This window comes from Spodoptera frugiperda, chromosome 9, assembly GCF_023101765.2.
Source record: "Spodoptera frugiperda isolate SF20-4 chromosome 9, AGI-APGP_CSIRO_Sfru_2.0, whole genome shotgun sequence".
Taxonomy (NCBI): domain Eukaryota; kingdom Metazoa; phylum Arthropoda; class Insecta; order Lepidoptera; family Noctuidae; genus Spodoptera; species Spodoptera frugiperda.
This window is the reverse complement of record NC_064220.1, coordinates 9,642,862-10,146,084: the sequence shown is the minus strand read 5'-3', so window position 1 is coordinate 10,146,084 and position 503,223 is coordinate 9,642,862. Positions and strand designations below refer to the sequence as shown.

The 503,223-nt window shown below is 36.6% G+C and overlaps 16 protein-coding genes, 2 long non-coding RNA genes and 1 pseudogene across 29 annotated transcripts; 9 read left to right on the top strand and 10 right to left on the bottom strand.

Moving 5' to 3' along the window:
* Nucleotides 1-3,521: 3,521 nt before the first annotated feature.
* On the top strand, nt 3,522-26,921 carry LOC118271318 (uncharacterized). The gene is made up of 2 exons (XM_035587372.2): nt 3,522-4,294; nt 24,471-26,921. Exons 1-2 carry the CDS (start codon nt 3,811-3,813, stop codon nt 24,524-24,526), a joined length of 540 nt encoding a protein of 179 aa, XP_035443265.2. The 5' UTR covers nt 3,522-3,810; the 3' UTR covers nt 24,527-26,921.
* A 32,995-nt stretch (nt 26,922-59,916) lies between these two features.
* LOC118271038 (uncharacterized) lies at nt 59,917-103,443 on the bottom strand. Its single transcript, XM_050696105.1, has 2 exons — nt 103,415-103,443; nt 59,917-60,890 (listed from the first exon to the last, which is right to left on the bottom strand). Exon 2 carries the CDS (start codon nt 60,868-60,870, stop codon nt 60,382-60,384), a length of 489 nt encoding a protein of 162 aa, XP_050552062.1. The 5' UTR covers nt 60,871-60,890; nt 103,415-103,443; the 3' UTR covers nt 59,917-60,381.
* A 407-nt stretch (nt 103,444-103,850) lies between these two features.
* On the top strand, nt 103,851-105,192 carry LOC118271037 (uncharacterized). Its single transcript, XR_004783263.2, has 2 exons — nt 103,851-103,982; nt 104,910-105,192. It is a non-coding gene; the product is annotated as an uncharacterized LOC118271037 (long non-coding RNA).
* Nucleotides 105,193-146,161: 40,969 nt separating this feature from the next.
* On the top strand, nt 146,162-188,480 carry LOC118270959 (cyclin-dependent kinase inhibitor 1). Of its 3 annotated transcripts, none has more exons than XM_035586804.2 (3): nt 146,162-146,306; nt 147,776-148,229; nt 185,148-188,480. In XM_035586804.2, the coding sequence occupies exons 2-3, from the start codon at nt 147,791-147,793 to the stop codon at nt 185,291-185,293; spliced, it is 585 nt and encodes a 194-aa protein (XP_035442697.1). In that variant the 5' UTR covers nt 146,162-146,306; nt 147,776-147,790; the 3' UTR covers nt 185,294-188,480. The 3 variants fall into 3 exon arrangements, with proteins under 3 accessions (XP_035442697.1, XP_035442698.1, XP_050552060.1); XM_035586805.2 differs by lacking the exon at nt 146,162-146,306 and adding an exon at nt 147,512-147,686; XM_050696103.1 differs by lacking the exon at nt 146,162-146,306 and having other exon boundaries at nt 147,514-148,229.
* Nucleotides 188,481-194,133: 5,653 nt separating this feature from the next.
* On the bottom strand, nt 194,134-298,310 carry LOC118271351 (homeodomain-interacting protein kinase 2). Its single transcript, XM_050695721.1, has 23 exons — nt 297,820-298,310; nt 289,916-290,110; nt 226,753-226,898; nt 222,964-223,133; nt 219,475-219,539; nt 214,152-214,313; nt 210,849-211,067; nt 210,279-210,433; nt 209,756-209,932; nt 209,028-209,283; nt 208,653-208,763; nt 208,142-208,300; nt 207,525-207,644; nt 205,186-205,448; nt 204,759-204,821; nt 203,188-203,301; nt 202,581-202,747; nt 201,920-202,059; nt 201,289-201,504; nt 200,854-200,931; nt 200,420-200,589; nt 198,187-198,279; nt 194,134-197,946 (listed from the first exon to the last, which is right to left on the bottom strand). The coding sequence occupies exons 2-23, from the start codon at nt 290,105-290,107 to the stop codon at nt 197,772-197,774; spliced, it is 3,411 nt and encodes a 1,136-aa protein (XP_050551678.1). The 5' UTR covers nt 290,108-290,110; nt 297,820-298,310; the 3' UTR covers nt 194,134-197,771.
* A 758-nt stretch (nt 298,311-299,068) lies between these two features.
* LOC118271196 (uncharacterized) lies at nt 299,069-312,524 on the top strand. 5 transcript variants are annotated; one of them, XM_050696090.1, is made up of 15 exons: nt 299,069-299,416; nt 303,899-304,089; nt 304,626-304,720; nt 305,011-305,551; nt 305,718-305,868; nt 306,211-306,355; nt 306,759-306,867; nt 307,303-307,385; nt 307,569-307,663; nt 308,368-308,488; nt 309,415-309,641; nt 309,964-310,173; nt 311,186-311,294; nt 311,581-311,710; nt 312,154-312,524. In XM_050696090.1, the coding sequence occupies exons 1-15, from the start codon at nt 299,335-299,337 to the stop codon at nt 312,307-312,309; spliced, it is 2,445 nt and encodes an 814-aa protein (XP_050552047.1). In that variant the 5' UTR covers nt 299,069-299,334; the 3' UTR covers nt 312,310-312,524. The 5 variants fall into 5 exon arrangements, with proteins under 5 accessions (XP_050552047.1, XP_035443079.2, XP_035443077.2 ...); XM_035587186.2 differs by having other exon boundaries at nt 304,626-304,807; nt 306,214-306,355; XM_035587184.2 differs by having other exon boundaries at nt 304,626-304,807.
* Nucleotides 312,525-313,314: 790 nt separating this feature from the next.
* On the bottom strand, nt 313,315-319,891 carry LOC118271311 (nuclear transcription factor Y subunit alpha). Of its 5 annotated transcripts, none has more exons than XM_050696098.1 (9): nt 319,724-319,891; nt 318,948-319,123; nt 318,104-318,167; nt 316,744-316,869; nt 316,156-316,253; nt 315,602-315,784; nt 315,240-315,322; nt 314,652-314,748; nt 313,315-314,327 (listed from the first exon to the last, which is right to left on the bottom strand). In XM_050696098.1, exons 2-9 carry the CDS (start codon nt 319,110-319,112, stop codon nt 314,256-314,258), a joined length of 888 nt encoding a protein of 295 aa, XP_050552055.1. In that variant the 5' UTR covers nt 319,113-319,123; nt 319,724-319,891; the 3' UTR covers nt 313,315-314,255. The 5 variants fall into 5 exon arrangements, with proteins under 5 accessions (XP_050552055.1, XP_050552059.1, XP_050552056.1 ...); XM_050696102.1 differs by having other exon boundaries at nt 314,652-314,739; XM_050696099.1 differs by lacking the exon at nt 319,724-319,891 and adding an exon at nt 319,452-319,704.
* A 590-nt stretch (nt 319,892-320,481) lies between these two features.
* On the top strand, nt 320,482-324,120 carry LOC118271240 (uncharacterized). The gene is made up of 4 exons (XM_035587247.2): nt 320,482-320,791; nt 320,874-321,050; nt 321,292-321,629; nt 321,860-324,120. The coding sequence occupies exons 3-4, from the start codon at nt 321,295-321,297 to the stop codon at nt 322,500-322,502; spliced, it is 978 nt and encodes a 325-aa protein (XP_035443140.1). The 5' UTR covers nt 320,482-320,791; nt 320,874-321,050; nt 321,292-321,294; the 3' UTR covers nt 322,503-324,120.
* On the top strand, nt 323,673-329,422 carry LOC118276824 (uncharacterized; annotated as a pseudogene).
* LOC118271270 (calcium-binding and coiled-coil domain-containing protein 1-like) lies at nt 327,555-329,492 on the bottom strand. The gene has a single exon (XM_035587280.2). The coding sequence runs from the start codon at nt 329,320-329,322 to the stop codon at nt 328,633-328,635; it is 690 nt and encodes a 229-aa protein (XP_035443173.2). The 5' UTR covers nt 329,323-329,492; the 3' UTR covers nt 327,555-328,632.
* A 344-nt stretch (nt 329,493-329,836) lies between these two features.
* Nucleotides 329,837-425,246, top strand: LOC118271157 (N-alpha-acetyltransferase 15, NatA auxiliary subunit). Its single transcript, XM_050696089.1, has 16 exons — nt 329,837-330,019; nt 330,296-330,380; nt 330,765-331,027; nt 332,137-332,444; nt 332,809-332,943; nt 334,418-334,558; nt 334,781-335,048; nt 335,464-335,620; nt 336,088-336,212; nt 336,727-336,940; nt 411,929-412,026; nt 412,532-412,630; nt 420,420-420,528; nt 420,894-421,057; nt 421,498-421,677; nt 422,027-425,246. The coding sequence occupies exons 1-16, from the start codon at nt 329,963-329,965 to the stop codon at nt 422,231-422,233; spliced, it is 2,610 nt and encodes an 869-aa protein (XP_050552046.1). The 5' UTR covers nt 329,837-329,962; the 3' UTR covers nt 422,234-425,246.
* On the bottom strand, nt 338,647-352,675 carry LOC118271156 (uncharacterized). Its single transcript, XM_035587100.2, has 2 exons — nt 352,400-352,675; nt 338,647-342,445 (listed from the first exon to the last, which is right to left on the bottom strand). The coding sequence occupies exon 2, from the start codon at nt 342,443-342,445 to the stop codon at nt 339,128-339,130; it is 3,318 nt and encodes a 1,105-aa protein (XP_035442993.2). The 5' UTR covers nt 352,400-352,675; the 3' UTR covers nt 338,647-339,127.
* On the bottom strand, nt 414,335-420,356 carry LOC118271158 (uncharacterized). The gene is made up of 2 exons (XM_035587104.2): nt 420,058-420,356; nt 414,335-419,727 (listed from the first exon to the last, which is right to left on the bottom strand). Exon 2 carries the CDS (start codon nt 419,717-419,719, stop codon nt 418,853-418,855), a length of 867 nt encoding a protein of 288 aa, XP_035442997.1. The 5' UTR covers nt 419,720-419,727; nt 420,058-420,356; the 3' UTR covers nt 414,335-418,852.
* On the bottom strand, nt 414,335-420,472 carry LOC126911081 (uncharacterized). The gene is made up of 2 exons (XR_007705654.1): nt 420,333-420,472; nt 414,335-414,740 (listed from the first exon to the last, which is right to left on the bottom strand). It is a non-coding gene; the product is annotated as an uncharacterized LOC126911081 (long non-coding RNA).
* Nucleotides 424,779-431,704, bottom strand: LOC118271271 (deoxycytidylate deaminase). 2 transcript variants are annotated; one of them, XM_035587281.2, is made up of 5 exons: nt 431,514-431,704; nt 430,728-430,880; nt 430,352-430,422; nt 426,433-426,646; nt 424,779-425,907 (listed from the first exon to the last, which is right to left on the bottom strand). In XM_035587281.2, the coding sequence occupies exons 1-5, from the start codon at nt 431,558-431,560 to the stop codon at nt 425,790-425,792; spliced, it is 603 nt and encodes a 200-aa protein (XP_035443174.2). In that variant the 5' UTR covers nt 431,561-431,704; the 3' UTR covers nt 424,779-425,789. The 2 variants fall into 2 exon arrangements, with proteins under 2 accessions (XP_035443174.2, XP_050552061.1); XM_050696104.1 differs by lacking the exons at nt 430,728-430,880; nt 431,514-431,704 and adding an exon at nt 430,495-430,598.
* Nucleotides 431,705-436,402: 4,698 nt separating this feature from the next.
* LOC126911007 (uncharacterized) lies at nt 436,403-437,086 on the top strand. The gene has a single exon (XM_050695720.1). It carries the CDS (start codon nt 436,403-436,405, stop codon nt 437,084-437,086), a length of 684 nt encoding a protein of 227 aa, XP_050551677.1.
* Nucleotides 437,087-437,291: 205 nt separating this feature from the next.
* Nucleotides 437,292-448,461, top strand: LOC118271457 (ecdysone oxidase-like). The gene is made up of 3 exons (XM_050696092.1): nt 437,292-438,437; nt 446,296-446,429; nt 446,750-448,461. The coding sequence occupies exons 1-3, from the start codon at nt 438,293-438,295 to the stop codon at nt 448,340-448,342; spliced, it is 1,872 nt and encodes a 623-aa protein (XP_050552049.1). The 5' UTR covers nt 437,292-438,292; the 3' UTR covers nt 448,343-448,461.
* A 101-nt stretch (nt 448,462-448,562) lies between these two features.
* LOC118270972 (alpha-(1,3)-fucosyltransferase C) lies at nt 448,563-474,957 on the bottom strand. Its single transcript, XM_035586830.2, is given in 4 exon segments — nt 448,563-451,750; nt 452,327-452,441; nt 452,444-453,408; nt 474,668-474,957. Coding segments are annotated over 4 exon segments (1,374 nt in total). The 5' UTR covers nt 474,694-474,957; the 3' UTR covers nt 448,563-451,482.
* Nucleotides 474,958-485,817: 10,860 nt separating this feature from the next.
* On the bottom strand, nt 485,818-489,995 carry LOC118271174 (ecdysone oxidase-like). Its single transcript, XM_035587127.2, has 3 exons — nt 489,501-489,995; nt 488,302-488,435; nt 485,818-487,607 (listed from the first exon to the last, which is right to left on the bottom strand). Exons 1-3 carry the CDS (start codon nt 489,646-489,648, stop codon nt 486,036-486,038), a joined length of 1,854 nt encoding a protein of 617 aa, XP_035443020.2. The 5' UTR covers nt 489,649-489,995; the 3' UTR covers nt 485,818-486,035.
* Nucleotides 489,996-503,223: the final 13,228 nt, after the last annotated feature.

Sequence of the window (503,223 nt, the reverse complement as noted above, 5' to 3'; positions counted from 1 at the left end):
TTACATTAGGTGCTTGACACTATATTGGGTTAAAATCGTGAATATTTTCTTAATGGAATGTTAGTAAACTTAGTCGACGGTTAAATTGTGACGGACAATTGCTGGACTATGAGCTTCCTCATAAGAGAGTTTGCCATAATTTCCACGTTACCTCTTGTGCTTACAAAAGAGGTGTTTGTCAACATATCCATGCTTGGCAGGCGGGTTGAAGGTCGCAATTTGAAAATTCGGGTTTATCAAAGAATGCTATTGCTCGGTCCCTATTAAACACGTAGCCTTAGTCGGCTCTTACGACACTCGCGAGATCAGTAGGAAAATGGAGTACCTAGTCTGTTTTTTAGGGGAGAAAATCATCAAATTGCTTCTCCCGCCTTATGTGAGGTGAGAGGTAGTGTCAGACTGACCGAGACCCATAACATCGTCAGCAACCCCAGTAGAATGGAGTTGTGAGAAATGGCGGTAAATCTACATAGTTTGCCACGGCTTTAATGGGAGGTTGTATTTAAAGCCGTGGCAGTTACTTTTAAAGCTCCTTATATATCACTATGACATGACACGCACACTCCCAATCTATTTGACGGTTTAGTTCAACGTTCCCTGATCTTGACCGTCAATTACTGAGGTCTGTAATTGATGTCAGGGACAGCACCAGTCTGATCTCACGCAAGGTGATGATGATTTCATTGCTGTATAAACATTTCAGGTTATTTCAGCTGTTTGAAAGTGCTGTTTCCAATCGAGAGATAGAATGTTATCTCGATTAAAGGTTTCCTGATTCTTTTAAATACTAGAGAGTAATGTAAAAACTCTGTAGGTATTGGTAAATGGGGGTATTTGGTGTCAAATTTACGTCAGCTAATCTTAGTAACGACATTTTCCTTTACGGATTCCTAAAAAAATATCTAGTGCTTTAGGAAATATACATTGTACAGTTGTACACCCACTTTTCACCGTTTGTGTTATAAGTTCCATGTAACAGAGGATAAGCCTATTGCTATATACTAGGCAAATTCCAGATTTCGTGTAAGAGAAATTTTCGAAATACCGAAAAAAAACCAATAATATTTTGCCCGACCCGGGAATAGAAACCGAGACTCACTTGCGACCACTCAGCCAACGAGGCAGTCCACTTAAACCTTAATCACTTCAATTTTTTACTCTGATTAGCACAGATTAAAATTGTAATTACAAAACATACCCACGTATTTTTTTTAATACCTTATTTGTAAAAAATGTATCGTTAAGGCAGTGGGTATTGACCAAAGCTTTGTTTGGGCGTTGAGTCACAATCTGAGGTCATAATAACGAACTTACGTTAGATAAGGTAGGCGGGAAAACATTTTTAACCTTCGATGTCAATTTGGCGGGAGAAGTGAGCGGCCATTTTGAATTGCTGTCAAAATACAAATAATTAGAGGTTATTTTAATTGTGATTGGTGAACTTATCTTTGTTATTTTTTTTAAACATAATGGTCACTAACAATATCATTAGAATTGGTTTATCCGTGATTATGGCATAAATAAACATGATAAAAATTCCGTTTCAAGTTCTAATGATATTATCTTTGTTAAAACTCAACAATACATATTTATTAGAAATTCCAATGGTTACGTAAATGGAGGACTGTTGCGTTGTGAGTGAGGGCTGGAGAACGTATCACGAGTGTAATGGTCCTGTACCACCAGAAGAGATGTGTTATGCTACGTAATTTACAATTTTTTTAAAAACGTTGCCCCACATTAGGATTTTCTCCTTTGTCGTGGGTGCGTTTACAAACATGCAAGTTCACATACACCTTATTTCGAGAATCGAACCCACTACACGTTGCCCGGCAGCCGAGCAGTCAACTAATATCTTTACTAGAACTTTGTACCAGACTCCCATGACTAATCAAAATCACTACTTGTGCTACCAGACACAAGCTGTTTGCTGTTTTTATGTTCACAACGTATTCTACGAGACACAATGGGTGATAAATGAAATTGCTAGCTTCAGACAGTCGGCTGGTACCTTTGTTGATACATTTTTATTTATTTTTCCAGAGATAATCCAGTCAATTTAGACCTTAAAACAGTAATGAAAGAACAAAAGGCAGGAAGCCAACCTTGTTTATTCAATATTGCAAAATGACTGGATTAAGACTGCTTTGACGTTCAAAAGTGCTTTCTCGGTCTATTTGAAATTAATAATTTTGACTTTAGGACCAGCCTTTTCCTAAATAATTTTAAACTCGATTTATTTCTAAAAATTACAAAAATCAAAGACGTTCCACAACATTTATTTTTTTCCTTATTTATTATAGTAAATATCTAAACTAATAGTTACATTTATTTAATCTTAATACTAAAATAGAAAATATAAAGTAATTTGCATTCTAATCATTTGTTATAAAAAGCAAAAATAAACTTAAGGTGCGAAATGTTACTTTTGGCTTGTTTGTAGTAATGTAGTAGACTTAGAAAATGATAACAGATTTTGAGGCGCATTTGAGAAATTATAAGGAGTGAATGCTTTGCAGCTTGTTTAAGAAATCGTCATCATATCGATTAGATCTTTCTTCAAAGAGGTAGTCAAGTAAAACCAAACTACACTAACTACTACTAAACAACATAGGGTGATTTTCCACCTGAGATGTGCTATGCTACGTTGCTGTAGATACGTTTGGCTTCCACCAAACATATTCATTGGTACACATAGCTTAGCACTGGTGGAAACGGACTCAGTTAAACTGTTTTATATGGAAAGATGCATGTTATGGATGCGTGTTATGTATGGATGGCTTCCCTATCGATACATCGCACTGCGCTTGTTCCTCGCACAGCTACATTAATAGCTTAGTATGTATCAGTGGAAGTGTCACATAGTTATCACATATTCGTAGCATAGCTACATAGCATATCTCTGCTGGAAAAGCACACAAATACTAAATGTAACTAAAAACAGAATAAAACCTTTGACCAAACCACGTGCGTTACGAAGTTAGAAACAGACTCTCGACCTTACCTGTATTACAAAATTTACCAAAACCGATTCGTTTTATTGACATTTTATCAAATAACCAATAAAGTATCCAATTAACGTGCCAACCGTTTAACACAAGATGTTAAACATACGTATAAAATGCAGAATATTCGTATAGTTGGGTAACAAACAAGAATCGATTTTTTACCTGTGCAATCCTTCGCAGTCAACAAAATCAGAGAAATAGCAAGCAATATTTTTTAAATCGACCTTGAATCAGTACTAAGACCTTTGAAATACTTAACTCATTACGACAGAGTAATCATAAAAAAATAGAATTGGGCAGTAATGTCCACTTTATCTAAGCAAGACTGAGATAACGATGTCAGTCGAATCTATAAATAATTTACGCGGGAAACTTCGCACCTTACTACGGCCAACAGCGACAATATTTCATGTTGAATGCCATTATTTATACTGTTGGCTATTCTTTCTTCCCCTTCAAGAGTCCACCTGTATCCCTGTATAAAAAGCGTCCTTGCTTCCATTGTTAAGGTTTGCGCGCCAAGTGACTGCCAAAATCGGCGCACGCGGCGATGCGCGGGAAAACATCGAGCGTCAGTCGTATACGGGAAGAGCGCGCGCGCACACGCCGGCCACACCGCGCTTATAGGTTAGAATTGGCGCGTCCCGCGGCCGCCAGGTGCGACCCTCGCCCGCTCTCACTCGCCGGCAAACATATCCTCCCTCTCGCGCGCTACCTGCGGACAGCTGTTTTCTCTCGGGAGATTAGTCAGATGTTTCTCGGTAACCAGTCAGTGCTCACCTGACGCGCGCTACGACACGATATGGCGGCCGGAGGACGTACACCCAAGCAGAGGAGGTTCGAGATGTCCGTAGGCATGGCGCTCAGGGCTTCCAACACCCCCAGGAGGAGGCGCGGGAGCTGCAAGTGCTTGTTCGGAGCGCCTGACCGGGACGAGACGAAGCGATTGATGGCTGAGCAGTACGCCCGGGAGAGGAAGCGCTTCATCAGGCGCTTCAATTTCGACATTGAGACAGAATGTGTGTACAAATCTGCTAAGATGGACTCTCCTGTTAAGTTTTGTGAAGAGGATAAGGAAAACGCGGAAAGTCCTGTGAGGATGGCGACGGAGGCGCTGGCGTGTGTGGAGAACACAGACCTGAGGGTACTGGGGTCTCCTTCGAGGCGGAATGCTGGGAGTAATACGAGCTCGCCACGCACTCCTCGCACACCCAGAACTCCGCGGGCTGCTCGCACCCCCCGCACGCCCCGCACCCCCGCCTCCAGAAGACAGCTGCAAATGACAGGTCAGTACACACTATTGTTTCAACAAACAACCATAAAGTTACAATGTAACAATTGAGGCAATTTTTCACCGCAATATTTATAGTCCCGTGTCAATCTTGGCCAGCTCATTTCGTATTCAAGCATCGTCTTGCATAATGGACCAGCAGGGGAATTGATCACTGCATTTTTATTTTATGGGGCCATGTTTATACTGGGATTCATAATTGTGAAATATGGGCCAGGTTGCTTATCTGCTGTGAATAGTACAAATAAATTGTGTAAACGTTGATAGCTATTGATTACTTAAGCTCCTGTGCTACGCTTGTGGCAATATTAATAAATTCCTTAGTTATTCAGTGGGCTTCTGTTTTGTTTTAATGTGGTGTCTGGCTTTGTGCCAGACTACATGAACCAACTACAGAATATGTGCATTCGTGAGTATTTTCTCTTCTATATTTAACGTGTCTGGCATAAATCTGTTCGTTGGGTTTTTCATAAAGTTCAGTGAAAGTAATTATTCAGTACAAAATGTTGTAGGTCCACTTTCTCAGTGCACTTACATTGTAGGCTGACCAAAATCGATCGTAACATTCAACGGCGTTACTTTGACCTTTAAACTGCATTCTTTACTTGGTATCATTATTCAGTACTTATTATGGATGACAAACGCATCGCAATACATTCCTAAGTAATTTCAACTAGTCAGAAAAAAAACCGTCCGTTTACAAAATACATTTAGAGTAAAAGAATAACAATAATTTGATCTTTAAACTCAATACCGGATACTGCGCTTATAAGAGTTACAAGATTCAATAGGGTTAATGACCTTAGATACTTGGATGCAGCTAAACCAATAAGATATGATCGTAATAGAACTATTAAATCACTTATCAAAACATGAATACTTATGGTTTGATATGATGAAAGGAAAAAGGATCAATAATAAATAAAAAAAGATCTTACTTTTAGAACACACCAGGCAACACGTGACCTTAAACTCTGCCTACACACTTATCTATAAAACCAACTGTGTTAAGTTTGACATTTAATTAACATAATTCCTTATTACACATTCATTAATGAAAGCAATGAATCTCTTTTAGAACTAAAAGCAGGAAAATTGACTACAACTTTAGAATATGAAGTAAAAGAAGATAAAAAAAATAGATTAAAATATATAAACTAGACTAACTAATAAACTAGATAACTATATAAACTAGACTAACTAGCTAGACTAAAATATATATCCTAAAATAGATAGTGTCATATGACTGTATTGTTTAATATTCTTATGAAACTTTAAACTATTTTGGTAAAAAGAGATTTAAAAATATCTCAGCTTGTTTTTTGGACGACTTATTTATAACATTGAAGAAAATAATACTGAACCACTAAAACTAAAGCATTAGAAGTTAATAAACAAAAACCAGTAGCCGCCATTATTTAAATGAATCTGCACAACACAGATCATAATTAACAAGTCCAAGAATGATTCAGTGTTCATTAGATGATATATAAAGAAACAACAAAAGCTATTAATCATTTAGTTGAAATAGCCATACTTACACATGTGGAGAAAAAAGTAACTTGGGTATAAAGAACAAAAAAGAAAGATTAAAACTATGGCGTGATAATAATACTATGACTCATATTTGTAGCAGGCTTCATAGATGTAGTGGGTGTGCATTCTATAATCCCAATAGCGATTAAGATTTTAATACTACCATATAGGGTGATCATTTTGAAGTGACAAGCGATAATGGTGCCAATGACCATAAAAAAATAAGAGCTATAATACCAATCAATGTTTTTGTGCCTGATAGCTAGGTTCTTGGAAAGGACTAGCTAATTTAGGCTAGGATATTTAGAGACTGGGAATGAAACCGCAACCACAAGGAAGTTACTGTCTACTAAGAAATTATGAAGATTTCTGATAATTTTTTGCCTCATTTTATGACTATAGAAAATATTGTAGTGTGCTAAATTGAATTTGATCTTCTTTGTGTTTTCTTAAATCCCATTTCCAAAAAAAATTAACATCCTTACCAGCTGTAGGGTCCAAGTTAAAAATAGCCGCATCAAGATTTGAACGTTCAAATTAAAATTTTAAAAAACCTCGTCACGCTTGGCGTCTTCCGGGATATTTCAAGGGACGATTGAAAGCTATCACCATTACAATGCTTCTTTCTTCCGCTTCAGTGCTTTGACATCGACAATCTTTATAATGTTTTGGATTTGTGCCATTGGAAAAGAGCGTATTCCTTTTTAAAAGGCCGGTAACGCAACTGTGTCTCCTCTGGTGTTCCATGGTCGATGCTGGTCGCTTACCATTAGGTGAGACGCCTGCTCGTTTGTCATCTATTCCATAAATAAATATATAGGAATGGATCTAGCTCTGGTAAAAGTTATTCAGATTTTTGATTCTTAAATAAGAAAGACATTTTTTACTATCATCTTTCGTCATCATCATCTTCATCAATAATATCTTTATGTCGATCAGTTTTCTACATAAGGATGTTGTTCATACACTGTTCTTTCTTCGCGACAAAAAACCCTAACACTGATGAGCTCATACTGCGTAATATCTAAAAAAAACTTTCCACATCTTCACCATCATCCATTACATCTTTCTTTTACCATAGTTACGTAACCACTTTTTTATCCTTAGGTCTATGAACTACTACTTGTGTTGATCAAAATATATCTGTAGAATGATCAAAGATTCGATTCATGGCTTCCAATCCATCCATGGTGTCCGAGGTCATTGACCCGTTACGTCATCTAAGGCCCCACATTTTTTGTTTCACCCGTGGCTTGAACAAAAATATTTTTTGTTACAATACAATTATTGTTAAAGGAATTTAGACCTTATAATCTGGTAATAGGGGTTTGGTGGTTATGTTGAAGTGCTTATACTTAAGTTGGTTAAGTGTAACTTAGTAAGTACTTGAAATATTGGGAATGAAAGATGTGTAAGTATAGGTTTGTCTGTCCGTCCGTAATAATTGGTTGTTAAAGCATCTGTGAACGATACATATTCAATAGAATGGCTTCGTTTATTGACTTCTACATAATAACGAAGGAAATAAAGACTAGGTTGTTTTCATAACAATACTGTACCTACTTGGGCAGTAGTTAAGAAAACGTAGTACCAACAGCTGTTGCTAAAAGAAACCTTAGAGATTTACAGTCTAGTTAAAGTATAATTGCCAATCAGATTATTATACTTTCGCCGTTTGAGGTTTTTCGGCAGCACCAGTCCCCGATACGTTGAGCTTGAAAAATGATATGACGCAATATGAATACCTTCATTTACAAAATCTCTTTGCAATTCATCTGCCAAACACGATACAGCATTAAGCATTTTAAGACCACAAAAAGTTCAAAAAATTTAATAACACTAAATCTCTTTAAACGTAACATCACGCGTTAAAATTATGGGAGGAGCGAGGAGTAAGGTACTACGTAATTCAAAACAGACTTTCTTGTGAGGTAATTGACCCCATAGATCATGAGTTACAAAACGTAATGGGACTTTTTGTTGATCCTTTAAGTTTAGAAGCTTAAATAAATAGACAAGTATACGCCTTGCGATGTTTCGAAGTGAATCATCGATGTTTTGTATTATAACTAGCTTTTCATGACCATCATCATCGTCATCAACAGCCTATAAGTGGCCACTGCTGGCCAAAGGCCTCTTCTCACACGGAGAAGGTTTGGGCATTAATCGCCACGCTTGCTCAATGCGGGTTGGCGATTTCAAACTTATAATCAGAAATTATAAGCCCAGGTTTCCTCACGATGTTACTTACTCTATTCTACATTAAATTTTATCTTTATAATAGTGCTTTTATTACGAATTTTCTAGTATTTTTTTTAATAGAATGACCAAAAAGCAAAATTTGAGAAATGCTATATTTACCAATCACACTTTAAAATCCAATAGTACATTATTTGAGGTTCTCATCCCACGTTTCATGATTCGATCAATGGTTAACCAACTGCAAATGATAAGTGCAAACAAGAAGCAGTCTAGACTGCAAACTATGACCTAGTGTTTGAGTATCTAATTACCAAGACCTATTTAAATTGCAACGGTCTTAAAACTGAGCTCAAACGCTGCACGATCAAAGTTTAAGTAGGAGTTTATTGACTGTTACTTAATAGTTGCTACAAGCACTTTGTCTACCACTACAGATCAGGTCCAGAAGGGCTGATGTCTGATCCGGAGCTGCGGACTACCTAGCGAGTTTACCGGGGCTCCGGCTCGAAAAGCAGGAGTAGGAACTAGGTGGTTTTTAGTCAGTAAAAGTCTGACACTCCCTCTCGCCTCGCCCAAGGCGGGATAAGTCATTGGATGATTTCCTCTCCTTAAAAAAAGCTACTTTGTGTAGACTTCAATCATATTATTATCTAAATAGTTTTATTACAACGTATGATTAATTTATTTATTTTATTGAAGAACCAACAGCGATACTATAAAATAACACAAAGAAAAATTAACTATAAAGTAAAGCTAAAACTAAACTAAACTTGAACCATCTAACATAGGGATCTCATAACACTTACTATAGGTACTATCTTAGTTCCTCATAACTGCTTTACGATAACAATACGTCTACTGTCAATAAAATGGTCGTAAACCCTGTCTGTCTATCTGTCTGTCTGTCTATCGAATAAATTTTACTACTTCTAAAGTCATAAAATCTATATGAATCACTTTTAGTACTGAATTTAACTATAGGAAGCTACCAATGTAGCTTAGTTATAATACAATTATTATTTCGTAAGTAATATATTGAGTATATATTGATAATAAATAAGAGCAGCCCTTTTTTCTGAGACGGAAAATTCATCTAATGACTTGGGCCAGACGAGAGGGAGTGTCAGACTCTTACTGGTTAAAAATCACCCAGTTCATACTCTTGCTTTTCGAGCCGGAGCCCCGGTAAACCCACTAGGTAAACTGCAGGCGAATCTTTTATTTATTTGAACTTAATAGCCATGTGAAAAAATGTTTGCAGTTCCTATGCTTAATTACACCGTCATATAATAAGCCAACGTACATAAACTGCTGTAAATAGGCCTCAATAACTTCCAGCATCTAGCAACTAGTATCCTTTACCAACATTAGTGAAAGAAAAATAAACTTAATGCCGAAAATTTTCCAAAAAATTACCAATCACTCATTCCTATTGCCGAAAAAGTACTATATTTTTCTTATCTCAGCCCAAAACTGGGCAAAACAAGTGCGATAACTTACTACTATCACTATAAAAGATACCGGAGAAATTCCCAATCTGTCTACGAAAGTACCGATCTGGGCCAAAAACAGCCAAAAAGTAAATAAACACGAAAAGCAAAGCTGTACAAATAACAAACACTGATATACTGAAATGACTGATCAGCTAACCTAAATACTGAAAAGATAAACGCTATAAGTCAAGTTTTATAGAAAAAATAAATATTTACTGTTGATATGTGCCTTAGTAGGTTGAACCACTGTAGGGTTAAATGGAAAAGGTCCATTGCATCTAAGTTATGTTGTTAGATGTGACTGTTAGCTGAATGAATGATCACAAGTGCTATTTTTTCTTATTCGACGAAACCGACAAATCCTTGTAGCATTTGTTTTTGTTATTCTTAATAGCAGTATTATTTCTGGAATAGGGTAGATGATTATTTTTATTTTAATATCCGTAACGTATTTTTTATTTTCTTGCGGTCACAAATAATTTCGAAGATTATCGATTTCAAATTTCGTAACGTCACTTCTAGGTGCGTTTTATAAATGACGTAGTTGCTACCACTTCTAAACTTTGATTCGGTTTATCTAAGTATTATTAACAATCTTATACGACAAAATAAAAAATACGTATCTAATATTTTTTCATTACCTAACTGACGGAATAAATAGATTTTTAATTTTCATACCCCGTCATCATCCCCATTTTTAACCATTCTGTCATCCATCCAACTCAGTCAGAAATTTCTAAATGGACCTTCTGCGGCACCCATTACAGTTTGTCCTGTAAAGGTATGTAGTTAAGCAAATAAACAAAATGTCGTCAAAAGGTGTGTCTCTCTTGACCTCAATAGCTTGCCAATTGAAGTAGGTACTGCGTTGTCACAGCATTATACATATTTACCTAAGTCTTACTTGCATTCGTGCACATAGTAATACTTTGACATTGTAGTGTCATGGCTTGTCAATAAGGTTGTTTTTTTATTTGGCAAAAAAATGTATGATCTTATGTTTCTTTTTTGTAGTATGTTGAAGATTAATAATTGCTGATTGTAAGTTTGAAATCGCCAGCCCGCATTAAGCAGGCGTGGTGATTAATGCTTAATCCGCCCGCATTAAGCAGGCGTGATGCTTAATGCTCAAACCTTCTCCGTGAGAAGAGGCCTTTGGTCAGCAATGACAACTTATCGATTGTTGAAGATTTTGCCTCCCTGGAGTGATTTTCTTAACTTCTATTTAATTGATGATTGATGATAAATAAATACCTTATTATTGAATGCCAAAAATACGCTTTTCAATAAGCAGCTCAATATATTATCACGTGGACAATTTTAAGTTTGCTTTTTCTAGACTTAAAACGTGATACCTACATATTTTGTTCTAAATATATTATACATATCACGCTGCCCAATCAGGTATTTTATTATATTATTATATTCTACGACCAAGTCAGGTTTCTAAAACACTGTGCACTAGATATCCCGTTGTTTTGTATTGTAACGGTACATTAGCAACCTGTGGTGAATACCATACTATGGAGGCCTACGAGGTGTGGTTTCGCAAAATACTATGTGAGAATTCATTCTGTGATTGTGTTTTGTTTCAAATAAATATCTAGAACCTTTTGGCTGATGTTAGACATAAAAGGAAAAAAGTTCGAAAATTTGAATGGAAACTCCAGAAAAATGTTAATGTTAAAAAAATCTAGCTGTGTGAGTGAGGTTACTGGAAGCCCAATTACCCCCCGTCGCGATCCCTGATTCCCCAATGACCTCTAAATTCCTAACCCCAAAAAGACTGGCAGCACACTTGTAACGCCCCTGGTGTGTCGGGCGGCGGCGATTGCTTACCATTACGTGGTCCGTCTATTAGCTTTCGACCAACCAAACCATAAAAAATATATAAGTATAAAAATTAAAAATTTAGAAAACAGAACAGAAGAAACTTAGAAGAAATGATGATAGCAAATAATACTAAAGACGAGCATTAACCAAGCGAAGGTGTAAACCATGTAATTGCAGAAAAGAACAAACCCACAACAGCAATACAAACTACAATAACTAAAAAACACTATAAAACTAATTTTATAGATGAGAAAAACGTATAAAATAAAACTCAGCATGTCGCTCAATAGTCCCATGAAGAAACGATGCGCTAATTGCTCTTTTAAAACATTAATTGCGAGAGAAATAAAAGCAAATGTGATTTTATGGTACCATTACTAAAATGAACCTTATTACATATAGGTTAAGGCTTTTTTATAGCCCTAACCAATGGTGAAATTCTCTACCATTCTCTAGAAAATCTATAAAACATAACTAAGCTGAGGTAAGCGTTTGACAAAGCAATTATTTGATCAGGATTACTTGTTTGAACATGTTCGATTTCTGACTCATTGACGAGAAATCTGGAAACTTAGATCATAGCTGTTTTGTCATCGGATCATAATAGTTCGAGAATTTTATTTCTTGTAAGAACTAAAGATGTTTATTCAACATAACATAATGAAACTATAAAGTTTGGTAAGAGACTCGTGGTGATGGAAAGAGAAAAGTACATAAAATCATTTTTTTTAAACTGTACGAAGAAGAAACGAGATCGCGTTCGGTACTCTGATTGGCCGATTAACTATTTACTAATAACTATTTACTAATAACTATTTACTCTGATTGGCCGATTAACTAGGAACGTAGTATTTAAACCGAATGTAGAAGGATTAAATCTATTTTGAAATCTGATAATAAAATCCAAATATTCCCTTTAACTGTAAAACTTAGAGGGTATATATTATTTTAGTGAAAGTACATTGTATACTTACCTGTGACTCCTCTGGTGTTGCGGGTGTCCATGGGCGGCGCTGATCGCTTACCATCAGGTGACTCGTTTGCTCGTTTGCCTCCTATTCCATAAAAAAAAAAAAAATGAGGGAAAATATAATTGAATTTTATAATAAACAACATCAGACAAAAAAAAAATAAGGAGCACACATAGATGAATATTTCAATAGTGTCAAACACTAATGCCTTAATCCATTTTCATAATCATATAATATCAACGAAGGCCAACTTGTTCCAAGAATCCTCAAGGTCTACTAAACACCCGTAGTCAAAATTGACAAAAAAAATCCCCGATACAATTTTCCTTAAGAAATTCTAAAGGAAACGCCTTCATTGTATCAGTTCACGAAATAAAAAACCGCCTGAGAAATATTTGGTGTGGCAACAATAGAACAATATAAGGAAGTTGCTGACGGAGTGACGGCTACTGATATATTTGATAGACTTTTGTAAAGCGTTCGACATGGAGCACAAATTATATCTATTGTTGTTCAAAATTCAATGCAAGAGATGAATGTTAGTATTGACTAATCCTCATCTAAAACTGCATATTCCAAACGAAAAACAGAAACCTCATACAATCCAAATTCAAACTAAAACGGTTACCAAGCGTTCCACTTGTCTTCCAATTTCAAAATCAGCTCCCGGAACGACCAAACCAATAAGGACTCGCCAACTTCAACCGACCAATAGCATCGCTTTGACCGTTAAAATTCAAAAAGTTTCTCAGCCTCAATAATAAGAATAAAGGAATTAAAATTCTGTGGTGACTTCAACCAGAACAGGCATACCGTGACGGTTTCCCTACGCAACCAACCGTGCCCTATGGGAGTACTTCGCTTGGTATTATTATTTAGGGACTATTATTACCAGGGCTCCACCCGCATTTTGTGATCGTGAACAACTAACTGATCTATTAGTCTGGTGGTTCCTTGCACGCACGGTATCTAAACACGATGCCCTCAGGGCTTGTTTAAAGCTCCTGCTTATTTAGTTTCCCGAATTTCTTAAAGATACTTTTTTGTAAAATCTTACCAGAATTTTTACTGGTAGTCAATAACAAACTGCCTTTAATTTTGTCAGCAACAATGATTTGATAAGTATCTTAAACTTCACTAACGCCATCTAGCGAACTTCAAAACTATACTTTGAGTTTAGAGTTCTTATTACTCTTACCAGATTTTTGCTGGTAGCCCCTAGAAACCATATAATTTTGTCAGCTACAATGGTTATAAGGATCTTAAGCTTCATTGACGCCATCTAGCGACATGCAAAATTATAATTCGTTTTCGGTTGGTATATAATGGACTGTGAATTTGTGAAACACACTCATCCCCACATTACCATCTCATCCCCTATATCCTCTATTAATTACAATAAAGAATTGAGTATTGAGTAGTGAGTAAATAGAATTTGATATAAAGAAGATATTATACCAGATCCACTTTTCAAAATATACGCTATCAAATGACGGATATCTATATGCCTTTTAGTTTTTAATACATCTGCAGCACACCCATCGATGTAAAATTAACGATTACATCAAATCCTTCAATTAATAACTACTATAAAGAAGTGACGTGGAACTCAATAAAAACTATACTAAAATCTGTCTAGACCAGACTATTGCAATAAAATAACTAGCTTCATCAAGCTAAATGCAATTCTGACCAAACTGGATAAAGTATAAAATCGTCTGTAAGGCTCATATTCAGGACAAAATATTGGAGTTTGAAACATAGGTGTGTGTCAATAAGCTATACATTGCACTATTATAATAGTCAGGCGGGACACGTGACTGTTTGAAAAGTGCAATGAACCGGTTTATCATGTGTTATGACATAACCTCTGCTTTGGTATCGTTAAAAGTATAGGAGAAGTTGGGCTTGCGTCTTTTTGTGCTGATGTCACGATTTATTTTACTGAAGGAACTAATCTGAATGTGTTTGCAATTTTATGATGAAGTTGTGTTTTTTATAAGTAGTCGTTGAATACAGTTCTAGCTTATAGCTCAATTTGAACGTAGAATTTTTAAACGTGTTCATAATCAAAATGGTGATTTCCACCAGAGATGTGCTATGTAGATATGCTACGAAGATGTAATAGCTAAGCCTTGAAACTATGTGACCGTTTCCACTAAGCTATGTTGTAGCTATGCGAGGAAGATGTGCAGCTCGAGTATGCGATGTATCGATAGCCACCCATAGCACGCATCTTTCCATATAAAGAAGGCTAAAGCTGAGTCCGTTTCCACCAGTGCTAAGCTATATGTTCCAATGAATATGATTGGTGGAAGCCAAACGCATTCACAGCAACGTAACATAGCACATCTCTGGTGAAAAAGCAGATTTAAAATATTACAACCAATTCGCATCCCAAATTATGTAAAACGAAAAAAAAAAACATCAAATTAAATCCCGTTATTCAACTGAATAATCCAACAGAATGACTCCTGATTTCCTGATCATGGGATGCCTGTCAGATTTGCATGTGATTCGGGACTGTTCAGCACGGGACATGGCGTGATGGCATACTTTTTGCCGTGCATTATTTAAATGGAACCGAATTCGGTGTAGCATGCGACATGACAGGGCAATTTAGTCAACTGAATACCATTTTATAAGTCTAAATGCCTGCGGGTATGGAAATGCTTTCAAAATTTAGGTTTTGGACTCACTAGCCCACTAAATTCCTTCAATTTTTACTGACTGGAAGACTACTAAAACTTTCTTAAAAAAAGTCATCTAAGGATCGTTTAATCTTAAAAAAAACATTAACCTATAGCATCGATTCTTGATCAAATGAGATAAATAGTAATTTCATTATTTACACCATTTGAAGTCTACATGAAATAAAAACTAAAAAAATCATGTAGATTTATAGAAATAGTTGTTTTATGAATACTTTGTTATCCAAATTCTGTAATATATTTGAAGTTATATTAATAGTTTTTAAATAAACATAATAAAAAAATCTGCACCTATAATACACGAAGGTATAAAACTAAGGAGAGACCAATTATTATTTTTAAATATGAGCTTTTCTAAAGACTAGTTTGATCTCTCGAAGAAACTATAGTTTATCTTAAATATGATCTCCTTAAGGACCTTGGAGCGTGGAGAATCAGGTTAACTAGACGTTCCACCAGAACCAATGTGGAATGTTGGACTTTTATGGAATTCCAAAATATCCAGTCAAACTTAAACTTATTGAACTTCACTTATTTTTTTGTTATAACATCATTCTTATTGAGATAGCATTATCGAAGATTAGACCGTTTAAAGAAGCATATCGTGACTGATGATCTATTGAAATGAAGATGTCACAGGCGTATCTTTCATGCACGTACTAGAAAATACATCATACTAATATTTATGCGAAAGTTTGTGTGATTGTGTGTATGCTTGTTACTCAATTACGTCAAAACTGCTGAAAGGATCGGGATGAAACTTGTAACATGGGTAGATTATGATTTGCAAAAACACTTAGGATTTTTATCCTACGGAACTATGGAAAAGGGGCAAAGCCGCGGGTAGAAGGTAGTTTATTAATACTTAAAAGGACACAATATCTAGATACAATTGAACACAAGAAGCTATGAATACTTGAATCTTTCATTCACTAAAGAGATGTATGTGTATGTGTGTATGTTTGTATATGTATGTATACAGGGTGTTTTCTGAACGAGTGCAGAGTCATTGTATGTTATCGGATAAACTGAAACAAGGAAACCGACAGTTATCAGGCCACGAGCGGGCATCGAACCCTGACCATACCTTTCACCAGGCTCCCTGTTACATGAACATGAGGTCATGCCGATATGCCCTTTAGATATTTTGTCAGTTTTAACTTATTTGGTTGGTGGAATTTTTTTGGGATCGAATCTTACGGTTTGCTGAAAAAATGTTCTTTCACATCATAATAACAGAAATATAATACATGTACCAAAAGGTTGAATGAAACAGTTTCCATTTTATTTTTTATAGCAATTAAGTAACAGAATCTATCTTCAGAGTCCTGTATCTAGAATTTCTTTCACATTAGTTTGTCCCATTGTCATATTTACTAACCAATCACACCAAACCATCCGTTAATTTAAACCAGTTACAGAAATACAGAAATATCACTTAGGCGATTTTTTTACAAACTCATACATATTATATCTATCCGTATAAAACTAGATACTATTGTATGTATATCATTATCCTCATTAAATAAAGTGGCCATTGGACCCAAGAACCACCTCCAACCAGTCCCTAGACTTATAATAATCGCTATTATAATAACAATTTCGCCAACATTATCGATACGCTGAAAGATTAAAAAAACTGATATGTATAATGTGCATTTTACTTACTTCTCATGTTTCTTTTATGTTTACAAAACTAGCTGTTGCCCGTAGGTTAGCTTGCGTGTCCAAATAATAAAATAATAATTATCAGTCTTCAGTTTCCTAATTATCTGACACCAGACTAGTATTACAAAATCGTTCTGATACGTCATGAAAGAAAGAGATATCAGACGCTTACTAGATTTAAAATACCCCTGCGGACTTACCTGGGAGCGAGAATATCATCCAATGACTTCTCTCGACTTGAAAAGCTAGGAGTAGGAACGGGAGTGTCAGACTCTTACTGACTAAAAACCACCCCGTTCCTACTCCCGCTTTTCAAGTCGAAGCCCCGGTAACCTCTTAGGCAATTACTCTTGCCTCGCCCAAGGCGAGAGAAGTTATTGGATGATATTCCCTCCTTAAAAAAAAATAGGGACAATGTGAACATTTTAAAAAGGTCCCATATTTTCTCGTTTTTAACGAAAGGACTGTATTTTTTATATTATCACATAAAGAACTTATAAATATATCGTCTTAGGACCTAAATGTCCAAATGCTTAAGTTTTAAGTAGATACTTAACATATCTTTAGGTGCACGGAATTGGTCTCAAAACGTGGCATTTGTCGCTAAACGCCTTATTTATAGAGCTTACTGTGTAAATCCAAGCTTAACATATCTTGCAAAAATGTTTTACTGATTTTAAATCTGCTTAATTTCTCAAAAATAGCCATTTTTTATGGTATAAGACGGATCACCTGATGGTAAGCAGCCAAAACACCAAAGGCGTTTGGGGGTTAGGATTTAAGTGTTTTTGGGGAATCGGCCATTGGGATGATTGGGAAGAAGGGTAATTGGACCTCCGGTAACCTTACTCACATCGGTACATTCGTTTCACATCGGTTTTCTGTCACTCCGGTCGAGCCGTACCATCGTGCCGAAGCATGGCTCTCCCACACTTAAATTTTACACACATTAATACCTTACCTTACTGAGGAAAAAAACTAAAAGTAGTTGCACTTAGTCACTCAAAAATAAAACATAAGAGCAAGATAATGTATGAATGCCGTTTAAAATTCAATTAACTCATTTCTGTTTCATGTTACCGCCATGATTAATTACTGAGCTATGCTTCATTAACTCTAGCCTAATGAGATTAGTGCTAAATGGCATATATCCTGCTTATACACCGTTAGAAATAATTTACTCTCATTTCGTTTCAAATGGGAGATTATAATTAGAATATGAATTCAAAACGTGTATTAAGTCTAATGCCATACTTTAGGCGCAATTCCAGACCCCTACCTGTGACCGTACTATTAAAGAAACATTGTACCTACTGTAGATCCTGGCTTACAGGAGTTGCAGCGGTTTAGGGAGGTGGTGGAATTCCAATCAAAAAACACCTTATGCAACTCAATAATCAAACACAAGACCATGCTTACTGTCAAAAAATAACTAAACCCAACTTTTTTTGATGGGGCAAAATCATCCAATGACTTCACCCGCCTTGGGCGACTCTTATTAACTCAGACTTTTACTGACTAAAAACCACCCGTTCCTAGTCTTGCTATTCGAGCCGGAGCTCCGGTAAATCCACAAGGTAGTCCGCAGCTCCGGGGATATTTTAACCTAGGGCTTAAAGCCCTTTTAAACCAGGCCCTTCTTCGCAGTAACACTTTAATGTTGATAAACAAAATTTTACATACATACATTCTTTCATACAAAATTCTTCACGAAATGATTCACAATCTGAACTTTCCTGAAGTTAAAGTAGGTTGGTTAAGAACCCGTTTAAAATGAGGTTATGGGTTCAATTTTGAGCTGGTTTCCATACGTTTTTGGTATCGTAATTGATGACGTGTGTTGTAATCAAGGCTGAGTCAGAAGTAAAATATTTCTTTGTATTTTGTTGAGAATGGAATGTCTTGTAGTTTTAAGTAAGTTAAATCTTAATAGTGTTTGGTCCAGAGTTCCGGAGTTGCAGACTGCCTAGCGGGTTATCGGAGCTTGGGCTTGAAAAGCAGGAGTAGGAACGGGGTGGTTTCTAGTCAGTAAGAGTCTGACACTCCCTCTCTCCTCACCATTTAACATACAAGTCCACATATCTTCTATGTTTGTAAACACACCCACGATACAGCAGAAAATACAACGTGCGAAGCCACGTTTTAAAAAACTTTTCTGCCTACCCCTTTAGGGAATATTAAGAACATTACAATTAAGAATATTACTATAATAATATTACGATTTCATTCTAAATACTTTTACATATTTTTGTTTATCAACAACATTGACAATAATCTGCTATGTTTTTCGTAACGGGACCTAGGGTGATCGACCTTAGTATATGAATACATACATATAATTCTACCTGCGAATCGTATGGTAAATTTCGAAGCTAAAAAACTTGACTAAACCTGTTTTATTTCTACTAAAGCTAGCTTAAGATTAAGATCTTATTCTGTGAAGCTTCAATGTTGTAGTTACTTTTGCACATTTTAACTAAATGTTATAATAAAATGGCTTACTGTTTAATTTTATAACTAACTTTAGTATAAATGTGGTAACACTACAAGCCACAATAACAGAATAATCACACTGTCATACTTAATATTACAAATGTGAATGTTGACGGTCAATAACGCTGAAACTACTGAAAGGATTTTGATGAAATTTGGTATACAGAGAGAGTATGAGCTGTCTTGGGTGATAGGATACTTTTATCCCACGGAAACGCAGGCGAAGCCACTAGCAGAAGCTAGTTTATTAATAATAAAAAAGGTAACTCCTCACTTATCTAAAAACGTCTCAGAGAAAATTTCAAACGTTCAAAAAGTAAATACATAGAAACTAGTCAAGCGATATTATTTCAAACTAGAACCACAACACATCACATTACTTGGCTGACTATATCTACCTAGTACGTAAGCTACCTAGGCTCATGTAAAGCACTAGTATTGCAGCTTAGGTTATAAAACTTACGCTAGTACTAGCTCGTAATGCGTAAGCACTAGATGACCTACTTTTAGGACCGGCACGGAACTAGGTACAAACAAACAATGCCTATTACAGGCTACCTAGGTACTAAGTAGGTACCTCGGCTGTATGGGCACAAGCACAACAAATAGTACTGTAGTTACTACTACTTGGAAAATGCTTAAGTTTATACTTAGGTGGAGCTTGAAATGAAAATGTACACTTTTGAGAAAATTCACAATGCTTTTCCTTCACCGTTTGTCAGTGGTGTCTAAATAGTCTTAGAAAGTACGTATAATTCGGAAAATTCTAATTATAAGCGTCTAATTTCACACACATCACAAATAATAATAGCCTATACTTAATAGTCCACTACTAACCAATCTTAAATCTCTTTAAAGTCTTAAAAATAAGAAGCGGATGTCTTTAATCTCCAGGCCACCACGACGTTTAGAAAAGCATCTCAGTCTTAATTTAAATCAATCAAGATTAAGTCTTAATATGTACCAATGAATATGGTTGGTGGAAGCCAAACGCATCCACAGCAACGTAGCATAGCACATTTCTGTTGGAAAAGCACCCTTCCTGAGAAATTCACAGTAAATTAATTTTAAGTGAGAGTGTTTACTTTTCTCAAGTTAAGTTTAGCCAGAAAGGTCTTGTTACAAAATCATTATTAAATAATCTTCCATGAAATCATGATCAACATTACGATTATTTAACAATCCCTGCCTACATCAGCTACCTTGTAAGCAGGATACAAATAATATCAAGTTCATATCGAATTGTCTTAAATTAAAAATCAAATAACATTTCCGATTAATATTCGAACACGATTCTCAGAAACTAAGGCTGTGTACACACTACACACTTGAACCAACTTAAGACAAAGGCTTTTTTTATGGATTAAGCCGGTGCGCGGTGGCATGAAAATAGATGATCCGTCTTTTCGTTTGATCAGGTGATCCTGATGGTAAGCAATCGCTGTCGCCGATGGACACTTGAAACACCAGAGGCTTTACAAGTACGTTACCGGCCTTTCTGGGTTAGGAATTTAAGGGTTGTTGGGGAATCGCGGATTAGGAAGATTGGGAGCTGGAGCCATAATAACCCGCGAGGTAGTCCGCAGCTCCGGATCAGAGAATAGCATACTACTGGTATACTGCACACTACTACACTAAACTATCGTTTTCTTTTTCTTCTCTTCTAATAACATCTTCTGATTTGTTTCATTTCCCCGGGACGAGCCGGACTTCAGTGTTCCGGTGTTTTCATGTTTGTATCTACTGTAGATCCTGGCTTACAGGAGTTGCAACGGTATGGGAGGTTGTGGCGGGCTTGTCCCATTAAAAAAAAAACTACTACACTAAACTTAAAATGAAAACTCCTTTATGCCAAGTATAATTTTGGCCCTTGCCTTAAATAAATTTTAATTTTAACATTTATTATTAATGTCCAAAGCCTTAGTTCAAAAATATAAACCACACAGTGGTCGCTTTCCAGGAAGCGTTTGGCAACACTTGTGTGCGCTTGCGCACATTATGAGTAACGTTGCGATCGCCTTATCTTATTCTTACTGTCTTACACGGAGATTTAAATATAATGCATTGCTTTGTCAATGTTTTTTTTGAGGTTTTTTACTTACGTATTACATTCGGTAAAGTTACGATTGTCGATTTTAAGCTGCTTTTGCCAAGGCTAATTTATGGATGGGTGTCCATTTTTACATTTTATGGCTTTCGTCGTGGTCTCAGCGAATTTAGGAGCTGATGAGAAGCTCAGCAGTATATGATGCTAATTTGTAATTAAAGCGTCAGAGACTTAAAAGGGAATAGGTTTGCTTAAATCTCAAAAAAAAAAATACACGATGAAAGAAATTATCAACTTGAATGACTTCAGAAAGAAAAGAAAAACAAAATAATCCATCATACTTTTTCTCATCGACTGCACGGATGGTGCGTGGCTGGGCTACTGGTTGCCGTGCAATGTCTAGCGGGTTCGATTCAACTGAACAACTCTTTGTGATCCACAAATTGTTGTTTCGGGTCTAGTATCACTCATATGTGAACGTTTGTAAACGCACCCACGACACAGAAGAAAATCCCAGTGTGTCGCAACGTTTATTTGAAAAAAAAAGAACATTTTATTCAATGTTCAAGCAAGTTACAATACTTAAGTGTGGTGACAACCGTGGGACAAGCCTAATTAAAGGACTGAGATATAATATTACACCCTGTATCATCCACATATCCATAAAAAAGTAAATATCCACACATTAAAAAAACATTTCACATAAAAATATTTTTCACACGGGGACAGTGAAATTCTCAGTTTCTCACCCAACATACCTGTTCAACCAGCATTTGCGTGATAATAAAAGAAATAAACAATTAAACAAAATCTCGGTGCTATCCGCTACCGGCGCACACGCAGGAAACAGGAAACTGCACCAATCACATGCCTCGGTTCTAATTAGTGGTGTAGTTTTGGTTTTACCACTGTTTTATTAATATTATATTGATTTTATATTATATTCTTGTTTTCCCGTCACATAAAAAGAAAATATAAACAAAATAATGATTTTGTAGTAATAACAAGGTGTTTGTACCTATTGTGGACAAGTCCGTATAATACTATTCTAGTCTATAAAATATTTAAAATAAATATTCGACAATTAATAAAAATAAAAAAATAGGACACATAACTCAATAGTAAAGTCGATTCACTATAAGGAAAGTTGTGAGAAGGATTCAAAAAGAAGTTTGTAGTTTTTGTCAAACAAATAATGATAGATTTATTAACACCTCAACTCCAAAATCTTCCCACGGACACTATAGCAAATACAAGCATGAATAAAAAAACTAAAGTCATACATCTAAGAATCATCATTGCATTCACTTACTTTCAAAAATACTTCTTTGAAAAACCCATTAAAATGGTGTGCAAAAACCACTAGAAAGAATGAATAAAGTGTCATTTAAAAACGTTCGCTTTTATGGACACAAAAGTTTACATAAAAATCTATTGAAATCTTCCCTTTAATGTAAATCGTACGACATTTAACTAATACCACAGGAATAATAATATTATACATCTTCAAATATTGTTGAACGAATGTGTGCGTAAAAAATAAACAAAACGGTACATGAACCTGTTATCATTAAAAGAAAACCAATCGTTTAAAAAAAACTAATTAACTATACAACCTTACTCAAGCACTTGTTACACAAAAAAGGTAATATTCTATTCTGTCATAATCATAAATCAAATCAAACCAAAACATATTTCGAAAACAAAAAAAAGGTCACAAAAATAATTCGAACGGACGGTAATTGGTGTAGTCACCCTACAAAGTTGGGTCGCGTAACCCAGGTAGCTACTTCTTCAGCCCAATAAATACGTCCGACTCCTTTTTTTATCTCGATGTCAGCCTTAGTGGGACCAAAACCTGTTTTTATTTGCGAATACTGCCATCTCTTTCTTTCTACAAGCATTTTTTTGTATATTTTTTAAAGTGACCAGTTCACACTTCTTCAATTAAGAATGAACTGTAGATAATTAAATCGGAAAGCCTTTTGGTGATCGGATGATTCGATTAAAATGATTATTTTCACGCTACGAGAAGACTTATGTAAAAGTGCCACCATGTTTTTTTTTCATTCAGTCTTTGAAAAAGGCTTCGGAATCGGTCATGATCGATCACGCATATCGGAATACCTTACGTGGTATGGTGGCTTATACAATGCAAAGGAATGTCTTTGAGTAATCAATCAGATCACGGAATATACTGACAAAGGAATATAAAAAAAAATATTATTCAATAGTTCCAACGAAGAGATGCTAGTATCTCTCTTGCTTGTTTTTATATTTTCTCCAGTAATAGGATATTTGGGTGGTAGCTGTTATTTCTGAAATCTACCCAATTTCGTTTTATTTTATTGTAAAATATTTAATCAATCTTGTAAACTTGATATAACATTTTTTTTATATTGTTTTAAAGTCTTATGGAAAATAGTTTGAAAAGTTATAATTATAAAACTAAAAAAAGACGATAACAAACATTTCAGCTTAACCCGCAATTACAATAATGCAATCTTGTCATTTGCATATGCAATCTCCTTTATTTCCCCACCACCAAATAAAAGCATCAATATAATTGTTTGCATCTAAAATTTCAAAACACAAGCTTATTTTACAAAATGCCGACAGTAACATAATATAAACATAACAATGCGTGTAATATAAGAAATGCGAATAAAGCATATAAAACCTTTTGTTCCGTCACACGCAGGTTTGAATATCTCTTGAAATCGATGCCAGCGGTACTATTTGATATTTAACTCTGCTACTGCATGCATATTCTTATAAAATTGTGTTGTTAAGCCATCTTTCTTAGTATGAGTAAAGTTGGTGGTCCTTATGTAAATGGCAAATTACAAAGTCCATAATCCATGCAAGCGAAGCTGCGGGCATCAGCTAGTTATATAAGTAAATATAATCAGACTTAGTATAACCGGCCCTTAATCTTATGAAATTTGACAAAACTAATTATGAAAAAGATACATGTCTTTTTTTGAGAGGGGGAAATTATGCAATGACTACTCTCGCCTTGGGCGAGGCGAGAGGAGTGTCAGATTCTTACCGACTAAAAACCACCCCGTCCGTTCTACTCCAGCTTTTCGAGCCGGAGCCCCGGTAAACCCGCTAGGTAGTCCGCAGCTCCGGATCAGGCATCAGCCCTACTGTCTTGTCTATCTATGTTTATGTTTTATAACTTGTATTAATTTTCCTTTTTCTTCTTCCACAGATTACTGGACCCTAAGAAAACATGCAGACGGTGCTTCCAGCGACAAAGAAAACTAGTTGACAATCAACTTTAATATACATAATAAGAAATTATAAATTATAAGTTTAAAATTACTTAGTAAATACGTAGTGTAGTCGACTTAAAGTTCAACCTCGTGTAGAAAGCGTGTTTTTTTTATAAATTATTATACTTAGATATAAAAAATAAACAAAGTTATGTATTTGTATTTATAAATGAAAAATTAGTTAACTAATTTAACTAAAAAATCACGGTTCACTCACGTATATTAATGGAGAAAAGCTCTATTACTAGTTTCCAGACACAGTCGACAGAGGGCGTCTGTGTACGCTGCTCATGATTAAGAGTCCCTCTGTGACTCGAAACTAATAGAGCTTTTCTCAATTAATGTACGTGAGTAAACCGTGATTTTTTAGTTAAATTAGTATGTCTTATGATAGTTATTATAAAAATATAGAAAAATTAGTTATTAAAAATCATTAAGGGTGCGTGGTGTTCCTATGAATGTCTAATCTACGTCTTTAATCTAGATTTTCGCTGTGTTTTGGTTTCATTTTGATTTGAAATGTGAAAAAACTTTTGAATGTAAATTATTAGAGGCTAAAATTATTTTGAAAATAGTAATCAAAAAGATTTAAATAATATAACTATTGATTTAAGTGATGTGTGGATTCCATGGGAACCTAAACTGTAATTAACATGAAATATTTGTAAATAACGTTTAATACAAATTGCCTTACCGCCATACTCAAAGTCATTTAATGATTACTTAACCTAGTCCTTAGCAATTGTTTTCTGAACAAAATCGTTACTAATGAATAGTTTAAGTAATTATTAAATGTCTCTAAGTGCGGCAGCTAGTGTTGATTAATGTATTAAGGGTAAATTCATTCTGTAAGTAATGTTTTTTTTTTCTGAAAGCAGCTTAATGTTACAATACGTTTCATTATTGATTACTTATGTAAATCAGCCATATTTTTGACTGTCTTAAGATCTCTTGTTATTCTGACTGATCCTTGTAAAACACTTATTTTGTAAAACAACTGAATACTCAATCAAAAAAAGGTACCTTAAAGTTACTTATAACTTAAAGTGAGTAACTTTGAGTCCACTTATAAATGAGTGTTGTAGTGACTTTGAGGTTACTTAAAATTGAGTTTTTGAGTATTCGGTTAAGTAAACTTGTGTTAATATTTTCTGTTATTAATACTAATTGTTTTGTAAACATTCTCGTTCTGTTATGGTCGTGAACGATGTTTTATGCCAGAAATGTAATGAAAGTAGTGTAAATTGAATATGTTTTGATTATTCTTAATACTTAAATGTCACTCTTAAGTCTGTTTCGTATTCCCGTAGCTGCGGATAACCTTACGGGGCTCCGGCTCGAAGCAGGAGTCAGACCAAGGTGGTTTTGAATCAGTAAGAGTTAAAACTCCCTCTCGCCTGTCGCGGGAGAAATCATTGGATGATTTTCCCCCCTTGAAAGAAAAAACCTGTATCGTATTACAAATTAGGTGATTTCTTTGAAAGCAGGCGGAAAATTGTACATTGAATACTATTATTCCGAAAACTAAAAGCCAAGACTTAAAATAGAGTGTCATTTGACTATTAAGAAAAAAGTAAAATACTTAATTAAAATGTAACTTGATTACTTTATATGCGTACTTATAAAGTAATCAAGTTACGTCAATGTGTTTTTTGTAAATTAACGTTTTAACTTGGAAATCTTAAAACATAAATTAATAGCCGTTTCCACCAGCCAAATCTTAACTGAAAGTTACTCAGTGACGTAGCACCTAAACTAACTTCTTACTTGTACTGTTACGCGACGTCCTGCGTGAGCGATCTAGACGCGAATACGATGCGAAACAACAAACTGTCAAAATCTATTGACATTGCGTTTATGCTATCAACTGGCTTGATATGTCCGCGCGAACTTGACGCGATTTAGTTACGTTTTTGTTTATAATGTCAGAAACAGAAACAAAACGAAACGATTCACATGCACGTAGGACATAGCCGCCGCGTCACACCGCATCGCGTTGAATTCGCGTGTCACCGTTTCGCTTCGCGTTCGCTTCTAGATCGCTCGCAGGACGTCGCGTTAGGTGTCACTTATAGGTTGGTTATAACTAAAAGTGTTGTTAAAGTGTCACCTATCTTACCTTAGGGGTTACTTAAAATTTAGGAAAGGTTGGTGGATAGGTGTATAAGTGTATCTTCATGTAGAATCTAGTCTATGATCTCTGCAATAACGATTGTCTATGGCCGCTGTCAGTGGCCACTCTTCCTAATAAATCTGTCCTTTAGCTGATAAGTGTGTACTATACTTTAGATGTTTTAGAAAAAGTTTTTTATTTAGATACCAATGACAAAAGGTGTTTAGTATTTTGTGTGTCCAAATAAATAAACTAAATGAATTTTTATAATATGGTTTTTGTTTTATTTCTGTATGTACCTGCTTTCAACGACTCAAATTAAGTACACGTGTGTGTGTACTTGCTTTCAATAACTCCAATTAAGAAAAGGAGCCTTATTATGAGTTTGTTTTACGTTTAAAATAATCGAAACGTAGCGCGTTCGACTCTTTGATTGGTTGATTTATTCGAGCCGGCCAATCAGGCCATGATTATGAGTTCTGTTGTGGCTCGAAACTAATCCAACAGTTAATGTACAATAATATGAGCACATACTGTAGTTATTATGTTCTGTCATGGGTTCGATCCCCAGCTATCGTCATCATCATCAAGTTGTTTACTGCTTCTGGGCTCTTCTGGATCCTAGAATCACAGATGGAAGAAAATTAATATATCTTCATATGCAATGACTGCACGGTTAGTGCGGTAACTAGACAACGTGTAGCGGGTTCGATTCCCGCACGAAGCAACTCCAACCGAGTGATCCACAAACTGTTATTTCGGGTCCGGGTATCAAGTGTATGTGAAATTGTATGTTTGTTAACACACCTACAACACCGGAGACAATCTTAGTTTAGGGCAACGTTTAAAAAAACAAACAATATAACCTCATATTATACTTTCTTCATGAAAGCCCATGGCATCACAGTTTCACAATACACAATACTATTATAATACACAATAATAGGTTGCCTCGATAGAAATTAAAAGCGTGATATTATGCAAACAGTACATGTAGGAATGTCCTTCACAAACGTGACAATTTACTGAGGGAAATAGGTGACCTAGGTGGACCTGAGTTGGCAATGTACCAACACCGTTTGAAGGTAGGAATACTAATGCTTGCTTTGTATTTGTTTTGTATCATATTATTACATAGCTTCTGCCTGCGACATCATATGCATAAAAAGGTAATGCCCATTTATCCTGTTCTCGTGGGAATATAGGAAAATCCCGTCTTACTACCGTACTCAGAGTCATTAATTAATGATTACCTTATCAACTGCACGGCTGCTACGGCGGGTGGGCGACCGGCTGCTGTGCAACATGTAGCGGATTCGATTTCCGCACGAAGCAACTCTTTGTGTGATCCCCAAATTGTTGTTTCGGGTTTGGGTGTCACGTGTATATCATCCAATGACTTCTCCCACCTTCGGCGAGACGATAAAGGGTGTCAAACTCTTACTGACTAAAAATACCCCGTTCCTAATCACTAGTCACTCTAAAATAGTTAGTCTGTAACCCTAAACGTGTATTCTAAATTATTCACAAAATCATCAAACCTCACTTAATTGCTTCTCCCAAATAAAAACCAACATCTAAACTCGATTCCAGAATTAAAAAACAATAACGTATCCAATAAAAGTAATCCTGGAATTCTTCCCCAGACTTCCTACAACCCATGGGCTTCAAAATTTAGGGAGTCTCCCACGCGACACGCGAAAGAACGATGCATTTCTGCCCATGGTTCCGCATATTTGATACAAAAATGGAAAATCATCTTTATTCATAACTTATTATGATTTATTTTCCCGCACACGTTGTGAGAAAAAGTTATGATGAGCCTGACTTGAATTCTGATAACTGTAGATTTACTTATCTTTTGATTGTTTGGTTCAGTTTTGGTATAGGTGCCAGATTGTTCTTATTTTGATACCCGGATTGGGCGAAATGTCAACAGCAGCATACAATCTGAGACGATCGACTGTTTTAATTAATTTATTTAAAAGTGTATGGGCGATCGCTTGTTTTAATGTACGTAGAAACTGTAATAGGTAATCAGGGGTAGGCAATATTATTAATCCTATTTTTAGACCGTAAAACAGGGGTGTTATAATTTTAACATGTCTGTTTTTCCATGCCACTGAGGCTCCTGAATCAGTGAATCGATTTGAATGCGATGTACTATAATGACTGCTGAGTAAAACACACACCTTCGGGTGTCGTATTAAGAGCCAAATATAGAACTATTCATCCACCTGCTAACTGAAAATATCCAACTTATTACCACCAAGGAACCCTAAAAAGCGTAAATTAAAAAACGTACATGGAGGGTGCGCATGAGTCACAGTTTGACGGGAATGCTGCAGAGCTGACTCACGACTGTTGCTAGCCGACACTGCGTTTCATAATATCGATCATGTTATGGAATAACTTGGTTACTGTGACTCATTATGTGGCGTGATACGGTTTCATCAGAATACCTGGTGTTTGAGGGGATTTATTACAGTAACTTACTACTTGTAAACCAAGAACTATCTTGTAGAAAGATTTACTTAAGTAATTGTTTTATGATAGGTAGGTACAGGTTCTTGTATACTGGCCAATATGATTGTCGGTCTTATTGATTAGGTACTTTAGTAGAGTAATTGGTGCCATTAGTGGGGCATAGTTTAATTATTTTACTTATGTATTAGGTATACTTCCAACTTCCAAGTCGATCCATTCTTGCCATTTGACTTCGGTATGGCATCAATTTACGTTTTTGTCAGTCAGACTGTACAATTTTTAAGTCTTTTACTATTACCATTGTTATTTCACTCTCCATACTCGGAAGTGGTAGTCAGAGATGCACATACCTGATTATCAAACTGTAATCAACTTTTCACCTTTTGCGTTACAAGTCCTACATTTCTTTATTTATTTTCTCTAAGTTATGACTTCACAACTCAATTTATTTTGAATTTTAAGTTCTAGGAATACAAACGCAGGTGTTAATATCAATGATGACGTATCGTATCAGACCTATTCTATCACATTTAGAGCGATTCGTTTCCCTTTCGGGAAGAGCTTGACTCATCACACTTTCTGGAACATGGTCCCGGTTTTAGGAATTATGAACACCAAAATAGGAATTCCACGTATTTAAGTAGCTATGGGAAAAGGACGATTTAAAACACTATTTAATTGCAAATATTAAAAGGAGAACGACAAGATAATATTTTTTGTTTTCTGTGCAAAAGTTTCTTAATGAAAATTAGTTTGACTGATTCTTGCATCTATTTTAAAACAAATAAAAATTGCTGAAGATATTGTCATTTCACTTTGGAAACATGTAATTATTGTAACAGTTTTGGAAGGCGCCTTAAAAATGTTTAGAGCAACCAAGACGAACGTCTTTAGCTGCTAAGAAAGTACAAGGCGTTATTAAATATTAAACACAGTGCCTACTGTTTGTCCATTTTATAGCGCTAATTTCCTTCTTGTGTCCTTAAATTATGTTTTCTTTGAAAAGAATTACTTAAGTGGGCACTTATTATCTAAAATTTGAAGAAAAAATCAGTTAGTAAATTATCTATATTAAAGAGATGCCAATTATTGGGTTTATCTGAAATACTTCTGTTATTATAAATTCTATAATCGACATAGTTGAAACCAATTTATTATTTATTGGACATGTAAAAAATAAGCTTTAAGTTATTTGTATTAATAAAAATAAAATAACCACTTAGGAACATTGTTTTACGACGCGCCTTACAAAAACGTCTTGGCAATTAAGACGTACATCTTATCAGTCGTGTTGAATTGGAAGGCGTCTTACGAAAGATAAAAGAATTTATATTTAAACGAACTTAATTTTATTTGGTCTTTCTACGATTTCTATTAATAATAATTAAGTAGAAAACTATGTGTAAAATAGTTATAAGTCCATATTAAATTGACTTGACGATTTGGCTCCTACTTAAAATATCATAGCCATTGATAAAAGTACTTAATACATAGCAGCATCATTGCTTACCTCTTCAAAGAATAAAAACTCTAATAAAAAACATGTTATACTTAGATAACAAAGACACGCAAATTATAAAAAGATGGACAAGTCAACCGCACAATGCAAATAATGACCTTTTATAAAACGCTAAATAAAAACAAGAAATAACAAAGCTACATAATTGCCTTTAATATTTCTGAACGCGTAACGCATGCCAAAATTAACCTCTTTTTTTCACCCTTAAAAAGTAGGTACTGGGCAAAGAATATAAATAAGTATAAGGTACTGGGGTTGGCGCATAACAAAAATAGGTCAATCAGGGAGCCTATTGTGTCTTGTGTCAGTCAGAAAATGACATTTTGTGTCACTAATGATGGCAACAAAAGACATTGTTCACAGATAATTAATTCTTGCAGAGTTGCCTGTGTATCTTGGCTCGTGGACTTAAAAAACATGTTTTTTTTTTAACAATAGGACTAATAACATAAATGGATAATATGCGCTGTTTATTACGAAGAGGAGAGAAGGCGTGAGGTTATTATGTTATGTTATATGTTACAGGTTTATCATTATGTTAATTTAAATGTTTATTGTTAGAATTGTAAGTTGTGTTATTTTGAATTGTATTGAGTAGATTTTTATTTAAAAGTATCCTTCACCGACGAGCTTGCATGAAAAAGCTGATAACTGTTGATGAAGCGAAAGAGGTATGGAAGATTCATAGCAATTGGTGTTTTATTGCTTCTGCCTACCCCCATAGGAGACAGGCTTGTCTCCTATTGGAATCGGCAGAGACCATCTGCCATTAATATTTTTTTGGCAGAGAAAGAGACATTGCAACGTCTATGTCACAAAATCGAAAGTGTCTATCGATAATGTAAAACTTTTTTCATAAGAAACCTACGAACTTACAGGACTAAGTGGATGGTGTCAAAAAAGAAACTGGTTATTTTCTCCACTGACATCTGTGGGCTACAGGCTGACTTCCAGAAAGACTGGTTGGAAGCATTATCTCGTGACTTCATCCATTAGCTGTAATATTAAGTACGTGAAGACTTTTACTATTGAGCTGACTACACCAAAAAAAGGATTATTTAGATGTTTAAAGGACACAAATGGCTACCAAATTAGCAGGTCCTTCAAATCCCCCTTTAAAATATAAATTCCCGGTAAATATCAACATCTGGCGTTTCTAATACAAATACGAAAATTCGAATTAGGAATGCGTGGATGAGTGATGATGGCGCATGCGCGGGGCGCGAGCCCTGATTGGCTATTGTCTGCACAGCTTGGCTGCATCTGCATTTTGCTCCATTGAAGTTTACTTTGATATTGTATTTAAGATTTATGTTATATTTATTTTTATATGCTTTTAATGGCCGTGTTTGTTGATATTTTGGTGAATATTTATCTTCACACGTATTGTTTTGGGATTCTTTGAATGTGGGATGCAGTTTTGTGTACAGCGAATTGCATCGCAAGCGGAATGTTCGGAGTGCTGGAAATCTTTGTTTACTTCTGGTTATTTTTACTTCATGTTACACGATTTAACATTGCTACATGATTACAGGAGTCATTTTCTTGAACTCCCTCCTCCCTTCCTCCTCACAAATAATGCATTTTCTCAAAAGCAGCTGATGTCCATTTCCACATGTTTGTTACGACACTGCCGACTATTGGTACAGAATTCAAAAAGATAAAATTAGCTAATAAAATTACTATTGTAAATCCTATAGTACGTAGGTAACTTTATTTTCTTTTATTTGTTTTCTTAACTGGCGCCGTAACCTTCTAGAGTTTGTTGGTGTGCCTGGAGAACTAGAAGTACGATTAAAAAAATTAAAATTAACAAGTAATGGGGTTTCTTTCATAAAATCTAGTAGGTCTAAATATCTTAATCACCATTCACCACGCCGATCCACAATATTTAATAATAAAAAAAAATACAAATTAAAATGTATTTACCAACCGCACTTTTTCATTTTTACGCATATTTAAACAAAATAAAAATTCTTTTTTCAAGTAAGTACCTCCATTCTCTAACAGATGTCGCTACTAGTCAGTTCAGTGACCCCCTCTGTTTCTACCATTCGCCACGGGAGGGCTCTTGAATACGCTTTTAGAAATATGGGTGAGCAGAAATATAATATTTTAAACCCCTGGTGAGATGTCCTGTTAACATATTTTATTGTCATTCTTTAGTTTTCAAGATCTCTTATATTGCCTTTGTTATTGGTGTTAAAAATCCTTGTCGAACTTTTAAGTACCTACATACGTTTTGCACGCGACTAAATACAATTGATAGAAGTAGGTAAAGTACTTTTTCATTTTATTCATTCTACTCATAACTATGATCCCCAGTTAATTAGAATGTTGCAAGTGTGTATTAAAATTTTTTCGAATGAATTGGGAAATTTAAGGATCTAATGGTAACACTGTTTCGACATATTATGGATCGAACCTAGGATCTCATACTCAATAGTTATACTAATAAACAAGATGTAGTCATGTATAGTAATGTGTGACGATCTCCGGACACCCTACCACCATCAGACCACCATGGATGACGCCCAATAGGGCTGATGACCCAGAGCTACGGACTCGAAAAGCAACAGTAGGAACAGGGTGGTTTTTAGTCAATAAGAGTCTGCCACTTCCTCTCTTCTCGCCAAAGGCGGGAAATGTCTTTGGATTATAATTATCAAAAAGAGTCATGTATAGAATAGTACCTCATCTTACTTGTGGTATACCCATACTTGCTTGTCACACGAACATGTCGCAGTAAAGTTATCAAGTAATAAAAAATATTCATATTAAAAACCTAACCGTCAGTTAGTAACTAGCAGACAGTAAGTACTAAAGGGAAACCAATATCCTCCCCCCTGGTAATAAGATCGTTGCATAAATTTAACGCTTCAAGATTAAGGGGGTAGCCAGGAAGGCTGCTTGCGGCTTGCGGTATTACAGTTTACAATGAGGGTGAATTATGATGAAGGTGGACTTATGATAACTTTTGTATACGTGACTAGTATAGACTAGATAGATAGAGAATGCCCTACGGCAAAGTGCGCTATTGTAACAAAAAATTAACTAAATTGCCCAGTCAAGCAAACATTATATACCTACGAAGATGCCAACAATATTCTATAGCCAAAACATTATCCTATCCCTTCGTAGAAGCAAAGAACTCATGACTAAACTATAATTAAAATCTTCCAATCAAAAGACACACCTTTTCAATCACGAATATATAAAAAACCTTCAATAAGTAATAATCACCTTTTCCCTAACGAACCCTGTAATTGCCGCTGTCAGTATTGTAAGACAATCCGGTCGATACGTGGTCGATTCGACCCCTCGACGACACACCTGGCGGGACCTTTACTTCAGAGAATGCATCTGGTATTACTGCAGTAATGAGTGGACAATTTGATGGTAGCTTTGTAAAGATTAAAGACTGCCTCGTTGGTCGAGTGGTGTGAGTGCGACTGGGCTTTTTTCGGTATTTCGAAAAATATCTCATTTGTAGCACGTAGTCTGGAGTAAAGAATAATTTTTGAAAATTTTTGGAATTGTACCCAGTATATGGTAATAGGTTCACCCTCTATTACATGGGACTTATAACACATTTGGTGAAAAGTGGGTGTACATTGTATAGCGGCATTACATGCCGTAATGTGCACCTCTGTCTACCTCTTCGGAGATAAAAGGTGACAGGTCTTTATACAGATGTTAGCAAATCAATTTCCTTAAATATGTAATTGTGAACTTAATTTTTTTAGCAAATTAAAAAGACGTGGCACATTATATTTTACCTAATGGAATATGGCCTTTTATACAAACTTTAACTAGTATGACAAATGCTAAAGCGTGTTTCTTATGCTTTCGCTTCTGTCATTGACAAACTCTCAAAAGTTATTAAAAACTTTCGTATTTTCTCAATTTTATGCTTATCTTCGACTTGATCGTCGCTTTAACGAATCTTTTCTTTCAATGATCTGTAACAAACAAATAGCTCGATTAATAATCAATAATAAGATTAGGCCAAATAAACTAAAAGTCAACGAAAAACCAATAAACAAAAATATTTGATTTATTTTATCATAAACGCCTTTTTTAATCTTCTAATTAATAATCAATACCAACTCTCATCGAACACCTTTCTCAAAAAAAGTTATTCCAAAAAAAGAAACTCCATAATACAATTATTTCCAGTGATTATAATAAGGAACCTTGTAATTGTCGTTATCTAAGACAATGGTCTATTCGACCCACACCTGGCGTGACCCATACCACTTTTCAAGCATCTGGTCACAGAGCTGCGAAGGGTTAGAAAGGGTATGAACGAAAAAAATATTATTTCATTCATTTTGTTTTTGATATCCAAATATTTTATAAGTAATTGTAATTTATACATTATATTAAACCATATTAACTAATAATATTAATATCTGTTATTGAAGCGAAAGATTAAGAATCTTAGCAATTGGCGTCCCATTGTCTCTGCGTACCCCCATGGGAGACAGGCGTGAGACTATGTATATGCATATTAACTAAATAAAATCGAATACAACCTAAAAATAGCTTAAAAAAATAAAACCTAAAATAGAGCGTTGAAAAAATAATAGTCATCAGAGTCGTGAAATAACGTGACCAAACGACACGCAGCATTCATTAGTTACTGTTTTCCAAATTCTGTGTATCAAATGATCGAGAAATATGATTGTACCTATCGATTAAAATTGATGGATTGGTGTCCTAAAATCGATGTTTCACAATCGAATAGCTCTTGAAAAGGTTGACATTCTTGACATGCATTCAATTGACCTTGCCTGGCGATGTCAGTATCGGAACGATTGGCATTTGAATTGAGAAGGCGCAACAATCCAATTATCGCAAGATTGCAACCTACTTTAACGCATATGAATGAATCTTTAGTAAACTTAAAGGCATTTAAGAGGTCGCTTCTCATTGATTATAATGAAGATTACATAGCAAAGCTCGCAACTGATTAATTTTATTGGAACTTAAAATATATCTAGTTAATGAATGGCAACATTTTTTCTCTGCATAGAAGGGCAAGAGGTAACCCAAGCTACTTGAGCTCAGCAAAATATGTTTTCTTATTCCATTCTCCACAGTCACAAATTAAAATATCATTCTAGTGATTCTTTACACAAGCTATTCTTTTTTTAATGGTGACAAGAGGTACAAATAGACGATCGAACTTAACCTTCGCTATACCATCCATTTAGTTCAGCCGTCCAGCGGTATCCATTAAAAATGTTCGGCAGACCATGCGCCACACGATCGAATATGGTTCGGAGCGCACCATCTCTGTGGTCCGGCCTGAACCAAGTTTCATCGTTTGTGGGTACCTGTAGCATCTATCAATTTTTCGAACTGTTTTCTTCATCAGTTTTTAACATACATATAATATTATTTTTCACTTAATCTGTCCCTTCTATCCCTTCTTAACTCTATCTTAAGGTCGTGTCTTCATTACAGCCGCGCCCTCAAGACATCAGAGGGTTAAAAATTAGTTTTTATTCCAATTTTCCCCCACACCTGGAGTGTGGCTTACCCCGCTAGGTATAAGGCACAATGTTGCATCATTAACTGTTATTTATAGCTCTAATAGCGTCCGTTTAAAAAGGGGTTTTTCTTATAAAAAGGTTTATTGTTGTTGGGTAAAGGTTGTAAATGTGTTTAATGTTTTCTTTGGACGAAAATAAAATGTGTGGACTTTAGTTTTATCCACTGTTTGTGTTGGTATCTAACGTACAACAACATTGCTTAAGTTTAATCTTTGGAATTGAAAGAAGAGAATAGAAAAAAATATAAAATCTATATGAAATGAATTACTAGGAAGAAATACTTACCTACTCGTATCTATACTTACAAATATGTAAAGCTGAAGAGTTTGTTCGAACACGCTAAAATGTAAAGCTAAAGAGTTAGATTGAACGCACTTTACGCCCGAATTATTCAAATCAAGTTCATAACTTGATTTGAATAATTCCTTTACGTGTTGGATAGTCCATTTGTTGAGGAAAGGGAAAATCATCCAATGTCTTATCCCACCTTGGGAGAAGCGAGAAGGAGTGTCTGACTCTTACTGACTAAAAACCACTCCGTTCCTACTCCTGCTTTTCGAGCCGGAGCCTCGGTAAACCCGCTAGGTAGTCCGCAGCTCCAGTAATGGATTGTATCGTGTAAGCTATTTTTTAAGTCTAAGTCAGCTATGTCAACAAAAAATACCATATTGAAACCCAGCCATATCTCAAACTCGCTATCACAAAGACAATCACATTACACCCCAATTTGTAACCCCCAGTGACTAGCAGACCTTGTCATTATAATTATACTTGTCTCAATTAAATAATTCTAGAGTAGTTAATTAAGTCCCTGAGTCCCAATAGATAAACTGTTAAGTCTTTGACTGCCAATAGAAAACTGTTGAAGGCAAATCCTCCGCTAACGTCGGTCACCGGTGACCACCACGGCGTTCAATGTGTTAAAGGTAAATCCTCCGTCTGGCACTAGATGTCTGGTATTCATGCTGAATTGGACCCTTTTGGTGCAAACGTCAGGCACGAAACAATAAATTTTAGTGCTTTTGTTTTTTAAATTTTTTTGTCTATATCTACATTTTTAACCGACTTCCCAAAAAGGAGGAGGTTCTTAATTCGGTCAGTATGTTTTTTTTATTGTTCTTATTTTATTTTTTGTCACGTGTATTGTTTGTGCCTGGTGTTGTTGTACCAAATAAATATTTTTCTTTTCTTTCTTTCTAGTCGGTTACCGATGGCTCCCATGGGTTAATGACAAAAACTCCTCTTTTAGAATCTACGAATAGAAATAGCACGAACTTCAAGATCATGATCGCAGGGGATTGTCCTAAAAGTATCTATTTTCAGTTGATTAAAAATAGATGGTGCTAAAAATAAAATGGTTTACTTTAGAAGGTATATAGTCTATAAATAACCCAGCTTGCACAATAGCTTATTAACAGAAGACTTCTCTTAAGGAAACAAGAAATCACCATCAACAATGTGACGGTCTGAACTATGAGTCTCTTCATGTAAGAGGAATTGCCAAAATCTTTATAGTATGCAGGTAGATGAGGTTCGCAGTTTAAAAGGCTCAGCTTGATCTGAACCCTTAGTACGAGTTTGCTTTACTAAGGGCGCGGTGGTCTGATTGGGTCGTATAAACTAACCAATAATACTTTTAAGCGTAAAGCAAACTCATACCAAGCGTACAGAGCCCGCTACTGCCAATCTGTCAAATGTGTAGTCCCTCACACAGCTCTTATGATATCCACATAAAGAGTAGTATTTTACCTTTTTAAGTTCATAAAATTTGACTGCATCACCCAAGAATTGACCACAACACCCTCTGGTTTACAAAACTTATCATCGATCACAAACCATCTGCATTAGAAATGTAAATGATCTACTGTAGCCATCTGCCACGCCACCTGGCGGCGCGCGCCTGAATTAATTATTATGCGCACGCGCCGCGAACGCATCCTATGTTTAAATTAACCATTTATTGGTGACATTAAGTTTTGGAGGTGGTTTTATTAAAATGATGATTGAGTGCTATGTAATTTTGTGATATTGAGGTCGATTTGATGTTTCATTTGTTTTGATAAGTCATGCTGTTATTTGGTGATGAAGAAAATAATAATATTATTGAAGCCGTTCGGATACATTCGTATATGCTTTAATGGTAATATGGTATGGTAATAGCGGTAAACCAGTAGATGGATCACCTGATGGTAAGCAATCAGCGTCGCCCATAAAACCCGCAATGTTTAACAATTGCGTTGCCAGCCGTTTAGGGGTTGGCGATTATTTTTACAAATACCAGATGCACAGAAAAAAATTCTGTACGTAATCAAAACATAATAGTTCAGTCAGAAAACTATTCTTAAACCTTTAATTTTAAAACTCAGCAGCCCACAATCTGAAAAAATATAAAATATAACACTTAAAAACCCACTGAGATTCGTTACACCTCCCGTTTCGCTTGGACAGTTGCACTGACTACCGCTGCCGCCGGTGCATCATCATTCCACTTTTTTCCTAATCCCTTCGTCCTTGACAGGGCTTCGTCAGCGAAAGTGATCTAGAAAGGAAAAGTATTCATAAATGTACTTAGTGAAGATAAAAGTGTATCTGTAACTAATGAGCAGGAATTTTGGAAACCGTTAGAAGTTTTGGTGGTTTGATTGTCGCGAGCCTTTCGGTGTCATTCGGGATTGACACCGAAGAGTTGTGATTGATTCTTTGAGTCGTGCAAAGTTTAATGGGATCTCAATTTTAAAATTAATTCGTCGTTCGGTTAATTGTGTTAATGAATCAATATGATGAGTGTTAGTTCGTCGAATACATAAATAGGGCAGGACTTTTTTGAGAATTAAATTACAAAAGAGAAATTTTAAATGATACATTGACACGTATACTTGGTCACTTACACCCCTCCAGGCTTGGAGGCCTAGGCTATTCTGTAAAATTCACTTTGAAAGATGGACGTGAATTCAATCGCGGTTGGCCATATTGATTGTGAGATCTCGACCAATGATTGGCGAAAACGTAAATAGGACAGTTACAGAATAGCTTAGCTAAACTTTATTATTTTGTGATAGAAAAGGGCATTTGAGTGGTTTCATATTCACCATCTGTACGTTTACAGTCAAGAAAAAATCGAGAACGTGAAACATGCAATATGTGCATGTGCATAATTCAATTAACCGCTGCTTAAAGGCAACTCGTTCCTTAAAAATTTTAATGACACTCGTAAAAATAACCGACTTCTTAATTACCATGACATGTGCCATACGCGATGGTCATCCGATGGTGACGGTATGGTCTTAGGCCATTTAGGGTGGTTTGTGTAACACCCTCCTTTCGAAAAAGGTGTGTAATTATTATTACAGTAATTTTTGGAATTCTACAGAAAGTTCAAATTAAGTAATTAGGTAGGTTATATGAATTGGTTGTAGTTGTAGAGTGATGAAGATTTTGTGAGTTGATTTTGAAACTATTGATGTAGCTTGTTTCCAGAGTGTTCAGTTATTGATGACGTCATTTCTATTAAGGGTTTATTGATCGACCGAATAAAAAATACAATGCATGAGAGTGACTGTTGCACCTAGCTCTACTGACTGACAGGCTAACGGACAATTCAATTTAAGGTTTCAAAAGTACCTAATTAGGGAGTTGAAATAAATGCTTTGACTTTGGCATTTGTCTTTTACTATTGAGTTTTCTATTGTTAAATATAATTTCGGTCGTAGCACATAAACAATTATACATTAAAAAGGAATTTTGTACATCTAAAATTACTTGCTATCTTATGACCAACGAAGCACAAAAAATATTCAAAATACTTATGCAAAACATTGCCCACAAGTAAACATAGTAGAAAAATTATAATAAAAATTCCACACGATTAAAATATACAAACATCCATCAACAAAATAAATTGACAATGTAGAATTAGCATTTGCTATGCAAGTAAATGCGACGAGTAAATTACTGCGCGCGCATCTGCATACAATGGCGGCAATTTATTAAATCAGCTGTGCGATATCGAGGCAGCCATGTTTGTTTTACTATTCATTCCGAATATTAAATTGTAGTATAAAGAATTTGCGGTTGGAAAATAAATATTGTGTTAAGATTGGCTTGGTTGTACCTAAGTGAAGGCTTGTTAAGTTCAATGTTAATGGGAGTTTGACTTAACATTTAATAGATATTTTTTATAAGTGTGGGAGAGCCATGCTTTGCATAGGAGCGATACCACGGCTCCACAGAAAATCGTCGTGAAAGTACGGTTGCGTTGTGTTAATGAGGTTACCGGAGGCCCAATTACCCCTCTCCCCAATCTTCCCAATCCGCGATTCCCCATCAACCCTTAAATTCCTAACTCCCAAAAGGCTGGCAAAGCACTTGTAACGCCTCTTGTGTTTCGGGTGACCATGTGCGGTGGCGACTGCTTACCATCAGGTAATCAGGTGAAATAAATAATATTTGATGCATCAATTTTGTATCATTATTTTTATGAAATCATTTTATTAACATAAGCATAATACATGCGAAAAACACCAGTACTGCATCCTGAAGTATGTTAAGCGTTGGTTAATTTTCCCAAAAACTAACAGCAATATGCGAAACAGGTTAAAAATATTTACACAATGACACATTGACGTTGAAACTTCAAAGTATGTAGGTACCTAAACAAAAATCATCGTAGGTGGCGCTCCATACGTTTAAAAGCAACAAAAGCGTTATTAAACGTTGAGATAACAATAATCCCGCAGGAAGCATTATAGTAACGGCTTTTAAAACACATAATAGAATTTAAACGACTATCTATTGGATTATTGTAAACATTATTTATTAAAAAAACAGTTCCGTGGTCTATCAATAGGATGGTGGATGATCGTGTATGTTTGGGCATAAATTAATATGTCATTATATTATGACACCTCTGCGGGGTGCCTGTGTGCGCAGGAGTGGCGCGTGCCGTGTTACATGTTTAAGGGGATGGGTGCAGAATAAATAATAATAATTATTATTATTAAATCTTACTGGTGAGGTGATTAACTCCCATTTTATGCCTTTTATCTCTGGAATAAAGAAAATATATTTATTTGCTACAACAACATTAGGCACAAACTGTACACGCGATATAAAATAAGAAAAAGATAGAAAAATAGGCTATAGAGCACAAGGGCTTCACATTGATTTTCACATAGAAAAAAATATAGTATCAACTAGAAATTATACGCTTCTCGTAATTCCAAGAAATGCGATAGAGTTCGAAATCTTTCGTCACACCTTTGACATTGTGATCTGTCCTATAATAGAACCCATGTATGTTTACTGGACGAATTCAACCCTGTGACATGATGAGGAAACCAAATAATGCCATCCCAGTGTAATACAATTTTGGATACTGATGACATGCCCACGTTACTATAAATTCTAAGAAGATACAAGAAGCAACCCTATGACTTGATGAATAAAGCAAATAATTCTATCCATGTACAATGAAACGAATTTGGCTAGTTAGGACACACTCACGTTACTATGAATTCTAAGAAGATACAAGAAGCAATATTTTTATTTTTTAAGAATGAAAGTAAATGTTTAAGTATTAAAATATAACCCTGACAACCGCGTATGGACGGATACAATGCAAACTAGGAGTTTTCTTGGTGTCACTATACATTTTTATGACTAAGAACGCCTGATATCAATGACTCTAGGAGTTATTAAAACTATATTTTGATGTCACGTATAAAATGGGCAGACGACGGCACATCAATCCACCTTATAATTATGAGTACTAGTTTTATACATTTTCAACTCTATTCTCCTGTAATAGAGTTGCAAATTAAATATTTTGTGCTTTACTTACCTAGTCTATAAACAACATAACACGTAGTCAACGCACTTCCACTTAACATGTCAGTACGAAAGCGTGCGCACGCGCAACTCAGATCGTATCGACATGAGGGCGCATCTGTCGCTACCCTCGTATTGTTCTATCTATGGTAATGACATTATCTGTAACGAAATTACGTTAATTTTTATGTGGTTGGAATTTGGTATAAAAATTTTGACATACCAATGACTTCGTATAACAAAACATTTCAAATTACGTTTATAATTCGCCATTTTGTTAGTCCTGGATTAGTTCTTCAAGTAAGTCCTTGTTGCTATCCCAATGAACAGTATTTTAACATTTTGACCAGTATTGTGATGACACATGACAAGTGATACATGACAGAAGTCGCGCATAGTCGATCGACGAGCAAATCAACGAATGCCATCTTAAATCCTACACCGCACATATGAAGTTTACATGCGAATAAACATGGACAGAAAATCCTAACGAACAACAGTTAGGTTGGTCGCTCCAACTAACCTACCGAACGCCACATGAGCCTCCCACTAACCCGCTCTAGGACGGGATGGTAGACCACGTACCGCTAACAGGCTGCTGCTCGCCGGGTCTGTACCGGCTCGAGCGCGGCCCTCAGTAGCACAAAACACGATTCGAGGCAGCGGCCTTATCGGACTCCAAAAAGACCCGACAACTCCAACCCTTCGCCTGCAGTCGCGGGCAGCCAATTGATACCGCACCTGATCGAAGAATCCTCCTTTTCGTTGGGAACTACACTGACTATTCTCTCAATTCCGAAACTCGGTTTAATAATTCATACCTCATCAATTGCCCAACCAAGAGAGTACCTATAGGCCAGTGCAGATAGGTTTTGAAACAAAAGAAATTTATAGTAGAATGAAACCTATTGGAAATGGAAGAGAATATGCTAAAAATGTAAGAAAACAAAAATTCCACTATATCCAAGTTCGGGAAGTGGAAGGGGGAAGTTTTAAGAGAAAAATCGGTTTATCGCAATTTTTGGCGAAACTACAAGTCCTGTAAAAAAAAAGTTCAACGGCAAAGTTGTAGGTAATAAAAAGATCTACAACTTTTGTATTTACACTTTTTTTGTATTACCTCAAAATTTTGTGAAAAATTCAAAAAACTAAGATTTCGGTTTTTTATTGTTATCTTCGACAAAAATATTTATTTTTTAACGAAATTTTGTGAAAGCGTGCCTTTATATATACCAAATACATTGTATTTTTTGGAATTGAAAAATTAATTTTTTTACCAATTATTGATTAAATACCGAAAAATTATCCTAATTTTCAATCGAAAATTCACGCGTCAAAATATCAGATTTTTTATAAAGTTCTGTGGGCTTTTTGTTCGTTGAAATCTCTACTTTTCCATAGTGTAAAAAAAATAAACGTTACTATGGAAAATGTTCTGAAAAAACAGGTGATAGTGAACGGTGGCTGGAGATCGTCGCGTGATTCACGACGCCCGGAGTGTCTCTGGAGGAGCGAGCGAGACTAGGATGATGTCTCCTCCTTCTGCGAAGCAGTCATGCTAGCAAAGAAGGAGGCGGGGCACGTGAGGGAACGAACCTCCTCACCTCCCAGCCTTCGCGAGAGATACTCCGGGCGTCGGGGATCGCGCAAAGTACTCTGGCCTCCGTAAGTACGGGTCTGTAGACGGCGAGCAAGGGTAGCTTGCCGCCCGAACAGAACTAGACCCGTGCATGCCGCGCGTCGCGTTCCGCGCGCGCCTCAAAGAGCCATCAGAATACCTCAGATGGTGTCTAGTATGGCTGATGCCTGATCCGGATCTGCGGACTACCTAGCGGGTTTACCGGGGCTCCAGCTCGAAAAGCAGGACACGAGGAACAGGGTGGTTTTTAGTCAGTAAGAGTCTGACACTCCCTCTCGCCTCACCTAAGGCGAGAGAGGTCATTGGATTGGATTGGATGATTTTGCCACCTTAAAAAATAAAAAAGGTTTATAAATTATCTTCAAATAAGAATATATAAGTATCTACGTATTTAATTAAAACAAAATTCTACATTTTTCTTATAACATTGTAGACGTCTTATCAAATATAAACATTATTAACTTATTTGATTGTTAATCATAGTAGAATGTTTTAATTTATATATATTTTTTAATTGTCAATGTACCATTAAATCTTACGCTACATGAGTTAATTGTAATAAATAGCTCAAAATTGTGCATAATGATGAAAAACTAATTTTTTGATTCGAGTTTTTTTAGTTTATTGGGTTTTTTCAGAACATTTTCCAAAGTAACGTTTATTTTTTTTACACTATCGAAAAGTGGAGATTTCAACGAACAAAAAGCCCACAGAACTTAATAAAAAATCTGATATTTTGAACGCGTGAATTTTCGATTGAAAATTAGGATAATTTTTCGGTATTTAATCAATAATTGGTAAAAAAAATAATTTTTCAATTCCAAAAAAATACAATATATTTGGTACATATAAAGGCATGTTTTCACAAAATTTCGTTAAAAAATAAATATTTTTGTCGAAGATAACAATAAAAAACCGAAATCGTAGTTTTTTGAATTTTTCACAAAATTTTGAGGTAATACAAAAAAAGTGTAAATACAAAAGTTGTAGATCTTTTTATTACCTACAACTTTGCCGTTGAACTTTTTTTTATAGGACTTGTAGTTTCGCCGAAAATTGCGATAAACCGATTTTTCCTCTTAAAACCTCCCTCCCCCCACTTCCCGAACTCGGATGGAGTGGAATTTTTATTTTTTTCCATTTTTAGCATATTCTCTTCCATTTCCAATAGGTTTCATTCTACTATAAATTTCTTTTACTTTTTACCTTTATTAGAGGTATCTGCACTGGCCTACTAAGTAACTTGTCTAATATTTCCTAATAGTCAAATGATAGATAATTTTATTTCCATCAAAATCACATCAAACCGTGCAACAACATTACATTTCAACAAAGGGCCAAACCTCCATAATCTAATTTAAGGGAAACTTCACTAAAAACGCAAGAAATTTTATTAGATTCATTCGTTTCATAAATTACCATTTCGTCTCGCATTTACTACAGTTAAATTCGATTTAGTTACATTTATTATTGTGGCAACACTGGCGTTTCTTTAACTGGCAACACTCGTGTCATTATTTTTAAGTCACGATTCTGTTACACGTTGAATTTGAATTTGGAATGCGCGTTGCATTGCGTGTGCGTTCGGTATTTAAGTTAAGAAAAAAATGTTACTATTTGATGCTGCTTCTATTGTAAAGAAGTTACTTGTAAACTTAAGTATCTACGCATTCGTCATGCCTTCTAGTTTTTGTTAGTTGAAGGGATAAGCAGAGGTGTGTATACCCCCTATTAAGCGTTGATCCTCGTTTTTAGTTTTCGCTGATGTTGTTGATCACATCACTATCACACACCTAGATAGATCTGGAACCATAATCAGTGAATGCCTAATTTTTATTCTTATGTCCATAAATTATTTTAAAACAGCCAGCATTTTTTATTTTCTCACGGAAAAAAAACACTTTCGAAATAAATATCGATTCGAAATATCACATGATGTCACTTCTAGTTGCATTTTTTTTTCCGAGGAGCGTAATACACGGCGGGTTTACCGGCTCAAAAAGCAAAAGTAGGAACGGGGTGGTTTTTAGTCAGTAAGAGTCTACCCCGATTATATTGCGGGAATCGAAACTGCGACTTACTTTTCGCTAGTTCCAACAGCAACGGCCATAGTGCTGGCTGAATACCAAAGCGTAATTCATTCTATTGTACTTTATAATTTAAAAAAAAAATCACTAACTAGTACCTACATAGGTAGAAAGTTTAAATTATGATTGATTTGTGCAGTTAAAAAGTAATTTGTCAGTTTCTGATGTTAAATTAATTTTTGTATGAAAAAGAAGTTTGGTAAAGATTTTTATCACCCGTGTGAGCTGCTGACGTGATGAATGAAAGTGTTGATGTGTTAAAATCTTAAATTGAATAGTTTCCTTAGTAAAAAAGAAATGATTTTTCGACTTCAATACAATATAATATTCAAAAATTATCACACTTTCATGTCATAGATTTTTTCCATAAAAAAGTTTCATAAAAATCTAATGACGTCATTACGCACTATTTCACATAAAATTCATAGAAAAATATTGATTTGACGTTTCAAAAAAAATATTCAATTTGATTAGTAGAAAACTAGCCTATTACTACTACAATTGTTTGTTACGCGTGTCGGGCTTAGTTTTATTGTCGCTTAAATTATATTAAATGTTGGCAGACCATATTTACACGCTTTTTATTTTGTAAACTTAATAGTTAACTACATACATTATGTAAAACAGATCTCATAATATTAAGAGGCCAAGTTATTGCCAAATATCAAACATAATTCCAAAAGCCATGTAACTATTCTCTCTCTAAAGAAAAAGAGAATTCGATCACAACTAGCTACACACAGCATCGAACTCGACACCTCATACACGACAGCTGCGCATGCGCTCACCGACCACAACAAAAGATCATTTAATATCAAATCAAAATGACTCTAATGACGCTGATCGCCCCTCCTAATTCCCCATCAAAATAATAATTTTATATATAGACAAGTGTTTCAACAATACCCACATATACTTGATAATAATATGCCCCTATAGAGGGCGACACTTACGCGAGATTTTTATTCATTTACGATGGGTAATTGTGATAAAAAGCGGGCGTATACGGGGCGATAGGGTTGTATAGTAGTGGTTAAAATTGAAGTAATTTGTCTATGTTATAGATAGTTATCGGATAAAGCTCTCACGATTATCTAAATGCTGTTTTAATTTTTTCTAATTATTTTGCACTGATGATACTATTTACTTAATGTTACTTTTGGGATTTTTTATGCTCTGCTTGAAATCTCAACAGAGCTTTTAAATTGAAAGCCCAATAGAGCTTTGTACAACTCAGAAAATGTACCTAACTACTCGAAATGCTGTGATCAGCTAATTCATTATTTACTTGCTGAATCGACTATCCTTAGTAGGGTAAGCCATCCATAGCAAATATCTACAGCACGCATCCATAACATACATCTTTACACAAAAAAAAACATATTACCTGAGTACGTTGCCACCATTGCTAAGCTATGTGTACCAATAAATATGATTGGAAGTCAAACGCATCCACAGCAACGTAGCATAGCACATCTCTGGTGGAAAAGCACCATTATAGACCACCAACGATGCATTCTACTAATACATAATCTCTACTTATAACTTTAAGTTATGACCCCGCACCACAAACAATGACTGACATATAACACAGTAACATAAACAACAGCAGATCAGCCACAGCACACCATCTTGTAAGTAGATCAACTAAATTGCCTCAATTGAACTAAATGGGTTACCGGGACACAGTGAAGGGCTCCTAACTAGCTAGTTACTGTTACCTATGTGTTCTGTACTTATTTGAATTTATGCATGAGATGGTTGATTTACTTGTTGTTTCATAATAGCTGTTATTGGTGAAGATTAGGTTTTAAATAGGATTTTAGAAAAGGAAATAATTAATTAGTAAAGTGTTGTTTACTTTTTGTAATAGAGTAGATGACTAATTTTTATTTTAATATCTGATTGTTTTAAAATATTAGACACATATTTTTTATTTTCTTACGGAAACAAATACTATCGAATATATATCGATTTAAAATATCGCGTGACGTTACTTCTAACTTCTAGGTACATTTTATACGTAAAAATAGACGTATTTGCTTCCTAAATTCTATTTGATTTGTCTAAGTATTGTTTATCTTTAATAGACAAAATAAAAAAATACGTGTCTAATAATTTTTCATTACCTAACTAACGGACTAAATAGATTTTCAATTTCCACACACAGTCATCATCCTGAATGATACTCGTCACCTTTAAAATGTGGGTGCATACAAGTCTCTTAGACTCCTCTTGTATGTTACCATGTTATCTAAGCACGTCTGAAAGATACTCTTCGGTGTTAAAATGTCAGTGCATTCAAGGGTCTTATTTGTTCCTCATAAATACATTTGCATGATGTTATCTATCAACATTAAATACGGAAAAACCGACAACGAAGCTAACTACATAATATCAATTTAATTTAAATATTATAGTTCAACTACTCGCCAATAGATGGCGCGAACGAGCGTTCCTGAGTTCTTAAAGATTGGAAAGGTAAATTTATTTTTTTGTGTATTTGACTTAGGTAATCTAAGAAGTTCGAAACATGAATACGTAATACTTAATAGGTACCTACTTCAGATATGGCGATTTTAAATTTATAATTAGGAATTATTAAGCCTAGGTTGCCTCACGATGTTTTCCTTCACCGTTTTTTAGTGGTGTCTAAACTATCTTAGAAAGTACATATAACTCGGAAAAACTCGCATCAACCAAGCGTGATGATTAATGCTCAAACCTTCTTCGTGTGACACCTTTGGTTAGCAGTGGCCACTTATAGGTTGATGATGATGAATGAACACATATTACCTACACAAACGTTTTTATTCATCCCGAAAGCGAACCTGCAGGAGCCAGTACCTAGGTTGGAGGTATTATGTTTAGTATTTACAAATACGACAGACGAGCAGTCCATTATCGACAGACGTAAACAAACGTCCTCACACTCCCCAGTTCCGACCTGCGCTTGCGACATCAATTATAACAACCACTAAACAAAAAAATAACAGAAACACCGCAAATTGTTTTTTGTGGTATAAACAATTTTTAGGGGTCCGGTGTTCAAAGTTTCTATTTGTATTTTAAGATATTATTTGTTGTTGTTTGTTACCTTTTGGACGCTACCTCGCCTGGTGGTAAGCGATGATGCAGAATTCAGCCTACGAGGCAGCAGCCTGATCATAAGCAATATATTTCCTCGGGGCTTGAAGAAACCTAGGTCTATTACCTAATATATGATTTCTTTGTTGGAATCATGAATTGAATCGGATGATACGTAATAGATCAACTTGTTTTGGCTGCCATCAAGCTTGCCTCGTTATGGAATGAAACAGATTAGATATGAACTTTTATATTTTTGTGTTCATTTTATGGTATAAGCCGGTAAACGAGTAGACAGATCACCTAATGGTAAGCAATCACCGCTGCCCACGGACTCCCGAAACACCAAAGGCGTTACAAGTGCATCGCTGGCCTTTTGTGGATTACAAATGTTAGGGTTATTGTTGTTCCAAAAAAGCTCAAAATTAACTAGGCCGGTACGGAACCTGTAACCCTCATCCCAAAACTCAAAATTTGACCATATTTTTTTCATATATCCCCGTTTTCCCGTTTCAATCGGCACCGACATAAATCATGGGGAATGCCATACGTTCACTTTATCATTATTTCGCCTCAAAATTAAAAAAAAAATGGTCGCAAGCCATGTCTCGTGTTACACACATCTGGAACATGTCCTGTGGTAGATTATGGCGTAGTTTTTGCTGTTATGCTTGTAATCTATGTTGGATTTGGTATGGTTTTGCGTTTGGTGTGTGTTGTGTAAGGCACAGTGCACAGTTCATGAAGTTGTAGATAGTTTCGTCAGTTAAACACCATTAATAACTCTATCAATGATATCGTTAGAACTTAAGATGGAATATTTACCATGTTTATTGCAAGCGCCATGATCATGAATATTAACAGTCGATCAATAATCACATATACAGGGTGAATGAGATCAAAACCACGAAAGACCTAACTGGTTCCCGGGGCTCCGGCTCGAAGAGTCTGGTTTTTAGTCAATAGGTAAGAGTCCGACACTCCCTTTCGCCTCACAAAGGCTGGAGAAGCTTCACAGGAGTTATAATAGCAACCCTGAAAAAAAAAAAAAAAAATGGGTGAATATGGTAAACTTACCAAAATTTTAATACTCAAAAATAACTCAAAATCTCGACAGCTTCAACAATTATCTCACGAACAGCATCAGCTTAATGACGATAATGATAATCTACATCATTCATCTTCATCAATCAGAGATAACCCTTCATCAAACCGTGATGTAGGCCATTGTGCCTATTGTGGCCAACCCTAGAACTTCATTAATGTATTTTGACCGTAGGGCAGATGGGGTCATCGTGTCTAATGGTCAAATCTAAAATGTCGATGTTTTTTTATCTAGTGATATTCAATGCTCATGTGAATATAATATATTTTGTAAAATTCAACCGTTTTGCAGTGAAAATATTCGATATCGCCAAAAATCCCGCCATTGAGAAAATATTGTTTTTTTCTTTCACTTCCAGTTTTATTTCTTGACGACGATCAAGCCAAAATTTTTGTGCACTCCAAACAATTATTCTACGATGATCATACACACATTAAAACCGTTTAACATAAACAAATGTTTTTTATGGCGCAGTTAGAAGTGTGTGAATATGGTCGCTTCCAACTAAATAAGAAATTATGTCTGTATGTTGTATAATTTTTCACTAAAGCATCGCTTACATTATGATAATAGACATTTCTCATCTCAGAAAACATTCATTGATTTTTCGATTGTAATATAATACATAATCGATTTAGTCGATACATGGGGTCATATACTTGGTCAAATCTGTTCATGATCATGATGTTCGATGATAGATAGTTAAGTAAATATGTATGTATCGACAAACATACACTGTTTAATATATCGATATTCGATACACATCTCTACAAAGGTCCTAGTTCACCCCGACCAATCGATTGGCCACGGTATAAGCAGTAGTGCCTGACTAATGTGTGTGCGTGTCGCCGGCGAGTCTGCCAGGATCTTTAAATATTCTCTCGTAGTTAATTCCTGTGGTATTCTTAATTTCTATGGTTTAAGTTATACTGTTAGTCGAGTTACCGTGACTTTGTTGTGATTTGGTTTCTTTTTTTAGTTAAAAGGTAGACAGTACAGATTTCTAAGAAACTCCAGCTCGAAAGCAGGAGTATGAACGGGGTGGGCTTTAAAAAAATATATAAAGGCAGCACCTATAGATTTTGCTGTATTCTAATGAAAAGTGGGTGTTCCTTTAGGAGGACTAGGAGCTTGCCTTTTAATAGTCAAAGCATTTGTTTCAGTTAAACCATATATCATACAGGTTCCTTTGAGATGTCAATATAAAATTGTTCCTCAGTCTTTCAGTCTAAAGGTACTCGTTTCAAAATGTACATTCTTATGGAGGAATCGATTTCCTCCATAGCAAGCAAGAAGCTCCTTGTCTTTAAACAACCATTAACAAATTGGTAATTAAGTAAACATATTCCCAAATTAATTCTAAACTTAGTTATGTGTACTTAGTAATAAATATTATAATAATAAAATAAGAATAAAATAAGACATTGTCTAACACAAACGTTACTCTTATCAAATAACGGACTAAAAACGTCTACACTGTTTCCCCTACAAATGTAAGCAAGCGTGAACATACGTTTTTATGGAATAACGACCGACACTCTATACTTCCGTCAGGAATCGAACCGGATACCTTCGCAAATGGGGCGATGACTTATTTTATGTAATATTTATTACTAAGAACATAACTAAGTTTTTCAATATTATGTAAGTAGTTTAAAGTACTTTTTCGGTACCCTTACAAGGCCCATAGTTGGGACATATTAATTACCTACTGTATTAAAATTGTAGACCGTATGCACTATAGATGCATTAAAGTGATTTGAATTGATTAGAATTTGTTTACTTAATTACTACTTAATTTTTTAATGATTGTTTAAACGCATGGAGTGTCTTGATCGATCTTCTCCATACGAATCTACATTTCAAACAGACCGAGGAACAATTTTATATTGATGTTTCAAAAGCGCCTGTATTATGGTTTAACTGAAACAAATGCTTTGACAATTAAAATTCATTCTCTTAATGCTCAGACAGAGGTGAAACACTGCACTGAACACCAACTTTTAATTCCTCTGGTGTTGCGGGTGTTCACAGATGGCGCTAATCTGCCATCAGGTGATCCGTACGCTAGATTCCCTCCTGTTCCATAAAAAATAACTAAAACATAAGAATTTTATTACATAAGACACATAAAGAACGATTAAAAAATATAAAGCTTAAACAAACATTGATTCTGACTCTGACCGAATTAACTTTCAACGCTTTATCACTAACAAAAAGATAGTCTTTTAATGAAATTAAGTTGAATAGGGGTCCGGTATAAATTGATAGAGAGTTACAGATATATATCAATTGTTCTACTGACTTCTGCCGAGGGTGCAATGCGTATACCAATGTAAAATGCATAAAGTTTTATGTTCATTGCACATCCTACTCTCAAAATGGCTGACTTGTTACTGCTATATAGTGTTCGCAATTGTTTTTTGATGGGACCCAACTGATTCTTTTATGAGGCGGTCTGTTTGTTAGTTTGCGACGATATTTGGTTAGTGGTTAAAGTAAGTTTGTACTTTATATTTTATTATGATTATTTAAGTTTTATACAATTCTTTGCCAATCTTACCAATCCTTGATTCCGCAATAACCCGGCAACGCACTTGTAACGCTACTGGTGTTTCGAGTGTCCATGGGCGGCGGCAATTGCTTGCTATCAGGTGATTCGTCTGCTTGTTTACCGGCTTATACCATAAAAAAGCAGCTTTGCTGTAATTTGCCTGAAAAAGAGTGGTTTAGAGAGTGGTGAAAACAGAATAATAAATCTTATAATTTTTTTGTGAGTCTCAAACCCTAATTCGTATCCGCACTGCGATTTAAATGGTGTCCTTGATACCGACATATGTAGGTATGTATGTTAAAATCTAATTGCTAAGGAGGTGATTCTATTGCCAAATTCCTACCTAATACAGTAATACTGACATTAAACGTCATCAAAATCCTATAATACAGTAATACTGACATTACACAACATAAAAACCCTAAACAACACTTTACCTGAACCAGAAACCAATCTCCTTAAAACCACTAGACCAAAAAAGGCAGCCATGTCAAAAAAAACCTCGTTGGTAACAATATCATTACTGGGTTTTACTTTCATCCGAGCAAGGTCAGACAAAAGGGTCTAACGTCTAACCCTGCTTGCTGGAGTGGAACCGTCGGATTTCCTTCTCATACAAATGCATGAGATGCATTTTTGATATGAAATGGTCTTACTTTCGTTTACTATCATAGTAGTTAGTAGGTCGTTAGGGAGGTGTGAGAGCAATTAGTTGTTTCTTGTAGGATTGGCAAAATTCTCGGGGTCTTCGGTTTGGTTTTTGGGTAGGTCAAAGTATTAAAGGGCTTCTTCGAAAATTTCTCAATACTAGCAAGAGTCTAAAATTGTGCCACACAAAATTGAGAAAATCTTATTTTTCTTGTAATTTGGCATACTTTATTGCATAGTATTTTATTCATTTACGCAAGTGTATATTCTTATAAGATATGCTACTTGAAGAAACTTTAAGGCAGGAAAGGCGATGTGTCGTTCGTTATTAAAAAAAATACATGATTCGTTGTCGCCCGTGACTGAGCAAACTTTGAGTTAGTTTGTGTGTATATTTGTTACTGAATATCATCAAAACCGCTGAAGAGATCAACATGAAATTTGGAACAGGGGTAGATTATAGCCTAGAATACCGCATAGACTTACTTTTTATCCCACGAGAACGCAGACGAAGCCGCTGACAGAAGCTAGTAATTTATATAAGCCCCTTAAAAAAACAAATGCGTGATATTATGACGTATTTTTAAATCAAATACAATGTGTACAGTAAAAACAAATGCTCATAGGTTATCACAAATGTTACAAAAACTGCTATAAGTGGTATAAATGCGATGGGAAAGGCTATTACGATTGTAGAAAAGGATTGTAAAAAGTTATCCTGGACGGAGGGCCGTGGGAAATTGAGGGTTGAGAGTGATAGACGCCCTGAGGGACGCACGCGATAGTCAATCACTGAGGTATTTGAGAGAGGAGGTAAGTAATGAGTCTTGTTTAGTAGTGTATATGTGTTTAGAGATGTGATAAGTGTAGGTATGGGCGATAGGTTATTTTTTTTATTATTCTTTTTTAAACTTTGCCCCACACTAGGATTTCTCCTGTGTCGTGGGTGCGTTTACAAACATACAAGTTGACATGCAAATGACGTCCAGACAAGAAACAATAATTTGTGGCGCACACAAAGAATTGCTCCATGCGGGAATCAAACCCGCTGCTACACTTTGCACCGATTATCACTACCACTTTTCCTTAATCGACATAAAATAAAACATCTAGAAACTACTGAACAAACGAATCACTTAGAATCTAGATAGGTTTCTTTCGACCACACGCACTGTCCCCTATTTGGGATGCAAGCGTGAAGATAAAAGAGAAATTCACGGTGCCTTGTTAACAGGATGCTAGGGTGCATACATAATGCGAGCGGGACAAGACGTCACGGCTCAAATGCACAGAACGATGTCCTGATTTTTGTGTGATATTTTATGGAGGTACTGCATGTTACCTAGTTAACTTCGCATTCGTGATGATAGGAAATAAGTTATCTATATCGCTCTATAACACGATGAAAGGAGTTATCTATATCGCTCTATAGTACTTAACTTTGCATTCTTGGTCATAGGAAAAACGTAAACTATATCGCTCTATAACACGATGTGTGATTTTTTTTTCAAATTATAAAGATATAATATAGTATCAAATTGCATAACTTGAAAGTGAAACACATAAGCAATGACTTTATAATATTAGCAATGATTTTAAAGACTTATTAGCCGAATGACTGCACGTTAGGCGCGCTGGCTGTTGGTGTTATGTTATTTTATGATGGCACGATGTTTAACAAATATTATACTGTTCAGTGATACAATCTTTATGGTGTACCTTTTGTTTAAGTAGCCAGTACCTATGTCTATGCTAATAAGGGCTCCTTGAGGTCTCGCTTCAGTGAGAAAGACTTGAGTGTTGGACTTGCTAAAATTAGAAAATTATAGTCTTTTTAATGTCGTATAAATTAGAATAATATCATGTTTTGTAATAGTAAATAACCTTTCTAGCAACACAGACGGCTTTGTTGATGTGGTTTTACCTAAATAAAAAAAAAATGTCTGGAATTGAGTTCAATATCATAGGCACAGTCTCAGCCCCTATTATGTAACATAGGACTTATAACATAACATAACCAGTGATTATCCCTAAATAACTACCCAAAAAACATTTAAGTATACGGCTGAATTGAGGAACTTCCTAATTTATTTAAGTTGGTTAAAAAGGGACGCATTATAAATGTGTGCTCCTACATATACCCCTTGGAAGATTAAAATTTCAAAATAAATATGTATGACACTAAATAAATATAGGTCCAATATATATCCATACGAACCTAGATATAAATATACAACACCTAGAACTTAATACATCAACACTATTAAAATACAGTTACAAATTGAATGCTAAACTTGCAATTAAATCTGCGTAGGAGTTTCCAATCGGCCTCATAATGCTACGGATTGTAGGATGTAGGCCAAGACTCCAATACATTGCAATTGTAATAAATATCCGGATAATGGTCTAATCGAGGTAATAACTTTAGAAGTCATAAAACTTGGTATTTAGTCATTAAATAGCTGGTGATCGAGTTGTTGGGAGGCTGATTGTGATGCTTATTGTAATCAGTTCGGTTTTTAGGGCAGATTATAAGGTATTTTTTATTAATTCTTTATGGTATAAGGCAGTAAACGGACAGATGGATGACTTGATGGTAAGCAATCGCCACCGTCTATGGTCACCCGGAACACCAGAGGCGTTACATATACATTTATTGCTTGGCGAAGACTTCCATCTGAAAAGGAGAGTTTCCTTAACCTTCACGCTTGACAGGCAGCTTGAGGATCATAGAGGAGTGTGCAGTTGGTGGTCACTGGCAAGATCTTCAAAAATACTTTAAGGCAGGCATCGAACATGGAATTTCATCCATAACATTTATACTTTTAACACATGATACTACATAAATATCACAGTTGTTTGTTTTGTTTATTAGGACTCCCAACACAGGATACACTTATGCTAAAATATAATTTGCTTCAGATGGTGAAAGTATTATAATCCTTAAATTAAAGGGATACCTACGAATTATATCTTGAGCAATTGAAATAAATTAATACAATTTTAGTTTCACTATCAATCCAATAAATAATTTACAAGCCTAATAAAATGTCGATAAACTATAAATCAATGGAAAAGTCTCATTGGCAAGGCTGCCATTCTAAAATACCGGAGCAATTTGTCAAACCGATAGTTTAGTATTTACAATTCTATTGCAGAATGCATTGACAAATACTTAGAGCTGATGCGGGCGAAACGGTTGAAATACTCGTATCTACTTAGTTATTTTGTTGAAGTACATTTTAGTGATTCATTATGTACAAGTGGTGTTTTGTTCTCGATATTCACAAGTCGAGTAAAATATTATAAGGGCCCTTAATATGAGTTTGCTTTACGTTTAAAGTCTCTGAGGAAGCGAGTCTGTTTTACGTTCAACGAGAGCGCCAAACGTGCTTTCGTTTCGAGCACGTTCGGCGCTCTTATTGGTTGGTTAATTAGAGCTGGCCAATCAGAGCGCGGACTGCGCTTTTGTTTCGTTTTCGTTTAACGGAAAGCAAACTCGTACTAAGAATATAGCTTTTCAATTTGGAAAGTCTCTGTCGCTGGTTGTCTGCGTTGGTTATAGGCAACGGCTTACTTGTATATTACATGGTAGGAATAATTGCATAACTGATGTAAGTGTATTTACTATAATCTCAATCTCTGTAAACTGCTTAGATTCCTTCAAGAAAATAAAGGTGTACCTTCGAACAAGAAGGGTAAAAAAAACAAGCAAAGTACCAGACATTCATTTAATTAAATAATAATCCATTAAAACAATTTAATAAATACGTAGAAACTATAAATACAGAATCACAATGGCTATGTATATGATACGTCTAAAAATAAGTACATAATGTCTAATTGTATCTAGAAGTCACTAAGTGAAGCTAAGCATTCCTACGTGGACTTTGGAATATAGCTGTTTTACAAGTTTACATGTAAATATGGATACAGAAACGTGTAACATACAACATACAAAAAATCATCATAAAAGTCATATGTCAGTCAGTCAGGGCTTATGACGATGTACGAGTTGGCGTTTAACGAGATTGAAATGAGAGCGCGTCTGGCGCTCTGATTGGCTGGTTCATTCGTGCCGACCAATCAAGGTGCCGAACGCTCTCGTTTTGTTTTCGTTCAACGTAAACACTGCCACTAATAACGCTACCTACGCTGTTCATGTACATGAAATATATTAAAGTTTGACATCTGTCATCTTGCAAGACAAACTTTGATTGGTATTTGTAATATTTCATTAGAAAATGGCAAGCATGTGCAAAAGTAATAAATAAAGTATGAATTGACGATTGTATGTTTGTATGTTACACGTATCGAACCTTTAAAAGTAATAACAATTAGTATTAAATATTAATCTCAGCTTACTATTTAAATTAATCATTTCCTCGTTGATAAATTATTTTAAATATCACGTGACACTAGATAGCGGTACCAGATAATATTGGTACCAAATACCGGTACACTTTAGTACCGTGGTATCAAAAATCTAGTGTGCATAGAGCCTAAAGTTTTATAAATTAATTTCAAGAATATAATTATGTTATATTGCCAAAGAATAATCTATTAGGTAGTATATAAAATTAATTATTGATAAATAGACAATATAAAATATATACTTACAGAAATCACAATTTTACATTCTCAGTCAATCTTTTAATTGAATAAAAGAAATACATTTTTTTACTGAATTTTTATAACAATTTGCGTCAAATACCCAATGGAATGAGAATACTGAAGAGATCAAATACAAATACGTAAGTATGTATGTTCGCTACAAACTCTAAAACGGCTAGAGAGATTTCGATGCAATTTTTAACCATGAATCTTCAACATGGATGAAATAAACAGTCTCAGTATACACAGAAGCAATTTTTCCACAAAATTAACATGTCATAATGTCATTAACCCCGAGATCAAGGAAGAAATAGTTAGAGAGTATTAGTTTTAGAATGTGTTAGCAATTTACTACTAGACATTTATTATCATTTAGGTTAGTTTACGCTAAAACTGAACGAATGTATTCCATTTTAGAAAAATATATACAAACATGAAAATTTCTGGCCATTTTTAACGCCTGTTTCACATACATCAACAGCCTATATATAAGTGGCCACTGCTGACCAAAGGCCTCTGCTCACATGTAAAACGTTTGAGCATTAATCACCACGCTTGCTCAATGCGGGTTGGCGATTTCAAACTTATAATTAGAAATTACAAGCCCAGGTTTACTTACGATGTTTAATTTCTTTACATAAGTACCTGATAAACTAATGCGACAGAAAGTTCATACAAATTAGGAAATTAATTCAAATCTATTTGATATAGAGGATATCCAGTACCCTTAGTACGAGTTTGCTTTTCGTTTGAAGTAGTCGAAACGAGTACTCTTGCGCTCTGATTGGTTGATCTATTCACGCCAGCGAATCAGAGCGCAGAACGCGCGCTCGTTAAACGTAAAACAAACTCGTACTAAGGGTACAGATATTGTGAAACAGGCCCTTAGAACAACATTCGGGCAGGTTTTCAGCCAATCAGAAGTATTAATGAAATACATTCGCGCATCAACTATACAAATATCACTTTTAGAATAAAAGTACTTTTACATTATTAAACATTATCGGTGATCACATTCGTCCATTACAAAAAAAAACTTTTTAACACTAAAACAAAGGTTCCTTTGAAGGTAAAAACAATCTAAGTGACAAGAGATAGAGTTCAATTTACAATGTGCATGTAGCTATTTATTGTCTGTTCGTAGACATCTCATAGACGTTGCGTAGCAATAGCAAGTCTAGTAGACATTGTGTAGACACCCACACATAGATACAGTTGTCATAGACACATTTAAAGTAAAGTGCAAAAAAACTTATAAATAATTTTTATCACCAAAAATACTAGAAATTGGACATGATCATAACACTGTGTGATGTAGTGTAGTGGACAGTAAAAAATACAATATTTACAAATAAAATTAAACTAAACAACAAAATTAATTTAAAAGAACTCATAGACAGTCTTTCATGGATAGAGTGAGCCGAAATAATATAAATAATAAGAAATTAAACTAACAGTATTTAAAATACTCAAACTGCCGTACTCAGAGACATTTAATGATTACTTAAACTATTCCTTAGCAACGATTTTGTTCCGAAAACAATTGCTAAGGACTGGGTTAAGTAACCATTAAATGACTCTGAGTGCGGCTGAAAATTAATTATAACCTAAAACACAATATGTAGTCTAATTGTGGCACGATTTAAGCGTATTATGGGTACAAAAAGCTAAATTCTGGTTTCAGAATTATCCAGTACTTTTACACTGTGTACTGAGCGAAGAATCATTTATCATCGTCGTCACCATCATCAGCACTTTGCCGTCCACTGCTGGACATAGGTGTATCTAATAGCTTCGGTCCAACCCCACTATACAGAATGTGAATAGGCTACTTGAAAACCAAATGCTCTCCTCAACCATTCATTCATAAATATAATATTTTGCTCATCTTCCCAAGCGTTTTTGTAGACATAATATGAAATTCACAAAATATAAGATATCCGAATACCTGGTAGGATTTTCTGATCTACAAGCCTATAGCACAAAAGGTAACCACTTTAAAGTTGAGATGAATAGTTCCAGAACTTTGACACATTTCTTCCAGAACTTATCTGACAATTAGATTTAGATTTCAGCCATGACCGTCCCACTGCAGGGCAAAGGTACTCTCCTTCTACTCCTCTCTGTTTAAAGCTTATAGATGTCGATTTCGTCATCTCTTTTTGGGCCTGCCGCGACGTCTATGGACGTTGAGCTCCACTCAGTGGTGAGTTTTGCCCACCGCTAGTCCGATATGCGGCAGACGTGATCAGCCCAGTTGCACTTCAAGCTTGCGGCTTTATGACCAACGTCGATGATTTTAGTCGTGGAGCGCAGCGTGGTGTTTCTTATTCTGCCCAATAGCCGAAATCTCGAAGACACTGCACTCCATGGCCCGCTGGCAAATCTTGTGTTTGGACTTCAGATATTGTGTGAAAGACCAAGTTTAAGCGCCATAGGTGAGGATGGGCAGAATGCATACTTCCATATTTAAAAAAATTGTCTCGACAAAAGTTGCTGCTGTCATATTCAGTTCGAATAACATGGTAAGGGTGTTAAAGTTATCTAAAAATATGTCAGAAAATATCCATCTCAACTTTCCTCTATAATTTCAAATGCTAAACAGCATCAATTGTAGCTCAATCGTTTCTTAACAGCTTGGTGATCAGGTTCATTAGCTCCTGCATCCCTCTTCCTTTTCCCAATCTCCGGCAAGGACCTATTGTCAGGTTCACGATGAGGTGTCATGGTTGAATCAATGCCTTTAACTGGCAAAGGTTCCATATACTCCCATTCATCATTAACTTTTTTATACCATTCATAATTTTTGCCTTCTAAAGCAACTTCATTGACTGAGTCAAAATTATATTTCTCTTTCATTTTTATTCTATCTTTCTTTATTTCTTCGTAAAATTCTTTGCGGAATTCTTGTCTTGTGATTTGGTCTAGAGTGTCAGGGAACAGGCATCTGCGGACGTTGCGTGATGGTATACCTGGTGGTGTAGTGGGTGGAGTGTCCATAATAGTTTCCTGTGTCATTCGCACTCTCTCAGCCATGATCTGCCGTACTTTATTCTTCTTCCTGCGGGTATCGTGCATCACAGCATGTCCTTGCATTTTTGGTGTGATGAGGTAATCTGGGGAAGAAGAAAAGGTTTCATAAGTAAATGGTAAGTAGTATTATTTAGTATTTAAGGATATAGAGGAGGTAGTTTCATTGGTTTGATTTCTGTCGTTACTATACCAAAAAATACGTTATTGTACATATATATACACATATTTACAACTATATATATAAAATTACTACTAAGATCAAGAGCCAACTTCCAGAGGCCCGTAGAACAATTTTAATCCATGTAAAATGGGACATCAGTTGGCAATTATCCCTGTATGCACTATTGAAGCGCACCCAAATTGATTATAATCTATCTTCTTGCAAAATTCCATTCGACTCGTTCAGCCATATCTAAACTAACAAAATAATATTAATAGAGTTCCTATACAACATCAGATTTCAACATAACATTTAGAAACGTTGAAGAAATATTGAATCGTTGGTTTGCATTGCAGTGTAATGTTTTGAAATCGGCCGGACTAGCATTGCGCGGTGCATTCTAATTCATTTAACGTGCTCGCTCGAATTGTCAGGTGCTAACTGCTAGATATTCGTATCTTTAAATAGTTCACCGACATACTGTTACGGAATCATCTTTGACTTTGTTGCTTGCTAACTATTAACATAATGTGGAACATGTTTGGCTTGCTTAAAATGCAATAGGTAGGTAGAGATTTCGAGCGAACTTCCTCACGCTCCCAGCCGTCATGGGAGACACTCCGGCCATCAGAGATCGCACAAAGATCTCCGGCCACCGTTAGTGCGGGTCTGTGGACGACCAAAACCTGCCCGTACGGTGCGTCGCGTTCCGCGCGATCCTCAAAGAGCCATTATACCACCACAGATGGGGCCCAGCAGGACTGATGCCTGATCTGGAGCTGCGGACTACCTTACGGGTTTACCGGCGCTCCGGCTCGAAAAGCAGGAGTAGGAACGGGTGGTTTTTAGTCAGTAAGGTCATAGTATTTTATTCTATCCTACTAATATTATGTAAAATTTTGCAAGAATCTCTCTAACTCTTTCATATAAAAACTGATGAACGAATCTAAATAAATTTGATCACATATTGGGATTGTATGAAGCTACCGATAATATGAAGTAAACTATAAGTTTTATCAACGTGTTAACTAACAGTTTTGTTCGTTAGTTACGAAGTTATGAACATAATTATTTATCTTGACAGAACTGACGTCATGATGAGATCATCAATCTAATGCAGTGTGAATCCATTTGTTATTATAAAATGCATGCTTAGGTGATGATACACCGAGGACAATCGTGTTTGTTTTAATGAAATAGATGGTTTTGTACCTTTAAAAAACCGATTTATTTAATCAATTCTGAAATATGCTTATATTGTAACTTTCGTGAGACATACGAAATTAATTATTATGTTTTTCGGCTTACACATGTAATTATTTGACGAGGAACTCGACTAGTTTCAAGCCATGCTAGTAAAAGCGTGACAGTCGATGCTGTTCATGAATATGAGCCTCTGGCATGACTTGAAACTAGTCGAGTTCCTCGTCAAATAATTACGTTAGTAAGCCGAAAAACATAATTATTAATTCTGATATAATAGCTCTTTATAAAGACAATGACAAGATACGCTTTATCTGAAGAAAAATCTAAAAAATCAGCCACGTCTAGATTTTCTGTAATCTCTCAACAAAGACCCAGATTCATCATACTTCAGAACCTCTATCTCAAACCTGTTCGACTCTAGGCAAGAAAGCAAAACACCACACAGACGAACAAACAAACAGACAGATAGACAGACAAACATTACGTAAGGTGCTAAACACCTGAGGACGGCAGAGCTGTGCATTTGTACTTCCTACATATAATTTGCGAGTGCAGTAACGGTGCCAGCTAATTAGCAAGTGAACGCGAGCTGGTTGAGGCAAGGGGTGTCGCGAATGGGGAAAGGTATCTATTATTTTAAGATGTGATTTGAAAATATTTATGGATTTGGTCTGAAGGGTATACTGCTTTTTTTAAGAGGGGAAAATCATCCAATGACTTCTCTCGCTAGGGCGAGGCGAGAGGGAGTGTCAGACACTTACTGAGTAAAAACTACCCCGTTCCTACCTACCTACCTGATTTTCGAGCCGGAGCCCCGGTAAGTAGTCCGCAGCTCCGGAAGGGAATAGTGCTAAGGTAAAACAAATCGAAGAGGGGATCATGGGAAAGATCTTAAAATAGAAGTCAGAATGCCGCTCACGATGAAGAGTCCTTCTGTGACTCGAAACTAGCAGAGCTTTTCTCCATTAATTTACGTGAGTAAACCGTGATTTTTAGTTAATATACAAGTCATAAGTCAAGAAAATGAGGACGGACAATTAGGTAATAATAGCTGTTTGAGCTAAATGGAAATCTAAAAAGAATTGGTATGATAGTCCTCACAAGTAAATTTGGCGACTCAATAACCATCCCAAAATCTTTGTAATTGGATAAAGCCTAAGAGAACGAAAAATCACAAAGAACGTAATATCGCAAAAAAGGATACCTAGGCTTCTCATGGCACTTACCACAATGCCAACCCTAGCAAACAGTAGCCAGTTGTTTTGGCTGCGCAAGCGTCGACTTGCTAAAGCGTCGTGTTAACGAAGGAATAATTCATGAATAAATAGCTGCATATACAAACTATTACAAACCTAGGTATTATAAATGTCAATTTATAAATGCAAGAAGTAAATGTAACTTTATTTTAATAACTTATTAGATAATTTTACACTTTAACACTTTTTTTAAAGGGGAAAAATCATCTATTGATATCTTCCGCCGAAATGCGACGCGTCATACGCAAGGGGGGACACTTTAATGCTACTAATGAGAGTTAGAAAAATAAGATCAAAATGTAAACAGAATCTGGAACCAACCTCTGTGTTTAACTTTCGCACTACTGGATCACTAGACTTACTTGACTTGACTTAAGGTCCTATGACCCCTAGATGGGGCAGAGGGCGTCCACAGAGGTCCTCCATCTCGATCGGTCTTGAGCTTCCCGCTTCACCTCGCTCCACGTCATGCCGATGCCCGCCGCTTCCGCCACTACAGTACGTCGCCAGGTTTGCCGAGGACGGCCACGCTTCCTTTTCCCCTGGGGATTCCACTCTAATGCTTGTTTAGGAATGTGGTCGGGGCCTCTTCGGAGAGTATGGCCAATCCATCCCCACTTGCGGCGTTTTATTTGGCGATCGATGGGGCTTTCGTGGCATTTCTCCAACAGGTCAAAGTTGGAGATGGTCTCGGGCCAGTAAATACCGAGAATGCGGCGCAAACATCGGTTAACAAAGACCTGGATTTGGCGGGAGATGTCCTTTGTTACCTTCCACGTCTCGCACCCGTATAGCAGTACCGATTTGACATTGGACCCAAAGATCTTGAGCTTGATCCTTCGGGTCAGTTTTCGGGACTGCCAGACCGGTCTCAACTGCGCGAAAGTAGCTCGAGCTTTGGCGATCCGTGAGGCGATGTCCTCCTCACTTCCTCCAGTTTCCGACACGACGCTCCCGAGGTATGTGAATTTGTGGACGCGCTCCACTGCCTCTGTGCCAATCAGCAACGGTGAATTATTCTTCACGCCAGATCTTATCTCCTTGGTCTTCCGGGTATTAATTTTAAGCCCTGTTTTTGCTGCCTCCTGTCGCAAATCGTCCAACTTAGCTTGCATGTCGGCATGGGTGTGACTCAGCAGGCAAAGATCATCGGCATAGTCCAAGTCTTCTAATGTGTTGGACAGTCCCCATTCTATCCCGCGGCGCCGTTTATCTGTGATGCGAAGCATAATTCCGTCCAGGACGACCAGAAAAAGCAGAGGTGACAGAAGGCAGCCTTGGCGGACACCTGCGTGCACCGCTATGTCTTCCGAGATGAGACCGTTGTGAGTTACTCTACAGGAGTACTTTCTGTAGATACTCTCCAACAGGCGGACAATCTTCGGTGGCACTCCAATTTCCAGTAGACGAGACCAGATGCTTGGCCACTTCAACGTATCGAAGGCTTTTTCGAAGTCAACAAATGTGAGGTAAACCTCTCTCTGCCATTCTGATGCCTGTTCCAGTATGATACGAAGAGTGTTGATCTGGTCCGTACACGAGCGGCTCGATCGGAAACCAGCCTGTTCCCTGCGGAGGAGAGGGTCTACTGCCTTTACCAGTCTGTCCAGGATGATCTTGCAGAAAACCTTAGCAGGAATCGAGAGCAATGTGATGCCTCTCCAGTTGTCACACATACTAAGGTCTCCTTTCTTAGGTACTGTAATAACAAGGCCTTTATTCCAGTCATCCGGCAGCTCCTCCGAAATCCAAATTTTCTCAATTAGAGGCGTCAGAACATCGACAGCGGAAGGTAAGTCTGCTTGTAGCATCTCCGTAGTGATAAAATCGAGTCCTGGTGCTTTGCCTGTCTTCATAGAATTGATTGCTTTTGCCACTTCCAAGGCTGAAGGTGGATCTACATTAATATCGAGCAGCCGTGGTGGTGGGGAGTTAAAATGAAGTTCGTCAGGTGTAGATGTCGTAGGTAACCGGAAGACCTCTACAAAGTGTTGATGCCAACGTGCCAGCTGCCCCTCCGGTGTCACAATGAGTTGCCCATCTTTATCTTTCAGCGGCTTTTTTCTCCTGGACTTACTGCCACCTGCCAAGGACCTTGTAGCATTATATAGCTCCTTTAAGTTACCTGTGTTCGCAGCGTGTTGAGCGCGATCTGCAATACCGTCAGCCCACTGCCTTCTATCCCTGCGGGTACTGCGATAGATCTCTTTTCGTTTTTGACGGTATTGCACGTTAAGTTCGGCTCGAACAGGGTCATCATGAGCTTCGAGGCGTCTCAGGTGAAGTCTCCGTCTGTCTTCTATAAGGTCCCATGTACGTTGCGACATCCAGTCCTCCTTTGAGTGAGTGCTCTTACGCCCTAAAACGATGGAGCTGGTCTCTGTATAGGCCACTTTGATCCGATTCCACTCCTCGTCCAATGAGTTAGTAGCCGTGTCGAGTGTGGCAAAACGATTGCGCAACTCAAGTTGGAATGATTTGCGCGTATCTGGATCGTTTAATTTGCCCACCTCAAACCTCCTCCCAACCTTGCCAGCTCCTCCAGCTACGCGGGCCACCGCGACCTTAAGCCGGACTTCAGCAACAACCAGGTGGTGATCGCTGTCAATATCGGCTCCCCTACGGTTGCGGACATCTAGCAATGAAGAGCGCCATTTGGAGCTGATGGCTAGGTGGTCGATTTGGTTCTTCGTGGTGCCATCGGGTGAATTCCACGTGTATTTGTGGTGGTCGCCATGAATAAATAATGTCCCTCCGATGGTTAGATCATGGTTCTGGCAAAACTCGATAAATCGCTCACCATTCTCATTACACACCCCAAGTCCGTGTGTACCCATATGCCGCGTGCGGTTAGTGTTGTCGCTGCCAACCTTTGCGTTTAGGTCCCCCATGACGACGACAATGTCCTGCTTCTTTATTTTCTTGATGGTAGCATTCAGAGCATTGTAGAAGTCATCTTTGGTATCCTCTGTTGCTGCATTAGTTGGGGCATAGCACTGGATGATTGAAATTTTGCGGACGTTTGAATTAAATCGAGCGTATATGATCCGGTCCGAGATCGGTTTCCAATCCAGAAGGCTTTTCCTAGCTGCATTTGAAAGTAGGAACCCTACTCCATGCTCGCGCACCTCTTCCTCACTCTCTTTACCTGAATACAGCAAGGTCAAACCCCCAGATGTTCTCAGGTCCCCGAAACCATTTCTTCTGACTTCACTCAGTCCGAGTATCTGCAGATTGTATCTAAGCATCACTGCTTCTGCCTGGGCTAGTCTGCTGTCATCGACAAGCGTTCGCACATTCCAAAAAGCAATTCGTGTCCGTTTTTTCATGCCAAAGGTCGTTGGTAAGTGATCGGTCCGGTTTATCTCTGCTTCAGTTTCATTAATCTGTAATTGTCGGGCAAGCAGGTGATTAGCCCACTGTGCCTTAATCCGCTAGCGGGGCTGCCGCTTCAGAGCCTGCGGATATACTCGATTTTGTGTCGGGGTTCCTCCCTAGTGAGTCGATTCTGTTTTAAGGCGCAGAATACTCGCCTTGCGCCCTGCATCCGTTAGCTCAGCTGCAACTCGAGGTGGCGGTCGCGCGGCGGCGCGGTTGCAGCAGGTCCCAGGGAGGACGGCGAGGACGTGGATGACGCGGACTGGCTAGGGCTCTGCTTGTTACGGTACTCCGCCACGAGTACAGCAGAAGGCATCTTGGCATTTTATAGGCAATGCTGATCTCACTAACAGCGATTCCCACCAAACCTTACCCTAGCTTCCCTCCCCGTAAGCAGCAGTTAAGAATCCCACACAATTCACAATCGAGTCGCAAGCTCGCAGCGACAATACCGCACCCGACGCCATGTTTACAAAACAAAATATCTCACTTAACACATCGGTCCGTTTACAAGAACGAGCGTCGATGACAGACAATAGCCGATAGCCGATAGGCGATGGCCGATTGTGTAAACATTGGCCGATTCGTTCGCAAACTACCGAATCCGTGGACGGATATAATAGGCTTGGCGAATGCTTCGTAGCTTCCTCCATGAATGATGTTCAACAGGCTTGTGATAACGTGGGTAGGTGATAAAAGAGCAACGGCATCTTGTATTAAGAAACAAAGAGTAAAGCCCTCTTCAGTGATACCTTTTTAGCACTCACTCCTCAGAAAATTGCGAATAAATTATCTCCTATATTTCTATTTTTAAAGAATACTATGATGCGTATTGTAAAGCAATTTTAGTTATTAACCAGTAAAGTTTTTTCATCACTTAGTACAACACACATCAACAATATATAAGTGACCTGACCAAAGGCCTCTTCTCGCACGGAGGTTTGAGCATTAATCACCACGCTTGCTCAATGTGGGTTGCCGATTTCAAACTTATAATCAGAAATTATAAGCCCAGGCATCCTCAGGGTCGGTCGAATTTTTTTTCATAAAAAGGCGATAAAAATAAACCCACAGCAAACATCAAAGACCAAGAAACAGCAAATAAGGTAAAATATTTTAGCACTTAACGCTTAACAAATAAGAATGCACAGATGCAGACGAGGTGAGTAAAGAGATCAGTATCCAATGAGTCACCTAAAGGTCACACAGGCTCCCCTTGTGTCAGGAACCCAGGAATGGCTATTTCCCGCCGGATCTGGGGGAATGTGATGGAGGAAATGCCGAAATATCGGATGCAGGAGCACCTACAGTCGGTTGGAAAAGGATATGACTATCACTTTGAATTTAAAGATATGTACGTTAGTTGTGTTTGATATACAATACATGCATAGGTATCTTGATCTTTCATTCTGAAAAAAGGTGTAAGCTTCATTTTTAATTGAATTCATCAGCTGTCATAAAATTAGCCCTCCGACACTTTCTTTTCTTTTTAGTCACTTCAATACAGCATAGATTTAATAGATCAATTCTCACTACAAACATGATTGCTCTGCCATTCTACAAACAGGGTAATCAAAAAAGAACCTTCAAGTTAGTTTCCAGGACTACCATAGATTTGACCCAGTAGGGCTAATGCCTGATCCGGAGCTGCGGCCTACCTAACGGTGTAGTTCAGTCAGTAAGAGTCTGACACTCCTTCTCGCTTCACCAAGGCAGGAAAAGTCATGGGATGATGTTACCATTAAAAAAAGTTAGTTTCAAGACACTGCAATTCAATTTAGACAAACTGACCAAATAACTAACGCATCACAATGACCTCACTAAAACGTCTCAGACTTTACCGACAATTACCAAAAACTGCTATTTTAAACTCAATAAAAACTGCATTCATTTCCAAAAATAAAATGGAACCAATCAGTCTAGTTTTAAACTAGTTAGCAACAATACGGTTTGTCCTACATTTGGATCTATATTTAGCCGCGCTGCTATTGGTGACAGATGCGCGTGAGACACAATTGAATGTGCAGGCGCATCTCAAGAGATCGAGCGGTCAGGACTGATTTATTACATTTGCATGTTGTTAGGATGCGAATCGTGTTGTTAGGATCTGATAGCTTTCTTTTGTTTTTCTTGTTTACTGACTTATGTGATAAAGGTAACTAACTGTCTACTAGAAAATTAGACAAAAATAAATATAAAAGATACACACTAAATTTAATTAATTCACTAACAATGGAAATCTCAAAATTCCCGATTTCCCAACAACCCTCAAATTCCTAATCCCCAAAAGGCCGGCAACGCACTTGTAACGCCTCTGGTGTTTCAAGTGTCCATGGGCGGTGGCGCATGCTTACCATTATTAAAAAAAATGGGACAAAAGAAGAAAATATGAATGAAGATAAAACAAACATTACCTCAGTGTAATGCATGTGGTAATCAGAACACACCTTTACCCAACAAAGTAGGTTAGAGATTATCTTACAGTATTCCATTACACAATGCGGCTTATATTCACACAGAGCTGTCTATCACAATCTTTGTCTGTCTGTCCGTCTGTCAGTGTAGAGACACGATATGACTATAACTAAAGTGGTCAAGTTCTTGGAATGATGATATTGAATGTTACGTTTAAGAATCATATTAAAGGATATTCTAAAAAAACTCCAAGTAGTCCAAAGAGCAGTAGAGAGGAAGTTAGTAGGTGTTACACTTTTTTTAAGGGGGGAAATCATCCAACTTACTGACTAAAAACCACCTCGTTCCTACTCCTGCTTTTCGAACTGGAACCCCGGTAAACCCGCTAGGTAGTCTGCAACTCCGGATATTGTTAACCGAACATGATATGATATGATATAACAATCTAATAAACACAAAATTTTATCTTTATCCTTCCTTTCTTTACCACTACAAACCCAATTAGCAACAATGAGTACATTCCCAAAATAAACTTAGTACCTAAACGGACAACAATGTTAGTGCTATACCTATATAGCAGTCTACAGTTCACTATATATAGGTAATGTCGTCAGTATGTCTGCTCCTATCAGTCTCATTGTTGGCAAATAGGTATGTATGTACCTACATATATCGCGGTGCATTCACAGCGCTATGAATCATGAGTTCATGATACATTAGGTACAATATTTGTTTTATTATGCTTTATATTTAGTCAAATATTGCATTAAAATCATTAAAACGCTGATTCTGATATTGAACAGTTGGTACATCGATGGTGTTGACGCCATCCATAGTACACATCCATAGCACGCATCCATAGCATGCACCCATACCGCAAATCCATAGCACGAATCTTTTCACATCATAATATGGGTTAGCCTGTAATGGTAAATGTTTATAGATAAATAAATAAATAAATAAATAATATCTTAGTTGAATCACAGCACCAAACGCGCTCTCGTTTCGATTACTTCAAAACATAAAGCAAACTCATACTTAGGGTAAAACACCTACCTAATTAACGGTTAACAGTCCACCATACACTACATGCCTACCTGAATTCACTACCACACTTTCCATTTCTACTTACACGCAAATAAAGATAATAACACCATAAAGATTCTCGATAAACTACCATTTTCAAAATGCAAATGTTCAAGTACCGCAATCAAAATTATACGCCAGATAAAAACAGTATAGCGAGAATTCAATGAAAAAGTAATTACTTTTTTACTCGTAAAAACTAAATTATTTCACGTTGAGCGTAAGAGCTTCAAATAATTGTGGACTGATTAAATAATTTGATGTTTTACAATGAAATATGTGTAATATACGTAACGCCCTTCGCCTTTGTACCATAGGGATATGCAGAAGCGGGCGTTATCACCTTCTGTGAAACTGGTATGCTTCAGATGAAGGAAACTGCAGAGGGAGACCGAGAAAGGATGGACCCAATTCAGAGACAATGACAACAGGGGCGGCGTAGTACGAATCGCCGTAGATGTTAAATCGAAAGATAGGACGTGCTAACATAAAATAAGTGTCTCTGGTTCACCCTTTCTCGAGTTTTAACAAAACTAACGAACAGCAATTGATTTTTATATATCAAAACTACAAGATTTTTAAATCAAAACATTTTTAACCATCTGTCTGACGCACATCGATAGACAAAAGGTATCCACGAGGAATTCCACAGTCAAACCTTTCAAAATGAACACGACCGGCTGCACTGCGCGCGTAGCGCCGAGTTAGTCGCTTGGCGTGCATCCATGTAAACCAGTGCAGCCGGTCAAGTTCATTTTAGAACGTTCTATCATATATCTCTATTAACCATAAAAAACTAACAACACACCTATCAAAATCAAGCTTCAATATTTACAAAAATAACGTATTATTTCATGTAATACAACCGCAAACAATGCGTACACGCACCCGTTTCCTATCAGGATCTAAACAAACATTACTATTTTGTAACGATAACAGCTATCATCGCTTAATCCCCCATTGTGGCCTGGATAACACCTTTTCATAGCAATTGACATGTCAAAAATAGATTACATTAGATAATAAGTGTAGATGAACTAATATTATACATGGTAGATAGGATCTATAATATGCTAATAGCTTTTATCATTTTTTGTAAAATTCGTAATATATTTTACTATTATTCCAGATTGGTAGTTGAAAGTCCCCTCACTGATAACAGCAATTGCAAAACGCAACTGCCAAGCAATTAAACAATGACGCTTTTTTCCAGGCATTTTTTAGTGGGTTCTTACTATGGGGCTGATAAAATTATCTTTAATAATGAAGTAAAATCGTAACACCCACTTAGACAAGGTAAATTAAGTCGATAGTAAAAATTCTAACAACACAATCACAAACAATAATAAAACCAACTCAGTTACAAATACAAACATTAGATAATTAGTAAAAGTAATAAAATTAGATGCAAATGATACCTTGATAAAATAACTACATTTAGAACAGCCACTGATTCCATACATTTCCCTTGGCGCACCCTAAACGGAAACCGTGTACGATATATTCTTCAGAAATGCGTGAATTGCGTCTCATACATATTCATGAAGGGCTGTACAAAAGGTTTATCGGGAATCTTCACGCGGTGCACTCCTGCGCACCGCCCTACGCAACCGAAAGGATTTAATGAGCAACTGATTTTACGTTGTTTACAACAAATAGGTTTGGTTATCTACCATTGTTTTGAACCAGGATTTATTTGTGGTGATTGATCTGATTGTGGCGCTATTATTCTAGTAGATAATTTGGATAGCAGGCGTTGTTTAAATTTATGGATATTGAAATGAGGATGGGCTCAGAAAGGATGAAATAACTGAGGTGAGGTAAAATTATAGTGTTGAAATGACTAACCAAAGGTTGATCTGAAAAAACTGTTGTTCAATTTAGTTAGATCCTATTAAAAAACCTCAAACTTTAAGACTTTACTTACATATATTATTATGCATGATTTGAAATAAAGCTATTTCAATTTGCACAAATGGCACAAAAATAAGGCCCAATTACCCTTCCCCTTGAAATCTTCCCAATCCCTGATTTCCAAACAACACTTAAATCCTAACTCCCAAAAGACCGGCAACGCACTCGTAACGCCTCTGTTGTTTCGGGAGTCCATAGACAGCGGCGATAGATTCAAAATAGAAAAACACAAACCCAAGTTCAGAACCAAGCCCTTAATAGAATACTTTGCACCAATCAGAACTTAGGTACACTGCGACTAAAAACTAGCAGACTATGACGAAAGCAATAAACTAGCCAATACCATAAATAAAGAAATATCTTCATAAGATCGTCTGGCGTCTAGACCGTAGACGTAGATAACGTCTGCCTGGCTAAACAATTAGATCACGGGTGATCATGCCAGGCTGTATCTGATGGTATACATATTATTTATGAAGATGAAAAATCTTTATAGATTACAATATCATTATCAATATCAGGTTCTTTAGATTCAATTACGAGAATTCAATTTATCAATATTCAATTTACACAAAGATTTTTAGATTTGTGAGTGAGGTTACCAGAGGCCCGATTCCCAATAGGGCTAAAGACTCAACCCCTATTACATGGGACTTATAACACTAATGGTGAAAAAGGGATGTACATACATTGTATAGCGGGATAAAAAGGCGAAACGTTGGTGCTGATACAATTTTTGAAGATGAACATTTTTTAGAGATTGCAATATTACAACTGTGGCTTGGTAAAAAGCAGTGTATAATGGAATGATTCTTGAGGTTCAATTTCAGGAATTCAATTTCCAAGTACACAAAGATTTTTACATTAAAATTTTGAATGAACATACAATAATGTTCTGACATATTATTCCAATGCTCTGGCAATAGGCTCACCCCCTATTAGAAAGCAATTTTTAACTGTGTAATATGTAGCCAAACCTACCCTTTCCAACATATTTAAGCAGATGTGATTCTACGTACATAATATTAAAACTAAAAATAGATAAACACAACCTCAGCCAACCCTAATTTAACCGACTTGACATAAAAAAGTATCAGACGTTACATCAGCGCGTTCTGTTTAACGTACTAACTTTTACTATTAAAACCTACATTTGAAAGTAATGGTGTAACTAACTAGATAGCTGTCAGTCTACGGGACTCAAGCAATAATTCACCAGCCGAGAATCGAAACTGGAACTCAGCTTGAGAAGAGATACTTAGAGTAAAAGTGAATGAATAAATCTTATATGTTAAATGCGAAAGTAAATTTGTTTGTTTCTTAACTATAATTAGTCGTGACAGGCCCAAAAGGAGATAGCAAAGCTTTAAACAGAGAGGAGTGGAAGGAAGGTAGGGAGGCCTTTGCTCTCAGTGGGACGATCATGGCTGAAATCTAAATATAATCTAATCTTAACTATATAGAATAGGAGTTACAGAGAAGTACATTAGTTACTTTGTCACCACAGGCAAAGCTATGGGTATAAGTTAGTACATATGTTTGTGTAAAGCTATGAAACCGCACAAAATGCATTCACAGTACACTTGAAATTCACAGAAGTAATATTTCCTGAAAGCAATAGTTTACAAACTGTCACACGTCAAGGGATCGCGCGGAAGCGTTCTAAATTTAAAACAGTGGGGTGCGCAGGAGTCGTAATTGTATTGCGCACGCGCCGCGCGGATGCAAAATGGCGGCTCAACGAACCGCTTCCGTTCAGGAACGCTGACAAGTGCATCCGAAATTGATACATGACAATATGACTCGAATTCTTTTTTCCCGTATCGAGTTGCAACGGTTAGCAACAGTTAGGGTCTTTCTGACCTCCGTGAATAAAAGATGCTACGTCATAACTTTAGATACTTAATGTAGGTACTTCGTCTTTCGTCATACTTCGTCATAATTATTGTCTGTCTATATTATGTACCTTTCCTCATAATTATTGATGAAACATATTTGTTTTTCTAAACACATAACCCAAAATATAATAATCCCATCATACCAAATTATGTTATGATAATTAGGGAAATGGAAACGAGTTCATTATACCTAGACAAATAGTCTGCTGTTTAATATCATTGATAAGTAATCATTTGAAAGCGACAGTGATCAGAGTCACATTGCCATTTTCGATAGTGGCGACATCTGGCAAAAAAAACTCGGTTTACATTAAACTCTGCATTAAATGAAGTTACCTTAATCGCTCGAAGATTATAAAACAATAAAAGAAAACTCATTAACATTGAAAACATGTGAAGTGGAACACCGAAAAATCGTAAAAGAATTTCAACACCTTACAATTTTTGGAACAATGGACTTCTTAATTTTATAACTTATCATTAAACTACACCGTAAAAATACCACAAAGTCATTGGAACAGAAAAAGCGAAACGCTTTGATAACAATTTAAGATAATACAAAACTCTATTGTGTTCCTAATTATGGTATTGTTTGTAACTATGGCAACGGAATAAATAATTTAAGGGCGACCATCTTATCTTGACCTTTTAAGGTCTGTCTGAGAAAATTTTGGTTCGAAGGTTAGACTTCAATTGAATGTATCCACTTTAATGTATCCACAAGTAAATACAGTTTGTACTGCAATATATCTTCAATAAATACTTAATTATTATATTATGAAACCAATTTGTATTTACTTATTTTTATTATTCTCAATTCATATTTATTCTCAATTCGATCATATAAGTTAACTTAAACAAACCTTTGTTTAAATAAACTTGAGTGAAGAAGTTAGATATTTTGCTTTTTGTCTTTCATTAATTAATATTTTTGCATTTGCCAATAACTTTGTAGACAAACAACAACAAAAACCAGCCAAAAACATTACACTTCAAAAAAAAGGAATTACTATCACATACCAACTTACATTGGTCGTGTCGAACATCGAAAATTTATTAGGGCTGTCCCGAACGAATTATCTTTTGAACAAATCTTGCTTCACAATTGAGATAAAGATAAAACCAATCGACACACTTGAAGTTTTAGGTCATCGACCCGCTAGTAATTCAGATACTCTTATAAATTATCTTTGAACTAAAAATCTTATCACCGTGGGTGAATTTCGCAATAGAAAATGTTGCAATCTGATAATAAGTACTGGATTTTGAAAATCTCAGTCTTTCACTCAAGACTGGATGTACTGGAAGACTAGGTCAATTCGTAGCAAAAAAGTTACAGTTTAGAAAAATGCCTAATACTCAGAAAAACCAGTCATCTGCAATTATATTCTCAGCTTAATTATGAAGTGTATAAAGTGCATTATACAGTGCCCTAAGTTTGGAAAGGAATGGTTAAAAGATTTAAAATGAAAAGTGTTAAAGTGTGAAGAAAAAATGGGAAAAACCCACCACAACCACCCAAAACTGCAACTTCTGTAAGCCAGGATTTACAGTAGATACTACCATGAAAACACCGGAACACTGAAGTCTGGCGCATCACAGGGAAGGACTGTCTTGGGTCCCGCAACGAAATAAACCAGAAGATATTATTAGAAGAGAAGAAAAAGAAAACGATAGCTTTCCTTGGTGAATTGAATGCAGGAGACAGAATAACTTAAGCCTAAAAGCACAAAAGAGACTGCACAACTGGGAGAAAGTAAAAAGGCGCTTGCAATGGAAGACTTGAAGTATGAGTTCATCCTCAGCCTAAAGATATCCTCTACTGATCAAAGACCTCACTTATGTCCTCGACGCCGTATCTCCTACTTGCATCCATTGACTCTTCACGGCTCTGACGATGTCACCAGTCCACCTAGCAGGAGGTCTGCCCACGCTACATCATCCTGATGCTGATAGATTATTGGAAAGAACTAAGACATGTATTGAATGGAAACAGGTTCATGACCAACCGAATATACCCTAGGTAAGACGCCAATTATTATTTAATTCTTTTTTTTTAATATGGTTAGGATTAACGTCAGAGATATTGTAAAAATCATTTTTTTTTTAAGAGTAACGATAGAGTTTCTTGCTCGTTCTTCTCCATTCGAAGCAACACTTTGGAACGAGCGCCTAGCTTCACTGACGGACAGACTGACGGACAATTCAATTTGACGTTTCAAAAGTGCCTTATTAAGGATTAATTGAAATAAATGCTTTGACTTTGAATTTGACGTCGATGAAACAAAAGAAGTGTCACAATTATTTGTCTTTGCCTTATGTGCGACAGGTGTCTAAGTTATTTGTATGTGTCCATGCATCGATCAGGGGGTATAATAACCTAAATTCGTATTTCTATCTTTGTATCAGTGCATACAAAACTGCATCACAAAAATACTCATGCGCATCACAACGCAGTGACCATCGCAGAGTTCTAAAATCGTTGTTTAACTTCAGTCTTAAGACCAAATGTTTCTTTTTGTTTTTTTAATTAAAAAACAAACGTTTAAATTTAGTTGTAAACAGAGGCAAGATCAAAAGGAGCTCGGCAGGGGAATTTTGTAAATAGCTCCTTTTCATCGGCGCGTGCGCAGCTCGCAGGCGGTGCAACTCATAAAATGCACTTTACATGATTTTACTTGTTTTACTGCGTCGCGGCTGCTTTGAAATAGACTTCGTTGAAATACACAATGAACCTTAGTATCCTTTTTATAGATATTTGAAATAATATTCCGTTTTTATGATTAATAATTTTGACTTGAATTTAAAATGTAATAAAAAACAAGCATTTCTTGGATAGATATTTTCATTTATAATTACTGTTGGTGGTATGATATGTATGCAGTTTGTTATGCAATTTATTTTAGAAAATAGACAATAGACAAGTCTATGACTTAAATGAAACTGCAAGTAGTAGGTACTGGTCCACAGTAGTATAATTCAACTTAATATATCAACAAAAGCCAAAAATTAAAATGTTGAATTTTCCAAAAAAAAAAAACAATAATTCAATAAATAAAGTATTCTATATGAGCAACTTCGTGTTACTTGACCGCAGAAGAGCTGTAATGTTGTAGGTTGTCTAGGAATGTTACGGACATGTGGCGCGGCTGTTGCAATGCCGTATTTGTAAAGAGTGTTCAAATAAGCTTAAAGAGAAAAATGCATTATACATTTTCGCTCATTTTTCGTATATTGTCAGCCAAGATGATAACAAATATATGGTTTAAATTAAGTCATAAGAGGTTTTCCCATACGGTATATGTAGAGATTACAATACAACCACAAAAATAATCATCAACACTGATTGTAACAACAAAATATGTAGGTCTATCGAGGGTGACATGATTACACCAATTAACAGTGTAAGTACTGCATCAACACTGTTGATTCAAATCATCATAAATCACAATCAAAGTTTGCATAACACCACGCTAATTGAAGCCACAAACCGAATGAATACAAGTATTTAAGGTCTAGAATTGCTTGTCACAGATTTGTTTTAGTTTAGACATTGATTTGGTAATGTATACTTTCTTAGGTCAATGAACTTTGTTTAGCTGATGTTTGGCTAGGCTTGCAACCTATTATTAATAGGTGATTAGTGAAATGACTACATTGTTGGTTTGGTGGCTGGATGACCGGCTGCCGCGTAACGTATAGCGAGTTCAATTCCCGCACGGAACAACTCTGTGTGATCCAGAAATTAAATTTGTAATTGTTAAATCTATGAAAAAGAAAATTATAGACAATCAATAATAATAACACAACGTTGTTTAACTTCAATCTTAAGACCAAATGTTTCTTTTTCTTTTTTAAATTAAATATTTAAAAAATGTAATTAACAAGTAAGGTAAATAAATAAAGGTAAACACAACGCAAAAGTAAAGTTAAAAGTCTTTAAAATTAAGAAATTACACTAAAAAATGGGATGAACACATCTCTCTATATCCATAACCTTTCGTTTTCTTCTCAACGAACAGTATCGATGCATTTCAATTTATATATAAACTTAAGATTACTAATAAAAAAACACAAGCACACATTTCCGTGTAATCAAATGGAAATAAGATTACAAAGAGCATATCAATTTCTCGTAACGATACCACGTAACCGCAAAACCACTGCAAATAAACTCAAAATCACCTTCAGAATAAAAGTAAGGATTTTTGCGCCACTAGAGGCGCTGGTGTAGCTTTAAGTCTATTGTCCAATAGAATAAATATTTGCTAATCTCAAGTTAAGTCAGTGACAGCTAAGCTAATGGAAGTGGAGGACTAAGGGGGAGGCCTTTGTTCAAAAGTGGACATCTTTCGGCTGATGATGATGATGATGATGAAGCTAATGCAACCATTTTTTAAGAGGGGATCATCAAATATGTCCTCTCGTCCTATGTGAGGCGGGAGGGAGTATCTGACTCTTACTGACTAAATACCACACCTTTCCAACTCCTGCCCTATTATCCCTAATAGTGAAGATACTTGTATGACTGGTAACTATACTTTACTATTGCTATCTCGTGAGCTCAAATACGAAACTTTCATTGCAAACCAATTTATCAAGAACCAATTTAAACCACCCATTTCACCAACAAGCACTATCTCAACCGATTAATTAATATATCGTCACGAACCAACATTCGTCACGAACGTCAGTACCAATCGAAAACATTGGAAAACTTTAACAGAAAGCTAATTACTGTGTAATTGTTAAATTGATGTTCAATTCTCAGCCATTACTTAATCGAGCTGTGAATTAAGAACCGAAGCCCGCATGGATCTGCCACAACATCCCCCTTCAACAAATTGTCTCTAATACTTAATAATTTACATACGAGAGAGCCAGCAATTTCGTCATGCCACTTGAGACGAGAAAGAATATTTGCCCGCATACATTTTTGTGTATAATCATCGATTTTTTTGGGTAAAAAACGGTTTTTTATTGGTGTAATTGTTGGTGGTTTTAGGTTTTATCAGGGTGGTTAAAGTGTCTGTCATTGTCTGTGATGGTGGATTAATAATAATAATCCTTGCAAGCCGATTTTGGCTACGGCGACCATTTTGGCTACTGGCTTATCATGGGTTAATGGTAATGGCATTATGCCTAAGGCGAAATAAGCTATGCATCTAGGGGTGCCTAAGGCCAAAACTAGCCGTGATTCTAGGGGTGTAGCGGTTCGAACGGCTTCATAGGATGATAAATCTCAATAATTATTTAAGTTAATAATCAGACCATTTTGTGTTAGGCTAGAACTCTCGATATTTAATTAATTACCTATATACATACGAGTAGCCATTGATTTGTCATTTATTCTTATTATTGTACTATCTTTAAAACCTTGAAGCAACCTATACTTAAACAAAGTTAGGTCTAAAAATAGAAGAGAGCTGTTCTCACCGCATCCCCTAGCTAGGGAGTAGGGTGTCAGGATACTGTAACGAGACCCGACTATCCTCGTGAGATTTACGCAAACATAAATAAACTATTTTATTCACACAACGCATCACAATATAGTCTACAAAATCATACAGAATTTTCACACAATAGGAATTAGAATATTGCTTAGTGGTTTCTTGGAGAAAAGCAGAACTAATTGGCTTTTGTATCGCCTTTTTTATTACATAAATATTTTCAGACTTCCAACTTTAATACAGTCCCAATTTCTGTTAACTTTTTTAATTGTTAACCGATGACTCCCCCCGCCTTGGGCGAAACGAAAGGAAGTATCAGACTTTAAAAACAACCCGTTCCTGCTACTGATTTCGAGGCAGAGCCCCGGTAACCCATCCCGATCCCATCTTAGGGCGATATTGAACGACACTACACCATACAGCTTTCAACTAATCACTAGATACATCACTAAACTCATTATAGTATCTAACTCCTTGCCACTTATGAACCCAAAATCAGGGGGCCTACTCCGGTTCTCGAATCCGAAGTTTCGTTTAATTTTCGGCCGTAGGTTTTATTGATTTACTAATAGAATTACTTGAAATAACGTTTTATTTTTAATTTCATATCAAAAGTTTTTATTTATCTTCATTTCATTCGGTCATTTTTATTCACGAAAGTTCGCAATAACTAGAATTGTAGTGTACAATCTGCGAAGTTTCGTCCGAAACTTCGTTTTTCGTTGAATTAGAGTAGGCCCCTGGTCCCATGAAACTAAACATAGCACTCTTGCGTACAACCACTACACCACAGTAACTAGGTCTCCTTAATCGAAAATTACTGCAACACCAAACTATGAGATTTCCTGTTTATCAAAGTACATACTTCCTACTTAAACAGGCAATGGGTTTGAGTCATATTGCCTTCTATTGTCAACAGGAAACAAATGATTCTATATTGAGTGTGCAATGTTATTTCTACCGGACACCCGATAGGAACTCCAATAACATACGTAAAAGCATTTGTCACACGTATTTGTAAACATTATGACAGTAACCCGGTTTGTGTTCGCTGATTCATTTATTTTAATATTGCTTCGTGTGTTCTAGAAGGTTTAGGTTGCTTTTCCACCAGAGATGTGCTACTTGTATGCGTAGCTATGCTACGAAGATGTAACAGCTAAGCTGTGAAACTATGTCATCGTTTCCACTGATACTAAGCTGCGCGAGTAAGATGTGCAGTTCGAGTATGCGATGTATCGATAGGTTTTTTTTTAAAGGGATAAAATTATCCAATGACTTCTCCTACCTTGAGGGAGACGAAAGGGAGTATCAGACTCTTACTGGCTAAAAACCACCCCGTTCCTACTCCTGCTTTTTGAGCCAGAGCCCCGGTAAACCCGCTAGGTTATCCGCAGCTCCGAAGCTCTCGAAAACTATTGTGATCACATCTCATTATAACCCAGACATTAAATTATAAAACAGTTTTATAATTTGTTATGATCATTATAACACCTACATACAACTTAGTATTCAATCAAAAACACGATTACAAGGAAATTAGTTCACTATACCTATAATAATAGTCCCTAGGTTCTATCACTTAGCTTAGCTACTGCAAATCCTGTTTGCTTTTAATTTGCTCGGACAAAAACTATAGAATGTGTCGCGGCTGCACTTGTCGCGGTGCATCGACCGCGCAGCTAGTTATTACAGAGGTAATAGGTTTAATACGAGGTTTAGATGCACTGGACACTGGACATAGATTGCTACTGTTTTATTTTCGCTTATTAAGACTTAGAAGTTGGTTATTATTTTTCACATATTTCATATTCTAATGTGTATGATTTTTCTTTAATTTAATATTAGTTTCAACAGCAAATTGCAATAGAGATGATGACAGGGTATGAAAATTAGAAATCTATTTGGTCCGTTAGTTAGGTAATGAAAAAATATTAGACACGTATTTTTTTTTATTTTGTCTTATAAGGTAACTTAGATAAAACAAATCAAAGTTTAGGAGTTGGAGCAAATACGCAATTTCTACGTACAAAAATAACATACCTAGAAGTGACGTCACCCGATATTTCAAATCAATATATTATTATGTTCGGAAGTATTTGTTTCCGTAAGAAAAAAAAAAATACGTGTCTAATATTTAAAATAATCTACAAGATAGACTTTACAATAAAAGTTAGTCAACATTAGTTCCTTAAAAATATTGTTTTTTTGACTCGTAGACTACAGTTTTTTTAATAGGTATCTATGATTGTATTGCTTCTTCAATAACCAACACTTGTGTGAGATTCTTAGCTTCAATCGTAAGAACAATCGATCAACATTTGCAATTTTACTAACAAATGATTGAACAAGAATCAGCATACAATCCGATACGCGTCCATTACACATGATTGAATAGCGATCGAGCATTCATGTCTCACAGAGGTACCTAACTACCTACGTGCTATAGCTACAGTACAAGGCGATAAATATTGCACATTGACCTTTGGGAAATGACAATCGGCTAAGTCACCGCGTACATAATTCACACATATCACATCAACAGCCTATAAGTGCCTACTGCTGAGCAAAGGCCTCTTCTCACACGGAGAATGTATGAGCACTAATCACCACGCTTGTTCAATGCGGATTGACGGTGTCAAACTTATAATCAGAAAGAAGTCCAGGTTTCCTCACGATGTTTTCTTTACTGTTTCTTTATAATTAGGTTGTTACTAAGACTTAAGCACTCTCTTTGAAATATAAAATGATTGAGAATTTCATTACAGATCACAAAATAGAAATGATGACTGGGTATGAAAATTCAAAATCTATTTAGTCTGTCAGACAGGGAATGAAAGTGTAATATGAAATAATACCTAGAGATGACCTTACATAATATTTCAAATCAATATATCTTCGAAAGTATTTGTTTTCGTAAGAAAATAAAAAATACGTATCTAATATTTTAAAATAATCTAATCTAATATCTATACAAGACGAACATTAAAACAAAAATTTGTCATCTACCCTATTCTCTCTTTCTAAAAATGATGTGCAATATTTATCGCCAGGTACTGTAATGGCTACTAGTAGATCAAATTGTTACGCTCCTGTGGTCTCAGACCTTCGTAGAGCAGCGAATTGCTTTTTATAGAGGCTGAGACAAGTTTGTTGTCACATACGGTTGATACATTATCGAGAATAGGGATGTGCCTCATCCCGGGGTTTTTGAACTGATTTCTTTTTATGTTTTCTTAGAAACTGGCGGCTTGATGCGCAGATTGATTGGTTATTAAGCTAGTGGGGTTGTGTGGTTTTTTAGATGCGTGTGCTTTTAGTTGAGTTTTAGTTGATAATCTGCTAAAAATGGTACCCAATTAAAGTTTTACTTTCTTCATCGGTCCATACGTGCTCATTTCAAGACAAAGGGTACATTTAATTAATTAATTAGTAAATAATATCCTGACATGTAGTGTAACAATAAATTGACATTTATTTTGTCATTATTTTTCTTTATAGGACTCCGGAATGTGAATTAGCGCAGCTGTAATTCGTATAAGTAATGCACAGAGCAAAAAGGAATGATCGAAATGAGATAAATTTTACACTATTTTTATGCTGGAAATTACATACATACCTAACGCCTAAATAAATATGTCTTCAACCATATTTAATAATGCACCCACTAGCTTCAAATTGGACACAAAGTTTATTTATAACAATGACAAAATTGCATTGTATGTATGTATTCTATGTCTTAGACTTAGGTCATTTACACTTAGGTCATTCTTAGTATTTCTATTTTTTGTCCATTAGTTTTTATGAACAAATAACCACTGTGTTTATTGAGCAAACAATTTAATACTTCTGATGACAAATTTAATAATGTCATCTGTTTTTTAAAATGGTCTGAAGTGCATTGTGACTAGTAGTTTTAATAAACCAACTTTTGCATGCTATTCTTTCAGGTTGGTGATAAACACTGATGCTACACTTTCTTTGCAAATCAAGAATTCTTCAACAGTTCCAAACAGAAGCCAGCCGTTTCAGAGATTAAGGTACACAAACAAGCTTATCATTTTTATTGAAATAGAGTACAAAATACGGAAACATACACAATAAAGAAATCTAAAGACATTTATAAACACTACCTATAAATATGACAATGACAGTCATAAACGTAACATCACGCCTTTTTATCCCCGAAGGGGAAGGCAGAGGTGCACATTAGAGGTGAGGTGCGCACGTAATGCCGCTGTAATGTACATACACCCACTTTTCACCATTTGTGTAATAAGTCCCTTGTAATGATCATCATAAAACAAAAAAAAAAAATTTAAAATCTAACGTTCCTCTATTGAATTTAAAGCAGGAGACAGTCGCTTGCGCATTTTCCCACAAAAAAATCCCGTCATGTCCCATCCCTAGTGATACTTAAAGTGCAAGGGAATGTCATCGCGGAAGTGTGGTCTGTGGTCGTCAGTTGCAACCACATGGCTATATGGTCTATGACACTATGGCTGACGAGGATGCATTGCCTGCGCCTGCACATCAAGGTTATTGGCATTGGCGTGTGAACATAGCGACTGTCTAGGATACGTTGACGGCTGTGGGAACTAAGAGTTTGTGATTGAGATTTATTATGAAATTGTGTTGTTTCTGGGGAATTGTGTTTTGAAGTACTAGGATTGTAATAGATTTATGTTATAGCTAGATTATCTGAATCAAATTGAAAAAAGTAAGTTATGGAGTTTCTTGCTCGTCTTTTTCCACAGGAATCTACACTTTGGAACGAGTAAATAGCTTTGACGTTCAAAAATGCTTTAAATAAATAATTTTTGACGTTTTGATTGTTGAAAAAGTTATCCATGGACTTGCCTGTCTTCTCAGTACTTATAGTCTCAATGACAATTGCAAACGAGCAGACGAGTTAAATGATGGTAAGCGATCAGCGCCGCCCGTGAACACCCGCAACACCAGAAGAGTCACAGGTGCGTTGCCGGCCTTTTAAAAAGGAATACACTCTTTTCTTGAAGGTTTGAAGTAATAAACTGTACCTAAGACAGTTAAAATCTTCAACCAAACTTTCAATTTCTATGTATAAGTACCTATTTAAAACTATTGAACTAACTAACGAACCGTGACACAGTCAAAAAATATCTTCAAATTAAACTCTCAGTTTCTAAAACACTTACCAGTCTAATTTTAGCTGTCGACAGTTAACTGTACATTACTATAACACGATTATAATCTACGACAGTGTATATGACAATACCACATGGCTGCGACCATAACCTACGTCACGCGAGGTCAATGTTACATCTATGGTCACCATAGTTAGTCATGTCCTAGCGTTATGGGGGAAGGGTGTCTCTACATCGACGTTTTTTGGGACATGCTTCTGATTGTAATATGAGAAAGAATGTGATTTAAATACGTTTGTTCGTAAAGAAGTAGAGAGAGATATAAGTACAATTATAATCATGCAACTCTTTACCTATATTTTAAGTTTTTTTATGGAATAGGTGGCAAACGAACAGACGAGTCACCTGATGGTAAGCAATCAGCGCCGTCCATGGACACCCGCAACACCAGAGGAGGCACAGGTGCGTTGCAGGCCTTTTAAAAAGGAGTATGCTCTTTTCTTAAAGGTCGTATCGGTTCGGAAATACCGCCGATGACAGCTTATTCCAAAGTTTTGCTGTGCGAGGCAGAAAGTTCTTGTAATGTTAGCAATTTATAACTACATAATTAGTAATACAGTATTTTAATATCAATCTAGATCTAGATACGCGGCAGCGTGTCAAGCCAAGTTCAAGCAAAGGATACTGGCTGGCCAGCGCCGATTGTAAATATTACACGACCAATTTGTTGCCACTTTTTCATTCATTTTGTAAACCTTCTGAGTTCTAATGAAGCCAAATAACTAATTTGGATTTTAAAGATTTATCAAAATTGTGATCTTGTTTTAGTAGATATTAAATAAGACCTCCTCTAAATACATCCAACATCAAAATCAGCCAAGCAATTTAGGCGTTAACACGCCACAAACGTACACATTCATGACTTAAGATTAGGACACACTATACTTTAAAATACCATAACAATTGTCCACATTATGCACGCTACCTAACCACAATCGTTAGACAAACGCGTCCACAACAACTACATTGGACGTAATGGAATCCAGCCACGCCGACTGATTGTCGAGCTTTCGTTATAACCCACTTGTCTGTGTTTACCCATAATAGATGTGATTGTATGGGAAGTTAGGTTAGTTAGGGCAGTTTTCTTTATATACTCTGTAAAACTTATGTTTATGTTTATATAGTCTGTTCTGAGTCGGTAAACGAGCAGTCGGATCAGTTGAGGGGTTACAAGTGCTTTGCCAGGATTTTGAGGGTTACAAATTTAAGGGTTGTTGGAGAATCGGGGATTGGAAAGATGGGGAAGGCGGTGATTGGGCCTCCGGTAACTTCACTAACACAACGCAAGCGTTGTTCTACGCCGTATTTTTGCGAGGCTGTGGTATCGCTGCAGTTGAGGCAGTCCATTCGTGCCGAAACGCTCTCACAATTAGGAGACTTAGACTTGATCTTTTCTTAAGAGCTCTTTTCTATGCTTTCAACAAACACATTATTAAAATAATTTAGCGTGATCTTATTAGGTGTACTTATAATGGTCCAAATGGTCACATGCTCTAAAAAGACAAGTTTTTGGATGTAAAAAATTGCCGTCAAGGAATGGCAAATTGTATTCAGCATAGTGCTCTAAAGAGATTCAACAGTGGACATCTTTCTGTTGATGATGATGATCAAATGGTTACTAACCCACTACATTTAATAAAAAAACCTACCATTTTAATGAAACGGTAGGTAACATGAGCTGAGCGGACGAACGGTCCCCGGCTCCCTTCCGCAATCGGATGTGTCCGTCACAGCTGATCGGGCTCAACCAAAACCACTCCTACATGACTGGCGGTAGGTACACAAGTACACCGTCACACCCATCCAATTTCCTGATGAGTAAAGTATAAATGATTCAGTTCGATTATCTGACTGCATTGTGTATTTGGATATTGACCGAGTTTGAACGAATTCTTTCATTCATTATTATATTTTTTTATAAATTAACAATCATATTTGTCTTAAAAATATACCACGGCCTCACAGAAAACCGACGTGAAACAACGCTTGCGTTGTGTGAGTGAGGTTACCGGAGGCCCAATTACCCCCCTTTCCAAACAACCCCTTAAATTCGTAACCCCCAAAAGGCCGGCAACGCACTTATAACGCCTCTGGTGTTTCGGGCAGCGCCGATTTCTTGCCAAGTGGACCGGCTTATAACATAAAAATAAGACTAAGTTTCTGTCCACAGTCCAAACAGCAATGCACAGAAATCTGTAATTTGGACCTCATGTAGGCGAGCTCTAATAAAAGGTTTCCAAAAACTCCTACTGCACTACCAAGCCTAAACCTAGTGTACTTGCCACAAAATAAACGAATCAACTCACACGAACCACAAAAAAACCGTTACAATTTCAAAAAAAAATCGTTAAAAATCTGACCTTTAACAAATTTCCTAAAACACCAATCTTCACATTAAATTGTCTGACGAGTAAATTAGGACTCCCCTAAGTACCCACTACCCATCCAGCTATAAAAAACCAGTATATCATGATCTTACTTTCTATGATCATTGCGTATATTCGAAGGTCTGTTTATACTGGTGGTGTATAGGTTGATGTGGAGTTGTGTACATTATGAGTTCACGGCTGGTTTAAATGAAACAATGTGACAGGATATGACAGGAGACAATACCGGTCTGTCATCAGCCCCATTATACTGCCGGGGGATTAATTACATTCTACAATATATTGTTTCCAAGTTTTTATAAGATTTTTTGTTGTATTTTTTTAAGGAGAATAGGGTACTTGGTTTCATTTACGTTACGTTTTTAGTGCAACCGATTTTGTGGTACGAGAGGTAGTAGGTGAATGCTGGTATAATTGATTTATCCTCAAATATAATATCTTTAGACATATGTAACGAGACACTTATATGTAGATGCAGTCAAGTTTTCATGAATCAGATTTTGATACTTATTTAAAAGACCCGCCTACCATTATTAGGTTGCTTTTTCTTTAGAAATGTCCTATGGATCGTAGCTATGCTATGAAGATGTCACATGCTAAGCTAAGAAACTATTTGACCGTTTATGTATCGATAGTAGGGAAACCATCTATAGCACGGAAAAACATAGCACGCATCCATAGCACGCATCTTTCCATATAAAAAGCATAGCTTAGCTGAGTCCGTTTCTACCAATGCTATGCTATGTGTACCAATGAATATTATTGGTGGAAGCCTAACACATCCACACCAACGTAGTATGGCCCATCTCTGGTGGAAAATAACTCTAAAAGAGTCCCTTTCTAGGCCTACATATAAATCGGTCTTGGTGAAAAAACCCATCCAATAACTATCGCTATTACAATTCCCACACAGAGAATCATAAAAGTAAAAAAAAAATTAAAAAAACAAATCATAAGAAATCCCTACACATCCCGACAAAAACCAAGTTACAAGACCAGTCATTGTATAACACAATAATTAAGTAGCAACCAGTTAACCAAGTCAATTAAGTTGGCACTAAGTTAGTACTAAGTTAAAAGGTCCAAGTAATTACTAAGGGAACCATATCTCATCTAACTTTAACTTGATATAACGACGTCCGCTTACCGCAACTTATTACGTATAAACTTAACGTTTTCTAAGTAACACTTAAGTAAGATAATGATGTATACTTAGCTACTTAAGTATGGATGATGAAAACTGTAGTTAAACTGGGTAAAGTGTGGGAAAGTGTTTTATGGTATCATAGTGAAGAAAATATAGTGTTTTCATTTGATTTAATTATACTTTTTAATCTCCTAATGATCCGGAGCTGCGGATTACCTAGCGGGTTACCGGCTCTGGCTCGAAAAGCAGGAGTAGGAACGGGGTGGTTTTTAGTCAGTAAGAGTCTGACACTCCCTCTCGCCTCACCTAAGGTGGGAGAAGTCATTGGATGATTTTCCTCCCTTAAAAAAAGGGGTAGTAAAACTGGCATGTCAAATGACTTGGTCATGTTTTATCAGTTATGAAATAAATCCTATACGAGTATAATAATAAGGACGAACGTATAATGCCATAAAAGCATAAAACCCATAATGAATTCAAATGTTTAACCTATAACTGGCAAAAGTCTAGATGAGTAGATACCTCTCTTCCACTCCTCTCTGAATAGAGTTTTCAGCGGCCCAGCAATCTTAAAAACCAGAAGCCTTAGATTGGCTAAGATTCCTCTTTAGTCTTTTTTAGTTTTCGAAGGGTACACCCCTTTTTATATTTGATGTTTGTCCATAAGCAACATTCACTGGGGCCTTGAAGACACCCAGGTTCATACCCTACAGGAATATCAGTCCTTGCCCCTTGCTCGTCAATGCATTACCTGTTTCTATCAATCAACCAAAGAACAAACTTATTGGTTTCAACTTTCAAGTCAAACCCAGTAAATTTCCATACCAACAAAAACCTCATTTTACAACAGTCACCAATCACCCATTAACAGGAAATCAAAATACCGTGACCCGATACATCCTCGTATAGCGAATTCGATTCCCGTGCGATGCTCGAATGGTTGTGGACAATGGGTATTCGAACAATGACAGTCTGATGACCGATGGGTCGGTAATGGCGTGATTCCATGCATTGTCTTGCTAAGTTTATGGTAGTAATGGTATATTAGATTTTATGGTGCATTGCTTCTTAACCTGATAGGTTTTTGAACAAAAGTGATTGTGTAGGTTACATAATACATGTTATATTTATACAACACTCAATCTTGATTTAACTAGTCAAGATTGAGTGTTACATGTACATAGAGGTGCGGGTTCAAAACCTATCAACAGCAAGTACCAATGTGACTTTTTCCGTGTTATATGTATTTTCTAAGATTATTTAGACACCACTGACAAACGGTGGAGGAAAACATCGTGAGGAAACCTGGGCTTATAATTTCTATTAAGTTTGAAAATCTCCAACACACATTGAGCAAGCGTGGTGATTAATGCTCAAACGTTCTCCGTGTGAGAAGAGAGCCTTTGGCCAGCAGTGGCCACTTATAGGCTGATGATGGTGAAACATTAAAGTTGAAAATTGATTAGACGGTTGGTATAGTTCCAATAGTCTAGTCTACCTATCTAAAATAGCTAGGCTCTTAAAATCCAATATCCAAGATCTAACTTCATATTATTGATATACATAATAGCAATAGATATATAAAAAGGTAGTTGCGTGCAAATCCTTTCATTTTTACTGTATCCGAAGCAGATTGCGATCCACTACATTACGTTACACAACGTACGAGTTGATGCGCGCGCGCAAGTAATCTAGATAGGGCTGCGCTGATGGAAATCGAAGGTGTTACGAATTCGTTTTGATAGGGTTTCTACTGATAGTTTTTTAGTCAAATTCCTAATGATACAGTGAGGTATAATTCATCTGGTCTGCATGAAGAAAATTATTGTTAAGTAGGTATATCTGTTTAATGAACTTAAGTGTTAACTAATGATAATATTATTTCTCATACCGTAAGTTTGATTTTTAAAAAGCTCTGTGCTATTTTTGAATTGTCAAACTTAACTAAAAATTCTAGGAAATAATATAAACAGATTTGCCTGGTCATAAAGCATGTCATTTATTTATTTATATTTATAGCGGTCTAATTTCGTACGTCTGAGTTTGTCACTAAAAACAGCTTAATTTCAACTGGGAGATTCATTTAAAATATTTAGTCAATAACTTGCAAAATATAAACTTACAAACGTATCAGCCCTATCGTTAACGGAAATTACCTCACAAGTCACAATCTACCAGATATAATGCATCTCACACGCATTCCAGGGTAGGCAGCGACAAAGAAATGGTTTCTATGTAACGCATAACTCGATGCGCACGCGTCTTACAGCCAATTTGAGGTGACGATTACATTCGGTAATGATCGGGGATGATCGGGTATCATCGGCTTATTGCAGGGCTCACGAACTTGTTATGGTAGACATTTCAATTGAGTTGAATATTTCAAATTGTCTGGTTTGTGGTTAGCATTGAGACATTTGGTTCTATGCAATACTGCAATTTTATTGTTACCATTCTAGTTTGATGCACCCTTTTTTTAAATCATCCAATGACTTCTCCCGCCTTGGGCGAGGCGAGAGGGAGTGTCAGACTCTTATTGACTAAAAACCACCCGCTCCTACTCCTGCTTTTCGAGCCGGAACCCCGGTAAAGAGCTGATGCCTGATCCTGAGATCAAATCACTTTAATGCATCCATAGTGTACAGTGTGGTCTACAATTTCAATACAGTAATATGTCTCAACTATGGGCTCTTTTGGGCACCGCAAAAGTACTTATATATTATACAATGAAGATACATAATTGATTTAACAATTCCTAAGTGAAAGAAAATGCCTTTTCCATGGTAGATAAGAAGAGATTTCAACCAAAACGACTAGAGAACTTTATGTTCCACATTTTATGACACTTCCACGCCCAATTTACTTCGCGTTTCAATAACCACAGTTGCATCATTGTTCTTGTTGAAACATCCTCATCATTAGGTGCACCCGTGCACCTATGACACAGCCTGTTGAGCAGCACCAAGTGGTACGTTGACGACAGTGATGGTAGCTGCAAATGATGATTACTTCTGCCTCAGTACGACCACACACATTAAGGTTTATACATATTTTATCTCTCTCGTCATTACTGAGGTGGATAGTGTGACGAGTGGCGCATGTAAGGCTGTGCTCACATGGGTTATTTATTTATAATCAGTCAATTGTTTATTTAAATACAGTGACAGCTTTATAAGTGAGACTTCAAGAGACCCGGGAGCTATGTAGGTTGTATAGCTCCGTCCCTCTCTCATTGCTCAATGATCGACCATTCTGACACAATTGTAATAGCAGACTAAGGTCCCTGCAAATTGGTATCACTTATAGATAGATACATGGAATCCCCTATAAATATTTGTGTCATTTATAGAGGTTTTCATTAATACAGATGTTATGTATTATGTGCTACTTAGCATATCAATAATACACAACTTTGCGAATCACTGTATTACTTTTCAGAAATCACTGTTGACACTGGTCTTTGTTAAATCAAATTAAATAATGGCCAAACGTCGACCCATCATACATTAAAAAAGGACCCATAATCTGCTCTTACAACACTTAATTAAAGAGTCTTTTAAGATCTTGATTAAAAATCTTTCATCGAAATAGATGATGTATGTCCGAATACTCAAACGCAAAATTTTAAGACGCTCTCAAAACTAGTTCTGTCCCTATCAATTCTTTATAAAATAACAGAGATAGCACGATATTTAAGTACAACTTAAAATTGAGTAGCATTTCAGTATTCGGGCGTTAGTATCTAAACAATCTTTTACCTCTACATTTCTTTTAGGTTACATCCCATTTCAACAGCATTTAACTTAATTTTTTAAGCGGTTAGCGTAACTATCACCGTGCGTGTGAACACAACCTATTAATAAAGTAACTGGTGCAGTTTGATAAACGTGTAGTTAAGTGCAATAATTGTGCCTGTCTGCGCAAGAGTTCAAGGTTTCAGATGGTCGTTAGATATCGTTCGTGGTATGTGATAATTTGTTTAGGAAGCACGTTTACTGGGAATCGTGGAAGGAGAGTTATGTCTGGGCTTTTACTGGAGTAGAATACGTCAGATTTACGTCAATGTACACCCACTTTTCACCATTTGTGTTATAAGTCCCATGTAAAAGGGGATGAGCCTATTGCCATATACTGGGCACAATTCCAGACTCCGTGCTACTATTGAAAAATTTTCGAAAATCCGAAAAAATCCTAATACTTTGCCCGACCCAGGATCGAACCCGAGACCCCTTGTCCAGCAGTCGCATTTGCGACTACTCGACCAACAAGTCAGACAATCTCTTTGTTCACATTTAACGCAATTGTTCATTGTCTTGTCTTTTGATAAACTACGTATTTAGAGATGAAAAAGAAAATTATCTATTTTCATTTTTAACATTATGTGATTTGCTTTTTTTGAGGGGGAAAGTCATCCAATCACTTCTCCCACCTTAGGTGAGCCGAGAAAGAGTGTCAGACTCTTACTGACTAAAAACCACCCCGTTCCTTCTCCTGCTTTGAGCCGGAGCCCCGGTAACCTTTTACGTTGTCCGCAGCTCCGGAGCTTCCGCAGTTCTGGAATTATGTGATCACTTAGAAAGATGAACATGTAAAAGAAGCACTAAATACCTACTTCGCACCTCCTTAGTCCTCAATGCACCAAGTTTCACTGCTATGCCATAGGCGTTAAGTCTACCGATATACTACATATTTTGCAATGTGCATTAAAATGAATAAATAAGTGCCTACATTTATGTATGTATGTACCAAGCATTATAATTATACAATCAGGAATATTTCTGTAATCACAGGTCTGTTCCTGCATCCAAAACAGGTTTACCTAACGGGAATTTTAGATGATATACAATAAACATACATAACTAATTATAATAAGGTTGAGATTGCAACACACTTAGGCAGCTATATAAAGGTGCTTATATTATTTATAATCCTGCTTTAACTACTTATTTAATGGAGGAAATGGCGATATTAACCAAGTAGGTTAAGATAGTTGAAACGTGTGAAAATGATTTTACAGTTATGGATAGTTAGCCAATGAATATCTAAGTATGATAGTACGTTAATCAATAGCCTTTAAGTGCCCACTGCTAGCTAAAGGCCTCTTCTCACATGGAAAAGGTTTGAGCATTAATCACCACGGTTGCTCAATGCGGTTTGGCAATTTGAAATTGTAAGCCCAGGTTTTCTCACGATGTTTTCCTTCACCGATTGTCAATGGTGTCTAAATAATCTTAGAAAGTAAATACATAATTATAGCTCCGAAGAGTCACATTGGTACCTACTTGCCCTTAGTAGAGAAGTACCACGACTTCTAAATATTTTACTACAGGTCTTAACAAGAATCAGGTCTCAGCTGATTATTAGCAATATTGATAGTGGCATTACGTGCTATCGTGTGCAACTCTGCCTACCCCTTCAGGAATAAAAGGCGAGTCGTTGCAGAAGTTTAAATAAAAATGTTTTTTAAAGCCATTACCTCCATCTTGAAACCAGCATCCCCAACCAGTCTTACAGTAACCTTCCCCAACCAGACCATTTCAAATAGACCACGAAAAAGAGAAATCAGTCCTCATAGCAACAATAAATCATGTTCACATTATACGTATGTATGTTTGTATGTCAATAAAATTTTACGACCGTTTTATGCGTTGCAGCGTTTGCACTGACATGAATGACAGCCCCGCTTGGTTCCCTTGACCTATTTCTAATTCTGTATTCTGAATAGGTAACAGTATATAAAGAAAAGAAGATGTTGATTTTAGGTCTTAGGCCTCAACGGATTCAGATGGAGCCCAGTAGGGCTAATGCCCGATCCTAGTTTTTAGTTAGTAAGTCTGATACTTCCTCTCGCCTCGCCTAAGGCGTGAGAACTCGTTGGATGATTATCCGCCCCTAAAAAAAGGTCTCAATGGATTGGGACCCAGTAGGACTGATGCCCGATCTGGAGCTGCAGATTGTCTTACAGTTTCACCGGGGCTACGCTCCAGCTCTAAAAGCAGGAGTAGGAACGGGGTGGTTTTTAGTCAGTAAAGGTCTGACACTCCCTCGTCTCAACCAAAAGGTGAAAGAAGTCATTGGATGATTTTCCCAAACAAGAGATAATTTAGCTGAAAAATTGTAATTGCAAAAAATATAAACTACTATCAAGTCTTAAGCCCTAAAATCCAATTTATTTTCCAAAAAATCACCATATTGTTGAATCAAAGTATTCAAACAATCTCTATAATGTAACCCCACACTACGCGCACACCAAAATCAATAGCCGCGCACGCGCAGCGTTGAAAGATCGATATTGTCTTTCTTTCACCCCTCGCACATCTGTTAGTTTCGAAATCCCCTCCCTGCTATAACATCCGACAGTTTCCCCTAAACACTATCCATTGCTGTTTTTGTATTAGCGTTGTAAAGTTTACAAACTGGTGATCGGCAAAATATAATACTTGCGCGCGGTTTCACCCGCTCTGCTCAGCTACTTTTGATCGTAGTATGATGTTTTACAACCTACAATCTTCCTTTATAAATGAACTATCCAACACAACAATATTTTTTCTAATCGGACCAGTTGTTCCAGAAATTAGTGCGTCCGAATAAACTCTTCAGCTTTATATAAAAAGTATAAGATTTTTGTCACCACCTCTGCACTTTCCTTTAGGTTTCATAAAAGTCGATTAAGGGACTTCATATTTAACAGACAATAGACAGTAGTAATTTTTGATAAACCTGGTCCTCTTACTTGGTAATAACACTTACCAAATTTCAACCATCTTTTGCACCTACAGTCTAGCAGAGGCGATGTATTGATGCATTTTGTAAAGACTATCTTTACCTATGTAACAGGCAATGGATGTTAAAAATTTTAAGTTATCGTTAGTTCTAGTTTCCTGCCGTCTATTTATATTAGTTTTCGAAGGGTGAGGGTGTAAGCAGAAGGGAGAGTGATTGTTTTTGTCCGTACGAACGTCCCCTCAGTAATTCACAGCTTGAATCATTGTTCGTAGCTTTACTATAGGAAGAAACTTATCGATGTTTTTAGAAAAGGGAATCGAAATCGATTTTGATATCGGAAATTCGTAAATAAATAATGATAGAAAGATTGTGTTGTGGAAATCAAATCGATTTGGTATAGATAATGGGATCCATACTTTTTATACTATTTACTCTACAAATACTAATAGAAAGATATAGGGTAATAATTTAAGGGTCATTGGACTTAATGAACAATACGATTTTTTTCATACTACGTACATATTATACTGCCGTACTCACAGACATTGAATGATAATTTAAACTATTCCTTAGTAACAATTTTGTACCGAAAACAATTGCTAAGGACTGGGTTAACTGGATTGGTATAAGTAACCATTGAATGACTCTGAGTACGGCATATAATCAAGTACCTACAAAAGTGTTAAGACAAACAACTAACTGTTACTATGGTTCAATCAAGTATTAAGCACGTTTATAGGTAAAATTGAAAATGGTTCTAATCAGGTTATTTACAATACCTATATAGGTGTTACTTATGAGTTTAGGAGAAATATACAACCACGAATTAGAACTGTATATACCTAACGTATATAAGTTACAAGTCAAAAAACAAAGAGGCTACGGGTTTCAAGTAAAGGATATTTAAAGAATTTATAAATCTTAAATAAAAAACATCCTCCTTTTTTTGAAGTCGGTTAATAAATCTATAGGCAATTTTGTCCGACCATTTCTATTCAATAAATTATCATGAATACAAAGTCAAAAATACCTAAATTACCATAATATCAAAAACATCAAAGTAACAAAAGAACGTTTTTTCATTAATATCCTCTTTATAAGCACATTTTTATTTAAACTTTCAATTTCGTCACGACTTCCTGCGCTTGCGCATGAGAGCGTCATGTTTCTCTCATAATGACGGAACGTGACGAACATACAGCATTCCTTGTATTTATCTAATAATTCTTTGAATGTTTATGCTTTTTTGTTTATTTTTAATAGCGGTTCTTGTGATGTAGGCGTTGAAAACCTTTTGATAAATTGGTATCGGTATTCAATGTCTTGGTATGAATTTATTGAAGGGATTTAAGAAGAAATTATTATATACTATTATTAAAGATCTTGCAGATCTTATTTTAATCACGATATCACCCAAGATTAGATACAAAATTAACTTTAGCAGTGCAGAGTTCGTCGCGTTCCGCGCGCGCCTCAAAGAGCCAGACCACCACAGATAGAGCCCAGTAGAGCTGATGCCTAATCCGGAGCTGCGGACAATGTAAAAGGTTACCGGGGCTCCGACTCGAAAAGCAGGAGTAGGAACGGAGTGGTTTTTAGCCAGTAAGAGTCTGACACTCTCTCTCGCCTCGCCCAAGACGAGAAAAAACATTGGATAATTTCCCCCCCTCAAAAAAAGACTCCTTGTTACCATGCCCTTAAAACAAGAACAGACACTATAAATTAACCACAAACGTGTAAGAACTAGAGCGAAACTACAAGAGAACATTATACCTCCACACTTGCACTTTTTAAAATACAACACAAAGGAATATGGCCGACTTTTCACCAGATACCATCGTCCCAATGACCACTTTCCCTTGAAGATAATTACCTTAATTAGTCTCTGCAACCTTATATTATAGCACCAATTATAATTGTTATAATTGCCCTTTTTATGAACTGCTAGCCTGTGAGACTCAGGGACATTTATTTTATGGTATAAACCACTGATGGTAAGCAGTCGCCGCCGTCCATGGACACCCGAAAAACCAGAGGTGTTACAAGTCTGTTGCATTTTGGAGGTTAGAAATTCAAAGGTTGTTGGGGAATCGGGGATTGGGAAGCGGGTAATTGGGCCTCCGATAACCTCACTCACACAACAAACAACCCTTAAATTCCTAACCCCCAAAAGGTCGGCAACGCACTTGTAACGCCTCTGGTGTTTAGGGTGATGGTGATTGCTTATCATCAGATGACCCGTCTGCTCGTTTACTAGCGTATACCAAAAAAGACAAGTTACTGTACAAACAAGAATAAAGCGTAATATGATTTCACTTAAAATTCGCATAGAGAGAAAGGATATTGATTTCCTAACAAAACCAAGGTGATTCAATCTATAGCTCTCAATCTTTAAGCCCACATTTATGCAGTAATTTCAGTATATTTAAATAATAATGTAACTGCTTTGTTTGTTTGTTCTAATACTATGTAAATAACATACCAACTCACTGACTTATTTAATATAAGTCGAAGAATTTATTCGCTAAGTCGAGTAAACTGAGCTGCGGACTACCTAGCGGGTTTACCGGGGCTCCGGCTCGAAAAGCAGGAGTAGGAACGGGGTGGTTTTTAGTCAGTAAGAGTCTGACTCTCCCTCTCGCCTCGCCCAAGGCGGGAGAAGTCATTGGATGATTTTCCCACCTCAAAAAAAAAGTCGAGTAAACTATTTGTCGGATTTATATTCTACATAGCAAAGTAATTCGTACGATATGGATCTTAAAAACTATTTGGATTAAAAGTATCTCACGTTACTCCTACGAAGATGTAATAACTAAGCTGTGAAACAATGCGAGTGTTACCACTAATATCTACTAAACTGCGCGAGTAAGATGTGCTATGAAGATGCGCCGCCGCAAAATAGCTGTGCGAGAAAGATGCGCAGCTCGAGTATGCGATGTATCAATAGTAGGGAAGCCATCCACAGCACACATCCATAGCACGCATTTTTTCATATAAAAAACATAGCTTAGCTGAGTCCGTTTCCACCAGTGTTAAGCTATGTGTACCAATGAATATGATTGGTGGAAGCCAAACGCATCCACAGCAACGTCGTCAAACACATCTATTGAAAAGCACCCTTGAGTTTAGATTAGTCCCTTTATACATATAAACAAAAGAATGTAGTATTATTTTAAACTCAAGTGCTTAGCTCATTAGTTTATCAACATGAAGTGGTCTCGATAATATTCTGAGAATGTGCTCTAGACACAGGCGACTGGTGTCGACTGATAGGTTGAGTACGTGTTAAATCATAGCCCACTTAAACAAAGCATGACTACTCTTTATTCTTCGAAGGGGTTGGGATGATTATTTTTGAAAGGACATCAACCACTTTGTATGGCGTTTGGGCTTGAACATGAACATGAAAATATTGTACTATTTTTTACTTTATTGAGCGGCTTACAGTACAAAGAAAACGTATAGATAAGAAACTTTGTATCAAATTAATAATTAAACATAATATATGAAAAAACTTCAACACTTTAAAATAAATCGTTTATTTGTGAAACTATTCATTTTCATAATGTTAACAAAACATTTTCTAGAAACTGAGCTGGTGGAGTTACATTTTCATGCCTTGCCCAACTTAAATACCATATCACAGACATGATATGAGCGCAGCAACCACTTACACTTACTTACTTAATGACTTACCACTTGTGGTGCGATCCATTGCAGTATAACTCGCTGCACTTCCACAAGATTAACATTGTGTCTTCTCCTGTGAGTGATTTCAGCTCCACAATTGACACAATATATAGATTCACTAGGCAAAATCGGAAAGTCCAAGTTTACGGGGTCGTCGTCATGTAAAGTGGCTTCGTTGCCAGGGTTAACGTTTGAGCGGGTACTGAGTCTAAGAGTGAGCCGGGGTCATCGGATAGAAAATCACCAGAATCCATTTTGAATAGCACAGTCGTCAAAAATAGCCAAAATCGAAATAATATTCACAATATAATACGAAAAAGAACTGTCACAAAACTGTTGTCATGGCAGTGTCACCAATAATAACAATAATCAATTACAAAACTGTTTTTATTCTTATTTAATATTATTTATATTTACACTCCCGAATAGAAATCAAAATTCATTAAATATTATTATTAAATTATTTGTGAACTTCTTTTTTCTCAATACAGCTGTTCAAAACTCTAGCCCATTTTGGTTGATGTCCTTTATAGTCACCTTTATAACCCGTTTGTAATAAAGTCATGTCTTGTTTGAAACATCGGGCTCAATTCTAAACACCGCCATTGACAATTTCAAAACATAATCAGGCCTATCTAATGAATATAATATTAAGTCCAAGACCTTTTGGAAAAGTTTATCTAATTTATATTTATCTACTTGCAAGATATCAAGATATTATTCAATAATTCCCAATAGAAGTCCTATAAAACTAACCTGAGAAGAGAACCTATGACCATCACCTGAACAATACAAGATACCAACCAACTAACCGCCGTACACAGAGTGATATGATGGTTACTTAACCCAGTCCTTAGTAATTGTTTTTGGAACAAAATCGTTACTAAGGAATAGTTTTTTTTTATGAAACCCGTAAACGTAAGACGTATCACCTGATAGTAAGCAATCGCCGCCGCCCATGGACACCAGAGGCGTTACAAGTGCGTTACCGGCTTTTTGGAAGTTAGGAATTTAAGGGTTTTTGTTCGGGAATTGGGGTTTGGGCCTCCGATAACTCACACAACGAAACACAACGCAAGCGTTGTTTTTCTGTGAGGCCGTGGTATCACTCCGGTCGAGCCGGCCCATTCGTGCCGAAGCATGGCTCTCCCACACTATACAATAGTTTAAGTAATCATTAAATATCTCTAAATACAGCAGTTATTCTCATACATAAACACCATAATTCCATAAATACATAATGTACCTACTTCCTAAACGAGATTGATCAGCCAACTTGTAGATTGATAGTCAATATTATGCATTCTTTGTAGGCGTGTCGCTGGAATGTTGCGCTCAACATTTGCATTGTTATTAGCCCTATATAACTAGATTAAATAGCTGTACCTAGGGAATATATTAAAGGTTAGAATAAATGGGATTAAGTATCAAGAGATTGTTTAAAGTATACTAGATACATAATTATTTAAATGGTGGTAAGCGCAATTGCTAAAGTGAAGTCTTGCGTGAGCAGTACGCTGCGTGACGTCGCCGCGTCTGCGCACGCTGTTCATGATAAAGTGTCCCTCTCTGACTCGAAACTAGTAGAGCTTTTCTCCATTAATAATACGTGAATAAACCGTGATTTTAAATGAATTTAGTATGTCTCACGATAATCATTATAAAAGTATTCATGAAATCTTCTTTCAAGGCACCGCTACAAAGATGTGGTGAAGCGCATTTGAAAGAGTGATAATTTATAATCACGATACATATCTAACCCACCATAAAACAGGTACCATACTACAAGCAGTAACCACCTACAACACTAACTTACTTACTTACTAACATTGTTCCTAGTAAAAACATCGAAAACCCCTCCTAGAAATAGAAAAAAAAAATGGGAATACACGTGCGCACAACAGCCATGATAAACAAGACAATGATAAGACCCCTAGCACACAAAACGGACTGTCACTGCACGATACCACTCCCCCATTCCTTCGTATCCCTAAATATACAAACAAACATACATGCACATGAACTAACGCCTTTGTCCTGTATGGGAGAAAGCAACTACGGAACGCAATCTAGCAGGATCTTTATAGCAGACTAGCTACTTCAGCGCGGTTTCACCCGCTCTGCTCGGTTCCTATTGATCGTAGCGTGATGATTTATAGTCTATAACCTTCCTCGATAAATGCGCTATCCAACACAAAAAGAATTATTTAAAATGAATTAAGGACCAGTACTTCCTGAGATTAGCGCTTTCAAACAAACTCTTTAGCTTTATAATATTAGTATAGATTTGTTGAAGCGTTGCCCCGTATTACGATTTTATCGTCTGTCGTAGGTGCATTTTGAAACACATAATTTCACATACAAATCACACTCAGACCGGGAAGAACTGTTTGGGTTAATAACAAAGTACACAGACTGCACAGTTGGCCCAGTGGCTGGGCAACTGACTGCCGTGCAACGTGTCGCGGGTTCAATTCTCGCACGCACAACTCTTTGTGTGATCCACAGATTTTTGTTCCGGGTCTGGGTGTCATGTGTATGTGACATTGTATGTTTGTAAACACACCCACGACACAGGAGAAAATCCTAATGTGAGGCAACGTAAAAATAAACAAAACACAAATTACGACAATGTGTTTTAAAATATTGAATTATACTTCTGATCATAACAGTGAATACTCATACGCAGCTAGCTTTTTCGAGCCCATCTCTAAACTAAGTATGATCTCCTAGTACTCCTCCTTACTTCATCTATAGTATATCTCCTTACTTTATCCGGCGGTACAGTTATCATTACTTTCATAAAATACCTTTCATAACTCTGATAAAAAAGTGGTCCAAGATGAAGCGCGTGCGCATCTCTTATCTATGCACCTCAAAATAGGGGGGAATGGCCGATTATTACGTATCTATGGTTTGTTTGCTCTGTGGACGATATGACATCCTCTTCCGGGTGGCACATTGTTTAGCCAGTCGCCTGGTGTCTTGTGAAAGCCCTTGATTTACAAGGGAGACTTGTTAACGACTTTTGTTAATATTGTGACAGTAAATACAAAGACGGAAGACTGATGACTGTTGATGAAGCGAAAGAAGTTTGTAAGATTTGTAGCAATTAGCCTCTCTCTGCCTATCCCCCATGGGAGACAGGCGTGAAGTTATGTATGTGTGTGTGTACGGAAGACGTAGCGTGGACAGACCTCTCGCTAGGTAGACCGATCATCATCAGAGTCGCGAGTTGTGGATTAACATGGAGGACTATAGAAAGGCCTTTGCCAACTGATGATGATCTGATCAACTAGCAGAGGAACATATTATCAGGACTACAATTATTTGTGCTACCTCATCTTCTACCAGAAGCTTCGCTCACATGGAGAGAGATGGGAGATTCCTCTCTAGATCCCCATCTTACAAAAAAAAGTTTTTTTAAAGAAGGAAAATCATCTTATGTCTTCTCTGGCCTTGGGTGAAGCAAGTGGGAGTGTCAGACTCTTACTGACTAAAAAGCACCCCGTTCCTACTGTTGCTTTTTGAGCTGGAGCCCCGGTAAACCCGATAGTCCGCAGCTCTGGGATCCTATAGGAAAGTTAAGAGAAAGAACAGTCTATGTTGTGCCTGATAATACGAATTGAACTAAAAAATAAATGAACTAATACTATATAGACCAGTGAAAAGCAGATGCATAATTAATTAACCTCTGTATATCCCTTTACAAGATAACAGGTGTGTGTATTATGTAATGGCCTCCAAATTTTTATAATCAAAAAAGTAATAAATTCTTTAACGAGTAGAACTTGTTCGATCTAACGGTACCTTCATACATTCCTTTTGATCTTTATTTTTTTATTTCGTAGTGAAAGCTGCGTGTGCGCACGTTTGATGTGTCGTCAGAGTTCGTCGGAGGTTTAAATATTTGGGTGGCGTATCCCATATTCGTAATGTCACTGAGAATTAACTGGTAAACGAAAGTATTTCATTTTCCTATTGTGTGAAAAACTGTTAAGAATATTAAAAATCCACGTAAAAAAATCATACAAAATGTTTATATTTAGCTTTCAGCCATGATCATCCCAGTGCAGGGCCAAGGCCTCCCTACCCTACTTCCATTCCTCTCTGTTTAAAGCTTTTTACAAAATGTTTAGTAAAAGCATAATATCTAGACTACTAAGTTTTCTAGGTCATGTGAATGCATTATGCAGGCATGCGTGCATTTTGAACTGGACCTCAATAAACCTTTGCTGCACAGACAAACAAGCTTTGTGTGAAAATCTAGATAGATACGGAACTTCGTGTTAACAAAAAGGTAGGGGGTTATTCTTTAGTAATCTGTGGCTTTAGGAGTGGGGAGAGGGTTGTAGGATTGGGTGGGGGGCTACCAACCAGGGTTGTTTGTTTACCACTGAAAAGGATAAAGTGAGAAAACACCGCGTTTTTAAAATATTTTTGATGTTTGAGGTTAAGTTCGATAAAACTGCTTATTTAATAAGTAGTCAAAAGTCATGATGAGTCATGAAAAACGCCGATAAAAACATGCCGCAAATAACTTAGCGAACCCATTGTAACCATAATAGGTATATACTGAAATTGATAATGTACACATAATATTTAGGTTACCTACGAATTATGTACAAATAACATAGGACAAATCGTATTAATAAAATCTTTGAAATTAGAGTAAAGATAAATAAAAGAAAGTAATAAAACTTACCGGAATATTCGTAGCCAGCTACTCTCCCACTAGAACAATAAAAATCACTATGAAATAGTTGTAAACAAACACAAATACAAACGCCCAGCTGGCAACTGCGATGGCAGGACGAAATGACAACAATCACATGTGAAAAGTAACAAAAATCCAACCAAATACAATATTCACCAACAAAAAATGCTATCTCACTTTCACAAACGAAATCAGAGTAAACAAAAAAGAGAAAGAAGATATTTTCACAGCTGCAAGGGTGACATTTCATTTTGACAGTTAAAGGATTCCGCGCATGCGTATATTTCACGCATGCGCGATAGTCCTTTGGCGGGCGATCGATGCCGCCATATTTGACAAATCAAAACGAAGGCATCTCATTGTATTGTTTACTTGTATCTGGTTTATTTAAATATCAGTGAATATTACGTAAAAGTATTAACGTAGGCATCTCATTGTATTGTTTACTTGTATCTGGTTTATTTGAATATCAGTGAATATTAAGTAAAGTATTAACGTAACACGATGGATAGAATGCAGTTTGCAATTTTCTTTTATTTACACAATGTGTGCAGCCGTAAGTTTTTCTATTTTAATATTTATTAGCGCTTAAGTTTTACGTGTGAACTAATTTAGTGTCTAAATAGGAACAAAGTGCTGATGAAATCACTATGCAACTCCAATGATCCGCTACTTAACCACACTTCCCAAATTTTCAAACACGTAGATAAAGCTTAATGACTGTGTGGGAGGCTGGTTAATTTCGCTTGATACCGTTTTATCTAATCTCTCGTACGTAAAGCCTGATGTCATTTAATCGATAGTGATTATTCATAAGCGTTGGAAAATTGGTAGCTTAAATTCTATTCCGGAGCTGCGAACTACCTAGCGGGTTTACCGGGGCTCCGGTTCGAAAAGCAGAAGTAGGAACGGGGTGGTTTTTAGTCAGTAAGAGTCTGACACTCCCTCTCGCCTCGCCCATGGCGGGAGAAGTCATTGGATGATTTTCCGCCATTAAAAAAAAAAGTTTAAATTCTGTTCATTCTCCTTGACACAATGTAGGAAATTGTATGCAAACAATGGTGATTCCCAAACTCTTTTTGTGGTATCCTTCGATTGTCGTCACTCCTTTTGTAGGCTGTGCTAAATGACAAATAGTAAGATGTATTGGTATCTTTGGTAATGATTTTGTGTGTAACAATACTAATAGCAACAACGTGACGCCTTTTATCCCCGACGGGGTAGGCAGAGGTGCACATTACGGCACGTAATGCCGCTATACAATGTACACCCACATTTCACCATTTGTGTTATAAGTCCCATATAACAGGGGGTGAGCCTATTGCCATATACTGGGCACAATTCCAGACTTCGTGCTACCACTGAGAAATTTACGAAAAACCGAAAAAAGCTCAGTAAAGCTTTGCCCGACCCGGGAATCGAACCCGAGACCCCTTGTCCGAGAGTCGCACAATACTAACTTGGTTCTATTTCAAAATTCCAGGGCTACATCGGACTCAAAATAAGCTGTTCAAGATCATTAAATGCCGATGGGACGACACGCCACCAGACAGATCCCCCAAGTAAAGTGAAGAAATAGGAGTCAAAGGAATATGGTCCTTAACAAGCCAAATACTCAATGCTATCAGTATTTTTAGAAATGTATGTATGTATTGTAGAGTATATTTAGGTAATAAGATTATATTTTGCTTGGCAGAAAACCTTATTTATTGTTTTTGTGATTTTGTTTGAAGCTATGGAATAAAATACTCATATCAAACATTTAATTCATCGTTTGAATAATATTTTTTATTTTACATTTTATTACCCAAGTTTCTTAAAATTTTATTTAACAAATTATTAGTCTCCTGCTTTATTAAGCATCCTCGTAGGTTATTACCATCCTTATTTTTATTGGATTGGTTGAATGAGAGACACGGCCGAATTTAATAAAACTAAATTTTGTGTTTCAATTGCCAGAATTGTTAACTTTTGATTAAGAATAATGATGCCGTCATTTTTTTTTTTTTAAAGAAGATAGGGTAGGGTTCCCCTATTCTAGGATGGGTATTGTTTTTCTATAAGTTTCCGTCCTAACCTTTTAATCGAATCCATGTAAACAAGAGTCATTCTTCTTTGCAAGTCCATTAAACATATTTTAGTATTTACAAATCAGGTTTCAAATATATAACCTAATTACATCCTCATGATATCATTGTGGTATGAAACTAATGACTGGGTGTACAGTGAAACTGCCAATATTAGCACGTGTAATTTCTTAATGTTTTAAACAATATTTTTCTTACAATAAGCGAAAATCAATAAATATTTATCATAATAGGTAAAAGCCCCTATTCCTGAATCCACAGCAAAAAGTGCAATCAATCAATGTATACTTAGCATAGGTACTTGCATTAATAAATAATACAATATTAACTCCAAAAACAGGAAAACCACAGGGATTCACTATAAAATCATTCCCTAAAAATAGCACAGATACCATAAAATAACAATGGCAAAACAGGAGCGATGACGTCAACTTTAGCTAGTCTAAATCATAACGCATGCGCCTGACCGTGCACTTGCATCGACCTTGCGCGTGCGCACCGATAAGGCACGTTCAGCCTTCACTACGCTAGCAGATTTCCTTAGCGTGTACTATATTTAGTTAGATGAAGTACGCCATTGCACATGCATTGGATTTGATCTGGATTCTAGTTCTAGAATTTTCCAATGAATACGCAAAGATCAATCGATGTGCTGTGTGGTCCAGAATACATTACATACATACATTTGACACTGTCCATACTCTTCCCACAAGGTCTTATAAGGCAACAACCCATTTAACAGACACTGGACAGCACCGCTCTCTAATAAACCTGAGCCTTGAACTATGATCTCCAACCCACCTGCCAAGAGTGCAAGTAGAGTCTGCTCGTTTACCCGATTACCATAGAAAAAAAACCTTTAATAAAACATAGAATTTCGTCACCAAAACATTCCAAAATTTAATGGTTTCATCCATTTGTTTTTACTTAACCAATTTGTAGCTGCAGACCATTAAAATCCTGTGCATTACAGATAAAATGGCAGTTGAACAACTCTAATCGTGCTAAGTAATTTTTAAGTGGTTCAGATTCCGTTGTCGTCTTTTTTTTCAAAACTCCGCGCCGTCACACTTTCGTTTTCATCAGGTAAAAGTGAGGATAGCTTTTTGTGCGGCTACGGTGTAATATTTGATGGTATAGAAACCAATGTATTATTATGCCTAGCTCTTAAAGTAATTTAATATTTTTTACACGGTTCTTGAAGATCAGGTAACGTGATGGCATCCTTTTGTTGTCTCGTGTTTTGATTATACTGTTATTCTTCAGTATTGTATATTTTATGATATAATAATTAGATTAGGTTCGGTGTTATAGCAAGTAGATAATATAAAATAAAAAAAATTATAAACTTATATTTAAGTCTTTTCACGGCTCGACGATTGAACTAGACACTGTTAGTTCCAAAATTAAGGTGGAGGGTTCTTCCCTCCAAGTAAGAAACTGAATAGTTCAGTTTTTGTGTATATATTTCTGACTTAATTCTTCGTTAGACTAGTAGCATCAGCATATAAGTAATAAAATTATAATTTGAGAAGTCCTGAATTCCTAACAGTTGTGTTGGCCCGGAGGTTCAAAACGCTTGCTTCTCATGCATTCGGGTGCGGGTTTGAAACCTACCAACCGATCTACTCGGATTCATATTGGTACTTGCACCAATATAGCTTTTTCCGAGTTATGTGTACTTTCTAAGATTATTTAGACACCACTGACAAGCGGCGAAGGGAAACATCGTGAGGAAACGAGCGTATAATTTCTAATTATAAGTTTGAAATCGCCAACCCGCATTGAGCAAGACTGGTGATTAATGCTCAAACCTTCTCCGCGTGAGAAGAGACCTTTGATCAGCACTAGCCACTTATTAGGCTGATGATGTGATGATGTGAGTTCCTAACATTAAACTATTTAAGAAATATACAGGCAACAGGTATTGGCAATGTTTAAGTAATCTAGTCGTAGCACAGAGGAGTCTTGTTTTATAACGGATGGACATCCTTCCACAGACCTCGAGCTACTGAGGCTGATTCACTCAAGAAAAAATGTAACGTAGGTACCTATTCGAATCATATACCAATAATGTTGATAAAAGGCATTTTTTTAAGGGGTAAATGAGTCAAAGCATTTATTTCATTTAATCCTCAAATAGGCACTTTAAAAATAAATAAATAAATTGGAAGGACAAAATAGAATTGCCTGTCGGTAAAGCTCCACTGGACAGCCCTCAGTGGAGCTAGGTCTCGGTCTAGGTGCTCGTCCCAAAGTGCAGTTTCGAATGGAGAAGAACGAGCAAGAAACTCCATCGTCACTCTTTTCTTCCATGAGTACACAAATCACATAATGAATGGTTTTTAAGAGATGTAGGTAAAGGATCAAATAATGTATCAGAAATATTGTAAAAAGCTTTTTTTAAAAAGAGTAACGATGGAGTTTCTTTCTCGTTCTTCTCCATTCGAAGCTACACTTTGGAACGAGCGCCTAGCTTCACTGACAGACAGACTGACGGACAATTCAATTTGACCTTTGAAAGTGCCTTATTTAGCATTAATTCAAATATAAATGCTTTGATTTTGAGATCGAACGCCTGAGACAAATCCAAAAACACATTTCGCCAGTTACCAAGCCGGATCAGCTTTGTCATATCTCACTTTTCGATAAATTCCAAAAATGTTACATAAAGCCTCTGTTGTCAGTATCTAAAATAAACATATCTAGGTATTGTACATATATTATATCGCTCTGTTTCAATACTGATAGACCGATTAGATAAAGGTAATGCATCAACATTTGGCCTTGAATTGCATGCACATAAGTACTGTCTCAATTTCACTTCATAATCTTCGACAGGTACCAATAAAAACTATTACTGATATAATATAAAATCCAAATAATACATGACAAATATGACGGATTATATTGTATCAGAAAATATTCGATCGTTTAGGAGATTGATACCTACCACAGAAACAAAGTTAAATATTTTTTGCAGGAACTCTGAAATACTATAAATAATCTTGTTTATTATTTCAATATGTCCGCTTTTTACACATTGTTCTATTTTCGAATCTTTTTCTTTCTTATTATATACTTAAATTCTGGTTCCAAACAGTCTTAAACCATTTACATTACTTATCGAATTCATGTAATACTGTACTCCCAAGAGTAGCACCAAAAATTATCGCATACACATTTAAATTCCTGTATAAAAAATAAGGGCAACAAGCAAGCGCAAACGCAGCGACAAAACTCTCAACAACAATCCCAACTAAACTATCTACGAAATAAAAAGTGATTCAAGCCCCATCCCAAGGTCCATGAACTCGGATCCAGCACGATCATCACCTACACATGTGTCAGGGAAACTTGTTTGTTTTGTTGCGCATACGCATCTTGCTCTAGGACGTTGAACTAACACTTGGATTTCCGGGAACAGATTTAAATTTGGGAGCTTTTAATTGTTTTTTTGGAAAAGGATTGAAGGAAGGGGAGTAAGTGTTTATAGTTTTAGTTTTAGTAAAATAGACAAGATCGGGATTGGTATCTAAACTGTTGGTGGTAGGTACAACTAGGTAGAGCGTCAAGGTAAGGTAGTTATTCAAGTATTTATTGCATCTATAATGTACACAAGTATTAGAAAATACAGTGCTTAGTCACAATTATGGACCCACCCTGTCGGGCACAGCAAAATATAAAAGTCAAAGTCAAAAAGTCAAAATCATTTATTTCAAATAGACCAGGAAGGCACTTTTGAACGTCAAAGCAAATATATAATAATACTAGCAAACCTGGCGAACTCCGTTTCGCCACCAATGATTTTCCCTGTTTTTCTGCTTTTCTCTGAAACCTCACGGAGCCCGAGACCTTTCCAACGAATGCAAAACCGTGGAAATCCGTTCGTGCGTTCTGGAGTTATAGCGTCAGGAATGAAAAACCAGCCTTATTTTTATATAATAGATTAAAAATGTCTGTCTATTGGTCAGTCCTCTAGTGAAGCTATTTGCTCGTTCCAAAGTGTAGATTCCTATGGAGAAGAACGAGCAAGAAACTCCATAGATTACTCTTTTTCAATCAGATTTACAATACAATTCTTGATTTTATTGTTTCGATTACTCCAAACTAAGTGAGAACAATGTAAAACTTATATATAGTCAAAGCGACAGAAAAAGAAAATAACCCAGAGGACAATAAAAATTAATGCAGTCCGAGCGAAAATTCGTAGGAGAGAGGAAGGCGAGGAAAAGGAGGGAAGCAGAGTGTGTGTGTCATTGGGGAGGGCCTGTAGGTATTCAACAGCAGGCATATTGTGGCTGATATAGTGATGAGAAATCATCATCATCATCATCAGCCGAGAGACGTCCACTGCTGAACAAAGGCCTCCCCGGTCCTCCACGTAGAACGACAAGTCGCCACCTGCATCCACTGGCTCCCCGCCACTCTGACGACTGATGAGAAATATCTCATGCTTATTTTTTTGTATGAAAATCCGTAGAGCTGACGAATCACCTGATGATAAGCGATCATCACCGCCCATAGACAGTTGGACACCCGCAACACTAGAGGTGACACAAGTTATTATTAATTGTTGCATGTATTTGTTGTTGTTTTCAATAGAATAAACAACCAGCCTACTCCTAATTTCACAATTTCGTCAACGGGTGTCAATTTATTGCAGTATGAGAAGTGTGATTCTCTGACAACCAAAAATACTCAATTGTAGTTTGATGCTTAAAACCCTGTAGTGTCTCCAGGGCATACTTGGCTAACAAATCAATAGAAGGTAATGATACTACGACTTCGTAACATTGCTTAACAGTGCAAACAAGATTACCCGTTTCCTCATCAACTGTTCCGCAAGTTGATACCAGGAACCAACAGTCCCGTTGCCAAAGAAGCGGTATTCCATCGCTGTGTAACTGTTCGAGGCCAGTGTAGGTACATAGTACATAGATATGTAGCGGTCTGCTGTCCTACTATAGGACCAACAGCTCTTTTTGAGTGAACATAGTTGTGTCACATACCATAAGGCACGTTTTATGTGATCTATTCACCCTTTATATACTAAGTCCTATGTAGTGGTTATTACCAAAAGGTGCCTTATAATTCTGATATGAAACAAACTTTGACTGCACGGTTGGTGCGGTGGATGCTACGCAACATGTAGCGGGTTCGATTCCCGCACCGAACAACTTGTGTTATCCACAAGATGTTTCAGGTTTAGGTGTTATGTGTATGTGATATACTTGTATGTTTGTATACGCAACCAGGAAAAAATCCTAAAGAGTGCAAAGTTCAAGAAAAAGACATCACACGTCAATGCAGAGCTATGTTACTTATGTTTAATTGAAGATGTCCTTTTTCAATTTGCGAAAAATATCAAATTTATCACTGTGTGTGATAAATGGCGATAGACCAAACTTTTCTTCAACTTTGAAATGTTACCGTTTTTATATTTTGTTTAAATACAGGCACTTAAATCACTCCCTAGAATTGTAAATCATTGTAATTTTTACAATTTTCAACATTTCAATAACATCGAAAAGTGACTGCACGAAAAGCCCGACTCTTACCTAACCTACATAATTATATTATGTAAAATCAAAACAGCTACAAAAAATATTCCATGACGAAAGCATGCAAAATATAAATCGAAAAAAAAGCATAATTATGATAAGATTCGGATTTTCAAAGATACATGTAGCAATGCCTGATAAGCATTTCAAATCCGCATTGATAACACTGTTAACATGCTAGGTGCATAACTGATAAAATGCATTTCTTCAAAACAGTGCAATAAATTAATACATTTTAGGTCTTTTGGTAATCTAATCTTAACATTTCGACCGCTAACAATGCCATAATACGACAAAATAATTATTTTGCCTGTAATTCCCCAAAAAGGTTCGACTAGAAAGAGTTTTTAAAAAAGAAAGTAAAAAATATGGAACAAGAACTCTCAATTTCGCCAGTTGTGTTATTAAACCCATTATAATTAAACATTTATGTGTGGGAGAGCTATGCTTCCGCACGAATGGGCCAGCTCGACTGCAGTAATACCATCGTCTTACCGACGTGAATCAACACTTGCTTTGTGTGAGTGACAATTACATGCTCATTCAATATCTGTATACAAATTCAGTAGAATTGCCACTAAACTTACGTGACATTTTTTTCTATACATATTAGAGTAGGAACGGGGTGGTTTTTAGTCAGTAAGAGTCTGACACTCCCTCTCGCCTCGACCAAGGCTGTAGATAAGTCATTGGATTTTCCCGCCTTCAATAAATCCGTTAAAGCACTTTTAACAAACATAACCCTTCCGGTGCAATCGGGTAAAAAAATACTTAACAATTTGTTTTTCGCAAGCATAGATTAAATCAGTAAACGCTGATTCCGATGGCGTTCCATTTTGCCTACCCCCATGGGAGACAGGCGTGTATTTTTGCTGACTCCAACCACAACCAAAAATAACAATAACTGCGTCGTATATTTATCCTTTGTCCTTTCAATGACTTTCAGCATTGTTTTATCAGCTGAGTGAGTAGGTACATACACAGTATCAATAATTTCCGTGAATCACTGATAAACAGCCTTATTGCAAAACTACTACTCACCACACTTTCATAATCGAACCTTTTCAATTCATATTTATTTATTTATTAACTAGCTGACCCGACAAACTTCGTACCGCCCCAAACATTTTTTTTTTTCACCTTTTAAACCTTCCGTGGACTTCCACAAATAATTCAAGACCAAAATTTGCCAAATCGGTCCAACCGTTCTTGAGTTTTAGCGAGACTAACGAACAGCAATTGATTTATATATACAATGTGATAGGGGTGAGACTTCTAACCCGTTAAGGCTGAGTACTACATCTAATTTTATCGACAAAAAAGTAATATGGGGGTTTGAAACCCCAATTGAAAATATTGAAAAATAGCGATTTTTTCGGTAAAGATTATTCAGAAATTATTTTTTTTCTCACCAAAACATTATCAAACATATGAAAAAAGTAACGAATTAGTTAGCCAAGGTTATTAGCTACCGTTTGTCGTTTTTTTTTTGTTTCTACGACGCATACAGCCTTTGAAATCACATAAAGTAAGAAAAATATTAAAATAGCCATAATTTTAAGGGGGAGGGGTTTCGACCCCTTCGACCCCGACTTTTGTCCATAAAATTAGATGTAGTACTCAGCCTTAACGGGTTAGAAGTCCGAACCCTATCACATTGTATATAGAAGATAGAAGATTAAAAGGTACGTCAACAGAATAAACACCAACATTAATAAATAAAAAACCAAGATGAAGACACAAGATCATGTGCTTATGCCAATTATAGACATGCACCACATTACATTATTAACTTACTTATGCCAGCGGCTTCGCCCGGATTCCCGTGGAATAAAAAATCACCAACTCAGCTTATACCCTGTCTGTATACCAAATTTCATCAAAATCCGTTTAGTAGTTTCAGCGTGATTGACGGATAAACATCCAAACAAACAAACTTTCACATTTATAATCCTCTGATATACATTATAGTGCGACATACAAGTTAAAATACATTTTTAATTTGACTCTGGATAGTTATAAATAATTATCACTATTTGCCACTCAAAAACTTAAACAACAACAACGTCATCACCAGCCCATGTTCGTCCACTGCTGGACATACGTCTCCCCTATAGCACGCCACTGAGCTCGATCTTCAGGTTTACACATCCAACAAGCAGACAGGTCACCTGATGGTAAGCGATCAGCGCCACCCATGCATAGGTGGCGCAACACCAAAGGAGTCACAGATGCGTTGCCGGATATCGTCACTCGACTTTATCGGAGGGCGCCTTACACTAGTTTTTTTATGGTATAAGCCGGTAAACGAGCAGACGGATCACCTGATGGTAAGCAATCGCCGTCGCCCATGGACACCGGAAAATCAGCAAAGGCGTTACAAGTGTGTTGCCGGCTATTGGGGGTTAGGAATTTAAGGGTTGTTGGGGAATTGGGTCTTCAGTAACCTCGCTCACACAACGTAAGCGTTGTTTCAAGTTGGTTAGCCGTGAGGCCGTGGTATTACTCCGGTCGAGCCGGCCCATTCGTGCCGAAGCATGGCTCTCCCACACTTAAAACTACGTCTGCCTAACTACAACATAACACTGTTAAAACCTACTTATTAATTGGATAATTTACACACATTATTTAAATACTAGATAGAATTACATAGACACATCTTAAAAACAACCTACACAGCGTCAATGAAAGTGAAAATAGCGTCAGTACAACACTACAACTTCTTTAAGCAAACTGTAACACACGCGAATTCACTCATAACACGTCTTAAAATACGTGCAAATATGCAGTCCAGTGACTGTTTTAATAATAATAATAAATATGAAAATGCGCATATCTAAATACTTAATAAAGGATATGATATCGCGGTAACAAAGGACTTGTAGCTTATTATCTAGATAAGAAAATATCACTGATAATGTCAACGGTCTGGCTGGCGATCATTTTATTGCAATATGCAAAAATACTTATATGTAATCTATACCAGATTATTACGTAGGCGATCTGCTAGAAATAATAATGTTACGTAACATATAACGGCTTTTTAAAGACAAAAAGCTAAGTAAGTAAATGTCTTAATATTGTTGCGACCACTTTTCGCCAGTTACATAACCTTAGCAGTTGTTTTCTATAAAAAATCGTAATTAAGGAAAAGTTTAAGTAATCATTAAATGACTCTGAGTACGGCAGTAAGTGATCAAAGTTACTCAAAGTCATTTATTGGTTACTCAACCCAGTCCTTAGCAATTGTTTTCCGGACACAAAATTGTTAGTAAGTAATATTGTAATGTTTTAAGTAATCATTAAAAGTCTCTGAGTACGGCAGTAACAGTTAAAGTTTTAAGAACAAAAGAGAAACTTCGTGCCATTCATTGCAGAAAGTTTTCAAAAATCCTTAGTATTTCGAAATAATTTTCTTAAATCCTTAAATAATAAGTTTAGTGGCAAGTAGTAACATTTGCTACTTGCTACTATTCAGTCGACAAACAACAAAACGAATAAAAAAAACATACCTAATTATGTATTATTTCAAAGATTTCAAGATAACACACACATTTACCCAGGTACTTTTTTCTAATCATATCAGAAATGAGACATGTTTTTACTTGGAAACCGAGTAAGCCTAGATACAAAAAGTCGGCATCCTTGCGCCATCTCCTCTGTGCATAGGGGTGCAATAAGAGGGGTCCCTAAAATAGCAACACGACTCCTACCGGTGCTATTTCCAACTGATTGGGGTCAAAATGTTCTAAATGTGGGGCCCAAGAACTCAACTATATTTTAAGGAAATAGTTGTTGTGTTTTTTTATGTTATAAGCCTATAAACGAGCAGACGGATCACCTGATGGTAAGAAATCGCCACCGCCCATCGACACCCGAAACACCAGAGGTGTTAAAGTGCTTTGCCGGCCTTTTGGAGGTAAGGAATTTAATGGTTGTTGGGGAATCAGGTATTGGGAAAATTGGGGAGGGGTAATTGGGCCTCCGGTAGGCTCACTCACACAACGAAACACTCTTTTGCCAAAGTTAACATTCATGCCTAACAATCGAAATCATCCTTTCAACGAATTTCAAAAACCGACCTTAATCTAAAAAAATTGGATTCTACTTTTGTTGTGTCATCAAGACTACCAAGATTCTTACCTACTGAACCTATAGACAACGTTCATAAATCTTTATTATCCTTTGTTCCTAGACAATACATATCACCACACCCGTATTTTTCAGATGAGTAGGCAGAGGACTATATAAGAGACATACATAGTCCAGAATTTACCAGTTACATAATCAGACTTAGAAGCAAACACATACGTAATACTCCTGTACTCCTGTACCCTGTAGAGACTCCTGTTTCTGGTACGGTTCCAGGGACGGCCTGTCCCACCATTTCTGGTGGTTTTCGATTGTCCCGAAGTTTAAAATTTTGCCCCTATGAGATATCCATATCTCAGAAAGAAAAAGAAACACAATAATAACTCATCCCTTTATTGTTCGGAGCTGCGGACCATTACCGGGGCTGCGGCTTGAAAAGCAGGAATAGGAACAGCGAGGTTTTTAGTCAGTAAGAGTCTGACACTCCCACTCGCCCAATGCGAGAGAAGACATTAAATGATGTTCCCCTCTAAAAAAAGTCCCTTTATCACTACTGATGAAAAGCGAGTTTCATTTAATAATACAAAATGGTACTAAATAAATTAATAATAATCGCAACTGCGTAATAAAAATAATGATATAAATTACAATACTGCACCTAATCATCGATTAAATTATGCAGACCAACCTAATCTTGAAAAAAAGATTACGAATTTACTGACTATCACAAAAAGTACCTACTGACACATGCGTTTTTATCTTAGTTGAATGCCCTTATTAGATAAAAAGAAATATTTTAATAGGACCTTCGATTGATTGGTTGTTCATATAGGTTAATGGAAAATTAATATTCAATTCATTTATATTGCACAATTGTATATGCTATCTGTCATTTTATCTATAATTACTCCTAGACGCCTCAAGGTCTTGTCATCGTCATGAAAATTAGACTATTATCAAATAAATAATGTAATTTGCAATCTCAATAAAACTGATAAATGGCCTGCCTTCCTGCCTTTATCCCATTATTTAGAGAATTAGTAGGGGTGGTAGGATACCTCTCCTTATTCCATTCTCCCCTATCAGTCATCATCCTGTCACAAACTCGTCACGTAAGTGTGGTAGAGCCATGCTTCAGCACGAATGGGCCGGCTTAACCGGAGTGATACCACGGCCCCACAGAAAACCGACGTGAAACAACGCTTGCGTTATATTTCGTTGTGGGAATGAGGTTATCGCAAGCCCTATTACTTCCCAACAACCCCAATTTCAATCCAATCCCCGATTTCCCAACAACCCTTAAATTCCTAACCCCCAAAAGTCCACTTTTATGCCAAGGCCTAAAAAGGAGGTTACTAAGTCTATTTGGATACATAAACTCCAGAATTCTTCGTGTTTTAACATCGAGAACTTTCAAAGATGTATTGTAATGAGTTTTTCAATAATGAAAGGTTAGAATTGCACACTACATAAATGGAATTGTGTGACGTATTCATATTGAATGCAATATGGCTGAAACACCTCACTGAAACACTGAAATTCACGCAATTTCCACATTTGACTTACATTTTCTTGAAAATTTTAACGTTTTTATTCATTATCGTGATAATATTTAATGTATTTATTTAATTATTTATGTAAATACTTGCAAATCGATGTCCATTTTGACATTTTAATACTGCCAGCTTGGCTTTTGGTGTAATGAAAATTTTTCAGCGAAAATTCATAAATGCAGTGAAATTTCTTTATGAAATTTAATAATCTTTAGCGGATTTATTGTTCAGTGAAAGTAAATAAAGCATATTTGATGATCGAAATTGATTAAAACATGATGCAACGTGAAAGAAAATCAAAATGGCGAACTACGATTTCGCGCCAAAATTTTTCGAAGAACAATAACTTATAACGAATAATGCAACTACGACTTACCTGGGATAAAATCCAATATTTTTGACAGATCTTCTTAAACTATATATTTAACTTAACTAAGCTACTAACACTATTTAATTTTACGGGTCAAATCGCGTGCGTTCTTCGAAAAGGGTAGAAAATCAGTGCGCGTCAGCCCACAAGTGCGCGCTGTGTTCGCGCCAACACTGACTGTGATGCGTTTGCGCAGCGGCCAGCTGATTACACGCTGACATTATCAAAATGAATATGCACTTAAATGCATTGATTATAAGGTTTATTTTGGATTGGAAAGTTTTTGTTATTGTAATATCCACTTCGTTTTCGTTGTAGTAAAATGGAAATTTCAAATAACATCGTTCTTTGGATATGCTTGTATTGAAGTGATAGAATTATTCAATTATTGAAGTAATAGAATTATTTAAAATTTTGCGTATAACACAATAACTGGTTACCTATTTTACGGTTGAGTTCATAGTTTTTTTGTACTTTTCTTGCTTTCCAATTTGAAGGCACGCGTGACGGTCTACAGTTTACGATTTAACTTGAGTTTTATTGGTTAATGCTACAGTTTTTAACGTCAATTTAATGTTTAATTGGTGTCTGATTCAGTTATCATTATTATTTGTATAAATCTGAAGACTTTAGACTGATACCTATTAATTATTTTGTCGTATATTATATATATAGTTTGAAAATGAATAAAGCAAGTGTAGATTGGAGTAAATGGGGCATGTTTTAGTGCTGGCATTTATGTGTTAAACTACTAACTACAATGACTAATACTAACTATTTATAGCCTTAGTGGTTATTATAAAATTACCTATCCTTGATAAATTATTGTCACTCCCTCTCGCCTACGCCCTAAGTAATATTGTGAATTCTTGTAACACATCATCACAAATAAAAAACCACTGCTGACCAAAGGCCTCTTCTCACACGTACAATTAATCACCACGTTTGCACAATGCGGATTGGCTATTTCATACTTATCATTAAAAATTATAAACCCAGGTTTCCTCATAATGTTTTCCTTCACCGTTTGTCAGTGGTGTCTAAATAATCTTAGAAAGTACTCGGAAAAAGTTACATTGGTACTTGTAGTTTTCGAACCCGCAATCACATGCATAATAATAATGCATGGTCTTGTCTGTTTTAAATCACCGGGCCACCACGACATTGTATGCTATGCTCATGCGCTACGAAATTCTAACAAAGATCTGGAAAAAAATGTTAAAATATCTGATACAAAATTGACTTTTCCGCCAGAAAGATTTTCACACACTCTTAAGGCAGTTGTCCCACCGGCAACGATGAACGAGTAACGAGTAGAGCTAGAACTAGAAACGAGTGAAAACGAGTGAAAACAAAAACAAACAAGTGAAGCGAGCACTAGCCGGCAGTGTGAACAGTCAGCGATCAACTATTTGTATATGCATCTCTTTTGTTTACACGAAAAGTATATCTATTGTACGTTTCTTGAGCGAGAAAATAGCCGATAGTTAGTCGTTCACTCGCCGTTGGTGGGACAACTGCCTAAGACTGTCGTAACAGAATATTATGTATTCACTATATAATAATATGTACATACATACATTAGCTATCAATGACCAGTGCGGCAAGCAATGACCTAAGGGATCACGTATCATCTAAGTTATAAGGATGTTACGTGTTTAGCATTTCGGATCTGGATAAGTATTAAGGAAAATATATTTAGGTATTTGTGTTACGATTTTAACATTTTGAATTTTAATTTTGTATTTGTATAATTTCTATTGCATATTACAATTTTTAAAATGCAAGTACCTACGAGTCTGTCCGTAATCAAAATTGAGTTTTATTTAGATTCCAATTAAATGTATCTGAAATTATTTGAAATTTTTCACTCAGATTAGGCCCTACCTTTTTTAAAATCAGGCGTTCCATAATTTACCTGGAGCTGCGGACTGCCTAGCGGTTTACCGGGGTTTCGATTCGAATAGCAGGAGTAGGAACGGGGTGGTTTTTAGTCAGTAAGAATCTTACCTAAGCCGGGAGATGTCATTGGGTGATTATCGATAGAAGAGGTCAGAGAGAGATCGATATAGGACAAGGGCAGGAAGATGGACCACCACAGATGGGGTCTAGTAGGGCTGATGCCTGATTCGGAGCTGCGGACAACGTAACAGGTTACCGGGGCTCCGGTTCAAAGCAGGAGAAGGAACGGAGTGGTTTTTAGTCAGTAAGACTGACACTCCCTCTCGCCTCACCCAAGGCGGGTCATTGGATGATTTTCCCCCTCAAAAAAAAAAAAGGCAGGAACATGATATTGAACTGGACAATTTCGGTTCTAGTTACGGATCTCTGTAACATCACTATTGGCTACTAAGTAACAACGAGTGTCTATTCTAGAGTATCGGACCCTGAACATGAATGGAGACTCTGTTTCCTATATGGGAACTTAGACCTAGATGACTTAGGACAATAGGGCTTTTGTGCTTAGGTTAAGTCTGGAACATGGTCATTTCCTAAAAGTTTCGTCTAATTAGGCAAGATTACTTTTTTCTTAGTTTTAGTTTGAAATTATATTTATTTAAGTTTTTATTTCATATTATAGATTTATATAGTTATTGTTTTTTTATAATTGATTAAAATTGTTAGTTATTTTAATTAATTCATTAAGCACTTAATATTTAGATTTTGTAGATTTGTCTTTGTGATTCGCGCGGATAATGGATCTAGGGTTTAATTCCTGGTTTCGGGTAAAGCAGTATTAGCTTTCGACTTAATGCCCAGTATATGATAATAGTTTTCTCTTAATACATGGGACATACACAAACAAACATAAAACTAGTTTATACAATCAACTAACTTTTGAAAACAAAACAAAAGCAATAGAAAAACAAAGAAAATTACCATTTAAAATGTTTATACAAAGGCAGGCGATAAAGTTCCTCGCGCGTCACGGCGCGTGCGCACCTACAATGTACTGGGAACGTAGTCCTGTGCTCCTGCGCACGATAATAGTCGTTTGTGGACTTGATATCAAAAGGACGCTAGACTGGACATGTTAAGTAACTATTATAAAATCGCCCACTTATGTTTATGAGCCTAATAAAATAAGGTGCGTGCTATTATTGAAAAAAAAAATCTAATAAAGCTTTGCCTAACTGGGTAGTCAAACATTAATCCCTTGCCAGGCAGCCACACTGGCGACCACCTTTATTTTACCAGAATGTATTGGCCCCTATATAAAACACATCCAAAAATTTAAACGTTTCATATTGTGCCTTAGTCCAAAGAAGTTGAAACAAAGTACTAACGTAAATTCCTAGCTTCTGCCAGCGGCTTTCCCACATTCCCGTAAATAAAAAGTATCCTATCACTCAAGTCAGTTTATACCCTGTCTGTATACCAAATTTCATCAAAATCCGTTCAGTAGTTTCGCCGTAATTGACGGACAAATATCTAAACATCCAAATAAACTTTCACATTTAGAATATTAGAATATAAGTTATAATAAAAAATGCATAATTTAAGGCATTCCCACGAAGCATTCTATGCTGTTTGTTTAGCAGAGAAGTATGAGATAAGGGTGCATTCACCCCGCAGGTCAGTGCATGCCACTATCATTGCTCATTGCACAAGGGTCGAGTTCATGACACATTACTGTCATATTTTTTTTATGTATATAACGATTAATAACTTTTATTACGGTTGGTATTAAGGACTATTTTTGCTAAGCAATTTTGTTTCAGTGTATCTGAGTGAGGCATGTCATATACTCGTACCTAGTGGATACAATTTTTTTATGGTATAAGCCGGTAAACTATCAGATGGATCACCTGATGGTAAGCAATCGCCGCCGCTCATGGACACCAGAAACACCAGAGACGTTACAAGTGCGTTACCGGTCTTTTGGGGTTAGGAATTAAAGGAATTTAAGGGTTGTTGGCGAAATCGGAGTTTGGGAAAATAAGGAAATGGGGTAATTTGGGCCTCCGGTAACCTCACTCAAACAACACAACACAAGCGTTGTTTCACGTCAATTTATTTCGCCTTTAAAATACCATTCTGTATATTCTCATTATAACTACTGAATCTTTAAGACTCAAAGATTAAAATAATGCCCATAATAAATATATTTTGACATGCTGTCATGGCGCCCTCATTAGGCCCACATTAGAGGGTGGGTGGCTACAATAAAAATGATTTAACTCTTCCTATAATTCCATTACTTAATTGACTAAACGGTTTAACGTTTTTTGTTAAGTACACGTCTTTAGGAAACGGGTGCGACTCTCTTTCTTTGGTGTACCATCTGGTTACAGATTCAGTTTTTATTTTTTTAACTATCCGAGATTTGGTGCAATTAAATCCAACTTTAAAAAATACTATACATCAGTGGTTTTTTTTTTAGATGCATGCAAAGTCGATAAAATACACACGAATTTTCAAAACTAATACCTATTTCCATAGTTTTTTTTTTCCGGGAAACATCATAATCCGTTCAGTCATTTAGGAGTTATGTGCGTACATATATTTCGGTACTACAGTTATCACGTATGATTTCATATTACTGAAGCACTATTCAGGATAATGTAAGGAAGACTACAGATGAAAAAATAAAGATTTGTACCAACAAGAGTCAAAAGACTGGCACAGGGTGTACTTTTCGTGGATAACACATAAGTCACTGTAATTTAAAAACTGTAGGACCTAGATTTATTTATTTTTTTTCTGATACGGTACTACAAATATCACGTAGGTACTACATATACCTAATTAAAGGGCTGCAGTATATTGACTGTACAAAGGTAGCATAATCATATTAATCATTAGTCATTTAATTGATGACTTGTATGAAAGATTGGATGAAATATAAGCTGTCTCTTTTACATATTTCGGTACTACATTATATACTGGACGCATTTTGTGCATACACACGAGTTGCTTAGCTATATATGTATATGTACGAGGAAAATCCAATTCTGTGTGGGCTACATTAACATAAATAATTTTCATACGAATCCAACGTTATTGTCGGCTCTTTGTTTATAACTTGTGTGGTCTTATGCATGTCATTATAACGTTTTATATGCGTTGCAGTCAAAACTCTTAACCAGTCAAAAGTACTATTGACTAGCAAAACCAGTCAAAAATACTTTTAACCGTAAGCTTTAGTCAATAATACTTTTGACTAAAATAACAGTCAAAAGTACTTTTGCTCAATGGAGTTGCACTTTTGACTGATGCTTTATTTCAGTTAAAACTACTTTTGACGAAGAGCGTCAGTCAAAATAACTTTTAACTACAAAATTGCAGTCAAAAGTCTAAATTTTAACCAACCTCAAACCTTACTTTTAAATGATTCTGCTAGTCAATAGTACTTTTGACTGGTTAAGAGTTTTGACTGCAACATGTGTATGTATGTATACTGTCGTGAGTCATTTCCTATGTAATGATAAAAAATATTTCCCTGAGGCGAGACTGCACCTACGTCGGATGCCAGGAATGTCTCTATATAGGTTGATTGTACGTAGATTATAATAAAGTAAAATCTTTTTGAGTTTGAGTTCCCAATTCTAGAAGATGATTTATACTTAAATTGGCAAACCAGGCGAACTCCGTTCCGCCACCAATGATTTTCATTGACTTCCTGCTTTTTCTTGAATTGTTCCTAAATTTACTTTGCTTAATTTTCTTACTAATAAACCTTATGGAGCAGTTTCAACGAATGCAAAACCGTGGAAAACAGTCCTTGCGTTTTGGAGTTATAGCGTCAGGAAAGAACATCCGACTTATTTTTATAATAATAGATATCCTCACAGGTCCTACAAGATTTTATAAACACTTCCACGTATTCAAATTTGGAACACCGTAATTGCTTCCCTCCAAAAAAGGACCATAGACAAGAATCCAGTCCTGTCACGCTCCAATACCACAGATAATCAAGAAACCTCTTACATAGCTACATTAGAACATCACATTATCCTTTTTTAAAAGGACTCTCAAAATTCTAAGGGCTGTTACTCTGGAGCTTAAAAAAATAATAAAAGAGGATCGGAGGTTCATTGGCCGGAGGGCGGGCCCTCTTTTTGAACCATCTGACCCAACTACAAACGTGTTTTGAATCATAGACAACATTCGTGAGAGAATTTTGAGATGTTATATATTTTATATGAGTTTTTTTATGAAGATGCGTCTATTCGATGTGGATAGAGCTCCGATGTTTGGTAGAGGAATGATGTGTAAAGGAACTGTATTGGATGCATTGGAAATTTGTATGCAGCACAGAGGTTCAGCATTTAACAGCTACAAATTAATTAAATAGGCTGTTAATGATAACGATGATCTTTTATATTTTTTTAAAAGAACGTTGTCTCGCATTGTTGTTTTCTCCTGTGTCGTGGGTGCGTTTACAAACATACAATTTCACATACACATGACACCCAAACACGAAACAACAATTTGTGGATCACACAAAGAGTTGTTCCTTGCGGGAATCAAATCCACTACACGTTGCATGGCAGCCGGTTGCTTAGGCACCACGCCAACCGTGTTGTCTATCATTTGAACATTGCTTCAGAGTTCACCAGTATTCTAACACTATTGTCATAAAGAGAAGCTATATATATCCAAACACCGTACTAGACACAATTCCAAAGTTAGCTATAGGTACCTACAAGTACTGTCACAACACAAAAAAAATTGCACTATCCTAAGACCAAATCCATAGCCTTTACGACCACTAGACTAGCTATAAGCATAACAAAGAAAGCAACATAAACCAAACAAGAATAAACTCTATTAAAAACACAAAAGTTACGTTTCCAAATACTCTCTTTAGTCCCCTTTATTCATTTCACCGTAGAGTTGTAAAACATTTAACTAAAATGAATTATTGTTTAAATCAGTGTGAGACAGACAAGCCCGCATCCGCGAGATGACCTTGGCCGTCTGATGAGGTCTAAATACCGTCTGACTCTCCCTTTATTTACGTGGTTTAGGGAAGGTGCCATAGATTGTTATGTTACTGGATGTCGCAAGCTAGTAAGTCATCATCGTCTATAAAACTTGATCCGGAGCTGCCGACTATCTAGCGGGTTTACCGATGCTCCGGCTCAAAATACAGGAATAGGAACAAGATAGTTTTTAGTCAGCAAGAGTCTGACATTCCCTCTCTCCTCGCCCAAGGTGGGAGATGCCATTGGATGATTGGATGATTGCCTCCTCAAAAAAATGTCTATAAAACTCATTTATCCATTGCAGTGGCTAATGACAATAACTACGTAGATTTTGCTAGTATTGCTACATATACCTTATTAAAATTACTTATGCCAACGCGTAAAAAATTACGTGTAGAATTATCTCTACATCATCACATTACCCCTTTTAACCCCTACTTACTTAAATTAATTAAAAGTAAAAATGTCATGAACCAAACAGTTACTGAGAATTTCAAAGCGGAGCAGCTAATACACATTATCCCACACTGACATTGAGCCCGAGACCAGTTTGCGACCACTCGACCAACAACCGACCACAAGAGCTCTTGTACAGTCCACAAGTGCCCGCAGCAACATCTAGTACCCGCAGATCAGTGGACGGAACTTATTAAACAAAGGAGGATGTTGTCTGAGGATCTATTAACAAATTCCTTGACTCAGCTCCATGAATATTTATAATCTCAGCCTGTGAGTCTGTCACTTACTAGTAGATAGATGCACCGGTCATGAATGAATAAGCAATAGGGCAAGTGACCCGGTTGTGGCCATCGACCCCTTTGTGGCCATTTGGGCCTTCAAATATTTATAACTAAGGCATGGACAAATAAATTACTCTGTGATGTACAGTATTTAAAATATTGAATATTGGAGACACTAATACCGTTGGCAGCTTTAATGTGTCAAACTTCACTTCGATGCAACAAGTCATTCTTTTTAGTTGAGGGTGAAATTGTTAAGTTCTTAACAAAAAGGCTAAGGCGACCGACTGAGGATTTGGTTTTTATTTTTTAAATCTTTGCTTATTGTTTGGATGTTTATGTTAATACTACATTAAGAATATATTGTCTAAGTGAAACTAAAGTTATTTTGTCGCCATATGTTTCTGAAGTGAGGTTTTTAGAAGGTGGCCACTAATGGAGACAAAATTATGTATTTCTCCATCTTTGGCCACATGGCTGGCCAAAACTGGTGTACATAGACACCCCACTTGTTCTCCTTTATTTTATCGTGGCTTTTTTTCCTTGGCTTTACATATCAACAAATACATATTTTTCATTTTCAGAGATGCAATAAATTGCCTTCACACAAAGGGGAGGTCAGTTTACTTTGCAGCTTTTACCAACGTCATAGAAATGTTGATCTCTTTATTTATAAGTTAAATTCAAGTGAAGTAAGAATAATATTTCATATTTTCCAAACTAAATGAAAACCATTGTTTATAAAATGTGAAATTTAATTAATAAATTTTGATTACTTTTATTGTATTTTTAATGGCCAGAACTGGCACACAACCGTGGCCAGAAATGGCACGAACCTGGCCAAAAATGGCACAAACTCCCTTTTTTTTTTCTTTTTTATACAGTTATTTTTCTATTGAACGTTCTTTAAAAAATGGGTTTTCTTAGGCAAGGTTAATACATGTTAAATGACTTTTTACAAGAAATATGTTCGTGATAACAAAAACTAGAAGTTAAGAAAGCCTCAAAGTCGACAAAATTCTTAAAGTGGCCACAACTGGGTCACTTACGATAGATTTACTCCAATTACGTGATACTCTGGACAAAACTGGTACAAAGTGAGCAAGTGCAGCATTTCATTGATTTTTTGATAATCTTAGGATTTCTACAAGTTCAACGGTCCGAGAATCACCGTGATGTCACACAGAGATTATGATAATTATCAAAATCTGCGTCCATAATGAAAATAAATACTTCTTTTGAGGAGGAACAATCATCGAATGACTTCTTCCGCCTGGGCGAGGTGAGAGGGAGTGTCAGACTCTAAATAACATCTCGTTCCTACTCCTGCTTTTCGAGCCGGAGCCCCGGTAAACCCGCTAGGAAGTCCGCAGCTCCGGATCAGGCATCAGCCCTACTGCCTACAACTTAAGAAAATAATTTAAACAAAGCACAAAGTACCTCTGTTACTTTTAAAAATACGTATTTTTTATATATACATACATATAGTCACGCCTTTTATCCCCAAAGGGGTAGGCAGCGGTGCCACTACTGAATTTTTTTTCGTAAAACTGAAAAAAGCCCAGCAATACTTCGCCCGACCCGGGAATCGAACCCGAGACCCCTTGCCTGGCAGACGCACTTGGAACCACTCAGCAAACGAGGCAGTCAGTAAAAATACGTAGTAGGTACATAATTGTAATTGTTTACATTACAAAGCTCAAATCCGGAACATAAACTCATCAATTGAAAAATTCCTGAAATACTAACGAGCACCAATAAGAAGTGGCACAAAGACATTGCACCAGTGGGAACAGGAAGCTGGCTAATTAAACACAATGATTATTGCTGGGGTCTCCATACCATTGCTGCACTGGTGTTGTTATACCAGCAATGTCTTTGAAAGAATCATAGTTCCATGTTTTATTTACTTTTACTAGTGATAAAAAAGGCAAGAAAATTAACTATATAGATTTTTCACGTATTCATAGAATTAAGACTGCCTCGTTGGTCGAGTGGTCGCAAGTGCGACCGACAATGGGGTATTTCGGGTTTTCGAATATTTCTCACGGAGTCTGGAATTGTGCCCAGTATATGACATAGTGATATGCTTACCCCCTATTACATGGAACTTATAACACAAATGGTGAAAAGTGGTGTGAATAAAAATGGACGTTACTTGGTTACTTTCACTTTCGCACGAAGGGCCAGAGTGATACCACGGCCTCACAGATAACCGACGTGAAACAACGCTTGCGTGGTGTTACGTTGTATGAGTGAGAGTACTGGAGGCCCAATTACCCTTCTTCCCAATCTTCCCAATCCCCGATTCCCCAACAATTCTGAAATTCATAACGGACTTTTATCATCTCTGGTGTTTCAGGTGTCCATAGTTGGCGACGATTGCTTATCATCAGGTGATCCGTCTACTCATTTACCAGCTCATATCCTAAAAAAACCTCATTAATTCGGTATTGTAATCCCAATCAATACAAAGTAAACAGACCTGACCAGCACAACTTCCCGCACAGCTGTGAAAAAACAATACTAACGCAATAATTTAATACTTCATTCAATCTCCTTACTTAATGAGACTATATTGTGCACAGGTCACTGACCTCCAAGCCCACAAGCCCACGTGTGGACACACGTGTGAAACTCTTTGTCCGAATCTTTGGCCGATCAAATCCTTTCTTAAGTTTTCTAAGCTCTAAATTTTGTGAGGAGGGATTTTGAAGGGAGGTAAGAAGGAAGAAAGATGTGTGGAGTTGTGTGTTGGAGTAAAAGTTTTTGGTGTTTTAAATGTATCTTTTGTTGGTTTTTGTGAGACCATTACGACGTACCTATATTGCGTAATTACTAGATTTTCATAGAAAAATTACGCTAGAAAGATAGATAGAAAAGGTTAAACAGTAGGCTGCGTGACGTCGACGCGTCAGCACACGCTGCTCATGATGAAGAGTCCCTCTGTGACTCGAAACTTGTAGAGCTTTTCTCCATTAATTTACGCGAGTAAACCGTGATTTTTAGTTAAACCAGTATGAAGCCTCGAATTTCGTCCGATATTTGGCAAAGGTTTCTTACTGAAAATTCGACTTTTCGCTTTCCCTAACTATAATGAACTTATATCACGTTACCATTAGATAATATACTACAAAATCAACATTCAGGAACTCATAAGTACCTCCCTTCATTTATTTTGCTTCCTTCACCAAAAAAAAAATAAACCAACAACATCTTCTCCACTCCTTTCCTAACCTCTGACCCTTCAACGAGCACAACACTTGTTTACGTTCAATGTGGGACAATATGACCCGCCATTCGTTCTACACGACAACCGTACATTTCGGTCCCATTGATCATTTGTCTGCATCCGAGCTTCAGAACGCGGCGGACAAAGGGTTAAACTATTGTCGTCTTTGAAAGGAGTGTAACAATCTTTTTTGTTTAGAGCGCTGTGATTTGGTTGTATATGTGTATGGGGGAATGTGTGTATGTATGTATGTATGTGGGTTACTTAAGAAGTATTTCTGTGTTGTATATGTGGGGAGAATCTATGTTCTTATTAGATGTTGAATGCAACTAGCTATACATGCATTTCCAATTTCCTGAAATTTCCTATCCCACTAAACACATAAATGTAAAAAAGGAAAGCCAAGTTCTATACAAAACATGTGCTTGGTTGTGGGCTTTGCCTTGAAAATAATGGGGATCTAAATAAGTGCCAAGTTCTACTGTACAAAATCAAGACATGTATTTATAGGAACAAAATAACATTATGAACAGTATAAAACTCTATTTATATGTTTTATTAGATACTTATAACAATTGCTGTTATTTCAAATATGAGATCTTAAAGTAGGTAAGATTTGACTTAGGAACGAACGTATTAGCAAATAGAATGAACATTATACAAACCAGTAGAATATCATAAATACCAGTAAGTAAGTATAAACACATCAAACTTGGAAACAAAGTCACAACATCTAATTAAATCCTAATTTTAATAAAAACCCATTCACAAAACAACGGAAATCACAACCAATTACAAACAAAATGCGTACAATATGAATTTTATTACGTTTCCATTGAAAAATAAGTGAATAAAGGCCAATCTACCTGTCAGGGCCTGTCACCATGGTTTCTACCATTTGTATGATAATTCCGTTTAATATGTCAGCCTGATGGAAAGTCATCAAGTCGTCATATTATTGTCATGCAGACATAATTACGATACGAATAATTACACCGCATTACAATGGGTTGCAGTAGGGAATGTAAGAGTGACTGGTGATTTGATTTTCATTTTAGGTAAAATAATACTTTTATACGATTTATTAAGTCTTGCTAGAATAAGATTGAGTTGTTGGTTCCGTGATCAAAAGACTGACGTGTTGATCACTAGGTTTCGGGTTTTATTCAATTAGTTATGTAGGTACTTAAAGCCTTGTTAAAATTATACAATTTAACCTACAAGTTTATATTCCAGCTTTATCACATATCGTCACGCCTTTTGATCTCAAATGGGGTAGACAAATACCCACACACACTTAATTTTCACCAATTAGTTAATTATATAACTAACCTCATATAATACATAATTCGAATTCGAGTCATATTATTATTGAAACAAAGTATTTATTTGTATAAACATCAACATAGATAATTACAAATATTACAATCTCTCATTTATATTATGTAGTTACAAATAATATACATTATATACTTATGTAAATATATATAAAAACGTATATATACATCGGACGATTGCATCTACATTCTACTACTTTATATATGCGGTCTTTGATAAGCGTGATAAGTGATAACAGCTACTTTCTACTCGATATCTAATCAAAATATTGAATATTGAACATTTCTTTAGATTACCTGACTTTTTTATACTGATATTATTATTTGTATATTGTTGTTATGTATTTTGTTTTTATTTATTTGTATGATTACGGCTGTTCTTTCAACGACTCTAGGGGTGCGACAGACTGCACGGTAGGCGCTGTGGCTAAGCAACTGGCTGCCGTGCAACGTGTAGCGGGTTCGATTCCCGCACGGAGCAACTCTTTGTGTGATCCACAAATTGTTGTTTCGGGTCTGGGTGTCATGTGTATGTGAACGTGTATGTTTGTAAATGCACCCACGACACAGGAGAAAATACTAATGTGGGTAACTTTACAACACAAATAAACCGCGCCAACTAATTTAAATAAACTTATCATTATGTAAAACGAGCATTAATTAACTAACTAACATTATATTTAGATAAACGATATATATGCGAATTCTCTTAATAACCAGGCCAAGCAGATAATATAGTATTCAACCTTGAGAAGCATCCAGGAAGTCACATATATCATATCTCTATGCTCTAATTCTAATATAGTAAATATAGTATTTACGTTTTAAATAGTCAACTTCACTACTATAGTACATAATCTTTTTTTATAATATAAGCTGGTTAACTCTTTGACTGCTGAAGGATAGAAACTGTTGAAGGCAAATCTTCCGTTAACGTTCGGTCACCGGTGACCACCACGGCGTTCAATGTGTTAACGAGCAGACGGATCACCTGATGGTAAGCAATCGCCACCGCCCATGGACACCCGAAACACCAGAGACGTTTCAATGCGTTGCCGGCATTTTCGGGGGTAAAGAAAAGGGTTGTTGGGGAATCGGGGATTGGGACGATTTGGGAGGGGGTTAATTGGGCCTCCAGTAATCGTGTTCGACGAACGATCCTCTATGTGCGACTTCTATCATCTGTCAGTTGTCATGTGTCGCCACATCGTTCATATAGCCCATATGGCTCCATAACGAGTCTAACCGAAATCACGTAATATCAACTTGTAACTTCCATACTCAGAGTCATTTAATAGTTACTTAGCAATAGATTGCAATACAAAATCGTTACTAAGGAATAGTTTAAGTAATCATTAAATGTGTTTAAGTGCGGCAGTAAGATGGTAATTGCTTTATTTAAAAACTAACGTACTTAGGTACATTCCATTTGGTCTTAGGGTCCAGTAGAAACTTTATATCACTACATAGTATAAAACAAAGTCGCTTTCTCTGTCCCTATGTTCCTTTGTATGCTCAAATCTTTAAAACTACGCAACGGATTTTGATGCGGTTTTTAATAGATAGAGTGATTCAAGAGGAAGGTTTATATTTATAATACATGCATAATATATCACCATTGCGCCCATGCGAAGCTAGGGCGGGTCGCTAGTTATTAAAAAACAAAGTCCAGAAAACGTTAAAAGTTTAAAGCTATTATACCTCCTTTACAACGACCTCCAACGGTCAGAACCAAGTGCTTTAAAACTTCATTATACATTGTAAGTTTTATTTAAAAGTCATTTTAATACGAAGAAAGGAAGCATTCATTGAACAGCAACGATACTGCAATCACATTACGGCAATGAAATACGTTTATGTCACTATACGGACAATCACAGAAGGTTGATGCAGGACAAAGTTACAGTAGTTAGTACTGTAACTTTTTCCTGTATCAACCGCCGCGCCTTTTCTTCTACAAAGTTACAATTATGTACTGACAGATGCCTCTAAAAATCACGGTTTATTCAGGTATATTAATGGAGAAAACTTCAAGTTTCGAGTCACAGAAGGATTCTTCATCATGAGCAGCATGCGAACGCCTCTAAAGTTAGTTAAAGCAAACTGTGTTTTTTTAGTTAATTTAGTATGTCTCACGATAGTTAACCGACTTTAAAAAAGGAGGTTTTCAAGTTGACCTGTATGTGTATTTATGTTGGTGCGCAATTATCTCGCATTTGGCTGAACCAATTTTGATGCGGTTTTTAGCCTAGTATTTTTCAGACTTAGGAGAAGATACTTATTGCGGCGCATTTTGTAGCATCTTATTTGCATAGCTATATAGCTTAGTACCGGTGGAAATGGTCATATATTTTCACAGCTTAGCTTAAAAAAAAAAAAAAATATTACAAAATACGCTTCAAGCCTTTAACTGCCATCAGAAAACGGAAGGCAAATCCTCCACTAACGTAAAGTTTAGTTCACCGGTGACCTACGTGGCAGTTAATGTGTTAAATACAGAAGAAAGTACTGATACTTCTGTTTTATTGTTCCGTTGTCACATACAGGGAGTGTGCGAGGGTCCTGTAATAGGCGTCATCCTCCCGCAATCACTGCGCAGGCGGCTGTGACGAGTGAACTGATTTGTTGGGGCCGGACCACACTGGGTCCCGTAACGAATGACCTTGACGGTTTTAATGGTATTATTAGCACCTTAATTATGTATTTATTTAAAAAGGATTTCAGTTAGGTACACTAATATCTTGGAATACAAATTAATTTAAGTTAATTTTATTATAAATTCTTGTAATAAGTATGTTAAGTTTGTGCAGATAATAAAACGAGCGATTCTCGCCATCATACTGAAAAGTTTGGCGAGTTAAACTGTAACACCTCAAAACTGGAATAAAACTATATTATAAATTAAAAAAGAATCAGTCGTAAAACTTTTAAGTTAGAATAATAGTTATTAATACCGAGTACCTACTATCTACACAGACTAAAACTATCTATACTGAATTTTTTTATAAGTACCCTTAGTATGAGTTTGCTTTACGTTTTAAGTAATCAAAACGAGAGCGCGTTACAGTCGTAAACCACTCGTACTAAGGGTACAGGATATAAGTTTTTAAACTGACATGGTCACTAGTAACATCATTACAACTCAAAACAGGATATTTATCATGTTATTTAGTTTTTAGAAATATATTTTAGACATATCGGAAACTTAAAAAAATTAAAAAACATGGTAAATATCCCGTGTTGAGTTCTAATCAGGATCAATATGTAAATAAAAATATTTTTGTAGAAAACCTAGTCAATAAATTAGGAAAAAGTTTTACTTAGTTTATCATTGAATTGCGTCATAATAATCTGCAAATCACAATTTCTAACCCATTCCAAACAGTGCATTAAAACCATAAATACTTGAAGTAAATCGCAAAAATATCGGCCCGTGCGCGTCGACTCGCGCATACTCCCGCGCACGTCCAAGATTGGCACCTGTCAACCTCGCCACGCTTCGCAGCCACGATCCACATTATTGCCTCGTTGTATATAACGTGCCTATATACTATGTAATCACACAAATCATTACCTCTCTTTGCTCATGTGCTTGAGAACTTTGCAAAATTACGCAGCCTAGGTTTATATTATGTTTAGTAGTGCAGAATGCTAATTGTGGTATATTAAGCGTATGTAGTATGGTTTTATAGACAGTTGGAGGGAATATAATTGAGGGAAATTGATGGAAAGGAGAAATTCACATTTTTTGGTTTAATTGAAATAAATTCTTTGACTTCGTGAAAACTAATCTCTGCATATAGCACTTGCAACGTGGTACCTACCTTTACATAATAAGATCATAGGAATGTTGTGAGTATTTTATGAACTGTATCTGTATAATCTGCATCAACTCCTAAAATATTAAAATACGAATTCAAGTTAACTAAAAATGATTTAATAATGGACCAGCTTCAAGTTCTATACTGATCTCTTAATTGTAAATATAATCATATAGAAAAGTAGGTACATACCTAACCCTCCATTGCATCCCACAGTCGAGTAAAAAGTAACTATCACTTAGAAAGTCACTATAAGAGTTACCTTTCAAAATGTCTATCAGCAAGTAAATCACCACAAATCGCCACACACGAGCATCATCTTCTACATCTCAAAGGAACGAATCGCCCCATTAATTCCTAAGGAAATGACCATAATGTAGTTTCTGAAACCACGAAATCCGTACAAATGCGGTCATATTACGCTAGGGTTGCATTTGTGCGGGACTAAAGGATTTTTTTAACGTACGATGTGATTCCTTTTACCCTTTCCGCTCAAATCGATCTGCCGTGAACACATCTCTAGTCCTTGTACTGTCGCCGACAAAAGTTTCTGGGAAAACAATTTTATTTTATTCATTTATATATTTACAAAAAGTAAAGTGCTTTCATACTCACGTGTTGTAATGTATATGCATGCATGCATTAAAGGGTGGGTGGTATCTACAGAGATTAGAAATGGTGCAATTTTAGCTATCGTGTAAATTCGGGTCATTTTGACCCAATGAAATAACTTTAATCCAAATCCTATAACCAAAAGGAATCTAGAACAAAGCGTATATTAGTTTTTCATTGATCTAAAAGTTTGGGTCAAAATTACCCGCCAGGGTCAAAAATACCCGATTACTCGATTTAATATGACTGTTAATAAAACTTTTTATGACAAAAGTTAATTAAAAATCGCATACCTGTAATTAATATACAAGCCACAATAATAAACCAATTCACTACACGCTTAGAATAGTAACTTTAAACTAACACAGATTGTCCCAATAAATAAATTAGACTTCCCTTTTCCGGGATCCAAGGCCGGATGGATAACGTTACATTTTCAAAAAAAAATAAACAGTCCTTACACTCATATTGTACAAACGGAAAGAGTGACAGACCAAAACATAAACAATTAAAAAAAGTAATTTGAATAATTAAGAGAGATATAACACTATCGTGTACCGGAAACCAAGATTGACATAGAGCAGTGTTTCCCAAACTGTGGGTCGCGACCCATTGGTGGATGGCAAGCGAATTTTTAATGGAGCTTGTCTTTAGGAAGACACACTTACCAACTGTTCTGTATTTTATCTATACTTACTTACTTATCTATATTAATATTATAAAGCTGATGAGTTTGTTTATTTGTTTGAACATGCTAATCTCCAGAACTACTCGTCAGATTTGAATAATTATTTTGTGTTGGGTAGTGTATTTATCAAGGAAGTCTATAAGCTATAAAACATCACACTATGACCAATAGGAGCCAAGCAGAGAGCAGAGAAGTAGCTAGTTTTTCATATTGGTGACGTTTTAATTCCCTAAAGGTGGGTCCTGTATTTAGCTACTTAATTTAGATGGGTCATAGTCCAGACAACTTTGGGAACCACTGATATAGAGCATGTTTCCATACAATCTGGGTTGAAATGAGTTCAACAACACTGTTTGATAATAAACTATTATAAATACTGTTTACTACATACATATTAATTGTTATGACAAGTGATATAACTTTCGTAAGATTTCGACATTATATTTGGGAACTATGTTGTATTGATTGTGTTGATGGACGCGAGGCTGTCGTAATTTTTTGATTATTACGCTTGTTACTTGTCAATGATAGGTTGATATTTGAGCTTCGGGTCTTTTTTCTTAAATATTAAAGTGTTGTATGTTACATAATAGGGTAGATGACAAATATTTATTTTATTCTTTTTTAGGTATTTTTAAGTTATAAATAATATGTAATCATAATAATTTACTTCGAATAAACAAACAGTCGTCTTCAAAAAAACAATTTTATTTACCGACAGAAAATTACAAAAAAAAAATCTTTAACCAATATAAATAGAAACCACTTCTGTGCTCGTATACCCGGCGACCAAGTCACGAAACTCACGAGGTAATTACACGGTGATTTAGCGTGCTCGCACGTCTCTAGAACCACCTTCGAAAGGATCGAGGATCGAGCATCAGGACGAATCGATTGTCCAGCCGCCTCACTACCCCTTCACCACCACATTACTTATAAACATTCAACTATTTTTTGTCTGTGGTTACACGAAATAAACAAAATCGTAAGTGGTGCACTTTTTTACTAAAGTATCGGTATCGGAGGGGCTAAATCCTGAATTTTTCTCGGTTCAATGGATACGGTTGCTATCCCGTGGGTTGGATGTAAATGAAAAAAATATATAATAATACAATGTGGAATTTTTTTTTCGAATATATCCTGGCAGACGGTCTGGCGTTCCGGGGCTGCGGACAACGTAACAGGTTACCGGGGCTCCGGCTTAAAGCAGGAGTAGGAACGGGGTGGTTTTTAGTCAGTATGAGTGTGACACTTTCTCTCGCCTCGCCCAATGCGGGAGTAGTCATTGGTTGATTTTCCACCCACAAAAAAAAACGGTCTGCCGTAGCCTTCAATATTACTTTACAAAAGGTTACCACTAGAACTAGATAAAAAGACAGATCTAAACAGAAAATTATATCTAATTTTGTCCTTATTTACGACTTTCGTAGTATTTAATTTTAAACTTCTTGAAGTAGGGCAAGTGACCCGGTTGTGGCCATCGACCCCTTTGTGGCCATTTGGGCCTTCAAATATTTATAACTAGGGCATGGACAAATAAATTACTCTGTGATGTACAGTATTTAAAATATTGAATATTGTAGACACTGATACCGTTGGCAGCTTTGATGTTTCAAACTTAACTTCGATGCAACACGTCATTCATTTTAGTTGAGGGTGAAATTGTTAAGATCTTAACAAAAAGGCTAAGGCGAGCGGGTGAGGATTTGGTTTTTATTTTTTAAATCTTTGCTTATTGTTTGGATGTTTATGTTAGTACTACATGAAGAATATATTGTCTAAGTGGAACTAAAGTTATTTTGTCGCCATATGTTTCTGAAGTGTGCTTTTTAGAAGGTGGCCACTAATGGAGACAAAATTATGAATTTCTCCATCTTTGGCCACATGGCTGGTGTACATAGACACCCCACTTCTAGTCATTTATCGTAATTTATTTATTATTTTTCCTTGGCTTTACATATCAACAAATACATATTTTTCATTTTCAGAGATGATAAATTGCCTTCACACAAAGGGGAGGTCAGTTTACTTTGCAGCTTTTACCAACGTCATATAAATGTTGATCTCTTTATTTCTAAGTTAAATTCAAGTGAAGTAATAATATTTCATATTTTCCAAACTAAATGAAAACCATTGTTTGTAAAATGTCCAATTTAATTAATAAATTTTGATTACTTTTATTGTATTTTTGATGGCCAGAACTGGCACACGTCTGTGGCCAGAAATGGCACGAATCTGGCCAAAAATGGCACAAACTCACTTTTTTTTTTCTTTTTTATACAGTTATTTTTCTATTGGACGTTCTTTAAAAAAAGAGTTTTCTTAGGCAAGGTTAATACATGTTAAATGCGTTTTTACAAGAAATATGTTCGTGATAACAAAAACTATAAGTTAAGAAAGCCTCAAAGTCGACAAAATTCTTAAAGTGGCCACAACCGGGTCAGTTACGATACTTTCTATCTTGCAATGGACATTTTAGAAACTAGGAGCGGAGTTGGAATTATATATAATAATATATACAGATATAGGTAACTGAGTCTGTATCATTATGAATAAATTAAGTGCAAAGAGGAGATACCATAATATGATTGTGCACTGTGACACAAAAAAAAATTGGACCTATCCTATACACAGCATGTGTATTATGTAGATACGACGTACAAACACTACCTAATTATTGAGTTCAGTTAGTAAGCAAATCACGTGCGGTTATAGGAATGTCTACAAATTCATATCGACATCGATGCGCCTAAGGTTACAACGGTCGTATATCCCACACATATAAATTAACTTATTAATTACCATCTACGTATAGATATATTTATATGTATTATAGAATAGCGGGTTCCCATATTCTTGATCAATGATTATTTTTTAACATTTTTGTTAGACCAGGGACCACCATTTGCCGTCTCCTCCGCTAGTAGCATTATGCTAGCTAAGGAGGAGGCGGGCTTCGTGAGAGAACGAACCTCCTCACGCCCCAGCCATCACAAGAGACACTCCGGGCGTCAGGGTTCGCAAGACGATCTTCGGCCACCGTAAGTGCGGGTATGCGGACTCGTATTAGTTAAAATTTGTATGGAGCTTTCTGCCCATGAGAACATTTGTGATACACAAATGGTGAAAAGTGGGTGTACAATGTATAGCGGTAAAGTGCACCTCTGCCTACGTTGCGTTAAAATGAATAATTACTGATCGATACCAAACTGAACACCAAAAACCATATACGATTTAAATACATTTGCACACAGCCAAGTCAAACAAAAAAGATAAGTAACAAAAAATCGGAAATGATCTGCGGTAAGCCGCCAGGTGGCGTTACCGTCGATTTTTTCATCGTTCCTTCCAAAATGTGGTTGACATCAATCAACCATGGGGTTTACAGGCTGAGAAGCAACACGTTTACACAGCAAGCATAGCCAGTATAAGCTGAACGCGAAATGTACACAAAGATCATACAAAGTAAGGTCATGATAAACTGGTTAGTTTACATGTGAGGCTGAGCAGGGAGGAAGGATGTCCCCTTGTGCAATATGGCTTCTATAATGATGGTGTCCATTAGGAGGTAGACTTGTTTTAAAAGACTTTTACTTATAGTAATAGGATGTGTGTGTTAATTCCTGAATTCCTGAAAACAAATTAACACGTAGGTACATATTATTATGTATTTACCGGTTACCAGGGCTCAGGAATAGTAGGAGTAGGGACGGAGTGTTTATTCGTCAATAAGAGTCTGACGCTCCCTCTCGCCTCGCCCTAAGCAGGAGAAGTCATTGGATGATTTTCCCCCTCAAGAAAAAAGGTACTTTTCGCCAATTTTGCCATGTAGTATATGAGTACCATGTAATAGAATATGAGTCAATTACCTTATACGGGACATAATTCCAGACTTCGTGCTATTACCGAGGAATTTTCGAAGAACACTTTTCGCGATACGAGAATCGATCTCGGAACTTCTTACTCAACGATTTCTCGACTAATAAGGCAATAAATACATCGTAACATAACCATTACTGTCTTTGAACAAAGCTTAAATCTGTATAATACTTAAACGATTATTTTTTACCGTCTTTACACTTCCTTTACAATCGAATAATCAAAAGAATTAAAATAAGTATCAATAAACATAAACACGTTCGATTTCATTCACACCGTATCGATACGCATTCTCGATTCTAAAACATCGATTAAAAATATTTTATGCTCGAAGTGTTTCATAAAATTAACACCTTATTTGGAATCGATGCTATTCATTCGATTTAAGAAACGGTGTTATTATTTAAATGGCTATTTAACGTACGAACCAATCTCTTCCATTGAAAAAAGTGATACTTTGTGTTTATAAAAATAATTAAGTAACTATAATGAATTTATTCGTATTCATATTTTTTTTTAGCTATAGAATCATCCAACAACGTCTCGACTTCTTCGCTAGAGGAAGTGTCAGACTCTTACGGACTAAAACCCATTCCGTTCCTACTCCTGCTTTTCGAGCCGGAGCCCAGGTAAACTCGCTAGGTAGTCTGCAGCTCCGGACCTATAATAACTAGGTTAATTCGGTTAGTCAGTATTTAACACTGACAGAGTAAACAACACAACAACACAAATAAACCGAACAAGTTACCTATAAGTAAAATATGATGAATCTCCTGTTCAAAATAGTCACAAAAAGCTAAAATAAAAAGAGATCAAATAGGTTATATGTACTATGTAGGTATGATCCACAAAAGCATTTCAATGTATAAAAACGTGAGTAAATCAGTTTCGTTTTTTAGTTCCAAGGTCATCTTCATGCTACAATGATCAAGGCTGGCTATTGATGATGTAAAATTAATGACATTTTGTCATAACCATACCGTACAGGTTATTCAAAGATACTTGAGATGAGACAGTCATTGTTGACAGTGCGTGGTTAATCGCTGAATATGTGGATGTGATTAAAATTTTAAAACACAACGGTTTTGTAAATAAGAAGTTATGCATTTTGTTAATAAGTAATTTTTTAATATGTATCTATGTAGTAAAATTTTGTGATCAAGTGAAAACTAGTGTTATTAGAGAAAGGTGTGGATTGAAAGACGATGTAGTGACAAGGATTGAAAAGGAAATTTTACGTGGTTTGGACATGTAGAAAGGATGGATGAAAGCAGATTTACAAAAGAAGTATACAAGGCGGATATGAATAGGGCCGTCGGTAGAGGTGTCTAGGGAAGACACAAAGCGACTCATTACTGTACATGATTGGCGTCAAAAAAAGTCCAGTTGCTTCAGCCAATACTCCCCCATCCACCACATCTAACCTCCAAATCGCCGAACTCCAAAAATCTAACAAGGCATTTATAACACCTCTGGTGTAGTGGGTGTAAATGAGCGGCGCCATTGCTTACCATCATGTGATCCGTCTGCTCGTATTCTGTCCTATTCATTAAAAAAAAATGTAAAGACGGATACTCAATACATGCACAAAACAGCTTCCTTCAAGTGTGAGCCATATGGAAATCTTCACTTTTTTAAAAAGAGAATGTCACAACGTAATATCGAGTTGACTGCTATTAGTTTTATAAAAAAAAAACTAAAAAGTAATTAAAAAAACATCTATCTACTAAGATACAAATATTAAGTACTGTTCATGTTTTTTTTTAAGATTGTAGTGAGCGTGAATGCCCGTGCGCTTGTATTCCGACCTCAAAGCGATCGAACAAATCAGAGCACAACACGATGATGCCTTCTGATAACCTTGTCTATGCGCAAAGTCATAAACTTTCTAGATTTTACCCACATTAAATGCCGTAAACATTTTCCAAGTTTAAAATTGGACGAGTGACTGAAAGCTACTGAAATCTAGGGTCGGGCACAATTCCGAAGTCCTCAATAGTTCCTAATTTTCAGATATAAATTAAATTATAATTGACTGGGCAACTGGCTGCCGTGCCGTGTGTGATCCACAAATTATTACCCCCTTTGCAAATTTTCTTAAATTTATCAGCCCACCCCCCGCAGTTACCTAAACCCCGAAACGATTTAAATTTTTATAAGGCTGACTACGAAAAAATTTTGTCTAACCTGAATTGCGTGGATTGGTCGAGATATTTTGGTCCGTGTAAGAATGTTGAAGAAATGGTTGCTTTTTTTTACGATAAAATGGGTGTAATCATCGGGGAATGTGTTCCTAAACGTAAGCCCCGCCTAAATTCTCATCCAGTATGGTTCACAAGAGATTTGATCTCTCTTCTAAAAGAAAAAGAAAAAATTAGGCAGAAGTCTCGTAAATTCAATAATCCTCGTGACAAGATTGAGTTCGATATTCTCAGGAACAGATGTGAAAGGCTGATGCGAAGCTGTTACACTAAATATATAGGGTCCATTGAATGTAACTTGAAGAAAAATCCAAAATTATTCTGGAGCTACATCAAACATAAAAGGTCGGGTACAGGTATCCCTACAACCATGCATATTGGTCAACAGTTTGCATCCTCAAATAGCTCCGATATCGCCAACTTATTTGCAACTCACTTTAGCTCTATCTATACCAATTCATCAAAAACAATCCCCCCTTCAGGTGTTCTTTCTAATGAGTTGTCTGTTTGCGAATCAAATAATTTTTCTTCAGTACTCTTGTCTCAGGCAGAGGTTGTATTGGTCTTGAAGCACTTGGATCCAAACAAAGGTGCGGGGCCCGATGGAATACCACCGATCTTCATCAAACGATGCGCTGCTGCTCTGTCTTATCCTCTCACGGAAATCTATAATAAATCGCTTTCCACCGGTTATTTTCCCCGACAATGGAAGTTGGCACGCATAGTTCCGGTCTTTAAGAAGGGGGATAACGGTGACGTAAAAAATTACAGACCCATATCAATACTGTCGTGCTTTTCTAAAGTCTTTGAGTCCTTAATCTGTCCAATATTGACTAAGATTACTAAGTCACATATTAATATAGCACAGCATGGTTTTCAGGTGGGTAAATCGGTGGACACAAACTTAATTTCTTACATTACGCCAATATTTGAGAGTGTCGATAGCGGCCAACAAACTGACTCTGTTTATACCGATTTTGCCAGTGCATTTGATCGAGTTGATCACCAAATCCTCATTGGGAAGCTGCGGACTCAGTATGGGATCTACGGAACTATGCTAGGCTGGTTCGAGTCTTATCTCGTTGATCGTGAGTATGCTGTGGTAGTTAATGGTCACGAATCCAGGAGTTATCTCGCCAGCTCCGGTGTTCCACAAGGCTCCCATTTGGGTCCGGTGCTGTTCCTACTATTTATAAACGACATTGTTGAGGAGGTGCACAACTGTAATTGTTCGCTTTTTGCCGATGATATGAAAATATCGCGGCAAATAAACTCAAAAGTTGATATGGAGTTGATGCAGGCTGATCTCGACCGCATTTATATGTGGTGCATTAGAAATAATATGAAGTTAAATGCGGGAAAATGCCAACATATCCGCTTCACTAGAAAGAAAAAAATCACACCAACTCAATTCCATATTAATAATGATGTGATAGATGTCACGCGAGTAGTACGGGATTTGGGGGTAATCTTGGACTCTGAACTTAGTTTTATACCACATTACGATAGCACAGTCAAAAGATCTGCTAAAATGTTGGGCTTCATTTTGCGGAATACTAGGGATTTTAAAAGTATTTCATCAAAAATATTACTGTATAATTCATTGGTTCGTAGCATACTTGAATTTGGTAGCGTTATTTGGAATCCTCAGTATGCTGTACACACGCAACGGATTGAGTCAATCCAACGGTCTTTCACCCGACATCTAGCGTACATTAGTCCTGGAATCAGTGCCAGATGCCCCTACAATGATAGATTATCACACTTCAGGATGAAAACCCTCCAGCGGAGGCGACAAATGTTGGATTTGGTTTTTCTTCAAAAAGTCGTTAAGAACTCTGCTCTATGTTATGGTTTCTTGGATCGCATAGGGATATCTGTTCCAAGACCGAATGCCAGGAGAATATCTCAGTCCTTCTTTAGTGTCCCCAGATCTAGAACAAACTTGGGATCGCGTGCCCCTGTGGTTAGATTAACATCCACATACAACCAGTTTTGGCGATTATACGATCTGGACATTTATCACGACCGACCCGCTCTTTTCCGATCCAAAATAATTAAAAAGAATATGAATAATGTTCCAATTTAACTATTAATTTATTAATTATGTTATGTTACTTGTCTTTAATTTTATAATGTTATATTTATTTCAATTTTCCTGTTCTGTTTTTGTGTTATTTTAAAGTATTTTTTAATTTTATAGTTCCTATTAGACTTAAGTACAAGATATTGTTAATTGCATTGTATTTCATTTTATATTAATTTTATATTAATATTTATGTCATCTAACTGTGTTAATAATGTAAATGTCGTGCATGTCTATAATTGGCATAAGCACATGATCTTGTGTCTTCATCTTGTCTTTCTTTAATGTTGGTGTTTATTCTGTTGACGTGCCTTATGATAATAAATAAATAAATAAAATAAATAAATTATTGTTTCGGGTCTGGTTGTCATGTGTATGTGAACTTGTATGTTTGTAAACGCACCCACGACACAGGAATAAATCAAAATGCGGAGAACCTTAAAAAAAATACTGTGACACTTTCATACGTTACCCGAGAATTAAAATGATCTCCCCGTTTACAAGAACTCGACCTACGAGTCAATAGAAGAAAATAATAAGATACAACATTAAAAATATAACTCACGTAGACAAACAAAAACTCAACATATAACACAATAATAATACAAACTCAAACACCTACATCTACAATTATTAAACAAACAAACAGTCATTTCCTGAAAATGGCTGCCATCGCTATTTTGCGATGCGCAAGCGCATATGTCTGGTTTGAAGGTGAAGGTTATGCAAATGTAAGCATTCGCTTTTATTTACCCTCGTATCATGCACATGTTGTAATGTTATCATGATTTGAGATATACTTTACACATCTACACCGATAGATGGCGTTAGTAAATTGTAAATGTCAAGATATGACGGTAATCGTAATATTATGACGATTGGCATTTATCCAAATAACCTGTTTGCTAGTTAAAATTCTTGTCATTTATATTTTTTTCGCGAGTAAAAGTAAAGAAAAACTGTTAAGCGACTAATATCTAATACACAGTAAATATAAAAAAAATACAAATAATCATGTAGGTTGTGGAGTGTGAAGATTGAAGAATTAGAAGATAGATATTAAAAGTCTCTCACGATAGAAATATATAATTTATTTTTATATACAGAAGTCACAAGAGTTCAGCACAACACAAGTATAGTTTACAGAAGGAGTGAAATATTAGATGAGAACGGATAGATGAAAACGATAGTTAGGAAAACATATATAAAAGCGCGGCGAAATTGAATCGGAGTAAAACTCTTTAATTAAATCCGAGTAAGTAGCAGTCTAACACAAACGCAACTCGCTGATGGCCTACGTGCGACTCTCGACACCTGTCACTTTTTTTATTTTCTTTCAATAAATCAAGTCAATTGACAGGAGTCGCAACTCCAAAGAGTTTAATAATAATAGGTCGCCACATCACCCCCTTCCAGAGACCGTCAAGGGCGGTAATAGTCGGGAAATTTAACGCGGCGGCCTGACCGCGTCGCTTTGACGACGCCATCGCCAGGATCAGGCAAGTTCCGGTTATCCGTGTTTGGAGAGGTTGCAGTTGTAGTGATGGCTGCCGTAGACGCCACCTGTGTGCCGACGACGTCATGAATCCGGTCCGCCAACTCAGCCAGCTCAGCCAGATTTCTCTTCGACTGCGACGCCACAGTGGCTTGAGTGCCAGCGGGGAGACGGCTCGTCCAGATGGTCCTCAGGAACTCCTCTGGAACACCTGGACCAGCCAGGTGGAGGAGGTGCCGGTAGAACTGCGACGGCTTCCTGTCGCCTAGCTCCTCGTGCATGAGAAGCTGCATCACCTTCTTCTCCCGCGACGCCGAAAGTCTATTGATGAGCTCACTTTTAAGTTTGGTGTATTTTTCGGTCGCTGGAGGGTTGGCGATTATGTCTTCTACTTCGTCTGCATATTGTGGGTCTAGGTGCCCGATTATGTAGAAGAATTTTGTTTCGTCCACCTTGATATTAGCCAGGACGAACTGGGCCTCCATCTGGTGGAACCATAGACCAGGCTTCTCGGGATTGAAAGGAGGTACGCGTACTCCGACACGAAAATTTTCTGCTGCAAGCGCGCCGCCATCTTGCGTCGCGTGACCTTTTTCTCAGTCATCATGTTCTTTCGGAGTCACCAATGTAGGTTGTGGAGTGTGAAGATTGAAGAATTAGAAGATAGATATTAAAAGTCTCTCACGGTAGAAATATATAATTTATTTTTATATACAGAAGTCACAAGAGTTCAGCACAACACAAGTATAGTTTACAGAAGGAGTGAAATATTAGATGAGAACGGATAGATGAAAACGATAGTTAGGAAAACATATATAAAAGCGCGGCGAAATTGAATCGGAGTAAAACTCTTTAATTAAATCCGAGTAAGTAGCAGTCTAACACAAACGCAACTCGCTGATGGCCTACGTGCGACTTTCGACACCTGTCACTTTTTATTTTTTTTTATTAAATCAAGTCAATTGACAGGAGTCGCAACTCCAAAGAGTTTAATAATAATAGGTCGCCACAATCAAATAAAAAAATGAGTTTTTTTTTCTAAATATGAAACGCAGAAAACTGCATTATTCATCTCAAAATTCTAATAAAAAAAAGAATATTCAAATCCCGAATTTAAAAAGAATACCCGGCCCTTCAATAATACTTACCTATCTTTAAAAAAACCTAAATTAAATAAAAGAGTTTTTATTTCTAAATATTATGAACACAGAAAACTGCTTTATTCATCTCAAAATTAAAATAAGAAAAAAAGAATATTCAAATCCCGAATTCAACAAAATACCCGAACCTTACAATAACGGTTTATCTTAATTTCACACTCCCTTGTGTTCTATTTTTAAACGCACCTGCAGGGAAAGTATACTTTTTGTTGTTTATTAGAAAAACATTAACAGAACATCTGTTTCGAACGGAAACGCTTTTTGTGTTCACCGCAAACGAATGCCACTGATTTCCGTTATAAATAGGTCAATAAGTCACTAACGTTCCCTGAAAGTATTTTTTATTTTTATCCCACGACATAATATGAATAACTACTCATATTTTTATGGTAAAAGAATCATTAATTCCTAATTTAAAAATTAAAAAAATAAATAAGTGTTCCCTGTCATTAAATCTACGATTTCCCTTCCAATTAATAATAAAATCATTTCCCACTTAAATACATCGTTAAAAAATAATTTTATCCGATGAAAATAATTAAACAACATAATCCAAATATAAAAAATAATATGATATAAAAAATAAATCAATAAAGTTATTTTACCTTTAAGATAATAATATTTAAATACACATCAATGTTTCTGTTGTCATAAAAACATCAAAACAAACTCGTAGATACGTAAACAGAACTCCCAATCGAAGAAAATTCGTCGCTCTTTTAATTGTCCGCACGAAACAGACGGAAGCTAAACGCGGCAAACACAATTTTCCGTAACAAAACTCATGCGCACCGGAAAGTGCTTCATTTATTTCCCGCCATCCGGCGTCTCGACCAACCGAAATTTGGCGCCTAAAATTCTCCAAGCCAATGAAACAAATGGCCGCCATTTTCAACCAATCAGCGTCGAGCCCGCGCTCTCGCCATCGCGTCATTGTCATATCTCGAAAATTAGTACGGCGGCAGTGCAGTGAATGAATCCCGTCCGCAAATCGAAGAATTTTCCGTGAAACAACAAATAAATACTCATAGGTGAGTAGCTAATCAAAATTTCAGTGCATACGCATTTGATTTTTTCAAAATCATTCGTTATGTCACTCAGATTTTAACGAAATGTCAAAATAATTTTCCAATTTATTGCCATTATTAAGTTGTGAAAGCGAATATTACTAATGATTATCATTCCGCTTCGTTGTGATTACATAATAGTAACTACTGTTATTAAAATAATAATTAATTTTAACTATAGAACTCATCTTACTTTAGTTTTAATTGTCTAGATAAATCATACTAACAATCCAACATAAAAATCTAGTCAGTCGTGTTTCGGCAAAATGGCGGCGATGCTCTGTGCTATTAATACATTTTCTGTCCTTTTTATGATGGGCCACACTAATGCGCGTGCGACAGAGATGGCTATACTTCTGATAAGCAGTATGAATTTATGCTGCACACGTAGGTAACTAGACACGTCTTCGTTCTTCGTAAACAAGTCAGTGGCCAGTGTTGCCATAGTAATAATTTTTTTACCCATAATTCGGGGAAACGAACACAAATATTAGGGTAGAGAGGTAAACAAACACGTGACTATTTTGAATTTTAAGAACAAGTATTATGAGGAATTATAAAATATAATATTGTAGTACTAAATGAAAACGTCAATTGGGCGTGACGTCAGATTTTGATAACTAATAATTATTTAATAAACTTATTACGCAGTTTGTCGCTTATTATTATTTAATATGTTTGTAAGTATTACCAAATAAAATTAATTTCCTAAAACTACGCATGAGTTTGTTTTATAATTAGTAAAATCGTCTTAATTACGATAAAAATTAAAAACAATAAATATTTTTGGATCAAATTAGTTAGTCCAATTTAATATTAATAATAGCTCATGCTTTTCATTTATCTGAATTATTCACTAAATTCACCTTAATATTATCATTGTTGCAAAACAATTATTTAACAACAACATAAAATAGTGATAAATAAATTCTTAACACAAAACTACTTTCCAACAGTAGTAACACAAAAAATAAAATATGGGATAATACTTACAAAAAAAAAAATTAATAAAATATTTTATTTACTACAACAAAATGGGTAGTGGAGTTAGGGAGTAGCATACAGCAATATCACATCACTTGACCGAACGCGACACTAGCGCCATACAGTGGTGAAAAGACGAAACAAAAAGAGTCGCTTGCGCTGTGGTTGCCCTACTCCGCCGCATGATCGCGTTGCGCCACCGCCACGCTATCCCTGTGCCGCGCCGCCGCCGCCGCTCGCCGCTGTCGTCTGCCAGTCGGCGTACGTAGTTTTGCCGTGCGGACGTATTACGTCACGTGCTTCGTCGCGTTACTTACGACTTGTTTACTCACAGTAAACTAACAATACAAATTCTTATTGGTGCGTGATGAACCAAACACTTATACGCTTGTTAAATCAATACGATTGTATCGCGTGCTGTTACTGAATACTGACCTTGTTTGCGCTAGGTGAATACGGCGCGGATGCTATCTGTGAAGTGCGCTGTGTTTCGCTGTTCGGACTCTGTTGAAGAGATGTCGACGTTGAGTATGAGGGCGCCCGGTCTGCAGACCACCACGGTGTTGGACACCAGGACGCTTCGGATGCGAGGCGTCACGGCGCTGGAAGGCGTCAGAAGAAACTTGTTCGGATCTACGGATCGTGAAGAAAACAGAAGATTTGTTGAGAGAGAGTTGGCCCGCCAATTGGAATTGGACAGCCAGAGATGGGGTTTCGACTTTGCGAATGAGAAACCTCTGCCAACTTCTCAGAGATTTGCCTGGCAACTTGTTCCCGCGTCCACTATCCCCGCAGCTCTCAGAAGGTCACCGATTACGGTCACAACTCCTGCTGCGAGCAAACCGACGCAGGAGGCTAAAGTTTCCAGTCCTGAGAACAGCAAGACACAGAAGAGAATAACAGGTAAGTTCACTAATCACTATGATTATCACAAATGTTTTTGTTATTGACATAAAGTGACGAGGTTATAGTTACGTTTAGATTCACGCTGCGTAAACAATGCGTAATATTTACTCTAAAAATGTCAACATTGGGTGTTTTTAATCTATGACATGCGAGTAGTTGTAGTTGAACGGGCCTCATTCAAGACTAGGCGCGCGTACTTACGTATTTTACGATAGGTTATAATATGCTACTAGTATTACAAAATATTATGAGTAAACTCGAGTTTGACGACTTGGCTAGATTATAATGTTATTTACTTGCGACGAACAGAGAACCTATGACATTTTATCTTAGTTAAAAGTCTTGAACTGTGCAATTAATCCTTTGTTATTGAAGTAATTACAGTGTAAACAACCTGTTATCATTGCATTTGCAATTGTATGCGGTTCGGTGTATGTATATTTATGTGGCCAAAGTTATTATCTCGTGACGCGGCGATAACGAACCTAGGTCACTTTGATTTGACACTTTTATTTGTAGCCTTTAAATAACTTGTTCCTATGCAGTCCTTGCGCGTATGACAGTGTTGCAGTCACTTGTTACGTTTGCGACATTTTCGGTAGTTACTAGTATTAGTTGACTATTGACATAGATACGTTTTGTCTTGCTTTCTAAAAACAAAATTGGACGGAACTGATTCGATTATGTTTTTTAAATTAAAATTGGTATTTAGGTAGTAGATGGGAACTTACTGTATTTGATACTTTAGTAATTGATTTTCGTACAAATAGGTAGGTAATCAAATTCTTGTAAGTAGGTATAGGTAGGTACCTCGGTTCAATGTCAACCTACTACTATGCAAACACTAATTAAGCTATTTACATTACTACTATGTAAACTTCATTACGAAATTGCATATTAACCTTGTTCTAATTAACAATGCACATTTATAGGTGCTTAAGTACCTACCTAGTAATTTCGAACTAGGTAATTAGTAATTAATCCACTTACAAAATTAGTATCAGATTATGTCTCCTAGTTTTTCAACAACACTAACTGATAGAAATACCTATTTCTATCAATACCTAACTTGTTAAAAAACTCAATTAAGTACACTTACATCACATATGAGCTTTATAGAAACATAAATAAGTAGTTACTCACATATTTATTACTACTAAATAAACCACTTCATCAAATAGCATAAACATGACATAACCAAACAAGAAACAGACGCCTTTTCAAATCATAACCGCAATTGTACACTGAAGTTGTCGTTGCCATGTCCTTACAACTGTAGATAAATAAATCTACTCTATACTAGACCATAAAACATAAAGGTCTGTATAATAAAGTTACTCGTACGGCATCATATTCATTATGTAACTGAATATGTATCACAGTTTGCAACAAGACACTAATTGGCCGCTCATAACACCTGGAACAAAATACACGTATCGTTTTACTCTTATTAAAAAAGTCCAGTTTAATGCCACCTACTAAGTAGTACTTAGTACTATCGTATTATTATTTTATTGATAAGCCTAATGATGCCAGACTTCGCGACCTATGACTCGAGATATTTATAATTAAAATGTGTTTTAGATCCTTTAATTGCTTTGATGGATGTTTGGATGACGAAATCGTATATCGGCAGTTTACGACTTCTAAGTGGGAGGCGAATATAAGTGTGTAACCTAATAACACATTTAATAAAGCTATATTAAGATTATTAAGAGCACTGTTTCTTAAATCTTTACGACGTCTCAAAACCCTTTTGTATTCGCACCCTTATAATTGGACATCAAAGAATTGAAAGGAGACGTGCAAAAACTTATCCGCCGAAGGTGTTAAATACTTCATAAAGGGATCAGCAAAGCTTTTATTAAATAATTTGCAGCCTCATAATTAAAAATTAAGACGCCCTAGTGGATTTCTAATGGACTTTTTTCTTAATTGAAGGGGACATTTTAATACGAAGTTGGTTTAGGTACTCATTAAACTGTTTTTCTTGTGTACAAGAAACCGCAGCTTGGTTTGGTACGTTATGAAAATAAAAAAAAAATAACAAAGCCATAACGGCACGTTTAAATTATCGTACAGGCACGAATACTGACCTAGATACGTTTGTTTTGATACTGAGCTCAGTGTTAATACGTAGTGTGGCGAGCCTCCCACACTTGTCCTATTTTAGATTACACATGTGTACTTACAAATTGTAAACAATAGTTTGATGTTTCATACAAACTGTAGTCTTGAGCAGCTTGAAGAAATTCTCAAATATTTTCATGTACAATTTCACCACACTGATGCTTCATAAACCTAACAAAAAGTTGTAACTAGTAAATGATTCTTTAGCTTGCAACATCGCTGCCTCTATTACTTATGCCGTAGCATTGAACAAAATAGTGTTATTCAGTGTTAAATTGCTTTTTTACGTCAAATGTCAACGTTGAATACAAAACGCTATTACCTAATGTATTACACCATTTTTGTTCGTTTGTAGTGTTTAGCGAAAATTTATAAAAGAGGTTACCTAAATACGTATCTATTTTAGTAATATTTATTTGATTCCAACCCGAATGTGCTTAAGAATTTCACGATTGTACTAACTACCGTTTTGGTATTCAGAATACCGTAATGACGCTCTGGTCTACTTTTATTCCGTTTAGTTTCTAAGTAACTTATAAAGATATTAAATAGTAATTTAGGTTCTCGATAGTAAATGTTTTTGTGATAAAATACCTCTTCACAACCACAAACTTACATTAATTAAAACACATCATTTAGGTCGTGTAAATAGCTACCTAGCTATGTAATGTGGGTTAAATAACTAAACATGTATTTTAAACATTGTCTTTAATGGGCACGAAGAGTTAAACCATCTAAATGAACGCCACAATTGGTAAGCAAATAGATAAAAATAACATTCAAACGTGTTGCGGTGAAAGTTTGAATTCGCTCTTTTACAATAATGTCAGTGTTGTCGGTTTTCTTTAACAATAAATGGGGGGAAAGTTCTGAAATGACGTGAAAGATTTTCTTGTTCATACCGAGAGAGCGTAGCGACATGCAATACACATAATCTGCAGCTTACGTTTGTATGTATGTAAGTATAGTAAACGGTATCCTTGTCGCACCCACACGCGGTGACGCGCTCGCGCGACGCGTCACCTCACTATCCATCCACGCATGCGCACACACGCTCACTCACTCACTGATTGCAAAATGGCTGCCTTTATATTCAATCGAAATGAACATCTTATTTTGTTCTCACTTAATTTAAATACCATTGGATAATATTCTCAAGTATCAATTTATTTTTACAGCCATATTAACACGTCATTGTATAATGTAAATTAATTGTTTATGTATTTATTTGTACAAGCAAAAAACCTTTTTTTGTCGTAAATTTGTATCATATACATTTGGAGCATCACACTTGTATAACTTTATTTTTCTTCTTTTTTGCGTGGTACCTCACCCATTCATTGTTTGATTCGAACCTTATGCGGTTTTCTTAGACAACAATACAAACTTAAACCTCTACACAAAAGAACCTGAATAGGCGATCGCTTGTATTTTTTGTTCGTGTAGTAGCCGTGCAGCTTAACAATGTACCTGTTAACTCAGTAATCGGTAGCTCACTCAAACGACGTAACATAAAAACTTTATTCTTCTCCCTTATAGTGAATAGCCGCAAAAAACCGAAACACAAATTGGAAACATGGTTTAAATATTTTTTTCAGCTTAGCATTAATTTTACGTAACGAAAAATTCAGAGCGTTTTCAAACTCATGCGCACCGGTGTCCCGCATCGTCTATTTGACAACTTCTTCAACGTTCATGACCCGGTTCTTTCGTAAGTGCACTATTAGATTTCACCAGATGTAAGGTTCGCGTTCTAAGAGTTCTCAAACGTTCAAACGTTATGAATTTTTATTGTCTGAAACTGACCAACCGTACCAACTTTGTAGGGGGCCTAGGGGACCGGGTCACCCAATTTTTACTTCCCTTACGTAATTACTACTTGGTTGTGTCGTTGAACTCTGATATGTTTTGGTTTATGGGAAAGTAAGTGGACGTAGCTGCAGGGATCCCATAATAATTGCATACTTCTCAATACAATGTTAGAAATAACTGCAACTGTATAGGGTTTCTTCAAATGTTGCATCCGGTCAAGACGTTCTGTGCATTAGAAGAATAATTTTAATTCTTTACCCTTTTAACCCTTGCACATTTAGTATAACAAAACGAAATAATAGAGCAGAAGGCAATCCAATTAATTTTTTTGTAAGTAAAATTGTGATTAGAGAATAGCTGAGCTTCCAATTAAAATCATGGTTAAGCAAACTCAAATTGAAATCTAATGAAAACCGTTTTTAAAACAACCCAAACAATATATTATCTACGGTTCATTTCTCCATGCAAACAATTCTTAATAAACTAAACTAGAAATTCAAAAATTCTATTAATGAGTTCTAACAAATCGCACTGCAGTGTCACCCCTGCAAACGGCACAGAATAAATCTGCATTGTGTTGTGATTGTCATAATGGCGGTGCAATAACGACGGCGCGTGCGCACCGCACCGCCCTTTGTGTCGCACCCTCGCGGACAGTGACTCCGTAACGGTTATATTGATTTTTTAACTGACAGTTTCCCTTGTTGTTTGGCATTATTACTATTAATACGAAATTATTATTCCAAAATGTAATTGGCTTAGATTTTGAAGTAAATCACATATTAAGTAATACATGAAGTACTTTATTCTGAGTGCCGCCTTATGAATAGCACACGTATAAAAAAATAACTAATGTCTCTACTTAACGAATTTTTCGCTCAAGCCTCTAAATAAATCGAACCAATTTATACAAATCGTCCCACTTCAAAAACCAACAAAAAAACAGCATTTCGGAACTATAAACTATTGCGAAAACTGTACCATGCGGGCGATAAAAAAAGTTGTCAACACACGTGTTCGAATTTCAAAATTTCAACAGATAGGGGGAATAACGGTCGCGGATAGTTCACGGCATCTGCGCGCTACCCCCGCGTTCGCACCCCCTGCGCTTACGCACACTGCCGCTCGAATGACCGGAGGCATCATCTGGTGAAACAGATCGTTATGGGATAACGTTACTGCATGCAATTTTGTTTTTGTAAATTGAGTAGTGTTGTTACCAATTAACATACGTTAGGGAGATCGTTATTACATTTATTGGGAGCACTCGTTTTAATTGAGAACATGCTGCATTCGATCACGCAATAAAATGCTGTTCTCCGGTGGTATAATAACTGCAAATTGCCCACTATAGCTGCTATGTAGGGTTTTACCAATTTAAGAAAATTGTACAACGAACGTTGACCACTCCATTATTTTACAAGTGGTAACCGCTGCTAATCTGCTCTGGCCTGCAATTAAATAATCTTGTACACTTGACCACATGAGTGGGTCGCGCCCATTCCTTGCACTTGTTAATGCAGAAATGTAATTGGTCAAGTCAGCGACACGAGACTAATGCGCAGGAGTACGTTATAGTTCTCACGTTGCGCGTGCGCACCGACCCTAAGGAAATGCCATGTAAGATATGGTTCAATGCGCGTAACGACTGTTCTGCACAGGAGATAAAAAACGACTTTTCACAGGTTTTTTGTTGGCAGTGTCAGTCATCCAAAGAATCCTGACTTTTGCCCTGACCACCAGGCGAAAAAACAACGTAGTCCGTAAAAATGTGATTAAATTAATTATTATTTCCATTTGTTATGTTGGCCCCATTAATGCAAGATGGCTGTAACACTGTTCCATAAATTGATTCGATACGCACATGGCTAATTAACAAATACGGAATTTAGACCAAGGACACAAAACTATGATTGCGACATCGGTTTCAGTACAAAATTTTTAAATTTACTGTTACCGTCTTAATTAGTTACGATGCTATTTGTGGCTAGAATTGTTTTTTGTCGGTTCTTAATTTGGTTTGGTGCCGTTATGTGAGTTCCACGCACTAGTCGTTACTCTTTGGATTATACCGACTGCCTTGTTAAAAAGATTATTATACTTGTATAATATTACATAGAAACTTGAGAATACGGGTGACAAAATAATTCAGACGTCTAGCAACTGTGAAAGGTCTTCAAGCGAAAAAAAGTACAGTTAGACCAAATAACTCGGCATACTTTCTAACTGCAGTGTGGCACGATAGCATCGCATTTTGCCAGCTAACCGCCATTTTTTATTACAGTCGAAAACGTAACATTTTACACGTGGCAACACTCATGGTGTCAATCCATCTCATTACTATAAGATTTATTGGATGTATGTGCAAAAAATTGTGTTGCCATTTTGTCAAATAACGGCAGGTTTCAAATTATTTTATTATATTTTTTTGTGGACCGGACTGTGTAATGTTGTAAAAAGTCTGAATTCTAAAAATTATTACTTAAGCCGTTATCTCAAGTAAATTAATGGATAGAATTAACTTTGTGCAGATGTTAACTAACAATAGTATTTATAGCAAACGTTTTCCGTAAATCACTGGCTAAAGCCACTCAATTTATTCAGTGCATATTTCCCGTTTACCTTGTACAAAAATATCTATTTAAATGCATAAACTTTATCCGCAATTTAAATGACATTTGATTTTAAGGAAAACGTACAAATAGCAACTACATCCAGTAACTTCATGGAATGACCAAAAACATACATGTTACTGCAACATGACAATGTCACTCGTTTACGAAAAACCTTCTCACGAAAGCCGTCATTACCACCCCTTGGCAATTACATGATTAAAAAAATGTCTGCCACATAAAAACAGCTGATAAATCTGCCCACGGTTCCGCTCGACGGACTTTGAGGATTCCTCCATGGGAATCTCGCTTGACCGTAAAATCTGTGAATCATTCCTGTTCCCTATAAGTGAAAGTGACGTTAAACTTTTCCTTTCTACAGTTTTATGAGAAGGACGATAACAAAGACAGATGATAACTAATCATTTTGACAGAAAACACATCTTTCCATTCAGTGCTGGATGCATAAAGCCTAGGTTTTATTGAACGTGTGAAACAGCGCTCTAAGCTAAGTTAGTATTCTTAGCAACAACTTGCAGGTATGCAGTGGGTTATGCAACGCGATTGTGTATTTCTATTGTGATGCAACCATTCACTTTTTCAGTTAAACGTTTGTTGGAAACAAAAATTGCTTCTATACCGTTATTTCTTCAAAGCTTCGCAAGTTATCGAACTCTTGTATATTGATTGATTGATAACTACTTTTTATTAACAGTGGACTATTAATAACGTTAGGAGACTAAACAGGCCAGATAAGAGGCTCTTGTAACTCCAAACGGTCACTAGTTCCCATGAGCCGTTTATCGGAGAGGGCACCAATATTGCAGGGTAGATAATTGATACTATCGATATATCACCCTCGTTAAACGGTTTCCCATCAAATATGGGAAACAAATCGATGGCTACCGTACCTTCGCTTCGTGACGTAGGGAGCAACCTGCAAAATAATCAAGTATTTTAAGTACCATAGAGGTAAAATAGTTGTAAAACCTCTTTCATTCAGGCGCAGTATCACAGTTATCATAAATGGCCATAATGTATTTATGGATGTTTTATTTCATTATTAAAACAAAAATACAGAACAATCGTTGAATTCACCTTTCTTTTACAATGATAGTTGTGAATTTCTCTACCATTAAAATGCATACGTTTTTAAAAGTAATGTGTGAATAACATGACATGCATTCGCAAGCCGCCATTCTCTTTTAACTCTTTATTACAATTTCGTGATACAATTCTCGGCCTTTCCTCAGTCTACAGTTATTTAATAATATTATTTTATAAAGTTACTGGTATCTACATCAAAAAGCGTTAGTTGTTAATTAATTTCAATCGTATTCTCGTGAACGCGCCACCCCTCACAGATGTACAGAACTGCATATCCGTTAAAACAATATCGAAAGGGGGATTTTTTCATCCCACTAGTTTCCATTTTGCACCGGATCAATAAATTATTACTACTTTCAACCCGTGTGAATATGACCTTAGCGTGTACTAAGTATGGAAACATAACGTACCCTTAAGCCCTAATGATTTTATTCAACCTAGTTTTTTTGTAAGTCGTGATGCTTAAATGCATCTATCCTATAGGTAAAGCTTCTTCAAAACAAGCAGATTCCGCTCGTAAATTGCAATTTTCAACGTTTCTCAATTGATTTCATTATTTTCAATTTGGTGCCGCGTTACATTATTGTTTTAAATGGAACGCGTCAATTTCAATTTAGGAATGTTCGATTTTTTTTTCTCTCCGTCTGACAGCTGTCCGGAGAGAATAATGCAACGCGATTAAAAATACTGGTGCTTTTCTTTTTTTGTTTAAAAAGTCGCGAACATAAACATATTCGAACTTTTTCAATGTAAACTCTTTTTGTTGGATGTATTTTATTAGTCTTCTTTTGTTTTCGACACTAAAAGGTCGTTGTTTTGCGTTGGAAATTTGAATAAAAAAGCAGCGCAATAATGTTCCGGAGTGTGGGCCCGTTCAGATAACAGCTGCAGGGTTACCAAAGCATATTTTGATTAAATGTAACGGCTTTATACCTTGACCAGAGAGCCATATGTTACGGTTCAGTAGTAAACTAATTAAGGACAGTCACATCGATGTTGTGAAACGGTTATCCGTAATTGTAGTTAGACAGCGTAACCGCAAGTGAACGTTTCCTACTATTTACATACAAACAAGTCACTTAAGTAACACGTTGTGTAAACTTAAGGACATGTGGACACATGCAAGTTACGGAAGTGTAGTAAGATGGAGGGAGGGAGGGTCGTGGGAACAAGTACGCAAGGACGAGGACATGGGCGCGACACATTAAGGGATGTCCTAATGACGACAACCGAACTATTCTCCCATAAAAAAGTGTCACTTTCTTTTGTTTTTAATAGTTCTGATCGTTATATCAGATGTTTGAAATTATGGGGTCTTGTTTATGAAATTGTTTTTGAGACAAGGGTGTGTAATTATGACATACGCAGAGGAACTATAAAATCTGAAAATAGAGTGCCTTTTTTGAGGAGGGAAAATCATCCAATGACTTCTCCCGCCGTGTGTGAGGCAACAGGGAGTGTCAGACTAAAAACCATCCCGTTCCTACTCCTGCTTTTCGAGCCAGAGCCCCGGTAAACCCGCTAGGCAGTCCGCAGCTCCGGTTTTAGAGTGCCTAGCTTTCCTTACAGTCTATATTTACAAATGGAATTACGAAATTAGCATGTTATCAAGCATCAAATCGGTTAACATTATGCACCACAAGTGGGCAGATAAGCGATGTGGCCTTGGACCAATTCGATAACATTCACACTCACGAGCTAGACTAACTGGCATCATAACTTTATTTATGTGGGAAACTCTATGGGAATTTTACCTTGAAACTATAGAATGTGTACGTCGATTATGGTTCGAGTATTATGTTAATGGAACAATGGTTTTTGACTTACTCCGCCCTATAATCCCATAAGCAGTAATTTTCTTAAAAAAACTACTCTACGTACGTTTGTTGTGAAACTTTTTTATCAAAAACTCTTTGGTAAATAGATAATGAATAATAACTGGCACACAAGAATGAAGAATGTTCAAAAATAGAATGAATCATTCCAAATTTGATCTACGTACAGATAAGTATGACAACAAATTTAAAATCAGAACAGAAATATTTATGTCGTTCTCGTCCAGGCGGTTAGAAAAATACAAATCATTATGCAAATCATATCCATTATGGAGTATTGTCGAAGAATCTATACAGAGGAGTGATCGCGCCTCAATGACAATGACCAAAGGGACATAAATCAACGGACATCAACACATTTTACTTATTTATGTATCCAGAAGGGCACTTGAAACGCGGTCGGATTAGACACCTCGATTCGTCTTACATTTTAATGTTTATCAATTGCCGAAGGGGAAGTATTGTGTCGTGTAAGGCGTGATAATAATATATTAATCAACTTTTTGAATAGAATTACAACACAAAATAAACATTTTCAACGGCACTTTTCTAATGTTCTACTGAAATATTTACTTAGATGATGCTTTCGTATTAAACCAGTCTTTACAAACATTACTCTAAGGTTATCGACCTTTATAATACGAGTACTTTGACAATTTCTCCTACATGTTTGTCCAATACAAACAGTCCAGGCAAATGAGATGCACTGCCAGCCCTAAGCCACGGACCCACGCGACTAATTCCGTCCAAACTAAACAAACTGCTCTTCAATATCGACAAGCCCTTGAATTTCAAAATGTTTGCTTCCTTACTATTTGTATAAGAACTTAAAGAGACGTGTCTATGAATAGGAGACGGTTTTACTAAGCGTAGGAGGGTAAAACTACCCGGGTCAACGTAAGCCAAGGGTTACCCCTTTGACACAAAAAACACGTGTGAACTTTAAACCTCACACAATTCGATTCCATTAATTCCATTCACGAATAAAGACCTCATTCTTCCCAACTGTTCAAGTGTCACAAATGTCCTCCAAGAGCACATCCATCAGATTCCCTCGGAATGATGAATGGGACACGTAAAGAATATATGTTAATTTCGAATTGAAATGTTAATGCATTGTTAAAACTTCTTCGAGTACCAACATCTGTATAAATAATTAAATATCTAGTAATGTATTTCGATTTCAAGTGTACTCTGTTCACACCTTGTGACCATCGCTTTAATAAAGGAATCTCTGTCAATAAAATTTAATGTTTTAAAATAAAACAACTGCGCAGTTTAAACTGGTGGTTCAGAGAACAAAACAAACTCAACTGTTGCCGCTACTTACAGAGGAAAAAACAGCTAATTTCGCTAGAACGGAAAATAACACTATAATTATATTATTATTTCCTTACGTGTGTATAAGTAAACATACATAGCTCACTATAAAACTTTTACAAATAAACGTAAAAAATCAAACATTCGTCCAATCTGAGTAAATATGGGCACGGGATACCAAACAGTGACCTATTCATGTCAACTCCTTGAGCTTGACATTTTTTAATAATACCATCTTGACACTTGATTGATAACGAACTCTTTAAGATGCATCGAAATCCTTAAAGCCATATAATTCATACCATTCATCCAACGAGCGGAGCGGCCATTATAACAATAGGAAATTCTATCATCGAAATAAATTCATATTTCACGCTATTGTAACAGATAAGAATTAAAGATATAGAGTTACAATCTGAATTTTAGATTTGTTTGTATTTTTATGGTGAGCGTGAATTGAATGGGATAATGTAGCTAATTGTGTGTGAACGTACATTCACATAGTAAATATGAATATTTATGATAATTAGGTGATATGATTGGAGCGAACAAAGGATGTGTGATTGACAGATATAATACAATATGGATATACATTAGCTGTTGATGACACATTTGGGAGGAAATTGAGATATTTAACTGTTGCCTATTTACTGCGTGAACCTCTGAAAAACTTAGACATTTTAATTAAACAACGATCTCTAATCCTTTTATAAAGAAGATCCTCATAAATCAGCAGCAGACTGACACGATTTTTTATTTACTATGAAAGATATTAAAAAGTATTTAACCTGGGAAATTGCAAACAGTCACAATGTCTGATTCTTCAAATCAATCAATTTACAATTGCAAATGCGATGTTAACATAATCGCAAGTAAGATTACTGATCATTGGTCATTAAGCCGGTTTAAATTCATCACGACACTCATTGTGTTCTCTTACTGTCACGATTAGTGGCAATATGTTAACATCAATTATTAATAAGTGCTACAAAAGAATTATGTGAGAAAAAATGTCATTGGAATTGCAAACTCTTCACCAATTATTATATCTAGAAGACGTCCACTTCGGAACAAAGGTCTCACTCTAAATAGGGATTTACTATATGATCTCTATGCTTGGAATTCAATGTCTCTCTTTAGGCGAGGCAGGTGGCAGTGTCAGAGTGTCTCTTACTGAATAAAAACCACCCCGTTCCTACTGCTTTTCGAGCCGGAGCCCCGGTAATCCACAAGGCAGTCCGTAGCTCCGGAACTTGTCCTATGATGGTTGCAGTTTTAGGACATAGTCGCATACTCGGATCCTAAAAAGAAACTCTTATGTTCCTTCATTTTAGTTTGAGTTAGAAGACTCCTTACTCAATTTGTCGGCCATGATCATTAAGTTGAAATCACACTGGGGCAAAAAGTCACTAAGTACTGAAGTACTTACAAACTAGATTACGCGAGTCGAGGCGAGGTGCCGTTAGAGGGGCCATAAAGGGTTCTCGGCCCGACCTTACACCATACCACCAATAACGGTATACCATTGACCATGACAAACGAAGCCACGACTCCACCAATCAACCGAGACTTCTTTAAAAAGTATAGAAAAGCTATCCATTACAATAATGCAAAGAAATTTACAATTATTCATGTCAGAAACTAGAGAGTTGACCTTTCGTAAAATAAATGGTTGGTTAATTTATCAATCTTGAAGAGTAACAGAAAAAGAAATAAACACGTCATTAAAGTCTCCTTATGACATTAATAAATTAGTTAAGCTTTTGGCTAACTCGTTTCTTTAAGCTCTTATCCAAGTGCCACGTAAGAGAACAAATAATTGCTTAACATTCTCCTCTACATAATACTGCATAAGTAAACAATGCTCTATCGACTAAGTACGCGTCAATTTGCATACAATGTCATCAAACAGAAGCCATTAAAAAAAAGATAAATAAATTTCCCAAAAATAATGATCTAGCTACTGGTTACCTACGATAGTCTAAATTGGGGGCATTGACAGCAATGCTAATTAAATATTTACATTTTTGATGCAAACAATGAAGCCTGCGTTAGATTCGCGAAACGCCAACTTTCCGCATCCCCGTGTCTGAAGCGGCGCCGGCGCATTAAGGTCGTCGACCCGACGCCACGGTGTTATTGAACGTACCATAACAACACGCACACATACACACTTATAGTTTCTACGGATACATTTGGGTGTGTTGAATAGTTAAGTGACTACTGAACTTGCCAAGACAAAGCCTCGGTTTCACTAGATGCGTCCAAATTTTATGCGCAATAAAAATAATTTAAAAAATTCCAACAATTTTATTTATCAAGATAGATGGTCAAATCCCTAAATTCTTCTCATATTGTACCTACAACAGAACATGTAATAAAAATACTCCAGACATTCCAATCCCAATGAGTAATCACCATAGCATTTATAAAGCGTAAACTCATTTTCATTGAAATGTATAAACAACAGAGAGAAAGTTTACAAACCGCGCTAATTGAGAGGGACAATAGAAATTACGCAACCATCTGAAGCATACGACAAAAATAAATTCCATAATGTAAACACGTTACGTTATGAAACTCGAGTTCGTGACGACAGTTCTTGGGATTGCGTACAAAATACAAACATACAGTGTGACCGCAGCCTAAAGCCCACGACCGCGGTAGCTCAAATTAACGGTACCACGACAACAACTCCTTTCGCGAAGCCTCATTCTAAATTCAAATAGTGGTGCGCGTACGCACTCTGTCAACAAACAAAAAAGTGTTTTGATCAACAAATTGTTGACGATTTTATTTGTCACTTGGTGTCAATTGTTTTGTCCCGTGTCATTTAAATAAATTACAGCAATTGTGTTGCACCAAAAACAAAAAATGAGCAGTAGTTATATATTCTTTTGAATGTAATTTTCACAAAAGAAAAATGAATAGTTACCTAACTATTTATTTACCGACTAAAATTATCTTTAATGTGTTTGACGAAAATGCTTACGGAGTGTAAACAGAACAGAAAAAACAATGCTTGCATAAATTATTCTTTATAGACAAGATGATGCTCAAGCGCAGCTCTACAAGAGCGGAACCACGGAAAACAATTTGGAACGCTAGTTACACCCTAAAACTGTAGGCGTGGGTTCAATGAACTTTTTCACAGACGTTCGTTGCAACAGTTCGCAATCATTCCATTTGGCCTATAATTACTCTACTACTTGTATTTACGATGTACTACAGCTTTTTAATTTATTCCCCTGTGAACATACCACTCATACGCATGTGTTATTTATCGTTTTACGATAACGATTCAAATAGCGTTACTTTTTAACTACATCCCAGTTACGTACTGAAGAAATAATTTATCGCTTTTCAGACGTTCTTAAAAAAAAGTTTTAAAAAATATTTACATTTTACCGTACAGAGTACTTTAAAAATATACACCAGTAAAGTGTGATGAACTAATCCACGGAACGTTATCCAAAACTTTATGGAAATGTGTACAATAGATGAGTTTACAAACAAACAGTTCATCGCACTCATTCGTAGTAAGAGTGAAGGAGATAGAAATAAAACCAAGCTTTTGAGGACGCGGCCAGAAAAGGTTATTCAACCTCTTCGTAAATTTGCCGTGAAAAAATACGGCACTGCAATTTTCTTAGATAATAAAATTTTTCGCACAAAATTCGCCGTGTACCAAAATATATGTAGTAGTCATTAGAAAGAGATTTAGAAAAAAAATATTGTTGTTTTTTTTTATTAGATTGAAGACGAAAATATCACGCGTCTATTTTAAATGATAACGGAATTAGGTGTTGAGAAAATTTATTAGTGTTTGTTACATGTGAAAAAAATGTTTCGTATTTTTATTTTTTATTTTAGATACACAACACACTAACTTTAGAACGTAAGACGGGATATTTAGCATGTTTATTAATGTCTATGAGTTTCTTGCAACAGTGCCGAAATATCGGAAACTCATAGACATTAACAAAACATGGTAAATATCCCGTCTTAAGTTCTAATGTTAGTATTAGTGACCATGTCAGTTTAAAAACTTTTATACACAACACATATTTAGTTCTCTCAGTCTCCGAAGTAAATGTACCCATTACGATAACATGTCATGTCAATTTATTCAAATATACAAAAATGTGATAATTGACGAGACTGCACTACGTATTTATCAACTATACTATGTGTACGTATATGTTTGTACACTCACCTATCGGACGTGCATAAGTAATTGTTTACAGCGTCGAGGTTAACGATAGTATGACTAACTATGTACCGTTGACTAGCTAAATAAATTGTTCCTAGGAGTCAACCCGCAATTTATTATCACTTATGTACATATAAATAGTTTTTTCTCAAGTAATGAATGAGGCAATCACGTAACAAGCACTAACGTTGAGATCATTTACAAAACTATTCCGAACTACTAATTACTTAGCCACTAATTAGCACACACCGGTACAAGAAATAATTCAATAAAGGAAAAAAAACCTAAAATTTTCCACCACCTTCCTAACATGCGTGTTGATTTACTGAAAATAATTGCGTCTAACACTCGAGGAAATCTAATAAACTTGTTATTTTACCAGCGTGTCCAATTTTGACGGTAAGAAAATCGTATTAATTACATACTATATCAATTATATTTTCATTGCAACGGTAGTCTGTTTCAACGTAGTAAATTAAGCTAAGAATCTGTACGAGTAAAATATGAAGTCTTCGATCATCAGTGCCCAGTGCAATAAAAACATTGACTGGTACTTTATTCAAAAACTACTCATTAAATCTGTTGACATTTTGATAGATGAAGGCAAGCGATAAAAAGCAAAGACAAGATTATATTTTTCTTAATCTCTCGTCCCGGGCCCTGACTTTGTCTCAACAGCCTTTTTACTGTAATAAACAACTCGTGCTGAAACTAAAAACGTCAATATAAATTATAGAGCCTGACTAATCGGCTCGGTATGCATCATAAAATCTGTTTGGTTTTGTCCTACAAATTGATCGTGCAGACCACAAGACCGTCTGATTAACTAAGTGCAATACAATAAAATTTTATTGTCCTGCACTGCAATTTGCGTTCCCTACATAACTTGTTTCAAAACCATTAAAATAAAGCTATTTGTTTTGATCGACAGTTCTTTAATCATAGGAGTTCTTTGCTTTGCTTATTTCTATTCAAGTTAAGTATTTCAAAATGAATAAAACCCAATTATAATAAATTAAACAAATATCTACCGTGTTATAAATCTTTGTTAGAAACCAAAACTAATTATTTAGTCGGGTTAATACGGTTGTGTTTAAAGCAGTGGAAATTAATAGGCCAACTCTAAGAAACATTAAACTATTCTGTCCCCGCCACGCGCCCACACAAACTGGATTAGAAATCAACCTACTTGATTGCGTTCAGTCGATCCTACCGCGACGATCTATTATTTTAATAGAGGGCCATTCTGTCCTAAGGATAATTGCTTAAAAACCAAGACTCCACAAAATAATTGCCTTCCGATCGTTACATTTTATGTTATGTTCACTAGTTATTAATAAATTGTCCTTTTTGTCTACAGGTAAGCGTCTCAAATTTATGGTAATAACACAATTCCTGATTGGTATGTATATTAGTTCATAAAATTATTGTTATGAGGTAGATGCTATTAAAATAGCTGCAGCGGGGGACATCGCGGGAGGGCCAAAAATCTCCTAATAAAGAACGAAATTAGAGAACGAAGGAAACAGACCCTAAATTGGATCATTCAAAACTGTTTACATGTGACGAAAAATATTTCGTTTTGCCTTATATTTTCTCTATAAAAGAAAATCAACGTCAAATGACCGCAGACCATAATATTCTAATTCTATTCCCTACCCCTCTATAATTTCATTTGAATCGGTTTAAACCACTACAATCTATTGAACGTGGATTCCATCGTAATTTGATCAATTTGAATAAATGACGGGCAATCATAATCACGGACTATAACTATAATTTCATTTCAGGATGGAAAGCTTGTAATATCTGTGGAAAGTTAATAGATATTATGCGTACCATTTTTATACCGATCTTTAGGGATCATCTTAGACGTTTACAATAATCCATTTCGAAATGTCTGTATTTTGGACATCGATCATCAACGCACTGTTAAAGTATCACTATGACCAAAGCAAGAGTCAAATATGGACCATTTAGAGCACTTTTTCTATTTCAAATTTTTCGTTTTCTCATTAGCTTCTAAACATTTCTCAGTTAGCACAACCGATCCAATATGTAACCTGTGTTTAATATCCACATTATGACCCCAGTTTTTATGCATCTACTTAGTAGCCCTTTGTTTCTTAACTGAGTGTGTGAAAGGTAAAGTCGTGAAGGGTTTGTTTGAAATAATAATTTGGGCCAAGAGTACTACTAATGATGTGCTTCGATACGATTATTTTCTTTAAAACACTTGAAATATGGAATTTTTTCCACACTTCAAATCACCGAGTGCTAATCTTTAAGGATCACTTAGAGGACTTTTTTCCCACATCTCCGTTCTATTTCTGGCTAAAGTAGTCTGATAACTAAGTTCAAGGGCTATCGCATTCCCAGACAAGTAGGTTACCATTACTGTGAAGGGCATTTATGATTATTTTTTGTCCCACTAACCTCTTTTAAAACCCCCATGACACGATAAGAATTTCTTTCTCCTTGTTCTACTGCCATTATGTAATCTTTTAGACATTAGACATTATGCCCAGGAGCGGGAAAAAATGTTTTGATGAGTCCAAACGACTTTGTCCCCTCCGGTTTTATGGTTTAACTTATTTTCAACGTTAATTGGAGCGAAAATAATGCTCCAGAATCCAGCATTTGTCCTTCCAAAAAAATTAAAAAACTGTCGCAAGATTCAATAATGACAAGTGACAACTGTTAGGTTATTCTTATTCTACGAGACTAATGTTTTTATTATGAGGTTGTTTGCCCATTGTTTTGTTTTTATTAGTACGGTAATGTACTTTAAATTGAATGATTCAGAATTCAAATCAAACGTCATTACTTGCAAACAATCGTAGCATGGAGTCTTGCAATATCATTGTCTAGCATGGCATCCTCGTTTAGAGTCATTGTACACAATCAAATAGACATTTCATTATTTCATTTGCCATGATTATAAAGCAATTACTATACAAAACGCAATGAGGCCGTCTGCATTGGCGGTTCAGTTTCCATTGCCGATATTGTTTGATGGAGAGCGTCGTCCGGTGATGCAATTACGTAATGGAGTTGGATCTATTGTTTTTGCCATCTTGTTGTGACGTCCACCAGCAATTAACGTTCAAAAGTCAACTGTCCTTACTTTGTCTTACTTCTACGAAGCACAATTACGAGTGTCTTTATTGAGGTGTCTTATTAGATGGGGAGCGATCACGCCAACGCAACGTGTTCTAAGAAACCTTACAAAAGACTTATTAACCAGTGTCAGTTTCTTACCACTCCAGGGAAGGAAAGAGATGAACCGTATCCCTGTCCCGCTTGCTTACTACTCGAGGGCGCTCGTAAAACGATTTTGGAATCGACAAAAAATTGTTTTGGTTTTTTCATCACGGGTTTGATGGTACACAAAAAACCATCGCCGTCTCGTTGGAGATTTTGTACTATGTCATAAATAAACTACTACACGTCTTGTAGTTTTTGTTGGGACGGGATTCAAATTTTGTTTGGTACGAGCCAACAGCCAACGGTCAGTGTAGCCACGCCTCAAAGGTTCCAGGATACCGATACCGTGGTGCTTGCGTCGCCGGAAAAATTGCGTTGAATTTTTTTCTTATCTCAGATACAGTACTAGTAACTGGGTCAAACTTAATCTATTGTTTCGCAAGCGGCTTTAAAAGTAAAACGTTGTTAAACAATAAAAACGTCAGTAAATCTGGCTCAATACAGATGCTATATTAAAAATGTATCTTTTAATTGGCCAGAAATTGTGCTGCGTCTATCTGGGGGAAGCTGTATGGCCACTAGATGCAATCTCGTCGGAGATGTGAGGTCAACGACCCGGGTGAGCGAGTGGGATAGCAGTATGTGCACGAATGCAACAGATAGGATGCGCGTACGCACAGAAAAGGAATGGAAATTATTGTATTATTGTTTGTTATCCTTTTTTTATGTGTACGCGTGTGGGTGTGTGCGTCTAATCCTGAATTTTGATACGTTTTGTTATTGTTTAGTTTAGAATACGCTACACACTTGGAAGTTATACATGTGGAATATCAAATGAAGTTTATTTTTCTTCAACATGTATCCATAACAAGTGTAGTATACATACCTGTGCGTGTCTACAATATAAGACGTCGCTCAACCAAAATTCTAAACAAATTTTATGTCGTCGTTTTTGCCTCGCGTCTTTACAAACAACACAATGCATTCAGGCGTTCCTAAAAAGGATTAGGCATCAGTCAAGGATTAAACTCGCTCTTTTATTCGTATTCCCAATGTCGCGACACGTTCGTCATTGTGACTTTAAAAAATGGACCAACTTTTTTACACGTCCAAAACTATAAAAGAAATCATGTGAGCTCAAAAAGCGCACCACTATTTATATATGAATTCGCCAAACGCTAACAATGCCTTTAACACATTGGCGTCATAAATTAAAAAGTTGCAACTGCCACAGGTTATATCTGTCACCTGTCATGCAAACGTCACTTTCCCGCGAACCGCGATCGGCGCGTAATTCCCATGCAATCGACGAGAGCAACGCTGACTTACTCTCGCTATACACGTTAATATCTAATGATTATGCATCAACGGTACCTGCGCACTGCAGTCCACGAGCTCACGCAACGGACAATGTGCATTCAGCCATTCTAATTTAAATAAAAAAAAACAGCTCACAATCGCATAAAATGCACTGTTTATTGCTTAAAATACACAAATAATGCCTTTCTCATCCTTTGAGGGTCAAACGTTGCTTTGTCACTAAGTTGTCCCATTTGAATAGGAGTAGGTTACCGGCGAACAAAGGTGGTGACATGTCTAAGAAGAGAGAATAGGGAACCTCTAGTCCGACCAAAGGTTATGCAAATGAGATTTAATTGAGTTTATAATAGGCAGAATGATAGATGTCCTCGCGTTAACTAAGGGTTGGAAATAGGCGCGAAAATTACAATGACTAAGCTGATTCTGTGACATGTTTCCACAAAGGTTAATATGAAAATAATTGGTTGATAACCTTCAATAATAATTGTAGGCATTCTTTAAACAATTTACATTGTATTCGCTTATAGTTTGGATGAAAATATAGCGTGGGTTGTGAAACACAAACAGTTTAAAACATCTGAATAGTATTAATAAACACTATCAGAGTAAGCAAAGCAAACATCTAATTTTATACCCTGCTAATAATTCAACAAATACAGAACAGTGATGCTCTATGCTTTATATCATAAAGCAAATGTATTAAAACAACATTTTTTCTCACTATACGCGTTGCGGTAGGTCTAATATGATAGAGGGAAACTGTAAATACCACGTGCTAACTACACTGACGGAACATTAAATTTTTGTTTAATATATACGCCTTTTGTCTAAAGTCCGACACGGCCATGTGTTAACTCGACCTTTGTGGGACGCCCTTGGTCTTATAAGAATAAGAAGTCTTTACATATACTCATGGTTACCAATAAATACCTTATTTCAACATACAAACATCTTATTTGTTTAACTTCAAAAACTTTTTTCTCGTCTGTTTAATTCAGTCGAACAAACTAAAAGATTATTATACTTTAAACTATTTGCATAGATAAAGTTTAAGTGCTAAAATTAGAATAAATATCGCATTTTTATCTAGTTTATTGTCGGTCAAATTTTGAGTGTTTAGATTGTTATTGGAGTTTATGACCGTAATCGGAATGCTATCTACGATTAGCAATGCCTATTGTTGAGTGAACTCGAATGATAAAGTACAATCGAATAGATTTTCCTTATATTTCTTCTTAACGAAATAGATTTCGGTTATGTAGTCTTTATCTACAGCTGAATAATATAATCATTAAGTAGGTGTATATTATCTAAAAATAACATATTTTTTATAGCAAATCCCTTAACCATGCTCAATTCAAATTCTAACTACGCAACAACTGTTATGATTCTTCACACGATCACCCAGTAACAGACCCGACACGACTACTAATCATGGTTTAATACTAAAAAGAAACCAAATGGCTTAAGTCATAAAATTCCAAATAAAACAAATGAATACACCCTATGCATTGTCATAATAAAAAATCAACTAATCGATACAAGCGATGTAGATAATTGAGTAAATAAACATGTAGACACACAGTCTGCACGCTTTACACATTATTTACTATCGACTGATATACTATCAACTTGCGCAAGAGTCGTGCGCGTAATTGGGGCAAGGGGTCAAAGACCAGCCCCTTTGTGAAGACCCCACAATAGTGTACAATGTATAAAGACCTCGCATTGTAATCGAACTTGAAACTTTACAAAAGGAACGGGTATAATCTTCGTGTTTAGAATTAAAGGCTTTGTGCAAATCTTTGTGTGAATTTGTGAATCGCGTTGGTTTCGTATTTTATTGTAAAAGTTGTGTTTTTGAGGTGATTGCGTTAACTGACCCCCATAAGGGCCTTCCAATCTCATTATGGATCATATTATAATTACAAGAAAATTCTGACTGATCTTGAAGATATGCATATCATAACAAAGTATAATGCATTTCTCGTGACCCAAAAATAAGTATAAACTGCATAAAACTGCAACGCACAGCTTACTAGGACTAGGCGCAGGAGTAGGCTGCACGACACCGCCGCGTCTGCGCACGCTGCTCATGATAAAGAGTCCCTCTGTGACTCGAAACTAGTAGAGCTTTCTCCATTAATTTACGAGAGTAAACCGTGATTTTTGATTAATTTATTACGTCTCACTATAGTTATCATAAAAATATCTATCTAAATTATAATTGTTGCAGTATAACGGTTTAAAATGCACCATAACAACGTGTTTAAACATAAACACAGATAAAGTATTTGACACCAATATTGACACAGATGCACTGAATCTAATAGGCTTTCGTTCATTGTTATAAAAAAGTAAATATTATGCATCGTTTATCAGTTAACGGTACATTTGGAGTTGCACAAAGTTTCCTTGTTCTCTGTGTTTGTATAAAACTGCGGCTGAATTTGTTTATGGCGTTATTGTGCGATTTTTTTTTAAAACGCAGCCAAGTATTGTCAATATACTTAGGTATTTTGTGTAGCATTTAGCAGCTGGCGAAATATGACTGAATATAAATAGGTACAGTCATAGTGTTTAATACTTATTGGTGAAACTATGTAATTTTAACCAATATAGGCTTTAACTATGCAACCATAAATAGCAAACATCAGTTATTTTAACAAAACTAGGCTAATCATTGTCTACTTTTTCTAACAAGCAAAATAATACACCTAGTATCAATTTCTAAAGATAATTTCAGTAAAAAACGTGGGAATTAACGTAAAACATAATTCTGAATGGCAGCCCTGATTTACACGGCTCATGTGTTAGTGCGTACGCGCAGGTGAGCATGCGAATATGCTAATAACGTTTTGTTTGCTTCTTTGTTTAAAACGGAGAGATCTATGAATTTTCTTAAAGGGAAATTATCTTTAGTTTCAGTAGCGATTTCTAAAGTTTATCTTCTTAGTTTAGTTAAGAAATAATTCGCTATACGTTATTACTGGCAATTGAGTAATTTTAAGTAAAGAATAACATAGATTTGGTGTAACAAATTACTCTAAAATTCGGGTTCTTTAAAACTCAAACTCTCAATTTCTACACAATCCATTTTATAACAATCATTATTAGTTCTATCGGTGTTCTGTAATAAAATAATCTCAGTACTATTTCAAACAATAGCACTTCAAAAATCTATTCCCCCAAAAATTACACGACCACTAAAACACGGGGCAATTTGAATAAACAAAACGAAACGCTGTCATTCACAGCAAAATCGTTTCCCATACACAATTGTATACGTTTACCTATTCATAATTAAACGTTCCTCCCCCTAAATTGGGGGTAAAGAGATTTTTTCGGTGATTTTGGCCGTGTGAACTGAACCAGTCACGCTCTGATGAATCTCTAATTTATATTTGTTTGAATTATGTATGTCTTTTTGTTTTATTTTATCAGAGCGTATCAAATATACTGGCATATTGCTCAAGAATACAAATTCAAAGATTATTCTTATAAAAATTATACTTACCTTAGTGTTACAAAATATTACAAGGTGTAAATTATATCTCGTAGTAAAACTATAATGTAAAATAAATTATTCAACAGCCATGTAACCAGTTGAAAATGTTCATAAACCTATCTAAAGCGATAAAATGATTAATATTGTTTTACACGCACCGTGGTTAGCGATAACTACAGCCTTGGATTCCACACCGCATTACTGCATTGTTACTTGGCTACTTTATTTTACTTTAAAACTATGAATAATGAATTTCAACTTCATTCTATAACTAAATGTACCCTTTAAAACAACACAGGGTACGAAAAACGTTATAAAATGTTGTCTTATGCAAATTTCAGAAACAATAAGAGACCCTATAATTATCTTAAATTGTTGACACGTATCGAGGCGTAATGATTGCAGGCTCCTTTATTCGCAGTACATTGTTTTGATTGTTACAAGTGCAGGCCTGTTGTTTATATGTATATGCGTTAATGTATGCAAATCTAAGCGAAACACCCGTTATGTTGAAACTGCATGGGAACGCGGTTTGCTTGCTAAACGATTTTCGAGAACGGACACGAATAACAGCATAACAGTAGATTATATTGATAATGTAGAAAAACAAAGGCTTTATCGGTCAATAAATAATACAAATTTAGGTATTTAAAGATAAAGATGAAAACAAATAATGTAGGTACGATCGTAAACAACAAAAGAAAAGTAAAAGCCCTCCAGTATCCCGATCTAGGAGATAATAAAAATCTCTACAACACCGGAGTATGTAAAAAATCCAGTTTAATAGCTACAAAGCGGTACGAATCCACGAAATTTGCATAGATGTTTGTCGATAAACAGGTATGTTCGGTCCACATGCACTGCCCACTGCCCATTCCCACGGACAAAATATGCATTATATTATTAATATCAGCGCGTCAATTATATCGGGTGCTTGCATTTAATAAGGTAAAACAAAAATTTCAAACCGGCCACATCATAATAGTCTGAATATGGATCAAGAAGATGGTACAACCATCCGTGTCTCGAAAAAACTAATTGAAACGACTTAAGTCTTAATTAAAAGGTACAGGTGTACGCACAATGCCTTGATTTAAATAACAAATGATAATATTTGGCCTGAAGTCCATTGCGATGCATTGCATATTGTGTCAATCGCCCGGCCCGTTATATCTGTTATATAGATTACTGTGCGACCCACGTTCTGGTCGCTTATTGGCCTACTGCTAACTGTTTCTTGCCAAGTAATAACCTCTCAAATTCTATACAAAAACAAACTCATTCATCGCACACTTTTTACTTCATTTTATTACTCGCTACTAGCCATTACTGTACTATAGTTTTATGTGTTTTTTATGTCCGAAATTTTATTACAGAAAAAATATTAGGAGCTATTAAAAGTAACCGGCGCAATTGCAGTTTGCACACATCCTTTCCCAAGCCCGCGTTGACCCATATTGAAAGTTTTCTTAGAATATAATTACTACGTTGATCCGTCAATGCTTGACCAATCGTGTTTACGAGGTGACCCCGAGCGGTCATTATTACCTCTACAGTCGGGTGTCAAACGGCCACCCTTTCAATGTTTTACTTTCACACGTTTTAAAAAGTGGAATTTGTCGATACTAAACGACCGGTCAGCTCATAAAAGCTCGTTACTAAAAAAACTTATTTACGCATCCAAAGTTTCGTATAATAATGTCGTAAAGTTTATATTTATGTCCAAAATATAAAATTTTCGTGGTATACCTTTTTAATTTCTTCCATTTTTAATTTTTATCGACGCCTTAAATATTATTTACGGCCCCTATTCTCCACTTACTGGGTCCTCGTGTGCTATCGTCACAGATCCCCGTTAAATGCGTCACAAATCGTACGCGTTTACGACTCATGGTAATTAGAACATCGTGACGTTTTAAAAACTCGTGTTTGATTAGATTACTAAGTTTTTTCTATATATCGCTTAGAAATAGATCATCGAGTCCGCTTTGGGTGGTCCGCCGCGCCCCCGACACACGATTGTATCAACTCACATTAATTTTTTTGTAGCGTCCTGCCCGCAACGTGACCAAATACTAATAGAAACATTAGACCTTCGCTCCGACCCTTCATCGGACTGTAACGAAGCACTCGGTACAATTCTACATGTAATGTCAAGCGAGCATTCAGCGGAAAGGTACAACTTTCCATTCTAGTTAGAAACTCTAGCATTTCAAGGAAACTAGTAATTCGAGTGCGTAACGCGAGACCGCAACCCAATAGGTCGAGTGAGAGCCAGCGCTAATCCAGGCCAGATGCGGCCGCTCGCCGCCCGCCACCCTGCCAGCCTGCCCGGACTTCTAACCCACTACACCGATTATCATTGCCTAAATAGTCGCTCATCTGCCAAATGACGCACCAAGTGACCATGAATGCACTTTCAACTGCACACTATTCCCAAAACGGAAAAATAATCACGTCCATTAACACGGGACGCACGAAAACGACCAAAAGTTTAGTGTTATTAATTAGCCGACAAATTACCTTTTGTTTATTGTGTCTGTCCGGACGACCGTAACGTGTACACGAATAAAGTTTCTGAATCACGACGAAAATGTTAATTACATTAATTTACTTAACAATACAGCTATTACAGTTAGCAGAAACATCTAAATAGTGCGTTTAAAAAACGGGATTACACCGGCCCCAAATATGCACGATTTAACATGAAACGCGAATTCGTTATACACGTATGCTTATCTTGAGAAACTACGCTGTTAACCTGTTGTATGCATCTTATTATGGGCCGACCATTGTCCATTATACTCCACATATTCATGGGTAAACACACACCACTCTTTGTCTATTGTTATGGGCATACTTAGAAGCCTCACCCCATCATAATCTCGTCCTTTCTGTGCATTGTCCCACACATTGTGAGATACCGAGTTTGGTCCAGAGGTCACGCATCTTAGTGCGACCTTAGGTCATAGCACACAAAGCGAGGTATCGTGTTTACCTTTGTGCAACCGATGTTTAGGACGCTCGTGTACTCCTGTACTTGTCTCCGATTGTTGTCCACAATAGATCTCATCTCTGGACAATGCGATCGGACAATGGCGTCATTGTTCTTTTACAATATTTAGCTACCGTTTCAGCCGTTACGTGTCTTTATTGGAGGTATTATCGATCTCTTTGTCAGCAATTTATAGAGCGGCTTCTGTTATGTGAACATTTGAATATTAACGTTCATGGGAACCATTTCTTAGATAATAACTGTCACATTAAAGAATACACAAACTTTAACTGTAAACAAAAATAAAACCAGTCCAGTCGCCCCGTAATTCAGGAAGTCGAGCTGAATTTCAATGTAATAAATTCAGTGGTTTATACAAAGCTTTTGTCTTCCACGCGTGTTTCGGTAGCTGCGCCTGCGACGCGACCCGGTATGATTTACGTTTATGTTCGCATAAAATCTGAGAATGCGGTTTGTGCATCCATTCCGGTGGATGCAGCAAAAATAGAGAGAGAGCGTTGAAACTTTTGTTTGTGTTACTTTGGAGATATTGCAAATTGTTTCAACATCTCTGTTGCAGTCTGGTTTTGTTTACAAAAAATCTGAATGAGAGTCTTACGTAAGTGTTATAGAACAAAAAAGCTTTTTCCCATTAAAAGTGCACTTATAATGCTTGACGGTGTACCATCTGTTGAGTGCTTTCAAACAGTGAATGCATTACAAAATCTCAAAACGGGGCCACGCAAAGATAATCAGAGATAATCGAGAAGCGTATCCCAGTAGCGCTGTCCTGTAAATGAGCGGTATCTGTCGATAGCTCGAGTACTCGATAACGGCGGCTTTGATCGCCGACGTGCGCCCGCGCATCCTTTGAACTCGCCGCCCCTGCAGGGCGCGCTTTATTAAACATTCATTAGGAGCCATCGTTTAGCTCATACCTGCACAGTAGTTGGGATGAAGTTACATCTCCTGAATCGACAAATAAATAAAATATTTTTAACATTCCCCTTGAATGTAAAGATATTTTGATCCTTTTGTTAAACTTGCTTGAGGGCTATTCGTATTTCATCTTAAGAATGTTGGATTTAATTTGTAGATAAAAAAGTAGTCAGTCATTAATTTTAAAGGGTTTTATTTATTTATACTGAAATAGGACTTTATTTACACTTCATCAACATGCCGTACATAAAACTATAGTATTTTTTTTTCAATATGTTTATCAATAACTATAAAGTTTATCATTTGATGAACCGCAGTTATCGATAAAAATCAGTTCATCTTGCCATTTATCAGAGACCCATCCTTGACATCTTTTGATTGCACTCTTTAATTTTATCTTTTTGGTGCAACGAAATTAGGAACAACTTGTAAACCAATTATATGAAGATAAGATACGTTATGAAATCTTATCCAATAAATTACATCACCATCTAAGTACCCAGGTGCACACATAGCCTGAGTGCATCCTTCACAGACTATAAATCATAGAAGCCCATAATCCCATATTCCAATAATAATCAGAGCTTTGAGATCAATCGATAAAAAAAAATCTCGACGTAATGACACACAGTGCAGCAATATCTTCAGTAAGTGGCGACTCCCTGCAATTTACTCGGCCGTGGGCCCACGTAACGACACCTGGGCACAAGCTGGGCAATGGGCATACATAGTGGGCATGTCTGGGCAAGTCAACGCTCCCGGGTTAACCACCCGCTCCCGATAGGATATGTTGCAAAAAACGTAATGGCCGCCCGGGAGAAACGTCAATGAATTGAATTTTCTTTTTCTTTGTACATATTCTGTGATTGCCATGAACAAAAATGATTTGAAAATGGAATTTTAAACCAAAACGTATTTATTTAACTGCAGTTCTATTATAATTTCAAAATAATTGTTTCCAAGTTCTAACGTTAGATAATTCCTCGCTTGATGTGAAAGCTGTGTATGTGTGTATTACGATATCCGCTAACAGTTGATTACTGTTTGCCAGTACGAACCAAACGTTGACAGGCCATAATTTGAAGTGGCTGTTAATTACAGAATGCATCATCATAAATAATTATGGCTTAGCTACTGGCATGCCGGTAGCAACAAGTTACTTAATAAAAAATGAACGTTTTTTCACGGTTTAGTTAGGTAAAGTGTTAATGCTTTGAATCAAAATGTCTGCCTAAAATTACAGGGCGTTGGCACAATGCATCAAGCAAGGGTCGTTTGAATAATACCAAAATGGTCGCGGTGCGATGACCTTCGGCCGTGCACCACAATGCCGCAAGTGTTTGCAATTTTTGTCATGATTTATCTCATCATTTTACGCTTCGAGAGCAACTGCGAATTCTCGTCTGAAATAATTATACACCCAGTGCGGTCATTAGGATTTTTAATGATCATTTTTTTGCGCTGGCATGTTGATGACTGATAGATGCGTTTGGCCTTAATGACGAATGCAATTCTCATGACAAACTAACTTCTAAGAACTAAACAACTACGAGTATAATCTGACATAATCCCTATTTAAACAATAAAATAATTTCGTCAATTTGACAAGGGAAGCGGGGTATCAAAAAAGGTTGGTCAAACAAGCCGTCACGATATTCTAACATCACATCAAACAGTGGTGTTTGAGGGCGGTCCGTCATTCCGTATTCAGACGCCAAGTTTGTTTGATAAATAAACAAACGGACGTACATACAAAGAATTTTTTATTGTCTGTTAATTTTAATCAAGTATCTTTTGTGGTTTTTTGTATAAAAACCAAGATAAAAAGTGTGAAAGCGACGTGATGTGAATAGGAGATGTGAGGGTAAACCCTTTGCCTGTTTTCTAAGGAAACGAGCTATCTCGGGCGGTTGTAACTACAGCAGAGGCTGGTAATACCTGGTATCTATGCCTCAAATTGTGGATACTTCTCTGTATAAATAATACATGTGTTAAAGCCATAATTACAGTCGAGGCGTACTGACGCAACTTGCGCAATTTTCCCTCTGAATAGATCCGACTGTGTTATTATCTTTGCCGAGTACCGATTGGACACGCAACAATGGCATTTCGCTTAGTTCGCTTACTTTCACAATACGCGTGGCTCGCCCACTGCTGTTTTCTAATGTAATGGCTTACCCTACCACTTGGTAGTCTTGATCTTTACTTAGCCAAGTTAAGAGTATTTAATCTACTTAAAAACTTTCACCTTAACAATTTAAATCTTTACAAAGAAAATCACTAAAGTTTACATTTAAATACCTAGTTACATTTTAGGAAATAATCTCCTAAGATTTATCCACTCGAGTCTGATTATCATAGCAACGTTATCATAAGTGCTGTCAATCATTTCCTTGTTCATACATTATGCGTCTAAGCCGCTATTTTCTACGCAAAACCGTTGCTATGTCATTTCACACGCATATTAATTAAAAAACAAACAAATACAGACTTTATTACCCAAGAAATAGAGATCAAGAGAGTGCTAAACAGCTTCTCTTAACATAATATTTACACTGGCTTATTGTTGTTACATTTGCTCGCATATTTTCAAAACAAATTGCACACAAGTTAATTGTTTAACAAATATTTTTAAATGATACGTCTATAAGCGATTTTCTGCTTCGGTTCACAGTAAATAACGGCATTATCTTGCTATTAATATAACATTACGTTTTGTTCCCCAAATTGTTTATTTACATTTGTATTTCTCGAATCATGTTTAAAAGTTCTTTGCAATCAATATCATCAGTCTTATGATGACAGTCCATTAGTGAACTATGAGCCTCCTCTTCGTAACAGAATTTGTTATAAACCCCAGACTTTACACTTAGGTAGAAGAGCAGTTTAAAAGGTTTCAAATTCATCAGTGATCACTGCTGCTCTGTCATATGCACCCACTTACCTTTAGGTATTAGTCCCTTACTCTTCCCCATCACCACACAGCATATCATACATCAATAACCTGTATGTGGCCACTGCTGACCAAAGGCCTCTTCTCAAACAGAAGGTTTGAGCATTAATCATCACGCTTACTCACTCTGGGTTAGTCATTTAAAACTTATAAGAATTAGAAATTATGTATAAGCCCAAGTTTCCTGAACCTATTTTCCTTCATCGTTTATCTAAGTAATCTTAGAAAGTACTTCCTAACTTGAAAAAAGTAACATGGGTACTTTCCGTTGGTAGGTTTCGAACGCTCTTAAACGTCTGGGCCACCACGGCATACAGCACAAAGTAAAATTGTAATTACAAATACCTAATAAAATTGTCTGATTCCTGTCTGAATGTCTATCAATATATATGTCTAAAATATAGACAGACTGTTTAACTCCTTGGTCTCACGTACGAGTAGTAAAAAAGTCAACAATTTAACTTGCATCGTGTATTTACAACATCCTGTTTTGCAGATCGAATCTAAATAATTGCAAGTTACAAGTTAGTGTATACATATTTAGACTAGGTCTCCTATAGAATTAGGTTCTGGTCTAAGTTGCAGTTATTACGGAAAATTATGTTTAAAACTTTAGTTCTTCGTTTTTATGTGATTAGCTGATTAGTCATTTTTCTTTTAGCGCATTTTTCTAGAGATACGATAAAAGTATTGGTTAATTTTCGTTTCTGAAATTCCTGAAAACATCTCAGTTTTTTTTTCAAGGTAAGATAAGCGTAAGGCACGCCCTTACTTTTTACGTAAAATAAAAATTTAAACAGTCGCATAAAACTATTTTTTCGCATTTCTCAACTTCAACTTAAACTCACTTCTCCACAAACCACTTTAACTTGATGTATAACTTATTTTTCAGTCGTCTCACAAAACTAGGCTACTCAATTAACCTGTAAACGTTATGACTAATGCTTGTGACTAACAAACCGACAAACTTGTTTCCTGTCTCATGACGACATATACCGCATTGCAAACACATACACATTTTGATATAACAACTAGCTACGCCCGCAAAATGACACCCACTGCTCAGCTCCTATTAATTGTAGCGTGATGTTTTATAGCCTATAGCTTTCCCCGAAAAATTAGCTATCCAACACAAAAAGAATCATTCAAATCGAACCAGTAGTTCCGGAGATTAGCGCGTTCAAATAAACTCTAGCTTATATATTAAGCATAGATTTCTACATAGATGTTGCAACTGCTAGTAAATAAGGTGATACATGTCTTTAATTAATCTGTCTAGCCAGTTTGAATGCTCACTTCTGTAACTATTGCATTTCATTCTATATTTGAAGCGTTGGACTGAATTTGGTACCGTTTCCTCGCATAGATTTCTAAAATTAATGTCTATTTTATACATTTTGATTAGTACCTAATACGAAGTTATCATGAGCGTGAGCATATAGACACATATCGCCTAGATACATGATACTTTTGGTCTAGAAATCCAGTCTCAATTTACTCTAAAAGAGTTTTACTTTTTGTATCCATTGTACGATGAATCACTCTCTTTTATTTATTGCAGAATCTTAGCAAATTATAGTTAAAGTAATCGTATCTAGTAATGTAAAATGTAAGTAAGAGCTAATTAAATAACAAACACACGCATAGAGAAATAAATATATTAATTAATTACTTACTATAGAACAAATAAATTACATTAATAGTCACATTTAAACACTACTGATCTTGCAATTAATACAGGAGTAATTATAATGTCCAGGTCACTACAAGTATAATTAAAAGAGGCACTTAAGTAGCTCTTAAACTACGCATATTGTAACTTACCACTTTTTACTGTAAGTATTCCATAAATTAATGTGTTAATTCTAATGCATCTTGATTCAAATTCAATGTTTGACATTATAAATGATAAAAACTTAAAAATTAAGTATCAAAACAGATACAAATTGCAATCCATATTTCAAGAGCAACACTTGACTAGATCTCAAGTCGATAAGGATGGCAGAAAAACTATAAAAAAAAAAATCTCAGAATAATAAAGTTTATATCAAGATAATATGAAACAAGTGTTAAGAGAACGATACAATGCTACCAGGTAATGTCACACATATTTGTTTAGGCGTCGTCTCAAAACCAGTAGCGGCCGAATGCATACAAATATATAAGTATACAGATATACGGCGAGGGTTCGTTTTTGTTGCCTTTTTTATGCTACGTCCAGTTGTAATAGAACTGCCACTAGGGCTGTGCGGTTACCTTATTTACACCCGAACACTTATTTGTTTTTATTTTTCAATTTATTTATGGATGCTAGTTTTGTCTCGATTCTCGATTAGAGTTTAGAATGTTTGTGTTAACTTTAGAGTACACAGAATAATATTCTTTCATTTGTATAAATTACAAAAACGCGCTGCATTCTCGACATGGTACGCCATTTTGACATCGAATCGCCTTTCACTTGGCCTAGATATTTCGGAACTGGTTCGTAATCACAATGCAAACTCGCTGGCTCCCAACAAATACTCGCCAATGCCGTAACAATGTGTTTCCTGTGCAGCTGCGGAAAATCTAACGAAAGTAGTACCAGTTTTATTTCAACAGCCCTAATGGGACGCGATATATTATTTATGAAACATTCAACTCGCTTATTATAAACATTGTGAACTCCTAACTGGTTCCAATAATGAAAAGAAGAAGAAATAACTCCTCAGCTATTATATTAGCTAGCACATATTCATCATCCGCGCTACGTAAAAATATTGACTAAGACGGTACACAGGGAGATTAATCAACAACCCTAAGGCGTAAATGAATAAAATAAGATGGCGGGAGCGTGCTAGCGCGGCAACCTGTTCTGAGCGGGACGCGCCGCCCACGCCTGACAAATCGGCGCGCGCGCACCATACACCGATTACACCACGAACGTGTCCGATCAAGTCCCGACTTGTTCCTATGCAACGTCACTAAGAGGAAATCTATGACATGTTACGTTTTCTGGGAAATTGATTCATTGGTTTCCCCAGGAATCCCTGTCTATAGGGAAACTGTCCCATATAATTCACTTTATCGTACTAGTTACTGTTTCCTCCTTTGTTGTAAATCAAAATGCTCAAATAAAACAGTCCAGTAATGTCGCTGGATTACTCAAATGCTATTTTAAAGAGTTGTATCTGTCGTAGCCAGGCAGCCACGCTGCGTAGGCACAGCGCGTCTATCGTTGCGTCTGGATCACGTAGTACTACGCTCACAATATTGTTTGCCATCCTCCACAATAAGTGGAGAGAAAGAGAACAAGCCACGTCCCTGTAATTACGCGTGTACAAAAGGAGGTTCGTTGTCGAGTCCCTTTCTCTTGACTGTAATGACTGAAGCGATCGCTCGGTGCCAGGATCGTGACCACGGCCTCTTGCGTCATTCCCACGAGCGAGTAACATTTGGACAACATTTGTGCAGCAAGAATACAATCCTTTGTGCCCCGCACTCCAACAATAAACATAATAACGCAATTTTATATTTCGCCAGATGTAATTTTTGGAGATTTCGGTACTTAATGGCGGTAAAGTGAGTGAATTGTGAATACGTTTTGTAAGTGTGTATCACAAAGCCACACCTCAATTACTTATTCCCGGAGCGCGTCGTGCTTCCTGCACTCCTGCGCACGCGGCAGGATCAAAGGGCAACGCCAACCCTGACGTGCTCCTGTAGCGTCGCGTCGGTAAAAAGTTAATTTGACGTATCTCAGGAAGGATCACATTTTTTCACACTTTCCAACGTTGTCGTTGCGTTTTTATTCCCATGCGATCTGAGATTCTAGTGGTGTCTGGAGTGACGGATGCAAGCCCGGCTGGCGGCCTTCGATGCACGTGGAATGCATTACAGAGCTGTTGCTACCCGAGCAAACTTGGCACGATATGAGAAAACACATCTCCCTGGCAACCGTACTGTATCCGTACCAATAACTTGTAGATACAAGATTTAAAATAAATTCAAATTGCAAACGCAACTTAAACGGCTTAGAAAATATGCAAATTGCTAGTTCTACGTTCTACTAACACGCTGAATACTTAATGGCAATCAGAGACGGCGGTTACTTGGAAATGAGTCAAAATAATCACGTATACTAATGTATACTGGTTTCGTGTTATGATTCGTATTCGTATTGGCGCGGTAAACACGTGAATTATGGCGGGCATCAAAAGAGGTAGAGTTCGTGCGCCCGCGCCGATATTTAGGTCGACGAAAATAACTTGAGCACTCGGACGCCAGTTAAAACTACAGCTCAAACGCTGTTTAGCCACGTCGACTCGGTTATAATCTAACCAGTCATCATTCTAACTAATTCTATATCTCTACTGTCAAATAACAATATACGATTTCGCAACGCACATTATCTAGTATGGCGTTTCAAGGTTAAATGTAACTTCATGGATTAGACGCTAAACACACGCATTATTTCAATGAGTTATCACAAATTAACTATGTACTACAGTTAGCTAGCATAGTATACGATAAAGGTTTGATAATGCTCGTGATAACCGTGCGAGTTGTTTGTGCCCAGCCTGTGCGCACGCGCACGCCTCCCAAGGCCATTTTGTTTACGCATACACCCGCATGTTTACGCGTGCCTAATATAATACTCGGCCGGCACACATAGGTCACTCTAGTAAACATACAGCAATACTACGCAAATCACAACGCGAATTAGTCAGGTTATATCGAGATCAGAATGGCGCGAAACGCTCCATTGAACGTTTGGCGGGAAACCATTGCGTAATCGCGTGAAAGTATTTTCTCGCGTTTGCATCGTGTGTAGCGTATTTTTATTGTATTTGTAAATTGTTATACGTAACGTTAATAATATTACAATCTGTTTTTAAAATTGGGACAAGCAGATATTTGAATTTGAACGATCTGATTGCACGTGTTATCATTATCTGTCGTGAAAAAGTAATAAAGGTGCTTATGAGACACTCGTGCTGTAATCCTGAATGTTCTGATAAGAAAATGGAGACCGAATTAATGTTTGTAGGTTATGTTGTTATGATGGACATAACCTATAAAATCCACGTGTCACCGAATTTGGCGGGAAGCTCCGGGCGACCAGTCGACCTTGGCTTCATGACGTCACTGACATAGTTCCCGCTTGCACACCGAGCCTTGTTTTTTACCATGATTCGGACAAAAATATTACAAACGAGATTTTTACGTTGAGCGTTTAATAACGTCTCGTGGTCGTGTTGCTAAGCTCGCTGGCTTACGTTTCACCTTGACATTTCACCTTGAATTTATTCAAATGCAGCGTTACTATAGTTTGAATAGAATTATACACATATTTAACTACATAGTAGGATTCCTACTACACCACTTTCTTGCACTTATAAACATATTTTTCTAGAAAAATACTGATTTTAAAAACTACGCTTAAAAATATCTGTCTGCACAGTTTGCTACGCTTTAGTAGTGATAATGATAAACTTTGACATTACTTATAGTTAATTAAAAAAACTAAATACAAGTCTACGCCAATTTCAGCAGATACGATACGACACACTTGAACAAATTAATTTTAAAACAAATTCGACGAAACAGAATATTTGCTATTCAATATAGCATTTTAACTTTATTTACCTTTGTAATTAAGAATATTTTACCTAAACTTAGGACAATTTACGTTCTTTTATAAGAGAAATTAAGCATAGAGCATTTCAACACAAGAAGTCTTCTTGAAATTGTTAAAAAGAGTCATTAAATATCATAATAGTATCATCTCAGACAGAATAAATGCTAGTCTTATATCTTACTATCTTAGACAGGCATCGATCGGGTCCTAGCAACCTAGCGTGCGGAAGATATAACTAATATTGGAGCAAGTTCCATTTAACCTTGGAGCCGAAGCAACCGCCCGACGCCATTTTTTGTCCTCTCTGATAATTTAGATGATCATAGCGATCGATTGTTATCGACTACTGTTTGCACCGTGCCCGAGGACTTAAGTTTTCATGGCAAACTAATATCTTTATAAGCGTTATCTGCTCTTTTTAACACGCTTTTATTTTAGTTTAGTTGCGTAAATTGTGCTCACACTTAATTATTTTTGAGAGGTTTTATTAAAAATTAACGATTAAGAAATGCAACGGCTATTTATATGATGTGAATATTACATCAAAGTCCAACAGTAAATTAGCATCATATAGCCTATCATTGTCATAATGTTCACGCTCCAAAACCCTTAAGTTTTTTCTCAAGTCATAATTCTGTTTCGAGCAAGAGTTATGTGTGTGATTATACCGTCTCTAGGATGCTCACCAACCTGCGTCCCAGTAACTCACAAGCGAACTATTATAACGCAGATTAAACAGTAGTAAAAAGATCGTAAAATTTTATAGTTATTAAGGCCATATTTTTTCAAAATTAGAAATGGTCACAAAGACCGTCGCCGCCTAGGGATTGTTTAGAAAAAAAGATTTCGTCGCTTTAAGTACTCTAAAACTACTTTTTTACAATCGATCCTCATGGATGAAGTCGTAAAATATTGTGAGGTCCCGCAGGACGCAGGCCCTGCATCCGGAGCTACGGGCGACTTAACGAATCTTTCAGTTTGAGAGTCGTAAAAATTTTCCCAATTCACAATGGTGCCGGCCCCGCCCTCCGTAATAATGTTTTACGACTGATTTTATGCATCGTAGCGGCTGCGTACGTCACCCTTCTCAGAGAAATGTTAACAAGACTCGTAAACCGCTTTCACCTGCATTTTATCGCGACGCAGTCGTCACTCTAAGTCAATAACCGATGTATGAACACAACAGCAACGAAATTAATTCGAATTGAATTTTATTGCCGAATTTGAAACCGTCTGGGACGTTTTTTTCTCTGCAGCGAATGTGCATTGTTATGCTCGAAGACATTCTCATTCTTTCACGCTACATAAACCGAAGTCTAATTTGGATTGTTTCTTTATTTTCAGATTTCCTGAAGCCCCGCAAGCGGTTATCGACGAGCGGCAAGAAATCCCCCGCGCACTCGCATAAGCACGAGTGCGGGCACGGCGCGCACATCCGCCCGCCGAAAGTAGCACGACTTGCGGCCGCGCACCTCAAGCGCACCAGCTAGGTCCTGCCCACTCCGGTGACAACACAGAATTGAACGAACAGCTTCGGCAGCTACAGACATGTACGGCGCCTGGCCGGACTGGCCGGACTGGCCGGACTGGCTCCCCCACACCCAGGCTCCTGCGTGTATCTGGTACCACGAACTGACTGACCCCACGCCTACCGAACCGTCTATGGAACTGTTCAATTTTGTCAGACTCGTTGTCATTCTGTGCATATTTTTGTTTTATTAATTTATTGTAATACCGTTTCCAAATTACTAATAATGTTAAGTATTGCGTAAGTTAGTTTAAGAAATATCTTTAGTTCAACAATTAATATATCATACAATGTGTCACTTACATCACAGTCCAAGTTTTGCTCAATGTTTCTGTAACGCAGGCGATGCAATATTCCGTAACCATCTACTTATGCGGCCATTTCACTTCGTCAGACCATTTCCACTGAGAAAAAGAAAGTCTTCGAGAGGAAAGCAATTACTTGAATGTCTGTAATGAATAAGTTGAACTGCATAATCGCATTGTTAACATAATATTTTTATAATGTGTTAATGTGCCTAATTAAATGCTTTCCAAACAATTTGAAACCTGTGGAACTTTGTTGTAATTACAACCTCTCAGTATGCGGTTGTAATTAAAACATCGGCGTAATGATGGTCTTCAAGAAAGTGAAATGTAGCACTTACGTGGCGGAGTAACGGCCACCGCCCCACTACTGCACATTCACAAAACTGGAACACTACGTGACAACTTTAAATAAGTTATGATTATATTATATGAATTATGATCTCTTTGAATTAAGTTATTTTTAGATATAGCTTCGGTTTAACTATAAGAATATTTACACTTTACGTCGAAATGCTAAGGTTACGCAGTCACAACTATAATGTCTCGCAAGTGCTAAGGCGCAGCCGTGGAAATCAAATTTTCATGGCCACGTATACCGTCGGAGCATTTATGACACATTCTCTACGATCACTCTCTAATCTTCCATCGCCAGCCGCGAGGAAGTTGCGAAAGTCATCACAAATAGTATAAAACAACACAAATACTCAATATATAAAAGACATTGTTACCGCCAATGTAACACTTCTTGCAATCTTAAAGTTAAGTAGTACAATACAGTTGGGTTCGACACTTGAGTATTTGTGTTCCACAGTTCTACTCGTATCGCAAAATTTAGGATATTTGTTTTGTTGTTGTATTTTAATGGTTTATATACATAATTATATTGATGATTGTTTTTTTTTTGTCGAAATATTCGTATTCTAAATTTTGTTCACAGTTTGTAACAGTCGATTGGATTTATCTAACCGCGGCCCTTTGTGAAAGTACAAATTTCCTCATCAGGTCTAGGTCGAGGGCTCGCGGTCGTTGCAAAAAGACACTCATGCATCATGATCATTACTCATCCTATGTATAATGTGCTAACATAATGTTAAGTATCTTGTAAACCATACATCGTGTATGATTATATTTTTCTATACAACGAGAGTTGTAAGCATTTTTAAAGCTAACCAAAGCCGGTGTAAATTATAGCGACGATACACACAAATGAAATTAAGTAAATGAACTTTTATGACTTGACAGAGAAATAATGAATAATTTTATATTGTTGTAAAGGTATATTGAGGACTACCGGTGTAGTTTATTGCCTGTTTCAAATTGACGTTCGTAATTTATTAATTTTTTTTTTGTGTTTGCCTGTGGTCTCTAGAACCGATAAGTCTTTGCTGACACTACTTATATACTTGAACTGATGCAATATCATTGTAGCTTTTAGCTTCAATGTTTATTGCATAATTTCCTACGTTATGTCGTAGATACCTTTACTCGCCAAAGACTGGCTCAGTTTGTGAGACCACACCAGATATGGTATAATTATGTTGTTCGATTCGGACGCGATGGTGCCCGCTGGGCCACGACTGTCTGCAATATTATAGAAATTAAGTGTCCCCTTGATGTTTGCACGACTAGGCAAATCACTATCACTAACATTACAATATTACTTGAGTATAAATAAAACGTGTACGTGTAAAAGTGCGATTACAATACATAATATTATGACATAATATTAATTATCATCCCCAGCTTGTTTGCACAACTATTCTATAATTATCCGATTAATTCCACACGAGTGCACCTTGCAATCTGCACCGATATCTAGTTCGCGCCAATTACTTGTGCCTACATACTGTAATGCAAGTAAACAACATTTAGAGGACACTTGTATAAAATAATTTTTAATATTTTTTCTCTAACACCTGTGATGTATTAAATATGATCTCGAAACATAATTTTACTACGTTCATATTTAATTATTTTAATAGAGTTAGTCCCGGTGCCTGAGTCGGAATGTATCCCTGGACCCTGTATCCCTGGAGAGTTTGTATTGAGAGATAATTTAATACATCAGCTGATTAACGTTTAGCGTGACATATACAACATATTATGTTATGTATGGCTCGAAGGAAAGGAGTTGGTTTATGTAAATGTGCTACGTTCTTGCTGCACTGTACATAGAGTGCACTTAGTATGTATTTATTACGGCGGAACGTATTCGTAGGTTAGAAGGAAATTATAGGGATACTACAAATATTTAACGTAATATATTACTACGATTAATTATTTTATTGGAAAGTTGAGAGGCAAATTTTAATTATGTGCCAAATATTCCACACTGTGTCTAGTTGTTTTGTTTGTGAGCTGACGCTGACGGCGATAAATATGTTTATGTTAGTGACAAATTGCCAGTACCCTTAGTACGAGTTTGCTTTACGTTGAACGAAAATTAAACGAGACCGCGTTCGGCGCTCTGATTGGCTGACGCGAATGAATCAACCAATCAGAGCGTTATACGCGCTCTCGTTTCGATCTCGTTGAACGTAAAACAAACTGGTGCTAAGCCCTTTGATTATATTAAAACTTGGGTGCCATCAAGTGAACTTGACGTTTTATTGGTGACATACAAGTAACAAAACTTTGGGAGATGCAATAATAACTCGCAGCTTGTCTATGTAAATATATTTATCGCTCTCGATGGCACATTGTCGACCACGACAGTGAAAACGTTTCTTGAAACAGATGTATATATCAAACGGCGAGACAATTGATAACTTTTATACTATGTGAACTCTTAGACATGTGTAATGTAAATTTAGTTGAAAAAAAGCTTCTTTCGCTCGATAACTTGTGTTTTTCTTTATTTTATTACCCATTCCTGGTTGAATATTGAATATGGAGTATCTAAATACCATAAATACACACTGTGACAAACAGATAATACACACACGAAGTACAACGCTTCCTTATTTTCTTTTTTATTAAAATAAAACCTGCATCGTATCCTAGACTGGAGATAAAATGCTAGTATGGATAGTAACTACTATGACTGCACGGTTGGTGTGGTGGCTGGGCCATACAACGTGTGGCGGGTTCGATTCCCGCACGGAGCGTCTCTGTGTGTGATCCGCAAAGTGAGAGAAAAGAGAAAATCCTAGTGTAGGACAACACTTTAAAAAAAAAAACTATAATGTGAGTAGGTATGAGGAGTAACAACCCAATGCAGAAAACTATAGAATAAATAACATAACATCACTTAAGCAGAGCTCCTAGCTAAAAATAATTAAATATTTGACACCCCTCCATTGCTGATTGAGAGACAGGGTGGAAGTTACCTTAGCTGAAGAGCCTATTTATAAAACACTCAAACATAACAGATGTTGATATGATAATGGCGATATAGTGAACTTAGGACTGAATTAAAGACTCAAATTATGTCATTATATGCCTGTTTACACCAACTACTCCTACTGGATCATCTCTTAAAGTAAAAGTACGTAGCATTAACCCCTTCTGTTCTATTGTAGTTGCTGGTGAAAACCATAGTCCGTAAATATCACCTTAGTTTAAGATTAAGAAACATGCTTCTCTGCGCAAGTCGTCTTAGCGGCGCCCATGTATAAGTATGCAGTAGGAAAGTTATGAAATGATGAACATCACGCCGCAGAATGACCCACGGGTTAATGAATGGGCTCACGAAAGTGACCCATGCCTGACTTGAGTAAGTATCGTTGTATTGAGCAACACCGGACCACTGCGATTAGTGTCAAATGATGCGATTTAAAACGTAAGTACGTAGATGTGTGTCAACCAATTAGATGCAGCCATGCAGCTGTTGCTGTTGTTAATGTAACTAGGACGTTTCCTGGCTAAATAAAAGTATCTAATATTCTTGAGAGAAACAAGTATCTATTTATTTGCTGATCAAGAGGAGCCGCCTTGGTCAGAAATGGAATCTTTTATAATTTTTCAGACGTCATTTTATTATTGACGAATGAAATAATTATCATAAATCTAATAGGTAATATTTTGGATGACTCAGGAATAGAACCCCATACCCCTTCGAATATCGGGTCAATCAATATGAATATGAAGCATATTGATTTGTAATTGAATGTTAAGCAACTATCTATAGTTTTTTCTACTCCATATAACGGAATAATTAATAGGCGTGGTACCTATCTAATGATTTATATTTCGATTCACTATATTACTTATGTATACGAGTATCTATTCAATTAACCTAGAAAGTTAGGATAGCAAAAAGCGTATAGGCAATAAATTAATAATTTACCGCTGTGTAAAATGTGTTACAAAACACCAATATTTTCTCTATAAAACATAATATAGTACATCATTGTTTCCAATAGACATATTGCTATATCACTCCGAAGCGGCGCTCTCTACTTGAGAATTTTTTTGAGGGGGAAATGTCATGTCGTCATGCAGTGACTGCTCCCGCCTTGGGCGAGGAGAGAGGAAGTGTCAGACTCTTACTGACTAAAAACCACCCCGTTACTACTCCAGCTTTTCCACCCGGATAGACTGGTAAACCCGCTAGGCAGTTCGCAGCTCCGGATCAGGCATCAGCCCTACTGCTCTACTTGAGACTTGAGAATTATTAAGTTGTGGTTTGATGGGGTTAAATAAAATAAAACACTGGGTTTGATGCTCGTATGAAAATGTTTATTGATATCACAATCAAGTCTACAACACTACCCAATTAATTACCCATCATATTCGTGTACACGGCGAGTATGGATGATTTTACACAAAGATACACTTTACCACTTAGTACATCAAACGCCGTTACAATACCGACGCTACCATAAAATGTTATAAATCTAATATAATAAATACAATTTTGTAATACCCATTGAAACAGTGATTAACCTGAATAAATGCAAAGAGGTCGTCTTGGCGTGCTATCAAACTTTAACGACTATCCTCTAGTGTAACACGACAGAAAGTGTTCGTAATATTTGTTAGTGAGGAGAAAAGAAACATCTACCGATAGAAAATTACTCGCTAGTCAGTACAATAACTATTTGATTCGTGACAAATATACGGAGATTCGCACAGTAAAATTGGAATTACAATATAAATTCAAGCGACAATTAAACATGGCAAAGTTTAAAGTTTCACATCAATTTATTTTAATCAAAAAGTGCTTCCACAGACATCAATGCAACATAATTATTGTCTCATTATACGTTTTTTTGGAGTTGTGCTGCGTTCGTTTCCATAAACACGAAATACAATGGTTGGTTAATTTTGAACAATACCTGCACAGTGTGCAAGCACCATGCGACACGGCCCTGAGACTTGGTAACTATTCATTAATATATACAATTACAATAATAGAGTATTACACTTAGGCACATCAATTGTTATAAAATACAATTTTTTGTTAATTCGAAAAGGTGATCCTGTCGTCGATATTCAGCTAAACTACCACAAATCTAGACACGTAATGTGATTATAAATTACGTCGGAGTTAGATTATCATAAGAAAAAAACGTACGTACAAGGATTTTATAATCGTTATAAGAAATGAAATAATGGATAATACGAGTAAACTACGACAACATTCATTTAATTTTTGAAATAGATATTAGATATTTAAACAATAAATGCAACTGCTTTCTCCCGTAGAACACGAAGTATGCACGAGGAAAGAGTTGAAGCCGCCGCGGCGGTCGGGGCTTAGTGATAAATTTGTACTTTATGTGTCCCCCCGCCGCGGGATAATCAGTAGCATTACAATATAAGGTATCATCTATATTTGTGTTTTAGGATATATTAAAGTTACGTTTCTAATTTGGTCATAATCCTACGTTACTGAAACTATAGTCTAGCATAAAATAGGTGTTAGGTCGTAACAATAACACGCATCTAACGCGTAACGCGTAACATCGACACACTCAATATGTATTTGCTGGACATACATTAAACATTTAATTATAATGAAATGTAGTATAAGAAGACAGTTAATCTCGAATAAATTTGGACATCGAAACAATAATATTAAATCTAGAAAATGGCGCTCATCTAAGTAATCGAATTGTGAGCTCGACGACAACGGACACCGCCACGGATTGTCTAACGCCTGCTAATTACATCTAACAGCTACAATTTAAGTGAACACTACAGCACATCAATAAAAATCTCGAATACACAACAAAATTAATCTAACAACAATAGGCTACTGCTAAAAACGGATGCTTTACATGCGTTCTAGTATACACCCAGTCAATTAACGCGAGTGTTCCGTGCGGGCGCCACTGCGCGTGCGCACACTGGCCATTGTCGGGCTCCCACCGACTGCACAATAAAAATTAACTAAGCTACAAATTACAAACATTGTGTAAGTTCAGGTACATTTAGCTGAGGTACGAATGCTACATTCACAATTTGTTTGCTTCTGTAAAACGTTTGGTCAGCCTTCGTTGTCATCGAGTCGATCACAGATACAATGCAGACATACACCTAGCCTACGCAGATACTACACCCATAGCTTGTATAAATCTTTGATAAAGTTTTCTAAGTTAAAAAGCTGTCGCTACCCACTATACATCCCTGATATCTGGTGCGGGCCGCGGCCGGCGCGCCGCCCACCGCGACGCGTCCGCCGCTGCCTCGGTGTACTACTACAGCCCTAAACACTCTATAAGCTCTAGATAAATATAAAATATTTAGACATCTATAATAATAATTAGTCGGTTTGGTGTCGAAATATGCGATTATAGTTAACGAAATACATCGAAGAACAGTCCAGCTGTCGGCGTGTACTCGCGAAGGTACTGTAATCATTGGACGGCAAAACATTTGGTATCCGGTGCACTAGCACACCACTACGGCTGTGAAGCTGATCGTAGTGACATCTTGTACAATTGACTTAACACCATACACCTAAGCATCAAGTAAAACCTTTACTCTGAACTGGAGGAGTCGTGACTAAGCGTACAGGACACTGGACTGCAATATCTAAAACTTTACTCACTACTGACAAAATCACATTCATTTTAATAGACAGTGTAAAAATAATGTTTATAAACATTGGCCTATGAGTTAGTCATTAGAATTCATTGTACTCCATCTAGTTGAAAGCTTATTGTTATTATCACACATATAGTTTACCTATTAGGTAGATATAGAATGAATATACAAAAGTTAATTCTATAGAGTAGAGCCTAACCAGCAGCATTAACTATATCTAGTAACAACAAACTTGTGACGTCAGACTTGTAAATGAGACTTTATATAACCTTACGTTACGCCAAATACAAATAGCGAGTTGTTCCCACTGCGGCCCGTGCGCCGCCGAGTGCGCTGTCGCTGTCGCTGCGTCCCTGGCTCACTGCTAGCTACTTACAACGCGGTGCTCAACATCGAAACATTAAATCGTAATAACAGTAGACTCCATTGAAGTTACTTACACGTAGCATTGTGCACTACTACCATCGATACAATTGCGGACTAAGCACGAGTAACGATACAATATAATCTAAACGGTTAACAGTCAGTCCATTTGGAAAAATCTATTATACATTACATTATGTGTAAAACATTTATTTAACGAATAATTTGAAATATTCACTTTGTTAATTATGAACAAGAAAGTTTGTAATAATACACACTAGAATCGTGTTAAGAATATTAAAAAAATAACGCAAACATCCATTCAATACTGGGCTCATTACTTCCTAGGAGGAATATTTAATAATATATTATGTATAATAATAATATATAGTTCAAATGTTCAATATTACAATAATAAGGAATACATTTATCGAAGATATTAGATCTTTGTTTAATAATTTATAAATAAGTGCTAGCTGTAGAAAATGGGTGATAAGATCACTTCATATAAAAAGAGTATTCTATGTAATAAAGTAGTCGTCACGATATACCCTGCGACAGTTTGCTACAAGTATATCGTCGGGTGACGCCTCGCCAGGTATCATATAAACATGTTTCTACTGCGCACATCGATACACTAACTATACATATAAGATATGCTAGGTAACACTGTCGTCTATCCGTCCGTGTGACACGGCCACTACTCGCCACACAGCTCGCTACTCGCTAGAGGTCTACACATCGTACACACGTAGATACTATGGTCACTAATAAGGGGCCAAACAAAACTGTCTACTAATTGGCAAATAATAAGAATGATTATTGTCTGACACTGGGTTATTGTCGAGACAGCAGCTCAGGCGTCTTTCGCCACGCTATTGACTATAGAGCGCGCCACCGTCGCCTCATGTGCGCACGCGCATACACTACACACGGAACAATGTATAGCGATACTCGATACCACTAATATATTTATTACGATTACAATTATTTATAAACGTCGCGCGATGCGCTTGAGGCGGCGCCGGCGCACGAGTATACTAGTTGCGATGCACGAAGACAGGCCCATATACACCAAAATAATAAAAAATCAAAACAAAGGAAAATAAGGTAAAAGGAAAAAAATAAAAATAAAATAAAAAGGGATATTTGGATGTTTATTTACAATTTTTCATCTAATAATAAACTATTTGATTATTATTGAAGAGAAACTTAAGCAACATCTGTGCTATATCCCCTGATCACCCACATATCGAATTTTAAAACATGTTAATAGTTTCAACTTGTTTACACAAGCCCCTATAAGCTAAATTAAAACATAAAATACCCATTATTGTAGAGTTAGTTCGGCCAGTACCTGCCGGTACGTGGCTCCAAGTTACACGAATTAAACCAAACGTAAGCCTACATTACAGTTTCACCGCTACACTGCATCACAGCGGGTCACAATCTGTCAACTTACAACGTATGTGCGGGCTATTACCAACTTACTCGGAGTATTTTGTACATTAATGTTACCATTAGAACAATAAATTATTGTCGACACTCGAATTTGCTAATCGCGACTTGTTTCGTGTTAATTTCCTCTATAAACATAATCGGTATCGTGTTTTGGTGAAACCATACACAACTAAACTAATATACATATACACGGGGCATTTCATACAGCTGCTTCGCAAAATGCAATTTTATACACACAAAAAGAATTTCCTTATTGCAACAACCCACATTTACAGTTTTCGAACTAACAATAATATGAGTAATGATCACAGAATCACGTCGACGTACAGTCGTCATTCAGATATCTCGTGGGTCGGCTGCGTCGCTCGCCACTGTACCAGCACTGTACCAGCACTGTACTAGTACTGTACCAGTGGACAGTGGCCAGCCACGCTGCCGGCCTGTATGCGATACTATGGGTCGATTGCGCCGCGACAACATGCCCCATATACACACTAAAACATAATAAGGCAATTTCAAACGATACCGTAAGCAGACGTATAACGTATATAATATGAACTAGGACAAAATTATTATAGAAAATGTGTTAACATTCCATTATGTTAATACGCTTAAAAATAAACCCCAAAACTCCAATAAAAGCTTAGAAATAATAAAATCACTAAAACAAAAGATTGAGACGAACTAACGCCGTGCCACATAGCGATACGTAGGGGTAATAGTTATAATATGTGCACGTTTCAACAGAGATCATTGACTAAAGCCTCGCCAGAGGGGGCAATCTCGCTTCCTACCGCCGACCGCGGCGACTGGCCGGCCCTTACCGACCCCGGACCCCGACCCCACTATACAACACTATTCACATCATACGCGAGCCGTTCCAGCAACATACTGCTCGAACAGCGCAGTGTTTACAACACCGAATTGTATAAAAATAAACTGATTCTCACATAAAATTGAAAATAATTTACATTCATTTTACAAATCATTGACTATTATTGCATCTGATTAATTTATTCATCATAATAAAATCTCATTATTATTGCACATACAAAGAAATATACAAAAATTGATTAGATTTGAGTGATTAATGAACATATAGACATAGAAGCAATAGTCGCCTCGTCGCCTTCAAGGAGCGGACAGTCGCAGGTCGGCGTAACGTCGGGCGTCGTACTGAGTAAGTCTGGCAGAATGTCCGATACAAAGGACATGAAAAAGACACATTTCCTCGTCTATTGTGAAAACATTCTGTGATACAATTACCCCCGGATTCTCAAACGGTATTCCTGTACCCGGGTACACTCACAGTGACACTCACAGCGTGTCACTTACGGAATACGTTTGAGAATTCGGCGAAACACTACGAAGAATACAGCAAGTGTAGAATGGAAAAAATAATATCCTTAGATAACGTATTGGGAGTTTGAATAATTAAATATTATTGCAATATATTAATATTGACGTATTCACTACGGTGCCCGATATCAACTAACCAGTTGACGATAAAACAAAATAAAGTAACATAGTTATAACTACAACCGTTAGAAATACGAAACTAAACATAATCATTATTGTCGGGCAGCAAAACTAATGTACTAACTTTATGTTAAACTAATCATATTACATAGTAGTCTTGTCATATAAAACATGTTTAATATGAATTTAAAATAATGCAGTGGTTTATATTATCTTGCGATTAAATGGTGGATATTTATAAATTAAACACTTAATACTAAATAAAATGATAAACCAAATAGTAATAATAAAATTAAAAAAACGTACTCAGTGTACGCTACGGGTGGCAGACGACGATTTACTTCGTTAATGATAATCTACGAATTTGTTAAAAAAAGTCCCGAGTAGGACGAGATATCGTATAATTTATAGGATAAACAGACACATAAGCACATTATCCGTCGACACTGGCGGCTGCTTGACACCGAAAGCTCTATAAAAACACGCTACATCAAAGTTACAATTAGTAATAACATCGTAATACTTCTAAATAGAGTTCGATAACTTTGTCCAAAGAAGCGTTCAATATCTAATAAAGATTGTTGCGATAATTTACTGCTATATAGTAAAAGTGATGTATCTTATAATATATAATATAGTAAGGAATATAGTCGGCAAGCGTCGTGCGTCCGTAGCGTGCGCTGAGCAGGGCCGCGCGGCGTGAGTCGGTAGTGTTACTGCTAGGGAACTTGTACGATATGACTTATTTATGTAATACTTATACCACGCGGCGCGGCCGGCCGGGCCTGTCACACCCACGATCAGGTTACATACATGTTAAACACTGCGAAACTGAAATACCCAGTCGTTAATCGACGCGTATCAAGTCAGCAAAATATAATAGCTCTCTAGTGTCACTAAACACTTATCAAAATATTAAAACTAAAATCAATTGCAGTCGTAAAAATAATTGCATAACATATAATTTTTTTTTCATCTTCTATAAAGGACATTATTAAATTTTTTTTAAACAATTTCATTCTATCTAATGTGGATTATACATGCATTATTACAATCTTAGTTAATCAGTAGTGTGTACTAAATGTTTATAAAATATCTTAGATAGATTTTTTATTTCGTTTAATATACTCGAATCTACACCTATACAAGTAGTCCATCACCGCGCCCTACACATTTAGTAATCCTACGTAAATATAAAACCCTTTAATTTGCATATAAGATAGACACAGCAATAAATGTTTGCATCACATGGAACGTAACACTCTTATCCTCGAATCTCGATACAGCCGATACACGTATATCTAAAGCGTCTCCTCACTACGTACAACACAAATAAAACTTTATAATTGACAAACTCAGTGTGACGTAAACTAAACCGAGTCGCGTACGTCGCGCGTCACCACACAAACACATTAGTTACATACTCGTTACATCAATTAATTCCCATTAAAATGATTTGGTACAAACACTAAACTATGATAAAATATTAGTAAATGCAACCTACTCGCTTTATCAGCAAAATATAACGCGAAATTTACAATCCATATAATACATGTGAATAAAACGCGTGTTCGTACGCCACAGTACGGACACCGACATCGAACGATACAAATAATTCACTAATCTATCGTACATACATTTATAAGCGCTTACGAGTCGCTACCATGTAATAAATTACACATCTAAACAGATACGATTAAACATTTATTTATACTGGATTAAGTATAATTCGAATATATGCGACTACGGGCGGCCCGCGTCGGAGACGATACAGAAGCCGTCGGGTCGGTCGCGGAGCGCCATGGAGCAGTACTGGGCTAGTGTCGGCTAGTGTCGTCAGTCGGTGTACCAGAGGTGCTGCTGGTGGTGCGGCGGCACGAGGTAGGTGGGCGAGTAGGGCTGCAGGTAGCCCGGCAGCCGCGCGCCGCTCGCGTGGTGCGCCGGCGGAGGGGCCCCCACGCCGCCCACGCCGCCCACGCCTCCCACGCCGCCTACGCCACTCACTCCGCCACTGGAACCAAACAAACCATACGTCTTACTACACGTACTACACTAAACACCTAGCAAGAGACTCTGAATTGAGTACTAAATTAATACATATTGATATTTTACTTAAACTGTTAAAACATTGATTTAATAACATGACTGTTGTAAAACCAATCTGGTACACTATTTGCAATTTTTTTCCAGATACCAATGTTAAAATCGACTTTACCTAAATACTAAATAAATTTGTTAAAAATGTACTCACGTGTGGTAGTGGTACGTAGGTACGTAGAGCGGTGGCGGTAGGTACCCGGGGGACACTCCCCCGCCGGGGGACAGGACTCCGCCACTACCAGTTCTGGAACACCGAGGTTACTTTTGTTAATAACTCGTATTGAAAATGGTTTCGGTCACTGTGATAAAGAACAACGCTCTGGTCCAGTAGTACCTTTTGAATGTTAAACAGATAAGTATACTTTGCTATCAATTAAGCTTTTACAATCAATTCTATCAGTCCGTCAACGGCCAAAATCAGTAACCAATCTCGGTGCAAAATCTTTCGATCAAGATTTTTGACATTATACAGGGTTAAAGGGTAAGTCGACCTAAATCCTTTAAGACGTGATAGTTTACATCATTCCTGACTGATTTGACCATGGGACCCCATATCCCAAACTTAACCGTTTTCAAATTATCGGCATTTTAACTTTTTTGATAAAATTTCCCATTTTTTTGGCTATTTCTCCCTTGTTTTGTCTTTGGTGGCTAAATTTTGTTTTGTTTTTGCTTTTTGTGTAGTAGATTAGTTGCTTTATTATTTAGAAAACTAAAACTGTAAATAACTGTACCAACTGAGTCGTAGCAGACGATCGAATGTTAAAAAAAGTAAATAAATTTGTGATAAGTTGTTTTTCTTTGTAAGATATTTAAAAAAAAGTCTATGACAACTGTTCTGCAAATGTGCGTTAAAATATCTACAATTCTTCAGCTTTCTGATAAGGTATAACATGATAGGGAATAATTTGAATTCTTTGCCAAAACATCGATGAAGTACTACAAGGTAGTAATAAGAATATCGATATTTAAGCTTCAAATTTAACTTGAGTCAGATAACAAAATAAAACAAACTGGTTCACTTCACTTCAGAAGGAGTGTCAGGGAGTGGCTTTTTTTTGAGTGGAGAAAATCATCCAATGTCTTCTCCCACCTTGGGCGAGGCGAGAGGGAGTGTCAGACTCTTACTGACTAAAAACCACCCTGTTCCTTCTCCTGCTTTTCGAGCCGGAGCCCCGGTAAACCCGTTAGGTAGTCCGCAGCTCCGGATCAGGCATCAGCCCTACTGGGCCCCATCTGTGGTGGTCTGATGGCTCTTTGAGGCGCACACATAAAAATCCATAGGGGTCAGGTCTGAACTTCTAGCTGGCCACGGTACAGGTCCGCCTCTCCCGATCCACTTATTGGGATAATTAGTGTCCAGTGCGGGCCTGCGGACGGCGAGTAAGGGTAGCTCACCGCCCGAACAGAACCAGACCCGTGCGTGCGACGCGTAGCGTTCCGCGCGCGCCTCAAAGAGCCATCAGACCACCACAGATGGAGCCCAGTAGGGCTGATGCCTGATCCGGAGCTGCGGACTACCTAGCGGGTTTACCGGGGCTCCGGCTCGAAAAGCAGGAGAAGGAACAGGGTGGTTTTTAGTCAGTAAGAGTCTGACACTCCCTCTCGCCTCGCCCAAGGTGGGAGAAGACATTGGATGATTTTCTCCACTCAAAAACAAAGCCACTCCCTGACACTCCTTCTGAAGTGAAGTGAACCAGTTTGTTTTATTTTGTTATCTGACTCAAGTTAAATTTGAAGCTTAAATATCGGTATTCTTATTACTGCCTTGTAGTACTTCATCGATGTTTTGGCAAAGAATTCAAATTATTCCCTATCATGTTATACCTTATCAGAAAGCTGAAGAATTGTAGATATTTTAACGCACATTTGCAGAACAGTTGTCATAGACTTTTTTTTAAATATCTTACAAAGAAAAACAACTTATCACAAATTTATTTACTTTTTTTAACATTCGATCGTCTGCTACGACTCAGTTGGTACAGTTATTTACAGTTTTAGTTTTCTAAATAATAAAGCAACTAATCTACTACACAAAAAAGCAAAAACAAAACAAAATTTAGCCACCAAAGACAAAACAAGGGAGAAATAGCCAAAAAAATGGGAAATTTTATCAAAAAAGTTAAAATGCCGATAATTTGAAAACGGTTAAGTTTGGGATATGGGGTCCCATGGTCAAATCAGTCAGGAATGATGTAAACTATCACGTCTTAAAGGATTTAGGTCGACTTACCCTTTAACCCTGTATTATATTAATATAGCTGATGATATATCAGATAAATGTTTTGTCAGATACTTAGATCGATTTAGAGTTTTTAGAACCAGTTACAAATTTTTACCATCAGAAAAGTGGTATATTTCCCAAAGAGAGTATGGTTACTAACTTGTAGTGTGGGTGTGGGTGGTGGTGCCAGGCGTGGGGCGCGGCGTGTTTGTGCGCGGCGGGGGGCCCGCTCACGCTCACACTCACGCCACTCACGCCGTTCACGCCACTCACGCCGTTCACTCCGCTCACTCCAGCTCCATTCGTCAGGTACTCGCGACAACCGCCGCTCTGTAATTCAAAATATCATTAAATTATTTATTGAAACGAAGTCTAGCTTTAGCTAGAATTTGAAAACTTAAAATTCAGTACTTTATCAATAAGATGTCAGAATAATTGGGACTAACGTTACAATTGCAGGTAAATATATTTATTTATTTGTTACATTATCACTCATAAAACAATGATTGAATGGATTTCGATGATTTATATCTAATATAGAGTGGAATAACAGACAGTTTACTTTTTACTGGATGAAATAATAAGAATACTTACACTATCCCTCTTATTGTGCTGCGCAGGCACATACTGGTTGCATTGATAGTCGTTCGTTTGACGTACTGTCGACCCGCTCTGTAATAACAATACAATAATAATAAGAACATTAGCTATACAAATATGTTCAACTTGCGTACTGATAGACCAGTTTATCTATCAAGTTTATTAATATATACATAATATAGGATAGCGTTAGCCCATCATCTAAGTGGTAAACAATGATGTGGCCGACGATAGAGTATACATAGTTATGAGATAATTACACTATTTGAAATAGGTTTCAAACAACCAAGTTCAGTTATAGCATTGAGCCTGGAATTTTGCCCGGTAGGTGGTAAAAGGTTCATATAGGAAAATAAGGTAGCATAATAGGGAATTATCCTACCATTCATGGCAAATGAATTATAATAAATTACGTATGTGAGTACGCACCCCCTGTAGATGTGAGTGCGCGTGTTCGTGTTCCCGCTTGGCCTGCGCCTCCTGCTGCGCCAGCGCCAGCAGGCGCTTCTTCTGGCTCTGCGGGGTGGCCACCGGGACTGTAGCGCCGCTGGCACGGGACGTGCACTGCGACTGCTGCGCCTGCTGCGGCTGCTGGGGCTGCGGCTGGGACTGGGCGGCCGCTGATGGCTGCTGCGGCTGGGGTTGCTGAGAAATTAAATCATTATTATCAATGTTCCACGTGGAGGACCTATGTTCAACAGTGAACGTCTTCATAAGATGAATCAGTAAAAATATTTATAGTTAGTACTGAATAAACGTCTCCTGATTAAATTGAAATTGTCATAAATACCATGTTTACCTATTGATCGCAATAAAAACATCAAATATTTAGTTTAAAAATTTTGCTCAGTCACAGTTTTAAGACTTATTTAGGTGCATTATAAGATGGTACCACAATAACTGACACATTAAGGCCACAGAACCGAGCCATACATGCTTTGTACATATCATTTATTTTTCGAAACTTCTTAATGAAAATGTTACTATATTGTTGTTGTAGTTCTTTATAAAATGGTGACTGTGTGTAAACTGCGAATACTTGGATGGAAGTGATGTATACCTGGTGATGATGGTGACAGTTCTGGTGCGGTTCATGCTTGACATGCTTGTCGTCCTTGGGCGAGCGCGCGCTGCAGATGACCCCGCCCGAGCCCGCGCTGGTACTCGCCACCGCTCCGCTCAAGCACTCACCGCTGCCGCCTGCAACAATAAGCGTTTATATGTTAGCCTTACTTATAAAGTAATATGGTGTAATTTACAATTTGTACCTTTTAGTATTTTTTATATTTTCTAAAATATCTCTAAATATTACAGTTTTTACTTCATTCATTCACTAATTTTGGATCTTATGTATAAAATCAGAGAACAAAATACAAATTTCTGGGCTTGGCAGATCAATTAGTGAAGATTTTAATAAATAGAAAATAAGATTGGGTTGCCGATCACGAAATATGCTTCTCAGGAAAACCTAGCATGATGATGGTATAGCTATCACTTATTACTTAGTATTTTACACTAGTGTAAAATAATGTTTGCGTTGTATTTTGTCATATGAATAAGGTTCATTGGTGACTTCAAAATACTGGTAAGACATTAGTAAATTTGTCAGGATTAGGGGTCAACAGGCGAGGCTAATGCTAGCCATTGCATAAGGCAATCTGTAGGATTGTTTGTCGCCTAAAAAAACAAAAAATAATGAAGTAACGCAGTGCAACATGTACCAGTATTGTTGTGCGGCTGCGCGGCGTGCCTGGCGCGGCGCGGCGCGTCGTTGTCGTCGTCGGAGTCGGAGATGGTGATGACGGACACGGCGGGGGACGGCGTGTCGCGGATCGTGATCGTGTGCGCCGCGCCCATACTGCTCTCCCACGCCGCGCCGCGACCCGCGCTGGAACAACAACACACATTGTAAATTCACACATATCACCGGTAACGAATTCAGAGAGCCAAGATAATACTAAAATAAGATGCATTTTACAATAATTTCCTATTAGTTTTGATACCAGACGGACCTAAAGTTATCTACCTTTGTCTGACTGCAATACAATATTCTAGATTAATAGATCTATTAGCTTATAAGAACAGACGAATAACCTGATGTTAAGCGATCAGCACTGCAAAGAAGTTGCATTGCGTTACGAAAACGAAATATACCTATTAATCTCATATAATAGGATAGTCAACAGATTAAAATTTTAACCTTAATTTAACGAGTAAAATATATTGGAAAAATGGTCAATCGGAGTAAGTTAAGCTGCTAAAATCTGTACATTGTAAAAAGAGTCCTGATTTGACTGCATTATGACACAAACTCGTGTGAATACATACGTGGTGTGGTCGTGATGGTGATGCCTGTGCCTGGAGGGCGGCGTGCCTTCCTTGACCCGCTTCTTCACCGGCGACAGCTGAGTCGGCTCCTTCTTGCCGCCGCTGCTTGCCATACTGCGCAAATTATTGACGTTTTAGATTGGTGCGAGCAAACTGTTTCTGGACTATTATTTGATTATATTATATGATTATATCAATAATACGTTATACGTTTTTTTATATGTATTTAATATGATTCGATGTAGTAACTATAAAATAAAATGAAATAAATAAAAATGGTGAATCTAAGTGAAGTAAGCACAAATAAATTGAAAATAAAAACTAAACGCGTAAATAATTAACATGCAATTATGTGTGTTGATTCTTTAATTGCATTTGATGGATCAAAGACAATTAAAGATTCTATCCTCGATTGACATTAGAAATTTATTAAACTCTATATAAAAATTAGTGTCCGACCGAAAGTTCGGTTTCGGTTTCGGCCGAGTTTCGGCCAAAAATCAAGTTTCGGCGACAATTTCGGTTTCGGCCAAAATTGGCCGAAATTTTTGCCGAAACCGAAACTGATTTCGGAAGAAACCGAAACTGATTTCGGAAGTTGTCAGCAACGCTTTGGCGCCGCTGGCGGCCATGTTCGGGAATTGTCGTGCGTCGTAATTTGATTATTCATAACTAATAAACATTTTGCTATGACTTTATTTGAAAAAATAATAAAAATATTATTAATATTTTTCTATATTATATTAAATAATAAATCATTACAAGAAAATTAATATACTGTGTTTCCATTTCATGTCCTAATTAATAATTAATGCAGAATAATCGATAAAATGTACCAAATTTCAGTATTCTAAGTAATTTTATACATGACCACGTGAGTTTCGGTTTCGGTTTCGGCCGAAACTAAAGCCACGGCCGAATATTCGGTTTCGGCTGGAAAACCAGTTTCGATCGGACTCTAATAAAAATCAATTGCTGTTCGTTAAGTCTCGCCGGCTAGACCGATTTGGCAAATTTTGGTCTTCAATTATTTCTGGAAGCCCAGGGATGGTTTGAAAGGTGAGTAAAATTTGAGCAGGTACGAAGTTTGCCAGACCAGCTAGGTTTAGATATATTTTTTTATTGTTGTTATATTAATTATCGATTGTTTTCTACGGTTCAATCAATAAATTCCTACTAAAATGTTAACGATTAATTCATTCTATGAACTTGCATGAATCTGCTATTTTAAATCGAATACATATTTCCGCAGTGATCAATTTCATTGTCAAATAGTGAAATTCATTCTAAATACTAATCTAACATTAGACTAATCTACACTAAGGGACGAACACACAAGTAAAACTTAGGATACATAAAATAAACATTCAGAACATATAAAATAAGATTCATAATAAAATGAACATCCCAATATATTATATTGGGCATATTAATACTTTATGAATGAGAGTTGGCGAAGATGAAGGTAATTTAGTGGACATAAACATACACAAATACTATACATATTTTATGTAGGGATAACTATGGATGGACTAAATTGTATTGTTTCTATATAATTGTATGGTAAACACCTGTATTGATGCGTTTGGTGGTGCGGTTGGTAGTGCGGCACCGTCGTCTGCTGCTTTGTTGATCTGTCGACAACCCTAGCTTTTAGTACTTGCTTATTCTCTCTTAAGATTTTTTCTAGTAATTGTCTTAAAGATTCGTTCGTTATTAAGTTTTATAGGATTTGTTTAAGATTGGGTTTGTTTCGGAGTGTTTTAGAATGTAATTGTAAACTCCTAACAACTAGACAATGTTTGTTATTTTGTCCTTTTAAAACTGTAATAGAAGCCGCAAATGTTACTAGAGTTTTCAATCACTAATTATTTCTTTAATAGCAACATTTAACGGAATATGGTTGTACAATTAACTGTACCTTCTGTATTTCAGACTCATATACTCTTCCTCTTGTATTTTTTTTATGTAACAAAGTATAAGTAAGTAGAAACTAACCTCTTATGCGGGTGATGATGTTGCGGATGATGTGGATGGAAGGCATCCCATACGTCAGGTTCAGGCATGGGCGCTGGTTCCACGATGAGAGGAGCTCGCCACTCCGCCACGCCGCTCACGTCTCCCACGCCTGGTACGCCGGCCACGCCGGGTACGCCGGCCACGCCCGCCACGCCGGCCACGCCGGCGACGCCGTGCTGGTGGTGCGCGGCGGCGGCGGCTGCAGCGGCCGCGGCCAGTTGCTGCACCTGGTGGATCTCGTACTTTATGCAAAGTAATATTTCACACTTTTATTTCGTTATATTGGACTAGATTTTTTTGTAAGGATAGACCTATTCTATTTGCAGTTGGGAACTGTTTCCTTTATTTATTTCTGAATTGCAATGTGTGTGTGTGTTATCTTTATGTTATTATTCCTGTATTATCTATTTAAATTTCTCTTATTTCTGTATGTTTTTTTTTATTTACGATTTGAGTTTGCTTTGCGTTGAACTAAAACGAAACGAGAACTTATTCGGCTGTGATTGGTTAGTTCATTCGCGCCGACCAATCTAAGCGCCGAACGCGCTCTCCTTTCATTTTTGTTCCCCTTCCAAACTCTACATGGGTGGTATTCTTGGCTTTCGAACCAAGAATTATCAGAATCTTGAGGTTACTGAGAACAACGTAACGACTGCACTTCAGTTGTTAGGGGGCCAGCCCTAACGCTTACGCTTATAACGAGTGTTTATAATGAATGTGTTTACTGATATTAATAAGGCAACCTGGGGACCGGGACTGTTGTCTGAACAAACTCTTCGAAGCAAGGGGGTTAAGCACTACTGAATTTTTAGACCACAGGCTTGGATTGGCTTTCAACATTGGATGATTTTCCCCACTCAAAAAAAGAGCCTTCAAGTTTTTTATACAATGATAATGAATTAACAATAACCCACCAGAATTTAGAAATGACAAAATCAAAAGTGATTTTTATTCTGTTGGGATATTGTATATATTATCACGATACACTTTTTGAAAATAAGAAACTTTATTTAACTTTTATAAAATTTCTTCTTTTCATATCATATATTTGTAAACATAGAAGATGTGAGTTAGTTGTTGGGATATCCGCAAAAAGAAACAACTAATAGCATTTTTTTTTCATATTTATTTGTAACTCTTAATACGTAAAACTTGGAACAAACGTAACATTTATATTTTTGTAAATTTCATCCTACCTAAAGCCACTTTATCTCACAAAATTTTTTTTTTTTTTCATAATAAGGTTATATTAAGGAACTATTGTACAGCATGTAAAATCCTCTAATAAAATAGTACTAGTTTATGTATTATATAATGTACTATACAAGATTTCCCCAATAGGATGATGAGAAGAGGCTTTGCACATGCTATACATATCCTGGTCATCATCAGACGTTGAGCCACTGTTGAGCAGAGAGCTCGGACGGTCTGTCCTTACATCCAGTGGCTGCTCCATATTCTGATGATAGAAACTCAAGATGCTAAGTTCTTTAAATCGTGATTGCTCTCAGAAACACACTCTCAAATTATGTTGGCCTAAACAGCACATTTTTTTTTATCTAAAATTATTATCACATTTGTGTAGCACTCACTAAGATTTCCCCAATATTGTATAATGAGATCTGATTAAGTTATATTTATTAACAAAATGTAAATAAATATAATTCTTTGTTTGTTTGGTAATAATTGTATGTTGGTGATCGTCAGACGGAGGGCATCCACTGTTGAGCATGGAGCTCGGACAATCTGTCCTTACATCCAGTGGCTACTACTAGTCTGATGATTGTCACACCAATATACTAAATATATTCTTAAAGATATAATAACGTTTTTATAAAAATTGTTTCACAGCAGCTGAAAAAAATCTACATATAACAAATATCACATATATAAACTTGTCAACTAGACAAGTCTGGACTAGACATATATATTTTTTATTATTTTTCGTTCCTTTTTCTAAGATCGGCTCCGGTTTTTATTTATTATTTGAAATCAGTCTAGTAGACTATAATTATATTTTTTGTAGTACTGCCTAAACTCACCTAAAATTCTAAATACTAGACTAATATGTATAAACTTTTCAGTCTTTAAAATCAGTCTTTGTTTGGACGGCTACATTTATTTATCAACTAACATACTATGTATGTATTTAATAGGGTAATAGGAACTATATCTACTATTTTATCGATTTTATATTAATAAGGTGAAAACCTACCATCTCTATTTGATTTGCTTTCTATAAATTTCATCCACGCGCGTTTCTTTTTAAAGTGGTAATTATTGTGGTAATTATTATGGTAATTGCTGTGCATATTCACCTGGTATGCCGGCTGGCAGAGGATCGAGGAGACGAATTGATGAGGGAATGGTTCTGCGGCTCGCGTCGCGTACTGACGAGCTCCGCCCACGGCTACACGGCCGCCCTGGTATAGCTGGTACTAGAAGGAGAAAGATATGTTGTTAGAGATATGCACGGAGTCGTGTTAATATTTGTAAATAAATGTTATTATTGTATTAGGTTAGTTGGTTGATGGATGCGGGTTTGAAACCAACAGCAAATACCAATGTGCCTTTTTTCCAAGTTATATCTACTTCCTAAGATTATTCAGACACCACTGATAAACAGTGAACGAAAACATCGTGAGAACTTATAATTTAAGTTTGAAATACCCAACCCGCATTGAGCAAGCATGGTGATTAATGCTCAAATGATGATAAGTAAGTTGATAACTAGTAAAATTCACTAGTTTATTGAAACATAAATTTGATCGCAATTTTTGACGTCTTCATATCCCCATTTCTTAAATTCCCAATCCCTAAAAGCCAACAACGTACTTGTCACTTCTCTCAACTCCTCTGGTGTTACGTATGTCCACAGACGGCGTCAATTGCTTACCATCAGGTTACCTATGTCATAAAGAAAGAGTATACTAACAAGGTTGTCATAAGGCGCGGCCCTGAGCCTCTGCTGGTTGATGGTGAGCGCGAGATGGTGCGGGGGCGCGGCGCCGGCCACGACCCCGGCCACGTACTCGGCCCCGCCGCCGCCCACGCCGCCCACCGCACCCACTCCGCCGCCTGAACGACGGCATACCTGCGGGGGACACGTACACGTTAGTAATCTCATAGAAATCCTAATAATAATTCATCTAGAAACGCTATTCATGAGGATAACTTCAAATCAAAATGATTTCCTGATGATGTGTTTTTCTTTTTATCTTTATTTATACAGTATTGGGATTTTTATCCAAGACGGATATGATGAGTTACTTTTCTACTATACTAACCCAACTTTTCCCGCGGGTGTGGTAATAGACTTTAAGGCTAAATTATTAACAGATATATTATAGACTCCGATCTCGAACCCACTTGCCAAGCTTTAAGTTTATGGCAAACATAAGTCCAACATTGGATTCACACATATTGATGATGATAATGATGCTTACCTCCATCATTTGAACTGACGCCTTGACGTTGTTGCAGTGCGCGTAGTCGACGAGGTGGGCGAGTGTCACGAAAGCGTGGTTCAATGCTTCGCCAGGAGTTATTCGTCTTTCCTGCAATATTTACAGGACATTACATTTAGCTACAGTTCATATGAACATTTACACTTGGTATTATAAAGCTGAACGGTTTGTTTCTAACAGAACTACTGGTTCGAATTGTAAACTGTAGTGTTAGATAGTATGTATACATATTACATATATCGAATAAGACTAAAGACCATAAAATATTACGCTACACTCAATAAGAACCGAGCAACCGATAAAATACGAGATCAGCTAGTAAGTAATACAATAAAAACTATCAGTGAAACATACCTGGTCCATAGTGAGCATTCTCTTCAATAAATCGATAAACTCCCTTCTGTCTGCTTTCTCAGCTAATAATTGGCCACCTTCAAGATCCGTTGGTACATTGACCTGTCCAATGTCATCAAGACAGTTGAAGATGTACTTCCTGGCTTCTTTGCTCTTAATGCCTGTCTCCAGCTCATGTTCCTCAGGGGTCTTCAAACGCCAGAACGGATATGTACTGTCCACATCACGATAAAAGAACTTCGCCGTTTTGCTAGCGCTGTGAAAGAAATTTGCAATAAAAATATGCTAATAACAGGCTGTTAAATTGAATTCAACATGAGTTTATAAATAATTTTTATATTCTAGCTTTTTTTTTTGACTTTTCTCGTCTCGAGAGAGAGTGTCAGACTCTTACTGAGTAACAAACCACCCCGTTCCTTCTACTGCTTTTCGAACCGGAGCCCCGGTAAACCCGCTCTAGGTAGTCCGCAGCTCCGGATCAGGCATAAGCCCTACTGGGCCGCATCTGAGATTTGCTTACTAGAGATATAATTTTGACATTTGCTTCATACGGCTCAAAATCCTATCTTCAGTTAGCAAATTGTTTGCATAGAAACTGTAATGGCTAAAAATGTTTACAGACCCCAGCGTGGCTTGAAACTAGTTGAGTTACCACGTCAAACAGTTACAATGTAAAATATACCTACATAGTTTAGTTTATAAGTATTGTAAAGTGTAGTATAGCTTACCTATTGAGCATGTGTTCAGTTGGCAGACCCTGTGTTTGTGAGATGTACCGGATCTGGTCGTACTCCGAGGAGCCGGGGTACAGCGGCCAGCCCAGGAACAGCTCCGCGACCACACAGCCCAACGACCACATGTCGATGGCCTCGCAGAACGCGAGCCCCAGGATTATCTCCGGTGCTCTGGTAAACAAAATAATAAATTAATGTAAATTGGAGATTAATAAGTGATATTATGTTAAAGTTACTTAAAAGTGTAGTCAGTTGATAACTTAATAAAGATTAATTCTAACTAATATGATAAATACCACAGTAAGTTTGTTTGTTTGTCTTTTCAAGTACTCTTTATGTAGTACATAGTTAACCAATCTTCTGAATAATGTTGCATATAATAGTTGAACGTACAGCGAAGGACATTTGTCATTTCATGCGGGTAAAAGCTAATGGAAAATAACCTTTTTCATAACCTAAATAGGTATTAAAATAGAACTCTATATTATTACGAGTTTATCAAGTATGTATAGTTTACCTGTAGTATCTGCTCTGCAAGTACGTATTACAGACGGCCTTGCTGACGTGCGAAGCGCTTCCAAAGTCGATGACTTTGACTCTGTACGGCTGTCGCGCTGGTTCAACCAACATTATGTTTTCTGGCTTCAGATCCGCGTGTATTAAACCCAGTTGCTAGAAAGAAAAGAAGAAAATTGTTAATATGCTTCTTTCTGTGTGATTATTTGTCTCCTCTTTTTTTATCTTTTATGGAATTATATGTTTTTTTTAATACTTTGATTAGAATCAAGAAAGACACAATTACTTTTTTATAGGAAAGGGCGACAAACAAGCAGACAGATCACCTGATGGTATTACATCGGCTTCGCCCATGAACAACACTAGAGAAGTTAAAAGTATTGCCGGTTTTTTTGGTGCTAGAGATTTGAGGATTGGTCCTTTGATTTGAGATATATTAAAATTAAAAAGCTACTTGATTGCCAATATTTTAATAGAGTTACAACTATATCACTTTTAATTAACTGTGTAAGAGAAGAAATGTGAACATAACTTTCTGAAAATACAATATAAGAACAAAACTACAACTTACTTTAAGCTTAAGTAACGCCGTGAGGACTTGCTGGAGTATAGGCCTGATGTACTTGAGAGGCAGTGGCGAGAACTTGTTCTGCTTTAGGAAGTCATACAAGTTCTGTTCCAGCATCTCAAACACGAGACACGTGTGCGAGCGATGCTGGAAGCACTCGTACGCGCGGACGAAGTTGAACTCGTCCGCCGACTCCTGTGAGAGCCGGGACAAGATAGATACCTGTGGAAAAAAAGATAGACGTTGTAAGTTCGGTATAGTTTAGATAATTTCGAAAAAATGTCCTAATGTTCGAATACTCAAACGCTACTCAATTTTAACACGCTCTCAAAACTAGTTCTGTCCCTATCAATTCTTTATAAAATGACAGAGATAGCACGATATTTAAGTACAACTTAAAATTGAGTAGCATTTCAGTATTCGGGCGTAAGACTCAGTAAGATGAAATTTAAACCTAAACAACGTAATTTCTATTCCAAATCAGTTCTTTTTTATAGATATGAGTAATCATTTTTTTCTATTCAAGAGTTTCTGAACATATCTCTTTTGCTTGCAGTAAATTTCGTACCATACATCATTATTCGAACGCTCGCATACGGTGTTACGTCGCAAAGTATACATTATCCACTAAAGAGAGAAAAGCCAAGAGAGAATTCTTGACATCCCACCTGTCATAACATGAAAATGGAGGCCAACGTCGACGTGTAGTCTCCTACATGTTATATACAGGGTGGAACCACTTCGGTGGACAAACAGACACCGGCTGGAGCGAAGCCAAACTCACTATAACGCTCTCGCTACCCTTCTATCAAACGTAAATAATGTCACTGACATCCTACATTTTAGACAGGAACATTATTCGTAAAACTGTAAGCTATTTCTGAAGAAATAAGAGTTATTTTTGTAAATCAACAATGGAAATATTGAATCAAATTACATCTCGATAATTTTAATCGTGATATTTGAAATAGAACTTTAACGACTAGGAAATAGATAGTATTTCTCTTCCATTCAACAATCACAGAAATAAATAAAAAAACAACTTGACCTACATAAAGGGCCGTCTCGTATACAAACTAATATTTAATGTTGGACTTGGCTGTTGTTCAAAATATACGTTTGTATGCTTTAAAAACGTACAACATTCGTGGAAACACGTGATAGATCAGAATCGAAGTAATTTCATAGTGGTTGAAGCACCTATTATTTAGTATGACAGTGGACAGTGACAATGTTTATTATAGATAGCTTTTGCCCGCGACTTCGTTCGCGTGGAATAGTGACTTCCGGCAAATTTTTGGTTTTAACCACATAGTTCCCATAGCTATAGGCTGATGATGATGATGATGAGTTCCCGATCTCGCGGGATCTCTTCAAAAATGAGATGTGGAAGATATTCCAGGGAACTCTTCAAAAATCAACATAATGAGCTCTGCGTTTGATTTTAATAGATGTATACTCACTTAGGGCATTGAAAAAATAGTTTAAAAACGGACTTAAACTAACTTAAAACTAAAGAAAGCTACGAATTACGAATTTATAACAATTAAAAAAGAAATTATATTAGAACCTATCCTTTATGCTATAATAACCAAGCTTAAACTAAATAATTTAAAAGAAACGACTTAAATCTAATCTAATTAATTTATAAATTAGACTTACAATTTTATTAAAAAAACTAACTACAGTAACTACTAATAATCGATATCAAACTAAACCTACGTTAAAAAGTTAAACCAGAAAACCAGGAAAACCCAACAAATAAACTTATTAATTGACAAATTCAACGAAACCAATTTAGAATATACGAAACAGCAGGACCACTACAGACAAATAATCATACGACTGATAATACACATTTTCTACAATAGTACCGAAGCGCTCGGCCGATACCCAACCAAATAATTGTAACAAAACCATAGCGCAATCTATTTCGATCCCAACGCCATCTATCGAGGATAAAGACAACTTGGATTATTTATTTATACTCCGTTCGGGCATTTTCTTTGTACTAAAAGTTTAATTATATTGATATAATTTTTTTCATACCTTTTTACTATTTGTTAACTTTTTTTCGATGAATTAAAACAATAACATGAACCGAAGTCGTGTAACGATCGACATAGAATTATCTATACTCCGTTAGAGCGTTTTATTTGTACTAAAAGTTGTATTATGTTATATTTTTCATTGCTTTTTACTATTTTGTAAAAACAAATTTCCAATAAATTAAAACAATAACATGAACTGAACAATTGTAATTACACCATTGCGCGATCAACGCCATCTATCTACGGAGTATAGGAACAGCCCGACATTGTTCAATTCCGTACTATAAGTACGAAATTGAACAATAGATGGCGCTGTATGTCCGGAATAAATTTATTTTTTATTTTATTTTTTTTATTTTATTTTTATTTTATTTTTATTTTATTTTAATTTTATTTTAATTTTATTTTTATTTTATTTTTATTTTATTTTTATTTTATTTTTATTTTATTTTTATTTTATTTTTATTTTATTTTTATTTTATTTTTATTTTATTTTTATTTTATTTTTATTTTATTTTTATTTTATTTTTATTTTATTTTTATTTTATTTTTATTTTATTTTTATTTTATTTTTATTTTATTTTTATTTTATTTTTATTTTTATTTTATTTTTATTTTATTTTTATTTTATTTTTATTTTATTTTTATTTTATTTTTTGATTTTTGAAATAAAAATATATCTATGTCCTTTCTAAGGTTCTAAACTATATCTGTACCAAATTTCAACCAAATCCGTCAAATAGTTGCGGAGATTAATGGTATAAGCATAGAATGTTCGACGTGATTCTTTAATTTGACATAACTTTTTTATTTATGAACCGATTGAAATGAAACAAACACTAAATGTAAATTTAAGCATCCCACAATATATTCGTGAAAACCGCATCCAACTCGGATCAGCCGTTTCTGAGATTAGCGCGCACAGACGAACAGACAAACAGACAAACAGACAAACAGACAAAAAAAAAGTTAATTACATTTTTGGGTTCGACATCGACATAACAATAACCCCTGCTATTTTTTTTATTTTTATTTTCAATGTACAGACAGCACTTTTCTACGATTTTATTATATGTATAGACAAACTGGCGACTAGCTACCCGGTGGATATTGGAAACGTTTCAACATTTATTTATAACTCTACAACAATGTACGCTAACGTGTTAAAAATTGGACACTGTAATTAGAAAAAATGTCAAAGTCACTATAGACATGTTGAAAAATATAAAAGTTATTGTGGATAAAAATAGTTCACCTCAATCTGTCCTTGGCGGGCATAGCTGGGGTGGTTCTTGAGGATCTTGATGGCGACTATTTCATTAGTGCCTTTCTTCCAGCACTTAACCACCTGCCCGAACGTACCTCTCCCGAGGAACTCCAACACCTCGTACCTGGAATGGAGAAAACAAAACTTATGTTAATACTAGTTACTTTCGCGCGGTTTAACCCGCTCTGCTCGGCTCCTATTAGTCATAGCGTGATGTTTTATAGCCTATAGCCTTCCTCGATAAATGTACTATCCAACCCAAAAATAATTATTCAAATCGGACCAGTAGTTCCGGAGATTAGCGCGTTCAAACAAACAATCAAACAAACTCTTCAGCTTTATAATATTAGTATAGATAACAGTACTAAAATGCTAACATGGGAGACAGAATTGAAGATAACTATAGCAGAAGAAAATTATCTTCATCAGTAGATTGTATGCACTATGCACTTAGAAATGTACGTCAGACTATACTAAAAAAGTTTGGCATGAGACTGTACCATCTTGCAATATCGATAACCAAATTAACTTTCATAGTCTATAGACACAGACATTAATTCCCAGACTCCGATAAGTCTCAATTCCCAGGTTGAAACTTTGCCAAGAAGTTGTAAATAAAAAAAAATGCGTATTTAAAATATTAAGCTCAACAGTTTTGTTGTAGGTTTATGAATAATGTATTTGGAAAACTAGAAAGAATGCAAGGACTGTTGATAAATGAAACGAGCGCAAGGATTTCTGCTCGGAACTGTGAACATAACTGCAGATAGTAAGTAAAAACAACTAATATATTTATATACTGTTACATACATAATACAAAAAATACTAGCGACCCGCCCCAGCTTCGCATGGATGCAATGGTGATATATTATGCTTGTATTATACATATATATACCTTCCTCTCTCTATCTATTAAAAACCGCATCAAAATCCGTTGCGGTTCTCATAATTGACAGGTATCGAATCGCATCACTACATTGACACGACTCTCGACAATACACACATACGCACGGATAGCTGCGGAAATTATGACAAAATGAACTTGATACTTTGAAAGTTTGAATATTTTCTTACTTTCTTTTTTAATATTTTTATTTTGTTTAGTGCGTGCGTAGACTCAAATGTTTTGTGTTATCTGTTGTTCAATTCCGTTCAGTGCCGAATTTGGGCTCGGATTATTCGATTGGTGTCATTTTCATAGTTTTCGGAAAGTAAGCGTTCGAAATCAAAAATCAAATGGTGCCAACGCAAAACTAACTTTTTACATGCTTTTATTTAGTTTCATATGTAAAGGATGTATGTATGTGTGTTTGTTTGTATGTTTCTATATAACCGACCTCTTCCAACTCGATTTTTACCCATTTTAAACGGACCGATTTCGTTCAAACTTTGTAGACTTATCAAGGACCGGTGGCAAATTAATACCTCGTAGAAATTAATCAAGGGTCAGGAATCCCTGACGTGGACACTTAACAGCCCAGATGAACCTGAAGAGATATGAATATACTATCTTAAGAAAAGTTGTTCAGCGTGATGAGCACATTTTAGCGCCATACGAAAATCGAGGATGTAGAATCCCTGACATGGACTCCAGCCCAGCCGAACCTGAAGAGATTTGAATATACTTTCAAGAAAAGATATTTAGCGTGATGAGCACTTTTTCGCCATATCTTTTATACTAATTATTCTCATAACAATACTAAATTTTCCGCCTACTGTTAGTATTAATATTAAAATTATTTTGTTCGGTTCATCACAAAAACATGTTTTTAAGTTTTTTTAATCTACAATGTGATAGGGGTGGGACTTCTAACCCGTTAAGGCTGAGTACTACATCTAATTTTATCGACAAAAAAAATAATATGGGGGTTGAACCCCTAATTGAAAATATTGAAAAATTGTGATTTTTTCGGTAAAAATAATTCACAAATGATTTTTTTCTCACCAAAACATTATCAAACATTTGAAAAAAGTAATGAATTAGTTAGCCAAGGTTATTAGCTACCGTTTGTCGTTTTTTTTTGTTTCTACGACGCATACAACCTTTGATATCAAAAAAAGTAAAAAAAATATTAAAATTGCCATAATTTTAAGGGGAGGGGATTCGACCCCTTCGACCCCCGACTTTTGTCGATAAAATTAGATGTAGAACTCAGCCTTAACGGGTTAGAAGTCTCACCCCTATCACATTGTATATTTTATTATGGTTTTATATCAATGGTTTTCGGGGTCGCCAAGATAAAAAAAAAACAATTATGGTAACGAACGTGACAAGACCTGGGTGGAACAAACAAAGAAAATACATAAAATAAATTAAACATCAATTCTTTATTTTCACGATATTTGTTTGAATATGCGAGGAATGAGCCCGTAAATTCATATTTCTTGCCTGTCTTGGGTCAATTAATTCCGGAAGAAGACAATTTTTATAAAATCGAATGATTCACTCCGTATTCGATATTAGCGACCCCAAAAACCACAACAATGACACTCATGTCGAAAAATGACAATGCCAGAATCTCTATAGAGCTTTGTCCCACCAAAAAAATATAGTGTACAGACATGCCAAATGTAGCATTCTATTGCTGCTCTATTAGTGATAACTAAAAACATGATTAAAAGCCTTTAGATCTTGCGGTTTCTATATGAATCTAAGTACAAAATATTACATTTAGGTTAGGTTAATTGCAGTTATAATGGTAGAAATAATTAAATTACAATGCTATCATAGGGTGTTTAGCTATGAAAGGAAGGAATGTCATCACTCATCACCAATATCACCTTTAGTAATCCTACTTTAATTCATAATCATAACGAAACAACAATGTAAACAGAACAGACAGAGCGAATGTCAAATAATGACTTTTTGGACATAATGACACACGCACGCCAATGAGGTTTCGTTACATCTAATCACTAACGTTCAAACACGAAATCATAATTATAATATGCATTCATTATAATATATATTATAAAAAAAAATTAACTAGCAGTATGTATTAAAACCAAATTCATATTAAAATTCGTACACATTACATTAATAAATCTTTTTTTTATTGAATTACTCGTTTTGTTCCTTGTGCAAGCGTACTAAGAAACGCAGAGGGTCGCGATAAATACAGGAAATAGGCCTTGGGTTTTTAAAATTCTTTTTATTTCCTAATTTTTATCCGCAAGTTTATCAGAATAATAATTAAGTAACCAAGGGTCTTATTTTCATTGCATAATTTTGATTAATTTACATTTTTTGTACATTGATGAAATTAAGTGGGGCAGGATCTGGCATGGTCATTTATATATTTATGTCGGCGCCATCTTGAACTTAGATTTTCACTTTATATTCGTTATAAGCGACCCCAAAAACCATGAAAATGACACCCATGATGGAAAGTTGGCAAATCTAGTCGGCGCCATCTTGGATTTTGATTTTGACTCCATATTCGCTATAAGCGACCCCAAAAACCATGAAAATGACACCCATGATGGAAAGTTGGCAAATCTTGTCGGCGCCATCTTGGATTTTGATTTTGACTCCATATTCGCTATAAGCGACCCCAAAAACCATGAAAATGACACCCATGATGGAAAGTTGGCAAATCTTGTCGGCGCCATCTTGGATTTTGATTTTGACTCCATATTCGCTATAAGCGACCCCAAAAACCACGAAAATGACACCCATGATGGAAAGTTGGCAAATCTAGTCGGCGCCATCTTGGATTTTGATTTTGACTCCATATTCGCTATAAGCGACCCCAAAAACCATGAAAATGACACCCATGATGGAAAGTTGGCAAATCTTGTCGGCGCCATCTTGGATTTTGATTTTGACTCCATATTCGCTATAAGCGACCCCAAAAACCATGAAAATGACACCCATGATGGAAAGTTGGCAAATCTTGTCGGCGCCATCTTGGATTTTGATTTTGACTCCATATTCGCTATAAGCGACCCCAAAAACCATGAAAATGACACCCATGATGGAAAGTTGGCAAATCTAGTCGGCGCCATCTTGGATTTTGATTTTGACTCCATATTCGCTATAAGCGACCCCAAAAACCATGAAAATGACACCCATGTTGGAAAGTTGGCAAATCTTGTCGGCGCCATCTTGGATTTTGATTTTGACTCCATATTCGCTATAAGCGACCCCAAAAACCATGAAAATGACACCCATGGATGGAAAGTTGGCAAATCTTGTCGGCGCCATCTTGGATTTTGATTTTGACTCCATATTCGCTATAAGCGACCCCAAAAACCACGAAAATGACACCCATGATGGAAAGTTGGCAAATCTAGTCGGCGCCATCTTGGATTTTGATTTTGACTCCATATTCGGCGACCATCACCCATTGGATTTTGATTTTGACTCCATATTCGCTATAAGCGACCCCAAAAACCATGAAAATGACACCCATGGTGGAAAGTTGGCAAATCTTGTCGGCGCCATCTTGGATTTTGATTTTGACTCCATATTCGCTATAAGCGACCCCAAAAACCATGAAAATGACACCCATGATGGAAAGTTGGCAAATCTTGTCGGCGCCATCTTGGATTTTGATTTAACCTCATGTTCAAAATAATATAACGAAACATTCTATATTCAGTAAAGTGTTGCTCGTACAGAATGTGTAAAAAAAAACATACAAACAGCCGAACATAGTACCTCCTCCTTTTTGTGAAGTCGGTAAAAATATCAAGATTGGTTTGTGAAGTATAATATCAAATATTTTGTACTCGTACAGCGATCTTTTTCAAGGCCATTTTTTGTAACAGGCGACGCAGCGTCCACCCACGACAGCGCTCGAGCGCAGACTGAAATTTCATTTGACATTTTCTATCCAATAAATCTAAATAGTAAACAAATAAAATAACCCTTATTGCTACGCTTTAAAGTTGATGTCTGACAGCAAAATAGGAGAAAAAATTAAACGGGAACTTTTATTTATTTCCGAGACAATTTGAAATATTTTCGTAATTTTTTCCCATAGTATAATTTTTGATTATGTCTGCTTCCCCGGGATATTTTTTTGAGATTCAGAATTATGCGTGTAGTAGCAGTAAAATGTTCCTAAACTCAACCCTTTTTTGTCAATTTTGTGTGAAGAGGTAAAGAAAAATCGTGTTTGCAATAATAAAATATAACTTTTTTCACATTACAAATCAATATTTTGGAGATAAAGAAGTGATCTATCTATTGTAATTGTTAGTTATGTTCAGTTAAGTTTCTTTTGGTCGTAATATGTACTGAAAAATAGCTTATTTACGTCAGATTTGAGAACGCGTCCTATATACCATATAATATGTGTGTCTATATCTCACGTTTTGTTCGAGCTGTCGGTCTTCTAGAATTATCATATTTTTTGTTTCCTTGTGGATCTGGGGAAGAAAGAAGATAAAGGATTGTGTCAATTTGATTGTCATTGTCTGTTATTTTGGTCAACTGAAAGAGAAATGGTTATTTTTAAAATTGTGTGTGTTATTTTTAGCGTAAAGCTTGCGACATTTCTAACTAACAGGTAACTTTAAAAGCATTGTAAATCGTTGAAATGCAAAGTAACAGTTTAATGGTTAACTTTGAAAGGCTTTATAATTATGATTAATTCGAAATAGCCTTCAGTGCCGATAGAAATAGACTCATTAAAATGTATAGGTCTAGACTAGACACTACAATATAGGCTTTTAAAGTAGACTAGGTACTAGACCGTAATGACAGTGATTACAGTGTCTTGTCTACCGTACAATCGCGAGTCTTTTATGACATAGAAAGTTGTGAGTGTATTAATACCAGTGACACTATGTGAGGTATTAGTATTACTGGTGTGTCAGTCATTTAATAGTGTTATTGAAAACATTTTCAGAAGTCCAAAGAACGTAATACATTCTAAAAGACATTAAAACAAACAACTACATTAACAATGGGGCTACACATTAGATTGCGCTCAAGCAAAGTTAATTCGTGTTAACAAAAAACAAATAAATTAATGTAATTAATCAATCTATGTTAAAACGAGTGCGTTGTTAACTGGAATTCTCTTGGCTTGAGCCTAGTCAACATGTAAAAGTTTTATCGACCTACTTAATTGGACGAATACTATGACACAGATAAAAATAGTAATCTCCTCAATAGATGTGGCTACTAGGTAGACTTTTGATATATTTTTATAGAGTTTATGTCATTATTATATTTCTTTGTAGTAGCCAATCTATCGACAGATACGTTCTCGAGACCCACGGCAATTTGACTAGGGTAAATACTCGATTTTAAACTCTACGTCAATAACATTAAAGGTTATTTGTAGGTGTCATAGCAAACGTCATAATAAGGAGTCTAAAATAAATACTTATTCTAAGTGCGTTTGTCAAAGGATAGTGCATGAAAGTTCAAACAATCTACAGGTTCGGTTCCCACGGGGCTCTTAGTATTGTTACCTCCTGTTAGGTTGGTTGAAATTTTATACAATACGCCTAGTATGTGTTTGTTTTTTAAAGGATATTCACACGTTTGACGGTTAATAGCTTTTTCTAAAATTTAATAGGATGGTGTTTGGCTACCAGCTCGCCTGGTGGTAAGCGATGATGTGACCGACGATGGAGCACGCCTACCTATGAGCAACCTGTTCACTCACTGTGCTTTTGATATATTATGTGCTAGCATTGTCTAGGTGTTTTAAAAAATATCCCTAATTATTTTTCTGTAATAAACAAACAAGGAGACGTGTCATCTGATGAACAGTACCGCTCCTGAATATCCGCAACTCCAGAAGATTTAGGTACAAGTCCTTTGCTGCCATAAATCTCATTTGTCCAATGGTTTTCACTGAAGTAAGTACCTATGTATTATTTCAAATAGCACTAAGTATTTAGGTATCCGATTTAAAGTACTTACATGTGTTACATAACAATAACCATGTAACATATACTCCTGCCTACACGATTGGGAAAACAGGTGTAATGATAACAAGTTTTATATTAATGCCAAGGTTGGGCAAAAGACTTTAAAATAAAATGTTGAAACTATGACAATCTGATTGTGTTATTCTAAAATGTCAATGGCATTCATATTCATTAATAGAAGATTTAAGTAATAACTTGGTATTTTCAATTATCTTTTAAATAAATACGTAATAGGTCACAATTATACAAGTCTAAAAAAGTTTAAAATACCAAATTGAGTGTCCTTATGTTATCCTTTTTTCGACAGCTAATTGTCCTATTTTTTTATTCATAGGATTTATTTATAAAAAAATTTAAAAAACCCCCGACAAAAAACTTAATTTTCCTTTAAAAAGTAAAAAATAATAAAAGAAACTTAATCTTAAAGTACCTAAAAATGTACTAATAATTCTAAAAAAAAATACGTCGCGTTGGGGGACCGCTCCTAATTATTTCTTACTTATCTACGATTTGTTCATAAGTATCACATGCTTGGTGTTAACTAAAGTAAATTGATGTTTAAGTACTTAACTATAACGCAGAAAATAGAAATATAGCGGCGCGGGCGGCGGTGTGCAGTCCGTATTCATGCGGTCCCCCAACGAGACGTATTTTTTTTAGAATTATTAGTACATTTTTAGGTACTTTAAGATTAAGTTTCTTTTATTATTTTTTACTTTTTAAAGGAAAATTAAGTTTTTTGTCGGGGGTTTTTTAAATTTTTAATTTAATTTTTTATTTTATACTTTTTATAGGTAGGTTAGGTTAAGTTAGGCTTAGTATAAAATTAAAAATTTTATATTTTTGTTATTACATTTTTAATTTAATTTTTATTTTTTTTAAATATTTTTTTTTAATTTTTTATTTACTTTTTTATTTTTGTTAATACGAAAAAATAATATCTTTCAATATATTCTTTCAGTGCGGTTTAATTTGAGACCCTATCCCAGTATATTTGCAGACCTTCAGCTACTCTCTCCACTTTCACCGCCCATAACTTTAAAACGGCTCAACCGATTTTCATCAAACATGTCTAAGAACACTCGCACATAAGTCCCCTTTCATACGAAAAAAACTAAATTGAAATCACTGCATCCGTTCAGGAGTTATGATGCCACAGACAGACAGACAGACAGACAGACAGACAGACAGACACGTCAAACTTATAACACCCCTCTTTTTGCGTCGGGGGTTAAAAAATATGCAGTGAGCGACACATTTTGCTGAATCCTATGATTAAAAAAGTATCACACACAGCTGACGTGCATATTTCTTAAAGCAACACCTAATATTTCAACACTTTCAAATTGTTAGTTATAAAGGTAGGCCTGGACGAGTAGTCAAAAAATATTATATTTTGTATTACTTTAAAACATAAGTTTCTTGGAAACGTCTGAATATCCTTTAAATAGTGTTTCAGTGTAATAAAAGTTTTAGTTTGTAAGTATTATAGACAAAACGAAGGACATAAAGGTCCCCAAACTGCTAATTTGTCAATACAATGTAGGTACCTGCACGTCTTTACCTTTTGTCTAAAAACCCTTTGTTCGCCAAAAATCATGTCAAAATATTCCACATTTGCTACTTTCCCTTGGTAGGGAAACGTGGTATTTTATAAAAGAGCCATATTTATTCTGTGAGTAAAACATGAAATGGAAAAAATCTAAGTTACTTTAACATTTAACATTTTTTATTAAATTATTGGCATCCATACCTCAGACCAATGTTTAGATTGAGATCCATATTTATTTTAAGAATTTAACTTGAATTTAAAGTGTGTATGTGGTGTGTAGTGTGTGTGTGTGATGTGTGTACCTAAAGGTGTATAATAAGGAGGTAACAACAAAGACATTACGTTTATGGTTACCTTGCGGCTGGGGCGGGTGGTTGGCCCCGCCCGCCGCCAGCTGCTTGCTGTGTGCCGTCGTCGTTGCGGCCTGGGGAGCCGTCTTGTGCCGCGCGCCGCTCGCGCCCGCGCCGCCGCCGCTGCCGACTTGTTCAACGACGACGCGACGTGTATCAATGCTATCTGCGACACTGTTAAGAGAAAAGAAATCATTGTTCAGATAAGTCCATAACATAAATAACGTTAACAAACTAAAAAGGTGTACTAGCTTCTGGCACCGGCTTCGCCCGCGTACCAGAGGGTAAAACGTAGCCTATTTGTTATTCCAGACTATAATCCACTCCTGTTCTTAATTTTATCCCGATCCCTTTTGCCGTTTTGATGTGATTGCGTAACAAATAAACATTTATACACAAACTCACTCATAAACTTTCGCAAGTTATAAAGTCCGTATATCATCAGCATTTTTGTGGCATGTATTCCTAATTAGTGCCTATATCCAATCCGTACGCATATGCATAGAATACGTCAGGTAGACAAAATGCTATTCCTGAACATAATCTACCTCTCCTTTAGGCCAAAATTTTCAGATCAGGTTCGTTTAGTGTATTATTACAAACTTTCGAATTAACAACCGGGCATACAAATATCAAAGGAAACCATAGTTCTAAATCTAAACATTTGGATCAACTGTACACCATAATACTGCAGAAAAATATCCAAAATCACCACCAGCCAGGTGGTTGTTTCCGACACAAGTGTAACTTCAAACATTCTTCAAAACCTTTTCAAAATCCACCTTAATTTTACTTTACTACCACTTTTTGCTTATACCCAAAAATAAAATAGGTAACAAAAAATAAATGGTATCCACGCACAAGTTCCCGTTACAAAAAAAAATCCCTCCGGCGTTTGCGCATGTCGGTGTCTACGTTAGCACAGAACGTTAGGCCTAAACTCAGGGGCAATTCTGATAAATCGATACAAATTGTTCGATTTTGCATCGTATTGCTTACGTCATAAAGTGTATAGTTGTAAAACTCACTATATCATATTGGAAATAACGTCGAAAGTAAGGGACACGCTTTATTATTATTTTCGAAGTACGGCAGTACTTCAAACTTCTGCGAACCGTAAAATTAATTTATGAGACTTTCAACTTTAAAGCTTTTGGAATAGAATTGAGAATCTGTTAAAGTTTGACGGATGAGTGAAAAAACTTGGTGTAAGTAAAATACTTTTTGCGACAGAAGAGAAAGTATCTACAGTTATAACCTGAAGTTAATAAACAAATACCAAAGAAGACTTGAGATATTATATTACATTACCGACAAAAGAAATCCCAAGAACATAAATACTTTGTGAGCTTATAGAAATAAATAAAACTTAGAGTTCCTGGTTTGAGTCAGTGCAGAATTAAAATTCTTTCGAAGAAACTGTGTGCAATAGGTATAACATATATTTGCATATAGACATCGTAATTATCTAGCAATTAAGTACGCAATTATGTTGAGTAAAACGGGAAAGTAATTTACATTTTACCAATAATTAAATTGCAGTTTTAAAGTGTAGTGTAAAAATGCAATGCAATAGCTGAGCGACAAGATAATTTGGTAATTTAGACGTTGTTTTTGAGATTGACTTGATGGATTACATTTGGAGGGTTTGAAGTAGTCTATAGACACAAGCCGAAACACGACTTACGAAAGAACTAAGACAAACAAGAAAAGGAGGTACCAAAACAAAAAAGTTATGACCACAAGAAGTAGAAAAATGAAATGAACAGAAGGATAGTAAAATGGTTGGAAGAAGTATTGGTTATAGTTAGTTGAGTATAAGTTGGAAAAACCAAGATAAGTATGTCTATTAAAAGAAGACTCGCTTACTTCAGATAATTATTATCGGATACAAGACGTGGGTTTAGGTATGATAGAGAAAATAGGATCGCTGCTAGACAAAAAATAAAAGATACTATGACATAGTAAAGAGATAATAAGAGAGAAAACAAAGTAATTGATAATATTTCACTACCAATAACAGATCGGTCTACCCTGTGATTTGAGACACCCAAAACAAATGGAGATTGTCTATGATACCTATATACTAATGAAGGTGGAAAGACTCATAGTCTGGACATCACTGGAGGAGGAAAGAAAAAGACAGATACCAGTAGAAAACATTACAGAAGGTTAATGCCAAAAAGCACTTGAGACCAGAAAATTGCGGAAGCTTGTGCATTGTGGTAGTAAAAATCCTCAAATTTGGTAATTTTAGACAATTTTTATGCTATTTCAAATATTTATTGTAATCCGAAACGAAAGAAACATGTAAATAGACTAAATTGACCTAGAAAACAGAACAGAATGTCTGTGAAGGACTATTACTATTCAATATAATTTGCAATGACATAAAACAACTTACACGTATTCTTCATGATCAATGTGATCAATATAAAAATTGTAGTAGTCGTCGTCATCGTTGTGCTCATGTTTCACTCGTTTTAGAGATAGATCCATTATTACAAAATGTAATATTATGTACACAATGGTTAAAACTAATATAAACATAAACTTCACTATATTACACTGTACAAATTTTCACTATACAATCACTAATACTATAAACAATCCAGTATTAAAAACGAATGTTTTAATATTTGTGTTGAGCTCGCGACTCCCGGTAAAATGCGTGCGCGCATCGTAAGGGTTGCAACCCGAATGACGCTCTGGGATAGGTTAAGGGAATAGGGTAGCTTGCGAGGGTTGAGGGTAGCGGGGGGTACAGGTAGCGAGAAGCGGAGGGGACCGCACACCCGAATTCCCCGTATTGTGTGGCCCATTCAATAATGAGGGTACCATTAACCTGCGCTTGAGCAGAGTACGCACACGGTGGGAACGCAAGCGCCGATTGTATGAAATGTTTGCTTGTTTTTAAACTAGATGTTGATGCTATGAATTGTTCAGTTGTTTTAACTGCTACATAGATAGATACTATGTCGTAGTTCTAGTCTATTGAAAGTAAACTATCGCTCTCGGTAAACCAAATAGACCTTTACGGACATTTCAAAATTGCATTTGCGAAATTACGATTTGAAATTACGGCTACGGCCCTACGGGCTAAAAGCACTTTACGGAATTCAACTAGCAACCCTCGCTGAGCAGGAGCCGCTCAAAATGATGTTAGAATGTCGGAAATTACTTTCAGGGTATTTTTTCGCGAATAAATAAATCCTATAAAGTTCTTCTGGGAAATGTGACAAATGATTGGTTGGTAGCGTACCCATTTGGCTCCCTCCAGACAAAGTTTGCTCTGGACTAAAAAAGGATACTGCATGTAGGGGAGCATTTAAAATTTACTGAATGTAAAAGTTCCCAAACATTCACATAGTAAAATCCTAGTCCGAATATTATTAGTTTTTTGTGCGAGTTGGTCATCCTTTCCAACCCTTTAGCAATTATAATAATTTCACAGGCTTCTTTTGTCACCAGAGACGGTCATCTATAGAATAGTTTCGGAATAGGGAGACCATTATTTGTACTTGAATGAAAATATTAATTCAGAATAATTTAGCTTTGCGTAGTTGAGAATATTGCGCACCCTTATAATTACATTTGTGCGACCCTTTATATGTAATTAGTTTTTGCTATAACATTCCAACGAGCGGTGGACAGCATTCTGAATAACATGTCAACGACACAAGCTTTTTAATTATAAACTAGTAGCTGAGATTACATCTTTTTAAAATTATACGCTCGGGTTTTATCTAGCTTCCTACATGGTGAAAGAAAATAAAGCTAAGAGTATACTGACGTGGCGTCGCGACAGCAGGGTCTGGCGCAAAGCACAGGCGGAGCGGGAGGCGGCGCGGGCGGCGGGGACCGCTCCGCATCGCACGCGCGACTCGGCACGGCGGGCGCGGTGCAGCAGCCCGGCCCGACGCCTGACCACCACTTGTTCTGAAACAACAACCATAACATTTCATTTATTACATACATTTTGCACAAGATTTTTCGCAAAAGAAAGCCCTACTAAAGCACCATCAAAATCTGATCAATGGTTTCGGATCCATAGAAGATCAAACAAATCACCCGGATTTATCAAACGTAAAAGTATAGTATGTATATTTTTATAATATAAAAATAATATTTACCATTTAAGACCTATTTCATTAAACCTATTAAAATACCACATGGCTGAAACGATTTTTCTCATCACCTTCACTCTGTTTTTGTCACTTAATATTATGTATTTCTACCCTCTCTCAATGTTAGTGGCGCTAAACTAAAATAAAATATAGCAAAGTGCCACCTACAGAAACTCAATGAGTTAATAACATTGGCAAATAAGTAATTAGCTAGTGCTAATAATTAAAATATCGAAGGAGGTTACTAACTGTTAGTGGCACGTAATTTACAGTTGGATTAAATCAGTAATTCAATAATGAGCGATGTAATTGCTATGTCGGACTAATTGAAAGCGTATAATTAAATGAACGCACTTTAGCCGCAAGTATTTCGACTATAACCAGTGATGAGAAATCTTTGTCATTCTTACTGTTTTCTTACTGAAATTGAATTTTCATTAACAACATAATTTCTTAATTGCGACGGAATCGCCAGCGCTTATGCATTGAGCGGGACATATAATTACGTTAGTCGGTGTTAATATTCCAACATGAACGTCAAATTAATGCTTCAATATAAATCTATGTTCAGCAAAGTGTGGAAAACGTGAGTTTTAATACATGTTTCATTAATGTTGAATTTGTCAAGAGAAATTACATTAGCTTTCAAGAAAACCTATTTCTATATTGTATTAAACCTAGACTTTTGTCTCTGAAACCTAAAACTTATCACGAAATGGCTTGGTGCCAGATTTGGACAGGCTTATTTATTCCATTAGTGACTCATATTGTACAATAGAATCTGTTTCATGGTACGTGCTATTAAAAAACTGAAATAGCAATACATGACAATGGAGAATAATATCTTCTGGTAACTGAAAATAATTCTAAATGGCATTTTACATTTGGCAATTAAGAATAGTAAGTAAGTAGCATATGGTGTCATTTCGGTGACAAGTTTCTCTTTGTATATCTATTGTCTTTTTGAAAATTGACCTTGAAACTTAGTTTTGGGGACGACACGGCACTTAACCGAATTTGATTTTATATTTATATGGAGCAACTACCATCTGCCGTCGAAGGGTGATACTTAATTCTTGATAGCCACAGAGACTGGTGGTTTAAGGTGCTCTCTTTAACTAATATCACCATCATCAGCTTCTAGAGGTCCACTGCTGAACATAAGCCATTCTGAGACTAGTGCTTAGTAAATATTCATGCGTCTTATATCTATTGAACCTTGCAATAATGTAAAGCAAGTGTGGTCCGGTTGCGAACCAGTCCGGTCGGCATCAATATCAAGCTAGATAAAACTAGCTTATATCTATCTGCAGGCTAATATTCTTTGCTAGAATCAGTGCTAAACTTGCATTTATCTCAATTGTTGTACATTGACAAGGTGTATACTGCATCTATCTAATCTACCTTGAGTTTAATGTAACAGGGTTATAAGGTTACAATGAGAAATGGAGGTTTGATCCGGTTATTTGGAATTCATTCACAATTTTTATCATGCATTTCTATAACACAGTCATAGCTTGAATTTCGGGATTGTTTTGAGAGGGTGGCAAGAGGATCACTATCAAGACATGGGGCCTATTGAGTCTATGCCAAATCCTTGATAGAACAAAAAGTGAGATATTATTTTTCAGGAATAATATCAAGGTCAAGGACCATTATGTAGATGAACGCTACCGATTTTTGACCGTAAACTTTCTCCAGTTGACCTGCTAATCAAATCGTTTAAGCGTACACGACAGCCATACAAATGAAGTTGCACATGCAAATTATCATTAAAACGGCCAACTAGACATAATTAGCGCATTGTTAAGCACTTAGGCTCTCTGGCAAACTGCTTAAGGATACTATTATCCATTAGCCATCGCTGGCCAAGCTGGGGAAGGCAAACAGTAGGTTCCAGCAGTTTTCGAAGAATAAAACAATGCAGTAATAGTGACAGGTTGATAACCTTCAAGTAATACAAACTATTGTTCTTGGGACTTGCGTGGAAAGATAAGCAAATGATATCATTCCCAGTCCCGCAGTACTTGATATCTTGGGTATATAAAAGTGGTGTTTATGGCACTGACGGTATGGCCACTTAATGGTCAATTGGCAGTGGCATTCGTGCGGAAGTATCGATCATCGGTTGATTTCTGACGAACAATAACACCGAAGATAGACGACTGAGGCCGAAGATAACTTTGTTAATGAAATACGCGCACGCGACGCATTGCAGTTTTTTAGAAATTTGCAGGAAATTCATCAATGTTGTATAACGTTATTACGGTTTTATGACGTTGAACTGTTTTACATAAAGTGAGAGGTTTGATGAACCCATTATTAAACGTATGGAACATGATAAACAATAGGATAATGAGCATGTCTTTTGCACGTCATAAACAAGGACTTTAAAATAGTGCAATAAATATTATAAATTCATATTCATCGAAAGAGGTTAATAAAGTAATTATAATTTAAATTCGAAAAATATAGTCGTCTATAAACATTTATGGAAAGCCATTATTATCGCTATATTCGTCATCTCAATTGTAGCTATCATGATTACTATACAACACCTATCGCCATTATCTACATTACACTTATATTTGGTCATCCAGCAATATACATAAATATGTTTATTTAAATAGATATAAACTTTTCGAAACCAATATATCCCTACATTGTTGGAGGTGAAAATGAGTGAAAACAGATCATAGGCGAGCAAGTGATGCTGAACTGCAGAAGGGGGCGGTCACGACCCTCAGCACAGAGGAATACGAAGCAAGGAGGAGGACAAACAAGCAATGCTTCAGTAATTTTATTGTTGGGACGCATTCACCAATTCACCGTCAATCAATGCAGTAGTTAGGCGACTCTTGCGCACGCAAACCGAGTCACGTTTTATTAAATGAGAGGCGGATACAATTACGATTATCACGCGCCAACTGCATCATACAACTACATTGTAAGAGCATTTAATTTTACAGAAGAATTTTTCTTGCATTACATGGTAGATATGAAAGAAATGTCATATTCGCTTTAATAACTCATTAAACTTTGAATTACAACCCAACTTCTGGCATTTCCATCAATTAAAGTCAATACGATTGACAGCTGTCAATTATTCAAATGTCAAACTCAGTGACGTCACCTTTTAATTAGACAGAATAAAACTAAGATGGCGCTATGATTTTTATAAGTTAGCTTTTTTAATATAATTTTGTTTGCCTCTTCAAACACAGACGTTTTAGCGATTATTTATAATTTTGATAGCAAACCATACATATGTGATTGTGTTTAGATATAATCAAATATGTCAACGTGACGATCTTGCACACACGTGTAATTTTTTACAGCACTGATGTAAACGACCCGTGAAGGACAGTCCATTTCAAAGTGTTGTCATTGCTATGTGAATATTATAATACACACAAAAACAGAATACCTAGTCGGTATAGTATTAGAATTGGAAATATTACATGTTTACAATATTCTATAGTCTTTAGATACAATGTTGTCGAGTCTTTAAATTAATACACGATATTGTCTGCGCATATTTCCCTTTCATAATAAAAAAAATCGTTAATTATTGACATGTGACTATTTTTGTAATTTTCCTGAGCATACGTCATAATGAGAAAAAGAGATAATTTGTATCATATGATCGTGGATCTGAAAGTCCGGGAACTAATGTTCATAAAAGAAAAGGGAAGAAAACCGTGTAGGATGCTTACCAGAATAGCTTATAAAGATATGATAAATAAAACAAAAAGAAAATGGATACTACAATTATAGGTATATATATAAGTCTGGTATCAATTTAATGAGCTCCCGCACCAATTAAAAGTTAGAAACAACGTCTACAATATACTGTACAACACGCTTCATTATTTACAGAAGCGTACCGAGGATTCCTCTGGGCTAAAAATTAATTAACAACTTTTACTTTATTTAGCTAGAGATGAGAAGTCACTGTTAATCGGAACGTTAAAACATTGTGTACCGTCCATAGACACACATCACATCCCAATATGGCGACATGACAGTGACATTTGTCAATTTACCGCGCTTTTCCATCCGCCATTATTGTTAATCAGGTTATTAAGTCATTGTACTGATGCCAACACATCAAGCTTTCCTCATGTGTCCAATTTTATTAAACAGTTTTTCAATTTAATTGAAATGGCATAAAGTTTAACCAAATTTTGAAGAATTTTTCGAGTATATGGTAGTTAACGATGCCTAACTTTTATTAAATATGCTGTTGCCCTGGTATCTAAAACCAGTTGTGAGGCAAAAACTAACAATTCGATTTCAAAACTTTCCTTACCACAACGCTTAGTCCATATTTTATAACAAAAAGCTTCCAATCTTCAGGGAAAAGCGTGATACTAATATAATTCATTAGTTTAGACTTAAACACCTACGTATAAAACATCTCACGTACAAGTTTTAATGCGTAGCTAAGCCGCAGTGAATGAACGTATAATGGAAACTGTGATGAAATGACCACTGGACGTAAACGACCGACCTATGCAAATGAGGGTTGCGTTAGAAAAACTAATTAACTATTTTACGCACTTTTCAATAACAACTTAGAAAATCACTTACAAGTTACAACGACTACTACACTTGGGAGCAAAGAAACGGAGACACGGGCGCTTTCTTTGTTTTCATTTTAAAGAACCCTCTAAAACTAAAAACATGTTCTTTTTACAACAAAATACTTTGATTTTAAAGATAATTAAATAGCCTTTAATACTACATATTGTACGTTACCAAATAAAATACTTGTATCAGAAAATATTTATTAAGAAATAAAGAAGAGAAAACGCTAGTGGCTCCGTTTCTTTGCTCCCAAGTGTACGAGATATTTTTGTAAAGTACTAGGAAGTCATGAGTTCGTAAGAGTTGTCTTATTTCCCTAGTTATGCAAGTGTCAACTGAATACTCTGATGATTGCAGACGCGTAACCTGTCACCGCTGCTTATGCAACGGTAATCTTGGAATCAAGTTAGATATTTTGTCATAGGATTCCATCATAACATTTCAAATCATCTAACATGAAAACATTAAAGACAGTAATTTTCTCTCCGTAGAAGACGATTCGTAGTTATTTCTACACCTAAAACGTTAAGCTGAAAATGCTATGTAAGGTAAAGACGTAATTGACGAACGTCATCATCAGATAGACATGACTAATAACCAAGAAACTACTTCAATTAAGCCATTTTTGGGAATTATATGATCGTCATTCAACAGCCTTTGAATGGCGTCATAAGCACATATGCACATGGCAAGCTGAGACAGGAACGGAGGCATGATTTACATCACTCACGTCAACAGTGTTACACGTGGGTACCGAGTTCATGGTGACTGGCGAGACAAATCGCGAATTACCATAAGATTATGGAAATTGCATTACGAAATATGTTTTCGTACCGGTCTGAATAACATCGATAGTTTAGCAGTCATATTATTTACATGTTACTATGCTCATATATGCTCAGTTTGTTTTGTATCGGGCCGAAGTTTATGTATGTATGTATTAGTGTAAGTTTTAGTAGCGTATCTTTTCCATACCATTTTTCTCTACCCACGCGTGCTTACGTATGGACGAAGACGAATGGAAAAACTCCTACTCATGTAGACACGTGCCGTTGTATTTTCCTATCTACGTTTACAGGAAAAGGGTCTAATTTAGTACAGACTTATTTATATCAAACAATAATAATTCTGTGAAAGATTTATTTCTAATTATAAGCAACTAATTGTAAACAACCATAAATAGTATCTCTAATTAGGATCTGTTTAATCTGTTATTAATTATTTACCTATTGGAGACGAGTGTAAGGAAAAATTACTCGAAACAACTCCAAAAAGATACTTTATTTTAATATACTTTATCTATATTATTAGTTCGTGGGAAAAAATATTGTCCTTATCCCATTATCCGGACCACATCACAACCAGGGACGCCGTTGTTAAAATAAGTAGCAAGAAAATTGTCTCGAACACGTGTTTGCCTAACCGAACTATCTCTTCTGTAGCAAGCCACTTAAGTTTAGTCAAGTGTAGTCTCTAGCTACCAAATATCTAAAGCGATTTTGACGTGAACACCAGCATGATGTATGAGGGTTGCCAAGAATCTGAAAGTGAATCAATCATATTTTCACGCCATTGGCCAAGAAACCCGGGTTCCCTATCTCTTTGACACAGGCTTTACCATAGTATGAAATGAGATGGTGTATTGGAAACGCCTAGGGCTTATTTAAAGCCTAGTCATTTGTTACAAGACACGCAGAAACTGTACAAAATTGGTATTTTTTCTTGTGAGAAAATTGGTTTCAAGAAAATGGGACCAGATTATTTAGTGCATGCTGTTTCAATGTGCTATGGTTCGGATAAAAGAACTTGCTAAAACATTTCTATTCGAGGACCAATTAGTAACAAATAATGCTTAACTTAATCGAGCATGGGAAAATACATTCGAGCATTTCTAGCAAATGGTGAGGAAAATACAAAGAGTTTCGTGTCCAGCCGTTCTTTCTAACAGTTACAACGATCGAAAGGATTGCATTTGAATTATAAATCGAGCGACGAAGCACGCAAGCTATACTGCGCAGCGAGAATAGTTGGGGAAACACATTTGTACTAGTTCCATTACTGTATACTAGAGCTTTTAGTGCTCACACTTGTATTAGAACTAGGCAATGGACTTAGAAGTATTTTAGCTTCGTGTTAAGTACGCTAGAGGTGACCATCTGGCAGTGAATCGATTACAGGCGAAGCCGGCATAGCTTCACTTAAGCTTCATTGTTTATTAACTGTAATTGTGTAGGTGTGACTCTATACCGTGAGTCAGACCACGGAGTATTTTTCATCAAGTATTTATTTATTTCTACTAGTTTCAGTAGTCATTACAGCTCAGTAATAAAGTGCTTTGTTGCTGCACCTTGTTGAAATATTAATATTAAAAGTCTGATTAGATTCTGAATCTGTACTAATATACAATGTGATAGGTGTGGGACTTCTAACCCGTTAAGGCTGAGTACTACATCTAATTTTATCGACAAAAAAGTAATATGGGGGTTTGAAACCCCAATTGAAAATATTGAAAAATAGCGATTTTTTCGGTAAATTTTTTTTTCTCACCAAAACATTATCAAACATATGAAAAAAGTAATGAATTAGTTAGCCAAGGTTATTAGCTACCGTTTGTCGTTTTTTTTTTGTTTCTACGACGCATACAGCCTTTGAAATCACATAAAGTAAGAAAAATATTAAAATAGCCATAATTTTAAGGGGCGAGGGTTCGACCCCTTCGACCCCCGACTTTTGTCCATAAAATTAGATGTAGTACTCAGCCTTAACGGGTTAGAAGTCCGAACCCTATCACATTGTATAAAGCTGAAGAGTTTGTTTGTTTCTTTGTTTAAACGCGCTAATCTCCACCACGCTACGAATAATAGGAGCCGAGCAGTGGGTTGAAAATTATATAAATACGAAAATAACTCACGTCTCTATTTCTTCTTTACGCCTAAACCGATAAGAATATTTATTTATTTATTTGTGTTGGCTAGTACATTTGTTGAGGAAGGTTATAACGTCACGCAACTCATTAACAGAAGCCGAGAAAAGCGATTAAAACCGCGGGAGAGTAACTAGTATCAAGATAAATGTTTCGTTCGCTACAGATGACTTAAGAATCTCTCTACTTGGTTAAGCTAAAGCATGTACAACAGATAAAATCAATACTAATAAATTACTCAAACATCGCACTTTCTTCGAAACGTGTGCAAAGCAAAAAGAGTGCAGTAATAATGAGCATGCAACTACGTGTGTCCTGAAAATCATAAATGCATACAGTACGCACTGATGCACAACAATGACTTTCAGTTTTGTTGTAGCGCCTTTGGAATCTGAATGCAGTGATTGACACTGTAACAGCTAGTATTGACGCATTTTAACTAAACTAATATAAAAGCGTCAAGCAGCTACAAAATGTTAGAACATGCAATCACAGCATAATCAAAAATGGAGTTACTAAAATACCATGCACAGTTATTATTTACTTATACCCTTAGTATGATCCATCTACTTTACATTTAATTTAAGGTAATCGAAACCAGAGCGCGTTCGGTGCTCTGATTGGTTGATTTATTCGAGCCAGCCAATCAGAGCACCGAACGTACTCGTTTCGATTACTTTAAACGTAAAGCAAACTCATACTAAGGCTACTGTTCTACAATACAAAATACAAGACATACGTGCAAACTAAACTACAAAAAACAGTATACAACAATAGGTAGCCTTATCGCTGATAGCGATTTCTTCCAAGCTACTTCAGCATGTACGACAAGGCATTAGTATTACAAAACATCTACAAATCAGTAACTAGGTATTACAAGTGTTAGTAACTAGAGCTCTAAGTTACAAGAGGTTAACACATCACAGTTTATCAAGCGGTGCAATAAATTGCAATACAACTGATGTAACTCTGCCAAGTATAACAACTCCGTACGCATCTATTGTTAGATAAGAGAATAAAATGGCCGCTAGGACAATACGTGATTTGCAAACTAGACGCAATAAAGGAAATTGCATCACTGTTCGTAGGTATAGCCAAAACTTTCTAACGTTTTAACGAAGATAGTCGAACTAAAGAAATCCCAAAACTAAAGCCGATGATTGTAAGTCAGACAAATGACAAGAGCTAAAATATCAAATTCAAATTGGTCTGTCATAACTCCAGCTAAATCTGATAAAGAATTTAAAACAGAACGCTCTCATCATTCCACTTTAAGCTATGGAAAGAGCGAACTATTTAAAGTTTCATCAATGGCTCAGTCTGAGGGAAGCTTTGAAAATTTTACACGTTCTTCATCTCGTTGGAGATCTAGGACACATCCGTTGGGAATCCGGACGGATGGGTGCACTAAGTCTAAGTACGTGGGCTGGATCCTATGTGTGGTACCCAAGTACTAAGTTAGAGTCGCCCACGGTATATGGAACGGGATATAATTACTTGGAACTGGTTCGAAGAATATGAAAATTCATTGCTACAGTGATTTTTCTACCTAAGTATTGCTCGTAGCGTCGCCGAGCCGTATAGGCGTAGGCGTTTCTGTACTTGCCTATTGATCACGTTTCGTCCTCTATTTAATCCTACAGCCAATATCACAGGTAGGTCGTTTCGTAACTACCCAAATGTTAACGTAAATTGAGTTAGTTTTAACAAATTGTTTCGTTGGAGCAAATAAACTTTAGATTGGTAAATTAGAACAGTCGTTTAAGATAAAAACAATAAAAATCAATTGATTCGCTACTGGTAATTTCAACTGAACGCCTGAAAAACTTCGTGCTGAAGTTATATAATTTGCAAAACAAGAAAATATAAGAGACTAACGGTAATTCTGTTGTTAGCTTCTCGGAAATACTTTTCATTTCCCAATCTAGTCGTTTAAGTAGACCTCCTAATTTCACACTAATTGTTTTTAAGACGTTACAAAGTAATTAATTGCGAAATAAAAATGAGAACTTCGTTTACCTTTTTATAACAAAGGCTTTTCTAAATTCTACTCCATTATGATACCAGTAAGTAGGTTACAAGTTTTTTGTACGGTATTAAAAATGTCGTATTTCTTTGTTTTATGACAAAATAGAATACAGAACCAATACTGAAGTAAAATAGGAAAAGTCTATTTGACGACAATTTCATCTACCTAAATTAAAGCTGGATTAAGTACTGAAGGCACTTGTACCAAACAGAACAAGTCGACATGTCTCACTACAAGATCTACAAAGACACAAACGTACATATGTACGAGTATGTAAAAGTAAATACATTTTCCACGTAGTCTAGCAGACTGTGGCGAACCATGTCAAGGATCGCTACACGCTGCAGTGCATCCACCTCGGCAGGCCGAGTTTAGAGAGACTTCACTCCAGCCACCTGACCTCCTAACTGCCTTAGATACGACGCCATCTAAGTTTTCTCCAACCAAACTGCCATATTTAACTACCTATATGGAGATACAGATACTTTCTATTGCAATATCAGTAAAACTTCCATATTAGGTTTTATTTCTAGCTCACTTAGTCATGGAAAGTGCTATAATAAAAGCTGTGTTTAGTATAATGTTGCTAAGCTACACCTATCAACGTAACCCTGAGTTCTAGTGCGATAAACAAATGTGTTGAAATGATAAATAGCGAAAAATATGGTTATTTATCTTAGGTAAATATTGGAAAAGCGTTCTATACAATATCCTGTTACGAGTAACTATTTCGAAGGTGGAACAAAAGAACCGCTTTGGAAATTTCCATGCCCTACGAGAATTCACGCAATACTAACACTAACAAATCAATGGTACGTTTTGACATGAATAACCATTGAACAGTATTTCCTGTATCGGAAGCTTGCAATATAAATAACCAGACATAAGTGAATGATCAGATACACCTACGCGGGCAAACATTTCAGCGAATATATTTTTCCACGACGTTATCTATTTACCCTCCATAGAGCTGGAGATCATGTGGTAGTGTTCATGTTTGTTTATTTCGCTCATTTTCTGCACATCGAGAGCCGGATGCCGAGGCACCGGTGACGACAAATCCTCGCTCCGATAACGCAATGGCAACCGCCTGACGGAAATAAGAACCCTGGCTGTATCGAACTGTCTTCCCTACATCGTACACTGCCGAGCGAATTCCTACCTTGTCGTTTGGAAATAGATGCGATTTAGCCTGAAACTTCAATGGTTTTGTAGCAATTTCCCATGGATTTGAATGGGAAAATACTGAAATAGTGAGGTAATTCCAACATGATATTAGTCTACCGCTCTTGTGTACAGGATGTTTATGGGATGTGGATACAGCGCTTTACTTTGATGTAGGTACAGGCAATAATGTAGGGCGGATGATTTATTGAAAATTCTCTTCATTGTTTGTCATACTTGTAGGTACGTGAGTAATAAGTTATGTGGTAGAAGGTAATACAAATAACAAATGAACTATTTCTTTCCTATACAACAATGAGGATGATAAAACCAGTCAACTCAATATGTATGTATTTCACAGAAATGTTTATTTTGGATTTCTTCTCGCCTAATAAATTATTAAATCATCAATCGTATCAGGGTAGGCGGTACGGCCGCTTTAATAAAGCAGGGCCATTGTCCCCTATATGCATGTATGGGCGACGTCGTTTGAATTCAAATTCATTCACGAAGGTGGACCAACCTACTCGAAATGACGAAACGGGCGAAGTGAGATACCCGAAATAGCAATGAGTAAATATCAGTATATTGACAGACAGACAGATATGATTCGTTTGAATCCAACCAATGAGTTTGTTGTTGATACGATCAAAGTTAAGCGGGTTGGAGCCAAACGCCCACGTTTTGGGACTGACGAAATATTTCTATTATTTTAATTTAATTGAATCATAAGTCACAACTGTTGTGTTGATATCTTTAATCTATTTTATTGGCTCTAGACTCATCATTACACACATAGCCCTTTGCAAAAATGGTTGTTATCATGTGTTGTGTAAACACCATCTCATATTTAGTTATTCAACAAAAACAATAATGGAATGAAGCGGGTCCTGATACGTTGTCACCGTGTCACCGGCACGGCCCGGCACGGTCCGTGGCACGGCTCCCGTGTACCGTGTCACCATTGTTGGACGTTGGGACACGACCCATTTCACTGACAGTGATTGAGGTACTGACAGTGTTACCTGTTATTGTTAATACTCATACTGGGTATGTTTTGCATGTAGGAATATTTTTCTATTAGAATATAATATAGGTTGGTATTTTTGAGTAAAATTATACATAGTGTTATTCCTGATTAAGAGAAATCTGATTAGCCATTTTCAAAGGATGCGATGGCAAAGCTAATAGGGATCCATTTGTAAAATCATGGACCGTGATTAGTGTCCCTTTAAAATTATTGTCGTACTCTGGGGTTAGTCACAAAAACGTGAAATATAAAACAATATTCGATAACTTACTCAGTGATAATTTGGAAGTTCCGCTTACCTAGAAACAAAAACAAACAAATTATAAATTAAAACATTCATAGAATTTTGATACAGTATTAGTAAGCAAATGATAAAATAAAGAGACGATTTCTTCCCTTAGTAAAGCCTATTCTATAGACATTAAGGGTGCTTTTCCACCAGCTAAGCTGTGAAACTATGTGACCGTTTTCAGTGATACTAAGCTATCTAGCTGAACGAGGAGATGCGAGATTCGAGTATACAATGTATCGATAGTAAGGAAGCCATCCATAGCATGCATTTTTCCATATAAAAAACATAGCTTGGCTAAGTCCGTTTCCACCAGTGCTAAGCTACGTGTACCAATGAATATGATTGGTAGAAGCCAAAAAATAAGCATTTGTATATCTTTAAAACCATATCAAAAGCGTAAGAAAACCGTCACATAACATAATAATAACCTTGACAAAGTACATTGTAATACAAATACGCAAGATAAAACTTTAAAAAATGTACATTAAGTTGATTTTAGATTAACAAGACTTCTCTTTGAAGGTCATAAAAACTAGTGAGTTTCAATGAAAATTGAACTATGCACATAAGGATTAAAGTTGTAAATTAGATTGAATATGTTTGATGAATAATTTTATCATCAAGTTTTAAAATTGCATGTCAAGGGTAAATTGCGGCATATTGCTATTATATTTTTAAATCGCGGACCATAGCTGTTATGGTACAATCCGTACAATACAAGGCAGTGAGAAACCAAGAAATCCTTGTGTTCAAAATAATTACTTTTCGAAACTAAATAAGGCAAAGAACTATTTGGTTGTAATTCTAATTCTATTTATATTTGAACTTTGGTCGTTGTCAGTTGGTATTGAACTTAATTAAAGTTACCAAGCAATAAGGTTGTAAGTTGATTTCAAATATAAAAGTTTTAATATAGTGACATTAAAGTTTCAATTACTATGCAATATCTCCAAATACGCACATCAGAATGTAATACTAACATTATTGAATACTTCAATAGCATTACAGGCAATCACACACTAAATCTGTATCATTACAATTTGCGTAGATATTATATTAAACAAAAGATGCGTTTAAAACGGAGCCTGAAACTAATAAATCTGTCAAAACAAATCCCGCTTAAGCTTCCATGTATTTATAGCGCATTTCACCTTTCTCAAACTACCTACTTAAGAATACATTACGTTTTCAATTACAGAGTATACTAAAACCGCTTTTATAAAAGCTACTACGGCATCTTAGGGTGTTACCACGAGCCGAGGCTGCGACTACCTAGCGGGTTTACCCGGGGCTCCGGCTCGAAAAGCGGGAGTAGGAACGGGGTGGTTTTTAGTCAGCAAGAGTCTGACACTCCCTGTCGCCTTACTCAAGGGGGGAGACAATATTGAATGATTGAAAAAAGGCGGTATTTATTACCACACTAATCGATAGATCGTTGATCGATGGTAGAATGGATTAGTCGACGTCGATCGACAGTTTCTACCAATCGATCTTCGACCGGTCATCGATCGATCGAATGGTAACCATCGATCAATTAAAGCTACCACACCAAACGATAAAACGTCGACCGATGCGAGCGATGGCATCGCTTGGTGTGATCACACCCTTAGTCACTTGTATCCAAACCGTGCTTATATTTAAACCAGAAATCATTTCGTACCATTCTCGTGATATGACTCATTTCGGAAATTATAGTGTTCTTGTCTTGTCTTACGTCAGTTCAGTATTGAATGTAACTTGATACCTCATTGTGTAGGTAGCCTAGGTAGATGCACTTTGAAATCAGTGGGAGGTTAGATCTAGACTAATAGACAAGACGCCAATGCTGTTGTGCAAGGCCGAAATGATTCGTTAGTCATAATAAAACTTTGATTGTTATTGATGTTCAATACTAATAAATGTATTGCGCGTTATTGGCATAATAGATACTAAGCTATCAAAGCTGACATGACACATAAAATGATTAGAGTATGTTTTGCGTTGCCAATTGTAAATTGTTGCTGACATCTAGAACTAGTAAGAAAATAAATTACCGATTTCAATCTAAAATCTTTTGATCAAATAGGTTTTGGGAGAAATGTAAAAAATCTACACATTCAAAGATCTTCTATTTTCGCCCGTAAAAAATTCTTCGAAGTAGATAGTCCGATAGCAAAGGCAAAAATATTCCTATTACCGATATGAATGACAGATCACGTGTAAAATATCCGTGACTGAAGTCACTCGTGAGTTGTGCATGTTAATGACGGTAATAATTATTTGATTGTTCGCTCGCTCTGATTGCTTGTCACCAGAGAAACTACATACAAGTAATAATAGTCCTTAATGATTGGAAAATACTGACTTTATGTGAATTAAATATTTGTAGGTATAATTAAATTTGATTTCCACGGCAGTGTAACGTGACGTCAGAGTGTAGCGGCACCGCGACAAGCGCCCCTGTATGAATCACGCGAGGAAAGCCCACAATACGGTGACGTCATCGCATCGCATCTAACAGCCATTTTAGCACTGTAATAAGCTTAGTGCGCTCGTTTCTTATGTAACAAATGTATAATTATACTGCGACGCAGTTGCTATACGTATGTAGATTCTTAAGAACTAATTGCAATGCTGGGAATGGTCGCAGATCGTTCGCTTTTTATGTAGGTACATGTAGATTTTTACGTCAGTCCGTTTGGTTTTTCCCCCTTATTTGAACCTCATATCCGTCTGGTCGAAAGAGTTTGTCAAGGAGACTACCTACAAAGCAGCCAATTTCCTCGTCTCTAGTTTTTTCTTATATTGAAACCAAAGTGGCGTTTTTATAGGAAATCTAGTTTATCGGTATGAAAATTACTTCCTGCACGGAACTGTCGTTCTTTGTCGTTGATGGACGTTCAATAAAGTTTTCGAATATAATAATGGCCTTGTATTCAAGTGAGCCATGGATCATTGCTATTAACGAAAACAATAATGAAATCATTGCGTAACGTGTTTCAATATTTGAGTCATTATTACAAGTAGGGACGTACGTAATGAAAGAGGACAAATTGAGTTATTATGTAATAATTATATTAAGAACAACACAAATCATATTATAATTGGAGCTATGCTCATTCATTTGTTAGGCACAGTTTCTTTATACTAAACATAGTACTAGAGACACTACTTAAACAGTAGTGTTATCAGCTCCTGTATGTAATGTGCTACATGATAACCAAATTCTAACTAGGAAGAGTTATGGACCGATAAATATGTACGTAGATAATATACGTTTCGTTGAACTAGTTATCTTTAAGATGGATGAGATGACAACACTATGTCAGAATGTTAAAAATGGCCTCATAATAATTTTATAACTTTGCAAAATAAATATCATTTATTTATTTAATAATCTTGAAAAATCCCAGAGTCATGAATTTATTTGGAGACTAATACTAGACGGTTCGGTAGCTCATATAGAATCTAAATTGCAGTGTTATAAATTGAACTTAATAAGTCTACCTCCTACCTAACTGTAAACACCTACTCAATTACCAAGTTAGTACTAAAAATCCAGACCTAGACTTGTGTGGGTAGGATGAATTTAATATATTTTTCTCTAGCAATATTTGCGGCATTTATTAAGTGTTTCGCTTTGCAAAACATCGTAAATACATCAAGTAGAGGACCACGAAGCGTCGCGAATTTCCGCAAGCATTCGCTTCGTGCCAAATACATACGTATTGAATGTATGCGAGCTGCGAGATTAGCCCGATACCGGGTTTAATTACCATGACGCTAATTGAATTTTAGACAACGTTTGCGAGTAGACGACAAAACGTGACAAAGCCGTTGTTTCGGCTACATGCCTCATGGGCCCCAAATAGTTACCCTGTGGCAGAACCATAGGTGCAATACAAAATTGGAATATTATTCATTAGAATGTCACGTTTGCGCATGTAAGGCAATACAAGCAATGATTGTTTCTTAATTACTGAAACACTAGATTGCTAACACAAATATACTTAGCGGGAGAGCTAAGCTAACAGAATGATAACTTTTACTATTTCTGGAAATCGGCCAATGACGGTTATAAATCAAAGACCAAAACTGCGATACGACATACATCCTTAAAGCAGTATCGCTTGTTATGGCGGTAGGTTTATGGGTCGGCTGGGCGGCTCGTATAATTCGCAGGCGAGATACTTGAATCTCCAAATACAGCTGTCTATATTGCTTTATTTGTCCCCGTCCTTGTTGCTAACACCGTTACGAGAATGTGAGCTGGAGCGACGCCGGCTCGTCTATCGGAGCGTGTGACGCACTCAAACTGAGTGGAGACAATAACCAATTATTTGAACATCCAATTTATTCACCTCTACGTACCCCCGTTACGCAAGTACAACCTATATTCTACTTTTATCGAGATTATCTCTTGAGAACATTTTCTGGAGGCCAAATATGATATCAATTGTGCGCAGAAAAGTCTACACAAAGTTGGCGAATTTAGAAATCCAATCTTTTGGTTACAGAGAGCTGGCTGGAGTTCAAATTAGAGGGTCTCTTCTGAATCACGCATATTCTCTTTTATATGTAAAGTGTCGTTCCTAGCAGATGGTGACTGGTAGTACAAAAATACTGTTTCTAAGAAATCTGAAACTTACGACATGGCTTTATTACATTCTATTTGTGAATGAGGATGATTAAGAACGGTTTCATTTCTTTGTGGATTAGGCGTATATTGAATAACATTTATAATGGTAGGTTGAACAACACTCAAGCTGTATTAACTATAGCAACCTTGTGAGTAAATTAAGTAAATTGCTTTAGTATGAGGGTGGACGAATATTCACTAATAATAGGTACTGATGCGGGTAGCATGCACACATTCGGTGTTGTTGCAATTACATGAAAGTCCCAGAAATATGGGCTATTATGTTGAAGGCTGCCAGCTGGTGAGCGAAAAACCAATTTACTTGAAAAAAGGTAAGAAATTGAAATTGCCAAAGGTGTAAAGCAAGTACCAATTTATTGCAGGAGTTACTTTTTAAGGCTTAAAAAAACGATTGTACCGATTGGATATTTCAAGACCGTTAAAATTCCTTGTAAAGCAAGAGTCACAATTCTCGCGATTGCCGTTATTGTCAGTTTGTTTTCCAATTCCAATAGCGGCTGTTCCCTTGCGACATTCACTGCAACCACTAACAAGTTTTTTCTCTGTGAGAAAGGCGTCCATTATCGTCGCTTGCGCCGCCAGGCCCGACCTCGGCATCAGCCGAGTTTCTACCGTTCCAGTTGTCGGTGCACTCAAATCTATTGTTATAACGAGATTAATCACCATCTTGATATCAGCTGTGCTATTTTTCTTTTAATTAAACAGTATTTTACATTGTTCTTTATTTGAGGTTGCGGTCGTTTAATTGAGTCACCTTATTTTTTTTTTCAAAGTATTATGTACATAGATACATGGATGGACATAATGCCGTTAGCATTTTCTGCCTGTCTGACTCTTTGGTGGTGCAGAAAAAGAACCAGCTTCTGATCTTACTTGTGACTATAATAATATGAATCAGAAAACCCATTACACAATAGAATAACAACCTATTTTTAGGTACTTGCATAAGGTATTAAGTACGCTACGTAATTAAATATTATATCATTGTTATCTCCACTGATAAAATTTTAGGAAAGTTATATCGGAGGAGATATCGCGTTGATTTGTTTTCGCGGTTGAATGACGCACTTTCATGCAAATAAGAACATTTCAATTCATTCAAGGTTTTCGATGCAGATAGGCAGTTCATTATTATGCCTGCAGGGGACATGACAATCAACAATTCAACCAGACAGACCGTTCTAAACCGCATGCAAAAACTAGTATCACAATTATTGATAAATTCGTCCGTTCTACTGGTGTTGTGGTCGGGAATATAATCAAAACAACATTTATCGCGGCTATCAGTCATTCATGCGGCTGTGCTCGATAACATATGTACATACTTTATGTAATGTTTCATGTCTTATCGCCTGTTCGGAAGACTTAAGTATAAATTTTGCCGACAATTTTAGCGAAAAATGTAAAGAAGTCGAGTATATAAAGGAATTTTCCGCTCGTAATCTCTAGATTTTCATATAAGCATACCGATTTTAATTTATTTTCTTGAAGGTTATGATAACACCCGGTTTCGTCCTTCTGCTTAGAGGGCAGACGGGACATTTGCCAAAGTCTGGCTAAGTCAAGCAGACCGTCGCACACTTGGTATATAAGGGTCGGCAGTAAGTATCGTGAAAGACTTGTTTGTCTCCTTCAAATGCGTCATAAGGCCTACCCACAAGTTTTACATGTTTTAGTATTCCAGCCATATCGGCAAACTTAGTCACGGCCTCAGTTTTAAGAATTTAAAAATATTTGTACAATTTTATCAGGTTTTTGTCCTTGATTCGGCAAGTTAACTCAGTCAAAGTAAACATTGGTGGGTTAACACCACACTTCTTTATTTCTACAATGTTACCGATAAGCGGTTTTATTGATACTTCGTAGAATTTCCAACAGCGTAATGTCGTTAAATTTTAACGGCCTAGGTCTTTAGGCATTCATTGAAGTGTAAGAATGTCGGATAGAGCCAAGTGGCACTAGTCTGCTCGTGATCGGTGTGAAGCGAAACGTGATCGTATTGACGCCGCTATAGAGCTTCTATCTATCGAACTAGGAACTGAGCTGTTATGACTTTGAAATAAAACATTATAATATTATTCCAAAAGAAAACTAACAATAGTCCAAACACCAGTATTGAATACGAAGAGGAAATGTGATGAGATAGTTTCCCTACTGGAAATCAAACAACATTTGTATACATAACAAAGCTACTGAGATTACAGAGAATGTGTTTGATACTTCGATACGAGTAGAAATATCGTGTCGTATGACTTCGCTTTGTAATTAAAAGTCAAGAGCTGCTCGCTCGTGTAGCATAAAGTCAAAGGCTTCGTGGCTAAGTTGCAAGCGTTATTGGCTTGGTATATAGTTCTAGTGACATTTTCTAGAGATTCCTCTGCAACATAGTAATTAGTTGCTGATTGTACTAGTTCTAGAACTAAAACGGAACGTGTTGTGAAAGTGGTCGGTTCGTGCGTCTGCATTACGATGTTGGCAACGCATATCAAAGTTTGGCAGGCGCCATGCCAGTGACTTTCGAAACGTCCCACATTGCTGGTACAAAGTTAAACCCGTCTAGCGCATGGTTGACTCATGCAGACTACGGGCAGTACATACATGTTGGAATTATTACAAGTTTATTTTTGGATAGGGATATCTATTTGGCCAAATGTTTGGAGTTTATGATGAAGCTTTGGCAAAGATGGCATATCATTTAAGGTGATCATCTTCATAAATGAATCGCTAATATCTGTTGCTATGCACAAGTATCAAGAACAGCTGAATCGATTCCGCTAGGTGTTTATTATAGACACAATTTGAAGAAGAATTTTTGGAAATGTAGGAGAAAGGGATATAAGACGTAAAAAGGAAAATACAGAAACTAGAAAGGCAGTTAAGTGCCTTAGTAATAAATCTAACTACACCAATAATGAGACCCGGTGTGCCACTGGGCGATAAATATGAAAGTGTAATGAATCGCAATCCCGGGAAAATTGTACATTAGGTACAGCGGGATTGCGAGCTAACAGGATTCGTCAATAGATGGATGTGTGAACCGTATAATTCCAATCTGATTGGGTAGATGTTCAATCTGTTTGTATGTGTCTGTGTCCACGCAATTATGTAAATCCTCAAGTAAATTGAATACATTAATATTAATCGGTTCGTAATATTACATTTGCATCAGCTGTGGCTTGTTTCGGATTTATTTTTTAATTCAAAGAATGGCGCTACGGAAAATTCTTATCCTATTCGTGAAATATTGTTTAGTTATAGCGTGTTCCATTATCTCTGGTGTAGATAAAAAGACAGACTGGTATTGGAACAATAGTTATACTGTTAGAGAAAACTTCGTTTACTTTGTAGCACAATGAGCAATTACATTATCCATCATTAGCATCGCGTGACGCTGGTTTTTCTTCACCAAGTGTTTTTGTGGTCTCGGAATGGTTTCGAACTTTGTACAGTACAAAAATTCATTTAAATATCATTCAAATATAATCTGTGGTTCAAGTTCCATAGATAAGGAAATTATCTGTGAGCGTCCGAAGATCATGTGAGTTTATAAAACGCGCAATAGTATAAATTATAATATAATAAAATTATATGTATAAATTTGAATTAAGAAAAGGTATTCAGAAACCAATCATATATAGCAACCAAAGGATAATAGCCCAATCATGGCCTACTTGATTTACAACGTAAGTAATTCTTTTCGATTAGAGTTGCATTCTCACTGACTAAACATTATCAAAATTATACCTGACTGATTTTGCACAGAAGCGCCAGTCGATGCATAGAACAACGTTGATATTCCATATTTATAAACAATCCTTGTTTCTAGGCTTCAGAAATAAGAGTAATGTTTACTAATGCATGACAACTTTGGAAACATATTTGTCGAAGATATGACAGCACATTTATCATGAGTATGACAGTGAAATAGCAGCTAAGTGCTGAATCAGGTATTTCCAAGATGGTACTTGAAGATATTGTAATACGAATCATTTTATTGCAACATGAGACAGGCATTTCTATAAAAAGAACTATGTAAAGTAAAAACGAAACGTAGAGCTGTTACATTAAAATTGAAAATAGCTTATCAACAGCTACTGAAAACGCATTTTTATCTATCTGTAGAGTTGGTGTGGTGTAATTAGAGGGGGAACGGCGCCAACGCCAGATTGCCTGGCAATTGAGTTATGTGCTGGCCGTCGGGACACGACACACGGACGCCAATCGATACACACCGGTGATGAGCTTGCATCAATACGTGTAGGATTGCATGTAGCCATGGACTAATTACTGGTGGAAGACGAGAGACGAGGATACTAGAGCCCAGCTCATCATTAATGAATCGAACGGGAAACGCCATTTATCGATCGTAAATTGTTAATTCTCGAGTTCCTGACAGATGGATGTTTTCCTCGTAGAATATTATCATATTGCAATGAGTTTCAATTGATTTCATGTACAGACAGACATGGTAGTAATTACTACTATTAATATCTAATTGATGGGCTACAGCTTGAGTTCTTGGTTTGGAAAAAAAACATTATTGGATTGTATAATGCGAATTTCTTAGTAAGCACGTTATCTACACAACATAAAGACTCTTTAAATACATTTACATTTTCTACCTTCCACGATAAAGCACTGTTTTGAAATCTGTTGTTGAAAATCTCGAATATAAAATTAGAATCTACTGGCAGCTACTTTGAAAATCTAATAAAAATCGATCCATTCAACATAGTAGCATTATTCACTACATAAAATATTATCTAAATAGCGAACGTCTGGCGAAAATAAAGATAGCAGGAACAAGATAGTTTCGTAGCAAACAAGAATCACGTGAGGAAATGTTTTTATGGTGTAAATAACAAACTGGCTTATATCAAAACGTGAATACACTGTAATACGTAAATAAAGCGTGGAATCAACAGCAAACAATATCAGATTTTTCATCTTTCATTTTCTTTTTCAATGTTAAGTTCAATGAGACTAATTGACTCACATGGCTTACAGTTTAATTTTTATCGATAAAATTTCGCTCAAATAGGACATGTTTATTAGTAAGCAATACGAATATAAATTGGGCAAGAACAACAAAACCATACCCTCCTACAGTCGGGTAAAAATATGAATGGAATATAAACCTATTTCACATACCTATTAGTTGATGAGACTATTTTACTGTCTCCAGAACTACAATAAATAGTCAAATACCTATGTAGTACAAAATTCGTATGTTCAAGTAAATAATCCTTCAGAGTCGGTATGTAGAGCGTTGTGTATATTTCGTATTAATGAAGACACAAGCGTGGCAAGTGGCAATGTACTGCCGGAAATTACATTGGTGAACAAATATGGTTGCTTGTACTATCTGCCTACATGTGACTATGAATTCATAATGCCTCATATTGATTGTGCTTGCTCATTGCCGAATTACAGGACGATAGTGTATTCCATAAGCTTTGAGTACATAAATAAATTATGTATAAGTTTAGTCATTTTTAAATACAGGTACATAACAACAACATCAACGTTATTTCCTAGTAACATTTTTAAAAATAAACAACTTTATCTCTCTGGATTTTCTGCACTTTTGACTAATTAAAATTGGTTCAGCCGATTAAGCGTATAACCAATTGCTTAACCAACTATTTCACGCTTTATATTTTGCAATACAATTTTAGATTTTTAATATCATTGTGTTCCTGGACAAATGATAATGACAATTCGTGTAATATTCGTGTAATAAACAGAACATTGTTGTCAACGACTACTATTTTCTTATAGGAATGGTCAAAATTATCGTTGGTAACAACAACGAACAGAAACTGCAAGCAATATTATAATAGGTTAAGTTAAAACTTCAAAACAAAGTTATAATTAACGTTAATTATAGGACAAGTAACTCGTAACCTACATGTGTTAACCTCTCAGACCGATAACTGCATAATGATCAGTTGTTAGGGGTCCGTTTATCCATTAAAACACGTTGATAGTATGCAATTAATCGACTAATTCATTCAATATGCAAGAGACGATTGGTAATATTCTTCTAGCACTGTATTTATTCATCGTCTTTTAAATATTAATGGACTGTTATCGTGTTTCGTGTTTAGGTACAAATAAATTATTGGTTGATTTATTATGGCTAATTTTTTCGCTGAATCGTCTTAATTGGGGGCAAATTAATTATGATCTCAACTAGCAAATGGATTAGGGACTGTACCTATCCGTAAAATAGTTCCGTATATGTGGCGCTGCAATCGAGTTTGGGGATTTTTGTGGCTATTATGTATTTTTTGTTTGATAATTTTATTCGTGTAACCTTTAACCGAAAGGCTATCTTAAATCACACTAGAACACTTAGGAACGAAACATTTTAGATAAGATCACGAAACAGAGCAATTTCATAAGACTGTGTAGGATATTGAACCCTATCGAGTTAAATTAAGGAGCACTTTAGTTAAATCACGCCTGTTTTTAGATGGAGAAGTGGTATTTAGCAATTCCACCTACTCCAATTTAACAAATTCCTTTATTTTACTTTCAACTTTACTCTTTTGTGATACCGTCGAAAATCTATCGAAGAAGTAATTTCTTGTAGTGTAATTTAACCAGCGTTAAAAGTCGTGTCTGGCAGCCCTGTGCATGGAGTATAGAGTTTGCGTTGTGGACGCAATGGGGACGGGCAAACATGTTTATTTGTGTCAGCCCAAACTACGGCAGTACGGCACATAACTGAGCCGGCCGTAATTACCACAAAAAGGTTGATTAACTCCGTGTAACTAGATAGTACAACTTGTTCATTATTATCACAATTGCCAATTAGTTACATGCCACAAACTAGCACAGTATCTTATTTACAATTGTACTATTATTCTTGGACATATTTTAGTAATGGAAGATCTCTATCGAGTGATCCTACTCGAAGGATACCCGAAATCCATATGACATACATAAATGACGATTATTGAATCATTTTAAGAATAGATTATTTCTGAAGCAAACCTATTTAAAATCGGTTTAGTAGTTTAGATGTAGAACATTTAATAAATAATAGTTTTAATACTTCACCAGTATAGTATACAACCGCACATACATACAATAAAATTAATTGTAACACAAATATTTGAATGTACTCGTAATTTCGAGTATACAGAGCTGTACTGGCTGTACCATTAACGTCATAGGAGAGTGGTGAGCGAAATTGATGAAGATTAATGTTAGTAATATCTCACAAAATATTACTATGAACTCCGTTTTAGATGAAAGTGGTACATACGAATTTAGATCGGTCCTACACGACGAGTATTTGCACGAAGTACTAGGAACACCTTTGATGTTAAAATTAAATTGTACTCATTTGAATCATTAATTTTGTGTCTTTCTTTAATGAATTAGGAAGTGGTTAATGGAGTGAGAACTTTGTAGTTTATGGAATAAGGTTGAAAATAGCATAATATTTCACAGAACATTTGTATTGAATGCACTAATAGCCCCAGTACGAAAAAAGGTTTGAAAAAAAAAACATAATGATAGTCCAAGCCTTATTAATTTGTAAAATAGGTAAATTATAGACTACCACACAACCTACCGATTGGTATGGAAGTAATTTCAAAGCAAAGACATTCATTTAGTAGTTAGGAAAATTTAAAAACACGAGGTTTGATATTGAGCCCGATAGGATTGTGACTAAATGACAAAAGTGACGAATATTGTGTTGTATACCTCAGTATAACTCTTTGGGAAGCAACCGGCTTGATATTGTTATGTTAAATACCAAGGGAGCCCGAAAGAGGGCGTTACCGCAAAGTTATTAATTCCATAAATGTAGAAGTTTTGAGTCCGACTCGTCAGTCATACCGCAGTAAGCAGAGAGGACTTGGAACAAGTAAAACTTCCATTTATTTAATGAACCATCTCACTTTGTGGGGCCATTGAGGTGGGGGAAACATTATGCTTTGCTGCAAGCTATATAAAATGATAATAACAACAGAATGGTAAAGTAGGCCGTGGCAAACAGATGAGAGGTTAAAATAAACCTCTTTCAAATATTTTTCTACAGTAAATATAATATCTTTGCAGTCTTTTTCAGTGTATGCGCAAGTATATATCAAACGTTTCATTTTTGCGTTTCCCTGACCTATCTTCCTGCTATTTGTTGTATGAAAATGTGGTCGAATTATGAGTCTTTAAGCAGAGAATATTAAAACTTCAATAACGCGCAAAGGATTTTAAAAAGATATAACATTGAGAAATGGCTGATTATAAATGTTTAAACTCAGAAAGAAGAAAGAGGAAAACAGAATATGACACGTAAACGAGTGTTCTAAGAAAATACGTTGTGAATGAAAGTTCAGAACAGACTTCAGTTCCCAGAATGTAAACATTGATGGCCACTTACAAGAACCTAGGAATCCTTACTTCGGAAAAGTTTACACAAAATACACTAAAGAAACAAATACTCGTGAGTTATAAAACGTAGCTTAACAGTTCTACGTACACAAGACAAAATAAAATCATTCCGAGACCGTAAAACGTGAAATTTCGCGTGTAAAAATAAACTTTTTTACGAAATGAAAGCTAAAAACGTAAAAATAAGCGTTAAATGGAATGGTGAAATAAAAAAAAAACGAAACATCTTTTCGTCATTTTCCTTGTGCTTAAATAAAAAAAAAATATTGCGACCATTTTTAGGGAAATTGCGTGTCCATCATTTAAATCACTGGAAATATGATGAACGTGAATTTTAAATATTCATTTCCTTATAAAACGAAGTTAGGTTAAAGGTTCAATTTGATTACTTAATTTGGTTTATCTATGCTAGCGAAACGTCAGAAAAATTATTTAATATTTTCGTCAAATTCAGGAAAAGTCGTGCTCGTTCATAAATAGGGTAGAAACGGCAATTAGGTAAGTGTCGTCAACTCATCAACTCGCCAAGTAGGTACCTAATATTAGATCTGTAATGCGTTCAAAACAGGTTATTTATTTTGAGCCTCTCAGATTTATTTTTAATCAATCTTACTCATAACTGACGGGGAATTGAAGCTTGAATCATACGCGCATGCCGTACGGAAAATAAATAAGGATAAGGAAGAGTGGTCACGTGTATGAGAACAATGCTATAAATTCATAAACACACCGTTTCAAAAATAATGAATATAATATAAATCAATGAAATATTCACAGGGTCTGGATGTTTGTATTACTTATGTAAATAAATTTTATAATCCTGAATAATAATTCATGTAATTTATATGCACGGTGGTAAAAGTTTAATATCATTCGAAACCCGAAAACATGATCGCGACCGCGTTCAATTTATCCAGCAATTCGAAACTGAACCATTTGAATAATAAATTCAAATGTAATATGAATAAAGCTTAAATATTACCCGGGCCTAGGTCGTATAATAAGTGTCATAAAAATATATCACACAATTACTCAACATAAAGAAAAAGTCCTCTAATGCCACTTAAAGTAAAATAATGAAGCAATATGAAATAGTATTGCGTAAAATGAGCTCAACTTCGAACAAATAAATATGGCAGCTTTTGTGTAAGTAGCCAAAGTACGAAATAGTGTATAATAAATCATTTTTGCGTCATGGAATAAATAAACTCCATGGAAAAATATGTTAGGAATGAGAAAATTACGTACAACTTATACGATTTTATCCAACTAGCACTTTGCCATCTTTCTCAATTTCCACATGAATGCGTATCTGAATAAATCTCAAACTATTTTCACCACATGTTACCTCTCAGTGCGAAAGTACTCAGTGTTTTTGTAAATACGAACGTTATAGTAAATAAAAATACCGCGAACAGATTATTAATATCACGAGTACTGCTGCTCTAGATATTTAAGATGTAAATAAAGTTCAAATATTGGTTTCGTATCAGCAAAGGTCATCTTTTGTCTGGAGCGATGAAAGAAATTTAAATGTCAGACAGGGCAAGTTCCCGACAAACGTAAACGAACAAATACCAAAACAATTCGACTAACTAAAGTTCTAGAATATTAATTTAGTTTAATAAAACCATTCATTCGTCTGAATAAATCCTTGACAGCAAAGCAAGTTTCCGAAACCAATTTGTGGGAGTTTGAAGTAGGAGGGTCTCCCAAAATACCATAGTGCTCGGGTCACATACATTACCCACATAATGCAGTGCGAGTGCTCGTCGGTGTTATCTGTGAGAGGGTAATAGAGGGCACTGCTATCGCTTAGGGCAGCTGCTAGTTTAGGAGATATGGCCAGTAACGGCAACACGGCCGTTGGGGCCTCTAAAATTGTGTTCTGATGACCGATTAATGTTCGCCTGGATTTCGGGCAAGATATGGTTCATGATCTTAAATTAGAATGCTGCCTTGTAAATTGGGTAACAGGGAAAATTGTGTCAAATGAAATTTGCGGTGGCTCGTCTGACTCAAGGTTAGAAAATATGAAGGAATAAATCAGGACAGTGCGAACTAAGTTTCTCCTAAGCGTTACAAATTGCAGGAGTACTTGTTAGCGTGCTTTGGCAACGCAGACATTTAGTCATCGGACGTGGTCTTTGGATGAACTTTGACTATGAATATTGATTTGTCACAGTAGTTGCGACATAAAAAAAAAAACTTGTGTTTTAATATGAAATCATGACTACCATATTATAAAAGGTTAAAGATACCTTGCTATCGAGCGGCGCGTGGGTGACGTCCTCAGTCTTGGTCATTACAAAAATACATTAAAATATTGTTTCTTCGAACACAATTTTATCAATTTATAGCCGTTATAATTTAGTTCTATAAGAAGTACAATGAAAACTACGCAAATGCGTAGTTATGATAACGTTTCCTTGAACTTTCAAATCGATTAGACTGAGTTTATAGTGTGAGGTTGGTTGCTAATGATTTGGAGTCATTAAGCAGTGCTGTACGTGTGATTTGGGCACGTGTGTGTTCGCCCACGGGTAGGTGTCATGAGTACATCTATTTTGATTAATTGTCGACCTCCACTCATACTAGCTGGTTGCTGGTTGAGCAACAATGGACAGGAACGTTCACTTTTCGCGTACTTCGTGTGGTGCTAACAGAATGACGGGCGTATGTATTATTATAGTCTTGTAGTTTGAAAACCAAAATTAACTGTGATCTCATTTGATGGTGAGTGATGGATTTTGCCTATCCTTTTTTAACTGTAGCCAAATTCTAAGTGTCATGTGCAATTTTTGTCATGATCAATTTAATTATGGTGGTTGATACAGAAGAAGTTACCTTAGTTCTAAACTAACCTAGTTATTAAAAATTATGAAACCACATTTCACATTTTTTCTTTCAAGCTCTGAGCCTTGAATAGTTTATCGATCACATTAAGTGTAGGTCAGTGGTTTTAAAGGCCGTCAGTAACTCTGTTAGAAATAAACACCTTTTCAACTAACCATAAACCTCAAGAATTTATTTATACACCATCATAAACTTATAAAAGAAGTGCTTAAACTTAATAGAATTCGGCTTGAAAATAATAAAGCCTAAGAAAACTAATCAGCGAAGACTTAAACCTCGTCAAATAGAAAGCAAAGAGCGAATTATCTCAGTAGGAGATAAACAGAAATAGAAAGCTGACGTTAACCAGCAGACTTCAAAAAAACTCCTAAATTGGACTACGCAAAACTTAAATTAGATTGTGATACGAATCAATCATCCCGGGAGTCTGGACTTGGTCTTACGTACTCGGCTTAACTTGGGTAACAACAAAAGAGTAATTATAAAGTGGCCAGCAATTTGTTATTTGGTGTTTGTAATTAATCAGCATCTCGCTGTGTTGAGAGTACGCTTGTGAATTTAATCGCCTACAATTCATTACCACCAAGTTGTCCAACAATTTATCAACGTTAGTTTTACGGACGGATAAGCCCATTGCGCGAATCCAGTCTCGCTGTTTTACTTGGCTAGAAATATCTGTAATTAATCTAAATTTTTATGTATTAATGTTTCGACATTTAGATGTTACGACTGAGTGTTTGTTTTCAAGTCTCAAAATGCTCTCCAATTTGAGTGTAGTGAGTAGAAATAGGCTAGCTACCAAATTATTGTAATCAGCTATACAATGATAATGATATGTTAAAAGGAACAACAATGGTATATAAAGAGCTACATTATCATCTCAGACAAAATGAGACCGATAAACTTATAATGACCACCTGAATAGCAGCGAGCATTGTTTTCACAACTCTTTGAACGAGTGCCAATAGACAGTTACACCCGTAGCTCCCAATATTCATGCAAATATCAGCCGTATTTCTATTGTATACAGTATCACTAACAGCAATTACAACATTATTGTTAGATAGGATCCTACCAATGTAAGTTGAAAAACGGACCATAAAAACTAGACACTATCGATGATTTTACTATTTCAAATAATGTTTGTGTTAACCTGAATGTCTGAATGTAAAGGCTAAATGCTACATGATTCTGAATGTTGAATGTTGATATGACCATCACCGTGATATCACCAGCACGACTTTTAGGATCAAAACATACATCAGATCTAAAGTAACGATGTGCCCAATGTCCAATTATCTAAAGAATATAAAATTCATGCTTTTGACTTTAATAATAACATGATTAACGATAAAGTATTTGCCGTACTTATTGATAAAAAATATTCTGCTTCCATTTTCTAAGTTGAGGTTGACCACGGTGGTATAAATCATATAAACGATAAACGTTTCGATGGGCATAACAAAGAATTGACAACCATATCACGTGAACAAAATGAATTGAATAAAACGAATCATAATTCTAACAAGACTGATCCTAATAAAAGCATTCCAATTAAAATGACGAACAATAATGAACTTATTAGAAAACAAAATGAACGATCGAATGTGTAGTTAATTAGAAATAAAGCAAATAATGACTAAGGATGTGAGAAAGAAAAGGAACAAAGACTGTGTTTGTGAAATAAAACGAGCACGAATGAATGCGACAACGGCTACTTGGGTTGAGAAATCTAATGGAATTGTTAAAGAGAATTCATTTAGCTCTATTAAATACTGGATCTCCGTGATATGCAGTGGCAGGAAGAGAATAATATTTTTAATGAAATGTAAAGTGCAAGGTGCACTTTAGATTGTAATGGAGAGAGAGAGAGAGAGGTTCACAAAAGAAGGAGGTTGATTCGTATCTGACGGAAGATGGGTCGCTTATTATCGGTCGTGTAACGCCAGAACAGACAAAAAAAAAACACTGAAACGATGATACTTTAGTGCAACCGATGATCCGCTCGACGTATTTTACGTCAGATATGAATCGACCTCAAGTAACTAAAGTAAATGGTAAGACGCCTAGACAAATCATAATGAAACAAAAACAGTACACCGGTAAAGACAATAGAAACAAATTTAACGTTACTGAGAACAGAATGGTAGATGACTAAAAAAGGAAACGTGGTTTTAATTGAAATGACAATAAAGTAAGTGACTCAACCGGCGGGTTACAATATCTAGGGAGAATTTCGTCAGTGCACGAACCAATGTCTATAACAGATGTAGTTAAGCGCCAGGAAATAATAAACCCAATAACGATAAATGCAGTAAAAATGCACGAAGCAAGCTTTGCTGTCACGAGATTGAAATTACGATATAAACATACCATAGCTCGGTTGTTATGAAGACATTTCATGTCTTTTTGTTAGGAACGAAAGGAAAGATTATTCATATCATCAAGTAAAGTTAAAAATATGATACCGTTATTTAAAGCGTATGTACACGTTTGTTAATTGTGCTGTACACATGATAGCTTTTAATTTTAGCGTGTTCTCAAGCTTAAAACAATAGTTAGCATTGTGAGTTATACAATCATATGTATTTTTCAGAAATTTACCTCTCATAAAATTCCCAGTTTCTTTTCAAAAAACACGTTGAAGAGTCTTCATTACCTGAAAAAAGTAAAAAGAATTTGTAAAAAAAAAATATTTTTCAGTCAGTGGAAAGGTAAATAACAATTATTGAGGAACCTTGAAAGCCTTAGAAGAGAATTTAGTGTTTATTAATATTTATTGTTTCAATTTCAACGACATTTTCCCCAAAGGCAAATAAGAAGTCAGACTTGACGGTTTGTCCCTAAAGTTTTCGTTGAGTATAAGTGACAATTAGGGCCCTAGCAGACGTCTACATTGGAGTGGTAAAGAACTCTTCAGAGAATAGTTATTATTGATAATGAGCTAGATGAGATGGAAAATTGGCCAAAAGAGCTGAACAATAAAACTTAAGTTGTAATATTCTCGCTTCGGGGCAAAATAACACAAGTTTTATTTAAGAAACTTTAAATTTTGGCAAAGAAAATTAATTTACAAAACACTAGTTTTGTACATTTTGTTCTTTGTTACGAATTAATGCTTTTATAAAGTTAATTTATTGTATGAATTTACTAGTTCAAAGACCTCGGTAAAAAATCTAAAACTAGTTTTTTAAAGTTCTATTGTTCTAAAATAATAAAATAGAAATATTTATCTGAAGTATTAACAACATACTTGCCAGTACCAGCTAGTAGATATTATGAAACGCAAATAAACATTTTTAGTACCATACGGGTAGGACATAACAATTATGAGAGTTATGTATGTCATCGTACTAATGTAGTTTACAAATCCCTTCAAAGAAGATAATGTTTGTAAGTTAATATAAACTCTCAAGAACGGGGGCTTATTCTTCAATCCAATTTCGTACTCTTGAGTACAGATTGTGCAATTTCGTACTCTTGAGTAACTTACAGATTGTATAGCATTGTATAACAGATACACTTTCGTACTATTTCTACCTATGACTGACAGGCATCTGCCCGAAGATTGTATGTTACGAATTAAGTAACTTTATATGATGACAATCAGTCTAAGTACACCATTTGAAGGTTTATTATGTTTGGAAATTATTTATTTACTTAGCAATTTACTGTACAAACTAATCTTGTTAATATCGAGTATATTTACGATATAAAACTCAACGATAATCATTTTAATAGAAGACACGTTATGTCAATGCGGGTTATAATTCCTATTAAGCTAATGGACAGTGGTTAACATTATTGCACCCTATGCGATGATTCGTAACAACATCACTTTATCTTATTACTCTTTTTTTAGGGGGGTACATCATTTAGTGACTTCTCCTGCCTTGGTATAGGCGGGAGAGTGTCAGACTGACTAAAAACCGCTGGTACGGGGTGGTGGGAAACCACAGAAGAATGACGTGAAACAACGCTTGCGTTATGTATCGTTGTGTGAGTGAGGTTACCGGAAGCCCAAGGCCTGGTGATCAATATTCAATCCTTCATGTGAGAAGCCTTTGATCAGCAGCTGATGACCTTGATTATGATTAAGTATCAGTTCACAGGTTGTTCTAATAGATCACGTGGTTAGCCGGTTAAAAAAAGTGTATAATATGATATTTCATAGTTATTCCAAAAAGCAAAAATTGTTATCAAGTTCACTCGAGTGAATACTCAGATTGGTAATAAATGCGTCATATATTATTTTTAATTTTATTAATCAGATTAAATCGATATGTTTTAAACGTATTAATAAAAGGCATGACATTTGTATGACCTTTTACAATACAAGGTTTTGTTTTGTGACTTTGATTATTTATTTTTGTTTAATTATATTTAAAAATAACTTTGAAAGGTTGAAAGGTCTGTGAAAGTAACATTGCACTAATTGCATGAGCTCATGGTTACTACAAACTGTGCCTTATTTATGCTAATAGAGCTAATGAATTTCTATATATTTGTTTTAGTCCATTGCTTTCTCGAATTAACAATCGGATCGGGAATTTGAAACCTTTTTCGAACCACAGACATCGATCACATAACTTAAGAATACAGAACAGAATTATTACAACAAAAATAAAACACAAGAACTTATTCAGAAACCCATCTTAAAATTAAGAATACAAAATTAATTTTGTATTAGCCAAACTTGTTTATAAACTTCGCCAACCCTTTGACATTTCAATTAGTCATATTTTGGTCGATTGTGTTCATGTTATGTAATCAAATCATGTAACACTCAACACAACATTAGGAAGCCTTAACCACGAAATTAACTACCCCATTGTGTAAAATAAATAAATAACAACTTTCATAATTGAATTTCAATGTTTCAAAATTTTAGAACTGGGTGTTAGTTATTAATAACAAAATCAACTCAAACTTAGTTTATGAAAACTTGTAGTGTAATTAAATTAATGCTGTTACATAAACGTTGTATAATTAGGGGTTTTGGTTTAGAAAATCTAATTTTGACAAACAAAGTTGGGCCGTAACCTCCATAATGTAATACCAATTTGTCCTTTATTGTCAGAACTTCTTATTTATTGTTATTAGTGTGTTTAGAATCGTCTCAAGGTTTTATTTTGGATTGGTTTATTAAGTAAGTTACTCTATCTGTATTTATGGTACTGATGATTATTATTTGTTACTACGCATCGAGCTTCAGTGTCTTTTTACCCGACTGCGCCAGAAGGAGGGTTATGTTTTTCGAGAGTATGTATGTATGTATGTATAATTGTTTGGCACGCTTAAATTTTACGATGACTTTCTTGTTTTAGGGTTATTTTCAGTTTCATGTTATAAAGAAACGCAGTCGGGTTTTTTAGTTTTTTAAATTACCTTTTTTTATGGAATAGGGTAAGCGATCAGCGCCGCCCATGAACATCCGCAACACCAGAGGCGTCGAAAGTGCGGTGTCGGCCTTTTAAGCAGGAATACGCTCTTTTCTTTAAGATAATAAGACTTGCAGTCACGTATAACAAGCTTGTCCAAATACAAAGCACAAGGTTATACTGATGGGCGTCTATAATATATCTAGACAGACAGACAGCTAAGGATTTTGACTAGACAAAAATTGCTATTCAAAGAGAAACCTTAGACTAATCAACGCCATTGTTACCTGTCAAATGCAATTAAGTGAATAAGTAATTACATTCATTACCTCGTAAAAGCCTTGCTTTGTAATTGATCAACTTATTATATTGCAGTCCTGCCAAGTAAACACTGAATCCGTTTATTGAAGTAAGTTATCTGAGATAAAATCAATTGATTTACGTGAAAGGAGTATCTTTAGAACAAAGACTATTGCTATTCCTATTAGTTTGCAATCAAATGTAATTACTATGTAGGTAGCAACTAATATGAATAATTGATAGCCGATGGTTTGTCAATCATTGAAAATGATTATGTTTGTAATCTTAACGATTATTAATTTTAAATGTCACTAGCTGTATGCTTTTACTTCGTGTGTTTCTCTTGCGACATAAACAGAGAGGTTTAACGACAAATTAAAACTGAGCAGCCTGAGTGGTATGCAACATTAGCTTGCCAAAATAAAGCAACACAACAAATTAGAGACTGGTACATTTGTACACCGCCGAGGTCAGTCACTAAGTACACGAATAACGTAATATCATGCCCGTGATATGTAAAATTTAAGGCAAAGCATTGGAAAACACAGTCCATTTATGATATTGTTGGCACTACGCCTACGGAAGGAGTGCCAAATGATGGCTGACTTTAGTACCAGGACGGCACGCAAGCGTTGCGACATTATTTGTACTACACTATGGTAATTTGCTTTTGTTATTTATATTAAAGGGCTCAGGCAAATACAGTTTAACTTACAACTATTGAGATTAGAATTTATGTGTCTGGCTCTGGGGTAGGGTGGGGAGGCCCGAGGGAGCACATTATTGGTGTCGACTTCAGAGACATTTCTTTAGAATATTCTGCGCACAAATTGTCAGGAATAAATATGTCTGCGTAAAGAGCCGAGGTGGGGAATGACGTCAAAGGCTTGTCGACGGTTCATTCATTTTATAGAACCATTTCTCGGGAACGGTACCAGCTTGTGCCTCAAAGTGTCGTTAACGATTTACAAGTAAACGTGGGTCGCCCTTGCCAGCGAGCCTACAAGGGCTTTCACTAAAAATGTGTCCGTCACTGCTGGAACCTTGAACTTATCATATCATATTATACATTAGTGTGGTTGCCGAAGGCCACTACGCCACAACACAGCCTATCGATCAAATCAAACGTCACATGGTGTACCACTTTCTAGCGGTCTACTGTGTATGTAGTATATAGGTTGAAACGATACTACGCGTTATTTTTTAATAGAACTTAACTCCCTACAACAATTCAGTCTTTCTTGGAAAAGCGTTCGGTGGGTGTCTCCAGACAAAACAACTTGACGTGGATAAAGCGATGGAGAAACAATCCAGATGCTTCAAATGTTTTGAAAATAAAATTGTTAAGTATTTATTTATACAATACATACACTTACAGTACTGAGTACTTAGACTGGCTTAGTAAAACGTTTGAATGGAAACTGCCTTTATTGAAGTGCGTCTAAAAATTCTTCGAGAACTTTATGGGCGACTTTCAAAGGTCATTCCTAAGCCCAAATATAAACCGCTACGAATGGAGTCGTAAACTACATTACAAACTGTTTACGGGAGGGTAAAATAATTTTAGATTTGCGTTTGGAAGTTTGAGCCACGTTCATTTATATGGCATCAATCATTCGCGGCGTTTTGGTACCTATTTTCAGGCGATTATTGTCAAGAAAGGCGTGCAAGAATTTGACAAACGATGTGGAAATGCGATATACTTAGTTATTGTACAAAGTGGCGCAGGTTTGGCGTGGCTATACTCCGTACTCCGTAGTAAAGTATAAACGATCGATGTTTGAAAACTTTCTGGATTTACATAAACCTTCACTGGTAGTGGAAGGTGGTGTTAGTCACAAGGACACGTGCCGTTGTTGACCTGTCGGCGGCCTGAGTCACCAAGCCACCATGTTTCCCGTACCCGGCTGGTCGTATCCGCAGCGGGCCACTTACAGCACTTGTCCTCGTCAGATTGACGCACTATTTTACCGAGGAGACTTCGTTATTCGTGTTAACAACTGAGGGCCGCATCGAGGTTAGGAAACGATGGAGTATTGTTGAGCCAATTAGCGTGTCCCAAAAGATTTTAAATATTTCATTCGAAACGTAAAACGTTACGATGTGCTACTAATTTAACGAGGGTAAATTGTTAAGTTTATAGCTTAGCTTGAGGAAATATGTGTTTAGCGAGGAGAGCTAAACATTTTTCTTTACTTGAATAACAACGCAATAAGTCGCAAACGTGGACATAATAATGTGGAATCACAACAATCAAGATAATTAAACCAGTCGAGTCCGTATGATGTATGTATATGTGAGTCTGTATGTGCATTACATGCAGCCATATCATGTTTCTGTCTCACGTTTGTATGCAATTTGGTCGATGTTGCCTGCCTTCGAATTAATTTCGCGTTACTAAGGATAATTGTCATAATTATTGAGTTTTAACCTCGAAACAATCCATTTTGTTTAGGTAAAGATGTCCATATTTAAAATATTTCCCATATGCAACAATAATTCGGTGAATACGTGCACACTGGCAGGGAGTCGACCTATCGAAAATAGACCGGGAAGCCAAATAAGCTACTATGGCTGAGCACTAGAATGCAGACGCGAATGCCTGTACAGCGCACGTGTCATATTGCATGATCTCATATTAAACCTGGAAGTATCTGGCATTCCGATCACAAGTATTCTCGAACGATATTAATTGCAAACCTACAACAAACTAGGTATAGTCTGAAACTCTATATTTTATAAACTACGCAGCACAGTTACCATCCAATTTTTCAATGAACGTTATCTAAAGAGTGGAAAAGAACCCGATTGTTAGCATGGAGCCGAGTTACATAACCTGAATGAAGATTGAAAGACGGCTGCAACAATAAATTCAAGTATCAGAACCACCAATTGACACAGATGCTGATGATTGCCTGCAATTCACTACAATTGCACTGCACTGATGGCTCAATCCCCGGGCTCTTTGCTAGACTATGTTTGTTAAAATAGATTTAACATTACGCCTTCTATTCTACTAAAGCGTAGGGAGATCACATTAAATTCACTATTCACTCCTTGCGTCCTATGTAAAAGGAGGCGAGTATATTGTCTAATATGTATACAGAATCACAAAGGTAATTCTTGATTCCGTGCTATCTAGACACACGGCAGTGTGTCCGCCAAGTTCGAGCAAAAAACCGACACACTGGCCGTGGGTTATATTACACGAACCATTTCGGGCCAAGTTCGACCCACCTATAACTCAAAATCTATTTTATCTACGCATATGAAATTTCTAGTATCTGTCGAGATCTACTTACTTATCTAAAATACAAAATTTCATTAATGTACCTATTGTAGGTCTTGAGATATAGACGTCAGAAAATCGCTATTTTTACTATACACTCACTGACTGACTGACTGACTGACTGACTCACTCACTCATCAAAAACCTAGACCACTTCCAATGGTCGAAATTTGGCATGGAGGTAGGTCTTTAGGTCAAGGTAAAGGAAAAAATCTGAAAATGGCCAAGTGTGAGTCGGTTTTAAAAATAATGAAGGTGTAAATTCATAACCCTAAGGAACTAAAAAAAAAAAAAATATCTATATCTTCCAATGGTCGTACCGACCTAAAATTCGTTACGAAGGTTTGTATTTAGTCAAAGTAAAGTAAAATAAGAAAAAAAGAAAATAAACCTAACAAAAATAAATGAAATCCCACAAAACATAAATGTGAAAGGCTGCCAAGTTCGATAATATTGGAATGCTTCGCCTATAAAAGAAGTGAGATCTAAATAAGTACCAAGTTCCATACACAGACCTCAATTAAAAATGATATAACTTGGTAAGTTTTAACAGAAAATTATATACTTGACTCATTGCGTTTAGTAGGTTTAAAACAAAGTGTGTGAAAACTTGCCAACTTGTTATATCATTTTTAACTGAGGTCTGTGTATGGAACTTGGTACTTATTTAGATCTCACTTCTTAAGCATTCCAATATTATCGAACTTGGCAGCCTTTCACATTTATGTTTTGAGTGGGATTTATTTATCATTTCTAAAAACCACCATAGATTCCATCACGAGAAGCCTAGCTAAAGTCACATTGTTTTTTAAAATGTTTGTAAAGTAAAATTGTGTTTCTTTGGTGAAATCTTGGCATAGCGCCTGTCTACGTCATCGACCATCAGGCCATGACAAGTCGCGAAGGTTGGCGTGAAGGTATCAGTTACAGTTGGCTGAACAATGAACTCCTCAGACGGTTTAGAGCTGAGAAAATAGAGAAAATAAGTATAAACTGAACAATACCAATTTCTAAAGCTTTCAAGGAATTCTGTGGGAGTCAGTGCATGTCTGAATGTATTTTTAAAACCTTTTTAGGTTTATTTGAAACACCCCGTATTTCGGTTAATATCGCATTCGGAAGTGAGGAAAATGAGTGACGAAACCAGTAAGTAACGATTTTGTTATACATAAAACATTTTAGTTAATTTAAAAGTTCCTAATGAACCATTTGCATGACTAAATTCCATTGATATTTTTCGGCTCAAGGCAATAATTAAAAGTTTATCTTTTGAGTCCAAATAAATTGTAAGGTCAACAAATATAATCCTCACGCTACTCGTTAAATCTTTGAATCCACTTGTCCTTAGCAACCTGAGATGTTGTTAAAAACTTTACCCGAGGTTATGAAGAAACACCAATTAAATTTTAGCATTCTAATGTACTTAACTTGAATACAGTACTTGTTAAAACGCCTACAAAAGGAGAGAACGTAAAAAAAAGTATTTGTTCAAATTACAAGCAGCTAAAGGTTGAAACTGCTTCGATTCTCAGCAGACAACCTTCGCAAACCTTTCAAGCAATTTTATATAATTCGTAAGTTTTAAAGAATTGGAGTTTGGTTCCTCAAGCGCTGAGCCGCCCGCATGCACGCTTATGCGTGTTGGCTGCCGGCCCGTCATGTGAAGAAAGGGCCATTTTACCGAGACCCGTTACTTCGCAGCAAGTTTCTTCTGAGTGTGTGGTATAATATATTGATGTAGGGGGCGTGGCGGGTCAGGTTCTGCTGGTGTTGCGTCGATCAACCTCGGTGCAACCGGTTCCAAGTGTAGTCATTCCGGCTGAACAAGGCTGCGATAAGTGCGTGATAATAACATTTCGTATCTCAAAGAGGGGAGGCCAAACACTGTTGGACACTTCCAACGGAAGCTGACCGACTATTTTTCCACTTAGAAAGTCAATATTTGTACGTTTGATTCACAGTTGTTGGAGCCATTAATTTGATGTCATTTGAAACTATTAGACCTGAATTGATTAATTTATGTCCGGTTAAATTTGTCTTAGTAGGTTGTGTGTTTTAGTTTTAGTAAGAAATAATTAAGTAGTTGATGTGTTTGTCCCAGAGATATTGTATCACGCGTGTAGGGAAGTTATTACGAGTCTAGCAGGTCACGCTCACGCATTGCCGTAAATTGAATTCGTGGAAGTGTCCACGTGTGTACGTATTGTGGCCGTGCGTGATCATACCTTTATGAATGTCATCGTGCTATCTATTAAATTTCTAGTTTATCGCAATACATATTCATAAGGAAAATAATAGGAGCCGTTATTAAGTCAATGAGGGTGATAAAACGTGTAGTGGACAATTATATTTCTAATAATTCTCCTCGTGGATGTTTAGAAAGAGTATTAGGTATACTGACAATAGAATTAACTTGCCTTTGAGATATGTAGTTATCATCATATTTTTTTATTAATTGGCTATAACTTTTTAAATACTTAAATAGTACTTAATTATGTATTTTAATACTTCATTACTAACGTATTTTATTATGTACATACGTCAAACACACTATCCGACGTCAAAAAAGAATTACATACCTAGGTGTCTAACACTTTTTTGCTTATTTTTTTTTTAATTTAATATCTTCGTGTCGACATTATTTACTGAGACATATCTATGAAATATGAGATAGCGAAACAATATCAGATGAATGCATATGAAGGCAATGGACAATAAAAAACTTATTTATTTCGACGTGTAAGTATTCGTAAGAGCTCTCTATTATAAGAAAATTGTTTAATACTCGTTTAATATAGATTTTATCTTTAATAGTGTACATTCCAATCTATACTTTCTAATATATCACATTTATTCAATATTAACAAAAAATGTTAAAAGTATTGCTGAACGTGGCCCGATAAAAATTATAACATATTTAAAAAAATGTACGTGTCTCGTGTGTTAATGATTATATATATATATATATTGTTTAGTTGAGTATATATATATATATATATATACTTATATATATTTTGTTTTTAGCGTTGATCTGTCTGTGTTTGGCCACCAATCCATGATAGTGTCAAAGCTAAAATTCCGAATTACTGAACCGCTACAATTGCAAACAGTCATTGACGTGCCAAATAAGTTGCAAACCACCGGCCATAACGAACGAGAAATCCAAAATACAAAACTTTCCAGACGTTCTGGAGATGGTGGCACATGATAAGTGTACTCTAGAACCAAGTAGGAACGAGGAGCCACTTCGTAAAACCGACCAGAAGCCGCCATTCCCCTAATAATAGTTACAGAATATATTCTTGTCGGCCTCCAACTAAGATACGGCTATCTATTTTAGTTTTGGCCACGTCGCGTCGCGTGGTACGAAACACAAGCAATTTAGATAATGTTAAAGGGAGTTCTTCTGTGTAAAAATGAGGAAACGAATGGGTGACGCGAAACCACGTGTTTTGGAAATTAAAATAGTTATAGTGTGACTCGATTTAATGCTGACTATCGTTGTTTGAGACGTAATAGAAAATATATTGTGTCTCGCTAAGATCTGCGCTCCAACAAAGCATGCGTTAAATGAAGCTATAAACTTATATTAAAGCCGCATTTTTAAGACGTTAAGGAAAATTACTATCAACCAAACACCTTAACTTTATAATTTTGCAATAAAGATGAATATTAATTAAAACTCTTTAGACTGTTTTTGGGGAACCTATATGTGATCCGTCTCTCTACATACACTTGGAAATATGGCAGCTCCAGAATTTTAATTGGATCCAATAATAGTAACAGCGTATTAAGTGTCAAGCATTCATCATTGTGATTGACACGAGAATGGAAATATTTTGAAGGGGATATTATGGACAACGTTAATTAGATGTTACCAGGTACAAAGACTATGTGAAACTGCGTATATTTTTGGCTATTTTCTTAATTTTCCAAAGTGTAATACAAATACTGCTTTGACTGCACAGTTGGCGCGTTGGCTGGGCAACAGGCTGCTGTGCAACGTGTAGACGGTTCGATTCCCGCACGGAGCGACTCTTTGTGTGATTCACAAATTGTTGTGAACTTTGTATACGTTTGTAAACGCAACCACGACACAGGAGAAAATCTTAGTATGGGCAACGTTATTTTTTTTATTAAATAATACTTTTTAAATACGTTTCTTTCAGAAACTACGAAATCTAATTTAATATGGAAACTTAATTTCAGTATTTGCGTTTCCAAGCCAAAGGTGTACATAAACTAGTCTACCTAATATCAGAGCCCTTAGTTACATTCGCTCTATTCTAGGAAAGGCTATGAAAGTCACTTATCAAGGCAGACAGGCGCAATAAGGTCTTAATTAATTCCAAGTCTACATACATAGATATACCAAAGTATCATATAAGACATATATCATAGTAAATACTATCATTTGGATCGAGTGGTTACAAGCATAACTACTAAACAAGGGGTCTTGAATACGATCAGAGGGTCATGGATATTCTCTTAGAAACATGGTGTCTGGACGTGTACCTGATATATGACAATAGATTCACCTTCTACAACGTGTAACAAAATGACCATATACATCAAGAAGCAAAAAATTAATAGAATCTCTACACGAAGTTTCTGCTTAAAATACGTTTAAATAAATTAATACCAATAAATAATGAATTGTATATGACATACACACTGGTGACAAATGGGTCTTACTTTTACATTTAATTACTAGGGTATGTGTATATCTGTATAACCCTTCAAAAAAAGAGCGTATTACGATTTTATTATGTAACAAAATGTACGTGATACATTTGTAAATAGGCCGCGGTCGATACAGCAACGTATAGATTTCCAAATCGGCTCCATGTGTAATATAATTACGACATTAACAATTCAATTACGAAAAATTTGGGTCAGCAGACATTTTAACATTAGACGCTGTAGATACTGCATCGACTTGGCTACAGTAGATCGTTGGTTTTACAGTCAGTTTGAATAAAAATGGTTGCATTTAAGACAACATGTGTTGCTCATTTAGGAACTTGTATGAAACTGTGTTTGGCAGACTTTGTAGCAATTACTTTGTTACCAGTGACTTATTTTTTATTTATAAATAAAATTCATTATTTATACATAGATGCAATTATTTCATATTAAAAAAATACATGTGACAAATCAGCTATACCACGAGGATTGTTTTTATTGAAAGTTACTAAACTCACGAACCTAAACATTTTATTTTAATGAAATACTTAGTACTGAGACCGAAATAACAATAGATACCTAAGCAACGAAAGCCAAAATTAAAGAAACATTGGAAACAAATTATGTAGACGGACAATAAATTCCACCTCGAAAGGAGCTCGACATAAAGGTAATCTTAAATGTTTAACGACCACTCCGCCAGGATAGTGCTCAAATATTTACCCAACTAGAACTTACAGCCCACTAGAGTCACATACACATTCTCATAATAGTGACAGGAAAATAAACACACCAGAACAAAACGAACGAGCTTAGTCACAGCTTGATAGATTATCTACCCCACCAAACTTTACACCCACGCATATCACGACCAATTGACGACCGAAGGCTGTTTCTAACGTGTCGGTCGTCATGTGTACAAGCCTGTCGATAAAAGCGTCTGCCCAGTCTACCTAACTACCAGTTCAAAAGAATACCAGGCGAAATTCGAAAATCAATTTGGGCTGGTGCGAGGCTCCTGTTCCCGGGGTGAGCCGGGAGAGTCACGGCCAAGGTCGGTCGCGCCGATCTCCCCCCTCCCCCCTTTATGCCCCGTCCCTTTTAACTCCCCTCCCCGCTAACGAGCGGCTGCGTCGATACCATACCACTCATTGAGAGCTCGCACTCACACCAACAACTTGTACCTACATAAAGAAATTTACACGTGCCCCGCTAATGTTTAGGTAGCAACATCGGCTCGCTCACATAGCCTTATGGTTTAAGAAACAAACAGCCCTGTAATCTCGCCTCGGTGATCGATTGAGCAACTCTATATTTAGGTAGGTACGCCGTACGCGTTCACTGTAAAGCCTCCATCGAACTGGAAAATACCATAGTTTACAGTACCTATATGGGATGTGGTGCTTTACATTCACGTACAGTACTAGTTGTGAGAAGATAATTTATCACACCACATATATAGTTATATAGGTACACAAAGCCTAGAATGATAAGTCTGTTTATTTATTATGCGCGAAATACGAATGCATTTGCAAACATGTCTACGTTTTGTAAGACGCCGAACTATGCCAACTACCTTGTTACTAAGTCCTATTTAACAATTTTAGCAGAGCAATAAGTATCCGCAAATAACAACAAAGATAGTAGAGTAGTTACTAACACTTCAACGTCATACACAACGTATACGACATTGAAATTGCTTCTCTTTTTTTGTGGAATTTAAAACAAATGTGTTTGGACTAGCGCCAGGATTAAAACAAAAACAACGAACACCAAGTAACACAGTCGCCAGGAATTTCATGAGATAATCGAAAAACATTGTCTTGAAAATTATATCCTGGAAGGTCGAGAATGTAAGTGGCTGTTCAATAATTTATTGAAGTGGAACAGCCGTACAAGCCAGGCCAGGGCGGCGTCCTCCATCGGAGAAGTAGGCGACGTTTCATTGGAAACGGAAGCACGAAATGTTTCCCAATACACATCTAGACGAGGCCGCACAATCAGGTTTCACCTTTGCCTCAATGCCTTAACTTTACAAAATGTACGCTGGTTACAATATCTGCAGTTGCAAAATCGATATCAAGTACTTCGATACATTCATGGAGCGTTGCTTTCGAGACAATATTCTCGTACAAATGCAGGGCCATTTGAAAAAGGACATAAAATAAGATGAGGACAGGTGTTCGGACTGGTACCGGGCATGACATATGGAAATTCTTTGATTTATGACCGTGCACCGTCGTCGTCGGTGCTGTCTAGGGCCGAATGGAGGACGCCAGTATTTTCTGCTTTGAAAGAAATATGAAGCTGTTCTATGACCACTGAATCATTTAGTAAGGTTGCTACACGAGAATACTACAAGACCTTGGTTGAAATGTAGCCAAAACTTTTCGCACAAATGAAATAAGAAATATTACACCAAAGTCCTAAAAAAAGGGAAAACAAAAGAAATTCATATCTTTGTTCCGCGGCTTAATTTCTGGGAATATTTTCAAATGCAAAGCAAGTGTAATATTCCGGGGGTCGGGTGTACATGCAAGTCGTCTGGACGTTTTTCATTGTTCCTAGAAAATGGCAGCAATAATGAGTCGCCGGGGTAGTGGCTCCCCGGGGCTCCCAAAATATGCTGATGTAAACCCGTGCTGTCCCCCTTAATACGATAATCTACCTCTCAGTTATGCAGACATCTCGCCTGATGAAAATGTGGTTTTATTTTATTTTTTCGCACTGAACTGGTTTGGGGGTAATTTAATTTCAAAAAGAATTTGAATATATTTTATAATGTAGTGTTAGAAAGCTTTAGGAGACTAGAATTAAATTCTATATTACTTACTAAAAAAAAACATTTAGATTCATAAGATACTCCCGCAATGCGTAAATGACGATTAAATAATAGACTTATTGAAATCTCTTTCCATTTACAAGCAAATTCAATTCGAAGGGATGATTGTCTCCCAGATTGACTATTTTAACAGAAGGCGGTCTACATTTAAAGTAAATAATAGAAACGTATTCATCCGAATGGAAATCGTAAATTGTTCGTTGTGTAAGCACCATCCATCATTCAGTCTGCGTAAGTTCGCGTAGAGATCTCATAAAGACCCCGAAACGCTTTATTCGAACTAGTCTGAGAAAATGTTCACTGTATGTTTTGCTACTTTATGAAATGGGAGAAAGTTTTCAGAAATAATAAAACTAAAACCTGTCTTGTTAACAGAAATTCAAAGGTTTTATTTTAAAGGAGTAAATTATTATGTATGTATGTGTAGAGAAAAAGGTGAGTCTCTTTATCTGTGTGGTGCTCATTCTACGGTTGTTCAGGGCGCGAGGCCTCTCCCACGAGCCTCCATTGAACGAGTCCCGGGCTCAGGCATCTATTTTTAGGGGCCAGGGGTGGCCCAGCCGGGGGGTCTGACGTCACGCCCCACCCCTACCCTCCACACAACCAAGACTTGGGAATGAACGCAATTTTCAGTGAAACGGTGACGGTAAAACATGTTGTCGAGAGGTATATTTTTCTCTCTACGTAATAATATATCTAGCTAGATAATTTTGTCTACTTCGTAATTGGTATCATTACATTATTAGGTACATTATTTCGTTTATTTGTGATGGCCAGGTATAATATACTTACTCTGTATTGATTGATAACATAATTGCAATTACGAGCGTATAGGTTTACGGAGTACGAAAACCAATTTAGTAAGTCAATCTGCGTAATGACGGACGAAAATTAACCTTCAAGAAAGACACGTGTAATCTTTAATACAAAAAATAGACAACAAATCAAGGTTTAAGGATAGAAGAGACTAAAAACATTGATCTCTATTAAAACCAAGACGTGGGTGGCAGACGACTAAGCTGGCGAATAGATAGTCTGGATGGAAAAGTTAGTCTTTATGTTAACACGAGAAGGGGTAATGGACACTGCATTTACTTGTAGCAAATACAAAGCTATTTGTTTCGTCTCCCAGCTAGTGGAGAGTCAATGCCCGAATAAAACGCGAATAAAGTGAGAAGCTCCTTAATATCGTGATATTCTGAAATCTAAACATGTGGTGTGGGACCTGACGCACTCGTATGCGGAAAATTGGCAACAAAACCAAGGTAGTCCGCGTCATTACGTGGCTAGCGAAATAAAGAGAACAAAGAATTTTAATTAAATTATTAACGAAACACTGAAGTGCAGTCAGCGGCAAGTCGTTGAAAGACATTTAGTTGGCCAACTCTTAGATACCTTCTACTAAATATCATCTCTTTTAGATTCTTATAATATCTTTGAAGATCACATTATGGCAGTAAGCGGGTTGGTGACCAACAGAGACTTATGAAAGGTAAAAAAAATCACCAGTTTTGATTGGAAATAATTTGAGACGACGAAAAGTATAATTACTAATGACATCGTACATAAACTTTCTTTCAATTAAGTATGTAACTTAAATGTGAAGTAAGTATTTAACGGATTGAACACTGAAGATTTTACGAGTCAGCGTTCGTGTTTTATCTTAAAACAGCTGCTTTTTAGGCTAAGAAGCCATGGCGTCGGCTCCCACGGCTCACAATGACATCGTTGAGAAACTGACGACACGGTTTAAAAACCAACAAATTGACGCATAGATACAACGTATGTATGAAGAAACCGTTACAAGTAGATTTCAATTGAAAAATGAGACATTTGAATGGAAGAGATACATTTGATTGCAATTGCAAGACAGTGTTGCTTCTTTTGCCACATACAGACATCAATCATTGGAAGAAAAAAAAAATATTTTAACGTTTCTATTTATTATTGTAATAAGTTCATTACAGAGCATAACTGGAGTGATTAAAAATATCTTTGACTCAATAGTAGTTGACTAAGAAATCATTAATTCAATCTTTATAGAGCCATAAAATTGTAATTTATGTATTAGCAATATAAATACTAGTCTAAAAAAAATTGTGAACGTATTTGGCAGGTTCAGTTCTAGATTTAGATTTAATGGCTATAGAAAAACCCACCTTAATTCTAAGTAAACCTAAAGAGTATAAACCAAATACGTTTGCTCAACTTTCCAAAAGGAAACTGAGTCTTGTGGCCTCGTGTTACATACAAAATGGAGGTCCTATGTATAAAAACGTTGATCGTACTTTAAAATGCTATGCACAACATGACGCCTTTTATTCAAAGGGTTTGGCAGAGGTGCACATAGAATGTATTTTTTTAAATACTATTTAAAAACAATGTTACCTATTATTATGTAAGTAGATTAAGTACTTATCCGCATAAGTACTTAATCTACTTACATAATACCCAAAAAAGCCGATAGTTAGGACATATTACTGTATTAAAATTGTAGACCACATTGTACACTATAAATGCATTAAAGTCATTTGATTTGAACATCAACTTTTCAGAGGGTTTAGTACGAGTTTCTATTACGTTGAACGATATAGAAACTACACTGCGTTCGGCGCCGTGATTGGCTGACTGCAATAAACCAACAAATCAGAGCGCCGAACACGCTCTCGTTTCGATTTCGTTAAATGTTAACAAAAACTCGTACTCATACTCAACTCTTAATTACGTTGAAAATAATACATATTTGTGTAATATCAAACAAACCTTATTCAAAGCCAAAATTCATTAACGCTGGTTTTATTTACCTGTAACAAAAGAAACAATTCGGTTTTAATACATGAATAAACAATATTTGTGCTTCATAACTCTGCAAAGGGCAGTTTGGATTGAAACGCGCTACTTATTAAAACGAAGGTATACTGTAAACATTTGAAATACCGAATTGAGTTTGTTTAACAACACAGTTAAATGGATGAAATGTCCATTTGTAATACGGTGTGTGTTTTGAGGCTGGAACTGAAACTGACGAGCTAAGTAAATGTTAGCTTTCCAACGTTCAAATCTGGGTAGTGAAATGTTGATAGAAGTTTGCTACCGTATTTTCGGTCCTTGAATGGAAATAGACTAAGAAAATAATACTAGTAGTTCCTAGAGTCGTACTGCCGTACTCTATGTTTACTTAAAAAAAAATCCCTAGCAACGATTTTATTCCGAAAACCATTGCTAAGGACTAGGTTAAGTAACCATTAAATGACTCTGAGCACGGCCAATTAACTATGAATTTTAATCTAGTGAAAATAGAGTATAATATCGTACTGGATGGTCAGACCTTCATTCTGTCAATATAGGCAGCTATTATACGAATGAAACAATATACTTCCTTATTATAAACTAATGACATACATTTTAAATTAAATTTTAAACATTGAACATTGCCCTGCTCATTATATGAAGTGACACGTGTGATTTATAAGTAGGAAGGCAGATTCTCAATAAAAATCCAAACAGAAAACCGTTGAACTTATTCATGAATGCTCCAAATAAATTTTCATCATAACACAGGAAGAAACTCCAGTTTAAACTGGACTAAATAAAACTGCGTGCCATTTTGATGATGAAAGGTAGGTATACTGAAATTATTTGGCTGAAATCATTTCAATACGGACTATTCGGAGTGATTGAGCCATATATTAAATATCACGAGACCATTTAACCGTGTTGCCTGTGGAATATCGCCAACGTTTAGCCAATGGGGCGTTCAAAACATCGCATGTGAAGTCTTACTATGAAATAATACATTTGTGAGCCTTGCCTTGAGTCGGCCGACGAACTCAGAAAATAGGAACGGTCACCGGCCATCACCATTGAAACTCGAACGCAACTCGATTATAAAGTGCCTATGGCATTGAGACTTATAAATGTGTTTGTACAACCAATTGGCAGGGTTTATAGTGTACTGTAAACACACGCAACAAACTGAAACTGAAAAACAAGTGTGTTCATTAAACGGTTCGATTTATTCCATTCTAATACCAAAAACTAATACCACTGGTATTTGTTTCAACTCATATTTTTTTCTATTCCGAACCGATACCATTGTTTAAACTAATACCAAAACAAGTTCAAAGATATGAGGTACAGTCAGTAAAAATGCTTTGTATGTAAATATAAGACCTTTAATTGAAAAAAAAAATATATATATATATTATAATATATATTATTTTATAATCAGCTAAATGACGTGTAAATAATTTCTTATATTTCAACAATTAGTAGCTAAATCCTTAATTTTTCTAAGCAGTGACCAACGGAGATTTTGTTTTTGAGGAGTTGGTCAGTTACGTATGTGATCCACGAATTTTTCATAATAGTTGTCTGTGCACATCGTTTTGCGGGGGTGCGTTTGATTTATATTGAGTAACAACCACTGTTTGTAAATCTGCGTCCTCTTTCAGCACGTTCAGAAGCTGATATAAATTAGCATTCTTTGGCACAGCCGAGTTTAATTTCTTATGCCAAGATTCTACGGCATTTGTGGTTCGATGGCGTTCACCATGAACGCACCAAATGTCTACAAAACTCTCGTTCTCTAGCCATTGTGCCACCATGTAGTCATTAAATGTTTGAATGGCATCAGTATCAGGACAGTCTTCCATTATGTAGCACCATCCTTCTGATATGAATTTACGAGGAAGTAAAGGCAGTAAAGCTGAAAGTCTTACATGTCTTTGGGTGATAGCATCTTTTGCCAGATCCAACTCTTTTGCTTTTTTCCATACATTTTTGGAATAATGAAAGTAGCATCCTTTAATCACAACTGACGGAAAAACAATTGTAATGGCGTTCATTGCGGCTAGTTCAAAATCTGTTAAAAATTTTACGGGTTCCCACCCAGGAATGTTTTGTTTCAAAATTTCAAATAATTTTTTGTATGTTTCTTCTGTTTTTTTGTTAAGTAAAACATAAATAAGAGGAACTATACGAGTGTGATCTTCGTCACTTCCCAGATCTCCGTGGATAGTATATAACTGCACAAAAGGCTCAGGGACGCAATCGAATGTTCCGTCGCTTTCAAAAAATTTAATGCTCGGAATTTTCTCTAGTTGATTTGGACTGACCAAGATTATTATTCGGGTATTGGAAGACTCATCTTTATAATCGTAAAACAAAAAATCTCTAAATTGTAATGGAACTTCTACTTCATCAATTGATTTACATTTAATTTTTTTTACACCAGCTGCGTTGTTTCTTGCATAATACAATTTTGATTTGATGTTTGCAAACGATGGGATATTTCTCACCAAATCTGATTCAGTAGCGCAGAATTGTGATTTGAATTTGTTATATATGTTTGGTATTGGGGCGAAATCAGACTTCATCACTTTATCTCTTAAATCATCTAGCTTTTTTGCCATTACATTTTTGAATTCATCGGGCTCGCAGCTATGATTTTTCTCATTGGAAATATTGCCATCCTGTGAGGACAGCAAAATAGCTTTAGCGAAATAGTTTTCGGATAAAAATACATATTGAAAGATGGAACACTAACTGTCTTATTCATAATATAACGCTTACCGAAGGTATAAACCTTCATTAGTTAAAACATGTTTTAAGGTGGATGCTCCAGGGTATACATAGCTTTATAGCTTTATAGCTCCACTAATCCATTATAAATAAGCCAGTTAAACTCTATGTAAGAAGTTGGTAACATACTTTTATCTGTAAAGATCCACTGCACTCTTTAACTTTCACACATCTCCAATGGGTCCATCCATTTTTATTTTCCCTTTTTTTTGTGTACTGGTAACCAGCTCTCATTAAAACCAAGCCACCATTTCTTGTTATGAAAGTCAAGCTTCCTGTTTTTCCCGAAGATGTTGAGGGCTGATTATAAGCTTCCTCAGACATATCTAAAAAAAAATATATATTGTATGTAACTTTTACATTTGATTGGATTGTGATAAAAAAATCAAATAATAGCTATTTTAAATAACACTAATTTTAATAAAGAGAAGTAAATTATACAAAAGAACAAATTAATATACTTACTTAATAAATAAAAATCACTGTCACTCTGAAATGTACTGAGGAATTTATGTAGATAAAATGACAATGCCATATCCTGCCCCACTCAATTTCATAAATGTACAAGAAAAGTAAATTAATCAAAATTTATGCAATGAAAATAGGACCCTTGGTTACTTAATAATTATTCTGATAAAGTTGCGGATAAAAAGTAGGAAATAAAAAGAATTTAAAAAACCCAAGGCCTATTTTCTGTTCCTATGGCGACCATCTGCGTTTCTTAGTAAGCATACACGAGAAAGAAAACGAGTTATTCAATAAAAAAAGATTTATTAATGTAACGTGTACGGATTTTAATATGAATTTGGTTTTAATACGTATGTATTAAAACCGTTTGTTAGTTCATTAATTTTTTTTATAATATATATTATAATGAATATCGTGTTTGAACGTTAGTGATTAAATGTAACGAAACGTCATTGGCGTGCGTGCGCCAGTTATGTCCAAAAAGTCATTATTTGACATTCGCTCTGTCTGTTCTGTTTACATTGTTGTTTCGTTATGACTATGAATTAAAAGTAGGATTACTAAAGGTGATATTGGTGATAACATTCCTGCCTTTCATAGCTAAACACCCTATGATAGCATTGTAATAATATAAAGCAATTAATTTAATTATTTCTTATTATTTTTACATAAAAACCGCAACTTCTAAAGGCTTTTAAACATGTTTTTAGTTATCACTAATAAAGCAGCAGCAATAGCATGCTACATTTGGCATGCCTGTACAATATAGTTTTTTGGTGGGGCAAAGCTCTATAGAGATTCTGGCATTGTCATTTCTCTCCGAGTCAAAGCACAACATTCCAGTCACACATGACTCTGATTGGTTGTTTCGAATTTTGGAACAATAGAACAAACTCCCCCTTTCTCGCAGGTAAAAAAATAGCAAGATGATTCACTAAAACTACTCTTACCTATGCTAACCTTTGTAAAAATATTGGAGTGAAGTGAATTTGGAAAGTTTTAAGCATTATATTACGATTATATAAAAATATTGAAAAACAAATTTACTTTGATTAGGTTTGACTGCGCTGACTGTACCAAATTCAAGTTGTTGGTATTCGTTCGTACATGAAATTAAATTATTTAAAAAGTGGTATCCGTTCGGAATAGAAAAAATAGAGAAAAAATATAGATTTGAATCAAATACCAGTGGTATTAGTTTTTGGTATTAGAATGGAATAAATCAACGGTTCGTATTTAACAAGCTACAATTTTTCTTTATACAAAATGGCGTTTTCTGTTGTCAAACCTTGTAATTTTATTACACGCTGTAGTGTAGTATTTACAAAGAGCGTTTTCGTGAAAATTTCCATCAAGGTCGGCCGTCAAACTTGATAGAAATTTAAGTCTTCGACCTTGTAAGCCAAAGGTGGGGATTATTTAGTTTTATTAATACTTCAGTAAAAACAATATACATTTACTGCCTAGCCCACAACTCAATCTATTTGATATGCTAATACCGTAAACATTTTCGACTATTATTTAGCAACAGCAACATTGGTAGAGTACGAATTTCGCCCAATGCATAATAATGTGGCATGGACGAGAATGCGAAAGTACGTCTTACACAGAAGCGGAGCTGGACATGTCTGATGGAAAATTGAGATACAATTTTAATTTTGATCACATCTCAGAAATTGATGAGCATATTCACAATCTTTTGCAAAGATATCCATGTCCGTTTTGTGTTATTTATTTCAATTCACAAATACTACGATTTTAACGCAATGTATGCAATACTAATACCTTTGTAAGGGACACAAAACATCGTTTTAATAGTGTTGATATTAAGATTTACATCAAACAAATTCAATTACTTATTTATGCAAACGCCAATCACTAGTATGACCTTTAAATTACTGTAATTAACGGACCTCCAGGGCATTGACTTCAAGCTGAATTACTCCCTGACATTTTATTATTTAAATTGTTCATATCATTGAAAATCTCTTGGTACCTGATCGCTTTCTATCCTGGCATTAACATTTCAGACCTTAAGAGGAAAATGCTAAGGTTGCCAAATAACAGCTGAGACTTCGAATGGGTCTTGAATGAATAATCACTCTTCAAAGTTGGGGATAGGTCCTCCAACGTATTTCAATTTCGACGAAGTGATGTTTGAATACAAGACATCCTTGGCCCCAGTCTGGCCTAGCAATTTAAAGGAAAACTTGAATTCTTTACTATTTTTCCTTACTAGCTCACGATATTTTAAAAAAGCAAATTATGAATCCGCAGAACTGGTTTACAATAGAAGAGTTGCGAGTGAGATCTAAACTGGTACGTATCGATGTTATCGCTACCTCGATGTGACAGAGTAGGAAACATCGATCACTGACTTTTACTCCAACCAAGTCATTAGCAAACGAATCCAAACTTTATTACTGAGACGGCAAGCAACATAGTTGCTCCAGTAAACAAACTATAGCGTTTTACATTAAACGATGTTCTACACGATTTAATCGACGCCTTAGCAAAAACTTTTTAGAGCAAATGTGTTTGGTGAAAGTAAGTTTGGACTACGGTATAATGGTGTTGTGTAATTTAAGTTAAATTTCATGGTAGTTGGGCTAAACAGGCAAACGTTTGAGGAACAATGGTTCACGCCAACGTCAATTGTTATCTTAGAAGTGTGCAAATAGGCAAATACTCTAGTCAGAGTGCATTGCACTCCGTCAGCGCAGCCGCATCGCCGACATGCGTCATCTAACCACCTCCACACAATACAGAAACTGTCTTTCTCTAATAAACACCTTACTTGATTCGAGACGTTCTACCAAGATATCGATGCTAAGGCCAGTATCCTACTATTGAGATGTAAATCTCATTTCGATTTCGTTTTGTTTGCTGTCATGAATATTAAAACAATAATTTAAATAATGATTAGACCTTATATCAAGCGAGTACGGTTTACAATACAGTAGCTAATCTTATATTCGTGTTGTTATTGCTTCGTTGAGAGTTGACTTGACCTTTAAGTAATTAGCTTGTTTTTGAGCGATAATACGTAAATATCTAATTCAAAACAAAAAAAAAAAGATAGATAGAATTAATAAAGTTGCGTAGATAGACTACTTACTAGAATTTTTAAAAGTTTCGTATCAAAAACGTATAGATCAAATTACTTTACAGAGTAACCAGAGAAATCGCGTTTTATGAGCAGTATAACTAAAGAGCCGTCGAATTAATTAAGGTTTTATGAGGGCCTACAATAAATGTCAAATAAAGTGTCGAAACGGGACAGCGGGAGGTCAATACCGGAGGGTGGAAACTGTACCCTTAGTATGAGTTTACTTTACGTTTACATTATTGAAACGAAAGCGCGTTCGGCGCTCTGATAGGCCGGCTCGAACAAAATAACCAATCAAGGGTACTGTTGTCAGTTTGACCAATGAAAATACATTTCACAGTCTAGTAATACCATGAAACATATTTTCATTGTCCATACATTACAGATGTACAGAATATACAGAATTTCTGTCATACTTTTTGTAGTTAGGTGAAATACTCCAAATAGTCAATATTGCCAACCAAATCATTTATCACAAAAATATTAATATGAAAAACGTTCACACGAGCCTTGATTTCTAGTAAAACTCGAACGTCATAATTTCGTGGATATCGTCGATTCAAGGGACCATTTGAGTGGACGTATCAATGAGAATGTTGCCATAATAATGCTTGGTAGGAAATCTAAATGTTTGGTACATTATGTATCAAGTTTATTTCAACGTGATCTGCTACTGAATATCAACTGGAACGAAGCATGAAACAGATCGCCTGTTTTCACCAATCTCTCCTAAATGTTAAGGAACTTCTAAACTAAAATAGGTGTCACTTAACGACATTTTGGTTTTCCAACCTAACCAGACCTTTAATGATTACTTACATTATTTGTTAGGAACGATTTTGTTGGTATCGAAAACAATTAAGTAGCCATTAAACTAGTGAGTACGGCAGTATGACACTTAACAATACAGGGGTTAGTTTATGTGGTGCTACGTCAGGCTAAGTAACTTTTAGTTCAGAGATAGTATACGGATACCTAGTAGGTTAAAACAGCCATAAGTATTTATGTGACAAAATGGCGATGGCGGCATATTTTTTTAAAAAACTTTCCCTACACATCGCCTGCGCTCAGTGAGACACACACATGCAATGCAACCTTTTTAGTATTGTTATTGACATTACGGTCCACATTTACACAATAGATAACACAGTGTCTACCAATAGCATACAAATACACGACAAACGGTCCCATACATATGTGACGGCCGACATACATCAACACAATGGTATATTGTACCTATATCAGGGTTGCCTAGCTAACATGAAGTATGAGACATAGATAAAACGTAAGATACCCTTTCCTAACTATTACTGAGTTGAGCATCTCTCAAGGATTAATTTTCATTAATCTCTGATCATATTAATTTAAATTACTTTCACTCTGCATTTTATGAACTAAATCCCAGCATTTCCAACACTACCATACTTATCAACCGCCTGTCCAGGCTACCGACTAAACAAATCAACCATGTTAAGGTACGCGTCCTCAGTCGCGCATCGCACGCAACGGATTTTAGTTTGTCTTGTATAGAAACTCATACAACTGCGTCCACTGATCCGCATCATACGCACCGCATCATCAGCAATGCCTACTGATGACGTCATACGGAATGCGTACGATGCGGGCCTGTGGACGCTTACCTTAAGTCCACATCATAATAATTTCTTGCTAACACAAGCCGACAGCCCTAGTTACAATGTACACAAGCAATAGCGTCATTGTAACCATGTGACACACGAAGCCTCCATTGGTTGGTGCTCATGCGCACAGTGACAATTTATAACCAGCGACTAACTCGCTGCAATTTCTCCTATCAACACCCTAAGGAAACGCACAAAGGCGATAACATAACTAGCATACTTTATTACTGTCATATAACTTTGTTTATATAGTAGTACATAGTTTCTGCACTATATATTTTGTAGTGACTTTAATATACATACGTAGTATTTCTATGAAATTATGGCATGGGAATGAGATCAGCACTCATTCGTATAATCATCATTAGCTGGAAAGACATTCACTACCGAATAAAAAACGTAGAAGGTTTGCTATAATCCCTTCTTGGCAGGCGTCTTGTGGAAGTTGTGGATCCAAATGCTAAAACCATACTCATTTATTCAACTGTGGTAAACTGTCAGTACTATTAAATTCAAAGGTATTAAATCTGCAACAGCGAAGCAGTGACCGCTTAGTTGTCCATTCCAGATGAAAACGGTGCACATCCTAACCAAAATGAAGCTTTTGAAACCGCAACCACAGTCACAACTGACTCCGTAACGACTAACACAGCTGTCAATGCAACGACATAATACTGTGAAATATATAGCTCAAATAAAACGTACATGTATGTGCTATGTAGGTATTTCGGTATATTATAATCAGTCAAAAACGAGATAGGAATGATTGAAGACGATTATTGTAACGATACCATCTTAATATAGAAATTCTTTGAAAAAGTCACGCCTTTCACAAGTCCTGCTTTGTATGCTACAAAGTTGAAATGTATTTTTGTTGCAAATACAATGATGCTCAATAAACATTTTAATACAACGATTAATTAATAACATAACAGGATAACAGCATCGTTCGGCTGGATGTTTATACATTATCTCACGACGCTCAAGTGGTTGGACGTCAAAACATCCCGTAACGTCGATCAGAACTTTGCTTGTTTTGTATCACGCTCAACATGGAAGGAGTTCATTTACAAATGAGGATATTAAAATGACAGTTCAGGAGTAACTACGTACATTGTAATGTAATCAACGAGTCTCATCTTTGAATTCTAAACAGATACCTAGAATGAACATGAATGTAGATATGTTTAGAATAGAAGCAGCTTGAGACTGTGGTTATCGCCTAAACTCTAAACAAACATCGGATGCTGCGCACATAAAAGTGTTGCAAGTACCCCGTTTCTTAATAAAGCAATTTACAAACAGACTTGCTTTAGGTATACCAGAGTTGTTGATACAGTTTGAAAAATAAGAAGATCCATAATTGAAGCTGTTGTTCTGAATATTGTGCGATAAGCAGTAAATAACACGTCAGTTAAAGTGACACTATCCAACAAAATGGAATTAATGAGGAGCGTCATTTAACCATATAATGTATTCATGTCTGTTCCAACCTGTCTATCTGATGAACTAGCGAATAGATAATTTTCTGAGAGCTTCAGCTTGTATTTTATCACTTCGTCTGAGATAAGATTTGAATTGAACGTGTCCATTTTAGCGTTGCTATTGAAATGGAAATGCTTTACGACTCAGCGCTGCACTTAGGAGCTATAATGGCTCGTAAAAGTGCACCTATTTAGTAAGCTTCAACGTTTTCTAATACCTTGGGATTGTACCTAGGTCAGTGCTGACGAATGCAAGTCACTTACTTACGTACTTTATCTTATTTGTATTTGTTATTTACAATGTACACGTAGATGTCTAGTGCTATTAAATTATCATTCTGTTGGGAATTTCTGATAACAACAATTAGGACAAGACGTGAATCTTAATACCGTTCAATAAAGTATGTTTTACTCTATCTCAGCTCGTAATATAGTATAACTAATCCGCGTCTCAGCAATATCATCACAAACCCAACTAATCTATGTGAATAAGATTTGCTCTGTAATACCTTTTCCGACCGTAACTACGGAAACTGCGCAGTGGGATTTTCATGAGAACAAACTCGAATGAAATAATTATATTTGACGGTATCTATATTCGATTAAACATACTTTAGATACATGCAGTGCTTACGTTACTTGAATTTAAAGCACAATTCTTTAAGATACGTTCATAATATACACAATCTAATGCTTTTGTCCCATAGACCCGTGGCAGTCTGAAAAGTAGATATATCACACCGCCACAGAACGATTCTTGCATGTATACTTCTTTACTTTTTATGGGAGTCAACGGTAACGTTAGTAGGGGCTGCTCTAGAAAAACATAATTATGCTGATCTCATTGGAGTGATAAAAATCTGTGTTAATGGGATGATTTTGAAATTAAAATTAAGATCTGTTTAATTTACATTCTGCGACTATTAAAAATAAATAAAAATCTCATGATTGAGTGTATGTGATCGATCGTTGGTTCTCGTGTTTGTAACGAAAGCAGTAACAACGTTGCCGAGAGGCTCTATGGAGCTCGGTAGTAGGTAGTTACATGTTATGTGGCACCGATGAGTGTGACTATAAATCAATGTGGTACAGACAGCGATCGCGGGCACACGGTGTAACATGACCCAGTCATATTAGTCAATAGGTAGGCCAGTCGCAAGCTAACGACACACTTCGGAGCCAGTCGTGAATGTATCGATTGACATCGATGGAAACGGAGCCGGGTCGGTGTCGATGTATCTACCTTGGGAATGGGCCCTAACATGCGAGCATTAGCTCTGCCGCGCTGTTATAGTGCAGCGAGCAAATTGATGGTTTTCATTTGACGGGGTCGCACGAACAAGCACAAAAGCTATATCAGTAACGACCGTGAAAGTTAACGTTTCTGACCCGGAGATACAATATCCTACGGTGCACGGAGGTGAAAGTTTGTGACACTGACTAATCGATGAGGTATATAGCTCGACCGTTTTTGTGGACTTCAGTGTCGCATGGCGTTCACGCAAAACACGAGAATCGAACAAGGCTCGGATACCGGTTAAATTTTCAAACCGTTATTATGTACTTGTACGCAAAACCTTTACATTGGGTTTCGTTCGCGAAACCGGTTTTTAAACCGGTATTTGGAACAGTATTTTCATAAAGGTTTTTTCGGATTAACCGGTTTAGAGCAATAAAAACCGGTTAATACGACGCACATCAAAGAAACGCCGCGCGCTGTTCAGCTTATTTCAATAATAATATTTCAACGCGTGTACCGACATGCCCCTCGTCGAATAAACCGGTTAATTTAGGTTAAAATAAAGTTCTTTAATGTTCACGTTCTTAAGAAAAGTTCGGAGGAAAACCGATATAAACCGGTATTAACCAGTATTTTTTAAACCGGTTCCGAGCCTTGGAATCGAAGACCAGCCGGTGTTCGGTTTGAATTACATCAGAGCAGTTTCTTTTTTGCATGAAAGAAATTTGTAGATAAACCGGTCTGGACGACCGACACGGGCAGTAGTTTCTGAATTTTGATAAGACAAGATTACCAGGCGCGAATGATCGACATGGAGCTATCGACTTTGGCAATGTCGTCGGTGTGGCAACAGCGCAGCTGTTACGTAATGTGGGGGACGCGGGGAGAGAGCGGCATCGCGGGTTACTGACCTGTATGGTCCGACGGTGCCAATTCGCCCATCACATCACATCACGAAATCTTCATTGCACAAACACGATGCAACGCCGACTTGTGAACAAAAACAAGCGATCCTTCGCGCTGGATTTGCAAATGATGTCAAGGCGTATAATGTTCCCTCGGCTTTATATGTACAATGTAAGTGATCGTTCACACATCACCGATATGTCGCACTCACAATTTGTTTCAACATCTCAAAAATAACAAACACAATTAATCTCAATAATATCTCTTGCAGCAAGCTTGGATTTATCTTTAAAAGAAACTAGGTAAACAGGAAATGTGAATAGAATAGAATAATACAACAAGTTCCTTAGAAACCGTCGCAACATCCGGGAGTTGCATTTAACATTTTCTCACTTTAGTAAAAATCTAATGCGCAAGAGCAAAGATGTGAAGCATTTTTTAACGCAGCCATCCGCAAAATAGCCAGTAAAGGTCTGCCGAGTGGCAACGTCGCTCCGGCAATAAGATAATCGTGACATTCAATTGTCGGACCCATTTATTTATTCATGTTGACGACGACCGCCGCGAACACTGCAAGCAAATACTTGCAATGATAAAACCTAAAATAGTTCTAACGAGTTCAGGGCATAAGATCACACCGTCATTATACAACAGACTAAAGATTTCCATCGACATTGTGTGGCTTATCTTGGCAATCTCTCCAGGCGGCTTTCAGTTGAGTTGACACATCAAAAACAAGATTTGGTGCTGTGCCTCAATTCTTGTTACTGACAAAAAGTGGTCATGCCGTTGCGGGCCTCGGTAAGCAACCATCATCGCGATGCCAAATTTGGCACAAGCGCGACTTGGCAACGTCGTACCAGCCGCTCGCTAAATGCACGTAGCCACTTTGCTCCACGTAAACAAACACTATTGCGTCACTCGTTGATACACACAAAAGTATACCTAAACACTCGCTGCGTAAAGTCTTATATCGGGCGACTAACGTTATAGTTCTGATTAAATTGTTATTCACGAAATTTTTGATATGTAAAAATAATTTAGTACTTGGTTTTGCTCCATAAAAATACGTGTTTTGAGTGTGCTAACGAGGTTGCTCTGTTTTACTACTTAGTACAGCAGCGGCGCCATGTTACCTAAACAAACATTTAAAAAAAGGCTGCTATACCAGTACACGTAGCGTTGTTGTGTAACTATTTACGTTACAGCAGCAGGTATAAGGACAAATGTAATAACAAGGATATCCAATCTGGGTTCCAGGCATTGTTTTCCCCAGGAGTTTAACTGTAGAAAAGGGTCGGGGCTCGACAACTTCAGCGGACAATAAATTAATTCTTGAAAGGCAAGTCCATGTGACATTTTCTCTCTCCAGTAAGTCGGTGTTGTGTATTCCCGCGACGACCCGGTTCACGTTGTGCCATCACGGGGCCTCGCCTCCCATCCACGTGCCGGCCCCGCCGCGCCGCTTACGCAAACATTTCTATTATTTTTCACCTCGGAATATCGCGACTGTTTTTCAGTTAAAACGTAATTGAATCATAAAAAATCAACGTGGTGATTCACGCAAATTGAAAATGTATTAATTGGTTTGTCAATTAGCAACTCGTTGAATAATTCAATGTTACGTAACTAATAACTGCAATTGGCGAATTAAAAAGAGTGTTCTGTGAAACGTTGACATACGAGTGTCTGCAGTGAACTTTGATTTGAATTATTAAGTGCGGTTGAGAGCTCATTGTTTAGCTACACGCGAGGCAGGAGTGTTGATCACATGACAGAATGAAATGAGATTCAATGTGGGTCGCAAACAAAGATGCATTCACCAAACAAAAGCTTTTGCTGCAAATTGTGAACGGTAATTTGCACTCAATGTCGTAAGTCATTGCGATTTACCCACTATTTACGGCACTGAAGTTTTCGTAATGCAATTCTATTTCGTCTTTCGTATGTAGGTATTGTAAAGTTTATTTACAATTTAGGACTTGGTTGTCCCAGAAACTTCAGACAAAGAATTCCTGATGAGTCGTATTTATCTTGCAAGTAAGTAAATATTTTGCTTAAACACACAATATAAAGGACTACAAACCAATTTCGGTTGCGTCGAGTAACAAGCCGCATGCCGGGCGATACTTTCAAAAGTGCCCCAGATGTTGATTAACGGTAAAAAGACCATCTCGCGACAGATGCGCCACTGCATATTGTGGAGTTCGCAACCGTGAGGGGTGTGTTAAAATTACTGCCAGCTGTTTTATGAAAATTGTTGAGCACTCGAATTGTTCTAAAAGAATGGGTCATTAAAAACCCGTCGCGCGTACATTTAAATTAACGAAACTTGCAGCCTTCATCTAGATTTATAATGAAGGTACGTTCAACCTTCCGAGTATGTTACCTAAATGATTTCCTCCAACCACACGGTCCAGCTGTTTGTTATTGGAGTACACATGGAGTATTTCTCGCGGGAAATCATTTCAGTTATGAAATACTTTGTCACAGCAGAGCAAATTACAGTAAACAACAATTTGGAACTGCCCGAGAATTGATTGTAGTTTCTGGAGTGGATTTGTAGTTAGCAACTGAAGTGTATTTGGCAAAAGTGGTTGGCGGGCGTTGAGTAAATGATAGGAGAGTAAATAAGGCAGTGATTACAGTACATGACCGCTATAACCATCAATTTACATGAAAATACGTACGGTTGAAGCTACGCACCCTCGTTTGCGGAGCGAGTGTTGACGCGATTACATATTCATCAGATGGCTCTCTGCGTCACGCAAAATTAACTTCACATGACTCCTTGATGTGACATTCGCGTTTGTACCGCCTTGTATCAATTTTGATATCATATTCTACAAAGGCGGTGGTTACAAGATACGCTATCTAAAATTCATATATTCATGTTATGAACTAAATCGTAGCCGAAATATTAATTAGTGGAACAATAATATCATTTTAGGTCAACTTTTTTTAGAAAGGTTAAACAGATCTGTCTTCAAAATAAGATTGACTTAAGACACGTTTTGTGATAGTTAATTCACACATAAGTGCCTAAACTGTGTAATATATAAAAATTTAAACTTTCATCACAATAAAGTCCACAATCGATCTACATTAGGAGGAGTTTCGATCCCTGTAGAATGACCATGGCGACTTATACATATATGTATAAGTTTGTTGAATCCAAACAAACACATTAAGTAGTTTTCAATTTACAACAACTGCCTATAACAAGTATTATATTTAGGAAACCTTATTCCAAAAACCCGTTTGCCTCATATTACGTTGTAACATTATCTAATTAGGTATATTGTGGAAAACCTAAAACATCGAAATATTATCCTGTATCGATAAAACCAGTTGTTTATCAATAACTGGTAGAGGTGACTGAGCACTGGTTTAATATTGTTGTACATGGGCATTTAATGTTGAAATACTACAAGTAACCTTTCCTACGCATATATGAGTCGTGTATTACAAATATTATGTGGAATTTTCCGTCAATCGAAATCTTTGCCGTAGTGTAGAAAGTGTTAATTCTTTGCTTTCCCGTCACGTTGTGTTCTCACATTTTCCCCGACACAAAGAGAGTGCCAAAGAGATATATTGTGTAAAGGTGAATTATCGCAGAATGCATTTTAAACAGCAATGGAATCACCATTATTCCGTTTTACACAAGTCCTATTCTAGGTAAATAAAATTTTATAAAAGAAGTTGCTGCAGTAATATTGACATTTTCTTGTTGATATCACTAAGACCATCTTTAACGATAGCTTGTACTTGTAATTACTATCAAACACGGCGAATATAAAAGGAGTGTTAAGGAAATTCTGGCATACACGATGAAACGTCGTTGTTATCAAGATGATTGAATCACTTGTATCATATGACGAACGTGCATAATATACTCCGGCTGACTTCGCAACGGAGTCATCAGACAGTTAAATATTTCTATTGTTCGTGGTGTTGAGTTCTCACCTTGTAGCCGCTGTTGTCAAGCTGTGCGTGTGGTATTCCGTTATGGTGTTGCGTTTGTGTGGGGCTCAGTAAGCGGCGCTTCTTAGCTGGCTGCTGAAAGGCCGGCGATGCTGCCGGCTGGTACTCTGGCTGCGGGCACTGGGGCTGACTGCTGTGGTATTGCGACGCCGGCTCCGGGTACATGACATGCATTCCCTACCAACAAGTGAAATACACGTTATACATCGGAACACGAACAACAATACGATAAACACACTAAGTGCCGATCACCATTTATATTGATCGTGTAATACTCATGACATGACATAAATATACAATACAGACTATAACTGAGAAGAGATATTAACGACGACATTCATGAAACTAATAATGAAACTTCAATATTAAAAGTCAAGTGACCAGAAATTAAAGGCGCCGCGCGAGACACCGGCATCGCCGCAAATTTAATATTTTTCGGCTTTTACAGCCAAGTAATTTCGCAGAAAGCGTCGTAAAAATCGAGTTTTCATTTGCTAAGAGCCACCATTACCGTGAAGCATGTCTCCGTTTCGTGGAGTCGACCCGTAAAGGCCGCGACGTGGAAACCGGCGCAACGACGCTTACACGAAGAAGACTCATTCATTAACAAATTGAGGAGTCTTTCCTAAACATGATACTAGGCTAATGGCATTAAAATTAAAGACGATAACATAGGAGTGTCGCCATTTATCTTCCCAATAACTTCTATTATGGATATTAATTTGCGCTAACGGCAAGACGAAAGAAATACGAGTGAAGCAAAACAATCTAGATTTACAATGAAACCCGATTCTCCTTGAACAGTCGAGACAGAGTTGAGCCGCCTCAACTGAACGTGAAATCCGCTTATTACAATAAAATCTCAGACGCAAGCTTACAAGGTTTCCCTGAGTAGTTATAGCTAAGGTTTGCATTTGTAATATATTATTTTTTATGCGTTTGTTGCGTTTCTACATAATTTCTTTGGCCGTAAAGAAAAAAAACATAGTTAATCTCTTACTTTTATCCAGACAATGAAAAGTACATACACTTATGTTAAAATGAGTATAAAATAAGATCTTGATGATGATTAGTTTTTATTAAAATAATTGTACGTAACTATGATGCATGCTAGGTGGTCGTTGCCGTTTCAGTTCGCACGGGTGTTGGCTAGATGACCGAGCTATAAGCGGACAGAGCCGGGCAGCGCGCAGCAAAACAGATTTAGTTTGTTAATTAAACTTCTTACTTGGAAACTAGTTACGAGAACGTTTATTGAGGAGAAAACTGAGGTATAAAATCTGTCTGACTATGTTTGTAATTTGTAAATTGGTATTTCTCTAAGTCTAGCAACAAATTAGTTGCTTCAAAGAAATACTAAGCTTTCAGTCACTGCGAATTTAATTTCTGCCGATTGTCTGATCACGAAATTACATTTTTTATTTTCGAGACTTTTTCCTCGGCAAATTATATAAAATAGAGAATTTTAAACCTGATCTGCACATAAATTCAAACGGCTATTCCACTTAGATTTCTACTGTAAGATATTCCTAAAGTTTAAAGTGGTTAGTGGCGTGATAGGCACAGCTTTACACCCAAATCTACGATCGTATTAAGTTTTTACCAAGCAGGTCAAAATTACCATACTAATTATTCGCCACTTCCACTGTAGAAGGTTTCTGTCGTCCTCGATTTTAAGGGCATCCTTTCACATTTCTGCCTCGTAATTTAAATGAACTTTATTGAGAAGAAATAGAGCACAAAATTCTGTATTTTTTACAATCTCTCAGCGCTCGATTCAATTGTTCTAATTTTCTCTTCGTATTGGAACAGCCAGAACCAGAAATGGTTGAAAACTCTTTGCTACAAAATTGAACGGTGAACGACAACATTACAATGAAATTATATTTTCTGAGATTATAGCGGCTGTATTTCGGGCGAGTGATTTAGTAGCTGCATATATCTATGATCTCCACGCTAAATCCTCGTTGTGCGGAAGTGAAAATAGCTTTATGGTCGTATCCTATAATCCTATTGTGGTCGGAGAACAATGCGAGAACCGCCGGTGCCGAAACCTAAGTATTTATCGCGGCTCCCATCGACTTTCTAAAGGCAAGCGTGGGTGAAACGGCCGGACATGTTACAAATGGTAAATTGGGCTCTTAAATAGGAATGAAACAAGTCGTTACAACGATTGTACGTATGTCCACGTCCCTGCATTTAGATAATGATCCCATAAGTTGCAAGCAGCAACAATAAACGGAAAGTCGGTGTAGTAGAACAGGTCTTTAATACTGTATTGTGACGTGGCTGAATTATGAGCTTTGGAGTTAAAGCACGCATTAAACCGATCAAACGATGCATTAATAGCATACTAGGTTTTTATACATATTTGATTATACCCGTCTTTAATACAACTTGATAGCCTATTGTTACGTGATGATATGCAGAGAACATGTACACGAACTTAGGTATTTAGAAACATGTTTTTCAAAGTCTGAAGATAAGAAAACAATGTGCCATGATACGAGGTGTTCCCGTTATTTGTAGTGTCTTTGTCTAAGAAGCATCTCATGCAAATCGATTCGTAATTTCTGTTATCAAAGCCATATTAGACAGTGAAATTGCAAATCACAAGTTTTATGACGAGAACGTGACGTTGAAATGACATAAAGGAATAATAAGGGATCATTATCGATTTGAAAAATTGCTCATAAGTGCTTTTATGTGCTTTCACGTTTTTATGTCGACAGAACGTGATTCTTGTCTGAAGGGATTTCACGTAGCAATGTGTGTATCTACACTTAACATGCAATAACATAATTCGTGGTCACGGCAAGAGCATGCAAGTAATAAATAAGAAAAACATGCGTCCTTTTCTATATTTCGATATACTAAAACCTACAGCGAAGATTAGCTACATTGTTGTTGAAAATGGTGTTTTTCAAATTGAAATTAAACTGTCACTCTAGATATAAAATTGAGTTTCATTTATGTAGCAAAATAGATAAGCTGTTATTTAATATACTGTAACTGGTTCATCTTTAATGTCAAGTACAAAATATACGAAAAAAGGGGTTTTTACTTTACGCATTCAGAATAATTATAGGTGTATTTATTATTGTAAGTAACTAATTATAATTATATGTTGCGTACAAACTACGCCCCGTTTTCCTTTCATTATATTTTCCGCGATAAAGTAGGTTCATAACAAACACACTGGCGTATATATTACATATTTACTTCATACTATGTTTGTGTTACATACTATATTAGCAGTTTATCTTGACACGTGCGTAATGGCTATCATAATTTACGCACACTGTACGTACGTATACATCCTGATACAGTAGCGTTTACACCGATCACAAGCACCTAATAAATCATTAATAAAGTATTTATTAACCTGTCCCAATCCCAGTGTTAAATATTCCAAGATCCTGTCACGACTTTAAAGAGTTACCTACTAATTATAATAGGCATGACAAAACAACCTCAAGATGAAAAATCTTCCTACTACGTAGAGGGTTTACCGGGGCTCCGGCTAGAAAAGCAGGAGTAACACTCCTCTCGCAATTAACAACAAACGAGGTTTTGAAAAAATAATAAGAGTATACTTTGAGGATAACTATAACACTACCTAAAGGAAGAAACCAATAAATAAAGTATAGTATGGTACAGGATAAACCCTTAAAAATTCCAAGTAATTACGTCATAATACTCTAATTTTAAATGGAATTTCAATAATTGTAATATTTCTTTAACTTTGTAAACATATTTTTAATTATAAGCAAGCTAGACTTTATGTAAGCAGTTACGTCAATTTGAAAATAAAGAAACACCTGAATATATTTGCTAAGAACTGCCAAATAATTTGTCTTTACGACAAAAAGTTACGCAGTAAATGTTTTCAATTTTGGCAAAAACAATGGGATCGATGTTACACGAAATGATCTGAAAGGTTGCCTTGTTGAGGAACTTAGACCTTCGGAGATACTAAGGAGGTGGTGCCATTAGCTTTAATCAGATAAAGAGTGTAACAGGAGGTATTTTCGTTAATGGTTTGTACTTTACTAAACCTTTTGTTTAGTTCTTGATTGCCAATAGAAAACTGTTGAAGGCAAATCCTGTGCTAACGTTACCAGTGTCGCCCAACGCGTAAACGTGTTAAAGAAATGAAAGCACAGTTATTCAGTTTTCATTAAACAAGTTCTACGTTTTCATCGCCATTTTTCAGTAGCCTGTTTACTTGGAATTGCGTAATGCATATGTGTTTACATCAAGTCTTATGAGCTGCCACGTAACTAAAGCATGGAATATGATCTATTGAAATGATATGATAAGCAGCCATTCTACCGGGCATCCATATCCTGACACCAGTTCATCACAATCGTATTATATTGACGATTAGTTAGTTCTTTATGTAATAGGCTTCGTTCTAAGGATTATGGTTTCTTTTCGACATCATACGCAGGTAGAAAGTAGGTCTATCCTAAGGATTATGATAGGTAATTTCATTAAGTTTTTGGACGAAAACTGTGATATTTGAAGAGATATTCTGAATACCTACTTATTTATTTTATACGCAAAAGTTTTAGTATTTTTTAATAATACGGTAAGTCAAGGTTTCAGTATAATTCGTTCGTCACGTTCGCACTTCGCACGACGTGGTCAAAATTTCAAGACCAAAAACTGGATATTGTGAAATAAAATAAAATAAAATATGGTACGGTCTGTTGCCATTCTATCGGAAAATAAGACTTTTATTGATTTGTATAAAGAAACATGATTGCAAAAAATGGAGAATAATTTAGTACGTCTATTTTATTTTACGACAAAAACTAAATGAGATTAGATTATCATATAGATTTGGTAGGTACTGGATCGCAACGGATTTATATTTTATTTAATATACTGTACCAGTTTCCAGCTTACAATTTAAGTAGACAACTACCTATCTTTATCACGGTTTTTCTGTATTGGATATTCTCGCTAATGGCACCATAGGTTTTGGGCTTGGTTGATTAATTCTCACTAACCAATCAGAGCGCCGAACACACTCTCGTTTTGTTTTCTTTCAACGTAAAGCAAACTCGTACTAAGAGAACACTGGATTGAGAGACTGAGTTTGTTATTGGGACTATTAAGTATCACAGGAAAAATTGATAATTGGATATATTGCGTAGGTAAGGTACCAAATGCCTATAATGGCAGCTGAGGAAAACCCAACATGATCAGTGATCATCAATCAACATAGAGTTGTTAACAACACAGAATACAAAAGGAAAGTAGGTACCTATCTATAGATTTATTCGTCGTCAATATCGTCACGCAAAGGGGTAGGAAGAGGTGCACATTATGGCACGTAATGCCACAGTACAATGTACACCCACTTTTCACCATTTGAATTAAAGTCCCATGTAATAGGGGGTGGAGCCTATTGCCATTTACTGGGCACAATTCCAGACTCCGTGGTACTACTGAGTTTAATAGATTTAAGATTCATATTTCTAAAAGTTATCTATGTTATCTCGACAACAAAACCAAGAGTCAACGATAATTTTCAATGGAGACGTATCTATAATCTTATCTTCATGAGATCATATCGTATCTTTAGAAACATTGTCATCCCGAATTTCATTTTAAAACTGTTTCATTTTTTTTTCACTTTTACAATTATTTTGCGTTACGGATCTCTTATAAGGGGGAATTATCGCTGTACGAGGACAATTTCGTACTCGTATTTTTGAGTTTTTGCTGTGAAAATAAAAACTAGCAAATAGGTAAGTAACTAGAAACTTTGGCTTGCGGATAAGGCGGTAAAAGACTTCAAGATCGACAGTCGTGGTAAGGAAAATCGGACGACAGTCTACAGTGTAAAAATACCCTTCCTACAGTCGGGTAAAAACGTATGCATTATCCTCAACGTTTCTTCCAGTTTTTTTTCTCATAATTTTCCTAGTTCGCAGATTTTATACCTGCTACAATGTACTAGAATAAAAATGATCTAGTATTCATCCTCAACAGTGCGTGCGTGTGCGCAACAAACAATGACTGGTTGCCGTTATGCGTTTCGGTTTTCTGCCGACAATAGACGAGTACGTAACGGTGCCTGCGACATTTCACGATACCCAAGTCGAGTCGACGGATTTAAGCGGTGTGACCTTTGCGTCTAACAATACTTCTCTTATATGTAACCACTGAAAATGTAGACAGAAACCATTTACGTCTTGCAGACAGAAAAATAAACGGACATTTTTTTTGTCCTAGCATGACTCATTTTAGGGAGTTGGGAAATCCCTTTCAAAAAAACCCCAGGTAAAAAAATGGCTGCAAAGAAGGGATAAAGTTTAACAGTTATAAAACTGTTGTACAGTTAGTTACGTGTTTTATTACGCAATGTGTTCTTTTTTTATAAAAAATAACGGTTTTCTTTTTTAAACGCTTTTTTTTACCAAAAATATTGTGGTTTACATAAATTTTAAAGTTTGAAATATAAAAGTAAAAGAAAATTGTAATCTGCTAATGATTTGGTCCAAGTAACATTTAAGAATACTCATTATACTGGTACAATACATTGTGATAACAGTAATGAATTAGTGATAGCTTTAGAGGTCAACTAAAGGTTAAAATATACACAAAAACATATATCTATGAACATGTTTTTGAACAGATGGACTTTACCTAACCTATTGTGTTTCTGTATTTTTTGTAAAATTGCAATTTTGCTTATTTAATTACTTAATTAATGAAATATTCAACAGACACTTATTTTACCTACCTACTTATACATGTTTATAGTGAAGAATGCACCTTTTTTACAATATAAAGGTAAAATACCACACTACATAGTTATATTATTACTTTATAATAAAAAGTTACTAGGTAAAACCAGTGTCTTGATTAAAAGGAAACAGGAATGGCAAAAAATCAGAAATAGTATTTCAAAGAGGTTGAATTGAAGATTTTATCTTAGTAACATTTTTATTGTATTTTATCTATTCTTGAACACTTTATCAAGGTGTGATCACTATCATAGTAATTTGAGATATAATCATTTAAGAAATTATGTTTTTGTTATCTCTGCTTTTATCTCTATATGAAATTGAGGGACAAAGAAAACTCATCAATTATTTTAATGATACTAGGTAAATTAGCTTATTATCTAAAATTTTATAAACAGAATTCAGTAGTATCATTAAAGGAACTGCTAGGGGAAGTTTTTAATCTTTTTTTTTTTTTTTGTTTTTTTGGTATTTTTGACATACCACACATAATTAATGCCATCTATAAGACATTAGAATATTGAATATGTTGTTCTGATAAGACCATAATGTAAAATAAAACCATTTTTTAAGGTTTGTGAACAAAAATTGGTGATAAAAATGAGGACCAAAATACCAAACACAGTTGCACAACAAAAATTAAAACAGAAACATCAAATAGTGCCATCAATATGTTACAAAATACACACAACCATCAAAACATATGGTCATAGACTATTTCATCACAGCAGTTTCAAAAACATATTACATTTTATTATATTGCCTAGTCGGCAGCAGCCGCCTTAGGGGCGGAGTTTGTGTACAAACGGAGATTGTCTGTATTTTGTATCACAAACGACAACCTGTGAACATACACACAAACTGTTATGACCTGATAACTCCATGATAACACGGGCTACGACACGTGACTCCACGCGAAAGTATTCCAATAAGACGTATAAAAATGGAAACAGATTATTTTTAGTCGTGTCATATGTTTACCTCGTACCGACAAACCTCGAGTTTCACGGCACGAAAATCAACACCACGCTAATAATAAACTTGCGTCGAAGCCAGCCCGCATACTTGTATCAGCTTTATCAGTACACAAACGAGAAAATAAAAAGGTTAATAGAAACTCACACGTTGCTAGCAATCGTTTCGTGGGTATCGCTCGTATAGAAAGCAATCAACCGACACCGCTCATCGGCGGGGACCAGTACTTTTCCACTCCGTTGTTCTACACAAGTACCACTAAAACTTAGCAAGAGCCTTCCTCACCTCTCTAAGACAATTTTGTGACAGTACGATCCCACTATCATGCTGAAAGAAGCACACGAAAGCGGACAAAGGGTCCTTCAAAACACAGCCATTTTGAAACCGTTCATACGAAATGTTACGTGTACCGATGCGTACAATGTTTTGGGGATCAGAAAAGAAAACTTTTTTATCCGTTCGCACTCATTTTTGTTTTTTACGCACAATAAAAACTAACACTTAACATTTCACACACTTTTAAGTACGATTTCACTTCATACTTTCGCACACACCCGTTTACGTCGCACCAAGTCCCTGACGGACGAAAGCGACGGACTCGCACGAATCAAGCTGCGGATTGCGTGCCACGGTTAATATTAAAGTTGCCAGACTAATGAAAGAAAATGCTACTAAAACTACTGTCATTCGTAATAAGCAGTAAAATTGTTTCATAATATTGTTATCAAAAGTAATATAGATATAAAATAAAATATATTTTGCTTTTATTTTATTTTGTTTCGTACGCTCTTAGGTTTAGCATGCATATTTAGATAGGAGAAATCTGTCAACTCTCTTTAAACATGCAGATATCTTTTAATGCAATGGTAGTGGATTTTTACATAAACTCGTCATTCAAAGGAACAATTTTTAAACACGCAGTGTGATTGTATGAGTTAATGCATCAATATGCCATTTACAACCAAGGGTATAGAACCACTCCTATCCAATCTGTCCAAAGCCTGTACCATAAAGTATAAATCGTTTTTATACTTAACATTTCGAATTTTAAATTGAATTATGTATTTTTTAATTATAACGTTTGGATTTTGTTTATTTCTACTAAAGGGTAGGAATATTTATTTCTGAGCAACACTTTACCATAGACATGGCTGGAAGGTTTTTTAATCGGCATTTTATTATCGTCATGCTAAAAAATACTAAAAGTATTAAATTTAATTTTTATCGACATTTTTTATACAACTATCTTCGTAAATAAATATTTTACTTGTAAATCTTGAAAATTAACGATATTATTTTGTTTTATTAGTGCAAGCTGGCAACGGGCATAACAAAAACTTAGTCTATATATAGTCTATGGTAGCTGCGCGCGTTATTCAATTTAGTTGCTAAGCAACGCCGTAATAATTCTAAAAGCACAGTTGTATTTGGTATTTGGCCGATTATCGTGTTGGGTTCATGTCCTGATGAATTATAAATAATTTCCGGTCGTACGCGAGGAAGCACTCGATCGAATCCACCTTTGTTAAAAATGTTTAATAAGTAAAAAATGATAACATTAACGTTACATTTGTTTCGGACATTTATATTGCAACAGTGGTGTTAAAATAATGCATTTACTTGTTAGTTAATTAGTAAAAAAATAAGTATTTATTCTACAGCATGATTTACATTCAAATTCAGTTTTTGTTATTCAATTACATTGTAGTTGCCTATGCTGAGGATTATGAAAGTGACGATAAACGTAAGTATCTATTTATTTCGATAATTTAATTAATTTTACATTCGATATTTCGATTTTACACTCTCCTCATTTGCAATTTCATATTTTAGGTACATAACGCTTTATAGAAATAACGCTTTATAAAAAGTTGCGTTTGCGTTAATCGGTACACAGTACTTTTTACTTTTTTAGCAGTAAAAAATTTTGTAGAATTAACTTAATTTAAGTTGGTAATAGTCTCCTTCGGATCGTATAATTGTATTTTATTATAACCATGATGTCTAGAATCTGTTTCCAGTTAAATCATGTAACCATTAATAATAACCCATTTTATACCGTCGTAATTATTAACAAGAAATACATAAAAATATTTTTATATTAAACGATTTTAATGTGCATGGTCATCAGGAATAAGAAAGTGTACCAAAAATCAGATTAATCTGTGGTCAGGAAGGGAAAGAAATAGGAACAAACAGGTTTTTTTCGAGGAGCATCATCCAATAACTTCTTCTGCTTTGGACGAGGCGAGGGGATAGTGTCAGACTCTTACTTTTTCAGTAGGAGTGTTTGTTTAAAAAAATACTCCTTCTTTTCGCGCCAGAGCCCCGGTAACCCGCTAGGCATTCCGCAGCTCCGAGTAAACAAACAGGTTAAGCTAAATAAAACCATTTAAAAGTTACTTTATTAAGGTATTGATTCATAATCCTCATCGCCATCATAATAGTCAACTGCTGAACTGAACATAGTTCTTCTAACAAACAAATTACTTCCAGATTGTCTTCTAGTTACACGTACCCGATCAAAAACTGCGTTTTAAGCATGGAATAGACAGTTTCTGTATTCCGTGGTCATAAGCTTGGTTCTTAGGTAAAGGTTTAGATCACAATAAACCTTATAAAATTTCATCTGATTAATAGGGCTATTTAAAGCATATTATATAAGTACATCTTCTATAAAAATTCTTTGACGGCCACATAATATGGTGTATTTGATTTATGACTAAAAAAAGTAAATCTCCCAATGCCATCATGACAGTAATGATATGCTGGCCGCGTCCACCATTTTGCAGATAATTGCGAATGCTGTACATTGGAGAGCTCACGTAGAATGACATAAACAATTATAATAATAATCAATCAAGGCACAGGCAACATCACAGTCAGCCGACCGCGTCCCGCGTTTCCGCTGTCACATGGAATACAAAAGATGCGTGCGCGCACCGCGCCGCGTAACCACCGCCATTACGATGCTATTATATGCCTTTTTGTTAGTTTTTCGTTGGAAACGAATTCTGATTACTGGCAGGATGCGTGCTCTAAAATTCCACAGACCTACATGAATCAATGTGGATGGTGAATGGAATATGGATGAGGACTGACCTTTATGGGCTGGGTCGTAGATGGTCAAATGTTTGCCAAGTTGTCCATTGTTGGAGATACCATGCTGCGGGATTGAATGGTCAAACACCATAGTAGTGGCTACTATGTCTCATGAATGGAGGTTCTTTTGACGTAGGCATTTGTGAAGATTGATCAAATAATATGACACACCCTGCCAACTGACTGTTTCGAGGACACACATAGGCTGTATACTTCATTCTTTTATTTGACGTTAATTTGGTGATTTTATCTTGGCTTTTAAACTTATATAGTTAAAAATAAATTATAATGCACCTGTAAAATATCTTCTACTAGTATCAATCTTAGATATTTCCCTAAAAAACTCATATTTACATCACTAAAACAAACATCCCAAACTATTTCCAATTCTGACCCCATCAGAGCTCCAATAGGGAAAAAGTTAACATTGTAATTTACAAAAGTTGTGAAGTGAAGGCTTGTTCAATATCCGTGTCGTGATCGTGACGTGAGTCGTGACCGCTCAAACAATTCCGGTGCCATTCCGTGCGCTGAACCTTTTCGCGTTTTCCGCCATTGCCCTAATATATCACTCAATTCGGGTTGCCTTTGCAATTCTGTAAGCTCTGCTAGCTACTGCTAAACTGTTATGATGCTACTTTAATGTTTAACGGTTACTTATTTAGGTTAACCGCGTTTTTGTTAAAGGTTTTGTTTTATTATATATAGAAACAGAAGAAATATACTCGTCAAATCACTTTGATTAGGTATAGGTATGATAGTTAGGACTTGGTACCGAATGATCTATGAACATATGTATTTGGGCTCAACATACTTGAATATAGCTACAATATAAGGTGTTCTAAAATTATCTGCCACGGCTTTAATGGGAGGTAGTGTTGTCAGTGTTGTCATTCTGTAGTGTTGTGTTTGAACATTACAATAGTGAAGAAATTTCGTAGAAACCCCGGGCCAGTTAATTCAATTTTAGAACATAAAGAAGTTAAATAAACGTTGACTCAACTCTGCATAAAGTGATTCACAAATACGCATGATGCGATGAAAACACCATCAATATCAAGCGATGGCCTTTTCATGATAAACTCATACCTACGTAGATTTTATTTTGTATGAAAATAACTTACTCATATTCAATTAATCTTTAAATACAACACTACCTCCCATTAAAGCCGTGGCAGATACTGCTTAAGGCTCCTTTTAGTATAAGTTTATGAACTGAATTCACCATAAAATAACAATTAGTTCTCTTTCATACCGAATCTACGTTACTTAACTAGCAAAATCGATACCCAATTGATAGTTTAGTGAAATTAATTACCAAACACAGAAGCTAACGCAGTGTAGTTAAACCTCCATAGCTAAACATAAACTTGTACATAGCTGTATTATATTGAGGAAATGCGTTTCGTATCGTATAAACTTCGGAGCATGGTACTGCATGGCGCTAATCCTGGTGTAGTAGGGTTTACAAGTCATAAGCGACTGGCGGCTAACAAGCGTCGTTTGGTTCAATCAAGTTACAATTTTAAACATGGATTTATAGAATAAACCATTTGTTTTACAAAAAAAAAAAACATCTTTTATTATATTCACGTGATAATGTGAAATCAGGATACAACTTTAAAAAACAAGTGTGCTGGTACAAACATTGCTTTTTTGAGGGGGGAAAGTCGTCCAATGACTTCTACGGCCTTGCGTGACGCAAAATGGAGTGTCAGACTCTTACTGACTAAAGACCACCCCATTCCTTCTCCTGTTTTGAGCCGGAGCCCCGGTAACCAGCTAGGCAGTCCGGTTCGGAAACAATGCTTGGCTGGAAGTCTTAACCTGTTTTAAATAAGAAACTTATGACACTAAGCGACGACTAGTAGATAACCAAAATCGCTATGACCTCAAAACTTGTACCAACACCGTTCCCTGCAAATGAAAGTTACACGGAGGGCGAATAAACTGTAAACATCATTTATTCGGAAGATCACGCGATGTTACTTACAATGTTACAAAACTCAGATAATACGTTTGTTGACGTATTTCACGATAGCTGACTTCGTTTCTGTATTTCTTTAACTAAAACTCTTGATTTATGCTATACAAATGCAGCTTGCATGCTTGTTGCATAGTTCTGTAATCATTAAGGATTTTATGCTCTCTCATCGTGCTTATGCAAATATTTTCCACTATTAAATTCCTTAACAATGAAATTCTCGACTGCTAAAATGACTTTTTCATGTCTTTCTGTGAATATTTTAGAGTTTTACTTGACATGGTATCGTGAAAAGTTTATTAATTTTCGTTTAAAATATCAAGTCATTATTTTAGCAACTTTAACTACTAACCGACATTACAAAATGGTTGCTTGCTACATACAAAATATTTCAATATCCTCTAATGATAGTAATCAGTTTCAAGGCCAAAACATTACAAAAGGAACATTGAAAGATATGACTAAGCGTTATATTCAGCAATTGAAATTATTTTCACAAGAATGTAGTACTACTTTTGTTAATGTAGTAGTTACTTTCATTACAAATCGTTTTCATTAGGTACTTATAAAAATATCTTACTGTAATTGCTACTTGAATTAGGTAAATATTTTAGTGGGGTAGGTAGTTGAAGGAATTTTCCGTTGTAATTCACTGAAATTTGTGATACCTACTCACGTTAATTTCATTAGTTATGCCAATAAATCAATGCTTTACGTTTTTTGCCATTTTGTTTCAACCATTTCTATAAGTAAACCGATTGAAGTTAGAATTTACTTACTACTAATTTCCTCAATTCAATATCTTTAGATTAAAAACGATTTTTGACATTAGTTCTATAGAGTTTCTGTCCAAATGAAATGGTTATTGAAATTGGCAGTTAGTCTATTAAACGTTTTAAACATTAATTTATGCAGGAAAAGACGTTAAATTTGTAAAAAAGCTGCTTATTTTCAGAAGTCGTCATTGGCGGATCCTAGTAACCGCACTAGGATCCGCACTGAGGACTTCATAATTTATTAGTTATGTTAAGAATCTATATTATTTAAGGGTGTCAAGCAAAATTATCTATCAGACTCTCCTTTATTAAATTTCTACAAAAATACACATCCATACAAAATATTGTTCCTTTTCATACACAGTATACATGCTGGTATCCCAAGACCAGCATCAGCACACGCCTCGACTGGAAGACTTCTTCTGGACAGGGTCTGGAGATGGACCACCGCCACCACCAGATCCGCCGCTCCCTGCACCAGTGCAGCCATCGACACCAGTCGTACGGACTACTACAGTCCTTGCTACTGTCTACCTCGATTCTTATCCACCACAAGTAAGTGTATCTTCTTCTTTGTTTTTTTATAAATCTTTCAGAATTTTACAGGCATGTTACCTATATCCTGTACTGTACCGTAGAGGATCCCCTAAAAAAGTCAATCAAAGCCGAATTTACCATATAGATAGGTACAACTGCGTGCGAAAGCCAGTTTCAATTAATTCGTCAAGACTTATTAGTTTTCGTGTCTTTTACGTAAACCTACTTTAAACTTTAAGACTTTAAACCAGTTCTTGAATTTATAATTACAACAACTTCAGCTCTTACTTCAACTTCCTGAAACTTTCAGGAGATAATAGTTTTGTAATTGAGTCATTAATATTCGTTCGGCCCACCCCTTTGCGGTTGGATTTTTGTCTCGTTATGCTAATGTTATACAGACATGCAAGCTCAACATGGTTTTAATGTATTCGTTGTTATGTCTGTATAAAGCCCATGTTTAAAATATTGGGTTTACTCATCTACCCTTTTACGACTGTAAAATTCATCATAGGACCTGTGTCTTGGTGACTTAGTCCTTAGTTTTCTTTCAGGCGGTGACAGACAAATCAACCGGCGAGTGCGTGCTAAATTGTGGCGAGCCCGGCGTACCAGGTAGCTTGGAACCAGAGATCCCCGATGACCGAAGGTACTGGCTCCTCACTGTCATTCAGGGATCCACACCAGATAGCCTGCAATTGAGACTCGCTAGGTTGTACCAGAAAGCCTTCTTGAGGTAACCGATGTTCCCCTTCAAATATCTTCTAGTTTTAACCAAGCTTCACTGGCTCTCATCATCTCATCATTGTTAAACACACCAAGCATCTAGGATACCTAGTCATCATTGTTCATAGAAAAGTATAATAGAAAAGCTTTTTGCTCGATTTAATCTTCAGCTAGATTGTTGACAACTCCAATCCTTACTCTAATACATTCCAGGCAACAAGAGCGTCACCTGGGCATCATCAAATCTCTTGACGCGCCACCTGCTCGAAAGAAACATGATGTCCATTCTTTTGCAGTGAACAAAGACAATAATATTAGTCCAGTAGGCCCACAAGGCACCAACTCACCATTCAAATATCTTGATATTGATGCGTCAATGGTTCCCATAGATTCAATTGTTGGCACGACAATAAACAATGATGAAGATACTAGCACAAAAGTTCTAGATTCTTCCAGAGAATTTGTGTACCCGGCCAATATAGAAATGTTTTCCATTGATTCTAATACATTAACTCTAAATGCTGAGATAAAAGCTACGAGATTGAATGAAGTAGAATCCTGGATACTGGCTACACCAACTGTTTCTATTCGTAAGAGAGAAGTTACTGATAGAGAGCAATTGGAAGAAATAAGAGAAGACTCGATAGATATTCCTCTGGAATCGGAAGCCAATGAGACGATGTTGTTTAAACGTGAGATTTTGAAGCCGGAGCAGCAACCACCAGTACAAGTTCATATACAAAACATTACAGAGGTAAGTAGCTTGTTTCTTCTTAGACTAATCCAATCTAAAATCTCCTTTTCAGATTTTCAAATATTCTTCTTAAAGAATCAAACTGGCTGCAAAACTATACATTGATCTTTGGCTTTGTGATTATATGTATTCATAATGGTTCTACTTCATGATTTCTATTCTCTAGTCTCCAGAAACGGGTAGCATTCAGATAGTGTACGTGGTGCTGGTCGGCGGTAGAGCAGTTCCAGCCGCGGTAGCTGCCAGAGACATGCGACTGGTCCGAGACGCTGAAGTGGCTCGAGAATTGGGAGCCGTTGTCACTACTAAAGCTGAGCGTGAGTATAAAAAGATGGACATATTTGGGATTAATATCTATCGATGACATAAGATTTTACCTGAACTTTTCTCAAGTTTTGGTGGTCATTGATTCTTTGATTAATTGACTATGCTCTGTCTTTCCTAACCCATTGAGTTTCTTGGTTTGAAGAGCTCTTGACTTCTGACTACCTGGATTAATTCCTTTTTAACTTGCGGCAATGGCTTGCGTGTTTTTGAAGTTTCGAAGAAATCTCGAGATTTTAAGAATAGGCCACTAATCCAAATAAATTCATCACATTACATTAAAACTGGTCTACTTTAGAAGATCAAGTCACCAATTATACGTGCATTTACTTTAGCAGCGTACCTAAAAACGGCGGAGGGTTTGGAAGGAGACGCGGGTGGTGGCGTGCACGGTACTGAACTGTGGGCACTGGCTGTGGGGGCTACAGTAGCTGTGCTGTTGCTGCTCGTGTTGTTGGCACTCTTGTGTCTGGCTCACAGGTGACAACTTACTTTGTTCTTCTATTTATTTATTCTTCTTGAATCAGGTACAAAGAATTTATCAATAATCCATAAGTGTCCACTCTTGGACTAATTATGATAAATTCTTAAATCTTGGAGATCGCAGTTTAAAAGAATCAGAGAATGCTGATGTGCCTCTATTGCCTTAATGAGTTCATGTTAGCGCTGTATAATTGATATAGTTTTATTGGCCACTCACTAACTGCCGAACTCAGAGTAAATTAATGGTTACTTAACTCAGTCCTTAGCAATTGTTTTCGGAACACAATCGGTACTAAAGAACAGTTTAAGTAATCATTAAATGATTCTGAGTACGGCAGTAAGCTTAGTAACGACTAATGATCCATTGGAGAGGTGTAATAAATAGATGATAATGTTTCAGAAAAAAGACAATGAAATCAGCAGCTTCTATCCGTGCGTACAGAAATGAGCTACTAAGAGAAGCAGAGAGGAACCAGCTGAAACAAGTGCATGAGGAGAAAGATGGAAGGGTAAGGCATTTGGAAACTATCATGGTAGGAATTTGTTATGGATGCTGACTAAGGACAGAAGGACATACATTTAAGAAGATTTCGGTAGAGGGCGCTCTAGACGGACAGATGGAGACCAAATTGGCTATATTAAAGAAGAGCCAAATTAAAAGCACGTTTAACCGACGAGGATGCATCAAAAGACTGATGACTGTTGATGAAGAAAAGAGAAGCGTAAGATTCTTAGCAATTGGCGGTCCATTGTCTCTGCCTACTCCCATCTCTCCACTCTGTCTCCCACAAGCATAAAGTTATGTATGTATGAATGATTGTGTGAGACTAAGTAGAACCTAAATGAAATCGTATGTTTCATAGTTTCGGATTTTACCGTATTGTTTGATATACTTAATGCTTAGTTTTTTAGAGCCAATTAGTTATCTTTTGATTATCTTTCAGCTGATCAGTGTAGTGTCACCAAGTCGGACGAGACCCAGCAGTACTCTGCTACCGATTTATAGAGCTGCTAGCGCTGCTAGTAGGTAAGCACATATTTGCAATTTATGTTTCTGCAGGAGGAGAACAGAAGTCCCTACTACATATTTATTGATGATCTTGGTCTATTACTTCAATAAGTTTTCTCATGATCATCTTATCAAAAGTAAGTTCTTACTTTAATTTATTTCTGACTCATGCAATTTATTCATTGTTTGTTTATAATGTAGTTCATCGACCTCATCTGGAGTGTCGGAGGTCGCGACAGCATTCCGTCGCCGACAGAAGAAGCCACATGCTCTCAGAATGCCGCAGAAGAAGAGAGGTGAGTCACACAATGTTTTTGTTTTTTTATGGTATAAGCCGGTAAACTAGCAGACGGATCACCTGATGGTAAACTATCGCCGCCGCCCATGTACACCCGAAAACCCAGAGGCGTTACAAGTGCGTTGCCAACCTTTTGGGGTTTAGGAATTTAATGGTTGTTTGGGAATCGGGATAAAAAATATTGATAATAAAAATATTGAAAAATTGGGAAGGGTCTCAGGTGACCTCACTCACACAACGAAACACAACGCAAGCGTTGTTTCACGTCGGTCTTCTGTGAGGTCATCATTCTAGTCGAGCCGGTCCATTCGTGCCGAAGCATAGCTCTCCATATAGTTTGCTTCGTTCTGACATCCGATATGACCACAAACAAGTTAAGGGAACGACCAATAAAGAACAAGCTGAACAAAAACAGAGAGCGAGTAGAAGCGAGCAAAAGAGAGAAAGAGAGAGAGAGTAGAGAACGTCACAACATAATAATATCTTCTTTTAATTATTATGTTACTCACGTACATAGTTGTTTGACGAGGACAATCGCCGCGTTGTGTGTCGCGGAATGCTGCTCATGAATATGAGCCTCTAGCATGGCTTGAAACTAGTCGAGTTCCTCGTCAAACAAATACGTGAGTAAGTCGATAACATAATATTTAATTTAGTATGTCTCACGAAAGTTACAATAAAGTTAATATCTTCTTTTCCCAGTGGGTACAACAGACAGTCTGCTAGAAGCGGCTGGCCTGGACAGTTCCGACAGTGGGCAGCCCTCAGCGCCGCCCACACCCACCTCGTACCTCTCCATGCCTTCCGTCAATGCTTTCCCAAGGTGAGGATATTTTATTCTTGCTGTAAATAAACATTTTCTTTTATTATCTTCTGATGTCTGTGCTAATAAAATACTTTTTACAAAAAAATAAACCGACTTCACTAAAAAAGTTAAAAATAACTTTAATTTCGGAAGTCGGTGTTTCTCGGTATTATTTGTTTGATACTCAGTATCGCAACTAAAAAAGTCGGTTAATATTCTCTATCTCAAAACCTACTTTATTTATTTGTATTGTCACAGTCACTTAATTAACTTTATTGTGATTTCTATGTGAGTAAGAAGTTCCATTGGCCATTTCTGGTCTTCTTCATCAGTTCCACCTCTTCAAAGGTTACTTTTTGACTGCAAATGCTTCAATTCTAGATGAATATACCAAAATCACTATATAGTTCCCTATAATATTTGAGGAGTTCCCTCGATTTCTCTAAGATCCCATCATCAGATCCTAACTTGGTGACAATGGGACCACCTCAGAACTATCTACTTTCGAACAAAAAAGAATTTTGAAAATCCGTCGACAATTGACGGAGTATTCGATGAACAAACATACAAAAAAAAAAAAAAATCATACAAACAGCCGAACATAGTACCTCCTCCTTTTTGTGAAGTCGGTAAAAATGACATGTGTAGATAAACTAACTTGTGAATGTCGTGGTGGCCCTGAGGTTTAAGATGTTCACTTCTTATGCATGAGGGTGCAGTTTCGGAACCTAAGTGTTTTAAAAAATGGTCTAGTTCTAATAGCTACTGTTTTCGAAAAGAAGAGTAACAACTGCGATTACCCTTAACAGAGAAGTAACCACAGATCTTTTTCTTGATCTTGTATAGATATCCAATAATCTGGTTCTGTCCACACCACCTTTGCGCCCTCACTCCTTAATTTTGAGTTTAATTCATTATCTAACTTCTCTACTTTAACATTTCAGGGGCAACGTAGTAGAACCTCTCTCCCGTATACTAGAACCGGTATCAGTTCGCCACCTAGACATCGATTCTCCAGCGGATTCCCCAAAGAAGAGCAAGGAAGCCAGTAAAGATGTCGTGCCTCGACGACAGATGGCGTCCCAGTTAGTGCGGCTGGGCAGCATCGACAAGGACCCCGGAGTTATCGGACCTCTCGTCTGGGACCTACATTGTCAGAGGATTAAGGATTGTAAGTCATAAGTATTAAATTTGAGACAAATGCGCATGCGCAATATACATGTCATGTATCCAATAGTAACATCTACTTTTCGTGTATTTATCCGTAAATAAAGGAATAGCACAATTCTGTATATCCTGAAATTATTATGTAAACCAAAAACTTAAAAACTCAGCATAGATAAAATTCATCATACCAGATTGTCAAGAACCAAATATGAGAGCTCAGCTCAGCAGTCGCACATTCCAACTACTCGGGCCTTACATTTATTAAAACTTTTAACGAAAAACATACCTAATATGACATAACATTTAAAGCCAATTTTCTTCCAAAGCATCTAAGCCATCAAGTCCAGCTCGATCAGCGACATCAGGTCGCAAGGAGCCAGGAGCCTCCCGCATGAGGCAGAGGTTCAACGAGCTGATGGATGATGCCTTCACACTGTTCGGCAGTGTGGGTTCCAGTCCCAATTCTCAAGACACTTATACCGTTGAGGAACGGGAGCCTAAAGAGAAGGGGACACAGAATGCTGGGGTCGCTACAGGTATGTATTGTATGTAGTGCGAGAGGGACGGAGCTATGTAGGTTGTATAGCTCCGTCCCTCTCGCACTGCTCAGTGATCGACCATTCTGACACAATTGTAATAGCAGACTAAGGCCCCAGATCACTACATAGTAATCAGTAGTAGCACGGCGTATGAAAATGTGCCCGGTCTATGGCAATAGACTCAACATCTATTACATGGGACTTACAACATAAATTGTGAGAAGATGTACATTGTAATGTTCGGGGATAAAAGACGTGACGATATATAGATATAGACGATATATAGATATATACTACATAGTAGGTATAAAACAAAGTCGCTTTCTCTGTCCCTATGTCCATTTGTATGCTTAAATCTTTAAAACTTCGCAACGGATTTTGATGCGGTTTTTTAAATAGATAGAAGTGTTTCAAAAGGAAATTTTGTATGTATAATACTTTCATAATATATCACCATTGCACCCTATGCGAAGCTGGGGCGGGTCGCTAGTACTTCATAAGTTGGTACTCTATCATCAGAACGACGTAACAGCTTTTTGCTGAACTATTAGTTCCTCCAGAACTATTCTTTCCTAGTATTAGTCTCCTCTACATAAGAAACGTTTACCATTATTTCCACGCTTGTTATGCGGATTGGAGATCACAGTTTCATCATTATCATCATCAGCCTGTTCTCGTCCACTGCTGGACATAGGCCTCTCCAATGGCACGCCACTAAACTCGATCTTCAGCTCTACGCAATACGCATCCAACCACTACCAGCCACCTTGAGGCTATCGCCACTCCACCTAGCTGAAAGTCGCCCTACACTATGCTTGCCTAGATGCAGTCTCCTCTTTAGACACGATTCACACTTTAAGTTCAGATTTATCTGGGAGTTGCTCTTTTTCTGTTAAAGATGCCGCGAGATGGGTATAGACAACATTTAATGTGTTCTACTATGCTGTCACTGCACGCCTCATAAGAAAATACTATCACTAAAAGTATCATGGAACATGTTTATATTTAGTTCCAGATCCAAGCGAGCAGTTGGCTCAAGCTCGCAACGACAACGTTCGACTCCCGGGCTCGCCATACACCGCTATGGACACCGTGAGGGGGCGATCAGCAGGACCTGGGTAAGAATGTCACATCATCATCAGCTCGTCCACTGTTGGAACCTTGGGGTTAGGTCTAAGTGCTGTTCGACGAGGTAATTTGACTAGTCATTTGTTGCCCGACTATGTTTATAAGCTCCTGGTGTGGCTTGAAACTAGTCTAGTCAAGCTACTGTGTCAAGCAGTTGCGTCAGTAGTGAACCTTATAAGCGTACAACAAAAAAATAGTTTTTAGGGTACCTATTTTGATCGGTTAAAGTCTGTATAAAATGAAACTGTCATTTTACATATCTATTTACATGTACAGGCGAGCCGGTCCCAGTACATCGACGCCAGTGCAGACGGAGGGCGGCCGGCCTCGCACGTCGTTCACTCGGACCGCGGCGGAGAGACGCGTGCCCCCACCCACCAGGGCCTGGGGACAAACTCCCCCACAGGTACCTAAACTAAGTAGGATCTAGTAGAAGATAAAACGTTTACTTTCTACGGAAACAAAAAAAAATCAGTACCTATGTACAGTAAAATTGGATGGTTTGTGCGAGTACCAAATAGGCCAAATTCAGCTTGTTGCCTGAGTAAAAAAAAATATTCGGTATTTTAGTTCTTGATATAGGAGTCTGTACTTGTGCAATAAAGTTACTTACGCCCTATTATAACGTAGTCCTAATGCTAGTGTCGATATATTAGAGAGATTACATTCAGGCAGACACATTGCTTCTTTAAGGGAGTAAACGGTCATACCTAACTATCATTACATTATTTGTCGACTGGTGATGGGATTTCTAACACACTACTAAAGAGAACAACAGAACTCCCAAATCAAAGCCAACTTCTTACACAGCAATGGGACGCCAACTCGATGATAATTTAACGTTGGTAGTCCCTAGGTGGGCGGCCGGCGGTGAACCCGGCGCTTATAGCGGCCGAGGGCAGGCTCCCGGCCGAGGACCCCGCCATACCGCTCATATCTGCCATCAAGACGGAGATACAACGCATCAAGGAGACCGCCACTAAACCTACTACACTGCCAAAATGATGAATTTTTTACTTATTGTAGCATAGTTGTATTTTACGTATCGTGAATTGGGAATAAAATCACGGATATTGAAAAGAAGCTCTAATACTTGTCAAATAGTATCTAATTAGCTAAAGTTATGGTACCTTACTAGGTACCATAACTTTACCTTTAAAACTTTTACCTTTAAATCATACCTATACACTACTGTGTATAGGTATGATTTTGTACACCAGAAAAAAAAAATGTTTTTTTTTACTATAAGTATTTTAAGTGCTAATTATTACTCTAAGCCGCTGCGAACGTTAGCGATGAATCAGTACCTAATCAATATGTATTGGAAAGTTTACTTTGCAAATTGAAAAAAATAACTTTACTGCCGCCATCAAAACGAAAATAAAATATTAGACTTGCCAATTTTTTTGTTACTTAGTCCAAGGAATTTTAGCAATTTTAATTCTAAACCAATTAAGTATGAAGAATATTATTTTTTACATAAGTGTTCTGATAAGTATCGAATTGGTGTAAGTGCAATGAATAAATTAATCTAATATTTAGTGATATTATCAAAAATCTCTTGTTTTTCTTCAAGTTAAATATTGTTAAGCTGACAAAGATTCCAAACCAATGTTATTTCAACATTTTCTTGATTTTATAAATGGTTAGTGTTTTTTGAATCTCAATTTTTATTGTTATAATTTTACATAATTGTTATCGAGAATTAGTTGCAATCATGTATTATTTTATTGTATTTAAATCTAGTTATTATTAGGATATAAGTATTAGTTAAATAATGAAGTTCACTTTATCGTAAGTTTGTTGTATAGGTACAAAACTATGTTTGATGCCAATTATTATTGTAATCAACTAATCTACCTGAATTATTTGGTAACGTGTTTATGAATCTCTTTATAATAAAATATTTCCAACTCATTTATGATGCTAATTTATTAAATCGGATAGTTTCCTCAGTCAAAAATAAATTAAGTATTCAATAATAATCTATTCCACCTAAATAAAACAAAGTTTTTGAAAGTGCATGTTTATTTTGTACTTAAATTGCCATATAAAAGTTTGTCAGTAATCTAAAAAATATCACTAACATAATTATTTACATATAATACATACAAATCGTCTAAACACTTGAAAACTGAAACTGTAAAATAATTGGAAAACCCACCTCTTTGGCTACTTACAAAATATTGAATAATAATTTGTTAAAACTTAAAATCAATTATATTGTTTGGGTTCAAGAAATAAACTATCGTATTGCAAACCAATTTTTAAACTTAGTTCACTAGCCTACTATTACACAATCATCATAAAACAAAGTAATCCCATCCACATAGATTAACATTAACAAAAGTTAACAAATAAAAACAGATCACACCATAATTTTGGAATCACAACGGTTAACAAAATTCCTAAATCACGACACTTTACTTAACTTATGGATTATAATATTAATTTATTTTAAAATTGAATTGAAACGGATCTAGCCTCAACCAGTCTGACCACGGGAAAGACATTACCCGCCACTGCATCAGGTATCAAAAATTAAAATTAATACAAATGTAGAATCGACAAATGTAATGCATGACCCATGTCAAAAGTCATATGAAATCATAAAAAAATATAAAGACACCTCTCCAAAAATAAGCTTATTAACGTGGGTCAAGTTCAAATTATGTCGATTGTACTAAGCAAGCCGACTGGCAGTCGCTCCATAGTCAGGCTGCAACATACAAAGTATATCCACATCAGCCTTTAAGTAGTCCTTTCCTTGGTATTATAGGAATGTAGATCAGAAAGATCGTCCCGCGTATTTCTTGGACACTGAGCACTGAGCACTTATCACTGAGTCTTGAAGTAATGTTAGTCCAATGTAAATGACGGCGAGACTGCACAGTTCATGGTGCCACTCACTCGATCACCGAGTCGTCTTCCTCGCCCTCATCAGACGAATGCTATGCTGATTGGAGAGTCTGTTGCGGTGCTAGCCGCCTCCACTGAGCGGGCTGCTCTTGGCCTTCGTCGTCCTATAAGAACATGTTAATTTATTATAAATGCTAAAGTTTATGATGTTATAAAGATGTATGAAAAGAAGAAAGAAATGTACAGTATAATGAGGTGATCAAGAGGTGGATAGACACAGAAGTGGGGTGAGTAAGTATTGGGAAATTCTTCATAGTATCTATTCACCCTTATTCACTCTCTATTCACCCCGTTTTACCATATTTATGTTACTCTTTCAAAAAACCTAGTGGGCAGATTTGATATAGAGGTACAATGAAGTAATTCTTATCTCAGGAATGCAGGGGAAGTTGCTGGCAGAAGTTAGTAGCAAAAAATGTCTGAATTACCTGAATGATAGTAATAGACACGGTATCTGGCTTGATGTCCTGCAGCATCTTCTGGTCGTCGGAGAGTTGGTCCATATTCTCCATGTTCCTGTAATGCCAGCGCATACAAAACAAATAAGTATAAAGTTCTAGACATACTACACTTACAATGATATGAGGTAGATAATTATTATACTCGATTTCATTTAGGAAGCATACTGTGACTTTGGTATTTGATTTTTTTATGCCATTCACGCCTTTGATCGTCGAAGTAGGCACATAATGGCTCATAATGCCAAATATACAATATACATACACTAACTTAATCAGTTATTTTAAGAGTTACATGTAATAGGGAGCGAGCCTATTGCCATTTTCTCGGCACCATACAATATTCTCGGCATTCAATATTTTGCGCTACTCATAGTGCTAGTGCCGCTGAGAAATCTTAGAGAAACTGTGTTAAAAATATTAATGTTGTATTTATATGAACTTGATCGACATTTTAACATGATTATATTAGAACCCTAGTAACTGCAAATACCACATTACAGTACCCGTGCGGAATGAAATCGAGTATAGTAATAACATGAAGTATTATATACTTACTTCCTGCTGCCAGAGTGGAAGCGGCCGCCTTCACCTCGGATCCTATTCATTGCATGCCTATGTCGCGACTCATGTAGATATTTCTGGAAAAAGACATTTTTGAGGAACTATTAGTCATCAAGAACGTTTTTGCTTAGCTAGAAAGTTAAATAATATTATAGAAGAGAGCAAACAGATCATCTTATGGTAAGACAAGAGTTTGCAATGCACTAATCTCTGGAACAACTGGTTCGAATTTGAAAATTCTCTTTATGTTGGATAGTCCATTTATTGGGGAAGGCTAACAAATATCACACTGCTATCTAAAGGAGGCGAGCAGCGAATGAATCCACGTGGGAGTAGCTTATTTAACAAATACTTACGGGTCTCTCCTTAGGTATCTTGCCCTGTTCATGCAGCTTGGCTCTAGCAGCGCGTCGCTTGAGGATGCGCTTGTACTGGCGCGCGTTCACGTACAGAAGGGGCTCCTCATCATCCCCGCCCCCTGAGGAGCACGCACCTTCCGACACTGATGTGCTCGCACCGGCATTACTGTTGTTCACCATCTATCATAAAATATATTAAAATGAATAAGTTAAAATACATAAAATGTTAAAACAATATCAGTCAAGCTAAGAGCATGCAACTAAGAGATGAGAAGCAAGGCTAATAGTTTCTTCTGTATTGTGGATGCCTTAACAGATTGAATGCCGTGGTGGTCACCAGTGACCAACGTTAGCGGGGGATTTGCCTTCAACAGTTTTCTATTGGCAGTCATAGACTTAATCACAATTTTAACATACAAGAACTTGTATGTTACAAGAACTACTAATAGACCTATGTAAAGAATTTCAATTATATTTATTTATTTACCAACAGAAATAAGACTAAAGACTTATGCAAATAAAGTTGCAATTTGATTAAAATTGTGACCTACCAACAGTCCTACAGGGTTTGGTTGGTTGACGATCTGCTGTGCCTGCACCGCATTGCCGAGTCCCGCAACTTGCACTAGATTACCATTCAGGTTGATCACTGAAAAAGAACAAGCATTCATAATTATTATTTTAAAAGTTAAATAAATCTGTTCCATCTAAAAGTTATTAGCGAATATCTATGTTCATCATCATTGTAGCTGATATGTTAGCGTAACTAGGAATTCTAAGAGTTATTGGAAGACACCTATGTTCATTAGTATCTATACATGCAGCTGACATGTTGATGATACTTATTACAGTTATTTCTATGTTTGCAAAATAAAAATTAAGTTTCAACAATTTCATGGTCAGAAGAAATACAACTCTCAGAATCAGGCAAAGTTATTGAATACCTTTTATTCTATTTTTGATATTATTAAAATCTTTGTTAACAAAAAGCAGTTTCGAGTTAGGCAGTAAGCACTGCCTTCTTTACTTAAAAATAGGACTAATATGAAATATGTAGCCAAGAAAGAGAGTGTACACTTCAAAATGAAGTAAATGGTTTACTACATAACTATGATTAAATAATTATAAATGTAACTTACTGGTAGGCTGATGTATGATCTGATGTTGATCAATGGTTGGTTGGGCGCTAGCTGCCACCGGCTGGTAGATAAAGGTCTGTCCATCAGGAGTTTGGACCAATTGCATTGGCTGTATGTTACCGCCCGCTGAAAAATTATAGACAAAATATTATTATACCTAATGCGCTCTAACAAGGTGCGGCTGACAGATTCAGTAACGTTTCGTATCACTCTTGAAAGTTGCTGCAATTTAAAAATTATGCCTTAATATTTTAGCTGTATCACATTCGTATTATGTTAAATCATTCGGATGCGTAGTTAATTAAATTAAAACCAACCGGAATGTTCTAGTATTCAATTAAAATCTAATGAAATGAAAAATAAAGTAAAGTGTTATGCGTATAACGTAAAGCCATAGTCGTGTTTAGTGATGGGATGTACGGCTACGATGGATAGGTAGTCGATGTTTTTTTAGAATAAAAAACGATAATCGTGCGTCGTTCAATTATCATTCTTAAAAAACCTTTAATTATGTGGGTAAATCCACTGTAGACGTGGCTCTCTCTGCCCAAACCACAGTGACATTATCTGAGCAGAAATATGTAGTAGGCATTTTTCTAGACATTTCCGGCGCCATTGATAATGCGTGGTGGTACTTAATCTAACATATACAAACTAATATATCCTTGTTTTCTTCACGGTTCTGTAAAACTGTAACTCTGAAACACCTCAGGGCTCGGTCGTAAAATATTTATTTTGACAAGTATATACACGTAGTTAGACTGCACAACTAAATAACACACACATTTAATAAAAAAATTCAAGAGAATTAAATGTATGCTGCGAGTATCGATAGCGATAAAAAAAGATTTTTCTAATGTCCATCCCTAAAGAGAGACGTCAACGTCATACTGGCATCTGTCAGCCGCACCTTGTTAGAGCGCATTAGGTATAATTGACAATAATGGTCCACTTTGTTGTCATAGTTATAATTTAGCATACTCTTCCAAAGACAACATACATGTCTGGGATTTCACCGAAATTATAAAAGAAAAAAGTAATCTAAGGATACTATAGTACCACTGTAGGTTCTTTAATCTTGGAGCTAACTCCAGACACAAAAATAACACTGAAAACATGCTTTTTGCAACATGAAAGACAAGTAATTACTTGCAATTACTGTTATGGAAAGGTCTGTTCATACTAAACTACTATTAGTTAATAAGTTAATATTATAATAATAATATTATAAGTTATAAGTTAATCAATTTATACATATATATACTCATTAAATTATTGGCTTAATGAATTGCATAATGTTGATTTAAATATAGTGATAAGTAAATTACAAATTAGTTAATAATAATAAAGTTACACACACCTTGAATGTTGGATATAGGAACCACTTGCAACTGTTGCAACTGTTGACCACTCGGTGTAGCCACCTGAAATTATAATACATTTTGTTTAACAACATTGTCACATCGAACAAAGAATGATATCACCCATGTGAAAGATTGTTTTTGTTTGTCCAGAAATCAATCTGAAATTACTGAACTGATTTTGATGACATTTGCTGTACAGACAGGGTATAAGCTGATTTGGGTGATAGAATACTCTTTATCTTACAAGAATGCAGGCAAAACCTCTGACAAAAGCTAGTTCACTTATAAATGAATGAGATATAAACAGATGTTAATATTTCATTCTAATTGTCTAATTACATCAACCGGAATTGGAGAAAGTTTTATATTAACATTTATACCAGTATTCTCTCCACATTTCAATAAATCTGAATTCTGTAATACAGCAATTATGACAGAGATACATATGATTGCCCATATAAAACATATGTTTACCAGTTTTAACATATAAATAGAAGGTTATGGTATGATCATTAAATGAATTAGAATATAAAATGATGATACTACTACCTGGATTTGTGGTGTCCCAATCTGATTGCATGTACAGTTAAAAATATGATTTAAAATGAGGATATCTCTTAAATGGTCACTCAGAGTATTCAATAAGAATTGTCAATAACTTCTGTTTAATATAAATAGTTAAGTGACAATTTAAGAGCAATAAAGAAATGAATATAGGACATAATATATAAAAATAAGACAGAATTGTAAATTAAAGTTTTAGTAGGGAATAAGTAAGTAAGAAAACAATAAATATGGTTTGTGCGAGTTAATAGCTTCATGAACGAAATGAAATTTTACCTGTATGGCAGGAGCACTAGATGGCACAGCATGCACCACAATTTGTTGACCATTAGGGCCCTGTATCATGTGTGGAGCGTTATTCATCTGTAACACTTGAAGCTGCTGCCCGTTCAGGGTCATCACCTGGGCTCCATCAGAGCTCTGAATCTGAGCGTGCTCCATCGTCGATCACACTAAAATTAAGTTAAGTTTAATTTTAGTATACTTTAGTGATTATTTACAAAAAAGAATATTTATCTTCATAGGGTTACCTACAAATAAAATATCACGGTTCCACAAATCAGAGCCGTCTAAAATCAGTGTCAGTCAAGTCCAGTGCAAAGTTGCAATCACGTTTTTTAATATTACTTGTGATTCCAATAGAAATATGCGTCACACTTATTTTCATATAGATAAGAACGAAGGTTGCACGATAGTGATAATATCACATTAGATTTGATCCGCATAATCGCCTTGTCACTAGATTACTGTAACTTTCTCTTTGTAATTCAAATTTTATACCTCCTTCGAGTTTTGTTATGAATCCAGACGAGGAGACGAAAGGAAAACCAAAATAATCTTGAAGATGTGGAATTCCGTCAGGGAAACTAAACACGTCACTGTTGCGAGGCCGAGGAATGCAACGTAACCAAAATGGCTGCTACTTTTCACGTAATTTCGTCAGCCATAGTTGTAAAATTTACTTGAAATCTCACAGTTTTCCCGTATTTCCAAATAAATACCGGCACAGCCATCACAACAGAATATTCAGTGAAAATAAATTGTAAACTTACATTGGGTGCTCACTGGTTTTTCGATGATTGGTTGACAAAAGATAGACCAATGGCCGAAGTCAATGATCGCAAGAACGCAGTAGATTGGTTCGGCGCATTACCACTCCCAAGGAAGCTCGCTCCCCTGCGCTCCCTCAGCCGTCCAATCGTTCACGTAATTAACGCATTGTCTATGGTTAAAATTAACCTATCTCAGTTTTCCAGTAAAAATAAATCATTTTATTTAATTTTACTGTATTTCATGACTACAGAATTACAAGATTATAATTTTATTTGAATTACCATGGGTAGAAATAAAATATAAACATTTTTTTGACAGACTGTTCAAAGTCCACACATAAAAATATTAGTACAATGAATTTAATAAAACTTATTTTGTAAGCAATCTCAAATAAATCAGTAGAAATAAATAGTAATACTACTGCCATTTAAATCCTTAATATTAATTTAAACACGAATAAAAACTATTTTGCCCTCATTAAAAAGTTTTTAATCAATAAATCAAATCCTATAGTTCCTATACCTAATTATTTAATTTAAAAAATACCTGAATAACTAATATTTTTTTACTAGGTCGTTCATCAAGCATATTATTTGTTTGAAAAAGATTATTAGAAAATAGAAATGTAAAATGTTAGTTTTAAGACCAATCTAAGTCCTAAAATCTTGATCCGTTATGAAGAAAAAAAAAATTGTCGTTGGAAATTTCTGTTTTGATTTTAACACGTTCCAGTTCGGGTTTAGAATTAGTTGGCATTCCAATTCTTGTTATCTCATTCAAACATATGCTGAACTCTGTAACGTAGAAAGGACACAAAGAAACATTTTCATGTTTAATTTATACGTTTTGTCAAAGTCGTCAAAGTCAAAACGAAATAGTTTATGGTTGCCATTTTGTTTTGCGAAAACGACGCTTGTTAGAACTTGTTAGTGAGATTACTATTAGAAAGTGATTTGTGAATAAATCTACGAATGTTAATATAGAAAAACGCTAACGTAAGATGAATTCGACAATATCTGATGATTTATCCCGTGAGCATTTAACTTTTGAAGCAGTCAAGTGTTTAAGTAGGTTATGTTTTAAATATCGAAATTTATCAGGTTTCAATTGTTTTTCAATGACAAAATAAAATGATGTGTGTTTTTGCAGAAAATATATCTTCGAAAACGCAATCAGTGACATTATTGCACAAGGAACTGTTAGAAATAAACTTATCAATAACTGCTTACATTCAAGAAAGTAAGAAACGACTTGCAAGGCTTCGTCTAGACTTGGCACACGACGCAAAGAATTCTCAAAAGGTCGTTGAAATATTATCTGATAAGTGTAAGTACCTTTATATGGGCTATTTCTATTTTCCTAGCAAATATAAACATACACATTGAAGTTGTTTACAAAACCATTTTTGCTATCTCATTACTTCAGTTATCTTTTATTCATTTGTGAGGTGCATAACATTAATCTAAACGTTTTATTGGATATCCTATCCACCAATTCTAATAATTCATACATAAAAAAAGGTGTATCTCAAATAAATCTGAATGATCATTGTCACCTTCATTTTCAGAAAATGTCATCACCAGCAACACCTTGTAAACGCAAACCAAACCAGTCTAAAGTTAAAAAAACACCTCCAGAACATAATAACAATACCAGTAACAAGTTTTCTGAGCGTCAGCAGGCTCGATCATTCATCACATGGTATAAGCGCATGATCGACAATGAAAGATACAACTTAGCCCTGTACCTATCTGATGATGCAATGCTGGAATGGTTTGGCCGAACTATAAAAACAAGAAAGAAAGTTACAGCATTCCTAAAATATGATATGCAATGTTCTCGCCATGATTTCACATCTGTTGAAAGCATAGACAAGATCCAAACTAGACAAGAAACTTTGCAGAGGTTTGTTATTTTTTAAATGTCAATTAAAATTAGTATTTTTTTATGTTTTGGTTTCTTTTGTTACTAAATCCTGCTTACTACCCACTAACAATCCTAAAGTGCTCACATCTTCTTGTGAACTTTAATTCTCCCATTTCCCTTATTAGCTATTGCAAAGCCAAGATAAAAGTAGTTAGCAATATTGCTTTAAATTTTTTAAAGATAAATCCTTATAAAAATAATTATTTCAGAAAAAATGACTCAATCCTGGCTAGTCCACACCATTCACCTGAAATTATCAAGACTAAAGAAAGAAGTCACAAGAGGAGACTGCTTAGGTCTAACTGCAACAGCCCTGAATGGGCTGAGGGTTGCCAGCCTCAAGAAGAAATTAGCATAGACAATAACCAAAAGACTGACAACACTGGCCCTGATGAAGGAAAAGTTAGGAAAACAGATCACAATCCCCTCAAAAGATCATTCCCTGAGGACAATTCAGAAATAAGTAGCAAAGGTGATGGCATGCGTAAGGTAAAGAGGAAGTGTGTGTCAATCACACCTCCCAACCTTGAAGTGGGGCAGGGTGACTGTCTACCCTCCACCAGTGGCACAGATTCTGATAGATCACATGATGCACTCAATGCTCAGTTGCCTAAGTTAGCTGTAGAATGTAATGGTTACATAGAATTTACTAGAACAAGGAACAATCGGAGCACTGAAGCCATGAAGTATGAGAGGAAGTGTAAAGTACAAATTAGTTATTCTGAAGACCCTTTGAATGTTGGAGAGTATATAATTTGGGCATTACGGTACACAGATGAGAGTAAGTGCAGGAGGAATTTGCTGGCCGCTTTTGAAGAAGTGGCCAAAGAAGAAGCCTTAAAGAAAGTTTAAAAAAATAATTTTACTGTCAAATTTCATATGTAAATAACTAATGTTGCCAAGTTTGTAGTAATTGTTATGAAATAGTTTTAATATTTGTTATTTTATGGCAAGGGCACTAGGTATCATTTTAATTGTAAGAAGAGTTCCTACAATTTTTGAATTCATTTAGTAAAAGTGATTCCTATTATCCTTGCAACATGATAATTTTAAGCATACTATGCATGTTACTTTTAATTGTACTTTATAAGTGAGTTTGACAGTAAAATTTAGAAAGATGCAATTTTTACAACTTGAAAACCATGTGATATGAAGATATTGTATTTTTCTATGTTATAGCTATATTTTTGTATGTTTATGATACTGTAGTATACAATGTGACCAAGTTATACCTCTTGACATGAATTTGTACTCTAGTAATAATTTTATAATATGTTTTGTTACTGTATTCTGTACTTGACCAAAGTTTTTAACACATCTAAGATTCTTAAGTGAAAAAGCCAATATGTTTATATTAAGTTTGCCTACTCTATTGTATTCACAATGACTTATACACCTATAATAAGTACTTTGTGGACTAAAATAGATTTAACAGTATTACAATTTATATACACATTCCTATTTGCCAGTGCACACAATAAAAAAAGTATATTTTCTTTATTTAAAAATAGCTTTTACATAGAACTAGTGTGTGTTAAATTATAATTTTATAAACATTTGTGCATACAACTTTCTGTGTTTTATGAACATCTGATAATGTTTTCTTCACGTAAGAACAGGGAACCATCATTTAATGAATAGTGAAGATTTGATTGGGACCATTTTTATTGGTATGATAGATCTTGATTGATCTTAAATTGATGGTTCTAATGTCTCAAATGTAGGTACACTTATTTTCTCTCAATTCGTTTGCTTTTACCACCGACTTCTAGCCTGTATTAAATAGAAATAGTCTGTAATTACAAAGTTTAGATTTTAGTATTAAACATAGTTTTACTCGAATCCTTTTGTTATGAATGTCGTAAATATTTTATGTCGAATACGTTTCAGTTTTTGTTAGGACTATAATTCAGTAAATAGTAATAGCGATATTGCAACCTATGTGCAAAATAACTTTTTACGGTGTAATGTAAAATGTACTGCGCAATTGGTATTTTTATTTAATATCATGAAATGATCAAAATGTTGGGTTCACAAATCATGATTGTATTGTATGTTGCGCGTTTACGGGCCACGATTTCAAATTGCAATTTCGTCATGAAGTTTACATTGTATTGCGAGGGATATTTGAGTGACATGTCGGTATGATATTTGAGACTGTCTCGGGACAATGGGTTCTTGGAACTAAAGTGGTCATGACACAGCTTGTTGCTGTGCTCAAAGAGAATATAATTTCTAGCTGTGTTGTACAATGCTTCGGCATCTGATCGTGTCTACTATCTATCATTTATACGTTAGGAATTCGGCATATACAATATTGTAAATTAGATGGCCAATTAATTGTTAGTTCTAATTACTTTTAAGTTTTGTGTTGTTAATTCATTACTTGTGAAGTAATGGCGATGGGAATAATTTTGTTTTGATTATGCTAGAGATGTATAATAAGGTAAATAAAACTTGTTTAGATATATTTTCGAGTTTTATTTCTTATATAGAAAGTTGTACTTTATCCTGTTACCTACTGTACAAGTGAGCAAACTGTCTTGAGTGAATTTCTGGTGTGAAAATATTTTTGGGATCATAGAAATTATTGTTTTGATTTGTATATTGAACTTGTATCGGATGTAAGCAACCCTTAAAATTCAGGGTCAAAGGGCCCAAAAATCATTTTTTTGCGGTTTTTTCGAAATATCTCATTTCCTATGGGTTTTTAGTAGTTGTATTCAATAGCAATATTGTGAAATACAAAATTCTCTACAACTTTTGTGTAAACTTTTTTTTATAGGTGAACCGTTTTCGAGATAGAGGGCGGAGAGCGCGCGGTCACTGCATCTCTTCAAAAAATTTTTTTTCCTCTAACCTATTCGTGAAAAAATAATCTTGTGCTAAAACCATCGAAGATCGACGACACATTGCATACGTTAAACTATACAATGTGATAGGGATTGTCTTCTAACCCTTTAAGGTTGAGTACTACATCCAATTTTATCAACAAAAAAAATTATATGGGGGGTTGAAACTCCCATTGAAAATATTGAAAAATTGCATTATTTTTCTAATCAAAATATTATTAAACATAATATGAAAAAGTAATGAATTAGTTAGCCAAGGTTATTAGCTACCGTTTGTCGTTTTTTTTGTTTCTACGACGCATAAAACCTTTGATATCAAAAAAAGTAAAAAAAATATTAAAATAGCCATAACTTTTAGGGGGAGAGGATTCGACCACTTCGACCCCGACTTTTGTCGATAAAATTAGGTGTAGAACTCAGCCTTAACGGGTTAGAAGTCTCGCCCCTATCACATTGTATAATTTAATTTGGTTTCGAGTAGGTATGATAAAGTGAATTGCATGGCGTGGCTTTCCGATACTATAATGTCTATTTTTACGATTGAAGTGATGATAGCCTGTTACGTGACCATAAAATAAATTACAATTAAAATTGTCGGAATACACGAGTTGCATGCGAATGTGGATTTTCCCATCATTAGTAGGTATTGAAATAATAAAGGCCTTCATACAAGAATGTCATACAGGCCACCGGTCGACCGTCGACCTGAATATTTTCATACTACAGTCTACCTAATCTATTGTTATTTAGAAATGTTTACTTGTTATTGAGGGTGGGTATCGTGTCAGGGGTTCGATTCCTGCTCTTGACGGGACAATACTTTATGGGACCCACGACATGACAGGAGAAACTCGTTCAGTGGATACGAAACTGGACACTGAGACAAAATCAGTACAGTGCGATGCGCGCTCGAGTACGGACGTGTTGCAGTTGTACGCAAAGGTCGCGGCGTAAGTCGCTGCCCGATATTTCGCAATGAGTTCACAACAACTTATCGCAAACGAGCTGTTGGCATTTAAACAAAATGCCATCGACACCATGGACGAGATCAGCATCATGCAGATTTGCAAGTCGAACTTCAAAGAAGACGAGATCAGCAAAGGCAAGATGCTACTCTTCGAAACGACTGGGAAGCTGGACCAAATGCCATCGAGGAGGAGAGATGGTACGGATAAGAGCGTCCAAGACATCATCAACTTTATGAAGGCGACCGACCCTGACGACGTTCCGACTTTTGTGGCGAAGGAGCTACATAAGTTGCCGCCCGTCACTTTCGACCACGTAGATGTCACCAGGCTGCTGAAGGATATCACATCATTGAAGTCTAGCCTGGCCCAGATGCAGTGCAAGTTGGAGACGTCTGATGCTAATAAACAATTAAAATTGTCGGAATACACGAGTTCATCCAGGAACTGCGTGCCGAGATAGTGTTGTTACGCAATGCTGTTTCGGAAAGTAGGTCTCAAGACGAAGCCAACGTGAACACACGTCGCGGGGCGCAAAACGTTTCAGTCAGCAGTTTTGCATCGGCGAAACTGAACTCATCGCCTATTGCAAATAATGAGGTCGATGCACCGTGCCCCGCCGCTCCTCGTGTCTCTCCACGTGCACGAGAAGGTCGCGGCCAAAGTAGCTTACGCCGCAATTGCTGCCGCCAACACAACAGCTGCTACGCTACCTAAGCAGCCAAAAAGGGGTAAGCAGAACCGGCGCTGTGAATCCGTGTCAAGGATTCCGGTACAGCGCTGTCCAGGAAAGCCTGAGTGTGATGAGGATGGCTTCATCAAAGTTCAAAAGAAGAAGAAGAAGCCTACTTCTCGCAATCAGTGCGGTACTGGACTGACCGGACCTAACATGCTGCTGCGTCCAGCTGTGCCTACGACGCTTCTGTATGTGTCCCGACTACACCACTCCACGAAGGCTGAGGACGTCGTGGAGTATGTGAAGGTGAAGACCAACTGGACCTTGAGGGTCGTAAGGTTGGAACCGCATCAAAATACCAACTTCAGGTCGTTTGTGGTAGAGGGAATGGGACGCCGTCTCCTCCTTCTGCGAAGCAGTCATGCTAGCTAAGGAGGAGGCGGAGCGCGTGAGGGAACGATCCTCCTCACGCCCCAGCCGCCGCAGAAGACACTCCGGGCGTCGGGGATCGCGTGACGATCTCCGGCCACCGTAAGCTGCGGGTCTGCGGACGGCGAGCAAGGGTAGCTCGTCGCCCGACCAGAACCAGACCCGTGCGTACGGCGCGTCGCGTTCCGCGCGCGCCTCAAAGAGCCAGACCACCACAGATGGGGCCCAGTAGGGCTGATGCCTGATCCGGAGCTGCGGACAACGTAAAAGGTTACCGGGGCTCCGGCTCAAAGCAGGAGAAGGAACGGGGTGGTTTTGTAGTCAGTAAGAGTCTGACACTCCCTCCCGCCTCACCCAAGGCGGGAGAAGTCATTGGATGATTTTCGCCCCTCAAAAAAAAAAAAAAAGGTCGTTTGTGGTGCGGGTTCCAACTCAACATCTCGAGAAGTTCCTCAAGGCAGAATTTTGGCCGAAGGGTGTCATATACCGACGTTTTCGAGGCAGGCTACGTGACACCGAGCAGCGTAATACGACGCCACGCATCGTCACATCGTGTGACCTCAATCATTAATATAAGAATTATGTATTTATAGTATTTTATGTTTTAGTATAGTATTATTGTATTGATATGGGCCTTCGTTGCCTGATATAAATGAATAAATAAAAAAAATATTCTAGTGTGGGGCAACTTTAAAAAAAATCATATCAAAATCAATCTTGGCATTTAGAGATTTGCATTGGTCGAAGATTTCATACATCAATTTCTCATTAAGTGAGTTAACTTGGTCTACTGGTACATAAGATACAATAGAAAATATATTATTGAGTCTCACATTATGCATTCTGGCATACCACAAGTTAATTCAGTTAATCAGTTTAATTTAACTGCACAATAAAAAAGTGAGTAAACTTGTAATAGCCACTATAATGTGATAGTGTTTGTTTTAACGACAAACAGATAAGAATGTAATAAAAGAACTGATAAAAAAGGAAAAATCTATACAATTTATTCCTCAACTATAAAAGACAATAATTATGAAAACAATACTAACATTAATCATAATAATACATGTACATTATAGGACAATATAATTTGGAACATATTCTTGCACATTTCATTAATAAATTTTTATACTATTAGATCAGTTTACAAAGGAGGCATATAAATTCGAATCAATTGAATGGATACAAGTTGGAAAATTGAGCAAAATAAATAAATTACACATGTCAGATCTTAATACACATTTGTGGCACAATCATGGCATTTATTAACTAGCAAAATCCAACATCCATGTACTAAATATAACTTGTGAATTACGAAATATACCTAAAATTACTTCTAATCGAGTATGAATCATGGCTTCATTAAAAATTGCACATTATTAAAATAATTATAAAGTTCAATCTATCCGTACCATACACTGTATAGATTAATATTCATTAAAATAAAAATACATTCATGGAATAATGACAGTAGAAAGGCATTCACTATCACCTGTATATGTAAATGCAATTAGTTACAATAATTAAATGATTATAATCAGTTTGGACACGCTAACAATTATTCAAGGATAATGAACAATGGGGATTTCCTAAAACAACTATCAATTCCAAAAACTCTTTTCTTGTTCTAACAGTTTGAAACTCAGTAATACTAAAAACATGGAAATAACTGATAACATTATCTTAATGCATAAAATAAGTATAATCCTAGCCGTTACAAGGCATAGTAATTTGTTTTTTATCAATCAATTTAACCTAATTACCTATTAAATCTAAGGCATATACCTGAAATCACATTATAATTCCATTTTAACCATATCAATAACAATATACTAAAGGAAAAATATTTTTATAATCTGCATGCTATTTAAAGTGGATATAATTCATTAATTGCTTCGTAAGATGAGTCAAGTTTCATAAGAACTTTCAAGTAATACTTGTAATTATGTACACTATTTAGCTTACAGCCTTTCTACCATCAGCCTCACACTTTGTCCTCTTGGTAATTGATTAGCACACCACCAGACCACCACAACCTAAGCTAAGTCTACTACTTCTTATTGTAACTGAGGATCAAATTCATTGCCATCATTCAAGGCATTTGTGTCTTCTAATTCTTCTTTAGCATCATTATTCTCCAAGACTGGTTCGTTTATAGGATTGTGGGCACTTAGGGCAGGGCTTATTTTTGGTGGTTGAGCAGCTGGAGTCACCTTGGAGACTACAGATGAATTGGCAGAACTTTTTGTGGTCAATGCTAATTTCAACCTCTCAATCTCTTTCTCTAGCTCGTCAATCTTCTGCTTTCTTTCAGCTAGCTGTGTCGTTAGGGTGTCCTTCTCCAGTCGCAAGGTCTCCACAATAGCTGTCTTGCTCACCTGCAGGTTCTTCAACGACTGCAACTCTGTTTTACACAGTTCCACGTCTACCTTCGTGTGGTTCACCTGGCCTTCAGATTTCGTGAGCTTAGTCTTGAATTTCTCTACATCGTCAGCCAATTTAGACTTTTGTTTATCTAATTCGTTCATTTTGGTCACATAGCTGTCGCGTTGTTCGAGCAAAGTTAATGACTCCTCCATGCAGGTTGTCTGTTGCTTGGAGCATTCTTGAAGTTGTGTATTTATTTCTGTAAGTCTGTTTCGCAATATGTTTTCCGCACTCCAGCTATTAAATAGTGAAAGTAACAACAAAATACACACAGCAAATACGATGTACATAGGCCAGCGACGCATGTTTTCTATTCCCATGTTACTTTAACAATATAAAATGTAGTTTGTGTGAATGAAACGCGATTGGATAAAGTTAACAGTTAATTTAACAAGTTTTTTTTACTTTATTTCGACAAAATAATAGAGTAAATTATTTGACTTTGACAGAACTTTAATGTTACAGTGACAACCACCAAGTGACAAATGACAATAAATTGACACTTCTCTTCTCTCTGCACTGGCACGCAGTATCATAAAAAGTTTCTATTTGAATAATTATTTTTAATGTATTTAGAAAGGGCAAATTAATTGATAATTATTATTTAGAATTTGAAAAAGAGCAAGTGACATTCTTCTTTTGCTCAGAAGTAAATAATATTACTATCGAGTGCGGATTCAGTAAACGTATTGTGTGCCAATATTATTCATAACATGATTCTTGACTTTATTTTTCATATTGTTAAGGAATTAGTCGTAATTTTCTACTCTATTATTGCATTCTACTGTTAAAACTTTTTAATGTTATCTGTGCACTGGCAATTTGGTCACGTGACCTGCTCTTGTTGCCCATAGACAGCAATCCTTCATCGACTTCTTTGGTTTATAGCCACGAGGTTTTTAGAATTATTTCAATTTATTAGTGAAATAATAAAAAGATACTTCATTTTATTCGAACAAAATGCCGCCTAGTAACCCTTTGCCACCCAAAGAAAATGCACTTTTCAAAAGAATTTTGGTAAGTTAGATTGTAAACACAATTCGGTTTGGTGGTGCTTGTCATTCTAAGCGATTATCTTCAATTTATAAAATAATGCAAATCATATTCCATGCCTTTTTATAGGTTTTCTTGAGCCTCAATCTTCTGCAAAATGATTTACAGCAATAATATTATTCTGTGTAATTTATTTACATTAATATATCAATGTATAAAATGTACTAGGCTAGGACCCTTTTGAGTGCATCTAATAATAGAGGTTAAACACTTAATGATAAGTTCATTAATATCTTTCAGCGCTGCTACGAACACAAACAATATAAAAATGGCTTGAAATTTGCCAAGCAGATATTGTCTAACCCTAAATTCGCAGAGCATGGAGGTAAGTTTTCATACCTATAGAATATCATAATAATAGATTGACAAAATAATAAATCTTGGATTACAAACTTAATATAATAAATATGTAAATGTATAAACTGGTAATTGAATGGTGTGTTTATTGAGAAATGTTATTGAAAAAAGCAGCATTATCTTTGACAATTTTCAGCCACATCCTCTTTGATGAAGTATTGAATTTGTGGTATTGTTTTCAAAACATAAGCCTGCAACTGTTTACTCTTTCTGTATTTGTGACCAATTTTACATAACTGACTGTGTCCATACATATACATTCTCAAAATATTATGAAATCAATGTGTATCCTATAAAAAATAAATTATCTAAACTGCACAGAGTTCTCATACAATGACTTTATATTTTTCAGAAACACTGGCTATGAAAGGCCTGACTCTTAATTGCCTGGGTCGCAAAGAAGAAGCTTATGAGTATGTTCGCCGAGGACTCCGCAATGACCTTAAGTCTCCTGTGTGCTGGCATGTGTACGGTCTGCTCCAGCGTTCTGATAAGAAGTACGATGAGGCAATCAAATGTTACCGAAATGCTCTCAAGTGGGAGAAGGAGAACATTCAGATTCTCCGTGATTTGTCGTTGTTACAAATTCAAATGCGTGACTTGGAAGGGTACAAAGTGAGTGTTGTTTATATACTGTGTAATTTTAGAGTGGGATCTTGGGCCTATCACATGACTACTATGTTTATTGATAATTGAAAAAAGTGAATGGATGATATGCCTACCTAGTTAAAGTTTTGAATACTGAGGATTTATAAAAAGATCTGTGATAACTGGTACAGTTGTACATTGCTTTTATAGTTACATTATTAGTTTTGATCAGGAGTAATGTCAAGCTCGGAAGAAACTGAAATTTTATAATGTTTTGCCAGACTCAGAATCCTCATCCTATGCTCAGCCAGTGCTCTTGCGACAAAGCCAGCTTTATGACTAGTACCTATAACTATAATTACACAATTTTCTTTTCTGATATCATCATTAGCAGTCATTATTTTGTCATTTGGATTTTGTCTGTTTACATTTGGCTCTCTTAACAGTAAACTATAAATTATTTGTTTATAAATAACAGTATTCTTACTACTGAATTGATTCTGTCTGTATGTTTAATTTTGTTAAATGATTGTGGAAATTAATGTTGTAAGGATATTGCCTTTGTATAAATGAGGAACTACACAATTTTTTGTCCTGAAAACAAAGCATACTTGCTTAAATTACAGCCATGTCTCAGCCAGCTGGCATTATTGGGATTTGTGTGTTGGGCAAAGTCTTATTGGTTTCATTGATATACCCTTTAAGTTCTCGGTAATAAAGAGCTTTGCAGTTGAGCTTAATGTATTAGAAAAGGCCTCCTTAATAAAATTAAATAAGGACTATACTAATCTCTTTGGGCAGTCAGCACAAGTAAAACATGGACTTAATGCATAGAAAATCTCTGATTGTCAGTTTTGTTAATGGGAGTGTCAATGAGTTTTGTAATTAACCTTTAAAAACCAAGCATCAATTTTATTTTATACCTATTGCCTCCATGGTTGGCTTAGCAACTGAACAGGTCTATAGTTTCATGCATAGTGTATTTGAATTTGGTATATGTAAATGCACTTACAATATAGTGTAAAATCCCAACATAGACCTAGATTTTTTGTCCAAACTTGATTTGAGTTTCATAGCCCAAATAAAGATATTTGCCTTTAGAAACATTCCACTGATTTCCATCTTTAATTTTTCAGGATACTCGTTACCAGTTGTTTATGCTCAGACCTACACAGAGAGCGTCCTGGATTGGTTTTGCGATGAGCTACCATCTACTTGGTGACTATGAGATGGCAATCAGCATCCTGGATGCTTTCCGTACAAATCAGATGAAGGGAACTGATGATTATGAGCATTCAGAGCTGTTGTTGTACCAGAATATGGTGCTCGCAGAGTCTGGACAGTACGAGAGGGCTTTGCAGCATTTACAAAAGTTCTCATCGCAAATCCTGGACAAATTGTCTATTAAGGAGACCTCTGGCGAATATTATTTGAAGTTGAAGAGGTTTGTGGCTATATTTCATTTCTTTTTACAAAGTACTTCCCAAAAATATTTTGTATATCACAGGCGATCTCGAGTTCATCCAAGATATTAGAATCATAATGTGTTGTTTTTATTACGACAGTTGCGTATTTTTTGTGACTGGTCTGTAATATGTCTGTTCTCGACCGATGCGTGTCATTTGATGCGCTAAGTTTAGTGTGTACTGCTGTGGTCGGAATTTCTTCTCTTTGCATGACAATAATATTTTTATATTAGTTTCCAATACATTGATAGGATTATATATCGAACTTAACACTATCCTATTCCAATTAATTGAGCATTTCTTGAGTTTAATAGTAATTGATTTTTACTTCTCTATTTTCAGATTTAAGGAAGCAGAATCTGTTTATGAAGACTTATTGAAGAGAAACCCTGAGAATGTGATGTATTATGCAAAGTTAATAGAAGCTAAACAACTTGTTGATCCTGATGAGAAAGTGGCCTTCTTTGAAGTTTATAAGTGAGTTTCGTTCTTTATTTCATCTTTGTCACCATCAATTGGATCTGGAATACTACCACCACTGAGGTTATTTCACAGGCTTTCTGGTTATGAAGGATTTATCCATAATCCCCATGATGTGATCTTCCCTAACATTGGAAAATAGGCTTTTTCAACCAGGCAAGGTGATTGTACCTTTATTTTTATAATGGGATTATAATCTCCTGGGCCTTCAAAAGTTGCCTAGTTTTTTTGGGGATAGATAAAAGACTAGGAAGTGTTGGATTTTTACCTCACTAAAACCACCCGATGGCCACCCTCAGCACCTAGGTGATCATACCTGGCGGCTAGCTCAGTCCTATCGGTGCTAATTTGCGTGCAAACTTCACTTGCGCGAAGTAAAATTCATTGCATCATCTAAGTGCCTAGTGCCAGTTTTTTCACCTCTATCGCATTATCCGACACGCATTGAACAGGCGTGGCGATCAATGCTCAAACCTTCTTCATGCGAGAAGAGGCTATGGTCAGCAGTGGCCACTAATAGATAGGCTGTTTATAACCGCATTATCGTTAACCATGATTCTTGTTTATAGAACAATCTGTACACTTTTTTATGTAGTAACAGGCGTAAATAATGGCAATACAACACCCCGATATTATCCATTTACAAGGCGTATTATGTATGAGCATTATCTGTGACGCGTATATACTACATTATGCATTAATACATTAGACGGCCTACTTACATAATGTGCGTCTGATCGATAATCATACTGCTAATAGACTTAATGAAACTGTTTTGTGTATATGTTTAGTGTTTTATCGAATATAGTACAAGGCTTAGTTCTATTAGGCTTATTTCAAGTGTGGGAGAGCCATGCTTCGGCACGAATGGGCCGGCTCGACCGGAGTGATACCACGGCCTCACAGAAAACCGACGTGAAACAACGCTTGCGTTGTGTTTCGTTGTGTGAGTGAGGTTACCGGAGGCCCAATTCCCCCTTCCCAATCTTCCCCATTCCCGATTCCCGAACAACAACCCTTAAATTCCTAACTCCCAAAAAGCCGGCAACGCACTTGTAACGCCTCTGGTGTTTCAAGTGTCCATGGGCGGCGGCGATTGCTTACCATCAGGTAATACGTCTGCTCGATTACCGGCGTGTTACAAAAAAAAAAAAAAAAATCTCTTATTCTTATGGCCAATGGCCATATGTATTTCGAGGGACTGTTTATAATTATTGTTGGTTATAGCACCTACTTAGGTTGAACGTAAGATTATAATAAAAAAGAAACGAAGGGTTTGTAATGATATTTGGAGATAAATATAATTATGTTCAAATCAATCCATAGCAGATCTACGATGGTATCTTTAAGTTTATTGCATTACATATTTATTTCTTGAGAGATGTTTTTTAAAGATCTAGAAGGAAATCAACGGAATATAATATTCTTTAATGAAATAATTTATTACAAATATCATTATTAACGTTTTCAGGAAAGAATTCCCCAGAGCGATAGCGCCGCGCCGGCTACAGCTGACGGAGGCGCTTGCGCAGCCTGTGTTCGAGAAACTAGTTGATGAGTACCTTAGGCACGGATTACATAAAGGAATACCCCCGCTATTTGTTGATCTCAGGTACGTTCATTATTTTAAAATTAGTGTTCAGAATATATACAATGTTCGTTTTCTAAAGAAACCTACTTGGTGACTTTACTCTAAAAATTTTTCGACAAAAGTTTTGCTGGGTTATTTCTATGAAGATTTTCTGATTGCATCATTTCACCTTCTAGGACATTTGACAAAAAATCATTGCTAATAGAAATGGAATATTCTAAAAAAATCTTCCAATAATTACAGGTCGTTATACGCAGTTCAGGACAAAGCAGAAACAATAGAGAAATTAATTCTCCAATATTTGGAGAATCTTGCGAAAAATGGCACGTTTGGTCCGGACCCTAGCGAAGTGAAGCAGCCTGCGAGTGCGTTGCTATGGGCGTACTATTACGCCGCGCAACACTTCGATTACAAGAAGGACACGGACAGGGCACTACAGTACATCGATGCAGCCATTGACCACACACCCACCCTCATAGAATTATTTATAGTTAAAGGAAGAATTTATAAGGTTAGTACCTATACCTAATCTACTACATTTTCGTGTACAGAAAATCTTGGTCTTGGAAGGAATTCTAGATTTTTCCCTGTAATAAAAATTATATGCTTAAGAAGTTCGAAGCTTGTTCCGGCTTCGGACTGTTAATAGTCCATAATTTGTGCGAGGAAATTATTTATTTAACAATAACCACACCAACCGCACGGGTGACTGCGGTTGGTGTGGTTACATATTCAATTAACATAACCAACAAAATAATGTTTTACCTATGTACACATTAAATACGTTTTTTTAAGTTTTCGAGGATGCTCAACTAGTTTCAATTCGTATCGGGGTTCATACTGATTACGTGTCTGAGTTACGTGTCAATGTCGCATAAGTTTATCTTAATTTATCACTACTATAAATGTCTTAATGTATGTTCCAGCACGCCGGCGACCCGGTGTCTGCGTACCAGTGGCTGGAGGAGGCGCAGGCCATGGACACGGCGGACCGGTACGTGAACAGCAAGTGCGCGCGGTACATGCTGCGCGCCGGACATGTCAAGCGGGCTGAGGACATGTGCGCCAAGTTCACTAGAGAAGGTAATGCTCCTTAACTACCAAACACAATTTCTTTTTTATTTGAATCCGAAGTTCTGGAAATTAGCGCGTAGAAACAAACAATTTTCATCAGAAACTCTTCAACTTAATAATATTATTATAGTATAGTCTAATTACTCCCGCACGTTTTTATCCACAGCTCCTACTGGTCATAGCTTTTCTCCATAAATAGACTATCTAACACAAACATTCAATTCGAACTAGTAGTTTCGGAGATTAACACATTTAAACAAACAAACTTAAAAATATTCAACTTCACTTAAAAATAGCAAACTATAGCTTCACTAGAGGACTGACCGACAGACAGACAGACAATTGTATTTATATTGTAATATTTGCTTTGACGTTCAAAAGTGCCTTCCCGGTCTATTTGAAATAAATAATTTTGACTTTGAGTATAGATAAAATAACAAAATAAAAGTAATAAAATATTTAATTAATGTTTGCAGGAGTCCCAGCAACAGAGAACCTGAACGAGATGCAGTGCATGTGGTTCCAGACGGAGGCTGCGGCCGCGTACAAACGCCTGCAGCAGTGGGGGGAGGCGCTCAAGAAGGCGCACGAAGTCGATAGGGTATTGTTACCTTTATTATTATTATTTTCTTTTTGGTTAATCATAGGTGAAATAGTGCTAAGTATTGATGCAAGACGTCGCCAGCATCATTTGGGTAAAAGGCCTTTATGCGGGCAACGCACTTTTAACTGCTTTCTCTGGCGCACTGCTAAGTCCTGCCACTGGTAAAGCATTAGGCGATTCACCAATTCGTTTGGGTTTAATCCACTATTAAAAAAATATGTCTATGAATTTTGTTCGGTTATTCAGAGTGTTAGATATTTAAAAAATCTCAAACCATGTCTAATTGAATATAGTATATCATCCTTAGCTTATCCACCCATTAGCAACACACTTATAATTCCTTTGGTGCTGCCATGCTCACAGGCAGTGTCGGTTGCTTACCATCAGGTAATCCGTCTGCTATTTTGCCATTCCTTGCCATAATAAAATTAAATACTACCCTAAATTTAGTATCTTTACAACTCAAAAACTAAAATTCAGTATTAACCAACACACTTAATTACTGTTCCAGCATTTCTCTGAAATAATGGAGGACCAGTTCGACTTCCACTCGTACTGCATGCGCAAGATGACGCTGCGCTCGTACGTGGGTCTGCTGCGCCTGGAGGACGTGCTGCGAGCCCACCCGTTCTACTTCCGCGCCGCCAAGGTCGCCGTGGACGTCTACCTCAGGCTCGACCAGCATCCCCTGCAGGACGCGCCGCAGACTGCTGAGCCGGATACAGGTATGTGGCCTTTAAGACATTTATAATATCCTTTAGGGAACTGAGAGTAATGTTTTCTTAAAAAAGGAGGATACTCCGACCAGACGAGGTGATCGTGCCTGGTGGGTTCTCTGCCCAACTGTTGTTCGTTTGGATTTTTCTATCCATGTTTATTCACATTTAAACTTGATATGTGCGATGTAGGTTTATGTTGTCATTTGTTGATTTTGATCGACGAGCTTTTATGTGCGACTTCTGTCATCTGTCGCCGGCAACTTAGCCCCCACCACGAAATATTTATATATTACCACCACGTTATATATGGGTGTCATATTAAAACCCATAACTAATATGTAGGTATGTTGTAAAAAGGCCTATTGATACTTGCATTCCTACTCATACATTGTCATATCTTTCTTGTATTCTGGAATGGAGAGACAAAACATCAATTCTCACAATTCTTGAAAAACCTCTTTCATTTCATCTACATTCATTAATCTCTTCATAGTTGGTCATTGTAATATGTTTTTTTAATATTGTAAATATCGTGAGAATTAGGTATAATTTAAGGCTTACTTACGTAATTGACGAGGTAACTCGACTAGTTTCGAGTCACGCCAAGGGCTCATAGTAAGAGCAACATTACGTGACAAACGACACGACAAACATCGTGTAGCTCATCTATATGCATTTTTTATATTTGTATAATAACTACGTGAGACATACCAAATTAAATAAAAACAACGGTTTACTCACGTACATTAATGGAGAAAAGCTCTACTAGTTTTCGACACAGAGGGACTTTTCATCGTGTGTGCGCAGACGCGGCGACGTCGCGCAGCCTACTGCATTTTTAATTGTAAAATAATATTTTTACTAGCGTACTGACTATGGCTTTAGTAGAGTAATGTAGATTTGTAGATTTCATGTTTATTCATATGATGCATTTCATCCCAATAGCTATTTCTGAACACTAATTATGTTATATCGGGGCTTGAACACGATATGTTGTCATGATCAGTAGTGTTTGTGGCCATTAGAGCTACGAAATGTTTGATTATGTGAGTGCTACGAAACTTGTCGATGTCGCGAAAATTATGTTTATTTATTTAACATTACATTATAAAGTAATAGTTACATTATTCATCATTTGTATTTACATAATTTATAACTCAATGTGGAAATTTTAGATGTTGACCCGGTGCGTGAACCTGGTGGGGTCGTTATCTTATGAGTCAAGTATATGATATTTTTTTGCAAAGACTATCATCAGAAATGTCATTAGTAGAAAAAACTAAATCTTATTGACATGGATAAAATACAGAATATTAAATTCGGAAATCGATTAACCTAATAGTTGCATATGCCTACACTTTAAATTAATTTACCTGCACTGACTTTCAGTTGCGTCTATTCTATAATAAATAATTAATACTATAAAGCTTAATAGCGCAGAGAAAGTGACAAGTGACCTTGTAAAGTGGTCAGGTCAAGTTGTGAATGTTTTTGTGATACACATTGACATTACTCGGTAACTGGGTAATTGTTCTAACGTGGCCACCGCGCGTCCCTGACTCACTTACTGACAATCATTCAATCATAACAATACCTTACTTTTGTAACCGATCTCTACTTTTATGTCATCCAACTATTTTATTTGTTTATCAATGAATTCCACTTCCAAGTATTATGTTAAACTTCACAGGGGAAACGAAACAAAAACACGATTTAAAATAACATTTTGTATTATTTTATTTCAAATTCTTTGTTTAAAAAATTACAATACAAAATCACATTGATTCTTCGTCAACTCTTTAAATAACAATTTATACAAATAACAATTGCTGCCATTATTACATGTAATAACAATGCCACAATCATCGACACACATATCACATCATTCCTTATAGTTCGTTGAATACTGACATAAATAAATTAACTATCATTATGCATGCACCACAGTCTCTTAGAAAATAATTTAATAAATAACGTATCAAAAGTATAGCGTCCATGTTTCACAATATCGCTGCTGAGAACAGATCTCACATAAAGCTTATGTTTAACTCGCTGTTTAAATATTATGGCAACGCGGGCCATCCCGCTAGAGTCTCGTATCTTACACTACTTAGGACACTTTAACATCACATTTGCGCTTTTATTTACACGGCACGTCTCGCGACGCTGACAGTTCAGACTAGAGCTTTGGTTTCACCGGCCGTAGCCCGGCGCGCGGTACCGGTCCCGCGCGGCCTGCGCCGCCTGCGGCGTCAGGAAGTAGACGTGCGCGCCCTCGCCCGGCAGCCGGTACGACACGAACGAGCCGGGCCGGCCCTCGCCCGCCGCGTTCACGGGCCCGATCCACTCGGCGTCGGGGTTCGCCGCCGGCAGCGGCCGCTTGTAGTTGACGGCCGTGTCGCCCGCCAGCGACGGCCTGTTCAAGTCGTACTGCTCGCCCGTGAACTGGGGCCGCTGCACCTGCGCCGGCGCTCTGTACTGCTGTGCTGTCCTGTAGCCGGGGTTGGCGATGGGAATGAACTCGCTGTCTGGATTTATCGTTGGATGTGGGAAACGATCATTGACTAACGTGTCGTCTGCCAGTGAGGGTGGCTTCTGCTGCACTAGATCAGCGTTCACCTGTGGGACTGGTTCACTCTCTGGATTGACTGTGGGTCTCGGCAATCGGTAGTTGACGAGAGTATCTCTGTCCAAAGACGGCGGGTTAGGGCTCTGGTTTTCTACTAACTCGTACGCATACTGCAGGTTTATATTGTTATTGATCGGTGTCCTGACCGTGTCGAGCGGAGCTGTCACCGCTAATCCGTTCACATCGTGTGTGTTGTCTTCCAGTTTCTTGCCGAAGACATCGAACGAGTTCTTTGTTATATCATCGAAGTAAGTCTCGTCCTGTTTCGTGTAATACCCTTGATTAACCGGGTTTGGCGTAGTGCTTGGATACCTAGTTACATGCCGAACATGCGCGGGCTGATCGCCTTGTATCTGAGCTTGGTTACGGTTTTTCTTATCTTTCGAGAAAGAAGCGTCTTCGTAGTCATCATCTTGTGTTTTTGTGGTGGGATAGTATCGGCTAGAGGTGGGCGATTCTGTCGTCACTTGCACGTTTTCCACCAAGTATTGTTGGTACCCAGGTGATACTGACGGCGTAATGGCGTTGAAATCGTTGGCTAGATTAAAAGGTTTACTGTAGCTGACCATAGGCCTGAATGGTTCAGGATCCAATTTAGGCGCTCGGAAGGGCAGTTGTTCAGGCCTGGGTTGGGATTGGTAGCTGAACTGATACACTGGCCTTCCTGTAATAGCTTTAGGCTTGTGTGTGTGCGGCCTGTGAGAGTGTGCTTTGGGTCTCTTCGTTGTGAACAAATCAATAGTTTGTTGTATGTCAGCGATCTGTTGATAGAACGCGTCAGGCCTCTGTTTCTGCTGCTGCACGAAGACAGGCTGTGGTCTCGGTTTCTGTATGCTGAAATATTCCTGTGTAAGAGTGCGTGGTCCGTGCTTCTGTGGCCATAGGAACAATGCGTCAGCTTGGTCAATAGCTCCGTAAGAAATATCCACTGCTGGGTTGAAGCCAGTCTGTGTGTTGACATTCTGCTGTTGAGGGTAAGGAGTTGGGTTGACTGGTACAGTTTTGTAGTAATTTCTGCCGTCGAAATATGTGGCTGGCGAAGGCGTCGTTTTTGGCTGTTCATCGTAGAAGTAAAACGAGGCGAACGCATTTTCGTTTGGTTTCCTGTTGTTGTAGACAGGTTGCAGTTTAGTAGTGGGCACATTGTTTTGCACATTCGAGTAATGAGCTCTCAGTGGTATTTGTGTAGAAGATATCTCGTTTGTAGTCACCGCTGGTGTTCTCTGTGGCACGTCGTATAGAATGTACGGTTTCTCTGATGTCGTCGGCACTTTGTTGTCGTAAACAGGCTCTGGATAGTCGTAAATAACAGACACAGAAAGTGGTTTCGATGTAACCTTGGTTCGTGTTTTATAAATAGGTTTCTCGGTTTTCGTCCTCGTTGTGTGTTCCTCTGGCAAGTTTTGTATTCTCACAGGATGTCTCGACGGTATACGCTGTGGTTTCCTCGTCTTCACAGTAGTGATTATATCGACTGGTGGAGTCGTTATTGTTGATGGTATTTCAGTTGTCCTTGGCACCTCGGTTGTTGTGGTAGGTCGCGTCTTGTACTTGGTACGTTGCACTGTGTGCGTGGTAGGCGGCCTCGTAGTAGTCTTTGTCCTTGTGTATGTGTTCACTGTAGTTGGTCTAGCAGTGGTAGTCTTAACAGCCTCTGTTGTGGTTTCCTCCAATGGAGCAAAGAAGTCCGGTGGAGGTGGCAATACTATTCCAGGTACTAGTGGGCCAGCAGGCACTTTATTGTTGTAGTCAGCGCGGTAGGAAAAATTGTAGGGCGGCGGATAATAAATCGAAGGGTCGTCTTCGTCGTATAGGTCTGTTTGGTTGCTCGGTGGTGGTAGAAACACTGCGCCCGGTGGAAAGCCTTCTGGAAAAGAGCCATTTATGGACGGGGGGAAGGGGAATGCTCCTTCGCTCGCATTCCCGGGTAGGAATGGGAACGGAGGACCTGGCTGCGGCGCTCCCCCGGTAGTAGTGTTTCCCTGATAATCACTCGCGGGGTAGGGCGCTCCCGATGGAAATAGGAATGGCGGAGGAGGAAGAGGGCCTTCGCCTTCTCCTGTAAAGAAGGAAGGGAAAAGGGACGCAGGGACACTGCCGTTTGGCGTGAGGAAAACGAGCGGTCCGTTGTCGGAGAGTCGTACCGGAAAGGGCGGTGGTACTTTGGGTTTCTGCGGTAACTTTACTTGCCTGTTAGGCGCTTGGTAATCGTCGATCGGTGGCCATGGTCTACCTTCAGTCTCTTTAGTTCTCTCAGGGAATGCTCCTCCTTTTATTACAAGTAAATGATCCTCAGCGAGCCAAATTTCGTCTTTCTTAAGTCCACCGAGACTTTGCAGGTTATCTTTTGTTCTAGTCTCTGCGTTAGGTTCGTAACTGACGATTCCTGGCCGCTTGGGATTCTTAGAGAAGATTTCATTTTGTATTAGACCATATTTTCCTTCGGCCACCTGATCAGCCAACGTCTTTTTGTCTTCATCGACCTCTTTAGTCTTCGGTGCGTCTTTTCCTTCACCGGCGCTGGACATGAGCATGCCATCATCCCATATGCCTTGATTCCATCCCACGTTGCCGCCTGACTGGTCTGGCGCGGTCACGCTCGCGAATTTACCGCTACTAGTCTTCTCATTATAAGTTAATGAATTTTTAGCGGCCCCATATTCTTTTTCTGGTTTAATCTTGAGATGACCGCCAACTAGTCGTTTTATCGTTCGCTGTGATTCTGCGTGTTGGTTGTCGTGTGCGGGTAGTGCACCGAGACTGCGCTGATCGCGCACAAACGAGTCAGGCGGCAGCACGTACGTGGGCACGAGCACGCTGCCGTGCGTCGAGCAAGCCCATGCCAGCGCCAGCAACAGCGCTATGGCCGCCCCTCTCACCATCTGAAAGTTTGGAAAACATCACTTCTTAGTTATATTGCACATAGATAAACACTATCACACAACACGTTAATCCATAAACTTATCTAAGTCGGGCTTTCTTTGTTAATCGCGTAGTAAACTACGTAGTCGTTCATGAGCGCGCAAAGTGAAAGGACCGAAGGAGACAAAAGCGGTGGCCAGTGGCGGTGTTTGGGGCACTGGCGAGCCACGCGCCACCACCCGCCTTTTATTAACGTTTTGTAGAGCGACCACCTCCGACCCAGCTGGCATTGAGAATCAAGCGTTTAATTGGAAATTGAATGGCGAATTAACGCCCGCCGCGCGACAGGAAGGCCGCGAGGCCTAAATACGAAAAAACACAAAGTGTCGTGCTTAATTTGATAGTATCTGCGTATTGTAAGTAGATATCAGGCCGAGGCTTCATTGTTCTACAGAATCTGTGTAACTACACCGGAGAAATGTTCATTAGCCTAGTTTGTAACCACTAACGACATAGAAATCTTCGAGAGTTTTGAAACAATGATCGGATAAGTTTTTCAATTTCAATCGGCACGAGCGCCACAGCGTAATCTTCTCGCCGCAGTCACGAAATTATATTCGTACCAACAATTTTATCATTTGTAATGGCGTTTATTGAAAACAATGAAGATGCGGTCGCGGTGGCTGAAAGGTTACTAACTATTACAACTTATTCCATTTCAAAACAATTATGAGCCAATTGGGATAAAATGGTTGCGTTAGCTTAAACTATACCGATTGGAATAATGGCAGAACTAGATATGGAAGTATTAGGGCAGTGAAGGCAAAGTCGCCCGTGGTGTCCGGCGGGCGTGGCCGGGCTCCGTGAAAGGCACGGTCACCCGACTCGATTTCGCCTTCGATAAAACACGAGCCCAACTTGCTTTGTAATTGTGCTAAACTATGCACCGAACCTGTACTAGATCATAGAGCGCAGAGGGCGGGCACCGCGCGTCGTGCACTTACGCCTTGCAATGTTGCGCTCCATCGACGTTTTAATTGGTTTCGATTGTTCCACCGCTGTCGGGAACCAATGATATTACTACAATAGGTCACTGGATCTGGATATTGCTTACTTAAAATATACTTAGACTTAATGAAACTTTCGGTTTGCGTTTAGTTTATATTTAAGATTAAAGATAGATTATCCTCGAGAAAGAGGGAAACGACACTGGTCATTAAGCACATGATTCATGAATAACCTTGATTCGGTTTATGACCATTTGGTACGTTTAACCGGTGTCGCGCGGAGTCTGGTTGAGCAATAGTTGCCGTAACAGTCACCGGTTCTTTCCTTTCTGAAATCTGTAAGTTGTAACATAACAAATCGTCGATAGAAGTTTGTGCACGTAGCAACAGACAGGTGAGCTATAAAGTTCACAGCGCATACTCCGACTTGACATTTGGCCGCGACTGCTGAGGCTCATCGCGGTTGCATCCTTTCGTTTGCGATACCCAGTTTGCCTTCATAAAAATTGTGTCGCGATTGTTTAAGCCCTGCGTTCTAACGAGACCGTGTGCATTGTTGTCGTAATTATTTAAAATGAACGATGGAGACTAAGACAAGCGCGTGGCCTTGCTCTGCAAGGTGCCCGATTTTTTTTTGCGGTCAGTACAAAACGTGAAGTGATTAACCAACGACTCGGCTGGGAGTGTCACGGTGGCCGGTGCTTTCAACAATGCCGCCAACCTTGCCGGTGTGCTTCGTCGGAATGAACGCGGCACGACAATTGTTTTATAGGGTTTTTCGTATGTGAATAAAAAAAGCTTTCTTCACGTTCTAGTTTCACGATGACAGAGCAGCGTTGGGAAATTCTCTCGGCTGATGTATTGTTGACGATTTGTATTCAGAGCTCGGCCCGTGCGCGGCGCTAACTTTCCATCAGCCTTTGTTTGTATTGACGCCACTTTAACCGGCAGGATCCCTGCAACGTTTCACTCGACTCCTAAACACTTTCCTCTATGACAAGCAAATAACTTAATTGTGCGTGTAACATGCAGTGTTTTTGTTATGCGATTGTCAGATTATTCCCAACAAGTCTGGGAGTGCGTACGAAGGCTGTTATTACGTAATTACTAAGATAAGTCCCATTCAAATTAACGTGTATACGTTTGTAGTGGCAGGTAATTGCATGCATTGATCTCCTTGAGTTTGCGGAACGACGGAAAGCCGACCGGGCGGCGTTTATTTATTACAAACTATAACCGCCTATTTGCGACATAACTGTTTGTTGACCACTCCTTAATGTCCGGCACGCGTGTGTCGAACAAATTGCGCAATGTATAATAATAATGATTGCGATCAGCAATCAATAAAACGTTGTTACATGTATGCTACGGTGGTGGCTGCTCTGGTTTGTCACGAGATTGCGAAACTGTATCGAATCGTAGTCGTCTGCGCCGTAGCCCTCCACCGCGCACCGTCGCGAATCACTTCACGTGCTTGTATTTATTAAGATTAAGCCGAAAGTACCAAACATCGCGTGCGTGATTACAGATTCAACGATTCTGTAGTGTTGTGATACCTAAGTCATAGCAAGTTAAAGTTAAATCAAAACTACGATTATAATTTAATAAGCTATAAATACTTAATTTACCGAATAACTAAGTAGCTAGTAGAAGCCTTAGATATTCGAGTTGCGCAAATTTCCATTTTAATGTGCAAACAAAATATCAAGGAGCATTAAAATAAATTATATAAATACTTTGTCAATTTCGGTTTGTGGCAACCTTAACTGATGCGCAAGCGCAACATGGCGCGTGCCGTTTGATTGATCAACCGGCTCATTACAATTCTTTATATTTAGATCTCAACTAACTAAGCTCTTAAATTACCTTGCTTTGTTCCACACGAAATTAATGATAATCCATTGTTCAGATATAAAACAGAGTCGACTTGCGAAATTAATATAAATGATATGCACTTAATTAGACGATATTAATGCCTTTAAGTAGTTCATGTGGCATCATTAGAGTTTTGTTTTGTATACAGCACAACATATAACATATCAAGTTGAATAATGATAAAACTATTGTATAGAACATAGTCTTTCCCGTTCTATGTAGTTTATAAAACATTATAGCGAACACAAAGGAATTCAGCATATCAATCTGTGTAATATAAACACTATTGAGTTCTATTCCTTTAATGTCAGAAGTTAGATTCTAGTATGCAACGCACGAAGCATGAGAAATGTTAATAGTGTCACGGGCGAGTATAGCTTATAGTAATTATAGTGGACAAGTCGCTCGGTCAAGGCGGAGCCATCTTGCAACCTGTTTAATCAAATGCACCATCTTGGATTGTGTTATGTCATCTAAATACCTCGTGCTTATTTGCTCCGTAACGTTTGCCAATAGAAGGCTGTGGAACAGAATAGAACGATACAAAAATACGTTACGAAAAATTGTCGCAATGGTTATGTTGACAGGGAATTAAAAACTAGTACCTACATGTTTGTTGTACAAAAAATTTGTAACGTCAAAATTCCAGACAACCTTGTCTAAGTTTACTGAATCGAAAAAATTGGTGCAAATATCAGCAACTTTTCGACCGACAGCCTCTGTTTACGTCATCATAAGATTTCCTGTTTTATTCGTGTCAATTATGTAGCTCATTCTCAAATTAATTATTGGGTACCCAGCTAATGTCTCACGAATTCTGTTTATTGGACTATGTTACTCTTAGAGGTACCTTATTATGATCAAAACCTCACAATTAAAAGACCTTGCATTTTAATGTGGGAATTCTTTTATGCATTCCTCCACTTGTTAGCTCCAATTTAGATTATCTTACGCGAATTTAGAAACGTATTGCTGTAATAAAATGTTTACTTTGAACAAAATATCTCCGAGGGAGATTGCACAATGTCCAAGCTCCTTGCTGCGTGGGCTCTATGACGGCTCAGTGTTAACTATGTGCTTACTTAGTCATTTAAATGAACAATTGTTCCATTTTTAATTGTCTATTCTCAACATTAAGTAAACATACACCTGATATTGTATTGTTTACCTACATCTGCATGATTCAAAACCGTTGTCATACATATTTGTCTCGACCATTGATTTCGTAAGGTCACAATTTTATGAAAAATCGATTCCCAAGATCGTGACCAGTTGCGGTCGTGGTGTGCGCACGCGCCGTCTCGGGGCCATAGAGTGAAATACGAGGGGGCGTTTTTATATTCGCGGAATGGGGGATAAGGAGTGGAAATAAAAAAACCAAATTATTTTTCCTTTTCAATATATTCACCTGCAAGACGAATACATGTTTCAGATCTTTCAATTGATTTATTAATACCATCATAAAAAAAGATTTCTTATTGTCTATAAAATACGCCGAAACTGCCTCCTTGACTTCATCATCGGTGGTAAATTTTTTACCCCGTAGCTCTTTTTTCATTTTTAGAAACGGTTAATAATCACTCGGGGTCAGGTCTAGGCTGTAGGGTGGGTGTTCTAAAATATCGAAGCCCACCTTATGCAGGGCAGCCATCGCAACGCGGCTCTTGTGAACGGGCGCGTTGTCGTGCAAAAGCAACACACCTTTCGTCAATTTTCCCCGTCTTTTCTCCTTAATGGCTTCTTGAAGTCGCTTTAATAGTGAAGCGTAGTAATTGCCGGTTATAAAAACACCTTTATCTTTATAGTCGATTAATAATATTCCTTCCGAGTCGCAAAAGACCGTTGCAATGATTTTCCCAGCTGACTGTGACACCTTAAACTTCTTAGGGGGTGCTGCGCCCTTTTTATGCCACTGCATGGAATCTTGTTTCGACTCAGATTCATAATGATGAACCCAAGTTTCGTCTCCAGTAACAATTCGACTCAATACATCATCCTTGTCTTCATTACAGAGGTTCAAAAATGCACGTGAACACTCTACGCGCTGTTGTTTTTGGGGCGGCGTGAGCATTCTCGGCACCCATCTTGCACTGACCTTAGTCATGCCAAGATGATCATGAAGAATTTAAAAAATGGTTGTATTGGATACTCTAACAATTTCTGCGAGTTGTTTCTTCTTTAGTCGAGCATCTTCCAGTACATTTTTTTCAACTTTTTGGATAAGTTCTGGCGTGGTCACCTCGATACTCCTGCCCGGCCTCGGGTCGTCTTCAATGGATTCCCTTCCTTGTTTAAATAAATTGTGCCACTTGTACACCATGGTTTTTACTTGACAAGAGTCACCGTAAACCAATGACATCTCATTCATTATGGTCGCAACTGTTTTTCCTTGCTTGGTAAGGAACTTTATAACGGCACGATATTAGATTTTTTCCATATTTCACTTTTCACTCCCGATTTTGTTGCTTGATTGACGATAACTCAAAGACTAATTGTCTAATTGCAATGAAATCTCGTATTTATACTAATTATGAGTCACTGAACACGTTACGACCTAATGAGCGTAATCCTCCCCCACAACCCTCTCATTCCGCGAACTTAAAAACGCACCCTCGTATGTATTTGAAACTATTTCTACTAAGCGTACTGCCATAGTGTGCCTATTGTTGGCGGATTTGTGATTTATGCACATAGCTCGCTCTCAAGGTTGATCGCTTTGCTCTATATTGTTTGGCTGTGACCAACATAACATACCTACAACTTCTCAAACCGCCTGTTAAAATAACTATAATAATATGCAGCGAAAACTAATTCCAAAATTACGGACGTAAATGAGTCAAGTCAGTAGTGACCTCAGAGTTGCAAAAATCTAAAAACAAGTCTTAAGATTGAAGTTGGTCCCTAAAACTGGATTCTTTAAGTGCACTGTACCAACAACACACTAAGTAATGGTACACATTTTATTATAATTCTGTGCCCTGTACAAGATTTCCAGATAAAGTACATTTTATGCATACAATGTTAATCCCACCCTTGAGAATAAGAAATAACCTTCACACCGATTAAGTGATCGAAGCTTCCGCATAGCCTGGCCAAGTAAGTTCACCGCGGTCAGTCCATACGGCCAAAGATGTCGCGGTACGTCTATATTTATTGTCCAACCGCGACTATCTCAAATAGTCCTTGAGATGAAGGAAGTCGATTTAGCTAAATCATGATCCATATTATTATTAAAACATTTCATATTATTAAAAATTGTCTTCAGTTTCCAACGTCGGTTTTCAAACGCAGCACGTGATACGATTTACTATTCTCAACCGCTTTCCTTTCTTTGTTTTAAAAACTTTCTTGTTCATTGTTTCGTAATTGGCGAGTGGACCTACCCGATGACTGTTCGTATGTAATCTTCAACGTAATCCTAGTTATTCGTTCACATGTCATCAGTAATTGCTATTACCGCATCCCGCATTACTTTCCAGTTTTGTTTTTAAAAATAATGACAATGCAAGTACGTGGCTTGTTAACATTTTGAACTCGTTTATCTGTATTTTTATATCTCTAACGATGCCTTTACTTCTTGTTACAGGTAAGAATTCAAATGTAACAACGCTCGTGTTATCTCGGTAAGCAACGTTGTGTAGTAAGTGAGATCGGATCGGCTAGCGGCTGTGGGGGCGGTTCTCCTATTGCGCTCCTACTACCGGTGTAGTAAACATCAATTAACTGATTTCAGATAGATAATCGACGTTATTAGTTAGATTCCTTTATTGTTTAATATGAGTTATCTCTTGTGCAATAAGTTTCAAAATTTTTCCGCTGTTTTGTGTTACCTTTTGGTGGTTTTCGGAGCGTGGCGGATAATAGGCAACCTTAGATTGCGCCCGAGTCCTTCGCTTCGAGTCGTGCGAGGAAAAGCTGCATATTTTAATAGCGAATTTCATAATAGGTTCTGCAACGGCGGTGATCGCTTTAGCGGTCCGCATCTATCGGATTATCGGAGTCGGTGATTACCTCGAAGGTGATTCTTCGCTTAATTTCCACGTTACGTGACAAAGGTTCTATAACAGCGGCTTATATTCGCCACGGTTATTAGTGATGCTGGTGCTGATGATGCTGACGATGCGCGGGCGCAACTAATTGCTGAGAGCGGCGTCTATTGTTTAACATGTCGCACTAGACACATTCAGAGTTGCTACATACAAAACAATTTGTCATTGTACATTGTTCTCGACTCTCTAAGTTTTCGTAGACCTTGCTCGCAAGCGAGATACTTGTCGACCGGTTTCTTACAAGTGTTGCCCCTTTTTTGCTGCAGTGTTATCGTGGACTTTTCATCGTTTGGAGCCGGATGCGAGAATTTTTTGTTGACGATCATAAGAGCTCATGACGCAATCTAATGTTTATAGTTATCGTCATTTAAACCAATTTAAATCCTCCGGAAAATTTGTATATTGCGTTTTCACAAGTTCTACTCATATTTGTCACGTAGGCTTTACATTAAATTCCGCAATAGCTTTTTTGCATAGAGAAATTTTCAATGCTGACTAGACAAAGACATCAATTGGAGCGAAGCAATTTCCTAATGATATTATGGGCTTTTTAATAGAAATCTTATAGAGAATGAAGAATAGTGTTTTATAGTAAAACACGTTGTATTAATGTTTCGCTTTCGAATAATTTGCAATAAAACTTAGAAAGTTAGAATTATCTGTAAGAACTTGAATGCCATGCCTTTGAAAAGTTATTTCAGTTTTGTTTTCACTTTGAACGTTTAGCAAACTGTAATATGAATATTTTGCAAGCTTTTATAACTTATTGTATTATATTAGTATTGTGCAAAACTTCGAGGAATTGATAGACAGAAATAAACTCAAGGTAGATTGCTGTGTATGGAATGCCGGGATCGAATAAGGTGAGCAGGCTTCGTGACGATGTGTCATCTTAACGCAATAGGACCTTTATGCACTGTAAATTGCATAAATTGCAGCGCCACCTTCACATTGGCATGTACGACGTTTGACCCTTGAGGTACTCCCTTCGAACATTCTTTATGACTCCCCTTCCCTTACAACTCTATACAAAATTACCCGGCAACTTTACAAACCGGTATCGTATTCAACGCGACTGAATATTTCTAAACTTATGATCATATCTGCGTCAGCATTCCAAGTAAATACCATTTTAATTGATAAATCGCGTAATCCATGTAACGATTTAAATGAAACGCGTTATACAAATGAAGCTGATTTGAATTTGTACCGGTTGGTTTGCTATACTATCGGTGTGCTCACATGCCAAACTAATACAATATAGGTACCCTGGTGTATCAGTTACACTTACTTTCTAAAGCAGATGGTGTTAGATCTAACAAGTTTCTTAACATACTTTTTCTCACCTAGTAAACCTGTACCTAAGTGGTTACTCCGGAAATCTAAACACTCTGCCCCAATAAGATATCAATCTCCATGTTATTATTTTACGGACTCACGGATATTAGTGTTTACATCCGCGTTTTAATTGTTATTTGTTTCGCGTTCACACGGTTTATCCGGATCGCTGATTATGCGCACATTTATTTTTGATTCAAGTCGATCGCGTCCAATTTCAAAGTCCGTATGTTTTGTGACGAATGTTGTTATTTCCGCAGTTTTGGAATCATTAGCGGTCTTATTAGCATATAGCCAAATTTTTGTCCGAACAAGCAATATTTGTTTATGTGGAACGTCCCTAAAGATTTATTGTAGTTTGCTACCATTTAGTTATGTCATATTAAGTCCATGTCCGACTTTCGTAGCTTCGCGCCGCTTTCGTCCACATTTACTGTACATCTACTTACGATCGGAAGACAACTATTTGTATGTCTGTTGTGATATAACGGATCGTCAACACGAACACTGAGTTTACATCTGTATCTGTCTATCAAACCGGTAAAATTGGAGTCTGGCATTTCAAGCGTAATAAGGAAGCCAATTGGAAACTAGTAGTTTAAATTAGGGTTTTTTAACGATTTCAAAAATAATGATCAAGTTCGATGCAAAACGAATAAAATATTCGGCTCATTAAATTCTGTTTCTTTTTACCGCGCCAAAAATGTTTCTTTGAAAACCAATTAGGAACCGATCCGTACGTGATATAACGTAATACAACAACATCGACCGTTTTAGAGGTTTATTCAACGGTAGGTATATAAAATAGTCACGTAATGACGTTGACGAATTGTTGATTATAAATTTTGCACGCGTACGAATGTAGGTCCGGCTGGGAGTTCCGTTAACTACCATCATACTGTGGACATTACAATAATCATTGATCGATCACGTAAACACGACCGAACATTTTATTATGCTGTGCTTTGTGTCCTCGGAATTACCCGAATACCGAATATTCTTCGCTCATTATACCGCCTTAGACTATGACTAATACCTCCTTAAGCTCGCGTTGATGCAATTCAATTAAGCAAAGATGATTGTATTTCTTATGCATCGACATTAAGTTACCAAGCAATAATCACTGCATCTCTGTTTCACTTACGTGTTAGAACTTTGAGCATTTAATATTATTTTAATTTCATTCATATTTTTTAAGAAACCTTTTTCGATTTATGTCTCCGCCGCGTGGGTTTGTGTTTTGATACTGTGGGTGTTTGCGTGGAACTCCGATGCCCGCAAAAGCTACACAATAACAACTGGCTTTATATTGACGGCACCAGTAGGCGAACTAGAAGCGAATATTGAATTCGGTCACGACAGGACAACATTTTGAGATTATTAAGCAACACTACTCAAACAAAACATTGAAACACTTTTGTTTAAATGTTCTCACAAGTGTATGTAGTGGCGTCATTGGGTTTTATGTCGAAGGCTGGTCGCTGTGAAACTTTGACTTTAATATTTGTGTCGTGATACCGGCTGCATTGTTTCTGGAGTCGCGCTTATTGTTGCTGCGCCGGCACACCGTCTAGCCCGTGAGATCTGGGTCGGGGACCTGACTGGATGCATGCGATTGTCGTATGTACGCTCACTAGCTTGCTATCAATCGCGCCTAACTTATAAACTTTATTACTATAACGATTGTAAACAAACACAATCTTACGTTTTCTGTCAAACGGTTGAGGCTGCGGCAGTACACACTGTTCTTCGTCTTCAGACGCACATCACACGACGCCGCTGTAAAGTCACTTCACTCTAGTTCTAAATATTTGTCACTGGTGTTCAGTCACTGCACATACTGGGGGTGTAGTGTCACTGTTGTCGCTTAGCGGTGGAATGTCGGTTGTGTTGTGTCCCGAGGGTCACCGCGCCGGTCAGTGGTGGGGTGCACGTGTGTTCGGCAGGTCGCGCAGCGCATGAGTGGCCGCGGTGGTAGGGGGCGCCGGTGTAAATACGCCGCCGTAGCGCGTGCGCACCGCCTACGCACACAGCCAAGCCGGCGACACACACTGTCGCGTGTCACGGTGTAGCGACACCACTGTGACGTGAGCCCGCGCTGTGATGCGGCTCATCTCACATCTAATGACACAGCTATTGATATGTAATTGATGGGAGAACCCTAAACCTTCGTGTGCATACGGATGTAAATAAATTACGTTACGCACCTGATCCAAGCCAGCTCTGATGTAACGAGTTGTTTTGTTTATGCATTAGTATCCTAATGATTGGATTATTACTTACATGAAGACTTGAATGTGAAGGGCTAACTGGCTGCCGTGGTAGATTCATTTATGATGTATGCAAAATAAGCGTCATTAATGATTACCATTACGTTGAGATAAATATGCATTGATAGCATTTTAATCATAATATTATTTGTGACGACTCCAAATGATAATTGCAGAATCTGTTGCATTGTTAAGTTATAACTTAAGAATTTTATCTATGGAGATAAAATGTGAGAATTTATTTGTAGTTGATTTCATATCGGGCTAAGGATGTTGTAGGTATTCTTTGCATAAATACTTTGATTAGCATGTATTACAGAGATGAGGTCAAGTTTAAATTCTTTAGATATTTTGCAACATGATACAAAAGAATCAAATAAAACTGCCGGCATACCTATGACGATATCTTTACGTTTAACACAGCAACTGGTCATTACCGAACTTACATAATTTCCATATCTGTGTTTTGTCTTTATGACTCAGTACGATTTGACAACAAGTTATTTGCCTTACGAGTTTAGATGATCCCTGCAAGCACGATATTATTGTACCAATTCCCCTTTCCCAATCTTCACAATCCCCTATTCCCCAACAACCCTCAAATTCCTAACACCCAAAAGGCCGGCAACGCACCTTGTAACGCCTCTGGTGTTCCAAGTGTCCATGTGCAGCGGCGATTACTTACCATCAGGTGATACGTCTGCTCGTTTACTGGCGTGTTCCATAAAAAAACTTTCAAACTAGAGATTGATTTTGCCCCATATTATCTCTTACGGTTATTTGTTTAGGTTTTCTGCTACAGATGTTCTCAGTTTCGTACGTCACTAACTTGGAATGTAGGATTGGGTTTACCCAGGACTTTCATCCGGTACACCCGTAAGGGATCCAACATTCTTGGAACAAAGGAAAATTAGACAGCTTATAAATAAACTTGTCTATATTTGCACTCCTGCGTGTAAACTTCGGTCAGGGCTATTATTTCAACTGTGGTCAATACTTGATGACGACGGCTATGACTAAGTTCTATTTTCATGTGACATCACATAGGCAGTGTCAAAGGGTATGTCGTCAAGACATGATAAATATATTTTCTCGGAACCAGCAGCATGAATCGTACAATTGGGATGCTATTAATGGCCATAAGCCGTGCCCTTTCCTGGCTATGAAGGATGTGATGTCACATAACTTTGATCGCTTCCTCGTCTCGCTTACCTGAGATGTTAATGCACTTCCTGTTTGCCAAAATATGGACGATGCCTCAACATTAAAGTATATAAAGATAAGCGCATCTTAATGCGTTATTGTTTGTATTATTAAAACACTAACGACCTTGAACCCTGGGCCATTCTGTCTCGGTCAAGCTGCAGCTCTATGTCAAGTCCGAATACAACGTGGAGATCCGCATTTACACCGCGATCATCTAGAGTCGGCGCTCGCTAAGTTGCGCAAGCGCCGACGAGTCATCGACACCGGCGCGTCCTCGGAAGGTCGCGGACGGACCCCGTACGGGACCGTCCACATTACCATAATATCATATAAACCTTATCAGCGTCTTGTATCAGTGTGTTTGCGTCGTTGTGTGTGTGTGCCGGATCTAGCTTTTAAAAAGGTCGTTGGTTCGTTTTTTGTGAAGCTCGGGGTATTCAGGTTTTCCCAGCGCTGGGGGTAGGAAACTACAGTTGTTTAGCTTTTTTTGACCAAGAAGCAGGTCAGAATATTTTAGATCCTGTGCCGAATGGTTCTTGTTTTGTTAAACTCGCTTGTGTAGAGGTTTTGTTGAGCTGTTGTGATATGTGAGGTCGCTGTGCTGTTAACACACTTTGTTGACTGTTATTGATATGGCTTTTTGTAAATAGTGGCGCCAAGTTTAACAAAAATCTCATTAATCCAATAGATATTAAAGTATGACTCTCTTTTATGACCAGTCACTGATTGTTCAGGCGTAGTACAGTTTTATATACTTAATAAATTATTTATATTTACGAGTTGTACCATAGCTCGATAGATGGCGTTCGCCGATTTAAATTCGAGCTATGGTTACGTTACAAGGAATAGTATAAGTCTAGAGAAAATGTCTAAATATAAATGTCTTCGTTCGAGTGTGTGACGTTTTACTTCAACCTCTTTGGCGACAGTGGCGCCAACCCAAACATAAGGTCCTTCGAGCCGGATAGTATAGTAATAGTACAGTGAAAAGTGCCGGAATTCGAAATTGTAGTGGAGGAATTCTGAACCAACGGTCGTCGAAGAGGAAGAAAACCGAGCGGAGTCCAAGGAGAGCTGAGCAAGGAGTTGTGTAAAGTGAGATAGTGTTTGTGAAGTGGCCATAAAAACTGTGAGTACATTGCCTTATTTAAACGTCCCAAGTGCTAGTCAGTTCATGGACTTAGAAAAAAGTTAGGACTTAGAAAATTCAGAAGAAAGTTCAGGACTTAGAATAATTTAGAAGAAATTACTTGGGACTTAGAATAATTTCCAAAAAAGTGAAGAGACCCCGAATCTATGCCCGATTTTGCCTAGAACAGTCAAAGACTTAGAAAAATTCAGCTTGTTAAAGACATAGAAAAATTCCATTAGTCCAGACTTAAAAAGGTTTCATTACCTATAAGAAAAAGTTCGGATACTTTGTCTACAACCATGGAGGCTAAGTTGAGATTGTTAGACGACCTCAAAAGTCGTATTGACAAAGGATACGTCAATTTTAAAAAGTCACCGAAAGACAGAATCAATCAGGCATACATTGACTCGAGGTTGGAAATACTAGAAAATCAATATCAACAATTTGTACAAAAACACGATGAACTTTTGGAAAATTATACAGAAAAGGAATTGAGCTCTACCAGTTACATAAAAGACGATGTTTTTGAGGATGTTATGGACACTTTTATAACATATAAAGTAGATTTAAAAAATGCCTTACCTAAATCTAAGACTGTTCAACGTTTACATTACTTAAGGTCACAGTTGACAGGTGAAGCAGCACAACTCATAAAACACATACCTATTACACATGCTAATTATAAGAAATGTTGGTCTATGCTAGACAGCCGGTATAATAATAAGAGATTTTTAGCTAATAGTATTCTCAGGCGTTTACTTAGCCAAAATCAAATGACGGGTGAGTCGTCGGTTGCACTCAAGGAACTTTTAGATACAACAACCGATTGCTTGCACGAATTATCAAGTCTAGGGGTTAAGGTAGACGCCTGGGACATTATTATTATTTATTTAATTAGCTCCAAGTTGGACGCGGAGACTCGGAAGCAATGGGAATTGCAGGTAAGTGAATCTTGTGAGGATCTTCCTACCTTCCAAGATTTTCAAGACTTCTTAGACAAACGTTTTCGAGCCTTGGAATTTGTAGAGCCACAAAGTAGCAAGTCTAAAGGTACCTCTAAAACGTTTCATGTAATTTCAAAGATATCCTGCCCTCATTGTTCCGAAGAACATCTCTTATGTTATTGCAAGAAGTTTGCTCAGAACTCCGTAGAACAACGGCGTAACATTATAAAATCACGGGGTTTGTGTTTCAATTGCCTTCGCTCAAGTCATATAAGTATTAATTGTCGTGCAAATACCAAATGCAGGATTTGTAAAAAAAGACATCACACACTCTTGCATCAGAAATCGGATTCAGGTACGGAGAAACGTTCCTCCGCATCTCCGATTAAACTGAAACCACCGGACGAGGCCACGGCTGAACCTCATATAACAACCCATCATACTCGAAACATTCATAGTCAGGTCGTACTGGCTACAGCCCGTGTTCAGGCAAGGTCGAGTAATGGACATTCAAAAGCTTTGAGAGCCTTGTTAGACCAGGGTTCTCAAGCTTCATTTATAACAGAATGTGCGGTTCAGAAACTCAGGTTAAAAAAAATAGCAGTTAAAACCACTATTTCAGGTGTAGGTGGAAGTCAGGGCAATCTGACATCCAAATTTATGGTTAGGGTAAATATTCAATCTATGCAGGATCCTAACTTCACCTTTGAAACGAAAGCTTATGTGCTTAAGAAGATAAATGCAATTTTACCTGAAAGGAAATTTACATTAGTGGATTGGCCAGACCTAGGAAATATTACGTTAGCTGATCCAAATTTTAATAGGCCTAACAAAATTGACATTTTGTTAGGGTCGGGAGCCTATGCCAAACTCTTAAAAAATGGCTTAATTAAGGACCCTACGGGTAAAATAATGGCTCAAGATACTTACCTCGGCTGGATCATATCTGGAGAGGTCAGTAATTCAAATAGTGAGACATCATAATTTAGTTAACATGCACGCTAAGGTCGAAGAAAATAGTATTCATAAAAAGTTTCAGGAAATTAAGGCAGGGTATTAATGCTCTGATATTTTAATCATTCGTCCTGAAGAACATCAATCATCTAGTTGAACTTACCTGACTTCACATGAGGAACATAAAATTAGGCTTGATAATGGAAGTGATCTGGAAATAAAAGATAAACTAAAATTCTAGGACTTACCTTGAATCACAAATCCATTCCATTACAAGATTTACTTACCTCGCAGTAGTCACAGCTATCACTGATCCAACTGAAACTACTAAAATTAATACAGTCCACTGCAATACAACGTTTGTAGTATCTGCTAGGTTTGGCTGCATATTACTTCACTTACCGCTCAAATCTTCTAAATCAATTTAGATTGCGATGAAGAGTTGTATGAAGATCTAGGTACATAGTAGCAGTCTTATTATAGTAGGTTACAAACCTAAGTTATTTACATGGTAGTAGTAGATGAAGAGGATCGGGTTCACTGTAATTTGTCACTTTCAAAATAAAGGTGTCTCCAATATAACATATTTAATTATACTTACTAGGATTGGAGTCATGATGTGTCATAGTTTTAGGTATTAGATTGTAGAGGTAGTTAGAGTTTGTTTTATATTATTACTTTTATTTTTAGGAAATGACTTTAAAGGAAATTATTACTTTCGTGGATGGCTTCGACAGGCGTGCTGGCTCAGAGGTTTATCACCCAGGGCGATGAACAACATTCATTGTAGAATAGGACCTCTAAAATTATAGAAGGTAATCCAGCCTCACTCTCTAGTTTAGGACCTCACTTCTTGAGGTATGATACCAAAATCATATTTGGTAAGCGTACTACCTTTGTAGGTACATCAGAGTTTAGTGTAAGCACTTCTGGTGTAAATTCATTGACTTCAGGACATTTCTGTGATAGTCAACCATAGGTAGTACCATATTAATTAACAACTTAGGTGGCTTGAGACGTTGGCAATTGGCACAAGGAATGATTTAATATTGATACAAACACTGGTCTCGGGAGTATTTGACAATGTTCTTGCAAAGACATAAGTGGGCTAACAATAGAATGTAAGGGCTCCCGAGTTAAACGTCCAGCTTGGAAATTTTGTGTTTTAACCAATGTCAATTAATTAATTTGTTAGACTTATACTTTTTTCTACGTCTTTATATTTTAGTCATTTAAGAACCAAACACCAAGAACTGTAGTAGATTATAATAGTTAGTAATTAATTCTTAATTTTATTTGTTTTAAGGACTATAAGTCCTTGGTGGGCGGTATGTTCAGGCGTAGTACAGTTTTATATACTTAATAAATTATTTATATTTACGAGTTGTACCATAGCTCGATAGATGGCGTTCGCCGATTTAAATTCGAGCTATGGTTACGTTACAAGGAATAGTATAAGTCTAGAGAAAATGTCTAAATATATTTGTCTTCGTTCGAGTGTGTGACGTTTTACTTCAACCTCTTTTAGCGACAGTGGCGCCAACCCAAACACTGATGGAATTTGGAATTTGGATAATCCCAACACAGAAATAAAATATGGTATTCGTTGTGAAAAAAGATGATAGCTACTTACGTGTGGCGTTAATTGATACAACAAACTATTGCCAAATCGTATGTGTCATTATTTAAACTTTAGTTTTGGTCACTTCGGTTTGGTCATGGTAGTGCGCACCGGAAACTACAGCACGATTAACTAATTTTCCATTCTTTTTTAAGCACTGTGTCAACTGTTATTAATACTCAGAGTATGTGGTGTTGTCGCAAATTGTAAAATATGTAGCTTAAGTTACACGGTGGTCAAAATAAGTTACGTCGAAGTTATTGTGTGGAATTCTATCGATTCACCAGCGCGAGCGCCGCGACTTGGGAGCGATTCGCGATGGTCGTTTGTTATTTTCATTATGTTTTTTTTTTCTCGGAATCGTGTTTAGGTGGTGTCGCCGCGGCGCGTCCGTACCACATTCCGCGACACCGAGGCGCTTGCCGGCTCTGACCGTTTGACCACTTCATAACTCTAAGGACCCTACCACTGGTTCGATTCGAGATTATCTCACATTTTGTTTAAGCGCCACATTTCGTACGCTACTCACGTTCCATTTATAGTTTTCGTGATTCACTCTGAGTAACTGTATTTTGATCGAATGAACAGCTGTAGTTTTATGTCTTTGAAGAAGATATGAAACTTGACGATATTCCTGAACCACCGCCAATTTCACTTGCCCACGAATTAGTCACCGTTTCCCGTTTTCTCGGATAAATGATTACGCTGTCTGTATCGCCAGGTAGATCTCTTCATTAAGATGTTATAAGCTCCGCTTCATTAAGATGTTATAAGCATCTATGAGCGAATTAATTTTCCAAAGATAAATATATGTGCTTACGTCGAAACAGTTTATTTTCCATTTGCATTCGTTGCGAATACGAATGAAGAAAGTTTGTACAGAAAGAAGCTCAATATGTTAGCAGTGAAGCCTCTCTGCTTCATTTCATTACTTGCGTGGTGGTTATTTTTTCTTTAGTTATTGGTAGACAGTGGTAACATTTTGGTAGATAATTTTATTGGAACTGGAACTTTTATTTTGGAATGCTACTTTACCATTTAAGTTCGTGAGACAATAGTAAAACGCGAACATCGACGGAGGCGCCGGCGATCTCGCGCCCGCCAAAATTTGGCTCCGCGCGTCCGCTTAAATTATGTAATCGAATATTCATGATGCCTTTTTTGGGTGCATTGCTTTTTTATACCACAGCTAGATATATTCCACGGTCCCGTTTGCGGTTTTTCGTATTATTTGGTACTTAAACATTGATTTATTGCTATTTGTATTAGTTACCAAGTGGATCTTACTTCTAGTAATTGTCATTAAACATTTTGGCTTATGTTTTTCCCATCAATCTACAAGGAACACGTGTTTATCTCTTGTATTTATGCAATTCACGTGTTAATTGAATATATGATAAATGATTTTAAAGGAAGAGCTTCACTATATCAAAATGTTGCTCGCCGTTAATTTATCAAAGCGCGAAGTTCTTATATGAAGTAAGTTATACTTTTTGTAATCGATCAATCGTAGTTTAATCGATAAACAGAATCGATTTTGCGTATCTATAGCACCTAGTTATTATTGGTAATAGGCTCTTTAGTTACATAAAGTTATTTCCGTTATTTCGTTTCGGAGACTACATGTTGGTTGTAGATTAATATTTTAGATAAGTATCTGACTGGGCCAATTTGTTTTTAGTTTTGTTGCTGTTCAATGTTCTAGTTATGAGTAGACGAGCTTTTTATGTTTTTTTTTAGACGATATTTTATTTAATTACTATTTTATACGCTTATGATTGCCACAACAAGTAAGTAATTTCAATATTAATTGGTTAACCAGGTTTAATATTATTTTGTGTTGTTATGTTTATCATACGAAAAACTTATGTTTGGCACATAATATATGCGGCAGATCTATAAAATTATTCCGTGACGTCTGCTGATCCATTAATTTTATTTGAACTTGTTATTTTTTAGCGAACACATAAATATGTATTTAAAGACTTATATGGACGTTATTGAAATAGTTGGAATTCTTGTGTTTTGACGCAAATAAATTAGTATAGTATTATACTCGCGGATTCTTAGATATGTGAAATACCCAAGTAACTGTGGATCGCGATAATTAATTGACAACAGGGCAGTAAATTCCTTTAGGCGCCAAATTATAAATACAGTCATAAAATAGCAGTCATATGGTATTTTGATAATGACAAATAGTATGTTATTAATTTTTATCCTTTGAATATTTTCAAACGTATTTAACGAGTCAATCTTAGCCTAGAGTAATAGGACGTCATTACTGATCCATTAAAATTAAAATGTTCAATTATTTCGTATAGATCTCATCTTATGCGAAGTGTTAATTATTATCAACTAGCTGTGCCCGCGACTTCGTCCGCGTGGAATAGTTATATTTTAGGCATTATATTTATTTTTGCAAACAACTTTTTCAGCTTCATAAATTATAGCTGTTACCCACGGTTAATTTGTGCATTGAAAATTCGTGATAGCACTGGATTATGATTATAAGGAACAATCCACACTCATTTCTATACTATATGTGTTTCCACTGTTTTCCGGAAACCTGCGTTGCGTTGCGTTAGGTTGGGTAACCGCCACCCCGGTTTGTGTTTCAGAAATAAAATTCCTAAGGTACTTTTTAGATGGGCTCGCTACAAACGCGTTATAGCACTGGTAAGTAAAGAGTGGCTTGGGAGTCGTCACGGCGTCCTCACCTACCGCCTGACGCAGGTACTTACGGGACACGGAAGTTTCGGTTGGTACCTGTTTCGAATTCGGCGGGAGGAAACACCCGGGCGTTTCGTCTGGGTGTGAATGGCGACAGTAACCTCTCACGTCCGGCTCTAGTTCAGGCCAAGGTGCGGAGCGAGGGGGAAAGGGACGCCGTCTCCCCCTTCTGCGAAGCAGTCATCCTAGCTAAGGAGGAGGCGGAGCGCGTGAGGGAACGATCCTCATCACGCCCCAGCCGCCGCAGAAGACACTCCGGACGTCGAGGATCGCGTGACGATCCCCGGCCACCGTAAGCGCGGGTCTGCGGACGGCGAGTAAGAGTAGCTCGCCGCCCGATCAAAACCAGACCCGTGCGTACCGTGCGTCGCGTTCTGTGCGCGCCTCAAAGAGCCAGGCCACTACACATTGGACCCAATAGGGCTGATGCCCGATCCGGTGCTGCAGACAACGTAAAAGATTACCGGGGCCCCGGCTCAAATCAGAACGGGGTGATTTTTACACTCCTTCTCGCTTCACCCAAGGCAGGAGTAGCCAACGGATGATTTTCACCCCTCAAAAAAAAAGAGTACTTTCTAGAACAAATGTTTTCTTTCATACATGGTGACGCAAGGTTATGAAATCCTTAAGGACCATATTTTTATACCCTATCATATTTTTATGACAATAAATTGAAGAATTTTAATTTTTTGTTCGTCAAATGCCTCAGCCGATATTATTGCACTATACGTAGAATCTGGTTGTACTTTGTTAGACAACCACAATAAAATGTGGGCGTGTGGTAAACCGCTTTTTTGCCATTCTACGCTGTAAACAAACGCTTTCGATGGTCAATGATCAAAAAATGTTTTACTTCGTTAGTAAGACTATAATTTTTTTGAGTATAGTTACACCAGGCTCCGCGTCGTTCGCAAACAATGCCTCTCCTCCTGGCAGCGTCGTGTTTCGCACATCATGCGGCGCGGGTGAATTTTATATCGGAGTTATTTTAAAATTGTAATATCTTCTAAGATGTTTATTGAAGTTTAGTGATGTCAATGACAATTTTGTTCACAATTAAATACTCTTAATGAACAACACATTTATTTCGATAAAGATTAATATTTTTTCGTTAATACAACTCTTAACAAATAATGCATTAATTTCGACCCAGTTTAATTACCATAAAAACGATTCTAGTAAGTTAATCCTAAAAGATAGACATATACTGTCGCGGACTTTTTTTTAGATCAGTTTAAGAGGAATAATTCTTTCATACATATAATTTTCGTATCTTGAACCATTTTCGCAGCGCACGCAACGGAAGCCCTCAAGAATTAATAATTTCCCCCGTTTTGTCCACATTTTGCTTTATTTCTGCGCTCCTAATAGTTATAGCGTGATGTTTTATAGCCTATAACCTTCCTCGATAAATGGACTATCCAACACAAAAAGAATCATTCAAATCGGACCAGTAGTTCCGGAGATTAGCGCGTTCAAACAAACAAACAAACAAACAAACAATCAAACAAACTCTTCAGCTTTATAATATTAGTATAGATTAACCAATTACAGATAAACTTCACATTGAACCCATTCGATGTTTATTTAGGAATCTTTAATTCTATTGTTTCTTATTTTCTCATGGTATTTCGCAATGAAAGCCTTGTTCCAATTAGTCCCTCTGATATTTAGCACGTTTCAAGTGTTAGCACCCGTTGCAACTCGCGATTTTATTATGCAAGTTCAATTTACACCTTTGAAAATTTTAAATGGACCCTTCGATGCGTAATATTTCTCACATCCAAATTGGGAGGTGCCTTATTATAATTTCGAGAGGTCTTTAAGCTTAACAGATATTTTTTTGAACATCCTGGTTCAAAAATAAACACCGTTTTGGTTTTTTTTTTTGGTTTTAATTTATGTAGTGATGGCGCTTACGATTACCCTAATTTAATATGTTAATCACATTGAGAGTGATGTTGTTAAGTGTGTGATAAATATGATAACGATGTGATAATTGCTTAATAGGCTATGTGTCTTCCGTTCGTAAAGGTTACTCGACACCGATCGATTACCAAATATTAGTCTTTTTTAGCCCTTGTCAAAGGTGTGGAGGTTCGACTTTCATCAGTTTTTATTTTAATCCTTCCTCCACTACACTCTGTTGACTCTATTGGTACAGTTACTTGTATTTCTAGTGCTTAAAATAATATAGCAACTAATCTACTGCACAAAAACACCAAATACAAATCTAACAGACACAAAACATTAAAAAGCGGGCTATTGACAAGAAATCTGTAATTTTTATAAAAATAACTAGCTTCCGCCAATGACTTCGTTCGCGTTCTTGTGGGTTAACTTGGCTGTCAAAGTGTGCAACTAATTAAAGAAGTGCATACCAGGATATAAAAGAAACCCTCATTAAAATATTTAGGCACTGCCAACGTTTTGAAATGCATTTTTCAAGTCAACACAACGGTTTGTGTTGCAAGCTCTGAATGCTTGGTTGGTTGCTTGCCCAACACAGTACAAAATATAAAATTAATTTGCTATATCACCTATATTTTTATGGTCAAAGGTCGTTGTTCCACATCCAAGTTTCTAGGTGAATACACCTGTCGAGATACCGTTTTGATTGATTTCTAACATTTACCTATACAAAGTTATCAATATGATAAATTCTATTAATATTTTTCTATTCAATCAATTTGTCTTTCTTGTATTTCTCATACACGATCTTTGTCTAAAGCGACTTGGTCTACTTAGTCGAAAATGTTTACGGAATCACGTTATAGCCTAAGGACAATTCCGAAGTCCTTGATATCAATCTCACATTACTTGTTAAGCTAGAAATATTATTTCTGCCTTCTTTTTTGAGGGGGAAATTCATCCAATGACTTTCCTGCCTTCGGTGAAGCGAGAGTGTCAGACTCTTACTGACTAAAAACCACCCCGTGACTACGTTTGTTTCGAGCTGGAGTCTCGGTAATCCGCAGCAGCTCAGGCAGAGTTGTGTTCTGTCTCTTTAAGGATATATCCTGGCTAATTTGTGGATTTCACCATCATCTTAGATTAATATCTATACAATGTCATCAATTTACTCTTTAGGCTATACATTCTTGAAGATATACCTAACTAACCAAAAATGTTTATGACCTCACCAATTAAATACCAATTTAGTAATTTTTCACACACGATTTATATTATCATGCGAACAGGTCTAGTATTATAATGGGTGTCTAATAAAATCAGACCATTTTTTGCGCTATTTTTGGGACAGGTGTGTTTGTTACATAAGAGCTCTTGTTATGACATTTTGCACACAAGGTATTAGCATCTGGTTGGTTTTTATATGATATCCGTTCCCAGCGGCGGATTAAATGTAGAGAGCGCACTAGGCAAGCACTTCACAAGCGCCCCTAATTCTTTTTGGAGCTGCCACCACTCTATCCGCGTTTGGGCACGCGCGTCTCGCGGCACCTCCTGTAACCTGGTGCCCTAAGCACTTACCTAGTTTGCTTCAGGGATAATATCAAACTGAAGTCAAACCATACTGCTAAAACTGCAAGTCTGTGTTCATTTCTTGTGTTGTACAGATATCATGTTATTGCTATCAAATTGCCCACATATCCAGATTTCCTTCCCACTGCAAACAATATAGTTTTGGATTCGAAAATTTCATTACTTTCAGGCTTGGTGGTCCGTTCGTGACCTGAGCAGGCCACCCAGACTTTATAGGGTACCTATATTTATGTTTCTTTATATTTTGATAACGAAATGTATACAAGTAAACGCTAGGGGCTACGATTAGTTTTTAAAATAGATATGCAGTTAGTGCTGCTGCAATAGTAATTTATATGTTTCAACACAAAAACTTGCAACCAATAGTCCATAAAAGGTACCTAGAGTTGAAATTATAGATTTTTACTGATCTAATCGAGTAACCTAGCTTTTAAGTACCGTTCGATAATCCAATTAAGACGTTGTTGCTTATCAACAATCATTTGTGTGCAATGGGCAATCTAAACTGTGCTGTTATCATTAACAGTTACTCTGATTTTAACATTGCATTCTAACAACCGTATATGCTACCTACTGTTACCGTAAAACACGGCAATTGCCGTAGCAATGTTAACACTGATGCTGCCCAATAGTTTAGACATAGACACAAACATTCGACGTGATAATTATCTTATATCCGTAATGGTGAATTCTAGAAAAATATTTTACTACATTTCCATATCTATTTATAACGATCTCATGTGATCCACTTAAAGAATTTTGATCTTAAGCGACAATCCGGGTCGGATGCGACATTTAAGTCGTAAGTGATTAATGGTTTGGACAATAAAATTTTTAACTTACTCTACCTGCCTTTTGTCATTTAAACAGGTCGCTATTAAATTATTTATATCTGGGTATCTTGCAATCAGTAACTTTTGCCATGCGTATCTTTTTTTTTGACGTTACAGCTTTTCATTAGATGCCTATGTTTATTTATACCGTGCATTGTGGTAACAAAATTGGAAGGTTACGGGAAAAATGGTTGAAATATAAACAATGAACTTTTAAGAAGTAGGTATGTATGTATATCAGGTATTTATGATGAGTAAAAACTTATACGGATGCGGCGGATGTGCGAAGAATTGAAGATGTTGTTTAGATTTAATCCAAAGCGAGTCGTCATAAATCCTTAAAATGTAACAAACTGAGTAATAAAGCATGTGAATCCCATTGTCCTTCTCACCTTACAGAGTTTGCCCTTGCGAATTGTTCATAACGGCTCATAAAAGACCAAGGTCGTCGCACTGTCGAGATTGCGGATTTGGACGCCGCGGCTCGCGGTCCATATAACGTATAAAATGCAAACGACTGGGTTTCACGCGGATCCCGGCCGCCGCGGCGCGACACTACGCTGGCGCCTTTTTCTTGTTTTTTTTTTTTCATCGAACATTAATTTATGGCGTCGGCGGTCGCCATAAGCTGCCAGTATTACGCGTATTTGGGAGTATTATAAAAATTTTACTACTTTTTTCCTCGCTGTTACGGTGCCGGAGATAAGCTTGCATTCCTGAGACGGTTTCGCCTGTTGCTGGGCCCCAATATGCAAATGCATTGTTATACATTTGCCTTTTTCGAGGTTAAGTGTATCACATAAAAATCTTTACGCCCTATTCAAAATACAGATTTGAGACAATTTTTCATTTTATTAGCATTCGTAATAGCATTGCGTAAATCTGGCTTTAAATATTGCGGAAATGTAAACAAGGGGACAATGACAAAAGAGTTTTTTATGCAGTTGCCACTGAATAGCGAGCTTATTACGCAACGGATGCGAGACGAGCTAGGTTCCCGCGGACGTAACTCTTATGTAGAAAGTGGTATGCTCGTGGAAAATACTTGTCGCTCTAAAGGGAAAGGGATCAATTTTAGCTCCCTAAGTAGCTCAAAGCATCCGCTGCTCGCGTCTAAACTGTTAAAACATTACTATTTTAATTGGCGACATGTAACGGCGCCTTTATATGGAGCTCTTTATACGACCAGTTCGCTTCGTGTAGCTGTACATTTTATCCGTTTAGCTGGTTGATCTCGTAATTATTGTTTCAATGTAAACACTAATTAAAGACGAAATGGGCATGTGTAATTGCATTTGTATTTAAGGAAAAAGTTATTTATAGGTATGAACTGGTTTTCCAGTTTTTCTATCTCAAACTATATAATTTTGGTTTTCCTTGTTAGTTCCTAAAAGTATTGAGGAAAATCAAAAATTATGAATTTGAATTTACTTGAAATTTTAGTTTTTGCGATGTATCTGTCTTGTTACTGAATTGACTTAAAACATCTTCGAATTACACTGTGGGCGGCAATAACAGACGGGTCGGACAAAAAAAATGATTGCCATAATAAACACTGCCCATCAGATAATCACTGCTCAAATATAATATTTGAAATTACCTCACAATAGCGTCATTAAAAACCGTTATTTTCCTTTAAAAAACTTCGTGAGTATATCCTTTTAAGCATGTTAAAAAAATAAATATTTGTTCTTTTACTTAGTCATTATTTGCGAATGCATTAAATCACTTTGTTGTATTGTAACTGTGTACTCGACCATCGAACAACTGGTTAACTATAACCGTATCGGTTTACGCAACCACAAGTCACGTTAAACACAAGTCCGTAATATATGGAAACGTGCTAGTGATCTGCCGACCCGCCGACCTCATCTCAAGTTTACGGTCACGTGACCAGTTTTACTAATAAACTACATATTTATAAATACGTGGAAATCACTAGCCGTGACTAAAGTTGCATTACTGTCTGTACAGATCACTCATTCAATGACATTGTGGCACTCTATTGTACAGTTCTTGTTAGTTATCTTAACTCCGTCTTGTTAATTGGCTTATTAATATCATTAGCCAATTTTATAGCCATTTTATTATGTCACCGTGACGTAATTCGTCAATCAACCCCGTCACAAACAAAATATTTGAAAAGGTCACAACCGAAACATCACAGTAACACGCTTTACAAGTTTATTACAAATTATCTCAGTCGGGGTCTCGTTAACGAACATATCAATAATTAAGCTTCTTGTTATTGTTTTTATTATGTTAATATACGGCGACATTGACATTGATCTTATGTGTAAATCAAAAGGTCGGCCGATGTACGAATCTGTTATGTTAATGAGAAAGGCGATTCGACGAAAAGTCGGCGCGCTAGTGGTCATCTCCGCATTCCGACCGAGGACATGCGCATACGACGATACAAGTATACGACCCGCAGCGGAATTCCCATCAAACTCGACTTACACCAGAATAATAATCCCACACAATGTAGGCTAAGAGATAGCCACCATTTCACGAACCAGTTGAGTGGATTTGAATGTCCATAAGATTACGAAATCAGATTACCGATTATATCGATGTTTATTTATTGCTGCGGAATTGGAACTAAAACAATTCATTCATGTAAAAAATAATGATTTGTTTTCATACCAATTTATCATAATAAGAGAATAAGTATAATAAGGTCGACACAATATGTACCTACTATCTACAGGTAGAGAATACAATCCCGAGCATGTTTTTCAATCCCGGGATTACGGGATTTTAAATGTGTAATCCCGGGATCCCGGGGCTATCCCGGGATTAGACTTTGTGGTTTCTAATTGGGCTCAAATGAAAACAGAACTTGAGTTATTTAAAAAAAATGATTTTAATATCGTTGCACAATCTACAGGTCTAAGCAAGAAATTTAAAAGACGATCTTGATAACCATACTCAAGTCCACCTGAAAGAGGTATTTTTTATGGCTACTACTTGATAGCCGGCGCCAACAAATGAAATCGTGGCCGTTATGGATTTAGTCAGAGACATTATGTGTGTCCATGGACGAGATTAATGTCCAAAGATTATAAACAAGTCGTTATACTTCTAGTTATGGCTCCGGCAAACCGACTTCTGTATTAGCATAACCGAACAAAATCGAAATTAGTAGCGGTTAACGCGGCGACAGACTCATCAATATTTTAATGGATGTTTACCACACCGACGCTCATTGTTTTTTCGTAATTAATATAAAAAATTACGAATTTAGTAAAACAGCAAATCATACCTAGTCGTAAAAAGTTAATGACAATAAAATACTGGTCCAAAGACACTGAAGGTGCGATCGAAGGAATAAACAAACTCCTACGCGGTCTGCTGTGTGGGGTCCGATAAAAAATAGCAGACAAAATCGGATCATGACCTTTGAATGTTCTACAGCCTTTTGTGGAGAACCTCGACACTTAATTAGTCTAACAATACTCTTTTAAATACGAATTTAGAGCTATTATAATTTCAGCAAATTAACCATTAGTCACAGTGGACAAATTTGGCACTCCACAATTTCTGCGTTTCGCCAATGAATTATGAGAAACGTGGATACTCTGAATCAAAATAAACGTGATACCACCACAATTAAAATGGCTGCCAATTCGTCAGCTTATTAAAATATATTTTGTAAATAAACGACTGAATACGAAACACTTCCAGTGTTCTTGAGTACTGGTAATATTAATATAATGATGAGTAATTCCATGAAGATGTAAATACGATAGTCATTGCAAGCTCCGGCTGTTTCTTGTACTTGGTTTCTAATTACCATAATGGCATATAATCATAGTGTCAAGGACGATTTCCTCTGTCACCTTGTAGACAAATAGATCTAGATCATAAGCGCGGGAGTTCACTTTCGATAGCCATTGTGTGCTTAATGAAAATTGTCTTGTTTTTCTTGTCTAATCACGAATCTATTTGAATTAATGAGAACTTGCGAGTGAAATGCCCAGCTTCTGCAGATATAGGTTGACTAGAAGAAACATAATGAGATTTTACAAATTCAATTTTATTGCAGTTTCATCACGAAAGTCTGTCGCATGTCTCAATATTTGTTCTTATTAGTATACCGATTTGGATACGCAAATGATCATTTAAGATTGTGCGCTTTCCTTACACAACGTGCTCGTAAGTGACCTAATTTACTTAGTTAAACAACATACGAACTTATGTAACGAATACAAACTCAAATCGTTTTATGTAACCGTATAATTGAATTAAAAGACTTCTTCCATTGCATTTACATCTCTGCTTTCACACGGGAAGAGAATAGCAAGCCCAGAGACAATGACGCGGCCTAGACACTGACAATAAGATGATAACCCGAGCACTTTCCACTTTCCCGCGCCTTCCCACAAGATGGCCGCCGCATGAAAATGCGACGCCATGTGTGCAACTAATTTGTCCCCAGGAAATGTATGTAAAAACAACCATAAAATAATAACAATGAAAATTCAGTTATTGTTTAGTTTTATGAAACTTACTGGTATAAATCAATTTAAATGGTGGGAACGCTGCATTTTAGTTTTAACCTAATTCTTTCTCACCTGATTCTTACTTCGGTATAAGATCCATCTGTTTTTGTACCGTATACTATTAGGATTTAATATATACAGAAAATGTAATTAAGTATAAATATAATCGGTTTCTCTTAAAATAGACGGAAACTTGTTTTGTACAAAAATATTAAAATTACGGATTGTGATTAATTATTATTATCTTGTTCTGTGTTATTTTGTAAATAACAAATATATATCGAGAACTCTCCTATATTATTTATATCGTATATTCGATATTAGTTCTCGATACATTTGTTGAATCACCGTTTCTAATCTGTCACTGACTGTCCAAGTTGAATTGATTCAGCGGATATGAGTTTCAGTGTTTACAACCAATTAAATAGTCGTGCATGTCCTGTATATTGTCGTTGAATGGCTTCAGGAAACATGAGCTCAATCTTTCAAGATAACCCACTTAGCTTCCTTTTGAACTAGTTGTCGAGAGCAATGCAATCATCCTGTGATAATTAGTCCACATTATAGTTCTACTTTTTTTTTTGCGGTCTGTAGTTGGCCCCACTGTAGCTTTTAGTCCTTTGCATGTTAAACGCTTTCTTAATTAAATTTGATCCTGTTTTCGTTTAGAAACATTCTTATAAGTCCCCATCCTAAATGTTGTTATTTTTTATATAAGGCAGATTAATGAAGACTTATTACTTACTTTCAATCGAATTGTATTATATTGACCCGCAGTATCATACATAACAGCTCTTGTGTAGGTGCTGCATTGTGTTCACATTCGCAAGATGCCTTTGTTGTAAAGAACAGGTTAACTAACCAATACCTTATTAAACCTGCTCGCAATAAAATTATCATTCAAAGACAGCACATGACATATTGATCCTTTACTTGGAATCCCCAGTTTGTTTACATTTTAATTGAAAACGCCGTTTCCATAGAAGATAAATGCGAAATTTATTTTTCGACTGGCGCCAACTACCAGTTTTTTTAGCTATTTCTTGTTAAAAATCCAAATTTTGTCGCCTACATTATCTGTTAATGATTTATTTAACTTAACACTGCATTTTGTCTTTTGCATTATTTTCTTGACTCTATCAAAAATCGATATAAAGTTTTAATATGGTAGCTTCCATACGACGCCGGTTTTTTTTTCTTAATTTATTAGCCACATTTAAAACGAATAGCAGATCATAATGACACATTATTAATCTGATTAAATTGACATACGGACCTTTGTATTTTAAAAATGTAAATGTGGCGCCGTCTAGCACGTTTTGGAAGTAATTTTGAGCATATTAATGTAAGTTATAAGTATGCGCGTTAAAAATAGATTCATAACAATTTCGATGTTTTTATTAGAAGGTGTTTTGCCATAATTCTGATAAGAAATTTTCCATGTTTTTGTATTTTAAATGACTCGCGAGGTGGACAACATTTTAATGTCAAAATATCATTAATGAGATGATAATGTCTGACAATGTACGAACAAACCTAAGACTAACGGCCAATTCCAATAACCTATCTATCTGTAGATTTGCTTACTGGAGATATAATTTTGACACATTTTGTATGGAGCTTATGTCAAAATACTATCTCTAGTAAGCAAATCTATAGATAGATAGGATATTAGAATAGGCCGTAAGAAGCTCCATGGCAACTGATAGTAAAATGAGAGTATTTAAAGTCCAGATGATTAGCAGCTGCAACATTCTATGCATTGAAGAAATTCGCAGAAACATGGAAATGCACCGACTAATAATTGCACGTTGATGGTTTTCTGCGAACACTTATCTGGTTGTCGAACGTAACGGATAATGTGTTATGTCCATCACTTGTTGCCGACCCGTTCCATTAGTTACGTGTCGCTCGGGGGTCGCGCACGCAGCTTTTCACTTCGTTTTTCCACTTATAACTCCATAAGTGGTGGGATAACTTGTTTTTTCCCTTGTAAACCTGTTATTGGGGCAGGTGTTAGTGCTGTTACAAACATTTCATCATCTAATAGGTACAGTAAGCGTGCATTTCCCCTGTTCGTTGTTACTAGTTACCGGTAATAGTACGCTGTGTGCTAATGCTGTGTAATCTACACGGGTTTTCTTGTACTGCTTGCTTTTGTGCAACTAACTTGATATTTTAGTTTCTAAACCGACTGTATTTATGGCTTTGTTAGACAATCGTTCGCTTATTGAAACGTACAATGCAGGTCTGATCACGTTTGTGAACGATAAAAGGTCTTATGGTACTTATAATTGCAGTAATGTAATCTTTATTTTGATTTAATTGCTAATTACTGCTACTATAAATTACGTTTTAATGATAAATACTTGAATGTTTATTGCCATTTTTTAGATCACACGTATTGTAGTAATGTCCGACTTTAAAATGTTAATGAATTCAGCGTTATGCTTATGGGTTATGGATGTCTAAATACCATGACAATATAATAAATGACATCCGCTGAAAACCTGCTTGTAGTTTTTTATATGATCACGTGTCTATGTTTTACAATCCCAATTAACTTTAAGACACAAATAAAACAAGAAGTATTGTAGGTAACTAACTCCTTGTAAAGCGTTATATAAAATGTAGGTATAATTATTTACTTGTTAACGAGCGTTCCTTTTATTTAGCCGACGAAAACCTTGACAGTGACCATTTATGGAATACTAGAGTAATAAACGTTTTATTGTCATTATTTTATTCATAATATGATTCAATTTTTATTTGCTCGCAATGGTTTGGTGAGCGTGGGCGTCGATGCACCTCTATCTGCTCTTTCCAGGAAAATAATGTTATTTTGGAATGTGATTCAGTTATTGTAAACAATATTATTAATTAAAGAGTGGTTTTATTAACTTTCGTATGCCGTTTCGAAGAGATCTGACCAATTTCGAGCTTCACTAGGGTCCTTGATTATTGTATTCTGTCATCTCCGAAAAAAAAATCATCCATTGTGTTATGAGAGCATTTTTTCCAAGTAGTTGATAATTCTCGATGCAACGTCACTGCTTTTATCCCCGAAGGGGTAGGCCTGGGGGTGCACATTACAGTTGATAATACTTGTATAACATAAATCAACGTTTGTTATGATTTCTATTTTAGATTCGTTGTTCGAGTCACTGGCCTGCGGCTCATGATTATTGAGATGTTTATGTTATTTGCCATCAACAAAAAATAATATAAAAACTGAAAATATTGTCATCGACTTCTTAATGAGTTTGTGGTTAAAAGTTTTTTGCCTAGGTTTTTATAAATCATTGGGTATTTCTCAGTAGTGAAAACACAATATAAAACTAATATAGTTGTGATTTGATCGCTTTAGTATACATTTCTATAGTGATTCTTAGAAATTTTATAAATACATTTCTTTATATTGAACAGACGTATTTTATTTGACTGTTTTTGTCAAGCACATCAGTGTTATTATGATGATGTACCCATCTACAGAAGATGCTATGTAGGTATGTGTGGTGTGCATTTTTTGTTCAGAGTAAATTACATGGTTTATAAACGTGACTGGTATTAATTTAAACTATACACACGTAGACAAACTATGACACTATGATTTATTAACGACTACGTTTTTCTGTGTTCTTAGTATTTAATTAAAGTATTTATTAAATCTAGACTTCTTGATCAAAATATCAAATAGTACGCAAGTTTTCCTCATTCTTTCCCTTCACACCCAATTCTGACTTTTAGTTACCATTTAGATTTTTTTTGGACTATTAATTTATTCATTCTATAAAATTAGACCGGCCGATATGTAACGCCACTGGTGTTTCGGATGTCTATGGGCGCGGTGATTGCTTACCATGTGATCTTAGTGTTCCATCGGCTCACTTACCGACTGGTATATAAAAAAAATCTATATATTGTATAATAGTTATATGGATTGTGAAACCACCCATAAACAAATACAACTATAGGTGACGAATCACCACAGACGTTAAAATTAATTGGCGTATAATATTTGGCTGTGAGGCTTTCCATCCTTATAGGGCGAACAAAAGCTTTGCACTTTGTATACGGATGGTCCTTTTGTGGCGGTCCAATTCAAAAGTATGGCCTTGGCAATTTAAATCAATATTATGATTTTAACAGTCGTGACGTGGTCTTATTTATTTTGATGATCTTATATTATTCATTTTGCCAAGTGCAGCCCGGAGCTGCGCTTTACCGGGGCTCCGGCTCGAAAAGCAGGAGTAGGAACGGGGTGGTTTTTAGTCAGTAAGAGTCTGACTCTCCCTTTCGCCTCGCTTGGGTGAAGAAGAAGAAGGCGGGAGAAGTCATTGGATGATTTACTACCCTTAAAAAAAAAAGTGCATATCGGTATCTCAAATATAGTTTGATTTGCTTCTGTCTACATCCAAAACGGTAATCATAAGGTTCTACGTAATATGAATTGATAATTCTGATCGTGCTTTCGGAGTCACGCGACGGAAAAACAACCACGGTCTGCCACTTAAAATTCCCAAAATTTAAGAACCTGAAAGCACTGTCTGACCACCTTAAATCACGACTCAAGTTCAAGAAACCATTGACCATGATTGTTACTTATTAATAGACCTCTTCCTTCTAATTCACCGGGTACAAGTTCACGATTATGTTAAAAAAAAACAATGCGGATAATAGTAGTGTTTGCACGATTGTGTTCGACCCGGCACCGTGCTATAAATATCTCATATTAACATATAACATGTAACGATAGACAGTTATCCGTAAAGGTCAATGGCTATTGTGTAATGGTTTATTATATTTTAATAAAATGATTGAAAATGTAGCACGAAATGTCTTGGTAGGGCTGCCTTGTACCTTGTCTTGAAGCTCAGTAGGGCTGATGCCTGAACCGGAGCTCAAGGCTCAGGTTTACCGGGGCTCCGGCTCGAAAAGCAGGAGTGGGAACGGGGTGTTTTTAGTCAGTAAGAGTCTCACACTTCCTCCCGCCTCGCCTAAGGCGAGTCATTTGATGATTACTAGGTAAACTAAAACTCCATTGGCAAATAAAATAGTATTCGTCGTTTAATATAAGGAAACTCCATTGGCAAATATTGGATGTCATTCTATTCGGGTGAAATGTGGAAGTGCGAAATGTGGATAGTCTTCGTCGTTTAATATAAGGAAGAATACCTAAATAGTAACAACTTAAAACTCATTCTAAAGATTTAATACATGACAACACCTTAATGTATAAGACACGTGGCTAAATAAAAAATCACTACAGAACTCAATGAGTTTCGATAGTGATCTCTCGATCTATTCTGGGGCGTATGACTTAATATGTAGTATGACATGTGAGGCCATTGTCACTGAGCACGACCCAACAATGGCGTGCACTGCCAAAATATACAGGTCCTCTATTTTTTGTCACGGTAAACTTGCATAGATTTTGAAAATATGTCACGGTCTCAAAGTTAGAACTTTAAAGTTTATCTCGTTAGTAAAGTAAAGAAATTGAAGTTGATGAAGCGAAAGAGGTATGTAAGATTCGTAACAATTGGCGTTCCATTGTCTCTGCCTACCCCCATGGGAGACAGGTGTGAGGTTATGTGTATAAAGAAAATACTGCTGCAAGAATAATAGGTAACAAAGATCGTTAAAGAACTTCAAGAAGATCTTACTTAACAGTGGTCAAATCCGTTCTCAGTCTTCAAACTGTTTTCGTCTATTTCACTATAATAAGTTATTTTCATAACTATCAAGTTTACTTAACGCTACAATGGCTTTGTTATAAGTTATGTGCATGACAGCATTTTACTAGCAAATTATCCCATCAATGCATGGCGTGTTACATTACATACAACTAGAGCGTGTCAAAACACATTTACTGGACACCATAAAAGCGCTCATCTCGATTCCAACGTCCGCCATATTGATTATCTTATTTATCTAACTACCTATCACTAGCCATAACAGAACTCTTGCGTCATCGTTACATAATCCATAAGGATAAGCCCTATTTAGATATCAATTACTATGTATTATCTAAGCAACGTTTGAGGAAAATTATACCTTCGACAGACGATGGGAATACAATTACACATCCACCACCTTGACCCATAGATAAAGCCTTTGTGTAGACTAATGTGGGATGCAGTCACATTAAACCTGATTCGATCTTATTGTATAGAAAATCAAAAGAAATTGACAAGGTCAATGATCATTAAAATTCATTCAGTGATTAATTATCGTTTGTGTTTATGCAGCATAGGTATTATATACAAATAATAGGTTAATTTAAAACATATTTCAGCTTCTGTCAGTAACTAATCTTTATTACAACTCTGTAGGCTTTGAAATGTGCGAAAACTGAGCGAAGCAACGCTTTCTACAAAAAAGTGAAATTCGAAGTCGATCGTGATGTAATTAAAAGTGACATAACTTAATTAAAAACAACTACCTTAGGTCCAAATAAAACAACATTACACCCAGTGTGAATTACCGAAGAATCGTACAAAAATATTCGTGACAATTACGGTAAAAAGTTTCTTTTTTCAACAAAAAGTAAATAAATCAACGTCATCGGAACATTTGCTAATGGCTTCGATCCTAGATATGGTGGCTAGGTGACCGGGTCAAGATGCTGTGCCAGCGAATCGTGATGCGAATGTGGCACGGATGCCCCGTCCTCTTGAACTTGACCCTGCAATCAGCCGACCTTCGAATTCCAGTTTCTAATACCAAAAGAAGATGAAATTATACCTCTCTTTAAAAGACCTCATAAATATTGTTTGTGAAGCTTCGAAACGCCTTGATGACTTAGCCGGCTGGCTTTGATATTTAAATTAATCACTTTATTAAATTAATACGCTGAAGTGTTTTCAATATGATTTTTTTTCTTGCCAGATGGTTCATTATTTAAGTAGTAATGAAAACATATCTGATTTGCGAGTGTTGTGCACGAATGGGTGCAGCATACGAGTTTCTTGAACGGATGCATTAATTGAAACTTAACACTTTCTTCCCAACTTATAACATAATTGATGTATAATTATCATAATCGAAAGCGAAGGAGGAAGTTAGCTATTAAGTTTAGAATTTATCTTTTGGGAACGTCTGTCCCGTAGTCGAATCTTCTTATTTTATCTTGAATGGAACTCTTAATTTTTATTCGAACAGAAAAAGGCGATGTTATCTCTAATTAATTCGAAATCATATTTCATAAAGCACGATGCGCAAGAGTTGGTCGTCGGACGTTCTCCGTGAACTTGACCGTTTCGTCGGATGCGCCCGCGCCGGTCAGCCTTCTCTAAACATGGCGTGTACTACGATTTTGAAATAGATAGCATCATCTGACCGCTCGGCGACCGGCTAGTGATCTTGATCCGAGTTTTTTTTTGCTATGTTATGTATTATTACATCTTATTACATAACTTTTGGATTTTTATTTTATTTGGACAGTGTATCGTGCTTGTAAACAGGATGTCGTGCAATCGCGTCCGTGTTTACTACACCTAGTAGTATTAATATTACGTTTGCTTACTTTTTCTCATATAGGATGCGATGCATCTCTCTTAGGTAATAATTGTAATTTATTGTAATGTTTATGCTATTTGCTTTTAAAATTACTTTTGCGTTATTACGCCGTAAACTGTCTCTTGCGCATGCTTTGCAGTTAGTTCTATGTACATTGTACGTATAATATGTTTGTACAGTTTACTTGTATTTGCTAAACGAGTTCGTTTCCGAGTGTTCTAGTTACTTGTTCACCGTCTAGCTGTCTATGTCCATATATTATTGGAGTTTACTATGTAAACGTAATTACTGGGTACCGTACTTATTTATTTTCTACTCAAATATCATCATTACCTTAATTAATGTTGACTCTATTATTCTTTCTCCTACCTTTTTGATTTATCCTAATTGATTTTCGGGTCATCTTTGCGTCCACTCAATATCAGTATTTCATATGAAGCGACTGCCAACTCTTCTTCATTACTTGTTAAACCTGATGTTATATTCATGGATGTAATTTTTTTTATGTTTCTGACAGATTATAATTGGTATGTCAGATGTTTATATGACAACCTTCGCTGTCCACGTTGTCCATTATTGTAAAACATACATTCGGCCTGTCGCGGTTTGTTGACGGGAAAAGTACAACGTTCACGAAGTGTATATTTACCGCTACAGGCAATGTAGCGAGACATGACAAGTGGCGGCTGTCCACGATGACATACGGACAAATTGACGGGACCACATGTGATGGATTAATTGATAACCGGGGATAACATTGTAACTGATGAACGTGTATAAGTACTGCGTGCAATAGTCATACAAAATGATTCGACATGATAATATTGAGATGTTAGGACATTTGGTTTGTAAAAATATACAAAGTTTAAAACAGTACTTGAATGCTGCAAGAGAACAAGTGTTAGTACGTTTTCAATATTATAATTCTCAGTAATAGTAGTCTGAAATTCTGTCACTCCTAATATGGTAGGAGCAATATCAATACCTAATGTACCTCTTTATAGTATTGTGCCGCTCTGCCTAGCCCTTCGTGGAGCAACAGACGTGATGTTGTATAACGTTACACGAAAATAGTTTCATAATCAAACGCGCCGCCATGTATGACTTTGTTAATGTTCCGTATGATAGAATCTCCAGTATCCAATCCATTACATCTTAACAAGACGATGCAGATAAAGTTTAACAATGAGAAGTAAGCGGTGGAAACCCTACGCAATTCTCTAAAGTAACAGATACTCGAAGTAACATCGTAGGCGTTGTTTTATTTTGATAAATACCATCGATAGGAATATCTTATGTAGTTATTAAAGTTATGAATGCCTTTGTCCTCAACACAAATATTTTCATACTATACCAAAGAATAATTTTATTTTAACATTGTTCAACGTTCAATAATGCACCTATGACGTCCGAATAAAGATAAAAATAATAAATGACGTGATTATAAAAATGAATACAATGACGTTAAAAATCGCATCGAGAATTCAAAATTTCGAAGAGACGTCGGTGAACGAATCGGTAAAACCCATGTGTGCTTTGAGGAAAGGAAAACAAAGATTTTAGTGCTAAATGGATATTGATAGCTATGACAGGCAGTTGGGATAGTTTGTCTTAACTTGCTACTCCCAACTAAGGTCACAATCACCTTATAAGGATAGAACGGAATGATGTAAAAAGTCATGTGAAATAGGCCACAAATGCATACGTGACGATACAATATTTCTTCTACTTGGAGCCTCGATTGTCGTTGACCCACAAACAAAAGGCGATTTTAAAAGTCGTGACATGCGCGGGTTGCAATGTTACGGTATTTTGTTCATTCGCGTAATTATTTCGTACAGCATGTGCGTTGACTATAAATGGTACTTTTAAGATAATCTGATTGATCCCATTCGTATTGGATTACTCAATTTATCTAAGCTCAAGGTTCGAAAGGCTATTTATTTTTAGTTGTTATTCACTGCGAATTTGATGGATTACTCGCGTGGACACATTAATTCAGTATTTCGGTATCAACGTCACACGTTGTGCCGATACTATTATTAATTTCTATTGATGGTGATTTATTAATCGTCAAACTTGAAGTACAGGAATTTTGCCAATTGCCACATGCATATAGGATTCGAGTTATAGACCAATGTTGAAGGATATTAGGTTTATTCAGTAATTTCAAAACGTTAAGCTTCGGAATATAGTTATGTTTAATGGTCAAAATTTTACGATTTAAAATGAACTTTATTTATATCCATCACGCATTTTTTAACTTAAGATCTTTGCTAAATGTCATCGCATCAGTAGGTATATTATTTAATAATATCTGTCTGGGTACTTATATAGTACACGTCATTATTCAACTCAGTAATTTATCATTATGTTATTTAGAAATAGTTCAATGAAATATTTATTATTACAATCAAATGTAATTCCAAGATTTCCATTATATACATATTATTGGCATTATTGTTCGACGCTAGCGGTGTTATGTAGGTTTTAATTAATGTCTAATGAAGTTGACACAGATGTACTTATTTCTTGGAATCTTGGAATCCGCTACCCACATATAACATATATGTATTTTTACCATATCGTTCTCAGAAATTAGTGTTTATATGAGACATGTAGGTAATTAAAATGTAGATTGAATGGAATAGTGAAGTATTTGCATGCATCAAAGTAATGAAGAATTAAAAGAAGTACCTATGTAAGGATCGTAGTAGATCACGCTCTTTGATTTCTACTATTTTACTCCAAAAAATAATGACGTAACGTTATGTTTGTTCACATTGAATAAGGAATATGAATCCTAATTTCCGTCGCTAAAGATACTTATTTGACTGGCAGAGAAATTGGCAAGACAAGAGCTCAACTTCAAGCTTCTAACGTTTATGCTACAAATAATAATTTTCCCTTCGCACTTTACTCATAAAGTTTCTCATTACTAAGAGGCCGGAGACTACCATGATTCATGCTTGGTTCGTGGTAGGTGGATAGATGCAGGTACAAGGTTAAGAAAGTGGCCTCTGTCTAGTGGGCGCCGCCTGTTGCACCGGAGGCTTGAATACTTGCGATTCTTTTATGGTGTGTTGTTTTATTATTGATCATTTTATAATTAGATTAGACGTTTATTTTATTTGATTTAATGTGTAGTTATGGACGGAAACGGGTCGGATGGAAATGATTTAACGCGTTACCAGGGTTTCGGCTCGAAAAGCAGGACTGGGAATGGGGCAGTTTTTAGTCAGTAAGAGTCTGACCCTACTTCTCGCCTCACCCAAGGATGGAGAAGTCATTGGATGATTTTGCCCCTTAAAAATAAATAAAACTATGGTGGATTAAGAGGGGAGATCTTTTGTTTAGGCAATATTCGTCCACTTATTGATATTGATACTTCAAAATAATATGGTACCATATCGAAAGATTGTATTAAATGAGCCATATAACATTCAGTTGCTTAACAGCGAATTCTTCAAAATACTTGCCCTTTCTTTGTTTCTTAATAACACAGCTAATGTTGCACATGCATCGATGTAGGGCGGAACCCGAAGCCCTACTCACGCCAATACACGATTTCGGCTTTGTTCTCTATGATAAATATGTTTCTCAGGCGAACGTATGTTCACGACTTTGTCGTGTGCTGGCCCGTTTGTGTGCTAATATGAAGGTCTAAATAAATAGCTGAATAACTAAGTTGAAATAGTCCTAGTGTCAGCGAACTTGTATGCACTAATAGGTGAATCTCGTTTCTGTGGGAATTTGGGAAAAACTCTCCTCTTAGTGCTATTCTACATTGGCCAAGAAACATAAGTTTTAGCTTTCTAGGTCCAGTAGTCGACTGTGAATTGTCTGTCAATCAATCTCTTTGTAACGAAACAGTTTTAAGTAAAGAAAGATTGTAGTGACTCAATTCAATAATAATTTACTATTGCGCAAAAATATATTTTACAAACCGTTAATTTAATTTAAGTTCTTAAGTAACTCGATAACTTTCCTCTTTTTTTGTTTACAACATAACATTTATATGAAATGCACCGAAGCGTACCACCTTAGGTTGAAGTAGTCCAATTTGTAACGAATGCATCGGTCTGATGCGCACGCGCTTGTGACCTTGCAAGGTCGCGCGTGATGCACCGTGTTACCCACCTTCTATTAATATTCAAACATCTTTATTAGCAAAGAAAAAAAATGCCGGAACTTGACCGTACTACAAAAATATGAACAGAAGCATTGTATAATGATTTTCTCTTTCATTCACTTTCCAATTTCCAATAAATATAGTTTGACAATGCGAAAATTTTGAAATAAAAACGTATCTGAATGTTCTTTGATTGTGAACTTTTACGTGTTAAGAATAAAACTGTCGATAATGATGTTTTCACAAAATATAGGACGCAGAATTTTTACATGATCGTTCTTCAATTCGAGGAAAACCGCATAACGAGTGATTTTGTGGCTTTGAATACAAACGACACTCCACTTTTTTATAAACTTGGTTGTTGTATTTTTTTATCATCACGCTCGCTAAAATTGGACGAAACTTTTTTGTGCTTAAGTTAATGTTAGGTTAATTAATGACTGGTCATGTATCTGCGTCTTCTAATTTGGGAATTACGTGTACATTATCCCTCTTAAGTTTTTAAAGGTCGGTAAATATCATCACTAAATAATACAAGCCAAATTTTCCTTACATTCTTTCTGAACTCAAAAAGATTATTTACACTCCTCAAACACAACACAAGCGTATGTATTTATGTAATATATATCGAGATATCCATTACGGCTGCGATTCGAACAGATTACCCACCGGTCTTCCTGTTGAGACAACGCAGAATCCGCACATCCGCGTCTGCACGCACTATTGTTACATCCTGATTCTAAGCTACGCAAATTACTAACATCTCTGTTATTTCCGCAGCATTACGGAAAAATATTAACATCTTTACTCTTGTGTTTGTTTGTATAGCATTTGTGGTTTTGGTCCGGAAAAGATAGCGGATACTGTGCCAAAAAGAGATTATGAGCATTACTGATGTGTTGTGTTGAAGGTACAAAATAATTGTGTCCATCAGTCCTTTGTCTTATGTAATAGAAACAATCAAAGTAAACCAACAAATGGGGACTAATGACAATCCTTATCTGAGCCCGAGCAGATTTCTATCTCAAGGAAACTCGTACTAAATCCACTAATCTAGCCGCTGTAATGAAAGCCGCCATTTTGGTTGTCTGTTTTGAAACCGAATCAGATTTAGTCGAATTAATTGCCACATCTTTCCCTATTTGGTAATAATAGGTAAGTAATTTTGGACATTGTAAAATGAATTATTAGACAACATTCCAACGTTACTGTACCTGTTTTTAGTTTACTTTTTTATGTACAAGTTACCTAAATATTGCGGCAGTCAGGTTTTGGAAAAGTATTCTGATCTATATGATTCTGATGAATGAATCCATACAATTTCCTAGAAACAGGAATTACGTTGGTTCCCATAAATGAATTCAACGGTAATAGAACTTTAGTAATTTATTATGATTCCTGGCCTTTTTCCAATTTAGTTGGAAATAGAACCCATTCAATTAACTATTGATGTCATTAGTCTAAATCCGACTAGCAGTCCTAGTCTTATCTGTACGTTTTATGTTATCTAGACTTTCGAATCTTCTAGAAATTTAAACCTGGACATGATAGTTTAAGTACCTGTACCTCATTAAGTATGTGTGTGTAAAAATGCACTTTGAAAGTGACGCATACCAGACACAAAGATTACTATTATGTAACGAGATATAAGAAAATTAATAACAGGTTTACTAATTAATCTTTTACAATACAATCCGTAATAATTGCTATCATCACTTGGCAATCATCGAAGGAAACAGATCGTATATACGGCGTCATAGAATATAACGAGCTAAATGCATAATATGTAAATGAACGCAATGGATATGTATGATGTGCTACCAAAATTATTAGTTTCACAACTTATATTAAATGTAGTTAAACCAGTCAAAGACCGATGATAGGCGTCCTAAATTGTAAGTTTGTTAAAGAGTCTGTCGTTACTAGATATCATATAATTTATGAACTTGATTCTTTGAAAGACAACTTTCAAAAATATGGCAAAGTATATGTAACTATGGATGGGAAAGTGAGTTTTACGAGTTGCGCTTTTATGGTCAACGCATACAGTGACGATAATAATAATCTATTTAGATACATAGATAATTATATTTCATCAAATACATAAACGGTTACGGCTCCTGCACGGCGTTTTTGCTTAGAGAAGCAGACAAAAAAGCTGTGAGCGCACTTCCAGCGCGTGGACGGCGCGCTTACTGCCTTATTGAATTGACGTTACGAAAAATATCATGTGCCATAAGATTTAATGTCAAAATTTAAATGACAAGATAATTTGGGTTGCAGCGGTGTTGTTAAAGTGTAATTTGTCCTTTAGACTTAAGTATATCCCACCCAAAACATAAATGTGAAAGGATGCCAAGTTCGATAATATTGGCTTCGCCTATAAAAGAAGTGAGATCTAAATAAGTACCAAGTTCCATACACAGACCTCAGTTAAAAATGATATAACAAGTTGGCAAGTTTTCACACACTTTGTTATAAACCTACTAAACGCAATGAGTCAAGTATATAATTTTCTATTAAAACTTGCCAAGTTATATCATTTTTAACTGAGGTCTGTGTATGGAACTTGGTACTTATTTAGATCTCACTTCTTTTATAGGCGAAGCATTCCAATATTATCGAACTTGGCATCCTTTCACATTTATGTTTTGGGTGGGATTTCATTTATTTTTGTAAGGTTTATTTTCTTTTTTTCTTATTTTACTTTACTTTGACTAAATACAAACCTTCGTAACGAATTTTAGGTCGGTACGACCATTGGAAGATATAGATAATTTTTATGTTTTAGTTCCTTAGGGGTATGAATTTACACCTTCATTATTTTTAAAACCGACTCACACTTGGCCATTTTCAGATTTTTTCCTTTACCTTTACCTAAAGACCTACCTCCATGCCAAATTTCAAGTCAATACGACTATTGGAAGTGGTCTAGGTTTTTGATGAGTGAGTCAGTCAGTGAGTGTATAGTAAAAATAGCGATTTTCTGACGTCAATATCTCAAGATCTACAATAGGTACATTAATGAAATTTTGTATTTTAGATAAGTAAGTAGATCTCGATAGATACTAGAAATTTCATATGCGTAGATAAAATAGATTTTGAGTTATAGGTGGGTCGAACTTGGCCCGAAATGGTTCGTGTAATATAACCCACGGCCGGTGTGTCGGTTTTTTTGCTCGAACTTGGCGGACACACTGCCGTGTGTCTAGATCTGAGCCAATTTGGAAATAAAGATAGATAGTGGATTGTTGGAATATCATTTATAGCACGTGTACATTCTTGTGATTCGAAGTCGTCTATTGTCTTAACTTCTTGTTTGATTGTTCTTATAATGTCATTGACTGCAGGTACTTATTTATAAACACAAAAGTATACATTTAGCAAAGATTTTAAAATTCACGATTGTCTTGTAAATTCTTACCTGAGAATTCCATTACAGATTATCATATCTGCAGTTGTCATCATTTAAAACCTTTATAAAAAATGCTAATTTACTTTTTGTTCGTCATGCAAATGATAATCGTAGATGCGTTTATGTAAGTAACATGGTCATGCAGTCAGCAATCATCAATTCAATATGATAGGGACTAAATACTGCATACAATGGCAAAGACTGCGTTGAAGCATCTAGATGGTGGAAAATTTTCGCACGGCATTAGTAAACATACAGTAAAAAACTAGTATTTATTTTTCATAAACACTTGTAATACCTACGTCTGTTGGGATAGGTCTTGGCAGCATTCCAAGTATAATATGAAACAATAGCTCTCAGAGCAATTAGCCTCTGACGTACTTTTTTAAATACCTGTAAAGAATTATCACAATTCACACGTAATTGAACACTTTCATCAATTATATCTTCGATTGTATAACTATAGGCTAGTAGGAAATCGTATTAACTTAATTATTGTTTGTCAAGAACTGTGTGATGATTATTTGTTACGTACCTGTGAAGACAAAGTTTATTTTTTCGAAAACGTAGTAATTCTATTGTCGCTATCGCTATCAGTTCTCGAAATATAGACTCTAGTATGAATGTGAGCCTTAGCTGAGCCTGAGCCCTTAGCTCGGCTCCGGCTCTAAGTAAGAACGAGGTGGTTTTTTTTCAGTAAGAATCTAACACGGATCCTGTCTCTAAGGCGGTCATTGGTTTCGTAGTTCCTAAAACATAAGCAAACTGCAAAAATGTCGTGAAAGCAGATGACAGTCACGTTACGTTTGTTTTCATGCCAATCTGCTTAGTCTAGATGAGTCGACCACAACCTAGTTGGGATAAGGCCAAGAGAAAGAAGAGTGCTGTGTTACTTGTGTAATCCAATGTGTTACTTGGCAGGAAGACGTACATTTTTGGAATTTTGAAACGGTGTTTTTAGTAAAGCTTTCGCAAGATGAAGTCATCGTAAAGAAAGAGCTTTCTTTTTTCAGAAACATGAATAATAAAATAACTGTTGTCATTTTAGCAAATACTATTATGATCTCTAAAGTCCCGTTGATCAAATTGCAATAACAATAGTTTCCAAATCTTATAATTGTCAAGTTTAATAACTAACGATTGAGTAGAGAACAGAAAATATAATTTATGCTACTGATGGGAAATATTTTTATTTCAGACTCGTGTAGTTTGTAGAAAACACTTATCGTTTACATCCCTCTGTCAGACAGGTCTGTTATTATTTTTTTTCCCAATAATAACTATTCAAGTGTTTGTCTATATTATGCCATGCGATTCTAGTCCTTATATCTTCAAAGCTGACAATAGTTGAAGCTAATAACTGTTCACTTTGTATTCAATAGTGGGAGTTTAATTTCTTCATTGCGCTCCATGCAAATTATACGTCCATTGTCATTGGTTTATTGTCACTTAAGAGTTAAGTGAAATTTTGCCAAGTATTTTACTTAAACTTTCTTATTGTTCCGAAGGCTTTGTGTAATGGCTATGAATGCTAAGTAACTCCTTACTAAAGAAAGCAATGCACACCGTTTACTTGCTGCATTTTCCTCGCGACCAAATAATATATTTGTTTTAAAATAACTTGAAAGTGATCTTCAAGCTTTCCTTTCACGAGTAGGTATTGTCGTAAGAACGCTTTCTCTTCTTCTACTTGACATCTTGACACGTTTTTAATTAGCAAATTATGGGAACCGAAGTAAGTGGATTGTGTTATGATGCCGCTGACCATTGTTGTAAAGATTACTGTTATACGTTATACGTAAATCAAATTACATGTTATTTCCAATCGCACATCGGCTTTCTCAAAACTGTGTAATGATTTTAATTATTTACAAAACATAACCGAGTTATGAGTTTATAGAGTGACTCTCTCACATTTGTAAGATCAGAAGGAAAAGTAAACATTGCGGTGTAGTTAGTCGTAGCGATTTCAATTGTTTGCAGTCAGATTACTAAAACAAAGCACATGTAATTGCGTATTAGCACTTCATCCGCATACATAGAGTATTTAATACGAAATTAATTGCCGAATCTTTACAACAATGGATGTGAGACACACTTCACAGACAATTGTAACTAGTTTCGTTATGCATATTCTTTCGGAGCTGTTGTGCATGTCCTCTACTATCTGGTCGACATGTTTTTGATGTAACCGTTACATTGCGTGCTATTACGATCTATACTTTTTAATTGACTATTGCACAACGCCAATGTAATTGACCGTATCGCATTCGTTACTTAATTTTGATATGCAAATATTTATGTTTATTTTATTATTGACATAACGTCTTTTGTCTGATCTTATACAATATTTTTTGCTTCGTTGGTTGATTTGTCATGCGATTAGTGAGAATAAAGTCTTGATCGTATTAAGAGATTCATAAAAGTAGATGCAGCGAAAGAGGTATGGCAGAATAGTATCAGTAGTGATTGTCTTCATCAATGGGAGCTATGTTCGGTCCTGTTAGGACCTGGAAGGATATCCTGGGGGCTGTAGTAGTGTTATTTGATGTTGAAATGACTGTGTGTTACTATTTGACAATTCATAGACTTGCCCCTATTGTAATGGGGGCTAATAATGTGCGGGAACTATTTCAATGCTCTATAATTTTACATTTCATTGTCATACTCATTTTACTGTTGTTAGTATATGCGGCAATTTGCTGAAATTTCATTAATCAAACAGTCGTTAGCAAAGTATATACGAGTAAGTAGTTATTGTGACAACTGTGGGAATGTTACTTTATACTGTTCACAATTTAATTTTGTTCGACATTTTAATTAGCTGAATTACAGAACTTTTCATACTCCCATTACATGTAGCTAATTATTTTACAAATTGACGCTTATTTGGCGTTTGATCTTAATTAGAATTAAATAAAGAAGACAATTTGATACTCAAATTAATTTGTGAACAATACTTATACATTCTTTCAGTATGTAATAAGGACTAAGAGAAGCTTTTTCTACACATAATTACTAAATGATAGATATAAGAGAGAATATCAGCTAAGTTAATATCTTGCAAATGGGTCACCTAGTATGCAAACAGTGATAAATTGTGACAACTAGACGTACACTGCGTCAATTAATGCTTATACTTCAACCTATTTAACTAAAGTCCTATCCTGCCTGCAATATTAATTGTTCTGTTACATATATTAATTATATGCATAAAGTATCCGACAAATAATGTATACAGCGTAATTTGTGACTTGAATAACTTGATGGCGTGATGTTATTAGCTATTAATTAAATAAAACAATGGATTGATGCAACCCATCTCAATACAAAACGTTTTGTTATCTTGTTTTTATGATAAATACACATTTACATAACAATTTCTTAATGTAGGTTTATGTTGTTTCTACATATTTAACTAGCTGTTCATTAAGAGTTGTGTTTATTTCTTCGTACGTTTTGTAATGATAAAATTAAGCGGATGCTTTTATTTTGACTTTAAAAGATCTCCATCAAATTCATAGCTGAAGAACGTATGGTGTAGCTTTTATAACTATTTTTATTATTTTGTTAATGCAAGTAAAACTTGGCTTTTAAAAACAGGGCGGCTTAAAGCTTAGTTTATTAGGTTATTAGCCTTATTAGCTTAAGTATAAATAATGAGTCAGCTTCACCAAAGTCTAAGTCAAAATATCTATCTCAATTTAACACATAGATGGTACTTTTAAAACGTCAATGACTAAAGGAATAGCTGATAATCTGTCAGGTTGTCCGTCAGTGAGCCAGTGAAGTTCCAGAAGAACTTATTCCAAAGTTTAACTCCGTATGGAGACGAACAAGAGTAGCTTTAGGAAAAACGTTTAAGATGTTGTTTCACCATGTTTTAAGATGTTTTTTAATACTGTAGGTTTCGAATCATTTCTAGCTGGTATATAAATACTTATAACAAAAGATGCATATAAAGTTAATCAGATACAATATAAAGATTATAATGGTCCCATAATTATACGAGTGCAGGTCGCAACACTATTGAATATTCCACGTTTCAGCATTAATCAGTCACTTGATAAGTTGCGATCGGACAGTTTTTTACATAAATATTAATCAAATAGGTACGTACCTACGTTTTGTCCGACTGTCTGTCTGTAAGCACGTAGACGTTTAATGTTTTTTTAATTGTGCATACCGGAGCGTAGTGCGACGAGAATGGCTGATTAATTACTTGCAAATGTACCGTCAGCTCGCGGTGACACGAATATTTGGTTCTATATGGCAGTGTTCTCAATACAAGCGCATCTTGAAACATGACCTTTTAAATCTAAAGTTCTGATTTGTTAAGCCAACCATATGTTTAAAGTTTAATGAATGCTAATAAAATTGTGATTGGCAATTTTATATTGATATCTAAGTAAGAAGTGATTCTGCTAATGTCTTGTTGGTACGCACTGTTGTTTAACAGTAACTTTAATTTAGATAAAGAACTTCGTAAGCTTTGCGTAGAGAGAATCGGAAATTCTATATTAAGAGGAGAATATGATGAAATTAAAATAGAGATTGGTTATGATGATTTTACTAGCAGTACCGAGAGTACGGTACATGTCAGCACTATCATGGCAGGCAGGATCGTGACCGGGGCGCGCGCCACCTAACCAGACAATTTATATAGAATTCCTCGATAGCCGTCCGACGGCGTAACGTAATGCCTCATTAACAGGCTATCGCCTCTAGATAAGTGTTAGCACTCCTCCGTGCGGTCAATTGCGACCATTATGCAAGTAAATACTAGGAAATATTAAGATCATGCTTCTTCAACACCTAAAAAGTTCTTACTTGCGGGAAGTACGTTAGGATTGTTTAAATGTTTATCTTTTTATGCCACTTAACCTTTCCTGTGCGGTGAATTCTTATTTGTTTCCATACATATGTATTATGTACCTAACAGTTCTCTTATATTCTGAGGATTTTGCCTGATATTATATTACTGACTGATCGGTTATTGATCGTAGCGTGATAAAAAAACTTCAGCTGTATGTAGATGAGACGAAGTTTAATAATACTACTAAGTTTTTATATAGTATAGTAGTATATTTGTATATTTTCGTGCCGGCAGATATAATGACCTATTTAGGGAAATGACATCAGGTTATCCGTAGTGCATTCAAATATTTCACTTAACTATTATTTTTCCTTATCCGAATGAATAATAATTTAATTTAAACTCGATGACGTCTGAGCATTTTTAAAGAAACAAAAGAAATTGAGTTTGCTTTGAGGGATCAAAACCCGTTAAAGAAAAGGTACACCATGTCTTTTAAAAAAAGTATTTCTTTTCTTTTTCTTTCTTTGCATTAATTACATCAAGCGAGTTGTTTTCAAAGTTATTATACCTTTTTCACTTTACGATTTTGCTTGCTTTGCTTTACGACTTAATTGTAGGTTTTTTTAATTAGCATCCCTCAATAAAACTTTTATACCTCTGTGTTATTCTCCCCAAAACCTGGGATTACCATTATTGGTAATCCTTTGTTACTCATCTATTAGTCATCTGTACCCTTAGAATGAATTTGCTTTACGTTAAAAGTAATCCGGCTGATTGGCCGGCTCGAATAAACCAACCAATCAGAGCGCCGAACGCGCTCTCGTTTCGATTACTTTAAAACTAAAGCAAACTCGTATTAAAGAGACTGTATGTCGCAATAACGTGTGAGTAAATATTAGTTGCATAACCACACTTCTTCCTCAAAAGCTTTGATTTCATAGCCTTGTAAAATATCCTTATTAATCAGCTTGTTATTTTGTTACAGGTAAATCCATGATACAACTCTTTGATACCTAATATAGGTGCATAAAAGGGGATTTTAATATTACCGTCGATGTGGTAAGTCATTCAACGATTAGTGTTTCTTATAAACTACACGTTGGAAGAAAAAAATCAAATGCGTCCGATATTAATATTTTAGTCTCAAAAAAGTTAATCCATAAACATTTTGCTACGTTCAAATCTCAAGAACGGCTGAACCGATTTTAATATTTCTTTTATAAAGACAACGATTTGTATATTGACCGTAGTCCGAATCAGAGTAACGTTGTAAATAGATCCTTGCAATTGACTTAGATTAATTGAATCAGAACTTTATCTAGATTAGACTAAGTACGCCATTATAAAGATAAAAATAAAGTAATTGCAACATACCTATTTTGATCAGTCATGTAATAGAAGAGGCGAGACAAACGGCTCTAGTCTTGGAAGCCTTGAAACTTTAGAACGCAAAGCGTGTGCCACGACAATCTTGAACCTACGTATACTTGTAAATAAGTATACAAATACAATAAAATATTGGGGTCGGATTTGTTCTTAGTGCTTATTAACTTATGGCTGAAATTAATGATACAAGTTCTATATTTCTATTGAATTTATATCAAAACTTGGTAGATCTAAATGTCTCGCAGTAAGATTGTTTATTAATTTCAATTTTATGACGTACAAAATTAGATTTTTTTTTTATTAGAAATCAGTTGTATGTGTAAAAAAGTAGTAACAATATTGAACACAAAGTTTCTTGCGGATTGTACTGAAACTTCATAGGTGTTGATTTCGAAATATCAGTGATTCATCATTTCTATATTTGCAGTAGAAATATAAACAGAAGCCGCGGTGTAAATGCGAAAGTTTATGAGGATTTGATTCTTTGTTTGTTACCAGTCGACGCCTAAGTTGATACGATTTGGATTATTCCTACGGAAATGCATGTGAAACCGCGAGGAAAACTAAGTAATCCTCTATGACCTAGGTATTTCCTATATGCAAAGTAAAAATAAAAAAGTGGAATATATAAAGAAAACGATTGTTAATAAACACATTGATATGTCCTGCAGCGATGCAGGTAGCCATTTATAATGGCGTCACACATTAGCCGGATGTTCCTAGGTGTTTTATGTGCCAACTGATTCCGCGATTGAATATTATTATGTTAGCCATGTGATCAACATAATACGGTGCTTTCTCATGTCCGACTTATAAAGGTCATTACACTTGGAGAAACTGAAATTCTACAAATGGATGGAAATAAATTGGCTTTGTATATGATATGATATGATCTAACTAAGACAATGTGCTAGATTTCTACCTGACTTTTGGGTAAGATATCGTTCTTAAACAGATCACCTGATGGTAAGCAATCAGTGCCGCCTATGGACACCCGCAACACTAGAGGAGTTTCAAGTGCACTGTCAGCCTTTTAGGGACTGGAAATTTGAGGATTCGGGATGGAAGATGGGGCGAGGATTGGGTCTCCAGTAACCTCACTCACACTACGACCTATTATGCCTTTCCAAAATCTTGTCCATGAGCTCTATTTTCAGCTCTTTGTTGTGCCAACCACTTTGCATAGTAATATGCAAAGTGTATATATCTCTGAGTAATTATACCGGTACTATATTTATTTATTTAATTGTCTTAAATCTCTACACTATATCCTTTTACATAACAATGAAGTGTATTAATCTATTATAACACGCGTTTGTGGTTTACCTCAAGTTTATAACTTAAGTTTTCTAGTGTAATGTTTCTTAGACGATACCTTTATTGTTTAAAGAAATACTTTCTTCTTGCTTCTTCTTAATATGTGCTTAAAGGTGCTTTTCCAGAGATGTGCTATGCTACGTTGCTGTGAATGCGTTTGGCTTCTACCAATCATATTCATTGGTACTCATAGCTTAGTGCTGGTGGAAATGAACTCAGCCAAGCTATGTTTCTATATGGAAAAATGCGTGCTATGTATGGTTTCCCTATTAATACCATCGATACATTGCATCCTTGACCTGCGCATCTTACTCGCACAGCTACATTAGTTTGGCTTCATTTAGTATCAGTGGAATCGCTTACATAGTTTTATAGCTTAGATATTACTTCTTCGTAGCATAGCTACATAGCACGTCTCTGGTGGAAGTCTCTTATCATGTAAAAAACAGTTTCATTATTTATAGTGTTTGACTTGCAATCGAAACTAACAGTCTCACATATAAATTAAACATAGTTCCACCATGATTCATAGTTTTTTTTTTTCATATTTATGGTTTCTGGTACGCAGGAAATTACTTAATCTCGCAGTAATTATAATTTTAAACGTAATCTTAAATCGAAGGACGCGGAATTCATGCCTTTTGCCTATTAAGGAAATGTGTGTGTGTATTCTGTGTATGTATGGATAAGCCTATTACACAAAATTGATTCGTAATTTGTGTAATTGAAATGGGTACCTGTGTTATTATCAATCTTATGTCATGTTATGTTACCTTGTTCATGGGAATTTACTTAGTTCTCAAGTTTGTATAGGTAAATCCTTGTGGCATGTTAATATTAGAATGAAATTTTTGTCTGACAACCTCATTGGTCGAGTGGTCGCAAGTGCGACGACCGGACTGATAGCTGAACTTTTTTCGGTTTTTCGAAATTTTCTGAGTAATGGCATGGAGTCTGGAATTGTGCTTAGTATATGGCAATAGGATCACTCCCTATTACATGTGACATAATATAACACAATTGGTGAAAAGTGGGTGTACATTGTACAGCGGCATGCCGTAATGTCCACCTCTGCCTACTCCTACGGGGATATAAGGCGTGACGTTGAATTGAAAATTTTGTTTGGATGATAAGTTTTTGCTTAACCCCATTCATGTTATCTTCTCTTCTGACTTTAGAGTTCGCGTTTAATTTAGACACATTTATTTACAATCTATACATCTAATAAAAAGCTGTTCATAGGATAGTACATAATCACAAGACAACAAACACTTATAATAGTAATAACAATTTATAATAATACATGTGTGGGCGCTAATAATATAACTCACGCTACATCTGAAGGCCGTAACATAATTCTCTAACACTTTACTATGTAATCACTTTGTTTTTGACACGTAGTGCCATTTAAAAAGCTTTGTGTTAACGTAGGAAGTATTGTTGTTTTGACTACGCATTTTTGTTTAATTGTTAAAGACATATGAACAGTTTAACACCCACTTTTCACTGGTTGTGAGTCCAATAACTTACTTGCATAGGTAGATATTATATGCCCACTCTTTCGGTGATTAAAATCGGTGACGATATGTATGAAAGACCAACTAAGATTGTTACCCCTTACTATACGCATAAAATACCACCAGGAGTCTTTAAACTGCTGCTAGTAGCTAATCGAGAAACTGGTAACAATATCTAAATTCAGGGACCTGAATGTAATCTGTAAATTACCTGCAAATAATAGGAACTATAGAAAACCTCTTCAGGTGCAATTGGCGATCTCTACCTACCCTCATGGGAGAGAGACGAGAGGTTATGTTTGTATGGAAACCCCTTCTTTTGAAAAGAGCCCCCGCTCTTTTGCTCATCAATGGAAGTATTTTAGCTGATCATGAAGATGATGAAGGAATCCTATAGATGTTACGATACAGGATTTACATTTGAAAATCATGGAGTACCTAAATAAAATATTCGACTGAATAATGTTTACGATTCACATAAAATTACAAATTGCCTCGGAAAATAAGATGTAGGTACGTTTAATACGCTTTTATGTGTATTTAATAACAAAGCCAGTCATTCAGACAAGCTTTATGGTGTTCTTAAAGATAAACCGTTGCCAAATACTTCGTTGGCGACATGCAAACATCACGGAACTGAATAAGGTAATATTAAAAACCAAATAAGTCCGTGGAATGTGCGTGGGGTCGTTGACATTTAATGCCAGAAAAGTGATCTAATAAATTATCATCTTCCTCCTTTTATATGCCATTCAGTATCTCATCGTGTTTATGTCTTATAAGATTTAAAAAAAATCATTTTTATCTATACACGAATAGAAACGCAGATCATGACATGTATTATCTCAATGGAAACTCCTTCCTATAAATAAAGTATTTAATACAATAAACATACCATTTATAGACATTTTTAATGGGTTGCTACATCCGTGTTTGTTTGGACATCCGTATGTGGTAAATAAAGATTGTGTTTGACGTAGAACCTCTAATTGTCTTATACCATTACCATCAGTCGTGGATCCTAGTATTGTAGGTACCTATTTGTCCCTTTAATTTCAATTTTACTACACATCTGTTTATGATTTTTTTTAAGGGGGAAATCATCCAATGACTTCTCCCGCCTTGGGCGAGGCGAGAGGGAGTGTCAGACTCTTACTGACTAAAAACCAACCCGTTCCTACTCCTACTTTTCCGGATATGATACAAATACTAGGTTTTCAATACCAATACGGAGGTGCTGATCTGGCCTTGGGTAGTGATTTATTGCATACGTTCTTAATTATTGTATTATAAGCTATCTTAAAGTCATGTAGGTAAGAACTTCGATACAGATATCTAGACTGCGATGCATCTAAAGAGGAAAAATGTGTACTTTTATTTGCAAAGATTACGTTCTGATTTGCGTAAAGGATAACTTTTCCTCGAAATTTACTTATTTTTATTCTAGAACATAAAACGGGATATTTACCATGTTTATTAGTTTTTGTGATATGTATCATGTTTATTTATAAAATTGATATATTCTGTGTTCATTAGAATGCACACTGTCACCAACATTGTAAAGTGTCAGTGCAATACATCACTTATCAAAGTCCCCCATTCTTATTTACGTCAACTGGTCATCGACTTATTGTTACGCATGTACTGAATATTTATCGGCTTGTTGATCTTGCCCTTTCGAGAACAAGAAACTAGACAATGTTACTAGAATGCGGTGATTGGACATTGACGTTGCGGTTTTATGTCTATATCAAGGGCTCGATCATTCAAAAGTTGACTAAGCGAGACTGTCTCTGGTGGAATAGTTTTAAATGTGGGAGTTGTGTTACAATTATATTTTAGTGCTTTTTCACCAAAGATGTGCTATGTAGCTATACTAAGAGGATGTAATAGCTAAAATTTGTGACCGTTTCTACGGATACAAAGCTGTGCAAGGAAAATGCGCAGCACGAGTATGCGATGTATCGATAGTAAGCTTCCATAGCACGCATCTTTCCATATAAAAAAGATAGCTGAGTCCGTTTCCACCAGAGCTAAGCTATGAATATGATTGGTGGAAGCCAAACGCATCCACAGCAATGTAGCATAACACATCTCTGGTGGAAAAGCATCCTAAAAGAGAAAGTTCTCATGTAAGATTTTTATTAAATCATGCTATAAAATCACTATTAAAGTTCTAATATACAACATGTGTCGCTACATACATATCCCACGATGTGCTTTCAAATAATAATATGGAATCAAACATTGGAAAGTTTACTTCATTATTACCGGCCCGACCTACATTATTGAAGAAGGCATTTTCAAGAGCAGAATAATCACAATATTTATTATTGATTCACTGCCGATACGTACATATTAATCGAAAGTTTCTTTTTCTAATACAATAGCAAATTACTGATTCAATTGTGACGCACTTAATTGGTAAGAAATAATTCCCGATCGTCATTTGGTTCAAAGAAGAATTTATGCATTTACCAATCTGTGTTCTGACGACATAGTATAAGGTGCATTACCTAAAAGGCGTTAAGAGAGCACAACAATGAGTAGGCAGGCTGTTTACGTTCCAAAGTTCGATTCTCAGCGTAACTCGTGGGCAACGGTAATGCATTACGAATTTGCTATGAGCTGAGCTGGGCGTAAGCACAGGCGCACCTTAGATGCGATCAGCACTTAATGATTCATTGGCAGCTATGACTACCAATAGCAGTATTATTATACAAAATATTTTTTTATTACTAATGGTGCCTTGAGTTTTGGGAGTTCCATGCAACGCAGGCTCTCGGGCAGCAAAACTTATGACTCAGAATTTGTTTTGTTTTGATAATTCGACGCTGAGGTTTGCCAAGCAAACTTGGGTACAATCACTGAAGTTCATTGTTCTTGATTTCTAAACTTACGCCTTTGTAATACTAATTTATTTAAACGGCCCTCATCATAATTTCATCCAACGCAAGCAATAGATGCTAATAAAATAAACGCAGCGTAGGAGTGACGCACTCACAACGGCTGAGGGGTTCAACAATACAACAGTTAACAACCGGGTTTTTCCCAACTTTTTACATTTTCTTACTATAATAAACTCGTACTTCATGCAAATGAGTGATTACATAGGAAAAACCATTACAATTTCAATGTTTTTAACAATAAAACCTAAGAAACGGCCTTGTCATTTGAGATTTATACGTTCCCACTGATCTGCAGTTAACTATAATAACAGTTGTTAATATAATGTGTTATTCTTCACACATACAATTATCAGATTCCTCGAACTGATATTAAGTCGTCCAACTATTTTAATATTGATGAGATGCATTGGAGATTCCGGGTTGACACTATATTGCCATCTATTCGCATTGAAATCCGCGTTCAATACTAGTCTGCATACCTAATAAAATAATCTATATGCATTAATTTCTCTACTTTTTATACAAAACAGGCTTTTAGATACTTGAGTAAAGTGATTTTACACGTGCTGGCTTTTTATGGTAAATGTAGTATGTCATCCGTGTGCAGTCACATGGATCAAGCTTTATCATCACTTATTGGAAGTCATTAGATGAATGTGTCCTGAACCATTTATGGTGATCAGTGACTATGGTGCTAATCTGTTTAGCTTTGATCTAAATGCAGATATTACCGACTCATGATCTTATGTCTGCTGAGTAATTTTGTTTGTTATGAATTAATATTACTGGTAAAAATTCTTCTCGGTATCATTATTAAGACGGATGGAAATAACTCTCATTCACAAATTACAGCTCAGGGTCAATGATCTTGCAGTCCCATATTTATATTTTGTCAGATTATATCGGTAGTCATCGTAATACTCTGAGGCAGATTTCGTTTAGTCATCTGTGGTCATCGCTTGAGGATCGTAATTTTTTTATTTAACATTATATTAGTTGGCATGACTCAGTATGTGTGATTCGTGTGCCTGCTCCGTCTGTTTGATCTGCCTGGCCCTCATCACTCCGGTATGCCGCCGTGACGTTTCTGTGACAGCTTTAGAGCTTGGGAATGATGTCATTGCGGTCTGCGCGCGGCAATGACTCGCGCTTTATAATTACATTTCACTCTTGTTTCGTCACTCATCAACATTACGTCAAGCTTACTCTGGTATTTGGGTGCATGACACCATGGCAACTCTGTTATTTGTTTAGCAAGCCTGTCTGGAAGTATCCAATTACGTAGCAGTTGACGAGTTCATTTAACAATTTGATTGGTGTTTCGCCTTGACATCATAGTCGATAGTTATGGCTGCGGTGATGCACAGTTTAGGCACAAAGGTTAACACTTCCCTACGTTGTACGTCACGCCTACGAGCTGCGTACAATTTGACGTTTCGCTATGAGTCGTCCTGCCGATGCGATGCACGTGCGTACTCCTACGCATGCAAGGTGTACGTGCCTACATTAGGCGCCTGCGACGCGTATTTGGTCATTCCGTGTGCGCCGTCACGCCCAGGAATCGAGTGGGTTTTTCTCAGTATTGTTTACGTAGTGGGATTACGATCCTTGTGAATTTGATGCGTAACGGATGTGTATGGATTAGCTGCTTGCTAATCGTGATGTTTGAGCGGTACGTGACGGACTGACGGTAGCTCCTTGTACTTGTACACCGGGGAATTTTAGGACGACGGCCTCCAGCTATATTCACAAATGTTTATTTAAATTACACATATCGAATATTAATCAGCATTGCACTAAGCACAATCAGACGCAAAAATAGATTACATTTCCGTTTCATAATGGTACCGAATCGAAATTGATTTTGATCCTGAATAATATCAGCGAAATGACCTTTGATTATACAGCCGACCACGATTTATTAATCTAGATAAGTCTGTGTGGTAAAATTTATGTAGTTACCAGTTACCAATAAGTTCATAGGGCGGTGCCTACCAGGTGCGTAATTGACGTAATTTTTAGCAGGCGCCCTTCAAGTAGATCAAGTATTAAGGCTCACTTAGGTAATGGCTGCTTCATATCTTTTTTGATACATAATTTCATGTTTGTATATAAGTCTGTAAGATTTATAGCTTTGGCCCTTAGGCTAATAGGATTTAAAATGATGTAAAAAGACTGCCTGACTCTCACATCTAATGACATAGAGGACCGTGATCGAATTCACTTTGAATGTTTCGAATTGACAATTACAGAACAGTCTAACAGGTCGAAATCTACTAATGATACCTAAGTAAAGCTCTTTATTTTTTACATAAATAATGTCACAGATATTTGGTCAAAATTGAATGAGTCATTATCACCTCTAGGCGGGGTCAAGTAAAGTATTTGGGTGCATAAGGAAGTTGACATTACATTAACATTTCACAACCTTGGTCCAACATATATTAGCGTTGGAATGCTATAACATAACAAAACTAGATTTACACACAAGCAACAGCTAGACATTGATAGACAGCTTGAAAGCAATCTTATGATCCGTTTTACAATCGTTTTGTATTTTAATTTTGATGTTAGAATGGAGAACCAAAATAAAAGGTTGTAAAACAATACGACTTAAAGTATTTTAATCTGAATCTACGAGTACAAGGAAAATGCATACTTATTTCAATACTTCAGTATGCATGAACCAGAGGTCACTTACTTTTTATATAAGGTTTGCCCGAAAATCTTACGGGAATAAAAAAGCCGGCCTTACGCGTACGAAGTACGAGTCGCGGGCAGAATTCGGTATTTAAAAATAAAAGTTCATTTAAGACTTTGACTGCACAACAAAAATCTGTTAAAGCCAAATCCTCCGGTAGCGCCAGCCGCTTTTGCCCCCCATGGCGTTTACTGTGTTAAAAAAAACAAAACAGTATCCAAATTACAAACGTTCCTAATCTGGAAACTGCAAAAGCTCTGCTCTGGCGCAATGCAAACGTTATCTGATTTATATTTCGTTTAGTAGGCCGTTGTAAAGTGTACCGGCAATACGGAACACCGACAATGCCGGTTTATGGCTCAAATAGCCGTTTGTACAGCAAACTGGACCACTTGCAATCACCATTTTGAATCATAGATACCTGTTATAAACACATTTTGCAGGTGTAAATTCCCACAGTTATGCTTCAATGTAGTCAACTGCTATTGTTGTTGTTTTTAAAAATGGTTATAGCTTCTAGATTAGTATATTTGAATAAAATAAGGAAATTCCTTTTTTTAAGAAACTAAAATTATGTTTTCGGCCGCTTTGGAATTATTAGATTATTCTGATTATCTGACTTTCCCGATGAAATAGACGAATTTTAGTTTCATATAATCTTATTATTAAAAGGTGTAAATTGTGTAATACAATTCGGTGCAGTCGTTTAGAAGTTATTCGCTTAAAAAGCAATTTCATCAATTAATTTTAAATACCTACTTTATTTACATCGGAATTTATTTTATCGCAAGTATAGTTAGTACAGTTAATATTATTTATAATTTTCGTAATCGTTTGATAATTTCTTACAAATAACTCTCACAGTCAAGTAAGTTACAACTGCGTACGCGCGGTTTGACTAGATCACGCAGTATTGCATTTAACACTTGCTGTGATTACAAAATTGTGTCTCAAAATCATGAGCTATTAAGTTGGTACTACATTCTAAGTTTATTTGCCCAGTTGAATGATAAATAACACAAAGTATGAAATTGCCGGTATATTATTATAGGTACTGAATTACCTATTTATGTATCAGAGAAATACTGCCTTATTAATTCCTTTTTGTTTGATACCTATTTTTATATCGTAAGTCTTGGTATATGTAGTTTTTCAAGTCCCCCGTTGCGGCAAATTAGGTACAGTTACTTTAACAGATGTGACATCTTGGAAATTCCAAATTGGTGGAAGTCCTGGTTTAAATTCGGAAAATAGGTAACATTTGGAAGAAACTAATTACGTAACTAAAGTTTAAAACAAAACTCAATAAAATAACCTGGTAAGTTATCTCTATTACTCTCATAAACTTAATGTTTCCTAGAAATACTCGTATATCAAAAGAAAAAGTTTCCCATTATTGTTACCTTGTCACTATAAACATAGTATTTTTTCCACCTTCCGACTAAACTATAATAAAAGTCACGCCATAATAAACTGCAACATGTGAAACTTATTTCACGATCATTTCATGGCTAGAAAACCAATTGATCTAACACACGGTTTAATGACCTCTTCAATTAATTGTTATCCTACAAGTAAACAAGGCATTATTCCAAGCGATTAAGGTTTAATTTAGACGCTGTTTTTCTATCGCACCCATTATGTCGTTAGAAGAAATTATCCTTGAGTGGATAACCACTAGTTTAAATTGAAAGCGATTGACCGTGGCTATTCAATCGCCGTTCTTGGAAGCTAGTCTTCAATACTGGAGTTATGCCAACAGGAAAAGTTGTTTGAAACGACGTATTTTTAATGATCAATTCATAAAAGATTAATTGATGGCCACGTTGGTCTCTCTGACTCAGAAAAGTTATTACTACCAAAAGGGCTACATAGAACCGCATAGGTTACAGGGCTTGAGTTTAATCGCCTCACCCTAGGCGGGAAAAGTCCCACAGATGGGGCCCAGTAGTGCTGATGCTTGATCCGGAGCTGCGGACTACCTAGCGGGTTTACGAGGTAGATTTTAGTCAGTAAGAGTCTGATACTCCCTCTCGCCTCGTCCAAGGTAAAAGAAGGCATTGTATGATTTTCACTACTTAAAAAAAGACGGGAGAAGTCATTTCGTAACTTTTCCCTCAAATAAAAAGGATAGTTTCAAATCTGTCGGCATATTAAGAACTCGATTCAATAGTATTATCAATTTCGGAATTGAATCAAACCTACGCGTACATTTTAATAGGATTGCAACAACCTGTAAATATTCATCAGTTTCTTAACGTTACCTGGAAGTACAACTTGAATATTTGATCTCAAACTGAGTTTCACCAATTTCTAAGTTACGAATATACAATAGTTTTTAAATGCGTACAGATTTCATGGCTACTTATTTACTTAATTGCTATGCAGGACATGTGAAACCGGCTACAAGTTATCAAACAAACACTTGAATAGTTAAACCATTAAAGCAACTAGATAAAGTTCCTTCCTTCAATTAAAGTTGACGTAAATATTATGTATGATATCGGATACGGATGTGCAGGTAGCTCACCTCGACACAGCAAGTTGCAGGTTGCAATTACATGTGAATTTGTCACGAGGTTTCCGTGTGACATTCATGCCACAGTACTAGCCCTATAGCTATTATGATTATGCGACAACTTAACATAATAATTCCCCTTGATATCACATACCTTTTGTATAAGTCATAATCAAGTTTTTTAGTTGTAATTTCTGTGTTAAGTAAACTGAACTTGTGCAGCGGACGCCATCTATCGATGAGTTAAGACATTAATGTGAGTTAAGAGTTGAATTTAATTATATTTTTTTTTGGACTGCTCGAATATTTAACCCATTGAGTGTCTTATGCGACACCGTCGGCGCATAAGACAGTACATTTGCCAAGGTCAATCGTTTGCGACGGGTTTAGTCTTGAGTGTTTCGTCTAGTTCCAAAATTTTGATTGAAAGAAACATAAAAGCTTGAAATGAACAGCTCTGTCTTGTAATAAGACTGTACTTTTTTTTTGAGTGGTGAAAATCATTCATGTCATACTCTTACTGACTAAAAACCACCCCGTTCCTACTCCTGCTTAGCCGGAGCCCCGGTAAACCCGCTAAGTAGTTCGCAGCTCCGGAGCGATAAAATTTGCCCTTAGATAATTTATGTTAAGCATAAAAGGTTTAAAAAAAACCTCACAAATTTTGCGAACGTGTTAACTACTAGCCACTTATTCCAGCAGCTTGTAAAGCGATAATGATAATTTGCCCGTTTAAAGGTCTTTCTGGTGAGAAAATTGCTTGACCATTAGGACCATTACATAGCACACATATTCCGTAACTACTCTATTTTTGCCTCAACGCGTAAATAACTGAGACATGTGAACAAAATGATTTGAATGCCATAATATTTACATAGAATAATCGACTCACGAGACACCTTGTTCATTACCTAATTCAATAGTTAGTTAGTTACCATCATTTGGACAGACATTCAAACACATTAAAATTTAGAAAATACTAATCTTAAAATTCAAAATAGTGTTGACACTATAACATTACCAACCATAACATTAAAATTTGCTACTATTCTTAAAATTCTGCTTGACACTATAGAAACTGGAGGTTTAGTACGTTATTAGTATGTTTTACGTTTAATGAGATCGAAACGTTACCGGGTTCGGCGCTCTGATTGGTTAGTTCATTGGAGCTGGCCAATAAGAACGCCGAACGCGGTAACGTTTCGATTTCGGTAAACGTAAAACATACTCGTACTAAGCCCTCGGATCAAATATTGAGTAGACATAAAGATATATTACTCCAATAGTCGATTCATAATCTGTTACTATGTTCTAATGCTTTTACAGCTAAACTTCTAAGTCTTATGTAATGTGTGGTATAAAATGAGGATCAAAACTATCTATATTGCCGATTATCCAGATAAACTAAAGGCAATATAATCTTCATTAGCATATACATCGGCTCCGATTTGTTCCAACTTAGATATCAGATGTTAGAAACAATAAAACTAACTATTTGCCTTCATTTGAATTTACGACTTTAAATACATTGTTTTCTAGGTTCGTAAGGAAATTTTATCATTTAATTCGAATTAACGATACTATAAATGTGCTATCAAGAGACTTATGGCTTTTTGTGGTGAGCCGAATATGGTTGTGTGGCGCCGCGGTGGTGGTGTACAAGTTTGGGTTCATAAATAACTGATTTATTACATGTAAAATGCTTGTCTCGACTGCTGGTTTTGTCTTGTTATCGCTTAGCTAGTTGTTACTCATTTTAAAGCTATTTGTGATACTTAGTTAAATTATTGTTATTCATGGCAACCAATATTATTTATCGTAATATTATAAAGGTAATAACCAATATCGCAGAGTGGTGGTGGTACCTTACTGGGTGGCTAAGGGCAGACGGCAGTCACTCGATGTAAATAGAATAATACTAAGCTGAAAGCTCTATTTGGGAAAGGCCGGGAGAGATAGTAAATGCGAAAGTTTATGAGGATGTTTGTTGCTCTTTTACGTAAAAACTACTGAACGGATTTAGATGTAACTTGGTAAAAGGATAGATTATAATCTGAAATGTACGCATGGGCTACGTTTTATTCGGGAAATGCGTACGTATTGCCAGCAGACGCTGTATAGTTCATACAATTTATTTTGCGTTTAATAAAAGTTATAATTCAACATTAATGGAACAAAAGTTCAACTGTCTTAGCCACATGCATTGTTCGGCGGCAGGTGGCTTTCACAACCGCACGTCGGCTGCGCATGCGACTAAATGCTATCAATCTTAAATGATTATCAAGCTATGATTTAATGATTTTAACTAGATCATCCAGTCTAATGCGATAACTATGATTAATAGATGTATGTCGAGTTTAAAAATATAAGTGGTCATTAGCATTCGAAATTATCGTACATGATAATATTATATGTAGTTAACTTTTTAATTTGAGTTGGAATTAGAATATGAAACGGTTAGGTGCACTAAATTATATACTCAATCAATTTTCGCATTTCAGTTCAAGGCGGAATATGAGTGTTAAAAAGCTGGATTTGTTGTCTAACTAGTTTTTCGTTTGAAAATTTTCCTGTAATCAAAACTATAATCAGCTAAGCTATGTTTTTTATGTGGAAAGATACGTGCTGTGGTTGCCTGCTATGGATGGCTTCCCTACTATCGATACACCGCATACTCGAGCTGCGCATCTTCCTCGCACAGCTACATAGCTTAGTATCAGTGGAAATGATCACATAGTTTCACAGCTTAGCTATTACATCGTTGTACCACATTTCTAGTGGAAAAACACCCTAACAGACATGCAGATACTCTGATTAGAAAAGCACGAATTATAAAATGCATCACAGATGTTACAGACGCAAATTAATGTTTATGTAAGTCGATTTATGTGTTATTACATAATGTATACATGATTAGTGATGATGATCATGTTTTAAATTGACCCAGCTATTTTTGATAAGTGATAATCTACTTGTTGACTGATGACTGATCTTTTAACACACACCTGTTATGGTCAAAGGTTGTTATGTTAGTAGTTATACAAACATAGATTTGTTATGTATTATTTAATGGATGTCTAGCCCACATTTACAAGTTTTGTCGGTTTCGTCTCTAATAGTTAATTTAGGACAGGACTTCCAGAGTTGCGGACTACCTAGCGGGTTTACCGGGGCTCCGGCTTGAAAACCAGGACTAGGAACGGGGTGGTTTTTAGTCAGTAAGAGTCTGACACGAGCGAGAGGGATCTCACTTCGCCTAAGGCAAGAGAAGTCATAGGATGATTTTCCCCAATAAAAAAAAAGTCTAAAACTTTATTTGTCAACATCATATTGCACACTATAAAATACATTGGTAAACTATCGCTCTAATGTACTGAAAAAATACGATATTCGTGAGAATTAACACGTTAAAATAATTTAAAGCAGCGGAGATCTATAATGTTGCTCTAGTTTGTGAAGTCGACCGGCTGCGCAGGCGTACGCCTGTCGTACGAACAAGTCTGCTGTTGCGAAATGCGCCCTGGGCCGGGGCTGCTTTGATAAAGCTGCTATTGCGACTTTGTTATCTAAAGAATTTATATTCACTATAGAGTTTTGAAGGTCAAACTAAATATGTAAAATACTTAAGTACATAGTACGTACTTAGTCATAAAAGTAAACAAAATCATAATTATGGTTTTAACAATGATATGGACAAAATGGTGTGCTTTCGTCGAAACAATTAGAAACCATAACATTCAATGGAAAGTACTCAAGTCTTGCCATTTAAAATATTTTCGAAAATGATTATGTTTAGTTGCTCATTATTTTTAGTAGCAATTTGAAAATATTTGTGTACAAAATGTTAGATTTTAATTATAGGAATGACCTCCCCGACCTCGTCGCTCGGCCGCCACGGCCGCTGTTTCATTACTTTTACGAAACGTCTAGTGAATTAGAGCAGTAATTTGTGTGTGCGACGTGTCCTAGGCGTATTAAGGCACAATATACTTTACTTACGTAAATGCCCGCTTGAATATATTGCCGTCAGTAGGATATGCTTTAACTTAAGATAGATTTATCTATCTATCGGTTTCGTTTGGCTACTTTGTGTTTCATGGTTTCATGTTTCATGTCTTATTCCATTCATAAGGGTGAGTTTGGAAAAAACCGGAGCTGTGGGCTAGCTAGTGGGTTTACCGGGGCTCCGGCTCGACAAGCAGGAGTAGGAACGGGGTGGTTTTTAGTCAGTAAGAGTCTGACACTCTCAACGGGGAAAAGTAATGGGATGATTTTCCCACTATAAAAAAACTGTTTAGAAAAAAAAAGAACATACATGAATAACACTAAGTTTTATGTACAAATCGATTTATGGTGATTTTAATACCGATATTAGAAAACTGTGTAAATTACTGTTTATTTCCCGTGGTTAAAGATTTTAATTACTGTCGTTAATTTTTGTGCCATGTAATCTAAAATTAATTAATCGTGATAATGATTAGTGAAATCAACTGATTACCTTTTAAGTCAATATGTCGCAAGCTCGCAAGTGATTCTTCTAAGCAAGGTATGGGATCTCGGATTATAAGCCCTGCTGATTGCTCAAAGACGTCTTCTCAAAGAAGTTATGAGCATTAATCACCGCGCTCTTTTTTGCTTGTAGCATTAAGCACCAAGTTCTCTTCCTAGTAACAATTGTATGCACCTCTGCCTACCCTTTCGGGGAATAATATTGATTCATAGTCACGTAGGTAACGCTATATTCCACGTAGGTTGAAAGTCAACTCGAGTACAGTTGGTTAACCCATCACGTCTGAATACCCGTTAGTTCGTACCCATTGAGTAAGGTCTTGCCTAAATTCCTGATTTCCTGTTCAGTTCTAGGTATAGGGTTTACTAAAATTATACAGCTAAATATAGCTACCACGTAACTGTTGCTTTAGATGTTGTATTTGTAGTGATCTTAACCTTTCCAACTAACAAATTGCGAAGTTTGTTTCTTACTCTACTTACGTAGTTCTACGTGGAAGACTAAGGGGGGGTCTTTGTTCAGCAGTGGACGTCTCTCGGCTGATGAGAATGATGATGATGATGTTTCTTACTTCTTTTCTATATCAACTCAAGGATGGTCCAATTTTACATATGTATAGAGTACAGAAGATATAGGTTAACTTAGTTAGTTAATTAGGTCATTCCTCCTTCGGAGCTGCGGACTACCTAGCGGGTTTACCGGGGCTCCGGCTCGAAAAGCAGGGTTAGGAACGGGGTGGTTTTTAGTCAGTAAGAGAGTAAGAGTCTGAAACTTCCTCTCGCTTCGCCCAAGGCGAGAAAAGTCATTGGATTATTTTGCCCTCTTAGAAAAAGGTCGTTCCTCCGATTTACAGCTTTTTATATCTCTAAACCTAAAGCTAAAATAAATAAATAGATGTAGCATTGAAGTTAAAACAATCATGATCTTATTAATCGGTTTTGGCTAGAACTTTGTGAATGCTGTGGCTGTGTGGTCTCTGCTTGCAATAGCCTGCAGTGCTAGAGAATGCGACAAGGTGCGCCGGATATCAGACCGGCGCAACAAAAACCGTCTCACGACCGTTTTCTAGTTAACTAGTACATGTCTGACGGATACAAACAATTTATAAAAACTGCTGATACGATACTCGGATCTCGATTAATGAGTATGCAGACGATCTTTGGTGTAGTAGTTGTAATGTTTACCTTATATATTTTTACTAGGTTTTAAGTTCAAAATATGGGTAATTGGGTATAGTATAGATAGAGTAAAGATAGAGTAAACGTATTCGAATATTATGATTCTCATAAAGCGTTGGATTAATAATTTTGAGTTATAGGTGGGTCGAACTTGGCCCGATTGGAGTCAAGACGGCTTCGAATAATAAAGGTAGCAAATGGTGATCAAGCAAACATCTAATATTTTTTAGATGATATTTGAAAAATAATTCGATAATTTCGACTAAATTTCGAATTGTTTCTTACCTATTCTGTACAGAATATTGTTTTCATACAATAAGGGCGTGAGTGAGCTTTTGTGTGGCAATGTCGGCTGGTCACCACAGGCCTCAATCGTTAAGCCGACCAATCGATACGTAATCACCATGGGCTTGCTGACAATCGATTGTAGGGCTGACTTATATTTTAGGTACTTTCATTTGATAGCTTCAGTAGTACCGGGGGATGCAATAAAACAACGATATTCAGTCTCATCAAGCTGGTATAAGTTAGTGTCGAAGGAAGTTACTATGAACCAAAAAAAAAACAAAATAAAAATCAGTCTCATAAATTCGACATTGTATACTTGTTCTGAGAATTAGAGTGATTGACAGACAGACAGATATAAATTCAGACACGGAGGGTGATCTGTCTATTTTCTCCGACATTGTATACACACTTAGGTACTTTGTAATATGCGAATTTAAATTCTGTGAATGAACAGTACAAGTTAGGTAATGTATTTTAAGCTATATGGGAGGACTTATTTGTTTGGTCATGATACAAAACATCATGATCAGTCTGCATTTCCTATTATATCTTCGAAGTAATAATTTACTATACTAATAAGAATAATATTAGTTGTTTAATAATTTTAGTTTAATCTGCGTGACATTTCAATTAGACATATGACAACCCTGTAATGGCGGCGTGGGCGCTCGTTCATACGGCGTGCGCCGGCGCATGTTGCAATGCTTGCGAAACTGTCTCAATAATATAATGCTTCTATGGTCAGCCTTACGACCTACCATTGTGTTCACTACACAATATCCGCCCCTACTGCAAATCGTGGATTTACCATATTTTCATATAATTTAATGTTTAATCAGAAAGCGTGAATAAACAATTAATTTCCTTAAAAACCGACCGAAAGATAAGAAACTCTGTTAATATACTAAAACGTGCTCCTAAACAAGCACAAACACTTTTATGAAACTCACATCAAATTCGGTCCAGTCAGTTTTCAAGATAATAACGGACAAACAAACATATATGTACTACGAATCTCCTTCTCTTTTTTGAAGTCGGTTAACCCGGCGTCATTGTGGTAAGGAAAAAGATACATGAGCGTTGAGGTTGGTCAACATGACCCGTATATTAAAATTGGGATATTGCCATAGTTATGGAGTACTATTCAAAAACTATGTTATTATCCAATTATAAGGCTATTTAGTTATTGAAACTAAAAAAAGAAAATAATATTTAAGAAATATTTAATAAGGTTTAATCAACTTTTACATAAACTATCAAAAAAGGAACAAAAATGAGATATTTGTTTATAGCATACAATAATAATCACTCAGGTTACTAATGGTATTTTTATAAGACGCAGCCTCATATCTTTCTACTAAACATAAAAAAAACTAATTAGAATGTTCTTTATAGATGCAATCACTGCAAAAAGATATGTTTTCAGGACATATATATTTGAGGCAAGCTATCTATATATCTAAGCTCTACGGCGGACAGCCGACACCGTTTGCGAACATTGGGTACTTTCTCAGGAGGTTCTTGTGAAGATAACATGATCTTGGTTCACCTTCTTCCTCACACCTATTGTCTTCCTCCGATATCCGATTCCTCTAAAATTGCATAATGCGCCGGTTTTCTATCTCCTATCCATTTCAACTTATAATTACTTATGACAAATATAAAGCATTAAAGCAAAATGCGTGAAAAAAGTGATTACTGACCAAAAATGTTAACGCAAATGATGGCACAAAATAGTAACATTAGCTGTGAGGATGGGTCAATTATTTAGTAAAAATTAACGCGTCTAACACCCAGTTGACTCGTCGCCACACTGATTTCTCATCAAAAACGTTTAGAACACACCATTACTCCAGCTAGATAGAACATCAGCGTCGCAAGCACTTACAAAAATATTTGAAATTTCAAATAGGCCGGGTAATTTTGACCCAACCTCAATGACGCCGGGTTAATAAAAATATGTCATTGTGGCTGTTACTATCCTCTGTTTTAACTAAGTTTATTTTTAATTTTCATCATGAAACTCACTCTGTGACTAATAATACCTAAATAAAAAAATATTTATAAGTACAATTAGACCACCAGGCGTGATGTGTGTATCCGTGTGAACACAACACAGGTAAATATAATTTCAAAGTGTGACATGTGGAATGTGCATGCGCACGACCACGACCCTTGCGTTCACTCACGCGCAGCCGACACGTCGACCTCTTATCTGTTATCAAATGATCTTGTTCAACAGCTCACTATTGTCAAAATAACACGGCTTAGCCCTTTGTTTTATAATTAATTTACTTTTGCCTGCGGCTTCACTCGCGTGAGGAAAGCCTATCTCATTCTTCAGGGTCGCAATTGGCACCATAGTCATTATTAGAAGTGATCTCAAATGATAATTATAATAAAATTAACGTTACATTTTTTAAACGTTAAAACTACAATTAAAGTAGATTTATTTGCAGTAAGCTTTACATACAATAAAAAAAATACAATCGCATTACTTATATTATTTAAAATAGATTTATTTGCGAGAACAAACACAATAGAATTAATTTCTTATCAGAAACGAAAGTTCTATCAGTAGAATACATCGTATGCGCAAGTTCTCCAGCGCAAAAGTTTCTTACATTACAACCGAATTAATGAAAAATTTCATAGTCACGATCACGATAGATTGATTCAGTAAATCAGTTCATTGATGCATATTTTTTGCCGATTACGTCCTATTCGATGCAGCGGCCATATTGCTTTGCATGGTCAGCCATTATAAATTTAAATACATCGGTCATTACCGATTACTCGTATTAGATTTGCAATTTGATTATGCGTTATTACGAGAATTACTTATGTCGATAATACGTACTTACGGCCAATTTCTGCTGCAACACCCTTGAACATTACAAAAGAGTTAATATTATTAAAACTCAGAACTCAGTTCAGAATCTTATTTGTTTTTAGATTTAGATTTCAGCCATGGTATATGGCCATAGGCCTCCCTACCTTCCTTCCACTCCTTTCTGTTTAAAGCTTTTTGCTGCCAATCCTTGTCATACATGTCGAGTTCGTACCGCCATCTTCTTTGTGTTTGTTCTTACAAAAATACTTAATGATTTCTGGATCAACCACGTTACCAAAATGCAATTTATAGTTATCATAATGCTTCTATTCTGATATTATTTGGATCAAGTTTATAAACATGCATTATTTCTTCAGTTTTATAGATTGGGATAATATAGAGCGAATATGACATTTAACCACACAATTATTTAAATTCTAAATCAAAGTAGAAAATCTAACGTAATCACTATTTTATTGTTACAGAAAACTTGGCCCCATCAGAGCTGAAGAAACTTAGGAATAAACAAAGGAAAGCGAAACGCAAAGCTGAACAAGAAAGTGCACTACAGGCTCAAGTACAAGTAAGTTAAAATATTATGTTTTAAAAATACGAAACGCAACGTCACGTCTTTTATCCCAGAAGGGGTAGGCAGAGGTGCACATTACGGCACGTAATGCCACTGTACAATGTACACCCACTTTTCACCATTATCTTGTGTTATAAACAGTGGCGTAACTATTCCGTTCGGGGCCCGCGGCAAATTCGTTGGATGAGCCCCTCTTCCAAATGTAAAAAAAAAAAAAAATTTCAGATGACAATTTTTCTATTGGGGCCCCTCCCGGCTCGGGGCCTGTGGCATTTTGCCGGCTTGCCACCTTATAGTTACGCCACTGGTTATAAAGTCCTATGTCATAGGGAGTGGACCTATTGCTATATACTGGGCACAATTCCATACTCCGTGCTACTACTGAGAAACTTTAAAAAAACCGAAAAAAGCCCAGTAATACTTTGCCCTTGTCTTGCCGCACTTTCGACCACTATTTTATGAAGACGGGCTGAAGATGATTTGATATGTTCTGTTCCAGGTGAAACGCGAGCAGCATCACAAAGCTAGGCAGCAGCAGGAGCAAGGAGACCCCGAGGCGCCACAGCTAGACGAACTTATACCTGACAAACTAGCCCGGGTAAGTTCAAACCCACACTACGATTTTATCCTGTGTCGTGTGTGCGTTTACAAACATACAGTTTCAGATACACTTCACACCTAGACTCGAAATAACAATTTGTGGATCACACAAATGGTTCTTCGGTTGCCTAAATCATCGCACCAACTTAATATTTTTCCAGTACTATTAGGAAAGTAATTAATTCAAAACTTGGTACTGATATCAGGAACAGCAATGATGAAAAAACAAACCCTAGTTTTGTACAAGAGACATTTAATGCCTTTCATAAGTATTTTTTTGTCGTAATAACTTGTTCCGATATTGCCTTATGCCCTTGACTGGCAAGCCATTCATGAACCTTAATTGTGCCTGATTAAGTTTGATCGTATCAAAGTCAATAATAGCTTGTCAAGTAAATAAAACACAAATGACTATTGTTCGTGTGTCCGTGTACTGAACTTACTTCCTACGGAAGTTAATATCTAATGAGAAATGCTCGATTAGAACGTTGTAATTAATTTCTTCGCAAGTTGGCGACACTAAGTTACTAATATATTAATGTTGTATCTTTTTAATGTGTTGAGAAACAGCATGCAAGCGTTTCCTTTCACAAAATGCTTGTTATTGAGGAGTTAAACCTAGATTAACCAGTGCTGCTCATAAATTTTTGAATTCTTTACGAGAAAAGTAGGATGTTATTTTAACTTAACATTACACCTTTTACTCAAAAAGTTAAATAGACATCCACAATTCCACATATCACGTAAATCAAACTCTTCTCTCGATTTGACGCGTCATTTCACGCGGGAGAGCCATACCTTGGCATGAATGGGTCAACTCGACGTTAAGTTACCACAGTCTCACAGAAAACAGTCGTGGAAAGTTGGTTTTTGTGAGAATGAGGTTACTGCAGGTCCAGTCCCAACCAACTCAAAGGTCGGCAACGCACTTTTCATTCTATTGCCTATTTTTTGTATCACACATCAAGTGATCTGTCTATTCGTTTGCCGCCCTAACCCAAAAGGATAGCACATTATATACGCATAACAAATAAAAACAAAGTTCAACCATCACAATCGCATTGACAATGAAACATTAAGGCTGTCAGTCGCGCAGCGTACGAGTTCCGATCGTGATGTACTGGTTAACAGATAGCGACTTATGTCAGTTAAACGATGCACTTAATTTATAACGACTCAATTGCATTGGTGATCGGCAGCTGGACTTATTGACCCTGGTTCGATTACTTTGCTAAATATACTGTTTTGTTCTTTACAAGATAATTTTTGAAATCATTCTTAGTTTATGCAAATGTTGAGTCGATAGTTAATAGTTTTTAAGTATTGGTAGTATAGTCATTTCAAAGTCAAAGGAAGGCACTTTTGAACGTCAAAGCAAATATTACAATATAAAGAAAACAAAATATCTGTCTGTCGGTCAGCCCTCTAGTGAAGCTATTTGCTCGTTCCAAAGTGTAGATTCCTATGGAGAAGAACGAGCATGAAACTTCATAGGTTACTCTTTTTTAATCAGGTTCGCAATACAATACTTGGTTACATCGTTTCGTTGGTATTTTCATTGCGTTTGATAGCAAACATAATAAAAAGCTTATAAAAATAACAACTAACCCAGAAGTTATAATATTTTTGTAGGATTGAATATTAAGACGGAGTTAAAAACATCCACCTTACCGGGGAATATTTGTAAAATAATATCACCATATAATAATTTTTGCATATTAATTTATTCATAGTAAGGTAGTAGAACAAAATACATTAATTAACACTTATTAACACTTATAAATATAATACCATTTATTTAGCAAATAAAATAACATCATAATAATTATACTTATCTTTTAGCACAAAATATCACACTTCAACACAGAATTAAACTCGAGAGAGAGCTCCGCACCGAACGACGTCTCAAACAAGAATGACCAACATTGGTCGGCGCAGGGTGTTTTATAAAAACTATGAGTCATACCTGTTTGTCATCGTTCGAATGTTGGCTTTCCGTTTAATTTAAAAGTAACCATAATTAACTGTTATTATAATTTTATATAATTATTTATACATAGACATATTATTCCTTATTTATTAACATTATATATTTTATATATCTGCACCTATACATAGGCATAAACTATCACGGCCATACTGACAATACTTCGTCCTCGAAGTATACCATGCTATTCTATATCTATATGTTAAACAGATAAACGAGTAGGTACATACGATTCATTAATGAACATATACATGACACAAAATGAAAGAATGTAGTCAAGACACTTCATAAGGCAATTTATTTGCCATATTTCATAAGTTTTGAAGTCAGATCGAATCAAGTCGAGTCAAACATTTTTATACACACAGTCCAAATAGGTAACAGTATTCTTGCCAACTAAATAGACATGTCGATCACATTCACCCGCTGCTGGTGAGATAATCGACACCAAATAGCAGGCCGACCAGCGGTTTTTGAGTAATGCCAACTACATAGTCATGTCAATCACATTCACCCGCTGCCTGTGAGATAATTGACACCAAATAGTAGGCCGACCAGCGGTACTCTGACTGATAATTATTGAGTAATGCCAACTACATAGTCATGTCAATCACATTCACCCGCTGCCTGTGAGATAATTGACACCAAATAGTAGGCCGACCAGCGGTACTCTGACTGATAATTATTGAGTAATGCCAACTACATAGTCATGTCAATCACATTCACCCGCTGCCTGTGAGATAATTGACACCAAATAGTAGGCCGACCAGCGGTACTCTGACTGATAATTATTGAGTAATGCCAACTACATAGTCATGTCAATCACATTCACCCGCTGCCTGTGAGATAATTGACACCAAATAGTAGGCCGACCAGCGGTACTCAGATGGATTAAATCAAATCTTTTTTATTCATTCGCAGTATGACATTGAGTCTAGCAGTCTCTTAGGATTCTCAAGAAAAAGTTATAAATTCATTTTTTTTTGTATCATGTATATATTCTCCAGTAACATTTGTAGATAACTTATGTTCCTATAAAAAGCTTTAATTTGAAATAATCATGTAGTACATAACATTATGAAATTCATAAATCAATCATCCAATAATGGTTATCCTATAGTTAAGTATTCACATATAATTTATATTATTTCTTTTAAATGGCATGTTCAACAGCACTGTCTTCATCGACCCATTCTCCTGGCCAAAACCGCAATTTTTCCTTAGCGACAACAATATTCCTAACATTACCGTTCCCTTTCAGAGCATAGCGATCATTTGGAAGGATAGACTGGATTTCGTAAGGACCCTTAAATCTAGATTTTAATTTATCATTACGCCTATGATCCTGACTAACATAGACCAAATCTCCTATATTATATTGTTTGTTATTACGCCTAACATGATCAAATCGTTGCTTAAATGATTCTGCTATTTTTTGTAGCCTCTGTTTCGCAATTTCACGATCAGCTTGGACATCAATGTCGGGATGCAAATCCTCGTCATTAATAATTTCGTTTAGATGAGATTGTACTATAGGTATATTTGCTTCTACCCCGATTAGTAGACGTAAGGGAGTGAACCCAGTTGACTTTTGTACTGTCGTGTTAATGGATTGCTGTACTTTTATTAATACGTTCGGCCAGTCTGACGGTTCCTCGCACATAGTATTTAACATATTGACTACAGTGGCCACGTAACGCTCAACCTGGCCATTGCCTCTGGGCGTACCAGTAGCTATCATGTGGTGTTCGATATTTAGTTCTCTAAAAAGTGCTTGGATTTGATTGGAGCTAAAATTTGTACCACGATCAGTTACTACCAGCGATGGTGTACCAAATAGTGTCACAGTTTCTCGGATAATTGGTATTAACTCTCCCGTACTCAGTGTTTTAAGGGGTTTTAATAAACAAAATTTGGTGAAACCATCAACTAATAATAGAATATGTTTAAAGCCCTCCGTGGTTGTTGGAAAAGGCCCTGTGCAATCTAAATGTACGGTATGGAAGGGCACCGCAGTTTTATCGATGGGATGTAACAACCCTTGCTTAGGACCGGAGAACCCCTTTTTCTGGACGCAAATAAGACAATGGTTAATATATTTTCTGATAAAAGCTATTATACCTGGGAACCAAAAATATTGTCGGATTTTATGTAGAACCTTATCGAACCCCACATGGCAGTTTTCATCATGAAATAGTTTTAAGATTTTTATTCTACATCCCTTCGGCACAAACAACCTCGGCTCAGCATCAGGACTAGTTTTATAATGCAATAAATTATTTTTAATTACATATTGATTAGAGTCTAAGTTACCAGCTTGCAATTGCGACATTAGGGTCTGGGTTTCGGAATCATTTGTTTGAGCAATTTTCAACCATGACTCGGGACTTACATTATCAGCTTCAATAAAATTAACTTCATGATAATGCCGCCGTTCTAATGGAGCAGACACAGGATTGCGACTTAAAAAATCAACATGACTGATGAATTTACCCTTTTTGTATTGGATATCAAACTGAAAATCCTGCATGAATGTCCACCAACGTGCTACCCTAGGTGACAAGTCTTTCTTTGTCATGGTTGATTTTATTGCATTGCAATCAGTTATTATTGTAAATTTAATACCAAGAAGATATACTCGAAAATGTTTTAATGCATTAAAAATCGCAAGCGTTTCTAGGTCATAAGAACAGTACTTGGATTCTGCTGGACTTGTCCGTTTACTATAATAAGCAACTACTTTGTTTACACTTCCTACTTTTTGTAATAATATTGCCCCGTAACCTATAGCACTAGCATCGGTGTGTAATTCTGTTGCACACCGAGGGTCAAATATTGTCAAGAGAGGTTTGGAGGTAAGATGATCAATAACATACTTTCGTGCTCTATCTTGTTCAATACCCCATTCCCATTTTTGGTTGTTTTTAGTCAATTTTGTTATACAAGCTGTCTTTGAGGCAAAATCGGGAATAAATTTTCTAAAATAACTACATAGACCCATAAACTGCCGAACTTGTTTAACATTAGTAGGAATCGGTGAATTTGCTAAAGCATTGATTTTGGATTCACCTGGTCTAACACCCTCCCGGGATATTTGCCTACCTAGATACTCGATGCTATCTACAAAGAATTTGCATTTCTTAAGATTCACTGTAAATCCACAAGAACTAAGTGCCGAAATTGTTTGCTCCAAATAGGATAAACCCTCTTCAATTGTATTAAATGCGATCAAAATGTCATCAATATAAACGAATATAAATGGTAAATGGCCTACTGCCTTAGTGATGGCTCTTTGAAACACTGACGGGCCATTACAAATTCCAAAAGGCATTTTTACAAACTCGTAGTGTCCATCTGGCGTTACGAAGGCTGTGTATTTTGTGGAGTTACTAGAAATCGGGATTTGGTAAAAGCCATTTTTCATATCTATAGATATATAATATGTTGAATTCCCTAACTTATCTATTTGATCATCGATGAGTGGGAGAGGATATCGATCTTTTTCTATTAATTTATTTAACGCTCTATAATCAATGCACATTCTATCGCTTCCATCTTTCTTTTTAACTAAAATCATGGGACTAGCAAAAGATGAATTACTTTCTTTGATTATTTTTTTATTCAGTAAATCTTCTACTATTTCTTTAACCTTCTCTCTTTCTATCGGGGCTAATCGATATGGCCTGTAATAGACTACCTCATCTTTTTTTAATTTTATTTCAAGTTCGCCAGTCTTTACATGACCAATATCGTCCAAAATAGAGGGGTATTTTTCAAAAATAGCTTTTATCTCATCCTGCAGTTTTTGATCTAAATGGCTTATCGCACTTGCGAGTTCCATAACAAAATGTTGGTCATCCTTTTGTATCAAATTAACGTTAAAACTAGATTTCGTAACACTTTTTCGCACTAATCGAGAACCTAAATAGTCTGTCACTAATATAATATCGGGATGTTGAATAGCGTTTCTGCCAATCAACAGGTCGTATTCAAAATTAGCATCTGCAATTACAAAAATGTCTAGTTCGATACACAATTCATTTACTTTAACAGGAGCTGTAATTTTAGCAAACACTTTTAAGGTACCTTTACCTATTCCACAAAGAGATATGTAACATGGGTGAAAGTGGACGCCAAGGCGTTCTGCTATAGATTGTTTAATTATACTACAGCTAGATCCGGTATCAATAAGCGAATTAATTAAGACATCATTTATGTGTACTGGTGTTAAAACTAATTCGCTTTGTCTAAAAAATTAATTTGGTTATCAGTATTAGAAGGGTCCGTTTTCGGTTTATATCTACAGTAGGAATCTAAATGTCCGGGTTTTTTGCAGTAAGTGCAAAATTTTCTATTTTCATTATTTGATCCTTGTTCCGAATTAGGGTCATTATTTTGGGTACTTTTTCTACTATAACATTGTTGTTTGGTGTGACCGGTTTTCCCACAATTAAAACATTTTATCTCATTGGGTTTAAAATCGGTCTTAAAACGCTTAGGTGGATGCAAATTAGAAGGGTCCTTACTGTCTATTGACCTTTTCTTTGTTTTCGCATAAGAAGTAAATAAGGCAATTAATTCCGAGGTAGTTTTGACATTGCTGTTAAACGAAGCCATTTTTACATTTACATCACATATACTACCACAAACTAATTCAATCAATTGTAACTCTGTAAAAACTATTTTAGTATTTTTTAATAATCTAATTTTTTCCCTAGCGTATTCGCAATACGAGTCAGCAGTTTCCGACGTATATAGTACTGCCTTCTGGAGCTTTTCTGCCAGATTCTTTTTCTCGGGATATAAAGCTACTAGCTCTAAACGTAAATTGTCCCAGGAACGACCCTCAGCTGGGTCCCACGTTTCGAACCAAAGTAAAGCAGATCCCTTAAGGGCCTTACCAGCTTTGGCGACGGTTGCGACGTTACTCCATCCGAATTCCTTGGCGAGGGTTTCAATATTGTTGCACCATGATTCAGCACCGAGGTCACTTTTAGCTGGATCAAATATTGGCAAGGCGACCTCGCTGTCGTTCAGGCGGGAACCGGAAACCGCGTCTTTGATGGCCGTTAGAAGTTCTTTTAAGACTGGTAAATCCATCTGGAAATGTAAAAGAAAAAAAGAAAACAATTAGTCAACAAGCTAGGATCATCGAATCCCACTTCTGATGATAGCAAACATAATAAAAAGCTTATAAAAATAACAACTAACCCAGAAGTTATAATATTTTTGTAGGATTGAATATTAAGACGGAGTTAAAAACATCCACCTTACCGGGGAATATTTGTAAAATAATATCACCATATAATAATTTTTGCATATTAATTTATTCATAGTAAGGTAGTAGAACAAAATACATTAATTAACACTTATTAACACTTATAAATATAATACCATTTATTTAGCAAATAAAATAACATCATAATAATTATACTTATCTTTTAGCACAAAATATCACACTTCAACACAGAATTAAACTCGAGAGAGAGCTCCGCACCGAACGACGTCTCAAACAAGAATGACCAACATTGGTCGGCGCAGGGTGTTTTATAAAAACTATGAGTCATACCTGTTTGTCATCGTTCGAATGTTGGCTTTCCGTTTAATTTAAAAGTAACCATTATTAACTTTTAATTATAATTTTATATAATTATTTATACATAGACATTATTATTCCTTATTTATTAACATTATATATTTTATATATCTGCACCTATACATAGGCATAAACTATCACGTTCATCAGCCAGAATATCTTATACTCTTTACTTAAACTTATTTTAAAATACAACTGTTTCAGGCTGAGGACCCGTTAGAACAAGCGCTCAAGTTCCTGCAACCGCTCAGAACGCTAGCTGCAGATAGGATAGACACACATTTAATGGCCTTCGAAATATACTTTAGAAAAGGTAACATTTTTATTTATTTATTTTGTAAAGTTATGTATTTATTTCTGTATAGCATTCGTGTGGGAGAGATATGGTGAAGCATGAATTCTCGGCTCGACTGGAGTAAAACCACAGCCTCAAAGAAAACCGGCGTGACACAACATTTGCGTGGTTTCGTCATGTGAATGAGCTTGTTGGAAGCTCTATCCCTCCCCCTAAACTTCATCCCTGAATCCCCAATCACAAAAACGTCGGCAACGGATTTGTAACACCTTAAGTGTTGCGGGTCTCCATAAACAGGGTCGATTGCTCTCTATAAGATGTTTCGCTTGCTCGTTTATCATTTATACTGATCCTTCTAACTATGTATTCATTCGTGTTTCCAGATAAGCCCCTACTGATGCTGCAGAGCATAAAACGCGCGCACCGACTGGACGCGGCGCACCACCACCTGCACGACTGTTTGCTCCGGTTCCAGGGTTGGCTCGACGACAACCTCGCCAGCCTCAACCCCGCCGTCGCCGCTGTTATCACCAAGGAAATTGAACCGGTAACTTATACAATCTGTATTTATTTACTTTTCAAACTGTCTGTCTTTCAGTTACGAACAACCTTACAAGCTCTTAAGAGCATGTGAGAATATTAATATTATCTCGGGGTAAATGGGTCGACTCGATAGGAGTACAACCGCGGTCTCACAAAATACCAACGTGAAATAACGCCTGTTTAGTGTGCAGCCGTGTGGGTCAGGTTACTGAAGGCCCAAAGCCGCCAACGCTATTGTAACCTGTCTATAAACACCGCCGATTGCTTACCATTCTGATGGAGAAATGAAATTTGACATGAAATTATTCAATGTTGACAAAATACAATCTTAAGCGTTGCTTTCAAAATAGTGTAGCTCGATGAAATTTAGATTTTATTTTATCCCAGCCTTTCTATTTGAATTTGATAAAATGATGACTAAAGGAGTGACCCCCGTGTCGGCAGATGGTGCGCGGGCGCAGCACGGTGGAGATGGCGGAGCAGTTCGTGTCGCTGCCGGGCACGGCGGTGTGCCAGGCGGCCGCGCTGTCGGCGGCGCGCGCCCTGCGCCGCCACCGCCCGCCGCGCGCAGACCAAGCGCTGCAGCTCGCCACCTCGCTCGACTACCCCGACCTCTCCATACAGGTACGTAACATATTCTATTTTCCTGATAAAATTAGATTTCAGATTTAGATTTCAGCCATGATCGTCCCACTGCAGGGCAAAGGCCTCCCTACCTTCCATCCACTCCTCTCTGTTTAAAGCTCTTTGCGGCCAATCCTTGTCATAGCTGTTAAGTTCGTCCCGCCATCTCCTTCTGGGCCTGCCGCGACGTCTGTGGACGTTGAGCGGGCTCCACTCAGTAGTGAGTTTTGTCCACCGCTCGTCCGACATGCGGCAGACATGACGTGACTGATAAAATTGCTCCCGGAAAGTGTACGTCCACTTTTCTTCAGTTGTTAGTAATTTTCAAAATGATCGCTTCGCTTTCCAGGGTTGTGTAGACGTGCTAGACAGTCTACGAGACGGCGACTTCGGGCCGTGCGAGAAGGAGATAGAGCAATACATCGAGGCGTGCCGCAAGAAGTTCCCGTACGCCATCGCGTTCAAGCCGGCGTCGGAGCTGAGCGAGCTGGCCGACGACCGCGCGCCGGCGGACGACGCCCCGCTGCAGCCGAAAGAGATCGCCGTCAACAACTGAGCACTCCGCGCGCCACTCCTCCCTCGAAAACGGTCTAAAACTATACAACAACTGTCTAAGCGGTCGATAGTTTCAAACCCGAAACGTAAATATCGATCTGAACTCTTCATAGACCAAAGTCCTAGCTGACAGCTTTGTGTTCCGCTGAGAATGCCATTGTGAATTCTGTCAAACGTAGCGATAGGTTTTTTAATTAAAATAAAATGTTTTTGTATATCAGTCTCACTAGTACTGATTCACAACCCCAATTACTCCATTGAATAGATTACAAATTAGTGTTTAAGTACCGAATTCGAAACGCTTTTTGATATACTGAAGGTGCCGAGATTGTAAGCAATAATAGTGTAACGTGATTAATTAGTAATTCTACACATTCTACCAACTAGACAATTCGTTTTCAGCGGAATATAGAGATATTGTAATATCCAATTGATCAGAATATTAGTGATAACGTTGTATCGAGAACATATTGACTGACGGGCGTCGCTGCTGTAAGTCTTTTAATCTAGACGTACTTTAAAATTAACTTGTTCTAATTACCAAGACGGTAATGATTACCAAATTTATAATATTGATATTAATTAATGAATTAGTGTGGTCATACGCAAATCAATAGTAACACTTGAACTACGAAAACCAATCGTATTGCTACGGAATAGAGACTGCCAAAGTTGACGAGTGCTGGTACATTGTATTAATATTTTTATGTAGCCAAATTTGTTGTTAGCGAAGTTTTAGTAATGTTGTTTTTGAATAGGAATAAATTCTTTGTTTATAGAACAATGACTGTAACGATCGTAGCGTTTGTACAGTGACACGATGCTGGTTACCGTGTCATATATACTGGCACTAATATAGCGTGGGTTCCTGTTTATCCGTAATAATCCTTACTACGAAGCATTTCGTTTGTATAATAAAGCTACAACTAGTAGTTTTATCCAGGCAACTATACTATATTATCTATAATTGCAGTTATTTTTTTTTAATACATAGAAGTTTTCTTTTAGTATATCATAAAAATGTCTATTGGTAGTATTTAAGGTACTTTACCCACAAGTAAAATTGACCTCGGACACTGTATGTTAACAGGAATTTATTCTTATACAGCGGCATCGTAACATGAACGAAAGTCGAAGCGTTACAGTCTGCAATGAACCTTAAAGCAGAAATACATTTGCGTGGCGTGTCGTGTCGTGCCGTCGTGGTCACCAATTGGCTGCAAGCATTTGGCAGTCCACGCGACACGCCACGACATACAAGTGTGTTTCTAACCATAGTAACTGTATGAAATCGATATACCTTAAAACGGGGTGAATAGAATTCGAGGGGTGAATAGATACAATAGAGGGGTGAATAAATGTTGGGAACATGTTCTAACATCTATTCATTCCAGTCTTGTGTATAGACACAAGAATTCAAAGGGTGAATAGTCACCCTTTGATTTCTATTCACCCCGTTTTACCGTTACTACGTTAATGTATTTCTGCCTTTACAATATCGTAACTTGTACGATTCTCTATTCTGTTAATATTCATTATTAAATATTAAAATGAATTATTGAAATTGTTTTAAAGGTAGTGAAGTGGTTCATGGATCTATCCCCGTTACGTAGCACTAGGATAGACACGCGGCGATCGAACACTTATCGTAAACTGTAGTCTAGATTGTAATAACTTGGTAACTGATGGAATCTTCATGTCGACAGCTCTAACATAAAGACGTAGGATAATTTGTTTAACGGCTCCCGAGTCTCGATTCACAATGAAAGGTGTGGAAAACATGTTCCTTTATATTGTTTAGTTTGTAAGACAGTTTCTTATGTTATTGTTTCCCATAGCTTAAACACTTTCTTCACACAATTTCGAGCTTCATTCAAATATCTATTAAGTATCTGTTAATACCTCTACAACCCGTTAATTCATACTTTAAAATTGTTTGTAAGACTACGTAACAGTTGCGGTTATGACATTAAATACCAATAGGCGTTACATGTTTGTCTTATGATGACTTAACCTCTTGTCCGCCGGTATATGAGCTACAACAGAAAACACATTGTGTCTCGCGTAGATATACGTTCCGGCGTACCAGGGGTTAACGTTAACAGTTATATCTAGTCCTGTGATCCTCTAAATGCCTCATATATAATGGCAATCCTTAGCAAAGATATAAATTCTCTATGTATGTATTTTTTACTAATTAGCAAAATTAATGTAATAATTGGTTTGGAATGTCTGTGAAGTAGCATCCAGTGGCCTCAAGTGTTCAACATATTCACGTACCAACATAATGATTAGGATTTACATTTCAAATAACGACTGTTTTAATGTGTAAAAGTATTGTGGTGCGGCAACATTGGACGGACGCCGCACAGAGCCCCGTGGCCGGAGGTTACGCTTGTAAATAATTCTTACTTTTAAGTTTGTATTGTACAATATCGTTAGTTCTGAGGTCTTTGGTGACTTGAAATTTATTGACTGCATGCGGCGCTAAGGTTTTAATATGTAAAAGTACGGATGGTGACCATGGACTCAAATTAAACCAACACTTGCATTGGAATTAGTTTATTTTTTTCTTTTTTTGTAGATATGTGTAAAGTTTGGACAATAATTATATAATTGAATACTCCAAATTGTAACAATACATGCACTTATGTTGTGTTGAACACACTTGATCAGTTCATTTCCAAGACAACATTCACTGAATGAAATGTTCAGCTTAATATATTATTATAGGATACAGACGCTCGGCAACATTTGCACCTACACATTGTAGGCAAGATCTGAATAAAAAACTTTTATTCCTTTCTATTTTTAATTTATTTCATTAATATACAAATGTATTTTATTCAGTGGATGTAGTTGATGTTTATTTTACACAAAATATGTTCAATTAAGTTATAATAAATCACATTTGATTGTTGATTTTAATTGTATTCAAGTGGTGTGATCGGAGTATCTGTACCCGTGTCATCTTGTACATAAAGTAATAAAATTTTATTTTACAAATTTATTTACATTTCTGTTTCATTCACTAGCTTCTGAAATCGTCAATATAAACGGCCATTCAACAGTTTGACGTTTGTAATTACCGTCACCATTTATATTTTGACCTAAATGTATTAAAATATGAAACAAATAAGATACAAATTCGGTTTTTTAGATAATATTTAAGTTAAAATAAAATGGTCACGGTGACTAGAAACAAGAAACGTCGAACTGGAGAATGGTGAAACGTAACCACGTTAAAATATCACATGTATAAAAATACGTATAGCACCTTCTATGTACAGTCGGCTAAGCTATTTGGTGTACAGGTAAGGAAAGATTCAGTATAGACACAGTCACCATTGCTTGGAAAGTAAGTGATAAAAATAAAATAGTAAACATCCGAACATAGTACCTCCTCCTTTTTGTTTAAGTAGCTTCTTCAACAAGTATAAAATTTAGAATAGCAACAGCGGTCTCTGTCTGTACTGAATCAACCTTAATCTTCTCGCTTGTATACCAAATAACTTGGTTGACTGTACGAACAAATAAAATTATATCAAACATTGGGTTCAGGCTGTGCTTCCAGCCTGTGATTCAGGCTGTGATTCAGACTGTGGTTCAGGCTGTGGTTTAGGGCTAATTCTTAATCTAATTTCGATGTTTTCCTTGCGGTCGGTTGTGAATTGTCTGAAAAGAAAAATTAACGTAATATGTATTAGAAAATATAAGACTCCCGGTCGAGTAAATTCCTACCGGGGTTTTTCGGATTTTCGAAATTTTCTCAGTAATAACATAGAATTGTGAAATTGTGCCCGGTTTATGGCGATAGGCTCACTCCATAATATGGGACTCAGAACACAACAGGTGGAAAATGGATGTACATAGTACAGTGGCAATGGCATTACGTGCCTTAAAGTGCACCTCTTACCCCTTGGGGATAAAAGGCGTAACAGTTAAAAAAACAATAGATATTGTTTTAAAACACGTGAGAATGTAGCGTAACAATGGCCCTGGGGGTTTAGTCTGCTATTACAATTGTGTCAGAATGGTCGATCATTGAGCAGTGCAAGAGAGAAGGAGCTATACAACCTACATAGCTCCGTCCCTCTTGCACTGCTTAAAAGACTAAAGACTACCGGAGAGAGTACTGCATAATGCCTATATTATACAGGCAATATCATAGTATTATTCTTAAAACGTAATGATACTCACCGCACTGCCACACCAGCAGCTACAAACATCTTTTTGGCAGCGACATACATTTGCCTTTCTGGGTGTTTATCTTCGAGAAAATAAATCGTCGAGATACCGGATTGGATGATCACTTTAGCACATTCGTTGCAAGGGAACCGGGTGACGTATAGATCGCACCCCTTTACATCAATCACGTTCTTGTTGAGAATGGCATTCATTTCTGCATGGCAAACTGAAAGATAAATATTATATTAAATTTTATTATATATTTATTTATAGACAGGCAGGCAGTTGCAAGAACTGATAACGCCTGCACATATTACTTAGGAATTTCTGTAGAATTCTGTAACAAAACACCTAGTGACTAATGCTGTTGTCATCAACAACATGAGTCAAGAGATGTTTTGTATAGTTATCATTTATTTATTAATTATTTATTTATATATTGCACAATGTACAGACTTATACGACAAGTACATAACCCTGTTAGGGCGTGGCAATTGTATTACAATAATATTATACAATAATCTTAGGTATTACAATATAGTTAACTTATTAACATTGCTAATAATAACTATGACTAAATTATTTACTTATTAATTAACTAGTTGTAAACTTATTATAATTTGAATTTATTACCAATATCTTATATACCTACATTATATATCGATGCTTCCGGCAACAAATGTCGTAAACGCCATTTTGGCGAAAATGAGTTAAGAATGCAGCCCTACTTAATTTTTGGCGCTGCGTCGATCTAAAAATGTGAAAAAAATATTCGCCTAAAAAAAATACTTTTACTCCCAAAATTTTTACTAGTATAATCAAGATTTTTTAGTAAAGATGGTATGTAAAACTCATATTGCTTATAACCGAATAACCGTTCAGGTCGTATAATACAACGTACAAACAGCTGTCGGTCGTAAAAACATGAATACATAATTCATTGTAATTACACCCCACAATCATTTTTAAAACGTAAGTTCTGCTGAGAAACAATTGTCGTAAAGTCACTTGGTCTTGGACAATTGGTTTGAAAATTGAATTATGTAGGTCGTACTCCTAATTTTGTTAATATTCTCATACTAAAAAGGGGTCGTAACACAAAAAGTATAAATATGTCGCAATTGTGTTTTATTTTATTGTTTTTATTACAAGTAATGAAAACTCAACTTACAGTCTTAACTTCATTGATTTGCTTCAGATATTTCCATGTTTGTTCACACACTCATTTTTGATTCAGTATATGGTTTTAAAAACCAAACCCAGAACTATTGCATTTTAAAACTGGTGCATACTTCTAACTTCCGTTAGACAAATCGTTCTCCATTGATTTGTTAGTGGTCGTAAATACCAACTTCTTGAATTTTCTGGGGTGTATGTCCAAGCTAACTTTTGAAATAAGGCTTTGACATAAATAGCAATAATATATTATGAAACACCATCGTATTTTACGTATTTCTTGTATAGAACACAATTTTACAACTTTTAAAGTTAAAAAGATATAAGCCAAAAACGAAATTATTTTTTGTTTTTCGTTGATTCCCAAAAGTGCTATTTTGGTGATTACGACCTTTGTTGTCGGAAGCATCGATATCAGACATTTTACATATTATATTAAATTAAAAGGTAGGTACAGTTTTCTCATAAATACATTTTTCTCTTCAAGGTACTCTTGGATACTGTAATACGATTTCTTAATAAGTAATGACTTTAATCTACGACTGCACGGTTGGCGTGGTGGCTGGGCAACTGGCTGCCGCGCAACGTGTAGCGGTTTCGATCCGCACGGAATAACTCTTTGTGTGATCCACAAATTGTTGTTTCGGGTCTGGGTGTCAAGTGCATGTGAAATTGTTTGTCTGTAAACGCATCCACGACACAGGAGAAAATCCTAGTGTGGCGCAAGGTTTTTTTTTCTTTTTAAATCTAGCTTGAAATATACAATACATATTATAGTGTTTTAGTGGACCGTCTTTCTTCGGGTAACTATTTACCTATATCACGTTGACTGTCCGTGCAGTACATGTAATGCAATTTTGATCTGGCTGTGTCGTCCGTGCATTAGTCAGTGGCAATAATTGAACTGCGTTTACTGCGCTGGACGTGTGAGCTAGAACTTTATTTTTCTAGGGACATATGAACAGACTTGACAAAAATAAAACTCAATGTCCCATCGAAAATTGTAATTTTTTTATTAGTATAACATTTTAAGTATGGTACCTCATTGGACGTACCACGAGGTTATTCAAAATAGATGGGACAGTCAACGTGATATATTTGAATGCTTCGGTATTCTGGGCTATTATTTTTATACATTTGTAATTGAGGTGCTGGTAGTAGTAATATATTTTTGCGACGTTAGTTTTTATTAAAATTAAATGTTTTATGTTTCTTAACAAACTAGTATGTAGATAGATGGTAGGGTTAGTATTTTTCCACGTATAAAATATGGTTTACAACTTTCTCTGGGCTTAATATTATAAATTATTCGCAGACACTTCTTTTGAGCGATAAACAAATCTTTAGTATGCACGCTGTGTGCCCCACATGATGATGCCGTAGCGTAGTCATGCATAATTATGTATATGCGTAGTATACAGATAGGGCACATTGTGTGTTGGTTTTAGTTTTTAATACTTTTAGTCCGTATGAGAATTGCGATCGATAGTTTTACTTTGGTGACGTCTACATGTTTTTTCGTTTATGAGTCTAGTGTTATGCCTAATAGTTTAAATTCTCCTACTTCTATTTTAAGGTTGTTAGTTATATTGTTAAGGTTGACTTTTTTCTTTTGGTATGGTTTGAATTGGATTATTTTTGTTTTCTTATTATTGACTTCTAGGTTGTGAATCAGGAGCCAAGATTTAATCAGTTTGTAGGTGTCGATAATTTGAGAATTATACTCCGGATTGTTTGCAAAGACCACACACAGATGGTCACATATTTTCGGCAGGTCATTAATATAGATAAGGAAGATTATACAGCCTAACACGCTGCCTTGTGGAATTGACTAGTTGGTAGTTAAGGTATGTAAAGTAAAGTTGTATGCAAAATAGTACCTATGCAGTAGCGTGTAACATAGGTATAAGGTACTATATTGATTAGACTTTTTGTAAAAAAAACATATATGTTAGGTGTAGGGACCTAGAGTTCGTTCTAAAATAATTAGAAAAAAAAAATGTATGCAAGTTTAGCAATCTGCTTTAAATGTCGAAGGAAGACTCTAGTCTGATGATCAGTAGATAAAACATCACGCACGAGAGTAGCTAGTAATAAATATAAATACATATATAGGAAAAGTGCCTCCGGTTAGCTTGTAGGTAACGTCTGTATATTACGATAATGACATTCAATTAGGTTATTATTGATAATATTTATGATACATAAAACAATAGTGCATTTTACTTAGAAATTAGAGAAACAACATGTATGATTACGATAAGATTAACGTTATTTTAGTACTAATATCTAATTTTTACGCATTAGGTGAGTTCCGTCTGAAAAATGTAGGTAAGTCCCGGCGAAATTTGGTACCTTAATTGATTAGATAAAAGTGCAACGATAATTATTTAGCGATAAATACTTATTGTCAGCATAAATCAAGTAATTAAATGCAACATAGGTATTTAATATTTCCGAGAAATATTTTAGGTACTTATGTAATTGTTGTTACTATGCATATTATCTATAATTATTATTAATTATACAACTAAACGGTATCACTGGGTTACTAACATTTCTCACTAATAGCATGGAGTCTAGAATTGTGTCTGGTACCTACGGACAATGGGCTCATTCCTATAGGAGAAAAAGGGCTTCATTGTATAATAATGTCAATATTATATGCACCACTGTCTTATTTCTGTAAGGGGCACAATAAAGTTTAAATAAATAAAGAATTAAAGCTGAAAAAAGGTAAGTTAAAGAATCTTACCATACAATTGTTTGAGATCTTTCTTCCATTCAAAAATGTCGTCGGAGCAACCATTAGGCATGCCATTATATCTGTAATTTGTATTTTAATATTTGTAAATTAAAATAGTCATACATAAATATCACTTTACAACACTTGCTTACCTCCTCACTGCAGTAGTCGCAAGAGCGACCGCCGAGCATGGAGTCTGAGGTTCAATTTCTGGATTGGGCAATTTATTAAAGGTTTTCATTTACTTGGCATTCAGTTTGTTAGAGGGATAAAGTTACTGTTACACTAAAATGATGCAAAAGGTATGGAATAAATTTTATTATTTTGTTTAAAGGCATTACTTAACTTTGAGAAATAATAGATAATATATTAAATTAATTCTTACCCAACACCAACTATTCTCTTCGCAGAGTTCACAATACACGCTCCGACCTGACATTCCGGATCTTTGCTGCGCTGTGCAGCTAGTACTGCGTTCGCCATAAAAAACTCTTCCCATTTTAAACAACCTTCTCTCTTTCTAGATTTAGCAGGGGAGCTGCAATATTAAGAATAGTAAATTCGGTGAACAACATTTGAATCTTACAGTGAGAAATATGATGAATTTCAGAAACTGGGTCCATTACGTGTTGCAATCATTTGTGGGAAGTTTTTTCCCCAAAGATGATGATGTAATTAAGTATACACAGTTTCCTACATACATTTGGGATAATTCTGGTGAAGTATATTTATGGTGCATTTATTTTTCATGTTATATGACAGTTAGTAATTCGTTAACTTGAAAAATAAAATACCACACCTTAAAATATTTTTCATGAAGGAAATGTATGATAAATATACCTACTATCTATTTGTTTAAATAAATTACAGTAGGTACAGTAGATATGCATTTGGATAAATATATTTTATTCAATTAATGTTTGCTTTTATTATTAATTCTCTATAACCTCTATGTGAAATTTAAATAATATGTTTAGTTAAACAAATTTTTAAGTACTGGTTATAATTAATATAAACTTTTAAGTTAAAAACAATTGCCAATTTTTTTAAGCGGCACGAACTTGAAATAATAATTAGGAACACTGATTTAAAATATACATTTTTATAATAATAATACACAGATAGAAGTCAAAGTTCTAGAATTTACGAAAAAAAGCGACAAATTACTTACGCGCCGTCCTCTAAGCTCATTTTCGCGGTTAAATTATTAATGTCCATTGTTTGTAATTGAGGTTTATTTATATACACGATTTTGGTTATGTTTTTCCCTCATTGGCTACCAGTTGCAGTTGTTGATAAGCTATCAGTCGTCGGCCGTCACCCGTCAGCGACAAATATAAAAATACGTTGAATCTGTAACTGACATTAACAGACAGAATGACATTGACATCAATGACATTTTTGACAGTGACAGAGTCTCACAAGAGTCATATTATCAGTGTTGCCATTGCAAAAATAAGTGTATATAAAAATATTATATAGACTCTTTTAAACACGATAATGAATCGCAAAAAAATTAAAATTATTTTTGAGTTTCTATTCTTAATTCACATTTGATTAATTATTTAACGAATATAATTTTAAGAAAGAGGTAAGTATCATGTAAGGCGTCATCTTGTAACATTTAAGGGAATATTTCTGCCTTAGTTGGTACGTTTTGCGCTAGATAGCACCACTTTCCATACATTTTTATTCTTGACCTATACCCACATGGGTTTCACCCAGGCGTTTCCAACAGCCGCAGCAGCAACAACTTACCGTTGCGATAACAGTGAGTCCAAGAGAGCTCACCCTTCTAGGTAGATGTAGATACCTGAAAACCGTTACTGGTTTGGACGATACCGATATCTTACGCCCGATTTTCATTGTTCTGGTTGCACCGGATTGGTCACATTGGATTCAACTTCAGTCCCAAATCCAGCTATTGCGGTACGTGCACACCCACTTACTACCATTTGTGTTATAAGTCCCATGTAATACGGGGTGAGCCTATTGCCCTAATCATACTGGGCATAATTCTAGGCTCCGTGATACTGCTCAGAAATTTTCGAAAAACTAAAAAAGCCCAGTAGTCGCCAGTCGCACTTGCGACCACTCGACCAACGAGGCAGTATGTACCTAAGTATTAGATTACAATTATGTAGTTATGTAGGTAGAAGATAGGTGTACATAAGAATGCTTGGCATCATGTTGGTTCGGCTCCACTGGACAATACTCAACTAAGTATAAAGCCAGTATCGTAGTATAGTACTGTCAAAGAATGAGTTTATACATACTACAATAATTCTATTGTGGGCAATCTAGCCTTCATCTGGAATTCTACGCATATATATACGCATAAGTACCTACCTACCTACAATGAAACATCTTGCAAAACATTTCGATGTTCACAATACATTTCTTTTTTTTTACTGGATAAGCCGGTGAACCAGCGGACGGATCACCTGATGGTAAGCAATCGCCGCCGGTCATGGACACTTGAAACACGAGAAGCGCTACAAGTGCGTTGCCGGCCTTAGGAATTTAAAAGGGTTGTTGGGGAATCGGGGATTGTGACGATTAGCAAAGGGGGTAATTGGGCCTTCGGTAACCTCACTCACACAACGCAAGCGTTGTTTTACGTCGGTTTACTGTGAGGCCGTGTTATCGGCAAGCCATATTAACAATGTTCTCGCTCACTCTCGCCAAAGGAACTATTGCTATCCTGTTTGCACAGTGAAATTGCTATTCAAATTTTTTTCAAAATGTTGTGTTTACTTTGCAAGAAAAGAATTGCACTGGGCGAATCGCTTAGATGTACTGGATGCAAGAAAGGATTTCATTACAGCTGTGTCAATATAACTTCTGCTGTATTTATGGAGAAAAAAAATGAATTGGAAAGTAAATTTAAATGTGATTCATGCTTGAATATTACTAACCGTGTGCGGGTAACCGATGAGACCCCAGTACGCGGTGTCAGCACCGGCGCTAACATTATTAATTACGAAGAAGAGTATAATATGCCCAGTATTATAGAAATGATGAAGGAAGTTATGACTGAGAAATTTAAGATCTTTGAAGAAAGGATTATAAGTGAATTTAAAAGATCGCTATCATCATTGGCTCATGAAAATAGCAAATTGCGCGAAGAGTTGAGAGTGGCTAATTCGAAATGTATTTCCTTATCAGAAGAGATTAAGGTTCTCAAAATAAATAGTGGAAAGCCTCTACATGTAGCAAACGGTACTAAACAAGGAACAAACTATAACGAAAACATTGCCATTGACCGAAACCCTCCACCGCAGCCGCCCCGGGCGCCGCCGGCACCGCGGTCATCGTATGCTGTGCCCACTGCGCCCTACCATACGCAGCATGTTGACTGCGCGCCGCTACCGATGTTACCGTCGCAGCCAGCACAGGTGCCACCTATTACTACCTACGCAACTGTGGCGCGAAGTACAGTGATTACGGAAAATAATGATAGTATAAACAACAAATGGATAGAAGTGAATAACATGAAAAGGAATAATCCAATAAAAAGAGGCGGCAACAAGTCAACTCTATTGTTAAAAGCCGTGGAGAGGAAAAAATTCCTTCATGTATGGAGGTTGGATAAAAGTACTACAGAGGATAGTTTGAATGAATACATCAGGAATGTTTTAGGAAATGATATAGATTTAAAAATACATAAAATAATACCTAGAATAGAAAAAGACTACGCTTCATTCAAAATAGGATTATCAGAGGAAAACTATGAGAAACTTTCTCATCCAGATATATGGCCAGTAAACGTCGAATTCAGCGAATGGATTTGGTTTCGTCGCTCACCCGCCTCAGAGAAAGAATCTCAATCAACATAGTCGAAGGATCGACATTTTATACCAAAATGTTCGTGGGCTCAGGACGAAGACAACGAAGTTCCTTTCTCTGTTACAATCATCGAGTTCGGATTTATTTGCTATAACGGAGACGGGGTGTAATGTTTCTGTGCATAACGCGGAAATTACTCTACCTAATTACCAAATATTACGATGTGATCGAGCGGACGGGCGCAAGCAAGGCGGCGTACTTTTAGTGGCCACACCGCGCTTCGAGTTACGGCAGGTACCGATACCCAGTGAGATTAATATTGACACTTATAACTTTGAAGTACTTTGTGCTACCATACATCTAAAGAGTAGATTTTTATTCGCGTGTTGTGTAGTCTATATCCCACCTAACTGTGATGAGTCTGAATATATGTTATTGTTTAAATTATTAGAGCAAATATGTGTTAGATATAAGAGTAATGTAGTTATACTTGGAGATTTTAATATGTTTTCGTGCAATAACAATGTTAAAAATTACTTTGAATACTTCGTTGCCTTTAGTGAACTCGTTCAGTGGAATAATGTACCTAATTGTAGTGGTAGACAGTTGGATTTAGTATTAAGCGGGCGTAGCTATATGGAGGTGTGTGCGGCGGAAGAGGGGCTGCAGCCTGTGGACGCGTACCACCCGCCGCTCGCGGTCGCCGTGGACGTCGCCACGTACGCGCAGTTCTCGCCGATTCCGGCTGAGGACGACTTGGCGCATGCGCAGAACCCACAGCTCTTTAACCCATACAAACGTTGGAATTTTCATAAGGTAGACTTCAATTATTTATATTATTCAATAGGTAGAATAAATTGGAAAGATATATATAGTTTACAAGTTCCGGAAGAGGCTTTAGATTTTTACTATTCAAAGATGAATGAAGTCTTTGATGACTGTGTACCCATTAAAAAACATTATATTCGTAACAACAGATATAATTACCCAGTATGGTACACAGCGGATATTATTAGAGATATTAAAACAAAATATATATTACACAAAAAATATAAGGCCAGTAAAACTTCTAGTGATTATGAGCAGTTCTCTCGGTACAGAGCGAAGGTCAAAATGGAAACAGAACTAGCCCACAATCGGTATAGGGACCGGGTACAGAACCATCTGGCAAATGACCCCAAAGCTTTCTGGAGCTATATACGACTGAAAAAAGGTAACTCAAGTCAATACAAGATATTAAAAGATGGACAGGTACTATCAGGGGGAGAATGCGCGGAGGAGTATGCCCGATACTTTCAAACTGTATATAACACAGAACCGCCTACACTGAGCGCTGAAGCGGCGAGTAGCACCACGTCGCCGTCGTCTGGTGGCGCGTGGGCGCATCTCGGCACGCTGGAGCGGGCGGCGGTGAGTCGTGCGCTCGCTCGCTTACCACCTAAGCGATCAGTGGGGCCGGATGGTATACCACCTTTTATCCTTAGGGATTGTCGCATGGTTTTAGTCAAACCTTTACTGCATTTATTTAACATCTTTATTGCAGCTGGGAGGTTTCCTGATCTGTGGAAACTTACTCGGGTCGTACCCGTACCGAAAGGTGGGGGAGGTACAGAAGCCAGCGACTATAGGCCAGTGGCAGTCCTATGTGCTCCAGCTAAGGTTTTCGAGTCAGTGATCCATAACCATCTGTATGCTCAGGTAGACGCCCATTTGACTGACGCCCAGCACGGTTTTCGCCCCGGCCGGGGAACAACGGGTAACCTATTGCATTTAATGACGCAAGTAGTACCTGCCGTTGATGCTGGTCGGCGGGTGGACGTAGCCTACCTGGACTTTAAAAAGGCATTTGATACAGTTGATCACGATGTCCTCCTTCGGAAACTTGCTGGAATAGGTTTTACGCTACACACTCTTAAATTCTTTTCCACGTACTTTAGAGACAGACGCCAATACGTAGACTGTGGTGGGCACTGCTCCGAACCGTATTACACGAGGTCCGGTGTCAGCCAAGGCAGTAACTTGGGTCCTTTACTGTTTAATTTAATGATAAACGACTTACCAAGCGTAATAAATGGATCGATATGCCTTCTTTTTGCCGATGACCTGAAACTTATATGCGAAATAAGGGATAATGCGGATCACGTTACTTTGCAACAAGACATCGACAGAGTTATTGAGTGGAGCCACGAATTCAAATTATATTTTAACGTGGCTAAATGCTCGGTTTTGTCGTACACCCGTGCAAGCAGTTACCGCCACCACCAATACAACATGGAAGGCGAACCTTTGCAACGTGTTACGGAAGTTAAAGATCTGGGAATTCGTTTTGTATCGGAGTTGCACTTTAGGAAGCATATAATGGATGTCTGCAAGAAGGCATACCGGAATTTAGGGTTCATTTTGCGGCAGGCGAATCAGTTTACTAACATCGCGGCAGTAAAGGCGTTGTACGAGGCTTTAGTTAAAAGTCACCTAGAGTACAACGCTGGAGTCTGGAGTCCACACGAGAATAAGTACAAACTTATGATAGAACGTATACAAAATAAGTTTACTAGATTCGTCTACTTAAAATTGTATGGTGTGTACCCGGGGTATCCACTTTTATACCCAACGTTGTTTGTACTGGGAATGGTAGGATATTACAAGCTTGAGGTGAGACGTGAAGTAGCTCTAGCTACTTATCTATTTAAGGTGTTGAGAGGCAAAACTCACAACCCAGCACTACTGGAGGAATTACGGCTGTGTGTTCCGGACGAGTACGTGTGGCGTAGGAGGCGGCCGCGGCTGCTGGTGGTACCGTGCGCACGCACGAACCTCTTGCAGAAGGCACCACTGACGCGGGCGTTGCACACATTAAATACAATAGCCGATAGGATGGACCTATTTACATGTACACTCAACGAGTTCACTAGGGTAACATATGAGGTTGTGGTAAAGAGTTCCTATAATTTGTAAATGTTAGTAAGTAAGTATTAGGATAACGTTAATGTTAAGTTTATGTTAAGTTATGTTTATGTTTTATGTTCATACAGATATTTGGTTTTTATTTTTAAATTTATAAGTACTGCATTTATCGTATTAGGTGTGCCTGTAAAGATAGATGTATTTAATGTTAAGATAAATAAATAAATAAATAAATAAATTTAGGTGAGAATTAAAAACAGGTAGTGTACCTAACTGATGAACGAAAATAGAAGTAGGTACTAGGAATATATTATAATGATCGATTGAAATTTTGTAGGTTATCGGTTAACCAAATATGTAATAAGGAAAAAGGAGACAGAATTTCCAAAAATAACACAGTATCATACTTAATAATAGAAACATATAATAATAAGGATAAAAAACGCATTTTTCCCGGATAAATGATAGATATAAAATTGGTATACTATTTTATTTATGCTAAATTGTATAAACTTTACGCCAAATAATACAAAATCAGGCACAAAATGATTCAATCTTCGATTTACTTTATTGATCTACATGCCGCACTCAGAGACATTTAATGACTACTTAAACTATTCCTTAGTAACGATTTTGTATTGAAAACAAATGCTAAGGACTGGGTTAATTATTAATCATTAAATGTCTCTGAGTGGGGCAGATAGTGTAAAAAGTATTTCTGTGTAAAGACTGAGAAAAGGGATCTTTGCGATGCCCGAATTACTATAGATCTGCATTTACAGGACGTAATCATACCTATATAGAACAAATGATTTAAAAAAAAACAAAACAGTTAGGATTAGGATTTTCTCCTGTGTCGTGGGTACGTTTACAAACATACAAGTTCACATACACATGACACCCAGACCCGGATCAACAATTTGTGGATCACACAAAAAGTTGCTCCGTGCTGGAATCGAACCCGCTACACGTTGCACGGCAGCCAGTTGCCTAGCCACCGCACTAACTGTGCAGTAAAAAATTTAAAAAAGATTATTTGTATACATCCAGATTAATATCTATTCCTGTACATAGGTAGGAGTGTCTATCAGCCATTCAAAAGCGTGGTCACACTGGCTATAAACCTACTTAGATCGTGTACCTATATTATGTACCAGCTGAGGGCATGTACTACTAGTACACTATTTTCAATTATAAACTTCTATCATGAGTGTTACGATAAAAAAATAAAAAACAAACCGTCGAATTTCTTTAAAAATGTCTTCTAACGTAGAAATCAATGAATTCCTCAAGATCCTGCAATCTTTCGGATCCACATCTGTGGTACAGTGGATACTGCGTGTGTTAACTATTTCCCAGGCGGTATTCCAAACAGGTTGGCCTGAAAACTACGAGATATCAGGTATGTATGGCTTTATAATGAACCGATTTGCTGGGCAGTAGTGTACCCTTGTGTTGATTGAGTCTCGCATGAGTCTCTTTTTTTTTAGACGTATCACCTGATGGTAAGCAATCGCCGCCGCCTATTGACACTTGAAACACCACAGGCGTTATTAACTTATAGGTTGCTGGGGAATCGGGGATTGGGAAGATTGGGAAGTTGGTAAATGGGCCTCTGGTAACCTGGTTTCACGTCGGTTTTCTATGAGGCCGTGGTATCACTCCGGTCGAGCCGGTCCATTCGTGACGAAGCATCGCTCTCCCACACTTAAACTCCTGATTGACTTTCGTATGAGGTTTTGGTTGTGCGACATATTTGAGATTTGTAAGCGATCACGCTCATGTCCCGGCTTGTTTCCATATGTGCTTCGGTGGAATGTGGGTGTACTTCTGTCGGGTTTGTTGGTTACAAGTACAAGATTCATGTTTGTACTAATATGTATTTAATTGATGCAGATGGCGAGAGGTTTGACTTCATTGTGGTCGGGAGTGGGTCGGCGGGCGCTGTGGTAGCTGCTCGCCTATCAGAAATACCAGAGTTTAAAGTGTTGCTGCTCGAGGCTGGAGGCGACCCGCCACTTACCAGTGTGGTAAGTTGGGGCAAAGTAGAACCCACGACACAGGAGAAAATCCTAGAGTGGGGTAACGTTTTTTTAAAAAAAGATAGAAAAAGAAAAAGAAGATGTTATATGGAAAGGAATTGTGATAAACCTATTGTCGTTAAGACAGACAGCAGCGCAAGGTTTGTTAAGAAATTATATTGCAAATTATTCAGCAGAGCTGCTGATATTCTTTATGCAAGGTATTATACAAGGCTGTAGACGAATATGTCAAATATCATTACTAGTTGAGCTGGTGATTACAGAAGAGTATCTAAAGATGATGTATCTAATTGCTATTTTTATTTCAGCTTCCTGGACTCAGCAGAACTTTGCCAGGTACTAAATATGACTGGAACTATACAGCTGTTTTCGACGAGGGTGTAGGCCAGGCCCACCCGGGTGGATACATGAGCTACCCTCGAGGTAAACTGCTCGGTGGTTGTTCTTCCATCAACTACCTGATCTACTCACGAGGAGTACCCGAAGATTATGAGAACTGGAACCGTATAGCTCCTGGCTGGGACTGGGAGACAGTACTGTATTATTTCAAGAAGTTAGAAGACATGAAAGATCCATTAATATTTGAGCACCCAGAAAATGCCCGTCTCCATTCAACAACTGGCCCTGTAAAGGTGTCCAGACCGAAAACTCCGCCCTCGACTGCTCTCATAGATGATATCAGAATACAGTCTTACGAAGAAATGGGTATACCACGAGTTCTAGAGATAAATGGGCCAGAAATTGTAGGAGCTGCTCGACCACATTTCAATATTTATGGTGGTAGGAGATCTAGTACTGCGGAATCATATCTAAAGCCAGCAAAAGATAGACCTAATCTTAAAGTGGCCAAGCATTCCACAGTTACTAAAGTATTAATTGATCCTGGCACGTTGCGTGCGTATGGTGTGCAGGTGTACACATCTAGTAAGACATACATCCACGTATACGCTACTGAAGAGGTGATTGTTTCTGCCGGTACATTCAATAGTCCGAAAATTCTCTTACACTCAGGAATAGGACCTCAAGAGGAATTGTCGAAGTTACAGATAAAGACGTTGGTAGATCTTCCAGTTGGTAAAAATTTGCACGATCACCAGGTTATACAGTTGAATTATAAAGGAAAACGCGGGTTAGAGACGGCTCTCCAGAATATATTAACCGCTTTCCAAATAGATACAATTCCATCTCCGCTACAAATTGGATTCTTCAGAGTTAACGGCAGTGAGTTTGAATATCCTTCTAAATTACAACCACATTTCCAGTTCTTCAACTCCTACTACGGAGCTGGTGCTTCTGAGGATTTAGTAAGTGGATGTAGTCTTGAAAAAGATTTTTGCCTAGCTTTAGGGTCAGCAAATATTAATAATGAATTAGATACTGTTTTGCTTGCTCTCTTACACCCTCTGTCGCGAGGACAAGTAAAGCTCCGAAGTACAGATCCCCTGGATGATCCTGTAATTGAATTGGGGTATTTCAGAAACGGTTATGACCTAAAGGTGGTTACTGAGGGAGTGAAATACATGAATACTTTGATAAACACTACATACTTTAAAGAAGTCAAAGGAAGTATTCCCAAATTGAGTGTGACTGCGTGTGAAAATATAGAATGGGGTTCTGATGAGTTTTGGGAATGTTATGCAAAGAATACTGTATTGTCGGTGCAACATGCAGTCGGTACATGTCGGATGGGACAGGATGGGGTTGTGGACGAGAGACTGAGGGTACACGGGGTGGCCAGACTGAGAGTAGTGGATGCGTCCGTTATCCCATTGATACCGAGTGGTAACACTAACGCCCCGACAATGATGGTAGGTGAGAAAGCTGCTGATATGATTAAGGAAGATTTTCATAAACGCAAGAAAGAAAATAACAAAGATTGCCCTGGAGAGACCGTACTTTGAAAAAATCTTTGTAAAGAGACTTTGTAAAGAGATTTTTTTTCTTAGAGTGTGAGTACAAGTAACTTTACTCGTTACAGGAGTAAAATAATTCACAGTCGGAGAATTATCAAGTTTCTAGTTTGCACGCTACTTGGACTTAGGGACTTTACATTAAATTATAAAATAATTAATCTTATCATGTATCCATCCATGGACCTGTACATATTTTAAATAAAAACAACCACTATAAAATTAAAATACAGTTTAATAACAAATCCTTGTCTTCTTATATTACGTAAGTACTTACATACTACAAACAAAATTTACAAAAATGGTTACATTATTACATCTGTACCTACTTATAAAATATGTTCTGATTGACTGACTCACTGACTGGCTGATTCATTATCGCTGAGAGCAAACTACCAATGATACAAACATGAAATTAGTTGTAATTGCAAATATTAATTTTATTATGTAGGCACCCACTAAGAAAGTATTTTAAATTCCACCCCTAAAGGTTTTGCCCTTATAATAGGGGACGTTACTTTGTATGAAAGTCCGTCACTTTGAAAGTTAAAAAAAACAAAGTTATGAGTTTCTGTTATTGACGTAAAACAATATGTCTACCATTGACTGCTAGCAGTATCTATCGGCTATCGACGAGTAGTTGAATGTGATTATAACAAAAATGTATAATAGAGAAAATTGTCTGCCCATACCATAAATATTTAATACTACCTTTTGCCAGAGTCTACACCCGCAATCCTATGGGATAACTACTCTCATCACCCAAGTCAGCTCATACCCTGTCCGTATACCAAATTTCATCAAAATCCGTTCAGTAGTTTTAGCGATTGACGGACAAACATCCAAACAAACAAAGTTTCACGTTTATAATATTAACCGCCGTACTCAGAGTCATTTATTGGTTACTTAACCCAGTCCTTAGCAATTGTTTTTGGAACAAAATCGTTACTAAGGAATGGTTTAAGTAACCATTGAATGTCTCTGAGTGCGGTAGTAAGTGTGATTTCTATGGACAGTACCAGGTTTCTTGTAATATAAAAGAGGAGATCCATTGAAACTGCGTTAAAATTAAAATATTTTAAATGACGTAGTAAGTATCGTGCCTAGTACATATGTATACCTTGGTATAAAATACATATACCTACCTTGGTATGTAGATAATTTTAAAATGGAACCCAATAGTACCTACACATTTTTATCTGAATCGTATTAATTGTATTAAATTATCTAAGCAACGAGGTTACAGTTAATTTACACATTATTTTTATACAATACTGTCCTGAGGGCTTAGTACGAGTTTGTTTTACGTTGAACGAAAGCGCGTTCGGCGCTCTGATTGGCCAGCACGAATGAACCAACCAATCGGAGCGCCGAATGCGCTTTCGTTTCGTTTTCGTATTGGGTACTGTTTTCATTGAGTTACAATGTAATAAGTAAAATAAATAACAAAACAGTTTAAAACTATAGTATATAACTTATAAATATTAAGTACTTAAATATAATACTCGGCACGAAATGATGGGAAGATTGGATAATTTGCCCACTTCTGCTGATTCCTTTGGATAAAATCTGCCTCGGAGTAAAATACATGCAATATCTGAATCCCCCCCCCCCTCCCACAACTACATCTAGCCATGATTTGTGCCGAGTATTTAAGGTACACAATAAAATGAGATTAAATTTTCACTATAATATCATTCTTTGGAAGATTATCGAGATTACAGGCATTTGTAATTACTAATATCAATATGTATAAAATGGATTTTCTTTTCAAACGAATTAGGCCAACAATCTGTCTGAAATATATTTTTTATATCGTCCCTTAGTTAACAACACCGCTCAAGTCGAAAATTGACGGTTTTTACATTGTAATGCCATTGGATGAAGCTGCGCATTACGCGTGGAACAATTGGTCTCAAGATATAGATTTAAGCCAAGAGGTCGTAATTAAAAAAATAGTGACAGCGCTCAAGTCGGTTGGCGTCGCAACACCGCGCAGTTTTTTTCGTCTCCTGTAAAGTTGGTAAAAATGACTTACCTACGGCGCATTCCAATAACCTACCGATCGGTAGATTTGCCTACCAGAGGTAGAATTTTGACATAAGCTCCATACGAAATGTGTCAAAATTCTACCTCTGGTAGGTAAATCTGCCGATCGGTAGGTTATTGGAATGCGCCGTTAAGCGGTGTTGTAAGCGAAAGGACGATATGTAATACGTTGCATTTGGCAACTAACTTGCCTAGTGGCAAGAGACGATGCGGCCTACGATGTTGACTTTTTTTTATTTTAACTTTTATAACATTCTTTTCAGAAGCTTCGGTTAATATTTTAATTTTTAAAGCTGTTATTTCATTACAAGATAAAACACAGACTAATTTAAAGGAAGCCTTGTCTTTGAAAGACTTACAATTATTAAATATACATAGTAAGTACATATTCACACATTTAGAGGTACATAAATAAATACTGATTACATGATACGTAGGTACAAGCGCACTTTGCTTTTATTTCCATCAGTGGGCAGAAGTGTCACGTTAAGGGTCGGTACATATCTGACGTAAAAAGTGTGGAACATATCATCGGTTGAGTGTGAATGGTCAAGTGTTTTTCTATACATTTATCTGTTCGTTACGCGACCGATAAGACTCAATAACAAAAAGTCAGGTATGAACCGACCCTAAGTTCACACGCAGCTGGCCCGAACTCTCAAAATATTTTATTGCATATTAATGAGGTTGAAATTATGCACAGGGTAATTAACAAAAATATATACATTTTAGAACAAAGTGGTTTTAAACTGCCATTGGGTTCGCATTGCCACCCGGGCTCGATGCCTGTTGAGTGGCATGGCATACTATTCAAATCCATACGTCTAATATACTGACGCTCTATGCAAAAAATATAAACCTCAAATATACAATTTGTACAGTCGACTTCTTGGAAGTTGGACACTTCTCACTTCAATGAGTGAGTGTGATGGTAATAAGACTCATAAGTATCAATCATGATGAGCAGCCAGAAGAAATGTACACGTATAGTGATGTTCTCCACCTTGGCCGCGATATAGTCATATATTGTATTTCTTGGAATATCCTTCACACGGCTCGTGACTAGGCGAATTTATGGCAACGTTTTGTATATGGAGGGTACCACCAACTTCTAAAATCATCATAAATCGTAATTTTCTTTAGCATATTCTCATTATGAAGCGCTGCACATAACGCGCAAACGTTCCCGGGCGTACTGTATGTGTAATACTTTTTCCACCAGAAATACTGATTGTATAGTTTTGGGGAATGCATTAGTTCGTTCATCATGGCGGCTAATTTTATAACGTGGTGTTTCGTAGCGTCGATGTAAGACCCTGGCGGAAGAAATCTGTAAACAAAAGAGAAATATCATGAATTAATTACATTTTTCTAAATAATTAATATCAATGAAATAAAAATATTTGTTGCGGCTATCTAAATATGAATTAAAAAGAAAATACTAAACAAGTGTTCCGCAAGGAAGTACATTAGGACCCCTATTATTTATATTGTTTGCAGAAATATTGTTTATAATTATGGTGAAACTGGAAAAGATCAAACATACTATTTATAGTTTTCTACATTTTTTATATTATACAGACAGATATACTCACTAGTTGCGCTTGTATAATAATAATAATGTCTTTTATACATTACATCCTTTTCATTTACTTGCATTTCATGTATGTTCTGTCTGATTGATGTTGTAAAATATCAACAAATATGATAGTGTTGCTAAGTCCCTTACATAAAACATTACAATAATGTTTGTGATTCTTAGTGAAGCAAGGTATATGTAAAGATGTTTTATTAACAAATCCGACCAATCATTAATAATATTAATAAGAAAATACAATTGTCTTATGATTAAAGTGAACAAAATGTATATGGGAGACACATACCTACTATAATCTGCTCCTCCGTAGACTATGGGCACAACATCATTATGTAGTGCAGTCAGCAACTTCTCCGTCACATAATCTTCAGAGAAAGAGTTTTCCATCGACATATAAAAAAAATAGTCCTTTTGCAACAATGTACTACAATTTTTTGCATGTGTTCTAGAACATTTTAATTTGCCACACTTGCCGTATATATCCACTGTTAAATTGTAGGGTTTCAACGCTTTACTTAAAGCTTTAACATAACTGAGTCGGCCGTTTCTACTTCGGCAGTTGGACACGAACCAAGCAGCTGCTTTAGTTTTATTTCTTATTCTATTCATATCAATATATTCTTCGTCTAAATTGTTTGGCTTCTTTTCCCATCGCATGTTTTTCTTTGGACCAACAATATCACCTAATTTGTTCTTGATTAATATGTAACCACATGGAATATCAGAATCAATTCTGTAAGTAGAAGTCTTGTTAAAAAAACCATTGAATGCTTTATCACATACGGGATAATTATCTGCTGATTCCGTGTTAACGAATATGTATTGCTGATGGGGAGACCTGCTTTTGGGTAAGTCCTTTGAGTTCATGTTGCGTCCATTGAAAGCAATAGCGTCAAACCTTGTCAGGTTACCTCCAAAGAAATTTCTATCCGTGACCACGTAGCATTTAGTCTCCTGACATTTGCTTTTGAGAAATGCCCTTTGTCCTTCGCCGTAGAAGTAGAAAGGAGCGTAGTCTTTGCGAGTCCATAATAGAATGTATTTAAAATCTTTGGGAAGAGTGTTCACCTTTCTGTATACGTCCCTATATCTGTAATCACGACCGACATTTTTGATCGCCTCTCGAACCAAACTCTCAGTGAAAGTAGGATGAGTTTGTTTGTATGTTTCTTGGGCCCAGAATAGGAAAGCAAATATTTGCTGGGCAGTAGTGTACTCTTGTGTTGATTGAGTCTCGCATGAGTCTCTTTTTTTAGACGTATCACCTGATGGTAAGCAAGCGCTGCCGTCTATTGACACTTGAAACACCACAGGCGTTATTAACTTATAGGTTGCTAGGGAATCGGGAATTGGGAAGATTGGGAAGTTGGTAAATGGGCCTCTGGTAACCTGGTTTCACGTCGGTTTTCTATGAGGCCGTGGTATCACTCCGGTCGAGCCGGTCCATTCGTGACGAAGCATCGCTCTCCCACACTTAAACTCATGATTGACTTTCGTATGAGGTTTTGGTTGTGCGACATATTTGAGATTTGTAAGCGATCACGCTCATGTCCCAGCTTGTTTCCATATGTGCTTCGGTGGAATGTGGGTGTGCTTCTATCCGGTTTCTTGATTACAAGTACAAGATTCATGTTTGTACTAATATGTTTTTAATTGATGCAGATGGTGAGAGGTTTGACTTCATTGTGGTGGGGAGTGGGTCGGCGGGCGCTGTGGTAGCTGCTCGCCTATCAGAAATACCAGAGTTTAAAGTGTTGCTGCTCGAGACTGGAGGCGACCCGCCACCAACCAGTGTGGTAAGTTGGGGCAAAGTAGAACTAACGACACAGGAGAAAATCCTAGATTGGGGTAACGTTTTTTTAAAAAAAGATAGAAAAAGAAATAGAAGATGTTATATGGAAAGGAATTGTGATAAACCTATTGTCGTTAAGACAGACAGCAGCGCAAGGTTTGTTAAGAAATTATATTGCAAATTATTCAGCAGAGCTGCTGATATTCTTTATGCAAGGTATTATACAAGGCTGTAGACGAATATGTCAAATATCATTACTAGTTGAGCTGGTGATTACAGAAGAGTATCTAAAGATGATGTATCTAATTGCTATTTTTATTTCAGCTTCCTGGACTCAGCAGAACTTTGCCAGGTACTAAATATGACTGGAACTATACAGCTGTTTTCGACGAGGGTGTAGGCCAGGCCCACCCGGGTGGATACATGAGCTACCCTCGAGGTAAACTGCTCGGTGGTTGTTCTTCCATCAACTACCTGATCTACTCACGAGGAGTACCCGAAGATTATGAGAACTGGAACCGTATAGCTCCTGGCTGGGACTGGGAGACAGTACTGTATTATTTCAAGAAGTTAGAAGACATGAAAGATCCATTAATATTTGAGCACCCAGAAAATGCCCGTCTCCATTCAACAACTGGCCCTGTAAAGGTGTCCAGACCGAAAACTCCGCCCTCGACTGCTCTCATAGATGATATCAGAATACAGTCTTACGAAGAAATGGGTATACCACGAGTTCTAGAGATAAATGGGCCAGAAATTGTAGGAGCTGCTCGACCACATTTCAATATTTATGGTGGTAGGAGATCTAGTACTGCGGAATCATACCTAAAGCCAGCAAAAGACAGAACTAATCTTAAAGTGGCCAAGTATTCCACAGTTACTAAAGTATTAATTGATCCTGGCACGTTGCGTGCGTATGGTGTGCAGGTGTACACATCTAGTAAGACATACATCCACGTATATGCTACTGAAGAGGTGATTGTTTCTGCCGGCACATTCAATAGTCCGAAAATCCTCTTACAGTCGGGAATAGGACCTCAAGAGGAATTGTCGAAGGTACAGATAAAAACGTTGGTAGATCTTCCAGTTGGTAAAAATTTGCACGATCACCAGGTTATACAGTTGAATTATAAAGGAAAACGCGGGTTAGAGACGGCTCTCCAGAATATATTAACCGCTTTCCAAATAGATACAATTCCATCTCCGCTACAAATTGGATTCTTCAGAGTTAACGGCAGTGAGTTTGAATATCCTTCTAAATTACAACCACATTTCCAGTTCTTCAACTCCTACTACGGAGCTGGTGCTTCTGAGGATTTAGTAAGTGGATGTAGTCTTGAAAAAGATTTTTGCCTAGCTTTAGGGTCAGCCAATGTTAATAATGAATTAGATACTGTTTTACTTGCTCTCTTACACCCTCTGTCGCGAGGAGAAGTAAAGCTCCGAAGTACAGATCCCCTGGATGATCCTATAATTGAATTGGGGTATTTCAGAAACGATTATGACCTAAAGGTGGTTACTGAGGGAGTGAAATACATGAATACTTTGATAAACACTACATACTTTAAAGAAGTCAAAGCAAGTATACCCAAATTGAGTGTGACTGCGTGTGAAAATATAGAATGGGGTTCTGATGAGTTTTGGGAATGTTATGCAAAGAATACTGTATTGTCGGTGCAACATGCAGTTGGTACATGTCGGATGGCACAGGATGGGGTAGTAGACGAGAGACTAAGGGTACACGGTGTGGCTAGGCTGAGAGTAGTGGATGCATCCGTTATTCCACTGATACCGAGTGGTAACACTAACGCTCCGACTATGATGGTAGGTGAGAAAGCTGCTGATATGATTAAGGAAGATTTTCATAAACGCAAGAAAGAAAATAACAAAGATTGCCCTGGAGAGACCGTACTTTGAAAAAATCTTTTTAAAGAGACTTTGACTAAAAATATTTTTTTCTTATTGTGTGAGTACCTACAAGTAACTTTACTTGTTACAGGAGTAAAATAATTCACAGTCGGAGAATTATCAAGTTTCTAGTTTGCACGCTACTTGGACTTAGGGACATAACATTAAATTATAAATTAATCTTATCATGTATCCGTCCTGTAAATATTTAAAAAAAAAACAACCACTATAAAATTAAAATACAGTTTAATAACAAATCCTTGTCTTCTTATATTACGTAAGTACTTACATGCTACAAACAAAATTTACAAAAATTGTTACATTATTACATCTGCACCTACTTCTAAAATATGTTCTGACTGACTGATAGACTGACTGACTCACTGACTGGCTGATTCATTATCGCTGAGAGCAAACTACCAATGATACAAACATGAAATTAGTTGTAATTGCAAATATTAATTTTATTATGTAGGCACCCACTAAGAAAGTATTTTAAATTCCACCCCTAAAGGTTTTGTCCTTATAATAGGCGATGTTACTTTGTATGAAAGTCCGTCACTTTGAAAGTTAAATAAACAAAGTTATGAGTTTCTGTTATTGACGTAAAACAATATGTCTACCATTGACTGCTAGCAGTGGGCTATCGACGAGCTATTGATTGTGATTATATTTTTTTAACAAAAATGTAGATATAATAGAGAAATTTGTCTGCCCATACCATAGATATTTAATACTCGCTTTTGCCAGAGTCTACGCCCGCAATCCCTTGGGATAAAAAGTACTCTTATCACCCAAGTCAGCTCATACCCTGTCCGTATACCAAATTTCATCAAAATCCGTTCAGTAGTTTTAGCGATTGACGGACAAACATCCAAACAAACAAAGTTTCACGTTTATAATATTAACCGCCGTACTCAGAGTCATTTATTGGTTACTTAACCCAGTCCTTAGCAATTGTTTTTGGAACAAAATCGTTACTAAGGAATGGTTTAAGTAACCATTGAATGTCTCTGAGTGCGGTAGTAAGTGTGATTTCTATGGACAGTAACAGGTTTCTTGTAATATAAAAGAGGAGATCCATTGAAACTGCGTTAAAATTAAAATATTTTAAATGACGTAGTAAGTATCGTGCCTTGTACATATGTATACCTTGGTATAAAATACATATGTATGTAGATAATTTTAAAATGGAACCCAATAGTACCTACACATTTTTATCTGAATTGTATTAATTGTATTAAATTATCTAAGCAACGAGGTTACAGTTAATTTACACATTATTTTTATACAATACTGTCCTGGGGGCTTTGTACGAGTTTGTTTTACGTTGAACGAAAGCGCGTTCGGCGCTCTGATTGGCCAGCACGAATGAACCAACCAATCGGAGCGCCGAATGCGCTTTCGTTTCGTTTTCGTATTGGGTACTGTTTTCATTGAGTTACAATGTAATAAGTAAAATAAATAACAAAACAGTTTAAAACTATAGTATATAACTTATAAATATTAAGTACTTAAATATAATACTCGGCACGAAATGATGGGAAGATTGGCTTAGGTATTTGCCCACCTTTGCTTATCCTTTGGGATAAAATTTGCCTCAGAGTAAAATATATGGAATATCTGAATCCACCCTCCCCACAATTACATCTAGCCGAGTATTTAAGGTACACAATAAAATGAGATTAAATTTTCACTATAATATCATTCTTTGGAAGATTATCGAGATTACAGGCATTTGTACTAATATCAATATGTATAAAATGGATTTTCTTTTCAAACGAATTAGGCCAACAATCTGTCTGCAATATATTTTTTATATCGTCCCTTAGCTGACAACACTGCTCAAGTCGAAAATTGGCGAAAATTTACAATGTAATGCCATTGGATGAAGCTGCGCATTGCGCGTCGATCCATTGGTCTCATGATATAGATTTAAGCCATTAAGAGGTCGTAATTAAAAAAATAGTGACAGCACTCAAATCGGTTGGCGTCGCAACACCGCGCAGTATGTTTCGTCTCCTGTAAAATTGGTAAAAATGACTTACGGCGCATTCCAATAACCTACCGATCGGTAGATTTGCCTACCAGAGGTAGAATTTTGACATAAGCTCCATACAAAATGTGTCAAAATTCTACCGCTGGTAGGTAAATCTGCCGATCGGTAGGTTATTGGAATGCGTCGTTAAGCGGTGTTGTAAGCGAAAGGACAATATGTAATACGTTGCATTTGGCAACTAACTTGTCTAGTGGCAAGCGACGATGCGGCCTACGATGTTGACTTTTTTTAATTTAGATTTTTAGAACATTTTTTTCAGAAGCTTCGGTTAATATAATTATTTTTAAAGCTGTTATTTCATTACAAGATAAAACACAGACTAATTTAAAGGAAGCCTTGTCTTTGAAAGACTTACAATTATTAAATATACATAGTAAGTACATATTCACACATTCTTTTAGAGGTACATAAATAAATACTGATTACATGATACGTAGGTACAAGCGCACTTTGCTTTTATTTCCATAAGGGGGCAGAAGTGTCTCTTGAAGGGTCGGTACATATCTGACGTAAAATGTGTCGAGCGTATCATCGGTTGAGTGTGAATGGTCAAGTGTTTGTCTATACATTTGTCTGTTCGTTTCGCGACCGATAAAACTCAAAAACAAAAAGTCAGGTATGAAACGACCCTAAGTTCACAAGTTCACACGCAGATGGCCCGAACTCTCAAAATATTTTATTGCATATTAATGAGGTTGAAATTATGCACAGGGTTATTAAAAAAAATATATACATTTTAGAACAAAGTGGTTTTAAACTAGTCCGAGGCGACAGAGCTACGCGGGCTTCGCATTTCTACCCGCGGGACTCGATGCCTGTCGAGTGGCATGGCATACTATTCAAATCCATGCATCTAATATACTGACGCTCTATGCAAAAAATATAAACCTCAAATATACAATTTGTACAGTCGACTTCTTGGAAGTTGGACACTTCTCACTTCAACGAGTGAGTGTGATGGTAATAAGACTCATAAGTATAAATCATGATGGGAGCCGGGAGAAATGTACACGTATAGTGGTGTTCTCCACCTTGGCCGAGGTATAGTCATATATTGTATTTCTTGGAATATCCTTCACACGGCTCGTGACTAGGTAAATTTATGGCAACGTTTTGTATATGGAGGGTACCACCAACTTCTAAAATCATCATAAATCGTAATTTTCTTTAGCATATTCTCATTATGGAGGGCTGCACATAACGCGCAAACGTTCCCGGGCGTACTGTATGTGTAATATTTTTTCCACCAGAAATACTGATTGTATAGTTTTGGGGAATGCATTAGTTCATTCATCATAGCGGCTAATTTTATAACGTGGTGTTTCGTAGCGTCGATGTAAGACCCTGGCGGAAGAAATCTGTAAACAAAAGAGAAACATCAAGAATTAATTTCATTTTTCTAAATAATTAATATCAATGAATGAAATTAAAATGTTTGTTGCGAGTATCTAAATATGAATTTAAAAGAAAATACTAAACAAGTGTTCCGCAGGGAAGTACATTAGGACCTATATTATTTATATCGTTTGCAGAAATATTGTTTATAATTATGGTGAAACTGGAAAAGATCAAACATACTATTTATAGTTTTCTACATTTTTTATATTATACAGACAGATATACTCACTATTTGCGCTTGTATATATATTTATATAATATATAATAATAATAATATCTTTTATACATTACAACCTTGTCATTTACTTGCATTTCATGTATGTTCTGTCTGATTGATGTTGTAAAATATCAATAAATATGATAGTGTTGCTAAGTCCCTAACATAAAAAATTTCAATAATGTTTGCGATTCTTAGTGAAGGAAGGTATAGGCAAAGATGTTTTATTAACAAATCCGACCAACCATTAATAATATTAATAAGAAAATACAATTGTCTTATGATTAAAGTGAACAAAATGTATATGGGAGACACATACCTACTATAATCTGCTCCTCCGTAGACTATGGGCACAACATCATTATGTAGTGCAGTCAGCAACTTCTCCGTCACATAATCTTCAGAGAAAGAGTTTTCCATCGACATATAAAAAAATAGTCCTTTTGCAACAATGTACTACAATTTTTTGCATGTGTTCTAGAACATTTTAATTTGCCACACTTGCCGTATATATCCACTGTTAAATTGTAGGGTTTCAACGCTTTACTTAAAGCTTTAACATAACTGAGTCGGCCGTTTCTACTTCGGCAGTTGGACACGAACCAAGCAGCTGCTTTAGTTTTATTTCTTATTCTATTCATATCAATATATTCTTCGTCTAAATTGTTTGGCTTCTTTTCCCATCGCATGTTTTTCTTTGGACCAACAATATCACCTAATTTGTTCTTGATTAATATGTAACCACATGGAATATCAGAATCAATTCTGTAAGTAGAAGTCTTGTTAAAAAAACCATTGAATGCTTTATCACATACGGGATAATTATCTGCTGATTCCGTGTTAACGAATATGTATTGCTGATGGGGAGACCTGCTTTTGGGTAAGTCCTTTGAGTTCATGTTGCGTCCATTGAAAGCAATAGCGTCAAACCTTGTCAGGTTACCTCCAAAGAAATTTCTATCCGTGACCACGTAGCATTTAGTCTCCTGACATTTGCTTTTGAGAAACGCTCTTTGTCCTTCGCCGTAGAAGTAGAAAGGAGCGTAGTCTTTGCGAGTCCATAATAGAATGTATTTAAAATCTTTGGGGAGAGTGTTCACCTTTCTGTATACGTCCCTATATCTGTAATCACGACCGACATTTTTGATTGCCTCTCGAACCAAACTCTCAGTGAAAGTAGGATGAGTTTGTTTGTATGTTTCTTGGGCCCAGAATAGGAAAGCAAATAAATAGGTGCAGCTGATAAAGAAGAAGAATTTGATCAATGATTGCCTGTTTCCAAATTGTCGGCTACAGGTGGCCCGAACACTCCAAGACATCGCGTTGACCACATGCTCGAGCTGCGTTGCCGACTTCCAATAACTCGTACCATTTGGAACTTTGTCATCAGGTGTTGAATGTCTGTAAAAAAGAGAATAATAAGGTTATAAATAAGTTGACGACGCAACAAACCACTAGGATGGTAGTCTTTCTTGCAGTAAAGGAGCTGCTAATTAGATATTTGACTGACATAAATTAGTTGCTAATACATTGTCGCCGCGTGTATTTTTGACAGTTGTTTGGTGAGCGAACTAAGAACATTTGATGCTCAATCTCTCAATCAAAAGTAACAATCATCTCCCTCCTTCCAAACTCGAAAAAATAGCTCAAATACAGTATGAAAACAAATAAGTATCTGGCGAAGAGAATGTTAAAACTCATCTGTACTCGGTAATGAAATATCAAGCGAAACATTGCGTTTGCTATCAAATCGGAGGTTTATTATCAAATACACACGCATCCTGTTGCGTAGGATTGTTATCTTTACTAGCACTCGTTTGCTATGAAGAATGTCGGTTCTTTTAATTACAGAGAGATTCAACTTTTACCAAATAATGGCTATTGTTTTGCCTTATACGAAACTACACTTTGGAATGAGCACCTAGCTTCACTGATGTTTCTAAAGTGCCTAAATAAGGATTATTGGAAATAAATACTCTAACTTTGACTTTATCGGCTTTGGTTCAGGCCATGGTTCGAAGAGAGGGGAATTGGAGGGGGTTGTGCTATTAAGGAGCTATACGGGCGTATATGATACGTCACGTTTTTCAAAGAGCCATCAGTCCACCACAGAAGTCAGATGGGCCTCTCCTAATAAAACTACGGGACCTCATCGTAGATCGGGATCCATGTTGACGCCATAGCAGTCGAACTATAGGAAGTTCCCGCTTTGCTGGTACCATGGCAGGAGGAAAGGCTAGTAATTGCCCCCTGTTAAATCGGGAGCTTGGAGCACTCCCGCCTTGAGAGAGGCAAGGTGTATCATAAGGGCTTTGGAGATCGTCTATAGTTTTACAATAACGCACACGTTGTTGCTATTCTTATCAGTAGCTGCAGTTATTGAGTCGTTTGATATGTTTATGTCGCAAAATAAATCGTGCGCGTCATAAGCACCACTTTGGGAGGAGACATGGGAATTAGTTAAATATGCTCCGTAATATAATAGTCAGTGTGACTATTTTAAACCATATCAGTTAAACTCAGATTGAATGGTCTTTAGGTATTAAGTATAAAAGTGTAGCGCCGCTAGGTAGTGTTACTACCTAGCGGGTAGAAACGGGGTCCCTAGGGATGTGCCGTAACAGGCGTTGCACCATGGGGCTCCGGAGCAGGTCTATTAAGAGGACCCGGTGCCTCTTAGGCTAGCCGCACACACTCAATAATATTGTCAATGCAAGATTGTCAATATCTTCATCAATAAAATGATCCCCGCACACTACACAATATTATTGTCAATTTTTCATTGTAAAATCTGACTCAGTCGATCCGCAGCTAGATTCATGTGCGCACGTTGAACATAATGGAAAGAAAGAAAAAAGTCGTTGCATTGAGTATTGCATTAATTTTACTAACTAAAAAAAGGCAATCAAGAAAGAAACGATGGATTAAGGACTGGATGAGAAAAAAAAAGCTACGAGTGAATTTGTGAATTTTTTTATTTCTTTTTTCGATTTGTGAATCTTCTTTAATTCTTTCCGAAAATTTGTTCGTAGGGAATTAATTTTTTTCTTTACGTCTTCTCTTGTACTATTTGGTTTGATTTTTTAATAAATCTCGGGCAACTTATCAAGCGCATTATTTTTCTTAACTGTATCACGATATGCTTTGCAGGATGTATTCCATAATTCTGGATAAGTTTCCCATGTTTTAATAAATACTGACAAATAGTGTTTTTCCGTAAGGGTACTATTATCAACAGTATCAACACTATTTTCGCTTTGGATACTGTTTTCGTCTTCCATTTTGAACAAATAAGTTCAAATAACACGAACGTCCGCCTGCTTCGAAATCTTTCCTCAACTAAAATATTGCGGCGCGCCCGCACACGTCAATATAATTGACAATACCCCTGCCTCCCCCCGATATTGACGAGACAAAATCAGAATTTCTGGATAATCTACAATATTATTGAACAATACCGCAATACAGGTCGCACACGCACAATATTATTGACAATACGTACTTTATTGACAATATTATTGAGTGTGTGCGGCTACCTTACAGGTGTTGAGGGTGGCCAGTTGACGACACTAAAATTTGGTAAAATAGGAAGGACGCACGCGAGTTGACGCACGCGCTTTCTTACTCGCGGGTAGACGAACAAGTCAGCTGCTCTTGAGGTAAATTTAGGTAATATCTAGAATTCTAGACATAAAAACTATTAATTATAAACAGAAAAACACATAGGAGACCACCAAACTTCCATAGAAAAACCTTTTATCCGTCAAACGAATTTTTTCAGAAGGCAGAACAGCACACACTTTCTTACTTACTTATATTGATTTTAACACAACTAATTTAAGTAATAAACAACTTAAACTGTTAACGTTATTAACTTCAAAAAATGAACACGACTGGGAATGATTTGTTTTACGGCACGGAACAACCAAACCGCGATGTAGGCTCACTGACTAGTGTTGTACGCGACACCGCCGCCCGCTGTACACTGTACAATGTACACTTCTGATTCATTAAAATTTTTATTCATTCCACAGCACACACACCGGCAGAACAAGCTAAACCCAAAACTAACAAACTGTAATACATTTTCAACTCTATGTTGTTACAATAGAACCGAAAATATGTATCACACGGTTATCTTTTGTTTATCGTGAATTCGTGTTGATTCACAACGTTCAGGATAAGTCAACATTGTAATTTTTCACGTCTAGTATTTTTAGTGTCTGGTTTGAATATTAATTACTGATAAGTATTTTTCTATCGAGTCGTATTATAACACAAAATTGAATAAAATATTTAGTTATGCCTAAATTAATTTAAAAAGAGAGAGACTGCCTCGTTGGCCGAGTGGTTGCAAATGCGACTGCTGAGTAAGGGGTCTCGGGTTCGATTCCCGGATCGGCTTTTTTCGGTTACTCGAAAATTTGACAGTAGTAGCACGAAGTTTGGAAATGTGCGGTATATGGCAATAGGCTCACCACCTATTACATGGGACTAACAACATAAATTGTGAAAAGTGGGTGTACAATGTACAGTGGCATTGCGTGCCGTAATGTGCACCTTTGCCTACCCCTTCGGGGATAAAGGGCGTCACGATATGAATAATAAAACGAGAGAGACGCATGTATTAAATGTTAACAATCCACTTTTATGTTATATCCACCAGTTATGTTATGCATGGCGGTTTTAATAATAGTCAAATTCGAAATAAGTTTTGCGGGGAGATGATTTCTGTAAAAGAGACGCCGGAGAATGAATGGAAAAAGGCTCAGCATCAATTCTTGCTGCAGAGGGCGCCGTCTGCGGCCTACCTAGCGGGTTTACCGGGGCTCCGGCTCGAAAAGCAGGAGTAGGAACGGGGTGGTGTTTAGTCAGTAAGAGTCTGACACTCCCTCTCACCTCGCCCAAGGCGGGAGAAGTCATTGGATGATTTTCTCCCCACAAAAAAAAGATCAGTGGCTAGATGCACCGTGGATCAGATGCGAGGAAATTAGCGCGTTTAACACGTTGAACGCCGACGGAAATTCTGCGATTTTCTGTTTGGGCTATGCACCATTTGGGCGACACTAGAATGCTCCGTTCAGGCCATGGGGGCATGGGAGACACCATGTGACCGCCATGTAGTATTGACTTCAAACCATTCTGACCTTTCTGAGATGCTAACTCAGCTTTTTCAATACAATGGGACCCGCGCGGCCCTATAGACTAAAGTGTTCTGCTTAGTTTTCGACTAAAGGCAAGACTTCAATTTTTTTAAGGTTTTTGTATGGCAGAACTATTACTACAAATACACAGTGATTATTTAACCCTTCGTAGGCCAAGTGTCGGACACTGCATATAAGTAAGAGTTGCCCGACAGCTAAATCGAGTGTGAAACAAATAAAAAGCGTTTATAATATATATTTTTTTACTAGCCAAAATAAGAAACCGGTTCTAAACGTTAGTGGTTTTTTGGTTGCTATTTGTTATTTTTATTGTATTATTCTTTTGTGTGAATCTATACTAATATTATAAAGCTGAAGAGTTTGTTTGTTTGTTTGTTTGTTTGTTTGAACGCGCTAATCTCCGGAACTACTGGTCCGATTTGAATAATTCTTTTTGTGTTGGTAATTCCATTTATCGAGGAAGGCTATAGGCTATAAAACATCACGCTATGACCAATAGGAGCCGAGCAGAGCGGGTGAAACCGCGCGGAAGTAGCTAGTAATAAATAAAGGAAAAAAAGAGATTTTTATGAAAATAAAGAATGAAATTAAAAACAATCAAGTAATCTGATTTCTGCGCGTAGTCAGTCGTCGTTTGCTATGCGCTCACGCAGCTAGTTTGTTTTTTTACGCTACAAATACAATTACGCATTTAGTTTCTATATTGCTTACATAATGGACGACTTTGTAGACTTTGAGATAAGTCAACAAGACTTGGAAGAAATAGGGTAGATGACTAATTTTTATTTTAATGTCCGTCTTGGAGATTATTTTAAAATATTAGACACGTATTTTTTATTGTCTTACGGAAACAAATACTTTCGCCTCCAAGATATTATATCGATTTGAAATATCGCGTGATCTCACTTTTGAGTACGTTTTATACTGAAAAGTGACGTAGTTAGCTCCCACTCCTAAACTTTGATTCGTTTTATCTAAGTATTGTTATCTTATTGGACAAAATAAAAAAAATACGTGTCTAATATTTTTTTATTATCTAACCGACGGACTAATTAGATTTTTAATTTTCATACCCTGACAAACAGCGCCGTATCATTGCTTTTACTGAAAATCCTGGTCTCCCCATTGACCTCCGCAGTGCTGCTAAAAGTTATTCCCCGTACGATTTCTTCTCGCTAATGGTGGATGATGCTATAGTGAATGATACGAACGAGTTTGCTATAATTAAAAAGCTCCATGTAATATTCAATTCACAATTCCAGACTCCGTGCTACTACTGAGAAATTTGCGAAAAATCGAAAAAAACCCAGTAATACTTTGACCGACACGGGAATTGAACCCCAAACCCCTTGCCCGGCAGTCGCAATTGCGACCACTCGACCAACGAGGCAGCTTTATATAATAGATAATTATATAATTATCCTAGCGGACCCGACAGACGTTGTCCTGTCTACACGTCTTTAATTTGAAAATTTGTCGGATCCAATGTAAAACATTCCAAAATCAACAACTACAAATAAATTAATTAAAAACCATTGTCCAGTGGACAAAATTGTGAATCTAAACCATTCTCAGATCCCCTTGAACACACACAAAAAATTTCATCAAAATCGGTCCAGTCGTTTAAAAGAAGTTCAGTGACATACACACTTACAGAAGAATTTGTATATGTAAAGATATGAAGAAGAACAGTAAGGGGCCGAGCACACTTGTTTTCCTTAGTTTCGATTACATTAGTTTTTACTTCAGTTCAAGTTTAGTCTTTTGGCAAATCTTAAAACTAACTTTAGTTTAACTTTATTTGAATTTTGATTGCATACCTAAACAGGAGTTTTCATTGCAGTTTTATTGAAACCATTACACCTTATCAGTTACATGTTTTAATCAATAAAATACGTTGTTGCTTTGGGTAAGATTGAAGTCGAAACTGTAAAAATGAAGCAATTCTCGTGTTACGAAATATCAATAACGTACAATGAAATACACATGTCTTATTCACCGAAGTAGGTGTTCCACGTCTTATTTTTGATCAAATGACTTCGCCCGTCTAAGATAAAGCGAGGGAGAGTGTCAGATTCTTACTGCTTAGTAACAAACTGTTGTTAACTACTGTTGTTACTGATTAAGCAGTAAGAATCTGACACTCATTATTTATATCGTCACGCCCTTTATCTCCGAAGGGGTAGGCAGAGGTGCACATTATGGCACGCAATGCATTATACAATGTGATAGGGGTGGGACTTCTAACCCGTTAAGGCTGAGTACTACATCTAATTTTATCGACAAAAAAAATAATATGGGGGAAAAAATATATGAACCCCTAATTGAAAATATTGAAAAATAGTGATTTTTTCGGTAAAAATTATATTACCCTTTCTGCGATTGTCGTATTCACAAATTATTTTTTTTTCTCACCAAAACATTATCAAACATATGAAAAAAGATATGAATTAGTTAGCCAAGGTTATTAGCTACCGTTTGTCGTTTTTTTTTTGTTTGTACGACGCATACAACCTTTGATATCAAAAAAAGTAAAAAAAATATTAAAATAGCCATATTTTTAGGGGAGGGGATTCGACCCCTTCGACCCCTGACTTTTGTCGATAAAATTAGATGTAGTACTCAGTCTTAACGGGTTAGAAGTCTCAACCCTATCACATTGTACAATGTACACCCACTTTTCACAATTTATGTTGTTAGTCCCATGTAATTGTTGGTGAGCCTATTGCCATGTACCGGGCACATACCACCCCGTTTCTACTCCTGCTTAAAGCCTTATATTACCCTTTCTGCGATTGTCGTAACAGCTGACTCTGAGACCACCGCACATAGTAAGTTTTTTAACAAAGACCGGGAAGCATCCCTCTCTGATAAGAGGAGATAATGGACAAACCTCTTTGTTGTAGAGGAGGATCAAATCCCGCAACGTACTTTTTTAGGCTATCGACGACTAAAAATAATGTACTTATTGTGTCAGTCAATTGTTTTTATTCGTTCATGTGACAATGTTACGTCCAATTTAATGTTCTAAATTAACAATGATGGTCAAATTAATCGTGCTATCGGGTCAACAAACATTTATCATTTTAAATACTTAGCGTAGGAATCTGGAAGTGTGACACGTGTACAAAGACATCATTACATAATACATAGTATATAACCCTCCTTCTGGCGCAGTCGGGTAAAAACAAAGTCGCTTTCTCTGTCCCTTTGTATACTTTAATCTATAAAACTACGCAACGGATTTTGATGCGGTTTTTTTAATAGATAGAGTGATTCAAGAGGAAGGTTTATATGTTTAATACATGAATAATATTATCCCATGCGAAGCTGGGGCGGGTCGCTAGTTATTTATAAGTTGCTCTTTATAAACAGAACAGGTGCAAAATGGTGTACTTAATCGGTTATAGGTATGCTTATTTATGATTTCCAGATTTTATCTAATATTCTAAGTGTGGGAGAGCCATGTTTTGGCATGTTGGGCCGGCTCGACCGGAGTTATAACACGGTCTCACAGAAAACCGACGTGATACAACGCTTACGTTGTGTGAGTGAGGTTATCGGAGGCTCAATTACCCCCCTTCCCAATTCCTCGATAACCCTTAAATACCTAACTCCCAAAAGGCCGGCAACGCACTTGTAACGATTGCTTGTCATCCGTCTGCTCATTTATCGGCTTATTCCATAAAAAATAATAGTAAAAACGGCTCTGTAAACTCGGCTACTAAAAACTAAAGGTTATTTCTTCAACAGCAATAGGATATTTACCTAAAAATAAATATTTTTTTAGTAAAAAAATAATAAATTAACTTACTTATTTATTAAATACACTATTTATTTCAGAATTGAGATTAATCAAAACAACATTTCCTTTATGTCTAACCTAAGTTAAACTAAAAATGTAAAAATAAAACCTAAACATGTAGGTAGAAACAAAATTGACTTAGCCATTTACGACTTACGATGAGACAGACTATTAGACCATAATGGTTATTCAAATACCTACCTATTTATTTAGGAAAACTTTGGTACCGGCGTGGTACCTATCGCCTACAGCGGTGGATATCAACTACTGATATCATAATAATATAATTATCTAACGCTTTTTCTACTATTATTCTACTACCATTTACGTTATAAACGTCATTCGTTGACAGCAAAGTATATAAATTTTGACAAAAAGCTACAAAACCACTCTTAACTTTATTAGTAATAAAAATAATAAGTAGTTTGCAGTTTTGTTTCTTAATTATATGCTAAGTAAGCATATTGTCCTTGACTGTCGTAAACTTGTAAACACACTGATACTGATACAAAAGTCAACACAAAAAAACGCATGTTCTTGTGCTATCTCTCTCTACAGGTAATACGTAATTTATTTTAGTCCCCATTCAAATACAACACCACAAAATTTAACTTAAAAACTGCAGACGAATCACACTCTTATTACCCACTATACACACCTGTTATTGCCTTGTCATCTCGTCATTATTCTCCGGCCAGATACAAAAGATGGTCGAACGCTGCTTTCGCTCTCAACTTCAGAGACATCTCAAACCGGTCGGGTTGCACGCACATGCGCAGTGGTGACACACACTGTGATGATATTCGAGCATTACTTATGGCACAGATCGGAACATGTTACGAACGTTAAAACTAAACATTATTATTTAAACACGTGAATTTAATTTGCAGTTTTGCTTCGCGGTGTTATCACTGTTTGTTGGCTTTGTGAATTTCGGTCGTGGGGTCCTGTGTTCCCGTGTAAGCAGCGGGAGCGCGGGGCTGGGCGGGTGGCGAGCTTAGCGCACGCTCCGCAAGCCACGACTGGCACGGACAAGGTCATTGGATATGGACGTTACAGGGTGACTCACCTTTTACACTTTTACGAAAATATTGTTTTATTCACACAAGACGAATCGTTCGATTTTTGCGTTAAATAGTGTGTCACGCGTGAGATAGTTTGGCGTACTGAGTGTAAAGAACGCGTGCTACCGGCGCCGTGTGATTCCCTACAAGTTTTTGTGTGAAACAAGTTGCTTGTGTGTTGGTTGTAGTGACCTGGTTCGCGCGCACGCTGCGCGCTGCTGCTTCGCCCGCGATACACCCTAACGGGATTTTTAACAAGGGGTCGATTTATTATCATGTTGATGCATCCCTTTTATTGTAAATAACATTCATATTTAAATAGTATAAATACAAGAATAAACTTTTTTAATAAACATAAATCTCTAAGTAAAATTTCCGTAGTGTTGGACAACTGGTGTGTCTTTAGGCTTACTTAACTCATTTTGTCTCCTGCATGTAAATTACCGAGAAAAGTAGAAGCTATCGTTTTTTTTCTTTTCCTCTAATAATATCTTCTTATTAATTTCGTTGCGGGAACCTTTTTAAAAATCGGGTGATTTTCTTCAGTGAAGTCGGTTATTTTTTTTGGAAAAAGGTTTTTTTTATTATTTTAAAAATGGAATGTTTGAATGATACCTAACTCTCAGAAAGAAATTGGCTGGTGATAAAAATGTCAGACTGTTTAGGTGCAGGCATTGTAATGCACGACGCTACACGATCATATTTCATCTCTTTTTCTCCTTTGTCTTTGCTTTTTTTTATTTGGTCATTCATCATCTTCATTTTCTACAGCCTATATCTATGTGTACCTTAGCATCTCTTCTCGCACGGAGAAGGTTTGAGCATTAACCACTGACTGCACTGCTGTAGCTGATTGCCCAGCCCCTGCACCGACTGCACCCACGACACACGAGAAAATCTGACTAATCTGGCAACGTTTTTATTAAACAAAAATCTAAAACAAAGTAAGTAGTAAAGGTACTGTTATATTTTTTTTTTTTATGGAACACGACGAAAACTTGTCTCCTGATGGTAAGCAATCGCCGCCGCCCACACCCGTTAAATACATGTGCGTTGCCGGCCTTTTGGGGGTTAGGAATTTAAGGGTTGTTGGGGAATCGGGAATTGGGATTGGGGGGAATTACTCGGTAACCTCAATAACACAACGCAAGCGTTGTTTCACGTCGGTTTACGGTGAGGCCGTGGTATCACTCCGATCGAGTCGGCCCATTCGTGCCGAAGCATGGCTCCCACACTTGAAAAATATAAATGCAAGAATTACATAATATTAGGTACAAATCTAACAAGGAAGCTGCAATCAGTATTACCTACATACTACACTGGACAGCAAATAAACCGAGCCACCCGCTACATTGGAACTCTAATCCGATTTTCTCAAAAACTATAAAACTTACAAATATCAAAAGTATACCTACAGAAAGTACGTTTTATGAGGATTAAAATAAATGGGAACACATTGGGATTTATCGATTTATTAAGCGTATATTGATCAATTTATCAAGAAGGTCATTTTACAGCCGTGAACACCATTGACAATCACCCAGTAAAAACAAAAATTTAAGCCGAAAACAAAGAAAAAATGGAAAAAACGTTTTTCTTCAGTATTGAGTGTTTCCTCCTCTTGCTCGAATAACTGCTAGCATCCTCGTATTCATCGATCTAACAAGCCTGACGATGAAATCTTGTGGCATCGCATCCCACTCCTCTTCAATCGCGATTTTCAGCTCTTGAAGCCTTGTCGGAGCAGGTACCCGGGCTCGAACCCGACGTTTCAGCTCATCCCATAAGTGCTCTATCGGATTCAAGTCCGGGCTACGAGCTGGCCACACCATTGTACGAATGCCGACGTCGTGTAGATATTGGGTTACCACATGAGCAACATGAGGCCGTGCATTATCATGCATCAATTGCATATCTGGACCGATATAACCTGAGTAAGGTACCACATGGTCTGCGAGGATTTCAGTGATGTAGCGATGAGAAGTCAATCCACGGGTACGGCCCGTCGGTTCGATGAAAACTAACGCTGTATGTGCGGTTAACGATATGCCGCCCCAGACCATTACAGATCCTCCTCCGTAAGCAACAGTTTCCTCGATACAACACTGAGAGTAACGTTCTCCAGGGCGACGATATACTCTCTGACGTCGATCACTGCCATGTAGACACACCCTGGTCTCATCAGTGAAGAGTACATTACCCCACTGCTCTAATGTCCAATCCCTATGTTCTCGAGCATATTCAAGTCGTGCTCTACGGTGAGCTACTGTTAATGCGGGGCCTGTTGCAGCTCTTTTTGGCATCAGGTTCTGTTCAGCAAGTCTCCTTCTGACGGTATCTGAACTTATGACGACTTGGCGTTCATCACGCAGACTTCGTTGGACTTGAACTGCGTTGAGGCGACGATTTCGCAGAACAGAAAGTTGGATATAACGATCATCTGCCGCTGATGTAGCCCTAGGTCTGCCCGTTCCTGGACGGCGATCGAATGCTCCAGTCTCCAAGTATCGTCTGTAAACTCGTTGCACCGAAGATCTGCTGATTCGAAGTCGTCGAGCGACTTCACGTTGCCCAAGGCCTGCTTGAAGTAGTGCTACAGCTTGCGCTGCTTCCTGAGGTGTCGTATCCATTATTTACCAATCAACGTAGCAAAAATACACGCGTCTAAGCAAACGATGGATAAAAACTAAAGAAATGTGAAGAAATATCCGACTACCCTCAGTATAGAAGAAAATAAAGCTAAGCGCAAACTCTAATCAAAACAGAGAAAATTGTTAGTATTGTGTTTGTTGCTTGATAACAGTGTGAATTGATGGTCCTTTAAATGAAATTTGTAGTCATTTTAATCCTTAAGAAATGCTCTTTCTATAGGTATAACTTAGATATTTGTAAGTTTTATACTTTTTGAGAAAATCGAATTAGAGTTCCGTTCCGTCAGCGGGTGGCTCGGTTTATTTGCTGTCCAGTGTAGTTTTATGTTACTCCTGCAGTTATTTATGCGATAGGTAATAAAACAGGTCACATAATTATGATTTTAATCAATTTTCAGACAATCTGCTAGTCGGAACGACTTAATCGATTTTGATGCGAATTTCATCGGAAGATGAGTAGGAATCTGTATTAGTATATGTATAGAGCTGTACCCTTAGTACGAGTTTGCTTTATATTGAACGAAAACGAAACGAGAACCCGTTCGGCGCTATGATTGGTTGGTTCAGTAGTGCCGGCCAATCAGAGTGCAGAACGATCTGTCGTTTCGTTTTCGTCTACGAAGCAAACTCGTACTAAGGGTACTGAAGAGTTTGTTTCTTTGAACGCGCTAATCTCTGGAATTACTGGTCTAATTTAAATAATTATTTTTGTGTTGGATAGTGCATTTATCGAGAAAGGCTATGTATATTAAACATCACGCTACGATCAAAAGGAGCTGAGCAGAGCGGGTGATACCGCACGAAAGTAGCTAGTTTAAGAATAAAGTACTTATTATCTTATATATTCTGCTTGGTCAGGATTGGTTGAATTAGGGAGCTTAAATTAAAAAATAATGAGTATCTAGGTAGCTGATCTCCATGCTTGTGTAATTTATAAACATGTATAAGGTACGTCGGTAATAAAAAAAGTTCTATTCAATACTGCACTTTACAAATGAATGCAAAATAAAAATAACCCCGTTCCCTTTACAAGCAAATATTCACCTAAACGTCTGTAGTATAGAGATCAAACTACATATTCCTACATAGTCCTCAAATTCCTAATGACATAGCAAATACGTTCAAAACTAATTCGACTTAATTTCGCATGTAGTAAGGTGTATTTTGGTTTACCTTGCCGTAACTATGGTCCGTGACGTTACTTTGAATACATGACAATGGGCGAGCTATGGTTAACTATAATCAGCTATATAGCTATAAGTATGTGATTTGCCTAACAAATGAATTTAACATTCAATCTAATTTCCTGTTACGTCCGTATCTACTAGAAATAATAAGCCATTTAAGTAGTTACAGTAGTTATTTCATTCAACTTCGTTAGCGAATATAGCGATACTTATATCAACAAAATCTATATATTTTTACAAGTTAATATAAAACAAAGTCGTTTTCTGCCGTCTATGCATCTGTGTTTTATTATAACTTTCGTGAGACATACTAAATTAATTATTATGTTATCGGCTTACTCACGTACTTAATTGTTTGACGAGTAACTCGACTAGTTTCAACTTTCAAGCCATGCTAGGGAGAGTATTCCGCGACACACGACGCAGCGATTGTCGCGCTACTACTGAATGCTGCTGTCGCGGAATGCTGCATGAATAAAGGCATATGGAGTTTCTTGCTCGTTCTTCTCCATACACTTTGGAACGAGCACCTAGCTTCACTGACAGACAAGACTGACGGACTCAATTTGACGTTTAAAAAGTGCCTAATTTAGGATTAATTGAAATAAATGTATTGACTTTGAAATCTTTAAAACTACGCGACAGGATTTGATGGTGTTTTTTTAATAGATAAAGTGATTCAAAAGAAAGATTTGACTATGAATTTAACGCGTGTGAAATCGTGGACAAATGCTATTCTTTTTTATCAGTATCAGTTCGGGTTGGCGCCACTGTCGCCAAAGAGGTTGAAGTTACTCGAGAAGGGAAACAGCCTCCCAGGGCCGCTAACGTGGCGGGACCTGCCGCAAACGAGCGGTAGGTCGAAGCCTGTGCGGTGAATCCGTACAGCCCGGATCACGGCCACAGGCAGTGGAGGAACCCGCGGTGGTTTTTAGCCGGTAAGTCCGGCACACCCCCGTCGTCCCCACGGCGTGGGAAGTCCTTGAGGATTTCCAATCAAAAATAAATAAAAAAAGGTTGAAGTAAAACGTCACACTCTCGAACGAAGACAAAGGAGGATGCCAGAGTTTTCTATGAAACCTGGTCCCACTTCCAATAGCTATGTGAGTTACATCATTGATAATTTTAAGCTGAATAAAAGTTATTATGGCGCCAAGTTCCAAATCTTAGTCCGTTCAGAGTTATTCTTCATTAAACATGGTAGTTTTGGTAGTTTTATCAGTATAGCCAAGTAATGCTATTTTTGCGTCATAATTGCATATGCATAAAAATTATTATTATATAAATAATAAATGCTTTATACACGTAGTGTCGATTCTAGGAAACTTTTTGTCGTAAGGTAACAAAGTAAGGCTTATGAAAAACGTACGTTGTTGATAATTTGGTACTACCTATGGTTGACTGATACAGAAAGTCCTGGAGTCAATGAATTTACATCAGAAGAGACAAACTAAACTCTGATGTACCTACATAGGAGATACGCTTACCTTCTATTATTTTAGAGGTCCTGTTTTGCAATTCTTCATATTGTTTTCCCAGTAAGTATTTCCAACTTGATGTAAGCCAGATTTAACCTGTCTTTCAGACTTTTTGAAGACGTTTTGAAGTTGACGTAACAATCGCATTAGCTTCCATGAATAGCGACTGTTGAGCAGTAGGAACGTCTAACACATCTTCAACCTCTACAGAGAAGTATAATAGGAAAGTACCATGTAGACAAGATATTAAAACTTTTTCTACGCAATGAAACCTTTTTTTAAATCCAGACTGATGGAATTTTTCTATTACTTTTACAAGCTGAATTTTTGTAAGTCTTTGAGCTATGCCTACACAGAATTTAACACTTCATTAATTTCATTATTTGTTTTGTTTGAAAATTTCAATTTTGTTTTTTCGGTTTATATTAAAATATGTAATTAGTTGTATTATGCTTCTGTGGAGGAGTACTATTTGTAGTTTCATTTAAATTATATGAGTGAACTGCATACTGTATATGTACATTAGAATTACCTGTGATTCATACATACCTACATACATATTTTTAAGGATAAATCGACATAGTAACTATTGACAAGGACGCACATACGATTATGCTATTGCTATGCTATTGTTTTCTATTGAAGTTTGCTGCCACGGTATCTATAAATGGCGGACTTTATTGCATACATTTACCTATGTATTTTATTCACATAGCTAGCTGCCCGTCCCGTATTTACTCCTGAGTATTTCTACTGTCCATGAGGCGTCATTTGCCGAATGCATGCATCCTACAAAATAGCGAGTGACGCAACGTTGCCGCTTCGCTCCGACATAGTTTTGATGGTGACGTTAGATGCAAGCATCTGTCTTGCAATCGTCATTTGACGAAAGCGTGCTTATGACGACCCGTTATGTGGACAATTGGCCTAAGGTTTTGTATTAATTTTTGTTTTGCTTAAACATGACACCGATTTATCCAGTATGTAGTGACGCGAGATACAAGGTGTTTCCTATTGTGTCTCATAAGTCATATACTGGCGTACAAGAGGTTATTAGGTAACGAACAACACATACTACAAAAACAGATAAGTATATAGGTATTTTTGATACTGATTGTTGTTGTTGTTCGAGAGTTATACAGGAAATATAAGTACCGTTATGTACCTATACCTACTCATACTTAGTGTATGCCTATTTTCCTTATAAGCGTCCCTCCCATTTTCCTTGTGCCTCAATGCCTAAACTTGTGTCAGTACAGCTCTTTCAAAAATTAAAATAAAACCACACATTTATCTTACTACTTGCTATTCCCGCGCGGTTTTACCATCTATTGACCTTAGCGTGTTTATTCAAATATTTGAACACAAAAAGAATTATAGGTACAGACTAGTATTTTTCCTATAGCCTTGTTCTAATTGCGCCATGCCCTAATTAGGTATTTAGAACAGTTTAGGTAACCTAAGTAGTTCACGGATATAGATTGCGTGGTTTTCGCACATTCAGTATAATTTAATTAGCTATTAGGTAATAAGATTTTATTTTTGAAGGGGAAAAGTTTTAGGCTCTTTAGTTAGGTCATATTAACATATTAAATAGAACTAAAATTCTATTTTAACAAAGGATTTAATAAAAAACTATTGCTCACTAGCTGACTCCAAAAAGTTTGTACCGCCTCAAACATTATTTTCTCACCTTTTAAACTTTCCACAGGACTTCCACAAATAATTCAAGACTAAAATTAGCCAAATCGGTCCAGCCGTTTTCGAGTTTTAGCGAGACAAATGAACAGACATATTTTTTTATACACAAGAATAAGATATAGCTTGGTATACTCATACAATAAATAGGTAAAACTATTTAATACTTATGTACTTACCCCTTTCTCAAGACTGTAGATTGAAAATTGTCTAAATAAATAAAACTGTGACAGAAATCACCACACAATGCCACTCCGAAGGCACTTACCGATTCTGACTATTGAACATGAAATCGGTCACGAACTTACTAATAGGTACACTTGTATTCAAAAACAATATTGGCTTCTATAATTTAAAAATAGTCGGGTTTTCCCTCCTGACGCACGCTATAACTCCAGAACGCACGAAAAGATTTCCACGGTTTTACATTTCGTTGGAAAGGTCTCGCGCTCCGTGAGGTTTATAGAAGAAGAAAATTCAGGAAAAATTCAAGAGAAAAGCAGGAAAACAAGTCGAGTTTTTGCTAGTATAGTATATATCTTATCTTTATTTTAGAATTTATTTAAAAAAAGTATCATCACGCCTTTTATCCCCGAAGAGGATATTATGGCAGTAGGTTATGTGTGGTCATATTATGACAATTGCTAGCTATATACTGGACAATGCTAGACTCCGTGCTACCACTGAGAAATAATTGAAAAACCGAAAAAAGCCCAGCAATACTGTGCCCAACCCAGGAATCGAACCCGAGACCCCTTGCCCGACAGTAGCACTAGCAACCACTCGACTAACGAGGCAGTCTTTATTTTAGTCTTCTTCGTTACTTACGGACTAAATATATTTTTAATTTTCATACCTTTGACACAGTACACTATTGTACTTACTTAATATTGTTGACCAACGACTTTTGTACGTACATGTACCGTGCGGTGTTTCATTCAATATTCATCAATTTTGTCATGACTGTGTATATAATATCATAATTGTAACACATTGTCTCGTAGGTCGAGTGGCTGAAAGTGCGGCAGTCGAGACGAAAAGTAAACATTTATGACGTTTTTTAAAAACTAGCGATCCGCCCCGTCTTCGCATAAGTGCAATGGTGATATATTATGCATGTGTTATACATATAAACCTTCCTCTTGAATCACTCTATCCATTAAATAAAATCGCATCAAAATCCGTTGTGTAGTTTTCAAGATTTAAGCATACAAAGGGACATAGGGACAGAGAAAGCGACTTTGTTTTATACTATGTAGTGGTGATGTCACCTTAAAATAAAAGACCGGCATCCCACTTGTTACTTCTCTTGTGTTAAGGGTGTCAATAGGCGACGCTTACCGCTGCTCAGCAGTGATCGTCATCTAGTTGATAATAGCTGATTTGAATCTAGACACACGGCAGTGTGTCCAGCCAAGTTCGAGCAAACTTACCGACAGCCGGCCGTGGGTTATATTACACGAACTTGATTTAGGGCCATGTGTTCGACCCACCTATAACTCAAAATCTATTTTATCTACGCAATGAATTTCTAGTATCTGTCGAGATCTACTTACTTATCTAAAATACAAAATTTCATTAATGTACCTACTGTAGGTCTTGAGATATCGACTGAAGAGGAATTCGACTGGTTTTACTATACCATGCTAGACTGCTCACTACTCATGAAAGCAACCTGAGACACGACGCGGCAATGGTCACATTGCTTAAAATTTGGCATGGAGGTAGGTCTTTAGGTCAAGGTAAAGGAAAAAATCATGAAAATGGCCATGTCATTCGGTTTTAAAAATATTGTAAATTCATACCCCAAGGAACTAAAACAAAAAAAATATCTATATCTTCCAATGTGTACCGACCTAAAATTCGTTACTAAGGTTTGTATTTAGACAAAGTAAAGTAAAATAAGAAAAAAAGAAAATAAACCTTACAAAAATAAATGAAATCCCACCCAAAACATAAATGTGAAAGGCTGCCACCGCATATATTGGAATGCTTCGCCTATAAAAGAAGTGAGATCTAAATAAGTACCAAGTTCCATAGCTCCTCAGTTAAAAATGATATAACTTGGCAAGTTTTAATAGAAAATTATCACTTGACTCATTGCGTTTAGTAGGTTTATAACAAAGTGTGTAAAACTTGCCATTGTTATATGATTTTTAACTGAGGTCTGTGTATAACTTGGTACTTATTTAGATCTCACTGCTTTATTGGCGAAGCATTCAATATTATCGAACTTGGCAGCCTAGGTTCACATTTATGTACGTTGTGGGATTTCTTTTTCCGAATCAAATACTTTTACGACTGCACATTGATTTAAATTTTCGCTTGATTTGAGGTATGGTCAAAGTAGAAACATTCATCGAGGAGAATTACTTGTATGTATATAATTACACGTGTGTCGAGTGACGAGTCGAATTCGACATGGTTTTAAACCATGCTAGAGGCTCATGATTCATATATAGCATTCCGATACACGACGCTTTGTCACACTGCTATCATGTGAGTAATTCCGATAACATAATAATTAAGGCATACAAAAACGTGACAGAGAAACTGTCATTTGGCGTCACTATTATCACTGTTACCACAGTTGGAGACAGACGTGATTATAATTGATGTGGGTTCAATCGAGAATAAACTTTGCCCCATATTAGGATTTTCTCCTGTGTTAGGGTGCGTTTAATAGAACAAACAATTAATATACACATGACACTACCCGGAGACAACAATCTGAGGATCACACAAGAAGAGGTCAATTTCGATTTCACATCACATTTAGTAATAAACAACAATTTGTTAAACATGCGGATATGTTTCGTATTGTGCTATCGATCGAATTCGCGCGTTTTCTGTAAAAACTGTGCGATATTAAAATGGCCCCCAGTGCATAATATAGTTATGAAAGCTCCATTCTTCATAGCACTCGATAACATGCAAAGAGTTGTTCCGTGCGGGATTAAAAACCTAGCGACATGTTGACGGCAGCCAGTTTCCCACCACCGCGCCAACTGTGCAGTCAGTTTGTATGTGTACGGTGTTTTGCTACTTAAAAGAGTAGTTTTAGGATGTTGATTAACTTCTTTTTACCTTTATAGAGTAGAAATATGGGGTGAAACACTTGTATGTATAATAATTACACGGTGTATGGCGTGTCGACTCCATGTCCAGCCATTATCATGATATATATAATTTTTATAGTTGTATTCTTTGTAATTATTACTGATCGATTCCTCTACATTACAAGGCCATACAAAACGTGACAATAAACTGAATTTTATCACAGTTGAAGTTGTTTTAATCTGATCTGGGTTCCGAGAATGTGATGGTTTAGGGAATAGAGAGTAAAGTTTCCTAAGAAAAGGAGGATCCTCCGACCAAGCGAGGTGATTGTGCCTAACGAGCTTTTTGCCCAACTGTTGTTCGTTAAGATTTTCTATTCATGTTTATTCGCAGGTACAGAAGTAATTTATGACGTCATCCGTTGATCGTCTATGTGCGACTTCTGTCAGCGGACAGACAGACAGACACTTGTCATGTGTCGCCACAATGGTATAATATATTATATGTAAGCTACTTTTTGTTTCATGTAAATTGTTCCATGATTAACCGGGTGTCTTACTTGGTTTAACTGACGAATATTTGTAATAAGTATGTATACTATATGGGTTAGTTAGTTAGTTTAATTATGTAAAAGGGCCAGTTTGCCCAACAACTGGCCATGTTCCAGACTGCATGCTATAATTAAATGTGTATTCATAAATAAAAGCTTAACGTGGAGATGGAACTTGAGAAATCGTTCTTGATGACTTTCCAACTTCTAAAATTGTAATAAACCTATTTATACGAATAGGTCAAACGTTGATCATAACAACGTTACGCCTTTTATCCCCGAAAGGTTAGGCAGAAGTGCACATTACGGCATGTAATGCCGCTATACATTGTACACCCAATTTTCACCATTTGTGTTATAAGTACCATGTAATAGGGGGTGAGCCTATTGCCATATACAGGGCATAACTTCCAGACTCCGTGTTACGACTGAGAAAATTTCGAAAACCCGAAAAAACCCCAGTAATTCTGGGAAATCAAACCCGAGACCCCTTGTCCGGCAGTCGCCCTTGCGACTCGACCAACGAGGCAGTCATGAAATGTAGACAATATAATACTTACGCCCGAATACACAAACGCTACTTAATTTTAAGTTGAAGAACTTAAATATCGTGCTATCTCTGTTATTTTATAGAGAATTGATAGTGACAGAACTACATTTGAGAGCGTCTTAAAATTGAGTGAGTAGCGTTTGAGTATTCGGGCATTAGTGAGTTACTAAAATCATAGAACTTAACTAATGTGACAAATAATTTTATGAAATCTTCTATATAGTTGGTATAGAAAAAAAACAACTATAGTATATATCGTTTCGATCAATCAACATAACAACCATATTTTATTATTTTCTCTCTCAATTGTGTAACATACTAGGTAACAATAAAATTCCACATAAAAATACCAATAATACTGAGCGATATGAAAGGTTTATGTCAATCAATAGATGGCGTTAATATCGGGCCAGGATGTGACGAATGGCGACAGTTATGGCCGCCGGATGTGGCCGCCATTGCGTGTCCACTTCCGGCGCGCCCTGTCACTACACCGGAATCTACAGAATGCATATAGCTATCGACTTTACTTTGTCAGTTTTTTGAAAAATGGTTATATTTCAGGGGGCCTAAACTAATTCCACGAACGAACCAAAATACTTCGCAGATTGCATACTACAATTCCATTTATTGCGAACTTTAGTGAATAAAAATTAACGAATGAAATGAAGATAAATAAATAGGTTTCGATATGAAATTAAAAATAAAACGTTATTTCAAGTAATTCTATTAGTAAATCAGAGTAGCCCTACTGATATTTAGTAATTCTGTCTAAATTTCGATACTTAATATACATTATACTGTGTAGAATGAGAGAGAGGTTGCACTATATAATACTATAAATGTGAAAGTTTTTATATTTGGATGTTTGTCCGTCAATCATGCTGAAAGTACTGAACGGATTTTGATGAAATTTGGTATACAGACAGGGTATGAGCTGACTTAGTTGATAGGATTTTAACGTATTTCTTTTTATCCCACTGGAACGCGGGTTAAATCGCTGACTGAAAAAGTTAAGCAGAATATGTGTTACTCCAGACCATAATCTAGACTTGTTCCAAATTTCATCTCAATCCTTTCACCCGTTTTGACGTGAAAGTGTAACAAACAAATAAACACACAAACTTCCACATTTATAATATTAGTAGGATATGCCACATAAGTTTAAAGGCCTTAAATTTTTTAAATTGGTTTCACAGCAAAGCCTAACTGAGTTATAAGTGGACAAAGCTTCAATAGTTACATCATATCATGCTGCGAGACACAAAGCCCGCCGTAGTCAGCCCGAATCGGGATTATCCCCGCAAAGATTTATTGTGTTGTCCCCGCTCAGTCAGCAAAGGATCTCTTTTGTGAAGATTATGGTCATCCTATCGTTTTACGAATAAGTATAATCCTTACATAGACTGTCGCAGATATTTTGATAACTAGACAGATTTGTTTATTACTTACCTTTTATACATTTCTTTTTCTTGCATGCATGAAAAGACTGATGACTGTTGACGAATCTACACTAATATACTAGGTGACTGGTGAGATACGCTCAATATTTGAGGACGTGATAGTATGCGAACATATATCATGAAATAAAATAACATAAAAACGAAATATTAAATAACTTCTTAGTAAACTACGTACACAGTACACCGAGAGTCCAGTATTTATTTATTTAACTGCGGAATACTTGGACACCGCGCGGACGCACGGGTCGCGCAGCGCGCTATCAACACAGAATGTATAGGTACTTACACTGTACAGCTGTTGCCTACCTACATCGATAGGTACCTATCCTAATTTCACTTATTTTTGGAGACATTTCGATAAAAAATTTATCACCTATTTTTTATATCAAGTTAACGAGAATCGAGTACCGAGTACTCTCCATAAATAAGTATTGAGCCTATTTCACCAGTCACCCTGTATAAATACTGAAGAGTTTGTTTGAACACACTAATCTCCGGAATTATTTAATTACGATTTATTTTTGTGTCGGATAGCCCATTTATCAGGACGGTTATATGCTATAAAACACCACGTTATGACTATCTAATAGGAGCCGAGCAGTCGGTGAAAACGTGCAGGAGTAGCTAGTAAATTCTATGTCTCACTAAAGTTATAATATAAACATAGGAATCATGACATAACTGGTGAAAAATAGATGTTATTTTAATGTACCTAATTTACTGCCGTACTCAGAGTCATTTAATTGTTAGTTGACCCAGTCCTTAGCAATGGTTTTCAGAACAAAATCGTTACTAAGGAATAGTTTAAGTAATCATTAAATATCTCTGAGTACGGCAGTTTAATTCTTAGATTTTATTACATATTTCGTTACACGTCGACCTAATGAAAGCGTGTTAAAAAAACAAAACGTCTTTATAATAATAATAATATTTTTGCTAAAATAAAATAGAAACAGTCTGCATGTCCGTACGTACGTAAAGTAAAAGTCTGGTGCGAGCAGTATATTCAGAAGTTTGTACATTTTCACAATATGTCGCCTCAGGACACCGCCTGTTATTGCAAGAATTTTCAATAATTTATATCGTAACGGAGGGACCGCCCTACACATTGGATATGTTCGTAGCAAATTTTACGATTGAACGTGTTTACACGTTTAGTCGATATGAATTTGGTTAACAGTATTATGCCCTTTGTGACAGAATAAGCTGCATTTATAATGATATAAAAGAGGCGAAAATTACCTAATTTATTTATTTAAACTTATAAAATTATTACTTGGCTTATTTCGGCTTTTCGAAAAATTTCTCAGTAGTAGCATGGAGACTGGAATTGCCGGAAGTGCCGCGTTGAACTGTGAAATGTACAGATGCACATTACGAAAAATATTATTATAAAGGCAGAGGTCTGCCTACCCCTTCGGGGATAAAAGGGGTGACGTTATGTATACATTAGACACACTGTGAAATTGGCGGACTTAATGCTGTAGGCACTGGGCATTGTCTGACAGTCAACCATGGGATGGGTGCAGAACGATGAAGTGGTAGGTGCAAAACACAGAAGAGAAAGCATAATGTAACAGAAGATAAGGTAATACATAATTGTAGGAATAAATATAAAAAATTACACTAATTATAGTTGGTTTTCTTAATTCGTTTTAAATAGGTATTCTATTGCTACAGGGGGCGTTTTCTTCAAAAGTAACACAATAAGTGAGCCAATCGAATCTATTTAAAACGCTGAAATAGGAATAAAACGTATGTATCTAATTTCACAACAAGAAATCTTTTTTTTTATTCTTTTGAATTTTTAGGGACTTTTATAACGCACAGCGTAACAAGAAAACTTACTCTCCATAAATAAGTATTGAGCCTATTTCACCAGTCACCCGGTATAAAACTGAAGAGTTTGTTTGAACACACTAATCTCCGGAATTATTTAATTACGAATTATTTTTGTGTCGGATAGCCCATTTATCACCATTTAAAACACCACGTTATGACTATCTAATAGGAGCCGAGCAGTTAATTATAAATGTAAACTTAAATATAAATGTTTCGAAAGTACAGTAAAGAATGTAACTATAATATTGGTACCTTCCCACAATTTAAAACAATATAAATAATATCTATTTACTAGTTAACGCACAATAAACTAGTAACTAACACAATATTTATAATATTTATAAATAAAGCGCCTGACAAAAAATGTAATGCAATAATACGCACGCGAGACAATCGTTGCTCTAACATATGCCTGTCTGTGTTATAAAGTGAACGGTCAACACTATAGGAGAGTTACATTCGCTTCAAAAGTACAGACTGGAAATTTGCTGAATTTCCAGTTTTGTGAGGGTCTGACCAATGACGGGCTTCACTGGCAGCTTAAGCCGAAACCACACAAATACACTCGTATTTCAAATCGTTGGCAATGATGTAGCGAGTTGAGGCATTGAGGTTTTGACAAAATAATGTCCCTAAATATCTATCGTGAGACATTTTATTTTTATTGAAATTTGTACAAAATTTTGTACACCGGTAGAGGTATTGTCAATTAATTCACGTGATAATTTATTTACTTATTTATCTAATGGTGAAAATATCAAATTAAACTGAAAATATAGTAATTCGTTAATTATAATTAAATTACCTACGTATGTGTTATTCAATTTATTACTTTTGTTATTTCAAAGACATAAATTATTATGGTATTCTTCTTGTGTTAATCAGCAATCCCAGCGCCATCTAGTACGTTTGTACGTAAACTGCTATAAGTTGATGTAGGTAAGTAGCTATGTAAGTGTTTTGTTTACATTGAATTGGTTTTTAATTGCAACGTCACGCCTTTTTTAGCCCCGAAGGGGTAGGCAGAGGTGCACTAGACAATGTATACCCACTTTTCACCATTTGTGTTAGAAGTCTCATGTAATAGGGGGTGAGCCTATTGCCATATACCGGGCACAATTCCAGACTCCGTGTTGGTTTTTAATTTAGACAAATTATTTTACCAAATCAGTTTATTTTTAGGCAGGTTTTCTTTTTATTACAATATTCCTACAGGCATATATTCAAAGCCTACTAAAGTCAATTTAATACTAACCCTAAGAACTATCTTGAAGACTGAAAGTGCAAACGCAGATCAACCTACTTCAATCTGCAAACTTATCCATTGAACTTTCGACTTTATACAAACATGATAAAGTTGGAAATTAAATAGAGAAAAGTGACAGAAAGGGGTAGCTTGACTTGCTGTTTTCTTACCTAAGTATATACGTGCTTGCAATTACAAAATACCGACATACAGCGGCATTTGGCAATCGAATACAGTGCAGCAATGGATGGGCAGGTTCGTAGAATATTTATGATTCAGCACCGGACCGGAGTAGTGCACTTACCAACGTTTTAATTTCAGTAAGAAGTAGGTAGGTAGTAGGTACTGCCCTCTAGACAAATGGTTTAAACGGTATAGCGACTACATACCTTACGATTTAACTGTGCAGTTTTAACTGAATCGAATCAAGAATAGATAAAACTGTTTTTTTTTTTTATGGAATAGGAGGCAAACGAGCAAACGAGTCACCTGATGGTAAGCGATCAGCGCCGCCCATGGACACCCGCAACACCTGAGGAGTCACAGGTGCGTTGTCGGCCTTTTAAAAAAGGAGGATGCTCTTTTCTTGAAGGTTTGAAGGTCGTCGTTTACTGTACAGTTAAAATTGCACACGAATTGTTAATAATTACTTTTAAAACTACTTATTCCCACCAAAAACATAAATGTTAATAGGTAAGGAAAGCCAAGTTCAATAGAAAAATAATGGAAATCTAAATGAATGCCAAGTTCTGTAAAAAAATTAAATATGTTTTTATAGGAACAAAATAACATTATGAACAATTGGTATAAAACTCTATTTCTATGTCGTATTGGATACCTATAACTATTGCTGTTATTTAAAATGTGAGATCTTCAAGTAAATAAGACTTGACTTGGCCACTTTTCATCACCTCAGTCATTCTATAGTGTTATTCAACATTTTTTCTAATCGTGATAAAAACAGGCCAAGTCAAATCTTGTAATTCCTTTGGTGTTGCGGGTGTCTATGGGCCGCCTTGATAGCTTACAATCAGGTGAACCTCTGGTTTGCTCTCTATACCATAAAAAAAACAAGAATTACCTTGTAAGGGGTGACACAAACAAAAGTAGGCATAGTGCGTCTGCAGTGAATAATGTAGGAGCCCGAGAGTGACATTGTAATGGGGAGGCCTTATTCATGGGCGGAGCGACGAGCGGATCAAACAAAACTATAACTCACGTGTTTAAAAAATCAACATCAATATACAAATTACTGTTTCGGGTCTGGGTGTCATGTGTATATGAAATTGTATGTTTGTAAACGTCCCCACGATGCAGGAGAAAATTCTAGTGTGGGGCAACGTTTGTTTAAAAAAAAACTATGTCAGCATCAGACACACTAGTTTTTAAATATAAGTAATACTGGTTAGTACTGACTAGACTTGAGTCTTTGACTGCCAATAGAAAACTGTGGAAGGCAAAGGCTCTAACGTCTAACGTCTAACGTCGGTCACCATTGACCACCATGGCGTTCAATGTGTTAAGGCTTCTGATTCATGAGGGTGCGGGTTCGAAAACTGCCAACGACAAGTACCAATGTGCCTTTTCAATTTATATATTATAAGAATATTTAGACACCACTAATTTTTTAATTAAAGTTTAAAATCGTCAACCTGCATTGTGCAAGTGTAGTGATATTAATACTCAAACCTAATCCGTGCGAGAGGAGGCCATTTGACAGCAGGGGCCACTTATAGCTCTTAATGTGTTGAAGTGATATAATATAACATCAGAATCGTAAACTAAAATAGTAAGGATAGACTGATTTTATTCTTAAAATCGCGTCGCTTATCACTTAGTCCTCAACCGGAGAATTCAATCAGTTTTACTCGCAAGGTGATCGTGGACCTTAGGGTGTGTGCATAAATAACGCGACTGCCTCGCGTCCGCCCTTATTTGTGCAGCGATATATTGCTGGCCTTAACTAAAGAACCCAAGACTTTATACCAACATTCATTTGAAGTTAATTCTATCATACATATTATTGTAGAAAGAAAAACATAGTACTGTTACTTGTCTTCTTTTTTTGGGGAATCAGGGATTGGGAAGATTGAGAAGGGGGCCTTCGCTAACCCCACTCACACAACGTAAGCGTTGTTTCACGTTGATTTTCTGTGAGGTATCACTCCGGTCGAGCCGGCCTATTCGTGCCGAAGCATGGCTCTTCCACACTTTTCTAAGTCTCCCACACTTAAATAAACTTAAAAAAAATGGAATGGCGGATTTTTAACAGTTTGGATTCATAAAAAACATGTTGAAAATTGGAACGTAGGTATTGCATGATACGGAGCTGTGGCCTGCCCCGCAGGTTTACCGGGGCTCCGGCTCGAAAAGCCGGAGTAGGAACGGGGTAGTTTTTAATCAGTAAGAGTCTGACACTCCCTTTCGCCTCGTGCAAGGCGGGAAAAATAAGTTCGTGTGTTACAAAGACACGAATCACGTCAAAACGGCTGAATGGATAGAGATGAAATTTGTAACATGTGTAGATTAAGATCTGGAATAACACATAGGACACTTGTTATCCCACGGGGCCGCGGGGAAAGCCGCTGGCAGAAGCTAGTTTTGTATGATGTCACAGCTTCTTTTTCGTTAGTTATGTAATAAACCACTAGTGTGGTCCCCTGTACTGTACTATAAACTTACTGAAACATACCTATGCATATATTTTTATATGAACCCGTGACATTTCGCAAAATACATGTTAAAACAGGTGATTAGGAGTTAATCTCGAGATTATGCAATGTCTTATGTCAAAGTCGAGAGCGTGAGATCTTCGATATATCTGGGATTAACAGCAGAACTTCGATCCACTGTATTGGTAATCCTACTGAGTATGTGCCTTATATAAAGGTTCTCATTAGAACTTGAGACGGGATATTTACCATGTTTATTTATGTCTATGAGTTTACGATATTTCGGCACTGTTGCAAGCGCCATGATCGCGGATGAACTTAATTTAAAAACTCACAAACAAACAAACTTTCACATTTATAATCTTAGTGTGATTTTGTATAGGTACCTCAAGTATAGTACCAAAAACTTAAAGGGTACATTACAGATAACAGTTTACAACTATCTCAAAACGCAAAAGGGTAGGCTAAAGTGCTTGCTTAGCAAGCGCCATGATCACGGATGAACTAAACTCATTATTAAAAGTAATATGATTTTCGTTTTCCAAAATTCTTAAAAAAAATCAAAGATTTTTCCTTTCCGTTTTATACCTGAATCTTGAGTATCACATATTTGAGTCATTAGTTCTTTATTCGTGTTCTAATGACCCACTGGCCAATCAGGGTCGGTTGCCCAATTCAGTTGCGCAGTTTCATTGGTTACCGCAACGTTACCGCGTGCCCTAATTGGGTGAATTCAGTATTGTTTACCTAATGCGTGAACTGTAATTCTCATGCATATTGTCCGGTTACTACAGGTTGTAAAGACTTATGACTGATATAGGTAGAAATATAGTTATTTTACTTTCGATGCTGAGTGTTTTTACCCTAACTAGTGGTCGCCTAGTGGTCGAAATTCGATCATATACGATTTAATTTACAATACCACTTAACATACGTTCAAGGATAATTTTTATTTAACGAATTGCTATTAGTTTTGTAAAATTCAAATTAATATATTCCGGCGCATCATGAACAGGAAAACTCTATGTATTCATATAAGACGTGAGAATATCATCGCAATGTCTGTCGATTTTGACGTTTTGTCAAATACGATCAGATACTATGCATGGTAGTGTGTGTAATGTTTTATTTATTGATTTAATGTACTTTATAAGCATTATTTTTGAAAAATATTTGCGTTCTGCACTTCTCCTACACATAAACTACAAGTGTACCTACCAAATCCTACGTTCGCGCAATTTTCGTAAAAAGTACGCATGTGTCAGTTTACAATCAGCTCAGCTAATGGCTGTTGCTGAATGATCCGACGAACAATATCAACCATAAAGAACATTTGGGTAGGTCTCGTAAATGCTCACACTGTTAGAATATAATTACACTACAAACACAGGCAGTACAAGAGTAACTCACGGTCTTCACATCTGGCCTTCATCAGGGACCTTCCAAGCGGTCAGATCATGTACTCTTAGAGCACCAACCGGTATTACTACCAACACCATAATTTGTCTATGTTGTAACCATCTTATTAAAATAACTTAGACATAAACACAATGTCACCCATTTGATTAACAAGGTGTCGTAACAAATTGTGATCCCACAGATGTTTTATGGTATAAGCCGGTAAACGAGCAGAAGGATCACCTGATGGTAAGCAATCGCCTCCGCCCATGGACGCCCGAAACACCAGTTACAAGTGCGTTGTCGGCCTTTTGGGGGTTAGGAATTTAAGGGTTGTTGTGGAATCGGGGATTGGGAAGATTAGGAAGGGAGGTAATTGGGCCTCCGGTAACCTCACTCACACAACGAAACACAACACAAGCGTTGTTTCACGTCGGTTTTCTGTAAGTTCTGTATCACTCCGGTCAAACCCGTCCATTCGTGCCGAAAGCACTTAAAATAAGTCTTACAAATCCAACCACTGAAATGTATTTGTTGACATCTACGTGTAATAATAACGTACAATTCTGCCTACCCCAAGGAAGTGAGTGATATCAAGAGGGTCGGCCATCAAACGCTCACTGTATTCCGGCACATTAAGCACAGTTCAACATTAACTCGGTCGCGTCATTACCTTCCCGTAACCACTACCATTGTCCTCACCCAACTCGAAACGATCTCACTTTCTATTTTAAAGAAGGTTAAAAAATCTTTTTTATGTATTAAATAATTCAGAGCTTAGAGAAAAAAGCTTCAGGCTCTTCTGCATATTTAGTATTTTTTTAAAAACGTTGCCCAACACTAGGATTTTCTCTTGTATCGTGGGTACGTTTACAAACATACAGTTTCACATACACGTGACACCCAGACACGAAACAAAAATTTATAGATCAAACAAAGATTTGCTCCGTGCGGGAATCGAACCCGCTATACGTTTCACGGCAGCCAGTTGCCCAGCCACCATGCCAACCGTGCATATAGAAAGAAAGAAAGAAAGAAACTCAGATTATTTGCACCATTTAAAAAAAAAAACAATATATCTGTAATATTGTGTATGTAATTAGATATTGGCCAAAATTTTATCCATTCTCATCCATTACTATGTTGGCATAACCGCATAATGTCTGTGCAAAGACATATTTACATATATTTTATCTAGAACTATTCGAGTTCTGGAAACAATAAAATAATGTCCTATTAGTATTTTTGTTCACCAGATAGCGCTCGTTTGAACTTGTTGTTCTTCGTCCAATAGGGAATTACCTAGTGTCACACTATTGGACGTTTAATATTTGATAGTTGCTGCGACTGGACAAACAATCTCCTTCTACATTTATGCCATCTGGTAAGCAAAAATACGGTTTTATTTTTACCATGAGATCGCGCCGGAGCTCGTCCCGCCATGCACTAATCTAGCTGTGGGCTACCTAGCGGGTTTCCTAGGGCTCCGGCTCGACAAGCAGGAGTAGGAACAGGGTAGTTTTTAGTCAGTAAGAGTCTGACACTCCCTCTCACCTTACCCTGAGCGGGACAAGTCTTGGATGATTTTCCCCCATAAAAAAAATGCTCTAACCTGGCGCGGTAGCGGAGTTTCGCCCCGGGTGAAGCAATAATACGGTAGCCATTTTGCTTCAATTTCGACTTTCTCTGACTTGAATGCTGTAGTGAGATTTGTGTGAGATATTTGATCGTAGTACGGGCATCCGGACTGCAGATAATCATGTCCTAACAGCACTCCAGTAGACTTTGTCATGTAAACGAGCGATTTTATGACATCGTGAACTCAAATCGTTATACCCGTGAACAGTCAGGGCAAGCAGTGACCAAAAAAGGTAAAAAAGTATGCACATACAATACATTTAATAATATAATTATGATTTTTGTTCCCAAAAGGGATATTTAATATACCTACGTTAAATAGACTCACTCTCTATTACATGGGACTTATAACACAAATGGTGTAAAGTGAGTGTACTTTGTACGTGCCGTTATGTGCATCTCTGCCTACCTCTTTGGTGATAAAAAGCGTAACGTTGAAGGGACTTTAATACTTTCTACCATTTCTTCTCCTTGTATGATGCGAGTGTCATTCCAATTCAATATTAAATTCATTTTTAGTTCAATTGAAGTACTAACGTTGAGTTTTACAATAATACTTTGACTTTGTTATTGCTATTTTTTATTCATACTACGAGTACAGCTGTTAGATACTTATCATTAAAACAATAATGATTAAGCTGGAAGTCTAAATCAATTTTATAATGAAGAACATTATTTAAACATCGATGATTATAATGCATACACTGGTATAGAGTAAACAGCTAGTTTATATTTGTTAGTTCGTTTTTGTGTTTGTGCGTCCTACCTATTTTATTTGGAACATCTCATCGTAATCTCCGTTTCTTCCACTTACAGAGGTGCCTGAGACGTTGGAAAGAGAACTTACAGGGTTGATCGCAGACGTCACCATAGCCTTCTTCATAACTCCTCAGTCCTGGAGCAGCATTCAGTCACAAGCAACCAGAATTGTATCTTCTCTGGTGTTGCAAATGTCCTTAGGCGACGTTGATTGCTTACCATCAGGTCATCCATCTGCTCCTTTAGCGTCCCGATGCCATATACACATCAGCATTTTGGCACATTTTACTGCATGCTGGTATCAAGCTGTACTTTCAGGCCTTTCATGCCTGTATGAAGATCGATCGGGACTGCGAAGAATTGCACGGAGTTACCGTGACTCCAATTGGAGCAGGAGTTGGTACGGGATGGTTTTTAGTCTGTTAGAATCTGACACTTCGGAGCTGCGGACTACCTAGCAGATATAATGGTGCGCTCCGGTTTGAAAAGTAGGAGTAGGAACGGGGTGGTTTTCAGTCAGTAAGAGTCGGACACTACCTCTCGCCTTGCTTAATGCGAGAGAAGACATTGAATGATTTTCCCCCCTTAAAAAAAAGAGTGATACTCTCTCTCGTCTAATCCACGGGAGAATTCATTCGATGATTTTCCTCCATCAAAGGAAAAAGTAAACATCATGAAGCAATTTTATTACAGAGATGAAACCCAGGAGACATTTTTAGTACTTGCGAAAATTACTCGAAGTGATTGACGCTAGTGGTTTCATAATAACAGTTAATGAATCGATTTCACTCGATTCGATTAAAGGGAAGTCAGATAATTATGTACAAACCTACATACATATGCACAATTCGTATACATTAATACTTGCATGGGTCTTCCTTCCTTTATACATAAATGTTAATGGACATATGTATATAATATGACTTGAATATCGAATATATGTATAACATAATTTTTTTTATGGGACAAGCCCGCCACCACCTCCCATACCGCTGCAACTCCTGTAAGCCAGAATCTACAGTAGATACAACCTTGGAAACACCGGAACACTCCATTCCATTTCTAGGAGGCTGACTGGTCACATTTGTGGTCCAATCCTTTGCAATGAACCCTAATAAATGAGGTTACTATGTTGCATTCCTAAACACGCCCGTTATCACCCGCATGCACAATGTTGGTAACGATTTATGAAAATTCGAATATTACAAAGATAACATTAATGTAACTACGAATGAAAACATTAAAACTCCTATCGAAACTGAAGGTGAAAACAATTTCCCTAACCATGTTTTTTTGGGGGTGGAAAGCATCCAATGACTTCTCTAGTCTTGGGTGAGGTGAGAGGGAGTGTCAGACTCTTACTGACTAAAAACCACTCTGCTTTGAGCTAGAGCCCCGGTTATTTGTTACGTTCTGGAGATTGAACCTTGAATCAAGTACTTATAAGAATTTAAAAAAGTAAAGTAACTACTAGTAAACATTCTGAAAGAAATCGGTAAAGATATTTAAGCACAGCAGTACGTAGAACTCTTTTTTAATAATGAAATATTTTTCTTATACCTGCTTCAAATTAAAGCAGCTCAACTTCTCTCAAAGTTACTCTATATTTTGTCAAGGCATTATACATTATATGACAATGCGTTAAGATTGCTAGCAAATTGCAACTTACACTGTAAATGGACGAACTACAATAACAGCCAACAAATACATTAGGAGGTAGAAGTATTTAATATAATTATTGTATGTTTAGTTATCTCTAGGACTTTGGCAAGTATTGTCTTTGTATTTAAACCTACATAAAATTACACTCTATTGCGTGCATAAAAGTCTTCTTTGATCATATCAGCAGCTTTCTCACCTACCATCATAGTCGGGGCGTTAGTGTTACCACTCGGTATCAATGGGATAACGGACGCATCCACTACTCTCAGTCTGGCCACACCGTGCACCCTCAGTCTCTCGTCCACAACCCCATCCTGTCCCATCCGACATGTACCAACTGCATGCAGCAACGATGCCACAGTATTCTTCGCATAACATTCCCAAAACTCATCAGAACCCCATTCTATATTTTCACACGCAGTCACACTCAATTTGGGTATACTTCCTTTGACTTCTTTAAAGTATGTAGTGTTTATCAAAGTATTCATGCGTTTCACTCCTTCGGCAGCTACCTTGAGGTCATAATTATTTCTAAAGTATCCCAACTCAATCATTGGATCGTCGAGGGGATCTTTACTTCGAAGTTTCACTTGCCCTCTAGACAGAGGGTGTAGAAGGACAAGGAAAACATAATCTATTTCATTGAAAGCGTTGCTTGCTGCTTGTCCAAGGCAAACCCTATCTTCAAGGTTAGCTACAGTTTTACATGCTATAAAGAGAACAGGAGCAGCACCTGCTCCAATGTATGTGTTGAAGAATTGAATGTGTGGTTGTAAACTGGATGGGTAGCCGTACTCACTACTGTTCAGCCTAAAGTAACCACTTTGTACCGGTACAGGTAAGGTATCTAAATGTGGAGCGGCTACTACATTTTGGACAGCCGATTCTAATCCACGTTTCCCTTTAAAAATTAACGGTATAATCTGGTGATCGTGTAAATTTTTACCAACTGGGAGATTTACCAACGTCTTTATCTGTAACTTCGACAATTCCTCTTGAGGTCCTATTCCTGAGTGTAAGAGAATTTTCGGACTATTGAATGTACCGGCAGAAACAATCACCTCTTCAGTAGCGTATACGTGGATGTATGTCTTACTAGATGTGTACACCTGCACACCATACGCACGCAACGTGCCAGGATCAATTAATACTTTAGTAACTGTGGAATACTTGGCCACTTTAAGATTAGTTCTGTCTTTTGCTGGCTTTAGGTATGATTCCGCAGTACTAGATCTCCTACCACCATAAATATTGAAATGTGGTCGAGCAGCTCCTACAATTTCTGGCCCATTTATCTCTAGAACTCGTGGTATACCCATTTCTTCGTAAGATTGTAACCTGGAGTCATCTATAGCATTGGTTGAGGACAAAGGTTGTGGTCTGGAGGCTTTCACAGGACCAGTTATTGAATGGAGCCGAGCATTTTCTGGATGCTCAAAGATTACTGGATCTTTCATGTCTTCTAACTTCTTGAAATAATACAGTACTGTCTCCCAGTCCCAGCCAGGGGCTATACGGTTCCAGTTCTCATAATCCTGGGGCTTGCCTCGTGCGTATATTAAGTAGTTGGTAGATGAACAGCCTCCGAGTACTTTACCTCGGGAGTAGCTAATGTATCCACCCGGGTGCGCCTTGCCAACGTCCTCATCAAAATAGGCTTTGTAATTCCAATCATATTCAGTGCCTTGAAGAGTTGGGAAGAAACCAGGAATCTGAAATGGAAAAACAAACAAAGTTATAGTTGGCACAGTAATAGCAAATGAAACGAGAGCCCAGGTAAAGTTCTTTTGATCTTAAAGTTCTGTGCAAAGATTCTGGAATGTCACGGACGGTCGTAGGTATTAATGGTAAAAGAAGTATTGTTATATATTCTAAACGTATTTACAATTGTGCATATTTACAACATGCGTATGTTTAACGTGAATTAAGAATTAACAATAATTACGTAACGTAACTTTACGCCTTTTAATTCCCGAAGGAGTATGCAGAGGTGCACATTACAACACCAAATACCACAGTACAATGTACACCCACTTTTCAGCATTAATGTTATAAGTTCCATGTAATAGGAGGTGAGCCTATTACCATAATACTGAGCACAATTCCAGACTCCGTGTTACTACTGAGAAATTTTCCAATAGCCAAAAAGCTCAGCAATACTTTGCCCTACCCGGGAATTGATAAGCCTCTTACGCGGCAGTCGCACTTACGACCACTCGACCAACGACGCATTCCTGTACGAATATCACAGTTAATTAAGTCATATTAAAGAACGAAAACTAAACGAGAGCGCGTTCGGCGTCCGGATTGCCCGGCGCGAATGAACCACCCAATCAGAGCGACGTTAAACGTAAAACAAACTCGTACTAAGGGTACTGTATTTATATTTAATAGGTGGATACTTACCACACTGGTAAGTGGCGGGTCGCCTCCAGTCTCAAGCAGCAGCACTTTAAACTCTGGTATTTCTGATAGGCGAGCAGCTACCACAGCGCCCGCCGACCCACTCCCGACCACAATGAAGTCAAACCTCTCACCATCTGCATCAATCAAGTAAAACATAAATATATGATCCTTGTACCTAGATATTTGTTACTAGGAGAGATAGCTAGAGATTCATCCAGATTTATATATTAAACTAGCAAACTCGGCGAACTCCGTTTCGCCAATAATGATTTTCCGCAAATTTCCTGCTTTTAACTCTTAAATTTTCTTTACGTTTATAGCAAAGAAAATCTTACGGAGTCCAAGACATTTCCAACGAATGCAAAAACGTTCAAATCGGTTCGTGCGTTCTGGAGTTATAGCGTCAGGAAGGAAAATCCAACTTATTTTCTTCTATCTATTAATTAATAAATAATCCCGACATTAAGACACTCTCGTGGATTGACTTAGTCCTGTCCAAGTTAATAATGACTTTTATAGGGAGAGGGGGGATCATCCAATGACTTCTCCTTCCTCCTCGCCTTTGGCAAGGCGAGTTGTGCATTATAATAAACTAGCTACTTACTGCGCGGTAAAAACCACTCTGCCCGGCTCCTACTGGTCATAGCGTGATGTTTTATAGCCTATAGACCTTCCTCGATAAATGCACTATCCCACACAAAAAGAATTATTCAATTCGGACCAGTAGTTCCGGAGATTAGCGCGTACAAACAAACAATCAAACAAACACTTCAGCTTTATAATATTAGTAAATATTAGTATAGATATGTCCGGCGTTGTATTGGGCTAGTCAACTTAAACTGACTGGCTACCTAACTACTGGTTCACTGTTTTTAGTGTGAACGTCTATAAATCACAAATATCTCGACCTCAATGGAACGTCATGCGAGTCAATAGAGTCCAGTACACTACTGCCAATCGGTTCATTATTATTAAATATAAAAAAAAGGTGGGGCAACCACCTTAGGATTTTCTCCTGTATCGTGGGTGCGTTTACAAACATACAATTTCACATACACATCACCCAGACCCGAAACAACAAATTGTGGATCACACAAAGAATGCTCCGTGCGGGAATCGAACCCGCTTCACGTTGCACGGCAGCCAGTTGCCCAGCCACCGCATCAACCGTGCAGTCAAATTTATAAAGCCATACATACCTGATATCTCGTAGTTTTCAGGCCAACCTGTTTGGAACACTGCCTGGGAAATGCTCAACACACGTAGCAACCATTGCGCTAAAGACGTGGACCCTACTGATTGCAGGATCTTAAAGAACTCGTTTACTATGACGTTTATAGATATCATATTAAAACCGATGTAAAATGGACTTTTTGTGTTTAACAATAAGTCTTTATTTTATCTTAGCACGTATGTTGTATGTTGTTTTTAGTATTAAATTAATTCGTTATAGTTGATGAGTTTATTAAAAAGGTGTGGGCACGGCTCGCGGCGGTAATACATGCCCTCGACTGATACATATATGTGTAGCAAGTAGGCTTATTGTAAGGTATTGCTGTGCGGCCACGCTTCTGAACGAATGGGGGATAATCCTTGTAGATACTATTCGAAATAATCACCTTTTTGTAGAATAAAAAATGATTTTCTTTACCAATAACTTAATAAAGACTTAAGACCTAAGTACAGCGTTTTATTTTCTTGTTGAAGGTGGACAACAGACCACACCCATTTTTGGGTCATTTTGAAATTTTGATTTCATTATTTTTGTTGCAAAAATGTTGAACGACCGCTTCGTACGTAATGAGTAGGCTGTTGGTTACGCAATAAGTTTTGAGTTTCAAAAATATCGAGTGACTTTTTTTTGCGTAATATTTTGTTGTATGACCGTGGGGCTGCCAGACAAGTGGTGGTTTTGGTTTCGATTCTTGTGTCAGGTCTTTTAATTTAGCTTAATAAACCGTGGTTAAATGTTTGGCGATAGCCTCACCCTTAATATAATACCACTGTACAATGTACACCCACTTTTCACCATTTGTGTAGTAAGTCCCATGTAATAGGGGGTGAGCCTATTGCCATATACCGGGCACATTTCCAGACTCCGTGTTACTACTGAGAATTTTCTGAACACAAAAAGGCCCAATAATACAGTGCCTGACCCAGGAATCAAACACGAGACCCCTTGCCTGGCAATCGTATGAGGTATTTTCTTTAACTGAAAATAAAATGTTATATTGTTTACATTACTTGGCATTACACCTGATTGACGTTGACTTTCGTGTCCTCTGTCACTCTCTCGCGTCTTATCTCTGAAAAGTTTCTGTAAAGAAGTTTCTTACTTCTCCATTTCCAAACTCTTTCTTCTTTTCTTGCTCTCCTGGTGAATACTTGGACTTGATGAATGATTCACTGCTAATCCTTTGGTTCTTGAGTCAGTCTCATAGCACTGCAGATTTTTTACACGGAGACACGCAGACAATGACATCTACACTGCAGATGGACCTCTTTTGTCTACCTCATCACCCTTCTATACGGTAGACATGAAATCTATCTGTCTATTGATATCCCACCCACTCGCACGAAGCGCTTTGCTTCAAGCTTCCTTGTGCGAACTGCTAGGGAGTGGAACTCCTTGCCGGAGTCTGTGTTTCCTGATGGGTGTAACCTGGGTGTCTTCAAAGCCGGTTACTTATGGATAGACGTGCTTCATCGTAGGCCGCATCATCACTTACCATCAGACGAGATAGCGGACAAACGTCGACCCATAAAATGTAAAAAAAATACACTGCAAACGAAACTCTTTCGTCCACTTCATTACCTTTGTCGCTGGCCGCTTTTCTTATCGCTGGCATCTGAGACTGTCGAATTGGAAATAATAAATTGGAATCCCTATACTATCCTTTATATGCTTATTATACCTATACTTATTACTCTTTGATTGGAAGCCAGAGTTTTTTTCGTAGAAGAGTTTTTGGGGAGTCGTGAAGATTGCTGCTACGAGAGATTCTATGGTTCTTCAACCAACAAGCCACGCCACAACTAGCACTGAAAGTCCTCTCGAATTAAATGACGATCAGTCTATGCATCGAAGCAGCAGGGTTTATCTAGTGGTGGCTTAAAGGGTTTGAAGTAAATAGGTCTCAGGAAGCGAAGTATTACTGGGCTTTTTTCGGTTTATCGAAAACTTCTCAGTAGTAGCACGGAGTCTGGAACTGTGCCCAGTATATAGCAATAGGCTCACCTCCTATTACATTGGATTTGTAACATAAATGGTTAAAAGTGGGTGTAAATTGTACAATGGCATCACGTGCCATAGGTAATGTGCACCTTTGCCTACCCCTTGGGAGATAAAAGGAGATAATATATTATTATAAATTAATCTCTGTTCCCTAAACGACTGTCAACCTAGCGATGGTTTAAAGGATTTGAAGCTATCAATGAATCACTATTGGACTAAATATTTTTGATGTAATCTAGTTTTAGTTAACCTTCTCACTAATAAGTAGTTTTCGGTTACAAAATGTGGTATTCTGGTTAACCAGTAGTCTCTAATTCATATATCAGTTTAAGGTACTTGTTAAACGATACCTTAAATTAATGTGTCGTTAGTATTTTAATTACAGATTAATGTTTTATAAGGTGAACCGTATGACGTAATAAAAGTGTTTTATCATTTAAATTAATTACCTTATTTATGAGGATAACAGTAAAAAACAAATAATGTTATTCAAATGTTGTTTTTTTTGTACTTTTTTTAGTTCACTGACTATGCCCTTGTATTGTGGCATGCGTACGATTAGCTACTTGGATTAATTTATTAATCCAAGAAATTTAATTGGATTAATTAATTTTCTAACAGTTTACGCCGTACTCAGAGTTATTTAATAGTTCTGTACCTTTAGTACGAGTTTGCTTTAGTTTAAAGTAATTCGCGTGTGGCGCTCTGATTGACCGATTCGAATAAACCAACCAATCAGAGCGCCGAACGCTCTCTCGTTTCGATTACTTTAAATGTACAGAAAATTCGTACTAAGGGTACTGGAATCTGCGTGCTAAACGTGAAGATTATAGTAAACTCCTATCTTATGTAGAGAAGAGTCACATAGTCCAGTACTAAAAGACACGAGCTAATGATGATGACGATGATGGAAATTATCCTTTCTGGTCGGTATTGTTCGTAAAAAAATTAAGTCATGCCCGCTACACGTTGCACAGCAGCCAGTTGCAGTCAATCTTATGTATGTATGTTTGTTTTAACCTGAAAATTTTTCACAGTTGCCTAAGTAATTTAATAAGAAACTATAAATTATTATTATTATATTATACATGATGTTGTTTACTAGGGGATCACATAAGCACATAGGAGGTAGCCTGTAGGGGTCCCGTAATCAAATTGTTGGAACAACAGCCCCAGGCACATTCCGACGCTCGCAAATAAGTGGAGATAGAATAGGGACAATGACTAAACATGTTATAATGTCACTTCTAGGTAGGTATATTTTCCAATAAAAAATCTGTTAAAAATTTTATTAATCTGATTGTAAAAATGACGCATTGGCTCCCACTCTTAACTTAGATTCGTTTTATCCAAGTATCGTTATCTTACTAGTATATGGCAATAACTTAGATTCGTTTTATAAAATAATAATACCGTGTCTAATATTTTTTCATTACCTAACTGATGGGCTAAAAATATTTTCAATTTTCATACTCCATCATCATCATTTGGGTTCTTGATTTTTTACTAAAATTACATATTTTTTACATTTCTGGTGGAAATGCACCACTATAATGTGAGCAGGGATTGTATACTGAATGTAATACTACAGGCATCATTATAATAATATATCTTGTCCTTTATAGTGACGTAATATGCGTCTTCAGGAGGATGTCGCACAACGATATACAGTTTCAAACGAGCTTCTAAACAGTGCAGTAATTATTTTCACAAACATTATTATTTCACATTTGACCGAGTAGACGTAAATGCAACTGTCGAACAAAGCATCTCTGGGTGAATTCTCGGATGATTCAAAGTATCGGTGATATTTTTGAAAATTATGTGTTTGAAATTATGATTGTGATGATGTACAATTACTAAAACTATCATTATTTTACGTTAATCATTAATCCTAGGACCCAATCGCCAAATCCCTTATCCCCAGAAGTTCGGCAACGCATTTGTAACTCATCTTGCGTTGCGGGTATCTATGGGCCGCGCCTATTAATTACTATCAGATGATATGTCTGCTGGTGTGCAGTCCTACAGGTAGGAAACAGGTCCTTTACAGGTACAAGGTTTTTGAAAACAAGACATAATGACTGATCAGAGGACATGTGACTTTTCCTAGGACAGGAATCGAACTTCAACAAGCTCAACCATTGACGACTCCATATTCTTTAATTCACTTTACAAATCGAACCTGAACTGAAAGGTAGGATACGTGCCCTGTGCTACAAAAAGGAGTTTTAAAGTAAACTGATCGTATAGATTACACAATCTTATTTTCACAATGCGAGTTCAAATTCGGGATGCCACTCACGTTTTTCCCGAAACGGGATCTTAGTATGCCAGCACATCAACCTACCCTTAACTGTCCCATTCTGTCAATAGATTATCAACTATATAACAAAGAGGTTAAAGATGAAAATTGAATACAGAAATAGTATAACTTGATCGGCTGGTGTGTGGACAATGAACACTTTAATAGTGTTACATTCACACCCTTTCGAGTAAGTACTGATGGTCCCTTGTACTCTCTATGTACGGCAAGTAAGTTAACAAACTAGAAACTTTAAGTGTGGGAGAGCCATGCTTTGGCACGAATGGGCCGGCTCGACCGGAGTGATACCACGGCCTCACAGGAAACCGACGTGAAACAACGCTTGCATTGTGTTTCGTTGTGTGAGTGATGTTACCGGAGGCCCAATTACCCCCCTTCCCAATCTTCCCAATCCCGATTCCCCAACAACCCTTAAATTCTTAACCCCCAAAAGGCTGGTATGGCAATTGTACAACGCCTCTGGTGTTTTGGGTGTCCATGGGCGACGGCAATTGCTTACCATCAGGTGATCCGTCTGCGCGTTTACCGGCTTATACCATTAAAAAACTTACTAAACTTACTGTAAAAATAATTATATTTTAATCTGCGATAGATTTACATTAAATAATAACATAGAAACCGAGAAAAAAATTGTGGAATCAAACCTGAACTCTTTTCCAAGCAGTCACAAGGTAGTCAACAAGCTACATGATAAAAAGATATACTAATAAACGAGCCTTCTTTCCTCCTGTTGTCCGAACTCCGGTTCGTTTAACACGCAAACATCGTTACTTAATAGTGTGTACGTGTGTTGTGTCTGTATGTTGTACAGGATGTTGTTGCATACATATCTACACATGATTTTTTGTAACTAGGTAATCCCATGTAGGACTACGATCTTTTACCAGTTAAAACATAGGTAAGTCCCGTGTAATAGGTGGTGAGACTATTGCCATATACCGGGCAGATTTCCAGACTCCGTGCTACTACTGAGAAATTTTCGAAAAACCGAAAAAAGCCCGGGCGAAGTATTGCTTACTTAAAAATAAAATTATTAAACGCCATAATCAGGCTCACGCCATATGCCATATATTTTTTTATTTAAAAAAAAAAAAACATTGCCCCACATTAGGATTTTCTCCTGTGTCGTGGGTGCGTTTACAAACATACAAGTTCACATGCACATGACACCCAGACCCGAAACAACAATTTGTGGATCACACAAAGAGTTGCTCCGTGCGGGAATCGAACCCACTACACGTTGCGCGGCAGCCAGTTCCCCAGCCACCGCACCAACCGTGCAGTCAAATATATATATATATACCGTATGCCATTTTCAAAAGGTATATTGGAAATGTAAGTAAAAGAAAGTGGTGTAAAATGATTCACCCTGTAGGTGTATGCCTTTTATTGGTTTCAGTTCATTTAAAGCTATTTTGAGATCATTCGAGAATGCTGTGCCTTGTTTTGGTAAAATATCGTTGTTCTCAGATAGTTTTAAAATAAACTCTAAGTTCTTATGACTTATGGTCTAGATTGTCTCTAGTCTTTAAATAGATATCTAATGTAGCAGTAACTAGTCAGATTCGCAACTAAAATTTGATATCGCCAATTTGTCGATCATCCAAAATATGGTGTCAAATAATTTATTACAATTGAATCATAAATAGGCACCTTTGAAAAAGAAATGTCAACAAATAAATAAATAATAGTCTGTCCGTCCGTGAATGTCAGTATCATAATATATGGAAACTGAATCAATGAAACCACATGGAAAATAGTCACAGAAAAATTGTATCTTATAGATTTTGACACTATACTAGAACACTTACAACATTCATTTAACGTTCATGTAAAAGAAAAAAAAAATAAGAAAATCAAACGAAGACTCGAAAAGATAAAAATAATCATAGCGAGGGTCGGTTCGACCATTCGGTTTTATTAGAACCCTCGATCGCCGATACTGGGTCGATAAGACCGGAGCAAATGCGAACAGTTATCAATGAAACACTGTCCCATCAGGGACCAGATAAGTGCTTGTGAGACTGAACAGTTGAAGTGTTTGCGGTTTTGAGGACCTTTTTTGTGACTCAGGTCTTTTATACCCCACTACGGTTGGTGGAGTGTTACGATTTATGAGTGTATGTTATTGGTGTGACTTAAAAGATTTTGGTTGGTGGTAGGAAAATTGTGTTTGGTAATGGTTTATTAAGGTAACCAGTAAATGGCAAGAGGCTTGCTCCTTTTCGAACTGATGGCGCATGGAAGTGGGGACTGAGAAATTAAATAGCGTAATTATTTTCATCTTTTTTGTTGGGGGAATATCGTCCTATGACTTCTCCCGCCTTGGCGGAGGCGAGATGGAGTGTCAGACTCTTACTGATTAAACCCCACTCCGTTCCTACTCTTGGTTTTCGAGCCGGAGCCCTGGTAACCTGCTAGACAGTCCGCAGCTCCGGATCGAAAATTATTTGCATTTAATGTTAAGATGGAGCGAATGTGAACTAAATTTTATCGAGAACAACTCGATTCTTTTATTCATAAGAATTCCGTTGCGACTTTAAACTTGTCGAGCTTTTCTTAATTAGATCACGTGTCATATATCTTACGATAGTTATTCTAGTACTCGAAATAGTAAAAAGACGCCATATTAACATCACACCATCTTCTTATGTTCATTAGTACCACAGAACTAACAAGTTGCGAATGCTTCATCGTATAAAAATCTTCAAATTTTAATATTCGATAAGAAAACAACCAAAACAAATATTTAACCCTCAAAAACCGGAGATCTTTTCACTGTCGATAAATTGCTGGCGGGACGTTTGTACCGATACGAAATACGTTCGCCAATCGACTCGGGTTACGTGTCTCGTAACCCTTTGTCACTGTTTATTGGGGTTCAGTATTGAAGGAGACCCCTAAGAAACCTTACTCCGAAAAAGAATAGGTTTGATTGAAAACAATACCAAATACGACTACTCGCTTTCTTACAATCAAGTCAAAACATGTACCGCTACAATGTGCACTCTCAGTTGTTTTGTACGTAGGATAAAATACCTAACACATAATTGAATTATAAAATGACAATACTGTGTTTTACCAAGTCAGTTTTTTTATGTCGTCAAGCCTTTTATCCTCAAAGGGGTAGAGGTTCACACTATGGCACATAATGGCACTGAAAAATATCATGTCTAATATTTTAAAATAATCTACAAGACGGACATTAAAATAAAAACATCTAACTTATTTATGAATATGAGCTATGGCTGAACTACGGCTCAGTGCTAATTTTATAATAAAATTAATTGGAATAAGCAGAAAAATTGACTTGTCCTAAGTAATATTGCACAAACAATAACAGTGAAAGTGAATAGTTAATGTTTGAATATTTTGTTGATACATTTTTCATTTACAATCCACAGTCACTGCGCGGAGATCGTTTCCATGCTTTTACTGTGTAAAACCGCGTACAGAATGAAGTTAGAGAATGTAAAAAATATATTATTTTAAGTGTGGGAGAGTCATGCTTCCACACGAATAAGTTAACAAACTAGAAATTTTAAGTGTGGGAGAGCCATGCTTGGCTCGACAGGAATGATACCACGGCCTCACAGGAAACCTACGTGAAACAACGCTTGCGTTGTGTGAGTGAAGTTACCGGAGGCTCAATTACCCGCTTCCCAATCTTCCCAAGCCCCGATTCCCTAACAACCTATAAATTCCTAACACCCAAAAGACCGGCAACGCACTTGTAACGCTTCTGGTGTTACAAGCGTCCCATGGACGGCGGCGATTGTTCTCAATCAGGTGATCTGTCTGCTCGTTTACCAGCTTATACCATAAAAAAGCTATATTTCACCTTTAGCACTTCATAACTCAGTTATTAAAATAAAATTTCGTCTCACGAATTTTTTTATTAAACTACAACAATTTAAACGAATATAAAAACCTAACTATGCATACTTTTTGTTTCAGATTCGTGGCTCCATTCTACACGCAGCCTAGCAAGCAATTTTCAGATTGAATTTTTACGACATCAACAAACAGACGGATAACGCGATAAACAAATGTGTAACCGGGGAGTTGAATGACTAAACTGCAATATAAAACGGAGCTGAACTTGGTAATACATAAATTTATTAAATGGCCTGAAGATACCCCGGTCGCGGGCGGAGGGTTAAACATTTTCTATACTCAAATGTTTCTGTTCTGTATTTTGTTGTAGAAACTGATCTTGGTGTGTATTAAAAATGAAAAGTAATTAGTAACTTTTTGCCTTCTGAGTATCAGGGATAGGTAGTGAAAAAAATTGTAGACGGTTCTTTTATAATTTACTTAATTTCTGGGTACAAATTTAAGTTCCTAGCTAATGAATGACTGAGAAAATAGGAATGCTGATGGGGTATGAAAATTTACAATCTATTTAGACCGTCAGGTAATGAAAAAATGTTAGACACGTTTTTTTATTTTGTCACAAAGTTTACAATACTTTGATGTAACGAATAAAAGTTAAGGAGTCATTAGTTAGGAGAACTTAGAAGGTTTTTGTTCAAAAACTAACGTGTCTAATAATTTAATGTAATCTACAAGAAATAAATGTTAGTCATCTACCCTATTGACAAAGTTTTTGGTTTTTAGTTTAAACTGTAGTAATAATAATAAGTACCTACTTAACCGAGAAGGTAAGTTAAACCACTAACAAAACAAGACATATTTAACATTAAAAGCTAAAAACATAAGTATAACTTTATGTTATTTTCTTAGCAATCTGAATAGAATGTCTGCATGCCTCCGCCAATTTAATAATGCCGTCTTGTAAGCCATGTTTCGTGTACATACATACATATATACGAACGTACAGACAGACAGACTTGGCTCAGATTTTTCTCTAATAACATTATATTGTTGCTTCATACGCGAGCAGCTAGAGAATTTGTGCCTTATTTCTGAGTGAAAAGAGGCACAATTTGCTGATTTGATATAAAAAAAATTGAATACGGTCTAATATGAGACACGCAATGTGAAGATGTTTTTGTGATATTTTTTACACGCAGCTTTCGCCTAAGTCTAGAATTGAAAAAAGAACAAAATATTGGTCAAGTAACTACAATCTTTAAACTATCTGCCAAGTACATAATAAGAACTGCCGTGCGCGTCTCAAAGAGCCATCAAACCACCACAGATGGGGCCCAGTAGGGTTGATGCCTGATTCGGAGCTGCGGACTACTTAACGGGTTTACCGGGGCTCCGGCTCGAAAAGCAGGAATAGGAACGGGCTGATTTTTAGTCAGTAAGAGTCTGACACTCCCTCTCGCCTCGTCCAAGGCGGGTCAAGTCTGTAATTAACGAGCTATGCAAGAATGTAATAAATAGGTACGTTTAACTACATTACTACGGTTGATTTTTCAATATCAACATTTTTTTTTTATATTCGTGGAATAAAATTGACGTCTCAATTTCTGTATGGTAAAATTGACAGTAATTCATATTCTTTTTACTATAATTGTATTTAAGCTTCAGCCTTCAAATAACGATATCGTCAAAAACAACAACAAAAGAAAATTCAGACGACACATACTTAAATAAATTAGAACACTATCAAGTTTCAGTACTTTTTAGGGTACCTGTGTTTGTGCACTGGATCTTTGAGTGACCTAGGTAAATGTCTGCGGTAATTTCCCCCGGGAACCTGCACTACCACACTAGCACTTTATGTGTGCAAAATGTTACTCTCGAATATTTTTTCCATGTTTACAATTTTGTATGTTCATGAGAATAAAGTAAGATTACTTTAAACGCAAGTATTTAGAAGTAATTAATTAGCATAGAGCAATAGATGAGCTTTATACTCCAGAAATAAGTTAATTTATTCAAAGGACCTTGTGTGTCTTGATTATGAACCATTCAACTATAGTCTCCCAACTTGAATAATAATCTTAAGCCTTTTCTCACACGGTGAAGGTTTGAGCATCAATTACTATGTAGATCAATGCGGGTTGGTAATTTCAAATTTATAATTGGAAATTATGTAACCCAGGTTTTCTCACGATTTTCCTTCACCGTTTGTCAGTGTGTAAAAGATGACAAACGGTACTAAGAAAAAAGTACATATAACTCAGAAAAAGTCACATTGGTACTTGTCGATAGTAGATTTCGAGGCCGCACTCTCATAGTCACATGCATACGAAGCGGGCGTCTTCCATATACCGGGCCACCACGACAATTTATACTTCAACTGTGTCATAATAAAGTTCGTATGTAATGAAGACGAGCCTAACACCGTGTAACAATTGAGACACCTCATTCGATTCACTAGGATTTTGTCTTGTGTCGTAGATGCACATTTACAAACATACACACATTACGTTTACAAACATACACAGCGATCACAAAAAGTGTATGCGTTATATGTATGTTGCACGATAACCACCAAGATTGACCAATCCAATCAATCAAATTATTGTGTACCAGCTGACACGGCAAACTTGGTACCGACTCAAACATTTAATACCAAAATTAACCATAGTACAGCCTATCTCGAGTTTAAGGAAGACTAACGAACAGTAGTAGATTTATATATGTTTATAGAGAGGATTTGTTAAATCAAAGAATCAATCCGAATTAACAAATCACAACATTACATTAATTATGAAACAAATCCAAACAACAAATAAATGAAGATAACAGATAAACTTGGCGACAGCGACGGTTTAATATTTCTTATATAGCCGGAGCCGGCTAGATGTTAAATACAGCGCTTAGATTATGTGGCAATACTGTGAGGCTGGATGTCGCCCGCTGCTTGCAGATTAAACAAATATTACCCGCCGATCGACACCGCCTATAAAGGTATTAGACCTTCCTACAATATATTTTAACGTAGTTTTTTCCATTGGTTATTTCTAAATAATTAATTATTCGTTGGACGAGTGGTCGTAAGGGCGGCTGCCGGACAAGAGGTCTTGGGTTCGATTTCGGTTGGGCAAAGTACCATTTTTTCGATTTTTAGAAAATTTCTCAGTAGTAGCACGGAGTCTGTGCCCAGTATATGGCAATAGACTCACCCCTTATTACATGGGACTTATAACATAAATGGTGAAAAGTAGCGGTAGTAAGTACAGACTGACGGAAAATTCAATTTGACGTTTCAACTTTTGAATCAAATGTGCCTAATTGAGGATTACTCGAAATAAATGCTTTGCGAATCCTGCTAGCTAAAGTCAGATAGTAGCTAGTCATCAGCAATATTGTATACCCAAGACACATAAACATTTTAATAGAATATTTACTGAAATAAGTGTTTACGCCCTCTAAACCTTGTTCAGTCTATGGACGGCAGAAGCTTTTGGCGCGTAATACGGTGCAATATCAATACTGGAAGTCGAACCTGAGAAATGAGCGTCGAGCCGCCCCGCCACCGTCACACCGACCCCACAAACCCCACTTACCCCCACCAACCCCACTTCCACCCACTTACCACCCCCCACCGATATTATTGTAAAGTTATGTCGATAGTTGTGCACTTTGGGAGGTTTTTAATTAATATTGTTCTTATAGTGACAGACGTATTGTATTGTCCGTCAAGTGATTGCAATTGCCGCATCAAGAGGTTTCCGATTGAGGATTTCGTTCCCAGGTCGAGTAGTACCTATTGCGTTTTTGATTTGTGTCTGAAATTGTGTTTGGTGTGTTGTAATGTTCTCCATTGCTTCTCTCTCTCTATCTCTATTGGTTTGCTCTCTATTGTAATTATGGACATAAAACACACAATTTTTGTTCAACTAAGTTTATACGAGTATTTCTTTATCTGAATGACACGTAATATGCTAGTTTCCTACTAATCAAATTTCAATTTGACTATACTAATACTACTAATTTGCGTATACTTTATTCGAAACGTCAAAACCGATATTTTCAATGAATTTTGTATAAAATAGTGCGTTATATCGTCATCAGATTTTTACGTCAAACAGCAGACTTATTTCAAGAAAATTAGGTAGATAAATTGAAAATTAAGTAGATCATGAAATCTTTGAATGATAGTGTGATTATTTCTGAATATTTTATTGTATTGAAAAGTCGAAATAATTTATTTTTGACCGAGAAAACTACAGAATTGTTTGACTCAAAAACCTTTCGCTTGACAACCAAGATTGCGACTTAGTTATCAAAGTATTCATTAAAAATGTTCAGTCATGTAGTAACATCATGTAAAAGGTTGTTAGGTTATGTTAAATGGGTTTAACAAAGGAGGGTAGACAAAAATCTAATTTCCGTTGAGTGAGTGAGCGACCTTATCAGTGTGATGTAGCACTGCCTACAAGTCGGTCGTGTTTAGACATCCAGTTAACTAGATGTAAATCGAACACAATTTACAAAAAGAAAAAACTATAATAATATATTAAAAGTTGAAGTTTTAGACAACGGACTTTTATACAAGGTATATGCCAGTCCCATCGGATACTTATAAACTTACTAACTACTTTTAATTAATAGACTTACTATTCAAAATGTAACAATGCAAACTTAATATATAACTATACTAATATTATAAAGAGGAAAGGTTTGATTTTTTAAGCACGTTGCGTAAACCTGGCGTAAAACTAGCAAATCCGGCGAACTCTTTTCGCCTCCAATGATTTTCTGTTTTCCTGCATTTCTTTGAATTTTCTTTGTTATAAACCTCACGGAGCCCGAAACCTTCCCAAGGAATTTAAACCCGTGGAAATCGGTTCGTGCGTTCTGGAGTTATAGCGTTAGGAAAGAAACCTGACTTATTTTTATATGATAGATTACCAATTTCTTTGTTTAATCGTAGTTTTACAAAGATTTTCAGATAGGTCGGCAGATACATTATCTTGCTTTGAAATTGGACCCTTCTTTCAACAGTGGTATCTGTGATCATTCATCCAACACGAGTTTGTTTGTGCGTATCACAGAATGTGTAAGATATCGTCACTTACATTCTGAAGTGCTATGCTCTGTGGGACAAGTGGCCAGTAATGGTTATCTATTAGCCGCAGGCGTGCGAGTGACTCAGGGCTGTCGATGTTGCACATTTTTTTGACATGGGTAAAGATCGAGGGCGCCTCTATGTAAAGTATCGAAACTGCAACACCCCTACTTTACAGGAGAGCGAATCAAAGCTCCGATTGTGAAGGCATTGCTAAAAACGTTGGAATATTTTCAATTAATATACAGTCTATGTCAAAAGGCGGGCAGAAAAAAGCATAATTTGTTTTATTTTTAAGATGGCGAAATCATACAATGACTTCTCCCATCTTGGGCGGAGAGCTCCCTCTCATACTCTTACTGACTAAAAATCACCTCTGTCCTACTCCTGTTTTTCGACCTGAAACCTCAGTAACCCGCTAGGCAG

Coding starts and splice junctions, on each gene's coding strand:
- LOC118271318 (XM_035587372.2), top strand. CDS start 3,811: ATGGCGGCCGGAGGACGTACACCCAAGCAGAGGAGGTTCGAGATGTCC. Junction 4,295..24,470: donor AAGACAGCTGCAAATGACAG/GTCAGTACACAC, acceptor CTTCTTCCACAG/ATTACTGGACCCTAAGAAAA.
- LOC118271038 (XM_050696105.1), bottom strand. CDS start 60,870: ATGCAAGGACATGCTGTGATGCACGATACCCGCAGGAAGAAGAATAAA.
- LOC118270959 (XM_035586804.2), top strand. CDS start 147,791: ATGCTATCTGTGAAGTGCGCTGTGTTTCGCTGTTCGGACTCTGTTGAA. Junction 148,230..185,147: donor GACACAGAAGAGAATAACAG/GTAAGTTCACTA, acceptor CTTTATTTTCAG/ATTTCCTGAAGCCCCGCAAG.
- LOC118271351 (XM_050695721.1), bottom strand. CDS start 290,107: ATGCATGTCATGTACCCGGAGCCGGCGTCGCAATACCACAGCAGTCAG. Junction 223,134..226,752: donor CCCTGCTGTCGCGACGCCAC/GTCAGTATACTC, acceptor TTCTCTTAACAG/TGTCGCAGATAGCATTGATA. Junction 211,068..214,151: donor CCCGCCAAGGACAGATTGAG/GTGAACTATTTT, acceptor TTTTTTCCACAG/GTATCTATCTTGTCCCGGCT.
- LOC118271196 (XM_035587184.2), top strand. CDS start 299,335: ATGATTTACATTCAAATTCAGTTTTTGTTATTCAATTACATTGTAGTT. Junction 304,808..305,010: donor TACCAGAAAGCCTTCTTGAG/GTAACCGATGTT, acceptor AATACATTCCAG/GCAACAAGAGCGTCACCTGG. Junction 311,295..311,580: donor GGGCGATCAGCAGGACCTGG/GTAAGAATGTCA, acceptor TTACATGTACAG/GCGAGCCGGTCCCAGTACAT.
- LOC118271311 (XM_050696098.1), bottom strand. CDS start 319,112: ATGGAGCACGCTCAGATTCAGAGCTCTGATGGAGCCCAGGTGATGACC. Junction 318,168..318,947: donor CTAGTGCTCCTGCCATACAG/GTAAAATTTCAT, acceptor TTATAATTTCAG/GTGGCTACACCGAGTGGTCA. Junction 314,749..315,239: donor TTCCACTCTGGCAGCAGGAA/GTAAGTATATAA, acceptor TTGTATGCGCTG/GCATTACAGGAACATGGAGA.
- LOC118271240 (XM_035587247.2), top strand. CDS start 321,295: ATGTCATCACCAGCAACACCTTGTAAACGCAAACCAAACCAGTCTAAA. Junction 321,630..321,859: donor AGACAAGAAACTTTGCAGAG/GTTTGTTATTTT, acceptor TAATTATTTCAG/AAAAAATGACTCAATCCTGG.
- LOC118271270 (XM_035587280.2), bottom strand. CDS start 329,322: ATGGGAATAGAAAACATGCGTCGCTGGCCTATGTACATCGTATTTGCT.
- LOC118271157 (XM_050696089.1), top strand. CDS start 329,963: ATGCCGCCTAGTAACCCTTTGCCACCCAAAGAAAATGCACTTTTCAAA. Junction 332,445..332,808: donor TATTATTTGAAGTTGAAGAG/GTTTGTGGCTAT, acceptor CTCTATTTTCAG/ATTTAAGGAAGCAGAATCTG. Junction 332,944..334,417: donor GCCTTCTTTGAAGTTTATAA/GTGAGTTTCGTT, acceptor TAACGTTTTCAG/GAAAGAATTCCCCAGAGCGA.
- LOC118271156 (XM_035587100.2), bottom strand. CDS start 342,445: ATGGTGAGAGGGGCGGCCATAGCGCTGTTGCTGGCGCTGGCATGGGCT.
- LOC118271158 (XM_035587104.2), bottom strand. CDS start 419,719: ATGGATTTACCAGTCTTAAAAGAACTTCTAACGGCCATCAAAGACGCG.
- LOC118271271 (XM_035587281.2), bottom strand. CDS start 431,560: ATGGACATTAATAATTTAACCGCGAAAATGAGCTTAGAGGACGGCGC. Junction 430,881..431,513: donor ATGAGCTTAGAGGACGGCGC/GTAAGTAATTTG, acceptor TTAATATTGCAG/CTCCCCTGCTAAATCTAGAA. Junction 425,908..426,432: donor GCTGCTGGTGTGGCAGTGCG/GTGAGTATCATT, acceptor TTTTCTTTTCAG/ACAATTCACAACCGACCGCA.
- LOC126911007 (XM_050695720.1), top strand. CDS start 436,403: ATGGAAGGCGAACCTTTGCAACGTGTTACGGAAGTTAAAGATCTGGGA.
- LOC118271457 (XM_050696092.1), top strand. CDS start 438,293: ATGTCTTCTAACGTAGAAATCAATGAATTCCTCAAGATCCTGCAATCT. Junction 438,438..446,295: donor TGAAAACTACGAGATATCAG/GTATGTATGGCT, acceptor TAATTGATGCAG/ATGGTGAGAGGTTTGACTTC. Junction 446,430..446,749: donor ACCCGCCACCAACCAGTGTG/GTAAGTTGGGGC, acceptor TTTTTATTTCAG/CTTCCTGGACTCAGCAGAAC.
- LOC118271174 (XM_035587127.2), bottom strand. CDS start 489,648: ATGATATCTATAAACGTCATAGTAAACGAGTTCTTTAAGATCCTGCAA. Junction 488,436..489,500: donor TGAAAACTACGAGATATCAG/GTATGTATGGCT, acceptor TGATTGATGCAG/ATGGTGAGAGGTTTGACTTC. Junction 487,608..488,301: donor ACCCGCCACTTACCAGTGTG/GTAAGTATCCAC, acceptor TTTCCATTTCAG/ATTCCTGGTTTCTTCCCAAC.